This window comes from Thrips palmi, unplaced genomic scaffold (genome assembly GCF_012932325.1).
Source record: "Thrips palmi isolate BJ-2018 unplaced genomic scaffold, TpBJ-2018v1 HiC_scaffold_1, whole genome shotgun sequence".
NCBI lineage: Eukaryota > Metazoa > Arthropoda > Insecta > Thysanoptera > Thripidae > Thrips > Thrips palmi.
This window is the reverse complement of record NW_023144620.1, coordinates 9,909,822-10,443,679: the sequence shown is the minus strand read 5'-3', so window position 1 is coordinate 10,443,679 and position 533,858 is coordinate 9,909,822. Positions and strand designations below refer to the sequence as shown.

Below are 533,858 nucleotides of genomic sequence, written 5' to 3'. Positions count from 1 at the left end.
TTGCAAAGCCTCTTCTGATCTAATTTATTTTATTTTTAATAGGCTGGGAAAATTCATGAGACCTTTTCAAATTAAAACAATTATCATGGCAAATTGTAATTTCTGCTCTTAAATTTTTTAGCAGATGATACCTTTACTTAAAAACATACCTAAAACTACAACTACAAGACACATAAAGGTGTCAGCTAGCTTTTACTCGAAAGTCCAAAAACCTAACAATATAATGGGGGCTGCGGCTGCCGGTGCGGGATGGTGCGTCTGGCTGGCTGGCTGTGCCTGCGGCGCAGCCCGCGCGGAATTTGACAATGGCACCCCTTCCTCGCGCGCGACGGCCTGCGCGCAACATTGACAATCCCTCCCCGCTACAGCGGGGATGCATATTTTGTATATGCATGAACTGATAGTACTATCTTTACCAATGAGCCCATACTACCCCGTAGAAGAAAACGAAACAAGTATCATCTGCTTTCATTAACGTTCGTTGAATGAGATTTTAAAACAAAAGCACTAGAAACAAAATTGAAATAATTTACATAATTTTCATCAAATTTCCTCAAATTTGTTATTTTGTTGGTTTCCAACCAACCGGATGGAGAAAAGACGCTCGTTCGCAAACACAAAACGAAATCTTGGACTGCGCTCTCTGGCCACACTGGCGTTCAAGTCTACAGAGTTCGCGACCGGCCGGCTGGCCGCGACTCCACCACACCACACTGCGAAACACTGTCGCGTAAAATCCAGAGGGGTTGCGATGCGGCGCCGGTCGAGGAGTATCCACAGGGGCGGGAACGGCGACGCACTGACACACTGGGCACACACACACACACATGCACGGACGTACCAGGAACAGACAGTGGGCACGCATGGTGGCACGGGCGTGATGTCGCACTCACTACAAACACAACAATGACGCCGGGTCGACGCGGACGCCGCTTTATAAGAACGTCCCCGGCGTGGCGGTGGTCGCCGCGGCGGCGTGGTGGGGTGGGGCGGGGTCGCGGGGGCCGCCGCCGGCCTGGCCGGGCGAGCCTCCCTCCTTCCTGGCCGTCCTGGCCGCGGAGGCGTCCCCCAGCCGGCGTCCCCCACCGCGGCGCCCTTCCCCGTCCGTCGCGGCCGCGGTGGCGGCGCAGTGCCGGAGGGGAGGCCGCCGCAGCGAAGGGCGGCGTCGGTTCGGCCGTCGGACGGACCGACTCGGAGAAGATTCGGCAGCCGGAAAAACGAAACCGAAAAGGACGTCTCGTCAGCGATTAGCGCGCTGGATTATCAAACGGACGCCTCTTCTCCAACAGGTGCGGGGCGGGGCGGGGTGGGGCGGGGCGGGGCGGCACGTGGAGGGCCGCTGGTGCGACAAGGTGCCCAGCCTCTGCAGGCCTCTCACGCCCGACCGCAATGTGTTCATTAGCCAAGTGTCAATGCGGTCCGCGTGGCCCTGCTCTGTCTCTCTCGCGCCAATACGGGACGCCCCATGAGTGCGAGAGAGACAGATGGAGCGCATCGAGTCGGAAACGAGTGCCGATCGGGTGGCGCCGGGGATGCGAAGCAAAGCGAAGCGATGCGGCTCTGATGAGCTGCCGATGATCGGCCAGGCCGGTGAGGCAACGCGACCCCGATTCGGGCTTCGGGCCGCGTTTCGGTGCACCACACTATCGGGCCGGGCTGGGCTGGCTGGAGGATCAGGTTAGGCGCAGTCCACTTGACGCTCTTCATCCGGATGCGTTTTGAAAAAAAAAAATAAAGTTTGCTTCTTGTTTGGTTTAGTTTGGAGCGGAAATTTGGTCGCTGCGGCCGATTTTCGGACCAGGAAGCCGCCAAGAGGCCACTAGTGATACATTTGTTATAAAAAGTGACAACAAAGTGTCGTTCCGCCCGGCGAGCAGGCCGTGCCGCAGCACACGCCGTTTCGGCAGGCTGGCCTACCCGGAGTGGCTAACACCCGCCAAGCTCTTGACCAAAAAAACTTCAAATCAGCAGTCCGCAAATTAGATCAAAACGTTAAATGTGCAGAAATCATGGTATGGGCTGACTTTAGGCAGCCACTGCGTCTAATCTATGGCGGCGAATCGTTCTCCCTCAACGGGTGGGTACTCTTTGGGCCTTCCCTTAGTAGAACATCTTTGTTACGGAGTGCGATTAGCCGCCGGTCTTCTGGCCCACTGTGTGGCGGTGTCCGAGGCCGGCGTGGCCGTGGTCGACGTGGTCCTGGAGAACATCCCGGGATGTGGCATGCTAATGTGGAGCACCGGAAGTGGCCCGGCGATGGCGCAACACCTGCAGTGGGGCTCCGCGGGGCCCCGCGGGGCCGGCCGGCCGGACACGCGACGGACAAGCGGACTGGGACCAGCGGACGAGGCGGGCCACTGTGTCACGCTCCATCGCCGTGTTGCCTTTGCGCTGCGCGAGTCCCCGCGTCGCGTCGCGCCGAATCCTGCACTCTTTTTGAACTTTCACCCGCACGAGCTGGCGCGATGGCCTCGCGGCCTCGCGGCTCGCCGAGTGACGGGCGACATTGAATCAGCCGGCGCAGACTGGCGGCTCCGGAAGGCACACGCCGTCTCTCTCGCACCCCCTACGAGCCCTACGGGCCCTACGGGACGCCGCGCGAGCGCGAGAGAGACAGAGCGATTGCGAGCGACTGTTCGGACGCCTAGGCGGCCAGATTGACTGATTGGGTCCGCCAGATCCACCGCGTCCATTTTCGCACGCTCGAGCGGACCGCCTAGGGCCGCCTGCCTGCCCGCCTGCACGATGCATCACGCGTGCGCATCAATTCCCCGGCGTGATTGGCAGGAAGGAGGTGGATGCACTCCGTTTGGCACTCTCTCGCTTGCGGTGCGGCGCACAGTGGGTTTGCCGGAGGACCGGTGGAGGCGGCCAAAACTCTAGACGCGTTTTGAGCTCCAGAGTCACTGAATGGGACTCGAACCGAACGTGTGACCCCATCAATGGACTCCTCGTTCGGAGAGCAATCTATTGGTGGGGTCACACGCGAGGGGTGAATCACTCGGCGTTCTGGTGTACACATGAGTACATGAGTACGGGTGAGTACACCTTGCTTTACTCATAAATTTCACAATTTGAAACGTTTTAAGGCTTTATTTAGCGTTTTTAACGGCAGTCGACGTTAAATCAGTCGAAAAACTAGAGAATTACACCTTTTTAAAACTTGTGAGTACACTGAGTACGGGCAAATTTGTACACATGAGTACACTAGTGACTCACCCCTCGGTCACACGTTCGGTTCGAGTCCTGTTTAGCGACTCTGGAGCTCAAAACGCGTCTAGAGTTTTGGCCGCCTCCACCGGTCCTCTAGCAAATCCACTGTGGGGAGGGCGTAATCCAGGCGGAAGGAAGTGGATAGAGACAAACCGCCCAAACGCCAGCTCACGCACACATGCACACACTCGCGCTCTAACGCACGCGAACTGTTCATTAGTTTGTGAAGGCGCGTAGCCGCGTAGCCGACCGACTGCCTATCGCTGCTGCACCTCCAGCCTCCAGACGCCAGCAGTCTGATTCCTAGAGTCGTTTTCGTCGCTCTGTCCCCCTCGCACCCCTAACAACGCCCCACGAGTGCGAGAGAGACAGAGCGACGAAAACGACTCTCGGAATCAGTCTGCTGCGCGCGTTTCGAAACAAGAAATGACGCTCCGGCGAGGGAGGTGTGTTTCTCAGCGTGGTGCCGCGCGGCGCCCCCTGCAGACCGATTCCGCAGTGCCGCTTCTTCGCTCCGTCTCTCTCACTCCCTTACGGCCCTTGCGGCGCGCCCCATGGGAGAGAGAGAGAGAGAGAGAGAGAGAGACGGCCGCCTTTAATTGGCCGCTGACCCTTGGAGCAGTTATTGGCACCACACCTCATTAGGTCCTTCACTCCCACGTGCACAACGTGCACAGGACAGGAACGCGAGCGGGGCGAGAGGGCCGCGGTACGGCGTGCGCCTGCCGGCAGACACTCTGTTTCTCTCTCTCTCTCTCTCGCAGCCCTTCGGGGTGGCCTGGAGTGCGAGAGAGACAGACAGCACTGCACTGTCCGGAGAGCAAACGCAGCGCAGCCCGCCATCACGCGTGCCTGGACACACGCGCGTCGCCGTGACCGTCGCGTGTGACAGGGCGGGGCGGGGCGTGGCGGGGCGGGGCGGGGCGGGGCGTCTTGTCGGCGGGGCCCGGTCGCCGCCGCCGTGCACCAGCAGTGCTCACGTCACCGCCCGGCGTCGCCTTGGCAAACATGGGCATTTCGGGCGGCCGGTCGCGCCGCCGGCTACTCTAGCTCCGTCCAGCTTGTCGTCGGCTTGTCGCCGGCACGAGGAAGGACCTGCGCGCAGTGGGCCGGAAGACCGGTGGAGGCGGCCAAAATTCTGGACGCGTTTTCAGCTCCAGAGTCGCTAAACTCGAACTGAACGTGCGACCCCACCAATGAATGGATTACTCCTCGAACGAGAAATCCATTGGTTGGGTCACACGCTCCGTTCGAGTCCTTCCAGCGGCTCTGAAGCTCAACACACGTTACAGATTTTGGCCGCTGTGCCGGTCTCCTGGCCCACTATGCCGCGTTGTGGATGTGGCAGTGGCAACCGTACCCTGAATAGACTGATTCTGAAAGTCGTTTTCGTTGCTCTGTATCTCTCGCTCCAACACGGGATGCTCCATGAGTGCGGGAGAGACAGAGCGGCGAGAAGGACTCTGGCGATCAGTGTGCTGGCCTCTGACGCACTAATCGACTGGCCAGGCCGTCGGGGCGATGCGCCGACCCACTTCCCTGCTTCGCCCCGCTTTGATATCCGCGCGCTGATTGGCCCCCGACGGGGCCGCCCTGACTCCCCGGCCAATCGGGTTGCGTCACCGCCGCCGTTTTACGGTGGCGTCGTCCAGTTGCATCGCGGAGTCGCGGACAGCGGGGATGCAGCAGACTGATTTCAAGAGTCGCTCTGTCTCCCTCGTACTCAAGGGCGTCCCCTGCGAGTGCGAGAGAGACAGGGCGACGAAGGCGACTCTCGGAATGAGTCTGCAGGCCGAACCGGTGCATGTCATTATGAGTGTCGCATCGTCTGCTCTGCCTGGTCGGCCTGCTCGGCGGCCTCGATCGCCTTCTTCCGGGCCACATATCGCGCGCCGGTGCAGCGGGAAAAACGCGCGCGACTGGTCAGTATGAAGCAGTTGACGTGGCGGCGGGGTTGTCGGTTGAAGTGGTCGCGGGAGAAACGGTGCGCGGGGCGGCGCACAGTGGGCCAGAAGACCGGTGGAGGCGGCCAAAACTCTCGACGCGTTTTGAGCTCCAGAGTCGCCAAATGGCACTCGAACCGAACTTGTGACCCCACCAATGGATTGCTCTCCGAACGAGGAATCCATTGGTGGGGTCACATGTTCGGTTCGAGCCCTGTTTAGCGACTCTGGAGCTCAAAACGCGTCGAGAGTTTTGACCGCCTCCACCGGTCTTCTGGCCCACTGTGCGGCGGGGCGGCGGGGCGGCGGGGCGCGGTCAGCATGTAGGCTGGAAACCCCCCGCGATGTCAAGCCGGGCGGACGACGCAGCGGTGCCGCGACGCGACGCAGCAGACGACGCGGCCGACGACGCGCGGATCGGAGAAAGGGTCATCCTTCAGTTACGTCAGACTCATCGTGACACGCGGCGCGGCGGCGCGGCGCCCCGTGGGCATGCAGGGCCTTGTGGTGGTGGTCCGGTTCCGTTCGACCGGACACCTGCCCGCCGTGCCGTGCCGGACCGTGCCAGGCTACCGGACCGGAAATCGCCGGGGCAGGGGGAGGCTGTGCGACCAGCTGTCCCGCGCCCGCGACATATTTGCATGAATTCCCAACGAGCCCTCGGCGAAAAGACGTTACTTTTGCATTTTACGTGACGTTCGCGCTGCTTGTAGGGCTCGTGCAAGTGTGCGTGCGTGCGCTCGCGTGTGTGTGTCTGGTCAGGTCGGGTTCGGGTTCGACTAATTTTCAGCCTGCCCCTCGTTCTCGCCTCGAGTCGGCAAGAGTCGGGTGGAGATGCGTGGGACCAGCGGACGTGCCGACCAATTCCGCCGAACGACCTGTTATTATTGGAGTCCAGGCCGTTTGCCCTCCGGAAACGACTGGGCTGCACAGTGGGCCAGAAGACCGGTGGAGGCGGCCAAAATTCCCGACGCGTTTTGAGCTCCAGAGTCGCTAAATGGGACTCGAACCGGACGTGTGACTCCACCAATGGATTGCTCTCCGAACGAGGAATCCATTGGTGGGGTCAGGCGCTCGGTTCGAGTCCTGTTTAGTGACTCTGGAGCTCAAAACACGGCCAGAGTTTTGACCGCATGCGCCGGTCTTCTGGCCCACTGTGGTGTGCACGTGTGCCATTGCAATTACGCGGCGACAGTGTTGTTAATGCGCGCCTTCCCGTCGCTAATGCGCTAATGCATGACGCCGGCCTGCTTCATCAGCCCCGCGATGGACCGCGGCGCCGCGCCACCGAGGCGACAGATCCGGGCGGGGTCCTTGATGACGGGGTCCTCGGTGTCGAAGTCGTCAGCGGAGAAAGAGAAAGGCGACGCCCGTATTTCACCCGCAAGGCGTCAAGGCCGTTTCCACGCGGTGACCCCCCCTCCCCCCCCCCCCCCCCCCCCCCGCCCCTCCCCGCCCCGCCCGGCCCCACCCGCGACCGCGGTAACGCTGATGAGGGGGTCTCACTAAGATCCAAAGCGTAAAAGGGTTATTTGTAATTTTATAATATTTATCGTTTGAGTTTTTTTCTCCGGTGAGCCTCTTTGACCAAACTAATGAGCCTCTTGGCGGGAATATCTCTCGATCGCGGGCCGCGCGGACCGGGCTGCGGCACTGGAAAGCTTGGAAATGGAGGAAAACTCGTCTCCGCGACGGAGCCGCGGAGCAGCAGCAGTGGCAGCCCGACGCGCGTGCGCCGTGCGCCCTGCCGAGCGCCCTGCCGAGCGCGTCTCCGGGTCAGGATACTGTTTTCAAAATTAACGACCGCGGGGCGCTGGGCCCGGCCGGCCGCGGAGTGTTTGCAGTGCCGCAGACAAGCTCCCGCAGACTCCCTTCCTGGGTAAAGGTGAGGCGGGTGACGCCGCCGCGCCCTGCGCCTCGCTGCGGCCCCTGCCTGACCCCGTGACGCCGCGACGCCGCGACGCGATGACTTCATCTCGACGCACTTCTCCGCGTCCCCCGTGATGGACGCAGCTGGGTGCCCGCCGATAGTCGGCGGCCCAGGCCGGGCAGGCCGGGCAAGCCGATCCGAACGCGGGTCGCGGATTGTGGTTCGTCGCGATGATCGTGTTCCTGGACGTGCGTGCGGTGCGTGGTGGAAAGTGGCGTTACCTCACGCGCTGTAAAGCGGGCTGCTGCTACTTTGTGGCCGGGATCGGCTCGCGAGAGGGCGCTGCCTGGCGCTGCCGCGGCGCGGCGATGGTGGCAACCCTACAACGCGACCAAAGTGTGGTGACCAATGGGCGCCGCGGCCGTGCGCCGTCGTTATTGTGAGGTTGCCACTCTACTCTGGATTGCTTCCTTACGGTGGCACGCCCCGCCCCGCCCCGCCCCGCCCCGCCCCGCCCCGCCCCGCGCGCTCTTCACTAAAACTGACTCGACCCGGAGCGAGACAGACGATGTGCCGCGGCGCGCCGCGCGGAGTGAAGGGGTTACAGCATCAGTGAATGCTTCGCCGGGCGGTCATCACTGAAGTGCCAGCAGGACGGCTGGGTGGGGCGGGGCGGCGCGTAGCCCAGGCGTAGCCCGGACGGGGCCCCAGCAGGATGCGTTCCTCTTTCTCTCGCTGCTGCTCGCGCGGTCACAAATCACACGCGGGTAGAACTGACCACCGCGCCGGGCTCCGCCGGGCCCCGCCGGGCCGCCGGGGTGTGGCTAGGGTCACGGGGCCGCCTAGACGCGGCGCTCACATAAGCAGCTCGGGATGAGCAGCCTAGCCTGGTCGGTCTGGCCGGCCGAGGTGCGGGCCGAGGTGCGGGCCCGCCCCAGCCTGGCTCTGGCCTGGCTGCCAGGAAGCAAAGCAACGCGTAGTTTTGAGACGCACACACTGCAAACCGAAGACGGCCGGGACAAGGGCTTGGCGGCCACGACGGCCACGCTCCGGCCGGCCAGCAGCACCCCGCTGTTGTCATCGCTTGGCCCCCGTGTGGCAACGCGGGCAAGCCGGCGAGCAGCGGACCGTTTCGTGGCCGCGCCGCGCCGCGCAGTGCAGAGCGCTCTCCTGGAAGATGATTCAATTACTGCTCCGTTTGGGAAGCCGCGCGGCCTTCACCGCCACCGCGATGTCGCCGTCGGCCTGGCCCGCCGCGCTGCTCGAACGCCTTAATGGAGTCAAAGACGGCCGAATCTTTATCCCGGCGTCATGCTGCCCCGGCTCGGGGCCGGCTCGGGGCTCAGGGCCCCTCGGTCGGCGAGTGGCCGACACTCTGCCTGCCTCTGAGCGGCGGCGCGGCGGCGCGACGGCCGATCGAAATAACACTTTCGCGGACTTTCCGCTGGCGGCAGTGCCCGGCGGTGCCTCCAGGACCTCGTCCAGGACCCCATGGACAGGGCCACCATTGTGCTGTCCCGTGTCCCCATGAGACGCCGTGCCGCGCCGTGCCGCGCCGTGCCATGAGGCGCCGCGTCGGCAAGCTTTTCCCCGGCGGCCTACTTCATTTAGCAGTGCGTCGTGGAGGGGTATGCTCCCGGTGACGGACCGCCAGGCGCCGCCAGGCCACCCCTGCGCTGCACAGTGGGCCGGAAGACCGGTGGAGGGGGCTGAAATTCTAGACGCGTTTTGAGCTCCTGAGTCGCTAAATGGGTGTCGATCCGAACGTGTGACGCCACCAATCCGAACGATCCATTGGTGGGGTCACACGTTTGGTTCAAGTCCTGTTTAGCGACCCTGGAGCTCAAAACGCGTCTAGAATTTCAGCCCCCTCCACCGGTCTTCCGGCCCACTGTGCGCTGTTGGCGCTATTTGGATGCGACGGACCCCAAATCGATAGTTCCACCAGCAATAAAGGCGGATTGTTCGCGCCACGCCAACGCCGTCCTGGCCGAGGTCCTGGCCGTCAAGCCAAAATTTCTCCCGTCTGACTTTGTTTTTTTAGGCGCCGTAAGGACGATTGATCGCCGATGACACTGGTCTCGCCGTTTGGCCCGGCCTCGCCGGCCTCGACCCCCGTGGGCCGGGACAGACTCGCATCGCGGCCCGGCCCACCAGTTCTTTTTCAACCTTTTTTCATTTCTCTTTATGACCGGCTGGTCTTCTTCGAACAAATTTCACACGCGACACACCGGATGTTTGCGACGTGCGACGTGCGACAACCAACTTCTAGTGAGGTGCCAGAGCTACACAGTGCCGTCGTCGCCCACGCACCACGGCCCTTTGCCCGGCAAACTAGAATTCCGCGACACCGTCAAATTTTCAAGGCTCCGAAGGAAATAAAACATAAATTATGTTTTTCGCGACAAGTATCATTTTCTTGCGACGGATACCGGACCGCTTCCGGAGGACTGCTCCATTCCGCGGGCATACGGCGCAGCGCGTTCTCCGGGCGTAACAGACTGCTAAGCGATGCGAGCCAAAGATATTAGCGGAACGGGTTTTTTTTCGCTTCCTCTCTCTCTCCAACCTCCCCGCTGGGCAGACGCTTCTTGTCTCCTCTCTTCTTTAATCCCCTGCAGTATGTGAAGCACGGTGCGCGCGCCAGCCCCGCGGGCCCCGCCAGCCCCGCCGGACACAAAGCACACTCAGTTTCACTTTGAAACGGCAGGCTATCATACGCGGCTACGCGGCGTGCCTTCCCCCTGGGGGCCCCGGGGGTCAGCGTCCAGCGGTCGCGCGACGCGCTCCGCGGACACGTCCTCCGGCCAGTGCGGCCCGCTGGCAGGCCGCTGGCTGGCCATCTCCGAGTGACGCAACCGACGCAACGCGGCTAGCAGCCCATCGTCGCTCTCGGCAGGGAATGCTGATTGTTCTGAGCGGTTCGTCGGTCGGTGCAGTCCAGTCGCGGACCAGACGCATTTTTCCGACGACGCTTTCCAGGAAGTTTTTGCAGAGCTACGCGCTACGCGTGGAGCGCTCTTCGCCTGCCGATGCTTTTATTAGTTCGAATGTTGAAATTTATTAAGCATGTTTTTTTTGTTCATTTATTTTTAAAGGCCGGATGGTAAAGCAGCATCCGGATGAGCATGATTCAAACTCGGCCGATCAATAACATGTGTCCGGCCCCTCTCCGCCGGGCCCCGCATGAAAACATGCCAATTAGGTTAGCGATCTGCATACGTGTGCGTGTGTGTGTGTGTGTGTGCGTGCGCGTGCAAGTGAGTGCGGACAGGGCTGCCAACGGACAGCAGCCGCTTAAGTCGAGGGCGACCAATAGGCGCGGCCGGCCGGTCCGGGGCAAACGCGCCGCGGCGAACGGCGGCACGGCGGCACCGCGCACGCGAGCATCCCAGGCATTCGGAGAGCTATCTCGCATATCACTTGCAAAACAGCGCGGGCAGGGCAGGTTGGGCCGTGAAAGCGCCAGCCGCGGTGATGTACACACTGCGGACTGTCGCTCCGTCTCTCTCGCACTCGCGGGGCGTACCGTATGAGTGCGAGAGAGACGGAGCGACGAAAACGACTCGCGGAATCAGGCTACTGCTGCGAGCGCGCCGACGCATCGGGTAATTCGATGCAAGACACTCGCCGGGGATACAAATCGCTATTTCACTTTCTAGCGCCGCGACGCCGGCATTTTGATTTCAAGTAGACCATCGCGTTTTAAATCCTGAAAAAAAAAAGTTTATGTGAGGTTATGTGTGTTGATGAAGTCGACTCATTAATGCAGATGCCAGCAAAGATTAATTTTGGCAGCTTTGCGGTGGTAGCGGCCTGGAAACATGCCACTTTGTCGCACTTTGTGATTATCATGACGTGCCAGCGCGGTTTTCGCCAGCCCTCTGGCTGCGCCGGGCTGGCAGGCAACCCAACGCACCCCTCTGCCGAGGAGGTTGCGTGGGGCACGGCGCTAGACTGGGCTCGGCCGGGCTGGCAGGCAACCCAACGCACCCCTCTGCCGAGGAGGTTGCGTGGGGCACGGCGCTAGACTGGGCTCGGCCGGGCTGGCAGGCAACCCAACGCACCCCTCTGCCGAGGAGGTTGCGTGGGGCACGGCGCTAGACTGGGCTGGGCCGGGCTGGCAGGCAACCCAACGCACCCCTCTGCCGAGGAGGTTGCGTGGGGCACGGCGCCAGACTGGGCTCGGCTGGGCTGGCCACCAGGACACGTGCTTGCGGGGCGCGCCTCGATGGCGAGCAGCCCATCCAGCACCTCGCAAGAGCCTTCCCAGGCACTTGCTCGTCAGCGAGTGATGCGAGAGAGTGCCTTCCATTTACATCACACCGTCTTGTTCGGCGGCCCGGCCGGCCTCTTGCTGTGCCTTGCGACCTTCTTAAAGTTGTCGGGACAAGCTCTCCTTCGCAACGAGCACCAGGATGGCCGGTCGTGGTGGCCGCACGTGGTAGACCGGGGTTGTCACTCGGAGCAGAGGGCCAGCTTGGCGTGGAACAGGGTGCGCCGTCCGTCTCGGCTCTGCAGCCCAAGTCCGACTTTTCGGACTTTCCGGCCGCTTCCCAGTGCAGTCACTGCAGTCGGCGGGCGCAAACACTGCCGGACCGGACTTTCATAGGCACGCTCATTACCACCACTGCCCCCTCACTGCCCCCCTCCCCGCGGCTCGGCGCCCCTCCCCCTCCCCACGCCGGGCTCACTCAATGCAAACAGATTCCTCCAGAAACACGCAGGGCTGGGCAGGGCTGGGCAGGCACTAGCCACACATGCGCACTTTCGCGCTCTCCGCCTCGCGCTCCACATCCGAGTGGCGTGGCGCGGCGTAGCTGACCCCACGGATCGCCGAGCTCGCCAGCAGCGAGCCGCCAGTGGCGCCGCAGAAAAGTTTTTCATTTTTTCGCTCGCCTTGTTAACCATTTATTTCACTTTCGGGACGAGCAGGGGGTCGGCCTTGTCGGTCGGCACGGCAGCGGCGCACAGTGGGCTAGAAGACCGGTGGAGGCGGCCGAAACTCGAGACGCGTTTTGAGCTCCAGAGTCACTAAATAGGACTCGAACAGAACGTGTGATCCCACCAATCGGTTCCTCGTTTGGAGAGCAATCCATTGGTTGGGGTCACACACGGTCGGTTCAAGTCCCATTTACCGACTCTGGAGCTCAAAACGCGTCTAGAATTTTTGGCTGCCTGCACCGGTCTTCTGGCCCACTGTGCAGCGGCGAGCGCCTTGGCGGTAGGCATTCCACGCACTGGCCTGTCCTCCAGTTGGGCCGCCATCTGGACCGTCAATGTTTTCTGTTTTCCCGCGTCGTTTTTCTCAGTCGGCTTTTTCTTGGCGTCTGCTCGTCTGCCTTCTTTCTCTCTGCGGCCATTTCTCTCGCTGTTTGTCTTCCTTTCTTCCTCTCCCCATCGATGCGATCGGCGGCGTGGCAGTGGCGTGGCGGCGGCGGGTGCCGCGGAGAGGCGCCTGGAGTGGAACGCACGCAGAGAGCGCCTTTTCAAATTTGGCGCGCAACGCGGCGCCGCCGGGACTTTCGCGGGACTGGCCGCGAGGTGGGGGGCGGAATTCAGGCGGAGCTAACGAACAGCGAAGCGCGGAGAGCGCTCTTCGAATCCAAACTAATAAAAGGCGAGAAAACGACGCGCGGCGGCGGCGGCGGCCTCCCAAAAGCGTCCCTTGGCCCGTGCCGGCCCGCGTCGCGCATCCCAGTGGCCTTCCCTTCCAAGAGCGACCAGCCCGGCGGCGGCACGCGCGTGCCATCCAGCAGACTGACTCCGAGAGCCGTTTTCGTCGCTCTGTCTCTCTCGCACCGACACGGGACGCCCCTTGAGTGCGGGGGAGACGGAGCGACGAAAACGACTCTCGGAACCAGTCTGCAGCCAGCAGGCAGCCGACGTGGAAAGTGATGAGAGATGACAGTGACATTGTCCCCCGGCGCAGAATGAGCAGTGTGTCTCGCTCTGCTGCGCGCCGGCCCCTTAAAGACCGCCGCCATGCAGCACGGCGGGACGTAACCGCGGCCCGCTCGGCGCGCACGACAGGGTCACACTGACTCGCCCGATGAGCCCGCGTGCCTCACTGCCGGCTTTTCGAGAGCGGTTCGTCTTGGCTTGCCTGAGAGTAAGGCACCCGGGCCGTTCTGCCAGCGCCCCTGCCGCGATCACGTGTGGTGTAGCCCGTAGTGGGAATGGTAATGGTGGGTAGGCAACCCGACGACACGGCTGTGCGACGGCACGGCAGGGCGCTGCGGCTGAGCCCCGCTCCGCCCGCTCCGCACTCTTACGCGGCCGGACGCAATGTCTGCAGATAAACTGGCGGCCGCGCAGCTTCCTTCTTTTCTCGGTGACCCCGCCGGATGTGCTGACACCGCCGACACGGCAGGCAGTGCCAGGCAGTGCCGCCCGGGGCGCTATCGCGGTGCATCCTGGCGCCAAAGCGGGCGGCGGGGCCGCGCCTCAGCACTTGGCGGCGTTGCCGAGGCGTTGGCGGCACCATGCGCGCGTGCTCCGGGGCGCCGTCAAACGAGCTGACGCGAGCTGACGCGAGCTGACGCGAGCTGACGTGCTGCAGCTTACCGTCCATCACGTGGGCGGCGCGCACGTCCGCCGCTACTTCCACGCCGCGACGCCTCCGGCCCCCCGGCCGCGTCGTTCGAACCGCCAGAAAAATGGGCGCGCCGCTGAGTTGCGCCGCGCTGCGCCGAGCGGGATGAGAAATGCCTCGAAGCCATATTTCGCATACCGCAGCCGCCTTTCGCGGCGCGCTGCCGCGCATGGCGCAAGACGAAGGGCTGCCCGGAGTGACGGGGAGGGCCGAAGGGACGGCCGAAGGGCCCCGCGGAGCCCAAGGCAGAGCCACGCCCTGCTGTGTGCGTGGGCGACTCGCACTTCGGACGGCACTGTAAGGCTTTACGTCATGCCGCGCGCATCGCTTGACCGTCCCTTTCCGTTTTAAATTGAACCGGAGACAGAAAGGAAATTGGCACTCAAGCCCTTCAGGCTCGGTCATGAGAAATCAGAGCGCAATGAAACTTTAGTGGAGGTTTTTCTTTACCATGGAACAATTTGACCCAACGAACGTTTTTCTCGAACCGAACTTGTGACCCCACCGATGGATTCCTCGTTCGGAGAGCAATCCATTGGCTGCCATTGGTGGGATCACACGTCCGGTATGAGGCCAATTTAGCGACACTGGATCTCAAAACGCGTCCGGGATTTCGATCAACCGGTCTTCTGGCCCACTGTGCATCGTCTCCCCGCCCCGACCCGCGCAGTGACTTGGCGCACTTCTGATGACCGCCTGCCGGCCATCCGCGGCGCTGCCGGCGCTGGCGCTGTTTTGGCGGGAGACAAATGAACGACGCGCCCGTAAAAGGGATTCCGGGAATTCGCCTACACTGCCGGCGGCACTACTGTGGATGAGACGAAAATATAACGAGGCGCGGCACTGTCTCGTTTTTCCTTCCTTTTTGTGTAAGACCCTTCGCGCGTGTTGCGTGCGCGGGTGCAGAGCAGAAGGAGTCTGGCGCAAGCGGGAAAAGGGGCCTTTTAGAGGCGTAAAAGTCGCCTGCGCACAGTGGGCCAGAAGACCGGCGGAGGCGGTCAAAATCGTGGACGCGTTTTGAGCCCTAGAGTCGCTAAAAAATGGGACTCGAACTGGACGTGTGACCCCACCAATGGATTGCTCTCCGATCGAGGAATTCCATTGGTGGGGTCACACGCTCGGTTGGAGTCCTGTTTAGTGACTCTGGAGCTCAAAACGCGTCTAGAGCTTTGACCACCTCCACCGGCCGTCCGGCCCACTGTGCTGCGCCACGATTCGTTGATTTCGGGAAAGTGAGACGGCTATTGAAAGGGTGGCCATCGCGCGAGGCCCCACGCCCCACACACGACGCCGTGCCAACTCGTTTACGTCCGATTCGACACCGAACCGACGCCGAATGGGATGGAATGGCCGCCAAATGAGTGCGAGGAAAACGCGGATGAGAGAGAGAGAGAGAGAGAGAGAGAGAGAGAGAGAGAGAGAGAGAGAGAGAGAGAGAGAGAGAGAGGCGTAGTGAGCTGTTGGCGGATCCCTGCTGAGGTAATTGCCGAGAACGCAGTGGGGCCTGCATCGCGCTCACTGCGCGCACACTGCGCACGCAGGCAGCGCTTTCGGCGCGCTGTCTCCGTCGCACTCGGCGAGCGCGGCTTCGCGGCGGAGGGGTGCGAGAGAGACGGAGCGCGCGGACCGTGTCGCCGCGGTGCACTGACTGTTAGTGCCGCGGCCGCCGCAGCCCTGCCCGGAGACGTGGACGCACGCGCCGCGCCCAGGCCTCGCCCAGGCCTCGCCCAGCAGAAGCAACCAAGTTCACAGCATTTCACGAGGAAAAAAAATACGATGAACGCTAAAAGTGACTTCCAAAACTCGTAAAAAAAAATCGTTAAAAATTTGAGAAATTTTTGATTTTTTTAAAAAAATTGTTTTGATTGGAAGCCATGGAAGATGAACTATCTGTTACGAAGATTCCGCGAAGATGAACGGTCTGTATTGAAGATGCCGTGTGCTGGGCGAAACTTACGTCGTCGTCCTGGCTGCCGAGGTAAGGCTAATCAAGGTAAGTACTCACGAAAGCGAAATACACACTCCATTTTCACTTTGTTGCGTTGGCCGTCATGCCGCCTCGGCTTAATTCGCCATGAGCACATACTGATGCCCTGCCTGGGGCTGGCTGCCTGTCTGCCGGCTGTCTGGCTGCCTGGCTTGCCCACACAGGGCCACGCCCTCCCTTGCACCTTCGCGCCGCCATCCTCAGGAAGCCCGCTTTAGGGTGCTTTTCCTTCTTCCGCGAGTTGCCAACGACACCGGTCATAACGCGCCGTAGTGTGGGCCGCGCCGCGTTGGCCGCGTGGTCTGGCGGCTGGCGCGCGGCGCCGGTGACGCGGGTTCGATTCCCCGTCGCGGCGGGGTGGGTTTCCTGCCCGGCGCGATCGCTCTGCCGTGCCAATTGGCAAGCGCGTTCGCGGCGAGTCGCAGTGGCTGTTGTTGTTGTTGTTGTTGGGCCGCGCTTTAGCGGCAGTGAAGCGTTCTGGACCTAATAAGAGAAACCGGCGATCGCCTTATCGCGCCCGAGAGTGAACTCGGCGCAACGCAATTGGGTCGTCGCTTTGTTGGCGTGCAAGGCGCCGCGCGCCCACACTGGCGGACCGTTTAGGTTAGGTCAGGCCGCACAGAGGGCCAGAAGACCGGCGGAGGTGGTCAAAATCCCGGACGCGTTTTGAGCGATTGGACTCGAACCGAACGACGAATCCATTGGTGGGGTCACACGTTCGGTTCGAGGACTGCTTAGCGACTTTGGAACTCAAAACGCGTCTTGCCGCCTCCACTGATGTTCTGGCCCACTGTAGTCCGTCGCCGAGGTGTGCGGTCCGGACGCGTTGTTTGAGTGCGGTCTGGGGTAATTAAAGCGTTGTTTGCCACCGGCCGTCTCTCTCGCACCCGTCCGCGACGTCCCGCGAGCGTGAGAGAGACAGAGAGAGGGAGAGCCTGATTGACAACGCTGCCGCCGACTGGCACACCCTGGGCGACCCCGACTGCGCCGGGCAGGACGGGCGTGCAGAAGGCCTGCAAGGGCGGCGGTGTGAAATTAACATCTTCTGGTCCACTTTTCCCCACGCCGTTGCAACGGCTTTCAGTTGGCGCGGAATCCGAACTCGCTGCCAAAGTCGAGCAAAGCCGGGCAGGGGGAATGCTGCGATGCAGGCACGGCACTGCGAGGCGCCGCCACATCCGCCGCCAGTCCCGCCTGGTCCCGCCACCCCACGCGGAGCACGTCTCGTTGCGACCGTAATTGAAAAACAAAAGTGGGGCTTAAACTGACAGCCGCGCGCCGGGGGGAAAATGTGGAACCTCAAAAAAATAAAACGACGAAATTTGCAAAGAAAATAACTTGTCGTTTTTATCGTGACGTACGGTCTGTCACATAATGTGTCGGTCGGGAGGCCGACGTCGTCTTATTAAGACGAGACTACCTTAAAACGGTGTCCAAAGTCTCAGGCGATGTACTCCCAGAAAAGCGTAATTCTTTCAAAGATAATTTATTTAAAAGTAGTTACCAAAGAAATGTTTTCTCAGATAATTCAAATGGGTAACTATTTGTCAGGCTAAACGGGCACTGCTTCTTATAAGATGGCGTCTCTTCGTCTCATAGCCTACGCGCATTTGTAGGGAAACGACCCAAAAGCAAGAGGTCCCAACTGGCCTGGCTGACCTCCCATCATCCCCTGCATCGTGTCTTGACTCGACAAAGCGTCACATGTCCACTGTTCGAAGAGCAATCCAAACAGAATTCATTGCTCTCGCTTCCCTCGCCTGGCCGTGCGGAGCCCCTGCAGACAGCGGGTGGGCCCGCCCGCAACTCGCCGGAGTGCCGCGTGGTGGCCTACCCCGCCGTTCGCAGGCGTTCCGGTGGAGGCGGCCAAAACTCTAGACGCGTTTTGAGCACTGAACAGGACTCGAACCGAACGTGTGACCCCACCAATGGATTCCTCGTTCGAAGAGTAATCCATTGGTGGGGTCATTCGTTCGGTTTGAGTCCCATTTGGCGACTCTGGAGCTCAAAAAACGGGTCTGGCTCCGGCGGGGGTGGATGACCTCTGCTTATCAGCGCCGCGCGAGGTAGGCAGCCGTTGCGTGCCGCGGCGTGCCGGGGGCCGTGGAGGGGGCCGCGCTGCCGCGCTCCGAGCCCCGCACTCCACGCTCGGCGCCGCCAAGCTACGCCAAGCGTGGCCCGGTATAAAGCCCCGGCTTCGGGGCGCGGCCGCCAGCTAGCGTCGAGACGACGGCGGGATTGCAGCGGCACACCGCGCCGAGGTGCCGCAGACCGTTCACGTGTGTGTTGGTGTGTGTGTGTGCAAGTTTTGTGTCTGTGTGTGTGTCACTCAAGTCGTTTTGCGCATGTGTGTGTAGTGCACAGTGGACTTTTCACCCCCTTCCTCTGGATTATGACAAGACTGCAAGTGAGTACCGCACGAGGACGTCATCGTGTGCGGTCCCAAAGGGGAACGCATGTCTGCCTTTCTCGCTTCTGTTAAATTTTTCAGTGGAGAAAATAATGAGCTAAGGACGGATCTTTACTGGTGTCGGAACGAGCCGCGCCTCCAAATTTCACGTCAGTACAATAGGGTATTTAAGAAGTTTACCTGGATCAAAATTGCTAACAATTCTAGACTTTTCTTTAAAATTATGTCAAACCTCGCATTTTTTACGGGGGTGGAAAATGGACGATTATAATTATGTAGCAATTTTAACAGTAGCTGTAACACGTACGATTAATGTGTAGTGAAAATTATTGCTTTTGGCAAATTTGTAACAAATTTGTGTATGCAATTTTCGAACTAATTCCCTCTCTTTACCGTGAGGCGGTGGTGGACGTCGCCATCATGGCGCGCTCTGGTTCGGTACTGCACCCGGCCTCCCGGAATGCCCAATGCACGCACCGATTTGCCTGCATTGTCCTGTAATTGGACTCGCTGCACAACAAACTGCCGCAATGCTAACGACTCAATTAACGTCGGCATGCATTGCCGTGCATTGCGCTGCCATTTTGGGCGCGCTGCGTCCGCCTCGGTCCGCTTTGCACATGAGCAGCGCGAAGGAAAGCTAGCTAGCCAGCCCCCGTTTAGCTACGCCACGGTCCACGCCGCTGCCGGGCCGAGGGCCGATTCTCCGGGATAAGGGTCTGCCTCTAAACCACGTGACCGATTCGGGACGGGGAGCGATCGCGCCCTGACATCGGGCCCGGCTCGTGCCGGCTGTGCCGTGGCCGCGCCGGCCGAGGGGGGCGGGGCTCGGATTCCTTTTCGAGCGGCCCGATTGTAATTTGTCTCCCCGATGGCCGGTGAACGCTAGCGAACGCGCAGCACCGCGGTGAACACTGAGGCCGTCGTCATGTAATGAGTCGCTGGAGAAACTAACCTCAGCCCGGCGAGCCGCGCAAGCCGCGCCAAGCGCGGTAGCAGGTGTCGCCGGGCGTCAGCGGCGTACAGTGGGCCAGAAGACAGGTGGAGGCGGTCAAAGTCCCGGACGCTCCAGAGTCGCTGAATGGAACTCGGACCGAACCTGTGACCCCCCACCAATGGATTGCTCTCCGAACGAGGAATCCATTGGTGGGGTCACACGTTGTGTTTAGGCCCATTTAGCGACTCTGGAGCTCAAAACCCGTCCGGGACTTTGACCGCCTCCACCGGTCTTCTGGCCCACTGTGCGTCTGCGCCACTCGCTTATTTGGCGCACCCGGAACGCTTTCCGAAGGCCGTAAAGCTGCAGGACCCGAGTAGTGCCGCCCCGCGGTGCACCGCGCCGCACCGCGCCCGGAACGGAACCGCGTCGCTTTTCCGCGTCTTTTTTGTTGTGGTCCGCTACGTTTTGTTCGCGGGCAAACAGTCGTGGAGGGGAAACATGTCGACTGCTTTGGGTGCAACGCGTGCAGGACTAACCACACAGTGCCGACTCACTTTCACGACACTTAAAGGACAGGACGTAAGCCGACTCAGTCAAACCGACGCAAACTTTTCAGCACGGTCGCCATTATTACTGCATTTACGTCTAGATCGGCACGCTGAAAAAATAGCCCACAGATGGACCCGTTTTTTTTTCCAGTGTATGGTCTGCGCACTGATGGCCAGTAGGCGAAAGTGTTGGCCCCGGTCGGTACGCACGGTCCTGTACCTACTCATTGAAATAGCAAAGTCAATTTTGTACCGCCTTCATTCCGTCGAGCTACTTTTTTTCCTCCTCTTTATTTTTCTCCTCTCTTCCGCTCCTTATGTGTGTGGCTGTGTTTGTGTCCGCCTGTGTTTGTACGTGTGTGATTGTGTGTGTGCGCGCCTACAGTCTAGCAAAGTCGGCATGCGTCGGCATGTCCCGGCTGCTCGCGTAGAGCTCACACCTAACCACGGCAATCAGCAGCAATCTCCCGCATCCCCCTTCCTTTTCCCTCTTCCCCCGCCCCTCTCCGTCCGCTTCTGCTTTAGAAAGAGATTGATAGTGGACTTGGCCACGCCACTGCTAGGGCCTGCACATCAGTCTTGACTTTGTCGCAGTGTCCCGCTAAAACTTTCCTCCAAACAAAAACAAAGCGATAAAAAAGACTGCAACATTGGGCAGATGTAGAGTCGAATGCGCGGAGGAGAACGAACGCACGCACTGTGCTCTACACTGCACAGCTTTTTGGAGAAAGTAGACCTATAATCTGTATCGATTTCACGGCTACGGATAGTATGAATGGATGGATATCAGTCGGGGCGCGAAGCAGCCGCCGCCGCAGCCAAACGCTTCAGTACCGATCACACACAACGCATGCATCTCTCTCTCTCTCACTCACACACTTACACACACACACACACACACACGGATCCGGGAGGGACTGGCGTGAAAAATGGTGTCTGATTTCGCTGACAGTGCAAGTGTAACGATAAAACGCGGCAACGTGATAAAGAGCGCGCCGATTCCGCTTTCATGGCGGAGCACAGTGGGCCAGAAGAACCGGTGGAGGCGGCCAAAACTTCAGACGCGTTTTGAGCTCCCGAGTCGCTAAATGGGGCTCAAACCGAGCGTGTGACCCCACCAATGGATTGCTCTCCGAACGAGGAATCCATTGGTAGGGTCACAGGTTCGGTTTGAGTCCTGTTTAGCGACTCTGGAGCTCAAAACGCATCTAGCGAGTTTCGGCCGCCTCCACCGGTCTTCTGGCCCACTGTGCGGAGCCTAGCCGGCCGCGTGCTGCCAGTGCCAGTGAGGCGACGCTTTGCATGAGAATGCCGGTAAAATGTTGCAAATGTAAATCCGCCAAATCGTCCATCCGGACTCGTTTCCCTGTCGTAGGCGGTCGCCATGGCGGTCGCCTCGCCTCGCGTGAGATAAAGTGGCGGCGGTAACGCGCCTCGTCCAGCTCATGAGGTTCACGGCCCGGACGCCACGCCGCGCCACTTTCCCTGCGTGCAGTGTGCTGGTGGCGTGCTGGCCGTGCCGGCCGTGCCCAAGCACCGGAGAGCACAACGCCCCGAGCAGCCAGCCACGCCCCGAGTACCTCGCCGAGTGCTTCGCGCTGCATCCCCTCTGCAAAATAATATCGGCTAGCTCATTAGCTCGACGGTCGGTTGGCTGGTTCGCCGCTCGGCCGCCCTTCGCCGGCCAGATCGCGGATTCCGGCCGCCGAGCCCCGCCGCAGCCGCGCCCAGAACTCTCATATCGTGTCCCCTCGCGGGGCGCCACTGTGCGCCTTTTCCCGCGCGCTCCACTGGCGCCCGGTTCCGCCCGGTTCCGGCTGCACCAGACGAAGGTCACGACCAATCCTCGGCCGCGCTTACGCTCGGGTCAGCTCGTCTCGGCTGCAGTGCAGTCTGCATGCAAGGGCTCCGCTTCCAGGATTAACACTCCGGGCGCACTGCTCCGCCGCTGCTGCCTGATGAATAATTAATTGCGGAGTCCTTGCACGAGGAAAGTAAGAGCGCCGAGGAGGACGCGCACCCTTGGACCAATTTCTTATCCGGTGTCGGTCGCATCGCTGCTGGAGGCACGCGCCACTGGAAACGCGCTGTGCCAACTCGACTCAAAGTGTTCCGCGGTCCAGGAAACGTCCGGCCGGCGCGACCGCTCGCTCGGCCGAGTCGTTGTACGCACACACATGCAGCGCGTCAACTTCATCAAGTTGTGTGTGTGAGCGCGCGCTCCTATTTTACAACACTGGGCGACAACACTTGACGCCCAGGTCCACACACACCTCGCGCACTCTGCATATGAAAGCGTTTCACACGCGCGACACCAGAAACGCGTCCATGCCGACGCCTACCCGGAAAAAAGCAACCAAGTACCCGTAACAAAAAAAAAATACGGCCCCTGTTGTCTGTTTGTATTTTTTGCCGGGCAATATTCTCCTTTTCTTGCGGAGCGGTATGCGATTCGCGAGTCGTGCATGATGCAAGCCCCGCGGGGGACAGCATGTTGTCTTCGGAGTCAGCCACCGTGTCGTCGCCGAGTCGGACTCCGTGAATGAAAGAGGCGTGTGTGTGTGTGTGTGTGTGTGTGTGTGTGTGTGTGTGTGTGTGAGATCGCCAGGCCGTGCGTGTCTCGGGGCAGAGCGGCCAATTCAATGACAAAATGACAACACGAGAGAGAACCTGCCGAAAAATGATACGAAACTGACATTGCTTTCCTGGACGCCGTGCAGTGGGCCAGAAGACAGATGAAACTCTGGACGCGTTTTGAACTCCAGGGTCGCTGAATGGGACTCGAATCAAGCGTGTCCACCAATGGATTGCTCTCCGAACGAGGAATCCATCGGTGGGGTCACACGTTCGGTTCGAGTCCCATTTAGCGACTCTGGAGCTCAAAACGCGTCTAGAGCTTTGGCCACCTCCACCGGTCTTCTGGCCCACTGTGTGCCGCGGTCACACTCCCATTGGCATGCTGCCCTTCCCTTCCGGCTCCAAAGTAATTGCACGCTGCTTATCTGCGCGGTCTCCGCCATTGCGTGGTTATCCAAAACCGTAACGCGAGCAACGCGAGTCGCAAGGCTATGACTTTTAGGGCGGCCGCCTCGGGGTTCCTCGGCGGGCGCGGTGCGCGGCGCGCCGGGGTGGAACTCCCCACCGGACGTGAAATAACGGGGGCGGGCCGAGCCAAGGGCCAAGCGGCTGCCCTCGGCCCCTCTCTCGCACTCGTGGTGCGTTTCGCACGGGTGCGAGTAAGACAGAGCTCTTTTTTTTTCGGAAACAGCGTCTGGGCTTGGCTGACGGCCGGAGAGATTATTCGCTGGCCGGCCCTAGAGGCGCCACGGCGGCTGTGTTGTTGTGTCACCGGTGTGTGCGCCCGTGTGTGTGTATGCGGCCTGCGGTGGCAAAGAAACTGGAATCGAAGCGGGGCGATTCGCGGCGCGCGATAGGGCATAGTCGGCATTGCCTGGCCGTTGCCTGGCCGTTGCCTGGCCATTGCCTGGCCATTGCCTCGGCACTGCCGGCGACAGTGTTTATTCCAGGCCTCCCTTCCACTTCCGGCTGACCGTTTGGTTCCGGCGACCTGTTCACTCGGTGTGTTGGCGCGTGCCGCTTCGCATGCATGCCAACCCTCCGGCCAAGTGTGTGGCGACGGTCAGAAGCGCGTAGTCGCATGAGAAGGTGACTGGGGATACGTCCTTGTGTGCTGGTGAAATGAGGCAGCACTGAAAGGGCGCCTGGGGTGCGGGGCGCGGCGGCCGAGGTTGGCTCGGACTCCCTAAGCAGCCCTGGGTGTCACAGGCCTATGCAGTGCACTATTTCCGGAAAGTCGCCGTTTTCCCCGCACTCTGACAACCTTTCAAACTATTTTGGGCCTTACAAAGAAAAGCAGCTTGTTATAGCAAAGTATTTTGAACGCACCAAAGCTTACAAAGAAAATACTTTGTAATTTACGAACTTCTTCTTCGTATAACAAAGTAAATTAGTCTGTACTATGTATGCTCAATATACTTCGTAATGTTTTGAGCGTGCGTTTTTGTTGCGACAACGAGTTTCTCGTGGTGGTACGTACCGCACAAACGAGCTGCCCTTCTCCCTGGCTGCCTCTGTCGCCGAGCGCATCTCGAGGGGAGACGCGGCGCGCGTCCATTCCATCTTGATTTGGAAGAAACGCCGCCAAACTTCCGCGTTTCCGCGCGGCCTGGCCTGGCTTGGGCCTGGCCGTTCGCCCGCCCGTCGGTCAGCCCGGCGGAGAGTGAGCGGTATCCGGTAGCCGGCTGCGCGCAACGCGTTGGCAGGCCTGCATTAGCCGCTGCACTGCCGATAGCAGCGATGGCCTGTCGATAGTCGCTTTTGCGCGGCGTGGCCGGTGCGCCGCGGCGCCGGTTAGCTCCTGATCGGCCTGCCGGGGGCTCGGCCAGGGCTCGGCCACCTCCCAGCCGCTTGCGACGCGCGCCGCGCCACTCCCCGCATTGTCCCTAAATGCGCGCGCGTTTTGTTTCCTCATTGTGAGCCGCGCCGCGAGCGAGTCAGAGCGAGCGCCGCGAGCGCCAGACATGACAGCAACAACTGCACGCCCTGTGTCCCTCCTGAAGGGTTGCCGCCCCGACAAAAGAAAGTGAAATGTAGCTCGGTGTGTTCTGAGCCACTGCACCACGCCGCCGGCCGCCGCGGAGCAAGGTCCTCCTGCACGATACTGCGTACTCCAGCGTCGTCTGCTAGGCCCTTGACGTCATCGCAGGAGCCCTCCCCGCGGATGTGCATTTATCTGGATAGCGACGTGTAATTGTTTAAAAGCGGGACTGCGTGCGGTAGTCCGGCGGATATAATCTCGAAAATTACTTGGCAGCGACTATGGAGTGTTAGCCCACACGGAGTAAGCAGCGCTAACAACAAACGAAAGCGAAAAAGATAATGGTGGCGCCTTCACGGTCCGCGCGTCCTGCCTGTGGCGGCCTCGCGGTTACAGCCCGGTATCGCCTGGCCCGGGTGGCTCGGCTTGTTCGCCCGCTTGCATTTTCCCGCCGAAATGCGCGCAGCGATGCGGCCAGGTTGTCGTGCTGCGCGCCGCGCGTGCGTGCGTGAGTGTGGGCGATACATAAAAGGCGGCGAAACCTGGCGCGCGTCTCTGCGGCGGCACAGCGCGCCATGGTGTGGTGACTGCCTTGCAAATGAAACCAGCCGGCGTGGAGTTTGAAGACGTCTTAATGACGCCGGCCGAACGCGCGTTGTGTGAGTGCGCGGAGCGCGGAGAATAATAAACCACCGCCAACATTTATTTTGTTAAAAATGATTTGTTCCCTTTCGTGTCTGCTTGACTCGCGCCGGCAATTACGGACCAATAAGAGAGACAAGAATGGAAGCTGTGCAGCGTGCGCAGCGTGCGTGGCGCAGTGATGCTATCTCTGTCTGGTCGGCTTGTTCCATCCGCGCGCCTAGAGCAGCGCGCCCAGCCGGGCCTAGCCCAGTCGTGTCTCTCTGCCTCGCGCGCCGCGCAGAGCGAGCGCAAAGCAAGCGCAGGCCCCTGCATGACCGGCTCGCGGCTCCTCCCATTTTGCGCCGCGTTTGTTTTGATATTGCTTTCGCAGTTAGAAAGTCCGCCATGCCGTGAACGCGCGCTCACTCGTACACGCACCGCGGCGCGCTCGGTGTGGCTCGGCGTGTGTGTGCGTGCGACGGATTTAGGCTGCGAACAGGGCGTGAACCGCACACGGTCGCACTGCGGCCTGCTGATACGTGAAATTGCATAAATCAAAAGGCAGCGCACTGCCGAGGCGGTGCCCGCGGTGCCCGCGGTGCCCCCCGCGGGGAGGGGCGGCCAGACATTATCGCGCGTGCCTGGCCGTGGACAAGCAGGACCGCGCCTAGTTAGCGACCGCCGGCCGGTGGCGGTCCGAGGCCGGGGACTGAAAACGGGGACTGAACCGTGCTCTCTGTTCCAGGTATGCGTGGCGGCGGTCGCTGTGCTGCTGCTCCGCGGGGCGCTGGCGCAGCGCGAGACCATGCAGGACGGCGGCTACCACGGTGACGAGCGTAGCCTCGCCGAGGACATGGGAGGCAGTGGCGGGCTGACGGTGCAGGAGCCCCCGGCGGGCTGGCCACTCAGCGAGCTCCGGGCCTACGAGCACCACGGAGACCACCATCATGCGAGGACGGGCCGCTGGGAGGCGTCCGCCGACACGTCGCCGTGGACCGCTGTCGAGGAGACGGAGCCCGAGGCGGCGGCCAGCGAGTCCCGGGGCTCGGTGCGGTGGTTCAGCGCCACGCCCGCACCCGTCGTGGCCGCCGCCGCCGTCGACGACCAGCAGTCCATGCCGGCGGAGCCCGGCCAGTGGTACGCGGACGTGCCCTTCCAGCAAGGCCTGCCCCCGCGCCAGGGCCGCGTGCTCGCCGCCAACCCCGACACCAACATGAACATGCCGCCCCAACAGCCCGCGCCCGCGGCACCCGAGCACGCCGTCGCCTTCTTCGCGACGCCGCAGGACGCGGAGGCGGCGGCGGGTAGCGACGCGCCCGCGGGGCAGCCGTGGCAGCCCTCCAACTCGCGGTACAAACGCAAGCGGAAGCAGAACAAGCAGATCCAGCAGCAGGTTGAGCAGGAACAGATGATGCATCACCAGCAACAAGAGCAGCAGCAGCAGCAACAACAATTCCTGCAGCAGCAACAGCCGCAGGTCCAGCAGGACGACCCACAACTGCAGCACGAAGCGCCCCCGCTCGAGGTGAAGAAGACGAAGAAGACCGTAAAGCGCGTCAACAAGAGGAGACCGTCGCACACGTACGCCCCACAGCCGCAACCAATCATCATCTCGAACGGCGCCCCCGGGCCACAGGGCCCCCAGGGCCCCGACCCAACCGTCAGCGTGGGCTACAGCATCGGCTTCGCGGCCCCCGACGGCGGTGCCGTGGTGGGCGGCGGCGTGGCCGCGCCCCCTCAGCTCCAAGCCCCCGGCGGCCAGGAGTACCAACCGCACCGCGGCACGGTTCAGAACGACGTCGTCCAGGGCGAGGTGGTGCACGGCGAGGGCGCCGTCAGCTACAGCAACACGCTGCTCGGTAACAAGGCGGTGCCGCACCAGCCGACCCAGGGCGTCAACGTGGTCAACGTGGTGAGCAGCTCGGCCATCAACGGCAGACCCATCTACGTGCCGCCGCTGCAACAGTCCTCGCTGAGCGCGCCGTCCGGGCCCTCTGGCCCGCCCGCGGGCTACCAGCCCCTGCCAACGCCCCAGGCCCTGGTCGGATCGCCGTCGCCCAGCTACACCTTGAGCGTGGTGACCGCTGCGCCCTCTGCCGGCCCCGTCGTGGTGAGCACCACGCCGTCGTACGTAGTCCGAACGCCCCACTCCATCTTCGGCAGCGGCAGCACCACAAAGAGGTAAGTTTTTCAATATAGACAAGGATTCGTTGATATGGTTCCAGCCAAGTGAAATTCGGCCCTTTGCATCTCGTGTAACGACCCTGTTTCCTCTGCCCCTTCAGCGAGTTCGCGCTGGGCCCGTCCGCACTGCAGCGCAAGCCGCCCAAGGCCGCGTCCGCCGTGCTGCACATCAACGACGGCACGGACTTCGCGTGGCAGGACGTCGGCAACGGCGTGGAGGTGTCGGCGCCCATCACGCCCAACGGCCTCCGCGGCGGCTACCGGGACAGCATCCCCATCATGGAGGACACGGACGATGACTCGCCCGCCGTGCCGTTCGAGGCCAGCACCGCGGCTGGGCTCCACGCCGCCGCGCCGACGGGCTCCACCCTGTCCCCCTTCAACCACGACTACGTGCTGAGCCACACCTCGCAGTTCGATCAGAACAACGCTCTGTACGGCGGCGCGGAGAGCGGCCGTGTCGAGGTGCCGTCCAACCACCTCCCCGACGACCCACCCGGCCTGTCGGCAAGGCCGTCCTCCAAACCGGACCCCTTCCGCGGATTCACGTCCAGCTCCTTCGCAGACTTCATGCGCGCGTACTCATCCACCGGCAGGCAGCCGCACTCCGCCAGCGGAGGGCCGCCCTTCGCGTCCTCGTCGTTCGACAGCCCGCCCGACACCGTTCTGGGCAGCAAGCTGGTGCAGGGCCAGGTGTACTACCTGCCCAGCGACACGCCCGGCGGCCATCCCATCCCCGCCGTCATCATGCCCCTGTCCAGGCTGAGGGAGCTGCACGCGGCCCTGCCGAGCGGCAAGAAGCCCGTCTACAACCTGCCGCCCGACGCCAGCCCCGCCCCCGACGCCCCGTTCAAATCGCCGTCCTTTGCCGACTTCCCGTTCAAGTCCTTCGGGGACGCCCCGTTTAAGTCCTCCGTCTTTTCGGAAAGTCCCTTCAAGTCCGAAGCGCCGTTCAAGACGTCCCAGTCACAATCCTCGTTCCCGTCGCTGCCTGACTCCCCTTTCAAGGGTCCGCCGTCCTCGTTCGGCGGTGACCACCGTGGCCCCCCGCCCTCCAAGTACCGTCCGTCGTCGCCCTTCAAGGGCAAGGACCCCTTCTTCAAGCAGAGCGGAGGCTTCCCGCGGCCCCAGCCCCACCACCTCAGCGGCTTCTCCAAGCCTCACGGCCTGCGCTTCGGCCCGAGCCCCAGCGGTCCCAGCCCCACCGGCAGCAGCGTCAAGATCACCAAGAGCGTGCCCGTCTTCGAGGAGCACCAGACGTTGTCCAAGCACCCGCACCAGCCGCAGCACCAGGGCAGCAGCCCGGTCGCGGCGGCCGCCGAAGAACCCAACCCCGCGCTGCAGTGGCCGCCCAAGGAGTCTGTGGACGTGCAGACCTACTACATGCCCATCGAGCAGTACGACGGTCTCAAGGGCAACCCGTTGGTGTCCTCCGGCCACCGGCCTAGCTTCCACCACGGCCATCCCCGCGGACCCCCCACCCTTCACCGCGAGGTGCGCAGGCCGCCCCCGCACCGGCCCGTCCGCGCACACCTACCGTCGCCCCAGCCGTCCGCCGCGCCCAGCCACCACCACCACAGCCACGGCCAGCTTGAGCCGGGGGCCTTCGCCGTGTCGTCGTCCTACAGAGTGCGGCCCTCGGGCTGAGCAGCGCCGGGCCGGCAAGCGGGAGAATGACAAGTGCCAATAGTGCCAACTGTGAATAGCTAAGCGAAAACTAAACTGTTTTCCTGTGTACATTTGTGGTCAGCTGGGGCTTCAAGTCTGGTACTACCGGAGCAGAGGACAAAGCTTTATTTATTATTTGGGCTGAATGGCTGAATTTTTGTGTAACATAAGAAGGGATGTCCACTGGGGTGCCCAACAACGTCACCGATCGGCTTTTAGATTGGAGGCCATGCTCTGCGGTGCCTTCAACACGATCTAAAAGCCCCTCCGTGTTGCTGAAGGGTGCGTCTTCCGTGGGTTGGGTTGGATCAAAAAGAGTGTTGTCTAGTTTTAGTGGCGTTAAATATGGCTAGTGATAAGTATTTATTTTGTTATTTTGTACTTTATTCTTTGAATTAAAAGAAGATCGTTGGTCCGTTCTTGAAAGTGTTTTGATGCCCCCAACTTTGCACCATTGCTGGTAAGAGCCGATAGAGCGCCAGAGGGCAGGCAACCCATCGTACACCTCCAGTTCCCTCAGACGCTCCGCTGCGCTGCCAGCAGAATTCTTCGCTTCAGAAGAGCCACGAAGCCAGGTGCAGCAGGGCACTTCTTTTAACGATACAGAATGAATTCAGCCGAGCATAGGTCTTTTACTAAAAGAGGAACATTCTACTTAAAGGACACGTCAGCTCCTTACAACACGGCTCTGCATCTAAGCGCTCGGGTTTACAGGTTACGTTGTGAATGCGACCAAAATGAGGCATTGCTTCATCCTGCATCAATTTCTCCTCCAATTCGTGCACACACTCCTGGGTGCAGAATAGCGATTGCGAATTACGCCTGCCTGGGAGGGGAAAGGAGACCTGAGTGTGGTGCAGAAGCAGCGTGCCTAATGCCGTCTCTTTACCGGCCATCCCGACCGGGCCGTGAGGATGAGGGTCCTCAGTGCATCGATTGCACCGGACGCGTTTCCCATTCGACTGTCTGCGGCGCGTTCCGCACTTTCTTCGTTTTGCCGACGTAAACAACAACACGGTGTGCAGGGGGATTCTGATAGGGCTGTGCCTCCGCCACGGACGGCGCACTTGACCTGCTGGGCCCGTTGTTATCCAACAGGAAGCACGGTGACTCGAAGACTCCGGCCCCGCATGTGCACCGGGGCTCAGAGGCATGGTGGCGACGAGCGCTTCTCGCCGTGGTTTCCATGACAACGTGCTGAAAAGGACAACCGGGACACACGGCTGCAGCCAAATCGGGCAAATTCTCACAGAAAGGACGAGAAGGGGTTACGGTGCGGGTCATGGTCAGTTGATGAAATGAAGAGAGTCGAAGGACGCCTTAAATGGTCCCCGAGAAGTGACTTGCGGGGAATCCGCGGCATTGCGTAAGACAGGCTGACGCCACGCCCCTGCCCTATGACGCTGAAAGGGGAGCAGGCCACCGGGTAAAGACAAGCTCGTCACGTCTGTGGACTCGGTGCAGTCATGCCGTCCAGCCATGGCAGGGCCGGGCAGAGCGGCACCAGGCCCCAGGTGCGAGCGGGGAAGTGGAGACCGGCTGGCCAGTTACTGACCGGCGCCGGACCCCGCCAGCATAGAGAGAAAGCGAGAGGCCTAGGACAACCTCGCGCCTCGCCGAGGTGCGTGGTGGTCCCGAGCCGCTGCCGGCCAACGCCGACGCCGTGCGGACGCGGGGCTGACGAATCCATCTCGGCCTTTCCAGGACACCTGCCCGAGTTTCTTCCCCCTCCACCGGGACGTGTTGCGTTCTGCGGTTACGCCGATATTATTGTGTCGATACCGAAAACTATACTGCGGCAGTGGGGGCTCGATGCGATGCAGTGGACCCCCACCCCCTGCCCCTCCCGCCGGTGAAGGCCCGTTCAACTTTACCGGGCTGCGCTGGACCGGGCAGCGCAAGCAGCCGCCTGGCTTCGCCGGCTTTGCCCCAACAAAACGTCTTTTCCTCCTTCCGATCTCTGACCCCGGAGGCAGAGCCGCCGCGCTGCGCCGCCCCCCGCCACTGCGGACCGGGGGCAGCTTCTGAGGGCGGTGTGGGCGCGGCGGGGCACGGCGGGGACCTCGTATTTAAGAGTGGACGTCCCCTCCGCAACCCGTACAAACCGTGTGTGCACGTGTGGAGCTGCACGTCGACAGTCTCCTGCAGCCATGAAGCTCCCGGTATGTGGTCAAGTGTCTTACAGTGCATCGGTCAAGTAGTTCAATGTGGTTCCGCCCGATATCCCCGCTGACGCGCTGCCTTCTGTGCTGTGACCCTCCTAGATGTTGGCGGCTTTGCTGGGCTGCCTGGCCGCCGGTCTCGGCGCTCTGGGTGCCAAGCCGAGTGGCAAGGGCTACCACTACGTCGTGCGTTTCGACCAGCAAGACCGCTTACAAGACAGCGCCGAGGCCGACTCGATGGCGGCGAGGGACAAGCGCGGGGCCGCGGTCGGTGCGTCCAGCTACTACCAGCAGTTCCAGGATTACTACGACGACGGCCAGGCCGCCGGCTACGACGCCGGGCACGCCGCCAGTTACGCCGACCACGGGTAAGCCAACACCCTTACTCCAGCCGAACAGTGAGACGTAAAACAACGTCTAACACGTGGAGTTTTGTTGTCCAGGTATGGCTACGCCAATGACGCCGTGCAACAGGTGCAAGTGCAGCAACTGCAGCTGCAGCAGGTGCACGCTGTCCCGCAGCAAACGGTCCACACGGAGGTGACCAAGGAGGTGGCCGTGCCGCACCCGGTCCCCGTGCCCCACGCCGTGCCCGTCCCCGTGCCGCAGACCATCATCAAGCACGTCCCCGTGGCCGTCGCGGTGCCCGTGCCCGTCCCGCAGCCCTACGCCGTTCACGTCCCCGTTCACGTGGTCAAGACGGTGGCCGTGCCCGTTGAGAAGCCGGTTCCTTTCGCCGTGGAGAAGCCCGTGCCCTACCCGGTGGAGAAGCCCTACCCCGTCACGGTGGAGAAGAGGGTGCCCTTCGCCGTGCCCCAGCCGTACCCCGTGCACGTGCCTGTCTACAAGATTATCTACAAGGAAGCCCCGCCCAAGATCTACTCCCACCCTCCGCACCACTTCCATCACCCCCACCTTGACTCTCATCCCCACCCCCACCCGCACTACCCCCACGACGACGACTGAGTGCGTGGGTGCGGGCCACGGGTCAGACGCCGAAGAAAAAAAAGTGACTAGTCCAAATGAATGTAATCCTATGTTCCTTCATTAATTTTATGTATTTGTTGTGTTGTTAAAGATGTGCTCTCTTTAAGTCGTTATTTTTTTCTGCCTGGGCTTACCACCATAAAAGCGACTCGGCTAGTCGCTGCCATACAGCGTCCTGCCGGATTGTTTATGAGATGGATCAATAAATGACGTTAGAGGCTTATTTTTAAGGCGGTGGCCGTTACCCACCTAAAGATGTAATTTCTTTGTCCATTGTTCGGTGGTCGCAAAACCACGAGCCAGAGGCACTATTTTCGACGCAGACGTGTCGATATGACAGCAGCGTCCCAACGCGTCGCCGCGTAACTGCAAAAGAGGAACAGCGTCCACCGAGCGGCCTGCTTCTCTGCCATTCCGGTAGCCCACATTTTGTCCGGAAAAGGTTGTGGCGCTCCGCGTAGCGCCGCGTAGCGCCGCGTAGCTCCGGGGCCTGCAAACTGGACTGGGTACGGCCACGCCGGGCGGCGGGTCGCGAGCAGGAAATCCAAAACTAGAATGCGGGGGGACGGGACTCGGGGCGTGCCCGCGTTTAGGTCTCCAGCCAGTGGGCCCGCGTCCCACCGTCCGCGAGTACGTTGGGTGGCCTGCCGCTCTGGCGTGGCTGCTGTGGCTGCTGGATAGGTTGCCCACCTTGTGGGCGCGGTGCAGGACCGCTGCGCCAGGCAACATGCAACCCAACAGGCAGCCGCCGTGCCTGGGGCGCGCCCACCAACCAGTGGCGTGCGCAGAAATTTCGAAAGGGGGGGGGGGTCAGGCCATGCTTGCCTACTTACACTTGGGAAAGTAACGCAATTTGCCTACCTTCCAGGCGGCTGTCTAGTCGCCAAAGGGGGGGGGTCATGGTCCCCCCCCCCTGGCGCACGTCAGTGCCACCAGCTGGCCGTCCGGTCGTCGGACCCAGAGCGCCTGCCATGCCGGGTTAGGCCAGCCCGCCACACAGGGCTGTCTTGCGGGCATTGTGGGCAGCAGGGGCCCTCGCACTCCATTTTCGTTTTCTGTTTCTGTCTCCCCGAATTGTTCCGGCGCCCCCTCTATTTTTAACAGTGAAGTGCTGCAACCACCACCGCCCGGAAAATGAGCAGGGTAATTGCTAGACACGGAGCAGACGGTGTGCGTCACGAGGGTCATTAGCAGCGCTGCAACTGCAGGCCGAACACTGCTTTCGTCGCTCCGGCTCTCTCGCTCTCGTGGGCGTCCCGCGCTGGTGGGAGCGAGACAGCGATAAAGTACTGTTCGGTATCGCTCCGCTGGACGCGGCGGAGGTAATAAAGTCTCAATCTTCGGCCATGGTACCGTGCGTGGGGATTATGACCTGCACTAACCGCGAGCTAGATTTGGTTAATTCGAATATCACTGACTCAAAATTAGTCAACGACGGCGATGCTGCCGTGGACGCTTGAGTGCGGGTCAGCGGCGAGGCCGAACACACTCCCACGCACTACGCTTCTACAACACCGCGTACACGTCAATGCTCTGCCGATGTAGGCGGACGTGCGAAAGAGCTGTTTCTGTTTTTGTTTCTGTTTTGGAGAGTTTCTTCGCATTTCGCAGGCCGCGACATCACACTGGATGTCGCAAAACGCCAGCTCGCCCGGACCGTAGCCCCATTTTTTACGGCCCTTGTTCGACTGGCTTTGTTGCCGACGGACTAGGAGGCCCGAGCTGTAAAGCGGTGTTGGACACTGGAAATAAGCGCGTTGCAGTTGCTCAAGAAGTGCGCAGGGCCCGCCGACAGGGCACCACCGTCACATCCTGGGCCCACACACACACACGGGCTACGCGCCACCGAACATCTGGGCGCGTCTGCTGCTTCTGGCGCCACACGACACTGCCACCAGGGCCAAGAAGTGCGTTAGCGCGCTCCGCCGACCCGCAGTGGGCCAAAACCCTAGACGCGTTTTGAGCTCAAAAGCCGCTAGACGGAACTCGCACCAGACGTGGCCCCACCAATGGATTCCTCGTTTGGAGAGCAATCCATTGGTGGGGTCACACGTTTTGTTCGAGTTCCATCTAGCAAAAGTAGAGCCCAAAACGCGTTCGGGATTTTGACCACCTCCACCGGTCTTCTGGCCCACAGTGCGGCCCCGTCTGTCTTCTCCGACACGACCGCAGACGGCACTCGACTGCACAAACGGGAAGAAATATGCGTCCCGCGGGCGCATGTTGGGCTGCCTACCTTGGGGCGCAGCAACAGCACTCGCTGCTCTGCTGCGCGGCGGCCGGACCGAGCTGGCGGCCAGCCAAAGTGCCGTCAGGCCGTGCAGTATTAGGTCACGCGGTCATTCATAAGTACACTGTCGCAAGCGGCGCGGTTCTCCGCGTTTGTGGGAAATGGCGGGAAAAAGCGAGAAAGGCCGAACAGGCGGCAAGTGCTGCTGTGGTTCGAGCGACGGGCCTTCCGATGCCGTCCGGGAAAGCCTCTAGTGGCGGCTAGCGGCGGCAAGCGTTGGAAGGCTGGCGGTTGGCGTGAGAAGCGGACGGCAGCATCCATGTGCCCAGCCAGTAACAATCGACGTGGGCATCGACCGGGGAAAACACTGCGCAGTCGCCGAAAAGACCGGTTTAGGTGGTCATGACTTTGGGGACGGCTTACCCTCTAAAATACCGAAGGCGGGCTTCTCCCCACATTAAAATGCTAATAATGGACTTCTCATTCAAAAGGAAATTTTTTGGTCAGTGGTGCGATTGCTTCGAGTCCTTTGCTTGAGCAAGGGCGTGCTTAAAATCCGGCCCTGCTGTGTCCGGCAACGCTGGCCGTCTGGCCTAACTGCTCACTAAGTGCGTCAGTAGTGTAGACCCACCCACGTCACGAGTTGCTGACACAACGGCCTTGCCAATTTTCATGTTCATCCGCGGAGAGCCATTTTCATTATCTCGGTACTCGCAATGATCGGCGAGTGAGGCAACGTGTTTGTTTTGCGCTAATAATGGCTGCTGCAGGCGGTGCGCTAGAACTGGCTAGGGCTCCAGGGCGCCGCTGTCAGCGAGGTTAACGCGGCCCCGGTGCAAATATCGCGCAAGACTCGAGGATTTCTCCAAAGGTCCTGGCGCTGTCTCTCCTCTTTTTGGCCTCTGCTTTTTCTCCCCCTCTCTCTCGGCACTGGCCACTCTAAGCTAGTCCAAGGCCTGGCCCGAAACTTGGCCCGCCCGCCACTTGCGCTCCCTTCAGTAATTACGACTCGGTCGCGATGCAACCGGAGATATTTACTTGGTGAAGAAAAGGGAGGAGGGGAAACTATGCAGTCGTTACCGCACGCCGTATCCTCATCTGTCCGGGCGAGTTTTTTTTTCTTCTCTCCCACACGCGACGACTAGCATGACCTTATAGTTACTGCGGCTAGGTACTGAGTAACTAATGAACTGACATTAATTATTCGTCCCGTAACCGCGAGCTAGCCGAAATCTGTTGCGGTGGCCGCCCTGCCTCGCCCTGCCAAACTGCGGAACGTAATAAGTGCAACCGCGTTGCCTCACGTCAGCCTAGCGTGGAGCGACAGGGCGCAGCGCGAAAAGACGGGTGGCCACTCTAACGTGTACGACGTGAACGGCATCCGGCGGACGCTGACATCGCCAGGCATCCTTTACGGTTGCCATCGATCCACGGTCACTGTCACCCTACGGTTGCCAGTCACCCAGGGTCACTGTCATCCCACAGTAGCCACCCGCGCGGTTGCGTGTGCTGATATTGAGGAGCTCCCCTCAATGAGCATTAAACGTGAGGCTCCGGCGCGTTTCCAAGCACGCCCCGAGGGACGCCCGCACACGCGTGTGCAGTCGCAATTAAATTGTCCCGTGGAAACAATAAAAAGAGTCAAGAGGTATTTTTCGTTCCCGACCCTAGACAATGCAGTGAGAAAAAGACTCGATTGGACATGAGGTATTGACCCGACGGAGGAGCTTGGCTTTCTGAAATCCTGTCGCCTCAAGGAAAAGCAAACTTTCGGTTTTTATGTGGAGGACGATCGCTCGGTGATTAGAATCAGGCATCGGGGGGTCGATTCTTTCAGTGCACTGTTTGGCACACTTACGCACACACAACATGTGCAGTGGACGAGGCCGCGGGAAATATGGAAAATAGACGAGCCATTCCAGGCGAGAATGATTATGAGCGGCAAATGCTCGCTGCCTCCTATCCCACGCCGGGCATGGTCCAGCGGCACGCGCAATGGCGTCACAACGGCCCTTGAAAGTCCTGCAGGGAGCAAGACAATTCAACCACATTCAGCGCACATGTGAAGAAGAAAATTTTCCTGAGGAAGGGCGATACCGAAAAGGCGATTGACTTCCTTATCGCTTCAGAAAGGGGTCTTCTGCTGCTTCCTGAAAGCCCCCTGTCGTAACAGGCACACAGATTTACAAAAGTTTGGCGGTGAGGTGCGAACTGCGGGGCTCTGCTTGAACCACGCCGTCGGTCCACCCTGACCCCTGCCACCCCCTCCCCAGCATGAGGCTCAACTGACCTACGGCCAGTGCCTGCCGGTGCCTAGGTCGCGCAACAATGAAGTGCTGGAAGTAGAGGCTCGGGGAGGGGCGCACGGACTTGTGGGGGGATACCGTCACCGTCCAACGAGGGGGCCTCCATGGGCGGGGCGCTGCGGGGCGTGAGGGGACTGCGGGGGCTCGGGTCCTCCGGGGAGCTCTCTGCAGCCGGGTGCCCGCTGGTCCCGCCGGTCCTGGCAGGGAATGCGCCGAGCCCAGCCACCGAGACTGGCGGTCCGAGGATCACTCTGCACTCCACTCCGGCACGCGTCACTTGGCCCGCCGCTCTGCTCGACTCCGCTCGTCGCACCGGAATACGAACCAACAGGTAAGGCTCGCCACTTTCGCTCGCAAAGCCTTTATCTCAGCCGAAAATTCGGGGTCGAATCGACGTCGCGGCACTCTATATATCGCTTTTCTCCTCGAATTTTCCCGAAAATGGAAGAAGTTATTTTGAACCTGTTGAATCTTGGGCAGACGGGAATGCCTTAATCGGGCATGCACCGACCCAATTTAATGTAAACAAATTCCTCAAAATTCCTTGAATCTGGGACTTTACTACCTTTCCGATCAACGTCGATTCGACACCCAATCGGAAATGAATTTTCGGCTGGGACTATTGCACATTGTTTTTCAAAAGGATTTTGGCCCTCGATTTTAGCTAAAAATTGACCCTAAATCGTCCTTGAATCGACACCGATCTAAAAGGGCCGCTGACCTTGCTGCATTGGTCGCTCGATCCAAGGTGACGTGCACGTGTGAGGAGTCTTCACCCAAACGCGTGAGCGGCCGGGAGCAGGGGTCTAATTTTGCGAGAGTGTCGAAAGAGCAAAACTACTGTCGGCGTTTGAACCCGTGCCAAAGGCGGCGAGATTGTTACCGTCCTTGGACTGGACTACGCCTACCGGTCCAGAAGGTTATTGCCAGCGTTTGTTGACGCACTGATTCAATGCGTCATGATTCAATGAGATTTTTTTACTTTCCTCGCATGGAGACCTTGACATTTCACTTGTAGCCGAAAGTGGCAGCTGCGCTCCGCGACAGTATACCTACCTCACAGTGCCATCTTCAAGCCGTAAAACCACTTGCTGACCAGTCGGTGCTTTCTTGCGTGGCGGTGCGTGGCGGTGCCTGGCGGCCACCGGGTGTATTCGTGATTGGGTGACAGCACTGGGTGCTGGGTGCAAATTGCGCCTCGCCTCCCGCTACTGGACAGGACAAACGACCCTCCGCTGCCACGGCCGCGCGCGCGGGCACTCGCAGCCAACAGTTTTCCCAGCCAACTACTTCAACATCGAGTGCACTCACTAGGGCTTCTTGACTTATTTCCAATTTTGAATTTGGTTGTCCATATCTCGCAAACTGGTAGCGTTAGCAAAGTGACACGCGCGGGTAGCTTAATTTTAAAATTGAGTGACCAATTTTAATTTAGACCGTGTATTGTACCAAACAGCCTGTTAGTAATGTTAAAATCGGATCTTTTTAAAATTTGCCAGCCCTGTCAGGCACTTTTAAAAAACTGAAAAAGTCAGAATTTTTGAGACTGCACATCTGTTCTGTAAGAGCATGTAAATCATATGGTGAAAAAATATTTTCTTGTGTTTTATCTGCGTGGTTGTTGCGCACTCGCCCCATGCCACGCGACACGCGGAGAAATTTTCGCGTGTCGCGAAAAGAAAAAAAACACAGTTGCCGGCTTCTGCTTTCGGCGCTGATTGACACCTGCTCTGCATACTACATGCGCGACGCGTGTTTCGCGGTTGGCAATACCGGCCAGCCAATCACCGGGCGCCGATTTAACGTTGATATTAGTTCGCAGATTACGGCAGATTAGGTCGATTCGGCGCGATTCGCGTCGATGGGCGACCCGTTCCTCGGCGGCGCCTTGAACGCGCCCTCCGACGCGCGCATGCCGTCGGCTCAGCCAATTACCGCGCTGGTAGAAATTAGCCGCTATCGCGTGGACGAAGGCGCCGAGCAGGGCGCCGTCGTGAGGGCCGCGCGCCGCTCGTCTGGAAGGCAGTGACATTTTATGCAAATCGGTGGCCGCGGGTTCGTCGCCTTGGGCCGCGCGACTCCACAACTCCGTTTGCAGAGATAAATGGCTGCAAACAGAGCTGAGGAGCAGCGGCCCGGCTCGGCCCGGCCGCCCGCTGCGCCTCGCTCCCTCTGCAAACACGATGCGACTTCCGATGCAGGGGCCCTGGGCCGCGGCAGCCTCGGCCTCCCCGCCAAGGACGCGCCGCCGCGTCCGCTTGCGCAAGGGAGGCCCGCGCGCCGGGCCGCCGCCGCCGAGCCGCCGAAGTCAGTCAATAATTGCTCCATTGAGCGTCGCTGCCAAAAAACGCCATTGATGGATGTTCCCCTGCGAACTGGCCCACGCCGCCGATTGTCTCCGCCGCGTTTTCGACTTTCTGCCATTGTTCTTGGCGCTCCTGGCGGCGTCTTCACCTCTCGCCCTGCGTGTTGCGCCGCTGCAATAAAAGTGCAACACCGGCGACCTATGGACTTCCCCGCGCAGCGCCGCGCAGGCAGGGCGGCGCCGAGGAGTCACGAAGGGCACTGCAGGGTAGGGTTGCCGCCGCCGTAGTGGGGGCGCCCAAACACGGCCGGATGGCAACGCTAGCAATTAAAGCGGTCCGGCGGCGGTAGCGCACTGCCGCCGCTGCACGGCTATACACTGGGCAAATGGCAGCTCAGCGCGCCATTCGCGCTCACCTGTGTGCGAGCGTGTGTGTGTGTGTTTTACGACACTGCCGAGCTGTCATGCGCCGCGACGCTGAGCCGCGCCGCGCTGGCAGGCGTCGCCATGGCGTCGCGGCGGCGCCCTCCGCGGTCCACTCCGCCGGCCGAAAGGGTCAGTACACTTATGCAAGGACGGCGTCGCTCGGCCGAGGCGCGGCTGCCCTGGGCTGCCCGCTCGCGCCGCTCGCCGTCCGCGTGCCGATCGCCGATCAGCGTATCACCTGCTTCCCTCGCAGCTCCGCAGGCAGGCCGGCGGACTGGAGGGCCTCGGCAGGGCCGCGAGCGAAAGCCGCAGTGTGTGCTCCAAGGGCGGCCAATCATGTTTACGTTTCAGCCGGTGGAAATAGCCATCGCCGGCCGGCACTCCGCTCGGCTCGCTGATTCCATATTCCACGCCGCGGCCCTCGGCGCGGCCTAGACCGCCTGCGTGCCGGCCGTGCCGCCGGACCGCTAACCCCCGCGCCACCCAGGCGCCACCCGTTGCAACACCGTGGCAGTGAACCCATATTAATTGGCCACCCTCCTCTCGGTTTCCCCCGTTTCGACACAAATGAGCTCACTAAAAGTGGCTTGACGGCGGACTGGAAGGCTAGGTGCATGCGCAGCTTTCGAAACGGATGCGGGCCCTTCGGCGCATTTCCGTCCGTTGCAGTGCAGGAGGCGCTGCTCGGCGCCCTCCGGCCATAAAGACGATGTCTTTCGAATGCACTGGGCCAGGAGCTTGCGTCTGACTGCCAGCCGTTTTCGAACGCTGTCGCTGTCTCTCTCGCACGCAAGCGGCGTCCCGTAGGGGTGCCAGAGAGGAGACACTCTTTCAGCCTGCTGACTTCATCTCTGACGTGCGATGCTCTTTACGCAGATCGCCATGCCGCGCCTGCTCGCCGACCTGGACCAGCTGAGCGAGGAGCAGGCCTTGCTGCTCTACAAGAAGTGGGGGACGTCGCCCGAGGCGGTGAGGCGCGACGTGGTGGCGCTGCGGGAGTGGCTGCAGAAGCAGCCCCACCTCCCCAAGCTCACGGGTAAGTGTCATTCTAGTGTGGGCAGTGTGGGTCGGCCGGGTCGGGCCGGCGTGTTTCAAGGTGCCGTCAAACCGGCACTCTGAGCGGCGCCCCGGCCGACGCCGCGCAGACGGCATGGCGGCGTGGCTCCGCGGGTCGAAGCCTTTCCTAGCCGCTGCAGCGGTACACAGTGGGCCAGAAGACCGGTGGCGGCGGCCAAAACTCTACATGCGTTTTTAACTCCAGAGTCGCTAAACAGGACCCGAACCGAACGTGTGACCCCATCAATGGATTGCTCTCCGAACGAGGAATCCATTGGTGGGGTCACACGTTCGATTCGAGTCCCATTTAGAGACTCAAGAACTCAAATCGCGCCTAGGGGTTTGGCCGCCTCCACTGGTCTTCTGGCCCACTGTGCGGCAGGTGCCGGGCAGGCTCGTCCAGAGTCCAGGCCGTCCGCGACACGCGACCAGAATTGGCAAAGATATGCGTCGCCGAGCCGGACCGCCGGACCGAGCGCCACTGCGGTGACTCAATTATTTCAAGCCGCTCAAGTTGGCGAGGGGTAGCGACGGGACGGCGTGCATGCGTGCACTCGTGCAGTGCGTGCCGCGGTGGCCCAACTTCCCGCGGCCGATGGCGGCTGATGGCGGGTTGTCGCGACGGGTGACGCCACTTCCCGCTGATGAAGTGGTCGATTCTGATCGTGTTGGGTTGGCTGCAGTGACAACGACGCCGGCGACGTCCGCATCTCCGTGCGACCGCCGTACTCGCCGCCTTCTTTCACAAGCCCGGCATGCGCGACTGCGCGAGCGGCGCGAGCACCCCTAACAGTCCGGCGCCGCTTGTCCAGGAAGGCGGTGCTTTTATTACCGACTGCGTGCCGCGGCGTCGCGGCTGGCCTAAATCCGACAATAAGCCGCATCCAGCCGCCGGCTTTTACTCGCCTTTACTGCCACTGCTTAGGGGTAATGGCCAGCATGGTCGGCATGGCCGCCGCGGCGAGTGTTTCACTTACGCCCCTTGTGCAATGCAGCTTGATGCAGCATCCCCGTGCCCCGGCCGCCCTGCTTGTGTGATTTACGCCGTTCGAATGGGACGGGGAACAAACGCCTCGCGCCGAACTGAACACCCCTTTACGGCCAGCCCATAGCGAGCGTGCCCAGCCAGCGCTAAAACTTGACCCGCTGGCCCGGCGCCGTGCTATCGGTGGCGCCATCTGGCGGCGCCTTCAGCGGGCTGCATTCGTCGCTCTGTCTCTCTCGCTCTCGCAGTGCGTCGCGTACAGGTGCGAGAGAGACAGAGCGACCGAAAAGCGGCCGGCGCAGCCGATTCGCCACAAAGTACTAGTGCACCGCGCACAAGTGGCCCCTAAGTGGGGCCTGCGCTGGGGGCGCGAGTTACTGCTTATTTCAAAACGGCGAATCGTCGCGGCGACGTGTCAAAACGCGCATGCGTGCGTCGCTGTAGCACGCACTGCATCGCACTGCACTGCATGCACCCCGCGGTGCAGCGGCGCTGCACGTGTGCAACTGGGCCGAGCTGGGGGCGGCCCAACCCAAAGGTGCCCAAAGGCAAGCACGGCGGTTCTGGCGGCACACGATTTCAAACAACGCTTGGTCTCGATGTGCGAGAGAGACGAAACGCAGCTCGGAATCAGTGCGCTGGTTCCCGCGGGGCTTCCACGAACGAACGGCGGTTCGGACTCTGCGTCACTCCAGCCATGCAAAGTGCACAGTGTGGGCGCCACGCGATCCAAGAATCCCAGAGCCTGGCGTCCAGCATCCGGGCCACCTTGTTGGCGCGCCGGAACTGTGCCGGCCGTGACGCCCGGCGCTCGCCTTTGACCCTGTGGGCGATCGCACAGCACAGTTGCATTGTTTGACGCCGCATTGACGTGTCGGGTCGGCCGGGCCGTTCAGCGGGTGCGTGGCACTGCGTGGCACTGCGTGGCACTGCGTGGCACTGCGTGGCACTGCGTGGCACTGCGTGGCACTGCGTGCGGGCGGGCTGCCGGCCACGCGAGTGCGCGAACCGTTCACACCGCCCGGTGCCCAGCATCCTGCAGCCGCTGCGGCGCCGCATCCCGTGTGCGCTGAGCCGCGTCAGCGTTCCGCTTCTCCCCCGGTAGCGCGGGCGTTTAGGTCTCCGAACACACACTGTAAAAGAGGAAGGCACGCAGCGCCTCCTAGCCGAACTGCAGCGGCCCCACCGAACTGGCCGGCGAATTGCCGTGTTCCGGCGGAATGCTGTTCGGTGGGCCTCGGACAGGCCTCGGCGTCTCTTCCCACAGTGGGCCAGAAGACCAGCGCCGGCGGCTAAAACTCTAGACGCGTTTTGAGCTCCAGAGTCGCTTAACAGGACTCGAACCGAGCGTGTGACCCCACCAATGGATTCCTCGTTCGGAGAGCAATCCATTGGTGGGGCCACACGTTCGGTTCGAGTCCCATTCAGCGACTCTGGAGCTCAAAACGCGTCCGGTATTTTGACCGCCTCCACCGGTCTTCTGGCAAATCCACTGTGCGTCCTCGGGCGCCCGAAATGGAAACGACGCGCTTGCGCAACAACATTGTCGCGTGAAACGCGGGCGGCACGTTTTTGAGCGCGGTGCCGCCCTTCAGGCGGGTTCCGAACACTGCGGCTTTTGTCGCTCCGTCTCCCTCGCACTCGTGGGGCGTTCCGCGCAGTGCGAGAGGGACGAAGCGCAGCTCGGAGTCAGCCCCTTGCCGGCTGGAACGGCGCCACTTAAAGCACGCCTCACCGCGGACCGGCGAGCTCTAATTCTTTGGGCTGATCACCATACTCAAAGGCTTGCCGGGCCTAGCCGGGCCCAGCCGGGCCGGGCCGCGTAATTTGTAAAGCCGCACTATTTGGACGCAGCAGGGCGTCCGCGCAGAAACGCAAGCAAGGCGCGTCATCCCGCCCCGCCCCGCCCCTCGGAAGTGGAATTAACTCCCGTACTCACTCGCTCATCCCGCTGACGTAACGCCTCGGCCGTTATATCATGGAACTGCGGGGTTGGCGCGGCGGTGCGGCGGCCAGATGGAAATGACCCCGGCCGGACTCGGCCACGATCCGACGCCGGCTGCGCCGCTGCGCCGGCTGCGGGGGGCCGCGGCGAGGGGGGCGGCGAAGAAGGGCAGGAGGCGTTGCGTCCGCGCTAAGGTGAATGTCGGGTCAGGCGGTGGCGGGCGGACGGACGGACGGACGGCGCTGTCCAGTCCGCCGCGCCGAGGTCATTGTCTGACTCGTCGCGGCCAAGGGGCGGGTCGCGGCGGTGATGTCACTGTTTATCGGCCGGGCCTAGGCCCTTGGCATTAAGCCCTAGGCCCCTATGCCTTAGGCCCTAACGACCTGGTGCCGAAGGCCAAGGGCACCAAGGCCCCGCCGCCAGGGCTCCACCGCCAGGACCGCCACCCGCGGCCAGAAAAGAGCATTAGTCGGCGATGGCCATGTCAATTAGGATGAACCTCCACCGTAAAAGTCGGCGCCAATATTTCAATCGGAAATCTCGCGCGCGGGAAGGATTTTATGTATCGGTCAGCGACTTTATGACCCCACTTGCCTACCTTTATTCATTCTCGAGGTGTGTATGTGTGTGTGAGTGAGTGAGTACGTCGGTGTGCTTGCGGTTAATCGAAGGTTGCCGCCGCCACGGAGGCGAATGCGGTCACTGCGAGGGAACATGAAAGTGAGAGGGGATAACGGAAGGCACCGAGAGAGACGGGCAACGCTGTTTGCGGATGAGAGTGAGAGAGTGGGGAGATCGCGCGAATGCGTCATCGCCCACCTGATGACAACCTGTAACACGTGGTCCGTCTTCTTCCCGCAGAGGATGAAGACGAGTGGCTGTGCCGGTACCTGCTGGCCTGCAAGAACTCCCTGGAGGGCTGCAAGAAGCGGATCGAGTACTTCTTCACGGTGCAGTCCATGTGGCCCGAGTACTTCTCGCCGCCGTCGGCGGATGTGGGCATCGCGTTCTCCGAGTACATGTGAGTAGTGTCCCAGAAGGCCCCGCTGTTCCCCGGAGTCCCGATGCGCGGCCGATACGCGACTGGTTCTGCGGGTGTCATCGGCCTTTGCCGAGCCTTGGCGCCTTGGCCGGGGCTTCCAGGACTGCGGCATGGCGCGGCTCGCCGCCCAAGGTGCTCAATGGGATTATCTCCTTTCTGCGCTTTCGACGAGGTCGCCGTGCTGCACCTGCAGACCCGGGAGAAAAAATGATCATCGCCGTGGCATCCGCATCGCACGGACGTCCGTTTTTTGCGTGTCGTCTGGAGTTTGACGAGCTTGGTGTGCTGCAGGTGGGGAGGCCCGCTGCCCAAGATGCTCCCCGACGGCACCCGGCTCACGTTCTACAAGTTCACGTCCAAGGTGGCCAAGCACGCGGACCAGATGAACTGGATGATGTTCTACATGCTGTCGCTGGGCTACATCGAGCTGCAGCTGTCGCAGCCCGGCCAGCCCCTGCACATCGAGTTGATCTTCGACGTGGAGCACTACACCATGGGCGTCAACAACTCCTTCATCGCGCACCTCGGCGAGTTCCGCCGGTTCGTGCAGTGCATCCAGGTGAGCGCGCGCAGGACGTGCACGGCGTGCAGGGCCAGGCGGGGCACGACGCGCTGCAGCGCGCCGCGTTGCCGCGCGAGATTTCCCGAGACAGATCTGCAAGGGTCAAGGTTCGCGCCCCGGCCGGAGCGGCGGCGCGGGGCCTGGCAGGGCACGAAGTGTTGCCGCGCTGTGTCACGCCGCTAGAAAGCTGTGAGCATAGAATGACTGCTGATGATGTGGCGTGGGGCGTGGCCGGGCGTGGCGGGGTCGAGAGGTGTGTGCGCGCACGGTGTCAACACACACACGCAGCCTTAATTGCCCGGGCAATGGCAGGGCAATGCCTAGAGGAACCCCGCCTGGATCCGCCCCTGCGCTCGAAAGGTTGCGGAGGTTGGCGGGGCTCGCCTCGCCCCCTGCACTGCCTGCACGCAGCGCGCCGCAGTCTGCAGGACGACGAGGTGGTCGGCATTGGGCTGGTCTGCTGGCCGCTGGCCGCTGGCCGCTTTCCTATGCACACGGCTGCAGAGGTGCTGTACATTCCCCCTGTCTGCAGGCGCAGTCCGAACCGCGCCGTCTCTCTCTGTCTCTCTCGCGCGGCCCTGCAGGGCGCCCCGTGCGTGCGAGAGAGACAGAGCGACGAAAGCACTGTTCGGACTGAGCTTGGTGGGAACGGCTTGTCGCCGTGCCTCACGCCGCGCCCGACGCCGTGGCCCCGGACGCCATGCCGCACGCCGTGCGCGCCGCGCGCCGGGGAGCGCAGAGCAGTCCGTATCGTTTGCCGGCCTTGACGCGAGCCCCGCGCCAACCCACTCGAGGACTCGACCGAGTCTTTCATTCACCTCGCGGGTCATACACCCAAAGAGCCGATCGTGCATTTCGTCATCGCAATTAGGTCTATTTGCATCACCCGGGCCATTAACCCGACCGGGCGTCGTGTCGTGACGTCATTGGTCCACGCTCTAGTTTGCGCTTTTCTCACGGCCGTTTCCGCCGTTTGCCGCCAGGTGGCGCTGCCGCTGCACATCCGCTGCATCCACGTGATGAACGCCCCGCCGCTGGCCATCGGCGCCCTCAACAAGCTGGTGCGCCCCTTCCTGCAGGACAAGATCAACAAGAGGGTACGTACTGTACGCACTGCGGTGCACAGTGGGCCAGAAGACCGGGGAAGGCCGTCAAAATACCGAACGGGTTTTCCAGAGTCACTTAATGTGGCGTGAACCGAACGTGAGACCCCACCGATTGATTGCTCTCCGAACGAGGAATCCTTTGGTGGGGTCACACGTTCGGTTCGAGTCCTATTTACCGACTCTGGAGCTCAAAACGCGTGTCGAGTTTTGGCCGCCTGCGCCGGTCTTCTGGCCCACTGTGCGGTCTGCCTCGCCGCGGCATGCCAGCGACGGGATTAAATCCGTCGTGCAATAAATGGGCTAGCAGTGCGAACGCTGCGAACGCTGCGAACGCAAACTGGGACAGCGGCCAGGCCGACCGGACCGGCTGCCGGCCGACCCACAACGCTCCTTGCACCCTGGGCGGCCAGGGCGGCAGGGCACTGGGTCGGCAAAAAGAGCATGTTAAGGAGGCGGATGGCGAGACGAGAACAAAGCACTGCGCACGCGAACCGCGAAGCGGCGACGCGGCCCACGTCTGTTGGGTGGCCTACCCTCCAGGCGAACCTCTAGCATAGCGCTAGCAGCACTCGCACCGGCGGTGGTTGGGCTGCATACCCGCGAGGCGCACGCGGCGGCGTCCTTGGCGGCGCGGGCACTGCCCGCCAGGCCGCCCAAGGGGCCGCGACGCCGCGCCGACTCCATAGAGGTTCGAGTTGGCTTTGCTAACTTGCTCCGGCGCGGTGGGGACGGGGCGGACGGGCGAAAGTCAGCGGGGGGCCATTTGTCGAGTGTCCAGGGCGGAGCAGCCATCGATCACGGCGGCGTGAGTCACAGCCAGAGCCCCCTGTGCTCGAGACGGACTCTTTGCTCGCGCCGCCAGAGACCCGGTGGAGGCGGCCGAAAATCTAGACGCGTTTTGAGCTCCTGAGTCGCTAAATGGGACTCAAACCGAACGGTTGACCCCACCAATAATGGATTGCTCCCCGAACGAGGAATTCATTGGTGGGGTCACAAGTTCGGTTCGAGTCCCATTTAGCGGCTCTGGAGCTCGACACGGGTCTAGAATTTTGGCCGCCTCCACCGGTGTTCTGGCCCGCTTCTGGCCCACTGTGCGTCTTCCTTCACGCACCCCCACCACGCCACACGTCCTCCAGAGGGCGGTGGTGGCGGTGATTCTTGTAATGAGTGGATTCGTTCTTTTAGTACCCTGCGGTGCTAAAGCGCCGTCGGCAAAAAAATTCCAAAATCCGGTGGATATTGTCCCTGGCAAACTGAGTGTGGCGGCGCTGCCTATCCTGGCCGGCGAAGCGGCGTTGTATTGAGGCGTTTTGCCTTTGTGGATAGGCCACTGTGTCGCAATGCCTGTTGCAAGCCCGCTGGCGGAACATTGAAAAACGCCTTCGCCACTCGCGGCGCACTGTATCATTACACGCGCAGTGCAGAGCAGCGGGCGCAGCGCGGCAGGGCCGCCGCGGTGCCCCTTCTCCCAGAGGCGTAGCTTCCATGACGGCCGACGTCAGAACTGACCTACTGCCCGGCCCAAGTTTGTCCTGCTAGCCTATCCGCGGGGCCTTGCAGGGGCAATGACGCAAACCTGCGAATTCGGCAAAACCTGTTATCGGCAGAGGCACCTCACAAAAGATCCTAGCAAAGTGTTCGCTTAACCTCGGCCCTCTCCCTCCCCGCCCCCCTCCCCAACACCGCCCCCGTCAGTCTACCGCGACCGACCCGCGCCTATTCGCGAGGAACGTGTTATACTTTTGTGGTTAGGTAATAGGGGGCCTGGTCCCATTGGCTAAGCGAATTTCTCACACACCAAAATCATTGACGTCAACGTTGGTTTGCTGTAACAATACAACTTCTGCCTTGACAGATCGTGACCCACGACAGCCTCGAGTCTCTGGCCAAAGTTGTCCCCGTGGAATGCCTACCCAAAGACCTCGGCGGCGAGCTGCCGGGCACCATGCACGACTACACCCGTAAGAGAATGTTGATTAGTTTTGAATCGTTCTTTGTTTTTATTTTGGCTGTTCGACCTTCTAATTGGTGCGTTTCTGCCCGCAGTGAAATGGGGTGATATGGCGGTGGCCGCGACCAACTGGTTCATGGACCGGCGCTGGATGAAGGCAGACCTCAGCAGCAAGCCCGACTGCAAGTTTAACTCGGAATTCGGCCTGGACGGGTCCTTCCGCAAGCTGGCCGTGGACTAGGCGAAGAGAGAGCAGCTTTTCTGCGAGAAGAAGAAATGCGACCAGCACCAACCAGTGATAATTGTAGTGCTGGACGTTGATAAACCTGATCGGCCGGGTTAAGACCAAGACCGAACTTGTCGTTCGGGAATAGGGTTTATAGTCCGTTCGTTTTACATACTACACCAAAGTGCAAAGTTGTTCCTCACTCGGAGCAGCTGGGGGTGCACTTCGAGGAATGTACTTGCGATCCCATCGCTGCATTCGTGCCTCGGGGCTGCACCAGGCATCGGATGTATCGTGTTGATGAGCCCCACGTAGGACCCTACTTGGAATTAATAAACTCGTCCTTGTGTGATGCGTTCAACCGTAATAGTTCAAATTAAGAGGATCCTGACAGTGCTCAATTTTGTTGATCTTGTTTGTAATTTTGTTTTGTTATTATGCGTGTTGAATTTTACGAAAGTTTTGACTGTTCTGCATCTACTAGCACTAGCAGAGAGTATGTCCTGCTTCTCCTGGTGGCTTCTCGATCTTAGAAAATGTTAAGGGTTCGCATTGAAGAACCAAAGAAGGGACAAACCAAAGGGCTGTTAACTCATTGTTCACACACCTCAATTTTTAAAAAATATTTTATATTTTTTAGATTTTATTCATTATAGAAACAGCACCTCTGGAAAGAAACTAACGTCGTAGAATGATTGACAATGGTTTTCCATGCACCTATCTTTTCGGCATTTTTGTACTTAGCTATTAAGGGCCTTTTGTCTGATTCAACAAAAATCTGACGGAAGTTTCACGCGGATCTCTTCCACTTACGTACATGCAGGAAGTGTGATAAAATATGTCTTGGAGAAAAAGAGTTTGACTCCGCCCCTGTCTAATTTTGTGATGTTTATAAATGTGATGTTCACGTATTGCGTGCAATAAATCCTACTCGTTTTACTCCATTTCCTCTTGTCTGCAATCGGAACCATTCCCCTAACAACACTATTAACGCGAACTACTTAAACATGACGAAGGAAGAAAGGAAAGTGAAACAGTAGTTCGGTGGGGTAATAACTGCAAGACCGTGGTGGTCATTTTCTTATGTCAGCGCCAGCCGAGAGAGTAGCGGTAATGAACGTGCCCAGCCCAGACCGACCGGGGTCCGTTCCGTTCCACTAGCAAATCACAGAGCAGCGGCCGGACGGACGGAGCGTCTCGCCGGCCGCGTCGAGAGACACGAGCGCTGCTGGGATGTGGGTGCCACCGGTGACACTGCGGGGGTTGCAACCTCAGTCGAAATCTGCTCGCAGTGGACTGACCGAGCGTCTTGAACGTGGCTATTAAAAACTCGCGTACTCAAAGCCGTGCTCTAAACCAAAACACCTTAACCGCGGCTTGGGTGTGATGCGAAACGGACGATAATTATTTGGCAACGCGTCGGCCGCCGCCAATAAGTTGGCGAGATGTCGACACTGGTCGACCGACACGGCGTCGTGGAACACACCTAGTTACACCGCGTGCGTGGAGGCGGTCATGAAGCCAGCGCGGTTTGGCGCTGAGGGTGGGCCGCTGCACAGTGGCCCAGAAGACCGGTCAAAACCCCGGGCGCGTTTTGAGCTCCAGAGTCGATAAACGCTAAATGGGACTCGAACCGAACGTGTGACCCGCGTACCTTAGGATTGCTCTCCGGACGAGGAATCCATTGGTGGGGTCACACGTTCGGTTCGAGTCCAGTTCAGTGACTGAGCTCAAAAGGCGTTTAGAGTTTTGGCCGCCAGCGTTGGTCTTCTGGTCCACTGTGCGCTGCGCCGCTTCATGACGCTACCGACGCGCGGCTCTCTGGAACGCGGTCTTCAGGGCCTCGACCTTGGGGACCTTGGTGCGGCCCAGTGCGGCCTGGAGCGCGCAGACCCATAACTAACGCGTGGGGCCCGGCCGACGCGGAGGGTCGAATGGAGCGCTTGGCCTGCTCGGAGCAAACCAGTCGATGCGAACAAGGAGCAAGGAGACCCCGCTTGGGGCGCTCCCTCCTTCCTGCGCCGACCGGCCGCCGGCCCGCCGGTCGCCGGCGGTGTGGTGTTGGCAGTCGCGCCGGCCGGCCGGCCTGTCTTCGGAGTCCGCGGCGGTGGCGGTCCGCGGCGAATCGGGACGGGACGCTGCCCCCACCCGGCCGAAGAGCGTCACTTTATTTTTGGCACGACCCGCCGCGGCGATACACTCTGATAATCTGAATCGGTCCCATGTTTGGGACAGTGCCGCGCCGCTCAGCAGCGCCGCCCGGCGGAGACGACCCGAAGCGACGCCGACCGAGTTGAACCTTGAACCGACGCGCCTAGACGCTGCACTGTGTCGTTGGTGCTAGGGTCCAGCCAGGCTGATGCAGCGGCCACCCCTCGCAGAACCAAAGATGGCGAGAGCTTTAAGAGTTGCAGTTAACCCGTCGTCCGCCCAGCCCGTCTAGCCCAGTCTAGCCGAGGGCGTTGGAAAAGGCAAGAGCGTTTCCATCCGCGACTCGTTCTGACGTCGCCACGCCGTGCCCGCGTCATTAGCATTGCGAGCCGCGCAAAAAATAAAGAAACAACGTCCTGTCGTTTTTTCGTGTTAAGAAGTGTGTTTGCGGCGCTGATGAGGTGGAACACGGTGCCGCGCAGTCGCTTGTGTCATGCATGCGCCGGAAAACCGAAAAACGCGGCGCCGGGCTTGGCTTCGCGCCGCGCCGCGCCCACATTTCGGGGCTCCAGACGCCGGGACGCTGGGACGCCGAGACGCGCGAAAAGCTAAAAGCAGTTTCGCCCCATATCTAAACACTGGCCGGTCCGCCGCGCGTTATCGGCCACCAGGTCCAGGATGTCCTGACCTGCGCGCCACAAAAGGACCAACAGGAAGAATGGCCAGGTGGTTGTCCTCGGTGGTGTATTCCACGGTGGAAAGTTCCTAATGAGTAACATCGAACTCGTGAACCTAGAAGGGGGAAGGCCTCGCTCCAGACGCGATCCAGACGCAGACCACCACCACAGGGTCCCGCGGGACTGGGGCAGGCAGGGCAGGACACGAGGGCAGTCAGGCAGGGCGGGCGCTTCCCAAGGACAGCAAACCACCGTTTCAGGACGCGTTCAATTGAGCACGTCTCTTCGTACGAAGCAAGGTACCTTCGCCATCACTCCTAACTGGACCAAACCGGACCAAACCGGGAACCACCCGTCCGAAAATCGGATAGGCGGCTAGCTGTTGCTGCCTGCTGTGCAGCGCGGCTTCTGGCTGCTGCGTGCCTAGCGATCTATGGTCCCGAGCAAAAGGCCCCAACTGTGGGGGCAGTCCTTTGCGGTTGGGGTACTTTTCTCAGGACCAGTCGGAGTTAGATTCATTTTTATTTCGCTGCACAAAACTTGAACGTTGATGCAATTGGAAAATGTTAGGGTAGCCACAAAAGAAGGCCTGATGACGCACGCGGTCTGTGAGGAGCCACTCGTCTCCCTTCCACCGTGTTTCCTTTCGCTTTCCTCCATTTTGCTTAAAGCCCCGCAAAGCCCGCGTTGACGTGTTCCGCGGGGAAAGCTGATTTGAACCGCGAGTATAAACTCGAGGCTTGATCGCGCCTCAGTCTGAGCAGCCTCAGCTCAGAGTCTCCTCAGACAGGTGCCAACGCCCGCAACGCCCTGCTCCCGCTCACTGCTCTTTCCCTGGTCGAGCTCCTTCTAGGCCTGGGTGATGCAAAACCGCGCGCAGAAAAAGCGAACAAGCCGATGACCAGTAGGCCGATTCCGTGAGTCGTATTCGTCGCTCTGTCTCTCTCGCACCTGTACGGGATGCCCCATGAGTGCGAGAGAGACAGAGTCGGCCTGCAGCCGTCTCGTCTCGTCGCTGCCACGGCCAACATAGTAACGCTCTGGACGGACAGAAAGTACAGACATAAACGCTTGCACGACCAGTGGCATACCTTTGTCAGTCAGCACCCGAGGGCGCCTTCTTTGCAAACTTCGCCGTTTCGCAACACCGCCAACAATATCGCCCCGCTGCACCGCGGCTCTGCAATTTTCAGGGCGGCCACCGACTGACTCCGAACCAGTGCTGTCGTCGCTCTGTCTCCCTCAAGCCCGTCGAGGGGGCGGGAGCGAGAGAGACAGAGCAACTGTCTGGGCTCCTGTTCGCGGCGCGGTGCGTTTCGAGCGGACGGCGATGCAGTTCGATAGCTGCAATAATAACTACAACTACACTGCGGATATCGAGTCCTGCGGCCGCGTATGATTCGCGTCGCGGTCGGGGCGCCGCGCCGCTCGCAGCCACGCGCACTTCGGCTGCCGAGCGATTCAGGAAAGTCGCTTCGTCGCTCTGTCTCTCTCGCACTCGTGGGGCTCTCGGTAAGGGTGCGAGGGAGACAGAGCGACGGTCTGCTGAACCGCTCGGCTGGCGCTGGAGGAGGAAAAGGGGAGGGGAGACGCGCTGTCGTTATTAGCAGCCCGATGATGCATGAGGCGGAACGCCTCGGCGGCCTAGGCGGCCTAGGCGGCCCCACCCCCGGCAGGCCCTCAAGTCGCCCCGCCGTGCTCCAGCGTGGCTCCAGCGGGGTGGCCCGGCCGCCGCGGTGGAGGGGGGCGCGCCCGGACGCCTCCAGGACTCCCCAGGACCCCGCGCTCTACGGCCGGGTGCGCGGCTCAGGACCTCAAGTCAGTCGTCAAGCTAATCTCGGCCCCGGTGTACACCCCGGCACAGGACGTGTCTCGAATCGGATCGGACGCGAGACTTGGCCTCCGCCATCGCCAAATCCGAGTCCGCTGTCGGTCGGTTGGTCGGCACAGTGTGCCACGCAGTGCCACGCAGTCAGTGAGTGAGTTTGGTTCGCACCGGTCGGCCGGTCGGACGAGCACCCCGCGAGGCACGGAGTACGGAGTACGAGTGGAGCGTCTTCCGCGGTGAGTAAAAAGACCTGCCTCCAAAACCACCATTCTAAATCTTAAATCTGAAAATTTTAACCTTTTTGACCTTTTTGACTCAATAACTTTTTCTTTTTTTAAAAAAAAAGCAAAAAATTGTTGACAAAAAATACCATATGTCCGTTGAAGATTTTATCTAACTGGAGTAGCGCATGAGTGAGCTAATAAGCTTGAAGCTGAGTGTGCCACAGCCCTGACAAGACCTGTCAACCAGGAAGCGGGAAGCGAAATTGTAGCGCCGATAGTTGCCCCCGTATTCAGCTGAACCACTGCCAATTTTTCTCGCTGATTACGTAGCGAAAGCTTGGCGACATTTTCGGACGTCATGCGAGTTTCGGACTGTCAACGTTTCCAGAAACCTGCGCACCTAAATGTTGGGATTTGTACCTCGCGCAGAGCTAACAACGAATCAACAGGCGTACGCACGCGTTTGCACCAACACTTCTGTTGTTTCTCGCGATGCGACGAAAGCTGCCTACTGTTTAATTATAAACCAGGCGAAATGCACACTCTTAAAACCTTACGAAGTATTTTGAGCATACATATAACAAACTAAAATACTTAGTTATACGAAGAAATAGTTCGTAAATTACGAAGTATTTTCTTTGTAAGCTTACGTATGCTCAAAATACTTTGTTATACAAACTACTTTTCTTTGTAAGGCCCAAAATAGTTTGTAAGGTTTTCTCAGTGCATTCCATTCTTTTTCGTCGATGTGCCCGTGCTCGGCGCCGCTCTCCCAGACGCCTCGCCGCTCTGGCAATTTTCTGGTTCAGCCGCGAATAGAGTTGCAACTCCTGACGGGGCGGCGGACTGGACTTGGGCTTCAGTGAAAGGCAACACTTTATGATTGACTGGACATTAGGTGGCCTGGCTGGACGGGCAGGGGCGCGACCACCTGCGCACTGCACTGCAGCGGCGCCAATCCTCTTACCAGGCCAGCCTGGAAAAGGGAGCGATCAACCTCTACACTGTAGGAAAACCGAGGAAAACCTTGCCGAAGCGGGTCGCGGGTCGCAGCACTCCCGCCTCGCTAGCAAAACTATTATTTTTTCCGCTGCGCATTGCCAGCTGTGTGCGCGTGTGACGTTGCAAAGAATTAATTTGCAAACTTTCCCAGGTAACACATTGCCTCGGCGGTACTCGTACATGGGCGCGGGCAAGCATGCCGGGCGGCCGTCTGCTTTCTGGGATGAGAGGACCGTGTGGCTTTGGAGGCTCTGCGGAGGCTCTGGAGCTGGCGATGATGATGAGGCTGGTTGGGAGACGCGCGGAAGACCAGTGCGCGTCCGGGGGACGCCAAACGCGCTGTTTTATAGGGAGGCCTGACGGCGACGGTCTGGCGGGCTGGCGGGCTGTTTGCGCGCGGTTCCTGCCCAGTCCCGCCGCGGCGCCGCGGCAAGCCAAGATTAAGTGGAATAAGCGCGGCGACCCGACGATGCTCCACGCCCAAGTGCCCGGGAACGTGTTCTGCGCAGGCCCTGATCCGGTTTGATGAAGCCGACGACGAACGCTGCGCCAATTTCATTTTCTTCCTACTTTGAACTCGCTTTGAAAGGCGCTAGGGACAGCCGAGTCCTCCGACTTGGTCACCGAGGCTTCGCGACCGTTCCTCCGTGGCTTCGCTGCGTCGCTTCTCCCTCGCTCGTTCGGGGAGGCTCGCCGCCGCCAGCCTTGGTAGGTCAGGTTTCATTCACGTTCGTTTTTCCTCGCGAATTCGGGCGAAAAAGAGCAGCGAGGCGCTTCGCCGCGTCGCCGAGTGTCGCGGCGCCGCCTCCCCGGGTGAGGGGCGTGGGGAGGGCGCTGCGGCGCGGCGGGGCGGGGCGGGCCCCCCTCCCACTCCACGCGCTGCGGACCGCCGGAGCCGCCCCGGTGTGCTCGGTGCGCGCTCCATCGGCCGTCGGGCGCGCACCCTTAAAACCTTACGAAGTATTTTGAGCCTACATATAACAAACTAAAATACTTTGTTATACGAAGAAATAGTTCGTAAATTACGAAGTATTTTCTTTGTAAGCTTACGTATGCTCAAAATACTTTGTTATACAAACTACTTTTCTTTGTAAGGCCCAAAATAGTTTGTAAGGTTTTCTCAGTGCGCCGGGCCAACGGGCCCCGCAGAGCGCCGCAGAGTGAGTGAATGAGCAATCATCGGGCACATCTGGCGGCTCATTATTGGGTTAGCGGAGCGCGGAGGGCGCCCGGCCCGCCCCGAGGTGAGAGGCCTGGAAGGCCGGGGCCGCTTGTCGCCATGCAAATCGCCAGGGTTCGAAACTCACTCACGGCTCATCTTTTTTTTTCTCATCGCCTCGCCGCGGTGCACGTACACTCTCGCCGCGGTCGGCGCGCTCCGATTTTGCCGGCTCAGTTTCCCATGCGGAGTGGGCGTGGCGCGCGGCGTGGCGGCCTGCCTGGTGGCCTACATGAGATGCATGGCGACAGGCAGGGATCAGTGTCCGCGTCGGCCGCGTCGTCCGCGTCGCACAGTGGGCCAGAAGACCGGCGCAGGCGGCCAAAACTCTAGACGCGTTTTGGAGCTCCAGAGTCAGTAAACATGACTCGAACCGAACGTGTGACCCCACCAATGGATTCCTCGTTCGGAGAGCAATCCATTGGTGGGGTCACACGCTCGGTCCGAGTCCCATTTAGCGACTCCGGAGCTCAAAACGCGTCCGGGGTTTTGACCGCCTCCACCGGTTTTCTGGCCCACCACTGCGACAAGGCCGCGGCGGAATGGCCAAAACACGGCCGTTTGGCGCGTCCGTTTTAACCTTGGATCACGGATCTGGGAACCCCGAGGGAACCCCGACCACGTCACGACTTCTACATTCCGGGCTCCGGGCTCCGGGCTGCGGGGGGGATGAGCCAGCGGCAGGCGGGCCGTTCGATCCGGTAAACAGTTTGGCCAGTTTGGCAATGGCGTCGTCCGGCGGTGTCGTCCCCGGTCCTGCCTGCTGCCGTGTATGCCGACCACTCGGGGGGCCACTCGGGCCACTCGGGCCACTGGAGGGTTCTCGAGGGAAGGCCAGGCGCGGCCAGGAATGGGCACAACGAGCACGCGCGGCCCGGCCGAGGGTCCGGCTCGGCCTGCTTGCTATTGTCATTGGCAGTCGCTGCTTCGGCTGCTCCGCCTCGGCGGATCATGGATCGATGATTGCGTTTCTATCGAGCTCTCGATATTATCCTGGCTAGAAAGGCGCGGCGCGGCCGTGGACGCGGCCAAGGACGCGGCCGGGCCATTCATTGGAGCCGACAAGGACCGCCAGGAAACTCACACTGACCTCACCGAGCCGGTCGAGAGGAAGTCGAATCATTCCTCTATCGACTTCGGCGCGAACTGTCCCAAAGCGTGCTTCACAGACGAGCACAGGTTCCACGCCCCACGCCGGAGGGCGTCGACGCGGCCCAACGCGCTGAGATCATCACCGCGAGCGGCGAACGCGAAGATAAGATTTGGTTACGTCCATGAATTATACCCTTCCTTCGCATCACGACAAAAGCCCGCAAAAGTTGAGCCCGAAATTTGGATGGGGAATTCGCAATACGGAGGCGCAGGCGGTCAAGCCAGTCGGTGGGACGTCCCGGCTCGCCCCACCCTGCCCTGCCCCGCCCCGCCCCGCCCCGCCCCACCCCGCTGGGCTGGACGACTGGACCGCGGAGGGGCCGCGCGTAACGCAGACGTCCGCGCGCTGCGTCGCTGCGTCTGGCCGCGGCAGAGACGGCCGACTCGTGGGCGGGGCCGCCTTCGCCTTCGGCCGCTTTCGGCCGCCGCGGAGCCGGTCCAGCCCCGCACTACTTTTGGCAACTCGCAAAATCTCATAAGTGGGACAGCCTGTTGAAACGCGGTGCCGCGGCGCGCGCGGCATGGCATGAGCCGTGCTCGCCCAATCGTCCAATCGCCCAGATTGTTTCGAAAGCGGCTAAAACGGCTGCGGCCGCGGTGGGCTTGGAGTAACGCGCGGGAAATCGAAAAAGGGCCTCGGGGATGGCGGCGGCGCGGACGTGGCGCGCGGTGCGGCGTACTCGGGCGTGCACTAGTACGTGGCGAGACCGCTCCGCCCCGGGGGCGCGCCGTTGAGCCTCAGTCTTAGGGCCTCCAAGGCCGCCCCGGACTCCGGCAGCCAGCCCGCCACTCGTGCGGGACACCTGGGACCGCCTACGGCCGAAACGGCGAACGCGACTTGTTTACGGACGTCTAGCCATCGCGTCATCGCCGCGCGAACCCAGTTTGCCAAACAAAACCAAAAGTGATGTCCGTGGCCCGGGCCAGGCCGGAGCAGGTCGGGCTGCTGACGTCAGCCGGCCTAGGACACTCCACTTGGAGTTCTCCACCAGGGGCCTCGGACGGCACCGAGCGGCGCAGAGCCGCGCAGAGCGCGGGGCACCGCAAGGATGCCGATTAGAGCTGCTCCCTCTGGGTTTCATTTTACATCACCTCAAACAGCAGCCCGGCCAGCCCTGCGGTCAGGGCCCCGCGGAGAGGGGGCGGGGCGGGGCGGGGCGGGGCGGGGCGGGGTCACGGAGAAAGGCGGCTAATGTGGAATGAGCGCTCGGTATGGAGACTCAGTGCAGTGGCGTGGCCGCGTTTCACAAGGCACCAATGACGGACACCTTTGCAAATACGACATGGCGGGGCGGTTCCGCCATTCCGCGCTGGGCTGGGCTGGGCTGGGTCAGTTCGCGTGTGCGAGCGAGTGGACCTCCCCGGGGCGGTCCCAGTAGTGCTGCCCCTCCCCCTCCCCCTCCGCCAACTTCCCCCGGCGGCCCCCCGAGTCTTCGCACCGTGTAATCGTGTAATCAGCGATCGCTATAGTGATACAGACGTTCGAACTGCCGCCACTTTCGAACAAGTAGGGCAACGTCGGCGGCCGCGTCGGTTCTCACGAAGTAGGCATTACACTTTGTGAGTGCTGGCGGCCAGGGCAGGGCGGCCAGGGCGTCGAGTAACACCAGCACGTCGAATGACGTCTCACCAGCGCGCTGTATTCACTACTCGCTTTTGTGCCCCCAGGTTGTCCAGGCAACGCGGAGGCCGAGATGGATCTGGTGGCGGTGGGGCTCGACGAGCTGACGCCCGCGCAGGTGGACAAGCAGCACGAGGAGTTCGGCGCCACGCCCGAGCAGCTCAAGCAGGATGCGGAAACGCTGCGGGAGTGGATCGCCATGCAGCCGCACCTGCCCAAACTAACAGGTATTCTTTTTTTCTTTGAGAGTGATTCCGAACAGTGCTTTCGTTCGCCTATCTCTCTCGCACCTTTCGGGACTCCGGATGAATGCGAGAGAGAAACATCCCACTCGGAATCAGTGTGCTGGCGAAGGCTGCCACTGGAGCCAGCGCGCCCAGCCCCAGCCGCTTGTCGCGCTACATCTGTTCACTTTTTTTTCCAGAAAATGAGGACGTGTGGCTGGCCCGGTACATCCTGGCGTCCAAAAACTCGCTGGAGCGCTCCAAGAAGCGCATCGAGAACTTCTTCACCGTACAGAGCCGGTGGCCCGAGTACTTCCGAGCGCCCACCGTCGACGAGGGCATCGCGTTTGCCGAGTTCATGTGAGTGTACGAGTGCGTCCGGAAGGAGGGAGGAGGACGACAGTGGCATGCATTACCGCGCGCCTAGAGTCCTAGAGTGGGAGAGAAACGTCATGCCTGTCCGCGCCTTCTGACAGCGAAATCTGCCATACTTGTCATTTCCGGACCGCTGGTCTTGTTTCCGGCCCGTCTTTTCCGCCGTTTCACTCGGGGAGGCACACGGCAGACGAAAAATTGTTTACTTTCGGGTCGTTGGCCTGTCGTGTGACATTAGCGAGTTGCGAAGGTACGTCTTTTCGCCATAATGGTGTTTGAATTCCGGAAAACGGAAACCGGCGCAGCGGTCCGGAAATGACGAGTATGGCAAAGTGCGCGTAGCGTTTTCGCAATTGACTCTTCTCTCCCACTCTAGGACTCTACGCGCGCCGCGCCGCCGCCCTTTGGACTCGGCCAGCCGGGCCGCAACGGCGCGGTGCGCGATGGGCTGCCTACCCGCCGGGCGCGCACTGCGGTCACGGAACCGAGACTGACGACTCTCTTCCTCTCTCTCCCTCCCAGCTGGGGCGGACCCCTGCCGCTGCTGACGCCCGACGGCACCAGACTCGCCTTCTACAAGTTCACGCCGGCACTGGCCGCCGACCCCCAGAACATGAACTGGATGATGTTCTACATGCTGTCGCTGGGGTACGTGCAGCTGCAGCTCACCACGCCGCGCCAGCCGCTCCGCATCGAGGTCATCCTGGACATCGGCAACTACGTCATGGGCCTCAACACCTCGTTCGTCGCGCACCTCGCCGAGTTCCGCCGCTTCCTCAAGTGTCTGCAGGTACTTTTCAACACTGTTGCCCCCCGCCCCTTGCTGGCCACTGCAGCGCCGAGCTAATTAATTTTATGCAAATGTAGGTGGCACTGCCGCTGCACGTGCGCCGGGTGCACATGGTGAACGCGCCCAGCATGGCCGTGTCGGCGTTGGACAAGCTGGTGCGGCCATTCCTGCCCGAGAAGATCAACCAGCGGGTGCGCATCCCTCCTATTCCCGCCGAGCGATTCAGAAGACGATTCGTCGCTCTGTCTCTCTCGCACCCGCATGGAGAGCCCCATGAGTGCGACAGAGACAGAGCGACGAAACGACTCTTTTGCTGAGTCGCTCGGCGGTCGTTTGCCTGTTCGCTGCCAGAAAGTCGAAGTAGTCGAGAAGTCGCGGCCGGGACGGCCGCTTTGTCATTTCGCGTGCGTTTGCAATCTGGTATCCGGTTACAGATAGTGACGCACGACAGCCTGGAGTCCCTCGCCAAGAGCATCCCTCACTACTGCCTGCCCAAGGAGCTGGGCGGCTCCATGGAGCAGTCGCTCAAGGACATCACCCGTAAGTCTCAACGATGTCGAGCATTTTCCTACATATCTTTTAAGTCGTTTTTTTTTCACATTTTTCACACGGCTAACCATGTTTCTGTTTAACAGTGAAGTGGACGACTATCGCCGAGGAGTGCGAGGCCTGGTACGAGTCGCGCCAGTGGATGCGCGCCGACCTGTCCCTCCGGCCGAACGCCAAGGAGATCAACGGCTTGGACGGCACCTTCCGCAAGCTCATCGTGGACTGAGACCACTGAGACTGGGCGGCCAATCCAGCCCCCCCCCCCCCAAAAAAAAAAAAATCATCCCATCCCTCCTCATCCTCATCACTATTTCTCTTACCATCGCACCCAGAGACGAATCGTGCGGCCGCGGCCCAGTGGCGCCCAGTGGCCCGTGTCGGGTCTATTATTGTTGTTTTGTTTATATTGTTGTCGATAAAAAGAAAGCCGTGTGTGAATGTTCGTCGACCATACGGACCACCTTTTGAATTATGCAGTAGTTTTAGACCAAAGCGAGTTGACTGTTTGGCTCACGATTCGTCGAGTATATTCTGTGATAGCACTTAGCACTTTTTTTTGTTGATTCGCATCATTTTTGTATAATAAAGAGTTACGCCTCGGCAGAAGTGTCGTTGTCCTTTCCTCGCGTCGCCGCCGTCCTCCAGGCACGCCGCGCCGCCACAGCGCCTCACTCTCTCCAAGTTAACTCTTTCCCTTTCCTCGGGAGGCGGTAGAGGGGGGACGGAACGCCGTGGAGCGAAGGTCTTGACCACGTGCCACGCGCATCCCGGCCGGTGCGCCGTGCCCTGGCCGTGCCGCCGTCAGCAGTGCGTCGGCGAAGGCGAAGGCGGCCCTTGGGCCCCTCTAGACCCTTTAGGGCCAGAGCCGTCCAGGCAGTTGTCGGCACCGTCGCAGTACCGTCCTTGTCCTCACGGCCCTTTGCTGCGTTCGTCTGCGGCAGCGCGCCTGTGAAGTGCAGGGTAGGCAACCACGCAGTGCAGCCGTGTCGTGCGGCACGGCCCGCCCTCGCAGGCGCCTCTGGGTTTTTCCTTTTTTCCAGTTAAGAATAGAATAGCGCGGTGCACGCTCACGCAGGCGGGAACAGGGCAGGACGGGCTTAACCTCACCTCGTCCCCTCCTGCCCCTCCCCCATCCACGCATGTGTGAGCGCGCGGCGCGCGAGGCGTGATTCTTAACTACGTACTGGATGTAACACGGTGTTAACAGTGATAACACAGCATTAACAGCTGGAGCGCCCCCAGGAAACCAGTATAATTCAAGTTTTTTTAAGAACGTTCTTAATCGTTGGTAGACTTCGGGTCTTTGAATTTGGCCGCCGGTAACATTCCCCTCCCCCCCCCTCTCCCTTCCCCCTTCCCAGGGCTCCGCAATGCTCCGCAAACCCTTCCATTGACACTCCGACCCGTATCGTCCGAGGCTATCTCTATCTCTCCCTAGTATCGCTTTTATTAGCGTGCCTCGTGTGTCGTCCGCTATCTCTGGGCAATGAATTTTGCATAGTAGGAGCGAAGGTGTCGTCTGCTTCGCATCGTCTGCCACTTGTTGCAGACCTGGTCGGACGGACCAAGTGGGCGAGGATCACCACATAGTTCGCAATCAATTGCCGGTCAGAGGCCAAGGTTAAGTGTCACTCTCATCTTGTCAGGCATGCGGTCCATAATTCATTCTCTGTGACATTTGTGGCGGTCAGAATTCAGTCGAATCGTGTGTGCTAGAGAGCACGCTTCCCTGCCAGTTCAACACAAAGCCCCATTATTTTTAAGTTCTCAGATTTGCTGCTTTTATGTCTCTTTTGAATAGAAAATGAATGAAATAATGTGGAAACAGTTCAGAAGTACACTGTCACTTTATTTACAATGGCCTCTGGGCAACAGTTCACATTTTAACTACCAACATTGCTCGCATGAGAGAAGTGACTTAGGTTGATTCAAATTATAAATGTTGAATTAATAACTTGCCATCTTTGGCAACAAGATATTTTCAATTTTTTTCCCTTGTTTTTCAGATTATAAGAATGGCTGAAACATTTGGGATATGGGACTATGTTGTCTTTGCCTTAACTTTACTGATATCAGCCGGTATTGGATTGTATTATCGGTTTACAGGAGGTAGACAGAAGACTGCTGTCGTAAGTTTTTGAACAAAATATTCTCGCACAGCAAATACATATCAATATAAATATTTACAATATTAAATAACTTTTAAATTAAAATCAAAAACTTTCCTCACATAATTTTTTCTGCTTTTTGCACTGCTTTAGGAGTACCTGCTGGCTGACAGAAACATGGGCATCATACCTGTTTCATTTTCTTTGATGGCAGGGTTCATGTCTTCTGTTACATTACTAGGTGTCAGTTCTGAAAATTATTCTTTTGGTACCATGTTTCTCATTGTAAACCTATCATATGGCATATTCACACCCATTGCCGCTTACTTGTACCTTCCAGTATTTTTCAACCTTGGCGCCACTAGTGTTTATGAGGTTTGTATTGATGTTCAACATTGCCGTAATTTACTACTTCCAAATATTTATCAGTTCTTTCTTTGTAGTATTTAGAGAAGAGATTTGGAAAGCCAGCACGCCTTACTTGCTCTCTAGCATTTTCCCTTCAAATGATACTATACATGGGTGTTGTTTTGTACACTCCAGCTCTAACATTAGAAGCTGTTACTGGCATGTCTAGGGTATGGGCTATATTAACTGTTGGTCTGGTCTGCACTTTTTACTCGACTATTGGTGGTTTAAAGGCAGTTCTTATCACCGATGTCTTCCAGGTGAGCTTATTTTTTTACATGTTAGTAGAGAAAATATTTTCTTTTGTTAAAAAAATAATACCTTGGTCTTTCAGTCTTTACTGATGTTTGCTGCAATCTACAGTGTGATTATTTCGGCATCCATTGAAAAAGGAGGCCTTTCAGAAATTTGGAGAATTGCTGAGGAAAATGGCCGTATTGAATTTTGGAAGTAGGTCTTTATAGTTATTTTGTTGTTGCTTGGAAATGAATTGATTTTATACCAAAACTTGAATATTGTTTTCTTTTTTACCTTAGCTTTAGCCTTGACCCAACAGTACGACATACATGGTGGAATTTGATCCTGGGAGGGGGAGTGACTTTCCTCTCTCTGTATGCTGTCAATCAGGCACAAGTTCAAAGATATTTAGCTGTCAAGTAGGTCCCTTGGAGTTACCTCTTGCTTCTTATGTCTAGCTTGAAAAACTTAACATTTTGTTTTGCAGAGACATCAGAACTGCTCGGACAACACTCTGGATAAATTTTCCACTCGTAACTCTTCTCAGCTTCTCCACTGGTTTCGCTGGTCTGGCAATATTGTCCAAATATATCCACTGTGATCCTTTATCCACATGTCAGATCAGTGCTTCAGATCAGGTAAACACGTATTCAATTAAAAATTTCTTAGACCATAGTAATCAGAATGCTAGAACTCCTTTTCTTTATGTTTAGCTGATGCCATTCTATGTAGTTGAGACCATGCAACAATATCCAGGACTTTCTGGACTGTTTGTTTCCGGTATATTCAGTGCGGCTCTCAGCACAGTATCAGGAGCAGTAAATTCCTTGGCAGCTATCACTGTAGAAGATTACATTAAGGTATTTTTGAATGAATGAAATAATAAAAATACAACTTGCAAAATTTTTCTAATGAGATTTTTTTTTCAGCCAATTTACTTTTATTTCAAAAGGCATGACATGCCAGAAAATGGGAGTGCGTATCGTGCAAAACTTACATCTGTGATTTATGGTATGGTCAGCATTGCAGTTGCCTTTGGTGGAGACTATTTTGGTTCTGTCCTCCAAGCTGCTCTCACAATTTTCAGTGTTGTTGGTGGACCAATATTGGGCCTTTTCACGGTTGGAATGTTTTTCCCTTTTGCCAATCAAACTGCAAGTATTTTTCTTTATGATGAATGATATGCATATTATTATGTTTCTTTCTATAATTTAAAAAGAAAAATTTCTTAAATAGGGAGCCTTGGTAGGCTTTCTATCTTCCCTAGCCTTTTCATTATTTCTAGGATTTAATCCATCTAAGCCAGCTTTAAAGAAACTTCCAGTGTATACTGATGGATGTCTGTCTAGCTTCGCCAACTGTACCATCAATACTTCAAATCAATCCCAGATAAAGTAATTTTTTGTGACTTTTGCAATTTGTGTAACTGTGTATCCCTTTTCATTTTATTTCCTTTATCATTTTCCAGCAATGACGAAATATTTTATTTGTTTCGTTTGTCTTACATGTGGCTCGGCGTTTTGGGTCTTTTAATGTGTGTTATTGTTGGGATAGTAGTGAGTTTAGTGGCAAGTCATTTACTGCGAATTCATCCTGCAGACTTGTCTGATCATTTGGATCCAAATCTGTTTGTGCCACCAGTTGCCAATCACTTAAAAAAGAGACGCCAACGAATTCGTCTCTGTGCATTGCGAAATGAAGAATCTCCTAAGGTAATTGAATTAAAGGAGATAATTTATCTTCTCAGCATCCTTTCTACTATAATTATCATATGCACTGAGAAACATTGTTTTCTTGTTTGCCAGGATACTGATGATGTTGGAGAAAGGAGCTTCGATTCTGATGAAAACAGCAAAATGTAACACAGTACATTGTGATATTTCTCAATCAATCATTCCAATGGAAAATCTATTACAAAACAGGGTGTTATGTATTTTTGTAAACCTGATACTGAACCTGTCTTTCATGTTTTATGCTCAATATTTCATAATGATATTGTTTGATACAAGTTTGCTCTGTGCCTGTTTTATGTGTTGTAATTATTATTATTATTGTTTTCAACGTGCCTTTGGTACTTCCCCCTGATGTCGAGTTACCGCTGAGTTAGCATTGACTTTGTATTTTATTGTATTTCCGACTGATTAAACACACACCTTTTTTAACGAATTTTATCTTTGCCGCTCCCGCGTGTTGACGTGGTGATCCAATCTGGCTAGTGTCAACTAGCTCTGCTCAAACTTCCCTGCACCGTCTGCATCGCGGCACCGCGGCTGCGCGCTGCCGAATTTCTCATAGCCCCGCGTCCGCCGGGCTCGTCGCCGCTCCGCCCGAGGCAGTCGCGTCTCCGCAGTGCTCTGCCTGCTTGCCTGCTCTGCATCGCCGACGCGACGTCCTGCCGGCGCCGGCCGCCTTGTCCTGTCGTCTGTGGTCGTCTGTCGTCCCGGGAGCCAGCATCATCTCGTCGGCTACCGAGGGGAGACCAGGCCGTGCCGTGTCGAGCCGTCGAGGCCCGCCGCCCAATCAGGTGCGTGATCGACCGTGACACTGGACCACGGGCTCTCTCAAAGAAAACAAAACACACTGCTCGGTGCAGCGACCAAACATGTCATCGGGGCCGTTGGCGCTTTGTTTACATGTGCGTTCTCGCTCGGGATGCGCGCGGTAGTGGCTACCGGTTTCATCGAGGGGGTGGGGGCGGTGCGGGAGGACTTCCCTGCGGCCGCCGCGAAAGTAAAACCGAAGCCGTCGATGCGACGAGTCGGGGAAGTCTGGTGAGGCGAGCGGGAAATGTAATTGGCCTCCACGTACAGTAGTACTCGTCTCGCCGCCGCCCCGCTGCGTCGGGCAACGCACGGAAGCTGCTTATCGCTGCTTGCACGTCTCGACGATAAAGGAAACGTCCCTGCGCTGGCCCTGTTATGCTTGGCTAGACATGCGGGCCCTGCACGCCACATCGACGATCAAAGTTGGAGCACGCCGTCAAAATCCTCAAGTGGCGAAATGTCAGCTCGCCGTCCGATCCTGGCCGCCAGGATTCCGATTCCGAGAGTCGTTTTCATCGCGCTGTCTCTCTCGCACTTCACGGGATGTCCCGTGAGGGTGAGAGAGAGACAGCGCGACGACAACGACTCTCTCGGAGCCAGACTGCAGGCGGGAAACTGTACAGACTCGGTGGCCTTCAATCGGCGGCCTAAGACGACTAAGACCCACAGAGGGAGGGTGGTGCTGTGCAGGCTGGGCCGGTAGTCGGCCGGCAGCCTGGCGCTGGCACGGCACTGGCAGCCACACAAAAAGATTCGGCCAGGCCCGTCGCTACTCCGCGCGGCCAGCCCGCCAGTCTAATCTCGTACGAACCAATCGGTCGTATCAAAATCGACCCGTCGCTACTCTGCGCGCCAGAGCGTCGGCCATCTCTCCATGCAGTGAAGTTCCTACCGCGTGGGGTATTGACATAGTGTCTCGCCGCCGTTCGTCCTGTCGTCCCTAACCCTTGCCCCTGACCTTCGCGACCGTCGCGCCGCATCAGGTGGGCTTATCGCGACGCGCACGTCATGCACGTTTTGTGGACTCGAATAGCGGTTCATAATTGCGCTCGTCATTGTGCGACTCTGTTGCAAAACCGTGTAAACAGTGTAAACTAGCACGCGGGCGTGGCCCTCCGCACTACGACGCGCTGTACAGTGCAGCGGGCGTACTGTACTGTTGCGTCGGGGCTTCCCTGGGGCTTCCTTGCCAAAGCCGGCCGAGGTAGGCCCTCTTGATGTTTGCCTCCGCATGCCTCTCACGCGGTGATTGACAGTCACCGACTACTTGCACCCGAATCTGACTCAACAGTAGTTCGCCCCTCGACCCCGTCGAGTCCTAGATTCTGCCGGACGTTGGACTTGAGAGCGAACGGCGGCCTTGCTTTGGCGGCGGTTCAACGCGCGTCCCCCTCTCGCGGCGCCTTATTTTGGTGGAGCTCCCCCTGTCTGGCCGCGGCGAGATTCTTCGGCAATTTACAGTCTCCCCCGTTCGCTAGCGAGACGGCGGGCTGAGCTCCTGACTAGCCCCCTCCCCCCTCAACGCCTGACGACGGCAGGGTAGGCAACCCAACGCACTCCCGCGGCCGGGGCTTACCCGCCGCGAGGAGCGTCTTTTTAACACTGGCCACGTTTTCATTCAGGGACGATGAACAACAAGATCTCCTTCGACAGAGAGAGCGGCTCCGTGGGCGTCTCGCAAAGCAGAAGTCCTGCACCGCCCAAAACGCCACCGCCGAGCATCGCCTTTCGACATGCCATCCCGCAGGTGAGACCGCCGTCGACTTCACCAGAGCGAAGGAAACGTTGGTGGAGTCATTGTCTTGCTAACATTTTGCTTTCATTTTGGCAGGTGGTCGCGTCCTGCGCGGCGCTGTCGCTCGCCATGCACGCCGGCATCAACATGGCCTTCGCCGCCATCATGATCCCCCAGATGGAGCGCCCCGACAGCGCCATCCGCGTGGACCGTGACTCGGCGTCCTGGATCGGTGAGGATCCGACTTCGCCGTAGACATCAACCGACCTCCGCGTCACTGACCGCTTCTCCCTGTTCCAGCGGCCGCGGTGGCGGTGACGACGCCGGTCGGGTCGTTGTTGTCGGGGCCCCTGATGGACTGGCTTGGGAGGCGTTCGGCCTGCATGGTGACCGCCGTGCCGCTCTTCTTGGCGTGGGTGGTGCTGCCGCTGGCCGCGGGGCCCTGGCCTGTCCTGGGCATCGTGTACCTGGCCCGCGTGCTGGCCGGGGTTGGCGCGGGGCTGTCGACGGCCGCGGGGGTCTACGTGTCCGAGGTGGCGCACCCCTCGCTGCGGCCCGCACTGCTGTGCCTCAACAGCGTGTCCGTGGCGGCGGGCATCTTGCTGACGGCGTGCTTGGGGACGGTGATGCCGTGGGGCTGGATGGCGGTGGTCTTCGCCGCCACCGCCGCCGCCTCCATGCTCGCCCTGCTGCTGCTGGCGCCGGAGAGCCCCCACTGGCTGCTCAGCATGGCGCCGGGCAAGCAGATGGAGCAGCGGGCCGCCCTGGCGCGCCGGTCGCTACGCCGCCTCTACAAGGACGACGAGATGATGGAGGCGTGCTGGGACCGCCTGGTGGAAAACGCGGGGACGGCCAACAAGACCAGAGGGCATGCCGATGAGGACGGCGTGGACGGCGAGGGCCAGAACCTCCTGGGCAGGCGTGTGTTTCGCAGCGTGAGTGTCTTCCTGCAGCCAGCCACCGCCAAGCCCATGGCCCTCCTAGCCATCATCTTCATCCTGCAGCAACTCTCCGGCACCTACGTCATCATCTTCTACGCCGTCCCCCTCTTCGCGCAGATGGGCAGTCGCTTCGGCACGGTAAACTTCGCAAGCCAACCGTATCGGCTTTTCATATTTTTATTTCTTTAGTGACGTCCGTTTCGGTGTGCACAGGTGGTGGACGAGTTCGGCGTGATGGTGGTCATGAGCGTGGTGCGGTTCGTGATGAGCATCGTGACGGCCTTGCTGTCCCACCGCGTGGGCCGCCGCCCCATGATGATGGTGTCGGGGCTGGGCATGGCGGCGTGCTCCGTGGCGGCGGGCTTCACGCTGCGCACCGCCCTCACCCCCGACCTCGCGCCCGTGGCCGTCAACGCCACGGCCAACACCACGGAGGCGGGGGTGTCGTCCGTGCTGGGGGCTGAGGTGTTTGAAGCCAGCTGGCCACCACTGGTTTTCGTCGTCCTCTTCGTCATGTTCAGCTCACTGGGGTATGTATTGTGAACTACTGTTGACAGTTGAGATTCCCACCAGTGGAGTGGACCGCTGTTCAGCGCAGTCTGATGAGTGACTGGCGTTCCATTACCTTTCGCTTTGGTTGATGCAGGCACCTGGTGATACCATGGACGCTGGTGTCCGAACTGCTACCCCTGGCGAGCCGCGGCATGGGCAGCGGGCTGCTGGTGTCGCTGGCGTACTTGTTCATGTTCGGCGTGGTCAAGAGCTTCCCCTACTTCATGGCGGCGGCGGGCGCGCGCAACGTCTTCCATGTGTTCGGTGCCATGTCGTGCGTCGGCACGGTCTTCGTGTTCTTCTTCCTGCCCGAGACGTTGGGTCGCTCGCTGGCCGAGATCGAGAAGTACTTCGTCAAGAAGAGCGAGTCTCGAAGGGAGAGCTGATCCAGTCAATGTTGCTCTGGACGTTAAAAGCAAGACCTAAGTCATGTACAAACTTATTCGTGATATGTGATATTTTTTATAGGATGGGTCCATTTTTATATTGAACATTTTACTTGCATATTATATGTTGTACATAACATTACTTTAAAAGAATATTTTAAGAAAAACAATCGGTGACCCTGCTCTGCTTGTAGTTCCCGGTTATGTTCTGTGATTATCAATTTTTACAAATGTTTTATAATAAAATGTTGCATTGTGACTGTTCTCCTTCTTCCCCTCGCGTCTTTGATGCGTGCCGCACTTTTTGTGACGGAAAGAAGTGGTTCGATGACGGACCGTGAAGTAGTGAAAGCGAAAGAATCGACTGCTGCCTGCTCGCCGCCGACACTCAAATGGCGCGCGGCCGTGGCGCCAGTGTCTCCCTCTACCGACCACGTCCACAACGTACGTGCCGTCGTCTGCTGCCCAGCATCATGAGAGTAGGACCTTTTCTCCCTATTCCATGCCAGCATCGTCTGCTAACTTGCGTTCTACGTACACATAACCTAACCTTTTCTAGAGCATTGGTTGGTCGGCGGGTGCCATGGTGCATCTCAGCATTGTGCACTCCCAATCAATTGGGGGGCTGGGCCTGCTGGGCCGGGGTTAGATTGAGTCAAGTGTTATCAATTTGGGCGCCCGCGTCCTCGTCTCCGTCCTCGTCTCCCCGTCCAGCGGCGCCGCGGAGGAGCGGTTTCGGTCTTTGGATATTTACTCCGTACTCCGCAGTCAAAAAAGGTAAACTTTTTCTTCCGTTTCATTCACCATGAGACGGGTTGGTTATCTCTGGGGAACATTGATTGGAAATGCATTTTCTGACTGCTGGGCTGCTCAGCCATTCACTCCGTTTCAACGCAAGAATCACCAATGTCATAATAGTGGAAGCTGTTTTTCATTGAAGACCAGTCCGTTCATGTGGTCGTTCATTTTACAACATTGATTTCACAATGCAAAATGAAGACATTAAAACTGTGAAACACTCATTATCTACTTAATGATACCGTCATCTCGGTGCCTTAGAGATAACGACACTTCTGGCTGGTCCTTCTTATCTTGGCTTTGGCGTCAGACTCCTTAATAGCCTGCCGGAGGGAAATTTTAGCTGGTGAATGTATGCACGTACATGTGTGATGAATGCTAAACTATCTAGTTTGACTCTTTGTACTAGTCAATTAAAAAGTGTGCTTTATTTATTTTACAGATAACTAAAATGGCAGCCACGGTGTTTGGAGTATGGGATTATGCAGTCTTTGCCTTAACTTTACTGATATCGGCGGGTATCGGTATATATTATCGATTTACTGGTGGCAGACAAAAGACAGCAGTTGTAAGTATGAGGCATTTAAAAAAATCAAGTAGTTAATGTATTGAAACAAAAGACTGCTTATTTTTGGTGTTTTTATTTTAGATTTCTCTAGTTTGTTTTCACCTTTACTTCTGTTACATTTCAGGAATATCTTCTGGCTGACAGAAATATGAGCATCGTACCTGTTGCATTTTCTTTGATGGCAAGTTTCATGTCTGCAGTGACCTTACTTGGTGTGAGCGCAGAAATTTACTCTTTTGGCACTATGTTCGTTGTCATAAATTTGGCTTATGGTATATTCACACCTGTTGCGGCTTATTTGTACCTCCCTGTATTTTTCAACCTTGGTGCCACAAGTGTTTATGAGGTTTGTATGATTGTTCAAATATCTGCTGAACTTTTCTGAGAAAAAAAAAGTGCTTATGTTATTTTTTCTCTCTTTTAGTATCTAGAGAAAAGATTTGGTAAGGCAGCCCGTCTTGCTGCCTCTTTGGCATTTTCCCTCCAGATGATTTTGTATATGGGTATTGTCTTATACACTCCAGCTCTGACTCTTGAAGCTGTCACTGGCATGTCTAGATCATGGGCCATATTATCAGTGGGCCTAGTATGCACCTTCTATTCCACCATTGGTGGCCTCAAGGCTGTTCTCATCACTGATGTTTTCCAGGTATGGAATTTTTGTTTGTCAAGCTTTGCAAGAAAGTATCGACTCCTATCAGGAGAATGAATTTTAATGTACGTAAATTCTTTTACTTCCAGTCTCTACTTATGTTTGCTTCAATCTATTGCGTGATTGTTTCTGCTTGGGTTGAAAAAGGAAGCTTAGCAGAAATTTGGAGGATTGCAGAAGAGAATGGGCGTATTGAGTTTGATAAGTGAGTAATGGTTGGGCTTTGTTTTGTTCTGTTTTGTTCCATGTTTTGTCAAAACAATATTTTTTTGTTTCAATCTTTTTCTCTATTAGCTTTAGTCTTGACCCTACTGTGCGACATACGTGGTGGAGTTTAACCATAGGAGGGGGAGTGACTTTCCTCTCCCTGTATGCTGTCAATCAGGCTCAAGTTCAAAGATACCTATCAGTCAAGTGAGTTCCTTTGCTTTATTTTATGTCATGTTCACATGCTTTAATCCTTAAAGTAAAATTATTTTAATTTTCCACAGAGATGTCAAAACGGCACAGAAGACTCTCTGGATGAATTGGCCACTTCTTACTCTTCTCAGCTTCTCCACCAGCTTCTCAGGTCTTGCAATGTATTCAAAGTACTCCAAGTGTGACCCTGCCAAATCTTGCCAAATCACCAGTTCTGATCAGGTACTACAATCATTTTATTTTTGTCTTTCAGTAGTAAAAATACATTTTATTATCAGTATTTTTTTGTCCTCTAATGAAAAACTGAATTTTCTTTCTTAGCTGATGCCCTATTATGTAGTTGACACAATGGGACATATGCCTGGACTCTCTGGTTTGTTTGTATCTGGTATTTTCAGTGCCTCTTTAAGCACAGTATCAGCTGCAGTAAATTCTTTGGCAGCTGTAACTTTGGAAGATTATATTAAGGTTTGTTTGTGTTTTTAAGTCTCTCCAAACCCATCCTTGAGCATTTCTTTCTCAAGAAGAAATCATTTTTTCTGTTTTAAAATTTTCAGCCTATTTATGTGTGCTTACGAAAGAATGACTTAGCCGAAAAAGGAAGTTCTTATCGTGCCAAACTCATTTCAGTCATATATGGATTAGTTTGCATTGCACTTGCCTTTATTGCGGAGTATCTTGGTAGCGTCCTCCAGGCTTCACTTACAATATTCAATGTTGTTGGTGGTCCCATATTAGGACTTTTTACTGTTGGAATGTTTTTCCCTGTTGCCAATCAAACTGTGAGTATTATTAAAAGTAACATTTTCCTGAGATCTATTCTGTGAATTTTCCCAAATATGTTTTGAAAATGTGGTTTTGTTTCATATTTCAGGGTGCTCTGACAGGATTTGTTTCATCTCTTGCATTTTGCCTGTTCCTTGGATTTCCACCTGTTAAACCTGCCCTAAAAACACTGCCCATTAGCACCGCTGAATGTCTGAGCAATTGTTCTAGCACTATTCCCAGTCCTCCTCACATTGCGTACTTATCTGAGTCATTCTGCATTGTTGCATTTTTATTAACTTGTTATTAAGACTTTCTTAACTTGTACCTTTTTACTATTTTTCAGAAATGATGAAATCTTCTATTTGCATCGTTTGTCATACATGTGGCTAGGTGTTTTGGGTCTGATTGTTTGCCTTGTAGTTGGAATAATAGTGAGTTTGGTGGCAAGTCACATACTGCGGATTCATCCTGTAGATTTGGCGGATCATCTGGATCCAAATCTCTTTGTGCCACCAGTTGCCAATCACTTGAAGAAACGAAGGCAACACCTTCATACCTCACCACAGAGGAATGAGAACTCTAAAGAGGTAGCTGCTGCAGGCAAAGAAATGAAACCTTTCAGCAATTATAAATACTTTTTCATTTATGCTTCTAGTTTGATTGTATAACTTTCAATTCATTTTTGTCACTTTTCAGATCTGCGGTCTTGAACTGATTCAGCCCTCACAAGCTGAAGATGCTACTTCCCTTTCCAGTGAGAATAAGCTTTGTGCTGCCAAACTGTAACCACTTCTTTTCAAGAGTGTTGTACTTCTGTTGTAGATAAAGCAAAATAATTAACTGCGTGGTAGCCATCAGAAAAAGCTTGTGCGGAAGTTTGGCTGTTCTTGATTTATGTCGTGAAAAGAAGTTATTGTGAAGCATGCTGAGTAGGAAAATGTACGCTCTCTGTGCCTTGCCAGACCTAAGAGCTTTGTCCGTTTTAGTTAAAAAGCTATAGGCAGAACTAAATCAGTAGTTCTCATATCCATTATACCTGTCATTCCTATGTGTGAAAAAAAACAAAAAAAACTGTGGACCATAGTTTGTGACTTTATAATGTATTATACACAAGCCCACACTGTAATTTGTTTTAGAGATGGGAAATATGCAATACTTAATTTTGTGACTGATCTATTCTGTTAAAGACATCTTTTTGTTGGTACTTTAATAATGTCTCTGGTTGTCTCATTGTTAGAATGTGTTCAAGAGTTTGTAGAAACTCAGTAGATTTTAACATGTTTACTCCAAAGTAAATTTTAAGAGATGCCAAATTACAGCAAGGGAAAAGACCATTGTTCTCACTTTGGAGCGACATTGTTACTTGTTACTTTTTACTTGTTACTTGAATTTATGTTCCTTTTAGTTGGTGAAAGTTTTTATGGTTTAATTGTGCAAGTATTAAGGTTCATGGTAGAAGATATAGCTATTTTTCCTTGGTTTTCCTTGTACTGCCATTTGACTTGGAACTCCACTCTGACAGACCATTTTCCTCATTTCCTTCATTCCTATATAATTTGTTAGTTATTTTATTGTTAAATGAGTTAAATGGCTTACTGGAGCCAAACTGTACTGATTTTGAGATTTAGATGACTTTTTTTTCTCTATTGCATATCCTCAACTTACATGTCACAAGTATATTTTGTAGAAAAAAATAATTTTTTGAACAATGTGTTTTTAGCTACAAATTAGTTGTCGGTCTATAGAGAAATTCAGTCAAACAAACAATCATTTTAATCAGACTAGTTTACAGTAACTATATTTTTAGGATCATTAGGTCTTGGCTGTGTTATTTGAACTGTATGTAAAATGTAATCTATCAGTACTGCATTGATGATATATTTCTAAATGCTTTGCTGAGCAAATGCAAATTTAGCATTGAGACAATAATTCCTATAAATTGTTAAAGCTTAAGTGATTTCTTTTGAAACAGAAGTCTTCCATTTTCTTATTATTGCAAAACAGCTTATTGGCTTGTTTTTGCCGATCAAATGTTGTGATGCTTCCTGAGCTTCCTGTTACTTTTGTGGGTGAACTACCCTCATATATCGTACCAAAATCAGTGTGATTTTTAAAAAAAACTACTTAGTATAACACAGTATTGTATTGTAAATGCTTTGCTCAACTTTTGCCACGGTATTTTTATGATTTTGTTAATGTTTAAATGTTCATATGTTTATAATTTGTTATTTGTTAAAGGTGTATTAGCTGAAGGCTGAATTGATGAATGACTTTCCTCATTTTTTTACTTGATGCAGTGCAATATGAAAAGTTACCTGTTCTCACCTAGGTACACCAGTTTATTGTGTTCCATTTCCCTGTTTTGTTTTTTTATGCCTACCGCTTCACAGTTGTTAGCGTATGTGTTTTACTGGAGATACATTAAACGTTAGTGAAGTAGGACTACTCGTAGTCTGTCTCTCTTTCTTCTTGCCAACTCTTTTCCGCGCACGTGCTTCTGTTTCGCAGTCCTTATCGTCCACGAATTGAGACAGGGTGCGACACGTGCAAGATAGTGAAGAGGCAGTTGCCCACCCCGCCCCGCACCGCCCCGCCCCGCCGCCAGTCGCTGAGTCCTGTCTGGCGGGCTCGCGGTGGGGGCCCTTTTGCACCAGGACCTCTCCAATCAGTGACCCGCGATCCAGCCAGGCGTCTTCGTCTTCTCGCGGCGCGGGGCGGCGCAGCCAAGGCGCAGCCCCCCGCCCAGGCCTACCCAGGCCCGCCACTGCCGCCGTGGAGAGCATCGGGACGGGACGCGACGCGGCCCTGGGAGCAGCAACCACCGCCTCGGCCATGGGTGAGCGACGACTGCCTGAGAGTGTCTGGGAACACGCCACCGCACCGGGCGGGCGGTCTGGAGTCCGGGGTGCCGCCTTGCCTTAGCCTTATCTTGCTGTAAAGGTGTGCGAGGAGCATGGCCGTGGTGATAGTGTAATCCAATGACCGGTGCGGCGTGCGCCTCGTGCCTCGATTCGCATCCGCGTTGCTCTGGGTGACGTTTCTGTCGCGCGCGAACGACGGGGCCTTCTCGCTGCGTGTGGGTGTGCTGCAGCCCAGGACCGGGAAGGGGAAGGGAACGGAGGGGCGGCGTAAACTGATTCGGATCGCTCCGCGCTCCGCAGTCCCTGCCTGCCGCGACCCGCGCGCCTCGAAGAGCGCCTGTGAATGCCGCGGTAGGCAACCCTCTGCGCGCAGGTGCGCCGGCTCGAGGCAGTTTGCCTACCCGCCGGCGCTGCAGGCGTTGGAGGCATTCGACGCGAACCCCGGCTCGTGTTCTAGGATCGACGCATGACACGGCCTCGTTCGACATGAGCAGCGGGGTCTACCCCGACGCGTCGAAGGGGCCGCCGAAGCACGCGGCCCCGGGCATCTCGTGGAGAAGCGCCGTACCGCAGGTGAGGCACACGTTTGTTGGGGATCTCGGCTGAGTGGGACAGGCACAGACTCTTCGCCAACGTGTCCGTGCATTTAAACACAATTCTGTCAAGGTGGTCGCCTGCTGCGCGGCGCTGTCGCTCACGTTGCACGCCGGCATCAACATGGCCTTCGCCGCCATCATGATCCCCCAGATGGAGCGCCCCGACAGCGCCATCCCCGTGGACCGCGACTCGGCGTCCTGGATCGGTGCGCAGTGAGGCTGACCCGCCCCGATGGCAGCCAAGTGTACTGTCTCTGACTGGCTCTGTTTCCAGCGGCCGCGGTGGCGGTGACGACGCCGGTGGGGTCGTTGTTGTCGGGGCCCTTGATGGACTGGCTGGGGAGGCGCACGGCCTGCATGGCGACAGCCGCGCCGCTCGTCTTGGCCTGGCTGGTGCTGCCGCTGGCCGCGGGGCCCTGGCCCGTCCTGGGGCTCGTGTACGCGTCGCGCGCGATGGCGGGGGCGGCCTCGGGGCTCTCCACGGCGGCAATCGTGTACGTGTCCGAGGTGGCGCACCCCTCGCTGCGGCCCGCACTGCTGTGCCTCAACAGCGTGTCCGTGGCGGCGGGCATCTTGCTGACGGCGTGCTTGGGGACGGTGATGCCGTGGGGCTGGATGGCGGTGGTCTTCGCCGCCACCGCCGCCGCCTCCATGCTCGCCCTGCTGCTGCTGGCGCCGGAGAGCCCCCACTGGCTGCTCAGCATGGCGCCGGGCAAGCAGATGGAGCAGCGGGCCGCCCTGGCACGCCGGTCGCTACGCCGCCTCTACAAGGACGACGAGATGATGGAGGCGTGCTGGGACCGCCTGGTGGAAAACGCGGGGACGGCCAACAAGACCAGAGGGCATGCCGATGAGGACGGCGTGGACGGCGAGGGCCAGAACCTCCTGGGCAGGCGTGTGTTTCGCAGTGTGAGTGTCTTCCTGCAGCCAGCCACCGCCAAGCCCATGGTCCTCCTGGCCATCATCTTCATCGTGCAGCAGCTCTCTGGCACGTTCGTCATCATCTTCTACGCCGTCCCCCTCTTCGCACAGATGGGCAGTCGCTTCGGCACGGTAACCGTCGCAATGAAAACGGTATCAGCTGCTAAATACTTAATTTTGTAAGTGACACCCATGACATGCAGGTGGTGGACGAGTTCGGCGTGATGGTGGTCATGAGCGTGGTGCGGTTCGTGATGAGCATCGTGACGGCCTTGCTGTCCCACCGCGTGGGCCGCCGCCCCATGATGATGGTGTCGGGGCTGGGCATGGCGGCCTGCTCCGTGGCGGCGGGCTTCACGCTGCGCACCGCCCTCACCCCCGACCTCGCGCCCGTGGCCGTCAACGCCACGGTGGCGCCCTCGGTGGCCCCATCCGTCCTTGGGTCCGGTGAAGTGTTCCAAGCCAGCTGGCCACCACTGGTGTTCGTCATCCTCTTTGTCATGTTCAGCTCTTTAGGGTAGGTTCTGTCGGTAGAAGACCCGTGTTCTTTGTTAGAAAATGGAGGTTTCTAATATCTTTCCTAGCAGCCCTAACGCGAGTCCATTTTCTTTTCAGATATCTTGTAATACCTTGGTCCCTCATGAGCGAACTGCTACCCCTGGCGAGCCGCGGCATGGGCAGCGGGCTGCTGGTGTCGCTGGCGTACTTGTTCATGTTCGGCGTGGTCAAGAGCTTCCCCTACTTCATGGCGGCGGCGGGCGCGCGCAACGTGTTCTATGTGTTCGGTGCCATATCGTGCGTCGGCACGGCCTTCGTGTTCTTCTTCCTGCCCGAGACTTTGGGTCGCTCGCTGGCCGAGATCGAGAAGTACTTCGTCAAGAAGGGCGAGTCTCGAGGGGAGAGCTAGGGACGCCGAAGAAGGTCACTGTCACTCAGTACTCGGTGTACAGACTCCTTGATTGAACTGGCCTTCTCCGTACAGTGTACTACTTAGGCGGTGATGTGCCAAACGGTCTAGCGTGGTGTTATCTGGGTCACCTAAAATGATCTGACATAGGACGTACCGCAGGAGAATAAAAACATACCTCTTGCCTATTTATGCATTTTTTTTTGCCTCGAGGAGAAGTGTGGTACACGCACTCAACAAACAATAAATTTAGCTCTTCGACACTACTAGACATGAAATATCACATGAAATCAACACATCGCACGTCCGTGCCCGTGGACGCTCGGAACAAACATGACAGCCCGTTCTATGTACATATGTATAAATAAGGTGCGAGCTGCGGCACTAATGAGACACCTATGACAAGCGACTACTCGCAGACGGGTACGGAATGGAACTCACTCCGCTTCCCGACGCCGGCGTTGCCGCGTTGCCGCGCTGCTAACAAACAAGGGGAGATAAATAAGTCGAGTTCCGGAGAACAGAACAGGCTAGAGGCCGCAGCCGAGCCGCTCGATCTCGCAGATGAAGTGGTCCATGTCCTCGACGGTGGTCGCCGAGCTCTGCAGCACCAGCCGGAAGAAGTTGGGCAGGCCGCGCAGCGGCTGGTACGTCACCATCATGGAGCCCTCCTTCATCATGCCCTCCTTGATCTTCGGCGCCACCTGCACACGCGAAACGGGTTTGTTAGTCCGGAGAAGGGGTCCTCGCCAACCGCGGAATCAGTTTACTGACCTTGTGCAGGCGCTGGTTGTAGTCGGGCTGGCCCTGCTGGCCACGCAGACTGGGCGGCACGTACCAGAAGCACACGTTGGTGCACTCCGGCTCTCGCAGCACCAGCTCCCAGCCGGGCCGGCACCGAATGGCCTCCTTGAAGTACGTCGCGTTGTCGAACAGGTGGTCGATGTGTTTCTCCAGCCCCAGAGTGCCCTGAAAAAACAAACCAGGAACCGTGTGTCTTTTCCAGCCAAACCGCGTGGACAGGTTTCGACAGTTTTTTCGGGAGCGAGCACTCACCTTGGCCTTCCACATGAACCAGAACTTGAGCACGTCGGCGCGCCGGCCGCACTGCACGTGCTTGTCGCCCGTGTCGTAGCGCGTGTCGTAGAACTTGTCGGGCTGGAAGAGGTAGGCGGCGTGCGCCGAGTGCGCGGACGGCAGCACGGCGGAGTGGCGCGTCAGGAAGGTGGAGCACTGCTGCGGCGCGGCCAGCAGCTTGTGCGGGTTCCAGGTGACGGAGTCGGCGCGGTGCACGCCGCGCAGCAGGTGGCGCCGCCGCCGCGACATGAGCGCGCCGCCGCCCCACGCCGCGTCCACGTGCAGCCACATGCCGTGGCACTGGCACACGTCGGCCAGCGCGTCCACCGCGTCGAACGCCCCCAGCACCGTGGTGCCCGCCGTCGCCGACACCATGAGCGGGTGCACGCCCTCCTCGCGCGCCGCCGCCACCAGCTCCTCCAGGTGGGCCACGTCCATGCGGCCGCGCGTGTCGGCGCGCACCAGGCGCACGTTCTCGGCGCCCAGCCCCATCAGCGTGGCCATCTTGACCACCGAGTAGTGCGCGTCCTCCGACGTGAACACGGCCAGGCGCGGCAGCGCGTGCATCCCCTTGACCTGCAACCAGAAGGCGGAGGTGGACTTGGAGACGGAGCGCCTGGCAGGTAGGCAATCAACGCACAGGTGTGTTACGGGCCTGCCTACCCCGGGCCTCGCAGGCGGACTTGGACACGGAGCGCCTGGGAGGTAGGCAATCAACGCACAGGTGTGTTACGGGCCTGCCTACCCCGGGCCTTGCAGGCGGACTTGGACACGGAGCGCCTGACAGGTACACTCCAAATCCAGGGTGTCTAGAAACTATACGCCTTAGGCGTATGCCACAGAAATGGAACTGCCTTAAGGCGCCTTGATTCTACACGCCAAAGGCGTATACCCCATTGAGCACCTTTTGCAGATAGAAGTTAGCATGTGAACACCATTGGTCGAAGGAAAGGTGCGTGCATTGTACACACCCTGGATCATAGGCACTGAGCTCAACAGGACTCTAGGTGCGTTGAATGCAAACACCGCCCTTGGCCGAGGCCATGCCTACCGAGGCCTTAAAGGGTGTTTACATTCTACGCACCTAGAGTCCTGTTGAGCTCAGTGCCTATGATCCAGGGTGTGTACGATGCACGCACCTTTCCTTCGACCAATGGTGCTCACATGCTAACTTCTATCTGCAAAAGGTGCTCAATGGGGTATACGCCTTTGGCGTATAGAATCAAGGCGCCTTAAGGCAGTTCCATTTCTGTGGCATACGCCTAAGGCGTATAGTTTCTAGACACCCTGGATTTGGAGTGTAGGCAATGCAGTGCGACAACGCACAGATGTGTAACGGGCCTGCCTACCCCGGGCCCCGCAGGCGGCAATCGCGATGCTTCAAGCGAGCTGACGCGAGCTGACGGCTATTCGGCCGGCGTTCGCTGCCACTGTCGCAGTGATTTGCAGAACCCGCGAGTGAAGGTCGCGCGTTGGAGCAGAAACAGTAGTTGAGGTAAAACGGAGAGGGAGTAGCAGCAAGGCAGATTAAAGCCGAAGGCGAGGAAACGGAAAGGGTGGCCGGCCTTCTGCCATCCTCGGTGTGGCATCTTTGCGCTGCGGCACTTCGCTACCGGTCAGTCCTTGAGTGGCGCGGCCACCAGCCGAGCGGCGCGCGATGTAATGCGGACTCGTTGCGGGAAAGAGAGAGAGAGAGAGAGAGAGAGAGAGAGAGAGAGAGAGAGAGAGAGAGAAAAAGAGGGGACGTCGAAGCGTTAATGGGGGCAAGACGTGCTCATCGCCTGGCAACAGGCCGTCATCGATTGATGAGTCTTTTGTCTTGGAGAAAAACTGCCATTTTCAGCGACGTGTTTCCAGGAAAGGCAAGAAAATGGTATCGCGTCACCCGTTCAAATCGCCCCTGCTCGGACGGATTTCCACCGTGTTTCCTCTTACCTTGACTTCGGGGAAGTGGTGGTAGCGCGCGCAACTGATGGCGTAGCCGTTGGCGAGGGAGCCGCCGGGGCAGAAGATGCCGTCGCCCTGGTCCACGGGGAAGCCCACGATGTTCCTCATCTCCTGCAGGACGGCCTCCTCCATGAGCGTGAACACGGGGGACACCTCGTACGTGTACACGCTGGGGTTGAGCGCGTCTGTCAGCCACTGGCCGATCAGGCCGTACGGATCCAGGCTGCACAAGCGACACCGTCAGTCAACTCAGTCGATCTTCTTAAAAGAGATTAACACAAGCACTGCTTACCCTGAGTACAGCTGGTTGATGAAGTACGGGTGCCCCGTCTTGACGGAGTACTTGATGGTGTCCCTGACGAGCTGCAGCAGCGTGGCGTCGTCCGCGGGGCCCTCGGTGTCGCCGTGGGGCAGCGACAGGTCCATGGCCTTGCGGAGCTCCTCGGGGTCTCGCCACTCGCACACCTTGCCGGTGCGGCTCGTGCCGCCGAACACGGCCTCCTCCAGGATCACGTCCAGGGCCTTGCGCAGCAGCGCCTCGTGCCGGCCCCGCTCCGGCGTGCTGGCGTACCAGCTGTCCTCGCTGCAACCAACACCGCGTCGTCGTCAGCGTCGTCAGGCCGGGGAGGAAACGGAAGGAAAATGGACGGCGGCGCCGGGACTCGAACCCGGGCCGTCGGCGGCCAGGCGGTCATCCTCGCGCAGCATCCCGCGGCTCCCATGCGGCGGTTCTCTCACGCGTCGCGCGGCCTTGGACGCCTGGACGCTAGCTGCCTGGACGGGCGGGCCACGGAATAACGGTCAATAAGTCAAGGTGCAGGCCGTCATAAAACAAGGCGCCGACCGACTACCGTGCCGCGGCGTGGCTTGGCGTGGCTTGGCGTGGCTTGGCGTGCGCCGGCGTACGGCACACGCACGGCGAGGCACGCGCAGCGCGCAGCGCAGACGGAGGCTGCAATTTTCTCCCGACGCCGCCTGTCTTTAATTCGAAACGCGCTCGGCGCGGCCTTCGTCGGCCACCTATGCAAATCGGTGCGGGCGGGCAGGCGGGCACTCGGTAGGCGCGGCTTTTCCGCCGTTCTGTCTAATTGGAGCCGAAACGGAGACGCGCGACGTCTTCATGGCGGACCGATAACGAGATTGAATGGACGGAATGCCGAGTGGAACGCTGTCAAACACGTCTAGCGGCCGCACACAGGGTGGAGCGCGACATACCTCACATCTTTAAAATTCAATCCCTGGCGTTCAACTCGCCCCTGTCAGTGTCCCCGACGGTCCCCGACGGCGCGCGTCGTGTCCCGCGCAGGGCGCAGAGTCCCAGGGCGAGGGCGGCCCCGGGGCGAGGAAGCGAAAGAAGGCGAAGGCGAGGAGGAAGCTGGGCTGCGGGAGGAAGCACTACATGGCTCTGGCGTGGCCTGGCTTCGCGTGGCGTCGCGCCCCGCTGCGCAGGTGGCCCTGAGTCGCCCATTCGGCCCAGCTCGGCTCATTCGAGGCATTCGCGCGTTCGCGGCGGCTAAAAGGTGGCAGGCGGAACACAGTGGCGACGCGGGGAAGTGCAGCCGGACGGTGGCAGGCGGCACAAACTTACGAACGGGGCATGGCGGCACGGCAGTTGGCTTTTGCGCGGGGATCCCGCTGTACTTTCCCAGCCCGCGCGGAGAAAGGCCGCGGCCAGGCCACGGCCAGACGGCCGCCGCCGTCATGGTCAAGGTCGCCGACACCGGGCGTGCTCCTGGCAGCCTGCTTCAGTCACTTTCTGGCAGCCGTGGGAACAGGAAACCCCCAGGGGGTAACGACTCGGGTAGTCCGGCTAAACCCTCGGACGATTTCAAGCAGTCTCCTCGTCGGGGCCGTGGCGGGCGGCCCGCGGGGCCACCCCTGCGCTCACCTTTCGCGCTGCCGCTTGAGGGAGCCCATGATGAGCTTGTCGGCGAGCTCGGCGGCGCAGACAGGGCTGTTGGCGTCGGCGTGGTCGCTGTCACCGCTGGGGCTCGGGCTGCTGGCGGGGCTGTCACTGAGGCTGGCCGAGCTGGCGCGCTCCGACGGGGACGCGGTGCAGCTGCAGCTGCTGCAGTCGCTGTCCGTGTCCAGCGCCGCTACCGCCACCGGGTGGTGGTGGACCCCCGCGGGGCAGGCCGGGATGCGGGACGCGAGCATGGCGTGGGCGGGGCGCGGGCGGGGCAGGGCAGCTGCGATCCTCTCCCCGGGGCGGCCGGACGCAGAGTGGACGAGCTCCGCCGAGTTCGCACCTCTATAACCACCTTCACCTTGGGGCGGGGCAGCCCCGCCGCGGCGCCGGCCGCTCCAGCGCTCCAGCCGCGTCAGCCGCTCCAGCGCCTGCCTCCAGAAGCTCGGTGCACCGGGAGGGGGAGCCAAGGGGTGCGGTCCGGTCTTCTAGTCGGTCGCTAGGAGGTGTGTCTCGCACGGCACGGCACGGCACGGCCGGCACGGCACTAGGAGCACGCACCACGCGCGCAACCTTGCCGCCTTGCCGTCGCTCTGGGTCCAGCAGTCCATAGCAGTCCAGCAGGCGCCGCGAACCACAATGGAGTGCCCTCCAGCCGCAGATTTGCCTAATTCTTTCATAGATCTTCTTTTACGGAAGGAAGTAAGAATGTGGGACGAACGGACGAACGGCCGGACGGACCTGCGCTGTGGATGGAAGTAGTGGGGGAGGTCGCCGAATTTGCAGCACGCCTTCACTTCACCTTCCCACACTCCTCCGTCCGGCGCGCGTCCTGTCTCGGAGATCCCCAGACGTGCCCAGACCACACGACGCCCTTCCAGGACTTCCAGGACTTCCAGGACTTCCCTGTCGCACGGTGTGACGAACAAAAGCGTCATCCGGCGTCGGGATGCTGGCGTCCAGCGCCTCGTGGCCCCTCGTGGGGCGCCGCACGCCGCGCCGCGCGCCCGGAGGCACCTGGCTGGAGCTCCGGAAGACGCGGCGAAGCGGCGAAGCGGCGCCATTGGTCGGCTTTGTCGCTGTGCCGCTCGCGCCGCTCGCGGTCAATGAGTACCGTAGCGACTAGCGACCACGGAATAACGACATGGCGACGTGGCGTCGCAGCCTTGGTCCCAAACGAGTCTACGCGTCTCGCCGTTCTGCTCGAGCAGCCATCGGCAGCCATTGAGCATCGCGGAAACATGAAACATGGACTGGCGTCGCGTCGCGGCTTCGCGGCACGCCTACTGCGTCGCTGGAAAGTCACACAACTCCAAATGAAAGAGGCCGCTCCAGGCCGCTCCAGGCTTCGGGCCTCGGGCATCCAACGGGTTGCGTGTCGTACAGTGCATCGCACGTGGCGGCGACGCACGCCGCCCGTCGTTGTCCGTGGACGTGGCGCCACACCGCACTCGGGGCGTGGAAGCTCCGTCGGCACCTTCGGCCGCGCCGCCCGCGCCGCCCGCGCCGTCGTCAAGAGAGTCAAGAGCATCCAGCCGGGGGCACAGTGCCACTGGCACACCTACTGCCTCCCAAATTTTTCATCCTTGAACAACAATGGTGGCCCTTAAGTGGCTTGTGCGCGGCAGGCGGGCTTATGCGTCCTTCCTGTATCTGAAGGGACGCGCGGCAGGACCTGGGACATGGAGCACTCTGTCGCTCTCGGCAGGTCGCCGGCAGGGCCGAGAGAGACGGACGACGGTGAATTGAGTCGAGATTGAATAATTGCTGCCCCCCTCTTTCTCCCTCTCCTACACCGGCCCGCTGCGGCGTACAACGTGATCACGAAAGTCGTCCCCGTCATGGCGTCATGTCACGGCGGCGTCCCTGAAAAGGGCCCCCTGGGACTTCCCTGGACTTCCCCATTCGCGTCCAGAGTCTCTCAACCGGCGCGCGACCACGCGCCAGCCACACGCCGCCGTGGTGGGCGGAGCGCGGGGCGGGCGGTGGCGGTGGCAGCTCTGTCGCCGCTTTGTAATTGTTGCCGGGACTGTACGAACGGAGCGGAGCCAAGCGGAGCGGCTCGCAGCAACTGTCATATCCAGAACGGGTATTCGACAAGCGCGTCAAAGCGTGCGCTCATGAATACTGTAAAGGCCGTGATTTATCGCATACTCCAGTAAGCCGGGACTTGGTGATTTCAAAGTGTAGCTGGTCGGCGCCAACATTCTTCCGGCAGGCCTAAAAGTTTCCAGACGCACGCGGACTGGGGACCGCAAAGTGAGTAAGTACCCACCGTTTTCGCGAAGGCCCGGGCCGGGGCTGGGCGGGCCGGGAGGAGGCAATGGCCGAGGTGGACAGTAGTCGTTGACGGCGTGCTCCCTGGCGCGCCGCCTCCACCGCGGGGAGGGCGGGGTGCCGGAGGAGGGCGAGCAACGCGCGCGTGCAGAGCGTCATCGTCATCCCTTGTCGACGCCACGCCCCGCCCCTCTAGTCCCCCGTCCGCAGCAACCACGTGCGCGCCGACATCTTGGCCATCTTGGCCCTGAACGCTAACAAAGGAGCGCCGCGGGGCCGAACGCCGAACGGCCGAGGCGTGAGGCGTCCGCCAGAGCCGAAAACAATGCGCTCGATAAAGCAGGAGCGAGGCCGGAAGGGCAGACGTCCCAGACGTCGCCCCGATAGTGCCTCCCATTGGCGCGGCCAATTCAGACCAAGGCATTTTGGGCATTTTGTAGCGCCTGCCGAAAAGCCGTGTCGTTGCCCCACGGAACGTACAATGAGTACGAAGCAGACAGAGCGACGAAATATTCCGAATCAGTAACTGATCGAGGGGGGGGGGGGGGAGCCGACGGCGGGAACTCTTTTGCATCCTAGAGGTAAAGCTAGCCGTACTATTCAGAGCAGCGCCACCAAGGTAGGCTACCCATGTGGCACGCTTGGGGTGGGAGCTCACGGCAGGAACTCTTTTGCACTCTTTGAGGGAAAGAAGAAAGACGAGTGTGTGCCTCGCGACTAATACACCCTTATACAGAGCAGAGCCGCGCCGCCGTCAAGGTAGGCCACCCATTTGACACGCCACTGCAAAAGCAGCACTGCCGCGGAAAACTTACGCCGTACGCCATACTCTTAGCCCGGGATTCGAACCCAAGTACTTCTCTCCACGACAGACACCTCGGCCCACTGAGCAAAACTCAGACCCATGGTGACCCGATTCCTCGAGTTCGTGAAGTGAACTGAGAGTATGAAAAGATTTGGGCGACGCTCTTGACGACGAAGCCACCGGTTAGTGATGTTCCGTGTGACCGTGCGACCGACCCAGTGTGGGATCACCTGTACGCGCACCTGCTCCGGAGCTGGAGAGACCGTCAACCCCGTGTCGTCCTTGGTGTGGTCCACGGGCAGCCCAGGCGGCCGGGCCCCTCCCGCCCCTCCGGTTACGACAGTGACGTCACTGCTTGCGCCGGAAAAGGCGGACGCGCGCGAGCGGGAGTTCCCTTCTCCGAATCAACGAACGGGAGGCCGTACTCTCTCACTGGGGAAAATGTTGACGCACGCACCGCCACAAACTGAATTGGGTTGAGGGGAGAGGCTGTAATGAGTGAAATGAAGGAAACATCGGTGAAATAATTGCAAACGAGTATTTAATCGGGGGCAAAAAAAAATATGTGGAGACACTCTAAAATACCCTGGAAAATGTCATCATTGAATGTACATCATTCTGTATGGAATGAAAGTAAGCCTTGCAGGGCTTGGACTAGGCTACACTACAGTATTCTCCCGCATTAGGTCGATTCGCAATAAGTCGTTTTCATGTGACGGCCCCCGCTTACGCACGGGGGTTTATGGCCCGGCGAGCTCGACCCTCGGGGATGATTGACAGGGGTCCTCCGTGCCGCCAGGTCGAACACGCGCGAACCCGGGCGCTGACGGGACCCCGAACCGCAGTGCCGACCTGGCCAGGTAGCGTGGACCCGCAAGGCGCCGGTCGGCACTGCGTTTCGGGTCACTCCAGTGTAGGACCCAAGGGCCGGCTAATGGTTTTATGGCCTCCCCGAGCTCGGAGCACTGCCGGAGCCCGGCCTTCGCACCATGTGCTGTTCGGTTTTCGTGTTCGTTATAGTCCGAGATCCGGTCCCGAGCCCTCGACCTATTGCGGGAGAATACTGTAAATAAAATACAACAGGCCACAGGAAAGTGACAGGTAAACAGATTATATAATAAGAGCCATGAACGTCCTCTGATATTATGGTCATGACAAGAAATCACAAAGTGAGATTCAAGCAGATGAATCCACTGTTACTTTTGTCCCTAAAAGAACGTGCAGTTCAAACAAATCCTAAAACTTTGTGAATTAATATATAATTATTTGAAAATACATGGTTAACAACTGGCACATATAAAATATCACAAATCAAGTAAAGCACAATGAATTTTATCAAGTTTCACATTCATTGCAGTTGAATGCTATATGCTTTAAGATGGATCGTAAAAATATCATAAACTTAAGAGAGCATGAAACAAAACAATTAATGAGGGAAGAATTTCTACCCAAAATAGGCACCACAGTTTGAGCAGCGCCGGTTCTTCAGTAGCAGGCAGGCAATAATACCAAGGGGGAAGAAGAAGATAGCACAGAATATACCCAAGCAAGTGTAATCATCTTCCAAAATGCCGATCTGGAAACAAGCAAGACTTTGTTAGCAAAATCAGATTTTTGATAGTTTTTTCAATACCAAAAGAGTAATATGATAAGTGTTTCTTTATTCCTTAGCGATTTATGAGTGTTAACAAAAAAAGAATATTACCCTGCAGGCTGGACATGCGCCAACAGTCTGGATAACAACCGCAGGCTGAATGGAGACAGCGGTGGCACCATAGTTCGGAGGACCATACTGCCATTGCGGAGGGGGAGCTGGCCCTTGGTAAGGCTGGTATCCTGGAGGAAGCTCTCCAGCTGTAATAAATATTTAAAAGTTCGATACAATTAGGGCTTAGTTGACTTACTAAACTTTATTCAAAACAAAGCCAGTAAAATACTTTGGCCAATGATTGCGTAATAATGTGTCACCCACAAAACATTATCACAAGGAACCAAACGTATATAAAGCATTTAAATAAGCAAATATTGGTTAAAAGATAGTGAAAATGTGGTCCAAGAAGACATCAACTATCACTACATTCCCTTGCACATTGAATTAAAGTTTATTGAGGGAACAATGTGCCAGAGACTCCAACCAAAGATATTATTTTATGACAGCGTACCTTGAGGCGGTGGTGGCTTGGGAGAGTACGGGGGCGGTTCCTCACAGCCTCTCTGGCTTTTATCAGTGGACATGACTGAATAGGACGTCAAATGCTTTATGAGATTAGTCAGCTAAGTAAACAAACAAGGAACACTTATTCCCGAAGAGTTCCACTTTGAACTGCCTCGTAGAGCTTCCAGTTGAAAGTTTGCTGTAGATCGGTACTTTGAGGAAAATCTGGCACCTCGGCCGACAGTGGTGTCGTTTCGAAAAAGGCGAAAACAACAGCGATAAAAGCGTCAAATTTTACGTGTCCATGACAGACCTACTTGCTGAACTTGCTGTAATCACGCAACGCAGTTCAACCGTTACTGCAAATAATGAGTAGAAGTGGAGGGGAAACTGTGAATAACTGATGCTTTATTCGTACCAAAGGATTTCCCCTTCAAAACTACGGGGAAGACCGCAGAGGCGCGCAGGCTAGAGATATGCTAGAAACAGACAGGCCTTGGAGAGGACAGGCGACAGTTTTGGAAAAATTAGCTCTCCCTGTCGTAATCGTGTGGAGACGTTATTAGGTTAATTGGAAAGCTTGCAGCGTAGCCTCCTATCAGCTCGCTTACACTACTGGTCAATCTTGCATGGAGGAGAAGTTATGGACGCGACTGGAGTGGCTCCCAAGTGAATAAGAAGGTGAATGATGAAAGAAAAAGAAATGCACTAAAGAAATCTTTATTCAAGTTTATCACAAGTAACACACAAGCAAAACGCAAATGCAAATCAGGATACTGACAGTATAAAACAGCATATATCATACTGAACAGGAATTGCTTGGATTACAAGATATTACAAGATGTAAATTCGATGGAATAAGATCCCTTAATCAAGTTAAACAAAAGAGGTAACATTAGAAAGACACTTGACAGTTTCCCTGTGCATTTGGAAATGTAACAGTGAAATGTCGATAAAAATACATCTCTAGGTAATATATCTGTAATATGAAACAAATAAATAACAAGCAGGTAAAATGTTACCTCAGGGATGTGCACTTTTCATTGATACACCTAGAAAACAATTAATCCTAAATGCAAATCACAAAAAAATTAATATGAGGCATTTTTGGAACACATAACTTGCCGGTTTACTTAGATGTTCACTTGACCTCGAAAGAAAGGAAAATATTAAAACACTCATGGAGTTGAATCATGAAAAGTGCACATCCCTGAACATAGGTATTATTTTAATTCATTCAATACGGTGTATGTGAGTCGTGCTAACTTCCAGATAATGTTGCTTAAAGCATTTAATATGTACAAAGCAAATAATGTGCACTAGAGATCTTCAGTCTAAGATTGATACTCTAACTGAGTACACACTTTTCTCACCGGTGCTATAAATTATTCCAGATAAATATCCTAAAATAAAATGCAAACTACAAAGAAACCATAAGTGGATGTTGTAGAACATGCACATCAATTCTAGGATTTCTAATTCTTTCCTCAAACCCATATGTCTCAACACAAAATATAGACTCTTGTCTAATATATGAAAGAGTGCATATTTCTCACATCAAACGTCATCAATGAGTTCAATCCTTTCAATAAAGCAAAGTAAAGAAGAACAACAAAAGCTGCGTGTAACAATTTATGACTTCATTAGCAAGATATTGATACCTGCACTTTAAATGACTATTTATCACACCAGTCATGTACACTAGGCTCATTGAGGGCGACTAGAGATATAAACTGAAAAAGCAGTTATATGCATGATACATGGTAATATAGATTGGTAGACACAGCTTCACCAAATGACAGTCTCATACAACATTTTTAAGATTATTCAGATTAAATTGAAAGCTAAAGAAAACACATACGAATCCAGGGCTCAGACTGCAGAATGTTGGCACTTGTAGAAACACATAGGCCCAATCTTATTCTCTTTTTCTTAAAAAAAAAAAAAAAAATCCTACAAAAGTCAGACGATCCGCCTTGAGTGTCATGTAGCTGTGTTGCCACTATATTTGAATTCAAATCAGTTCAATTGGTTAAAATATTTTAACATTTAAATAAGTAAGATAAAAAAATAGAGATTCAAGATGATGCAGCAAATTTTGGATAGCATGACAACCAACATTACATGTTGTGGACAACAATCTTCTATTATGTAATTGTGGAAAAGCATTGAACTGATTTTCATAAGTACAAACAGGAATGAGGTTGGAATAACAAATTCCTAGCAATAACAAAAAAGACAATAAATATTACAAACAAATGAACTTTATAACAAACGTTTTAAAAATAATCACTAACAATACTTTATCAACGAAAAAGAAACATGATAGAGCTAGAACAAAGACAAAATTGATTTGCACAAATGAAAGCAGCAATAATGTAGAATTGTCAGCTGCAAAAAAAGGGAAACAAACTTTTTGTTTTACTTTCTGTGAGGTTATTGGAAGGCATTTAACAACATCCTGCACAAACCAACACAACATGATGGTAAATAACGGAATTCAAAGTCTCTGAAAACTTTATGAAGGATCTGATGTATCAACAAATTGTCATCATTCAATTAGCTGCCAAGTCCCTCTGATTGTTCAAGAACATGTGGTACAGAACATGGTTTCATAGAACATAATGTACATGTTGTAATGTTAAATATATTTTTTGGGGGGGAAAAACGAAAAACTTTGAATGTGAAGCATTACAAACTGCAACCAAATAAGTGACACCAAACCAAATAAAGGAGTTTTTAAGGCATGAGGATGCACCTCATGCACTCATTCATTCAATACTCACATACACACCACACACTCACACACAAGCATACACATGCAGAGAAACTGGTTTTCACACAGCCACTATGAATTGTAAGTCTCACAGCAATGACTTACTTAAAGGTACATTTTTCTTACATCTGATAGCATTTTCAAAGATTCATGTTAAACTTACTACACAGTTCATAATACTTACTACACAGACCAAAATGAACATCATGCAAGATTATGGTTCCAACAAACCACTGCAAATCACTTCAATACATTTTGAGGACTCCAAGGCAGAGGTAATTTTTTTTTTTCAAATAAACTATACTGCAAGCATCAGGAATATTTTCCCCATTGGATTCTTAACCGGAGTCTTTAAGAGAAAGTAGAATAAACCAGCACCAAAATCATTGGGCCCCACAACCCACTTAAAACGGTCAATTGATGTAATATACCTCTCCCCAAATAAATAGTATATCTTGCAAAATAAGGTCTTACTAAAACATGGAATGGTATACAAAGTAAATCCATTCGTCCTCACTGATACACCAGACAAAGATGAGAAAATTTTATCGGAAGGAACAATACATGGAGGCAATATAATTATACAAACTGGAGATTATTATTAACAATGATAATACTAAGTCAAATTTAGAATTGCGTGGAGGTAAAGCAGTCCATACATCAAGAAAAATTACTCTGGAAGTGATATTAAAGTAATGTTGACACAGAACTTCCTAAAATCAAAGGTGGAAACCAATAAGAAACAAATAAAAAAAGTAGCTTGAACTTTTAGCCAGCTAAAAGATAAGGCCTTTGTGAAGTAAAGGGTCAGAAAGAAGAGTTCTGCTGAAGTATTGTACTGTACTGGGCCAAAGTACCCATTCACCTCATTTGGTCCACCTTGCAAATAAATAATTAAAATTGAGTTAAGTAGTCCAAAACTGAAAATTACCAGAGTACGCAATTCTGGTACGAGTTAAAATATGTCAGTATTAATGAATTATATGTAGCAGCAAGTGTACAGGGAATGTCGATGATCCATATGTTTGCACCAGAACATCATCTCATAGGGCAAATAATGAAGCATCATCTTCTTTCTTCTGGCGTTGCTGGCCTCTGTTACTCCCATCAGTAACATTACCCACATTTTCTGCCGCAGCTGCACGCTCCGCTAGGAACCTCTCAAACTCACTGCTTGTCATGCTTTCTTCTCCAGGCTACAACAAGAAGTCAAGTTTCATCAAATAACCTGACAGCACATTAATACGGAAGCAAGTTGAAAAATGGTAGTTGGGAAACTTACAGCATCTCCAAGCCATGCAGCCATTTCATCAAAGTCACTTTCCTTGTGTGTCTGAAAACAAACACATTTAGTTAGCCAGAAAGATACATCTCATCTTTTCAAGACTGCACTTCATATGTGTTACAAATTGTTTAAGTTTTTCTTCTTTATCCTGGTTAGGAAACTGTACAGAAAGCCTTTTATGTAGACTATACTAGGCAGTGAAAAGACTTTAAAAAGTCAAGGATCTAGGGAAAATTGAGTTAATTCAAAATGCATGTTAACATGTACATATTTTCTCCGTACTCCCTTCTACCATGGTAAAAAGATTTGTGCAGTAAAAAACTAAAGAAAACTAGAAGAACCATTGAATGTGGCATGCAAGTCCCATTAGAACCTTCATCCAAACTTCTAGTGCTTATAAGTATAAACAGTATAGATAGACAGATCTGTCATCAGTACCATAACATTAATGATTATATAGTAATCTTCTTTTTCATCTTCAACAAAAAACAAATTAGAAAGCAGCTATCGTGCAAGCTAGACTGATTGCATCATGCTATCATGCAACAAGCAAGCTTACCCCAATAATTTGTTCCTGTTGGGACTACATTGACAAATTTAAAAAAAAAAAGGGAGGATAAAAAATAAAATTATTAGAGTTTGTAACAACATAATAAAATTCCATTCCAGCCCATGAACCAAAGAACCACAAGGAAAAGGAAAATAATATAGAACACACATTCCAACACAGTAAAAGAAAAAAACAAAACAAACAAACAAAGAAAACAACCCTAGGAGACCACTACAACTTACACGCAAAATGGTTGGTTCAGAGAATAGCGCTTCTAAGCTAAGAGAATAGAGTCTCCCTGGTTTAGAGGAGCACTTTTCCTCAACTCTCTCATTTAAATATAACAAAAGAGTTTAAAGGATAGAGGGAAAGATACAAAGAACATGGGTCTCCCCACATGCTCAGACAAAATTGAATTCCCTGCATGCATGAAGAAGTAACCAAAACCACAAAAAGAATGGGGGTGATCTCTCATATTTTTTTGAAACCATCAAAACATGCATACCCAAATAAATAGATCAACACACACTTTTAAAAAAGGAAGAGGGAAAACAGTGTTGATGGGGAACAAGTTAGAGAAAAATGTTCTTTTGACAATGCTAACTTGTAACAAGGGATGTAGAGTAAAATAAATAAAATGTAAAAAAAAATAACAAAAAAAAACATGCTTACCGAAGAAGCTTGATTTCTAGAAGCAGCTACAACACCCAATGATCCACTCACTTGATCTGGCTTAAGGTTGTCCTGGTAAGAACTTCCTCTGGAGACAAGATTTGAACAAAAACTGAGTGCACATGGCAAACACAAAATGGATTGATAATAAAATAATTAACAGTGTTAGTAATACCCTGTCTTTGATGATTCATAAGTGACATTGCGTGACTGTGCGAACATGTCAAATTCAGAGTCGTCTTCCTTCTCTTTTTTGACATGGGTGCCTGGCTTAGCAGATATGCTGGTCAAATTAGTCAACTGTGCGGCGGCACCTGAATCAGAAATATCTAGGAAAGCAAAAGATGGTCAGTTTCAAGCAATGTCAATGTATACATCCATCTGTTAAGTAAGACAAATTAAGGTATCAGTTTCTTACTTAGAGATGCCAATTTAGAGCTGAGTTTCTGAGGTGCAGGTTCATCATCCAAATCAATAAGAGATTCGCCTAGTTTTTCTTTTCTTTGGTCTTTGTCACCTCGTTCTCTGTTATTTTGGAATCTTGAATACCTGAAAAAAAAAAAAAAAAAAAAAAAAAAAATTCAAATTTGAGTCTGAAATCTTTGCATGGAACCTTGAGAAAGCCCTTTTGAATGACTCACCTTAAAAATAGATTATTCAAAAGGTCATTAATACGCAGCAGCTCAGCAGTTATTTCATCATTAGAAAGCTTTCCAATCAGTTGAACAAGACGCTGTTGCATGGCTTGACAGGTGCTGTGCAGCTCCTAGAAAATTTAAATCATTCCAATAGAAAAATATATAAAAACACACATAAAATGCGAGTGTTGAAAGTTGTGTGCTGAAAGCTAATGTTGGTAGAAGCAGAAACATAAAATTGCAAAACAATTTACCGTGAGAAGCTCCAAATCACTGGGGTGTTCTTCCCGAGGAGTAAGTTCATTGAGCATTTCATTCAAGACTGACATGTTTGCTTGGACCACATCAAGTTCGTTTTGTAGCTTGGAGAGCTGCTCAGGTGTGAGCTGAATATTTTGAGATGACTCAGTTGGAACAGCAGTCATCTGTACGTTTGATGGTGCAAGAGCTAGTGGACTTGAAGACTGTGGAGGGCGTGGAGTTGCTGCAGCTTCCACACCTACCTCAGGTTCTTGAGTCTGATATCAGATGAGATATTAAGGAAGAAGAATGATTTTTTTTTTCAATTGTAAACAAGGCAGAATTATAAGGCAGGTAAGAACGTACCCTTTGAGGTGTGTGGATGGGTGCCATTGTGTCCAGATTGGTCATTGGAAATTCAATACCTTTCTGTTTAAGATCGCTGTAAACTTGAACGACTCCAAGCAGATCAGGCTGGTTCCGGAAAGCATCTGCCCAACTTTGAATCAGGCTGAGAACTTTTTCTTGGACTGCAGTGGGCGGATCATTTTTGGGTCCTGGGACAATTAAGAATATATTGTGATGTTTTGTAAGCAAGTACACAGAAATATGCCATGAAAATGCAGGTACTTCAGGAACTCACCAATAAGTTTCACAAGCTCTAGAACAAACTCTTTGTTACAGGAGAGAATATGAAATCGCTTGCCACAGTTTTTCACACATGTTTCCAAAACCTGTAAACAAAAAAAACAATGACTCTAGTAAAACAAAACTTCTAAAAACTATGTCTTATTCCTTTTTTAAATTTTAATTCCAATGATAAAAACATAAATCTCACTCACAGTTAAGGTATACATGACAACTGTATAGTTTCTGGCAGCATTTTGCTGAAGTCGTTTACGAATTGCTTTGATTGCATCTTTGGGTCCATCATCAGTGCTGTTTATGATATCACATATTTCCATATTAAGGGCCCAATTCTCAGATGCCAGAGATGCATCTGTGGCTTGCTCTAGAGAGAATAGTGAATGTCAGTAAACAGAATCAATGAATGAAATCATAAATGAAACAAAGTCTTATTCCTCATAAAATAAGTGCATAAAAACAAAGAAAACAGGACAAAAATGACATAAGATAAAGATGGTGAACTTTGTTAGACCTTGCAATACAGACAAATTGGAAGAAATGTTTACTTCTAAAATGGAATAAATTAAAGGTTATATTACATAAGAGGTGCATCATCATATTAAAACCAGTGCTAATGTTTGTATAGTTATTGGGCCATAAATGAACAACAACAAAACGCATTGAACGATGCAGCTTTCAATAAAACGTTAGTTTAACGGGATGATTAAGAATTGCAGAATACGGATGACGGAATGGTTTCTTGTGAAACGTCAAAGCAGAATGCACTCATACTGTACAACACTTTTCAGTGGGTTACAGGCCACATAGTGAAGCAAAGGCACTTAATAAAGATGAAATAACGCCTTGTCTAGCAAGTTGACGCAAAAGATAAATTTTTTAACGCATTTTACCTATTCTTTGACCAACAAGTGTGGCAAAGGGATTGCCACCCACAACACCGAAGAAAGACGACATGTTTGTTTTTGATGATCATGTGATGTAACAAGGTACGTTCTAGTAGCAAAGTTCACGCCCCACTTCGGTCTATTCTGACCGGTAGGACCAGTGAGAGGAACGATGAGAAATTGTTTGTGTTGTTGTTTATGTTAGTTAGTTTTTAGTTTTAGTGCTGTTGCTTCAATTCAACGATCATGTGCCTTCGTTTGAACACGTCGCCTTTGCGGATTATGTGCTGACTTGTTCCGTTTCACGGTGATACGAGGTACTGCCGCCCTTTATTTTTACACATTTAATGTTGGTGTGCAATTGTCATTGCATTCCCCAACTTCATGCGTAAAATCAGCTGAGAGGCCTGAGACTGAAAAGTAGCTGGTGTTTTTCTAAAGAAATTTTGGCTTGTCCTCAAGTACATTAAGTACTTTTTTGTTTTTACTCACCGTCCCTCTTCTTCATCAAGTTATTTCTGTCCTGATTTGAGAAACGGTGTAGATATTGTAAAGTCCAGAGGTTAGGTTTGCCCTTTGTTCTTGTAAACAAATCTTTTTTTCATTGATTTTTAAATACTCGTTTGGTGCTTATTGCCCCATAAGTTTGAGTAAGTCACCATGAAAACTGTTTGGTTTTCTTCTGCAAAGATTCCCTCATTTTTCAGTCATGACATCTGTCCAAACAATCTGTGGGTTTTCCCTCTCACCAAATTATATTTTACTTTTTTAAAATTACTGAGTATTTAAGTACAGTGTCCTTATACTGATTACACAATTTTCCCTGCCTTTATATTGCAGGTTTCTGCTGCTTCATGGAGATCCATAATACATAATGGCCGATCAAAGTTCAAATGAAAACAGCAACGAGCCCAATGATGAATTTTTTGACACCTTTTTTGATGATGGAGTGCTGGAGACAATTGGAGAAGTTTTAGGTCATCGAAATAGTGGCACCTCACATGATGAGTCTTCCTGTGAAGCGCAAGTGCTGCATGTCAAAGATCCACCATCTATAACTGTTGAAAACAAAGAAATTACTTTACCCCAAACTGACTTGGAGAAAAAAAATGATGGATCGCATGCAGATGATCATCATATTATTATTTTAAAACCAGCCCACCTCAAGGATCCTTTTGAAAACACAAGAACGGAAGACATTCTAAAGGAAAGTGTAAAGTGTAAAGATCCAAAAGAGATGGTTCTAACTGAGATACCAGGTACATCTGTTGAGATGGCAGCAGCAAGCAAGAATGATAGTGAAAAGAAGTCTTCTTTGTCACTGAATCAGCTGCTTGCTAAGGTTCAGACATTTTTGAAGGAGACTCCTGGCTCTGAAATCAAATCAAGTGAAAACAGCAACAAGCTCATTGATTCTCATTTAAAGGAAAATCAACCACCAATGGTAGTAAATAGAGCTGAAGAGGAAGTGAAGCAAATTACTACCAAAACATCGGAAACCCATGACAAGCAGCTCAATGTAGAAGGTATTGAAGAAAATGCTGAAAGTCAGACTGTAGTAAAAAACAAATGTGAAAGTGCAGACACAGAGCAGGACGTAAATGCAAGTACTTCCAATCAAATAGGCAGCTCGGGCTTAAGTTCATCTCATGGTAATCTTTCCAGTAATGAATGCTTGGATATTGCTTCAAAGGAATCACTATCGAAAAAGGATACAGTCACAGGGGATGACTTGAGTTTAGATGAAACTTGTTTGAAAAATGATAACATTCAGTCATCATCGCCTGGGAAGAGAAACAAGATAAATATAAATTTGAAGTCTCAAATATTGGCTTCTACTTCTATACTAAATTCTGGTTCATCAACTAACTCAGAACCGCAGCTTTCTACTCAAGGCAGCTGCAACAAAATTCCATCAAAGTCTCATCATGTGGTTTCAGACATGTCTTCAACAGATGATTCTGATTGGGAATCAAAGAAAAAGAAGAAAAAGAGAATGAAACGGCATAGTGACAGAGAGACTTCCCGAAATTCAAAATCTTCAGACAAAGAGCGATCAGATCTAAAATCTAATGAAGCACATGAAAAACAAAAGAAGAAAAAAAGAAAAAAATCACCTGAGTATAGAAGAAACAGAGACTACAATAAATCATCTAAAAGAAAGAGATCTCCATCTCCTGCACGAAAGAACATCTCAAGGAAAGAGTACAAAAGGGGGACTTCTCCTAATCCAAATATGCGCAATAAGCGCTGGCGCTCACCTTTCCCTAATCGCTATCCCAAACCCAATTCTCACTCCCCATCTTGTCATCGATCCAGGTCCAGATCAAAATCCCCTGTGCGTTACCGATCAAGAAAATCCCCATCTCCTAAAAAAAACAGAAGAAGATCGAGATCCAGGTCACGATCTCCATTCATTAATGAAATTCGCAGGCTTGAGAGGCTATGGGAACAAGAAGATGAAAAGAAAAAATCTTCTTTTAACTCTGAACCTAGAACAGAAGTTCTTTCAACGCCCTTGTCAAAGGTTCCTACTTGGCATGATGGTGGCACCACCTCTACAGCTTTTGTCAGCAAAACTGTGGTGCAAATGCAAAGTGCTTCTTTTACTTTTGGCCCTTCGACAGATCATAGTAATCCAGCTTACCAAGAAGGGCCTGCAGCACTACTTGGACCTGAAGGACACAGTTCCTATCCCGCACCACAGTCCAACTTAATGTTCAATCCTTATGGAATGCCACCAATTGCAGCACACACAGGAGTATCTGGAATGGTTTCACACCAGTCAGGAGTTTCTGGATTGGCTCCTCATCAGTCAGGGCCAGGGGTTCCTGGAGTGGCTCCTTATCCAGTTGATTGTGCACCTCCTTTAGCACCACAGATGGTGCCTCCTCCCTCCTCCATAATTTCCGCCAGTAACAATATCTCAGGACAACAATCTATTTTGAAAAGACAGTTAGACATCCTATTGTCTGTGTTGCCACCAGGACCAATGATGCCACCAGCGATGCCACCTGGACCAATGATGCCACCTGGACCAATGATGCCACCTGGACCAATGATGCCACCAGCGATGCCACGAGGACCAATGATGCCACCAGCGTTGCTACCAGGACCAATGATGCCACCAGCGATGCCCCCAGTCATGGCGGCAACCCCCATGCTACATGACCCAATTAATAATCTTAGACCATCCTTAAAGGCAGTAGAAATTGAAAATATACAGTCACCAAAAAACATTTATCCTGAACCAGTGAACACAAAAAGCCCATCACTAGGGCTGATGGGTAGTAATGGATTTGCAAGCAGTAGCCGGCCCCCATCAAAATCAAACTTTGATGATGTTATTGAAAAGAGTTCACCTCATTCAAGGGAAACTAACTCTCAAGACTTCAGCAAAGCAATAGAAACAGTAAATGACAACTCCTCTTCTGAATCTCATAAGTCAAAATCTGGAGAACCTTCAAACAATGTTTGTGAGGTACTAGACATTCCTCAGTCAAGTAACTCTACTGAATATGAGCCTGAGAATGAAGATGTGATTGGTGTGCCTGTGGAAGACTATGACTCTGACATAATAATCGAAGAACCTCCTCCTAAACCACCCATTGAACTTATCTGTCTCTCTGGAGATGAAGGAGAAACCATTGTTCCTGAGGTCTGTGATAAAATACCTGATAAGGCAAATTATCATATCTCTGGGGTCTTACAATTTTTATCATTTGTTTTGTTCTCTTATGACTACGATTTTGTTCCAGAATGATGAACGCCGTGAGATTCATCCCAGCAATGAAGAAGGTACATCAAGTAAGTCTCCAGTAAAATTCAAATTCAATTCATGTAAGTTAATTTAGATTTTTTAAATACTTTTCTTGTTGATTTTTAGGAACAATCACTATAGATTCAACTCCCCCAGAAACAGAGTGTGCAATGACTGAGGCACCACCGTCTGAAGTACTTGTAACCTCAGTGTCTTCTAGTTCGCAAAAATTGAATCAAACTTCAAAGGAAAGTAGAAGTGCAAAACAATCTAGCTCACAAGTGTTGTCAATAGAGAATGCTTCTCCTACAAAGCACTTTGACCCTACGAAATCGCGAAAAAGAAAATACAAGAGAAGAAGGAGAAAAAGTTCCTTAGAGAATAAACATGTAGGAAAGGAAAATCGAAGTGAATCAGATAAATTTCAAGCGTCAAATGAAGATCAGAGTCAAGAACCAAAAAAGGCATGTTATCTCTCCTTCCTTTGCAAGGTCATAAATTTTATTTTTGGGTCCTCTTCTAATAGCTTTGTTTTTGCTTCAGAATTGTGAAAGTCATAAAATTCATCCCACAAATGAAGAAAGTATGGAAGGTAAGTCACTATCAAGACGCATGAACTTACTAAAACCAAACAAACTAATAATGAATTTTCCATCTTTCTTTAGAATTAAGTGAAGTGAGGTCAGAATCAATTTGTGTACAAGAACCAACTTCTCAAGAAACATCATCTGCAGCAACCGTGTCAGAACATTCTGAAATACTTTTGATCCCTGAGTCTCGTACTTCACAAACATTGAAAGAAGCTTCAAATGAGATAAATATGGAAAAGCAAACTAGCCCTCAAGTGATTTCAAAAGATTCGCAGTGTGCAATCATATGTCTGGATGGATCTCCTATGAAGGAATGTGAATCACTGGAATATCAAACCAGAAAGCAGAAGAGAAAAAAAAGGAAAAGAAGTTCATCAGAGGATAAGAGGCATCGAAGATTAGGGAAAGAAAATCAGAAAGAACCCAAAAACTTATTAGTGTCTAATCAAGATGAATGTCAAGAATCTGTTTTGAGAGAATGTCGCGAAATGATAGATTCATTGCGTATTGGTCGCTTTGCTGTTAAAGATCAAGACTGTGGTGAAAGTGAGAAAAACGGAAATTTCCTCCCAAAAGAACCAACTGGGTCTAATTCTCTTCTTTTAGAAAATATTGTGCACTTTTCATACACCAAAAATTTGAAACCAGAATCATTACCAAAGGTAAAAGATGTGTCCACAAATACAACTTTCCGTTTGTGCTTGGATGTCTGCACTAATACTGACACAAATGTAACATCCAAAGACTGTATGCTTCAAACTGACTTTGAATGTCCACAGTGCACAGAGAAAAAGGTAAGTCATTATTTAAAATGTGTGTTCAGTGACATGTTCATTATCATAAAAATTGATTACTTTTTTTATTTCATCAGGATTTAATTAGAGATATGAATGCTCAATTAATGAAATTGAAGAAGGAAAGGGATGATCTTCTTGCCATTGTCGTAGGTCTCGGGAAATTTCAGACAATTCCAGGTCTGGACTGTGGAGACACCCCAGTCAATGACATTCATCATCAATCTGGTTCGGAATTCACTTCTGCTGAGCGTGTGTGTGTAAAAAATGGCCCTTCATTACCTTCTGAACAGACCAATTGTAATTTCGAACTTATGCCACCTGCTGAGCCAATTTTTGCATATGACTACAACCATTCTTCTCCTTCTCGAAGTGGTGGTCGATCAAAGGCAGACTCTTTTTTGTGTCCCAAGAAGCCATTCCAATGAATCTCAAATTGAATCTCTGAAATATTGTAGATGGTCTTGTTTTTGTTGTGACTCTCCTCCTTTAGAAAGACCTTTACCACTGGTAAAGAATTAATTTTATGAGCAAATTTTTGTGCAATGTCAATAGCGTTTATTTTTTTGTCTCAATGTAAATACTAAATCTCTTTTCCTCTTATATTTTATTCTTATCTCTCTATTTTTCTGGTGCTTGATCATGCTGATTAAATTTCTTGCTCAATGGTTTGTTAACCAAAACATAATAAAAAATATAGCAAAGTTATTTTTTAAAAAGAATTTTAATGGTAACATTCACAAAATATACATTTAATTTAAAAATCATTTAAAAACCTAGCTAATACATTATGAAACTTAAATTGCACTGCAGTCATTAGCAAACTAAATGTAAGAATGTAACTCCTACAGTACAAACAAATCACAATTTAGAATGTGACATGGCTAGACACCCATGGTGAGACACAAACTAATTTGGCTGTAGATCCTTTTGAAGGATAGTGCTTTTGTCAGCTATAGCTCTCCTGCTTGGTGTCTGATGGAATCTTCAAGAGCCATCACCGAGGTACTTCTGAAACGATTATACATGATTACACAGTGTCTCAGTGTTCTACAATTTCAAATGTGGATGTAATGAGTTACTATAAAAGCATTCCAACTTCCCAAATGATCAACATCTGATTGATTTGCCAAACAACTTAAGGTGATGAGACAAAGTGTAGAAACACAAAGGCAACAATTAACATTCAAGAGTGCATTACATACCACAGTCCCCAGTGTACAGTTAGTATGGCGATAGTGATGTCCTGTCCTATCTTGTCGATGACGAACTTGCCTCCTCTTCATCTTCAGCGCCCGTGTTAGTAAGACTGCACACAACCCCAAAAACAATCATTGTGCGTAGAGGGCAAGATGGTGCAATGATAACGAACACCCAAGTACATGCCTAATAATTGGCGAAACATTTTAACAATACAGTACTTGTATGTTGAATAATACAAAAAGACTTGTATTTTAACAGTATTTGTAAGAATATTTGTAAAGCATTTTTAAAATTTTTGAAGTATAACACTCTGCATTAGCAAATAACAATCTCTAGAAAGCTGAGTTTTGCTGTTAATTCCATGCAAAGGGCAACTTAATAGGCCAATGAACCCCGACAAGGTTTACCATGTTATAGACCCAATCACCAAGAAGCTCGCAAAATTGAGTGCATTCATGCAAAGAAACTACATAGTTGGTTAATGCAGCATTTGGCAAGTTATTTTTTTAAGATTGCATAAGATAATGAATGGAAAACATAGGATACTACAGGAAGGGTAACAGACGCACACCTAGGGGTAGGGGATGTCAAGTGCCCCCGCTTATGATTAGTCATGACTTTTCATGACCTCCACCGACCCAAGGGCCTGTTACAGTACAGTATAATCCTGTAAGAAGGCAAAGGGTGCAGCATGACAGGCCCCCAGAGGCAAATCCTAGGTATATGCCTGAAGGGAAAGTGGGAGAAAAGAAAATAAAGCATGCATCAATGTTTGTTTATTGTTTTAATGTTCTTGACTTCAACAAAAAAGAAGTAAAAATAATAATACTAAGAAGCAACTAAATTGCATAAGCCTACAGCTACAAAATGAGATCAAGTATGAGATCGCCTACATGACTTGCTCACAAGTTCCAAACTACAAAATAATACACAACCATATTAATCCTTTCTATGTAATTTCCTTGCCTGTGGTAAAAATCAATCGATACTATAAGAAATTATCACAATAGAACACAAATAGAACACAACCATTGTAAATAAATTGAGAATTTAAAAATATTCAATAAAAATGGCACATATTGATGGGCACCTAGCACGCAGCCCACTTTAGTTAAATTAGTTATAAAATTCAATTACAATGAGCCCACAACAGTCTAAAGATCTCAAAACAAAACTGTGGGGGTATACGCATGCTAAGTTGAAAGTCTGCCTAGTGTCAATACGCACAAACTGGGTTCATCATGCTGATGATTAAGAAAATTTGAATGAATTAAAGAATTTTGTGACAGATATAAAAGCTATACAGGAGATCTGCAACTCTTCCTTGAATTGGATATTGTTTGCTAGCCTAAGAGGCCATTATATAGATTGAAAACAATATACTGTTTACAAAAACATGTTTGGTATTAAGTGCAATGCACCAATGTGAAAGTAAATAAATTAAAACCATAAGATGATTATCTCATGTCAAAACCTTTCTAGTATTGCAGTTTCTTAAACATGCAATAAATGAATAAAATAAATCACATGCAATGAACCCTAAAAAAGACTCAAACGACTTCGTGTTGAAAAATCATTCTTTTGCAACTGAGAGCTCTTCATCAGACCTGAAAAAATGAATTTGAAATCTGACATACAGAATTTAAGTTGCACCTTAATGTGCAAAGATCATAATAGACAAGTAAAGACCAATTTGTTTTTTTGTTTTTTGAATTAGCAAGGTGGTTTCTAAGCCCAGTTGACATGACACACAAAAGATCACCAAGCAACAGGCAACACAGATAAAAGCGGCATGCAACTTTACACTACAGACTTCAAACATACTAATCAAAAGAAGTTAAAAATCATTTCCTTGTAAAAGAAAGGACCCAATCTTGCAAATACAAGATAATTGTAGAAAGCATATGTATACAGAACAACACAAGAAAGGATAAGAAGATTAAGAAGTACTCACCTTGAATAATTTGACTGATTGCTGAGAATAAAATTGGAGGTTGCTGAAGAACAGATGTACTTCTCCACAAACTGTCAAAGTATAAGAAACAGTATCAATAATTTTTTTCATAACAAGAGCATTTAATTAACTTTCCAACCAAGATACAATACTTACACTACTGTTAGAAAAACTCTTGCAGAAACCTAAGGTGGCCATCATATGCAGGAACAAGTACAGACAGAGCAAAAGGTAAAACACACCAAAAATGAGCACTCCTGCAATCACTGCATAGTTGGTGCTGAATTGATCAATGACAAGCTGGACAACATAATATGTATTGATTCCAATAACAACAGCAGCAAGTAGAAAGGAGGCAATTATTGTCAGAGTTCCATTGGCAAAGTCCCCCATGATTGCCTTACTACTTGTAAAGGCTATGGTAGGAATCAGGGCAAATGGCAACTGAAGACTCATGATGGAGTTTAGGTAGTCATTCATGTCATTCATGTCATTTATTTGGCTGTAGAAAGCTACGAAGAATGTGGGGACAATAGCCACAGTTCGTGTGAGTAGCACTCTTTTCCATCTAGCCCACTGAAGATTCAAAAATCCCTGGAAAAATAAAATAATAAAAATACACTTTGAAAGGTACGTAATATGGATTTTAAAAATAATAATTGTGGCACTGAAAGACACTTACTTCCATGGCAAACTGTCCAGAGTAGCAGCCTGTCATTGTGCTTGACTGCCCAGCTGCTAGGATGCCAATGGTCCAAATGTACATGGCTGCTATACCAAATTGACATCCAAGAAAGACACCTCCTTTGTATAGGTCAGCATCTACATACTCGTTATCTTTCTGCAAGACAACAACTAAATGTTATTTAGAGTCTTAGAATAATTATTATTGCAATGGGATAGTCACTCACCGGAAAGATATCAGCCATGTCATTTCCACTGGCAACACATACATTATGCTGAAATATTTTAACTGTTTAAGAAGACTGTTGGATTTTTACTTTAACTCCACCCATTTAAAAAAATTGATGATTGAAAAAAATTACACTTACCACTTGATAGTTAGTTTTGTCATAGAGCCCATGAGCAAAGACAGAGACAACAAACACATTAATAATAAAGGAGACAAATAAAGCTATACAGGCTTCAATGAAGAAATAGCGATTTGCCTCCTTCACTTTTTCAGGTTTCTTCCTGTCCACATCACGAGACTGAAATCCAAAAATGACGGTCAAGACATTAAAATTACAGATATTAAAAATTCTATGAAACATGCCTGAAAAGGCCCAAAATTCATCATACAATTAAAAAATTCAATAGATACCTTTACAAGAGCAGAGTGAAGATACATATTATGAGGCATTATGACAGCACCAATAATACCCACAGCTTGGAGAAGAGCTCTGCTGTCACAATTTTCACACCACGGAATGAACATTCCCTTCAAAACTTCAATTTGATTAGGGGCAACAACAACATACTGAAAAGTAGAATTATTTTCATTATTAGAAAGACTGAATTTTAACACTTGCAAGATTAGTTGACTTGAATGTTGCTTTAAAATCACAACTTACCTCATATCCGAAAGCAATTGCCATCACACTGATCAAAATTCCAAAAAGCAACTCCAATTTCCGCAGTCCATATCTGTCTAACAGCAGGAATGTGAAGGTATCCACTGCTGTGATCAGCACTCCAGCCCACAAAGGAATTCTAGTAAAGAAGGCAAAAGCATTATCAGAAAACAGTCTATAATTTAGAGAGTACTTCAACTGAAACTTAACATACAGTGAGTTACTTAGCAGATTCAAAGCTATTGCTGTTCCTATGACTTCCTGCATATCAGAGCCGATAATGGCGACCTCTATCATTATCCAAACCAGTAGTCTGGGTAATTTTCGATACTGTCTGAAGCACATCTCAGCAAGATGTAATCCAGTCACAACTCCCAGCCTAGCAGATAACCTCTGCATCAACAGTCCTAATAGAGTGGCAGACAGAAGTACCCATAGCAGCTGAAAACAAACCACACAAAAACAGTCAGAATCAACCAACAATGGCACCAATATGAAAAAGGCCACCAACTTGCCTTATACATAGCTGTTGAGCCAGACTTTAAATCTGATTGAATGTTGCCAGGATCCAGATAAGCTATGCTCATCAAGAAACCAGGACCCGTGAAAGCCCATAGCTTCCTGAAGCTGAACCCTTTCTGTAAAAAACAAAACCGCACATCATAAATAGAGCGACATCAAATCAAACAGGGACAAACTCAAAATTTAAGACCAACCGTTTCGGAATCCGGAATAAGAATCTGATGGTCCTTAAAGTAAGTCTGTTTGGCAGAGGGTGAGAGGTTTGTATTCTCATCTGCAAACATTGCTGCATTGACGACTCCCTCCTGTGGTGTCTTGTCCGCATAGCGGTCTCCCTGGTGGCTTGCCATTGTTAACTAGGAGAGCCTACAAACAAAGAAAACAGATTCAACTTTCGGTAATTAGAAAGAATCCTGACTTTAAAGCGTTCTATTTTTGAGAAGGATAAAAATCGGGGCCAATAAGCATTACTGTACCAGATCAGCACCTGCGGTCTAGGTTTGATAGAGACCTCACATTAAACCACAAACCGAATCAAAATAATGTGCCTTGCGTTTTATTACATAAAAATTGACATAACCTCTACGAGGACAAACAAAACAAGCCTAGCGCCAGGGGACTACGAGGGCAAGGACTCCTTAAGCTAGGTTCATCCAACGTTAATAGGCAACTGAACAAAATCCATGTTGTATTTAGCCATGTCGAACATGGAGAGAAATGACTGCCGTGTCGAGTAGAGATGTTGACACTGTGATCGGCTGGGACCACGACCACGGACATGGAACCTGACACTCACAAAGACATCTCCCAGGAAGTCACTAGCTCTGCTCGACCAGGTCACTTTTACCTACATTTGTCCCCGGTTTGAGCCAACTAAACAGGCACGCCCCGTGTTGGAGCGAGAAAGGGTGACGAGGTTGAGTTGGAAAGGACAGCAAGCAGCCGAAAGCACGGAGTCAGGAGACAGCTGGAGACAGCTGGGATCCGAGGGAGGAGGGGGGGGGGAGCAGGGGCAAAGGCCCAGCGGAAGGGGAAGTGGGGGCGGGGAAGTACCGCCAGCGCCAGCACGCCGCCGGGCCGCGCGTCGACTCGTGCCTCGTGCTCTCTGCGTCGCTGCCGCTGCTTCGCTTCGGCCCCGTCGGCCATCCAGGCCAGGTAAGGCCACCGCGGTAATCGGACACGACGACACGTCGCAATCAGGGCACACACACCATTGGGGCACACATCACGAGGGAGACGTGGGCAGAGAAAGGAAACGCAGCAACCCGTGAACACACGAAACGAAACCAGCCCTGCCATGCCTTCTGCACCGGCCGGTGCACCCGGGTTCGAATCTCCCGAATTCCACGGGGATAAGGGGCAATCGCTCACGCGCGCTCGCGCGAGGAGGAGCCGTTTTCCGTTTTCTGGGCCGCGCGGTCCCTGATTGGTCGCGCCGCACACCGATGCACTGGAAACACACGCACACTCGGCCCGCACACACACCTGTCGTATCCAGAGATAGTGCCTGCCCGTCGGCCGCGGCACGAGCTGCACGATGCGGAGTGCACGCAGAGCGACGCAGAGCCAGCCCTGCCGCGCGCAAGAAGCAGCTAGAAGCTTGCTCGCTTCTCGGCGTTCTCGCGCTGACTGACTGACTGACTGACGGCGGGCCGCCTGAAGATGGCTGGCCGCGGTCCGCGATACACGTCCGAGGGGCAGGGCGGCAGGGAGGGGCGGGCCTGCACTGCCGGGGCCCTGGCTGGGGCCCGCCCTTAAGCGAGGCGCGCGGACGGAGGGAGGGAGCCGCACCGCCGCCAAGGACTCACAAGGACCGCGGCAAGGCCGTGTGGACACACTGTGTGTCTCCGAAGGGCGTAAGCGCAACAATTTGCACGTCACAGACGGGCCCGCCGTGGCGAGTAATCACCGGACGCGTCAATGTGCACAACGCCATGGCCGTCAACAGGCGCACTGCGGTTCGCGGCGTCGCAATCGCATCGGCGGCCCCCTTCCCTCTCTCTTTCTCTCCTCTGGTATCACCCCTCTTACCCGGCCTTCCCTCTCTCTTGCTCCAGGGGCGTTCGCGAACTCGTCAACACTCGCGTATGACGTCACCCCGGAGGCACGCGACTGCACTGGAGAGTTGGACCTGCTGCGTGCAGTGAGCAGGTAAGGTAGGCAGCACGCCGCGTCTTGCCCCTGCCGGTAGGCAACAGGCAGCTGGGCGCACCTCGGCCAGCCTCGGCCTTCCCCGCGGCCGCTTCTTCACGCCTCGCCGTTTCGGCCGTTTTCGGCCGTTTTCGGCCGTTTTCGCCTCCCCCTCCCACTTCCCGGACACGTGCTCGACAAGCACCGCCACTCTGCGGTTCTTTTATCAGAGCGGGGACACAAATGCAACTACTGCACTACTGTTGCGCGGGCCGAACAGCCGCCGAGCCTTCGCTCTGTCTCTTTTGCACTTCTGGCTGGCAGATTCTAGTGGCCCGGACCTAAGAAACGGCTCTCGTGCACCGCGGCGCACTTGGGCACCTTCCCGTCCACCTTCCACGTACCCGGGGAAGACCGCCCAGTAATCGAGTTGGATTCGTTAATTGAGCTTCCTCTGCGAATCGGGCGGGCTGCGGCATAGCTGCACTGCACGTACACTACCGTAACCAAGGTCGTTTCACGGCGGCCTCCAAACACGCCGCTCTATGGCCGTGACCGCCGCTCCTCTGAGAAACCTCGAACAGGTGAAGCCCGGTGCGTGGTTGGTTGTTTTTTTGTTGTTTTTCGTGAAATAACGAAGAATGTCTCGACGTTTCCACAACGGGTAGAAGAGGCTTGATTGCCTACGTGAGGTGTGAGGTCGAGCGGCTTAAGCAGCTGGACTAGGGGTGCCGGTGCCGTGCCGGTGCCGTGCCGGCCAGGGGCTCTTGAGGCTCCCGATAAGGAGGGCCGCTACTCTGCCTTATCGTGGCCGATCCACCGACTACGCGACCCTTTTTTCTACCTCCCTCTCTTGGAAGCGGGCAGTAAAACAACAAACGTACAACTGCAAAACTTTTATTCACATTGGATATCAACAAAGTATGCATTGGGCAATAACACTTCAAAATAATCACTTCAATATCCAGTCAAACTTATCATAAGGTAACTCTTTTAAAATAATAAGAATTAAAGGACCAGAAGGAATAACGTCTTATGTTTCTTCTAACTTCCAAAAAAAGAAAATCTCTATGGTAACAACTGGAATGCATGTTTTTAGGATTGGCTTATCCCCAACATGATGGAAGCTACAGGTAAAAGCCGTACAAATATTTGAACATGGCTCAAACTCGCCAAAAGGGAGTAAAAATTTAAGATTCGTCGTAAAAGGATTAAGAGTGAGCGTCAAAAGACGATATGATTGTATCGAATCGATGAAGTAACCCTGTAAATATTGAAGTTATTGACGTATTGCTTTCGTTGCAAAACAAAATTAAAACAACATAAATAACATCTTAATGAGCCATCCTCTGACTTAGCCTGTGCTGCGTGACCGTGCTTTGGTCTCTCCAATCATGTCATGGGATGGACACAATATTAATTAGAGTTATAAAGTCGAAAGAACCCGCAGCGGTCTACAGGGAACTACAAACCACCACTACCTCCAAAGAGAACATTGTAACAAAATCTATGCGCTTTGAAAAACATTAATTAATAGCATCCTAAATCATCAATTTTATTCTGGTTTGATTGGTTTTTCATATTTTCAAAAATATAATTTAGATGTCTACTGGGCTAAAGGCATTTCATCGTCCATTGTGGGCGGATGTTACTTTGCTAAGCGGAGTTTGATAATTCTTTGGTTTTGGCACATTCCGGAATGTCGCTGTTTGGAGTTGTCAAATTCTACGCAGATGATTGCAGTGTGTTCCTTTCAGCGCCATGGGTGCGCGGCTGACTGTTTTTTTCAATAGTTTTACCTACTCTGATGGAAATGCCAAATTTTACTCTTTCCGGACGCTGTTCGTTCCGTGACTACACATTAAATCAAATGGTCTGGCCGAATTTCGCGTCCTTTAAGAGCTTCCCAGGTACGGGCCTACTTAATAGAAGCACGCCTTTCTCACGTTGAAGCTTTAGTTAACAATTATGCTATACCTGGAGCGTGGTAATTCGAAACATATCAAAATAAGTCTGAGTTTAGTATCGACGGGAACATGGACATTACCTGTGAAGATAATAGTTTCTTAAATGTATTAGACTAAATATTCAACTGCTTTCAGTCATGTGCACTTGTTGTGCGTAAGTAAAGCCAATTCTCTAGTAGCCTCAATGCTAAAGACACGAAGCAAAAGTTTAGAATGATTGCAAGGAGTAAACTATAGAGACACGTGAAGATCGAACAGAGATAGAGAATAGTGAATCGATGCGAATGATAAAGTACGTTTAGATATGCTCGTGCCACGTAGCCTAACTCAAGCGAATAGATTAATTGACAACAAAAACGACGATCAGGACCAAGCGGAAGCTGATTCCCCTGCCTCGTCCCTACGGCCTACGGGGCCTGGCCGGGCCTGGCGGTGCGGTGGTCGGCCACCAGGGAATTCCCCAGCCAAAATTGCACGCAGACAGCGAACAGGTTCGGTGGGCTCTACGTTGTGGTCCCACAATGCAAGTGGCGTCCCCGCCGACACGGCTTTTGTCCCGCGCAAGTGTCGCGATGAAAGAGCGAACAGTTGCAAACAGTTGCACGACTAGGGGTTACATTGAGCGGGGCCTCGCCTGGAAATGCACTCGGCGATTCAAAAGTAGTGCACCTTTGCAAACTTTGAAGAGGAATGTTTTGTTTTTCCAATGGCGTAAAAGTGTTGGACAATGTGAGCTCACATTCGATATTTCTTTTTCCCAGTTTGGCGGAACTACATCATTATGAAGACGCTGCAGACAGTCGCACAGACAGAATTATCGCACATCTCGGGAAGGTATTTTATCCGTAAATAAAACATTCTTTCACAAAAACCGTCTAAAAGAGAATCAACATTGTGCAATAACGACAACAAAACTTATTAATAGGAAAAACATTTGCTCAAAACAGGCTCGTAATTCTCTTTGTAATTGAAAATATTCACATAAATTTTTATCACATCACAGCATTAAAATAAACTAAACATTCTGTTCTGCAAAGGGTTGGTAGGCCCTAATGCGGATCGCATCATCGACTATGAATTAAATATATAAACATAGCTTAAAATTTCATACTACAAAATTGCTCATTTTCTCCCTCCACTGCGACACAGTTTCCAAGAAAGTAAGTCAGTCCTCCTGGAAGAGAGGCCAGAGGGGTTCGCGGTTACACGTTTAGAATTTCGTTTCTTTTCTTTCCTAACAGATAGTTGAACGGCCTGGCGTGTCCGGTGCAAGCGGACGGCATGCCGACGCCAGGCCGACGGCCAGCCCAGCCCAGCCCCGCCCAGTCCACGGCCAGGCCAATCTGTGGGTTGGCTTGGCCCGAAATGACATACGATCATGTGTGGTCTAGCCCTTAATGGTAATGGTAATGGGAGGTAGGCAACGCGAGCGCGCAACTGCGTGCGGGGTTGCCTACCCCTCAGGGGCTCCCGGAGGATGACGCTCGGGGGCTGGCGCAGGCTGGCGCAGGCTGGCGTGGCTTGGTCAGCCTGTCGTTGGGGGCGCTAACGCCCATCGTTGTGAGTCAAGTGCAGATGCCACACAAACGGAACAAAAAGGACGACGGAACGCCGTCCCGCACGTCAACCCGCGTGGCGGCAGAAACGCGCCTCTCTCGTGATTGTCATGGGTTCAAATCCTGACGAGAATGGCGAGGTACTTTTGTTTTGGGCCTTGCGGAAGAAACGATGCTCTCACTCGACGTACTTATTGCCATAGCACGCATAGCACGCATTGCACGCATTTTGCACGCGTCGCACACTCGCGCTAGTGTGTGCCTATTTAGTCGCCTGAGCCTACTTATCAATATTCACAAACATCTTTGAGCAAACAAGTTCGCCTACTTACAAAAAAAACGGTAATAAAAACGGAAAATATATATGTACAACGTAGCATCGTAATGATAACTCTGGGCAGGCAATATGCGTTTTAAACAATTCAATTAGGTTTACGTTTCTCTTATGTGTCCGAATAATATTTACAGCACTGGATCCCTCTGCAGGGGGCACACGATGAGACAGTCGGGGGATGACAGCGCTGGCCGCGCTGCCAACACAATCAGAGGTTCCTCGTGGAGGCCCAGCCACTGGGTCGTAGGCCGGGGTGGCCGTGGAGGCCGTGGAGGCGGTGGCTCCGACTCGCTACGACTGGTGTAGGTGCCTGGTGAGCGCGGCCGGCGCCGCCCTGGACGCCCTGGACGCCCCCGCCTCCCCGTCGGCCCTCGTCGGCCTGGCCTGCTCGGACTGGTGGCGTCGCAGCAGCCGAGTCTCCTCCGTCGTGGACTGCTCCGCGTCGGAGTGGTCCTCCAGGGACGAGCCGCGACGCACGCCGTCACCTGCCGGCCGGGACGGTCGGTCGTTCAGATCCGCACTCAATGTTCGCGAGCAACGCCGCCAAGAGAATCGGGATTACCTAGTAATGCGCTGGAGGTGGTGGCGGCGCCCGGGCCGGCGCCTGAGACGGCCGAGACGGCCACCGCGCCGGGCCCGCTCTCCAGGAACACGGCCTTGAGGTGCCTGGCGGACATGGCCGCGCGGCCCACCACGGCGGGCCCGTCGTCCTGCCCGCCTTCCGCCCGGCTGTCCGTCCGGCTGTCCAGTCGGCTCGGCGCTGTCCCCGGGCGCGGCGTCGGCGTCACGGACGTGGTCGTCGCCTTGATGATGGGTGTCGGCTTGGAGGACGTCGTCGGCTGTGCAAAAGAGGCAGTCCAGGGTTCATGAAAATTCAATAACAGAAAGGGAGAGTGGGGTGCAGGGGGTCCGTGTTTTTGTGTACGTCGATAGAAACAAACCAAAGACCATTAACCACTTTTGACAGGTCCACATAAAAATTGAATTGTGTGTTGCTGTTTTTTTGCCAACGGACTTCATGAAACGACGTGGTAAGCTGCACGCGACTGCCTACCCACTAGGATATTGTGATGGCCCCTCATGACCTTTGTCATCTATCAGATATTTAATGTGCATCAGAACAAAAGGATACGTAAAATAAAGTAAGTCATGTAAGTAACTACCAACGTTTGAAATTATGGATGCTACCGTTTTCTATACTAAGCGTCTCTGTGTACAACCAAATAATATGAGACTGTATTCTAGAATCCATCGTAGCCTACTGTAATTTTATCTTTACAAGTACTGTATTTACGACTATTACTCTGTATCGAAAAAAGGTCCTACTGTACTGTATACAGTTTTTGTTACACTAAACTATACAAGGTGAACTATGGAATCGAGTCAGTAGTACATGCCTCCGGTTTGTTCCAGGCACGACGTGGTGTTAGAAGACGAATAGTGAGTTAGACACACACATACACACACACACACACAAAGGCAAAATGACGTTTTGAAGCTCATTTGACAGCAGCTTGTCTGCGGCGAGTACATCAGGCAGCGCGGGAACATTGAGGGACATTGTTGCAGTCTGCAGTGGAATGCAATGTCCCGACAGGCACACAGTGGCGTGCCGATAAGCATCGCTCCTTTTCTTTTAATTTAATTTTTTGCGTCTCCCAGATAGCCGAGAGATTACAAGAGGAAGGAGGCGATAGACGGGCAGGACTCCCAGGACGCGCCGCCCAGTAACCACTTTCTCCTTCAGGGCCTTCAGGACTCGCAGCGCAAAGCCCGGCGAAGCCCAAGGCGAAGCCCGGCAAAGACTTGATGCCGACATATGAGTGCAAAGCGAAGCCCGTTTGTTGCTGTAGTGGCTCCATGGCTTGCTTTCCTGCTTTCTTTGTTTCGTTTTTTTACACACACTGAAAGCGACCGCGCGTTGTCTCTCCACCCGCAAAGCAAAAGGCCACGTTGCATCGTGTGATGGCTCACCTCTCAGGACCTCAGAGGAATTGGAGGACAGCGGAATGCATTCGTCAAACCTATAAAGGGCAGCACATGAAAAGTCAACTCGGTCCAAAACTGTCATGTCCACCTTGGGTGGGGGAGGCCTCGCGTCCCCTCGCGTGGACGGTCTAGTCATGCTACGCCGGGAGCCTTGATGCCTACGCGCTGTCTTTCAAACACCGCACCCCTCAGACGGGACGCACCATGAGATTTCAAGTGGAATGAAATGGAAAATGAAAGTAAAGTAAACTTGTGGCTGGAGAGGAGCTTGCGAGGCGCGGGCTGGCCTTGGCCGCCCGCCGTGCCGCCGCACTGCATGCTTACCGCCGGCGAGGAGTGGACGTTGGGCCGCCGCGCGGGCGAGCACTCGCTGTCCAGGCTGACCGAGTCCGAGATGAGCTGCTCCGTTTCCGGGTCCGCCGAGCCGCCCCTGCCCCCGGCCGACCCCCTGCCGCCCCCGTCCACCGCCTTCTTGAGGATGGACTTGCTGCGCCGCTGCGGCTCCGGCGTGGAGCACGCCCCGTTGCCGGCCGCGCCGCCGGGCCGCTCCGTGGACTCGGCCGACAGGGACGACTTGCTGCCGCCGTTCTTCCCTGCAGCCCAACCCAACATCAGTTCTGTGTCGACATCCTGGCTGCCTCAACCTTCTATGTGTCGTTAGCTAGGTAGTCGGTCTACTCTCCTCTACACTGGTTAAAGTACGCTAACAAGAACCGAGCAAGGAAGTAACCTGCTTTACAGTACTTCAAACAAAACATACTCGACTCTACCGTGCAATGCACCCGCGACACTTCAACCGAATCGCGGCTGACTGGGCTAAAGTGTTACCACAGCTACTCCATGTACCCCATGGCCTCGGCCGAAGGAACTGCCAATTATGTACAGGGGTGGGCCTGGCCCTTGGCCTGGCCGCGCGCCGCGCACTCACCGAACAGGTGGTGGTTGATGATCTTGGTGGCGGACGACGCCAGCCCCTTCGGCGGCAGGAACGACGGGCGACGGAAGCTGCTGGTGTTGCTGGCGCCCGCACTGCCCGCACTGCCCGCACTGCCGCCACCGCGACCCGTCTTGCTGTTGGTCTCCAGGGACTCGAGCGACTCGCCGCCGTCCAGCGAGGAGGTCTGCTTGCCCTGGACGTCGAAGCGCGCCTTGCCGCGCCCTCCCTTGCCGCTCTGGAACGTGATTTCGTTGCGAGATTCTCGGACGGCGCCACGGCCGCTACGGCCACGCGACCGGGATGCGGGCGGAAGAACTTGCATTATTCAAAAGGGCCTGGCTGGGCTGGGGGGCTGGGGGGCTCACCTGCTGGAAGCGCGCCTTCCGCTGCTGGCGGGGGCTGTCGCCCAGCGAGGTCCTGGAGCCCCTCGAGGAGAAGCGGGGGTCCGCGTCGTCCATGGAGGCCGCCGCCACCGCGGACCGCAGCGCCGTGTCCCCGGAGGCGCTCTTCCGGACCCCGCGCACCTGCAGACCATTAACGGTGTAGGTCAGCGGCATAGCGCCAACAGTGTGGGGCCAACGTCGTGGTCCGCAGAGTGGGCCAGAAGACCGGCGAGGCGGACAAAACTCTCGGCGCGTTTTGAGCTGCAGAGTCGCTAAATGGGACTCGAACCGAACGTGTTACCCCACCAATGGATTCCTCGTTCGGAGAGCAATCCATTGGTGGGGTCACACGTTCGGTTCAAGTCCCATTTAGCGACTCTAGAGCTCAAAACGCGTCTAGATTTTTGGCCGCCTCCGCCGGTCTTCTGGCCCACTGTGGTCCGTCCGTGGCGCAGCGGGACGCTTTTCGTCCGCGGCCCTGGCGGTCTGGCCTGGCACTCACCACGCTGTCGGCGCCCTGCATGGGGTTGACGTACAGGTTGGAGTCGCCCATCAGGTCGTCGGTGAGGTCGCCCTGCGAGAAGAAGGGCTGCGTCTGGCACGACACGTAGGTGCCGGAGCTGTCCACGCTGCCCACGTCGAAGCCGTTGTTGTTGTTATTGTTGTTGCTGACGGTGAAGGGGCCGGTGTTGTTGGCGTTGCCGTCCGGCTGCTCCAGCAGCATGTTGTCGTCCATGAAGACGAGGTCGTTGGAGCCGTCCAGCAGGTCGACGCCGCCCGAGCTGAGGAGCCTCATCTCAAGGCACACGGGGTTCTTGTAGTCGCTCGTAGGCAGACACATCAGGCCCTCGGCGTCGCAGTGTTCCTTGAGGTTCTGGACACAGCGAGGGATGCAACGTGAGGTGCGAATGAAACCGGTACACAATGGAAGCGGTTAAATTCCACATTTTAATTTACAAAGTGAATAACCAGACAATGTAGTAAAATCACAACTAACACGGTGGATATGGTGTCTAATACAGTATTTCAAGCAGCTAAGTATTGTTACTCGTTAGTGACTACTGTGTACCGTGTAGGTGTGAAAAGTGAAACGCCACTAATGATCCCGACCAAACTAAGATAAGAGCTGCAAACCTACTGGATGGGTGTCTGTCCGGAAAGCCTAGCTTTTACGATGCATATTGCATCAGGGCTGATGGGAGACATGCAAGTTCTACCAGTACAGGAGTCGAGGCAAATCTTTTCTTTCGACTTTTCTACGAACGGTTGCATAGAATAAGCGTGGTACTGACTGTCGAACCAACCTGGTTGTCTGAATTACTTCGGTGCGGAATCCATCGTTTCGGAACGTCTCGGGACTGTCAGTGCCGCCGATCCTATTCGGTGGCCATTTTCAACGACGTACTTAATTCTACGACACTAAAGGTGTGTTTACGCGATTAGTTCGACGCCGCAGCAGTAATGAGATAGGGTTCGTGTCTGCACGCACGTCGGAGATACAGGATAGGCCTGCACTCGTTGTACCAGAGCGCTCTTCGCAGACCGTAAGCTGGGAAGTGCACCGTAAAGAGGGGAGGTCTGCGCACAGTGGGCCAGAAGACCAGCGGAGGCGGACAAAGTCGGACAAAGTCCCAGGCGCGTTTTGAGCTGCAGAGTCGCTAAATGGGACTCAAACCAAACATGTGACCCCATCACTGGATTGCTCTCCGAGTGAGGAATCCATTGGTGGGGGTCACACGCTCGGTTCTAGTCCTGTTCAGCGACTCTTGTGCGCCGGACCCACGGCGTCCATTGCGTTCCGAAAGGTCGCGGCAAGGTGGTGGCGGTCGCCGCGTCGCCAGGCCGGGCTGGGCCCTGGGCCGGCCTGGGGCAACACCCAGGAGCGGCACCCCAACCACTCGAAAGTCGAAAGTCCGGACAGGACACGAGTCGTCGCACCTACCCGGTTCGCAACCGATATCAGGAGCTGGCCTGCAAGTGTGTCACGTCACGATTTGGAGTAGCAGCAGCCGTACTGCCGTATCGCGCGGGGCTCAGCTCGTCTGGGATTTACAGTGGGGCCCGTAAGTTTCCGGGTACGCTGCCTCCCGACGTGCTCGTCGGCGAAATTCGTTCCTCTGCGAGGCCGTGTGTGGGCACTCGAAGCGAAGGGGAGGGGTGGCGCTAACTGGCGCCGCACGGCGTCGCGATAGTGGCCGCGGCCGCGGAGGGACGCCAGGACGGCCAATGAGGCGCTGCGCGGCTGCGCGGTGTACGCGGTGCTACGTGGGAAACGGCATGGACGCGCCGAAGCCGAAGCCTTCAGCGGCCGTCGCCGTTGAGAGGCTCTGGTGTGAGGCGTTTGACAGGTTGAGCCCCTCGAGCCTCTCTGGCTGCCAATGGCTGCCTCTGGCTGCCTCTGGCACGCGGGCACGTGGCGGTCACGTGGCGGCGCCCCGACGCTTTCGACCGCCAAAGTGTTCATCGGGCGACTGCAGCGTCAGTGTCTCCGGGGCCTGCAACCCGCACGCACCTGCGATCGTGACGCGGCACGTGGAGTGCGCAGGCAGGGCGTTCTCGTCACGTGGCTGCCGGGGCGGGGCGGGGCGGGGCGGGGTAGCCGTCGGAAGGGTGTGGCCGCGCTGCCGGCCGGGACCACGGGGGCCACGCCCCGCCCCGCCCCGCCCCGCCCCGCCGGGGGCCCCGGTCCCCGGATTAAAGGGTGGGACCTACTTTGGGATCACGCGATATTTCTCGAGGCTCACGCGGCGTCAGGCGGCATCACGCCGTCCGGACGCGCCGACCGCCGGATAGGGTTGCCGCCGTTGCCGGCGCGGCTGGCGGGAAACGACCGGGGCGCGGCGAGGGTGGCGGTCGGTGGCGGTGCACCGCGGTGGCGAGGGTGCCGCCCTGCCGGAAAAACTTGTGTCTCGTTCCCATGCCCTGGTGGGTGGACTCACCTGCGGGTCATTCCGCTACACAGAGTTGGTTCGTGCTGCCACGCCGCCTGTGCACCCTCGGGGGGTGCGGGGGCTCTTGGGGACCGTCTTGGGGTCTGCCTTGGGGCCTGCCCTGGGGCCTGCCTTCGGCCCTGCCCTGGGGCCCTGGGGGGCGTCCATTTTCCGTCTCGCCGAGGCCTGCACATTGCATCACACGACTGGGTCTCATCCCCTCTCTCTCACTCTCGCAATCTCGCGCACACTCACTCACACACACACACACACACACACACACACACACACACTCACTCTCTCTCACGAACAGGACATGGTAGGCGTGAGTCACTCCAAGGCCAATTATAAGTCACACAGAGGACAGCGATAGGGAAAGACTGGCGGCAGACGAAAACAGAGAGCGGCCCAGCATTGTCAAGCGATGCCACTCACACCGAAGCAGATTGGTTTTCTGGTTATTGGTTTATTCCGAATCCAATTGCATATCGACAGCCGGCGATAGGGACTCCATTTCATACGTTCTTTCCCCCCAGAATATTGACATTGACCGCCAGGCACCGAAAGCAAGCGCCCTCACACGTAAACACACGCCCACACACACATGCGCCCTTGGTTCAACACACCCACACGAAGCGCACACAGACACACCCACACACAGCGCGACGTCGCGGGGGCGAGAGGCGGGAGGGAGAGCGCGAAACGGTGCCCGGTTTCATTCGGCGTATCGCGATCGGCCGCGCAGACGCCGCGCAGTCGCAGAGTCGCGGGGAGCAATGACTTTATCTCGGCGTGCAGCAGTGTGCCAGCAGGGCGACCCGGCGCGAGGACGCCGTCGTGGAGCCCGGACGCCGCGCCTCGCCTCGCCTCGCCCGGGAGGGAGGCAACCCAACCGACTCCACGCTGCGGCTGCCTGTCTCGGACACAGTTGCAGGGGGCACTACATTTCTACTCACAAAAAACACAAAGCAGGTGTTGAAGTTTTCTACTGGTGCGACACAGACGCATGCACTACGGACATTCTGCAGTGTAGCGGGCAGAAAGGAAAGCTACATCATTCTCAAGCAGCGCTCCTCTTTGATAGCGCTGTGCGCGCGCCAGGGCGCCGCCAGGGCCACTGCTCGAATCGGAAACAGCCATTGTTTTCTTTTTCTGTGGTTTTTACGAAGACGGAATAATTTAGTTTTGTTTTTGTTTCCAAATGGGGTTTTAAAACAGCGGCGGCAAGTGCGGCCCACCACACGGCGGGGCGTGGGGCGGCGTGGTGGAGCCTGGCAGTGGCCTGGCCCCCCTTAATGAGGCAACTTGCAAGTTTAGTTTGGACCTTGGTTTGGACCATTAAAGGCTGGCCTCCCAAAGTCTCCCACGGGATCAATGGGCCTAGCGCCGCAATTTCAGTTATACTCCGGGGAGTTTCCCTTCCCCGGGCCGGACCAAGGAAACGTTACACCCTGAGGCTCCCGTGGCCCGGCACTGGCGCGCCCACGGCAGTGCGGGCAAAGACAAAACTACGGCTTGCAGTGCACACACACGGACACGATCACGACACAGACTTTGTTTGGATCGAATGTAACTCAGACTCTACCTTGGTGGTGCAAAAGCAACATTCGAACTCACTGGGGAATTCGTCAACTTTGTCGAATTTCTTGCTGTCTTTGCTGTCATCCTGTTGAGGAGAAAGTTAAAAATAAGAGAGAGGCACGGAAAGAATATGAGACACTGTTGTCAGAACAAGGGGCCGAGCTGGATTCAGGGTGAGGGGTCTCGTTTCAGAGTCGCCGTTTCTCGTCCAATTTTGATCCGGGCGGATGGAAAAGATCGAAAAAGATGGAAAGAGCTGCTTGGGAGGCGGGAGGCGGCCCGGCGACGTGAGGTCAGCCGATGGGCCCAGGACGCCGGGACGGTCCGGGAGGCCGTCGAAGCAAAGCAGGGCTGCCAACTTGGGGTCCGCAGCGCCGCAGCACCGCAAAGTCTCGGCCTAACTTGGCTGCCGTTGGCTGCCGTTGGCTGCCTTGGCTGCACTCGCAGGACGCGCTTACGCCGCGCGCAAGCCGAGTAGGTAGTTTGACGCCCCCCACCCCTCCCGCAGGCCCTGCCGCTCGTTTGCCCCGAAGTTGGCGGCCGCGGAAAGCCCTGTTCAGCCACCTTTCGGCGACCGCGCGCCAAACTAAGGCGCGCGGGGCAAGCACCCCAAGTGCGTGGCGGTGGTCGAAGCCGCAGCGCGAAAAACAAAGTGGCGGAACCGCCGGCGCTGGTATTCGAAGCCGCGAACGCCGAGCGGGGATGCGGCGAACCGCGAACGCCTTACAGCGTGGCGGCGTGAGAGGCTGGCAGCGCAGTAAAAAGGTTTTATTGGGTGTCCACAGGTGGGAGGTCACGGCAGTGTAAGGCCGTGGGGACGCGGAGGGGCGGCAGCGTCGAAGGGCGAGAGCGGCGAAAGCCGAAGGCCCGAATAAAAGAAAGCAGAGAGCGCTTTCTCTGTAGCCGCGCGGCGACTCAAGCGCGTCCCTCCGCGCCTCCCCGCCGCGCCCGGCCCAGCCTGGCCCCGCCTGGACAAGCATATCGCTCAACAGGTCCGCTGCTCCGCTGCACAAGGAAAACGAGTGGCCATTTAGCGGCTGTCAATCTCCCGCATCGAACGCCTTTTTTTCCCGGCCGGAACGCCCGAGCTACACACGTGAGGCGAGGCGCCCTCCGGCGGCTGACAGACGCAAGAGGGCGAGGGAGCGCCCACGCCAAGCCGGAAAAAACGCACAACGGAGGCGCAAGAAGAAGGAGGGGGAACACAGCGTTATTTGGGGAACATTTCGTCGGGCGACTTTTTCGGCTGCGCAACAGAAGGGCGACACTGACACTCACCGGCAGACTGCCCGCTTGGGAGGCGGTGAGCGGCGCCCTCTCGTCCGCGTCGTCCTGGTCCATGGTCAGGCTGCAGTGGTGGTTGCTCTGGCAGTCGGCCTGGTGGGCGGCCTGGTGGGCGGCCTGGTGGGCGGCCTGGTGGGCGGCCTGGTGCGCGGCCTGGTGGGCGGCCTGCCCATGGTGGGCCGCGTTGGTCTGTGCGGCGGCAGGCAGGCCGTAGTGAGCCGTGGCGACCAAGGGCGCGGCGGCGGGGGCGGCCGCCATGGGCGCCATGAGCTGCGCGGTGGACGAGAGGGGCAGGTCGACGAGCAGGGGCTGGGCCGCCCCCATGGTCCCCAAGGCCCCCATCACGCTCTTCTCGGCCACCTTCTCGCCGTGGCCCTGGCTCTGGCCCTCGCCCTCCGAGTTGCTCTGCTCCGCCAGGCTGTGCTCCGCCAGGGTGTGGCCGGCCGCCGTGCGCAGGTCTGCAAAGCACGAGGTCGGTGAGCATTGGCGGCAACCCGAGGGGGACCTCCGCGGCGGAGTCCGGAGTCCCCGTGCCGCCGCGGCAACCCCTCGTACTTTTCCAATAATCCCACGCTGTCTTCGTGTATTTTGTATCGTTTTTTAAAGCCGCTGGGCGAACGGCTGTCGACCGTCGGCCTGGAGGGAGGCAGGTGGCCGGGCATTGGTGGGTCGTGGGGATGTTGGCAGCCTTTGGCAGCCGGGGGCTGGCCGGAGCAGGCCAAGGCTGGCCGAGGCTGGCCAAGGAAGGGAAGGGGATGCTTGCGGACAGCAGGCCAGACCAGCAGGCGGAAACCCGATACGCCAATTTGTGAGCACGCTCTATGGGAGCAACAGGCAGCGAGGGGGGCGGGCGGCGGGGCAGGACGGCGTCGCACTGCAGACGACGTCCTGCCTTGACCCGCCCTCCCCGCTGGCCCACCGACCAGGGGATCCATCCCACAGTGGGCCCGAAGACCGGTGGAGGCGGTCAAAATCCGGACGCGTTTTGAGCTCCAGAGTCACTAAATGGGACGCAAGCCGAACGTGTGACCTTACCAATGGATTGCTCTCCGAACGAGGAATCCATTGGTGGGGTAACACGTTCGGTTCGAGTCCTGTTTAGCGACTCCGGAGCTCAAAACGCGTCGTCTAGAGTTTCCGTCACCTCCGTATCGGTCCTCTGGCCCACTGTAACCGGCTCCATCTCCCTGCACTCGAGCACCACCACGAGGACAGATTGCCAAAGGGCGCGCTGGTGCAGCGAAGGCAAAGCAAAGTTTCCCCATTGAGCGGATATTAATCAAGCGAAACATGGAGGGACAGGAGAATCCCCGTGTCTCTGAAAGAAAGCGTCGGTTACTGTCTGAAAGTGGAAACACCGGGATTGGGTTAGTGTGTAACCAAAGAAAATAATGTGAAAATCTCAAATTTTCCAAAACAAAAATGCGTCAGTTTCATGATGTGTGGCAACCAATCTCATTTTAATACTTACTCGCACTCATCGCAATTCCCTCTGGCTCACCTGTGTCCACGATGACGTCGATCAGGTCCATGCTCTTGGCGAAGGCGTCCCTCAGGTTGATGTGGTGGAAGGACACGATGCTGCCCTCGCGCTTGGCCCGCTCCAGGGCCTCGCGCCGTTTGAGCGCCTTCTCGCGCCGCATCTGGTTCTTGTAGAACTCGGCGAAGTTGTTGACTATGATGGGAATGGGCAACGCAATCACCAGGACGCCACAAATGCAACACACGGTGCCTATCATCTTGCCTAATGGGGTGGTGGGGTAGATGTCGCCGTACCCGACGGTGGTCATTGTGATGCCCGCCCACCAGAAGGTCTCCGGGATGGACAGGAACTTGGTGCCCGGCTCCTCCTTCTCGGCGAAGTACGCGAGGCTGGAGAAGATGAGGACCCCCATGGCGAGGAACAGCATGAGCAGCCCCAGCTCCTTGTACGAGTTGCGCAGCGTGAAGCCCAGCGACTGCAGCCCGGTCGAGTGGCGCGCCAGCTTCAGGATACGCAGGATCCTCATGATCCGGAAGATCTGCACGACGCGCCGCACGTCTTGGAACTGGTCCGTGGCGTTCTTGTTGGTCTCGAGCAGGAACAGCGACACGAAGTAAGGCATGATGGCGAGGAGGTCGATGACGTTGAGGCCGCCCTTGAAGAACTTCCACTTGTCCGGGGAGGCGGAGAAGCGCAGCAGGTACTCGAGCGTGAACCAGGTGATGCAGACCGCCTCCACCATGGCGAGCTGCGGGTTGTCCTGCACGCCGCCCGCCGTGCCGTCGTGGACTTGCAGCGAGGGGAGCGTGTTGAGCGTGAGCGCGATGGTGGACAGCACGATGAAGAGGATGGACACGACCGCGATCACCTGCACCACCTCACGGTAAGCGACGGAGCCCGGACAGCGGTTCGCGGCGCCGCGCCCGGCCAGGAGGCCCGCTTGGAGGACTCCAGGGCCGGGAGCGGGGCGCGGAGAGCGACCGAGGCTCCGTCGCGCACCGCCAGGCATGCCGTCGAGCCGCCCGCCGCCCACCCGCCGCCCACATGTGGCGGCCCTGCCCCTGTGGGCGCACCGATGGCGCTGCGGGCCGCGGGGCCGCGGGGCTCCGCGAACAAAGAAACTTGTTTCGCCGAGTTTGCGTCGGTGCATCTTCCGGTCTTTCAGCGCAGTAAAGTGGAAGCTAAACTCGTTAGGCGCGCTGAGCGAGGCGAGGCGGCGGGGCGGCGAGGCGCTGAGTGGGGGCGTTCGGCGCCAGCGGGCACCGCGAGGGCACCGGGCCCTCCAACTTGGCCACCTCACGTCCCTGCGCCCCGCGCCCCGCGTCCCGCGCGTGGCAGTGGCGTGGCAGTGGCGTGGCAGTGGCGTGGCAGTGGCGTGGCAGTGGCGTGGCAGTGGCGTGGCTGTCGAACCGCCGCGACGGGCGGACGCAGGGCGTCTTCTGTTCTTCAAGTTGGAACCCCTCCTCTCCCCTTTCCCTTCCTCCTCCCCTCCCCTCCGCGCGTACCCAGGGACACGCGAATTAAAGGCGGTCCCGAGTTTCTCACGAGTAGCATTATTTCACAGAGCATGCAGAAGGAAATGTACAGTTATTTTTTATACAACCCGAAAGGGTGTGTTACAACAACAATGCGGGACGAGAGAGACAGAGAGACAGAGTTATAGCGGTCAGCCCAAAACATTGTTGAAAGCAGCAGACTCAAGCAGCCACTCTGACACACCGCGTGCAGCACATGACACACTCATGCTTCATCTGGTTTGTTTTCTGTTGTTGTTGTTTGACATTTTTTCGGGCCCGGTCAGCGCCACACCGGGCCGCCACGTGCTGTTTCATCTTGGCCGTCTCCTCGGCCCTCGCCGTGTCAAAACTCTTGACCGGCCGCGGATGATGGATGGCATTCGCTTCCGGTGGGGCGACGTGCCGCGACGCGCTGCCACTGCTGTTTGTTCGTCTGACCTGCTGGAAGGGCGCCATACACAGCAGGCAGGAAAAAAGGGTGTGAGTGTGGGAGTGTTGGTGTGTGACAGTGTGGTGGTGTCTGTGTGTGTCGAGAATAGGAGAAGCGTGGCTGTACAGCGTGTCGCGTGTTTGCCCGCAAGCGGTACGGTATGTACAGGAGTAAAAAGGACGAAACAACATCGATACCGCAGCAACACCATCAGGGGCCCCCGGCCGCGCACTCGCGCGCCCTCAGTCTGACGTCACTGGCGACTGATGACGTCACCGGGGGCGTCACGGCGGGGGCGTTAGTGCGGGGTCGGGGACTTGCTCGCGCCGTGTGGCGCCGTGTAACGCTTGGTCATTGCGTGTGCCCATTCGGAAAGGTTTTGACTAACTGAAGAGGCCGAAGGCTGAGGGGGAGTCCAGCTGAAACACGCAACAACACACGGCAAGAGAGAGACAGGAGAGCTTTCAGGCGACAGTCCATTCACAGTGATTAGATGGTCCGGGGACAGCGGGAAACGGCGACATCGTGAACCGTCGACCGTGTTCCACTGTTCGGACAGGCGGTTAAATCAAAACATGCAAACCCGCGGCAGTCCATGCGTTGCGCTCGTCGGAAATAAAAGGAAAACAGACACGCACACACTCGCCGCCAAGTCAGCGGACCAAAATGCACACAACAGCTTGGCAGGGAACAGAGAAACACGGCAAGCGAGTCGGCGGGCAGGCGGCCCGCCCCGGCGGTGCACCGCACGGTCCACGGCGTAGAGCGGCAGAGCGCCTGGCGCGTCGGCAGCTCGGGGGCACGGCAGCGGAGCGGGCAGCCTACCCTGGACCTGACGGGGGCTCCCGCAGCGCGCAGCGCGAGGCCAGTAGTCCGCCAGTCCGCCGGGCTGTGGCGGCCGCAGCCGCAGCACCTCGTCTCTCCTTGTTCTGCATCTTCCCCCCCCCCCACCCCACCCCACCGCGCCTTGTTTCCGGACAGATGCACAAAGGCCCGGCCCGCCTCCCACTTGAGCGGGACGGTTTGTCGAAGCCGGGGGCCGAAGCAAGGCGCCGCAAGGCGAGGCGCGCACTGCAGACCGATGTCCCTCTCTCTCGCACTCGCGGGGCATCCCGCGTGGCTGCGAGAGGGACTCGGAGAGGGACTCGGAGAGGGACTCGGAGAGGGACTCGGAGAGGGACTCGGAGAGGGACTCGGAGAGGGACTCGGAGAGGGACTCGGAGAGGGACTCGGAGAGGGACTCGGAGAGGGACTCGGAGAGGGACTCGGAGAGGGACTCGGAGAGGGACTCGGAGAGGGACTCGGAGAGGGACTCGGAGAGGGACTCGGAGAGGGACTCGGAGAGGGACTCGGAGAGGGACTCGGAGAGGGACTCGGAGAGGGACTCGGAGAGGGACTCGGAGAGGGACTCGGAGAGGGACTCGGAGAGGGACTTGGAGAGGGACTCGGAGAGGGACAGCCCGACGGGATGCCCCGCTCGGAAGCGGCCTACTGCTGGTCAAACATTTGCACACGATACGGTGGCGACTTGGGGCCAAACATAAATAGCCGGGGCAGTGACGTGGCGGCGTGGCCGGGGGCTGCCGGGGCACGGTGGGGAGGTAGCGCCTTTCATAAAAGGCCGTTCACTTCAAAGTAAGTGAAATTGTTTTCCCAACAAGCGAACAGGCGAATCGCAGTCATTACAAAGCTCCGCATCATCACAGTGGGGCAGCAGTGTCGAAAGTGGAGAAAAAGGCGAGGGTGCGGTCGACGTCGACGCCACAGCCGAGTGGGAAGCGCTCGTGCTGCTCAGTGTGGAAGTCGCCGGTTCGCGCCGCGGTGCATCCATTCATATTCCCCCGCCCCGCACGTTTACTTATATACAAAAATAAAAATAAACAGTCTGCGACGGGTTGGTGCGGGGAGCGCGCAGCGGCGTAGCGGCGCAGCGATACTGACCCGGGCGGCGATGGAGGTGGTGGGCTTCTCCAGGAGGTCCCACAGGAAGCGCTGGTACTGCGTGCACTGGCCCTCGCTCCACTCCTCCTCGTCGCGCTGCCGCAGACTCTCCGCCTCCTTGCGCATCTCCTCGTGCACGTGCTCCTTGCGCTGGTGGAACTTGTGCTGGCAGCACGACTCCAGGTACAGCTCGTCCACGCCCCAGTACTCCAGGTCGTCACTGCGGGCACACACGCACACTCTTAAATGGCGAACCGGGACGAGGATGCACAGTGGGCCAGAAGACCGGCGCAGGCGGACAAAACTCTTCACGCGTTTTGGGCTGCAGAGTCACTGAAGTGGACTCAAACCGAACGTGTGACCCCACCAACGGATTCCTCGTTCGGAGAGAAATCCATCGGTGGGGTCACACGTTCGGTTCGAGTCCCATTTAGCGACTCTGGAGCTCAAAACGCGTCTGGAGTTTTGTCCGCCTGCGCTGGTCTTCTGGCCCACTGTGTGACGGGCCGCGGTATTTCTCATGAAGGGCTTGGCTGCCTCGGACTGCGTCATCCGGCCGGCAATTACCCCGGCTCCTCCCTCGAGTCCATCACTCTTGATCGCGGGGCTTAACTCCCCCTCCCCCTCCCCTCCCCCAATCCTTTCGGCGTTCCGCAGACAAAACAGCGCCATGGTTCATTTCTGCCGCCCCGGCCGGAACGGCGGGGAATGTGTCCGGGCTCGCTGCAGACAGGCCTGGCAGTGCTCCAGGGACTCCAGAGACTCCAGGAAAGCGCTGACCGAAGGCCGAAGGCCGGGCGGGGCGTGGGGGTAAGGGGAAAGGCTTGACTTGGCTCGCGCTCTCGACTCTAATCAGCCCCAAAAAAAGGGAAAGTTATGAAGGCCGTCCGGCTGGTTGGCGGGACGCGGCGGGACGCGCCGGGACGCAGTTTCTTGCGCTGTCGCCGAGACAAAGCTACCTGCGGCGCGGCCTTCTTGGGCGCGCCCGGGACGCGGCTTCCGGCACGGCGGGGCAGGCGGGGTACCGGGACTCGAGGAACACCACGCCGTCCATCATCGGCGGGAAGGAGTGCGCGCGGGTCGGGACCCGCGAGTACGCGGCGGCATCCGGGACGTGTCGACGGCGACGTCGCCGGCCGGGTCCACGTCGTTGGTGGCAGCGCGGCGGCGGCGGTGCGGCTGGCATGGAGCAGCGGGTCGGGTGTGTGGCGCCGGGCACGCCGGGCACGCCGGGCACGCCGGCCGGGATGAGGATGGATGGCAAAAAAACGGCGGGAGGGAGTGATGTACCGCGCTGCATCCGAGGGCGTGCGCGTCGCGCGACGTGCCAAGATGGATATGGACCGGATTGGAGGTGGGGCGGTCGGGGTCAATTGGACGAGGCTAAACACCTAGTGCCTAGCGAGCGCACCTGAAGGCGAGGACACACATCTCGTCCACGAGATGGAGCTTGCCGGTGCGGTAGAAGTTGAGGATGGAGGAGAAGGATCTCGGGTGGCGGTCGAAGAAGAACTCGTTGTCCACGAGCGAGTAGTCATCGCACAGCTCGGTGATGGCCTCGTGCGTGTTGCAGTCGCGCAGGCGGCCCAGGCGGGTGTGGGGCAGCCTCTCTAGCGTCCGCCACAGAACCTGCAAAGATAACACCGTTTACTCCGGTTCGAAAAAAAATACTTCCTTGGGGATTTGACCTTACGATCTACAGCCCCGCAGACAGAGCCTATGCCACTCGGCTACCGCGTGGACCGCACTCACCTCGTGCCGAACGCCTCCAACGTTGATGCAGACGCGCCTGTTGAGCGCCTTGGCACGCATGATCATGAAGGGTTCCGGGGGCAGCGAGGTCATGGAGCGGGAGTGGGGCCGCTGCTGTTGCAGGAGGAGGGGCAGCGACGGCGGGGGGCTGGCGTGCCCAGGGTGCCCAGGGTGCCCCCCGCCGTCGTCCTCCTCCCACCGCACCGCCGGCCCCCCGCCGCCGGGGCCCCCGCCGGGGACTGCGGCGCCCCCGGACCCTCCGACGTGCTCCTCCAGCATGCCGGCGGCCTATGGCGGCCTATGGCGGCAAGGGGAGGGCGAGGGGAGGCTCGTCTCAGCCGACTGCCCCCCGCACCGCACGGGGCAAGGGCCGCCGCGAGGGCCGGCCTGGCCCACCAGGCCCACCAGCCCCACCAGGCCCTTCAGCCCCACCAGGCCCACCAGGCCCACCGCTGTCCGTCACTGTCATCGCCCTGGAACAGAAGGAGAAGGCACAGGTCAGCGGGGTGGACGCTAACGCTGCCCTGCGGCCACGGGGGTGGTCCACCGCAAGACACACACAGCGAGGGAAGCACAGCGAGGAACGCACAGCGAGCAAAAAGAACGCGCTAATACGCATTAAGCATCCTGCCTGCAGGGCGGGCGGCGCGGGGCGGCGCGGGGCGGCGCGGCCATCCCCTGGGCGCCATGCGGTCCCCGGCCGGGCTCTGCAGGGGCGGGCGCAGTGCTAGAAGGAAAGGGGGGGGGGCAGTGTGTAGTAGAGGCTGGCCGGAAGTCATCCCGGGGGAAGCAAGGGACGGCATCCCCATCAGGGCCAGCAGGGCCAGCAGGCCGGGCAGGGCGCGGGCCTGCCAACTAATGTCTCAAGTTGCCACCAGCCCACCAGCCTTTACTGTCGTGTAAACAAAGTGATAAAGCGGGGGTTTGTGGGGGCGGCTCGCATCCAGAGGCGATCGCGCCGGGCCGCCGCCATTTTCTTCATCATTTCCCAACTTTTCTGAATTTTTTACTCCAACCCAGTTTCTTCTCCCCCTCCCCCTCCGAGGAGATTGGAATGTCAATACCGCGTGGCGGGACCGGCAGGACCGGCAGGACTCGCAGGTACGACGGCAGGCAGAGGCCCTCCCTCCCGAATTACAGCAATGCGGGGAACGGCACGGCACGGCACGGCACGCCCACGTTCCCTCCGAGGTAAACAGGTTTGGAATAAAATGCGGAGGCCGGTGCGGTCAGCCAGCGGCGCGCAGCCCAAGGCGAGCCCACCGCACTGGGCTGACGGCAGGACGCGCCATGCTTGCAGCAGCCCGCCCACGCAATGTTTCCGCTCACAAAAAATGATTTTAAGAAAAGATAAAAAATCACATTTTTCGCATAGACTTTTGAAGCGACAGCCGGGCGGAAGTTGAACTGCGGAGCATTTGTTCCAGTGCAGGAGCGCGCCAAGGAGCGCGCGGTGCGCCGGACTAGACGGTCTGACATTTGGTCGCGAAGCCGCCGCCCTTTACCTGGCCCTCGGCTCGGCCCTCGGCTCGGCCCTCGTCCTGCCTGCAGGCTGATTCCGAGAGCCGTTCCCGTCGCTCTGTCTCTCTCGCACTCGTGGGGCGTCCTCATGGGTGCGAGAGAGACAGAGCGACGAAGATGACTCTTGGAATCAGTCTGCGGGCCCTTATCTCGCGGACCGGCGGACGGTCGGGGACACTTTTCAGGTGCGGGAGGGGGGAGGGGGTGGGGGTGACAGCCCCGGGATTTGGAGCGCCTGCCTGAATGGAAGTCATTTCGAAGGGCACAATGACTGCACTCAATCAATGGCACGAGAGGCGGGGGCGGGGCGATTCAGCCGGACAAGCATCAGCAGGGGAGAGGAAGGGGGGGGGGGTAGTGGATTTAAAGATTTGAAGCGCGCGGGCCGTCGAGCGGGTTTGCCCGGGAGGGGGGGGGGGAGGGGCAAACTGGGCTCGATTATAATGGAGGGCTGCAGCAGCACGGCTTCGGGAAAAAGAGGGGCAAACAAAAGGAGGCCGGAGAATTATTATCGTCGGGCAGGGAGAGGGGAGGGGGGGGGGGTGCAGCGGAGCACACGGCGCGATGCGGAATAAAGCGTAAAGCCGGGGAGAGGAGTTGACTGAAGCGGCGAAGCGCTGCGAGCGAAGAGAAGAGCGAACTCGCTCGCGCCGCGACGCGCCGCGCTGCGCTCCGCCCCGAGCCAAACGCCCTCAAACGAAACACACGCTCTGCTCCGCTCCGCTCCGCTCCCTTCGCGGCTTTCGGCTTGGCGCCACAAAGCAGCTCGCTCGCTCGGCTCGTCCTCGGACTGAAAGCGCTAAAAGTGGCGCGCAGTTTTTGCGGTGCGGCGCCGTCCTCAACGTGAACGTGAAAGCGGGCGGAAACTTTATCGGCAAAAATGTGCCGGCGGCGTTCGTTTTTCCCTTTTTTTTTTCGACGCTCGTTTTCGTGATGTGTGTGTTTGAGGCTCGGCCGGGTTCGGCCCAATGTGGACATGGTCAGTGACACCGGCGGCCCCTGCATATTGCAACGCGCCCCCGCCGTGCTGCGTGCTGCCGTGCTGCAGAGCGACGCCCCGCCCCACAGTGGGCCAGAAGACCGGCGCCGGCGGCCAAAACTCTAGACGCGTTTTGAGCTCCAGAGTCGCTAAAACAGGACTCGAATCGAACGTGTGACCCCACCAATGGATTCCTCGTTCGGAGAGCAATCCATTGGTGGGGTCACACGTTCGGTTCGAGTCCTATTACGCGACCCTGGACCTCAAAACGCGTCCGGGAGTTTGACCGCCTCCACTGGACTTCTGGCCCACTGTGCGTCGTCGGGTCGTTCTTCGGGACGGATGGGGCGATGACTGCGACCAGAGCGACTTGAAGCGAGGCGGCGATCCCTCGCCATGCAGGGCGGCTTGGCGGAAAGGGACGACGCACACGGACTCACACTCACGCACTCACACACACGCACGCATGCGGGCGCGAAAACAGAAACCTCTGCGGGGACATGCGACCCCTCGGGGCTTTGCTTGTCTCAGTGTGTTAGCGTGCATGTGTGTGTGTGTGCTGGCGGCGTGCCAGGTCAAGTCTCCTAGATGGGCCTGCTCTGCTCGCCCTGCTCGCGGCACTGCCGCGCGGCCCTAGACGGCCCCCCCTCCCCCTCTTCCCTCGCCTGACGCGACGCGAAGTGCGACGCGGCGTCGCGCGGCGGCCGTGTGGGTGGGGGCGTGGCGCGGCGTGGCGCGGCGTGGCACGAGGCAGCAAAGTGGCAATTTTACTGCTCCGAATATCCGGTCGATTCACGCCCGACGGCGGTTTGCGTCCGTGTGGGTGCGCTGGAGGGGCTTGCACGACGCGCCGCGGCGCCCCGCCGTGAGCCCCTCCAGGGGAGGCCGCGGGCGGGACGGACACGACGGACACGACGCGCCGCGGCGCCCCGCCGTGAGCCCCTCCAGGGGAGGCCGCGGGCGGGACGGACACGACGGACACGACGCGCCGCGGCGCCCCGCCGTGAGCCCCTCCAGGGGAGGCCGCGGGCGGGACGGACACGACGGACACGACGCGCCGCGGCGCCCCGCCGTGAGCCCCTCCAGGGGAGGCCGCGGGCGGGACGGACACGACGGACACGACGCGCCGCGGCGCCCCGCCGTGAGCCCCTCCAGGGGAGGCCGCGGGCGGGACGGACACGACGGACACGACGCGCCGCGGCGCCCCGCCGTGAGCCCCTCCGGGGGAGGCCGCGGGCGGGACGGACACGACGGACACGACGCGCCGCGGCGCCCCGCCGTGAGCCCCTCCAGGGAGGCCGCGGCGGGACGGACACGACGACACGACGCGCCGCCGCCCCGCCGTGAGCCCCTCCAGGGGAGGCCGCGGGCGGGACGGACACGACGGACACGACGCGACCCGCGGCTGTAAATAGCCACAGTTTTGATGCCGCCGGCAGTCCTCTGCATTCTGCGACAGAGGGCGGGGCGGGGCGGGGCGGGGCGCGGGGTCCCCAGTGTTTTGGTTGACACTGCGGATCGACTGCGATTCGGGCTGAGGACGGGGAGGGCCGCGGTGTCGTCACCACGTGACCGGCGCCGTCACGCCCACACGCCACTGGCAGAGGCAGTGAAAAAAAACTGTAAAGAAATGTAAATGTGAAGAAATGCCTTCTCGGTAGATTGGACGCAGTAGCCGCCTTAAAAGGCAGCCAACTGGTTTTTAGACATTTCGGCGGTTCAAAGTTCTATTGACGTTCTGACACGCACCCGCTCTCGGGAATGTTTCCCGATATTTCCTACACTTGCCGACACCAATAGTGAGGCTCGTTGCCTCCGGTTGCCCCCGTCTGTTCGGACAGCGTGGGCCGCCGTGTCAGCGATTGATTGCCCTCCTCCCTTTTCCCCTCCCCTCCCCTCCCCTCCCCGCGCCACGACGACAGTGCCGCCCAAACGGGGCCCAATGGTCCACGCAGCCCCGCTCATTTCCGGCAACCACCCCTAAGTCCTTGAGGCGCCGCAAAGACCCCCTCCACGGCCTGCCGCCGCGACAGCGCGACCCCGACACCCCGACCTTGCGCCGCGACGAGCAGACGATGTGTTTGAAGAGCTCCGGGGCAGAGCCCGGATTTCTATAAAAGGCTCCGGGGGCGCAAATGTCGCTCGCGCCCTTCAATTGCATGGCCCAAGGGCCGCCAAGGGCCGCCAAGGGCCGCCAAGGGCAGACCGGCAGGGCGGGGACCCCGAGCCCCGCGGGCCGCAGGGCCCAGGGCGCAGCGGCGAGGGACGGCTGCGTTGATTCGCACGATGCTCGTTTCAGTGAAAAGAAAGTACGTGAGGATTTGAACTCACAATCTCAAGGTGGTCTCAAGGCGAGCGTCTTAGCCACGTGGATCTTTTTTTTTTTCGGTCCCACAGCAGTTGCCGCCGCCACCCTCCGAAATGATTCATTTACCAGTGCCACGCGCGGCGCGACGCTCCGCGACTTCCGCTTTTAATTACTCCCTCCAGAATTCCGGACAACCAAAGAAAGAGCGTTTCCCCGTTTCTACCAACCTTTTCACCGCCAATGAGTAATGGACCAGGAAAGCTGGCCGCCGTCCTGCCCTCCCACCTCGCAGGCAAGCGAACGCTTTTCGTTGTGTCGTTTCGATGAAATAAGACACTGGTTCGGAAAACACTTGAAGCGCTATTTCTCGATCTTCCGCGTCGGATTTAGCGGTGTTGCCGATAGATGCTCCGGTGGCGACCAGTGCACAGTGGGCCAGAAGACCGGTGGAGGCGGCCAAAACCCTAGACGCGTTTTGAGCTCCAGATTTGCTAGATGGGGCTCGAACTGTGCGTGTGACCCCACCAATGGATTCTTCGTTTGGAGAGCAGTCCATTGATGGGGTCACACGTTCGATTCGAGTCCTGTTTAGCGACTCTGGGGCTAAAAACGCGTCCAGAATGTTAGTCGCCTCCACCGGTCTTCTGGCCCACTGTTGCCCACTGTGCAGCGCCTCGGCCTGCTTGGCCTCGGGCCGCAGCGCACCACCGCGCCCCAGGCCTGTAATTCGTCGTGTCGCACGACCCGGCCCGCCCAGGCCTCGGCCTCGGCTTTGTTTGTGTTTGCCGCCATCATCGACTCCCTGGCCCTGGCCGAGGCCGTGCCAGGCCCTTTATCCGCCCGTTTATGGCTCTGCTTTGCTTCGTTTCTCTGCATTTCCGTGTGCTCGTCCACGTGTGTGTGTGTGTGTGTGTTTGTGTGTGTGTGTATGTGTGTGTGTTTTTTGCATGTGTTCCGCCGGCAAACTCTTTCATTATTTCGGAGCCGCTCCCCTCTCTCCAGCCTGCAGCCCAGCCCGCCTCTGGCCTTTCATCTCCCATCCGAAGCCGCCGAACCGCCTTCCCGAACCACTCCGTCCACGTCCATGCAAGGCCTGGCGCGGCGCTCGCCCGAGCGGCCTCCTCCTCCGAGGCGCTGATGATAAAAAATTGAAAAGGAAAGCTGCGAATCAAACGCCCGTCGTCTGCGGGGCTTCTCACTTTTAGTACTCGGAGGGAGAGGGTGTGTTGGCGACCGACCGGAGCGCCGTGGCGGTAGGCAACACGCCGACACCGGAGCGTGGCGGGCTTGCCTTCCAGCTTCCAGCAGGCGCTCCGTCACGAAAAGAAATGGAAATGGAAAAAGTAGGAAAAACCCAATTTAACCTAACCTCTAACTTACCTAACCTAACGGCCTCCTTCTCGGCGGACTGCGTGCGGACTGGCCCTTACGCCCGCCACCGCTGTGCGCCACGCAGCGCCACGCAGCGCCACGCCGGTGCGGTCGATACGCAGCGATACGCAGCCACTGGGCCACCACATTAAACAGCCTGGCGGCACTGCCACGCCACTGCCACGCCACTGCCATGGCACTGCGCTGGGCGTATCGCGACCGCGACTACAAATACAACTACTAGGCCGAGCGGCCCGGACCCATTCCGGCCTCCCCATCCCCGCCGCCCCCGCCCCCCGCGCGGCGCCACCCTAAATCTCCGCCTCACAAATGCGTATCAACTCCAGCGGAGCGGGGTGGTCGGGCCGACGGCATGTCGCCGGCCGGGCGGCGCAGCGCGGCGCGGTGGCACACTGAGGAATCCGGATTTCCCGGCCGCTGCACAGAACATTCCGAGGACGAAAGAAAAATCTCTTTTTTTCTTTTCCACGGAAGATGAAAACAAGACTCGGGGCGGCGCCGCTCGGAAGCGACAAGCAAAGAGACGACGGCGTGGTACTGTACCTTCGTTCTGGCCGCTTGGTGGAGGCGACGGCGGGCGGCAGCACGCGCAGGCCCGCTTCATTTCATCGGCCGAGGTCGTCCGAAGCCATGGCGGCGAGGGGCTGGAAGCCGCGCTGGAAGCAGACGGGAAGGCCGTCAGCCAGCCACACACATACACACTCACAAACACTCACAAACACACACACTCACAAACACTCACAAACACACACAAACACACACACACACACACACACACACACACACACACACACACACGACGAGCGACGGCGGAGACGGGCGTAGCACATCAATTATTTTAACGCGTGTGCAGCGCGGGGTTGTGCGGGGCTTGTGTTCTTCGCCCTTCCTTTTGGGCGTCCCTTTGTCGCCGTTTCCCCTTCACTTTCCACGTCCGCCGTTCCATCTTCCGGGTTATCCTCGCGCCGTCGCCGTCGTCTCCCTCTCGCCCTTGTTTGCGGGCCGCCGTGCCGCCACGCCGCCACGCCGCCACTCGGCCGAGGCCGGGCTTAGCGAGACAGTGGCGTGAAGAGGGTGCAGGCGCGGCGGCGGCCTGGTCTTGCATACGTGCCGGCCGGGGGCTGGCGGGGCTCTGGCTCTCGCTCCGGCTGCGGCTCTGGAGTCTGGAGGGGCCGAGCTGAGGCCCGGCCCGAGAAAGCCCCGGAAATGTCAGGGGCGAATCGTACCCCGGGGCCGAGGCCGGGGCCATGCCGGGCCACCAGCACGACGAGGACGAGGGGCGGGACGACCCGGATGGCGCCACGGCCTCGGCCACGCCCGGCCACGCCCGGCCACGCCTGCGTTCGCACCATGACGGAGCAAAACGGCCGCGACGCCTTCCGCGTGCTTTACTGGGCCTCAGCCTCGGCTCGGCCGGGGGGAGGCCCTGCCCGTGCCCGGCCCGCTCCGTGCGGTGCGCGCTGAGGCTTTTGTCGGAGGCCACGCCGCGCCCCTCGGCTTGCCTCGGCTTGCCTCCACCTGATGCTGCAATCCGACGCCAGTGTAAGGGCGCGGAGGGGGATAGGGGGAGGGGGAGGGGAGGGGGAGGGGAGGGGGGGGGGGGAGGGGAGGGGAGGGGAGGGGAGGGGGAGGGGAGGGGAGGGGGAGGGGGAGGGGAGGGGTCGCCCGTAACAAGGGGCGCACACCAGCAGAGTCGCTGCCGCGCTGCCGCGCTGCCGCCCTGCCGACTCGACGAGGAAAGTTAAGAGCGCTCCGTAGCGCGGCACGGCGTAGCGCGGCACGGCGGCGAGGTGATCCGCGCCGCCTCCCGCCCCGCAAGGCTAATCGCTTTCTAATCAAGTTTGAGGAACGGCGACGGCACGACGGCGACGGGGTTCCTTGTCGGCCTGTCGGCTCGGCCTTTCCTTTGCCTTTTGCCGGCGGCGTGCGGTGCGGTGCGGCCTGCTCTTTCGCCGCCCTCTCGTTCGCCCGCTCCCTGCCGCCCCGCCACCCTGCTCGCGGTCGGGGCGGCCTGGCCGGGCCTGGCGGCGGCGCGGCTTGACAGCGTCACAACCCGCGCCACGTTCTCTCTCTCTCTCTCTCTCTCTCTCTCTCTCTCCCTCCCACCATGCTTTCGCCGGCCTTGCCCCTCGGCCTTGTTCTCCGCGCAGGTTCCCGCCGGCCCTCCCCAGGAAGGAAGGTCCGGACCTACCATGATAAATACTAATTTGAATTTCCCCGCGCGCGTTGCTCGTTAACGCTCCCCCCCCCCCTTGACCGCGCCTCGTTTTAATTCAGCCGCCACGCTACGCGCTGCCTGCAGCCTGCCAGTGCCTGCTAGCAGCCTGGCGCTACGGCGGCGGGGCACGTCAGGGGCGCGGCGGGCAATAACGGCACGCAGGCAGCACGGCAAAGCCAGAGGCAAAGCCAGAGGCAAAGCCAGAGGCAAAGCCAGAGGCTGGCTGGAGTCGAACGCGTGCGGAACGCCCAGCCCGACGACGAGAACGGAGCCCCCTCCCCCATCATTAGCAAGGCCTTCTTCGCCCTCTTCAGGTGCGGTTCAATGAAGGCCGCTCCGGGCCGCTCTCTCTCTCTCTCTCTCTCTCTCTCTCTCTCTCTCTCTCTCTCTCTCTCTCTCTCTCTCTCTCTCTCTCTCTCTCTCTCTCTCTCTCTCTCTCTCTCTCTCTCTCTCTCTCTCTCACTTCTTCATCAGCGCGCGTTGTCCTGCCTTGTTGGCGTTGATGGCCAGCTCCAGCCCCGGCTCCAGCAGCAACAAGAGCGTGCTTCACACGGTGACCCCATTTTGTACGTGGAATAATTTGGTTCCGGTGGACCCACCGCCGCAGAGCTCGGCCCGGCAGGTAAGAAGGGAGGGAGAGGGCGGAGCGGGGGAAGAATGCACGGTCGACAAGGCACGCCTGGAAGCCATATTTGAATAAATGATTCATCCAAAAAAACGGGGCGCCTGGCGCGGCGGGTTCCGCTTGGGCGTCTGGAGGGGCGAGCGGACAGGCAGACACACAGACAGACCGGCAGACAAACAGACAGGCAGACAGGTAGACCGGCAGACAGTCAGACAGTCAGATGGAATGGTCAACACGAACTGTATGTGTTCACCAATAACGACATAACACGACGCAGAGCTATCGACGACCACGCGACTCGACACGGCCCCCAGTGGCCCCCGGCGGCCCCCTGCCCCACAACCTCGACTGTTGTACCGATATTGTGTTGTTGGCGGCACGGTGCAGGCCAGGGAGGCCGAGTGCAGGATTTGAATCGCAGGGGGCAGGGGGGCGGCCCGGGGCACAGGGAGGGGTTGTCCGTGGCGGGGTCCATGTGGAGGTGCGGGGAAGGGAGGGGAGGGGGAAGCGCCGCGGCCTGGGGGCACAACACAACATCTCGAGGTAACGGCCGGCCGCTAATTTATCGCGGCGCAGCACGCCACGCCCCGCCACGCCCCGCCACGCCCCGCCACGTCATTCGTTACGTTCGTTATGTGGGTCACACCGCGCCCAGGGCTCGGCCGCTCGGCCGCTCGGCCCGTGGGCACCCCGCGAGACTAACCGCGCTGAGGAGGGTCAGAGGTCGAGGCATCCGCGCACTCTTCACAAACAGGCTTTCCCCGGGAAAGAAATTGCCGGCAGCCCTACAGTGTCGGTGACAAGTACTGAGAGGTCCTGAGATTGGGCATTCAGCCGGCCTCTCCGCGCGGCCCGGCCGGTGCACGCGGACGGTGGTGGGTGACGCCTTGGCGGTGGCGCGCTCAGTAGTAGTTCTCCGGCGTGCAGTGGCTGCACGCTCCCTTGAAATTTAATAGCGAAGCCCCCTCCTCTCTCGCACTCACTCACTCACTCGCCCACTCTCTCACTCGCACGCACGCACGCGCACACCCTGGCGCCACAGTCCGTGCGTGGAATGAAGAGCGAAGCAGATGGCGTCCGCGACGGGGCGACGGCGCCACCTGTGCGGCGTTACAGCAACGGCGCAGCGTTCGGGTGGGACGCGGGGCGCGCAGCGGGGGCCGCCGCACAGTGGGCCAGAACACCGGTGGAGGCGGCCAAAACTCCAGACGCGTTTTGAGCTTCAGAGACGCTAAATGGGACTCGAACAGAACGTGTGACCCCACCAATGGATTGCTCTCCGAACGAGGAATCCATTGGTGGGGGTCACACGTTCGGTTCGAGGACTGTTAAGCGACTCTGGAGCTCAAAACGCGTCTGGAGTTTTGGCCGCCTCCACCGGTCTTCTGGCCCACTGTGCGGCGGGGACGCGGACTACCACCCGGGACTCCCCCGACGAGTCGGCCGGGGGCGCCGGGGGCCGCGCAAGTTGGGCGCTAAGCCTCCAGCGCGGCGGGGCCGGGCACTGGGCGGTGGCCGGGTGGCGCGGTCGGGTCGGGGCCCGGCCAGCGCGCGGGGCCGCCACCGCCCGCCTGGCCGTGCCGCCACCACAGGGCATGAATACTTAAGGGCCGTAACAATGACGTGCCCCGGGGCAGTCCCGCGAGGGCCGGCCGGTCTGCGAAGCCTGCGAAGCCTGGGAACCGAACGCGGCGTTGCCAAGTCGCGGAAAAGAAACGCAGCAGACAGGCAAGCCGATGGCGGCCAGGGAAGTCCGGATGAAAAAGAATGTTGACGATACTAAACGAATTAAAAACTTTCCCGTGTAAATCGCCGGAGTATCGCAACGGCGGCGGGATGCTTGCCCGCTCACGTGCCGGATGCGACTTATGAAGCGAAAAAGCGGGCGGTGGACGTGAAGGCTGCATTAGGGAACTTTGGGGCGGCGTGGCAAAGCGGGGCAGGGCGGGGCGATGCCGGCGTTATTAGTAGTCAGTCGTGCCAACTGCTGATAGCTTAATGCCGTGAAACGCAGCGCGGCGCGGCGCGGCCGGGCGGATGGCATGCAGTCCGGCCGGTGAGAGCGTGATCGATAAAAAGAAAGGGCGCTCGGCCCCGCCCCGCCCCGCCCCGCCCCGCCCCGCCCCGCCCCGCCCCGCCACGCCACGCCCCGCCACGCCCTGCCACCTCGCCATCATAAAGGCGAAATTGGTCGGTAAGAATGGGTATTGGCAGGACTGCCTTCCGGCGGCCGGGGCGTTGTTCCGTCCGGCGATGCCTTGGCGATGCCTTGGCGATGCCATGGCGTTCGCCGCGCCGCACAGTGGGCCAGAAGACCGGTGTAGGCGGTCAAAATCCCGGACGCGTTTTGAGCTCCAGAGTCGCTGAATGGGACTCGAACCGAACGTGTGACCCCACCAATGGATTGCGCTCCTAAACGAGGGATCCATTGGTGGGGTCACACGTTCGGTTCGAGTCCCATTAAGCGACTCTGAAGCTCAAAACGCGTCCAGAATTTCGTCCGCCTCCAGCGGACGTCTTCTGGCCCACTGTGCGGCGTCACCACGACGCGGCGGCACGCGTTTTTAATAAGACGGGGACGGGCGAGTCGTCGCAGCCGCACACGCCATTCGTTCGTCCGCCGAAGCCGTAAAACGGAACGACCGCTTTTGGGAGTATCACCAAAATGGAGACGTACGCGGGGGCGACGGGGCGCTGCTGGGAGCGCGGGGCGAGGCGGTGCCGGCCGTCTCGCTGGAGGCTGGGCTGGAGGCTGGGCTGGAGGCTGGGGGGAGCCGAGGAGACACAACCGCCATGGGATTGATTGAATAATGAATAGATGCGTCCCTGGGCGGCCTTAAAACAAGGCCCCCTCCACCCCACGCCCTGCAGCACTGTACCTTTGGTGCCACCGCGTCCACTGCAAACGCCCCGAGCGACTGTCAGGTGTCACACGGTCGAAAACACGATAACAGAGGCCCGAAATCGCGTCCCAGACGATCGAAAACAGATCACAGAGGTCCCAAATTGCGGCACACGCGGTCGAAAGCGCAGAGGTACAAAATCGTGTCACAACTGTCAAAAAGATATCATGGAGAGGCTCGAAAAGGCATCACAGCGGTCGAGCAAAGGTGAGCAGAGAGGGGAGGAACATCACGGCCTCGTAAACCACCGCCGGCATGAACCTAAAGCGTGAGAGTGGCCCTTTCCTCTCGCACTCCCACAATAGCCGCCCAGTTTCCTCCGGCTGCCTCGCAGTCAGGGTCAGCGGATCGTATCGGTGGCGCGACCTCGCCACAAAAAAGGGTCGGCCGGCGGGGCCAGCGGGGCCAGCGGCCAGGGTTCGGGTCGTCCCGGCCATCCCGCCCACCGTCCGCCCCGCCGCGCCGGCCTTCCGGACACCTGATAAGCCCGGGCGTGAAAAGCGCCCCCCCACCCCCACCTCACGGGCGTGCACAAGGGGGGGGCGGAGGGGGCGATCGCCCCCCCCCCGAAGGACCCCAAAAGGTATACTTTTGAGGCAGGTTTTGGCGTCTAACTCCTGGAAGTTAGGCAAAGTTCCTAAAAAAAAGGTTCCACCGCCCCTCCCGAGGAGGCGAGCTGTGCACGCCCCTGCCCCACCTCCCAGTGTAGTGACGCCACAATTCGGCCCAAGTCCCCGACAGTGTTCAGTCGAGTTCGGCCTTAGTTCGGCTCGCGTCGTAAAGGCACGGCGAGGTTTTACTGCCCGGCCGAACGGCGACTATATGGGGTCGACTCGGGGCGAGGGGAGGGGAGGGGTTGAGCGGCGACACGCATAAGCAGGCGGATCAAACTACTCGGGGAGGGGGGGGGCAGCGAGGGACGATTCCCGCGGAGAGGCGCGCGCCGCTGCCCTTTCTCCTTTCCCCGCTAGTTTGGCTGGCCAATCGATTTTCGGCCGAATCGGTATTTACCGGCCGATTCCGCTGCCGCCGCGTCCCTCCTCGTTCTTTTCCACGACCGGGCGCCCGGCCACCCGGCCCGGCTCGAAGGGGCCTTGCAGTGCGAGATCGCCCGCCAGCCCGCCAGCCCGCCAGCCGACTCATTAAAGCGAATGGCCTGAAACAATTAGCGATCGGGCGGGGCGCGGCGCGGCCGGTGCCGCTCAGGACATTTGTCTGTACCTGTTCGCGCCTGGGGTGGGGAGTCACGCTAGGGTCGGACCTGCTTCGGCCTGCAGTCTGGAGGGCCGTAGCGTCGCTCTGTCTCTGTCGCACCCACGGGCGGGCGGGCGGTGGTATGTTTGCGAGAGAGAGAGAGAGAGAGAGAGAGAGAGAGAGAGAGAGAGAGAGAGAGAGAGAGAGAGAGAGAGAGAGAGAGAGAGAGAGACGAAGCGACTCTCGGTTGGTTGGACGTGGTCGGACCAGGCCGGACCTGGTTGCGGTACCCAGGGAGGTGACTTTCATCCCGCTGTAGTCGGCCCCAGGGCCTCGGACCCCCCCCCCCCCCCTTAAGGTCATATGGAAGATAGGTCTGCGCAACCGAGATGCATGCTGGGAGACCGGGCAGCTAATCCCTCCCGAATCCGTCGCCGGCCGCAGCGGAGGACCGCCTACCTGCCTGCCAGCCTGCCTGCCGGCTTGCCCGGTCTCCCAGCATGCATCTATCAGACCTATCTTCCATATGACCTTACCCCCCCTCCCTCCCACTCTCCGCCTCATTCCAGATCCTCCACGGGGTTGACCTGGAACCGGGGCGCCCGGCAGCGCGGCAGCTTGCCCGGCAGTCCTGGCTCGGCCTGCACTGCGCACTGCACACAGAATGGAGGAGAAGCTGGAAGCAGGAACGCGGACGCGGGCCTGTAGACCGATTTCCGAGAATCGCTTTCGTCTCCCTACCTGTCTCCGTACCTTTACGGCACGCCCCATGAGTGCGAGAGAGAAAGAGCGACGAACGATTCTCGGAAATCAGTCTGCTGTGCGGGGTGGCTCGGGGGTGGGGTTAGCGGCGTGATGTGCCCCCGCTGGCCCCGGGCCCCGGCGCGCCGGAGTGGACGCAGGAGTGTTTGCTGGACATGGAGCGTATTGGACACAGTCGCCGGAAAAGGGAACGTCAACCCTGACGTGCAAGCAGAAGACATGAAACTTTAACCCACTTCATGTGGCGGCAATGTATTTCTGCTGCCCAAGAGCATTTTTTTCTGGCAAGAGCTACCAAGAGCATTTTTCTCTGCCCGAGGAGCATTTCTCTGCCGAAGGATAATGAGCGCTCGAGCACGCCCTGGCGAGACCTTGCAAAACCTTGCAAAAACATGCATCCTCGTCAAAGCCGGTTTCTTCAGGGTGTGCTTGGGAGGGGCGCGATCCGTCCGACTGCCTGCCGGGCGAAGCGGGCGAAGCGGGCGAAGCGCTTTTGTCCCTTTTGCTCGTAATTTAGAGCGACCGCAGTCGGAGGGGTTGGCCTTTGTGTGTCCTGGTAAGGAAGTCCACCTTCTCCAGGATTACTTTGCCGGGACAGGTTGCGGTGGGGCCGGGCGGGGCGGGGCGGGGCGGGGCCACTGAGACTGGGGAGCGGTGCTGCGTCAAGGGGTTTGGACGGGGTGGACGGGGTGGACGGGGTGGACGGGCACCGAGGGGATCGAGTTGGCGAGGGGGGGGGGGGCAAGTACTGAGGCCAACCTGTAGAGCGGCGGTGTGGCGGTGTGGCCGTCGCCAATCGATGCGTCGCTCTTTATCTGCAAGGAGACCCTCCAGACATTAGAACAAGCCGACCCGACCGCCGCTGCCTGGCGTGAGCGCTCGCGCCTCCATCGCGGAGCCTCACACTGCCGGGGCCGAGACGGCGCTTTTGCCAGTCCCATATGCAAGTCGCGATGAATCACAATTTGAATGTTTGTCGTGGAAATTCGCCGGGAACCCAGACCGCCTCGTGGCATCGCTGTGTGTCACTCAGAAGCTCGGAAAAGTTTGGCAAGGACGGCGGCGGGGACTCCGACCTCGCTCCTGAAAAGGCTTACCACAGCCGTGTCCTCGGAGCAGCCCCCACCCCCACCCCACCCCACACGGGCGCCTCACAGTGCGACAGACTGTCGAGTGTGTGGGGGAGGGTGGGAGAGAAAGGGGCGCAAGATTGGGCTGGAGAGCGAGCGAGCGAGCGAGAGAGAGAGAGGGGGGTGAGGGGGGCGAGATTGGGCAGGAGAAGAGTGCACGCCTGCTGTGACGCAAGAGGGCGGTGCATACGGCCCGATTGGGGCCGCCAAGTCCTGCAGGGCAGCACAGCACGGCACAGCGCGGCCAGTCGGACGTACAGGGTGGCGGCGCCGTGGCGCACCACTCGGAGCCACGTGCGCGGTGCGCGGTGGCCGGGGCCGAGGCGGGGGCCCAAAGTGGGGACACACACGTGGCGTCTCACCCACACCCTCTCACACCCACGACGTAACAGGGCGGCGTAACTTCTGCCCGCTGGGGTATCGTTGGCCCCGTTTTAATTCTGCGCGGGTGTCCGCCCTCTCCCCTCGTCCAACGTATACACGAGCGGACGGTTTGCAAATGACGCTTTTTGGTGTGTGTGGATTTTTTTTCGAGGCCGCAATAAAAAAGAACTGTCGAAGCCGGAAAGCCAGCTGGTCCGAATGGATCGACAGAGCCATTCTGCGCGCCGCCGCGCCGCCACTGCGAAATGCCGCGAAGCAGGCCGAGCAGAGCAGGCCGAGCCACCGCACGGATAGCACCATTCGTCGCCCTCTCGGAGGGCCTCTCCATTGCATGGCCTTATTGATCGGGTGCCACACGCGTGCCAGACGGACAGACAGAAAAAGACAGGCAGACAGACCGCAGCATAAAAGAGCCCCCGTGCCGGTAGGCTGGCCTAGGCCGGCCCGGCACACACGTCCACGCACGCCACAGACGCCACTCGGCCGGCCTAGGGCCTAGGCCACCCAGGCCACCCAGGCCTCAGGGACACGCGGCACCGCCCCGGCTCGGCTCGGCTCGGCTCGGCTCCGCCGCCCCCGGCTACAACACAGCCCCAGCTGGGCTCCGCTCGTCAGGGCCCGGTCCTCCGCACCGCTCCGCACGCACGCGGAGAGGTTGGCTGGAATACTTGAATAACGCGGGGCCCCCGCCCCCTCCCCCTGCGGGCCCCATTAGGGGCTCATTGTGAGGGCTGCTTGCTGCTTCGCTCGGCACCGCCAAATAACACTCGTTGCTCCGCGTCCCCCACACTGCATGTGGCGTCCCGTGACGTGCGCGCCCGGGCCCTGGCGTGACGAGTCCGTGACGAGTCGTGACGTGTGGCGTCCAGACGGCGCGCCGCGCGGGCCGCACGGGCCGCACGCCGCTTCCAGGGACGACCACTAATAATTGACCGGGTGCAGGTCGGTCGGTCGGTCGTCGGCGCGCGATGCGACGGCTGCCTGCACGCAGCACCCCGCCTGCACCGCCATGACAGTGCCACGGCTGTGGTGCCGCGGCGTGCATGCATGAAACATGAGCCTAAGGTCCATTTGCGGTACGGCAATAACTTCAGCACGGCGCCGATACCCGCCGCGAATCGCCGCCACCCCGCCGGCCTATGCTGCACGGCATGAGTTGCAGGCCCACCGCGGCCTGGAATGATACCTCCCGCGGGGTGGGGGAGTGGGGGCGGGGCGGGGCGGAGCGGGGCGGGGCGGGGCGTGTCTCCCCATAAACTCGGCGGGCACTCCAAATGTGTCGCGGGGAGTCAAGGGCGCGCGGGAACCCTCGGAGACAAAGGCACTGGCCGTGGCAGCGGTATGGGGCGGGGTGGGCACCGGCATGGCAACGGCCGGCCGAGTGATCAGCGTCGTCAGCCTGTGTTTCCCGTGGCGCGGCGGGGTGGGGCGGGGCGGGGTGGCTCGGCTCGGCGGGGCGGCTCGTCGTGGTGAGGCGTCCTATCCAGTCTGCTTGTTGGGGCGTCCGCTTGCTCCGGTTCCACGCCATCGATTTCGTTTCGGACCCCCGATTCGGTCACGGTGGGCCGACTCAGGGCCCAGCAGCGCTAGCGGTGTGGAAAATAAGTTTATAGCCCGGACGGGCACAAACAAGAAAATGTACACGAAAAAGCAACTCGCTTGCTTCGTGAAAAAATAGGAAGAATTGAACCCTATGAAATCCACTTTAAATAAATTTGTTTCAATTTGAACGATTGGAACTGGTCCAAATTTGGAATTTTGGGGCCGAAAGTGGTTGCCGACGGAGCGCGCCCCATCAGCCTCTGGGAGCCGCTAGCCGCTCAGTGGGCTGGGCTGACCTTATCCCCGAGACGACGGCCACGATGGCCACGACGGCCGCGACCACGGGGCGCCCGAGAGTGCTGAATGGGAGGGTGCCGCGCTGCGGTGACATTTCGGCTGGCCGTGCTGGCCGTGCTGGCCGTGCTCGGACAGCAGGAAATGAGGAAAAGGGCTGACCGGGTCGGCCAGAGGGGCGCCAGAGGGTTTGCCATCGCCGCCGAGGACAGCTTGCCATTGGAGAACTTTCCACCCGAAGAGCCCTTGCCACCCGAGCGCTCGGCAGGTGCATTGTGAGGCCCGCTGTTGCTTGCCGCGCTCCGCGTTCTGCGCGTTTCCACAAACACGAGCTGTTTGTCCCCACCCATTACCGCCGCCACCCTCTCGCCCTCTCGCCCCCTCGCGCCCTCGGCGGCGCATTCGTGCTCGCGTGCGCCGCTTCAAGCCCGCGCCAGCGCGCGCGCGCAAACAACTTTTTTCCTGGGGAAATGCTTTCGTTGAAACGCGACTCTGTGGCCCGGCGCGCGGTCTGGCCGGCCAGGACACTGCCGTCGTCGTCCTCGGCGTGCCGCGAGTGCAGCGCCAATCGGAGCCTCGCTCGTTAATCGAATCGGCCTCGGCGCGCCGCGGCACTCCGACTCGGTGGCTTTGATGAAGTGGAACGGCGTGGTGGGCCGCCCCCGCCAGGCCCCAGCCTCCGCCGCGACCCAGCGCCTGCCGCGCCAGCAGCCACGGCGACAGCCCGATGCAGAAAGTAAACTTTCTCCCTCCAGACGATATATTTCACTCTCCATGATGCATCCAGCATTCAAGGCCCGCGGAGCGGCCGCGCCTCCGCTCGGCTCATATTTTCCCCCGGCGTCTGCGTCAGTGTGGGTGCGCGGCAGTGAGCGAGTGTGTATGTGCCACAGTGTGTCGTCCCGTCCGCCTTCCCTGTAAATCTGTTTCCCTCCCTGCGTGGTGGTGGGGTGGGGGTGGGGTGGGGTTGCAATGCAGATAACACGCACGCACGCCCTGCCGAGAGGCTCGCCCTCGAGCAGAACCTCGCCGCGGAGCGCGGAGCAGGCCGTCGAGGCCGCCGCGCAGCCACCTTGACGCCCTGGCCTCGGCCTCCGCCATTCCGTTTTATCCCGCGGCTTGTCTAACTTATTTTCCCTCTCCCTCCCTCTCGCTCCGCCGCTGCTCCCCTCGCGAGCCTCGTTCGCTATTCTTCCTTTTCTTATCGCCCCTCGGCCTGGGCAGGCCGCGGCCCTGGGCCCCGCCAGCCCCGCCAGCCCCGCCAGCCCCGCCAGCCCCGCCGCGCCAGACAGGACGGGCCTCGGTCTCCGCCTCGTCGCGCGCGCAACCAGGATGGACGGCTATAGGCGGCCGGGGGATTAAGAGCGACCCTCACGGAAAAAAAGGATTAGTTGTGACAACTAACATGTTAGTTGAAAAGCGTCCAAAGAAGATTTTAGTTTCCACGACTAAAAGTTTGCTGCTCGAACGAATTTATAAGTTGGAACGACTAAAAAACTACAGTTGGCTCAAGGATAAAGTTGATTGTGCCTACACTATGTTAGTTGTGATGACTAACATGAGCGTCACGAGAGAAAAGAAGCTTCGTATAAGAAAAACCTTCAACGGGTATCGATCGCGGAATCTGTGATCTGAGAGCTGCTGAGGCTATCCACTGCGCTGTGGTGAGCTGATAGCGGGAGAATGACCAATGACGCTGATACAGCAAACTGACCGATGCTAGGACAAGCGACGATTAAATGATCGCCCGAAAGTCGGGTCTCCTAAGAATGTCCGCAGCGCAGTGGGCAGCGTCTCTGATAGACAAGCGACAGGTCCTAAGTTCGATTCCCGCCGCAGATTTTTTTTCTGTGCGTGGTTTATTTTCTTCCGTGACGGTCGTGTTAATCCTCACAACTAACATAGTGTAGGCACAATCAACTTTATCCTTGAGCCAACTGTAGTTTTTTAGTCGTTCCAACTTATAAATTCGTTCGAGCAGCAAACTTTTAGTCGTGGAAACTAAAATCTTCTTTGGACGCTTTTCAACTAACATGTTAGTTGTCACAACTAATCCTTTTTTTCCGTGCTCGACAAATTTTGGCGCGGAGTGCTTTTGACACGTCGCCGCCGCCGAGGGCGCCGCCTCGGCCCCCTCCTTGAACCCATCAGGCCAGACGACCCTCGAACACTTACCGACCGGGGAAGGACACGCGGATTACAATAACACCGCCCGCCGAGCCTCGCCAACGATACTGCCAACCTCGAAAAGACTGCTGCCTCCCTTTTCGTTCAGCCTGACACCGCCGAAGTTCAAGTGGGCCCTCTCGTTGGCAGCCCTGTTGCTGTGCTCGCCTCGCCTCGCCACGCCTCACTGTGCCACGGGCCCACCCCACGCCACGCCCCGCCACGCCCCGTGCACACACACGCCGCGCCTCTCCTAATTGGATCACTTTGCACACGGCCGCGACATGACTGGCTGTCGTCGCAACACGCACGCACACACACAGTCGCGCCCCGAAGTGCAGCTCCCCGTAATGGCTTCCTCCAGTCGTACAGCCTTCAGCGTCGCCTGCCCGATCCAGTCTGCGGTTCTCCAGTTCTCCGCCTGGCTGAAGCCCCGCGGGAGGGGCTTTGACAAGCCTCCGCGTTTCGCGTGGGAGGTCTCTCCCTTTCTCTCTCGCGCGCTCATGGGAGAGAGAAACCTCCAGCTCCCGGTTGTGGTGGTGGGCGTGGTGGGCCTCCCGGTGGGTCGTGGGTCGACGCCGGTCCACCGCTCCCGACCCCTGCTGCTGACAGCCTCGCGAGGGCCGGGGCTCGCACAGCCGTCGGAGTTCCCATGGCGGGTCCTGGTTTCTGGGTCCTGGGTCCCGTGAATGCATCGAACAACAAACTCAACAGGTCTGCCGGGGCCGCGCTAGGCTCGCGCTAGGCTCGCGCTGGGGTTGTGCTAGACTTGCGTAGGGTTTGCTTTAGGCTCGCGCTAGGCTCGGGGCGTCACGGCGAGGACCTTTTTTGTGGCCATGTCCGGCGTTGAGTCGATCAACGCCTGCGAGAAGCTCGGCGTGACGCTCGACGCTCGTTCGGAGAGGGGGAAGTGCGTTCGGGGGCATTAAACCTGCTGTGTGCGTGGAGCCCTCTCCCTCCCCCTCCACCGTCGATAAGCAAAGCAGCCCCCCTCCACGGCGAACTCACGCAAAAGCTTCCGGGGTTTTTCTCGCCAACGCGAGCTCTGCCCCGGGCGACACGCAGTGGCGGGGGCGGGGCGGGGGCTGGGCGGGGGGCGGGGCGGGGGCGGGGCGGGGGGCGGGGCGGGGGCGGAGGGCACGCCGTCCCCTGATCCTAATTGCCAGATTGTGGTCGTGTTGGGGCGCTTGGTGCTTTACTTGCCGTGCGCCGGCGATACTCATCTCGCCTTTGCAAGCGCGCCCCTGCCCGGCACCTCCCCCTGCCCGCCCCCGGCACGCCCCCCTGCCCGCCCCCGGCCGCTCACCCGCCCTGTATTTTCCAAGATTGCCCGACCACCTCCTCGACTACTCTGTCACCCTCGCCTTCGCCGGTCTCAGCGCCCCAATCGCGTCCAGGGATCAGCGTCAAGTACACACTCAAATGACGTCCCTCATCCGAAAAGTACCCACTCCCGGCGAGGCACTGCTGTGCGACATCAACGGCATTTTCCGTTTTCTTTTTCGCGCTCGCTGTTCAAGAGGCGCGCGGCGTGCGTGTCGCACGGGGCAGGCAGGCAGGCAGGCAGGCAGGCAGGCAGGCAGACAGGCGGGCAGGCGGGCAGGCAGGCAGGCGGCGGAGAACGGGAAGGCATGAATCACCGGGACAAAACGGCCGCCGCCTCCGCGACGGCGTTGCAGACTCCATTTCGAGCTGGAGCTCTTTCTCTCTCGCTCCCACGGCGCAAGCCGGATGGGTGCGAGGGAGACAGGAGCCCTCGCCCGGAATCTGCCCGCAGCGAGGAGCCGAGCCGAGCCGAGCGCTGGGCGGAGCAAGGACGGAGCCCCGGAGCAGCGGGCGGCGAACGCCCGGGCAGTAGGCAACCCGCCGACGGCGGCGCGCAACGGGACAGCCGGCGGCGGACCCGCAGGCGCTGACTGGAGGGGGTCGCACAGCGCGTAACGCCGTCACGGCCGTCACGCGGTGGGTCAGGACCTGCCCGCTGTTCTCATCTCCGACCATCGCACACCGCCCTGACTGTTGACTGTTCATTTCAGCGAGGCAACATTCGCAAGGAAATGTTTTGGCAACCGCAACACCGAGACACGAAGTCTCTCTCTATCCGTTTGCAAATGCAGGCCCTGCGGCTCGGCGGCGTGCCCAGCACAGCGGAAGCCGTGGGGGAAGCGGTCTGTGGGCTGGAGGTGCGGCAGGCGGTGGCGCCTTCCCCCTCCCCCTTCCCGAGGGCCTAATCCCTCTTCCGACCTCTGATCCCGGCCCTTATCGACGGCCTCCCCCGACGAGTGATGCTTGAACGTGCAAATGAACTGTGACGTGGCCGGGGCGGGCCGGTGGCGCCGCAACGGCTGGCTGCCTGGCTGCCTCGCCTGGCTGAAGGCTGGAGGGTGGGCGACTTGAATTGAAGGCATTAGGCCCCCGCCAAGTTACAGCCGCCCTTCGACGCTCTCCGCCCCTAAGGGCACCCCGAGGCGCGTGGCGATGGCCTACTCCGGGGACGCCCTCGGCACCCTCGGCACCCTCGGGAACACCCGCGGGGTCTCGTTTCACAGTCGTCGTGTCACACACGCACGGACACGAACACACCCACACACACACACACAAACGCGCGCGGGCGGACTTTTCCCGCATGCGAGTGGGGAACTCGGGAACACGCTGGTGGCCATATGGTGGCGGTCAAATAGAGACATGTACAAAGAGAGGCGCCCCTCCAGCCTCCAGCCCTTCCAGCGGCCCTTCCAGCCACCAGTCCAGGACAATCCGGGCTGCCCAGGCCTCGGCCCAGACGAAGGCCGCCATTGAGTGGCTGATCCCAGTCCTTGGTCCTCATGAAAGGGCCGACCGAGACGCCGGCGGTGACGCGGTGACGCGGCGGAATGCAAACCCCGCCACTCAGCGCTCCGCTCGGAGACATTGAGGCTTCACGGACCGGAAAGAACGGAGGGGGAGGGGGAGGGGGAGGGGGAGGGGGAGGGATGTTGATCTGTGAATCGCTGCCAGTGGCGTGGTCGTCGGCGACAAAGGGGTTGTGTGTGTTATGAGGGGGAGGGGGGGGGGAGAGGAGCGAGAGAGAGAGAGATGGAGGGGGTAGGGCGCCGCGTCCATTCCAGGCTTTGCTCCCCTTTGTCACAATAATACCGTGTACTGCCGCCATGCCGTCGGGGAAGGGCTCGGCACGGCAGGCGCCACCCGCATCAGGACACACGGTGCTGCGCTTGCTGCGCCGCTCCGCTCATTGATCCGAGTGCAGCTGTACGGTGCAGCGCAGTGCCCGTGGCAGTGCCCATGGCAGTGCCCATGGTAGTGCCTATGGCAGTGCCGGTCTCTGCCCGGTCGCGCCGATCTGCACACGCGGCGTAAACAAAGAGGCAGGAATCCGTGGCGAAGGCCGCCAAGGCCGCCAGGGCCCCGAAGCGGCCCGCCAGACGTCACTCCCGCAGCAGGCAGCAGCCTCAAACGTCATCGTCAAAAATTATTTTCAAGTTATGAAATAATTTTTTCGCGCAGTCGACTGTATTATTTGTGTAGTGCATGGGGTTGTCGGTCAAGCTCCAGCCGAGCTTGAGCACCCTGTCGTTGTTCAGGACGTTCAGGACGACGTGGCGCCGGTGGTGTCTCGGGAGGGAAAGCGGGTGCTTTCCGCCAGCGCCTAGTTCAAGTCCTGCCCGTGATTTGAGTCAAGAAACTACTAAAACTTGTGCCAGTCAGTCGGCAAGACCAGCACGTCTACTCTGTCGCTGTTGTGACTTTCGTATTTTTGAAGCTGGCAATTTTTCATCAGTACCAAATTGCTATTTCCACCATTTAAATTTAAAATGAACGTCCTCATCTAGAGGTCCAGCAGGCAGCAGGCGTGGGGTAAGCAGCACCTCCCTTCCCACCGGTCACCGGCCCATCTATCTGCATGACGCCGATGACGCCCCAGCACCTGTCTGCAGCACGGCCTGCCCGCAGCCTCCACCACGAACAGGTGGCACGGCCGCACACAGCCGCACAGCCTTGCCCGCCACGGCCCGCAGCGGCCCGCTGGTGCAGCTTACCTGTGCCTACGGCCCTGCGGCCCTGCTTTCCTGCGGCCCTGCAGCCCTGCGCCGCGGCCTGAGGACGCTGCGCTGGCCGCCGTCCTCGGCCCTCGCTGTCTTTGTCCAGGGATGCTACCTCCGGTTCACGTTTCCAGGCCCTCCGGCCTGCGGCCCTGCAGCTCCCGTGGCCGTCTCCAGGCGGGACGGCGCACGGTGCGCGGTGCGGGCGGCGCGCGGGGCGTGGCGGAACGGCGACCCCTACCCCCGAGCCGACGTCGCGCCTTGGGCCGAGCGAGGCAAGCGAGGCGATGTGTCCCGAAGTGTCGAGTTAGGCCCTACGCGAGGCTTGGCGACCACGCGGCCCGAGCCACGCTCACTGACTGACTGGGCCCCGCCGCCCCGCCGCCACCCTCCGGTGGCTCCCAGCCGCCCCCGCCCCTCGCACCGCTCCGCTCCGCGCTCCGCGGCGAGCTCCGTCTCCCTCGCACCCTCGGCGCCCCGGGGCTCGGCGGGCTGTGCGAGCAGTGCCGACGGCATGCCGACGGCCCGGACAGTCCTCTATCGATTGGGGCCGCGCGGCGCACGCCGAGCACGCCCTACGCGCCGCGCAACCCCCTCCCCCTCCCCGCCGCGAGCCCTTCCCCCTCCCCTTCCCTTCCTACACTTACGCCCCTGAGGTGTGCGGCGGGCGGCGCGGCGGGTGGCGGGGCCAACCCACTTACAATTGCTTACATCGGGGTGCGGGCGCGGACGGTGCGGGCCGTGCGGGCCGTGCGGTGTGGAGTCTGACGTGGGCTGGCGCCTCGGCTGGCGCCGCTGGCGGGTTGGGTGCACTCACAAACAGGTGGGCGGGAGGCGGACGCGTAATTATCATTTTTATCGCGAGGAAGGACGAGTGTTTCCTTCCGTCCACTTGGTTGAATTAAAAGATGGGAGTGGCGGTATGGTGGAGAGCCAAGGCGCAGCGGCCAGCGTGCTGATCCGAGGCATTTAAACGAAACTCGCGGAAAATTCAAGAAAATTAATGAAAATTCAAGAAAATTCTTCTTGATGAAACCCAAGAAAAGTTACATTTTTCCTGATCTTAGAAGTTATTATTTTCTTTTCGTTCGTTTCTGGACCTAGGTTTCGACCATTCGTTGAAAAGGTCTCATCAAGACCAATTTGGATAAGGAATAAAAAAAAATTGTTGGTCATCCCTTTTTTTGTCAACGTCTATTAATCAGGGTGGGCCAAAATTCAGGCTCCCATATTGAGTAGGTTGAAATTGACATTCACGTTGTGTATTTTGGTGAAGTACTGCTACAGGGTTAGATCATAGGTCAAACGAGGCCCGGCCCCGGTTCACGCCCAATGCTAACACAACCAAGTTCAAACTAGCCGCTCACTGGACGCATCTCACTCGTAGTTTCAGTGGTCTCCGCGGTGCGGCGCTGCGCTCGGCTCGTTTGGACCCATTTCTGCTTGCGGTGCTTGGCTGGACACATTTTTGCATTATTTTGTTGATTTTGTCGTAGAGAGGCTTTGGCATAGGCCTGACAGTCCCACCGAGTCGTGTAATGAATTAGTCTCACCATGAGTATGTCTTTGAGACGGGTACAATCATTGAACATCCTGCAAAACTTTCAATTATCCTCTCGGGATGTTAGCCGTAACCTTAAAAGAGACTTTTCACTCCTGAGTGTTTCTGGTACGGAACTCGGTCAGTCCGGTTTACTCAGTGTCACTGGACACCGTTCACCATTTCGTACTTATTACAAACATGAAGTGGAAGTATCCAAGAGAATTCAATGGAAGAGGCCAGAGAGAGTCCCATGCATTCTCCCAGAGAAGAGCGGAGATCTCTCGGGATTACCAGAAGTAGATTTGAATGAGCCTCCACCTTTATTCAAGGATTCTACTGAGTTCCAGACGTACGGCAAAATTTTATTTTACCCTCTTTTGTCATGACCAAGGGTACAAATTGTAAATAATTTTGTCTTGTGAATTTTCAGTGCTAGTGAAACCGTCAAACGTATTTTTGGCCTGAAGTTTCAGACTTCCGCTGAAAGAAGGCAAGCAAAAATTGATGCCATGACCAAACAGGTGAAACGACACAAACTGGACAATAAATCAGTGGAAGTTAAAAGTAAGGCCTCGTGTAAGTGTTTGCTATTTTGTTTTTGGTGAGTGAGTTCTTCACGTTTTGTTTTAATTAATAGTTGCCAAGTGGACTGCCATCATTCGAAACTTGCAAGAGCACACCACAAAATTCCCACAAGACCGTAATGCTAAAGCAGACCTGAAAGAAATTATTGAGTTTCGAAAGAAGCGAATGAAGCTTTTGCGCACTCTGGACTACAGAAGATTTGAATGGATCCTTGAAACCCTAGACCTTCTCTTTAAACCTGCTCCATCGTAAGTTTGTTCTTTATTGTGATAAATTATTCTATCATATTTTGTATTACATAAACCAATTTTCTTTATTTTTCAGGTCCCATGAAAGAGTTGAGAGGAAAAAATCGATGAGATGGTTGACTGCTGAATACATAGAAAAAGTGAAAGAACAGAAACTAAATGAATATAAGGAGGCTTTGAATTCACAGAAAATAGGTTTTTTGAAGTCAAAACTTTCAACTATGGAAGCCATTGTTGAAGAAGAAAAGGCATTTGGAGTGATTCCTAGTTTTACTGAAGAAGACCTGAATCAAGTCAAAGAAACCTTAAGATTGAAAATTGAGGAAGAAGAAAAAATGCACCCCTCTCACCAAGTAGAAAAGGAAGTTTACTAAGTGGTTGGTGTCAGTCTGATGTATTTCATTAATTGTTATCACCCATTGTAAGGTGTATTTAAGGCCCACATGTGGTGATGTTCGTCTGAACTTGATAAAAGATGTGTGTTGAGATTATTGGGATTTAATGAGCTGGAGACCAGTTAATAAATTATGTCTTTAATTTGAATTATTGGCATCAGAATATTTCTCTCTAACTCATTAAATAAAGCATCACATACATATGTACAAATTACTACAAAACCCTTGTTGGAAATGAAAAAGTTTCCTCAGAATCAAACATGTTTTCTCCTAAAATTGCTTGTAAAGAAACTCTGACAGTAGGTTAAGAGCTTTAGAAAAACACAGCCTCTTTCGCACATAAATTTAAAATAATTAGTTATATGCATGTGAAAGACATATGCAAATCCAACTGTGGGACAGTAACAATGGCAACCTAACTAATATCCAATTTTAATAATCTTCTGTTCATGCATTGAAAATTTGAAACAAATTGTAAACAAAATAAAAATAATGATCAACGTCCTGAAAAATACAAAGAGGCACAAAGAAGCAACCAACAGAAATTACATGGGGCTCATGATTAGTCAAAATAATACAACATTCAAGTATGGCACTGAAAATGAGACATGGCCGGTAGACAAGGATACCAAATTGGTTACAAAGGAAATTGTGATCGCGCCATGATGAACAAAAACATAAAATCACAACAGACTTTGGAGGGTAGAATTATAAGAGGAATGAACAAAAATGGCAGATTCATTAAATGATATAAATTGTAGTAATAGTTTGATTGTGTTACATACGCTGATAAAAATTAAAAGAGACAATAGATAGTAAAGTAAACAGAAGCTACACTAATACAATACAAATACAAGGCCTCTCCTCTAAAATGCATTCTTGTCTTTTGAGGAAAGGATAGTGCTTTACATCAGTGACCTCTTAGAATAAAAAGAGTTATCACTTCATTTATGCAGGGATGACACAATTAAATGTAAAGAAGTAATTGGCAAAGTACAGTGGCAGGAGGAAAACACCATATTACTAGAAAAAAAATTAAATAGACAATAAAACATTTTCAAAACTAGATAAACATTATAATACCTAAACAATTGTTCAAAAACAAACAACAAAAGGCAGTTTTGATTTGGGGTTTGTAATTATAAGCTCGTCATTGCAGGTGGTCTTGCATAAGCTTTTGGAATGAAACCATATTTTCGAGTTTTGGGAGCATAAGCCCACAACCATCCATCAACTGTCTGATTGGCTAAGTCGGCATAGATCCAATCCCCTCTTCTCACTGACAAATCATCAGGAGCTTGAGCCTGGAACAAAACAAGGAGGATAAGAGAAAGCAATTTGCACACAATAATAAGGTACAGTATTAGCAGACAGTAGAATATCTTACCTTATAGTCATAAAGCATTACAAGTTCAGTTCCATATCGAAGATCATCAGTGCTTTGGGAGGTCACATGATGTGATGTGTGGTAAGTAGCTGTCTGTGGCGAATTATTTTGACTTAAGTGACCTGGAGGGGAAAAAAGACAGTTCAATAAAGTTACTGAATTAAAGAGAAACATGCAAAGTCAATTTTTTCATTACCCTGAATAACATCTGCAGGATACACAAATCCACTGGGAACAAACCCTTCTTGACCGTCACTTCGTACAATCCAATACCAATCTGGGTCTTCTCTGTTGAGAACTGTGACAAACTCCCCTCTTTCAACACTCACATCATTTTCATCTCTAGCAATAAAAGTATAGAGCACAATGTAGCGTCCAGATGGATCCTGAAAACAAAAATAAATGCTTCATACCAACACTCCACAAAATTAACTTTGGACATATGTCAGCATAGAAATTTCTTTAGCCCACCTTTAGGAATGGATGCACCTCTGGCTGAGATGAGGATGCACTATGAAGAGAAGCTTGAGAACTGGCCATGTTCAGCTGGAGTGCAGAAGTAGCGACAGTTGTTTTCTTATTCCCATAACTCTCACAATCTGACATATCTGGGGAAGTAAAATATCTCAAGAGTAAGAAGGTGAGCTGTAGTGGATACAATGTTTCAAATCATTTTTAAAAAATACAATACCCGCTCTGTGATCTGGAGAGTCGTCGTTGTTATTGATATTATTTGCTCCTCCATTTGAAGCAGATGACAAATTTGCTGAAGGCCCCATCCCACATTCTTCTCTAGGGAGTTTCTTTTTGACATTGTTCAACGCAAGCTCTCCAAGCTGAGAATTATACAGAGTACAATACGAGTGTGGAATGAAGCCTTCTTGTCGAGTATCTGCTGCTATCACATAGACCCAATCATTCTCACGGTACAGAACATTTACCACCTGAAAAACAAATTTTAAGAATCTCAATTAAAAATTGCTTACAGAAGCCCACAGGTATGAGATTACACTGGACCAGCAGGGAAGATTAAGAGAAAATTTACCGACCTGACCGCGTTTAACTTCTAATTCATCATCCACACAAGGGGTGAAATCATGTAAAACAACCATTTTACTGTCAGGAGATAATCCATTTTCTTTCTCAATCCCAACTCTTACTAAGGTTTCAATGGATGCACTGCCAGTAATACGTCCCATTCCAAGGGGAGTGCCCCCTCCACGAGACAATTCTTTGTCGACATCAGAAGAACCTGAAAATCAGTAGAAAATTGTTAGTAAGGATATTAGAGCTCAACATTAATTGACCATATCAAACTAATAGAGAATAATGAGTATTTCAATAAAAATGTTCCGTGTAATTATTGATTTCTGCAAAATAATCATTTACTGAAGAACATGCCCCATACCCCCTTAAGATTCATAACATTTTAATAGGTTAAGAGGTAAAAAGTCCGTAACAAATTACAGGCGCCATAAATTTAAAGACCTAATGAGCCTTCAAAAAGAAACCTGGCACCGAGTACTAGCGCGATTTGCGAACGTCCGGCCCAGACCGCGACGGATGACGATCCTGCATGCAACAGGTGCAAGGGGTGCCTGGACCGATTATCTTTGTCTTAGGCGAAAAGAGTCCACATACACATACACGCTCACCCGTCCGCAACGGGAAAACCACATTTGCGCCACTTCAACTTACTTTTCTTCTTTTTGCTACGTCCTATGCGGACAGGACACAGAAACGCCATGTTTCCTAAGCATTATTTACATTTACGGGGCGACAAAGATGACCGTGTATGGCCATTACACCGACTTCCGAGCCCAAATTCCTCGGGGCGAACGCAGCCAACGCGAGCAACAGCAGCAGGCCCGAGCTCGAGCTCCAGGTCTCTGACGGGGACGGGGACGGGGACGGGGACGGCTTCCTTGAGCTTGCTTGACGGAGCGGCGCTGGAGCGGCCGGGGCAGCGAGCTCGTGTCGCCGTCGCCCTCGTCGCCCGCCCCGGAACCCGGAGGAGAGCCCGGAGTCGAGGGCAAGGGGCGCGGTGGGGCCAAGAGGTGGGGACGGGGCACCGAGACAGGTAGGAGGAGGAGGGGCTTTAAAGACCGGTCTTCAGGTGTGCGGGGAGGGGGAGGGGGCTCGGGGGCCGTGCATGTGTGCGCTTGGCCGGTTCGGTTCCCACAGCACTTCCAGTAGACTGATTCCGAGAATCGACTTCGTCTCTCTCGCACCTGTGGGCGACGCCCCAGGAGTGTGAGAGAGTCAAAACGACGAAAGCGACCCTCGGAATCAGTCCGCAGGACTAAGCTAGGGGGAGGGGAGGGGTGGGGTCGGGAGCCGCAGTGAGGGGTGGGGTGGGGCTGCGTGGAAGGCTGAGTAGTAGGCGCGTCCATGGTCGCTACTTGCTACCCGGAGCACCTGGCTGGAGCCTCAGCCTCTGCCCCTCTGGCCGCCGGAGGTACCGTTCATCTCGGTTCACCCAACGCATCAAGCTGCATGCAGCGTGCGGCGTGCGCGTGCGCGTGCCCTGAGTGGACGACGTCTACTTCCTCTGTCGCACCCCAGGGACCCTCGACTCAGTAACAGTAACACATGGCAACCTTCATCTCGGTGCGCCGGTTTTACCGAAGGTGCAACCTGGAGGTGCATTGTGGATATTTGCACAAGTACGGTGCAAATAGGTACTGCTGTGGTATTTGCACAATTTGTGCAATCCCCTTAACAAGCGCTATTTGCACAATTTGTATTTAACAAAATCGTGCAAATATCCTTTGCTCAAAGTTTTGCACAATTTGTGCAGTCGACGAAACCAATGCTATTTGCACAATCGTCCCGGCGGCAAGTCATTGGTCATTGACACGGTCTCTCTCAACCGAAACAGTAGCGAAGTTGGAAGAGGGACTGACAGTAGTGCGACCGTAGGTTCAACTCCACGCTCCTCTGATTTTCTTTCCCTTATTTTTCACGCCAATTGTGATAATCCCAACAATCTACGCTACTTGCACAAACTGTGCAATCCGTCGGCTTACCATTATTAGCACAAGCCAAGTCGAATTCCTGCGTGCGTTTTCTATGATGGAGAAAGGTTGGCCACCCTGCTTCCGGCCGTTTGTGTTTTGTCGGTTCGTTCTTTCAAAAGATTTCAAGCGAATAACAGTCGCAGTTAATCGGGATTCACACGTCAACACTTGCATCAAGAACCAAAAGCTCATTGGTTTTCATAGCTGATCGGAAATGATGGAGGTGAGTTATCAGAAAACGAAATCACAGTGATATTCTTGTTGAAGTTAATCACTTAACTGGCAAGCAAAAATGAAGTTCAAACAGTGACTATGCCATGAAGTGGTTTGGACTTTACTTTTGCTTACCTGACCTTATTGGAGCTGTTGAATATCCCAACCTGTGTTGTTCTAGGACAATGACAATGATGATGGGCTCGTTGCTGGGGAGGGATTTTTCCTCGGCCAAGAATTTGCATCGTACAATGAGTTTGAGGACAGGCGTTTGGCCTTTCAAGAAAATACCTACTGCCTATTTGTCATGAGAAGGAGTGAAAGGTCACAGAACAACATTTTGAAATTTAATAAAATGCAGTTTGAATGCAAACAAGCAATGTCTACTCGACCTGCCAGAGGGAAAAAGCCACACCATGAGTAAGTGTTTTGCTTGCCACAATAAGTATTTCCAACTGAAGGTTGTCGTGTTCTAACCCAGTTTCTTTTTTTTAAATGCAGGTCCTATAAAATTGGGTGTGAGGCGAGGATACATGTTGCAGCAACGACCGCAGGGAGACTGAAGGTCACGGCATTTCATGATGTCCACAATCATCCTTGTAATGAAACTACGTATTTTGGATATCCTGAAGTGCAAAGGATGTTCTAGGTAATGAAATTGTTTTTCATAATTCATATTTTTTCAAATTTTGCTCTGAAAAAATGAAACAAAGAAAAGAAAATATTAGGCAAATTTATATTTTAGTCACAAGACCAATCTCAGCTGGCATTAATTACCTCAGATTTGCCAAGTCCCGCTGAGTAACTTCACCACATCCCATGTCCCTCAATACTGATCTCACGACAGAGGGTTTGACCCCACCTTTGAAGAGAAGCTTTGCTGTTGATGTGGCCTTATCATCGTTTAAGTTAGAACGCCTAGTTTTAGGCAAAGCTTTAAAGTAAGCTTGGTCACATGTGTGGTTATGCTGAGTTATAATTTTTTTCACAACTAAGGCCGTCTTGTTGGCAATAAGGTGCACCATTACTGGACAATCGACTTTCCAGGTTCTGCAAACGTAAGATCAAGATTGTCAACTGTATACATAAAAGAACAAAGAAAGTTGTAAGAGCAACTCACGCCTGAAAGTTTCGCTGTCCTGTTCCCTGGTTAATTCTCTTTTTTCCCCCTGACACACATGTTAGCACAATGTTTTTGTGCACAAGTGCTTCATTGTAGAGGACTGTTTCACCCCGCCCAGTCAGCTTCTTATTTTCATTTTTAATGGATGTTGAAGTGTCAGTAGTCCATTGGAAACAATTCTTCTTTGCATAGGAGTTAAGGCACCTCTCCGCATCTGTCCATGAATCAAATGACTGCCCTACAATAGGCAGTGGTGCACTAGTATTTTCTTCAACATCTGGCTCCTGAACGTTTTCTTCGACATCTATCTCCTGATCTTCCATTTCTCCTGCTCGACATAATGATAATATGGTTAGGAAGCCAAGTCAACCTTAACCTAACAATTTCTCTGCTATTTTATAAAACGAACGTCGTTGGCGCCACGCAAACAATGATTCAGCACTTGTATAATTATTGATTCGATCCATTCACTTACCAGCTTTTCAAAACGGTAGCAAGAATCTTGTGATAAACTTCAAGGGGGTAACGAAGAGATGAGCCGAAAAGATTCAAACAACTGGCAACAGTCCCACAGACTCGTAAGATGCGATCGGGTAAAAATCGGGCAACTAGTGTGATTCGCTCTGTGCAAATAGCTGTCATTTTGAAGATTCCACAATTTGTGCAATTTGTGCAGGTACCGGTGTTTGCACAAGCAGACACAAGCAGACGACTTTGTTGTTGTTGGGGGGGCTGCCAACCTTTCCGCCATCGATAGGAATGTCGACACGGCAAGTGCAAATAATCCCCTTTATGGGTTGAATAATTTGTAAGAGTACCAAGTTCTGTCATGGAGTCTGTGTCTGTGACTCCATGGTTCTGTTGAAACTGTACAGTTGGCGGGAGAAAATATGTTGCTGTGCAAATAGGTTTTATTCAAGGTAGTGCACAAGTTGTGCAGACAGGTGTGCAAGAATTATTTGCACGGGTTGTGCAAATACCCAAGGCTTCCTTCAGTGCACAAATTGTGCAATTATAAATCCATGCCTCGTGTGTTTCACTTTGCAGCCCCACGTGCCGACGAGCTGACGAAAATTACTTGTTGCGCGTGCTTCCACACGTTTGTCGATCTCAATGGACTGCATCGCCACCAAGAAAATTTCTCATGCTGTAAGTATCTTTTCTTTTTACTAGCTTCGTTAATCATGAAAGTAGAACAAAAATATTGCTCTTTAAACATTTCTTGTAATATATATTTTAATTAGTAATATTTTCGACAAATTTGATCGGTCGTACATTAAAGATCATATCTTCGTTTTCCGTTAATAAATCTATAATTTTAGACAACTGATTTACAAAAAATAAAAAATATCAAAAAAGGCAACAGTTTTAAATAACTGCTCTCAAATCACGACGTTTGCCCCAACCCAAGCTCTTTGACTGTTTCAGGTAAAAATGCTCTCCCATTCACAACACGTCGCCCTTGGGCTGTGCCCAATAAGTTTCTTAAGTTGGCTGTACAGGAGAATCTCCGTCCCTTAGAGTATTTAAAACGTAAGTGCCAAATTCTGATGAAAGCTTGAGATTCAAGTGGCTTTTTGTCATGAGAGTGCGTAACAATTTTTTTATTTGTCGCAGGGGAAAATATAATGTGGCCAGTGGGACCAAACGTAAGTGAAGAATGTTGTAAGCAGCTCCGTCCATCCTTGCGAAACGCCTTTAACACTGTTTTGTTCTGTGTTTTCAGGATTTTTTAAATTATGACGAATTAGAGCCCATGGAAAATGGCCATGATAATGAAGAATTGAAGTCTGTAAGTAATAGTGGTCTCTATATGCTTATAAAGAAGTGCAGACTGCAATAACAGGGTCTAGAGTACTGTGGTATTTGTGTCCATGTTGCAGGAAGGCAGCAAAGTGCAATCTCATTTCGATGATATTCCTATTCATACGAGAAAAGAATACAACTATGAAGAGATGGTTGAAAGGGCAATTGCTGCTGATGAAGCTTTTCTACCACATTTAAATAATCCGGATATGGTATTAACATCTAATGTTTTCAGGTATTTTTGGAACATGTTTTTTGGGTAGTCTCATTGAACACGTTGTTCATTTTACTCTTTGCATACATTCCTTATCATGTTGGCCATGGAGCAGTTGTGTTACTTGGGCTGCATGAGTATGCAATGGCTGCCCATTTTGAAGGCCTTGTCACCACTCTTTGTGGATACTGTGCTATTGGAATGATATTTGTTATCCTTCAAGGCTTAGCTTCTTTGTTCGGGCTTATAAGAACTAAGCGTTTTTTGAGATTGTGCTATATTGTTGTGAAGGTATGTAATCAAAGCCTTTCGTTTCCATGTTGCTAATTATGATGATAATTGTGATTTTTATTGTAAATGTTTCTTCTTTTTTATTTGGCAGGTTTCACTTTTGACCGTTGTCGAATTAGGTATCTTGCCTCTGATATGTGGTTGGTGGCTTGATATTTGCTCTCTGTCAATGTTTGATGCCACCCTCAAAGATCGAGAGGCCAGCTTCCGCCTTGCACCAGGAACAGATTTATTTATTCACTGGCTTGTGGGCATGGTACATGTGTACTACATATACCATGCCCACAAGCCAGTGAATAAATAAATCTGTTCCTGGTGCAAGGCGGAAGCTGGCCTCTCGATCTTTGAGGGTGGCATCAAACATTGACAGAGAGCAAATATCAAGCCACCAACCACATATCAGAGGCAAGATACCTAATTCGACAACGGTCAAAAGTGAAACCTGCCAAATAAAAAAGAAGAAACATTAACTGTTGTAAATATAAGATTAACCCTCTACATTTAAATTTCCCACTGAATCTGCCTATCTGTATAAATGTATATTTGTATTTGCCGCTGTACCATCTTCTCATACTGCACATAATAAGTCATGCACTAATTATCATAGTCACTGCCTGTGTGTAATTGCTTGCACTTGTCACTGTTGCATTTCCAGCTCCAGCAGCAGCCATGTTAAATAAATGCTCACTTCCTGTCCAGACTCCAGAGTGTTCGTGTCGTGTTCTTTTGCTCCCGCTCCCTTATCGTGTATCATCAGCTAAATTCAGACAATAGAACTAAACTCCAAATCAAATTACAACATTTACAATAAAAATCACAATTATCATCATAATTAGCAACATGGAAACGAAAGGCTTTGATTACATACCTTCACAACAATATAGCACAATCTCAAAAAACGCTTAGTTCTTATAAGCCCGAACAAAGAAGCTAAGCCTTGAAGGATAACAAATATCATTCCAATAGCACAGTATCCACAAAGAGTGGTGACAAGGCCTTCAAAATGGGCAGCCATTGCATACTCATGCAGCCCAAGTAACACAACTGCTCCATGGCCAACATGATAAGGAATGTATGCAAAGAGTAAAATGAACAACGTGTTCAATGAGACTACCCAAAAAACATGTTCCAAAAATACCTGAAAACATTAGATGTTAATACCATATCCGGATTATTTAAATGTGGTAGAAAAGCTTCATCAGCAGCAATTGCCCTTTCAACCATCTCTTCATAGTTGTATTCTTTTCTCGTATGAATAGGAATATCATCGAAATGAGATTGCACTTTGCTGCCTTCCTGCAACATGGACACAAATACCACAGTACTCTAGACCCTGTTATTGCAGTCTGCACTTCTTTATAAGCATATAGAGACCACTATTACTTACAGACTTCAATTCTTCATTATCATGGCCATTTTCCATGGGCTCTAATTCGTCATAATTTAAAAAATCCTGAAAACACAGAACAAAACAGTGTTAAAGGCGTTTCGCAAGGATGGACGGAGCTGCTTACAACATTCTTCACTTACGTTTGGTCCCACTGGCCACATTATATTTTCCCCTGCGACAAATAAAAAAAATTGTTACGCACTCTCATGACAAAAAGCCACTTGAATCTCAAGCTTTCATCAGAATTTGGCACTTACGTTTTAAATACTCTAAGGGACGGAGATTCTCCTGTACAGCCAACTTAAGAAACTTATTGGGCACAGCCCAAGGGCGACGTGTTGTGAATGGGAGAGCATTTTTACCTGAAACAGTCAAAGAGCTTGGGTTGGGGCAAACGTCGTGATTTGAGAGCAGTTATTTAAAACTGTTGCCTTTTTTGATATTTTTTATTTTTTGTAAATCAGTTGTCTAAAATTATAGATTTATTAACGGAAAACGAAGATATGATCTTTAATGTACGACCGATCAAATTTGTCGAAAATATTACTAATTAAAATATATATTACAAGAAATGTTTAAAGAGCAATATTTTTGTTCTACTTTCATGATTAACGAAGCTAGTAAAAAGAAAAGATACTTACAGCATGAGAAATTTTCTTGGTGGCGATGCAGTCCATTGAGATCGACAAACGTGTGGAAGCACGCGCAACAAGTAATTTTCGTCAGCTCGTCGGCACGTGGGGCTGCAAAGTGAAACACACGAGGCATGGATTTATAATTGCACAATTTGTGCACTGAAGGAAGCCTTGGGTATTTGCACAACCCGTGCAAATAATTCTTGCACACCTGTCTGCACAACTTGTGCACTACCTTGAATAAAACCTATTTGCACAGCAACATATTTTCTCCCGCCAACTGTACAGTTTCAACAGAACCATGGAGTCACAGACACAGACTCCATGACAGAACTTGGTACTCTTACAAATTATTCAACCCATAAAGGGGATTATTTGCACTTGCCGTGTCGACATTCCTATCGATGGCGGAAAGGTTGGCAGCCCCCCCAACAACAACAAAGTCGTCTGCTTGTGTCTGCTTGTGCAAACACCGGTACCTGCACAAATTGCACAAATTGTGGAATCTTCAAAATGACAGCTATTTGCACAGAGCGAATCACACTAGTTGCCCGATTTTTACCCGATCGCATCTTACGAGTCTGTGGGACTGTTGCCAGTTGTTTGAATCTTTTCGGCTCATCTCTTCGTTACCCCCTTGAAGTTTATCACAAGATTCTTGCTACCGTTTTGAAAAGCTGGTAAGTGAATGGATCGAATCAATAATTATACAAGTGCTGAATCATTGTTTGCGTGGCGCCAACGACGTTCGTTTTATAAAATAGCAGAGAAATTGTTAGGTTAAGGTTGACTTGGCTTCCTAACCATATTATCATTATGTCGAGCAGGAGAAATGGAAGATCAGGAGATAGATGTCGAAGAAAACGTTCAGGAGCCAGATGTTGAAGAAAATACTAGTGCACCACTGCCTATTGTAGGGCAGTCATTTGATTCATGGACAGATGCGGAGAGGTGCCTTAACTCCTATGCAAAGAAGAATTGTTTCCAATGGACTACTGACACTTCAACATCCATTAAAAATGAAAATAAGAAGCTGACTGGGCGGGGTGAAACAGTCCTCTACAATGAAGCACTTGTGCACAAAAACATTGTGCTAACATGTGTGTCAGGGGGAAAAAAGAGAATTAACCAGGGAACAGGACAGCGAAACTTTCAGGCGTGAGTTGCTCTTACAACTTTCTTTGTTCTTTTATGTATACAGTTGACAATCTTGATCTTACGTTTGCAGAACCTGGAAAGTCGATTGTCCAGTAATGGTGCACCTTATTGCCAACAAGACGGCCTTAGTTGTGAAAAAAATTATAACTCAGCATAACCACACATGTGACCAAGCTTACTTTAAAGCTTTGCCTAAAACTAGGCGTTCTAACTTAAACGATGATAAGGCCACATCAACAGCAAAGCTTCTCTTCAAAGGTGGGGTCAAACCCTCTGTCGTGAGATCAGTATTGAGGGACATGGGATGTGGTGAAGTTACTCAGCGGGACTTGGCAAATCTGAGGTAATTAATGCCAGCTGAGATTGGTCTTGTGACTAAAATATAAATTTGCCTAATATTTTCTTTTCTTTGTTTCATTTTTTCAGAGCAAAATTTAAAAGAGAGGGTCGTAAGGGGAAGACTCCCGAAGAACTGCTGTGTGATACTCTTCAAGAGCTTCTTGATACCGATCCCGAGGCTCATATTCGTGTAGGAAGAAATGAAGACAATGAATTGGAGTTTCTATTCATCCAGACCTCTGGCATGCGCAAGACAATGCAAGAGTTTGGCACTGTGCTTCTGATGGATCACACTTACAAAATAAACTCCAGGCGTATGCCTGTGAGTGTGTTCATGACGATGGATGGGCATGGTGATGGCAGGCCTGTTGGCTATGCATTTATTGCGAATGAACGATCTGAGACCATCGCCAATGTGCTCCAGTCATTCAAAACGTCAATTGGTGCTGAATGTGCTTCAAAAATCAAAACTGTCATTATTGACAAAGATTATTCTGAGGCAAAAGCCATAAAGAATGTGCTACCAGATGCCAACATCCAGCTCTGCGATTTTCATGTGTCCCGCACATTCAAGACTAGGGCCAAGAAGGAAGATCCTAAAGTCCTCGTGCTAATCAACTCTCTACGATATTGCAGCAGTGAAGAGTTCCCTGGTATAGTTGCAGAACTAGAAAATATTGCCTCTGAAGAATTTTTTGATAAATTCAAGAAAGACTGGTTAAATTGTAAGCTAGCTTGGTGCTTCAGGGACAAACAGAAATCTTTAAATTTGGGAAACAACACTAACAATCGTTTGGAAAACCACAATTCCAAAATAAAGATGGTGAGTCATTATTCACTTAGCCATGTTGATTTTTTAATATTATATTTTACAAATTACTAAATGCTTTTTCATTTTAGATGTTGAACCAAGATAATGAACTCCATGAAGCTATTCAAAATCTCATCAAAATGGTCAAAAATAAAGAAGATGATGTTTTCTTTAGAAATACTGTTGAAAGTGCCAAGCAGCATTATTGTACCAAGAACAGTGACCCTGTTGTAAACACTATTTTGAATGACATGACTAAATTTTCTGCAAAATTAATGATCTGGGAGCTTCAACAGACTGTGACTGAAGCAGAGATGGCAAAGTTGAAACCTTCCACCAAAGATTGCCAGTGTACACATTGGTGCAGTTTCAATTTGCCCTGTAGGCATATTTTTCATCAAAGAAGATTGGCTGGTGAGTCTCCTTCAAACGAAAAGTTGTCTCATAAATTCAATTAAAAATTCTGGAATGATTCAACTAATAACTGTCTGTTTCCTCTCTAGATTGTCAACTTTACTGCAAGGATGAGATTAACCCAATGTGGCTGCAGGGATATGAGTCAAGATCTGAAGATACCACACCACATTCCCAGAATATAAGTACTGTGGTTGTGCCTTCAAAAATGATGCCTCATAATGCAAAAGACCGCTACACACATTCAATGACTCTCCTCCGCAAAATAGGAAATTTAATGTCGGAGTCTGGTGAGCGTCAGTATGCTGAACGCTATTCTTTCCTAGAGAATGTCTTTGAACTTTGGGCTTCAGGCAAAGAAACAGTCGCTCTAGAAATTATGCAGGCTCATGGTAAGAAATTATAACAGCATATAACGACTAAACCTCCTTCATGGACCTTCCTTGTCATTACATATTTATAATTTGACAGATACCAACCTGTTACTTCAGACAACAGAAAATCATGCATGCCAAGAAAATGCTGAAAATGCTGAAAATAATTTGAGTGGAGAAACTGTAGGTCCTGAAAATGCTTTTGGATTTGAAGCAACTGAATTAAATTCCAACGAAGAGAGGGTAGCCCCTATTAATGACTTGTTTCAGCAAATTGCTGAACATAGCAATACAAGCTCAATCAACATAGTCCATACCTCTGCTCAAATTCATGGCAAGCCTGGTAAGATATAACTTGGCATATGTGAAATTGTCTGCACATTATGCTGTTCATACGTACATATTATGCTTGATTTTTTTATCCATTTTATACAGATAACAATCTCCCGCAAAAAAATGTGACTGCAATTAAGGCACACAAAGCAACTGAATTATATTCCAACGAAGAGAGGGTAGCCCCTATTAATGACTTGTTTCAGCGAATTGCTGAGCGTAGAAATGCAAGCTCAATCAACATGGTCCATACCTCTGCTCAAATTCATGGCAAGCCTGGTAAGATATAACTGGATATATGTGAAATTGTCGGCACATTTTGCTGTTCATACGTACATATTATGCTTGATTTTTTTATCCATTTTATACAGATAACAATCTCCCGCAAAAAAATGTGACTGCAACTAAGGTACACAGAGCTGTAGCACAGGATTTGGATAGTATTACACCAGCAGATGGTAGTGATTGTGGAAATGATTCAAGAAGGGAAAGTGCAAGGACACGGATAGAAAACTTTAAGTCTGTCTTTATGGAGCCTGTAAACCAATCTTCTTCCCAGCAGAACCCTTCAAAGAATGCTTTAATGTCATGTAAGATCAATATTTTATTTTCATTTTCTTGTCTTTACTACCATTGTGATAAACTTGACTTTTGCCCCTTGGGTTTTATTACAGATGATGGAGAATGTATAAACCATTCTAGTTCCCAGACTTTTGTCCCCATCCCCCAGGTCAAAATGTGTTGGTGTAAACTGTCTTGTAAAAGGTAATGTGCTTTAGAGCAATTACAATTTTGCGGTCAAAGGAACTGTTAAAGTTTTCATCTATCCATATTTCTGACTTTTTTTTCTAGGGCTGTTGCTGGGCCTTCACACAAAATGGCTGGAAGGTCATTCTGGGTATGCCCCTTAGGAAAGTGTGGTTTTAGGACACTTGCTCCTAAAGTTACTGAGGACAGTAGTGTTAAAGTTGCTGAGGACAACAATGCTAATAATGATAAAAGTACACCAAACACTTTAGAAATTCCCATTGATTATGAGGTTGATAGTGGAACAGAGAGCCTAGCCATGCTTGTGTCGCTTATTAATTCACAGTCTTGGAATGATTGTGAATTTGATGAATGTGACCAAAACGCAGCTGTAGCGGAACTAGAACAGAGCGAAAATAATACTGAAAATAGTACAGCTCATGAAACCAACCATGAGGAAATGTCAGACAATTCACAAATTCTTGATTACAATGCAGTCTCTGAGATCAACACTAAAAATTTGTCACAAGGTAAGTCTATTTCCAGAAAATTTCAGTTTGTTGAGAGTTGTAGTCTCATTGCATAGTTTATTTCAATTTGTTTTCTTATTTTAGCACAAATGGACATCTCTCAGGCCATTGCTGGCGTTAAACTTCCGCTGGCTATAAAACACAGAGGCAGGCCTGAAGGTCTTGGAAAAACTGTGTGGGACTGGCCCAAAGGAAAGAAGGGACCAATTCTCAAAAAACCATGTAAGTTTCAATTCTTGTTAGACCTGTTTTTATAAACAAACCCATCAGTTGCAGAATATTTTAATTTTTTTCAGCTGCTGCAAGGCTTATTTCCTCTGTCCCTCAGAATGAGGAAGAGGACCGCAAGAAGAAAGGGCTGTTAATTAGTGACTTGGACGTTAAGCAATTTGATGAAGAGGGAAATGTTTGGACTGTCCGGAGCCAAGGGAAGAAGACTAAAGGAAGTACTTACAAAGTATCCAAAGATGGTAATGGTTTGTGGGTTTGTGAGTGTGAAGATCACAAACGCCGACACATCACTTGCAAGCACATATACAAAATCATGGCTTTTGTGAAAAAAACAAGTATGATGTTCCTTACAAAAATATTCCCTATTCTGGTAAACAAAGTATAACTTGGTGTAATTATGTTCTTCTCTTCTTCTTCCAAGGTTCCTCTACTACTGTTAGTCTGACTCTCTCTTCACACACTGGTAACCAATGCATGTTCATTTTTGCTCTCGCCTCGTGGTCACAGTGTTCAATGCAGAGTCAGAAATGAAGTAGCTGACTCCTTGGTAGTAATAACATTTCTGCTTATGCTCTAACACCTTAAATGTAATTGCCTTAATTATGCTTTATTTTTATTTGCTTAGCCCTCCTCTCCTTTGGTGTTTAACTAAAAGTTTGGCGTGTGAACACTGTAATTTATTTCATATGATTTCAGTTCCAAATTGTACTTGTTGTGGTCAAATCTGTTTCCATGTAAATATTTGGCAAACTTTTTTTTTTAAATCCTGTATCTTGATTCTTACTTTAAACATTTTAATTTGTTGCTTGCTTTTTTCTCATGGTAAACTTTTTTTTGTGAACATGTTTGCCAAATATTTTTATTTCTGTAATTGATGAAGCATTTCAAAGTCAACATCACAACTATGATGGCAATGCCTTTTGAGAGATTCAAGGTTAGTCTCTGATTAAGTACTTCTTATATTAAGCAGGGTGTTATGTTCTTTGCTAGGTTTCCTTTAGATCTGCTGTCAGTGCGGTGAATTTGATTATTCCCCAATAGGCAATGTCGAATAGTGCCACCCACTAATTATTAATGTGTGGTTTACCTCAAAGATAGTTGTGAAACTGTGTTCTTGACGTAACTTGGTCATAACAAATCAACATGGAGGTACTTTGAACTCAGTTTTATCTCTTACCTGCTGTATTTTAACTTTTTTTGGTCTATAGATGCTGGCAGTGACAAGGAAGATGGAAAACTTTTTTGCTGTAAGTGTGGTGAGGAGGCAGGGGGTGGCCACAGGTGCTCGGTATGCAAAAGTGCTGTGCATGGTATTGAGCCGTGTTCGGTGGCTGCTCCAGGCGCAGAAGAGGGGTACGGCCAGCCTAGAGTTTGTGGGTGTTGCAGTGGTCTGTATATTTGGTTCATGATTCATCACAATTTACTCCTTTTTTCAAAATGCCATTTTTCTTATGCTGAACATTGATTGATTCAGGAGGCACCAAACGAAGGTCTGCTGACGTCTCTCAAATAAGCTGCTCACAGATTTCGTGTTTGCCTTGTCTTTTAGGCAAGGCAACAACGGGAAAACTCCAATGTTCAATATGTGACAAGCAACTTCATGACACAGTTGAGTGTTGTCGCATAGAGGATGGACAGCGCTTTTGCAGGGACTGCTCAAAAGGTTTGTGGTCAATCAAACTATGGCAAACCACAATTTGTGTCACAGCAAAAATATTTTTCTCATTTTACAGGAACTACCCCTTCTAAGGTATCCAGACAAGGCAGGAGTCTTGTAAAGAAAAAATTATTTTCGCCCCAGTAAGTTTTGCAATAGCATTTAATGATCTACCCTTTTAGTGTCTTGTGATTTGTATGCTTCTGCAGCCAATATTTCATCATATGCAAGTTTTTGTTGCCCAAATGTTTTAACGGTTTTAAATTTCTTGTTTGTGCTTGTTTAGCGCTTACTTTTTATTATCTTTTGCTTTGAATGCTTCTACAGCTAATATTTGCAAGTTGATGTTGCTTCAATCTTTTAACAGTTTAAAATTTCTTTGATTTGTTTGTGCTTGCTTTGCGCATACTTTTCAGTGTCTTTTGCTTTGAATGCTTCTGCAGCCAATTTTTGCAAGTTTATCTATGTTGCTACAATGTTTCAACAGTTTTAAATTACTTTTTAAAATAAACAATACACCTGAAGATGTGCAAATTTCTTTTATTATCTTCCCTTCCCTAGGCTTTTAATTTCATCTAACTTACAGAAAGAAATGAAAGAGTTCAATATCCAGACCAAGACATAACAATTACGAAAACCTGCAAAAAATCAGTTCTAATTTAGAATCTGGAGAGATTTCTCCATTTAAAAAAATATGAATTATGAAAAACAATTTCATTACCTAGAACATCCTTTGCACTTCAGGATATCCAAAATACGTAGTTTCATTACAAGGATGATTGTGGACATCATGAAATGCCGTGACCTTCAGTCTCCCTGCGGTCGTTGCTGCAACATGTATCCTCGCCTCACACCCAATTTTATAGGACCTGCATTTAAAAAAAAGAAACTGGGTTAGAACACGACAACCTTCAGTTGGAAATACTTATTGTGGCAAGCAAAACACTTACTCATGGTGTGGCTTTTTCCCTCTGGCAGGTCGAGTAGACATTGCTTGTTTGCATTCAAACTGCATTTTATTAAATTTCAAAATGTTGTTCTGTGACCTTTCACTCCTTCTCATGACAAATAGGCAGTAGGTATTTTCTTGAAAGGCCAAACGCCTGTCCTCAAACTCATTGTACGATGCAAATTCTTGGCCGAGGAAAAATCCCTCCCCAGCAACGAGCCCATCATCATTGTCATTGTCCTAGAACAACACAGGTTGGGATATTCAACAGCTCCAATAAGGTCAGGTAAGCAAAAGTAAAGTCCAAACCACTTCATGGCATAGTCACTGTTTGAACTTCATTTTTGCTTGCCAGTTAAGTGATTAACTTCAACAAGAATATCACTGTGATTTCGTTTTCTGATAACTCACCTCCATCATTTCCGATCAGCTATGAAAACCAATGAGCTTTTGGTTCTTGATGCAAGTGTTGACGTGTGAATCCCGATTAACTGCGACTGTTATTCGCTTGAAATCTTTTGAAAGAACGAACCGACAAAACACAAACGGCCGGAAGCAGGGTGGCCAACCTTTCTCCATCATAGAAAACGCACGCAGGAATTCGACTTGGCTTGTGCTAATAATGGTAAGCCGACGGATTGCACAGTTTGTGCAAGTAGCGTAGATTGTTGGGATTATCACAATTGGCGTGAAAAATAAGGGAAAGAAAATCAGAGGAGCGTGGAGTTGAACCTACGGTCGCACTACTGTCAGTCCCTCTTCCAACTTCGCTACTGTTTCGGTTGAGAGAGACCGTGTCAATGACCAATGACTTGCCGCCGGGACGATTGTGCAAATAGCATTGGTTTCGTCGACTGCACAAATTGTGCAAAACTTTGAGCAAAGGATATTTGCACGATTTTGTTAAATACAAATTGTGCAAATAGCGCTTGTTAAGGGGATTGCACAAATTGTGCAAATACCACAGCAGTACCTATTTGCACCGTACTTGTGCAAATATCCACAATGCCTGGAGGTGAGGTAGTTTCAATCGCCAGGACCGCGCTGCTCGTAAGCGCCGCGACTTGAATTGATTTGGTCATTGCGTAGGCACAGTACTACACAGTGCAGCGCAGCGAGCGTGGAGGCCGTGCGCCGAATGGCAGGCAACCCATCCGGCATGCTGGGCGCGAGCGCACGAAGGGTTGCCTACACGCAGGCGTTCACCACGACTGGCACACTGCACATGGAGGAGGATGACACTCGTCCTCCTCTTCGGTTCGTAACGCGCATTTCATCGTGACTTTGACTGCGCACCGAAAGATTTTTGCGAAATCCGAAGGGAAGGACAGTCGCAACCGATACCGACGTTCAATCGTTCAATCAAGCGCACCGGAAACGACAACGAACGGAAACGTGCGCAGTTGGCGATCTTGGACATTCCACAGCGGGACTCTTTGAATTTTTGTACAGTACGTACCATTATCAAACGCGTTCGCATGTGATTGAAAAATCCCCTCGTGATTCGATTTGCATATTCACTTTAACTGCACGAACGACCTTACAGTGCCTCGATGGATGCGGCCAAGTTGCCAGGCTGAAACAATTTTGTCTTGCAAATCTGTCAAGCAAACCGAGCAAACTGTTGCACTGTTGCACCATCACATAACTTTTTGCCGACATAAGATTCCTTTACAAATATCGGTACTGAATTGAGTTTGTTTTAACTAGATATCACCTTTTAGTAAGGAGAAGTCAATTTACGTGTTTCGTCAGCATTGGTCACTCACTGGTCACCAAATTTCAGCTTCAGCTAAACCGGCTCATCCCAAAAATAGAAAGCGTAGGCGGGCATTAGAAGTGGAGGGGAAAGATGGCGGACGAAGCAGCCGACATCGACATTACAAAATCAGATTACTTTCAAACGTTGCTTGATAGGCAAAGTCCCAAGATGACAACTCAAAGTGATGGTCTCGAATATTCGGACGATGGCATAGATTTCTCCACATTTGGAGGGGATTATGCATCTTTACCAGAAATAACAGATTTCGATAACGACAGATTCGACGCCACTAACCCAGAAGAAAGGGTCATCGAAAATGCTGGGTGAGTTTTAAATACAGTGGGGTTACTGTCATCCACTGTGCTCTTGTCCAAACAACAGTAAGTGTGTAATTCGTTCCAAATTGCTATCTGCATGATGTTTCATGGTATGTGCTGAAGCAACAAGTACTTGTTGATTCCTTGAATGCTCACAGCAGACCCAGTGAGTGTACTACTGGGAGTATTTAAGTCATGCAATTTTCGTTTGGTTTTCTCCCTTTTTCTTTCCATAGTAAACATTCGCTCTTGTGTTTATTTCTAAAGATTATCACAGTGTTCCTTCTCTGTTGTCACATATACTTTGACTTTGAGATGTTTTCATGTAACTATTGAAGGATGGGAAAAGACTAGGGGAGAATACTCCCTTCTTCTATCAGAGCCCACACGTATTCAATGCACCTATTATACAACATTGTTGTGTTAAAAAATGGCAGGTATATTCACACCATCAGTTCAGATGAGATCCACATGCATCTGCATCCTCTCGGAAAGCGAGGAGAAATGCCTTCAGATCCAAGTCATGCAACGCTTACCATCGAGACCACTGATCCTGACACAAATCAACGTGAAATCAAGCGTTTCCGTTGCGAGTACGACAGTTGCAGCCGATCCTACAGCACTGTTGGGAACCTTCGCATGCACATGAAGACTCACAAAGGTATTGTGGAAGGAGTCATGATTTCTATTCATTGATGAAAAAATCATTCTCTCATCTACATTCATCATTTCATTCCAATTATAAACTTGAAATAAATGTACATATAATATTCTTATTTTAAGTATACAAGGACACACCATAGTTCGGATCACCTTTTTTGTGTTACTTTTTCACCCTGGCACCTCTTAACATAGCATTTCGCATTCATGTTGCTCACTTACAAACTTAACAAATTAGGGCACAACCCCATCTTACTTCAGGAAATTAAGTTATGTTATTTATTTAATTGAGCCTGTCACTTTAACAACTTTTTTTTACACATTAAATTGGATGTGCTCTTGCCGCTTAATCCTGGCCTGCTGCCTGTGCAGAATATTATGAAATTTGAAGCATGCTCCATGAAAATTCCATTGCACTGTAGATATGTTTTTGTTTGTGTCACTGTCAAATATTGTCCTAAAATTTTAAAAAATAATATTTTTTTTACTCATTACAATGTTACAGTATCATATTTTCCCAGTTTTCTGTAACATAATTTTGTCACTCAACAATACCCTTTATATTTCATTTTAAGTTTTCATTTGTTTGTTACAGGTGAGTTTCGGTTCAAATGTTCGCAGCCAAATTGCGGTAAAGCATTTCTGACTTCATATAGCCTGAAAATACATGTGAGGGTTCATACAAAAATAAAACCTTTTGAATGCATCCAAGATGGATGTGACAAAGCCTTTAACACACTTTATAGGTAAGCAGAATTTACATCAAAACTTGAGTTGTTGCCTTAACTTATTATAATCTTTGTAATCTTTGTGGTATTATCAAATCTGATTTAGGCTTCGTGCTCATCAAAGACTTCACAATGGCAACACTTTCAAATGTGAGGAGTCAGGTTGTGTGAAATTTTTTACAACTCTGAGTGACTTGAAAAAACATATTCGTACTCACACTCAAGAAAGGCCTTACAAGTAAGTTGATTTTCACATTAAAAATATCCTAGGTGTACGGCAAGATGCAAAAATCTAATAATTTCATTTATAGGTGCCAGGAGGAAGGCTGTGGAAAAGCCTTCACTGCAAGTCACCATCTTAAAACTCATCACCGGACACACACATCTGCAAAGAATCAAGTTAGTAACACACTAAACAGATTTTGTTTCCTTGACTTTTCCTGTCTTTGCATCATTCAAATTTTTTGCCTTTTAAAATTGTTATACTATATCATATTGCATATTTTACAGAGAGAGAATAATATTGATTCTGATTCAGATGAACTCGAAGAACCACAGCAGTCAATTCAAAGGAGTCCTGACCAGGATTTGGGACCACCCACTGCTATTGAAAGTGCATCAAATAGCTTCATTCTTTGTGGTAACACATCTATTCCTGCAATTATCAGCTATTCATCAGATGGTGAAAAACACAGCATGCAACTCCAAGTGGATACATCCAACGTCTTAAAAAATCAATTGGATGGCACAAAGAACCTCCTTGGCACTTTGCAAGACTTACAAGTTCCAGCAAGTGAGACAACTACTGCTCTCTCTGAAATAGGAGCTTATTGGAGCAGTACAGATGTTTTAGATGCTGCTGTTGCAGAGACATTTGAACCTGCTGCTTTAGAAGGTGCTGAAAATCTGCTCAGCTCTTCTGAGAACGGTAGTGCTGCACAACTGTTGCACCTGCCATACACCATTGCACCAAGAATCACTACACAGAGCATAGATGAAGAAAACATCTTATCTTCTTTACTTATGCTGGAAAGTTGTGTGCCTCCAGTTATGTGTCAAAGTGAAGAAGGTCAAGAGACTTTCGAAGATTCTGCATTGCCAGATGGAAATAACGAAAGCATTTCTATGGCGAATTTTAATGAGACCGGTGCAGACAATGATGTTAATGATATCTTATCCCTCATGGAAAACACAACAGATATGCACTTATCATCAGTACTGCCATATCCTGGAGAACCAGTCTCCTCTCAGGACTCAGTTGGCACAAAATCAATTGAAAAACCTGACTGGGTTGATGTAGCATCCCTCAATGTCTGCACTAAACAAATGGCATCAGAGGAAAAACTTCGTTCACAGGGTCAAAGCAGTGACATCTTAAAAATTGTTTCCGCAGATATCTGCAAATGCACAAATTGCCAGTGTGGAACAACCTCTGGAACAAACTGCCTGGATTGTGATTCAGGAGAATTGATAAACGGGTGCCACAAAAAAGATGCGGAAACCCAGGTGGATGATAGTGACCAGTTGGATGTGCGCTTTAACATTGGAGTAGTTGAGCCCTCTGGGTGGTCAGAAAACATAGCCAACAGAGCTGCAAATGTTCCTTTCGTGAGTACGAGCGCACCTCTCATTGACAGCAAGGAATCATCCTCTCTTCCTATTGAAAGGAATCCCAACCCATGTTGTGTAATGGTGTGTCTAAACACAATGGAGCAACTTCGAATGGTGCTGCAGAAGAGTTGTTGTCAAGCAGCAAGCAATTCTTTACAAGCCCTTGCGATGCACATGGCTCGGCCGTCTTGCTGCTCTCCTCGGATGTCTAAATAGAAACAGCTTGAATGCTTTTGAATTCTTTTCCTGTGTTACATACATGACTCTAGTCAAAGTTAGTCATTAATTTTTCTTGTCAAAATCATTATAAATAAATGTTTGCTAAAAGCTGTGGTAATCCTAAAGTCTGACTTACTTTAAGTCATTTTATGAGTGTCATTTTGTGTGGTGCAATATGAATGCGTGTCTGCCAAAAAAGTCAATTTTTATATTATTATAATGTTATGTTGAAGAGTTATGCTATTGTTTTTTTTCTTGCTGTTCGATCACTTGAATTTTTGCATGCATCTTTCTTTTGTGAGTAATTAGGAATACTAATGCTTAGAGCTGGCTCTAGGCAGCTGTATCAGCTTATGAAGACTACGATTTTTAAGTTATAAACGACTGTTTTGTGCTATATATATATACTATTATCTTTATAATTTAGTCTAGTTATAATGCATTGTGACCAGCTCGACCCATTGAACAAACATGATACCTTTTTGTTGTATTATTGTTCACATTTTTGTGAGACCTCTAATGGAATTGTGTCATATTGCATAAGTTAGTCAGTGCTATCTACAGTATTACTGTACCACAAAATTGCAGTTATTGTTAAATTTTGATCAGTACTACTTTTTGGAGATTCATCCAGTCTATGAAAATTATATTTTGATTAATGGTAATTAAAGAACAATTTTAAAATTAGTTTAAGTTCATGCTCAAAGTTTTTACTACATCACCATAATCTCATCCCCTTGTCCCATATGTCCCAATGGAAGGGATGTAAAATAAGATGAAAAGTTAGGCCGCAGTCACATCATAAATTTAATCACAATCTTATCACAATCTACACACTATCTACAAATATGTATACTTGATGGTTTCTCTGAGAACATGCACGGTTTAAGCTTACAGGTCATGAGGCACCTCTTAGGTATGCAGCGAGGAGTTGCAAATCACATCAAGTATCGATGGCTTGGTGTGAATAGTGAGCAGTTTGTAAGACAGACAAAATTTAGGGGAGCAGGAATGAGTAGAGGAGTTCTCAATAATCCTTTAAGAGTCAGTTCAGTTACTTTGGTCCAAATGTACAATAGAGCTAAGCATATCAATTTGCCCCTTTCCTAACTGCAATATAGCAACAATTCAAAACTTGATTGCAAAATCCATACATCTCTTTCATGCCTTATAACAAAAATGGTTATACGATTCAACCAAACAATGACTATTACATGATTGAGCACATATACTTTCGAACGTTTCAAGAAATCAAATATGTACACAAAAATGCAACAAATTCTCAAACAAAGAGTGAACAATACAATCCAAATAAAAGCAGAGTAGTTAAAGCATTTCATTTTAATGAAAAATTACACTTTTATGCAATATATTAAATAAATGTTTAAATGTCAATAGATTCCATCTTGTAAAGCAAAAGAATACACACATTATCAGAAACCCCGATATGATAGGTACTGAAATTGTATAAAATCGATTATTTCAACAATTTCATAAGAGAGGTTCAACGACGGCCATTCATAAATTACACATCTGTGCCCAGATAAACGAAGGCATTTACAAGCCTGACAATGAGCAACAGTAGTCTAAATACAATATAATAGTTGTTATTTTGTACACCTGTGACACTGAATATGAGAGAGGGCTAACATATCAAATTTGTTGTGTAACACACCACAGTCCTAGTAGCACATGCAATGCAGTCTTCAAAAAGTAACAAAGCACCACGTAAGAGAAGAAGATCCACACCTCCTTCTGAAGAAATAATAAAAACTTTTTCTCTTCCCTTTTGTACTAGCCATCCTGGGGAACAATTTTGCTGAGTTGTAGTGGGAAAAAAAGGGTTACATTGAGCTCTCAACAATTTACTTTGAATGTTTCTTCTAGCATAGACAAAAATTGACATGCAAAGTTCTGATGCCCAACAACTACAATTGAAGAAATATGGAGTGGCTCTTGGACTTAGAAACAGGTTGCAGGATTGCTGCACTGTGTTTTAATGCAAACCCCTTCAATAGTAGATTGTTTCTTATGTCTTTTTTTCCTCTCCCTATTCTTTAGTCCTCTTTTCTTCTTTTGTTTTTCCAATTGAAGTAATGTGGATTATATGGGAAACAAATTAACAATTGTTGAAAATCCAAAATAATTTATAAAAGTTGACAAGACTAGACCAAAAACAGTAATTAAAAGCTTCAAAACTGCATCATGACAACACACAAATTAAATATCAATAGTAGAGAACAACAAGACAAGGTGGAAAACTTTATACAGAGCAGGCCTGCTCTATACTTATTCAAGTAGAAAAATATCAAAACTGGCCACTTCCTTGTTTATAAAACAAGATAATACAAAACTCTTGATTTCCCCTAGGATTTTCATTCATAACAATGATACAAGAGATTCAGGAACAGGTTGTATCTCATGGAACATGGGAGACATTTTGAAAGTGTCTGAATAACAATTGCATTTCAACAGTTAATTTATGAGGGTTTTGTTTTTAAACTCTTATGGAAGGCTAAGACAAAACGCAATAAACCTCAGGGAAGCCCTCAATAATTCTCTTGCACTGAGCACTTTATACTAAATGTTACACATCAAAAGAATGTTGATGTGATTGTTTAAAGTACCCAATTTTGCATAACTCAGCAAGTCCACACTTCTGAGAAAGTTTGTCAAAAAGAGCAAAGCAGAAAAAAAGCCAAATTTATATTAACAATCTCCTGCACACAGAAAACAACATTAGGTTCAATCTTGTTAAAGAGAGATCACTTTATGAACTTTGCATCATTTTTCCCCATGTGACATTTGACACTGACTTCAAAACCTTCAATGGGTTAATCCTTTAGCATGGTATATTTTTTAATTACATGTATACTTAATTTTGGGACTGAGATTACATCAAGAGGCCACCTACAATTCACATTGCTAAAGAAGCAAATACATTTCTGTACACCCATCATGAGTACTTGTGTTAACTTGTCCGTAACAATCCCTAAATAGTAGTACAAGGTGAAGGCACACAAACAGAGTACTTCCAGAAAAATAACAAGCACTAAGACAATTTTAAAGCAAAATACACCTACATCAACAAGAAGACAAATTTAGTGCAAACAGCACTTTTACATAGTAACAACAACAATAACAACAACAATTATAAAAGTATCAAGGGACTTATTTTGTTAAAACTCTGACGATATCAAGTGTCCAAATGCTTGTGCTAACCATGTGTGCCAATTTCTCCAAAAGCATTTCTATGAGAGCGAAATTGCGTCATTAGTTGCTTTTAAGTCCAATTGCTGCTTCGTTTGAAACATCAGAAGACAAAACAGGTCAACAATACCCTCAGAGTTCAAAGTAACATTCTGTCTTGCACTTCCTAAACATTGAACAGTCTTTTAAAAATATGTTTCTCAAAATAACGGAAATGTTACTTTTAAATAGAGACGCATTTAACAAATTGTTTCAGGCAGATAATAAAAGACAGTCGTATGTATATGTCATTTGTATTTTCGACATTTGAACTTAAAAGCAGACAGTAGCACATCAAGAAATCTACTATGGAGGTTGTCAGTCAGAACATTGCTTAGATAATACACCGAGCAGCATTGACTTTAAGTACTGTAAACTGCTATAAATTGGTAAAGCACCAAATATGTAGAATATGTTAGTGATAGAAGCTGAAGCACTAGAACTGAAATCTGCCACACAGTCTGAATGGTCTACACAAGGATGAAATGTTCATCCTCGCGATTTATTACAGACACCTCTGGTCCCAGCAAAACTTAACTACCTTAGTTCACTTAATCACAAACTCATAGTTGATTGAGATTGCGAACAGAAGTATTTTAATGGGCCTGCTAAATGGCTTGTATGCATAATTTCACCTTTGGTTATCCTCTAACCCCCCTCAATATTTAAGAAAATTAAAAATGCTAATGAACAGTCAACAGGGTTATAATATCTTGTCACACTTTCTGCTCCTACCCCATTACCCTATCGACAACCAAAAACAACAACATAGGAAAAACAAAATGGGACATGGAAGTTATTTCACACATAGGAGAAAAGTTGATACTGATCAATACAGAGGGTAGTTGAATCATAAAAGTACAGGCGAAATGATTAGAGTACATTGCAAAGCTAAGGCAAATATTGCTGCTGACAACAAGTGATAGTGTGTGCTAAATTTCAAATAATTACCATATTTTGTTAAAATGCCACTCCAAATTGAAAGAAAAGAATTAAACTACAACTTCCATGTCCAAAGACAAGGATTGATTTCAGGGACTTTGTTACAAAATAATACTCTTCACACAGAGCATATTCAAGGGAATATGATAGGAACTTGCACTGTAAGACAAGAACGGGTTTGGTTCCTTTAGTTAAACATAAAAATGAATGAAAAAGTACTGATGAGAAAGAGCCCCAGGCTGTCACATGTTAATAACAACAGTTTAAATAAACAGAAAACAATTCAGTGCTTTGAGAAAGAGGATAGGAATGTAAATGGACAAATGTCTATCAATCAGGTGCTTTTTAGCTGCAGTAATCAATTCATAAACAACTAAATGAAAAGAAACATGAGAGTTTAACTATTTTATACAAGTGAGCAGTATCCATCTTGTGAATGATGATAATCACCAGACCCATTAAAAGGAGAGAAAAACACGAGAGGATAACTTAAAAAGATAAAAGTTACAAACACACATTTTGATAACAGCACTTCTTTAAATAGGAAAGAGGAGACCTCCAGGTGCTCATATGGCACAGCATAATGCAGAAGTAACAGTGTTTCACCACATACACACAACCACTACAAAATTCATTCATACATAAAAACGCGCTTATGGAGCACTTCAGTCACTTTAAATCACATAGGAACCTTGTGGCTGAGTGTAATTTTTGAGTTTTTAAAATTTGCTTTAGTATTTAAATTATCTTTCCTCAATATAACCTACTCAACAGTGCTGTGGATTGCTAAGGAAGAGCTAGAGGCTGAGATTGTACTTCCTAAAGTTGAACTGCTGATATCTTGATAGCTGAATTGCGCAAAGTATGGCTGAGTGTTTTCCAGTTCTTCAGCTATTGAATTCAAGGGACCAGCATTTTCAGGTGGTGTCAGTTCAACACTCTCTCCTGTGAACTCTGAATCAAAATACCTTGTATCTGTGTCAGATGTTACTTGTGGCTTGAATGGTGGTGTTAGCTGAAAGGAATAAAAAGTATTTCAGGATTAAACTTAAGTGTTGACAAGTGGATCATAAAAATAACTACAGATAAAATTAATTTACCCTTTTGGCCTGAAGGTCAGACCAATTGATACAACTGAAGAAGGGATGAGCCATAATGTCATTTGCATCTTCGGGGCCACCTCCAAGACGCCTATTTGGGTCTTTCATAAGGAGTCCAGTTAACATATCTCGGGCCTCAGCTGATATGTTGCGAGGAAATCTCACCTAATCAAATTTAACAGGAGTTGAAATGATACAGAGTAACACTAAAGTGATCGAAGTACACGAAAATTGTACCACTTACCTCTTCCACAAGAATAAGAGTAAATAAGACATCATGATCTCTGTTGTAAAATGGCAGCCGTCCACACATCATCTCATACATTACAACACCAACACCCCACCAATCAACAGCTCGTCCATAATCATTGTCTTCAAGAACCTAAGGCACAAAAATGGCAAGAGAAGTATAAATATGAGCAGGGGTTTCAAAAATAGGCAATCAAAAGTAAAATAAATTACCACCTCTGGTGCAAGGTACTCTGGAGTGCCACAAAATGTCTTAGTGGTACTTCCATAGGTTATATCTTCTTTACAAAGTCCAAAATCAGCTATCTTAATATGACCATCTTTGTCGAGCAACAAATTTTCCAGCTAAAACATCAAATAAGGTACTTAGCAGCACTACTTTATTTCAACAAGTTAATAGGTTGGAGAATTACTCGAGTTACCTTCAGGTCTCTGTAAATTATTCCTTCACTGTGAAGGTAGCCCAAAGCAGAGATGATTTCGGCTCCATAAAATCTAGTCCTTTCTTCAGAGAATACTCTTTCACGGGATAAGTGGAAAAATAATTCACCACCATTCACATATTCCATGACAAAACAAAGTCTGTCCGCTGTTTGGAAAGAATATTTAAGGCTCTGCAAATAAACAAACAGTTAAGAACTCATTTTCCAAATGAACGAAATTTCACAAATCAAGAACAGTAGCTTACAATAAGGAAGGGATGATTGGTAGTTCGTAGGACTCGATTTTCAGTGAGTGTATGGGCAACTTCGTCCTTCTTAATGATAACTTCTTTTTTTAAAATCTTGATAGCATAAAGATGACCAGTGGCTTTCTCTCTGCATAAAATTACTTTACCAAAAGTACCCTTCCCCAAAACTTTGAGAAACTCAAAATTTTCCAAGGTCTGAAACAGGAAATTCAGATTTAAAGAAGGGCAAGAAAGATGCATAAGACTGTTATTTGGTGATAGGATCTGATGACATACCACTTTCTTTTTTCCTGATCGGTTGCTGCTTGAAGTACCTTGGACTGAAAACTTTGCTGACAGCTCATCAATAGCAGAACCATCAATACTTGAATCACCACTATTAATAGAACTGGCACGTTCCATCATTTCCACATCCTGACTGTCAGCAAGGTTGTCTGACACTCCTTTTATGGCAGCAACCCACTCCTCCCTTTTAAATAACAAACCCAAACACACAATCAGAAAATTAGCAAATGAATATTCTATGAGACAAGCAATATGATGCAAATAGTATACCTGTCAGCATCTGACTCTGCATGAAAAGTCCTTTCAATAACAGTGGTTAACTGAAGCCCTCTAATAATAAATATGTAAGGCTTGGGGCGATCCAGACTCATTATTTGACATCCTTTAACAGTGAAGTTATTTAGAGGATCACCTAGGGCACCCTCTGGTTTGTTTTTGAAGCCAATCAGTGAACCATTGTCCAGCAAATAAAAATACCTCGGTCTCCAATTTTTAATATGTTCGCCTGCAAAACAGATATACATTGTAGTCAATCAGGTTATAAAGGTAAAATAAAATGCTTTTAACAAGTGTACATTGCAGCTTACCTCTCTTGTAGAGCCACCCTTGTTTCACAACATTACCAGGGAGTGGTAGACTGGGCACAGCGGGCACAAAGCCCGCAGTCTGTTCACTCATTGTAACCGCCTGAGAATGGTGTTGGTGGTGCAGTTAGAAACCTGAAAGAGCAAGGAAATTTAATAATGCCTAAGGAAAAATTTTTCTTCCAAATTATTTAAAAAATATTAAAAATGTGGGTACATTTAGTTAGCATTCATATTAAGCTGAAATGACGAGGGACATAAATTAAAAATAGCTCAAACAGTTCCATTCAATGCAAATGGTGCAATGAAAGAAGTAAATGGCACTCATTATGATAGTGTTAAGTTGAATCAGATGAAATGTTTGCCTCAAAGAACCAGAAAAATCTTCCCAAGAGAAGAGGTCACAGTTCAATTGAGAAAAGAAATGTCTAAAATCACAACAAAGCAGCACAGTTCTTATCAAAAGTTGCAGACAGAAGTTGTCAATTTATGAAACGACCACTTTAGAATTATTTACAAGCAGACGTGAGAGAAAAAGTAAGATTGATACATGGCAGAGGCACTAAACAAGGTTAACATGAAAAGAGGTTTGAAAGAATTTCCACCGACTTTTCACAGCAGGTCAATCCGTTATAGAGAAGACAGACACACAACATGTGGAATCATTTGTGCCCGAGGTGTGATAATAGACACCTACAGGGTGACGAACTGCGCAGTTCGCACGTAACGACTCGACTCGTCAGGGGACCTTGGTAGAGCACCTAACCTATACGACACAACAAAGTCCCCAAATGACCCCGAGGAAGGCCCAACAAGAGTTGGACCGTGTTATAATGTCACAATAAGTATAAGAACAGTCAGAATTATTTAAATGTAGAGCACGTTTGTGTCAAACTTCCAATTTCACAAAGTCTTTCTGATCCCAATGCATGGTCCAATGGTTGAAGTATCATAGTTATTGAGGGCACAATAGTTAAATAAAACACTTACACGAGGGGAAAGTAAGACGTAGGCTTCGTTAATGCGCGCCTTTTCTTCGCAAATACAAACACTTTCGCTCAAAATCGAGAATTTGACAAAGGTAGGCTTACGACTTACAATCAACTCCATCCAAAACAACGACGATGGAGGGTCTGTTCGTGTAGCACCGCACGGCGTACGCACGCACGGCCATTCATTCCAGTTCTGACCTCAATCGACCGTCACACCAGCGCCCCTTGCGGCAGTCTTGAGTACTGCGCAGCGCGCGAAACCTGAACAGCTGGCCGTCTCGCGTCTCGCCTGTCGCCTGCCCGCTACCGCTGTTGCGGCAGAGGGCATTGTTGTTCGCAGCATCTCGGTGGCTGGTGGCTCACAGTCACAGATCCTGGAGACAATGAGTTGCATCTCGTTTGACTCCCCTGCAGCGGCGGAGCCCTTGGGCAAGCCCGTTTTTCGTTGTCAAAACTTGGTCGGCCGGCCGGCTAGGCTAGGCTCGCCACGCCGCACGGCCATCGCGACCATAACGCACACAAATGTCTACTTTTGGCGTCCAGACAGTCCGGACTGGCCTTGCTCACTGTTTGTAGTTCGGTATCAATGCGACTTTATGACAACATAATCGTAAACCGTCTCCGCCGCCATAGAGATGACCACCCCTTCCCTTTCCGCGGCTCGCGGCCAGGAGTTGAGCCTCGGAGACAAGCCGAGGAGGGAGGGGAGCGGAACGGTGCAGAACGGGCGCCTCCGGACATCGCCAATATATGGCGGTCGTTTGGACAGACAATAAAAGCAACCAGCTTTGCCAAACACGCCGTGTGTGTGTGCACGTTGCGCACCGCGGCACCGCTGGCTGAGGGTACCGCGCCGCCTCGGTCCGCGGTCGGTCTGGTCGGCCGCGTTACACCCTCATGCCAAGCAACGTGGGCGTTGGCGGCGATGCACCACTGGAAGAGCAGCGGCCAGTTCCAGGTCAACTGCTGCACCAACCTTTTCTCCAAGGCTGGACCCCAGGACTGGTGGACGGGGCGTAAAGTGCCCCCATTGTTTGTCCGATCCTCGGCCCGACTGGTCCGGCCGGCCCCATTCGACCGTTCCTGGTTCCTTGCTGCGCCACTGGCGGAACCAGGCGGAACGGCGCGACGCGACGCAAGGCCCCTGTATCGCAAGTGACGGCCATGATCAAGGCCACCATCAATCATTGACAGTAATGAAAGTTTGACTGGCCGCCCCGCCCTCCACGCACATCCCTCCCTCCCTCCTCAGGGATATAAAATCGTTATATCGGGATTGCATTTCAAAGTTTACCCTTGCACCCGCCCCGCCCCGTTCCTCATAATTCCATTTGCACTGTGGCGCCATGTGTCGCCCCCGACTGGCGGCACGATAAATCCGGACCGTGATTGAAAGAGAGAGGAGCAACAACACGGGGTATAAGCGGCGGACAGGTTGCGAGACTTGGAGGCGAGGGCCCGAGGGGCGCTGCAGCCAGCTTGCCAGCTTGCTGCAGGTACTTTCCATTAATTTACTTTTGACCTCGCGGGAAGTAAAGTGCGGAGGGGAGAAGGGCGGCAAGTCACGCCACATCACTCATTCTTCCGGCCAGATTGCATCGTCACTAACGCCGCTTTTTTGTTGTTTTGTTTTTCTTTTTGCCTCCTTGTCGCCGTGCGCGCCGCCGTGGCGACACACGACGCTATATCCCCGCTGCGCCAGCGCCGCCAGCGGAGAGTGAAGAGGCGTTTTAAAATAATCACAGCAACCTAAGCAGGGGATTCCGGTTTTTTGCATCGGCGCGTGTCGCAGCGGCTCGGCTCACTTAGCTAAACGAATCCACATAACGCAAATGGGTGACAAGTGTGCGGTGTGCATGCTGGGGTCACGCCCAACAATGGCCTGTAAAGTGACTGCGGAGGGGAAAGGGGGGGGGCACCCCGCGTGGGTGACTACAAGAGGGTTGTCCTCGCTCACCCCGCCTCACACCACCCCGCCCCATCTCGCGCCGCCCCGTCGAGCGGCGTAGGATGTCGTTGGCTGTCGCAAGGTTCAAGGCTCGGCGAGCTGAAAAAGAAACCGTCTTTGCAACTCTGCGATCTACTGACGCACCGCACCCGCGCCTGAGGTTCGGCAAGTTAGGCAGCCCATCAGGCACCTATGACGAAACGACGGAATTGCGAAACTCTCCGCGACTGTCCTATCTTTTTAGCGTTGAGATTCCACAGTCTGAGAGTTAGCAGAAGGTCTTGCGGGGTTTTCCTCGAAGATCTTGGCAGGGTACTTACAGGTGGGACGAGCAGGGGACCCTGGCGCCCCACCGTCCTGCCGCGCCGCCCGCGCCGCCCCAGCATCCCCGCAGAATTTATGGGGCGATTCTTGCATATTGACAGCTGAAAGGGACCGTGGGTCCGGGCTGGGCTGCCGATGGCTGCCGATGCAGCCCTGGGCTGGGCCTGGGGTGGGCGAGGAAGGTGAGGGGTGGTTTGTGCCCCACGGCCCCACGGGGGGCAGCGGTGCGCAGCAGCACGGGGGTGAAGGGGGCTTCATATCAACATCCGATGCTGAGTCACCTTCTTGTGGTAGTGCTGGATGCGCCCCCACTCCGTGTCTCCCTTTTGCACCCTCGGTGGGGCCCGCGTCAGCCCCCTGTGTCAGCCACCCCCCCCCCCCTATCCGCGCCCCACACGCATCAGTTTATGTCTCGGTGCCGGTTTCGCTTCGTCCCGTGCTGCCTGCGCTGCCTGCGCCCCAGAGGACAGCTTTGCCATGACAGGAACCAGACCCGGAAACAAGGTCAACCCCACTGGCGCTGGCCTCGGGGGCGCAGCACCACCAGTTCCGGCTTACGTGCCAGATTCTTTGAATCCTCGACAAACCCGAATCAAAAATTCAATACTCTTCCTGGTTGGGATTGGGCTATTTCCCCTCAGCGGAAGCTCGCCACCACATCGTTTGTTACTGTTTTTTTTTTTTTGTTGTTGTTGTTGTTTTTATTTTGTTTTTGTCCGCTCCAATTTACTTAGTGACTCAATATTTTAGGGCGCCGCGCGGCGGGGGCCGTCCTGCAACAAAGGACTCGTTGAGTCATCTCATACACGTCGGAGTGGCGTGATGGAAACCCCAGCGACGCCCAGCGAGGAGACCCCATGCTCGGCCCATCCATTTTTCTGCGATTTCTCTCGGGGGACACGCCACGCCACGCCACGCCACGCCACGCCACGCCACGCCACGCCACGCCACGCCACGCCACGCCACGCCACGCCACGCCACGCCACGCCACGCCACGCCACGCCACGCCACGCCACGCTGTGAGAGGCGAGGCCGGCGAGGCCGGCGAGGCCGTCTCCGGGGCAGCCGTCGATCATCCCTCGCGGGGCGCAGTTCTGGCCGGGCCGGGTGCATGGCCACCCAGGAAAAGGTGAGGAGAAAAACTTGAGCTCAACACTCTTATGCGAGGGGGCGACCACTCGCAGCAAAATCCACTTTTTTGGCCGAAATCTCGTAAAATCCTTTCGAAATCGAGAAAATTTCTTGAAGTACCATCAAAATCTGGTGAAATCTCGCAGAATCCCACCAAAATCTCGCGAAATCTGGCATAATTTTTACGCGAACTCCTGCGAAATCTTGCGAAATCTCGACGAAAATCCCCGCCTTTGAAGAATCCTGTGTCCAAAAATATTTCAAGTGGTTGCCCCCTTGCTATGGCCGCACAGACGACACCGGCCAGCCCATCGCAGGTGGTGGGTTACTGCGTGCGCGGCAGCTGCCTAATGTACTGGTGTACCAGCCACTCGAGGCTGCTAGTGTGCATGACGACGTGACGACACAGGTGTCACGTGTCACAGAGCAAGGGTGAGGTTAGGTAAGGCGCTCGGCCAGAGGCCTGGAAGGCTGGAGGGCCTGGCAAGGCATATCGCATACCTCGCGGCGGGGCGGGGCGGGGCGGGGCGGGGCGGGGCGGGGCGGGGCGCGGCGGGGCGGGGCGGGGCGCGGCGGGGCGGGGCGGGGCGGGCGCGCGGCGGGGTGCGGCGGGGTGGCCTGGGAGTAGTCGTGCGCGTGATACGCCCGCACTCAAAGCGACCGCACCGCAGTGCTGCGGTAACCCGGCCCTGGCTACGTCGCTGCTACGCCGCCGCTAGCTACACCCTCGGCCCTCGTGCGTAGACGCGTAGACCGCGACAGCAGACTACCGCGCCGTGGGGCGTGGGGCTCACCTGGCGAAGGGGCCGACCCGGCAAATACCAGCCTACTTCAAGATACAAGCGCGCCCAGGACTCTGCGAAATCTGTCCAATGCCGTTGGATGTTTGATAATTGTGAAATGGGCCTGATGGAAACCAGAAATCGAAATTGAAATTATGTGTTCCTGTAAATGGAATTTTCTGCCGGTGGCCGGGGGAACGACCGAGGCCTGAGAGGTGGGGGCATGTCTATCCATCATCGGCTAATTAAAGCCGACTCGATGATGATGGCCTATTAAAAGGGAATCGCTCTGTACTCCCAGTGTACTCCCCTATACGCGGGGCTGAGTTCCTCTCAATCGCATCCACGGCTGCCTGGCTCGGCCTGGCTGCCTCCCCCTCTCGATTGAATTTATCAGCCAGCTCGCGCCGTGCGCCCAACAATGTGTTCTAGAAACACATTTTCTCCAACTCTTTTGCTTCATCGGCAATGATGAGGGCCGGCTTAGTTCGTTTCTAGGTCGCTGCTCTGTATTTTATACGCGCGACATTTTTTTTACGGTTTGGCTAAAGAGATTTCTCCTTTTCACCTAGCAATATTGTACTCGAACATTATCGAAAAGATCAAGCCTGGCTGTGTTTCCGGAGAGTCGTGTGGTGCGCGGGAGAGGGAGAGAGAGAAAGGGGGGGGGGGAGAGTTTGAGAGACCGTCGGGACAGGGCGGGACGTAGTCCAGTGGCTCCCTCTGTCTCCTCCTTTTCTGATGAATGGAACTCGCAATGCGCGGTGAGAGGTCTTGTTGAGGGACACCCCTGCTGGAGCCGCAGGGCACCCCCCCCCCCCCCAGCGAGCAATAAGGCCCCAGCAAGCCCTTTCCATATGGGGCAGTGCGAGGGTGCTTTCGCACAGACGCCCACCAACCACGTCTCATCCAATAAACGACGGAAACGCTTTCCCCTCAATACGTACACGCGTTTGCCGGAAGTTCGTTTCTTTTTTTCGACGCCGCCGTCCTCCAGGTGGACGCGGCCCAGCACGTGTGTGAGGTAGGCCCCACGTCGTCCCCGCGGCGGTTCTCTCGGGAGGGGGGCGTGGGTGGCGAGTTGTCTCCGGATGAGTCAGTGCGCTCGGTAGCCTGCAGGCTGCAGCCGGGGTCGTGGCGCTGTCCTCGTGGACGGCGGCGTGGATGTAGTGCGTGCAGCGCTGGGCTTTCGCTGCCGCAAGTCGCAGCGAGGGCGTTACCTCGACGCGCGTACCGAGTACCCGCTAGCGGCGCTCGATCCAGAGATCTGGACCGTGCTGCTTCGCGCTGCCGTTAGGCGCTAGACGCCATCACGTCTCATTGTGCAAGTGAACGCCCCGCCCGTGCCTGCTAGTGCCGGTGACCACGGCAAGGTGTGGCGGCTGCGCGGCCGCAGATAAGGCCAGTGCGATACGCGCCGTTCGCGATCGCGGCGGAGAGGTGAGGGGGTGGGATGGGGTGGGAGGGGGAGGCCCGCGCCGGCTGGACGGTGGCGCCGCCGAGCGGTGCGGCGGAGGCGGCAACTACGACTCGCGTGCGCTGTGGTGCCGCGGCGGCCCGAACGGGACGGGACGCTCCGGCGGGAAGGGAACCCGCCGCTCACCGCTTCAACACAGTTGGCCGCGAGCAGTCGCCAGGTCCGCGTCGGGGAGTCCCGCGCTCGCGTCGCGAACGTCCAGTGCTACGTACGCTACGCCGATCGGCACTCGCCCTCGCATTCCCCGCGCCAACACCGACGCCTTCAAGCAGCGTCGCGACGCCCAGCGACGCCCTGCCCACAGCAGGGGCGTCTGTTCTCCGAAGATTAAGGTGGCCGTCGTGGACGGACTGTGCTGTCAGTGCGGGTGTGGCCGTGACAGGTGTGAAAGTGTCTAACAAGTGGTTTCTGTGACGAGGCAGTGTGTGTGCCCAAAGTGTCGAGTGCCCTGGATAACCCAAAGTGCAAGCCGAGTGACAAGTGTGTGAGGCAGAAGTGACGACCCGCTGTGTTTCTGCTGGAAACAGTGTGCATTATTGTGAAACAGTCGCGGGGGAGCGTCGAGACAATGAAGACCAGGAAGATGACGGAGTCCGGCGGAGGGGGGCGTTGGTGGATCTACGCCTTGCTCCTCGTCGCTACGTTTAAAGGTGAGTCCTGTAAGCACACTGTAAGCACACTGTAAGCACACTGTAAGCGCACGTGTGTCTTGAAAGGTTAGGCCAGCGCGCTGCAGTGCCTGCAGCCTTGGGCCGGGCACGGCGGCGCGGCTGCGGCTCAGCCAGCACGGCGCTGCACCGCTGCACCCACTCCTACCTGCGCGGTTGCCGCGGCCACAGGTAGCGGCGGCGCGTAGCGTGGCGTAGCGTGGCGTAGCTTGCGGCCGGCCGGTCGGGAGGGGGCAAAGTTACGCCGGACCGACTGTGCTCGCCGTGCTCCGTCCTTCATGCGGAACGCCATGCTCTCCCGGCTCGCCTCGGCTGTGCTCCGCCGAGCTCCGCGCTCCGCTCGGCTCGGCCGCCCCGTCCCGGCTTGCGTCCTGTCGTCCTGTCTGTCCGCCGTCTGCCGGCCGCGGCATGCCGACGGGCAGGTGCACGGGACAGCATGGCCAGCACGGCCAGCGCCAGCATCCAGAGCGGTCCTCCGTCGCCCTCCCGGCGACGCGATGACAGCAACTGCGTGCTGCGCCACTGCGCCCTGAGTCCTGCAGCCGGTCCGCCATGCCGCAACGACTGATTCCGAGTGTCTCTCTCGCATTCAAGGTGCGTTGGCATGCGTGCGAGAGAGACAGACTCTCGGAATCAGTCCGCAGAATGCCGGACGGATCGGCCCTTCCGTCTTCCTGGGAATGCGCAGACCGCGCGCTCCGGACGCCAACAAAAAACTCGCAATGAGTCACAGGCGTCTGGCGTCTCGTTCTTTTGCGGCGTCGCGCGAAAACTCGGCGGGGATGTACAGTAGTGCGTGGAGTGCGTGGATACTGCGCGGCGAGTGGGAATATTCCGGTCCAGCATGCGCGAGCTCCGCGAGCCGAGTGTACAGTCACGCGTACAGTCCGCGTCATCGAGGCCGAGGCGCCGGGCGAGGGAAGTCCCCGCGGTGACGGTGACGGTCCAGCTGGCCCACAGAGCTCCAGCGCCGCTCCGCTAGTGCTGCCCCGCTCCAGTGGCGCAGTGCCGCGTCGGGGCCGAGCGCTGGGCCGCTGGGCCGCTGGGCCGCGCCGGGCTGGGACGGGCTGGCCGCCAAGTCAGTGACCTCCGCGGTACAGTCCGTGTCAAAACGTGTCATAAAGCTCGCTGCGCGCTCGCCCGGCGTGAAGCCACGCGAAGCAGCGGGGCGACGCCGTTTTCACGGTCTTTGCCGAGCTTCAATTTCCACGGCGCTTGAAGCTCGAAAATGATTCCGCGTTCGGAATGGTTCCAAATTTGCATGTCCTTTTCGTGTCGAGGTTATTTTCGTTTGTCGATTCGGACGGAGTACGCCTGCGATTAGGAATCCACGGCCAATTGTGGGAAAGCCTCTCGAAGGCGGGGGATGTGTTGTCGGCTTGAGGAATGCTCTCGAAATGTGTCCCCCGGGCCTCGGCAATGTGTGCCCACTGTGTGCCCCTATGGCGGTGCACAGGGCATCCATCACACGCACACACACTCTCGCTTTCACACGGACGAGTTCACTCACCGACACACACACACCACTCACACCACACACACACACACACTGGCAGCGGGGGATTGTTTCGTCTGGTCGTCGTGTGGTGAGTTGCCGCCCGAGCTCCAGGTGGCTTATCCACTTGAAGTTTCCCCCTGCCACGCCTTGCCGCCTTTCCGCCGATCCGTCGATCCGCCCCCGTCGGTCCCACCCGGGCCTGGCCCGCCCCGTCAGGCCACGGATAGGCCCGTCCGATCCGACGTGAAATGTATCGGAACATTTTCTACCTGACCGGGCCAGCCGCGCGCCAAACAACAACTCGCCCAAACTCAATTTGCTTTGTGATTTCTCCGTGTTACTCGTCGTCGCTCGCGCGCGAGTTTTCTAATTAAATCCGTCATCGGAGTTGCGCGGGAAGTTAATCGTCGGTCGGAGTCAAAGGCGCCAGCCAGCAGGGCCTGCTCGGCCTGCTCCCGGAACCTTTCCGCCCGCGGGGCCGAATTTCTGGCCAATTTCTGGTGGATCTCGCCTCGGGATGCTCTGGAAGTGACCGGAAACAGATTGGGGTCGCCGTCGGCGTGGCGTCGGCGTGCCGTCGGCGCCACATGTAGCGCTAATTAGGCAGCGCGCCCTTCGCCTAGAACAAGAGAGGGACGCTTTCCCTGCGCGTGATAGCGGCGTGTCGCGGGGGCGATCCTCCGCGCCGCCATCGCCGCCCTTCCCTTTGAGCGGCCAATTCACAGGCCTATCGGCGGGGGTCGAACCCGAGACTGAAGACCCTGCCGGCGCCAGGGCGCCGTGCTTTTGGCCGGCCCTGCTTGCCCTGCCTGGCCCCCGATACGACTCTACACCGCGCCGCCGCACCCGCTGCAGCTCTGCTTTCCATTTTTATGAAACAAGTTGGCGACTTCCTCCGGCGGGGCCGGGATTCGATCCCGGGAGAGCGCGCGCTCATAGCCCGGCCTTGCAGTAGTCGCCGGCGCGGCCCCAGAAAACATTGTTATCTTTTTATTTGAACATTACTCCGGCCTTCCGTGGCAATTTGTGCTGCCCCCCGCGCTGCCCGGCCGTCCTGGCGTCCGGGAAGCTGCCAGGGCGCTACAGTACAGTGGGCCAGAAGACCGCTGGCGGTCAAAATCCCGGACGCGTTTTGAACTCTAAAGTCGCCAAATGGGGTTCCAACCGAACGTGTGACCCCACCAATGGATTCCTCGTTCGGAGAGCAATCCCTTGGGGGGTCACACGTTCGGTTCGAGTCCTGTTTAGCGACTCTGGAGCTCAAAACGCGTCTAGAGTATAGTGACTTCGGGGTCCTCGCGGCTTGGGGCATCGACGGTGGCGCCTCGGTGGCGCCAATCATTCAGAGACGCTGCACCTGTCTGCCAGAGGCGCCCGCCTGCAGCCCGCCTGCATCGCGTCGTTGCCAGGACGACGGCCCCCGCCGCGCGGAGATGGCGGCACACTCGGAACGGCAGTTGGACGCGGTGACGACGACGACGCCGGGGCCAAGATCAGGGGCGGGGGCTGCGGGGGTCGAGCCAAAACGCTCGTGGGAAATGGTCCGGCATTCTGTGGCCACCAACCATCCCATACCGCTGCCGGGCTACCGCCGCTCACCATCGATGTCCTTGTTTTGTGAGTCGCTTTGTGGCTTTGTGTTGGCTCGAGCTAGAGTCGCCACGACGTGGAGTGCTGGGCGGCGCGGGGCGGCGCGGGCCGCGGCCGGGTCCAGAGGACGTGCTTATGTGTGTTCTTGAGTTGCGCGCGAGCTGAGAGTACAGCCGGAGCGCGCTCGGCGTGCCGGCCATGCCGTGCTGGGGCGTGGCGGCGTCGCCCGCCCCCTCCCGCCCCTCCTCCGCGGGGCAGGGCGCTGGGAACAGCCAACAGCGCCCCAACTGCCGCCTCGGCCAGGTTGTGTCGCTCTGGATGCAAAGACGGCTCGAAAGACGGGCGCGGCGACGCGGCGACGCGGCGAGTGGCGGCCACAAATCGGTAACGGATTTGACGGTCTCGTTGTCGTGCAGATTGCGCGGGCGCGGCCGGTTGTTTATACACTCCTTTCCTGGCGCGCTGCCTCGCGGTGCTCGTCGTCTTCGTCGTCTTCGTCGTGCAAGCCGGCCCGGAATAATTTAAGGCCGGTCCGAGAGTCCGGGGCGACGGTGACGCCAGTCCGCGGAGAGGCACTGTCCTGTCTCGAGGAGTGAGTGAGGGTCGTGGGGGCGGCCTGGATGGCGGACTGGACGAGGCCTGGACGAGCCGCGACTTTGCGGGAACACGTTGACAAGTGCGACGTGACCGAACTTATACACCGTGGCTGGCGCGGCGGGCGTGGCGTGCCGGGCGTGCAGAGTGGCCCCAGTCCGGCTTCGGCGGCGAGGCACGGCGGGGCGTTCCCTTCCGAACGTGCCGAACAGAACGCCTCGCCGCAACGGCCCTGTTGTGCAAGCGGGGCGTAGCGCGGCAGCCGCGGCGACGCGGCGGCTGATCGAACCCGGCCCTGCTAGGCCCTGCTAGGCCCGGGCCCCCGTTTGAATCCGTTGACACTTTCGCCTTCGGGGCACAGCCGTCGGGAGGCGGCGGCGGCGTGGCGTCCCCCTCTTGTTTTATGACCGAAATGTGTCTTTTTCCAGCCACAGCTGCGGGCTAGGCCGCTGGGGCCGCTCAGGCCAGAAGCAGCCAGACGCGCGTGGCGTCGGCGTCGCGGAGGTTGACGCCGCGTGGGGCTTGGGGAAGGGGAGGGGGAGAAGGGGGAGTTTCGGCGGGAAAACGAGGATGGCGCGCCTTCGGCTGCTTCGGCCGCCTTTGGCTCGCCTTTCCGCGTTACGACCGAGGCCGGTTTACACCGGACGGGCCGGAGAGGGCCGCGGGGAGGGGAGGGGAGGGGAGGGGCCGCTGGACGCGGAGAGAGGGGAAGGGGAAAGGTCCTGGATGCCCGGCACGGCGGGCACGGCGGGCACGGCCTGGCAGATGGCAGGGAGTATCGCTCGCTGTGTTGCCAGGCCAGCCGGGCCAGCCGGCCAGCCGCGCCGGTACATACGTGTTCCTGAAAAAGAGTCGCCCGGCGGCCTCAAGGTCTGCGCGTCTGCGCCAAGACGCCGGACATTCTCCACCAGCCCGATTAAAAGTTGTCCTCTGAAATGGTAGCTTTGTTGCTGCTGCCGCTGGCTGCCTCTGGCTGCCGCCTCCCACGGCCGGGGCCAGGCCAGGGCGCGGGCCGATGATAGCGTCCGCCAGCGCGGCAGCGTGCCTGGGAAAGGAAGCGCAGCGGTGCAGCCCTGGCGGGACGGCAGGAGTCGTCGGACTTGTCGTGCCTCCGATCCCCTTTTCGCGACAACGCCGCGCCCCGCGCCCCGCGCCTGATCCACTCTTGTTGTGTAACCGGGTGTGACTGACTGAGGCTTGGCGCGTCGGCCCTCGATCGTCGTGTCACGACTTCCACCGCGCCGCGGCGGGCACTGCGGCCAGGCACGGCACGGCGCGGCGCGTCGCATCGGCATGCGCCTCTTTCTCTCTGATTGCAGAACAAAGAGCAGCGCGGCGACGTTTGGATTGGAGGCTCGGAGGCCTCGGATTCCAGGCATGACGCGGCGTCGGCGCGTCGGTCAGCCCGATGCACTTATTGTTGGCGGTGTGCCTTACCGACCGAACGGCCCGTCTAGTGCCCGCTCCTTAGGCCCCTGCTCCGCCCTGCCCCTGTAACGCGAGCAGGACGGATGAAAAACAAACAGGCAAGGCAAGCCAGAGGCAAGCCAAGCCGATTGCCTGCATGCCCGTCTCCATTGTCTGCCGGGCTCTCCCCTTGATGCGCGTTTCCGTTTGCGTTGCCGTATAACGAGACCATCCGGGGCGCTGCGCGCGCTGCGCTGCCCGCCGAGGCCGTCCGGCTGGCCGAGGAGCGCGCCGCCGTGGCCACCGCGCCCGCGCCCGCGAGGCCGAGTTTATCGACAGGGAATTAGGCGGCCTGGCTTTGAGCTGAGCCTTGGCAAGCCCAAGCCCGGCCAGCCCGGCCAGCCTTGACTCTGCTTTGTGGTCCCTCGGCCGCGGCCAGCCCGGCGAGCCCCCGAACCCCAAACTCCGCTTTGCCTCGCTCGGCCGCGCGGGAAGGGAAGGCTGGGCGGCTTGGAAGGCCTGGCAGGCCTGGAAGGGGCCGCAGCGGGCGCGGCGCCAAACGGCCGCCTCTGCATCGCTCCGCGTATATCGCGGCGCCGTGGTGGTCGTGGTGGCTCCCGTGGTGATCCTCGGGGGGGTCAATCCGCGTCATCCGTCGCCGTGTATCGAACCCCTCCGCGGGGAATTCCGCCAGACTGTGAGCCATTCGTCCCGCCGTTTTGCCGGAGCGAGTGCGTGCGCGTGTGTGGCCCACTGTGTAAGTGCGGAGGCCGCATTTGTCTGGCCGGGCCGCTGACGGGCTGCTCTGGCCGCGCCGAGTGCTGCAGCTCGCGTACATCGCCCTAACCGCCTCGGCGCTCAGCCGCCACGCCCCGCCGCGCTCCGTGCCGCGGCGCCTCGCCTCGGCCGCGCGGAGAGATGTTCCCCGTAAAAGCATTGTGTTTGGGCAGGGCCTCCACGGCCTCCGGGCCGCTATCCGGGCGCGGCAGGGCGCGCCACGGCCGGGCCAGCAGGCCCGCGGGGGCGCGAAGAGCGATAGCCGCAGCCGGCTGCAGGGCAATGGCTGGAAACACGTTAACCCCCCGCGGGGCCCCCTCCCCCTTCCCCTCCCGGCCCGCCGCCCCCCTGCCCCAGTCATAATGACCCCGAGACGAGGGTGCGCGACGGGCAGCCTTGGCGGCCGGAACGGCTCCGGCGTGTTTGTTTCGTCGTTTCAGGTGTGTGACGACGTCGACGACGACGATGACGACGGCGATGACGCGTGCTAGCGGCGTCCCTGGTCGTCTGCCAGTGTGTGCACGGGGTGCCGAGGGAACGCCTCGGTTTTTGCCGCGCGCCGCGCACATTTCCCTCCGGCCTGTCCGTAATCGCCGTTGCAAGTGTTTACCCATTCCGCGCCGGTGCTCTCCGGCCGAGCCCAGCGCAGCCCAGCGCAGCCCAGCCTGGCTGCAGAGGCTGCAGACCAGACCAGTTTTGTGGCTTTACGAGTTTGCCATTAGTAAACGCAATAAGTTGTGCAATGTTACGTTCTGCGCAGCGCTGCCTCGGCGCGGGGCCTATTGGAAAACAAAAGGGATGGCATCCGGTGGTCGAGGCGGGGCTTGGCGCGGCCGTGCTGGCCGTGCCGGCCGTGCCCCGTCAAATCGATGCGTAGAGTCACCCTAACGGGCCGTCGCGACGACGAGGGGCTCGGCGTCCGCGGCGTTCGCGTCGCCCCCTGTACTCTGTACGTACCCAGGGCGATGTGCGCGGTGCCCGGCACCCTGCCCGGCACCCTGCGCGCCGTCCTGAGGTTGGGGATCGATGGTGGTGGGGCCGGGGCCCGCGTCCGCCATGTCGGTTGCCTGACTAGGCCAGCGTACCGGGGTGCGGCGGGGCGTGGCGGGGTGCGGCGGGGTGCGGCGGGGCGCGGCGGGGCGCGTAGCTCGGGGGCCCTTCTACTACTAGTGGGGGGGGGGGGACGTCCCCTGGGGATAGGGGTTGCGTTGGAGTAAGTCAAGTTCGTCCAAGACGCGCATGCTACTTACTTTTGGTCCGCTGTTGACTGTATCCCGGGCGGAGTGCCTCCTCCCCCCCCTCCCCGCGCCGCCTCGCATCGCACTGCACCGGTGGGAAGGAAGGCAGGCGAGGAGGGAAGGTGGGCCGCGAGCGGCGGCAACTTGCAAGTACTTCCCCCGGCTCGGCTTCGCGTACGTGTGTGAGTGCGCGCACGTTTAGCGTGTGTGTGTATGTGTGAGTATATGTGACTCTGAATGTGTGGACCTCGACTGCAGACGCTCTTCTAATGACTGCAATTAACGCTTGAATCGCTTGCTGTCTCCCCCTTCCATCTGGGCCGGGCTGGGCCTGGGCTCCCCTTTCTTGCAAATACGTGCGCGTCGGTCCCCGTGTCGGCAGCGGAGCCTTGGATTCGGTCAGAGGACTGCGCGGCCGCGCGACGACGGCCTGAAACGGCAAGCGGAACGGACGTCCGAAGAGGGTCGTCCCGTCGCTCTGTCTCTGTCGCACTCACGGGGCGTGCCGTCGGGGTGCGAGAGAGGCAGGGCGACGAAGTGGCCCGGCTGGCGGCGGCTGGCCGGCCGGCCGTGCAGAATGCCGTCCTGGCTAATTGCACCTGCGCGATGACCGCGCGGGTACCACTGCACTGGCAAACGCGCATCGGTGCGTCTCTCTCTGTCTCTGGAGAGGCTGCCTGCCAGTCTGCCAGCAGGTGGGGCGGGGGTGGGGTAGTGGGAGTGCTGATGTCGCACGTAGTAGTAGTACCCGCACCGATAGGTACATACCACCCCAACTGAAAAGAAAAATCATAATAGAAAGTAAATGAAAACAAAAGGCATGCTGCGTGAGTCGAGGAATGCAGCGACGCCATCAAATCAAAAGCAAATGGGCTGAATGAAGAGTGGATGTAAATTCGCGACAGTTTGGCGCTGCGACGTCGCGTCGGCGTATTCAAATGAATCCATGACGCGGCGCGCCCGGTCCCTGGCAGTGCCTGGCATACTCCCTGGATGACCGGCCGAGCCGAGCCGAGCCGGGCCGAGCCGAGCCGAGCCGAGCCGAGCCGAGCCGAGCCGAGCCGAGCCGCGCCGAGCCGAGCCGCGCCATTCCGGCCCGATATGCGAATGGATGTGAGGCGGACTCGGGACTTTTGACTCGCGGCGCCACTCCGCGCCACGGCGCGCCAATGCGCTCGCGGCGGGGGAGGGGGAGAGAGGGGGGCAAGAGAAAGATGGTAGCGAATGGCGTTTTCGTGTCAAGCAGTAATGGAGTCGACTGTGCGCGGGCCCCGCCGGGCCCCCCTCGGGGTAGTTTGAAAGGGGCTGCGAGGGGGCGCGGCAGCGGCAAGATTGTCTATCTGGGCGCGTATGAGGTGCGTTCGCTTCCGGGCGCAGTCCGGCCAGGAGTCTTGAAATGCAGGTTCTAGGGTAGGACAACGTTCTACGACTGCCGCGTCGACGGCCAGCCCGCCCCTCCGTGCCGCCGCCGCCCCGTCGTCGTTTGTCCGTGTCGTGTTGCCGTGGCCGTCCCGGACGCGCGATTACTGCCCCGTGTTGTGACGTACGGCGTGTTGCGTCCTCCGCGAGGGCCTCGGTGGGGTGGGGGCCGAGCCTCCGAGACGTGGACGCGGAGGCCCCGGAGGGGGCCGCGCAGTGCGGCGCAGTGCAACGCAGTGAGGAGTATGCGGGCGTCTTGTGTTGTGCATCCTGTCCCGCCGGCCTGCCTAGCCTGCAGGACGCGTTGCCCCACATGCAGACCAATGCATCGCCTGCGTCCCCTGTCTCCGTGTCCGGCGGTGCGGCGGCAGGACGGCGGCGGCGGCGCTTTGTCCGCCGACTCCCCTCCCGCACCCCGCCCACTCGGTGACCGTCTCGGCCTCAGTCGCCTGTGAACTGCAGGACAGGAGCAGGCTAGGAAGCGCCTGGCAGGCGGGCCGGCCGCCCGACTCGCCTGCGCTGCGGGTCTGCCTACCCTGCCCCGTGCTGGCCGCGGCGGCCGCTGCCACCATTGCAAATGCAAGCCGCGCCGTTTGCCAGTGTGTTGCTCGGCCCTTGGGTCGGTCGGTCGGTGTCGGCTGCTGAGGGATTACTTCGCCCCGTCTCGCTCGCACTCCTCCGGAACGCCGCATGAGTGCGAGAGAGTCGGGGCGACGAAATGTCCGGCATGAGCGTGCTGGCTGGCGGAGTCTGCGATGCGGGTCTGGCAAAAGTGGGTCTGCAGGATGAGGCCCTCCTACACGTCCCGGATCGGGAGCGAGGCGAAGGCTCGGGCGAAGGTCCCCGAGAGTCTGTTGCTGCTGCTGCCCGCCGTCGTCGTCGTCGTCCTCTCCGTTGGGAGAGCACCTCCGGGAGTGCTCGCTTGCCGCGCGCCCCCTGGACGCCCCCCGGGCCCTTCTACAAGGGATAAGCGCGGGCTTAGAGTAAGGGAGAAAAGCCCTGGGGAGGAAGAGGGGGGGGGGAAGGGGGCTACTCTCCGACCGCCAAAGACATGCACTTTGTCGTTGTGAGGCGACTAGACATCATACCACTCCACTCTGTATTGGTGCGGGCCATCTATCCGCCCCTCTCTCACACACACTTACACAAAACACACACACACACACTCACTCATACACACACACACGACTATTCGTGTCCGCACGTGTGTGGCAGATTTACGTGCATTTCGGAGGAAGTGCATGCGGCGGAGGTTTGCATATATGCAATCTGCTTGCGTCCTGAAAAAGCTCCGGACGGCCAAACGCCGTCGTGATTGCGGGTCGCGATAAAATATATTAGCCGTCACAAAGCGTGTTGCGAGATGCTCGACACACACACAGGCAACACGGCCGTGTGCAATACGCATAGGGAGAAGGCGGGGAGGGGCACACAGTGGGGCACACAGTCCTGCCCGGGCTTATCGAACCAGTACATGGCGGTGGGAGTCGGGGTCTTGGTCTGCCTCCGCTGCCCCCGACCTGCACACTCATTCCGAGAGGCCTTCGACTCGTCTCTCTGTCTCCCTCGCTCGCACAGGGGCTGCCCTGTGGGCGCGAGAGAGGCGAAGCGACGAAAACAACTCTCGGAATGAGTGCGGTGCTGCGGTACGGGCTCGGGCGGGCCTCGGGGCGGACGGACGTGCTAGTCGCTATCTTCCCGGTCGCATCATCATTGCTGAGGTTCACATACGAAAGGGACCAGCAGCAGCGCAGAGCAGCAGGGCTCCGGCAGGGCTCGGACAAGCCTTCGCGAAACGGATCGTGAATCAGACGAACAACGGAGCGAACCATCGGCCGGGCTGGCTGGCTTCATGCTGGCTTCATGCTGGCTTCGACCGGCCGCGGCGGCAGGAGCTATGCAGGCCTAAGCACACAAGCAACGTAACGAGTTGTGGAGTGTGTGCCTGCATGTGTGTGCCTGCATGCATGTGTGTGTGTGTGTGTGTGTGTGTGAGCTGGTCTGCCTGCATAGCAAGGGAGGGCCGAGTGTACTGTATTCTCTGCGGAATGGTTGTGCGGCTGACCAGCAGAGGTATGAGTTATGTGGGAGATGGCTGGCCGGCCGGCGTCGGGATGCTATGCCGCGAGCGCCGAGCGTTTGCGGCCATCGAGTCTCCTATCGCCTCAGGCGCGGTCGTCGCCATGGACGTCGCGAGTTTATTTAATCGTCTGTAATCGAAACATGCCGTCGTTCCTTTCGATTCAAGGCGAGCGATTAATCGAACGAGAGTTTTAACCTCTCGAACCCTATTCCGGGGCCGCTCCCCGCGACGCAGTGCGCTGTCGCTGCCCCCGGCACGGCCCCGTCCCGCGCCTCCGCCAGTGCCGCCGCCAGTGCCGCCACCACGGCCGCCGTCTGGTCGCATCTCTTATTCAAGGAACGTAGCGACCGGAAATGAGGGCGGTCCTTGTAAGGTTGGCTACCCTGCGCGGCCTGCCGGGGCCTGCCGCAGCATGCTTGTCTGGTCGAGGCTTTGCAGCCTTGGACTTGCGCGGGGTGCTGCAGGGGGCTGCAGGGGGCTGCAGGGGGCTGCAGGGGGCTGCAGGGGGCTGCAGGGGGCGGCCCGGCCAAGTTTTGCGACGCAGCACGCTCTTTGCCCCCTTTGCCCCCCCCCCCCCCCCCCCCCCCGAGCTCTCCAGGGGGAGGCAGTTGCCGGCGGTGCACATGGTGCTCGTCTTGGTCGTGCAGCTCGTTGCTCCAAGGCCGAAGCACGCAGCACTTTCCTTTGGGCGTAGATGGCGGCGCGTGGCGAGGCGGTACACTCGTTGCGGCCGAAGGGCGGTGGGCTTGAGCGCACGCAGTGCACGCAGTGAGGTGGTGAGACTTGTGACGGTCCGCAGCGCCAGCGCGGCAGCGACCCCATGAATGTGGGTCTGGCGGGGAAGTGACCGAAAGCCGAGCCAGCAGTTCCGTGTTGGCCGTGCGCTCAGCCACCCTGTTGGCCCGACTACAGCACGCAGTGCCACGCAGTGCAGGCCACCCACCCCCTCGCGTCCTTCTGGGCCCCCCACCCCCCACCCCCGGGCCCCTACCACGCACCCGTTCTCTCCGCTTTCCTTTGTTTGCCTGTCACTTTTTGTTCGGTTTTCAACTCTCCGGGCCGCTGGGGCCGAGGCTGGGGCCGCCGACGTCGTGGCGCGGTGGCAAACGCCGGCTGCAGGAGGCGCCCCCGGCACGGTCCTGGCACGGCGGCCCTGGCACGGCCTGGTGCGCGACGTCGCCGTCGTCGTGCTGGCCCTGCTGGCCCTGCTGGCCGTGGTGGTGCCATCTGGCGGACTGCTCAAACATTTCCAGCTGGAACGCCGTGGCCCTGTTTGCGCAGGCCATCCTAGACGCGACTCCGAGCGCGCGTGTGTGTGTGTGTGTGTATGTGTGCGCCCGCGTGTGTGTGTATGTGTTTGATGGACTGCGGATCCGTGCTGTCTGTGTGGCGGGGCTGGCGGGGCTGTCGGCTGAAAGGACTGCCCAGCTTTTCATCCCCATTGGCCTGCCCTTCCGTCTTTGGCCTCCCGCCGCTGGCTGCCTTCGCTGCCTTCGCTGCCTTCGGCGTCACTGTGCGACCCATTCAGTCGCAAGTCCGAAGGTCCGAAGGTCCGACGGGGAGCTCGGCCGCTCGGTTGAAAATGAAAACCCGAAGGCAGCGACGAGCGACGCGCCCGATAATACGGTGGCTGTTTTGGCCACCCTTCGTTGGCGGCAGCCAACTAACGCATTTTGGCGTCTGCCCGGGCCGCCTAGGCGAGCAAGGCGAGCGCGGCCCGGCGGGGCGTTGTCCTGTCATAACAAGGGAATTTAAGTTCACTCGTGCGCGTCGCTTCACATCGGCCGCCCTTGACGCGGGGCTCAGGGCCGTCGGCCGGGCCCCGGGCCCCGGGCCTTTGGGGCTCTAATTCGCCGACGCGCTGCCCTAGGCTGCCCTAGGCTTCCCTAGAGCCCTAGACTAGTCTAGGCCGCTCTAGGCCGTCACATCGGGGTGGTTGCGCGGCCGACGAGAACCCTGGGCGGCGGGGCGTGGAAGCGGCGCGCGCTTCGCACCTGCTTGTCGTGGCCCTCGACGTCCTCGACGTCGTCGACTTCGAGGTCTTGGAGGTGCTCCTTCGTCATGGCGGCCGCGGCCTGGCCGTGCGAGGCAGCCGTCGTGGCTAATGATGAGATATGGCACATTCAGGCAGCGAACCGCGGAGTTAAACGGCCTTGGGACGCGGGACGCGGGACGCAGTGCGAAGCGGTGCGCGAGGCCGCCCCTGGGAGGGTCGCCAAGGCCCAGGGTCCAGGCCTCGGGCCTCGGCTGACCGAATGCCCACTAAATCCTGGCAATATTTCGGGTGCGGCTCTGCGGCTCTGCGGCTCTGCGGCTCTGCGGCCCGGGCGGTCCGGGCGGTCCGGGCGGCCTTCCACCTGGCGGCCCATTGCCCCCGTCCCGCGGCGCCGCGGCACACCGTCGTCGTCCTGGTGCCCGTTTTCCTCATCGGCCCAGAGGCTTTGTGCGTCGCTATGCGTCTCACCGCCTCGACGGCCACGGAGACGGGTACACCCGGAAACCTGTTCTGCTCGCCCCTCCCGGGGCACAGTCGGTGGGTGCACGTCGAGTGGCGCCTCTGCCGTGCACACTTTGGGCCCTTGGCCGCCCTCTGGGCGTGGCGGTGCGGCACTGTTTCGCCGCCTGTTCGCTGCAATGGGGTTATCGTATCGAGGGGGCGTGGCGCGGCCCTTGACGTGCATGGCGTGCATGGCGTGCACGGTGTGAGTGTGTGTGTGTGTGTATGCGCGCGCGCCAAGGGCACTGCTGCCCCCACCCCCTCGTTCTGGCCCTAAGGGGGTGGTCGTAATAACTCGCGTGACGTTAATCGCGACGCCGCCCTGAGGAGTGAGGAGCCGCAAGGGCCGGAAGCGGAACTTGCGGATGAGGGGTGTCTGCGGGCCGGAGTGAGGGGGGGGGGGGCAATGCGACCGCAGTGCCAACACCTGCCTGCTGCGGTCCCCGTGTAGCTGCGCGATATAATCGACGGCGGCGAGGCGCGGTTGCGGTGGCCGAGTGGGCTGGGGCGCGGTTTGCGGACCGTAAGGTCGTCGGTTCGAATCGCGGCCGCGTCCGCCCGCTGTCAGGCCGCCGAGTGGCGGCGGTGCGATTCTTTGGTCTGCGCTCGGCGGGCGCAGACTGGGACAGACTGGGACAGTTAGGCCGCGACATTGTTTGCACGGCGGACTGGCCGCGTCGCGTCGCGTCTCGCTGGTGAAAGTGCGAGGCTGCTCGTCGCGGTGGTGAGGCTCTGGGAGTCAATAATCGGCAGCGGGACTGCCGCGCCGCCGCCGAGAGTTTCCAGTGCGCCGTCGGCCGAACAACGAGGCGCCCGCAGCCGTCTTCCTGTCAGCGCCGCTGTCGCACGGCGCCCCGACTTTTAGCCGAGGGAAACCCCGCTGGAGGCAGGCCGGGCTGAGGGTGGGGTGGCCGTCATGAGATCCGCGACGATCACCGCGACCATCGACAATCAAATCTCCATTTCTGCCACGCGACACTGCGCGGTGCGCGACGCCACACCGGAGCGCGGATTACACCACCCGACTCTTCTCCTTTTTTCGCGACCCCCCCGTCTCTGCTTCCACTGTTTCCATTGCGTTTTTTGCTGCCGGTCGGTCCGCCTCGCTCCTCGCCTCGCGCGGACCGCGCGGGCAGGAGTGGGGCGTTCTACTTTAACAATGTGTCTGACAGGAATAGGCTCGGCGAATTCCCCGGTCCTCACTCGGGGCCCGTTAATGTGCACGCCGACCGGGAACACACAGGCGGGGCGTGGCGGGGCGTGGCGGGGCGTGGCGGGGCGTGGCGGGGCTGGCGCGCTGTTTGACTTCCTCACCCTCTCCTTTCCCAACCCCTTGTTCTACTTTCACGGCCGGTCCCCCAACCCCCTGCCTTCCAATAGGGCGCGGTGTACGAACGGCCGTACGGCCGCAAGGGCCGCAACGAAAGTAACCCTCCCCCCTCCCCCCCCACCCCAGCTGGAATGGGGGCACCGATCCCGCTGCCGCGCACCTGTGTGTGTGTGTGAGAGTGAGAGGGAGGCGGTGTACGTGTTTGTTTCTCGGCTCGCGGGGGGCCGGCCCTTGGCGGCGCTTCCCGGGCGTTGGATTTGGCCGATTTGGCTATGCAGCGCCTTGGCGCCCTCCAGCGAGGCGAGGCGAGGCGAGGCGAGGGTGGAGCCCGAGAGACAAAACGGCTCGGTTTCCCACGGCGGCGTGGCGGCGACAGCGATGGTTCGCCGCGATAGAGGCCGTGCCGCCTGCCGCCTGCCGCCGCCTGCACCGCGTCGAAGCGAGTTCAATTTGTTGGCCTCGATGATGGCGGCGCGGCGCTGCCGGTGCGCGGTGCGGCGTGGCGCCGCTCGTTTTTCGCCGCGGATGGCGGTGCACGGTCCCTGTTTAAAGCGAATGGTGCGGAAAAACTTGGGCACAGCCCTTCCCCACGGCCATGGCTAGGGGGCTCGTCTCGCGGTCCGCGGTCCGCGGTCGGCTCACACGGTTTGGGCGTGGCCGTGGCCAGCGCGGCCAGCCCCGCGGCGGCGGCATCTGTTGCTCGGGGCGGGGTAGGCGCGGCGGCGGCCTCGCGCTCCGCAGCGCTCCGCAGCGCTCCGCAGCCAGGCACTTGCGGGGGACGACGACGACACTCGCCGTCGGAAAGTTTCTGCTTTGTTACAAAATGAGAGATTTGCTGCCGCGCTGCCGCCTTCCCCTCGGGGCGGGTTTTTCGAGTGGAGCAGGAGGGTGGTCGAAGCGCGGCGTGTCCTTCACCACGCTTTGTCGTCGCCCTTTCGGTGAATGGATTACGCGGGAGTAGTTCCGGGAAACCACGTGCCACAGTGGGCCAGAAGACCGGTGGAGGCAGCCAAAATCCCGGACGCGTTTTGAGCTCCAGAGTCGCTAAACAAGACTCGAACCGAACATGTGACCCCACCAATGGATAGCTCTTGGAACGAGGAATCCATTGGTGGGGTCACACGTTCGATTCGAGCCCTGTTTAGCGACTCTGGAGCTCAAAACGCGTCTAGAGTTTTGGCCGCCTATACTGGTCTTCTGGCCCACTGTGCGTGTGTGTCCTCGCGTCCCGGAACCCTCTGTCTGTGTGACTCGGCCGGACTCGGCGCACCGCACCGCGCGTGGTCGCTCGTGTGTGCGTGCGCGTGTGTGTGCGTCCGGCTGTTTGTGGTCAATCTATTAGCGTGGTGCATTCTATTAGGCGGTGCCCTGCGGTCGGTCGTTGTCGCTGTCCGCGGTCCATGACGGCATGGAGGCCGTGCAGGCCATGGAGGCCATGGAGGCGGGCAGGGTGGCGGCGCTCCCCGCTCCGATACGCTATGGCGGTGCCTCGCTCTACGCGCTGCTAGGGGCCCGTCCCGGCGGGCGATAGCGGGGCACAAAACACGGCCGCCCCGCCCCGCGCGGCCAAAGTGAATATTCATTCAGAGCAGTGCAGACTCGCCTTAGCCGGCGAGGCTGCGAGGCGCTTGAGGCACGGCCAGGCCCCGCCGCGCACCCTTCCATTCCGTTGTTCCTTTCCGCCCTCGAAAACAAGTCTACGGCCGCTGCCGCTTATGCGCCGCGCCGTGGCCCCGCCAAGAGCCCCCTAATGGTGGTGCTTCGGCCTGCCGCCCATGGCCCGCCCATGGCTGCCCATCCTCCCGGGGCGCGGGCGGGGAAAGGCCTGAACACTTCACCGACGATCGCGGCGCCGCCTCGGGCCTCGGGGCCTCGGGCCTCGGGGCCGCGGCCGTTGGCATGCCGTTGCTGATGTGCCCGGCCCAGGCCTCGGCCGCCTCGCCTCGCCTCTCGGCCCGCCCAATACACACTATGCACTGTTGGCTGGAGACAGTCCACTTGTGCTGCCTGCCCGGCCCGGCCCGGCCCGGCCTGGCCTAGTTAGCTTAGGAAACTGATCGCCGGGATGCCGGGATGGCACTGGATCGTGGGACCGCGACCGGCGCCGCGGCCTGGCGGGCCTGGCGCTCCACTACTCGTTTCGGCCCCGCGCTCTCTCTGTCTTTCTTTCTCGCTCGCTCGCTCTCTCCCTGGCCGGGATTGGGTTTAGAGTCGCTGGTAATCTTAGCAGGCCAGCAGCGGACCCCTCTGCCATTGCCCGGCCGTATCCCGCGCTGCAACTGCGGCGAGGCGGATTCTTCTGGCTGCCCTCCCCGTTTTGGAGAACAGCGCGCGTCGCCCCACCCCACCCCGCTAAGACCCACCCCGTGTCCACGACAATATGATGACCCGGAGGGCTTCGCCTCTGCCCCGCCTCCCTCTGCGACCAGCCCGACCAGCCCGACCAGCCCACTGGTCAGGGGTCAACCCGGTCGACCCGGCGGGGACTTGGGCTGGCCCGGGCTCAGCCCGGATCAGACGTGGACGTCGTGGAGGTGCTCTTCGGCGTCCTCCGCGTCTCCAGGGCATTGGCGGACAGGCTCTAATCCCCGGTGCGCCGCTTCGTGCTCGCGTGGGCGGGGCGGCGGGGCGGCCGCACTGTACTTACTTACGGCCTCGGCGGCTTTCGCTTCGAGAGGGGGAGGGTCTTTGTGTGCGCTACGCGGCGACGCTGCCACGCGGCCACGCGTCAGGTGCATGCGGTCGCCGTCGTCCCGGCCGTCCACCACCTGGCGCGTCGCGGCTGGCCGCTCGGTCTGCCCGGCTGGCGTTCCATAAGGCGTCCCGGAGGCAGGGCGCGCCGTCGGCGACAACGCGTCAGCAACGGGGCCGAGTCGCGGCGAGCGATAGGCCGCGTCCTGGAGGCCGCTCTGCGCGCAAGCTGCATCAGTTAATCGTTATCTGGTCCACTGCGAGAGACTCGATCCGCGCGGCCGCCCCGCGGGACCGCTTCGAGGGGCGCGGCGCGGTGCAGGGCGATCCCGTTGAAATTCCACCCGCTATCTGACAGTGTGTCTATGTGTCCAGTTGGCGGGCTGCCTTTCTTCGTATCTCCGTTTGGCCGTTTCCGGCTCCAGCTCCACTGGGCACTGCGAGTAGCGGGTGCCCCCGCTCGCTCTGCCCAATTTTAAATTACTTTCTCCAAGAAAAAAGAATTTCATTCTTGGCGCTTCGAGACCCGAAGCGGCGGCCCGGCCGGGCATGGCCGCGCTGGACGACGGCGGACGCCTCGCGCGCCTTGCGTCTTACGCCTCGCACCGTGCCGCCAGTCGCGCCAACTTCTTGCCCTTCTTTATAACGAGTTGGAACCGGAAGGCGAGGGAAAGGGGCGCCTCGCAGCGCCTAGCCGCCAAGCTCGCGGAGCTCGCAGCGAAGGCCGCCGAGTCGAACGATATCCGAGCCAGAGACCGGCAGAGACGGCCAGAGATGAAAGGAAGAAGTGTCGCTGCCCGCGGTCGCGGCGTCGCGGCGTCGCGGCGGATGGCGCACTCCGACGCTGGCGGCGCGGGCGGCGGCATGGCGCGTTCCAATTAGGACATCCTCCCCGATGACATCATGAGGGACGCCACGGACGCGAGGGAAGCCAGCCCAGCAGCCAGCAGGACAGCGCCAGGGACGCGTGGCAAATGGAGGTCCCAATTAACATGGCCGGCGCTGCAGACCGATCCGTCGCTCTGTCCCTGTCGCACTCGTGGGGCGTCCCGCAGCGGCGGGAGAGAGACGGAGCCTGCTGGCTGGACGCTGCGGCGCCAAGCTCCGCGCTGTAACCGACTATCCGCCTTGGCGGAGAGTGACAGATAGTCGCGTTTGGTCCGGAGGCATCGCATCGTGGAGACTTTATTGAAACGGGGCGACCCTCGGCCAAAGCAAGCCGAGCCGGGCCGAGCCGAGACGGCATCGGATCGCCCCGGTCACGTCCGCGTGGCCAAACAAGGCCGAGTCCGCCGAGGGGGGCAGCCCAGCCGACTCGGCCTGGCGTAGCGTAGCGCGGCGGAGATGTACGCCAGGCCGGCCAGCCCGGCCAGGCCAAATGTAGCAGAAGCAGCGCCAATGGCGCGCGGAAGCAGCGCGAATTAGCAGCAGAGGAGGAAAGGCCGGAGGAAGACGACGACGACGGCGGCAGGGCGGCCTGTGATTGGCCGGAAACCGACGCCGCCGCCGCGCTGCGGATTTCTTCAGAGGGCCTTCTTTCTCTTGAAAGCGCGCGGAGAGCCGAGAGCGCCTCACCGCCGCGCCGCCCGGGGCGTCCTTTATTGTTTTCGATACATCAGTGACGCGGAAGGAGTCCGACAAAGAGCGAGCGGGTCGCGGCGTTCGTCCACCGCAGCGACAGCGGCACCGCGGCAGGAAGCGGGCCGCCGAGCCGCCGAGCCGCCGAGCCGCGCAGCCAGGTGGCGCTGAAAGCCCTGAAAGCGCTGAAAGGATCCCCGTGTCTCTGCCGCCGCAGTGCCGCCGAGCCCCGCAGCCGACGGCTTTGAGGCGCCCGTCGGCGTCGGTCCGTTTCACCGACTCGAACTGAGCCGAGCGGCGCGACGGCCGACAGCCCGACTCGAACCGACAGGACAGGCAGACCCACCGAGTCGCGTTTCGCACTGACTAGATAGACCGTGGATGCGCCGCGGCGCGGGCGGCGGTGGCAACCGTTAGCCTGGCCGGGTCCTTCTCGGCCACGATTCGGGCTTTGCTTTTCCTTTCTGGTGGGTAATGAGCACCGCGATGACGGCCTACTTGGCCGCGCCGGGCCGCACGCACGCGGCCCGCGCCGACCCGGCACAATAACGATGCTCGTGACCTCTGCGCCGGTAGCGCGGCCAGCGGCGCCAGCGCGCATCTCTCGGACTTGACTCTGGGTAGCCAAGTGCCTCCGGTCTCTCCCGCACCTCTTCGGGACGCTCCACGAGGGCGAGAGAGACGGAGCGGCGAAAGCACGCGCGCTGATTTCCAGTTGCAGCGGCCCGGCCAAGGGAAAAGGGTCAATTTGTTGTGGGCTTCTTGTTAGCCCTTGTTGGGGCCCTCGTCGGCGTGCATTGCATCTCGGGGGCGCTTGTTAGGGTCCGAGCTGGTCGAGTGTGGCCGACGGTGCATCCTGGAGGGCCTCGCCGGCCTCGCCCTGCTTGGCGTGCGCCGCGGTTCGGGGCGGCCCGAGGGGCGGCCGCCGTGACGGGACGGACGCTGGGCGGACGCGGAGTCGCGGCCGGGACGCACCTCATCCATATTAGGATTGAGCTATTTCGCCTGGTTATTGCTTTCGGTCGCCGTCTTGGCCGTCCAGGCCGTCTTGGCTGTCGGCGGGTCGCGGCCGGGCCGTGCGCCCACTTCATCATCCGGAAGGCCGAGAGGCCGAAGGGGGTTCGCGAGCGGTTTATTTGCCTTTCTCTCCGCTCTGCCCGCTCTGTCCGCTCCCCGGGTGCAGAGGCGGGCCAGCGGGGTTTGCTCGGTTTGCTCCATTTCGGCCTGCCGGCCTGCCACAATACGGGGCTGGTGATGCGACGCCCGCGGCCCGCGGCCCCACAGTGCGGCCCCTCAGTGCGGCCCCGCGCCCCGCTATGATGATGTGGCCGTGTTGCTCCCCCCGCCTTGTATATGGGCTCCCGGAGAGTCTTCTTGTTGTTGACACAGAGCGCCCCACAGCCTTTCGGAGCGCCTCCGAGGCCGCGGCTCCGCGACGCTGCGACGCGCTAAAGCTAAGCCAGGCGGGTTTCGGGCGCGGTTCGGAGGCGGCCCTGGATGGGGCTGGACCCGTCGGGGCGGTGGCAAGCCAGTGGCAAGCTCATTCGGATGCTGAGCTTTACTCTGCTGGCGGAGAAGGGGAAGGAGAATCCCACCGCCTTGCGACTTGCCGCCCGCCAGCAGACTCATTCCGAGAGTCGTTTTCGTCGCTCTGTCTCTCTCGCACCAATACGGGACACCCCACGAGTGCGAGAGAGACAGCGACGAAAACGACTCTCGGACAGGACAGACTCGCGGTGGTGCGCCACGCCTGTTTCTCGCTCTTCGCGCAATTTTATTTTCATTCCCGTCCCGGTCCGTCCCCCGGCTGCAGGACCCCTCTTTGGCAAGTAATTATAACTCGTGACTCACAGCCGAAGTGGCACGACGCTGGATTATTTTTGGAGGGTGATTGATTCGGGCGGAGGCAAAGCACTTCCGGTTTTACGGTTTTTTTTTCGGGCCATTTTATGCGGTTTTCTGCCGACACACGACGACACCCCTTGACGGCGCGGGCCATATTAAAGTGTGGTGACCTCTCAATGCGGGGTGCCCCGCCCCGCCTCGCCCCGCCCTGCAGGTGGATCGGGTGCTAACGTGGAAATGAGGTGTCATGCCGCGCCCCACCCCACCCCACCCCACCCCACCCCACCCCGCCCCACCCCGCCCCACCCCGCCCCGCCTCGCGACGAATCCCGCCGGAGCCTACACAGATAAGGAAGCTGCTGTCCCGGCGACATTATTAGAAAGGAGAGAGCGAGATGGAGCGAGATGGAAAGTGAGATGCAGGAAGGCCAGGAAGGGTGCGGGACTTACTGCGGGTAAATGATTGTAATTATTCATCCCGGTCCTCGGAATCGTATCGCGGCCTCGCGGCCCCGCGGGCCGAGGCCGTTGTTGTCGCGGCCCTTCTGGGCCCTTCGCCGAGGCTGAGGCGGCCGAGGCCTGACAAAACGGCGGGCCGCCGAGGGCCGTAATGCGAGGCGGGGCCGGGCCGGGGCCGGGGCCGAAAGGCGGCACCAAAGTTCCATTCTTTTTCGTAAAGTCGTCGTTTGCGGCACGGCCAAGGCACGGCCAAGGCACGGCCTCGGCCTTATGCATGGCAAGACAAATGGTGTGGTCCTGCAGAAGTCCGCGCGCCTCGGCCGCCGCGCCAACTTTCAAGAAACAATGAAAATCATATTACTATGTTGTTTATCTTTTAATCTCGGCGTCCATCTGCCGCGTCGCCTGCCTGGGCCGCCGGGCGGGGCGTGGCGGGCCGCGCGCCGCCGTGATGAAATTCGAGGAAAAGTTTGGGCCGAGCCCTTTAGCACAACAATCTCGGATTTCCTCGCGAATTTGCTCCGGCGGCGCGCGGTGCTGCGCGGTGCTGCGCGGTGCTGCGCGGTGCCGGGCGCGCTGCTCGACGCGGTGCTCGTCGCGGGGGCGCGGGGCGCGCGGGGCCTCTCGCGCCGCTGAGCCCTTGTGTTGCGCGGCCCCCAATCTGCTCACCTGGCCCCGGCCAGCCCGGCCGCCTCGCAAGCCGTGTTGACTGCGACGGTTAATCGTGTGGGTGGAGTGTGATCCCCGAGGCATTAATGGGGTCTTGGCGCGTGGCGGGGCCGCGCGAGGGGCGCCTCGAGGACGCCGATGGAGCCCCCGCAGCCCCGCGCGCTGATTGGCTGGATTCCGGAAGCCGTCCGAGGAAGACGTACGTACTCCGGCCCACTTTTTGCTGCCTTTGGCTTTCCGGCCGTCGCGCAAAACGACGACGGGTCTTGGGCGCGCTTCCGGCGGGGCCTGGGCCTCGGCCTGGGCGGCCGCGGGGCGGGGCGGGTGCGGCGGCGAGGTGAAATGATGGAACGCTACTCCACCTCTCTTCATCTTCCTCTACCTCTGCGTCGGGCTGGCGGTGCCCCGGCGGTGCGCTGTGCTGTGCCCCGCCGCGCCGTGATCATATCTGCCCTTTGGCTTTTCGAGTCCCAGCCAGCAAGCTCCGCGCTCAAGTCGACCAGGGTCCGGATCAATCAGTCAAAGTGCTCGGAGGGCGCGGCGGGGGGAGGAATGCCGCGGTGGAAAAAGGGGGAGGGGGTATAGGATGGCATCTAGAGGCGCGCGCAGCAATCTCTGTGCTGTCACTTCGTGTCACTTCGACACAAGACCATCGCCCTGCCGGGCCGGGCCGGGCCCCGCCGGCCTGACAGGAAGTGAGGGACTGTCTGGTGCATTTCAGGCTCACGACACGCACGAGAGGCGCGGGGGCCGCGGGGGCCGCGGGGCGGGAGGTGTCGGCGTGATATGGAAGTGCAGTCGTTAGCGGTGCACTGTATATGGCGTGTGTGGCCAACAACAGGATCCTCGGGGTCAGGGCGAGGAGGGTGATGATGATGGAGTCGGGTTCGTCGGAATGACGGCAGATAACGCGTGCGTGCGTCGGCGGCTCGTCTCGTCCTCGTCTCGGGTGCGCGACTGCGCGCCGTAACAGGAATACGCACGCTCGCGCGACGGGCGACGCGCACGCGGGGCTGCTGCTGAGCGTGCACGGCGTGCGCCGACCGCCATCGGTGACGCCCTGGCCGTCGCCTCTGCCGCCGTGCCGTGCGCCCCCCGGCCGGCCGCGCCGCCTTTGGGACGCTTCGCAGGCCCTCGCGGCCCTCGCCCGCCGGCGGCAGTGCCTTTGAAGTGTTACGTCATTTGTGGACGCCTCACGGCGCGGCGCCTTAGGCCCGCTTCGATTGGATCTGCCGAGCGACGCCGAAGAGTCGGCTCGTCGCTCTGTCCCTCTCGCACCCACGAGTGCGCCAGGACGGAGCGAGGAAGCGTCGGAATCAGCCGGCCGGGGAGCGGCGCCCTTTGGCCGTGTCATCGGCGCCGGACGAGCGACGCGGCCGACGCGCCTCCCATTGTGCCGGCCGCCGGTCACGACGTCACGACGCCACGACGCGCGGATGTGACGTCACACGTCAATTTATTTTACTTTTTCGGTGTGCATGCGCGTGTGTGTGTGTGAGAGTGGATGCGGCGACGCATTCGTAATGATTTGTGGAGGCGGAGGCACGCGCCGCCGTCGTATGCACGCTCCGCTCCTCGAATGGCGGCGGCGGTGCGGTCTGGCTTCGGGTAACGGCGAGGTTGGCGCCGCATCGAGTTGGCCGCCGTACTCTGCTGCCCTCGGCGGCGAGCCCTGCGCCCTGCTGGGGCGGGGGGCCCTTCGCGGCGCTCGCGCCCTTTCCAGCCCGGACGGGCCCTGCCTGCCAATCAGGTGGGGGTGGGGGCCGCCGTGGGCCGCCGTGGGCCCCCAGCGGGGACGCCGGCAGTCCGTCGTCGTGAATTTGGGTCAGGGCGGCGGTCCAGCCCACCAGGCCGACTAGGCCCTCTGGCTGCAACGTCATGTCGAACAGTGTCGTGTCCGAGGCGGCCGAGGGGCGGCGCGGACGTGACGGATGGACGGGGTGGGGTGGGGGCGTTCGCCCTGGCCAGGGCTGCCGACTACTGCATTTTTGCCGTTCCCGAGCACGGCCACGCGGGGCCACGCGGGGCCCCAGGCGCGGTCTGCGCGTCTGGCTCGAGTGCAGCGGCGGCAGCGGTGTGTCTTCCCAGCTTCCTGTGGCGCGGCGCGCGGGGCCCCGGCGGGGCCTCGGAGCGGCGTCGCCGCCGCGAAGCAGGCCCTGCTCGCCTCGGCACCTAGCCGCGGGTTATATTCACTCGTGCACGAACAGGAAGATGAAAGCTGCCGCTTTTTACGGCGCGGGCTCCTTGCGCTCCCTGCTGAGGCTGGCACTTTCCATCGTAAGGGCGTGGCTTCCCAGCTTTGTCGTCGGCCCGGCCTCCCGGCCTCCCGGCCTCCCGGCCCCGCTGACGGCGAGGCCCGCGCCGAAGGAGAGGCGACGAGGCGACGCGCCCGTAACCTTTCAAACCTTGGGACTTTACGGCCACGGAAAGGAGGACCAAAGGTCGGCTGGGGTTGGGTCTTGTCGCGAAACCAGAGGCCATGCCGCAGTGGGCCAGAAGACCGGTGGAGGTGGTCAAAATCCCGGACGCGTTTTGAGCTCCAGAGTCGCTAAATGGGACTCGAACCGAACGTGGACCCCACCAATGGATTGCTCTCCGAACGAGGAATCCATAGATGGGGTCACACGCATTGTTCGAGTCCTGTTTAGCTACTCTGGAGCTCAAAACGCGTCTAGAGTTTTGGCCGCGCAGCGCGGGTCTTTTCTGCTGCTGACCCAACGTGCATGCGTTGCTCGCTGCGCGGCGCCTGCAGCTCGTGGCGCTCGAGAATAAGGTCGCTCTACTCCACCGAGGCCTGGATCGTGATGATAATGGAGCCGCGGGTCCGCGACGGGCCGCGACGGGCCGTGGAGTGGATGGAACAGTCTTAATCGCCGGCCAGCCCAGCCGAGGGCCCAGCCGAGCGCTTTGCACGCCCTGCCTGCCTGCCGCTTGGAAACGTTGAAGAATGGACGAAAACTCGGCGGCGGCGCCTTGACGTCGCGGGGGCGGGGCGGGGCGGGGCGGGCATATTTTATGGGGCAAAGGAGTCCCTCGTAGAGTCTAATCTGGCGCGGAAAGGCGTTGCAGCGCCGCGGCCACTATCACCATTGCCGTTCGGGTGATGCGGCCGGAGGCCGGAGCGAGCGAGGTGTGGCGGCGTGTGAGCGGCTGGCGGTGGGGTGGGGGCGACGGCGACGCGGCGGCCACCGCGAGCCCCTCTCCCACCCTCTCGCCTCATGTTGATAGATAGTTGCATTATTTTCGAGCCCCGCCTGAGAACAATTTCCCAGGGGGTATAACGCGGGGAAAGGGGTTAGTAATTAGAAGGCGACTAATGGGGGGGGCGCCTCGTCGCGGCCGTCGCTAGCGCCCCGCCCCGCCCCGCCCCGCCCCGCCCCGCCCCGCCCCGCCCCGCCCCGCCCCGCCCCGCCCCGCCGTGTGCGGAAGAGGAGATGTCCCTCTGATTTACGGCACTACTTGGACCATTCCGGAGTCGCTGCTCGGTCGGCCCGAGACCCCGAGTGGGGCGTATTGCCTATAGTTGGGGCGTGGCCGGCCGCCCGAGTGCACCACGCCGCGCTGTACCTGCATGCACTGGGTACTCGTAAATCGCGCAAACGCGAACACCTAAGTCCTTGTTCGATAGTTGCTGGGGCCATGCTGGCGGCGGGACGCACTGGCGGGCCGTACTACTGGCGGGCCCCAGCTGGAGGAGTTGGAATGGAAAGTGTCCCTGCGACTCTGCAGTGGCTGCAGCCATGCTGCCGCGGACTCGCAAGATGAACCGCAGGACGGAGTGCGGTGGATTGTGCCAGGCGGCCAGCCAGCCAGCCTCTCAAACGGAAGTGTCCCCGTCATCTCCGGTAAACGGCCCGGAGAGCCCTGGGCACGAGGCTAGCCTGTCACAATCAGGTCGCCGTCGAGGCCCTGCCGCCGAGGCCCTCCGCCTCCGGGCCTCCGGGCCCTCGGGCCGACAATGGGTCCATTGGGTCACAAGGTCATTCCACCGGCGTGCCGCGCTGAAAAATCGATGTGCCAACTTTTGGCAAGTCGGAGGCGGGGCGTGGCGGGGCGTGGCGGGGCGTGGCGCGTTTCTTTAAGTTAATCAGGCACTTCGCCGCGGTCCCGGTCCCCGGTCCTGCGGTCGCTCGTTCCCTCACTTGAAAAAAGTTGATCCGGGGTGGGCCAGGCTGTGGCTGGGGGTTGGGGGGAGGGGGGCAGCATTAGTTATATGAGCCATCTGCCTGGGTAATCGGCCCGCCCTCCGGTGCACGGCTTCGGCGGGGCGCGGGGCGTCGCGGCGGGGCCGTCGGCGCCGTCCTCGAATAAAGAGTGAAAGGGGTTCCCCTTCGGCCGCCTTCGCCGCGCGGCCGCCGCGCCGTTTAGTATTGATGTAGGTCCTCTTTTGCTGGGTCATTTCCCTGCCGTTTGGCCGTCGTAAAAATTTGTCGCCGCGGACTGAGAAGAGGAAGGCGTCGTCGCGCCGCCCCCTCCTCCTCCTCCTGCCGCCCCTCGTGGCCGTCGCCGTCCTCCCCTCCGAGTGTATCAGCCGGTTATGATGACGCGTCGCGGGACTTAGGCCTCTCGTCGTCCGGAGCATCCTCTAGTTTGTCACTTTGATTACCTTCATCCCCCGGACGTGCCATATTCTTTATTCCCTATTCCGCTCACACTCTCATCCCCTCGCTGGTCCTCGTCGTCCTGGTCCTCCTCTTCCACGGCCGTAATTTATTACGGGGACTTTGGTCTTTTTCATCCTCGTCTTCCTCTTGTTTCTGCCGCGCTCCCCTGCCGTACCGCCCCGCCTCGCGCCGTCCGGGCGTAGTGTTTCACATGTTGATGTATTGCACTTTATTCCCTACTTTCACCGATACACGACGCGAATTTCAGCGAGGCTGCGTGGCGGGGCGGCGGCCTGGCGGTGGACGTGGCGCCGCGTACTGCGTGTGTGTGTGTGTGTGTGTGTGTGTGTGTGTGTGTGTGTGTGTGTGTGTGTAAGTGTGTGTAAGTGTGTGGGACAGAGTCAGAGACGGACGCGGCGCGCGGCGAGCCGATTTATGGCGGAATCAACGTCAAGGTCGACCTTGGATCGTATCACATTTCCGCCTGACAATTTTTTCTGAAAAAAAAAAAAGAGAGAGAGAAACGAAAATCCTTGCCACCACGCCCCATAGCGTCGCTCCAGAAGGCAGGCAATTTTAATCCGCCATTTTTGTTCCTCGCGCGCGGGCGGGCGCGGCGGGCACGTGCCTCGGGAAATAGCATCGCTTTCTTTTTCCCCGTAGCGTCGCTGTTGTTTTTGTCTGTTTCTTCCCGCGCGCGCCGTGTTTGATTGGTGCGTGGGGCTCCCCCCTCCCCTCCCCTGCTCCTCCCGGCCGCAGACGTCGTAATGAAGTGCGAACAGGACCTGGATGCAATTAGGGCTAATAGGAGAATGGACTGCAGCCGCGGCCCGCGTCTTCGCCGGTCTCCGCGCGCCGCGCTCTTGGCGCCCAGCCATGTGCACCGGGAGGGGGAGGGGGAGGGGAGGGGAACCCAAATCCTGAATTGGCCGCCCAGGGTACCCCGCCGTACTCCGCCGAAGCGCGCTACCCCACCCTGCCCTACCCGCCTCGATATCGATTCATTGCCCAGGAGGGGCCAAAGAGAGTGCAGTAATAATTTGTTATTTCGCTTTCCCAAGTGCCCCGGGGGCCGAGCCCTAGGCGCGCCGGCCGGCCCGGGCGCCGCCCTGTTTTTCGAGGTGGACGCGCGGACGCGCACCAGCGGGCACGCGCGCGTGCGCACCCGGCAGCAGGACGTTAACCCCAGCAAGCAGGAGGATCTGTCATCGTGACTGTGTCTGTCTGTCTGTCTGTGTGTGTGCGTGTCGCGCGTTTGGCGGGCTTCTCGCGCCCCCGTCAGTGACGTCAGTGACGGCCGAACTAACGCATGTCTTTCTTTGTGCTGCAGGTGAGCGTGGACGCCGGGACAGCGACGGCCGGAACCCCTTTGCGTCGCCAGCAGCGTGACACGACACGGTGGAGTACAAGTGCGCCGTTTTCGTGGAGAGGAAAAGGAATGCCTTCTTGGACACTGTCGCCGAGTGGGCATTGGGTGGGCAGCCGCGGCACCAAGGCGCCAAGGCCAAGTGACCGTGGCCTAATGGAGGCAGGCACGCGGCGCGGGGACGCCTCGCCCCGCCACGCCACGCCCCGCCCCGCCCCGCCACGCCACGCCCCGCCCCGCCACGCCCCCCTTTCGCGCCAGTGTGGGTGATGGGTTCATGACCTGCCTACGCACACAGCCAGCGCACCGCCGAGTGCACTCGTGAGTGCGTGCGCGCCGTTTGTAGCCAGGGCGCGGCGCGCGGTGCTCTGTGTTTGAGTGCGCGTGTGCGTGTGCGTGTGCGTCGTGTGCGCCCGTCTCTGCACCTGTGTCAGCGACAAGCGCATTGGTAATGTGATTTGGCTGGGGAGCGCCGTGCCGCCGTGCCGCCGTGCCGCCCTGGGGCGCAGGGAACACAGAACGAAGCTGGGGGCCTTGCGCGTTTAGCAGCGGCCCTCGTCGGGCCAGTGGGTGTGCGGTAACGAAGCCCTCTCTGCGGCCCAGCAGGCGCCGGGGCCGGGGCCGGGGCCAGGGCCGGGGGGGCGGTGGTGGCGGCCGCCCCCTCGGCGTGGCCATGGCGGCGGCAGCGGGCGGCAGGGCATCTCATGGCGTAATGGGTTATATCGAGGGGCAAATGGCCAATCATGTATCAGGGCGGTAGGTGCGGGCTGCGTACACTGTGGGGGCGCGGCGCGTCACGCACTTTACGACGGGATGGCGGGGCGGGGCAGGGCGGCCGGACGCGTGGTGCTAATGAGGGCTGCGGTAGAAATAATGCACGCGGCCCGGAAAAGCCGAGCGGGGATTGTGGTTTCATTTTGCATAACCAATCGGCGGGCCGCGGGCCGCTGGCTGGCCGACGGCTCCCCCCGCGTCGCGCCTGAAGCTAATTGCGGCCGTTTTTACGCGCCGCGGCGCTTCCGTTGCCGGGTCGGGGTGCTTGCAGGCTGGGAGGCTTGGAGGCGGCCCCGCGTGGGGTGTGTGCCCCGCCGTCGCCATGGCCGTCCCCCGGGGAGGGGCGAAGGAAAACAGAATGGAAATAGGGAAAGCAGCGTCCTCCCCGCCCCAAGCTGTAGCTCGTTGGGACGGTCCCGGCGGAGGGGCGGTGGCGGCGCTGGAGGCGAAGGGTCAGCGCCAGGACGAAGACGACGAAGACGACGTGCGCGCCGCCCCAGTGGGCATGCCGCGGGGCGCGGCTCGCGGGGCCGTCGTGTGCTCGCGGGGCGGGGCGGCGGGGCGGGGTGGGGCCCAACGACCGCGGCGGGGCGGGGCGGCGGCGTCGTCGTCTTGGGACGATCCTGCCGGACCGCCACCGGCCTCGCTAGGAGGGGCCCGCTGTACTTTTTGTCATTGGCTCGGCAAAGTTGGCGCGGCGGTCCAGAAAGACCACTCGGAGGATTGATTGTAATAGACATGGGGCGCAGCGCAGCACCCAGCGGGACGGCCGAGGCCACGGCTGCATCGCCGGTCCGGTCGTATCCCCTTTCTGGCTCTGGCGTCGCCGTCCGAGTCGCCGAGTCGGACTCGGGGCCGACGGGGGCGACCCGACGACCGACTGACTCTGGGGCCGTCCGGCCATCCCGAAACCCGACAGAACGATGCGGCTGATGCGGCGATGCGGCGATGCGGCGATGCGGCGATGCGCCGATGCGGCGCGCGAGGGGATATCGCCTCGTCGGGGAAAGCGGCGGCCGGCACCGCACCACCAGCACCACCAGCACCGCCACCGCCGAGTGCTGAGCGCGGCGGTTCGCTGAACGGTGCTGATTGCGGGCTGAGCCGCGCGGCGCTGCGAGATGTGCTGAGCACATGACACGACTGACCTACTTCACGCCCTCCTCGACCTGGCGGCCCGGCGGCCTGGCGCGGCGCCCCGGCACGCCCGGAGTGATACCCGAGGAGAAGGGTGCGGCGCGGGTCTGGCTGATTGGCTCTCCGAATTTATTTGTATACCTCCCCTCCCCTCCCCTCCGCAGGCTGCTCGCGCTTCCTCGTGTTTTCTCCAGCACCTTCGATTTGCGCCTGGCTGCGTCCGTCCGCCCTGCCCTGCCTCACCCCCGCGCCCAATTCCAAGGTGCGGGGATGCCAGCGGGACTGGCCCAGCCTGGCTCAGCCTGGCCCGGGCCCCCGAGGGGGTCGGTTCGCTGCGATGCCTCCAATCGCCCGCCCCCCGCCACCACCGGGGCCCACCCGAATCCTAACCTCGTTTGCGCCAATTGATACGTGAAACCCATGTTGCCGCCCTCGCCGCCTTACCGCCGCCTCGCCACCCCTGGCCTCCCAGATGTTTTCCAGTACCTGCCGCCGCGGCCCCAGTGGCCCCAGTGGCGGCTGGGAGGCTGGGAGGCCCCAGGGAGGGCCCAAGTGCGCCCCGCCCGGCGTCATCGATATCGGATTCCGCCGTGGCGGTAGCCCCCTCCCCCTCCCCCCGCGCCCGGAGAGCGCGGTGGCGGCGTGGCGGCGCGCGGCGCAGTGCCATGCCTGGTCCACTGCTTGGCAAGCTGTGGCATTCGTTGTTCACCCCGGGAAGGGTCGATGCTCCTCTCGGCCGGTCCGAGGAATGCCAAGGATTGTGGACGGAGTCGCGGCGCAGTCCGGGCCGGTCGAGGGCGCATCGCGGCACCGCGCGCCGCGTTCCTCCGGCATCGATTGGTGGTCGGCCACCCTGAGGACCGCCCTGAGGACCGCCCTGAGGGCTCAGGGCCCGAGGGTGCCCGGCAAACGAAAGGGCCCGAGGGCCGCGGCGCTGCGGTCACGAACCCGGAGGACGACGAGGACGAGGGCGGCGGCACTGCAGGGGCTTCTGGAGCGCAGAAATGGTTTTGTTCGCGGTGTCCGGGGAGCACGTGGATTGCATGCAAATTCCGTGAATGCGACACGGCGGACGCGGCCGCAGACGCCAGTTAGACGTCCCCGTCGGTCCCCGGGGCCGGTGGGTCCAGGCTGTGCCACGGTCCGACCAAGTCCATTCCCTTGGCCGCTCCGCGTATACGCGTCCGCGCGCCCCGCGCCCCCGCCACACATATGGTGCGTTGAAAGACGAGACGGCCGCAGGTTCGAATCCCCTCGGCGGCCCCAGAGGCCGGGCCGCACTTTGGCGCGTGCATTTTCGGCGGTCGTGTTACACACACGCGGTGCAGGGGCCGGCCTGTGTCCGTCCCGACCCGGCCAGGCCGGCTGTAATGGACGCGCTGGGACGGGGAGGGGGTCAGAGCACTTAGCTCGCGTCACGCGGCTGGGCACGGCTGGGAAGGCGAGGGCCCCTCGATGGGGCGTGCAGTCGTGCAGTCGGTGCAGCGATGCGCCGGCCGGCCTGCCGACCATCGAGGCGACATTAGAGCGGCACTGGAGCGCGGCAGGCGCTCGCCAGAGCGGCACAGCAAGGCCGTGGGGCTGGACGAGGAGGGCCGGACGACGCGGTGCGGCGGGGCGGCCGGTGTAGCGTTTCAAACCACATCCTGGCGGCCCGGCGGTGAGGTGCGGTGCGCTCGCCGCACCCCTTGTACTTTGGACTGCGTCGGGCGCGTCGCGTCGCTCGTCGGGGACATGGTCCGGCGCGTAACCCGAGACGTGTGCATTACGAGTCGCCTCCTCGCCGTGCCGCGCCTCGCGGGCCCTACCTCCTCCTCGCCTGCGTGTAGTGCCTCGTCGTGCCTGTCGGCGCGGTCCTCCTGGCTGTGGCCTACATGCAGGCTGCGCGGGCTGCCTGCCTAACGGGCGCTAGCTGCTGCTAGGACTCTGTGCTGCTCTACCCTCTCTCTCGCCCTCTCTACGCGTCTCTTGTCTCTTTCTCCCCGAGGGATTACGAGCCGAGCTAGTCGGGGAGAGAGAGGGGCTCTGCGGCCTGCGGTCGCACGGGAGTATATACAGCGGGGATACGGAGGATAGGGTGCAGTGTGTGTGTCACTGCTACGTACACGTGTTCATAGGGCCGTCTCGCTTAAGAGGGGCGCGCTGGCGGCAGGGCGAAGTGGGGCTGGTTTGTGGACGGCAGTGTCGGGGTGGCGCCACGCTTTCAATTCTTCCGCGCCAAAAGCGCAACGCTGCGCCACGCCCCGCCACGCCCCACTCGCTGCACAAGTGCAGAGTGTGCACCGACCGGCCGTGCGCGCCGTGCGCGTCCCCCAGCTCGTTGCGCGCCAACACTGTAATTGGTCCTCGCGTGGGTCCTGGTCCCAGCCCCAGCGCCCGGCCGGCGAGGTGCCACACTCCACCCTGTTCACCGGGCCGCGTCGCCGCGTCCACGAGACCACCCCAGTGGAAGTGGAAGGTCCGGGGTTCGATTCTTTGTGCGACCCTCGTTCATGCTGTTTTTATTGGCCGGGTCGCTTGTGTCCGGGGCCGCGGTGCTGGCGCTTCAGCCTCCTCGGCCTCCTCCCCCCGCCCGACCGACGGCCATGCCGACGGCCCGACCCTGACATTCGCCTCCATCCCGCAGCCCTGCCGGCAGCCCTTGCCCGCGCCCGGCCCCAATCGATGAGTCATTACGCGGGGCACGGAGGCGACATGCCGCGCAGTGCCGCCCTCCGAGAAGCGGAGAAGCGGGGCGCGTTGAGCAGGTTATGCAATCAAGGAAGCTGGCGCGTTGCCGCCAGGACCCCCCGTCACCAGCCCGCCAACCCAGCAGAACCCCGCGGCCCGCCAGTAGGGACCCGCCAGGGCGAGCAGGGCACGCGAAAACGGAGGGCGGGACGATGGCGGATGCAATTGAGGCTCTCATCATCTCCCTCCGAGCCACCGCTGCCGCCGCCGCCTTCCTGCCCTGCTCTGCATTCTGCACTACTTCCTCGTTTCTTTTTATTTTTATGTTTCCCGCGCGCGAAAAAAGGCAGGATGACGACGACGACGACGACGGTGGCGGCGGCATGGCTGTAGCGGTGGCGCGGCTGCAGACGATGACTCCCTGCCTGCCGTGCATCGCCCTGATCGCCGTGGCCGGGCTGCGGGGGCGTCTAATTGTCGGAGTGGCGGGGGCGGCGCAGTGCACCGTGCCCTGGGGGCGGCGGGCCACAGGGAGCGCGTCAAAGGGGCGCGCGTAAACATTTGCCACCAAACTGGCCGCGTCCGGCCTCTGCGCCCCCCCCCGCCCCCCCGCCCCGCCCCCAGGTAGGTAATGAGCTCAGTGGGCTCATCCGCTGTGCTGCGGGCTGCGCAGGGCCGCGCAGGGCTGCGGCCCGGCAGGGACAGGGGGAGGGGGAGGGGAAGGGGTAACAGCTGCAGCGGGGACAGGTGCACAGCGGCGCGCGGCGTTGTCCAGCTGGGACCACATCGCCGCCTTTAAGCCCCTGCCCCGCCGTCCCCTCGCCTCCCCGCGCCTCCCCCGCAGCCATGCCAGGCGCGAAATAAATCACCCGTTTGGTTTTCGTAATGCGCGCCCGTGTGTATGTGAGTGTGTGTGAGTGTGTACGTGCCAATGCGGCAACTGGACGCGGTGCTGCGTGGCGCGGCGGTCCATCACGTTGGAGTCGTACATGTAGGACGCTACATCACGCCGGCCCGGGGTCCGGCCAGAGGCGGCCAGAGGCGGCCTCGCGCTCGAACAAGGGACTGCCGGCGAATTGGCCGTGTCGGCGTCGTTGGCGGTGACCCTGCAGTGGCGGCGCTGGCGGGGCGGCGCCCCAGGTGCGTCGTGTGTAATCCCCGAGGCCCCCCGAGTGGCGCCCGGCCCGCCCGGCCCGCCCGGCCTGGTGGAGCCCGAGTGGAGAGCGGCAAGTGAAAAGTGTTGGCCGGGACTTGTTGTCCAAGATGGTTGCCGTGAAATATAACGTCGTCGTCCTGGTGCTGCCCTGCCGCTCCGTGAGGGCCAAGGGGGCGGCGGCCGTGCCCGCCGTGCCCGGCCGTGCCGAGCCGAGGCGAGCCTGCTGACCCAGCCGGACCCAGACCCCCAGTCAGCGGATTGCGGCGCGGACTCACTTGGACAGCAGTTAGTGGGACAGATTCGTTTTAGCTGACCCGTCCTTTATGCCCGCCTCCGCGGTGTAGGGCTCCGGGCCGCGCGGCGTGACTGCGTGACCCAGTGAGAGGCGGCGTGGCAGGGCAGTGGCAGGGCAGTGGCAGGGCAGTGGCAGGGCAGTGGCAGGGCAGTGGCAGGGCAGTGGCAGGGCAGTGGCAGGGCAGTGGCAGGGCAGTGGCAGGGCAGTGGCAGGGCAGTGGCAGGGCAGTGGCAGGGCAGTGGCAGGGCAGTGGCAGGGCAGTGGCAGGGCAGTGGCAGGGCAGTGGCAGGGCAGTGGCAGGGCCCCCGGTAGAGGCGTGCGGTGGGGCGTGCAGCGGGGCGGTGGCTTCTATCGTCTATCGTCTACCGGGATCGGGAATCGGGTCAGCCGCGCGGCGCCGGTGCACAGTGGGCCAGAAGCGAGGCCGGAAGACCGGTGCGGGCGGTCAAAATCTCGGACGCGTTTTGAGCTCCAGGGTCGCTAAACAGGACTCGAACCGAACGTGTGACCCCACCAATGGATTGCTCTCTGCGCGAGGAATCCATTGGTGGGGTCACACGTTTGGTTCGAGTCACGTATAGCGACTCTGGAGCTAAATCGCGTCCAGAGTTTTGGCCGCCTCCACCGGTCTTCTGGCCCACTGTGCGGTGGTAGCGGCGGCCCTGGCTGCGTGCTGCGTTTGAGTTTGGGCTCGGCCGGCCGCGGTCCTGCCGGGCCCTACAGTGCTGTGCCCCTCGGCCCATGGCAGGCCCTACTGCGCCCTGCTGCGCCCCGCGCCCCAAAGTCCCTTAAAGTCCGTGAAATGTATGCATGGGACGTGTGTGCCCCGCGCGGCCCGCGCACTCGGCCCCACCACGAGCCATCGCCCCGCCGCGCCCGCCGCCGTGGCCGAGGCCGTGCCGTGGCCGTGCCGTGGTGTGGCCCCCGGCCCCCACCGCGCGCCGCGGAACTCTCAGCGCCGCTGCCGATTTACTTATCGAAGCAGTGGAATGGAATGGCCAACTCGCATGAAACGATAACGAATAGACTGTAGTTGCGCCCTGCCCCGCCCGCCCCGCCCCACTACGCGCCGAATAGACGGCCGCGCCCTGCGGGCCGTGCGGGGCGGGCAGGGCGGGCGGCCCTGCGGGGGACTTTGTGTCGGATTGCATCCATTGCCGAATCGGTCGCTGCTGTGACTACAGAACATAACAGTATAACGCCGTGGAATTGCTCGCCACCCTCGGCGGAGTAATGGCCTCTGTTCTGGCCGGCGGACTTGCAGTGGACTCGCGGGATGAGACGCCGTGCCGCCGTGCCCAAGACGGGACTCTGGCTGGACTGGACGCCCTCCCCGCCTCCCCCAGGCCCTGCAGGCCCTGCAGGCACTAGGCCACGTCCGGCGGCGCCATACTATACTGTCGCCGGCGGGGCGGGCCTGGCGGGCCTACGGGCGGGTCGTGAAGATGCAGGAAGAAATATGACGTCATAACGCTGTTGGCCCGGTGAAAATTGAGTCGGTGCGGGGTCCGTCTCACGGCACTGGCGCAAGGCGCTGGCGTACCTGGGGCAGGGCGTGCGCGCGACGTGCGCGACGAGGCGTGCCTCCCGGGGACGGCGACGACGAGGAGGAGGAGGAGGAGGACGACGCGCAGGCCCAGCTCAACACGCTATCTAATCTGGTGACTCTTTTGTCACTAGCCGCGTCGCGGCGCGGCGCTGCGTGGCTGGCGGGGCCCGGGGCGGGCGGGGCTGCCTCCTGCTTCTCGCCGCGCGCGGCCAGGAGGCGGCCGACCGGCCAGTTTTGTGGCACTTTCCCAACTTTACGCATTCCTCGACGTGCTTTTGCGCCGCGGCGCGCTTAGAAATGGACTCGTCGGTCGCCTCGGGCGCTGCTGGAGACGACGAGGAGGACGACGATGCGGCGCACGGGTTCAGCGGGGAGGGTCCTCTCGGGGCGGAAGGCTGATGAGGTGTTACACTCGCGCTTTGTGCTTGCGCCGCGGTTATTACCTGCAATTGCCTGCGTCTGTTTCCAGCTCGCTCCTTTTTTTTCCGGCGCGGGACGTGTCGGCTGTAATTTGGCGCGACAAAACGCGAAAACGCCGAAAACAGAGACAGAGCGCTGCGTGGCTGCGTGTCGCGCATGCGTGCCTCGGCCGTCGCAGCGCGTCGCAGCGCGTCGCGACGCGTTGCCGCGGTATGAAGATTAATATTCCCGGCCGCGCGTTTTCACGCCCTGACGGCCCTGCGGCCTGGCGGCGTCACGGCGAGGAGGGGGGGGGGGGGCGACGGCAGAGGCAAGTCGCGGCGATGTATATGTACCCAGAGAAGCAATTTCGGCGTCGAGCCGCGGGCTTTTAGGCCACGTCCTGACTGCCTTCGCTTCGCGCGACGCCATTCCCGGCTAAAAATGAAGTCGCATCGGAGTCGCCGCCGTCGTCGCGTCCGTGTCACTGCACCGCACTGAAGCTTCAGACTGATTCGGAGAGTCGTTTTCGCCGCTCTGTCTCTCTCGCACTCGTGGGGCGTCCCGTACAGGTGCGACAGAGACAGAGCGACGAAAACGACTCTCGGCATCTGTCTGCTGGGGGAGGCAATGCGAATCCGTGCCTCGGAATTGGGTCGGAAGGCGTTCGGCTTTTCCGGCGCCCGTCGGCCGCGCTTGTTGGCTGTCCGGGGAGCATTCACCTGCGACGCGCCGACGAGTCCGCGAAGCGCCGCGAAGCGCCGCGAAGCCAAGTGTACAGCGAGGCGCGGCGCAGCGTCGCCATGGCGTCGCCAGTCCCACGACGCCGCGCCCGCCACGCCCTCGCCTTCGCGGCGGAGCGCGGAGCCATCGGCCTAATTAAACTGTCGGCAAACTTGATGCAGCGCGGTGGCGGCCTGCATTCCGAACAATGCTTTCTTCGCTCTGCCCCTCTCGCACCCCCGCGGAACGCCCCCTGAGTGCGAGAGAGGCAGAGCGACCAGGGCACTGTTTGGCTCGGCCTGGCGGGGCGCGGCGAAACGGCGGCGAGAGCTCCGCGTAGCTCCGCGCCATGGAGATGCCGTCCCGGAGCGTGGCGTGGCGGTGGCGGGGCTTGGCTGCCGCCAGGCTGCCGCCAGGCTCTCGCCGCCGCGCTGCTTTCTAAGTGCTGCGGGGGATTGTTCGCCGTGGTTCCCGCCCTGAAAGCGACCGCCGCCGCCAGCGCGAGTTTGGAGGGTCCTCCCCGCGTGCTCGCAGTTTCGTTTCGCGCTCGCTCCCCGTCGAGCTGCTGCCGGGCCTGATGGTCTAGGACGGCTCCGCGCCGCGTTGGCTCCGCGTAGGCACCGCGTTGGCCGCCGGTCCAGTTCTCAAGCGGACAATGACCAGACCCAATTGCAGCGATGCGCCGGGCCGGCCGAGTGGAAATTGAAATCGACGGCGACGTCGGGCAGTCGACGAGGACGTGGCGGCGCCGCGCCCGGCGAGTGCGGTGTCCGGTGGCGGCGGGGCGTCGCCGACGCGTCGCTTACCAAACGCAGCCATGAGGGGCGGCGCGACGTGCGCGGCGTGCAGTAGTCGCGACGCCCGAGCCGACGGAGGGGGGAGGGTGGGGGCGAGGGGAGTGCGTCGGCTTGCTGACCGAAGACCCGGCTCCGTCGTGCACCGGCGGCGAAGTGCTGCAGCAGGTTTGATTAATTTCGCCGACGGCCCCGGGCGTGCTTTGTCGATCCGGAGCTGCTGGAGGAGGCCCTGGGCTTGCCCAGTCCCGCACGGCGCCGCGCAGGCAGCGCAGATAAGGCAGTGCGAAGGCCGAGGGGCCGAAGGGGCGCGGAGATACGCCGCACCGTCTCGGCGAGCCTGCTGGGGCTGCTGACGGCGAGACTTTAGCCTCTTTGCGGGGCGCAGTTAGACGGCGAGTTAACGGAAATAAAATGAGGCCCTCGGCGGGAGTTGAACCCGGGCGGCCCACGGCCTGGCATCACGGTGGCGGTGGCAGGTCCCCGGGCCTAATCCTGTCAAGGGCGGCTTTTGAAACTCGGCGCCTCGCGTCAAATGCCGCCGTGCGAAGATTCGGCGACGCGGTAGATAAAGTTGTTTCAAGCAATTATTTGCGAGCACCACTGCAGCAGTAAGCTGGTTACTACATCGCCAGCAGCGGGGACTCCGGAACGAGTCGTTTCATCGCTCTGTCTCTGTCGCACTCGCGGGGCGGCCCGTAGGGGTGCGAGAGAGACAGACTCGCTCGGCACGGCGGGGAGGGCGAGGGCGACGTCTTTCCAGGATTATGTTTCCGCGTGTGTAGTTTGGGGAGCCTGCCCGACTATCTGGCCGCCGCCACGCCGCCACCTGGCCGCCGCGACGGTCGTGCCCCTCCACTCGCGACTCACGCCTCGCGGGGAGGAGAACGACTGCACAATAATAATTTGTCATGCTTCCCGGAGAAACAAATGCTGGCTCATCAGGCTGCCGGGGCAGGCTGGCTGGCGGCGTGGTGGGCCGCGACGGTCATTGAGGGCGCGCGGAGTGGAGCCGCGGCGCGGATTCGGACTGCGGCTGGGATTAGTCGGCCAACAACAACAACAACAAGTGGCAGTCGTAGTCGGTGTCACGATGATGCGTTTTTGTTTTTGCTGTATCGTGATTCGAATCGTGGCGGTGTTTGGTGGCGCGAAAGGCGCGGCGCTGGAAGCACACTAGAAGTAGGTCTGCCCTGCCGGTGCTCCGCGAAGGCGGCGTGCTTCTTGCCGTCTTGCTCCAGGAAAAGGAAAGGAGAGGAAAGGAAAGGAACATTAGGCAGCTGACTGTCACGGGCCCCGCCGGAAAGTCGGCAAGTGTTGTGGAATTATTGTCTACGTGTGTGGGTGTGTGTACGTGTGGGTAGATTGGTGTTCCCGTGTGCGAGTATGTGTGCGCCCCTGAGCCGAGGCACGGGGGTATCTGCAGCTCAGGGAAACAAGTGCAAACTCTATCGGCAGGAAAAGCAGCCAGCAGCTGTAGTAGTACTGCTGCGAGGCGCGGCGGGCGCGCACGGGCGGGCCGAACTTTCTTTCTCCGCGAGACTCTGGAAACCGTTTCACGGGCGCAAACAGGGCTGGGAATAGCAAAAGCGTTTTCTCATGTAAAGTAAGTGACTTGCCGGAACAATGCGCGCGGCGCGCGCTGGGCGCTCGCGTCGTGCAGGGCGACGCACTGCAGCGGCGCGCCGCGAGGCTAGGCCGCCAGGCCGCGGGGCCAGGCCGCGGGGCCGCGAGCACGCCGACGATGACGCGCAGAACGACGCGTGGGCGCGGTGGGCGGCCGGTCGTGAGAACTGGGGGAGCGGGACGCAGCGGGACGAGGATCGTGCCTTTGTTTGTGTTGTCCAGGGCCTGGGCTAGGCCTAGGCGGCGCGCCTATACCGCGGCTATTTTTCACGGCCGGCTCGCTTCGCGGTTGACGCAGGGCTTCCCCCCCGGGGCCGCAGCCGATGCGGGCGCAGTTGTCCCGGGGAAAGAAAGTGCCGCCCGATCGGTTCCAGGACGCCGTCGTCGTCGCGGCCTTGGACTATCCTGGCGCGGCGGGCGCCAAAAAAATATCGCGCGCTGTATCTTCTTGATTCGGTGCGCCCGCCTGCTGGCCTGAGCTATCGGCCGTGCCGCACCGCGCCGTTAGCCGGCCGAGAAGGGCGTGGACTTGGCACGCGCGTCTTTGGGGTGGCCACCGATGGCCGCCGAGCCAGACCACGGCGTCCGCGCTTCGCGCTGCGCGCATCGCGCAGCCCCGCCTGGTTGTTTATTCCGTTGACGGGGAGCGCTACACTGTGCTGTAGCATTTATTTAGCAGTGAAGCGGCTGCCGCCGCGTCCCTGGCCGCCCTGCCGGCCCTGCTGCCCACCGGCCGGGCGGTGTTTGCACGCCAAAACGGGCAATTACCAGTGTGGCTCTCTGCGCCGCTCTGCACCGCTCTGCACCGCTCTGCGCTGCGGGGCGGTTCGCGTCGGTGTCGCTGTCCGCGGAGAGGAGAGGGGAGGAGAGGAGAGGAGAGGAGAGGAGAGGAGAGGAGAGGGGAGGGGAGGGGAGGAGGTCGCCGGCGTGGTTTCTGGAAGATGGACGGCTGCGCTTGGCTCCGCTCGGCCTGGCTCGGCGCGGCCAGCCTTCGCCGCGCCCTCCGCCCAATGGATTCCGCGTGCACCAGTGGCGCGATGCCGCGACGTCGGCGTGCAGCTGCGGGCTGTATTTGCCCGCCGTAAACACGGACCCAGCACGCTGATGATGGCAGAGAGGTCTGCAGCCGCGCCGTGCAGCGCTCGCCGTCCGTCATCAGGGCCTCCACGGTGGCCGCGCGGCCGGGCGGGCGCGCTGCTGCAGCAGGTGTGCTGAGTAATCGGCGGGCGTTTTCGCATTTTGCACGGCGCGCCACTAAGTGCGGCCCCGCGGCCCCGAGCGCGGCACGGCACGGCGCGGCATGGCGCTGCGGTTTGGGCCGCCTCTCGGCGCGCCAGCACGCGCGTGCGCGAGTGCGGTCGTGTCGCTGGCACGCGGAATGCAGCGCGTCAGCCAGTTTCTTAATTAACTGCCACTCTGGCCGATGCATTATGAATGGCTTTCGCCGCGTCAATTGGCGAGTGTCAACGTTCCCCCAATATCCTTTGCGTCCCCGTCCACCTCCCCGTCGGCCTCCCCGTCGGCCTCCCCGTCGGCCTCCCCGTCGGCCTCCCCGTCAGCCTCCGCGTCGGCCTCCCCGTCGGCCTCCCCGTCGGCCTCCCCGTCGGCCTCCGCGTCGGCCTCCGCGTCGGCCTCCCCGTCGGCCTCCCCGTCGGCCTCCCCGTCGGCCTCCCCGTCGGCCTCCCCGTCGGCCTCCCCGTCGCCTCCCCGTCATGTCCCCCGAGTTTCTGGCCGCAGCCATGTTAGCGTGCGGCCGGGCCCGGCCTGGCTGCAGTGCATGTGTTGTCGCACCAGGCCGCGCGGTCCGGCGCGGGCCTGGCCTAGCATGCTGCTGCCGCCGCTGCCCTGCTGCGACCTCACTTATTGTCGCCGGACTCTGCAACAAAACGGACGCATCGAAAATGGTTTTGGCGTCGCGGTGCACACTGTGAAAAATGAAAGGGTGCGGGAAATGGAGAGGGGGGAGATGGAGGCGCCCGCGAATAACAGCACTTGATGTAAATAGCGCTGCCATTAAAATCTATAGCGGGCGGCCTCTGGGTGGCGGCCGCGTCGCCGCATCGTGACTTGTGTATTAAGGCGCCCTCTGGCCTCTGGCAGGGCTGCCCGGAGAGTGGGGCTCCAGTGCAGTGTAGTTGAAGAGCGTCACCGAGGGTCTGCCGGCCTGGGCCTGGTGAAAAGGCGCTCTGCTTGTAAGCACTGCCGCCCAGCGCGCGCCTGTTTCACCTGTTTCATTCATTTCCAGAGGAGGTCTAGCTCCATCTCTTTCTAGCTCACTGGTACTCTGCTTGCCGGAAACGCTCGGCGTGACAAGGCACCGTTTGGAGGATGACGTCATTAAAAATGTCTCGCGGACTGCTTCCCCGGACTGCTTGTCCAGCTATCACGTAACGCGACACGACGTCGTCGTCGTCGTGGAGTTAATCCCCCGCCGTGGCGCCGGACTCGGACTCCGCGCAGCGCGGACTTTTGTCACCAAGTTCTGTAATGGCCTCTGCAAGGGCTGCAGGGGCGACCGTCCCGTTTGAAACGTTTGCAAGTATTACTGTTGGGCTGCGCAAAGCTCTCCTTGAGGTCTTTAAACGGGCTTTGTTGGGGTCCTCGCCCCGCCCCGCCCCGCCCCGCCCCGCCCCGCCCCGCCCCGCCCCGCCCCGCCCCGCCCTGTTCATTAATGCTCGGCGGCAATGCGCTCGCGCGAAGGCCGGACTGTGGCCTGGCTTTCTAGGGGATATTCGTTTTGAAACTCTGAGCCCACCGAGGCGGCAATGGCGGCGCTTCGGTTTCACTTTCTAAGAAAAACGCGCCAACTGCTTCGCTCGGTACCTATTTTTTCCCCGCGGACGGGATTTTTACTCGGAAAAGGCCTCTGTGACTCGCCTCGCCCCTTCCCGAGACGCCGAATCTAACAGTTTCTTTTTCTCTTTGCCCGTTCCAGGTCAGTTGAGACGATGCGTCATGCGGCGCCCCGCCGCGACGCCGCCGACGACGCCCGCCCAAGTGAGACGGGACGAAGGAGGAGGGGGCGTCGCGGCGCAGCACCCCGTTGCCATGGCGACGCGGCGACGCGGCGACGCCGGGACGTCTCACAGCGCAGCAATTAAGTAAGACGATCGGCGAGTCCGAGTACAGCGTGTGGCCGAGGCGCCGGGCGAAGGGACTTGAGCCGCAAAGGTCCACCCACATCGTCATTGTGGCCGACTTTCGGCGGCCACTGCGCTCGATCTAAGGCGGGAAATGGCACTTCCCCTGCGGGGCAGCGTTCTTTCATGCTTCCTCTAGCATGCTCTTTCCACGGAGTGCGTTTTACCGCCTCGGTTCGGGAGCAGTGTGTCCTCAAAGTTGGTCGAAACGGTGACAAATGTCTGAAAATCGTGATTTCGACTGTCTTTGTGTAACTTTACTGGCCCAGTAGGTCCGGGGCAGTGCCCAGAAAGGCCCAGTAGCGCCCGGCACTGCCGCCGCCAAGTGGCGCCGTGGCAAAGGGCCTTCGCGGCCTTCGCCACAGCGTTTGTCGAGGGCTCCGCCGTGGCGCCGGGTTGCCGCCAGGTTGCCGCCAGGTTGCCGCCAGGTTGCCGCGGCACGTTGACTCGTTGACTCTCCCTTTCCGCGTCGGCCAGGTCGGCTGGCCTTTTTGCACCGGCGGCGCGGCAGAGGCTTTCTCTGTGATAACCGTAACGTGATAAGGGAATATTTACGGAGCCCGCCCCGCTGCGGGGGCTGGGCACGGCACGGCAGGGCAGGGCAGGGCACGGCAGGACTCGGCACGGCGGTCCGCGCCTCGGTTCGCCCGCCTCGTCCGATACCGCTGTCAGCGCCGCCACCCTTTCGCCAGGACGGCCTGGACGGCCCGGACCATGCGGCTCCGCTTACTCGTTAGCGGGTCGCTGTCCCCGCCAAGAAATCTGGCGCCGATTCGTCGGTGGGTTCCCCAAGGGTCCCCCGAGGGTCCCCAGTTCCCCGTCGCCGCCGCGTTCCGCGACCGCGAGCTGGCCGCGCCGCTCTGAGCACGTCCGCGCCGTCTCGCCGGCCGGCTGCTGTCGTGGCCGTTCGCCCGCCGGTCCGCGGTGGAAGTGTAGTGAAACTGGAGCTAGGCGAGCCACGACGTGGAGGGGGGCTTGTACCGCGGGCCGCATCCTCGCCTCAGTGCTGGCGGGGTGCTTGACGTCCTCGGCGCACCTGCCCGGAATGGAGGACACTCCGCACGGCACCGCACTGCGAAACGCTTTTTCGGGGGCAATCCACTGGGCTACTCGAGGCGAACTACACCCTGACACAGGACGCAGTCCTTGGCGCGGGTCGCTTTGTAGTAGGCGCGCTCCTCGGCCGCGCCCTGGAGAGCTCCTGGAGGGCAGGCAACCCAACCCACAGCAGTGCCCGCGGCTTGGCGCTGCCGGCCCGCCCGGCGGAGCACGGCGGAGCGCTGAGTGGGGCCGCGTCGCTCGCCACGACGCCACGACCAGGGCCCCGTCTGTCCTGTCCACCCGACACCGCGCTGCCGGCGCCGCCTCGCCCCTCGCTGCGGGTGCCGCCGCTCCAGGTCCTGTTGCCGCAGAGCACGCAGAGCGAGGCGGAAGGACGACGGGGTGACGTGTCCCTCTTCATCTCGATCAAGTGCACTCCGTCTGCAGCAGCCAAGCAGGATGCATAGAGCACAGTGTAACCAGGCCTCGCCGTCGTCGACGACGCGCTAACCGGGCCCGCCCAGTTTGCGGCCCGTTTGGGGCGGCGCAGGCCGCGCGGCCTGATTGGCAGTCACGGTGCCACGCATACACGCACCGCGTCGCGCTGCGCGGTGCTGGCTTTGGCTTTGTTTGACAAGTTTGATGTGCAGTTGATTACTGTGCGCGGGGCCGGCGGGGCCCTAGGGCCTTGCCGCCTGGCCTGGCAGTGTAGTGCTCTACCCCCGCTGCCGCGCACTGCGCCTGCGCCGTGCTGCGCTGGATTATGTCGCTCGCTGTGTAGACACCGACACCCACCTTGTCCGCGCCCCGGTTCTGATTCGAGGTTTAATTCCGAGGGAAGGCGATACTTGGCGTGTGCTCGATGGCGCGCTGTGCCGGGCTGCCGGGCTCGGCGTGGCTTACGGGCCGTGGCGGCTTGGTGGCACGGCACTGGCGGTGGGAGGCGCGACAGCGCGCTAGCTGCGAGCAGGGTTTGCCAGTCTAAATCCTGCCGAGATTCTCCGGCTGCTGCTATGCGCGCCGCGCCACGCCGCGCGCCCAGCGCCGAGCGCCGACTCGGTGGTTCTTGTCGCTGCCGGTGGAGTTCGACAGAAATGAATTTCCCATGGGTGGCCGCAGCTTTGTGGTGTGTGAGCGTCCCGCGCGCGCTGGTGTGTGTGCGTGTGTGTGTGTGTGTGTCCGTGTGCGCCGTCGTGCCGGTGTACAGTTACCATGCATATTGCGCAGTCGTACTTCTGTGGCGGCGGCTGGGTCAGGTGTGTCGAGAGGTCGCAGAGGTGTAGCGTCGCGCGGGGTGGCATGGCACGGCACGGCACGGCGGGAGAAACACATTAACTTTGGGCTAATGAGAAAAAATGTGCGAGGGTCCCCGAATGAATGCGCGGACTCTGGCGGTGGTTCTCGAGGTCGTTAAAACGGGGGAAAATAATCGATGTGACGCTCGGCCCCGTTCGGCATTAATTTTGTTTTTTCTCTCCTCTCCGCTCGCGCGCCTTCCGGCCTTCCGCGGACCTTAAAATGGCCGGAGGGGCTTAGCGCCACTCCTCCGTGTAAGGCGTTCGGGCGCGCGCGTGTCGACTGCACCTGCTGAGGCGGTCCAGAAAAAATAAACAAAATGCTGAAATCCTTTTCAACTTAACGACCCGCAGCAGCAGCAACCCCTGAATAGCAGCAGGTGCGTCGCCATCTGGGCTGCGGGCTCAATTAAAAGATAGACACGTTTAACGAGACGGCCTGGGCCGCCCCGCCCCGCCCCGCCCCGCCCGGCGCTCCGAGGGAGACAACTGATTCTGCACACGTCCGCGGGGCCAAAGGGAGAGAGAGCCGAAGGGATCCGCGCCACTATATAGGTCGCATCTGCGCGCCGCGCCTGTTTTTCCCCGAGATAGGTATAAATAATAGATGCGCCGCTAAGTCGATCATTGAATGGGCCGCGCGCCGCGCCGCGCCGTGCCACGCCACGGTACGGTGCGGTACGTGTCGGGAATGCGCGTTGCATCTGTTACCGCGCCGTGTAAATGTACCTCCGGACACGTGCGCGTTGGTGTGAGCAGAGCGATGCCGGGGCAAGTCCCTCGCATTGTTGTTCGGCCATTCGTTGCTGCTGCACTGGCAGTGTATTGGCAGACGGGGGGCATCGGGGCCGATCGGGTCAGGCCGGGGTTTGAACCTCCGGTCGTCCCCCCTCCGCCTGCAGCGAGCCGCCAAGTGGGTACGGTGTAGGCGCGGGGGCCTTTCGGGAACGGGTAGGGAGGGGGGGGGGACTTAATATTTGCAGTGGGGTCGTGATAAGTTTGGGTCGCCAATTTTTAGGCGTCGCTTCCCGGAAAAGGTCGAGATGAGCACCGCTGTGGCGGCGGCCCGCCTGCTGGCGCTTGTGTTATCCGTCCCGAGTGTCCGGCTGTGCGGGGCTGTGCGGGGCTGTGCGGGGCTGTGCGGGGCTGGGCGGGGCGGGAAGGGGCGGCGGGCGCGGCGGTCCGCGGGAGTATCTTTGTTTTGCGCCCCAATTACAGTTTCTTATCTCGCCGGGGCAAGCTGGCGGGCGTGGCGAGCGCGGCGAGCGCGGCGAGCGCAAGCGTCCAAGGGATGCGCTCGTTAAATCTTGAGCATGAAACTAGGAAAAGGAGCGCGCCAAAGTTCTGAACGCGCGGGCCGAGGCCAGGCCAGGCCAGCACAGTGGTGAATCATGGCGGCGCGTGCAGTGCTACCAACCCCCGCGAGGCCGGGCCGGGCGCGGCGCGCGGGCGGTACCAACCCAACGGCCGACTGAACACGGCTCGGGACTGCTTATTAAATCCAGCAAGGAAGCCACTCGGTGGCGGCGCGCGGCGTCGCGAGGCGCGCGGCTTTGCGGGGGCGAGTTTTAAAGTGAGCGTCAGCGCCGTGCCGTGCCGTGCCGTGCCGCGCTGCGGGACCGGGTTGCCCTATTGTGGTGGTCGCGCGCCCCGCCCGCGGACCGCCGGCAAGAAGGCCCTCGATTTGGTCAGGCGGAAGATAAGGGTGGCTGCTGCTGTGCTCCGCGGCCCGCAAGGCGGGGCGGGGGCGGGGGGGCCGAGACCCGAGTCCGCCCCGCGTCGCGCCGCTCTCGAAATTTTGTCGTTACTCTTTGATGTCTGCGTTGACGCGGCGCGCTACAATGTGGTCGCCGCTTTACGACTGCGATTTCGTTATGTTGGCAACAACTCGTTACGGTACTTTGCCCGCATCGCCATTATCATTACTCCGCGGTGCTGGCGGCGCTGCGCGGCTGGGGGTGGCAAAATTAGGGGTGGAGTGTGAATGGGCCGAAGCGGCTTGTCAGTGTAAGACCGGCGCGCCCCCTGCCCCCGCATGGCGACCCCCTCCCCCAGTGCCATCGGCCCGGCAGCCCCGTCCCCACTGCTTTACAAATGGCCGCCATTTGAAACAATTCCATTCAGCCATTCCAATTTGCGCACTCATGATTTGTGCATTCCACCTGCTTGCCGCCGGCCCGTCGCGCCCGAAGCGCTCGCGTGCCCCTCGCGCCCCCGCCCACCCGCTCGCTTGTAGGCCGTGTTTGTTTGTATTCGGGAAAATATAAAAACGGCGAAAGTATCGTTTTGAGGGGAGAGAGAGCGGCGCGCAATGCCATCGAATACAAGTGAACACGTACACCTGTGAGTGTGCCGTTGGCGCGGTGCGTGCCTCGCGGCCGCCCGCCGCCCTGGCTCAGGCACGGTGAACACGGCGTAGATGTCCTCGACGGCGGCCTCGACGGCGGCCTCGACGGCGGCCTCAACGGCGGCCTCGACGGCGGCCTCGACGGCGGCCTCGACGGCAACCTCGACGGCGAAGTCACTTGCCGTCGATTTGAGTGGCCCATTGTGCGCGCCTTTGCCGCGCGGCTTGGCTTGTTTGTCGCGGGGTGCTCGTCGTCCGGGCTTGACGCCCCTCGCCACGCTCTCGAGGCGCTTGGGCGGGAACGTGACGATGTTCCCCGGCCGGGGTTTAATCATCGTCTCCTTCCCAACTGTCGCGGGGAGTTTCCGCGCACGCAGTTGTGGGGCGTGGCGGGGCGGGGCGGAGCGCGAGTTGTCAAGTGCGCGCTCTCGGGCGCTCAGACTATGCGCCCTTGTTGACACACTCCCCTATACTCTGCCTGTTTTCGCGGCATTGTGTTCAATCGGGGGGTGCTTGAAGGGCCGGGCGAGGGGGCATGCATCCGGGTCTCGCCCTGGCCTGGCTGCTCGGGGGGCCACCTCGCCTGCCGTGACAGGGGGGCGCGAAGAGCCCCGCGGACGCACGGCCCCGCGGTGGCGACCCGGCCGGCGCGCCTTTGTGCCAGGCCGTTTCCCCTCGCGTGAAATGTTGCACCTCGAATAGGTGGGTGCGGGCGCCCACATCGCGGCGTGGCCGGCCAGCCCGGGCAGCGCGGCTAGACAAAGCGCACAAAGGGGCATTTGCTTGGGCGGCGTCGGGCCGTCGGGCGCGTTAAAAGAAGGGGACGGCGGCGGGGTGCTCCGCTGCTGCTGCCGCCGGATTTTCGCGCTCAAGTTGGACCCTCTATTCCCTCTCTGCGGGCCGCACTTGGATTGCATTTCCGCGTGAAATCGGTTCGGCTCGTCCTCGTCCCCCCGCGGCCTGGTACAAGGAGAAGGGAGAGGGGGCGCGCTCTGGCTTGTTTGTTGTTTTTGCGGAGGACTTGTCATCGAGTCCCCCACTGCCGCCGCTCGCCGTTCCGGCGGTTCCAGGACCTCGGCGTTGTACAGTGCTACTGCTGCTGGAGTGACGCATCTGGAGAACCCGGCGGTGCGGTCTGCAGGGCTGGCGCGGCTGGCGCCGAGCCCCGCCGCGTCACCCGAGGATCGAATCCGGTGCTGGAATGTCTGGGAGAGCCTCGGGGAGAGCAGTTGGTTGCAAACGCGGTCGGTCTTGCAATGCTGCATTGCTGGAGAGTGCGAATGAGTTTCGGAAGTGGGTCGTGGACGGTGCTGGCGCTTTGATAGCTGACGTTTTCTCCAAGAGGAGACCAGCGGCTTTGAGTGTTGCGACAGACTCGAAAAATATGAAAATGAAAGTGACTGCGTTTTTTCTCCTTGTTTGTCTTTTTCACGCCGCTCTTCCAGCAAAGGGAGCGCCTCCTTTCATTCAACTGCGCCGCGTTATGGAAAAGAGCAGAGGCAGGATCCCCGGATGCAGGCGCCGGCTCTCTTGGGGTTCGCTTTCCCGCGCCGCCGCCTCCCGCTGGAAGTGCGCAGGGCTCCCGCGGGGTCTCCCGGGACCTCCCGAGACCTGCCGAACCAACAAGTAGGGCCCGGTCGGCGATTAAGTCCTCGCGGCGCCCTCCTGCAGGATGCGGGGGCTGCCGGCGCTGGGAGGCTGGGCCCTGGCAGCGCATGACTTATGCACGATGCGCGGGTGACGATGACAGACGACTGATGTGCGTCGAGGCGGCGCCGGGCGACGCCGAACAGAGCGCCGTGTCGACGGCAGCCGGCGGCAGCTGGTGCTGAGGGTGGCAGCCAGTGGCAGCGGTCCTGTCAGCGCGCGACGCGGCGCGACGCGTCCTCAACTCCACACCCCGCCGACGAGCGGCGCCAACACACCTCGTTTTCGGTATTGCTGTGTATAACTGTCGGGGCGGCTCGGCTCGTGTGGTGGCAGAGGCAGAGGCCAAGCGCGCAGCACACGTCGCGGTGACGGGCCGTCCTGGCGGGCGGCCTGCACGGCCCACTGTGGGGCCTTGGCCGAGCTCGCCGACGAACAGATTGGAGGGGGATCTGCGCGGACGGCGGAGGGACGTGGAGATAGGGTGCTCGTGATTTACAATGCAGGTGGGCTGCAAGGCCAGCCTTATCTGCAGGGCGAGGCCGGATCAAAAGAAGGCCCACCCGGGCCGCCTGGCGGGCTGGCGGGCTGGCGGGCGCCCCTCATGTCCCTACGCGGCTGCGCGGCGAGGCCATCAAAGAGGGTGCGGAGGGCACTACATAACTCAGGGGACTGTCGAAGCACAGCGCAGCTCAGCGCAGCGGCAGATCGCGGGCCACTTATCTCGAGCTTATTGTGGCGATTGTGGCAGCGGGTGCGCAGCGCAGCGCGGCGGAGCGGAGCGGGGCGCCGGGGCGGTAGGCTTCGCGGCGGACAGCGCTACGCAACGGGCGGCCCAGCATGCCGGGCGCTCGGCCGCCTCGTAGCGCCGCCTCGCCCTGCTAGATGACGACGACATTTTTCCGCGGCGCCATGATGCTGGGCCGGGTCCAGGTCGATGCGTGCGGCGCGGTGCGGCGCGGTGCGGCGGGCCCGCTAAGGCTGCCTAAAGTACGGGAGATACGGCCGGCGAGGCAGCCAGCGAGCCGCGGCCGCCCGGACGGCGCCGAGGCAGGCAGCGGGGCGCGTTGCGCGGGGCCGTGCATTTGAATCAGTTCCGAGCCATTGCCCCGTTTGACAGGCATTCGGCGGAGCTCGCCGAGCGGGCCGATAAGGAGTACCGATGTGTCTGTCTGCCGTGCCGGCCGGCCGGCCGTCGAACCCGGCGGGTGGCGGCGCGGCCATGGCGGCGGCCAGACGGGGCGCCCGCCACTCGAAGATGACGCGCGGCGTGTCGGCGGCAATTTATTCGGCCGTAATCTGGAGTAATCCGACGCGAGAAGCGTACATCTGGCCGCCGACAGCGGGAGCCGGCGGCGCAGCGCCGCGCTTAGGCCCTTCACCAAACTTTTGGCGCGCGCGGCCTCGACGGCCTCGACGGCCTCCACGCTCCGCCATGGGAAATGGGATCGGCGCCAAAGTGATGTAGTGGCACACCGTTAATAGCCGCGTTGTTTGCCTGAGTGGGGTGGCGGCGTTCGGCCCGCTTGGCTCGGCGCGCACTCTCGGCTCATCCCGGCTCAACGGCCTTTGATGCGCGATTTTTCAGGCGACGCAACGCCCCACCCAACCCGCCACGCCACGCACCGCCACTGCACCACCCGGTTTGTTTACACGCCGCAGTCCGCGAGCAGCGGCCCGGCCGGCCGAGTGTTTCCGAGGGGGAGGTGTCTCTCTCGCACTCATGGGGTGTTTTGTACCGGTGCGAGAGAGGCAGTCCGACGGCCGCACCAGTCTGCAGGGGCCACGAACTCGGCCCGGAGGTACACGGCGTGACATACACAGCCCGCCCCGGGCCCCGCCCCGGGCCCCGCCACGGCCGCCCTCCCTTTTAATTTGCATCCTAATGGGGCCTAGATGTGACGCGTCGTCGCTCCGTGACACGGAGATCCACCCCGTGATCCTACCGCGGCGGCGGTAGAGTCCCCCTCCTCTCGCTCCACGGCAACGAGTGCGTGATTTGTGAGGTTTACATTGGTGCTGCTTCATCGGGCCGCGTAGTGCGCGGCCGCGGCCAGCACGGCGCCAGCGCCCCGATCCGCGCGCTCGGACTCCAAATTACCGCTCCGCGGCGTGGCAAAGTGGATCCGCATCCACTCCACCCGGCCCGACCAATATGACGGCCTGGATGGCGGCCGCGGGCATGGCGGCGCGGCGCACCTTTCCGGGCCAAAGCCATCTATATCCGCGGCCCGCTCGGCTCGGCGCGCTCGGCGGAGCGCTTGGCGGGGCGGCGCGCTATTGCCTTCGGATTACTGACAAACACGGCGTAATATTTGAGCTGCTCTTCAAACAACCGCGTGCGCCGCGCGCGCCCTGGCGGCCCTGGCGCAGCATTTGTAGAGAAAACACTGTCAATATTTGGCCGCCCCGAGCACTAACGACTGGCGAATATCTGAAAATAAAACGGCGCTGGCTGGCGGGCTGGCTCTGGCTGGCTCGAGTGCGTGTGCAACTTTGATCGGCGCTGCGAGGCCGTGTGGGCCATCAGGCAGATGGGCTTTTGTTTGGCCAGCGGGGAGGGCCGCGTGCATCAGGTACTACACGGGGCGCGCGGCGTAGCGCTGGCACTGGCACGCCCCCGAGTGACTGGCGAGGGAGTTGTAAAGCCCGGGCATAAAACAGACGGCATCTTTCATTGCTAACCGGCGAGGCCGGGGCTGCGAGCCGCCACGGTTTTCATTGTCCCTGCAGACCGCCGGCAACGCGCCTTGTCTGCGCGCCTGCCTTGCCTCGCCGCCCGAACTTTTAATGACTTTCATTCTGGCCTGATAGCCGGTACTTGGTGGCACATCCGCCATTTTTCCTTTTTGCGCTCGGCGCGGGGAAAATTCGGAACGCTGTGCTGCGCTGGGCGTGGCGGGGCGGGGCGTGGCGGGGCGGGGCGGGGCGGGGCGGTACTCGAAGCACGGCAGAGCGGCACGCAGTGGGGCGGTACGTGCCAATCCCCTCAAGAGGCCGAGGCGCGACAACCTCGCCAATACAAACAGAAATGCTTCGCGTCCTCATCTTTTCGGCTGCGCGTCGCCCTGCGTGCTCTCCGCGATATTGCCCCGCCCCGCCCCTCCCCGCCCCGCCTCGCCCCACCGCGTTCCCTCGGCAGCGCGCATTCTCGGCCCTCGAGTACCTCGAGAACCTCGGCGGAGCCGAACCGAAGCACCCCGGGCCCGGCGCTTGTTTTCGGGGCGGGGGCTCATTCCGGACCAATTCCGAACAGTGGCTCTGTCGCTCTGACACTATCACACTCATGGGACGTCCCGCAGGGGTGCGAGAGAGACAGGGCGACCAAGTCCTGTTTGGGATCGGCTCTGCGTTCGCTCCTCCCAGGTGCGCGGCGTCGTGAGTCTCCATTACCAGCGCGGCGCACGGCCGCAGCCACGACCACGGCGGTGGCCTCGACTTCGGCCCCTACGCGGAGCGCCGCGGAGGCCATTACCTGATTAGCAAGGGTTGTGCGCGCGCCGCGCTCGGCGCACTTGTGTCGACGGCAGCCAATGAGAGCGCGCCGTCTTCCCCGTCCCAATCAAGGAGGCCCTCTGAGTGCCGCCGCCACTGATATATCTCGGGAGACGGTGCGCGGCGCGGCGCGGCGGGGAGGCGGCCGCCTAATCATGCTGGCAGTGTGCTACCCTTTTCCTGAGCCTGCTTCGGCGCAGGGCCAGGAAGGCCGGGGATCCCGGGCTGTCCGGGCTGCGGGGGTTCTCGTCGTTGTTATCGCGCGGGGAGGGCTCCGGAGACTCGGCCGGAGGGCCGCGGCAGGGCCACGGCAGGGCCACGGCCACCGGAGGGCCGCTAGAGGGCTGCCGGAGGGCCGCCGGAGGGCTCCCGGAGGGCTGCCGGAGGCGCGCAAGGCGGAAATTCCTCATTTCAAGTACTCGTTAGCGTTGCCGGAGTGGCACGGCGTGGCGCGGCGTGGCACGAGGCTTGTGTTCCGGCGCGTGCTGAACGGAGCGCTTGCGGCTCTCGAGACGCCCGCCGTCGTGGAGCTTCGCCCGCTTCGCCTGCACCGCGTCCCGCCTGACGGGGCTCTTGTCGTGCCAGACATTGCCAAGCCCTGCACTGCTGTAGTCCCCTACTGCCGCGTAGCGCGTAGCGCGCCGTGCCCACAAAGAGCTCACCGCAGCGCCTCGACGCGCGGGGAGGGGCCGGCCCGGGTTGGCAACCCTGCGCAACAAACCACTAACTGAACCTCCTTTATACTCCGGCGAACCCATATCACGAGACCCGCATTGTTCCCTGGGGCTGCCCCCCTCCCCCACCCCATCATCCCCTGCTCATTTATATCGCCCCGCCCGTGCCCCCTGACCGCTTCCTGACCTGAGCCAACGCTCCGCAGCCTCCCCGCCCCCGCCCCGCACCCCGCGGGCTCGGTGTCGCCGGCGTCACACGCGAGCCGCTTAAGTGTGTGGACAAGTTTGGCTATTAGCGGTACGGTACGCAAACTACCAGCGTCTGATCGCGGTGCAAGTTTGGCGCAGAAAGGCGGCGACAGTGGCGGGGCGGAGTTATTGCCCCCGGCCCCGGACAAGTACAAGTTCCACGACCCGTTGCGACGGCGCACAGTGGTCTGGGAGACCGATTTAGGCGGACAAAATAGGCATTTCTATAATCTTTCAAATATCAAATCTATTGGCACAAACCTTTAGCACAATGTTGGGGAGAGCAAAAAACAACACTTTTGGAGCAAGGGGTCACCCTATTTTTCACACACGGGGTCTCAAACTAAATAAATGCGTGAACGCTAATTTTCATTTGAAAAAGATGTCACACAAATTAATTTCTGTAAAATTGAGTTTTGATCACAGCCAATTTCTGAAGATATAGCGTGAAAGAGCGTTCTTTGGCGAATAAATTTGACTACTCACTTTTCCGATTCGACCAATTTTTCGTTACGCTATCGACTCACGAAGAAAGTGTTGAGCAAATGGTTAAATTCAATTTTTTTTAGGCTCGAGAAAGTTTCATTCGGCTTCATTCGTCTTCATTTCTGGTCTAAAATGTCAGCAATATATTAAGGAAAACGATGCAAAAAGAACCATCTGCTAATATCTGCTACTCTAATTTCTGCGCGGTCCAACGTAACCACGGGACGCACAATATGCGACACCGGCCGGCACGCGCGCGGCCGACGCGGCGGGAGCCTTCCAGCAGCGCCGCCAGGGGGCGGGGGCGTAACGACGGCATCCCCGCGACGCTAGCGCCCCTAGCGGTGACTTGTTGTTACTAGTATTTGACAGTTTGTTGACAAACACTAATGAGTGCCTAATGAGTGTGAAAGCTTGACAATGAAGAAGAGAGAACTGTACGCTGCATTGGAGGAGGTGCAGGGAAAGTCGCACAAGATTAAGACACTTCATCTTATCAACTTTATACTCAAGTAAGTAATGTTGTCACATGTTTACAGTGTAAACAACACACACACGATGCGTGCTGTCCGTGCGTCTAGCCGTCCGCGCGCCCCCGCGCGTCTCCGCGCGTCCAGCCGTCCGTGAACTCTCTGCTAACCGATCGTCTCCAAATTAGATATGCAGCGTACTTTGGCGACCCTAAGAACCACCCCACGATGGCTCCACGATCCGAGCCTCAGGGTCACTGCCGCAGGTGCATCGAGGTCTTCACAGTGGCGTGCCCCACTGTAAAGGGTGGGCTGGGGTGGGGGTAGGGAAGGCGATGCTTTTTGCGTTCTCACTGGAGAATGTGCCACAATTTGCCCACCGTCTAGGCGGCTTTCTAGTGCCCTAAAGAAGGCCCGGAAGGGGGGGGGGGCCTCCGACAGCCTCCCCCCACCTCCCCTCCCTCCGCCCGCCCGCCAATAGGTCTGGCGTGGGAGGAGGATTTCGGCGACGCGTACCGCGATCAGGGCATGTAGGGGTATTTTTGGAATCAGGGTGACGAGTCAAAGCCAATGGCGTCGGTTTCAAGCATATCGGAGAAGTTTGGACCGGGTTCAAATCCCAGTTACGATCATTTTTTTTTCCTTTGCTTGACATTGATTTAAAAGTTTTTGAGTGTGCTGATGTCGAAAATGACGTTTCTATGCCTGTAATTGAAACATCGTTTTAATTTATAGGGTGCACCCAGCATGGAAAAAAGAAGTTTTGAAGAAGCCTGTCGAAAATTTTGTGTCACTCGTGAACTCGAAGATGGCACGATGCCGCAGGAATAGACCATATTTTCTCAATGCCTGGAAAGATTGGCTCGATGCTGATTTTGAGTTCACTGAAACTACCTCTGTTCCAAGTAAGTGGCGATGCTAATTTGTAGTGTAACTTTTATATCAAAACCCCTATTTTATTTTCGTTGTCATTTGTAGGTTCAGGGCGGAAGCGGGGTCGGCCTTCTAAGCCTTTCGAAGCACTGTCGACGCGCTCCAAAGCTCGGCGAGTGAAGCAGGTGGGAAACACAACACAGGAGCTGGTCCACGCTGCTGCTTCCTCAATGTTTAGCGAGGGACAGCGCTCTGCCTCGAATTTCATGAAAGAAGTATTTAGCAGCAGCCCTGGCCGACCACAACGAGTACAGGAAGCGTGGGAGCAGAGCCAATCTGGTAAAAACACCCCAAAGGTTTTATCACCCGAGGAAGCTCTGAACACCGTTGTAGAAGCTAATCTAACTAAAAGCCAGTACCAACTCTTGCGAACTGGTGCACAGGCTCACAATGCACCTATATATCCTTCGTACGACGTTGTACTAGCGGGAAAAAATGAATGCTATCCCACAGGAATAATTTCGAATGAGAAGTTCGCTGTGGTGCCACTCCAGTCCCTGCTTGACAAGACTACGAGTCGGTTACTGAGTTTTCTTTCTGGTGGCAGTCTTGAGGGTCTTGGAACGAAAGTTCACCTTGTTTTCATCTTCAAATGGGGTTGTGATGGAAGCTCTGGATTCACAATGTTTAAACAAACATCCATAGACCCCAGTCTGAATGACACACACCTCTTTGTTACTTCTGTTGTTTACCTTCAATTGTATCAGAAGGGGGAAGGTGCTCAGAAAAAGATAGTGTGGCAGAATCCAAGAACATCATCCCATCGCTACTGCAGGCCACTCAAACTGGAGTTTGGCAAGGAGACAGAAGAGCTTATTCTAGCCACGACTCGGAGCGTGAAAGAAGAAATTTCTAAACTCCAGGAGTTCCGTGGGAAATTTGGAAATGTGGAGGTACATGTGAAATATGAAATGCACATGACGATGGTTGATGTGAAGGTATGCAACATTGTTTCAGAACAAAAGTCAAGCAGATCTTGTTTCATATGTCTTGCCTTACCATCAGAAATGAACAACATCGAGAAATTGAGCAAACGCATCCCAAATCCTGAAACATATACTTTGGGAATGTCTAGTTTGCACGCATGGATTCGTAGCTTCGAATACTTGTTGCACATCTCCTTCAGGCTGGTAGTTCATCCCAGGCCAAAACCCAGAGCAAGACTGACAGCTGTGGAATCACTCAAGACTGAAGACAGGAAAAAAGAAATCCAGGAAAATTTCAAGTTGAAGCTTGGTCTCAGTGTTGACAAGCCAAAGCAGGGCTTTGGCAACACGAATGATGGAAATACGGCGCGGGCGTTTTTCAAGAACCCCGCCGTTACGGCTGAAATTACTGGGCTTGATAGTACTCTCCTTAACAGATTCCGGGTAATTCTGACGACTCTATCAAGTGGGTACGAAATCGACGTGCACAAATATGGAGTGTATGCCAAAGAAACTGGCAAAATGTGCCTTGATTTATATGGTTGGTATGATATTACCCCTACCGTCCATAAAGTTTTGTGGCATGGTGCTGAAATTATCAAGGCAGCTCCTTTGCCAATCGGTATGATGTCAGAGGATGCCCAGGAGCTGAACCACAAGCGCTTAAAGTATATCAGGCTGGCACACACCCGAAAACATGATAGGACTGCTTGCAACCTGGACATGCTTCACGCTTGCCTTGTGGCGTCCGATCCAGTCATCACTTCCATGAGAAAGCTGCCAAAATCAGCCTCATCAAGGCAGACATTGTGCCAGGAAGTCATTGGTTTACTTCGGGAGCCTGACTTGACTTTCTCCCCCGAAGCCGAGCTGGACAGCGATTTCGAAGAAGACTGAACTAGTTATTTTTTTTTTTCGTTTTTATGTTTTGAATGTTTTTTTCTTGTTTTGTTTTGTACAACTTCCTCTAGGAAATAATGATCTTTTTCAGTTATTTTTTGTGATATTTTTTGTAGATTATGGATATTGTTTGTGATATCTTTTTCTTGAATAGTTGTGATATTAGTTCCTAGTGATATTGGTTCATTTTGTGCAATGAAAGAGACTTTATAAAAGTTGACGATTGGAAATCACTTTTTATATTATTCCTTTCATTTCAAATTACTTCCAGCGACCTTATTCCATTAATTTTATATCATGTAAAAAAAAATCATCCACCCTCTAAAAACACAGAGCCACCCCTGGTCCAAAATTTTTACAGAATCAGACTCAGCGGCCCTAAAAGCCCCCGACACTGTACTTTTTCTGATCATATCTTAAAACCCCAAAAAATACCCCCCTTTTTCGGGAAACTGAGCCGCCCCTGGTCCAAAATTTTTACAGAATCAGACTCAGCGGCCCTCAAAACCCAAGTACTGAACTTTTTAAGGCCATGTCTTGAAAAAACAAAAAATCCCCCCCCTTTTCTGGAAAACTGAGCCGCCCCTGGTCCAAATTTTTTACAGAATCAGACTCAGCGGCCTTCAAAACCTAAGTACTGAACTTTTTAAGGCCATATCTTGAAAACACAAAAAATCCCCCCCTTTTTTGGAAAACTGAGCCGCCCCTGGTTCAAAATTTTTACAAAATCGGATTCAGCGGCCCGTAAAACCTTAGCCCCAGCAGTTTCATAATTTTTGTTAGAGTATTACTGGAGAAATGAATTTTGTCCGCCTAAATCGGTCTCCCAGACCACTGTGCGGCGGCCCGGCCTGACTCGGCTTCCTCATGGCGCTGGGGGTGGACGGCCCAGCGGCCCAGCGGCCCTGCCCGAGCGTGAGTAGCTGGAAAAATGGAGAGATCCGGGTGACTGGGCGGCTGGGCGGTGTTTTCCATTAGCCAGAGAGTCCGTCTCGCGGGGCTCCCCTTCCCCCTCCCCTTCCACGCCGCCCCGCCGCGCCGCCTCCTAATACCGGCCGGGATGCTCTGTGTAGTTTTTCCGGCCGTTGTTCGGGGCGGCGCGACGACAGGGGCGCTGACGGGGGAAGCCGCGGAGGGGCATAAATTGTCGCGATTTACGTATTAATGCCGAGGCTCGCCGAAGCCAGTATGACTCTGAGCTATGGCCCCTAGGCCGCTGCATCCCTTGTCGGGGCGTGTCGGGGCCCCCGCCACCCCTCGCGGCCCTCACGCCGTGCTTGCTAGTCGGTTTATAGAACGGTGTATTAAATTTGTAAAGCGATGTAGCAAGACGCCATCGCGCCGCTGCGCTGCCGGGGGATTAGAGGGCCTAGCCTCGTGAGGAGGAGCACCTACGGCACCGTGCCGCTCGCGCCGCTCTCGTGGGAAGGAAGGGTGAGGGGCGCTTCGCGCTTCGCGTCGCCTCGGCGGAAATTGTCGCATGCACTTTGTCGACTGCTGACGGGGCACGCCGACGACGCCCTGCTCCGCGCCGTCCTGGAGCTCGGGGGGCGAGTGACCCGCACAGCCGGCGGACATGAGAACACGTTGCCTGTAATTTGCGGTGGAGGACTTTGCTGTTTTTCTTCCTTCTGCCCGGAACTAATTATCGAGTCGAGTTGAATTTGTTAGCGGGGCTCTGGGGGTGAGTGGGGCGGGGCGGGGCGGGGCCTCGATGCCCGCACGAAGAGACCCGGACGACTTGGACGAGGCCCGGAGCGCGGAGGAGGCCGTCGGCCCGGGCGCTGCTCCGCTGGTGTCTCGCTGGCCCGCCGGCCTCGGATCCAATCAACACGGCCGGAGACAAAGGACACTCCGCCGTTAATTACGCCCAGCGAAAACCATTGTGACTGCCAGACTCGGCCATAGAGAGAAACACAAAACTTGGGAATTGATTAAACATTGACGATGACTAGGGCCGCGTCGGCTGCTCTTTCCTCAAGTCGGACAAAGGCGACGCCGAGGCGGCGAGAGGGGGCGGAGACGAGTCCAGAGATTACCGCCGCACTTCCCGGGCCGTGTCGCCCGACGCGGACTCCTCGACGGGCACCTCAGTCTTGGCGGTCGCCATGACGACGCCGACCACCAGCGCGCGGACGGAAAGAGGGGGTTCACTTTGCCGAAGGTTCGATTTTGCGGTGGCGGGGCAGGAAGCGCGCTGATGACTGAGCGGCTGGCCGGCTGGCTGTCGCCGCGGGCTGTGGAGCACCGTGGAGGCGGCCTGGCCTCGGGCTTGGCAGTGGCGGTTGCACGGCAGCCAACGGCAGCCTCGATGCTGCACAAAGTGACTGCAAGCAAAGAGCGGGCTGCAGGAAGGGGGCGAGGAGAGAGTCCGCCAGCCGGGCGGGCAGGCCAGGGCAGTCCAGGGCAGGCAGGCCCAGCGGGCCCAGCGCCCAGGACTTGTTGTCCTGATGCCTCGTCTCGAGTTTGGCCTTATTCGCCTCCGCCTCCGCCTATTCGCCACATTCAAACACGGAGAAGGCGGTGCCGGCGGTGCCAAGGCGACTCGGACTCGGAGCCGTGGCGCGCAAAGGGAGGCGAGGCGGGCTGTTTGTTGCATTCCCCGCATTCCTTGTACTCCTCGCGTTTATTCCAGCAGGCGGCATTCATCGCCCTGTCGATGTCGATGCAGCTGCGATGCACCTGCCGCTCCAATTCCATCCAACTCGCCTTTCATCTGGCCCCGCCCCGCCACGGCCCGCCACGCCCCCAGATGAGTCGGCAGCGGCGTCAGACTTGTCGCCGGCCAAGGCGGCCACTCCTCGCCCGCTCTCTCTCTCTCTCTCTCTCTCTCTCTCTCTCTCTCTCTCTCTCTCTCTCTCTCTCTCTCTCTCTCTCTCTCTCTCTCCTCTCTCTCTCTCTCTCTCTCTCTCTCTCTCTCTCTCTCTCTCTCTCTCTCTCTCTCTCTCTCTCTCTCTCTCTCCTCTCTCGCAAGCACCGCGGACGACGCCGGGTCGCGGCCATTGTTTTTGTGTAATTAAAGTTAACGGGTCAGGCGCGGGCGGCTTAGATAATTTCCATTTAGTTCCGTGAGATCCGCGGGGTCCTCCAGGGCGTCGTCGGCGAGGCGCTGGCTTCAGCAGCGGTGGCCGCGCACTTTTGCGCGCGGAGACACTTTCCTCCGCCGTTGCGGGCGGCAAGTTGTCGGCCTGCATGTCGCGGGCGTCGCGGCGGCTCGGCGACCAGACGCGACCGATAACGCTCAGCCGCGCCGAGCCGAGCCACGTCGAGCACGCGGAGTAGAGTGAGAAGTGCGCGCAATATCCTGGTGGCCTGGCGGGTTGTTTTGCGTGACTGAAGTCCCACATATCCGCCATTCGGCCGGGGCCGCCGGGCCCGACGGGGACACGGAGGCGGGCGGGGCGCGGCGCGGCGCGGGGTGTTGTTATAACTTGTGGATATAGGCTGCTCCAGCCCCCGCCGCGCCCTCGCCGCCGTACTTCAGCGTAATGTTATGCGCACCTGACACTAATCTCAGGCGAGCGGCACGCCACGCCACGGCAGGGCAGGGCACGGCACGGCACGGCACGCAGCGCAATCTCGAACAAAAACAACGCTTCGGCGCTCCGCAAATGTGTCGCGGCACGACGACGACAACGACGACGACGACCGCGGGGGCGTCCTCCTCCTCCTCAGCGTCGTCGCGGCCCTCGGCTTTGTCAAAGTTTTGGAAATTGTAGTCCCGCGTTTGAACGACGCCAGGGCGGCCACTATTCTCGGTTCGAGCCGCCGCTTCCGCCTCCGGCCGAGGAGCCGCGCCGAGTCGAGTGTGGGAGACGAGAGGTGCCAGCGTGAGTGCGCATAGGGCGTATGTATGTACATTCCGTATTCAGGAGGACTTTTCTTCAGACCCAGGAGGAGGCGGCTGCCATGCCCATGGCCATGCCAGCGGCAGGCGCGGACAAAAGATTCCGATCAAGGTTCCATTAACCTTTCTATTGCATACCCTGGATGTGTGTGTGTGCGCGTACGTGTGTGTGGGTAGATACATTTTTACCAGTGGCGTGTAAAGTGCCGGGCCATAGTGTCGGCATGCAGCGCGCTGGCGTGCGCGGCAGCAGCAGAACTGCTGAGCAACGGGCGGCGAACTTACGAGTTCTTTCCGTAGAGTTTACCAAAGCAAAGCAGAAAAAAAGAGGGTAGAAATGGGGAAAAAAGTTAAAAAAAAAAGAGATGGAAATAAAAAGGCCCCACGTTGGCAGCGGGCTGTCTTACGTGTGCGGCCTTGGCGGCCTTGGCCCTCATCCTTTCATTTTGCGCGATATGAGAAACGTAAATAGAAATAGGCGGCGTGTGTGCGTGCGCGCGGTGGGGGGGGGGGGGGCTGTACGTTAGCTGCAGACTTCAGAAGGAGCTCTGTCTTAGAGGCCTGTAGGTCGGCCCTCTTTGACGTCGGCCAGCTCCACTGTAAGAGGTACGAGAAGGCATGCTACTTCGTGTAAAACCTGGGCCTCGATCGGTAAAAGTTTTCATCCCGCGCTGTGTGTCGCTCGGCCAAATGAACGACGACGGCCATTTCGAGCACCACGACGACGGGGACCACGACGAGGAGAGCGACGGCCGAGCAAAGAGGCCCTTCTTATCGCCTATTTCCATTTCATTCTCGTAACAAAGAGCGGCCGTCCCTCCTACTTTCTTGACACTATCACGCCGAGCGGAGCAGAGCGACGCCATGCGTGCGAGCTTTGTTCCTGCTGCACTAGTTTGTGGCGCGGAAGGGGAGCAGGGGCCCGGCAGGGGCGCATCCAGGAGACATCTTTGCGACCATGCGGGACGCCCCCGGGCCGCCCCTGCCTGGCTGGCTGGCTGGCTGGCTGGCTGGCTGGCTGGCTGGCTGGCGATCGTCGAGATATAAAGTTGTGATGGCGGTCAGACAAGACGCTGTATGTGTATGTGTCTGTGTGTTCAAGAGAGAGAGAGAGAGAGAGAGAGAGAGAGAGAGAGAGAGAGAGAGAGAGAGAGAGAGAGAGAGAAAGAGGTGGGCGGCGAAAGGGAGAGTGCTTCGCTGGCTTGGCGCTGCATGTGCTACCGCAGCCGAGCCGCAGCGTGGACGTTGTGAACAAAAGGCGCCTTTGTCGGTCGTGCCTTCCTTGCCGTGCCTTGCCGTGCCCTGCCCCTTCTCGGCCTCGAGTTCGGCTCTCTGCAGGTGGAGCAGATCAGGCCCCTTCCTGCCATTGGCGTTTACGGCCGGACCAAGCCGTCGAGGCCCCCGCTGCCCCCCTGCGGGTCTGCGGGCCCTGTGGGTGGGCGCCGTGGGCGGGTCGCCCACCGCCACGCCGGCCACGCCACGCCCCGGGCGGGTAGATTGAACTATACGGCGTGGCGCCGTGCCGGCGCGCTGGCCGCGTCGCATTGTGTTGCCGTGGTTTTCGCTAAATTGGAAATCTCCGGCCCGGCCGGCTAGATTCAAGCGCGGACGAGCGCGGTGCGGCTGCCGGCTGTAGCTGCGACGGGGTGTGCGGTCCCTTCCTGCTTCCTCTCGCGCTGCTGCTGCTGCTGCTGCTGCTGCTGCTGCTGCTGCTGCTGGTGCTGCTGCTGCTGCTGCTCCCCGTGCGTTTATGAAGCCGCGCTGCTGATTCCTGCTCGCCATCTTGCGCCCCGCCAGCGCGGCCAGCGCGCCCGGCCGCACAATGGTCACTTCGGCTTCCTTTGTTTTGTTTGTCTGTCGCTTTGTCTCGGCGTTAACACGGTCCCCTGGTCGCTGTTCGCTCCACGTCCGCCCCAAACTAGCCCCCCCTCCCCCCCCCCCCCCCCGCCCCGCTTGGAAGCAGCCCTCTCCGGCGGGCGATAGGAGGGCGGGCGCCCTTCGGATCCCCGCAGCAAGAGTGGTATCGGAACCCGAAACGGACTGGCCGGTACTCGTCGGGGTACTCGTCGCCGAGGGTCTTGTAGTGCTGCTGCCCCTCGAACCGCTCGCATTCCCGCCACGGCAGGTCCGCCCGGCCCGCCGACAGCGCACTCCACGCCAGTCGCCTCTCGGTTCTGAGAAGCGTTGTTTCGGCTCGGCCGACAAACTCAACAAACCCTCTCGTGGTGATATTTTTCCTCCTTTGTGGTCAAGCCAAGCCTTTCGGTTGAGTAGTTTTTCAGCGCTCGGCCTCGCACGACCTGGTTCGGCCTGCTCAAAAAGGGCTCCCGTGCCATCCACTATGTTTGAAGTTAAAATTTGGTCGAGTGAACTTCGGACGGACTTTGTCTGAGGTTAAAATTTGGTCGAGTGAACTTCGGACGGACTTTGTCTGAGGTTAAAATTTGGTCGAGTGAACTTCGGACGGACTTTGTCTGAGGTTAAAATTTGGTCGAGTGAACTTCGGACGGCGACACGCCGTCGACGGGGCGACCGCTCTGCGCAGCCCCAGCCACCCCCTGCAGTATGCACCCCGCTGGGGTACCCGAACGGCCGGAACCAATATCTGTCTGCCTTTGAGGGGGGGAGACAATGATTGCCACAGAGCAACAATGTGCGGCCGTGGCGTGGCGCCACAGTGTCGCGGTAGTGAGGAAGGATTCCGGCGTCGCTGGAGACTCGCCCGTCGCCAGCCGCGCTGTCTCCCGTCCGCACCTGGAGGGAAGGGCCCTGGAAAAGCCTGCAAGGGCCTGGACGACCTGGAGGGAATGCCGAGCCGATGGTGCTATCAATCGCCCCCGATCGCTCCCACCTTGTACAGTGTGCGGGTGTAGGTGTGTGTGACAGAGAGAGTGGGTGGGGGTGGGGAGAGAGAGTGAGTGAGAGAAAGAGAGAGGACGACGACGTCGTCGAGCGGCGTCGTACAGGCGCCCGGGCCACTGTCAACTGAACCCCCAACCCCTTGCCCCCCACCCCCACCATATTGCTTTCTCTGAAACAAAGAAAACGGAGGCGACAGAGCCTCGAAAAAAAAGGAGGAAGCGCAACAAAAACACAGAGACGCTGGCGGAGTGAGGCAGCCAGCCCCCCTCGCCCCGCTGCGAGGATTGGTCCGGCACTGGAAGCGTTGCAAAGACGGCGCGAAAGCGTGTCGTGTCGTCGCAGAGGCTCATGTTTGATGTTTGTTGTTACAGGTGGGTGTGCTGGAGCCGCTGGAGCGCTGGAAGGACCGAGCAGAAATCAGTCCCAGTCGGTTTGTGTGCTACGGTGATGGACAGTGTGGTTGCGTTAATGTGCTGCGCGTCCCCCGGCCCCCCAGGGGCTCCCCCCGGTCCCCCCGGTCCCCCCGGTCCCCCCGGTCCCTCCGGCCCTTCCGGTCCCCCGGACTCTGGACGACGCCGCTGCGAAGGCGGAGGGCCGCGGAAGGCCGGCCAGGGACAATGGAGCGGAAGCGGAAGCCGGCCGCCAAAGTTGCCAACAAAATAACAAAATAACGCCGGCCGAGTCGGAAATGGTGCATCAAGTCAACTCCCCCACTGTCACCTATAAGTTGACACATCCTGCACTCCCGCGGACGACAACACACTCGCTCACACTCACACACACTCACTCACTCTCGCGCGCGCATTCAAACGGTGAAAGTTTCGCAGCAACTTGGATCGTCGCGCAGAAAAAGGGAGGGAGGGGTGGGGGCGGCGAGGGGGGCCCTGCCGTGGGCCCGAGATGACGGGGGAAGGGAATAAACCCCCGAGGACCTATCCGATGCGGAAGAGAAATGAATTTTTTCTGCGGATGATTGTATTTTGAACGAAGAGGGCGGACGGACGGACAGGCGGACGGCGCCGCCGCCTCCTTGACGGATATTGATGGGCGTGCGAGTGATTTTCCCAACAGCTGGCGTGTCCTTCGAGGGCGGTATTGTTTCTTCGGTTCCGGGTTCGAATACCGGCAGAGTCTCCCTTGCGGCGCCTTTTTTTTTTCTCGCTCCGCTGCGCTAGTTTTTTGCCGCTTGCCGTGGTTTTTTGACCGAGTGCGGATGTGTGGCGGTACACTTTATCGTGTTTGGCGGGCCGTTCTGCGCTGTGCGGGCCGCGCTGGCCGGTCCAGGCGTTATCGGCCGACTGCCCGAGGAATAAGTCATAAATTGCCCATATTCCTCGGCGGGACGCGGAAAAATTGCCGCTGACGGTCGGTCGGTTTGCTCGGGTCTGCTGGCCTGGCTGGCTGCCTTGCAGGCTGCAGCGCGGCGGGGCGCGCGGACGAGACCGCGTAGTACTTTCCATTTAAATTGTGTCTTAACGCCGTTTGGCGCTGTTTTTTTCTCTCCTCAAACTTGGAAGTAATTATGGAGAGGAGCAGCTCGCATGGGGCACGGCCAGGGCACTGCCACGGCACCGCCACCGCGGGGCGGGCCGGACGCTAATGGGGCTGGCCGAGGCGCGCCTGGGCTTTTAGACGGCGGTGCACCGCTGCGTGCGGCCGGCGTGGAGGCGGGGGTCAGCGAGGCCGGACTCTGCAGGCTGAGCACTACTCTGTCTCTCTCGCACTCAAGGGCGTGTGGTGCCTCGTAAGGGAGGTACAGAGACAGCTTCGAAAGCAGTGCTCGGCTGGCCGGGCTGGCCGAGCCGAGCCGCCACTCAAGCGGCCCTACCGCAAGCTGCTTTGCCGCTCCGCAAGCGGCCTGGTCCGCCGAGCTGGGAGCTGGGCGCCTTAGCCACGCGGACGCAGGCCCGCGGCGCACCGGTGCGGCCGGGTTGCCTGCCGCCACGGCGCTCCGCCGCTCCGCCGCGCTCCGCGCTCGCGCGACGGTGCATGCAGGTGGCTCGCGCGCTCGCAGACTCTTGGCGGACTCATTTGCATACCAAGGGCGAAAAGGGGCTGGCGTTGTTGCCTTCGAGCCCCGCGAGGTCACGTCGCCGTGCCCGGCGGAGTGCAGCGTATCTACATATCAGACGAGGCGGCCCCGGCCCGGCCCGCTGAGATGAGAGTTTGGCCCCGTCGCCGTGCCTCCCTGCCTCCGTGAATGGAATTATGGACGAAGGTACCCGAACAGGTGCCCGCCGGGCTGGCTGCCAGCTCCGCCAGGGCCGCTGGGCTGCCTTTTCGCGCGCGATGACGGCGACTTCATACACGGCCAATTGGAGCGCCGACAGATCGGCCGGTGTCGCCCCCCCGCCGTTATGGCGTATCGTAGGGGGCGTGCCCCGCCCCGCCCCGCCCCGCCCCGCCCCGCCCCGCCCCGCCCCGCCCTGGTCAGTGCCGCCTTTATCGCGGCCATAACACTTTGCGCGCGGCCCCTTGGCACACGTACCCCTGGCCAGGTGCTCGCTTATGGACCGTTCCCGCTGAATTAGGCGCGTATGGACGGCGTCCTGCCGGCGTCCTGCCGGGCCACCGTGACGCCCCCCCCCTCCCCTCGGAAGTGGATTGTTACAGCGTCCGGCCCGGACAGCACGTCCCAAATATGGCATTGCCGGACGCCCTCTCGGCCCTTCCAGCCCTTCCAGTGTGCCCCTGGCCGCCCCTGGCCCCGGACGACCCTTGCCCTTGGACGCCGAGGCCGCCACGTCCGCGGTGCGCGGAGCAGGGCTTGTCCATTCGGAGAAAAGTTTGCAGGATTGCCTCTGTGACGACGACGTTGTCGGGGGTCGTGGCCGGGCAGGCCCACGCCTCCGGCTGGGGATTTACCTAAGCGTGGCGGGGAGGGGAGGCGCGGGGGAGGGACTGCCAGTGAAAACGTACACGACTCACTCTGGCGCGCACTCCGGGCACTCCGAGGCCGGCGTCGGGGGTGCGCTGCGCGCGCCGCATCCCCAAAGGCCCGGAGGCCCGAAGGGGTTGGGCCGCGACGCCCCGCGATGTAAATGCGGCTAACTACCTTAATGTAATACCGAGCGCAGGTGCGCCGGCCTGTCTTCCGGCGCGTTTGCGATCTTCTTTGCCTTAATGAACTGCACCGGGGTGGCTGGCGCCGGGCTCGGCGCGCACGGCACGGCCTCGGGCACGGCCTGCACCTGCCGCCGCACTTTACAAGCGCGTGCGCGGCCGGCCTTATTATGCGGATGACGGCCATACGTTAGTGGACCGGCGCGCCGGGCAGGCCACGGCGGATGGCGGTGATGGCGCGGGGGCCTCGCCGCACCCTCCCCGATCCCAGCCCCGAGCCCCAGCTGGGCCCGGCGGGGCGTGGACGGCGTGGACGGCGGCCCTTGGCGGCAGGTGCGCGCCCCGGGTCCACTGGTCCAGCAGCCCGGGCGGCCGCCCCCCGGTCGCTCGGCCATCAGCCCCCGGTGTCGCCGACGATGTATGACGCCGCGCCGTTGACAGAGTCGCCCGACGGCCCGCCCGGCCGGCCGGGTGGCGCCTCTGCCCCTGGTGGCGCCGAGTGGCCCGGTGTGTGGCGTCCGTTTGCTTTGCTGCCTCTGATTGAAAGACAACACAAGACTGTCCGGCGGGGCTGACGGTACCTGTTTGCTGGCCCAGACGACCACGGTGCCGTGGGCGTCGCCATCGACGGGCATGATCCGGAAGGGTGACACTGGGGAGCACAGTGGGCCAGAAGACCGGTGGAGGAGGCCAAAACTGTAGACGCGTTTAGAGCTCCAGAGTCGCCAAACTGGACTCGAATTGAACGTGTGACCCCATCAATAGATTCCTCGTTCGGAGAGCAATCCATTGGTGGGGTGACACGTTGGGCTCGAGTCCCATTTAGCGACTGTGGAGCTCACAGCCCGTCCGGGATTTTGACCGCCTCCATCGGTCTTCTTGCCCACTGCGCGGCGGTGGCCCCGTCGGTTTTCCCGGCGCGGCGATGATGACGGTTCCTTTCGCCCCTTTCAATGATGATGATAGCGCGGTCGGTCTGCGCGCTCCGCTCCGCTCCGCGACTCGCCGCGAGACGACGACGCACTTCATCAACGTAATTCCCGCCAAGTTTACTTCCGCCTCCCGCCGCGCTGCCCTGCAGGGCCTGCAGGGGCGCCACCGTGAATACATTAAAGGTGCCGCACTGCAGGGCGGCCCGGCCCGGCCCGTCCCGCCGACTGACGCGAGACGTCGCCGTCGTTGTTTTGTCCCCGAAAAATGGGGCTCGACAAAGCGCAGCCGCGCAGCGAGTCTCCTGCAAGACGACTGCCCCGGGGACTTCCGGACTTGTCCACCCCGTCGCGACGCCGCAGGACGAGGTTAACAAAAAAATGAAAATGCCGGCGCACTACACAACACTTTGCGCTGGAGCTCTCCAGGCAGCGGGCCGGTGTGGCAGGCGGGCGGGTGACATATAATCAGCTTTGCATGTTGAATTCTGGCGCCGAGCTACACATCTCCGCCTATGCAAAGCTCGCACACAGCAGCGGTGTGTCCCTCCCACGTGTGTGTGTGTGTGGGGGGGGGGGACGAGGTGTGAAGGCCGAGCGCCGCACAGTGCAGGGGAGAGAGAGTAGTATAGTTTGGAGAGCAAAAACACTCGGGGCGCCTTCGCTGCAGGCCTCCGCCTGCCTGGCGTTGTCGTCCGCGTCCCGCCCGCGTCTGCCGCAAGCTTTTCCTTATTTTGCGTCGCTTTTCTGGAACTGGAGCTGGAGCTGCTCGGAAAACGCTCGCACTGAACTCACATGCACGCACACAGGAATCGTAAGAGGATGACGAAATTGCGCACGGCGGATGTGTGTTTGTGTCCGTGTGTGTGTCTGTGTGAGAGAGAGAGAGATGGGGCGACGGTGGCGCCTCCTGGTGGCGCGCCGCGGCGGCTCACTGCAGCAGCGGTGAATAAGGAATGAGGGCGTGAGAGTGTTGCTCGGTGCGGCGGTGCGGCGGTGCGGCGGTGCACTGTGCACCTATTGGGACCTGCCATATCTGCCTTGACTCGACTCGCCCTACTCTCCTTGTCCTTTTGGTGCCCCGGCCAGCCAGTACAGCCGCAGCCAAAGCCTCAAAGGGAGCTCTTCGTCTAATTCCCGCTCTTATCTTTTCTATTTTCGTTATCGGCCGTCGTGCGGCGGTCCGCGCCTTCTTTCTAATTCCCCCTCCCCCCTCCTTTCCCCGCGCGTTGAACGCGCACCGTCTCGGCTCCTTCATGACTGCAGTCTCTTTGTCCGCGAACGGCACGCCAGGGCAGGGCAGGGCTGGCCCGCCTCGCGCCCGCCCCGATTCCCCGGATTTCTTTTGTGTCGCCTTTCCCTGCCTCCTTCGTTATGTCGTCATCGGCGTCGCCCGTGGCGGCGGTGGGATTCCGAGAGTCGTCGCTCTGTCTCTCTCGCACCTCTGCGGGACGCCCCATGAGTGCGAGAGGGACAGAGCGACGACTCTCGGAATGAGGCTGCTGGGTGGCCAGCCAGGTGTCTTTGGCTCCTCGCCCGGACGTCTTGCGTCCAAGAGGCGGGAAGGGAAAGCACCGGCCATTTTGAGGTTCTTTTGTCGACAGGATGCAAAAGGTCTTTCCTCTGCAGCAGAGGGCCCCATGGCCGCCTTGGCCTGCACCAGCACCACCCCGTCAGTTAACACTGTGGTGCCCTGGAGTACTCTCCGTTCTCGTGATGGCGCTGCCCGGGGCTGCCGGACCGGAGGCACTGCGAAGGCTCTCTGCAGGGCACTGGAAGGGGGAGGGGGAGGGGGAATGGCCCCCGTGGAGACGCTGAACAGAACTGCTGCACCACCTACTGGCTACCGGGGGAGCCCATCTACCCGCCCCCTTTCCAAAGCCTCCCCGGCGGCGGGATTTGCTCCTCCAGGTTGAATGCAATCATCGCGAGCAGCCCGTCCCGGACCGCGTCCCGGACCGCATCCCGTCCGTGCCACATGTTGCATTAAAGGCGATTGACGCGGGCCCTGGATCCTGGATGCGTCGTGGCGGCGGGGCCCTGGTGGGGCCCTGGTGGGGCCCTGGTGGGGCCCTGGTGGGGCCCTGGTGGGGCCCTGGTGGGGCCCTGGTGGGGCCCTGGTGGGGCCCTGGTGGGGCTGCGGTGGCGGGGCGGGGTAGAGGCCCGGCGCCTTCAGCCCCGCCGTCGACTTACCGCGAGTCCCACCTGGCAAGCAGTCACCCCTACACGCGTATTCGCACCCATGCTTCTCATCTATATGCATGTAGTCCGCGGCCACACACACACACACACACACACAAACACACGCGCGCGCACTAGTGTGAGTGTGGCCATTAATTCAACGCGCGCATATGGATACATCACACACATTCACATGCATATGTGCGCACGCGGCGCACGTGTGTGTCCAAAGGGCCGCGGCAGTGGCGGGCTTTAATGCCGTGTTGTATCGCAAACGCGAACGGCTCATGCCATAATGGGCTCAAAGTCACGGACGGGCCGACGGCCGGCCACCGCTTTGAATGACTTGTTTTCGTATTTATTTATTGATGGCTTGAGCGCCCGGCGCTGGCAGCCAGGAATGCATTATTCAGCGCGTGCGTGTGTGTGTGTGTGCGTGTGTGTGTGTGAGTGTGCGTGCCGTGTCGTGATGCGGATTTGAGCGGCCGAGCGGCCGGCTAGTCGGAGGGTACTCATCTCGGCGTACAAGAGGGGCTGATGATTTCGTCGTGATGCCGGGCCTGAGCCGGGCACAGTGGGCTAGAAGACCGGTGGAGGCGGTCAAAACTCCAGACGGGTTTTGAGCTCCAGAGTCGCCAAATGGGACTCGAACCGAACGTGTGACCCCACTAATGGATTGCTCTCCGAACGAGGAACCCATTGGTGGGGTCACACGCCCGGTTCGAGTCCTGTTTAGCGACTCTGGAGCTCAAAACGCGTCTTGAGTTTCGGCCGCCCCCACCGGTCCTCTGCCCCACTGTGCCAGTGGCCTGAGCCAGTGGCTGTATTAGCAGTGGCATTAGCAGTGGCGGCGAAGGACTGGTCGTCTTATTAGCGCCAAGGTCGCAGGGCGGGCCGCGCAAGGTCGCGGTGCTGCCTGATCTAATCACAGGCCGGCCGGGGTGCGAGCTGCCCTCGGAGCTGCCAGCTTGTGCCCATCCCTCCGCGAGTCGGCCTAGCGCATCCACTCCGACGAAAGTGGCTCGGACGGCGCGGCCTCGGACGAGCAGAAGGTCGGCACACTGTTAGCTGGGAACCCAGGAATGTGACGTCACATTCTTTGGACGTAAATCGTATAACGTCCGTTTCAACATCTTGCCATGTTCGTTTTAACGTCACTCGTGGCATCCAAGGGCGGGCAAAGTGGAGCAGCCACGTTTCAACGATTGTGACATTCTACGGTATTCAAACGAAACGTGACCTCACACTTTTCCTGGTTCCCAGTTCCAGTGCCGCCGGACGCGAGACCCGAATGTAGGACATCCATTTTGCAAGAACCTCGTCGAACACCTGCTGGGATATTTTTTTATCCTTTCGGGGCCGAGCGGCGCCAGCGGGGCGTGGCGAGGCGAGGCGGCCCTCATCCGCCCTCACTCACTCAGCCGCCTTACTTGGGGGAGCCGCTGTATGGATTTTCAATATAATTGGAAAGGCGGGCAGAGGGCCGAGGCCTCCGGGCTGGCGGGCCGAGTTGACACGCGCGTCGCTGGAGAAGGCGATGGGGGGCCTCGACGCCCCCACCGTGCTGCCCGCGCTGGGCCGCGAGGCGCAAAACATCGCACAGTGGGCCAGAAGACCGGTGGAGGCGGCCGAAACGCGAGACGCGTTTTCAGCTCCAGAGTCGCCAAACAGGACTCGAATCGAACGTGTGACCCCACCAATGGACTCCTTGTTTGGATAGCAATCCATTAGTGGGGTCACACGTTCTGTTCGAGTCCCATTTAGCGACTCTGGGGCTCAAAACGCGTCTCGAGCTTGAGCCGCCTCCACCGGTCTTCCGGCCCAATCCCGGCGCGAAGTGGCTCAGCTGAGATGCAGAGCGACGCCGATGTCGCCGCGACGTGTGTCGCGCCCCGCGCCCCGGGGGCCTCAAGCTCCGCCTTTTGTCTCCGCTTCGAGTTTGCTTGGCTGCGCGGCGCGCGGCGCTGCACTGCTTGCCAAAGGCGCCCTGGGCGCGCCGGGCCGCGCCGGGCACAATGGGTTTCCTTTTCGTGGACAATTGGTCCATTTGGGCGGCCCCCCCGGACACAATGCCCGAATGACTTGGTGGCCAGTTTCTGACCGCGCACGGCGGGCCGCCCTGGTCTAGCCTGGTCCAGCCGGGGGTAGGTGGGTCCGACGCCCAGCCTTGCGTCCAGCAGCTAGCCTCGAGCCCCCCAAGTTGTGCGGTCTGATGAGCCGAGCCTGCCGGACCGGGACCCACCGTCAGCCCGCTCGTCTCGTCGAGCTGTCTCTCTCGCACCCACACGGAGCGCCCCGTGAGTGCGAGAGAGACAGAGCGACGAAACGGTCCTCCGGAATGAAGGCCGGCATGCATCGAGTTTCGCCAAGGCAAGCCAAGGCTTCCCCCAATTACCGCAATGACCGTCTGGCTCGAGCCGCAACTGCAGTTTGTCGCACTTTGAATGGATTTGGCGCGAGCTGGCGAGTTCGGACCGCAATTCCGTTTCCTTCCGTTTTTTTCTTTCTTGTTTTTTTTTTTTTTTGCGGGGGTGCCAGCCAGAGGAGTGCGAGAAGGAGAAAAGTGTCGGCCTTGCGATCGCGTACAGGCGCCATCTGTCACGGCGACACGGCGACACGGCGACACGGCGAGCACGTCCCCTCTGCAGAATAGTGAAAGGCACGTGCCCGCCGCCGTGCCGCAACACCTGTCCTGGTCCTGGCCCTCGTCCTGGTCGTCCTCGCCCTGGTCGTCCTGGTCGTCCTCGTCCTGTTCGTCCTCCCCGCGCGATGCTGGCGCTGCAGTTGCATCCAGGCCGCCCTTCTCTTTGTTGGACTTGTGCAGCTGGAATCAGCATCAGCCCTGCTCCGCGGCCGAGGACGAGTCCCTTGCGGTCAGGCGGAAGGGCGCGGCCCAGCGCAGCCCAGCGCAGCGCAGCGCTTTGCCGCCCCAGTTAGGCGCGGCCTAGCCGGCCTGGCCGGGCCGGCCGAGCGCCGGGGAGCTGCAGAGGCTCATCCGGACGGTTATAGCCGCCACTTGGACAAAGTTGGCGGCGCTATGGCGGGGCGGGGCGGGGCGGGGCGGGGCGGGGCAGGCAGTGTGGGGCCGCTAACCTCTCCGAACGAACCGGGGGGCCGTCCTGGGGACTTGGGCCCCCTGCTTCCTGTGGGTGCCTTGGTCCCCTTGGTGCGCTCGCTCCTAGTCCGGGCGCGCGCGCGGACTGCGGACTTCCAGGCGGTGTAGTAGTAGTTCGGCGGCCCCCGGGCGGCCCCTGGGCCCTTCGCAACGAATCGCGGCCACTTTGCCGTCATTTGCATGATCCCCGTAATCTGAGAAACAAGTGAAAAGTTTTGCGAGTTGGCAAGCGTGTGTGTGTGTGTGCGCGCGCGCGCGTGCCCCGGCGTCTCACCGGACTAAGTTTTCGAATTTTCTCGTTGCAGGTACGCTGAGGCACGGCCGCTCTCGACAGCTTTGAAAGCCGCGTCTCGCGTGAGTAAACCCGGATTACGGCCGGGCCCGGATAATGCAAGCCTATTTCGCAGTGTCTGGCCGCTGCGCGCTGCGCCGTCGCAAGACTGTGCGGTGCGCGGCACGCAACGACGCGAAAAGGACGGTGTGCCTGGGGAACTTTAATTTACAATAGAGGTTCTCACGGGTGTCCCCCCCGCCCCCCCCGCCCCCTTGTTCCTTGCAGCCTTCCAGCGAAATCCCCGGGAAGCCCCTCAGCCACCGCACCACCCTATTTTGGCTTCTTTTTATTCTTTGTTCGTCTCGGAGAGGGTTTCGGTGGGTCCCCGAAAAAATGCGCCCGGGGCTCAAGCCGCATATCTGCAGCGGAAAACGAACCGAAGATTTTTCATGCAGCGTGCGGCTGGCTGGCTTGCTGGCTGGCTGGCTGGCTGGCTGGCTGGCTTGCTGGCTGGCTTGCTGCTGCCTCGTCGTGTCGCAAAGGGGCAAAAAGAGGGTCTGCGCCGCCCAACCCGCCAGCAGCGGCCGTGGCGCAAATAAAACAGAATCGGGTTAAAAGAAAGGGAGATATTATGCACATTTTCCTGCCGGATGGCCAAACGAATCTGCGCGGCCCGGCAGCACGGCTGGCCCTTGGGCTGGCCGACAGCGTCGTTATGAGGCGCCGCTCATTCCCTTGCGATTGTTCCAATTGTCTCGGCCAGGCAGCAGCCAGCCAGCCAGCGCACTAAAGCCCTTTTATTTTTCCCCGCCCGACGGCTGGCCCTGTTCTAAAGGCCTATTTAAATTTCAATTTTACGTTTCGAGTCCTCCTCTCCTGCTGGCTGCGCCGCCGCGTCGCCGCATCCGGCTGCCCTGTGTGCGGAGCAGGCTGAGTGTGCTGGTCGACGACGAGCACGACGGGCACCAGCTGGAGGCTGCTGGAGGCGGCTGGAGGCTGCTGGAAGCGGAGCGGCATTGTCCTCTCTGGACGAGGGGGAGGGGGGGGGGAGGGGGCGCTGGGGGCCCCGCGGTGCCCGCCTTGGACTGTGCAGGCTGGCCGCTCGCCTGGGGGTAGGCAAATGTTTGTCCGCCGGGCCCGGCCGCGTCTCCCCGCGAGGTCCAGAAGGACGACTTGCCGGACCAGCGCGGCGGCCCCGCCCCGCGTCCGGCCCATCCAGCCGTATTCGATTCGACATATCGATCTCGAGCTTGTCAGCGTGCCAAATGTGTAGCCGCCGCCGCCGCGAAACGCGTCAAGTGCTTGAAGCTGGCGAAGAAGGCTTCCATCCTGCCTGGCGGTGCCTGGCGGTGCCAGAGCACGGCGCCGCAGCGCCGAGGCGACTTTGTTTGGCCGGGAGAATGGGTGGCAGTTTGGAAGCCGGAGAGCGACATTCCCAGCCGGAGGGAAATTTGTGAATTAGAATACAGTAATGCGGGGCGGCGAGGGCGGCGCGGCGCGCATTGTGGCGCCGGGATGAAAGCGCGGCGTCTGGCGAGTGTCGACGCCGTTTATGCGATTGTTCGATCGGCGCCGCGACGCCAAAGCGACGCCAAAGCGACGCCAAGGCGCGGGGGCCGCGTCGATCTGTATCGCGAAAGGTGATGAACTCGCGGCCCGTCATATTGGATTCGCCACCCCCTCTCTGCCGACCGTGCGAATCCATTAGTCCGCGCGTGCGCTCCCCGCCGCCCCGACGGCGACGGAGCGACGGCACCGAGGCGCGGGACGGCGGGGCGGAGGCCAAGATTCCATCATTGCCATCCGGCTTTTCATTCTCTTTAATTTTTCCCGCGTCGAGGCGACAAAGGGGGCGGGGCCGTCGAAGACCGCCGAGGACGCCGGGGGCCGAGGCCTGGAACTGGGACTCTGGGGGCGATAATCGGTTTGACGCGCACGGCCTCCCCCTCCCCCTGAAACATTTTTGCCCTTCTCGGAATCGCCTAGTGAACAGCCTCGCTAAAGTTTCGGAAATTTCCACATTTTTTGTTTTGTTTTGAATAGGAACGATTTCGTCCTTGAGACTCCAGAGCCGCGTGCGTTGCGTACCAGGCGGGGCAGGCACGCCGAAGTCCCTGGCATGCAGGGCACAGTGCGGCTCAAATCCTCCCGTCTCGATGGCCTCGTCTCATTTCACGGGACGCGTGTAGGGCCTCGCGGCCTCGCGGCGACGTAGCTTCGCCCTTTTTGCCCTCCGCGACGTCGGGTAATTCGCGCGCATTTTGTAGCATTTTTATATTCAACGAGGTAAAACGTGTACTAGGCGTGCTGACTCTTTCATTTTTTTTCGCGGTGTTGGAATGTGTTACCCCGAAGTGTAGCCACCTTGTCCCTGGGCTGCTGGGCTTGCCCGGGCTCGCCCGCAGCCCCGCAGCTCTGTTATGAATGGCTCATCATACCGCAACAGGGCTGTAGTGCCGTGCAGGGCCGTGCAGGCCAGGTCCCTCACCCCGGCCAGGGAGCCTCTTGCCCTTGCCTTGGCTGGCTCGCCTGCACCGCGGCGTGTGACCGCAGGGCACTAAGGCGGGGGGGGGGGGACTCTCACTTGGCTGGTGCGATCTTGCCGCGGCCAATACTGGCAGCGGCCGAAACAGGAGTTGCTCTCCTCTCCTCACCGGCCCTTAGAGAGGCCAGGGGTGAGGGGAGGCGGCGCCGTCTTGTTTTTCGCCGGCGCGCTGGAGCTGCCCCTGCAGGCCGTTGGCAGGCCGGGGTCACAGGGCAGCCGCCCCTCGGAGGGGCTGGCGCCGGCCCGGGCCCGCCGTTGTTGCGAATCACGGCGCCGCCCGGCCGCTCCAATATTTATGGCTGTTTGCAGTGCATCATGCATGGCTGAGCAGCTCGCACGTCTTTGACTCGCAAAGCGCGCAAATAAACCCCGCGCTGTGTTCCTGGCCGAGGCGCCGCCCGGCCGGGGGCGGAGCCAGGGTGACCTCGAGGACGACGATGACAGTGGTGTCGCCGGCCGCCAGCATAGCCGACGCACAGTGGGCCAGTAGGGGTCGCGGCGGTTTCCCGGCTGGCCCACACGCCGAGCACTGGCGGGAACAACTTTGCGGCAATACTGCTCCCAAACTAAGGTAGATAATCGCACTCCGTAACCAAGGCATGCTAAAGAAAGGTCTAAAGACCAAATGCCCGCTGAGGGAGGACGAAATACCGCCTCGGATCAGACGCAGTGGCTGCTTAAAGTCGGCCCAAAACACGATTTATCAAAGACATTTGTGACCGTTTTGACCAACTTTGCGGCAATACTGCTCCCAAACTAAGGCAGATAATCGCACTCCGTAACAAAGACATGCTAAAGGAAGGTCTGAAGACCAAATGCCCGCTGAGGGAGGACGAAATACCGCCTCGGATCAGACGCAGTGGCTGCTTAAAGTCGGCCCAAAACACGATTTATCAAAGACATTTGTGACCGTTTTGATCAACTTTGAGACAATACTGCTCCCAAACTAAGGCAGACAGTCGCACTTCGTATCAAAGGCATGCTAAAGGAGGGGTCGCGTGGGGTCGCGAAATTTTTCCTGGGGGTCGCGGAAATTTTTGGCTACAAATTTGGGGTTGCGAACCGAAAAAGGTTGGGAACCGCTGGGTTAGAGTGCTTTTAAGCGACTCTGGAGCTCAAAACGCGTCCTGAGTTTTGGCTGCCTGCGCCGGTCTTCTGGCCCACTGTGCGATGGAGTTTGACTGGCTGTCGGTGGCGCCCTCTGGCGCGGCGGCGTGGCGTTGCTCCCCATGGCGGAGCACTCCATGTGCCGCGGAATGTGTGCTCGTGATCGGGCCGAGGTTTTATTGCCCGCTCGGCTAGGCGAGTAGCCCCGTGGATGGTATGCTTCGGCCCCCGCCGCCCCTACTGCTGCCCCGCCGCGTCTGGAGCTGCATACTGGCTTGCGTGGTGCTTTGGAGCGTGCTCCCCTCCTCTCGCCTTCCACCCCCATCATGCACGCGCTCACACACACACACACGCAGAAAGCATCACGTCGTCGTCGGACACTGCCTGCTGTACGCATTGCAGCCGACACGCCCCATGACCCGATCGCCCCCGCAGCCCCTTCCACGTGGAGCGCCCCGCCCCGCCCCGCCGCCACGCCGTGCTCATCTCCATTTTAAGAGGGTCGTCGGAAAGACACGCGTGCGATTTGTGTATTTTTCTTCCTTTGTCGCGCCGCCCGCCACCCCGGAGGCCATCAACACAAGTTCAATCGCAAAAAGGAGAAAAAAAATCCAAAAAATCAATAGAGGGCATCGCAAATTGACCCTCTCTACTGCCGAAAAAGTGCAGCTTGCGGTGCGCCACGTCCGGGCGGGTTGCGGTATGGCGCTTCGCCGTCCTCTCATTTCCTGCCGTCAGTCACCGTTCGGCCCTTGCTGTCCCGCACCGCGCCGCCACCACACTGATTCCGAGAGCGTTTTCGTCGCTCTGTCTCTCTCGCGCTCCTGGGGCGTGCCGTCTGGGTGCGGGGGAGACAGAGAGACGAAACCGAGTCTGTGGGGAAGGGGACCGGAGCACGTCGAGCAGCGCGTCGTGCGGCACGTCGGCCCGGACAATCGCCTTGGAACAACACAAGGGGTCCATCACCTGCATTGACTCGCTGCAGTGCGGCCCGCCCCGCCCCGCCCCGCCCCGCCCCGCCCCGCCCCGCCCTTGCCTCAGTTGCGTGGCTTTGGCGGCCTGGGGTGATGGGCCGCTGGCGCGCGGCGCGGCCTATCCCGGCCTATCCTCGGACTGCCGGGCGGCATACTGAGCAGGTCCGGCCGCCACCCCGGCGCGGCGGTATCGGAAAGAGGGGGGGGGGAGGGAAGGTCCTTGGTTCGCAAATTTAGTTTGTGTCGACGAGTAAGCAAACCAAGTAGTTTGTTCGGCCCGGGCTTAAGAGAGGCAACGTAAGTTGTTGTCGTCGTCGTCGTCGCCGATGCCGGCGGCCTGTTTATTTTTGTTTCCGGGATTCGGCCTCGTTTTCGGTTTTCTTGCTCTTTTCTCCGACTTTGAAACATTGGCGCGCTGGCTGCGGGTAAAAAGGAGTACCGTGCCTCTGCCGGCCTGCGGGGCTGCGGGTGGGGCTGTCGTCCGTCGATGCATCATCTCTGGGTGACTTGGCGGCCGGGCTGGCGGGGCTGGCGAGGGGCTGCGTGCCAATTATTGCAGGATTACCGCCACGGCCGCCGCGGCCGCGGGCCTCAAGGCGGCAACGCCACACTGGCCCAAATTTCACGGTTTACTTATGGAAACGACGAAGGGACGGACGGGGCGACCTCCCCGCTCAACTGCGCCTCCTTCTTTTTATCGCAATTTTTTTTTTCGTCGCCCTTATTTTTTGGAGAGGGCCGCTGGAAAATTGATCCCCGCCCTGCTCATTATTTTCAACATTTTTATTGTCCAGTGTGGCGGGCGGGACGCTGCTTCCCGGAAGCGCGTGAAATTCGTGGAAATCTCTTTTTCAGCGATTCGCCCTGCCGATCGACAGATGCGAATCGACCCTACCTCTCTCTCTTCTCTCTCTTTCTCTTCTTGGCGAGAGACTCGAGGCGGTGCTCGTCGGCCTCGGCTCTTTTTCCTCTTTTCGCTACGAGTGTGTGAGTCGAGTCGGCCGGGTCGCAGGAGCAGCACAAGTCCCTATCTCTCCTGTCCATTCCGAAGACGTACCTACCACTTCCCTCGATAAACGGGGCGAGCGGCTGGTCCGTCTGCGCGGAGTCCTGCCGTGCCCTGCCACGCCCTGCCACGCCCTGCCAGTCTGCCGAACTCTTTTCATTTATTATCTCCTCTTGCGGCAAAACCACCGCCTGTCCGCCAGGGCGCCGCGCCGCGCCGAAACGCGCTGAAAACGGGACGGGGTCATTTCGCGTGTCTTATTTCGCTCGGTTTTGCCAAATAAATGAGGTGGGTCGGAAGCGTCATCTTTTTTCGCCGCGAGAGTTTCTTTTGTGGCGCTAATGGTGTGTGCGGCGCCGCGCGTGCGCTCCGGCCGACCTTTGCCCGTCACGCGGCCGTCACGCGGCCGTCATGTGACGTCACGCGACCGTCACGCCCATCGCGCGCGCCTGGGCGTGATTTGCTTTCCATCCCCGCGCGCGTTTCACGGAGACACAGAATTACGTCTCTTGCTTTGTGCTCTTGCGTGCGTGTGGTGCGTGTGTGGCCTCCGCGTCCCTCTGTGTGGGTGTGTGGGTGTGTGGGTGTGTGGGTGTGCTTTGCGCGAGCCGCCGCGCCCGATGCTGCTTTTTGCATCATTTGCTCCCTCTCTTCTCTCTCTCTCTCTCTCTCTCTCTCTCTCTCTCTCTCTCTCTCTCTCTCTCTCTCTCTCTCTCTCTCTCCCCCCCCTCTTCCTTCCCGTGACGCCCCGCGGATGAATTTTGAATGGCATGAAATTCGGAAAGAGGGCCCACTCGGCCTTGGCCCCGCGCGGCCATATCTTGGCTGGCAGTGGGTGGGTATCGAACCCGCGCCGCGCGCTGCGCGCCTTGATGCACGCTGCACGGCCCTGCGGACTGCATTATGCACGTGGAAGGGTGCAGCCGCGCAGCCGGCCACGGTCCGGGGCTGTGCAGTGTGGTGGTGTGCATGCAGGCTTGGTGGCCGCACCGCGCGCCGAGGCCGGCGAGGCAGTGAGGCACATCGCATTTGCCAGTCCCAACAAGTGCCCCTGTGGGGGTTTTAGATCATAGGGATAACTCTACACGCCGCCTATATGCGTGCCTATGCCGTCTGATTCCGAACCGGGCTTCGTTGCTCCCTCTCTCTCTCGCGGCCACGCCGGCACGCCACTGGAGTGCGAGTGAGACAAAGCGGCCGCGCTGGGTGCGCTTCGACGGGCTGCCCTCATAGGCCTCGGCCTGCTCCGCCGCGCCCCGCCGCGCCGCGCGTGCATCGGGACGAGCAGGGAGGCACTCACGTCGCGGCCGCTCCGCTCTTCCTCTTTTCGCCCCGAGATTGTTTTATGTTCCGAATAAAAGGCGAACGCGCGACGGCTTATTCGCAGTGGAGGGTGCGGGGAGGATGCGCATTGGAGTGTGGCCCCGCCGCGGCCCCGCCACGGCCCCGCCGCCGTCAAGACGGCCTGGCTGGCGTCCAGCGCGCGGCCGGCCGGCCGAGTCGGAGGTGCCCGACCCGATAGAACCGGCCAGAGTCCCGGAACTCCGGATCGGAGGACGCTTCGCCGGCTTCGGCGCCGCGTTTAATCGGACGCTGATCAAGGCCGTCGCCGACGTCGCCGTCTCGGCAGTGTTTTTACTGGTGGACGGAGCGGCCCGGGGAAACTATTGGATGGAAAACGAGCCTATTTTATCAATGGACTGGCCGCGCTGCCGCCACGCCAGCCCGTCCGGACTCGGAACTTCTACCCCGGCCGGGGGCCGACCCGAGGCCCGAGGGTGGGGCGGCCAGGGGCGGCGGCCAGGGGCGGCGGCCTCGTAGGTCCTCGCGCACCTCCGCCTGCGCCGCCGCGCTCTCCGGCGAGGAACCCCGGTAACTCGGCTCCGACGGCATGGCAGTTACCGGGGCCCTGGGCAGCCCCAGGCCGCCCCAGGCCGCCCCAGGCCGGCGCCGACCACATTGTAGTAGACACGGCCGGAGTTGGGGATATACTATACCGCAAAACTCTGCGGCATTTGTTGCGCCCTTACGGTCCCGGATCGCATGTGTGTGCGTGTGTTGTGGACGTGTGTATGTGTGTCTGTGTGTGCGTGGGCTGGAAAGAGATGGACGATGTCGGACGGCTGGTTTAAGTCAGTTTCTGTTCTACCCTCGCGGAGGAAAACGCGCCGAAAAACGGTCGAACATGCGGCCGCCGCGATGAGAGCCATGATTAAGAAACATCTGCCTCGATGATGAAGAAAAAGTGGTCGGGAGGAGGCCTTAATCCGAATTCACAAGGGCGCTTCTTTTTGTTTCCGATTTTTCATTTTTTTCCCAGTAATTCTTTATCTGCGCGTCCCCGTTTTGTGCGAGTTGTCTGTCGTCCTCTCGAGCCCCGCCCGCCGGGGTTAAAAACTCTTTGAGAGCGTCTGACGAGCAGCTCGGGCTGTTCGGCAAGCAGCAGCGGGCCGAGCTGGCGCGGTGGTAAGGGATAAAGCCACGGGGCTTCAATTAAGTCGTCGTAAGGCATATCAGCAGAAGAAAGCAGAACAGAAAGATTAATTTGCGAGTCTCTGGTGTCTTGGGGGTAGTCTCGCGCCGGGGCCGTGAGGCCGTGAGGCCGTGGGGCCGTGGGGCTCGGAGGGGGAGGGGGAGTTCATTAGTGGCTTCGGGGAGCGATCGCGACTCGGAACACAGCCAGGGGGCCGTCGGCTCGGCCGGCGGGGACAGCAGCGGGCTCCGGCCGGCCGGGAGGTACTCGCCGACACTGTTGCAGCGAAAAAACACGGCAGCAGCGCGAACCGCCTTTTTGTCTCGCCTCTCTTGTTCGCTTCGCTCTGCCTCGCTTTGCCTGCGCCATGGCCCTGGTGGAGAGGCGTGCGCCTCGTGGGGCCAGCAGGTTGCCATCGAGACGACGGGGCCTGTCGTCCTTCCTGCCCGGCGGGCCTCCCTCTCTCCCTCTCCCTCCCTTCCCCTGCCTGGCCCTGCCTCATCCGTCGGGTATTCAGACCACGCGGTCACATTACAAAGGTGAATCGTTAGCGTATAGCAGCAAGTTGAGTCGGACGGGAAGACAAACAGCGCAATTTGTGGGCGGGTTGCATTTCACATCCGAGCCGAGCCGCCGCCTTTCTGTCCTTGTCGACCGCGCGCGCCGCCCCGTGAGTGCGAGTGAGAGGGCCTCCGCCCGGCGCCCTCCTGGCCCTCCTGGCCCTCTGGCACGCGCGTGTTGGCCGGCGTGGGCGGGGATGCACGGCCTGCGGATTTATGCCCGCGAGTGTAATGGAACAAGGCGATTAACGAGGATTGAACGGAGACGGCACCACGCGTCGCCCACCGACCTCATTTGTCGCTCTCTGTCTGTCTGTCTCTCTCTCGTTCGCGAAATGGTCGGGGTGCGAGGGAGACAGAGCGAGTGAAAATCAACGCTTCACCTTTCAATTTATGGCGGCGCGGCCTATCCTCGTCGTTAGCACGCGCCGCCCGGGCCGTCCTGGCGCCCCGACCGCGCACTCGGGGTCCGCGATGACGTGGCGATGCGGCGATGACGCCCCGCGCGCTGATGGCGGTCCTCGCGGCCTCGCGGTCCTAGTGCCTCGCGGAGTGCTCCAAGACGCCCGTGTCGTATTTCCAGCCCCTTAGCGGCCGGCTCAGGTGCGCGTCGGCGGCAGTGCGGCCCGCCGACGGCCTGCCCAGGGTCAACGCCATCCTCGCGGGCTGTAAACGGCGTACGTGGGCCGCGGGGCCGCGGCGCGTTTTGAGTAGTGCCGCCGGCCGCTCTCGCCGCCCCATTGCTCTCTCCGACTTCCCCGGCGGAATGTAACAAAGCCCCTCCTCCCCGACGTCGCCGTCACCGCGCAGTCGGCCGGGCCGCCGAATCGGACTCTGGAATCGGGCGGCGCGGCAGGCGCGGCCGTTGAATGAAACTCATCAATGCGAAATTATCCTGTCGAGTGGCGACGGCGGCGATGGCGCTGTGACAGCGTGACAGCTCGGCGTCCATTCATCGCGACGGTAGTCACCGCGAGGTGGGCCGCGTCGACCGCCGCCGCGTCGACCGCCGCCGCGTCGACGGGGAGGTGCAAAACCCGCCGCCGTCACTTTACATGGCGCGCCCCGCTTGATTTCGACGTTGCCCTGCTCCTCCCCTCCGACTACAAGTTCTACAACAACGGCGCGTGTTGCGTTCGGCCCTCTGCCCTCTTGAGGCCGGTCGTTCTCCGGCGCTACGCGCTACGCCGGGCTTCGAGAGTACTTTTCGCCTTGCCATCGTAATTCCTTTTAATTTGATCTCTCTCCTTTCCGCACCTCCTTGCGCGCCTCGCCCTGCTCTCGGCCACCGCGCCGCCACGCACTCCCTCCTCTTTCTCGCCAACGTCTCCCCGAAGGCCTATTTCTCACTTGCAATGTACACGCCGTGGCGCGGCGAGGCGAGGCGCCACCCGGCCGTGCTGCCGCTTGCTGCTCGCGCGGCCGGGCAAGGTGTGGGCCCCACACTGTGGGGGCCGCTCAGCGCCGCGCCCTCCGCCGCGCCTTCCTCAAGTGCACGGACCTGAATGGACCGCCGGTAATGATGTGGCGGAGGACGCATTCAACGCGCAGCTGCAGCAACTAGCCGGCTCTAGCTAGCTGGCCGCGACCGGGCACTCGGTGTGCACGACGGGGGCACTCCGCGGAATTAGTCCCCGCCACGCCCCGCCACGCCCCGCCACGCCCCGCCACGCCCCGCCACGCCCCGCCACGCCCCGCCACGCCCCGCCACGCCCCGCCACGCCCTCCCTGTGGAAACTGTATCGCTCGATAATAAACCGGCGCTTGTTACAGCGGGGCCCGCGGGGCCTGGCGGGGCGGGGCGTGGCGGGTGGGGCGCTGCGGTGGCCGCCGTTAGTCGTTACTAATCTGTGATTATCGCCTACCCGGCTCACGGCGCCCTGCTGGCCCTGCTGGCCCTGCTGGCGCTCGAGGACGTCGTGCTAGAGGGGACGGCCTCCGTTCCGCTCGCTCTGCCGCGGCCGCGAGGTGGTGCTTTTTGGAGCAAGCCACCCCGGTGCACCTCGTGGCCGGAATGTGCCGGTGACCAAAACGGCCTCCTCGAAGGGCGCGGCGGGGTGCGTCAAGTGCGTCTCGGCGACGGAATCACGCGGAAGTGCGTCCGGTTACGGTTAGTGATATTGTGTCTGGGGCCCCCCGACCACGTACGCGACCTGATGAAGAGTTGTCCTTATTGCGCTGTAAGTGTGCGGCTTATTGGGTGAGTGTCGAGGCCTGCAGGCGGGGGGTCTTGTCCGGGCCGAGGCTGGGGCCGAGGCTGGGGCCGGGGCCGAGGAGGCGCCCCGGCCACTCAGGCCCTCCAAATTGGACAGAGGGTGCGCGTAAGCGCGGGGGTGGCCGAGGCCGTGCCGTCGGGTTTTTACTTCTTGTTTGTTTTTCTCAAATATTTTTTTCGTCGGCCAATTCCTGCGAAATATTGATTTTCGAATTAAACGCGGGCAGGCTAGGCGACAACAGGCCGGCCGCACTCGAGGAGGGAGGGAGGGGAGAGTAGCGAACGTCTTGATTCCCGAGTGCGAGTCATCTGATGCGGGCGACCCCTCCCCTCCCCGCTCTCTCTTTCTCTCTCCGTCTCTCTCGGGGGCGGGGCCGGCCGGGCCGGGGGATGACTCAGGAAACTTTTTCCCCGCCGCGTGTTGCCGAGTTTGTGCGCGCTTCCCCCAAGATGCTCCTCCCGCGTGTCACTTCCGGACATTATTACTCGATTAATGCGCCTAACCAAGCGTGCTCTCCGATATTGCGCCGGCCCGGCCCGGCTCGGCCCGGCCTGGATGGTCACGCCGCTATCTGCCCCTCGAGGGAGCGTCTGATGGGCCGAGGCCCCGTGCGGGGCTGGCGGTGCCGTGCCGGCCGAGGCCCTGGACGAGCCGTCTTGATTGACTCTATAAGGCTGCGGCCGGCTGAGTGGCGGCCAGGGCCTAAGTGGCCTGCGAAGCCTTGGCGCCGGACGGCCGCCCCGTCTAGCGCCTCCCCGTCGCCGTCGCCCTGCCGCCCGCCGCACAGTGGGCCAGAAGACCGGTGGAGGCGGCCGAAATCCCCGACGCGTTTTGAACTCCAGAGTCGCTAAACAGGACTCGAACCGAACGTGTGACCCCACCAATGGATTGCTCTTTGAACGAGGAATCCATTGGTGGGGTCACACGTTCGATTCGAGCCGCATTTAGCGACTCTGGAGCTCAAAACGCGTCTAGAGTTTTGGCCAACTACACTGGTCTTCTGGCCCACTGTGCGCCGCCCGCCGTCCGCCCGGACGTGTTTCATTGACGGGTCCTCCTTCGCCGTGCGCCGGGGCGTGAGTCGCCGCGCACTCGCCGAGACTCGCCCGCAAAGACGACGCCTGAGGGCGATGCCGACCGTCGTTTTCGTCGCTCTGTCTCTCTCGCACTCACGGGCGCCCCGTATCGGTGCGAGAGAGACAGGGAGAAGAAAACGACTCTCGGAATCGGCCCGCGGAAAGGGACGCCGCGCGGCGTCGTCGGAATTTCGACGGTTTTATTGTCAATTTCCGCGGAGCGCCGCACCGATTCCCAAGTTCCCGCGCGCCTCGCCTCGCCTCGCCGCCCCTCGTCTCGTCTCGTCTCGTCTGCACGGGGTTGCGCGCCCGACATGCGTGCTTAATTAAGGCATCGGAACGAGAGCTAAAATAATTATGTCCCGTTGTTAGTTCTGCGATCCCGCACCGCGGTGCCCGAGGGCGCGCGTGCGCTCATTCCGCGTGTATCTCTCCTTAATTTATTTATTAACGACTGGCAAAGGCAGTGTGGGCGCGGGGCGCGCTAGGGCCGCGGTCGGCGCGATTGTCTCCGCAACAACAACCCCTTCTTGGCGTGGGCGGGGACGGCGGGGACGGCGGGGACGGCGGGGAATCGAGTGAGGCTAACCAGATCATTCGTCAACTCGCACAGCGCCACGGCGCACCGCCAGCGCGCACCGCCTGCGACTGCGAGCACGCCGAGAAGGAAGTGGCAGAAGACGCCGCCAAAGCTGGAATGCGGCAAGTCGGGGCCCCGGGGCCAGCGTGCTGCGCGAGGCCGAGCACCCCGTCGGACCGGCCGAATGGCCCACCGAATGGCTGCCCGCATTCCTCGGCCAAAATTCGGCGTCCACGACGGGGACCTCCAGCCCGGCAAGCCCGGCGGGCGGCGCCGCACGGCCGCACGCGCATGGCGACGGGGCCTCGTCCCGGCGAGCCGGCGTGCGGGAATCTCTATGCAAAATCGAGTTGGGAGCGGCGGGGCCGCGCGAGGACTCCGGGACGTCATTATCCAAACAAACTAACCCGGCGGGGCGGCGGGGGCGGCGGGGGCGGCCGGGGCGGCCGGGGAGGGAGGCGCCGGTTTGCCAATTCGCATTACGATCGTCACAGGGCGGCGCGGGGCTGCGCGGGGCGGGGCGGCGTCGTGACATGCGGGGCCCGGGCCGGCTGCAGACTGACTCCGAGAGTCGTTTTTGTTGCTGTCTCGCTCGCTCTCACGGGCCGTCCCGTGTCGGTGCGAGAGGGACAGAGCGACGACAACGACTCTCGGAGTCAGTCTGCCGGGCCGGCTGGGCCGAGGGGAGGCAGCACCGCTTCTCATCTCGTCCCGGCAAAAACGGCGACGCGACGGCGCGGCGCGGCGGACAGCCCCCTCGCCTTGCCTCGCCTAGGCCGGCCGGGCCGGGCGCCGGACGGGCGGAATGATGATTCGACGCGCTCCGTCAGACTAGAAACCTCGTTAAGGGCGCCGTCGTCGCGTCGTCCGCCGCTGCCCACTGTCCGGGCCGGTCCGGAACGTCGCCGTCGCGGACGTCAAAAAGCGCGCCGCTGCGGGGGGCGCCGCTAACTGGCTCGTCACGGGCTGGACAGCGGCGCCGCAGCGCGTGGGCGTTGGCAGTGTCTCTGACGCGGAAGCGCCTTTGGAGCGCCAGCGTCTGGCGGGCGCCGTGGAGGCAGGCCGGCCCGGCGCGCAGCCGTGTCGCGCGGGCCGGCCTCGCTGGCCCGCTCATTACCATTACCATTGCAGGCTAGACCGGGCCCGACTCATGCCCGCCTGCACTGCAAAACGAGACATGGCCGGCGGAGAAGAACCTGCCTCGCTGCAGACGGCAGCTCTCTCGCTGCCTCGGAAGGGAGGCGGGCCAGGCCGGCGGCCCTTGGAGCGGCCCGGCCGTCGCTGGAGGCGGATCCTGTAATTAAGCTCGCGGTTTGGCCGGTCACGCGGCGCGCCGTGCGCCGCCTCGCGCCGCCCCGTCAGCCAGTCAGCGAGACGCGCGCCTAATTTGATGAAAAAGATGTTAATTTTTAAGGCCTTGACTTGTGTTTACCGGGGGTTGGAACTTGTTTGTCGGGCTAACGAAGTTGCGTGCGGCCCCGTCCCGCCCCGCCCCGCTGCACTGGCCGACTGTTTGTCTTTGTCTTTCATCGGAACGGGCCGTAATGTGCAGTGCAGTCTGTCCTTGTTGCGCTCATTAGAAGACGGTTAGCGGGCCGGCGAGGGCGCACGGCGAGGGCGCACGGCGAGGGCGCACGGCGCACCGCGACGCGAATGTCAAGCCAAGTGGCGCCTGTCCGTCTGTCTCTCTCGCCGTTGCGGGACGCCCCGCGAGTGCGAGAGAGACGGCGCAGCAATGAGCCCTCCGCTCCGCTCCCCCTCATGCTCGTCTCCGTCGTCCCCGTCATCCCTCATCTGGATGTCAAAGGTGCTGCCTAATCGCAGGCTCCCTCCTCCACTCGGATCGAGGCCCTCGACGATCAATCCCGACGACTTGTCACGTTTCTTGTGCGTGTCCCGCCGAATTATTACTTTTCGCTTCGCATGACGTCATCCTCACGGCGCCCCTGCCAGTGGGGGCCGCCGCTGCTCTGCATCTGCACCGTCGGGAAGGGCGTGGTGCGTTGCGCGCGGGGCGCGGGGCGCGGCCCGCCCGGGGGCAGGCCAAGGTGGCCGTGACCGTCGGATTTGAGGAGATTCGGGTCGGGGGCGCCCTGCTCCACGCCCTGCTCCTCGCCCTGCTCCTCGCCCTGCTCCTCGCCCTGCCGCTCGCCCTGCTCGCTTTGATGCTGCACGTGTCCCAGGCGCATGCAAAGCCCGAGGGCAGCGGGCCGTTTTCGAAGGGCCTTTCCGTCGCTCTGTCTCTCTCGCACTCACGGGGCGCCCCGGAGCGGCGCGAGAGAGACAGAGCGACGGAACGGCTCTCCGGAACCTGCCGGCTGCGGCTCGCAGAGGCGCCCCGAAGGGCCGAAGGAGGGTGGCGAGCAAACGCGGTTACGCCCTGCGGTGCAGCGGCCAGCTTTGATCGGGCAGCGCCGCCTCCACGGCCCGCCTGGGGTTCGTTCCCATTTTTTTCAACTTTTTACCTGTTTGAAGCTGGGAGGGGAATAAGACGCTGAATATTTCCTTGTAGGGGGATGCGCGAGGAGAGGAAGCGCGCGCTGCAAAAGGGCGGCTGAAGTTTGCGTTTGCTTTCGGGTCCGAAACACGCCTCCTTCGTCTGTGTGTGTGTGTGCGTGTGTGTGTGCACTCGGCAAGGCGCGCGAGTTGGCCAAGCTGCTGGATGCAGTTGTTGTTGGCTCATCGGGAATTCCCTTTGAGAAAAATGGCGCGGCTGCGTGAGTTCGTCATCTCCTCCCCGCTTTTGTATTTCCGGTGTCGTTTCGCGTGTTGTCGGTCTGTATGCAGATGTCCTTTTTTTTTGTCTCTATATATTTTTTATCCTTTCCCCTCGCCGCCCTTGACGGCTGCATTGGCTCGCGGGTTTATGAATTATTCCACGTGTCCGCCGCACGTCTTGCCGGCAAGCTTGCCGGGCTTGAAGGGCTGCAGGGCCGCCGTCCTCCCTTTCATGTTGCAGTATTACGTTCACGTAGAATCCTCATCTCCCGGCTTCATTCACACGGACTCTCTCTCTCTTTCTCGCCGCGCTTTTGTTTCGAGTGGCCGCTGCATTACACCCCCTTGTGGCGGCGTGGCGACGCGTGGCGACGCGTGGCGACGCAGAGCGATCGACCGCACTACTGTACTATCTCTATGTCGACCGCACTACTGTACTATCTCTATGTCGACCGCACTACTGTACTCTCTATGTCGACCGCACCGCACGGCACGGCACCTTGCCGTCGGTCCGACGGACGCATGTTCCCTTTTCCCTTTTGCCGCGCCCCTCGGTAACTGAATAGAGGCGTGATTCGGCCGCCTTGTGCTTGCTCCGCCCGCTCCGCCTGCGCACTGTCATCCCTCTGCTTCCCCAAACACCCCCGTGCACCGCGTGGCGTGGCGCGGCGTGGCGCACCGCCCCGGGGGCCGCGGCGGGCAGGGCGTCCGACCGACCCCGCTGCTGTTTGCCCTGCCCTCCCCCTGCCCGCCCTGCCCGCCCTGCCCGCCCTGCCCGCCTCCCGGTGCCGATATGGCCTGCCCGGATAGCATCTCGCCGCAGCCACCGCCTTGTCTACCCGAGACAAGGCCCTCCCTCAAAACACAACGACGACGACGAAAAAGCTCATTTCGTAATTTCTCGGCGGGCTGCTGCTGAGATCCGGGCGCCGAGATACAAGTGCGCCGGCGACGTCGCCCCGCTTGGTCGTGGGGCCGGCCGGCACGTGCTTCACGGAGGACCCCTCGGGGGGCTTCGGGGGCTCGGCCGGCGGGGTGTCCCCCTCGGTCCCCCTTCCCCCTGGCACTCTCAGGGCGCCCCGCGCGTGCGAGAGAGACGGCCGGTTGGACGGGAAGCGAAAGGTCATGGCCCCGATTGGCGGCGAGGGAGGAGTGCCAGGGAGCGCGCTGCAATTAGTGCGTGGAGGCGGGCAGGCAGGCAGGCAGCAGCAGCAGGCGGCCAGGCGGAGCTGGCAGTCCCCGCGGGGCCTCGGCCCGCGCCTCGGCCTGCGCCACGGCCCACCGCGCATTCCGATGGCACTCAACCCGTGTAAACACCGGCGGCGGGCGGCGTGCATTCAAATTGCAGGCTGCCCCCGCGCTGCCCCACTCAGCCCGTATTAATATACTGCCTAAATAACGCAATTCATTCCGATCCACCCCACGCCCCGCCCCGCCCCGCCCCAGCCGCCGTACTTGCGCAGTAAATCAACGCGCCAAAGTCCCGGAGCGCTGTGCCTTACGCCCTCCTTGATGAAGGTGCGAGCGCGCCGACCGGCCGGGGGCGGGGCTGGGGCGGGGGTGGGGCCGGGGGCGGGGCGGGGCGGGGCGGCGTTGGGGGGCGCGCCGCCGCCGGAGGGCCGGAGGGGACAGGCTCGTCTGGGGAGCGTCGGACAGAAAGAGACGGTTGTCTTATGATAATCTGGATGACGAAGGAGTTGCGCGCTTAGGCAGATTTGTTTGCCTGTTGACATTTTCTCCGGCTAACCGTGTTTTTCCTTCTTCTTGTTCCAGGTGAGTTGCCTCTACCGCGACGGGGACTCTCTGCGGAAGTAACGGCGTCCTGGCTGTGGACTCGAGGCGGAGCGGGCGGTGAGCTCGGCGGTTGTTGGCTCGTGGATTTTTTTCCTCCTGATGGTGGAAACATTGTCGGAGAGGAATCCTTTTCCGGGCCAGCCGTTATTCCAGAGGCCGATACCGCGGGCAGCGCTCCGTCACTCTGTCTCCCTCGCACCTGGACGAGACGCCGCGTGAGTGCGAGGGAGACGGCGAACGGCGAATCACACTGTGCTGGCCCTGACGGTCCACCCTGTCCTGGTCCGCCCGGTGGAGGCAGTGGCGGCCCTCTCCGTGACGTCACTGCTCTCCGTCTGTCAGGTGCAGGCGGGTGCTCGCGTCGGCCGCTGTTAACGCTAATGGCCGCTTCAACCGGTTCGGGACGGAAATCCGGCGGGCAAATCGAGCGCGCCGCTCGCGGCCGCTCGGATGCTGTGATGGGCTGCCGCGGCCTCAGGCGCCCCTCCCCTCCCCCTCCCCGGCACACGCCACCGTATCGCCCCCGGCGTGGATGTGAATGTGTTATCGCATTGAAAACCGCAGCGCCAAATGGAGCACAGCTCGTGTTTGTCTTTGGAGGCCGGCGGGGCGGGGCGGGGCGGGGCGGGGCGGGGCGGGCGGGGCGAGGCGGCCGCTCACTGTTCAATTCGATAGTGGATCGGCTTGGGGGCTCGGCGGGAGGCGAAGGGCTTTGCGGTCGCAGACGCTCTCCAGGGAAGTCCAAGAAAGAAGAAGATGATCTCCAGAGAGCAGGATGCCCGCCCCGCTCCGTTCCGCCTCCAGCCAGAGAGCGCGCCGCGCGGCGCAGAGTGCACCACCGCGTCGACGGCGTGCTCCGTCTGCCCGCTCCCCCGGGAGGGTGCGCCTCGGGGCGCCGCCTCCATTGACACGCGGGTGGCCGGTAAATTAGCGTCTTAATAAAAGCGACTCGGGGAGTCAATCTCTCGTCGCGTGTTGCGGGGCGTGGCGCGGCGCGGCGCACGGATTACCTCGGTTTACTGCCTCACCTTGCAGTGTGCTGCCCGGACTGCTGCAGTCCCGCAGTGCCGCCCTGCCGCCCGGGGAGGCTGGCGACGGAGGCAGAGGCGGCCGGAGGGGAAGCGTGTCTTGTAATTACGTTTTTACGAGAGAAAGAGAGAGAGAGAGAGAGAGAGAGAGAGAGAGAGAGAGAGAGAGAGAGAGAGAGGGAGGGAGGAGAGGGGAGAGAGGAGGGAGAGAGAGAGAGAGAGAGGGAGAGAGAGAGAGAGAGAGAGAGAGAGAGAGAGAGACAGACAGACAGACAGACAGACAGAGAGGGAGCGAGCGAGAGACGCGAAGGGCCCAAGGGCGGCCTAGCGTAGCCTAGCGGGGTGTCCGTCCGCAGGAAAGGGCAGGAGGCGGCGCACGTCGAAGGGCGCATAGGGCGTGCCGGGCCGCAGGCAGGGCGCCGTGTTAGGGCTGCAGTGCTGCAGACACAATTGCCCGTGCTCGCAGCAAGTGCCGTCGCTTGCGATGCCAGCGCCCTGGCCGCCCTGCCCTGCGCCCTGCCGGCCCTGCCTGTCCCGACCCATTGCCGCCCGAGGTTTCTTTTCGCCGAAGCAGGCGAGCGAGAGAGAGAGAGAACGCCGCGGTAAAATTAACTCGACGGCCACAAAAAGGGGAGGAGCTGGGGAGCGGCTTGCGCGCAGTGGGCCGAAACTCTGGACGCGTTTCAAGCGCTAAGCAGGACAGGACTCGAACCGAACGCGTGACCCCACCAATGGATTCCTCGTTCGGAGAGCCACTCATCGGTGGGGTCACACGTTCGGCTCGAGTCCCATTTAGCGACTCTGGAGCTCAAAACGCGTCCGGGATTTTGACCGCCTCCACCGGTCTTTCGGCACATTGTAGGTGGTCCGCGTAGTGACAGTCGCCGAGGCGCTTTCCTTTACCAACAATACCGCACGAAACGGAGTAGTTGTAGTGCTTCCTGTCCGGAGCGTTTCTCGCGCCGAGCGCTGCGTTTGGAACGCATCGAGGGTTTGCTGGACGCGGACCCATGGCGAGACGGAGACGACACGTCCGAGCCAATAAGGTGGACGGTGCTGCCCCCCCCCCCCTCCCCCCCCTCCGGAAGGGGGCGGACCGGACGGCCGGCTCGCAGTGAAACTGAAGCCATTTGGTCGTCTTGGCCCGCTGCTCTTTATGTTATCGTCGTTAATTTAATTTGGCCCCCGGATTGTTCCTGCTGCTGTGCTGCTCCGGAGGTTGGGGCCCCGGGGTGCCGCCGCTGCGGCCAAGACCGCCGAGACGGCCAAGACGCTCGGACGGCCGAGCCTGAGTAGGCACGCCCGCGTCTTCGGAGGGTGGAGCGAAGCAAGCGAAGCGAGCCACTCTCGGCCGATATTGTGGTCGGGGTAATGTAATGGTGTAACGCGGGAGGGTGGTGTTGTTGTTGTTGATGTTGTTGTCCCCCGCGGTGCGCGTTCGCTTTGTTTCGGGGCTGCTGTTTTTACGTCGGGAGCGTTGCTCTCGCGGGGCACCAAGCCGCGGCGCCGCCACGCCCTTCGCGCCCTGTGGGCCTTTGGGCCTTTGGGCCTTTGGGGGTCGCAAAACTGTCCCGGGATCGAATCCCTTTAAGGTGAGGCGGCGGCCCCAAGTATGACGTTTCCCGGGGACCGGAGGGATTGACTGCGGGCAGGCCTTGTGTGGGGGAGCTCTGCTGGCTCTGCCGGCTCGGTCGGTCACGGGCGCAGGACGCGCAGGACGACGCGCAGGACGCAGCGCGACACGGACGCGGGACACGGCCGTAAACGCGAGGCCCTTCCTTGTTTATCCCTTTGAGGGCACGAAGGGCACCGCCAAGGGCTGCACTCACAGGGGACGCGGTACACTCCGCGCCGAAAGTCCGGGGAAATGGCCGAGCTGCTTTGTGTTTTTGTTTTTGCCAGTGTGGCGGTCGCTGAAGCGAGTCGGGGTGATGCGGTTTGGCAGGGGCGCCGAGTCCTGCGCGCTGTGGGGGTGGCGGCAGTGGCGCCGGCTGCAGCCATGGTGCAGCCATGGTGCAGCGCGGGGCTCACGACGCCTCGCCGCGGGATGTCTCTCTCCCGCACTGTTTTTTCCGCTCTGCGACAACAGTCGTAATCAGCAAACAAGCCCCACGTCGCACCGCCCAATAAGCAGGGTATTGGTTTACCTAAGCCCCGACGGCGGCGCGAACGGCGGACAGGCGTCGGCGTCAGCGTCGGCGCCCCTGGGGACCGGACCGGACGGGCTGGCTCGCGTGTCCGAACGGTCCGACCGACCGAGCGGCCGCAGGCAGGGACTTCCCCCTGCTCGTCCCCGCTGCTTTCAATTTCAAAAGTTGGTGCTTGTGAAGGCCGCCGAAAGCCTGGAGGAGGACGTCTGCGCCGGCATCTCCCTCGGGCGGCACGCAAATCAATTCACGGAAGCTGGAGCGGGGCCCGCGGCCAAGCCTGCGGCGAAGGGCCGTGCGTTCCACTGTGCGCAGGTACGGTCGTCACTCACGTGGGACAAAGAGCAGGATGCGGCCCGATACATCTCTCTCTCTCTCTCTCTCTCTCTCTCTCTCTCTCTCCTCTCTCTCTCTCTCTCTCTCTCTCTCTCTCTCTCTCTCTCTCTCTGCATTGTGCGCATATCGATAGCGCTGCTTTCATGTCCTTATCCCGCAAGAAGCCGCGCACGCAGTGCCGCGGTGGCGCCGACGCGCGTCAACGGATTTACGACCACGTTTATTATTTACGTCTGGGATCCGTTTTCGGAAGGGGTATGATGCGCGGCACGGCACGGCGGCCCCGGGCGGAGCCCCGCTGGGGGCTGGCCCGCTGTAAATCGCGGGGCTGCGTGGACCAGTGCTGGGCCAGTGCTGGACCTGCTGACCGTCTATAGTCTGGCGTGGCGCGGGCGGACGGCGGCCCGGCCTCGCCGCTGCGGGGACGCCTAGCGGGACGGATGGGGTGGGGTCCGTACGCTATAAATTATGCCCCTCGCCGACAGTGAACGGGGTGGTTCTAGGCTCGAGGCCAGGGGCGGGGCGGGGCTGGCGGGGCGGGGCGGTGGCGGCGGGGGACGCCAGAACTGCAACCGCCTCCCCTAACTTGCCCTGCACTGTGTCCGGCATGTCGTCAAAGTGAATCCCCATGAAGCCCGTCGGCGTGCCCGTCCGAGGCCCCGGCCGCCCGTCCGAATGGGCTCTGCGCGCTCGGCGCGGCTGTGGGTGTGTGGGTGCGCGGGGGAGGCCGGGTGATGTGTTGGAGTGTGAGCTCGTCGTCGTCGTCGCCGTCCCCCTCCCGGCGCGTCTTGCCGACCAAAGCGCAGCATGTGTGCACGCTGGCGGGGCTGGCGGGGTTGGCGGGGCCCCCGCGCGCTGCTCTCGCTGCTCGCGAGGAATGGTGAGCGTAAAACAGCCGAATTAAACTCAGGTTGTATTTCGGTTCAGCCGCCGCCTTAATAGAGCACGTGTATATTTAGTGGTGCGGGCGGGACGGCGGCACGGCGGGGTGGGTGTGCTTGGAGGGAGCGCGTTGCCGGCGCGAGGCCGGAGGGGCGCGCCGCCCAAACAACTACACCTCTAAGGTCGTGGGGTAACGCGCGTAATTTGTGACCGTCTTCCCTTCGGTGCCGTCGTTGCCGTCGGTGTTCGGCCTGCCGGGCGGGGCGGGGCGTGGCGGGGCGTGGCGCCCTCCCTCGCCCTCTGCGCGTCACTGCGCTGCCGTGGACCCGCGCGGCAGGGGCGGCCAGGGGGCGGCGGGGTGTGTGGGGGCGGCCAGTAAGTGGCTGTGGCTAGTTTAGCGGGCTAGGGTCCCGGCGAGGTGTCCGCCACGACGCTGCGCTGCTACACTGTACGAGTCTCAGTGCCCTTCCTCATAAAGGGCCCCGCCACCCCTGTGGACTGCACGGACCCGCGCAGGACGCAAGGGCCTACAGTGTAGGGCTTCTGACCTGTGGGCTACACGCGTCGGGGGCCCTCTCGGTCTCTCTCTCTCTCTCTCTCTCTCTCTCTCTCTCTCTCTCTCTCTCTCTCGCGACGCACACGCAGGCCGACACTAGGGGGGCCTCTGTGCTGCAGGGCCGCAGAGGGCGCATCCATAGGGCGGAGCGCGCGGAGCAGTAAGGGGGGCTCAGCTAGACGAAAGACAATTTACAGGCTCGCTGCCCCCGCGCACACTTTTATAGGTTCATCCTCGGTGGCGTGGTGGTGCTGAGCCGGGCGTTAGTATTTGTGTGTGTGTGTGTGTATGTGTGTGTGTGTGTGTGCGTGTGTGGGTGTGGGAGTGTGAGTCTGTGTCTGTGTGTGTGCGTGGGGTAACAGGGCCTTGCCCGCACGCACGCTGCCCTGTGTGCACAGGCTCTGCTGCGTGTCGGTGCTGCGAATGTCGCACGGCCAGCGGTACGTGATCAGTGGCCAATCACGTCTCGCAGCTGCTGCCGCGCTGCCGTGCTGGCGTCGTGCTTCTCCCTCTTCTTGTGGGCACCGGCCGGTCGCAGCGCAGCACACAGTGGGCCGGAAGACCGGTGGAGGCCGCCAAAATTCTAGTCGCGCGTTGAGTTGAACAGGACTCGAACCGATCGTGTGATCCCACCAATGGATTTCTCGTTCGGAGAGCAGTCCGTTGGTGGGGTCACACGTTCGGTTTCGGTTTGAGTCCCATTCAGGGATTCCGGAGCTCGAAACGCGTCCGGGATTCGGACCGCCTCCACCGGTCTTCTGGCCCACTGTGCGGCGCAGCGCGGCGACGACGCGAGTGGCATTTGTTTGCGCCTTGTTGTGCCGGTCTGCGGAAGTTTACTTGTCGCGGGGCGTGAGACTGGCGGAGACTGGGCGCGGCGTGAGGCCGGACACAAACACCCGCACTCACACCCACTGGCACCCACACATTCTCACGCACTCACACACACGGCGTGCGGGGGCGCCGCTTGAAAGGCACGGATCCTGGCGGAGCCTGGTGCGGTCGTTGGCCTGCATGCAAACAGAGCCAGGGCCTCGTCGCGCTCGTCGCCGTGAAGGCCCTCTGGCCGTTGAGCGCGCCCCTTGCAACAGTCCCGCGCTGTATCGGCCCGGCCGCTCCTCGGCTTTGCCCCGGCCGCGCCGCGCGGTGCGTTCCTTTTCACGACCTCGGTAATCGCGGGCCGAAAGTGAAAGGAGAGGGTTATCGGGGGAGTCGTGGAAATCGGAACCACTTGTCGCGGGCCGGACTCCATGACGGTGTCGATCGAGGAGGCGGGGCGGCGCGCGGCACGGCCCGCTATCGCGCCATAATAAAAGCTGATCTCCTTCGCCGGGGCGTGGAGCGTGGAGCGTGCTCCCCCTGGACCTCCGTGCCGCCCCGGGGCACGGCCGGCACGGCGAACTCTCTGAGACGCGGGCATATTTCGCCGTCCGAGATCAAAGTGAGCGGCGGGGCGCTGTGCCGCGCTGTGCCGCGCTGTGATGTCCGCGTCATGAACCCCGCGACGCTGCCGAACGGCCGAGCGGCGCGCGTGCCTCAATCAGTTCGCCACTCGTCCGCAGTTTGGAGTATCGAGCGGCGGAGACGCGCTGCTTTGTAGCGTGCCTGTGCGAGCGTCGCGCTGACCGCGCAGGGAAGGCCTAGCGCTTCGCCAAGTGCCACCGTGCTCGCGCAAGTTCGCCCCCCGCTGCCGCGCTGCCGTGCTGCCTGGTCCTCGCCGGCCTGAGTGCGCTTGGAAGTCAACGACGCCGAGGCCCCTTAACAGGATTAGGATTGCCCAAGTTATCGCCCCGTTTCAAGCGGCGCGCGCGCCTTTAATGAGAAAATAGTTTTGCTTGGCGATGACGCGGCCGTGCGGCGGCGGCGACGCGCGTGGTGCGACCCACTCGATTTCCTCTCGTAATTTGCAGAAGAATCTCTCGGAAAGGGAGAGTGGCTGCGGGCGCGGCCCTCGACCCGCCAAGGCCCGCCAAGGCCCGCCAACTTTTAAGCCCCCTCGCCGTGTTTCGTGACACTCGACCTAATTTGCGCGTAAACCGTTCGCAGCCAAGTGCACGCGCGCGCCGCACGGGGGCTGGGGGTGGCTGGAGGAGGGGGGAGGGGGCTGCAGCTTTGGCGGGAAACGGCCTTCGCGGAGGCAGTCAAAAGTGCGGCGTTGTTCGTAAGTCATTTGTCTGGCGTGGCAGTCTTTCTTTCGAGTGACGTGCGGTTGGCAATGGTCGCAGCCTGACCTCCCCCACCCCTTTCCCGCCGTGGCCGCCCCCTGGCAGCGCTCCCTATGCACATCGTGGCCGTCCTTTTGCAGGAAGCCTTCCCTCGCTCGCTCTAATGACTCTATCAATCTCGGGGCCCGCCTCGCCACGGCCCGGCTCGGATGGCGACGCGAAAAATGAGACTAATTGAGCGCTAGCGGAGCGAAGGTGGCGCCCGGGGGGCTCGCGAGCTAAAGAGCGTCTCATCCTGGCCGAGCCCGTGGAGACGGTCTCCGTGGTGGAGAGGTACAGGGGGAGGCCACGACCGCGCCGCCGCCGCTACTACTGCTGCCGTCTGTCGGGAATTCGGTCGTCTCGAAGCCGGTCGGGCCGCACACAAATCACAAGTCAAAGCCCCGGCTGCCAGCGTGGCTGGCTGCCTGACCGAGCCAGCATGGCTGCCAGCGTGGCTGCCAGGACCACAGCATCCCTCACCCCGCGGGCCCTTGCCCCTGCCCTTGCCTGCACTCCAGAGTGAAACGTTGGCCCGTGCATCTCCGTCAGCCCCAGGACGCAGGACACCCAGGACGAGGTCAATAGGCGGTGCAACACCCTGCAGCAGTCTTGAGGCGGTCTGCCTGCAGTCCATAAGCGAGAAAGTCGGTCCTTTTAGGCCGAACCAGTCGCTGTTTCTACGACGACGCCGTGCGTGGGCCTCGGCGCCGGGTTGCCTCGCCCCGAGCTACGTGGCCTGACGGCAGTTCGCACAGGAGTTGCCTGTAATTAATTAGTGTTTGTCGCGGGGGCGTAGGGCCTGGCAGGGCCCGTAGGGGGAAGGGGTGGGATTCCCGTTGTGGGTCAGGAAGTTACACCCCTGCAATGCGGTTCGCGACGGACAAGCGCTTCCCGCGCGACGTGATGCTCAGCTTCAGGCTCGGCCCGCAGTGCGCGGCGAAAAACCGCCCCCTCCGCCAGGTGCGTTTGAGCGGCGGCGTACAGTGTATGAGCGCGGCCGCGACCATGTCCGGGGGGAATCGGCGCGGCCAAACAAGGCTGCAAGTTGGTGAGGTGGATGGCGGCCTCCATGGCCTCCATGGCGGCGCGCAGGTGGTGGCGACCCGCGCCCTCGCTGCCCCGCCGGGTCCCTCCCGGTCCCTCCCCCGGCGGCATTTGAAACAGTTTGGGAATCCGTTGTGCAGGGCGGTGCTTACAATGGTGCGGGGGAGAGCGGGATCGTGAGCCGCGAGGCCGCGCCAGGCTCGGTGTGCCTGCCGATGGTTGCCGCGCGTTGCCGCGTGCCGCGTCGCGCCCAAGTTTATACGGCACCAACTTATGGCAGGGAGGGGGGGGGGGGGGGGGCTGCGCCTGGTTGGTGTAATGCTCTTTATGTGAACAGGCTGCTGGGTTAGGCCGGATGTGTAACAACATGCGAATGTTTTGGGGGCCCAAAGTCCCCTTACTGTGTCGTCGTGCGATATTCATGCTCACTCGCAACAAGTTTTTGCAGGCCTTGGCTTTTGCGTAGAAGCCGCGCCTATGCTGAAAAATTAACGTTCGCAAGTTTGGGTCGCCCGCTAAACAAGCTCCCGGGGGCGGCCCCCTGCTGCTGACCCGCCTCGTGTCGGAGTAGGCCGTCGCGCCGGTCGTGTTTGAGAGACGAAATAAATCGGAGAAACCGCGCGGTTCCACTGCTTACCAAGCAAAAAGAAAAAATTCTTATTTTTTATTTTTTTTGAGGGCGAGTTTATCGCTTTCCAGTGATGACAGTCTTTGGGGTGGTCGCTGTCCGCTTGACAGCACAAGAGAGAGAGAGAGAGAGAGAGAGAGAGAGAGAGAGAGAGAGAGAGAGAGAGAGAGAGAGAGAGAGAGAGAGAGAGAGAGAAAGGCAGTGCCGGAAGCGCGTTGGGGTGGGGGAGGGGAGGGGGAAGGCTGGCGGCGGTCTTGGGGTGCTCGCTGCAGCGCTGCGCTGCACAGATTGATTGGCTTCGGCCGGAGGATCTGGTGACAGTATGAAAAGTTCGCGTCGCGGGCGCCTAATGGGGTATGACCCGAGGCAGTGCGACACACACACTCACAGAGAGAGAGAGAAAGAGAGAAACGCCCGACTAGGCCTATTATTCTCTTTTTACGGAGTATAGTTGATGAAAAACTTAAAACACCAACAATAAGTTGGATCCTGCAGGAGGCGCGTGATCTGGTGGACTCGTTCGTGCGCCCTTTCGGCCCGGCAGCATGGTGGCTGTAAGCCGAGACACCCCTCCTTGACCCTCCCCCACCCCTCCGGGCCCCGCCGGCTCGTCGAGTGTCACCTTACACCTCGGGCATTGTTTTCCCCTTGTCACGACGGCGACGTCTTACTGCCGGAGCTGCGCGGGCTGCGGCCCCCGTCCCCGTCCGTCCGTCGCGCTGTCCGTCGCGCTGCCCGTCGCGCTGTCCGTCCGTTTGTACTGCTCTCGAGCGCGGGCGGCTCGGTGGCTCCACCGGAAACCAGGCCGCGTGGCGCCCCGCCCCGCCCCGCCCCGCCCCTGGAAAGCCATCTTTGTTGTCATTTATCTCGCGATGACGGCCGAGGGCAGGCCGAGGGTGCCGGGGGCCGAAGGGCCGCGTGCCGAACTGCGCGTCGTCCGGTTCGGCCCTTTGTGTCTTGGAGTGACGGGTCCCTGCCGATGACGTGGCCTGCCTGCCTGCCTGTGCGCCCGGCGGCGCGGTGACGGACGGACGGACGGACGCCGCGAACGCGTCACTGACAAGTGGCGCGGCGGTGCGGTGACAAATGCAAACAACGCGACGCAGCGACGCACTGGACACTAATGGCTATTTGCACACCACATTTGACTCGCGGCCTCGCGGCCTCGCGGCCCTCGCCCCAAGCCGTCGTGCGCGCGATCGACTTCAATCAGGGCGGCGTGGGGGTTGTCGTCGCCGAGGTCTGGCCATGGCCTGGCGGCTGCGGCGTCGAGGCATGGCGGCCGAGGCCGGGGCCACCTCGGGACGCGTGCCGCCCTGCCTCCTCTGAGCCTATTAGGTCGAGAATGTGGAGAATGCGCCTCGGTCGAGTATACATTGGCCTTCGAGCTCTCGATCTTCGGAGCTCTCGATCTCGGAGGGCCGCGGCGGCGCCGCCCTCCTTCTAATGGCCGTTCGTCGAGGACGTCGAGGAGGGAGACGCGCTGCTGATAGATGTTGTTTTGATTAAATCCGCAGCAAAACTCGGCCGGACGTACGAGCCGTTTGGTGATTGTTGCTTCCCCCTTTTTGCCCCGTTTGTATCGGGCATTTACTTTCCACGGCCCGGCGCGGGTTGTTGCGGTCGGCCTCGTCGGCCTGGACACTCGTCGCGTTGCTCGATCCGGTGGCCGCGTCGCGCGTCGCGTCCCGGAGTGATCTGTTCGCAGCGGAGTGTGTGTGTGTGTGTGTGTGTCCGTGTGTGCGCGGCCCGTGTTCCGTCGGCTCGATAAAGCACTTCATGAATATGCAGGGCGGCGCAGATTGAGCACCTGTTTCCCTGCTCTGCACTCAATGCGCTTCGGTCTTCGCCCACACACTCGCCCTCTCTCTCTCTCTCTCTCTCTCTCTCTCTCTCTCTCTCTCTCTCTCTCTCTCTCTCTCTCTCTCTCTCTCTCTCTCTCTCTCTCTCTCTCTCTCCTCTCTCTCTCTCTCTCTCTCTCTCTCTCGCTGACTAATGAATGAGTAGGGAGTGCGAGGGAGCGCGCGTGTGTGTAACTCCATACGCTTGTGCACACGATCAGGTAGTACCGTGCCACACACGTTGCACGTCGCCCGAACGTGTCGATGCTAGAGAGAGGGGGGGGGGATGCTTTTTGCGCGGTGCGTTCAGCACCAAGTTTTCTCTCTTTTGCATGTCCTGTGGTGAAGCAAAACATAGTGACCAGAAGAAAGGAAATGATGGGGAACTTGGTGGGGCCGGCTGGTTTTGCAGTGCACGCTGCTGGTGGTGTTTGAACAGGTCGTGATAATAACAGGGCCCTGGAAACGGCGTGCCCTCCGCCCGGTCCACCACCTGCCCGGGGCGTCGCGTCCCCTCGGGCAGGTCAGGGCAGCCCGAGGCAGCCCGGCGCAGCCCTGCGCAGCCCCTGCCTATTTACCCGGCCGGCGATATGATAAGCACTCTGTCCACTCCCCGTCGCCGGCATGGCAGCGCCCAGGCATCGCCCAGGCAGCGCCATCGCCGCCCTGCCGCCCTTTTAAGGAAAAGGCCCCAGATTGCATTAATTCCGATAGGCTGGCGATAACGCGGGGGGAGCTGCCCGGAGCCCTGCCGCCCTGCGACGCCACTATAAACTTGTCGCGTCTGGTTTTCGGGGGCCGGCGCTGCTCAAACACGGAAATTCAATCGGACGTAGTGCGGGGCGGGCGAGCGACAGCGGCACGGCTTGGAGGACGCGCTGTCCGTCACGAGGAGCAGCTCGGCAGCGAGCAGCCAGCCGATTGGCCGTCTACTCGTTGATTAAAAATTAACGGGGTGCGCTGGGCCGCGCCGCTGCAGGCCGCCGCCAGCCCCGCCAGCCCCGCCAGCCCCGCGACGATGTGCTTCCGATACATTGGACGGCGACGGTCTTGGCCGTGACGCTGTGGTAATGGAGGCAGGCAGCGCGACGCGCTGCGACCCTCTCGCAAGAAAAACGAGGCTCGAGTATGCCGGCTGCCCTGCCCCGCCAATCCATCAGGGAAGGGGATCGAGGGCGGTGAGAAGCTCGGCCATGCACAGTGGGCCAGAAGACCGGCGCCGGCCGAAACTCTAGACGCGTTTTGAGCTCCAGAGTCGCTAAACAGGACTCGAACCGAACGTGTGACCCCACCAAGGGATTGCTCTCCGAACGAGGAATCCATTGGCGGGGTCACACGTTCGGTTCGAGTCCCATTCAGCGACTCTGTAGCTCAAAATCCGTGCGGGATTTGAACCGCCTCCACCGGTCTTCTGGCCCACTGTGCGACGCCTTGGCAAGGGCCAAAGGGTTGGTCGGACGCCTCGGCGTCCACGCCCCGATGAAGTACGACAATTACGGGGTGGGTATCGCACCCGCATGGCGCGGCGCGGCACGGCACGGCCAGGGTGGCGTAGCTCCGCCCGCATGTGTGTGTAGGTCATTACTACCCGCCGCCCCGGGGTAGCTCGGGTAACGGGGACCGGTAAGCCCCGACCGCGCGCGCACATACACACACGCACACACACTCACTCACAGAGTGCGCACAAAGAGCTCAGACACACGTGCTGGAAGATGGGATGTATCCCGTTTGCCGCCGGGACTGCTGCCGCGGCTAGAGCCCCCCTCGCTCCGCCCCGCTCTGCTTCGCTCTGCCCCCAGTCGCTCTCTGTCTCCCTTCTTTTTATCGCCCCGACAGCCTTCGACACGTTGCTCTCTCAGTCTCTCACACGTCGCGCCCTTTGCTTTCTGTTCCAGGTGCGTCATGGGCTTGGGCCGTCCGGCCGTCTGGCTGCCGCCACAAGGTGCGCCGTGTCGGCATTTTGCAGTGTGGTACGTCCGGCCCGAATCACGATTTCCAGACGCGCCTCTCGCCGTTTTGGCCAACTTTGCATTGCTCCTGAAGCGAGGTGGTTACTCGCACTTTAGCCAGGGCATGCGAAAGGAAGGTCCGCAAAAAGGCGTGCCTGGCCGTGGTGCTGTCCCCGTGCGCGACCTTCTAATGGCCTGGACGACGGCGGCGACGACACGGCGCGGCGCCGCTTTCGCTCCTCGTTCGCAGCTTTCGCTTCCCAGCCTGTTACTTCCGCAAATACGGACCGCGCCGCCGCCGTGGCGCGCCACCCGCATGCCGCTCTGCAGGGCTCGCCTCGGCCGCTGCTGCCGCTCCCCTCCACTCCCATCCCTCCGGAGCACTCCGGAGAGTCGCCCTGCCCGCCGCGCGGCTGCGGTGAGGCTGGGTGAGGCTGGCCGAGCGATTCCGAAAAGACGCTCTGTCTCCCTCCCACCCCTACGGGGCGACCCGCGAGTGCGACAGAGACAGAGCGACGAAGGGACCCTCCAGAATCAACCCGCCGGCCCCGCACCCACGAGGCGCTCGTCCAAAAAATGAAACGCTGTTTGCCGAGCGGCGCTGCGCGGTGGACTTGCTGGTCGTTTGCGGCGCGTAAGCCCGTCAGGCTGACGGCGTCCTCGTCCTGGAGCGGGACCGCCGGGGCCGTCGGGGCCGCCAGGGCGGTGGGGACGAGGACGGGGATTATCCCGGCCCTGCTTCGCCCAGCTTGGCTTTCTCGCTTGTTGTGATGAATAAGAAGGGCTCCGGTAAGTGGTGTCATCCATCAGCGGGCCGCGCGTTTTTGGGGGCCGAGCCCCGCCGCCCCGCCACGCTGCCAGAGGCCAAGACCTTCCCGGCGACCCGATCGGCTGGCCGGGGGTCTCTGCCTCGGCGACGACGACGCCAGAGCCCGCCCCGGCAGTCCGCCTCGCCCGTGTGTCTGGTGTGCCCGACGTCTGTGCGTCGGCGTGTATCTCCTGCACACAGACACACGCTGAATAATGAAGCACGGCGTCGTGCGCGCGTCTCTGTTTACCGGCCGGGTTCAGCCCGAACGAGGCCGAGTGCCTCCTGGGGGACCGCCTCCACCGCGCCCCGCCACGCCCCGCCACGCCCCGCCACGCCCCGCCACGCCCCGCCACGCCCCGCCACGCCCCGCCACGCCCCGCCACGCCCTGCCACCGGCACGGCTTGAAATCGCCGGCTCCTCGAAGGCCAGGCTGCTCGTCCTCCCGGCGTGCCAGGCACACACCCACAGCCCGCACCGTTCAACCACGAACCGTCAGTGAAATCCTTGCATAATTTAGCACGGCCGGGCGTCGGCAGAGGCCGGAGGGGCGTCGCCGGGGCGTTGCGCGCCGAGGAGGCCGTGAAGGGGCGCCGCCAGGTGGACGCGCGTGATGAGGCCAGTGGCCCCGGGGTGGCGGCCTGCGCCTCGGCCTGCGCCGTGCGCCGTGTCAGAGGCCTGGCCGGGGACGAGCCGGGACGTCCTGGGACTGCCGAGGGCTTTATGCTCGCCCGGCAAAAACAAGATTGCCTACCGTGCCGCGCGTCCCGCTCGCTCAGCGCGGCGGCGTCACGAGCGGGCTTGTGTAAATTTCAAGAGATACACGCGGAGTGTTCGTCAGGAAGAAAACCGGGAAAAAGTGGAGGGGCGCGCTCCAAAGGGCGAGGGCGAGGTCGCGAGACTTTTCTCTTTCGCTGCTTCGCCTTCTTTGGCGCGCGGGGGCGGTGAAAACGCGAGTGGCTCTCGGGTTTTGAACCGGCGGCTCGCGGATGGGAGCACTCGCGCAGCCTTTGCATACCTGAGGAGCACTCACTGGCGAGGCACTCGTTTGACCCACTCCCGCCGCGCCGCCCCGCCGCCCTGGCACCCTCGCGGTGGCGGTGCGGATTTATTTAGACTGCTTCCGCTTGCAGCGGCCCGCAGCCCGCAGGCCCGCAGCACGCGAAGGTGGCCATCACCGCGGCGGATGGGTCCCCGGCGAGTGGTGTGGCGCCGCGGCGAGAGGCCCGGGCGGCGGACCGGCGCAGCACAGTGGGCCAGAAGACCGGCGAAAGGTGGCCAAAACTCCAAACGCGTTTTGAGCTCAAGAGTCGCTAAAAAGGACTCGAACCAAACGTGTGACCCCACCAATGGATTGCTCTCCGAACGAGGAATTCATTGGTAGGGTCACACGCTCGGTTCGAGTCCTGTTCAGCGACCCTAGCTCAAAACACGTCTAGAGTTTTGGCCGCCTCCACCGGTCTTCTGGCCCACTGTGCGCAGGTTCTCTCGCAGGTTCCTCACTGCAGCGTCCGCCCCGCGTCCGCCACTGTTGTGGCTCCGCTGCTCCGCCAAGGAAGGCTTCGCAAAGCCGGCCATTTCCATTCCGGAGCCGCACTGTCAATAAAACAGTCACATCCATTAATGTGCCTCGCGGCGAGAACTCGGCGGGCGCAGCACAGCGCAGCACAGCGCAGCGCCCTCTAGCGCCCGCAGCCGATACTAAGACCTTGCCCCCTCCCTCCCCTCCGGGGGGGCTCCATAAATTCCGCAGGCATTTGGGAAAGAAAATCAAGAGTGCAATGTGTCTCGTTTGGGGTTCGGAAAGAGAAAGGAACGGGGACTGGACGTCGCAGATAGGGGGTGGCGGAGGGGGTGGGGGTAAATGGCGAAGGAGACCCCCGCGCCAAACTCGCATCGAAGAAGACAAATGTAGCGATCGCGGCAGGAAATAGTTTCTAGCTGTGTTTTCAAGTGTTTTTTCTTCTTTCCCACTGCGCTGCCGCCGCCCGCCCGCCGGCCCGCGCCGCTCAAGGATACGCCTAACTGACGCCTATTAAAATTCATTGATGACGGAGGCGTGCGTGCGTGCGCTGTTACCAAAACACGCATCGTGGGGCTTGGTGCGCCTCGGCTGCGCCAGGACCGGATATGCGTGCAGCGTGGGGCCCCGCCGTGGCGTCGGCGTGGCGTCGGCCGACTGGTCGACGTGCACCTGGAGGAGACTGACCCTCCGACGGGACACTTTTCTAATGAAGCCCTGAGCCGGGCCTGGACGGCCGGGACGCGCGGACGGGCGGTGTGTGCCTTGCGGATCACACATCGCGGCCAGGAACCATAAATTGTCCCCTAATGGGAAGAGCTCGCTCCCCTCCCCCTCCCCCTCCACGAGCCCGCGGCACGGCCGAGCACGGCGGAGGCAATTTTATTAGGGTGGCTGGCTGATGCTTCTTGCAGAGTGAGTTGTACGTTTTAGGCTAAGGAGTGTCAACAACTCTAATTTCGGCATCCAGCCGCAGTGCCGCGGCAGCAGTGCGCCAGTGCGCCAGCACCGGGGAGTTGGAGTCGTCCTCCAGATGGACTGTTTACAGTTTACAGACAGTGTTAAATGCTGCGGTGCCGCGGCCCGTGGCGGCGGAGCGGGGAGAGAGAGAGAGGAGAGAGAGTCTTGAGGTGGTAATTCACTTGCAGCACGGCCCCACCCCCGCCCCCTGGGCTTGTCAGCCTCGTAGTCCTGCCGCAGCGAAGCTCTCTTTCTCTTACTTTCCGCTCTTCCTTCGAGTCCGTGTCTTTTTGGCGGCACTGGTTCGCCGCGACAGTGTGTCGTGCATTCGACGCGAGGTACTACAGCCAGCAGGGCTTGAACCTCTCTCTAGTCACGGCCCGACGGCCCGGGTACACAGCACAGAGCACGCTCTCGCGACAGGCACGCTGGCCAATTATTTACTCGGAAACGCTCGCACGGGGCTGTGTGTGTGTGTGCGTGTGTTTGAAAGTGGTGGGGTGGAGGGCGTGCTTGTCAAATTTAAACCGCAGCAGTGGCGGCGGACGCGGCGTGTGTGTTGCTGTTTTATTGCACTTCCAGCTGTTGGAGGTCAAAGTTAGCGGTCTTGGGTAAGCCACTGCTGCTGCGCCGCCCCCGACCGCCCCCGACCGCCCTCGCGCTCTCCAACAAGTAATCCTCCGAAATTTGTCAGATTATTTTGAGGTGCGCCGTAATTTTTTAACGCCCCTTTTAAGGGCCCGGGCGTGCTGGCGGCGGTGTTAAGATCCCCGTTGAGAGCCGCGCCGGGTAATCCGCGGTCGCGTCGGGGGATAAAAAAATGAAAAAAAGTTTTCTCTTTTTCTTTCTGTTTCATCTGACTTGACGGGCGGCTCGGCGATACCCGTAATGAAGACATCCGCGGTTAATCGGCACCCTGGCACACACACACACACATACACACGCGCGCGCAGCCGTTCGCGCAACCTGTTTGCTGACACCCAACAGCTGGCTCTCGTCCTGGCCGCGCTGGGCGTCCTGGTCCTCCTCCCCCACGACGCGCAGGATGGCGGCAGGATGGCGGTATGGTGCCCCAATCTCCCGGACCGTTCCTCTTTACGTGCCTTCCTGGGCCCGGCGAAGATTTTGGCAATAAAGCCGGCGGACTGACTGGCCGAGCAGGGCGCAGCACACACACACACAGGCGCAGACGCACAAACACACACGCACACACACACACACACACACAAAGTTTCTGGTCCTGGTTTAGCGATGTGACCCTCGCCGTGGTGTGACAATTCAAGGAAGGGGACGGAATGGGGCTGGGGGGAGAAATCACATCACATGGTGCCTGTGTGTGTGCGTGTGTGTGTGTGTGTGTGTGTGTGTGTGTGTGTGTGTGTGTGTGACTGTGCTTGTGTGTGTGAAGGTGGGGGAGGGTGGCGGCGTTATTCTTGCCGATGCGACGACGCAAGTTAACCTAATTGCGAGATTTATGTATGGCGGGACCACATTGTGTATCGACAGCTGTGTGCGTTCGGCTCTGCCGCGCGCCGTCGCGTCGTTGCCGTGAGCGCGTCGCGGCGCGTCGCGGCGTGCGTGCGCCGCGCGTGTGTGCGTGTTGTTTGCTCTGCCAACACCGCGTGCTTCTACGCTGCGACTCCATATCTGGGAGGGCAGCTGCTCGTCAAATAATGTCTCTGTAATCAGGCTCATCTCGTTATGATTTCGGGGCGCGCTTCCTCTCTGGCGCGCTCGTCGCGGCAAAGTTGACGACGTCGACGGCGCACTCTGGTGGGCCAGGAGACCGGCGCAGGCGGCCAAAACTCTAGACGCGTTTTGAGCTCCAGAGTCGCTAAACAGGACTCGAACCGGATGTGTGACCCCACCAATGGATTGCTCTCCGAACGAGGAATCCATTGGTGGGGTCACTCGTTCGGTTCGATAGTCTCATTTAGCGACTCTGGAGCTGAAAACGCGTCCGGGATTTTGACCGCCTCCACCGGTCCTCTGGCCCACTGTGCGGGAGGAGGAGGCCGCGGCGGGCCGCGGGGTGGGACCTTGCCCGCAGTCGCCTTCCCCGTCCGCTAGGACCTGCGCAGCGCAGCCAGGTGCTGCGTGCGCCCGCGTCCTTCCGCCCCATCGGGCACGCTCAATGGCCAATCGGCGATCGCGGCCGCCGCTGCACTTGCTGCACTTGTCCCTCTGCAGCGCGGCGCGGCGCACCCCAAAGCGAATCGCGGAACAGCTCGAGCGGACGCGACGTTTAACAACAGTATCGATTGGAGGCCGGGGTGACATCCCCCGGTCCGTCATCGCAACGGCCACGGCGGTGTTTGCCCAGCGCGCCATCTGGCGGCCCGCGGCCGAACCCCCTTTCAATTATACACCGCGTTTGTAATAATTAACCGCTCGGTACTTGAGGCCCATTGTCTCCGGTCCTCCGTCCTCGCGGCGCCGCGGGGCACGGGGCTGGGCTCGGCTCGGCCAGCAGAGCGATCACGAAGAATCGTCGTTTCGTCCGTCACTCTGTCTCTCTCGCTCCCCGACCGCATGTCGTGACAGTGACTCTTCGGAATGGGTCTGCAGGTGCCGGAGAATGGCCGCTTCTGGTACCACTGTGACCCTCTCCCCTTCCCCCGTCTTCCTTCCCCCTCCCCTGTTTGCCCGCTATTGGGTTCCAGGATGCTTTTCGCTCGTCCTCCCACAGGACCCCGAGGATCACGTGACCCCCGAGGTGGCCCCCTCCCCCGACTTTCACTCAGAGCCCCGGAGACAAGTGGATGACTGTATCGGCTGCTCGCGCCGCGCCGTCCCCCGACGGCGCCGACGGCCTCTCCAGGGCTTATCCGAGGAACTCGCGGCACCGCCCAGGCCAGAACAAGAGCATGGACAAAAAAAGATGGAATTAATGAGAAATAAAAAGCGCAGATGGAAATAAATATTTGTTTTGTGTTTTCGTTTCGCGTCGCTAATAATGATTTTGTTGTTTTATCGCGAGCGGTAAAACCCGGCGCTGCGCTGCCCTGGCGTGGCACGCCGTGCCGGGCCGGGCCGGTCGGGTGGCGGGGTGGCCTTGTTTTGCTTTCTGATGGAGTTTCCTTTGCATGGTTAGTGGGGGTCGCGCGGCGAGCGAAGGGGGACCGTGACCACGGCGCCCTGCCCCGCCCCAGCTCGCCCCACCCTCCGCCCATTTTCGATTCTGTCGTTCTTAATTTTGTTTCCACGCCGGGCCACAACGGGGTCGACTTTGTCGTCATTCAGCCGTCATAGTGGGACACACGGCGCTGAGGCAACAGCTTCACTCACACAGAAGCACACACAAAATCGCCGCCGGCCATTGGCGCCAAAACAAGCTTTATTTGAACGGGCATAAATATCCGGGTGGGTTCTGGTTTCCCTGTTTCGCTGTGGTGCGGCGGCGATACCCCGGGCGCCACTGCGTGCTCTGAATCGGTGCGGCAGGCAGATTGCATCGGCCGAGACGAGTGCCGTCCGCCCGTTAGCGGCTTGTTTACGCACCTCGCGGAGTATTGACAGCGGGCGGTGCACCTGCAGGCCGACATGTGTCGATACTCCGCGCGTTGCCCCGCAGCCGCTCACGTATCCATCAAACGGAATGGCTACCGTTTTTGCGACCGCTTCTCCGCTTCGCCCACCACCTGGGCTTGCCGCGCGCCGCGCTGCGCTACCCTCGGGAGAAAATGGAAGCAGGTTGCCCTCGTTCTTGTGATGATTATTGAATCCCTCGGAGCAGCACTGTGGGAGCGGTGGGCCTTGGTGGGCCTAGGCCGGCCTGTGAGGCGAGGCTTGGTGGTCATGAATACGACATGCACGGCGTGCGTGCGGGGCGGGGCCGGGCCGGCTGGGCTGCCAGGTAGGCACGCGTGCCTGCACATAGTAAGGAGGCCGTTCCCATCATTTACACGGATCGGCCGAAAGCTGGGCGTGAAAATGGCTGCCGATGAGCCGACACGCCACGCTTTGACGGCGGGGCGGACGTTGACTCGCAGACTGCTGTGCCTGGCTGTGCCTCGCGGCCGGAATACAGTGGAGGAACGCCCAAGGAACGCCCAGGCACGCGCCGCCTCCTTGGGCTTCAAAGGGATGCGCCCTGCCCTGTCATCGGGAGAGTTTAATGCATCAATATTCCGGCCGTGTCTGAATTTGTCATCAAATTACGCCCCCGCCGCGCCCCGCCGCGCCCTGCTTGCATCCATCAATTGGCTGGGCCGATCCGTCAATCTGCTGCCGCCTCCCTCCCCTCCACCCCCTCCCCTCCATGCACGCTCCGCGACCCCCTCCCCTCCCCCCGTCGCCCCGTGCAATCAGTGCTGTTGTGGTCTGCTTCATCAAAAGCTCTGCGGCCCGGTCCGCCCGGTCCCTGGTCCTTCCCGTGAGACTCGACGACCTGAGCCGCGCGAGGCGGGGCGGGGCGGGGCGGGGCGGGGCGGGGGTGACACGATGATAATAACCTCACGTGACACCGGAGACGGAGGGGAGAGGGTTGACCGGTGTCGTGTGTGCGGGGCGGGGCGGGGCGGGGCGGGGCGATGCGGCTCGAGATTGTGACGATGACGAATACCGCCGCCGTAAATGAATACGCCGACATGGCGATGGTGACGCGAGATAACGATGCCGGCCGCGCTTGAAATGTGGCGGTCGGTCGCCGAAATGCCCGCCGTGCGTACGCACGGACTTTGGGGCCGTGCGTCGCCGTCGTCGGCCGGTCCGGGGGGTGGGGGGTGGGCCGGGCCCTGCCGGGCGCTGTGGGGTGGATCAACCATTTCACTCACGCAGATTTACAACACAGTTTAATGAAATTACGCGGGGCGCTGTGTGACGGCATGCTTAGCAGGGGGCCGCGAAGGGGTGCCGTCGGAGGCGCGCAAGAAGGAGGCCTCGGCGCCGCCACTGCCGGCGCGGCCGACGCCGAGGGGTGGAGGACGACGGGGACCCCGAGAACGCGCCCGTTAATCCTCCTGCACTACTTTTATCGCGACTTTCGGCCGCGGCCGGCGCGCCGGGTCGGCCTGCTTGTTTTGGGACGTGCCGGCCGGGCGTGCTTCGTTATCCGGACGCGGGCGCGGCGTGGCGGGGCGTGGCGGCGCGGCGTGGCGGCGCGGCGCAGGACACGTCCGCTGTCCTCTTCCTTTTTATTTGGCGCAATTGTCCCCCTCCCCTCATTCCCCCCTTGTTTCGCTTTTTATCATTACATTTTTTTGCGCCCCTCGTCGCGTCATCCAGACGCCCTGCCCGCCCTGCCCTACGGCCGCCGCCAGCCAGCAGCTCTCAGCGCGGGGGCGCGGCATATTACGGAGATGTATGCGGTGGCATGGGGGCCACGCCGCGCCTCGCCGCGCCTCGCCTCGCCAGCGCAGAGCAATGCTCGCCCCCCACCCTCTCTGATAACATGCAACACTTTGTGCAACCTCGCAATAGATTGTCCTGGAAGCCTGCCCAGCCGCTCCCTGTCCCTCATCCACTCTTGCGTGTGTGAGTGCGTGTGTGTGTGTGTTAGTGCGCGTGTGCTTTTGGCGCCAAAATCCATTTCGGCTGCGCAAGGAACCTCGGCGGAAAAGGCAGTGCGTGTTTTCATCCTGCGGGTTTCTCGCGTCGCGCTGCCGGCCGCCTCGCTTTGGACGCAATTCGAACCGAGGTTTCGGGGTTGGCGGCAAGCACCTGCGTCCCCCCGCGCGATCCCGTGCGGGGGCCCGCCCCCCACCACGCTTATTTTCTGTTTGAGTGTGGCGACCCTTGGTTACCCCTGCCGGTTCAGCGAGTGGGGGCGGGGCGCCGCTCCCCGCGAGGGGAGGCGGGGGCGGCGGGGGCGGCTGGGTCTGGAGGCAGGCACGTGCTCCGCATGCAGAGTTGGGCCCGCCGCCCCCGCCGCCCCCGCCGCCCGTTGCCAGTGGCGCCGCAGACTACGCAGACTACTCGGCCGTCTTGTTTCTGCTTTATGACTGACGATTTTCCCGCCGTTTGCTAGTAGATAATCTGCGCGGAATATATTCCAGCCTCGCCGCCACTGTAGCGCTCCCCGCAGCGCATCGGTGTATATAAACATGACGGCACTGCGGTACAGTGCCACTGCCCCTTCCCACCCAAGCTGGGGCCGCAAAGACGCGGCGGGCCTCTCTCTCTCTTGAAATAAGTGCAAATATGAGGCCGGCGGCGGGCCAAGCCAAGGCGGGCAGGGCCTCTCATATGCGGGCGGTTTATTTCCCGCGGCTGTGTAATGCCCCCATAAAGGTCCCCGACGACGCCCTCCGCGCCGCCGTCGTCTCGCTGCTCACCTGAACGCCTCCGCGGAGTGCAGCGCGCAGGGCGGCCGCGCCCCCCGAGCTGCCCGTCACGTCCAGCGTTGTGCACGGCGGGCGTTCGCCGAAGTGACTTCCACCTTTCCGCGTTGCAGTTTTCCGGGTTGCGTCAACGTCCACGGCATATCCGCCTTCTCGTCGCGGGTCGTGTATTCAGTTCAATTATTTTAAGGGATTTTTTTTTACCGTTGCGTATTTGTATTTGTGTTTTTTTCGTCGCCGAGCTCCTCTCCGCGGCAGCGCGGCTCCCCTCGCGTTTGCGTCGCGTCGCTGCCACATGTGTCAGTCATATGGGCGGGCGGGCCTTCGGGCCTTCGGGCCTTCGGGCAGACAGAGCGAACTGATGAACGCGCTGAGTGGCTGTGAGGAATTGGCTTCGGTGTTTGTGACGTTGCGCCGCGCCGCGTTGTTGCAGGTGAGGCCTTGTTTGCTTTGACTCCACTCGCACCGTCCGATGACGAAAATGATGCCACTTGGTCACCACCTGTCGCCGCTCCGCGCTTCATCCGCATCACGGTGATGATCAGCTCGTGCAGGCCGAGAGCCGTTTTCGTCGCTCTGTCTCTCTCGCACCTGTACGAAACGCCCCGTGAGTGCGAGAGAGACAAACGCCCCTTCCGAATCGGGCGGCAGTGTACAGTGCCGCGGGCGCAGAAATCAACGGCGGGGTCGAGCGATCGCGCGGCCTGCCTGGGAAATACCTTTATCCCCGTCCCCACCCTCCCCCGGGGCGACCAATTTAGACCGCGTTCCTGTTGTCTCTTTTGGCGCTTTTTTGCGAGTGTGGGCGCGACGTGATGGGATGGCATGTAACTAGCCGGCGGATTCGGCAAGCAAACATAGTTGGCCGCCGCATTGTCCTGGCGCCCCCTGCCTGTCTGCCAGCCCTGCCTGCCTGCCTCCCGGGTCCGGACGTGATCAGGTTTGATGAACCAGTCGAAAATGAATCTGTCGAACAAACTTTACGTTTTTTGACGGCAGCAGAGGGCATCATGGCGCGCGGGGGGTGGAGTGGCGCCAGGAGGGGAGCGCTCTCTCTCTCTCTCCACACAGACACAGACACACACGCACACACTGGGAAAAAGTTTTGCCGATTGGGTGTGTGGCGTTTATGAATTGAGTCCAACCTGGTGTGCTGCCCCGCCCCCTCAACCCGCCCACCCTTTGCCACACTTCTTTGAAGCTCGGCCTTGCGTGAATTCTGCCTCTCTGATTAAATATCGCTTCCGCGCGCCAGATTTGGAGTAACTTTGGGCGAGCTCCTCTCCGCCCGGCCCAGCCCTTTTCTGTTCCGGGAAACGAGCGGGCCGCGAAAAAGCAGGATCGCCTTGTTTTTGCTGTTAAAGAATAAAGGGTTCGGCTCGGGTTTCGAGTTATTTCTGGCCGATGCACTGTGAGGCTGTGTCCGGGACCGAAGGACCGAAGGGCCTGGAAGGGGAGGGACGACCCGGAGCGACTTCATCCGCGGAGCCGAGTCGGGGTGCGTCTTATCGCCAGCCCGGCCCGCCGCCCTCCAGATGGAGTCTGCTGTAGGTAAAGGTGGCGGGGACGCGACCGCAAGCACGCCGTCGAGGCCGTGGAGGCCGTCAAGCAGAGGGGAAGGCAGAGGAGGGGAGGACGCAGACGGAGCCGCTAACGTAAATTAGTTACGTCAACCGAATCGACATGACAACTCCTATGACGACTTTCCCCTCCGCTCCGACTCGCCCCTGGCAGTGTCGTGCGCGTGCGACTTACACTAATGCGACGCCCGAGTGCGTCGGCGCCGTCGCCGCGATGCCAGAGATAGTCCAGGACGGCGTCGTGACGGCCGAGACGTGGCCGTCGCCTGATGCACTCGGATATCGAGAGCAGGAATGAGCTGCCGGCCCGGACGGCCCCGACGAGCAGCGAGCAATTTCCCGGAATTCTCCCCGATTCCTGGTTCCTCCCGCGCGATGTCGTTGCAACGCCGGCACGATGACTGTTGTCTCGTTGTCCCGCTGTGTTTTTTCTTTCCTTTTTTGGTCCTTTTTTGGCTACGTGTAATGCGTGTAGCTTTTCCAGGCCGTTGCTGTGCCGTTTGCTGCGATCGTCGTTCCATTTCCGCGCAGTGATGCCCCGAACGGCAATCATGCAGAAAAGGGAGGAAAACAATGTATCACTCCGCCGGAGAGAAAAGTGCCCGGGGCCCTTGTGTTGTGCTACTGTCGTGTGTGTGTGTGTGTGTGTGTGTGTGTGTGTGTGTGTGTGTGTGTGGTGTGTGTGTGTGTGTCCGTGTGTGTGAGAGTGGCGCTGAGTAACGTGTTGTAGGTCGTGCGTCAACTTTGCCCTCCTTTTTATGTATTTTTTTCTGGGTCGCAATCTGTATTTGTTGACGTTTTTGCGAGTGGCGCGGGCCGCCCTGCCCCATTCAACTGGGCGCGAAAAGGTTGATTTTAATTGCAATCGCGGTGCCGCTGCGTGTCGCTGCCGCCGCGGGGTGGGACGCCTTCCGTGACGGGGAGGGTCTTTGCGTGGGCGAGGCTGCACCGCGGCGGCGCCGCCACCGGAGCCGAGCCGGGGGCGTCGGATGAGGGAAGGTGCCTGCATTCCTGGGCGTTCCGGCGTTCCGCGTGAGCAGGCGCCGCCGCGGCCCGGAGCGCGGAGCCTAAGCGGAGAGCCTAAGCGGGCCGCAACAAAAGAGCCACAAATTTCATTTTGACAAGTCTCATTCGAAAAAATGCAGCGCATGCGGTTTTTGGGGCGCGCGCCGCCCGGAGGGGAACGCGAGGGAGAGGCAGAGCCAAAGGCAGAGCCAAAGGCGCAGCCAAAGGCGCAGCCAGGCAGGGCGCCGCGCACCCCGCGGCCGAGGCCCTCCTAAGACAATTTGCTGCGAGCGGAAGTGTGCGCGAGTGCGTGTGTGTCTGGGACTGTCTGGGGGTGGCGGCGCGCGCCGACCTCGAATATCCATTTTTCGGTTTTCATAACGGCACGCGCGCTTGGCGGTGCCGCCTCGGGGGGCTTTTAACTGGTGGTCACTTTGCTGCAAACTTTTTGTCAAGGTTTTTTTTTTGAAAGCTCCTTTTTGTTCGCTGGCGCGCCTTTCCCGCGTGTGAGAGATACACAGAGCGATTTGCGCGGCTCGGCTCGGCCCGGCTCCCTTGTTCGGCTCGGCTCTATCCGGCGCGGCTCTGTCTCCATTTGAGTGATGTGCTGTGTGCACTTGCGCGCTCTGTATAGTGGCGCGATGCACCCCCACCCCGCCGGAGGGCGGAACTGTCGCAAGCGGAGGAGACATTCGGATGGCAGAGAGAGAGACCGAAATAAGGCCCCGGAAGGAACACGGGGTGGAGGGAGGAGGACGAGGACGACTCATCAGAAAGAAACAGTGCGAGGGGACCTCCGCGAGGGTGCTCCTCGCCGCTCTGCCCGCTTTGCGCGGTGTGTACTCATGCACGATAAATATATCAGAGTCATCTGCGGTGCCTCCCCACTCTCCCCGCGCGCACCCCCGCGTCTTAATCATCGAACCGTCCGAAAAACGCTTTAAAATTAGAACCCGTCGCGGATCATCGACGCGGCTGACATTATTTCTGATCTTTGGCGAAATGTCAGGCGGGGTGGCTCGCCCCTCCCCGCCCCGCCCCGCCCCGCCCCGCTCGGATTGGCGAGTGCCCCGGCGAGGAGACCCGGTCGGTCGCGTTATTAGATTATTTCCCGCTGCCCCTCGGCTTGCCTCGACTTCTTGCTGCGCCTTGCTTCGCATTGCTTCGCATTGCTGCGTCGCCCGATTGCTCCACGCACCGCAATCCGCAAAAGGGAAGCGGGGGCGGCCAACGACGCGGCGCACGCGTGCCGGAGATTTCTGCAATTGCTCATCTGCAATTAGTATTTGGCAGTGGTGCCGCTCTCTCGGCCCGCTGGCTGCGCGCTGGCTGCGACTGACGGTGCGAAGTGTACTGTATCGCGCTGATGAGGCTCTTGTCTTGGCGCGTGCGCCGAGGCGTGTCGTGCTGCCGTGGCGCCGCCGTGCTCATCACGACGGGGACCGTGACCTGGCCGACGCGAAGGCTTACGGGCCGAGAGGACCGCCTCTCCTTTCATCTCTACTTGTGCTGCGCTGGCGCGGGCTGGCGCTGCGTGCGTCGCACCAGGCCAGCGCCGCGACGCAGCGATGCAGGGACCGGCCGCATTAAGGGGATCCGGATAATTGAAACCGGCAAACGGGCCCTTAACCTTGTTAAGTTGATATCGAAATGAAATGGAATCCCTTCGCGGGACGGCCTCCACCGCCGGGACCGCGCTTTTCCTCGTGCGTCGTCGCGGCGCGTTGTTTAAACAGGATGTGCGGGTTGCGTCTGGCGTGGCTGTGCGTGGCTGTGCGTCGCTGTGCGTCGCTGTGCGTCGCTGTTGCGTCTCAGGGGGGAGCTCTGGGGCCCGGACCATGGGGAGGGCCACGGCCATAACTTAGTCGTACGTGTCACAATTGCCGCGGCCTTCCGGTGCCAAAATTGTTCCTCCCGGCGGACAAGCAGACGACAATCACAGTGCGCGACGATCGAGTAACTATGTGTGAAGCCGAGGCGGCCGGGTCGACGTCACCGTCATTTGGGCAATGACGAAGCTACGCGAAGCTAGACAGTTTGTTCGGGCCGGCCGGCCAGGGCGCTCCACACCGGAGCAACCAGCCGGAGCGGCCCCCATCCCCGCCGAGTTGCCGCCAGCCGGGGACGCGCCTCGATGAGAAATTAGCTTCGAAAACGGTGCTCAAGTTGAGCCATAACCTTTTCATTGGCCGTATCCTCCTGCGTAAACAGCCTTCCAGAATTCGAGAGTTTGTGTCGAATGCGGGCGCGCCGCGTCTTGCGAGGCTTAGCAGTGTCGCGACGCACTCATTTAATGGAATTATCGTGAGCGAGGACAATGGTCTCAATATGCATTCGAGTGGAGAGATGAGGGATGTTGCTTTGGTTTTGTCCCCTCCCACTCGCGATGAATGGGGCGGTCCGTTTTGTAATGGGATGGTCCAAGTTTGGAGGCTGGGCCTTTTAGCTTAAACGAATGACACAATGGGGAGGCACCCTCCGATATGGAACTGAAGATGACAGCTGTAAAAACAGGCGGTGAACATGGCTGGTGCATGTGAGTGCTCTGGGGCGGCCGGGACGCGGCCGGGGGAGCGGCGAGAGTGTTGTGCACAAAAATTGGAGGCGACGACGGCTTTCCGCTGCCGTGAATTTCAACTCGTGTCGCAGCAGCCAGCGGCCGCCCCCTGACAAACTGAGGGCCAGGTCAACTCGGGGGTAACTCGGGGGTAACTCAGGGGTAACTCGGGGGTAACTCGGGGGTAACTCAAGGGGAAGTCGGGGGGAAGTCGGGGGGAACTCGGGGGGAAGTCGGGGGGAAGTCGGGGGGAACTCGGGGGGAAGTCGGGGGGAACTCAGGGGCAAGTCGGGGGGAACTCGGGGGGAACTCGGGGGCAAGTCGGGGGGAACTCAGGGGTAACTCGGGGGCAAGTCGGGGGGAACTTGATCGACTCGCCCAAACACTAGAAATACGCTCCAAACTACCACCGTTGCCTTTGTCTCGTTGCCCCGATTCTAAAAGTGCCCCTACTTGCCCCTCTAGCTCAGCGGTTCCCAACCTTGGGGTCGCGAAAAAATTTTGAGGGGTCGCGGCGAGGTGGCTGGGGTCGCCTGGGGTCGTGGTGGTTTCCCGGCTAGCCCACACGCCGAGCACTGGCTGCTTAAATGCCGCAAAGTTGATCAAAACGGTCACAAATGTGTGTAAAAGATCGTGTTTTGGGTCGACTTTAAGCATCCACTGCTTCTGATCCGAGGCGGTAAATCGCCCTCCCTCAACGGGCAATTGGTCTTTGAACCTTCCTTTTGCATGCCTTTGTTACGGAGTGCAATTATCTGCCTCAGTTTGGAAGCAGTACTGCCGCAAAGTTGGTCTAAACAGTCACAAATGTCTGTGAAAAATCGTGTTTTGAGCCGACTTTAAGCATCCACTGCGTCTGATCCGAGGCGGTAAATCGCCCTCCCTTAACGGGCAATTGGTCTTTGGACCTTCCTTTAGCATGCCTTTGTTACGGAGTGCGATTATCTGCCTTAGTTTGGGAGCAGTTTTGCCGCAAAGTTGATCAAAACGGTCACAAATACCTGAAAAATCGTGTTTTGATCAACTTTGTGGCAAAACTGCTCCCAAACTAAGGCAAATAATCGCACTCCGTAACAAAGGCATGCTAAAGGAAGGTCTAAAGACCAATTGCCCGTTGACGGAGGACGATTTACCGCCTCGGATCAGACGCAGTGGATGCTTAAAGTCGGCCCAAAACACGATTTTTCAGGTATTTGTGACCGTTTTGATCAACTTTGCGGCAAAACTGCTCCCAAACTAAGGCAGATAATCGCACTCCGTAACAAAGGCATGCTAAAGGAAGGTCCAAAGACCAATTGCCCGTTAAGGGAGGGCGATTTACCGCCTCGGATCAGACGCAGTGGATGCTTAAAGTCGGCCCAAAACACGATTTTTCAGACATTTGTGACTGTTTTGATCAACTTTCCGGCAAAACTGCTCCCAAACTAAGGCAGATAATCGCACTCCGTAACAAAGGCATGCTAAAGGAAGGTCCAAAGACCAATTGCCCGTTGACGGAGGACGATTTACCGCCTCGGATCAGACGCAGTGGATGCTTAAAGTCGGCCCAAAACACGATTTTTCAGACATTTGTGACCGTTTTGATCAACTTTGCGGCAAAACTGCTCCCAAACTAAGGCAGATAATCGCACTCCGTAACAAAGGCATGCAAAAGGAAGGTTCAAAGACCAATTGCCCGTTGAGGGAGGGCGATTTACCGCCTCGGATCAGAAGCAGTGGATGCTTAAAGTCGACCCAAAACACGATCTTTTACACACATTTGTGACCGTTTTGATCAACTTTGCGGCATTTAAGCAGCCAGTGCTCGGCGTGTGGGCCAGCCGGGAAACCGCCGCGACCCCAGGCGACCCCAGCCACCTCGCCGCGACCCCTCAAAATTTTTTCGCGACCCCAAGGTTGGGAACCGCTGAGCTAGAGGGGCAAGTAGGGGCACTTTTAGAATCGGGGCAACGAGACAAAGGCAACGGTGCTAGTTTGGAGCGTGTTTCTAGTGTTTGGGCGAGTCGATCAAGTTCCCCCGACTTGCCCCCGAGTTACCCCTGATTTCCCCCCCGACTTGCCCCCGATTTCCCCCCCGAGTTCCCCCCGACTTGCCCCCGACTTGCCCCTGAGTTCCCCCCGACTTCCCCCCGAGTTCCCCCCGACTTCCCCCGAGTTCCCCCCGACTTCCCCCCGACTTCCCCTTGAGTTACCCCGAGTTACCCCCGAGTTACCCCTGAGTTACCCCCGAGTTACCCCCGAGTTGACCTGGCCCTCAGTTTGTCAGGGGCGGGCCCGGCCCCTCTCCATGCTTCCCAGCCAGTGAAAGTTGGGCGGGGCGGTAGTGCCGATATACAGTGGAGGCAAACTTTGCAGTGATGCAATCGGGTAATTGGGGGCCATTCTGGTCGAGTCGAGTCAGTCCAGAGCTCGGCGAAGTTGAGTCACGGCGCGCCGGGCAAAAACCCGCAAAAACCCGGATCATTGGTCCAATAAACTCGCTCCGCCGTCTGTCTTGGCATATTATTTCTGCGGGCCCCGTTTTTTCCCCCCGAAGCTCACCACCTTGGGGCCCTTGCCGGCACCTCTCGTCATATGGCCCCCATGTGTCTGATTCGGCGCCGCACCTCCAACTTGAGATTACTTTATTTCTTGGACCTTTTTTTTCGCTCCACGCGCGCCGGCCGCTTCTTTCATTTCCTGCTGGTCCGTATATTAAGAATTTCGCCAATCCCGAAAGTTAAAAAAGTTGCGCGGGCCGCGTATTTGCAGGACCGGGGCCACTCAGCGAGGGCGGGCCGCGGCCTTGGAACGGCCGCGCCGGGGTCGGCCGGGCCGAGGTCCGCAGCGCAGCTTCCCTTTCATCGAGTTTTCGCCTGTCTCGGGGGAGGCGGGTGTTGCCAGGGCATCGGTAGCGTGCTGGCCGTGCTGGCCGCCGAGGTGCTTGGTGTCGGCGGGCGTCTTAGCCGGGACACGCAGTGGCAGTTCCCGCCGTTAGTGCAGCGACGTGATACAACACTTTCCTTCTTTGGCGCCCCGCCGTGCCCCGCCCGCCCCGCCAGGCCCCACCCCGCCGCGCCCCGCCCTCGGTGTGATGAGGAGTTGGTGTTGAGCCGACTCCCGCCCAACTTGGAGGAGACTTTGACCCTGCTTGCGGTTGATTCCGCCTGCAGCCCCTGGCCCCCGCCTTCGCCCTCCGCACGTCCGAGAAAGTATTCGACCGCCACCGCGTCGCTGCGAGCCGCCCGTTGTTTGCGCACCCTATCGGGCTGACCGGGCGCCAGGCCTCAGCGGCCTCGGCCAGCCTCCAGGTGCTGGCCCGCATTTCCATAACGAGACCTGTTGATACACCTTATGCTAATGTGGGCAATGGTCACAAGCCGGGCCGGCCGGGCCGGAGTCACCGGCCGGGAAGGCGGCACGGCCGCGGCATGTGCGTGGGGAGGCCCGACCTGACTGCGGCTTATCTGTATTTTGCTCCGTGGCTCCTCCCTCCTCGGCCTGATAGTCAACACCGAGCAATATCTTATCCGTGGCGTGTGTGTCTCGCCAACACCTGGTGCAGCCCCTGCTTTTGGCGCGCGGAGCGGGCGCAGTCAAGTGGGGAGCCGTCGTGGGCTGTTGGGGCTTTTTTGTGTGTGTGTGTGTGTGTGTGGGGGGAGGGAGGGAGGGTTGGGGTGGGTTCGATCCCCGACGGGGCCGAATTTTTCTGGCGTGGCTCAAGGAGGAGAAGGAAGAGGCAGGACTTTTTGGCTTGGCGGGATTGTAGGCGTCCGCGTCAGCATCCCGCGACTCTGAGCCCTCTGTGTGTGTGCGCGCGTGTGTGTGAGTGTGTATGTGTGAGTGTGGGCGTGGGTCCGCAAACACCCCCACTGCAGCATCAGCAAGGCGCGCGCCAGGTCTTGGTGGGGAGGTCCTTAGCCCCGAGACACCGCCGGACCCACGGCACGGCGTAGCCAGGCCTCGCCCCACCGAGCTCGCCGCGACCGAGACCGGCCGAGGCCTTACTGGGCCCGATGATGAGTTTGCTTATCCCGCTGGCCCAAAGGGATTGTGTCCTGTTCGGCAGTGTCAGCTGCCCTGTGGCCCTTTAGTCAACCCTCTAACAACCCGTCCGACCCAACAGGCCCAAAGGGCCAGGCCGTTGATCGTCGTGGGCATCCAAGGCAGTCAAGGCAGTGGCGATGGAGGCCGAGGTCGTGTGTCCGCCGCAGATTTCCAGGTAATTGTCAAAGGGAGGCCCCAAACCGTCACCTAGCAGTGGTTGGTATGCTGATGGGTTTCCAGGTACCGCGTCGACGCCGCCCTCCAGAGCCTTCGCCCTTGCCCCCTGCTCCTCGCCGACTCCGGCCAGCGAAGCAGCGAAGCAGCGAAGCAGCGAAGCTGGTGGCCCTGATCTCCCCCGAGGGGCGTGCGGGGCGTGCGGTGGGGCCCCGCTGGGGGTCGCGGCGCGGTGTTTAACCTGACACTTTCACGGTGGAATAAACACTTTGTGTTTTTGTTGGCGCCCCCGCCCGCAGCACGGCGAGCACAGCGCCCCAGGGCCGCCCCCCGCGACGAGGCGGTGTCCGAGGTGGTGCTGCGTGCCGTTCCGGCGACTCACACCCCATTCACGGCGACCCCGTTCACCGACGCCTCTTTTATTTGCGCAACGTTTCCGCCGAAACCGGCCCGGCCCGCCCCGGCCGTCGCCAAGGTGACGCCGCACTTAATCATCGCGCTCCAAATTGGTGCGGACGCGAGAAGCAGCGCGTCGTGGGGACCGCGTCGCCGTCGCGAGGTTCGGCGTCGCCTAATGGGAGCGGGCGTCGCGTGAGTGTTGATGCAGATTTGGAAACCCGAGGAGAAGAAGGGGTGTCGCGGTGCCGCCCCCTCCACCGCCCGCATCGCCCGCCTGGAGCGACGTGCAGACGCGGATGGAACGGTTGAATAAACTAGGCTGCAGGCCTGCGGCTGGCCCGGCTGGTCCGCGCGGCTTGGGCCATGCGAGGGCCTGCCCAGTATCCGCACCACTTCGCCTCATTGCTGCGAGTTTATGAATAATTTGGTGTAGTTGTGCGGGAGGCTCGCCGCGGCTCACGGCAGGTGTCGGCTCACCGCCATTTTCCGCGCCCCTGCAGAGGCCCTCCCGGCCCTGGCCCCGGGCTGCCGGGGCAGGACACCGCAAAAGCGCCGGCCAGCCTTTCGGAGCCCCCAATTAGTGCTTCAGCCCCATCCACCCGTTCAACTGTCCGTTGCCGGCCGGGGCGTACGGTCCACTTTTCGTAAACTAGTTTCTCGGTGGCGTGCAACCTGAGCCTCGTCCGCGCACGTGGCCTCCATGGCGGCGCCCGCATGGCGCCCGCGACCTGCCCGCCGAGCGGGGCGGCGGCGGTGGCAAGGCATCCGGGAAAATGGCGGGAAATAGGTTTCCCGAAATGAGCGCCGCGTTACTCGGGCACCGCGCCCCGGAGATGGAGAGGATCAACTTTGTCTTAATGAAGATGGATTAACCATTCATAGAGTTGTCCCACTTTGTGGAGTGCCGCCGCGCTGTGGCCACCGACTCCCTGACATCTGGGCCGCCGTGGCCGCCGTGCCGGACTGGCTCAATATTGGATGTCCTGGCGTTGGTGACAAGCTGTCCCAGGGCGGGCTCCAGGCCCCGGTGCCACCAGTGTGTCCCGCCACGGTTCTCGTCATCTAATTACCCAGGTTTTAAACGAAAACGCGTCATCACCCCTCTGCACAGGGTTAGCACAGCAGCGATCTTTTTTCCATCCGATTTTTTTTCAACCTTAAGAGGTGTCGCATTACACTGCGGGGACAGCTCGATAGACCGCAGCATCCAGTCGGTCCCAAAACAGCGCCTGAAAGCTCCTTTTGTACCCTGGCCCTGCCGGCCTTCTGGGACGGGGTAGGGTTTCAAAGTAATCATCCCGGAAGACTTATAATGTGGCCTGCGGCCCGCGCGACCTCGCGGCGTGGCTCGGCCGGGCCGGGCGCGCTCTCGCTGCCGAGCTGGTGTGAACGGGCCGCGATCGGCCGGGGCGACGTCAAGGCCGTGCTGAAGACGACTTCTCATTGGGAATCCGAACATCCTCTTACGAAGCCTTCCTGATCCCGGCCATGGGAATCGCAACATGTGTTATCCTGCCCCCTTCCACTGTCATTTTTCGGCGGACAGATGCGGAGGAGCCGAGCGCGGGACCCGTCGCCCGGTCGCCAGGCTGCCTGCCTGCCCGGCCTGCTGTGCTCCTTCTCGACAGATTTTTATTCCGTTTGAGATTGTGGGAGGATTCGCATAATGGAATCCGATTGTTACCACTGGCGTGCTCTCTCTCTCTGTCACTCTGTTTGGCAATATTTTACCCCAGAGGCCTTAGGGCGACTTGGTGGCGGCGGCGGGTCGAGTCGCGAAAAGAGCCCCTCGATAGTAACTGATGGCAAAGCCCCCCCACACCCCTTTGAGTGGCTCGATTTTCGGCTCCTTTACCGCACAGCTTTTGTGTCGCCCTATTACCGTGATGGTGAGCGGGCGGAACGCGCGGAACGGAACCAGCCCCCCCTCCCCCTTTTTCTGCCCGAGTCGCTCACATTTATCAGCCTCCACTCCCAACACTGTGTGTGTGTGTGTGTGTGGCGGTGGACTCGACGCGACATGAGGGCACAGACGTTATTTGTCTATCGGCTGTCGGTGCGATCAAAACGGGGCTGCTCTGTCCGCGGCCAGGGGGGCCAGGGGCTGCCGAGCGGTTCCTAAGCGCCGTTTCGCCGCTTTTGTCCCTCTCGCACCTCCACGGACCGCCCCGTGAGAGCGACGGAGTGACGAAGAGAGTCAGTCTGCAGCGCCGGTGCAGCGCACCCCCGAGACGGACGACCGGCCCACGTGACCTGGCGACGACGAGGGCCTCGCCTGAGTCGCGCAGCAAGCAGGCCACCGCCACCTAGTCGGATCGTGTGCTGCAAAAGAAAGAAAAGGACAATTTAATTTCCGCCGCGGGGAGTGGGGCAGCGGGGCGACGGGGCGGCGGGACGCGGGGCGGAAAGGGCGATGGGTGGAAAATGCAAATTGCGTGTGGTGGTCGCCGTGCTGCGTCCGCCGTCCGCGTCCTCGGGGGAAACTTGTACTGCGGCTTGTCCGGTAATCAAGTCGCCCTAATAATGCGGAGGGCCGCTGCTGTGTGTCCGAGGCCCTGGCCGTCCAGCCGGAGGGACGAGGACGAAGAGGAGGCCTGCCCTCTGCACAGTGGACCAGAAGGCCGGCGGAGGCGGACGAAATTCTAGACGCGCTTAGCCCCAGAGTCGCTAAACAGGACACGAACCGAGCGTGTGACCCCACCAATGGATTCCTCGTTCCTAGAGCAATCCATTGGTGGGGTCACGCGTTCGGTCCGAGTACCATTTAGCGACTCTAGGGCTCAAAACGCGTCTAGGATTTTGGCCGCCTCCACCGGTGTTCTGGCCCACTGTGCCCCGCCTCCCCGAACGGCCGCCTCGGCCAACCATGCCGTGCGCACGCATGCGATGTTGGCTGAGCCTTTTGCAGCTTTTTGCAGCGCGGCGCTGCAGCACCATTACGGTGTAGCGCGCAGATTGGCGGTGAGCGGCAGTACAGTGTAGTGTACCCTGCGGTATTTAGCTGTGCCGCGCCGCGACCTGGCTGCCGCTCGCTGGAAACGAACCACGGGGCTGACCTTGTCTGACCTACATCCCGCGGCGGGCCGGGCTACGCTTGCCGGCCAACTCTTTGCCGTAAAGTTGTTGCTGCGACTCGCATACTCTTCTTTCTTTTTTTGGTGGAGCGGGAGGGCGCCGCCGCGCACGCACGCACGCCCGTGTAACGTGTCACGCAATTATACAGGACACGGGGCGCGGCGGCGCGGCGGCGCGGCGGGCGCGTGCATTTGAATAGCAAAGGGGCGCATGTCGGGGTGCGTCTGATGGACCCGTCACCGGGTGCCTCCCTCGCCACTGCGCCCTCGGCCAGACGCCCCAGACGCCCGGCGCGGCGCGGCGCGGCGCCTGCCTTGGGCCCGGCCCTCCGGCCGCAGACCTTCTCGGAGGCACTGAACTATCGCGAGGGTCGGCGCTTGCTGGAACTTTGCTAAAGGTCAAGATATTTCGTTACCACGCCCGGCTGCTCGCTCGCCCCGCCGCGCAGTTTACAGTGTGCAGAGCCGGGCCGTTTTTGCCCTGGCCAGTGGCGGGGCGGGGCTGGCGGGGCGGGCGGGGCGGCGTGCGGCTTCCGGCCCGGAGATAGTTCCGTCCCTCTCCGGCTGGTCGGGACGGCCGGGACACCCCCTACCCCGTGTATCTCTGTCTCACTCTGTCTCCGCTAAGCGCCGCACCGCGCCGCACCGCGCGTCGCTGCCGCCCCGCTTCTTGCAGGCAGAGTGGGTTATTTAAGAGGGGGAGATGGCCGGCGTATGTCTGACTTGCATAATTAACGCCTCGGCATGGGAACTTGCTTTTGACTGAAATTTACGCGGCCGGCCCGAGACAATACTGCCCTACAAAGTGCGTGACCGCCCCGCCCCGCCCCGCCCCGCCCCGGCCGGCGACGAGCCGTGGCGAGCAGCCTACGACACACTGGCTGCCCCAGAACACCCCACCCGGCCAGCACAGGCGCCGTGTGCAAGGAAACTAATTTGGCTGTGTTTTCGTCTTGTTGCAGGTGGGTACCCTGAAGGCAGGCTGAAGGCAGGCGGTGATAGTGCTGCTGCAGCGGTGTTTGTGAGTAAACTTCGTCTTAGCCATTTCAAGGCGTGCACACACCGGCCGTGCACACTTTGCGGAGGGCCCGCGGGTATTGGGGTGTTCCGCCGACGTGCGTGCGTGCGTGTGTGTGCGTGGTACACCAGCAAGGCCGCCCCACTGGGGCTGCCGCCTCTATTACCATTCGAGACAGCATCGCCGGGCCACGCCGCGCTCTGCAATGCTCCACGTGATTAGTATACACAGTGTGCAGCCCGCTGCCACGCACCTTGATCCAAACAAACCGGGACTTATTACCATGTTTTTGCCTGCGACTGTACTACTCTTGGCTGCAGTTCGGAGGGTGGGCCTGGTTGTGGCGGTGCCTTCCGAGTGACTGTACTTCTCCGAAAGGATTGCTCTTCACACGAGGAATCCATTGGTGGGGTCACACGTTCGGTTCGAGTCCTGTTTAGCGACTCTGGAGCTCAAAACGCGTGTCTAGAATTTCGGCCGCCTCTACCGGTCTTCGGACCCTCTGTGTGTCCGTTTGCCTTGCGAGTGACTGTAAACTTCTCAGGAAGGGAGCCGAATTTCGCGGGCAAGGCCCTTTCCAAGAAACTGTTGCCGTTCTAAGTGGCGGCGTCGCTAGGCGTTGCTATCGCCCTCGCATTAACGAGATGATCTGTCGCGGCGCGAGGCTCGAGGCTGCAGGCCGGAGGCTGGGCCCTCTGGGCCGCCGCCAAAAACTATCCGAATAAGTTGGCCCGCGACACGGGCTTTATCGTGTTGGCCGCGGCCCTGGCCGCCCTGGCCGCCCTGGCCGACGGAGCGAAGCGCGGCCAAGACGACGGCGACCCCGCGGGCCTGTGAATGTTAATCGCAAATTACCGCTCTGTGCGGGGCGCGTCGGCGCGGAAACAACAAAAGCAACACGATAAAAACAACAACAAAAAACAAGATCCGCTGTAAACACAACAAGCTGTCCGCGGCTGCGCGGCGCGGCCGGCGGTCACGACGGATTGCTATTCGGAATATGTCGCTGATGCGTGTTGCGATTCGAAGGCTGCGCGGCGCGCCTGGCCGGCCCGTCCACACATTTGCATATAAATGCGAGCACTGGGCGACGCGGGGTTTTAAAATTGGTGCGGGCCAGCGAGCAAGGCGGGCCTCGCGTACCAGTAATGAATGACAAAAGGGGTGAAAAAACAAAAAGCGTATCGAATGGCCGATTGATCTGCGAGGCCTTGTTTACGCGAGCGAGAAATCGCGCGGCCGCGCCTCTCTGGGGCAGAGAAAACAATAACACAATAGCAATGATAAAGAAAATACGAAAAAAAGTTTATCATAATTTTGTTTTGAAAAAAGTTAAACTTTACTTTTGCGGCAATTTCCAAAGCGTTATCAGCATTTTCCCCCTTTTCAAAAAATATATTCGGGCTGCGCTGCATTGGAGGGGCCCTGCGGCGCAGTCACGTCGCCCTGCCTATCTGCAGCCCCGTCACACACGACCCCGTGTGTTCGACCTCGGCTGCGCCGGGGTGACCTCGCCGGATAGATATTCACGCGGGCGATAGAGGGATAGAGGGCGCGGATAGGCAGATGACAGAGACGCGCTGCCGACAGCCCTGGTTGCCACCCTTCCGCTCCCGCTGCAGGACAAGCACGCCCTGATAGCATCTTGGCGGGATCGTGGGCGGCCTTGGCGGCCTCGGCTGCCCCGCACAGTGGGCCAAAAGACCAGTGTAGGCGGCCAAAACTCTAGACGCGTTTTGAGCTCCAGAATCGCTAAACAGGGCTCGAATCGAACGTGTGACCACCAATGGATTCCTCGTTCGGAGAGCAATCCATTGGTGGGGTCACACGTTCGGTTCGAGCCCTGTTTAGCGACTCTGGAGCTCAAAACGCGTCCGGGATTTCGGCCGCCTCCACCGGTCTTCTGGCCCACTGTGCCTCGCCGTACCTTTGTCGCGCGGAGCGACGGCTGACGGCTGTCGCACGGAGCCCACGACGTCCACCTGCTTCCATCTTTTCTGTTCACGCTTTTCCGGAGTCCCTCATTTCCGCATTAAAAAAGGCGACGCGGAAAACGGAAAAATACTCGCGAGCGGTTGTGTGGCGGCGACACGCTGTGACGCGCTGTCCCGCGCGCTGTCCCCATTTGTTCCTCCGGACAGTACATCGCCGCTAAGCCACGCCCCGCCACGCCACGCCACGACATGTGTTTGCACTGCGGGTGGACGCCGCGGACGCCACGCGGATCGCCACTCTGGTGACAGTGCGCGCGTTCATCTGCCGCGTCGCCTGGTGTCATCATTTGTCGCCCCGCGTGTGTGAGTGAGAGAGAGAGAGGGAGCGTGCTGCGTGACTGTGTGCGCCCGTGCGTGAGTAGAGCAGTGTCACGGCGGTACAGTACTGCCCCGCTGCCCTATCCTTTCTCGGCTTGGGGCTGAGGCCGCCGCCGTGCAGGGCGGGCCGTCCCGCGAGACACCCGTACTCCGCGGGCTTGCCTACCTGGCTGCTCGGTCGGTCCGGTCCGGTCTGTTTGCCCGCGTCTGTATTTGCCGGAGATTCTTATCGCCGTGCCCGTAATCCCTTGCGCTGCTGGCCGCCCCGCTGCCCCGCTGCTTGCGCTATCTGCGTGTCCATGTGTACCACCAGCTGCTGGAGGGTCTTCCTCTCGGCCAGGACGGTGCTTTATTGCGAGGCAGGGTGCTTCACATGTGCGCCGCGCGGCCGCGCTTCGACCTGCCCGTCCGTTCGTGCGCCCGCTCGTCCGGGCTGAGGCTTAGTGGCGCCGCCCGCCGCCCGCCGCCTGCCCCGCGGCTCGAGAGTTTCCTTTGACGTAGCCCCGCGTTCTTGTGAGGGATAAATGCCGGACCGAGCCAGTGCTGGCCTTGCTGGCCAGTGCCCCAGCACCGCTGGGCTGCCGGGCCTCCGATTCGAGGAGGCTGCCGAAGACCCGCTGTTGTGAGTGCGCGCGCGCGCGTGTTGTGTGTGTGTGTGTGTGTGTGGGAGGGGGGGGCGGCTCCTGGCCCTGCTTTGAGGCGGCTTGCCCGACAAGTGCCTGTCGGTGGCCCTCCAGCTGCGGTGCCGCGGGGTGACGACTGTCGGCCTTGCACAGCGGTGGCGATGTGGCAATGTTCTCTAACCAGCGTAAATATTAATTGCCGCCCACAATGGCGTGCCAAAGCAAGCAGCGGCCTCAATGGCACCCCGCAGGACCGCGCAGCGCGCAGCAACCCCCGCGATACAATGTCACAACGAGTGAGCAGTTCGCGTCCTCGCCGCGAGTTGCTTGGCGGCGCGAGTTGGTGGACCGCGAGTGGACGTGTTTGCGCGCACAGCCGCGCAGCCCCCGCCGGCACACTGGTCGCACACACTTGCCGGGCCCCAGTTCTGCCGCCTGTTTGCGCGCCACGACACGCTTTGATTATTTGACTTTGGAGAATGTTGTGGCGCGCCAACTCCCCGCCGCGCTGTGCCGCGCTGTGCGTGTGTGCCGCCGGTGCCGCCGGAACTCCGGTGTACGTACACAATCCGGCCGCTGTGCGCGCGGCGCGGCGGCGGGCGCTTTTTATCTGGTGGTAACATTGGGGCGTGTGCACCGCGCCTTGCTCGCCTCGCACAGTGGGCCAGAAGACCGGCGCTGTTGGCCAAAACTCCAGACGCGTTTTGAGCTCCAGAGTCCCTGAATGGGACTGGAACCGAACGTGTGACCCCACCAACGGATTCCTCGTTTGGAGAGCAATCCATTGGTGGGGTCACACGTTCGGTTCGAGTCCTGTTTACCGACTCTGGAGCTCAAAACGCGTCTGGAGTTTTGGCCACCTGCACCGATCTTCTGGCCCACTAGTGCCTCGCTCGCCTTGCTCGCGCGCGGACGTGGACTAATTACCGCGTCGTGCTAATTCGGGGTAAACGATCACGCACACAGAGACACGCGCAGCACGCGCATTAGTGAGGGCGACAGCGCGACCCGCAGCCAGGTCACCCCTTCGCCTGCCGAAGTGGGTCGCCGAGGACGAGGGCCGCGAGGGCCGCGATGAGGGGAAGGGATTAGTGCAGATTGCGGATCCATTTGCTGTGTAGACACAGTGCTTTGATTACGCGACCGGCAATGCCGCGGACCGCGTCGCTCCGGCAGCCTCTGTGACACTGGTGAAGCGAGGCCTTTGGGGCGAGTCCGCGGCCTGGCTGGCCTGGCAGCCTCAACAAGTGGTTGGCGACGCCGGCCGGGGCACAGCGCTCTCTCGAGAGCCCCCCGCGCTCCCGGAGAGGAAAAGAGGATGTTTCGGGCGATAACGTGCGCGCGGAGCGCGCATCGCTTGGCGGCCGTTGACGGCGTGCTCGGCGGCTCGGCGGGTCGCGCGCGCTTTGTCCCCGAGTCCCCCGCCGAGTCCCCCGCCGCCGCATCCACCTGGCCGAAGTGCTCCAATCTCACGCCTGGCCGGGGTTGATGCACCGCGGCACCGCGGCGCAGATCTGATTACAGAGGTGCCATTGTGCGGTCGCCCCACCCCACCCACCCCTCCGGCTCCGGCCGGGACATCTGCCGCCGCGCGGTGCACGGGGAGGGCTTCGCCTGGCGATACCCCGCGCCCCGGGACTGTGGGGAGTATCGGCGCGCGGTGCAGCGGGGCGCAGTGGCAGGGCGAGCCGAGCCGGTGTAGGAGGCGAACTGTACCCGTCGGCGCAGAGTACCCCCGGGTGCACAACGCCTAGGGCCATAGTACCCTGGGGTACATGACGACTAGGTTCAATGTACCCAGGGGTACAAAGCGCCTAGTTGCTAGGCGAATTGTACCCCGGGTACAATGCGGCTAGGCGAAATGTACCCCGGGGTACATTTTGCCTAGGCTTATTGTATCCCCCGCCGGTCGGAGGAGGATGCACGTCGCCTAGGCGCAATGCATCCCCCCCGGATACAAAGAGCCTAGGCGAGGAGTATCCCCTCGGCCGGCCGGAGGGGGATACAAAAAGCCTAGGCGCAATGCATCCCCCCCCCCCGGATACAAAAATCGAAAAAAAAGAAGAAAAAAGGGGGCCCTTCTCCCACCTCCGAGATCGGAGGGCCGCCTGCAACTTCGGTGGATCGGGGGAACCGGTGCTTTACAGGCGGCGACCCCAGGGGTTCTCATCTGTATATGGGCCGGGCTTGAAGGGCGGGTTTGACAGTCTCTCTCTGCCTTGAGAGCCTTTGCTTTTCGCGGGGTGGTCTGTACCAAATGTACACCCGCTGTCCGGCGCTCTCTACCAAACATACAGCTTGTTTAAGGGCCAGCTTCAAAGGACTTATCATCTCCTCCCGACGAATCAGGAGGACCCACCCGCGACCAATTACGGGTGGCTGGATTGACGGATCAAATACTCCGTCGCTCCAGTGCCGAGGCCAACCCGCCGAAGCGCAGCTGCTTTTTAGACACCCCAGCGGAGTGGCCAGGTGAATGTGACTCTGACCACTACGCTATCAAGCTTGTACGTCTGGCGTCGTGTTGGACAACGGGTTTGAGTTGCAGTGGAAGGAAGCCAGTCGAAAAATGTAATGAAATGATGGGAGTCGATCCCAGGACCCTACTGCCGGGACCGCACGACTTTTGCCGCTCGCCCACCACAGCCCATGACGAATGGAGCGGCGTGAGGCGGGCTCTTGACGCGACAGGAATGGACCGACCCGGTCAAAATTTCACAAGAAGTTTGGGGAGTCGAACCGCCGACCTCAGCACGGAGAAGCGACGCCTCTACTCCCTAGACCATCACGGCACATGCAGTTCGTTGGCTGAAGTCACGGTTTTCAACCACACTGGGCGAGGCAGTAAAATTAAATGTTAATGTTTGTTAGGAATCGATCCCCCGACGTGTGGGACTGTTCTACACGGCTCCGCTCTGGTGGCCTCGAACCGTTCCACAAAAGAAAGGAAATCGAAAAAAAATTGAGATGCCGGTATTCGAACACCGCACTGTTCAAATGCGATCGAACGTCTGTAACATTTGCACAGTGCGGTGTTCGAATACCGGCATCTCAATTTTTTTTTCGATTTCCTTTCTTTTGTGGAACGGTTTGAGGCCACCAGAGCGGAGCCGTGTAGAACAGTCCCACACGTCGGGGGTTCGATTCCTAACAAACATTAACATTTAATTTTACTGCCTCGCCCAGTGTGGTGTAAAACCGTGACTTCAGCCAACGAACTGCATGTGCCGTGATGGTCTAGGGAGTAGAGGCGTCGCTTCTCCGTGCTGAGGTCGGCGGTTCGACTCCCCAAACTTCTTGTGAAATTTTGACCGGGTCGGTCCATTCCTGTCGCGTCAAGAGCCCGCCTCACGCCGCTCCATTCGTCATGGGCTGTGGTGGGCGAGCGGCAAAAGTCGTGCGGTCCCGGCAGTAGGGTCCTGGGATCGACTCCCATCATTTCATTACATTTTTCGACTGGCTTCCTTCCACTGCAACTCAAACCCGTTGTCCAACACGACGCCAGACGTACAAGCTTGATAGCGTAGTGGTCAGAGTCACATTCACCTGGCCACTCCGCTGGGGTGTCTAAAAAGCAGCTGCGCTTCGGCGGGTTGGCCTCGGCACTGGAGCGACGGAGTATTTGATCCGTCAATCCAGCCACCCGTAATTGGTCGCGGGTGGGTCCTCCTGATTCGTCGGGAGGAGATGATAAGTCCTTTGAAGCTGGCCCTTAAACAAGCTGTATGTTTGGTAGAGAGCGCCGGACAGCGGGTGTACATTTGGTACAGACCACCCCGCGAAAAGCAAAGGCTCTCAAGGCAGAGAGAGACTGTCAAACCCGCCCTTCAAGCCCGGCCCATATACAGACGAGAACCCCTGGGGTCGCCGCCTGTAAAGCACCGGTTCCCCCGATCCACCGAAGTTGCAGGCGGCCCTCCGATCTCGGAGGTGGGAGAAGGGCCCCCCTTTTTTAGGGGTTCCGACGAAGGAGGACCCCTATTGCCCGGGACGGAAAAATTTTTTTCTTCCGCCGACGCCAATCTAAAAATGGTTTCCGCCAAATTATTCCTTATCGTAAAAAAATAAAAATTCCTGAAAATTTTGAAAATTTATCGTAAGAATTTAACGTAAACGACAAAAACATAAATTTGCAACAATGAAGCACCCTTATCCCTTCACATTTTCCAGAAACGTTTCAAAGACAAAATGTGCTACTCCCCAAAACTAAGCATCCTGACTCATCAAAGTGACAAAAAATCGTCTGTGTTCTAAGAAAATGGTTAAAACATGAAAAAAAGTCTCCATGGCAACGACACAGTGCCATCGTACCAACTGTCAAAATTTAAAGTCGCTGATAAAAAGAAATCGAAACGCCGTGAAATTCGAAAATGCCAATGCTAACGCATTGCACCGTGTCGCGACATTGGAACATCTTTGAAGTCTGTCAGTAAAAAGTTCGTAGCAGAAAAGACGCAATAAATTAATTTTCGGGGTTGGCAACAATTTTGTCGGCGTCTGCGCCCTTTCGAAAATCGCGGGGCTGAAAAAACGAGTAGTCGCGCATTGAAACTGCCCCTCCATTGTTGCTGAGGTTGGATTGTTTGGCTTGCTTTTAAAGGTTGCGGTTCTCTTGTGATGTTTTCCTCAATTCTGTAATCAGCACGACGGTTGGTTTGACAAATTATATAACTCGGAACGCAGATGACTTTCGTTTGGCGAACATGAGCACTGTAAGTCGCGAGATCGCGAGATGGCCTGAGATGGCCATTGTGTTAACTGAATCAGGTTTGGGATGTAAAAATACCGGTAGGATTCAAAGTTACGTAAACAACGGTAAAATTAACGTAATTAACGTTTAGACGACAGACTCCAAATTGATTTCCACAACCGGAACACCGTGCAATGCGATAGCATTGGAATTTTTCTTCTTTTTTTTCGATTTTTGTATCCGGGGGGGGGGGGGGATGCATTGCGCCTAGGCTTTTTTATCCCCCTCCGGCTGGCCGAGGGGATACTCCTCGCCTAGGCTCTTTGTATCCGGGGGGGATGCATTGCGCCTAGGCGACGTGCATCCTCCTCCGGCCGGCGGGGGATACAATAAGCCTAGGCAAAATGTACCCCGGGGTACATTTCGCCTAGCCGCATTGTACCCGGGGTACAATTCGCCTAGCAACTAGGCGCTTTGTACCCCTGGGTACATTGAACCTAGTCGTCATGTACCCCAGGGTACTTTGGCCCTAGGCGTTGTGTACCCGGGGGTACTCTGGGTCGGGGGGGTACACTTACACGCCGTCACCTGTTTCTGAAACGGCGGGTGTTCGAGCCCGCGACCCCGCCGGCCGTGGCGTGACATGTGTCCCGGTGGCAGATGACTGGTGCAGTGTCGCCCGGAAACACTTGGCGGGCTAATCCGCGCGGCTTAGCGCGCCCCGCTAAATGGCGGGTCGCTTGCAATACCGAGTGGCTCTTGCCGTGCGTCGCGCCGTCACTGACGCTGTCACTGACGCTGTCACTGACGCTGTCTGGGCCGCTGCGCAGTGTGTCGGCGGCCGGCTCAGCGCGTCCAGCTGCGTCCGTCCGGCCGGCCTTTGTGGCGCGACACGTGTTTACTCTGCGGGCGCGGTAAGCCTCGCCTCGCCGAACGTATCGGCCGGATGGAATAAAGCGACAACGCGGTAACAGGATAAAGGTCAGCTCGTCGTGCTCGGCGAGGTGCGAGAGACGCGATGTGTCGGCGGGCTCGCCAAGTGCCTGTTTTTGCCGCGCCACCGCCAGCCAGTGTTAGCTAGCGCTCGCGGGGGTTGGTTTAATCTTTTCTTTGTCGTTTTTCGATATCGGCCAGGAATTCATGCCAACGCGCGGTGCGCGGCTCGTCCAAAGCAGGCGGAGGACGGCGATGAGCGGAGTAGGGGCATGAAAGGAGCGCTGATGAAAGGCCGGGGCCGAGGCCGGGCCGGGGAAGATTATTTGTCCGTAACGATGTCCGGCGGGGTGGTGGCCGAGGCCCCTGCAGGGCGTGGCGGTGGCGGCCAGAAGCGGGCCGAGGAGACGGAAAGAAGACAGCCTAATCCGACAATGGATCGGCCGGCCTCGGCGCCTCGGCCATCGCCAATTAGGCGGTCTTTGAGGTTATCCGGGGCGATCCGGAGTCCGGAGGGCGCGGCCCTGCCTCGCCTTAGCCTCTAGCCGCTTGCGGCCGGACGGCCGGCCGGCCTCGGCCACAATTTGCGCTTATGAATAAATAGATTACGAGGCGCGCACTCGGCGCGCTTTGCCCTTCGGGCCCTTCGGTCTCGGCGGGCCCTAAATCGTCCGGATTATCAGCCAGTGTAATCTAAGAATTTTTCCGGAGGGCGTCGAGAGTAATTGTGCAGCGCGGCCGGCGGGCAGCGCAGCGCGGCGCAGCGCGGCCAGGTCGGGAGGGGCGGTAAATCACCGGCCGGCCAAAAGGCACGAGGCGCAAGCGGCAAAGGCAGAAAGCGAAAAGTTGGCCCAGCGGCTGAAAGCGGCTGAAAGCGCGCTCGGCCTTCTTTGTGGCCGCGGCGCCCCGCTGCCGCGCATCCTCGCCGTCCCCGCCGTGGCCCTGGCCGTCGTCGGCGGGCTGCATTCCTCGTCGCCGAGGTGCGGGGCGTGGCGGTCAAACCGCCGCCCGCTTCGCGCCGTTTTTCCGTTTTTGCGTTTTCCCTCTGAAAGTGCGCGCGCCTCGAAGCGACGTTTGGCGCCGCAGACAATGGGGTCGCAGTAAGAATGGGCACTGCGTCTTTTGACGACGGCGACATGCTCTCCTCGAATTGGCCGCGCGTGCCCGCCGCGCCCCACCCCGCCCCGTCCCGCCCCGCCCCGCCTCCCTGCAGAGGTCGGCGCGCGTCATCTGCCCCGAATGTGCGGCGGCCCCGTAACGCGTTTGCGTCGGTTTGATGCAAATTTTGCGGTGGTGTGAGTGCGCTCGTGTTCCCGTGCGTGTGTGTGTGTGTGCGTGCCCAAGGAAGCACACACGTGCATGGAGTGAAATTCGCCTCGTGCCTCCCCCATCCCTTCTAATGCCTCCCCTCTTTGATCTTACACTAGAAGGAGCGGCCGGGGCGTCGCGGGGCGTGTGCGGCTCGCAGAGGAGATGGCTTCTGTATGCCTGCTTTTTAGGCCAGGCCGGGCAGGGCCGGGCTGGGCAGGGCCGGGCGGGTTGCTGGGCCGTGGCGCCGGGCAGCGTCGGGGCGAACCGCGTTATTTGCATACCGAATTTATGGGTACCGCTTGGTGGCGGCAGTGCCGAGGCGCCGAGGCAGTCGCCCGCGCCCCGCCCCGCCCCGCCCCGCCCCGCCCCGCCCCGCCCCGCCCGCCGCCCCCGGCACCACTGGCCCCGAGAGCGCGGCTGTGCGGCCGCCTCTCAAGCACCTGCAGCGCCTCCGGGCTGCGCGCTCTGCGGTGGAGAGCCCCACGACGCCTCGGCGGCGAGGGAGGCGAGGGACGCCGCCACCGCCAGGCGTCGTCGGGGACGTCCTCTCGGTCCCGGTCGGCCTTGTTATTTCGCCTCCACTGGCAATTGGGCGGAAGCAATCGGTCTGCCGAGCGTGACGGCCTCGTCGGAGTGCTGCAGCGCGGTGCAGGCCCAGCCTCGGCCCAGCCTCGGCCGCTCCGTCAAGTCCCGGTGACAGCCGCCGCGCTGCCTGGACCCGCACCCCGCGGGTACGCTGTATGTAGGTCACGCTGGTAATGAGCCCGCCAGAAGTTGTTGTTCGCACTTTTTTAGCGGCAGGTCGCCCTGGTGGCCGCCACTGTAATCCCTCCGTGACGCGCACGCCCTCCTCGTCCTCATCCTCCTCGTCCTCCTCGTCCGCTTCCCTTTGGCTGAATATAACGCGGCCCTCGCTTTGCCTGGCTGTGGCTTTTTATTCGGCGTACGTGTCCGGGGCGGGGCGGGGCGGGGCGGGGCGGGGCGGGGCGCAGCGGCGCGGGCCCTCGAGCCGGGCCCCTCCCTCTGCATGCACAGACATCCAAACGTCATTTGCGCGATCATTAAGTGAATTAGATGAGGCCATAAAGCGCGCACAATATCGCCATATTCTCAACACTTGCGCCGCCGACTCCGGCGCTCTGGCGCTCCGCTTCGCTTCCCGCCCCTCGCAGTGCATGTATGCTGCGTGAATTTGGCGGAGGAGTGGGGGCACCTCATAACCGCGACGTGGGGCCGAGGCGGGCCGAGGGCTCGGCATATTGCTGGGGGTCGCCTTCGCCTTACCCGTCGGCACGGCCAGGTCTGGGCCAGGTCTGGGCCAGGTGGCCGTCACCGTCCTGCCCCAGACGGCGCACAGTGGGCCAGAAGACCGGTGGTGGCCGTCAAAACTCTAGACGCGTTTCGAGGTCCGGAGTCGCTAAATCGGTCTCGAACTGATCATGTGACCCTACCAATGGATTGGTCTCCGGATGAGGAATCCATTGATGGGGTCACACGTTCGGTTCGAGTCCCATTTAGCGACTCTAGAGCTCAAAACGCGTCCGGGATTTTGACCGCCTTCGCCGGTCTTCTGACCCACTGTGCTGCGGCGAGTGCACGTCGCCGTGCTTTACTGCCCGGCGTGCCGCAGATAAAAACTAATTTGGCGGGATAAACCGCCACCGCTTTTCGCATACACAACTAGTACTCGCCGTCCGGCGGTGGCGGGGCCGCGCGGCCCGGCGCCCACATGCGGGCCCGACTTGTTTCCGAGTGTCGTAAATTCGGGGCCGCGCCGGCCGGGCGGGCGTCCCCGCCGGAACGGTCACTTGCCCGTCGTTCATTCCGGCGGCTGTCCGGGACGCGAAATGCACTAGCGCGATCATCGTTCCTTTTTTCATGCGCGCGTCGGAACGGATTTCAAACTGAATCCGCTGGTTTTATTTTCTGGCAGGTCGCGGGTGTGAGTGTGTGGCCGTTTAGCCCGGCAGCACGGCGGCACTCGGCGCGCTGCCTTTTTCCCTCGCCGTCCCGCTCTTTTTACCCGCCTTTCTCTCACTTCTCCCTTCCCCTCTCCTCGTTCGCGCGTCGCGGTGCCCCCGCGTATTTGGCCGGGCTCTAAGTCGCCGCTGATGTGAGGGTGCGGGCCGGGCGGGCCGTGCGGGCGGCAATGTGTTTGGAAGCGGCTCGCCACGCCGCCGGCAGCAGCCGCCCAGCCACATGTGTCGGCGAGAGGCCTTTTTCAGATTCGCGGTGGATGCGGCTGGGATGAAAGGAAGGCTGGCGGGGCGGGGCGGGGCGGGGCGGGGCGCCTTTCGAAAAGGCGTGAAGGCGGGGCGGGGCGGGGATCTTTTTAAGGCCCGTGTAGTTGGCCGGAGTAGATCCACATGCAGACCGTCCCCGACGCCAGCCGGGCCGCGCCAGGCGGGGCTCAGCAGCGCGCTCGCGCGACTTCGGCCGACTCACGGCGGGGGACATTTTTCCATCACAAAGGTTTGTGGCGCTTTTGTCAACGTGGCGGTGTGGGGCGGTTCGGTTCTCGCGGTTTCTCTCCCTCTCTCTCTCTCTCCCCCTTTTTCCTCTTTTTGTCCCTGCGTATGGCGGCCAGGGTGGCCACCGACCGGGAAAACCGGGAAAACCGGGAAAAACCCGGGAAAATGAAATCTCCTTGAAAAACCGGGAAAAAACCGGGAATTTCATATTGAAACCGGGAAAAAGGCGAAAAAGGCCTGCGCTGCCTGTAGGTCAATTTCTTCTGAAGGTTCAGTCGTAGTCGTCGGCGCCGCAGCAAGGGGTACTCAACTCAAGATAATCATTGCACGTCTAGCTGGTAATCAGTGAAACAATCAACATCATCCAATGAAATGACAATCATACTTTCGGGGATTCAATCACTTTTTGACCATTTTTGCGAGACCACTGCTCCCAAACTATCAGCGGTCAAAGCCTTCCCGAGGCGGGCCATGAAAGAGTAGGGTCTTTAGAATAGTAAGGCGTCGAGGGAGGCCTTTGACCGCAACTAAATTGGATGCAGTGACCGCTCAAAGTCAGCAAAATCGATGATTTTCTGAAATTCATTCACTGTTTGACCATTTTTGCAAGACCACTGCTCCCAAACTATCAGCGGTCAAAGCCTTCCCGAGGCGGGCCATGAAAGAGTAGGGTCTTTAGAATAGTAAGGCGTCGAGGGAGGCCTTTGACCGCAACTAAATTGGATTCAGTGACCACTCAAAGTCAGCAAAAACGGTGATTTTCTGAAATTTATTCACTGTTTGACCATTTTTGCAAGACCACTACTCCCAAACTATCAGCGGTCAAAGCCTTCCCGAGGCGCTGCCGCGCCCTGAAAAAGCGCCTTTGAACCACTAAAATAACCTAGAAAAGCCTTAATTTTGACCGGGAAATACCGGGAAAAAAACGGGAATTTCATTTTTGGAATTGAGTGGCCACCCTGGCGGCGCTCAAGGCAGGCGGACGTGGGTTTCGCGCGGGTTTTGAATGGCGCTGTGTGGCGCACCGCGTATGGCGCGCCGTGTGTCGCCTATTCAACAATTACGCCTCTCGATCGCGGCAGGCAGCACTCCGCTGCGGATAACTGAAAGGACTGTAATGGTGCCGAAATGACGGGCCGCTTTTTGTGGTCCCGGACGCACTATACGCACGCGTGCAGGCCGAGCCCGGCCTAGCCGCCCCACAGTGGGCCAGAAGACCGCTGGAGGCGGCCGAAATCCCGGACGCGTTTTGAGCTCCTGCGTCGCTAAACAAGACTCGAACCGAACGTGTGACCCCACCAATGGATTGCTCTTCGAACGAGGAATCCATTGGTGGGGTCACACGTTCGATTCGAGTCCTGTTTAGCGACTCTGGAGCTCAAAACGCGTCTGGAGTTTTGGCCGCCTGCACTGGTCTTCTGGCCCACTGTGCGCCCCTCAGCCCGCACCATTACACATGCAGCGCGCGCGGCATAGCGCCTCGGCGGAGCGCACCTCCAGCGCACGCACCGTGCACGTGCACGCCCTGCACGCCCTGCACGCCCTGCACGCCCTGCACGCGGCGCGCCACTGTACTGCACGGAACGCCCCCATGAATGCGCGCGGAGGGCGCATCTGCACACTACTATGTACACACTTTATAGAGCATGTGCCGGAAATCATGAGCCGAGGGGCTGGCGGCGCTGGCGGCGCTGGCGGGCCGCGGTGGAATGCGGAATTCGGCGGAGGGGAGCGCGGCGGCGTGCGTGCTCGCGGGGGAGCGCGTTCACACGCACCAGCTTCCTTTATTTTTTTTTATCTCGACGAATATGCTTTTTATTTTTTTTTCATCGCGCACCGCGTGCTTTGAAGTGGCGGTGGTGGCGGCCCCGAGGCTTCCGCGGACGGCGACGCCGCCCGTCGTGTCCGGCCGTCCGGCCGTGTGCGCTCCGTCGCGCCGTCGACCGCTCCAGCGGAGTGAAGAGGATGGGCTGCTCTCCGCCACTGACAGCCGGGAGCGCAGGCCCCGCTTCGGCGGCCGGAGAGCCGGGAGCGCCGCAGCGGCCCGCCAGAGTATTTGCAAATTTGAGGAGGGCACGCAGTGCGCACACGGCGATGCGGTGACTCACGGGGCGCCGCGGCACGGCGGCACGGCGCGGCGACTGGTCTGATTTTGACGGGTCTGGGTCGGCCACTATTTGTAGGCGTGGCACCGCGCGGCGGGCAGGCCGGCAGGGCCACGATATATGGAGCACGCTATGCAAATCCAGCGTGTTCTGTTCAGCAGCGGACCCTTGCCGCGCGGAGGGTGGGGGGCAGGGGCGGGCCCACAGACGAGGAAGAAGACGGCGGACTTGGCCTCGCTTCGCCGAGGCCGGCAGAGGACACCTCGGCGACCCCAGAGGTCCGTCTGGGCGACGTGGCAGCGTGGCTGACGCGGCCGCAGGGTCACTCTCGGCCGTGCATCGCCATCAAAATGCGGCGAGGTGTGGCGGGCCGGGGCGGGGCGGGGCGAGGTGTGGCGGGGCGGGGCGAGGTGTGGCGGGGCGGGGCGGGGCGGGGCGGCGAGGGGGAGGGCTGGCGGGTGTCCAGACCCACTTAGCTGAGTGCTCCGCTCGGTCCAGACTCCTCCTCATCAGCCTCCTCCGCAGCATCAAGTACTGAGTCCTGGAGGCGGCTCGTATTTCCGCGGTTCAGACGACCGGAAGACGGGGGCGGGGGCGGCACGGTTGACCACACAGCACACTGACCAGAGCACCTGCCAGGGGGACGGGGTCCACGCCTGGAGAGTTTCCAGGTCCGGGCGACGCGCCCCGCTCCGCAGCGCTTCCTGCTCCGGTGATATCGCGCCACTGTAACGAACCGCTCCCCTCTCGTTAATTCATTTCGATACTGCATAACAAATCAATAATGTGATTACGTCATTATGGCCTGCCGCGGTCAATATTGGTCCTATTACCCCTTGCAGTCCGCGCGCCGGAAAGGGGGGGGGGGCAGCGGGGACGCGACCGAATGGAATCTGCATATTAACCGAAATTCCGGGGCCGCGGTCGCCGGGTCGGACCGCCGCGCCGGGCCGGCTGCAGTCCGAAACGAGCCCGATGACGGCGGTGTGCCGCCAGCACGCTGCTGGAAGGGGGTCGCGTTTTCCGGCTTCCGAATTTTTATTGTCTTCCGTCGGCGGGCGCCCCGCGTTCGGCAGGAATCGTAAAATAATTGAAAAGTCCGGCGCCAAGTTCCCGTCCGAGTTGTACCGCGCTTTCGGGTTTCCAGTTGCGGAGGTGGCCGGTGCCGGGTTCGGCCCTTTCCCCTCCAGGTCGAAGGGAACAGCAACGAGTTCGACGCCAGGGAGGGCGACTCTAAGGGCAGAGGGCGCGGCGGCGCGGCGCGTGAGGAAAGTTGGCCGTTAGGCGTGGGCTCGGATCACGCGAGGATCCCGGGGAGCTCGGAGAGCTCGGAGAGCCCCGAGGCGTCGACGAGGGGGATCTGAAGCCTGATTGTTTGTGTTGAATAAATGAGCGAGAAGCAACTCCACGCTGCAAGTGTAAAGTTGGTACACCTGCCGCGTTCCCGCCTGCGGCTGCCTCCCGGCCGCCTTTGCGGCGGGCTGCGGCGGCCGAGGCGCTAGCGGCGCCAGCGGTCTCCCCGGGGCTGCTTGGAGAGGCCCTGTTGAGAGGGATTAGCCGGGCCGGCACGTCCCTGGTGGAAGTCCGGGGGAGTGATGCTGCGGCGCCGTGGCGGCAACACCGATGCTTCTCTTTGTCCCCGGCCCAAGTTACCCGCTGCGGTCGAGAGGCGGCGGCGGCAGGGCCCGGCACGCCAGCGCCAGCGCCGCCCGCGCGACGGGGCATAGGCTGCCCGCCGCGCACACGCGTTCGACGGGCGGGCCTGTGCGCACGGCGCTTCGCCGCGCGAGTGGCGGTGCCTGGTTCCGGTAGCGGCGCGGGTACGCGGTCCTTTTATTACGCGTCTCGGCGGGGCCGGCGGGGCCGAGGCGGGGCCTTATTGCAGGGAGGCAATATAGTGCCACGCCCAGGAGAGCTTCCACCTGGCCGGCCCCGCCCGCCCCGGCAAACATTCCCGGCCTAATTACTGCGAAATTAAAACCAGACAGTTTGGCGGCCCGGCGACGATCACGGGGACCCACCCGGAGGAGGGCGACGGCGGCGCAGGTGTTCGTCGAGACCCGGCCGGCAGTGCTCCCACAAGCAGTGCCCCGGCGTGGCGAGATTGCCGGGCAGGGCGTCGGGATCACAGTGGATGAGCGGCCAAAGTTTTCCAATTCATAAACCGCGGCGAGTGCGGGGCGGGGCCGAGGCGGGGCGGCCGCTGTATGCTAATAAAACTGGTGGCGCTCTCCAGGTAAACCGGCCGGAAGCGGTCCAAGTAGTGTAGGGATGTAAAAATACCGGTAAAATTCAAAGTTACGTAAATAACGGTAAAATACGGTATTTTACCGTATTATACGGTATATTTGGGTAAAGTAAAATTTTATCGTTTTGATCCACTTTGCTGCGATACAGCTTCAAAACTAAGGCGGCTAATCACACTCCGTAGCAAAGGTGTTCTAAAGGAAGGCCCAAAGACCAGCCACCCGTTGGAGGAGAGCGATTAGCCGCCTTAGATTAGACGCAGTGGCTGCCCAAAGTCAGCCCAAACGACGATTTCTACACATTTGATACCGTTTCGACGAACTTTGCTGCAATACCTCTCCCAAACTAAGGCGGCTAATTGCACTCCGTAACAAAGGTGTTCTAAAGAAAGGCCCAAAGACCAGCCACCCGTTGGGGGAGAGCGATTAGCCGCCTTAGATCAGATGCAGTGGCTGCCCAAAGTCAGCCCAAACGACGATTTCTACACATTTTATGCCGTTTCGACAAACTTTGCTGCAATACCGCTCCCAAACTAAGGCGGCTAATCGCACTCCGTAACAAAGGTGTTCTAAAGAAAGGCCCAAAGACCACCCACCCTTTAAGGGAGAGCGATTAGCCGCCTTAGATCAGACACAGTGGCTGCCCAAAGTCAGCCCAAACGACGATTTCTACACATTTGATACTGTTTCGACAAACTTTGCTGCAATACCGCTCCCAAACTAAGGCGGCTAATCGCACTCCGTAACAAAGGTGTTCTAAAGAAAGGCCCAAAGACCACCCACCCGTTAAGGGAGAGCGATTAGCCGCCTTAGATCAGACACAGTGGCTGCCCAAAGTCAGCCCAAACGACGATTTCTACACATTTGATACTGTTTTGACAAACTTTGCTGCAATACCGCTCCCAAACTAAGGCGGCTAATCGCACTCCGTAACAAAGGTGTTCTAAAGGAAGGCCCAAAGACCAGTCACCCGTTGAGGGAGAGCGATTAGCCGCCTTAGATTAGACGCAGTGGCTGCCCAAAGTCAGCCCAAACGACGATTTCTACACATTTCACACCGCTTTTTTCAAAATTAACAATAGTTTCAAAATTACTAAAAATACCAATTTTACCGGGGCCTGCGTAACATACCGTATTTTACCGTAATTTACCATTCTTTACCGGTAATATTACTTGCTCTTACATCCCTAAAGTAGTGCATCGCCGAGTAGACGGCGTCGTCGCGCGTACAGTAGCTATGGTGCTCCCCGACAATGATCCGAGACGGCTGTTCCACTTTCACGGCCTGCAGGGCCTGCAGGGCCTCCAGGGCCTCCAGGGCCTCCAGTGAGAAGCGGGCCGTCATTACGACCTGTCATTACCGCCGGTTAACTGCCGTGTGTCCGCGTGCGTGTCCACGTGCGTGTCCGCGTGCGTGTCCGCGTGCGTGTCCGCGTGCGTGTCCACGTGCGTGTCCGCGTGCGTGTCCGCGTGCGTGTCCGCGTGCGTGTCCGCGTGCGTGTCCGCGTGCGTGTCCGCGTGCGTGTCCGCGTGCGTGTCCGCGTGCGTGTCCACGTGCGTGTCCGCGTGCGTGTCCGCGTGCGTGTCCGCGTGCGTGTCCACGTGCGTGTCCGCGTGCGTGTCCGCGTGCGTGTCCGCGTGCGTGTCCACGTGCGTGTCCGCGTGCGTGTCCGCGTGCGTGTCCGCGTGCGTGTCCGCGTGCGTGTCCGCGTGCGTGTCCGCGTGCGTGTCCGCGTGCGTGTCCGCGTGCGTGTCCGCGTGCGTGTCCGCGTGCGTGTCCACGTGCGTGTCCGCGTGCGTGTCCGCGTGCGTGTCCGCGTGCGTGTCCGCGTGCGTGTCCGCGTGCGTGTCCGCGTGCGTGTCCGCGTGCGTGTCCGCGTGCGTGTCCGCGTGCGTGTCCGCGTGCGTGTCCGCGTGCCTCGCACGGCCCACGACGGGCGCTACACTGTAGCGATGACGCACGCGATCCTGGATTGGAACGCCCTAGAGACGTTTAATGAGGGCGTTCCTTGCTCCTTTTATTTTTTCGAGCCTCCGCCTCTTTCTCGCCCGCTCGTTCCGTCGAGACAAAAGCCGCGCACTCGACGCGAACACGCAGAGTGCCCCCTCCTCCTCCTCCTCCCCGTCTTCGTCCTCCTCGTCGTCGCCGTCGTCGAGGAACGTGACATTTGGCAGTAAGATGACACTGCTGCGCGCCTCTGCGGCCGAGGGCCCGGCCGAGGGGGCTCGAGGCTCCAAATGTCGCGGGCCGGCCGTTAACGACGCGTTCGCCGAACGGATCGTTTGCCGGGAAATGTCGCGCGGCGGTTAATATCTTCCTTTGTTTCGGCGCCTCCTCGGCCCGCTCGTAATTTATTAACGACGCCACTGCTAATTGGCGGGCGAGTTATCATTTATTACGGTGTAGACGCTCGTGCTCCGCACTGCATCGATGATGATTTGGTGAAGAGCGGACGGTTTGATTGAAAAGCGTCTGACTTATTTTTATCGTCAAATTACTCGAGCTCGCTCGTGGACGCCGGTGCGCGTTGTTGGGAGCCACTCCTGTCGTCTGCTTCTCTGTTTTGTTTTTCTTTCGTTGTCTGATTTTTTTATTTTTACGTTTTTTTGCGTGTGTTCCAGGTGAGTCGTCGCGTCGCCAAGTACGCGCCAATCGAATCCGTATGCGCTGTGAGTACTCTCGCCCCCTTTGTGGGACGTTGCGTTAAGTTTGCGATAAATAATTGGCAGATTCCCCACTGCTCCACCTACATTGAGGGCCTGCCTCCGAATCGGGGGGCTGCCATTATATTCGCTGTGGGCGGGGTGGGGTTTGAGGGGGGGGGGTATGGAGGGGCACAACAAGCTGGCTGGCATTATGCGTGGGCGTAATGAATGTTTCCGGGACTTGGTGGAGAAAGGCGATGGGGGAGGAAGGGTGGGGGGATTTTCCGATCAAATGGTTCGCTCTTCCGCACAGAGACAGGCCCCTTGGGCCGTGCAGCCGGGCAGCGCGGCTCGGCCACGGCTCGGCCAGTGGGCAGGGCCCAAGGCAGCAAGGCAGGGGCCGCGCAGGGCCGCCGCGACTCGCTCGGAAAGTCGTTTGCATGCCAACTACTTGGAACACGGAATCGGAGGCGGACGAGTTATCGGAAAGTTTTTAAGCGCGCGCCGCGCACCTGTTCATTTTGAGATTGAAAATCGGCGGAGGCGGGCGGAGGGGGGAGGGGGGCAGTGGAACGAGAATAAATATCCCCGCCGCCACGGACACTCTCTCCTCGGCCGGTAATGATGCAGCCCCCGAGAAGCACCCCGAGGAGAAGCGCAAAGGCAACGCATTTTCCGCTGGCGTTGCCGCGCGCCTTGTTGGCGGGCCGAGAGTCGTCGTCGTCGTGGTTGTCGTCGACCTCGCGCTGAGGCGTGTGGCGGCGAGGTTCATGGGTCTCTCAGGACACGGTGGCCGCCTGGCGATGGACTGCGTCTCTCTCTCTCTCTCTCTCTCTCTCTCTCTCTCTCTCTCTCTCTCTCTCTCTCTCTCTCTCTCTCTCTCTCTCTCTCTCTCTCTCTCTCTCTCTCTCTCTCTCCCCCTCTCAACGTAAAGCTTCGCTGTTGGAGCGGCTCCGCGGGGAGCTGTCTTGCCACCAGGACCTCGGCGGCCTCGGTGGACTACACGCGTCACCTCCCCGGGGACGGACACGGGCCGGACCGGCACGGACGCTTAGGTGCAGCCAGATGCACCCCTTGTCGTGGCGAAGGGCACGCCGCGGCACGCCGCCGACGAGCAGCCCGCAGAGTGGAACACAGCGACAACAGTAACGCACACCCAGATAGGGGATCTCACTCGAGGACGCAATACAACCCCCTCCTGTCTCAATTTTTCTACATTCCGCCCTTCACCCGCCTCTTGCGGCCCCTCGGCCCGGCTGGGCCCGGCGGCCCTTCGCCCCGCGGGCTACCCCTTCCCACCGAACGTGACCCGAGCACTAAGTGTCAGCTTCCTATTCTTCTATTCACGGCGCCAGCAAGATAAGGCAAAGCCGGGCGAGGGGCCGGGGCGGCGGGGCGGCGGGGCGGGGCGGCCCGGAGCCGGGGGAGGGGGCCGCGAAAAACCGATGGCACGGTGGAAGTGGTGCGAAGGCCACCCTCCTGGACCCGACGACGACGGATATTAGTCAGTGACGAGAGAAAAGATGGAGGAGTCGCCGGGCCGCCCCTTGGGCCCCGGCGGCGCAGGGAATGTTTGTATTAACGTCTGCGGCGCTGCCTGCGGGGTGCCGGACAAAGTGCGGCACGCACGCACGCGCCGAGGAGCGGAGCGAAATAGCGTCCGCAACAAAATGGTGTCCTTTTGACGAATCGCTGTCGTGCCGGTCGGTGCGACGCGGCCGGCCTGCCCATGGCCTACCCGTGGCCTGTCCGTGGCCTGCCCGTGGCCTGCCCGTGGCCTGCCCGTGGCCTGCCCGTGGCCTGCCCGTGGCCTGCCCGTGGCCTGCGTGCGCCCGTGGCCTGCCCGTGGCCTGCCCGTGGCCTGCGCTCCGGCCTGCCGTGCGCCCGGGCTGCCGTGCCTGCCGTGGCCGCCCGTGGCCTGCCCGTGGCCTGCCCGTGGCCTGTCCGTGGCCTGCCCGTGGCCTGCCCGTGGCCTGCCGGCTGCGGCCTGCCCGTGGCCTGCCCGTGGCCTGCCCGTGGCCTGCCCGTGGCCTGCCTCCCGTGGCCTGCCCGTGGCCTGCCCGTGGCCTGCCCGTGGCCTGCCCGTGGCCTGCCCGTGGCCTGCCCGTGGCCTGTCCGTGGCCTGCCCGTGGCCTGCCCGTGGCCTGCCCGTGGCCTGCCCGTGGCCTGCCCGTGGCCTGCCCGTGGCCTGCCCGTGGCCTGCCCTGGCCTGCCCGTGGCCTGTCCGTGGCCTGCCCGTGGCCTGCCCGTGGCCTGCCCTGGCCTGCTCCGTGGCCTGTCCGTGGCCTGCCGTGGCCTGCCCGTGGCCTGCCCGTGGCCTGCCCGTGGCCTGCCCGTGGCCTGCCCAAGTACGTGTCGACGGGCTTCATAAAGGGGAGTGCCGCCAGGGGGGCGGGCCGGCGGGGCCACGCCGCGCTGCTGCGAGGGCTCGGCCAACTTTTCTTCAGAAGGCTTGAGCCGAGCACGGGGCGGCTGGACCTGCACGCCGCAGCGTTCCGGTGGGTTGAAGGTCGCCGCCCCGACGTGTCCCACACCGTAAACAGGAGACTCTTTATTTTTATCTCGGAAATGACAAGTGACCGCTCCACTTCCTTCAGCTAGCGCTAGGCCCTCGAGGCTCGGCCCCGTTCTGGTGACGTCACTTCTCCCGCGTTCCACCTTCCTCGTTTCCAGGAAAAAGTGCTCGTTTGTTGAAAAGCCACGGACGGAAACGTGTTTGTGATTATGGTCTGCGCTGACTTTGCCTCGCTTTGCGGCGAGTTGTTGTTGCCCTTGTTGCTGTCTCTTTTGGCCGCGTATCATTTGGTTTGACTCGTTAGAGCCCACTAATTGGGGTGTAGGGTGTCGCCATGGCGCCCGCCCGCGCCAGCCTCAGCAGCGTGCCGAGCCGCCCGGCGGCGCCCGCGCCCACACTAGGGCTCCACACACACACGCGCGCTCTCCAACTCTCTCTCTCTCTCTCTCTCTCTCTCTCTCTCTCTCTCTCTCTCTGACACACCGCCGCGGTGAGATTGTGGTGCGGGCACCGGCATGGATGACCTGGTTCAGGGCAACGGTAATTTCAGCATAAACACTTGTTGCTGCGCGTGCTCCAACTCCCATTCAATTATATTGCTCTCCTTTTTTCGCCGTTGCCATTTTTTAACAAGTCGTGTTTTCATGATCGAACGCAGAAGAGCGCGCGTGCATTTCCCCCATTTTCACTTCGGCGGCGCTGCGGGGGCGCGCGAGTGCTGCTTGCCTTTTGGCCGTCTGAACGTCGTGTCTTCCTGTGACGGCGGGGGCGGGGCACCACCAACGCCACTACCATCGTCAGCACCACCGTCACCACCGCGTCGTGCGTTCACCACGCGCCGCGCGCTCCGGGCCGAACTTAGCGAGGCGTGTGCGGTGCGCTGAAATGTGTTTACAAGGGGGCTAGGTAGCTATGCACCCTCTGGGGGTTCACCGCCTCCTGCGCGCCGCCCCCATCGCACCCCGAACACACACTCACACACACACTCACACACACACACACACACACGCATACAAAGAGCGCGTGCTCCGCGAAACTTTCAATTGTCACGAGAATCATTAATTAACTCGGCGCGGTTCGTTATTGTCATAAACATTCGCTAATAATTAATACTTACGGTCGGCGTGTGGCGCTGCAGAGAGAGAGAGAGAGAGAGAGAGAGAGAGAGAGAGAGAGAGAGAGAGAGAGAGAGAGAGAGAGCGAGTGTGCGATTGTGACGCCACTGTACACTGCGGGATAGTTACGACCCTGGCTAAGTTGGACCGGACCACGCCGCCAACTGGTCCATTTCCGTTGGCCGGGCTGCGGGCTGGCCCGGGCTGGCCGCATAGTTGCCGCTGTTATTGATGAGCGCTATGGTACTATGGCCGTGCCGTGCCCCGCCGTGCCTGCCGTGCCACGCCGTGCCACGCCGTGCCCCACGACCGTCGGATTCGCCGAATTCCGCGCGCGGCGGTACGCGCTGTGGTACGTACCCCCGATAGTTACCTGCTTGACGGCGGCGTGCCTGGGGCGCGGCGCGGCGGGTGGCGAGGCGAGGCGGGTCGGGGGACGTCTTCCAAGGCGCCACCCTGCCTCTGCTGCGGCTCAGGAATGCCGCCGCCGTGGCGGTGCAGCACCACGTCGTCGTCGTCGTGCAGCGCAAAAGCTTTTGACGCGCGCGCCAGAGAGCGACTGCCGCCTCCAGCGTTCACTGCACTGTAGTTTGGACGCACCGTGCTCCGCCAATATGTACACAGTGCTTCGCTGCGCTTCGGTCCGGCCGACAGTTAGGCCCTGCACACGCACACGGCATTGCCAGCGGCTATCGGGCGAGCCTGAGATGCCGTCCGGGGCCGCTGCCACCACCCCCAGGGCCCCCAGGGCACACACACACACGCACGCACACAAGCACAAGCATAAGCCAATCGAGTTCGGTGTTGGTATGACGCGACATGACGGCGGAAATGCGACAAGCGGGCTGTCCAGCACTATGGCCGTTATCGGCTCAGTGGTGTGGGAGTGAGAGAGAGAGAGGGAGAGGCAGCGTGTGTGGACGTATGCGCGCGTGTGATGTCGCCACCCCTTTCGGTCCCGCTGCGTCTGTCAACAGGGCCAATGAGCACTTGGTGTGGACAAGTGATGTGTCACAAGCGTCACTCAGTCAATTTGGCTCGGCCCCAGACACGCCAATCAAGTGCAGGTGACTGATCACTCTGCTGCCGCTCGGCCCGCTCGGCCTGTGTGGCGGCCGCGCCGTGGGAACGCGATGAGGACCGTCGTGCTGGTTGTTGGTGGAAACGAGTGGCGGTGCTGCCGTAGAATTGGAGTTGCAGCGGCGACGGCCCTCGGCGACGACCTTCCGACCGGACGGCCTTGGCGACGGCCTTGGCGACGGCCTTGGCGACGGCCTTGGCGACGGCCTTGGTGACGGCCTTGGTGACGGCCTTGCAACCCTCGTCGACGGCGTGCTCGTCTCAGCTTGCCGAAGATTGATTGCGCGGTGGTGCATGGCTGATAAGGGTCTGCGCCGGACGGGTATGGCCGATCGGCTCGGACCCTTTTTCTCCCCCCTCCCCCCTCTCAGGCGCCCCTCGGACGCCCCGTCACTCCCGCGCACACAAAGACACCCCCCATCCACTCCACTACAGAGGAAAGCACTTAGCCGTACAACAACTGAAACAGCCGAAACCGCGTGCTGAGCATGAGGTGGCGTTGTGCGGCCGGGCGTTGCGGGCGTGGCGGCGCGGCCGCGTCGTCCCGAGTGAGGCCTGGTGACGGCAACAGGGCCTCGCTGTCGCCCCGCCGGCCCGCTGGACCAGCTCAGGAGGTGGTGGTGGACGCGGCCGTGATGCGGATCGGGGTACCCGGGGCGGCGGTACCGGCCGGCCAATATCGGGCCAAATCCAGTCAGAAAGAAGCGGCGCGATTGGCAAAGTTGCCAGGAAAGCCGCAGCTAAGCTGGCCGAGGTGGCAAGCGCCGAGGCCGGCGCCGACTCAAAGTTCTCCGGCAGCTCGGGCGGCGATGACGGCGAATACTCAGGCACCGCGAACACCGATGTATCGACAAGGAGTTTCTGCGGCCACGACGGCACGGGATGGATTCTCCGATTGTGGTTCATCCCGGCCAGGGGGTGGAGGCCCGCAGCGAGCAGGCTGGCTTCCTCTCAGGGAAATTGGCCGAGCAGTTTAGCAAGAATCCCCCGTGAGCCGCTCGTAGCCGTGGCCTGGCATGGCGTGGCGTAGCGGCGCGCGGTGGCTCAGAAGTTACAATACTCGTGCTGCTGGCTCGGCTGGCTCGCTGCACGGCAAGTGGGCTCTGGCGGAGGACGCTTCGAGTGCATGCTCTGCTGGCTCTGCTCTGCCGGGTCTGCGCTGCGCACCGCCCCGCTTCTCTTCATAAAAGGTTTACCTCACGAGAGGGGTCGTGACAGCATCCTCGCCGACGCGGTGCTTTTAGGTAACCGCGCGCGGCGCGTGTTCCCGCGGGGGTTCGGCTCGGCGTCTCAGACGTCGCCGCGGATCCGTGAAACAGGACGGGACCGCGCGAGGGACTCGTCGCTGTGCGCCGCGATATCCTGCAGGGGCGGGAGCAGCGAGTCCCTGGAAAGCCTCGCGCAGTGGGCCAGAAGAAAAATTCTAGACGCGTTTTGAGCTGCAGAGTCGCTAAATGGAACTCGAACCGAACGTGTGACCCTACCATTAGATTGCTCTCCGAACGAGGAATCCATTGGTGGGATCACTCGTCCTGTTTAGCGACTCTGGAGCTCAAAACGCGTCTAGAACTTTGACCACCTCCACCGGTCTTCTGGCCCACTGTGCCTCGTTGAGTTCTCCTCCTGCCGTCTGAGCCCTCAGGGCGGCACCTACCAAGCGAGCAAAGTTGCTCGCCAAGAAAGAAATACTAATTTGAAAGCCAAGACGTAACAGGACTCACTGCACGAATCTTAATAATTCTCCCTTTTTTTTTCATCGCGTTCTTGCCATCATTTCCGGTCCGCGATGCCACCGCGTCGCCCGTCCGATCGGAAGGCTCCATGTCTAAGCGAGATAGCCAGCAGGAAGCGACGCTGTCACGCGAAGGCCGAAGCTGAAATGATATCTGACGCTTCGACTTGGCCGGTGTTTGCGCGGCGGCTCCCCCTGCCCCGCTTTAATTAACGAACTGCACTTTATTTTTTGCCGGCGACAGCCCTGCCACTGCGCTCCACGCCGCGCCGCCCCGCGCCGCGCATTTCCATCGAAAATTGGTTCCGTCGAAAATCGAAAAAAGGCTGTAATTTATTGCAGGCGCTTGCATTTCGCTGAAAAGGAGGAAAAAGGAGCAGGTCCGTGGTTCCGGCCGGCGAGGCGTGTGGCAGGTTGACAGGTCCGAAGCGGTCCGAAGGGGACCGGCCGGAGGGGACCGGCCAGATATGAGCGCCGAATTTCCCGCGACGCTGCCAATACGCGATCGGTGTTCGGTTCCGTATGAAGCGGACCAGCGGTGGTCATTTGCATAATTGGTGGCCATCGGGCCGAGCGCGCTGAGCGCAGCGACGGTGTAATGGATCGTGGCCTACTCCTCCGCGCTGGGGACGCGGTGCTCGTCCGCCAGAAGGACACCGTGATTCCGCTGCTGTGGCTTCGGCTCGTGCTTTCGGCCCGTGGCTTCGGCCCGACACTCATTCAGCCTGCTCTGTGGGCGGGCTTCTCTCTGGCTGCTAAGTCTTTTGTTCTTTGGCGCGGCCCGCCAGCCAGCAGCCGAGCCGGGCCCCGGGCCGGGCGTAGCGCGCGGCCAAGTTCATACAGTGTTATGAGAAGGGGCGGATTAAGGCCGGGCCGGGGCGAAGCTGGGCGACATGATGGATGGACGTCGCCGTGACCCAGAGCCGCGCCGTGGCGAGCCGCGCCTCGCCGTATGTCGGACGAGCATCGCCGCGGCATCGCGCGCATCGCGGCACCGCCATGATTTGTGGCCGAACTAGTAGTAACTCTGACTGTCGAATGGAGAGCGCCCCGCCGCGCCCCGCCGCGCCCCGCCTTGCCGCGCCCCGACGCGAGCAAAAGTAAGTTTGAAAGGAGTTTTTCCGTTTTGGAAGTCTGCCCTGTGCGAGCGCCATTAGACGCGCACGAAGCATGAAATCGCTGCAGCCCCGCCACTGCGCGCCGCGCCCGGCCGCGCCGTCGAACACCTTGGCGGAGTGGGACCGTCGCGGAGCCCCCGTGCGGACGCCGAGTGCGAGAGGGACGCGGATAGACGCGTCGCGCACGCCCTGGACGCGGCCAGGCAGTATAGCACGGGCCCTGAGCCGCGGGGGATCAGTTCCAGGTTGGGTTGGGGCGCCCTCCCCCACCCCCTCCCCGCGGGCCCCCTGGCCTCCATGATTCACTTTATCAAAACAACCCGACCGGGCGCAGCGCGCAGCGGATGTCGTCGGCAGGGAGGACGCCCCCCCCCCCCCCAAACCCTTCCGCGCTGACTCTTGGAAAGTTGCCGTCGCATCGAAAAGGTGCGGATTCTTTGGCCGATGCGTTATAAATCTCGACACTCGCCAATTGCTCTGCTGCGGGGATAAGAGTCTTCTTCTTTTCTTTTGTTACCCTTCCTCTGGAAAAAAATAAAACTACCACTCTCTCCCTCCCACACACACACCTTCCTAGCCTAGTGCGGCCTCAGTGGGTCATCTTTTTCCACCTCAACCGAATGTCTCCCCTAACTCTTTTCCGTATCTTTTGCCCTGGCAGTAGGTGCACCCGCCGCGCCCCGCCGCGCCCCACCCTAATGGGCCGCATGCATCGATGGCGCCCCGAGCGTTGCCAAAAGGCTCCGCCATGGCTCCGCGTCACGTAAACATGCCAGGGGCACTGCATGGCGGCCTGGCGGGCCTGGCTGCATGGCGCCGTGGCCGCGGACACTGCCGGCGGCGTCCATAACGCGTTGCAGTTTTTCGGCGTGCTTCATGCCCTTCGTGGCGCTGCCAACGGCGCATAAATCGCCCGCTGCAGCGCACGCTGTGTGCTGTGGGGGGCGCACAGTGGGCCAGAAGACCGGTGGAGGCGGTCGAAATCCCGGACGCGTTTCGTGCTCCAGAGACCCCAACTAAACGTGTGACCCCACCAACGGATTGCTCTCCGAACGAGCAATCCATTGGTGGGGTCGCGCGTATGGTTCGAGTCCCATTTAGCGACTCTGGAGCTCAAAACGCGTCTAGAGTTTCGGCCGCCTCCACTGGTGTTCTGGCCCACTGTGCGGCGTCCACCAGTCTTCGTTTTCCCGAATCACGGCGTCAATTATGAAGCGCACGCGTCGCCTTGGAGGGGCAGCGCGTCGTCGGCGTGGTCCTGGCGGACGGCGGCCGGACGGCGGCCGGACAGCAAGACGCACGAGGCGCTAACTGCCCTCCGGGGACGGCCGTGGGGTCGGGATGCAGTCCACTCCGCTTGACCCTCAAGGTCCTCGCCGCCACGCTGCCCCTACCGCCCGGCCCGGCCGTCCTCGGTCCAGGCGGCGGCGACGCGACGACGCTACACTGCCAACGCCTCGGCCCACGTGCCTCGTTGTGTAAGGGGGACTTGTCTGTCTGAGACGTCGAAAGGGGAGTCGGAGTTCAATCATTCCTGCCCCGCTCCCTCTAATCCCTGCGCCTCCCCACCGCATCCGCCGCATCCGCCCTTAATCCCATATACCTTTTTACGCATTTTCCCTCCACGGCGACGTCTCGTATTCCATTTTTCGTCTGCTTCCTTTCAGCGTCTCGCGCTGGCGGAGCAGTGTGCCTGTGTGTGTGTGTGTGTGTGTGTGTGTGTGTGTGTGGTGTGTGTGTGTGTGTGTGTGTGTGTGTGTCTGTGTGTGTGTGTGTGGCGCCAATGCTAGGGCGTATTTTTTTCTCCGGCCCGTACCTCCGTTTTATTCCCCATTCCCGCCTCCTCCTCCTGCTCCTCCTCCTCCTCCTCAGCGACGACGCCGTGATCCCGTTACCGGTACCGTCTCGATGAAAGAAGAGGGTCCTCTTCAATTCGGCGAGGCGAGGCGGAATCGGTGCGCACCGAATGAGGTGACGACGGGGCGGTGCCGGCGGCGGTCTCGGGGATTAGCTCGCCCTCTCGCTGTCTGTGTCTACCTCGCTGCGACACTGTAGTTTTGGCACCGCGTCGGCCTGGCCGGACTTTTGCTGGCCCCCGCTACACCGCTAGCGCCGCTAGCCCCCGCCACTCGCTGGAGGTGCGCGACGGCCACATTCACAACGCTGCCGTATAATGGCCAAACTTTCTATTTATTGCTATGCCATTAATTGGCTGCCGCTTTTTTCCCTCCCTCTGTCTCTCTCTCTCTCTCGTAGCCTTGCCGCCAGCGCGGGCGGAAACTTTTTTATGAGTGTGCCTCGCTGCTGGTGGCGTTGGTGTGTTGGCCGGCCTGCGGTGGCGGCGGCGGCCGCGAGTCCGAGACTCGGTCCGAGACAGTGGTGCCAACCTTTTTACTGCCTCCCTTATCATCCGGGACCGTAAAGTCGCCAGATGAAGGAGAAGTGTCCGTCAATGTACATCCCGGCTTTACGCGCCGCGTGTGTTGGCGGCGCGTGGAATCCATTCGGGCTACTAGTTGAATGAGAGTGACGCTTCCGTCTGCAGACTGATTCCGAGAGTCGTTTTCGTCGCTCTGCCTCTCTCGCCCTCGTGGGGCGTCCCTTATAGGTGCGATAGAGACAGAGCGACGAAAAGACTCTCGGAATCAGTCGACTGGCTGACCGAGGCCCGGCCGCAGCCAGCTGCGGGGCGCCTCCACATGGGGCCGGGCGGCGAGGCCGGCGACGCCGAGCCTCGATTGGATTGGAGCGTCTCCACGAACGCGGTCTCGAGCGCCGTCCCGAGCGCCGTCCCGAGCGCCCCGGTGACTCGGTCTTATCCGACTCCGTTTTCCTATCGTTTTTATCGCTCTAATTGGCCATAAACTCGCCGGCTGTTGTCGTCCCAGGCGACGTTCGGCGCGACGTTCGGCGCCCATCTCCGCTCCCCCTCGCCCTCCTCTGCGTCATCCGCCACTAGCGCCGTCGCGCCGCCACTTTTTCCGGCCGTGGCTATCGCCCTCATCTTGCTGGTGGCGATTCCGAGGGTCGTTTTCGTCGCTCTGTCTTTCTCACACTCCTAGCGACCGCGTGTAGGTGCGAGAGAGACAGGGCGATGAAACCGACTCTCGGAATCAGTCCACTGTTTGTGACTAGCCCCATTCAAAGTCGCCGCCGCCTCTGCGTTCAAATCGGATTCCGCGCAGTATGAATGGCCCGGGGATGAGTTGTTGTTATTTTGGTGTTTTTCCGGACTTGCAAGCAGGCGGCCTGGTCCTGGCTGCTGGCACGTGACAGGACGCGGGACATCCGGGGCGGCCTGCCTCCGTCGTCCTTTCTCTCGTCGTCTCTCGAATGAGGAATCTGCGCCATGAATGTGGAGAAAAGAATAATTCTCCGGTTGATGAGAAAGGCGCTCTTGTTGGTGTCCTGCGGGCTGGCCCCCGCGCCCCGCCCCCTCATGAACCCCGTGATGAGACCGCGGCAGGCCACCAAGGCCACCGCGCCGGCGGCCCTACCCACCCGGCCTCGCGGCCCCGCTGCGTCCTTCCGTCCGCGTCCGAGTGAGTGAATGTGCGGGGAACGTCCCGGCCCGCCCTAATCCGGGGGCCCTGCCACTGCCGGGGCCCCGGGGGCGTCCATTTGTATTCGCGACCGATACTTCATTAATTTATGTCGGGGGATGCTTTTCAGTGCGCGCCTTTTGTCACGTATGTGTGGAGCGGATTTGTCGTCACTCCGGCCAAATTAAATTTAAACAAAAAAGCAATCAATCCCGAAGGCCGCCGTCCCGAAAAGCTCCACCGCCGCCGCCACCAAGGGCGCGGGGAAGGCCAGTAAATCTCTGTCGAAATAACACAGCGGTGGCGCCCGCGGACTGTCGAGGGTGCATGTGTCCCGCGAAGCAGCGCGGTGCCAGGATTTAATTCCGCGCCCTCCGCAGTGCGTCTTGTTCTCATAACCCCTTAGTATTTGCGTGGTATAAATCTTTTTCGAGGGGCGTGGCGCCGAGCGCACCGCTAGGAAATGAGAAGAACTCGACGAGTTGGCAGGGCCGGGACCGACTGCTGCGTCCCTGGGGAGCGGTGGGGCCCCAGTAGCGCCGTGGCCGTAGGCAGCCCGCCCGCACGCGTGCGCACCTGGCGGCCTATGCGCGACTCGACGGGCGCCCGGCGGCTGGGCCGGCCCCCCACGCCGCACAGTGCGCCAGAGGAGGTGGTCAACTGTCAACCCAAGACGCGTTTTGAGCTCCAGAGTCACCAAGCAGGACTCGAAACAAGCGTGTGACCCCACCAATGGATTCCTCGTTCAGAGAGCAATCCATTGGTGGGGTCACACGATTGGTTCGAGTCCCATTGAGCGACTCTGCAGCTCAAAACGCGTCCGGTATTTTGACCGCCTCCACCGACCTTCTGGCCCACTCTGCGGCTGGGTGCACTGTTTCCGTCGTCCGGGTTCCGGAGCGGCGGGTTCCGGGCCCATGGGGTTCCGGAGTCCGGACTACCTCGAGTGGCCCGCCGGGTCGCTCGCCCAAGAAAAACAATGTTGTGTTGTGCCACGGAGCCTTGAACCCGACACGGGGATTACGGCCACCCCGCCCACCTCCAGCCCCCACCACCCCGCCTTTGATTGACAGCTGTCCGGGCTGCCAAGACAGGCGGCCAGACAAACAGCGCTGCAGATTCGCCTATAATCTGCTGTAATCGATTTCCACGCCGACTGGGCTGTACCCGGCAGGATAGAGGACGACGGGGCGGGTTGGGTTGGACCCCGCCTCCGCTGTGATTAGGAGTCGATCGGATTTGGTCCTCGCGGCAAACAATTTGTTTGCCGGCAGTTGGCTGCTGCGCGCTGTGAGCCCGCCGGCCTCCACTGTGCGTGTGTGCCGCGCTCTGTTCTGACTCTTGTGTCGTGTTGGTTCCAGGTAACGTACCGAGAGCACAAGGTCCTCGTGCATTCTGGGCGCGGTGCTGCAGTGTCATCCTAGTCAAGTACGTTTCTCTGTGTATGTGTGTGTTTGTTTGTGTGTGTGAATTCGCGAGAGAGGGAGACTGAGTACTGGTGTGAGTACGTGTGTGGGAGAGGGTGTTTACACATATACATGCACATATGTATGCGTGTGTGTGTGTGCCTTCCCCATGTGTGAGCCAACAGGTAAGGTGGCCACCGGCCAGCCTGCGTACAATGCCGGGCACGGCGTGACCCAGAATGTGTGTGTGTGTGTGTGTGTGTGTGTGTGTGTGTGTGTGTGTGTGTGTGTGTGTGTGTGTGTGCGGACAGAGCTTGACCCCCGTGGCGGCACTATACTATTGTGCTGCAGGGTGTGCCCGGTGGGGTGTGTCCGGCAGGGTAGCCCCCCCTCCCCCTCCCTCTCCTCCCCCTCCCTCACCCCTCCGAACGCGTCGCTAAGGGATGTCCAGCTGCAAGGCGATAGCCCTGCATGTGTGGAATTGGTATGCAGTGTCGTATTTGCCGTGCTCGTCAGTGTGTGTGTGCGTGTGTGTGCGCGTGCGTGTGTGTGTGTGTTCGTGTGTCGTACGTAATGAGGCACCGTTGCCAACACAAAAGAGGCCCCGGAGCAACAGCGTCGACCCGCACTACTCCTTCTTTTTTGGCAGCGGACTTGACAAAAATGCCGGCGACCCGATTGGACTGCGCCACGACCTTGTTGTTGTGTTTGGTTCCGTGTTTGGGTTGCGCTTTTTCTCCTACAATGGACCGCGCGTGCGGTTTCCTTTCCCCGGCCTTGGCTCGCAGCGAGGGCCGCGAAAGCGGATTGATTGGAGACCTTATGTCGGCCCCTGCCCTGCCCCGCCCTGCCCCCCCGCCCCGCCCCGCCCCGCCCCGCCCCGCCCCGGGGAGTTGGTTCCGCCCCAGGCCATCATGGCGCCTACGCACGCACACGCGCGCACGCGTGCGGCCCGCCTGCGGTGGTCCTGTTTCATCCGCGGCCCCGAGGATGAGGTGCCGAGCGTGTCCTCCGAGCACGCCGTCGTCGTCGCCGCCGTCGCGGAGCTCATTTCGTGCCGCGCTGTCGCCTCGCTGATGAGTTGCTGTTTGTTGAAATCATACACCGGAGGGTCAGACCCGCGCCGCTGTGCGTCGCACGGCTGCTTTCGGCAGTGCTGCATCACCTCTGCTCTTACTCTTGGCCCAGGCCGGGGAGTGCCAAGCCCTGCCCGCACATGTGATTAGTTCTGTCTGAGCCCGCCCCGCCAGGGCCGCCGGGGCCCTCCTCCCTCAGATTCTGCCCGCTCTTAATCTGGCCAAACGGACGCATCTCTCTCCCTCGCTCTTCGCTCCCCCGTTCCCGCAATTGGAAAGTAATTGAAGATGTTGGGAAGGTCTTCGGAAGGTAGGGCAGCCGGGCGCTGCGCTGGCTCGGCCTCGGCTCGGCCGCTTCGGGCGGAAGGGGTGATCAATTTATCGGAGGGCTGTTCTTTCGCTCCATTATTGCTGGCATGGCCGGTCCCTCGGACGGTCCGTCCCGCTATCGTCCCCGGGGGACGCCGACTGTCTCATTATTATGATTACTAATGACTCCGAAGACTCCGAACGCGAGGAATCGCCTCTGGAATCATCCCGTCCAGGTCGGCCGAGCCAAGCGGTCATTAGGGATTAAGGAACAAGTCTTTCTCTCTTTCTTTTCCTTTTGTTTTTGCCCAGCTTGGCGGAGGGGTGTTTATCGCCGCACGTTGGTGGGTTGCGTTGGCGTCGCCCGCAGCCACACTGCGACGAAGCGGCGACCACACTCGTTCCACTGTTCGGCGCGGGCGTTTATGGCGCTGCGCGTTTTCGGTCCAGTGTGACGGTTAATGACTCGGTGCTGTTTCGCGGCGTGGCGGTTTTCCCGGTGTAGTGGCGCGGAAGCTTTCAGAGCGATGTTATTATGCGAGCGGCCCTAGATCGGCCCCGCCCGCCGTGGCGGCCCGGCGGCGCCGCGGTCGCCAGTGACGCTCGCGTCTCCCCGCGGCCCCGCGCGGCTCGCACGCAACTCGATTCATTATTTTTCCGCTCCGCTGGTCTTTGATAATTCGACGAGGGGCCTTTGTGGGCCAATTCATATATCCATCCCGGCGAGTGCGTGCCTCTCCTCGCTGCAGCGCGCAGGTTGACGGCGCAAAAGTCCACGCTGCGTTATTATTAGATTCGGATCGGCCGCGCGATATTTGGTCGGCAGCTGGCGCGCTGGCACACTGGCGCTACCGCAGCTGCCACCAGCCGAGGCCGCCGAGCTGCCGGCGTTAGCTCGCGTCGGCTTGCGTCGGCTGCCACCGACTGATAGAAATGCCAATAATGCGCGCGAGTGCTGTGCGTTTGGCGGGGAGGCGGCGCGCACACACAGTCACACGCACGCTCACTCACACCACACGACCCATATTCGCCGTCACTATTCCATCATCCGTCTAGCGACTTCCCCAAACTTTTGGATGCACCCGACGAGGACGGCGCACGCACGCCGGGCGCGCGAGGCACGCAGGCCGCATGCGTGCGCCGGCAGCCCTCACTAATTGAAAGCGATGCGCACAATGAAGCGATGTGACTTTTGATGAAATTGAGCCCGCTTCCAGTGCTTCCAGCGCTTCCAGCGCTCGACCCGGCTCGCCTCCAGCCGGCGGGGAACAGATAAGGGTCCGGGCGAAAGTTCCCCGTCAGTCGGGAATTGTGAAGAACTACTGAGTGTGATTACAGTGTGGGCCTAGTCTGTAATGCAAAAGGGGCTCGCTGCGCGCGCTGCGCCGTAACGGGGGAAACCTTTCCCAGAAATGAGGTCCACCGAGCGCGCTAGAGCGAGGGCAAGCCCAGGGCAAGCGGGCAAGCCTAGGGCCGGCCGGCCGCTCGAAGGGGTGATGTGATGCACACCCTCGGAAGGAGGAAACAGCCCTCGGAACGGGGAGGCCCCGGCAGGCCAAGTCAACAGTGCAATGAAGCAGCCTGCGCCCTCCTCGGCCTCGCCGAGGTCCTCGACGGGGTCCTCGATGACGTCGGCGTTGATGCGCGGCCCGACGCGGTGCCTGCCAAGCGGGGTCCCCGGGGAAGCTGTCTCTTTTCGCGCCAAAACCGCGGCCGAGGGAGGGCCGTAAAAGCAGCGTGTCGCGTCGGTGCCTGAACGCCCACCTCTTTTCTCCGCCTTTTTTTTTGCAGGCGTTTTGGAGTGTGTGTGGGGACCTCGGGGCGTGCCGTGGTTAGCGGTTTGTGCGCGGTATTATGCCGTGTTGTTTGTCGTGCCAAGTGCCTCGCGATTTGTCTCGAGGCACGCAAGGGGTTGGTCTTGGGGGACTCGTCGTCGCGGTGCCGGGGTGCTGCGTGGCGTGGCGCGGCGTGGCGCGGCGTGGCGCGGCGTGGCGCTACATGTTGGTTGCATCGGCAACACTTTATCCCCAACAAATAAATCCCGTTTTACGATTAGAGGGTCGGCCCGGAAGAGGGCCGGGCAGCCCCATCGAGTATGAGGAACAAGGGGAGCGAGAAGACAGCAACAAAAATACTGCAATAAAAAAAAGAAAAAACGAAATAGAGCAGTTTTTTTCCTCTTTTCGTGTCGCGAAGCCCACGGCCATTTTTTTATGACAGTTTTCCAGAACTTTTTTTTAGTTTTCTGATGTGAAGAGTTTGTTGTTTTAGTTTTCAGCCGTCAGAGCAGGTGGACGTGCCATGTCCCACCAACGGTCCGGCCGCCAATCCCTGTCTTATCGATGACGGGCCTAACTCGATGGGACATTGTGAGGTTTAGCGCCATCATCGTGTGTGTGTGTGTGTGTGTTTGTGTGCGCGTGCGCGCTTGAGAGAGTAGGAGTGAAGGACTACACACACACACACACAGGCGCACTGGCTGGCAAGCAAGCAGGCGTCGGGGGAACAGTTGATCCAATTTTCGGATTGAGAGCCTCTTCCTCCCGTCCTTGGTGTGTCGCGCCCTGCACCTCATCGCCCTCCCCCCTCCCCACCCCTCCCGGTTCCTCCGCAAACAGCGGCATACCCGTCGTTGATGGACGGACACCGCTGTGTGTGTGTGTGTGTGTGTGTGTGTGTGTGTGTGTGTGTGTGTGTGTGAGCTCATCTCGTCTTATCCGCGATGTCCATACAAAAGGAGGGAAGTGCCGTCTCGGGCCATCGCCCGGCCGATGAGGGTGGCTGCGTTGGGGGTGCGCGGCCGGACCGCGTCGCTCGGTGGACGGACCTTCTATCTCTTATCTTATCTGAAATATTGTTTCGAATTTTGCGCGACTTTATTATAGGAAGGGGGCGGCCCAAAAGCGCAGCGCCTTGCTTTTGTTTCGAAAGCGAGTTTGCCGACGGCCTTGTTGTGGCGGATGACAGCGGGCGTGGGCCGGCGCCGCGCCTGGGGATTTGGGGTCCGCGTGGCACGGCGTGGCACGGCGTGGAACCACGGGGCCGGCCGCGCCGCCGCGCCGCGTGTGATTGGTCGTCGCCGTGGATTCGTTTTGTTTGTTCCAGCTGATTGAATTTTTAAGGCGCGGGATGCGCCGCCGGCGGGCCTGCCCCGCGAGCTGCAGCAGGGCCTCGTCGGCCTCCATGCGGACGGGGAGGGAAAGTACGGCGTCGGCATGTCTGGCGGAAAACGAGGGCCGAGTGGGGTGCAGCAGGTCTGCCTGTCGGCCACTGTCGGGTCGGGCCTGGTGACCTGCACCTCCCGTGCATACGGCGGCCGCCCCCATCTTCAGTCCTTGCGGCTCAAATCCGTCAAAAGCGCTGCTGGAAATTGATTTAAGGCTCCACGCCGGGTCAGCAGCGCTGCGGGCGGCGGGGGCGGCGGGGGCGGCGGGGGCGGCGAGGGCGGCACGACCCCGCAGGGAGAGCAGCCAGCAGCGCATCATGTCATCGCAGCGTTTTCATTTTTCAAGGGACGGATTGGACTGCGGGCTTCAAAGGGGACGCTCGCTTTGAGGTCAGTCCGCCGCCCGTTCAAGGCTCGCTGAGCGCGTCCTGACAGGAAGAGAGAGAGAGAAAGTATCATCGGCTGTGTCGCTTTTCCTCTGACACTGCGGGCAACGGGATGGTGCGTCGCCTGGCACTTGGTGGTGGGCCGAGTCGTAGCACAGTGGGCCAGAAGGACGGTGGAGGTGGTCAAAATTCTAGTCGCGTTTTGAGCTCCAGAGTCGCTAATGGGACTCGAACCGAGCTTGTGACCCCACCAATGGATTCCTCGTTCGGAGAGCAATCCATTGGTGGGGTCACACGTCCGGTTCGAGTCCCATTTAGCGACTCTGGAGCTCAAACGCGTCTAGAGTTTTGGCCGCCTCGACCGGTCTTCTGGCCCACTGTGCGTTGTTTTCGTTGGCCGCCACGCCCCGCCGCGCCGATATGAGATGGCCTCTCGTTTGCCCTGATTGGTCACGTGCCGCGCGGCACGCACGTGCCGTGTGAGGCCCGCACGCACGCACCCATTTGGACCGCGCCATTTTTCGTCGCGGCGCGAATCCCCTCGCCACGGCGACGCGGTGGGTTCGTCATCGTCGCGGCGGCTGGTGACCGCACCGTCCGCACCGCGGCTTTGCTGTCTTTTCACTTTCACATCTCTCCCTTTCTCTCTCTCTTTCTATTTTCCTTCCGCGCCCCTTCCCGTGCTTTGCGGGGTGTTTACTGGAACAGCGGCCCCTTTTGATGAACGGCGGGGCCTTTCTTGTAGAGCGACGGACCGAGCCACGCTGGACTCGGAGGCGGAGGTCCATCGCGTCGACGGCCTCATCCAATTTCTCGGCCGCCACTCAGTACTTTGTACAATCCACTCATCCTGTATACTCTGTACACTCTGTACTCTGTACAATATACTCTACCCTACAAATTCTGTTACCCTGTACTTTGTGCCCTGCGCCCTGAATCCTGTACTCTACACCCAATACCGTCCCTGCCTTCCGGGTCTTCCAGTGCACCGCGGCTGCAGTCCGCGACGCGTGCCTCTCTCTCTTCGTGTGCTCCCGGAAGAAGCGGGCGTAGCGTCTTCGTTTCTGCGATCCTCCCCCGCCTGGCCCAAGCCTGGCCCAAGCCTTGCCCTGCCCCCGCGGGGCCGCGACCCCTCATCCGCATTTTCGACACTCCTCGGCCGTGTCAACATGCATAAAAGAAGCCAAACATTGTGTGGCTCTGCGTGTGTCTGTCTGTCTGCTCCCCTCGCGCGCGGTTCTCCCTTTTTTTTGTATTTTTCGGGTGGCCGATGGCGCGGCAGAAGGTGAGGATGTGCGCGGATGTCGTCATTGAGCGCGAGTGTGGCGCGGGATACGCGACGACTCCTAAACTTTTTTAGACTCCGTTTCGAGGATTTGGCTCGGCGGCGCGGGCTGCTTCGGCTGGCGGCAGTGTTGACGGGCCGCGCGGTGCAGCGAGGCGCGCGGGCACTACGACGACATGCAGCGCGTCGTTTGAGTGCGCCCGGCCGCCCTGGCGCCGCTGCGGCTCTGCTTTATCGCCCGTCCCGGTGAACTCTACTCGGCGACGACGCGAGGCATAGAAAATAAATCCGTAGGAAAGAAGTTTAAAGTCGCCTGTCGTCGGCCGCGCGCGCGGGCGTTGTGGAGGCGGTCAAAACTCAAGACGCGTTTTGAGCTCCAGAGTCGCTAAATGGGGCTGGAACCGAACGTGTGACCCCACCAATGGATAGCTCTCCGAACGAGGAATCCGTTGGTGGGGTCAGACGCTCGTTTCCAGTCTTGTTTAGCGACTCTGGAGCTCAAAACGCGTCTAGAATGTTGGCCTCCCAGCCCACTGTGCGCCCTCGCACCCGCGCGTCGACCTCGACCACGCGGCGGCAAGGAATGCCCGCCTAATAAACTCTGGACAGATTAATTACTCCGGGAAGTGCGGGCCGCCAACTCATCATCATGTGAGCGAGCTTCTTTGTTCGGCCCGGCCTTCCTCGAAGCAGCACTCTCGAAAACAGCGAGCCGAAAAACTCGGCCCGAGCGAAAGAAAGAGAGAAAATGGCACTGCGATGGAGCGAAAAACACGCTCGTGTCGCGAATCGGGCGACGCGGCAACGCATTCCGGTTCGTTCCGGCGGCGGCCTCGGTCGTAGCCTCGCGAGGGGTGGCCGTCGACGAGGGCGCGGTGCGCGCGGTGCGCGCGGTGCAGTGCCGCCCTAAAACCGGCGGCGCGCTGTATTTCGGTTTTTAGGTCGCCGCCGGAATGGTGCTCGCGTAATGGGTGCGTCTCGCGGGAGGAAGGTGCGGCCCTAGATCATCTCTATGTACAGGGTGATGCCGGGCCGGCCTGGCCCGGCCCAAGGCCGCACCGGCCGTTCGGCCACAGTCTGGCTTTCACTGCCAGAGTTACGACGACGCCGCGCTGCGCCGCGCCGCCGCAGGATGCGGAAACGTGTGTCTGCGCCGCGTGCTGTCTGCCGGCAGGGCCGCCGAGTCGCGCGCGTATCAAGACGCAATGATGACGACGCCCGAGGCTGGTAAATTGACTCTAACTCACCACCGTGCGGGCTCGTCGGCTGCCTCCGGTCCGGGCGACCCCGGGACGCTCTGCATTACCTTTTGTGTGCATGCAGTGCAGCCCTCCGGCCCGGCAGCGGACTCAGTTATATAAACATGACCATTGGCTGGATGCAGTCGCCCTGCTGCACCCATAAGTCATCCGCCTGCCCCGCACCGCGCGCGTGTGTTGGTGCGTGTCTGACGGCCACCGTTGGAGGAGGGTCGCCGTCGACGCGGGGCGTCACGGCCGCTGCGGACCGGCAATACATTACCTCGCGAGCCTCCGCGGCCTCGGCCTTCGGCTGCCCTCGGCGATGACGGCCTGAGGGGCCCGCGGACGCGGCGGACGCCGACGCGGAGGGCACGGAGCCGAGTTTACGCGCGCCCCAGTTCGCCTCGCCGGGGTTCGTCCTGGGGGATCGAACCCTACACGCCGCGGCGCGCCGGGCGGGACGCCGTGGCCCTCGCCGTGGCCCGCGGGGATCACGTCATATACGACGGCGTGGCCCCGCCACGCCCCGCCACGCCCCGCCACGCCCCGCCACGCCCCGCCCCGCCACGCCCAGGTAATACGGCCGGAGTTGCTTTGAATGCGAACAAGGAGGGAGGGGTGTGGAATCTGATTTACAGCGAGGTGCAAGGCAGCCCAGCCATGGGAGCGATTCGCGGACTATTAGGTAGGGTGTCGTGTCAGCGCCGCGCCACGCCACGCCAACGAACGGCCACGCCACGCCGCGCTGCCGAAGCGGAGCGAGCGAACAAGACGCGCTGCTGCCGAAAAAAAAGAAGTTGGCGACTTAATCTCACTTTTATGAGCAAGGGGTTGGGCATTAGTATCATGGAGTGGGAATAACCGACGCGACGCCGCAAGTTTTAATGATTCGAAAAATGAAACGCAATGTGAAACTTTGGCGCGGCGCGTATCACGGAATCGGCCTGCCTCGGCCTGCCGGGCCAGACGGCCACGGATTCTCATTCGTATTCGAGTTGGCGTTTTCGAACCGATCCGCGGCACTCGTCGCGAGGCGGCCTCGGTAAGGGCGAACGCGACCTCCAGTGCAGGGCCCAAGACTCCCTCTCAAAAGGTCGGCCCGCAATGTAGTTGCTGATCCATGATGTCTTCCCCCACCCCGCCGTTCCGGAAAGGGGGAGGGGAGGGGGCAGTATGTATTAGAGTCGTATTCCATTCCTCCTTTTTAGAGGATCTGCCTTCATTCATGTCCTTCCGTCTGCTCCCTTGATCTGCAGCCCCTCTCCCTCTCGAGGCTGCTTTTTCTTTTTTTTTCTTTTTTTTTTCACCCCCTGTCGTACGTCTCAAGCACCTTGCTGCGCCCGGCGAGCGAGAAGTCGCCCCGGCGTACCACGAATTTTCAGAAACCGAGTGCGGGCAGCACTGCGTGGCACTTTAGCGGAGCGTCGTCGCGCGAAATTCTTCGCACACGCGCTCTCGAAAAAACAAAGCGCCCTCGAAAGCTGTCCCGCACTATTTTTGTTATTTTTGTGCGTGCGGTTCGGAGCTTAAGGCAGTCACTCGTGTCGCGAGGGCGAGGCGGTGCTACAATAACCACGACAATGGCTAGGCGGCAACCAAGCCCGCGCAAGCCCCAACAGTGCCGCGGCCCGGAGGGCTGGAGCGGGCGAGGGTGGCGCTCACTGCAGTCTGGGCGTCGTTCTACCGAGGCGCCGCGACGCCCGTCGCTGGCTGGGTGCTGAAACATTCATGCCCCCGCCAGTGTTCTCGTGCAGCGGCGGAGATGCGTGTGTGTTTTTTCTATGTGTGCTCTGCCCGCCGAGAAAAATGATCCGGCTCTGGCGCGCCCCCTGGGGCCCCCTGGGGCGCATCAGCGGCGTTTTGGGCAAGTTTCGGGCGGGGCCGTTGTTGATGAGTTGAGTCAGTTTGGCGGTGCTCGAACAGCGGGCGATACTTTTCTCGGTGTTGTCACGCGGATTTCGCATTTCCCCGCAAATCGGCGCGGCTTGCCCGCGGACTGTGTTCAGGCCGGCCGCCCCACCCCGGCAGCTGCAGCGGCAGCGCCAAGCAGCGCAGCCTGAGCGTGCCCGAAATGAGGTTTGCAAAGTTTGCTATTTATTTGACGTGCCGCTCGCCGCCTTGCTGCGTTGATCGGTACACGTGTCCCCGCGGTAAAGTCGCCTGTTTACTGTGTAGTGGCTCGCTAAAGTTTGCCTTCCCGCTGATTGCAGGTACGTTGGCAGACTCGCCGTGCCGCGGCGGTCGTGGCTGTGGCTGTTCCGGTAACTATCCAGCTGCCTGTCTCGCCCACGGCACAGTGGGCCGGAAGACCGATGCAGTGGGTCAAAACTCGAGACGCGTCCGGAGTCGCTAAACAAGACTCGAACCGAATGTTTGACCCCACCAATGGATTCCTCGTTCGGAGAGCAATCCATTGGTGGGGTCACACGCTCTGTTCGAGTCCCATTTAGCTACTCTGGAGCTCAAAACCCGTCGTCGTGGATTTTGACCGCCTCCACCGGTCCTCTGGCCCACTGGGGCCGATTTTCCGTTTCAATTTGCGGCAATTCATCAGGCTGCTTAGCCGATACGCTGCGGTGCCGATGCCGGCCGGCGAGAGCGCTGCCGCGACGAACACCTTCCCCGCGCTGCCCCGCGATGTTGGCTGCCTTTATTTATAGCCTTTTAGTACCAGTATCGCCATCGCCTCCGGATTAGCGCACAATGGGCCGCTTGCCGCCACGGCGCGCCGCTCGCTGTCGTCGCTCCCCCTCCCCACCTATAATTGCGTGTTATGACAAGGGGGATGAATGAGGAGGCGGGCCAGGCGAGGCCGAGCAAGCCGAGAGGTGCGCTTTGCGATGCTGCCTTCATGCCAGCGAATTGGCAAGCACTTTTTTTTTCCTCTTCCTCTCTCTTTCTCTGATTTTTTTGTGGCCTTTTTTGCCTTTTTTTTGCGCGAGGCCTGTTTTGGCTGGGAAGCGATGATAGGTGCTTGCCTCCGGCGAATCCTGATTTTTCCAAACCCAGCTTGGGTCTGGCAGCAGACCGCCCTAGCTGTACATAATATTCCCTCAACAGCCGGGGCCTGTTTCTTTAGCGAAGTCTCGGCAGGCCGATCCAGAGAGTCGTTTCCGTCGCTCTGTCTCTCTCGCACCCATACGGGACGCCCCACGAGTGCGAGAGAGACAGAGCGACGGCCGGCGGGGCGCCTCATCGCCGAGACCGCGAACAAGTGCGGCACGACGGCTTGGGTCGGCATATCAATGGCGCATTAAGCGATGCCGCGCCTTCTCGAGCGGGATGAACGAATGCAGCAGCAGAGAGGGACAGGGACACTTTGCGGGGAGGTGCGACGCAGCTGCTGCAGAGGGGAGCGGCGAGGGGAGGGGAGCGGTGGGTGCGCTGCGAGGGGAGCAGGGGAGGCAGCGAGTCGAAAAGGTGTTGAAACATGGGTCGCGAGGCGCGGCCTGCGCTCTAATCCATGGAAGCGAGCCTCCCCCCCCCCTTCCCCCTCCCCACCTCCCCGCCGGCGGACCCAGGGGGGACATTTTTGCATCCCGCGGCGGCCCCGCCCGCTACGCGGCCCCATACCTTAGCGGGGGCATATTTTACGAGTAATGAAGGAGCTTGAGAGTATTGCCTTCCGGCTGTCATTTGTAATAAATTCGCAACTTCGGCTTTACACGCAGCGGTTGTACGGCCCCTTTTTTTCACGTCGCTGCGTTCCGTGCCACGCCGTGCCACGCCGTGCCACGCCGTGCCTTGCCGTGCTGCGTGCCGCCCCGGCCGGAGGGCTCAGCCTCAAAGTTTCCCTTTTTTCGTCCGCCCCGCTCCCCTGCAGGGCCCTGTTGTGTTTTGACTTAGGGGCGCGAGATGCGCGCCGCGGTTTGCGGAGGGATAATTTGCCCATTTAATTCAGCAGACAGCTGCCGTATTTTTCAATTTCTGGCCGTGGAGGGCGTGCGCGGTGGAACGCCAGCAGGGCCCAGGGCGGCCCGCGGCCCCACGCGGCCCCGCGCGCAATACGTCAGGCCCTTCGTCCTTCGTGTCGCCGACGGGGACGGCAAAGAAATTCCTTTCCACCAATTAGCGCAATTTCGCTGACAAGCGCCGACGGGATGGCGTCCCTCGCTTTTGGCAGTGTACCGCGTCACGCACGCGGGCCCGCCTCTCCCTTGGCCCCGGCCGGCCCCGCCACTGCCACGAAATCGGTATGAAACAGCTATCACTTCGCATTAGCGCTCCCCCTTGAAACTCGTCCGAACGTTCATCGGATTAATGCACACCCAGCACACCCAGCACAGCGTCGAGCCTCCAGCCACGTTGTTGTCTCTCTCATTCTCTCTCACAGAAAAGGTGTCACGCTGTTATAGTCCTCTCTCCCTTCTTTTTGCGTGTCTTTTTCACGAATTAAAGACTGGGGAGGGGTTTCGGAGCGGGTGAAAAAAAGGGAATGGAGATCGCTTGCATTTCGTTTCTGCTTGGCTGCAGCAGGGACAAACAAAACCGCACCACGCCGACGGCGGCGGTACGTAGCGGGGGTCGCGGCCGCCGAACCTGCGCCGCCGCGCAGCCACGCCCAGCAGGTTCCAATCCAAACCGAAACCGATCCGGCCGGGCCGGCTTGGCCACTGTGGAGCGCTAATCCCAACGGAATCCCGTTAAATGACGCGCCGGTCTCGTGTGTGTGTGTGTGTGTGTGTGTGTGTGTGTGTGAGTGTGTGTGAGTGTCAGACGCTCGGCGGCTTAGCGCGGCGGTCAGTGGAACTAAGTGAAAGGCGGTCGTTCGCTCTGCGCGGCTTTTCCTTTCAGTAATAATGCAGTCCGTCGTCGGCAACAGTTTGAATGAAGTGCCGCGCCCTGTTTCCATTCTGATTTGAATCCGCCCCGCCCCGCCCTGCCCCGCCTCGCCCACAGCCACCGTCCGCGCGCTGCTGTAGTTTCCGTAACCGAGTTAGTCGCCGTGTCGCCGAGGGGGCGAAATCTGCCCAGACGCAGCGGCGGTAGTTGTTGCGGTGGTGGTCGTCGTCCTCCCCGCCTCCACCGCCAAGGCCGCCGAGGTGTGCCTCGCTAAGTTGCGCCCCTCGCTGCTCGGATCCAATAAATATGCCGCGACAAACAGGCGTCCGCTTGAAGGACTCGAGGAAGAGGGCTCGTCGTCAAGAAGTGCGCGCTCCGGGGCCAGTGGCGGCGAGGCGGCCCGGGGGACCGGTGCGGCCGTGACTGGGAGATAACAGCCCTACCCGTCACAGCAGGGCCGGCCCTTTGCATTTCGTCGGCCTTCGTCGTCCTTGGTCCTGGGGCTCCTTTTTCACCGCTTTTCGTCCAGGGTGCCATCGACGCGCTGCCCGACGCCACGGCGTCGTCCTCGGCCTCCAAGGCGGCGGCCCCCGTTGGGTTGTTACCGCGTTCCCGCGCTCCGCGGCGTGCCGCACCTCGGCGAGAAGCAGTCAGTTGTTTGTTCGGCTTGCCGTCGTGGCGGTGCTCTGTGCCGCGCAGCTTCGCCTGCTTCGCCCGACCTGGTCCCGCGCGCCCTGCCGGCCAGCCAATCGGCTTACGCGGCGAGTTGGTGGCCCTGGTCCTGGCCCTGGTCCTGGCCCGGGCGGCTGCACTGGCCTGCAGCCTGTCGCGCCGAGCCTGACTTATGAACCGCGCGTCACATTAGTAAACAGGCACGCCGCGCCCCGCCGCGCCCCGCCGCGCCCCGCCAAGGAGCGGAAAGGGTGGCCGGCTTGTTTTTTTACGCGCCGCTGTAAATTTGGATAGAGGGGCGGCACTGTTGGAACGACCCTCCTCGCGTATATTGACGCTGCGTGCTCAAATTTGGGCCGGCCGGCGGGCTGGGCCGGGCTGGGCAGCGCGGTCGCCCCTCAAGGGGCTGCGCCGCTGCGGCGCCGTGCCCCGGGGCACCCTGTTGCCCTGCTCGGCCGTCTGGACCGCGGGGGCGGGGCGGGGGGGCGGGGCGGGGCGGGCGGGCGGGGCGGGCCGGAGGTGCGGGATATTATTTCACCTGTGGGCAACTCGTTGGTGCCGGCAGGGCGGCAGGGCCCTTCAGCTTGCTTCGGCACTTCGGCCCCACCCCTTCGCTCGCGAGCCCTCCCCAGGGTGGCCCGGCCACTCCACGCCCGGCCCCGCGCGTGTGTAGGCCCCACTCGCCATGACGTCGAAATTTAATTCCCCATTTCTCATTTATCTTCTTTTTCTGCTGTGTGTGAAACGGGCTCCATAATGAAAAGGCCATGTGTCTTCCGTCCTTCTCTTTGTCCCTCCTTCCTCCTCCCCGTGTTTAGCGTTTAGCGGTGTGCCGGCCGGGCGGCAGCACTCAGCAGCACGGCGTTCATGGGGCTTAAAAGGTGTGCTGCGGTACGTACCGGGCGTGACTGGCGATCAGTGTAGTGGACCGAGCGGGCCCAATCCGGGCAGGGCCTGGCCTCGGCCTGGCCGGGGGGCCGCCTCGCGCGCCCTCTGGTGGCCCTCTGTTCTATTAATGAAAAGCAAATAACTCCCAGCAGTAAACCCCAGCGCAGCACGGCTGGCTCACACGACACCAATTTAAATTACATCTGGCTCCTTCACGCTCTGGCGCCACGGGGTGGGGCCGCGGGGCGGGGCGGGGCGTGCTGGGCGCGCAGCGCCGGGCCGGGACACAAGCCCGTACTCGGACTTGAACCACTCCCTCAAGGCCTGCAGGCGGCACGACGGTCCGTGTGTATGTTTTCGTGCAACCCTCTCTCCCTCTTGTAGCTGCCTGTCTGTCTGCCTGCTTGCCTGCCTGTCCGCCAGCCAGCCCGCCTTGCCGGTGCACTGTCTACCTCGCTGTTTGCATGAGAATATTGGAATGAAGCGTGCCACTTTTGTCGCGCCACGTCGCCTCGGCGCGCACATACTGCCGCGTCGGTGTGTGTGCACTGCCAGCGTCTCACGCACGCACACACACACACACGCGCTGACACAGGCGCACATACATGCTCGAAAATAAAGTAAATGGCAGAGACACTCGCGGTACAGCACGCAGGCGCGCCAACTTTTAATGAGCCCTTCCGCGCGCGCGCGCCGTGCGCGAGTGTTGGTGTGTGCGCGCGCGTGTGTGAGTGAGCACGCGCGTGTGCCGACGAAGACCGCCGCGCCCTCGGCGCCCAATCTGCAGTCCGCGCCTCCCGCTTCCCGAAATCCCCGTCCGCACGGCCGGCCGGCGTGCAGCCTCTGAATCTCAGCGCTGCCGACGCGTCGGCTCGCCAAGAGTCAAGTCTTCTTGGCGTTCCGCACCTCCGGTCAATTTGGCCTCCATTTGGCCGGGCTGCATATTTAATGCTGTTCGCTTTCCTTTGGGCATGCTTTTAGCCGTGTTGGCAGCGGCGTGCGGGCCGGGGCCTCCTTGGCCCGCTTTCGGCCCTAATAGAGCGCCGTGCCGGCCGCGGCGTGCGCGCGGTGATGCAGGCCGACGGGCTGCCGACGGGCTGCCGACAGGTACCCGACAAACTTGGCCCGCTTGTCCGGCGGCGGCGAGGGGCGGACCCGGGGCGTGGCCGCCGGCTGGCGCCGCTGTCGGCGCGCCGTCGTCGCGGTGGTCGCGGTGCCCGCCCGCCCAGCCCTCGCGCCGCGCAGCACAGTGGGCCAGAAGACCGGTGGAGGCGGACAAAACGCTAGACGCGTTTTGAGCTCCACAGTCGCTAAACAGGACTCGAACCGAACGTGTGACCCCACCAATGGATTCCTTGTTCGGTGCGCAATCCATTGGCGGGGTCACACGCTCGGTTCGAGTCCCACGTAGTGACTCTGGAGCTCAAAACGCGTCCGGGATTTCGACCGCCTCCACCGGTCTTCCGGCCCACTGTGCGCAGCCGCGCACCGTGACTAGTTATTTTCCAGGGCTGTCATGCTCGGCCAAGTTTTCCTTTTCCCCGAGGCAAGTTTTATTGTTATCGTGATGTACGGCGTGCAAACTCTTAAACGGTTGTTGCTGCGGTCCAGCGCGCCGCGGCCGACCGGGCCAAGGCAGGCCAAGGCAGGCCCGCTCTTCACTCGATTGTTTAACGCAGATGAAAACTTCCGCGCTCCGCTTATATGGATTTGCGGCCGTCTCGGCGCGACCCGCGGCCGCAAGAGGGAGCGAGAGAACACGTCGAGGAAGCGTTCCTTTTATTTCCTGCTTTCCATTTTTCCTGCCTTACCTCGCCGTTGCCGTCTCGGCAGCGGGCCGCGGTCGGTCGGGCTGGCTGGTGATGAAGGCCAAATTGCATTTCCATACGGCCTGGCGCGGCCCGGCGTGGCGTGCGTGCGTGCGGGGAGCGCTGTGTTTAATTTTTATCAGGACGGCGACGGTGGCCGGCCGCGCCAGGCTGCGCGAAGGGCTGCGCGAAGGGCTGCGCGAAGGGCTGCGCGAAGGGCTGCGCGAAGGGCTGCGCGAAGGGCTGCGCGAAGGGCTGCGCGAAGGGCTGCGCGAAGGGCTGCGCGGGGAGCGCCCGGCTGGCAGGCAACGCGGCCGCAGCGCTGTGGAGCGCGAGGCCTACCCGGCCAGGCTGTCCCTGCCCGCCGCGCTGCACTGCACGCAGCCCCTTGCAGCCCCATGCAGCATGCATGCCCAGCGACCTGGCGGGGTGGTTTGGCAGTGCAGCGGCCGGCGCACTGCTGCTTTGTGTGTTTGAGTGCCGTGTAATCCGTGCCCCGGCCGCCGCGTCCTGGGGGAGCGTCCTCGGGGAGCGTCCTCCAGACGCCCCCCCCTCCCCCCCGCCTCCCTGCGGGCCTCGTCGACCCGCCGCAGCCCCCGAGCCCCTTATTAAATATGGAGCCGAAAGTATTTCCGGTTCGGGGCTTACTGGGCTGTCTCCGGTGGCAGCCGGGCTCCGGGGAGTGGGCGTTGGCGTTGCACAGTGGACCAGAAGACCGGCGCCGGCGGCCAAAACTCCGCATGCGTTTTGAGCTCGAGAGTCGCTAATCAGGACTCGAACCAAACGTGTGAAGCCACCAATGGCTTCCTCGTTCGGAGAGCAATCCATTGGTGGGGTCACACGCCTGGTTTGAGTCCCATTCAGCGACTCTGGAGCTCCAAACCCGTCCGGGATTTTGACCACATCCTCCGGACGTCTGGTCCACTGTGTGTTGGCGTCCGCTCTCGTAACCGGAAGTATAAATTTGTGCTTCGGCTGAAAAAGTCAAAAGTCGTGCCTGTTGGCTCGGCCGGCCGGCAAGTCGAACCCAAACTCGGACGGCGCGGAAAGCTCTGCGAAAAAAAAACGGGTCGCGTTTTCCAGCCGCCCAAGGATAGCATGGATAACATTATCTCGGCCGTTTAATTACGTAATAACAACTCGCCAGCGGTGCCGAGTTTACAAGTCGCCAGATGAGTCTGCGGTCTTCACTCCCGGGAAACCTCCTCCAGTTTCCCCGCGTGAAATTACTTTAGCAAAAAAACTAAAGCGCCTTCTTTTCGTGAAGCCCGGGTCCTTCTTGTAAATTTCTAATTTTATTCTTGTGGGGAGAGCGTCGAAGGCCCCGGACAGTGCCGCGACCGCCGCGACGGCCCCGAATCGTGGTCGGGGAGGGTCACGACGACGACGCAGAGGTCGGAGCGCAGCGCGCTGAATTATTAAAATTGCAACATAACGCCGAGGAAAGGCCGGGCGGGCCGTTACGACGGCGAGGTTGGCGTCGTCGCGGCCCTGGGGAGGCCGCCGCCGCCGTCGTCGTCGTCGCCGCCGTAGCCACGTGTTGCCAGGTGAGCGTCGCGCGGTGAAGGTGCGTGGATTAGAATGGCTGGGGGTGGGGTGGATTTGCCGGGCCCTAGGCAGCCCTTGGCAGGCAGTCCTGGCAGTCCTGGCAGTCCTGGCCGCCGAGCCGCCGCCTCTCCGGACGGCAGGGTGCGTGGCCGGATTACCGAGGGCCCCGCGCAGCGCGGCGCAGCGCCGAGGAGTGTAAATTATTTTCGCCACGAAACGTACTTCTCTGCGAGAGAGAGAGAGAGAGAGAGAGAGAGAGAGAGAGAGAGAGAGAGAGAGAGAGAGAGAGAGAGAGAGAGAGAGGGGGGGGGGGGGGAGAGAGGACAAGAAAAAAGAGGGGAAAATGGCGAGACAAGCAAATCCGGCGCTAAAATGTCACATTCTTGTTTGTAAATCCGGCACTGGTTTCGGATTGCACGGGCCGAGCGAGCTGGCGCGCAAAAGGTCGTCGTACCGGTCCAAAAAAATACAGAACCGTGTACTGCATGCGTTTTTCCCGTTTAATGATGTACGTGTTTTTGTTTTTGTTTTCCGATGTGTCTCGATCATAAAAGTGGGCACCGTGGAACAAAAGAGACTCTCCCGACAGGGAAATTGTGGTCCGCTGCAGGGGGGCAATCAGGCTCGGCCCGGGGGAGGGACGCAGGGAGGGACTCGGAGCGACTCGGACAGCGGCGCTGGCTGCGGAGCGCGACGCGACGGATGCCACCTTATTTGTTCCTTTGTGTCGCGCCTCTGCCGTGCGACTCTCTCCTCGCACGCCCCGCCCCGCCCCGCCCCGCCCCGCCCCGCCTCACTGTCGTTCGCCTCGATTGCTTGTTCCGATGCGACGTCGCGGCCTTTCGCTTCGCAGTGATAGCGCCAGCACCGCCCGCGCCGTGTCCTGCACTGTAGAAGACCGACCGGTGGAGGCGGTCAAAAAACCCCGTACGCGTTTTTAGCCCTAGAGACGCCAAACGAGACTCGAACCGAACGTGTGACCCCACCAATGGATTGCTCTCCGAACGAGGAATCCATTGGTGGGGTCACACGTTCGGTTCGAGTCCTGTTTAGCGACTCTGGAGCTCAAAACGCGTCAAGAGTTTTCGGCGCCCGCGCCGGTCTTCTGGCCCACTGTGAGGCCGCACGCCGGGCCCAGCCCAGGCAAAGGCGCAGCACGGCAATGCCACTGGCGGTGGTAATACGGCCTAACTTGCCGATTCTACCGCGCTGCGGTCGGCGCGGTCGGCACGGCACGGTCGGCGAGCGGCGGCCAAAAGTGCAGCGGAACGTCTCATTTAATTCCCCCCTCCCCCGCGCCCCCACTGCTACTTCTTCTCTTTCTTCTTCTTCTTCGGGAAGTGAAAAGTTTGTTCCGGGCGAGCGTGCGTTCTGCCGAGACGTTGCCGCGCTCCGACCCAGCCGACGCTGCGCCTCGGCTGCGCGCCGCGCCCCGCCCAAGGCCCCGCCCGCCCGGGACACCCGGACCAGGACCAAGTCAGCCGAGGCCGCGCCGAGCCGCGCCGAGCCATCCGAGGACCTCGCCTTTCCTTTCCTCTCGAATTATTTGTGTGTTTTCATTTCTCCTCCGCGGAGTGGGTCCGGGGCGGGGCGCGGCGGGGCGCGGCGGGGTCGGGGTGCATATTACCAGGCGGAATATGTGGGTCCCAGGGAGGCCGCCGCTCTTGCCGCTCTTCGCAGAAATACGCGGCACATTTTGGATCTAGGGTGAATACTCAAGTGTGCAGGCCGGGCGAGTTATAGCTCACACGCCCGGGGGGGGGGGGGGGCACCGGCAGCGGGGCAGTAAGCGGCTTCGGACATCGCTCGCCCGCTTCGACGGCGAGGGTGTGTGAGATAAGGGAAGTCCCCTACCCCCACCTCCTGTCCAGCAACATGGAGCCCCACTCACCTCACGCGTGCCCCCCCCCCCCCGGGCGCGCGGTATCACGCACCGCCGTAAGCTGCTTACAACTGGCTGGCACGCTGCGTCCCATGCACGCCTCGGACACGCCGCGCGGGGCGGCCCGCCAGCACGACACAGCACGCCCGGGCCATATTCATAAGCGGGGCATTCTGTATTCACCACCCGTTGTCCAGTATGGCTGGACCCGCCGCCCCCGCCCCGCCCCGCCCCGCCCCGCCCCGCCCGCCCCGCCCCGCGGCGGACCGGCGTACTTACTGGAAGCGGGGGTCACTCCGGCGCGGCACTCTGTTACGGACAATTTCCACGAGAATAGCGCCCCGTCTTTGCGGGGGAAAGGGGGGGAGGGGGCAACGCGCGCAAGAAATTCGGCTGACGTTTGAAATGGAAAGGAAGAGCTGTGGGAATGGATCGGATTCAAGCTCCTGGGCGTGCTGCTTGATGACCGCATGCAGGAGGAGGACGGTCGGAGGGGGGGGGGAGAGAGAGAGAGAGAGAGAGAGAGATAGAAGGAGAGAGAGAGAGAGAGAGAGAGAGAGAGAGAGAGAGAGAGAGAGAGAGAGAGAGAGAGGCTGACCGCACGACATGGCGCTGCAATAGGGGCGCAGTTGCACCGGCCATCCACCAGCAGCACGACGACGACGGCCAAGAACAGCCGTCCCAGGCTCCTTACAACCCGCCCCGCCGCGCCCCGCCCCACCACGCCCCCAGCGCGCCAGTTTTAACGTCTTGGCGGTAGGAGCCTCGCGGCCAGGGCTCCAGGCCTCTTGGGACCTGCGCTGGGGCTCGTCTGGGGCTGGACCGTCGCCAAGGCCTCCACTCCGGTGTGTCGCGGGGCGTGGCGGCCGCCGGCAGGCAGCGAGGCGCACTGTTTGAAATTAAAGCGCCGTGCCCGGCCGCCCTCACGGACTTGACGGCGTGCTCGCGGGCCTACGGGCTGGGGGGGACCTAGGGGGACAGGGGCACCTAGTGACACAGGGGTGCCCTGGCCACCCTATGGCACTTTCAGACACCTTGAGGTGGCTAATCTAAAGGTCTTGTGCTGGATCATGTTCAAGTGAAAGTGATACTTTGAACAAAATATTTTAGCCCCTAGAATAAAAGCAAGAAAATAATAACCCAAAATCACAGATTTTACGACTTTTTAACAAAATGTTTTCTCGCCATTCTTCCAGTAAACGGCACTGCCGATCGTTCTGGCACTTTTAATGAATAATAAGGACCTTTAGTAAGTTGTTTTCGCCGAACCAGCTCAAACATGTGATTTCATTTCCTTCATATCAAATTTTGAACGAAATGAGCCCCGGGGCAGGTAGTGACAGACACACTCTATTTACCGTATTTCAACGATTTAAACGTTTCAAAACATCGATTTGGCAACGGCGAAGTAAATTGTCACCGATTGTCACACAACGAAACATAAATGAGACTACTTTTAACGACAATTTCGTAGAACATTGAATTTGATTGGCAATTTAGTAAAATGCAGTTTCTTGGGGAAAATGGCGCCGTTCAGAATGGTTTGATATTTAAAAAGCTTAAAGAGTCCAAAACGGATAGTTTTCAATTAGCTGGAGCGTCGCTCTATGCTGGTAATGTGAGGTATATGTCCTGTCACTAGGTGCCCCGGGCTGGGGCACCAAGTGACAAGTGCAGAGGTCTGCGGGAAGCTATGTAAATAATAGAAATAGGTGTTGTCAAAACGCCACAACATGTTATTTCGATCAAGGAAGGATCAAAGCAACCTTCTGAGGTGTAAGTAGATTCATTTCTCGCACAGTATCGAAGTGAGTGCCAAAATCCAAAAAGTGTCACTAGGTGCCCCACCCTCCCTTACGGGGCTGGGCCTATCTCGCCGGCGGCGGTGACAAATCTACGGGGTCGAACCGTGGAGCGGGGCTTAACAACGGCCAGATGAAACGCGCCACGCCGCCGACGGGGATCGAACGCGCGTCAGGTTGCGCCGCGTTGACAGCGATGATGCCGGGCCTAAATGGGGACTAAAACGGCACGGCGGCGCGGCGTCGGCGTTGCCTAATGGACCATTATTCTGGCGCCCGCCCCGCCCCGCTCCGCCTCGGACAGCGCGACCGAATCAAGCGGGACAATACCTTCTCGCAAAATAGTTCGCCGAGGCGAGCGGCGCGCACGGAATTCGACGAATAGAATTTAGCGACACCCGACTCCCGGGAAATGACCTCGCCGGCGCCAAGCCTGCGCTTCGGCGCGCGCCCGACAGACCCACTGACTGTTGGCTAATGCTTGCTAATCGGAATTACCGCTCGAGCGACGTCGGCGGCGCCCCGTGCAGTAGTACCTTGCCGTCGTGCCAGCGAGGTGCGCCAATGCTGTTCACTTGGCCTTTTTGCAAGGCGCGCCGGAGGACGCGGCGCAGGGCCTGCGGACTCATTCCGAGAGTCGCTTTCGTCGCTCTGTCTCCCTTACACCCCACGCGACGCGCCATGAGTGCGAGAGAGACAGAGCGACGAAAGCGACTCTCGGAATGAGTCCGCAGGCCACCAGGCCCGGGATCTCGGCCGGAATGAGAAAGGGAAGCGGGGGGCGATGAACGGCGACTTGATGGAGAGAGATAAGAGCAGCGGGATTACGGGGGGGGAGTGAAACGGGAGGGAGAGAGAGAGGCGGAGAGAGAAAGCGCACGAGAATATAAACGAAATTGTCGCGGAATGAGAAGATGAGGTGGGAGGTGTGTCCAAAGCAAAACAAGTAATAATGACTCCACGGTGCGTGGCCTGGCTGGCGAGGCCGGGTCGCTGAATTGCAGATAGAATAGCGCGCCACGGCCAGGCCATCTCTGCTGCGCTGTAAAACAGAGAGGTGCGTCGGTTTGTTTGTAGTTCGGCTCTGGTTTTGCGGTACTCCTACTGCTTGCAAACGAGTACTGTCAACCGCATATCCCCGGCAGAGGTTAAAGAGATTAGGCAGGGCATCGAAGAGAGAGGTCAAAGAGAGGTCTTGACTTACCGCTTGGTGTTTAAGCGTGAACATGATTTGCAACAATCCGTTGGTTGGACACATCGGTTGCCCAAAATACAAAACACGCGAAGAAAGAAATGTGTTAAGACCAGCACGCCTTTCGCGTAGTAGCGGTGGTGCAGCTTGCACTCTGCGGGGCACCAGAGTGCTCCGCGTCCTGCGCGCCCGGAGGGCCCTGACGAAGCACAGTGGGCCAGAAGACCGGTGGAGGCGGCCAAAACTCTAGACGCGTTTTGAGCTCCAGAGTCGATAAACAGGATCAAACCGAACGTGTGACCCCGCCAATTCGTCGTTCGGAGAGCAATCCATTGGTGGGGTCACACGTTCGGTTCGAGCCCATTAAGCGACTCTGGAGCTCAAAACGCGTCTAGAGTTTCGTCCGCCTCCACTGGTCTTCTGGCCCACTGTACGAAGTGGATGCACCGCCGCGGGGGGCACGAGGACGCCGCGCCGCGCTCCGAAAGGCCCGAAAGGCCCGACGCTGCCGAGTGCATTCATATTGCCGTGCGTCTCGTCTCGCTGTCCGGAATGCCGGCGCGACGCTCTCACCTTACCCTCGGGGCCCAGGCCGCCACGCCGCGACGCCGTTATTGGCTGAGCTACCTACAGTGCACTGGCAGGCCATCTCGTGATGAGGTCCTGGAGGAGGTCCTGGAGGGGGCGGCGCCAAGTGCTGCGCTCACAGCGCCGCGTTGCGAAGCCAGCCCGCCGTGCTCGCGCTGCAGACTCGCTGTCTCTCTCGCACCTGTCGGGGACGCCTCGCGAGTGCGAGGGAGACAGAGCGACGAGAACGACTCTCGGAATCGGTCTGCTGCTAACGCTGCTCGCGCCGCTGCTGGCGAGCTAGGAGCGCGCCGATCGAAAACTACACCGCGGCGCGCCCCACTTTCTGCGGGGATTCTCCGCATTCTCGCGGCAGCCGAGTTAACTTTCACAATTAGCACTACAAGTAGGAGGCGGGGGCGGAGCAGCGCGCAGCACGCGCGGCGGCAGGGGTGCGCCGAGGCCACGCCGCCAGGCCACGCCGCCAGGCCTGATTGGCGGTCAGCAGGTAGCACGACGAGCGTGGTCTTATTTCCCGTATCTTCCTTCCCCGCTCGCTCACTCACCCCGACTCAATCATTTCGACGCGCGGCGGGGCGGCGGGGTGGCCAGAGCTCCGTCGCTTAATTTCGAGAGCGTCGTGGTGCCGGTCCCCTCCGGTCCTCTCCGCCGTGTGCCCCAGAACCCCCAGAACAAACAGGGCCACGTCCGAGCGGACGTCCGTGCGGTGCTCTGGTACTCCCCCCGATCGGCCGGATTCGACTGGCCTCCGGGACGGCCGGGGAGAGGGGGAGGGGGAGGGGGAGCCGTCCATCTTCATTTCCGAGCACTCGGGCCGCGCCAGCCGACTGATTCCGAGAGTCGCCGTGTTCGTCGCTCCGTCTCTCTCTCGCACTCGTGGGCGCCCCGTGGAGGTGCGAGAGAGACAGAGCGACGAATGACGACTCTCGGAATGAGTCTGCCGCCGCGCCACGGGCACCCTCTCGCCTCATTGCAACAGGGAGGCTTGGCTGGCCGGCCAGGGTGGGGCGGGGCGCGGTGGGGCGGGGCGCGGCGGGGCGGGGCGCGGGAGCGGAAGGAAAGGAAAACTGTCCCCCAAAGGGAAATCGGTCAATACTTTGTTTTCTGGCTGGGCGAAGCCTTTGAGTAGTAAAGGACCTTTTTGGTCTTTCCCCTCTTGCCAGTGGCGGCGCTGAAAGCGAAGCAAGGGAAGCAAGGGAAGCAAGGGAAGCCCGCCGCACCTGCTGTTGCACTTTCGGCGCCTCTTTGTGGCTGGAGTGCAGCGCTGCAGCGAGGCTCAGCATTCCTGGAGAGGCAGGTCATGTCTCTCGATATGATGTCGCCGTAAAATGCTAACGCGGCGTGGCGGGGCGGGGCGGGGCGGGGCGGGGCGGGGCGGGGCGCCTTTTCCGGAAGTAGATACTACCTTGAAGGAGAGAGGCGTGCTCAAGTGACCGGCGCCACGGCTTGGGCGACTTGGCGCGCGGCGGGGGCGGTGAGGGCCACGGCGGCGGCGGCGGCGGGGGCGGGGGTGGCCTGCCGTAAGGCCGCTGGGGGAGATAACATGAAGCATCCGCCAAGCGCCACCTCGGCACGCACGTGCTGGCGGCGCTGGCAGCGCTGGAGGTGACAGAGAAGGGTGAGATCTCGATCAGAGCGGTGCCGCCACGCCACTGCCCCGGCGGCCGCGCCCTCGCCGCGCCCCGCTGTCGTCCCAGGCGGGCATTCGGCCTCATTTGAAATTCGCGCCGGAAACTGTCACGAAATGAAAGAAAGGCGGGGTTTGTCGAACGGCGTTGCAAGTAAGATTCGTGTCAGCGAATGTCGCGGTGGGCGGGGAAGGGGGGGGGGCAGATTGCGTTGGTTCTGCCGCGGCGCGGTGTTCTCCGCTCCTCTCTCACGCTCTCTCGGAATGCTATTCGCGACAGCGAATTGATATCGCCTTCTCCTCGTAATAACCAGCGCGCCTCACATTACAGGAATGCGGCGCGCTTCGAACCTGATTCCAACTCTGCCAAAAATTCATCATCCTGCCGCAACAAAGAAACTTATGCCTTGGTTGTGTTTGTTTCAGGTTGGTGTGCCCGAGTGTCCTGTAGGGCCGCGGGGCTGGGCCTGGTGGCCGCCGTCGTTGCGGTAATGGTATGTCGAGGCTCGGGCCGCTCCAGGCCGCTCCAGGCCGCTCCAGGCTGCTCCAGGGCCGTTCGGGCACGGGCTGGCCATTTCTTGCGCCGTGCAGAACATACACCTGACCTGAATACGGAATGAACGGAAAAGCCGGGTATCTGCCTGCGGGCCCGGTCGAGGGCCCGGTCGAGGGCCCGGCCGACCCCGCCGAGTCGGTCACTCGGACCGGCCCTCGGTTATCTGCGTGTCGTGCAAGTCCAGTGTGTCGCTGCCGTGCGTGCGTGCGCGCGCAGACCCCCACGTAGGGCCCTCCTACCGCCCGGGGGCACGCGGGGACAGCCGGCCGCGCACAGTGGGCCAAGACCGGTGGGGGCCGGTCCGAATCCCAAACGCGTTTTGAGCTCCAGAGTCGCTGAATGGGACACGAACTGAACGTGTGACCCCACCAATGGATTGCTCTGCAAACGAGGAGTCCATTGCTGGGGTCACACGTCCCGTTGGAGTCCTGTTTAGCGACTCTGTAGCTCAAAACGCGTCTAGAGTTTTATGGCCGCCCGCGCCGGTCTTCTGGCCCACTGTGCCGCGGTTCGGAGGTCCGTGCCTCCGGTGGTGGTGGCGCCCCGGCACGCCGCACGCGAGCATAGCATTACGTCTTGCTGAAAAATGTGAAAAATTTGTCGCGCCGACCTCGGTTTGCCTCGGCGACGCGACGCCTTCGGTCCGATCGCCGCGCGATTTGGCGAGCCAGACGGATGGCGACGCGGGCGGGGCACTTCTTGTTGTCGCGCAATGGCGAGGCAGGGCGCGGCCTCCGTGGCCTCGGCCATGGCCTCACCGAGACGTCGCCGCCGAAAGGGAAACGCCGCGGCGATTCCACTTGATGCAGGCTGCCTCGTGTGTGTGCGTGTGTGTGTGTGTGTGTGTGGCTTGCGGTAGTCGTCGGGGCTTGGGCGCGCGCTATCAATGGAATGGAGTCATAAATTTGGCGCCGTTTTTCTGACGTCGTGATTTGCGCGAAGTGGCGTCGAAACGCTCGCCGGGCCAGACTACCCTGGCCGGGGCGAAGGGAGGAGGTGGGCGGGGGGGGGGAGTCCTATGCGGAAAAATGGGCCAGCCGAAATACACCAACATTGCCCCGCAGCCAAACGCGCGCGCGCGCGCCAACCCTCAACAGTTTTTTCTGTCGGTAGTTTTTTTAGCTTTTTGAAGCTGGCACGCGGCGCTGCGTCCTTGCTTTGTTTATACACGCAGGACCTGTGATAAACCCGGCCATTTCGCATCGCCGAAAAGGGCCCAGGCCGGCACGTGGGGAAAAAGGAGAACCCGACGGGAAGGGGGAAATTAGAGGGAAAAGGACGGTGCGTGGGCGTGCGTGCGTGTGTTTGTGTGTGTGTGTGTGTGCCCCTCCCCCGCGGGCCTAACGCATGCACCCTTCCCGACGGACCCCCACTTAATATCGCCCTCCCCTAGGCAGGCAAAGGGCGCCACGTGTTCGAGCAGACGGCCCGCTTGTTGCAGGTGCGCGCTGGCCGCCCCCAAGTGCGCCACCGTCGCCGTCGTCGGCCTCATCGGCTCGCGCACGCATCAGGATCAAAGCTAGTGGACGTGCGCGGGGCGGGGCGGGGCGGGGCGGGGCGGGGCGGGGCCGCTCGACCGACCGGTCGAGGGCCGTGCAAAAGAACATGGTGAATAATGCAGAGTTCTCGGAGGGGCTCGCGCGCTATTACCCTTTATAAGAACGGCGTGTTGGGCCCCCGCCAATGTGCATGTGTGTGTGTCGTGGTCCCCGCCGTGGTGCCCCCGAGACGTCAGGCCTGCCAGACAAGGCCCCCGTCCCGTCCCGTCGTTCCGTTCCGTTTTTTGCGTGACGCTGCTCGCTTTTGCCTCAAGCAGAGTGGAGCCCGCATTACCCGCAGCAGCGCGCAGCAGTCCGTGGAGTCCACTGCGGCGCCGATGAGGGAGGCGCCTTTCCCTCGGTGAATCGTTTTGTGTTTGTTGTTCTCATCGGTCCAGCCGAGGGTCTAACGAAGACTTAGCCCTTTGTGCCTGGGGCCGTGCCCCTGCCCTCGCTGGCTGGCCGGCCAGGCCTGGGCGTCCTCGCGGGGCGGCCCTCGAAGCGCCCTTACGATAAGGACAGTGTCCGATTCGTCGGGCCGTCCTTGCCTGCGGCCGAACGCCTGCCTGCCCCAAAGCACCAGCCCGAACCGGACGCAAAGGAAAAGAACGGAAAGTAAACGACGAACGAATTAATAGCCGAGGGAAAACTAATGTTGATCCCGCAGCAGGTAGAACCACCGCACCACCTCGCCGGAGGGCTTCGGTGTAACCCGGGGAATCTTTATCTGCTCGCCGTCCGGGCGGCCCGACGGCCTGACGGCCTCGATGGCGTTCCGGGCGTGTGGCGCCGCGACAGCTCATCTGTCCCGCGCGCGAGGCGAGGCGCGTCGCGCTCTCCTTGTTGTCGGCCGCGGTGCTGCGCGGTGCTGCGCGGTGCTGCGCGGTGCTGCGCGGTGCTCGCTGCGCCAGTCCGCTCACGTCCGGGCTTCCTTTGCCGCGGCGTTGCTCCCCAGGAAAATGAGCAAGGGGGGCTGACTCTCCCGAACCGTGTACGAAGTATTATATATTATAGGTATTATAGAGTATTATAGGTATTATTCCGAACATTTTATTTAGATAATTGTGTCGTTTTAAGTGGTTTTCCGTGTACCAAAGGTTTCCGAAATACGCAAGTTAGTTGAAAACAAGGATTCCGGCTTGCGCTCCTGAGCCTCAAAATACTACCGTGCATCTTTAAGAGCCTCAGCACCTTGTCATCAGCCTTAGCGCCATTTTCTTACTCTAACGATCCGTCTAAAAATCGCTGAACGCCTGTTCACCACAATTTTACAAAACTTTCTCATTTTGAACCCGAAACTGCACTAAATGTGCAGCATTTTTTGGTATTATGGATTATAGTATTATAGGTATTATACAAGTATTATAGGTCTGTGTACGAAGTATTATAGGAGTCAGCCCCCCTTGAAAATGAGGGCTCTCGCCGTCGCCGTCGACCGCCGTGCCGCCATCCGCGTCCTCCATTGGGCACATAACTGATTCCCAAAGAGCCAGACGTTTTGTTCCGCGGGGAAAAAAGGCGGAAGAAGGATCGTTTGGATCTGGCGCTGTGCTGGCTGGCTGGCTGGCTGGCGGGCCGAGTGCCTGTCATAATGCTGCCAAGTGATGGCGCCCATCTTGCCGGCCGGCGGACGGTCGGACTGAGGACCAGGACGATGACGGCGAGGACGGCCGGGCCGCGCTGTGTGGAATGGACACCTCCATTACTGCCCAACTTCCAGCGCGTCGAACTCGAGCACGGCGCCGACGACGACGGCGCGGCACGGCGGGTGTCGCGAGCGGCCCGCCGGCATGCCGTCGGCATGTCGCCAGCTTGTTGTGCTCACCGTTCGCACTTGATGTTGGCCGGGGGGACGGCCCGCAGTGTGTCCGGTCGCCCGCCACCCCTCCTCCTGCTTCTCGGGGTGCATTGTGCGGCAGAAACAAAAGGGGCGGCCGGCTGCCGCCGATATCGGCCGGTCCGGGGAGGGCGTGGTGGCGTGCTGGGCAGCCCGGCGCGAGAACACCGTATCTGCGAACGCCGCGCCGTGCCGCCCGCTGTCCGCCTCCTGCCATGGAAATATTGGCCGCGTCAACGCGGGGCGGCGCGGGGCGGCGCGGGACGGCGCTGTGCTGAACACTACACGTGGAGTGGCGAAGGCCCGAAGGCCCGAAGGGTGCGGAAATGAGATTTCTCCGGCAGGCGGTCCGCACCTGTGAAATGTGTTTGGTGGACAAGGAGGCCTTTGTCTTGCCGCTTGTTCCGAGTTTGACAGGCCCGGCCGGCCACCGCGGCCACCGCGCTTATGCGTGTTTTGTGTCGCTTGGTGCCTCGCCTCCACGGCCTCGACGGCCTCCACGGCCTCCACGGCCTCCACGGCCTCCACGGCCTCCACGGCCTCCACGGCCTCCACGGCCTCGACGCCGCGGGGGAACGCAACTTCCCCGCCGAACGCAGGCCGCCGCCCCGTGTGTTGTTCGGGGCGTTACAGTGGGGAAACGGCCGGCCTGGGAAGCGGCGCCGTGCGAAAAAACAAAGGGAGGGCGAATCCGCTAAAAAGAAGGGGGGGAGAGAACAAAGAAAGACCGCAGACTCTTTCACCTGCTGGCGGGGAACATCGCCCGGGCCGCACATCCCTCTCCTCGGGCGGTTGTGTAACAAACTGCTTGACTGCAGCGCTACGCACCTATTGTGTTGATGAACCGCCCCTTGACGGCGAGGCGGGCGAGGCGGCCAAGGCGGTGCGGCTCACACTGGAAGGGAGGGGGAGGGGGGCGCCTCCGCCTCTTACGACCGTTAATGAACCGAGAAATAGCTGCGAGTTCATCACGGAGGGCGAGGCGCCCGCGAGGTAGGCCGCCAGGCTGCGCCACTACACTGCTGTGCGCGTGCGGCCTACCGCGCTTCTCGCAGGCGCTGGCCCGGCGGACGGGCCCCGGCCCCGGCCCCACTCGTGTTTCGTCCTGGAGGAAGGGGAGGTCCGTCTTGCTCTTGCCGCTCTCGCGTCGTTACCCACCGTCCCTGTCCCCCGCGGTCTCGGTGCCCCGCCACGACGCGCACCTCGCCGCCAGTCGCTCGTGAAATGAGCCCGGATTTGGCGGCCGCGCGCACCGCGTTGCGGCGCGTCGCGTACCCGTGTCTCTGGCCGAGGCTGGCAGGCGCGATGTCTGAAAGATGTAGCTCTGCAGAGGCTGCTTTTCGGTTTTGCAGTGCCGGTGTTGATGCAAGATGCAGGCGTGGACGACAGGACGGGCGGGCTGGTCGTCGAGGCACACAGGACACACTGGAGGACACGCTCCAGGACGCGGTGGCCTGGCACACGGGCTGGGCCTGCCTGGCCTGCCTCAAACGCCGAGTAAATGGACTGGAAACTCGCACCCTGCCGCCAGGCTGCCGGCCGCCCTGGCCGTGTGTGCCACACTGTGTGGCCGTGTGGCTGTGTGCGTGCGTGTGTGTGTTTGTGTGCGCATCTCTTTGGGCCAATCTCGGCAATCAAGGGCCGACCCCCACCCAACCCTTTGCCGTGTTACGCTGCGCCTACTTTCCCAAGTTTTCCACCCCCTTGGCTCCAGCCGCTCGTGGTGCGCGTCCTCCCTCATCATTGCCCTCATTCTGGACGAGGAATGCAAGCGGATGATGAGGCCCGAGAAAGAGGAAACGGAGGAGACGCGCGAACATTTCTCACACTGGGCTTTGGAAGCCGCGCGCGCGGAACGCAGAACGGTATGCACGGTACCGTCGCGGCGCACTGCGGCGCCTGCACCGTAAGAACCGAGGCGGCCATGCGGCGGCGGTGCGGCGCTGCGGCCAGGACGACGCGGAAGTCGTGGCGCGCCTTTTATGGCCTGCTTGACTGGGTCCGGGGCCGCAGGGGCGGAGGGGAGCGGGAGGGGAGGGGAGCGGGAGGGGAGCGGGGGGGAGGGAGCGGGAGGGGAGGGGAGCGGGAGGGGAGGGGAGGGGAGGGGTATGAGTCGTTTTGCTGCAGCCTTTCTCACCTCGCAGTGCCCCGCGCGGCCGGCCGCGGGAAGGGTTGGAACGGGTCGGAAAGGGCAGCCCGGTGACGGAATGGGTCCTTGGAACAAGTCTCCCTGCTTCACGGGCCATAACTCCGACCCATATCACGCGCGTCGCCGCAGCGCAGCCAGGCGCAGCAGCGCAGCGCCCTGGGCCGCCCGGCCCTTGGCCCGGCCCGCCGGCAGGCTCATTCCAAACAGTCGCTCTGTCTCTCTCGCACCGCTGCGGGAAGCCCCGTGCGAGTGAGAGAGACAGCGACGGAAGCGCCGTTCGGCAGCAAGCCGCTGAGGCGGCTTATCCCGGCGCGCCGACGGGCCTGCTGCCTACTTAGGCGGACGCCGAGCACGCCGAGCACGCCGCGGGCGTCGCTCGATGTTGCCAAAGTCACCTTGCCGTCAAGCCGCCGCCGGGGGGCGCCTCCTCAAGGGCTTCGCGCTTCGCCGATGTCCTGGCCGAGGCCTTTTGGCAGGGCCGCCGAGGTCGTGGACGCCGAGTTCGTGGACAGTGGACGCCGAGGTTGTGGACGCCGAGGTCTTGGACGCCGAGGTCGTGGACGCCGAGGTTGTGGACGCCCAGGTCGTGGACGCCGGGGTCGTGGACGCCGAGGTCGCGGCGCGGCCAGGTGACTGGAAGGAAGCAGCAGGTCACCGGGGCTGTTAGCGCGGCAGTGTGTCGTGGTGTGGGATAGGCGTTATGGGTCGTGAAAAGCGGACGTTTCCGCGCGGCCCGGCCAAGGCAGTGTAGCGACTGCTTTATGGTCCGGCATGAGTACGGCCTGCATGGCGGCGTGGTCGTGCCGTGCCGCGCCGTGCCGTGCCGTGCCGTGCCGTGCCGTGCCGTGCCGTGCCGGATTAGCGCCCTGAAGGAAGGACGGCGCTGCGTCACGCTCGTCGTCGTGTTGCTTGCTGCAGCGATTGCACCGGCTGCTGCAGAGGTTCCAATTATCGCCCTCAAGTGCTCTTGTTAGTCTGAAAGTCGCCCTCCCTCTCCGCTTTTCTGCCAGATCAACTCCCTGGCGGCAGACTGAGTCCCAGAGTCGCTTTCGTCGCTGTCTCTGTCGCTCCCGTAAGGACGCTCCATGAGTGCGAGAGAGACAAGAGCGACGAAAACGACTCTCGGAATGAGCGTGCTGGCGGTCCTGGTGGCCCTGGCGGCCGCGTCCAGGCGGGCGCCTTGTTACCGGCGGACTTTTTCACAGTGAATGAGTTATCCCGTCGCGGGCCTCTGCCTCGTCGACTTCCTCTTTCTCCTCTTCCTCGTCGTCGTCCTGGCCGCCCCTTTCTTCCCGGACAGCTGCTGGAATTGGACGGCCGGGCCTGCCGGGCCGGGCTGGCTGGCTGGCTGGTCTTTTGTCTGGCTTGCAGTGTGCATCGCTCTGTCTCTGTTTCTTTGGCGACTCGGCGCACGGCACGGCGGCTCGGCAGGCACAGTGTGTTTCGCGTTCCGCTTTCGCTCTAATGGCGCGCCGCCTCTCGTTACGACGCTGCCCGGCTGGCTGTCTCTCTCGCACTCATGGAGCGTCTCGTAGGGGTGCGAGAGAGAGAGAGAGAGAGAGAGAGAGAGAGAGAGAGAGAGAGAGAGAGAGAGAGAGAGAGAGACGGGGTTTGGTGCTGTTTGGAATCAGCCAGCTGAAGATCGGTGGAGGCGGTCGAAATCCCGGACGGGTTTTGAGCGCCAGAGTCGCTCAACGGGACTCGAGACTCGAACCGAACGTGTGACCCCACCAATGGATTCCTCTCCGCACGAAGAATCCATTGGTGGGGCCTTACGTTCGGTTCGAGTCCCGTTTAGCGACTCTGGAGCTCAAAACGCGTCTAGAGTTTTGGCCGCCGGCACCGATCTTCTGGCCCCCTGTGGTGATCCGATGCGAGGTCAAACAGTGTCGCGAGAAAGAAGCGACGCAGCGCGGGGCGAGCGAGGACGCGCCGCATGATTGGGCCGTCGGAACGCGTTTCCGAGTGTGCTGCCTGGGGCTCGGCGCGCGGCTTTGCAATGCACCTGGCTGGCGGGGCGGCCGGGGCGACCCCCTTGGGACTGGGACACCGCGCCGCCGCCATCCGATTGGCATCCGTCTCGGCCGCGTCAGCGCGTCAGCGATTCCAGAGGAGGGACGCCCAAGCCGAAGGTATGGCCATATCGGTATTGCTGGCCTGAGATTGAAGATGGGGCCGCGCGGCAGAGCGGCCCAACTGCGGCCCGCCGCCCTGGAGTTACGCCCGGCTGCTGGAGATGCTGACGGCGAGCTTGCAGTGTCACGCTGTCTCTCTCGCGCCCCTGCGGGCCGCTCCGTAAGTGCGAGAGAGACGGAGAGCGGCCGCCCTTATCCCGAGGCCACCCTGCGATGCTATCCGGGGCGGGCTGCGCATTCCGGGATGTTAATTTTTAGCACTGGCCGTTGAACTGGTGCACTGCTGCTGCCCGGACTCATCTGAGATAACCCCGGGGCGCGCCGCGCCGGGCTGCCTGGCCTGCACCGCGGCGCCGCGGACGCCGTTCGCTGTGGCGAGGTGTTCTCTGCGGCCGGCCTGGAGCGACTCTGGAGCTCAAAACCCGTCCGGGATTCGGACCGCCTCCACCGGGCCTCCACCGGTCTTCTGGCCCACTGTGTGTCCAGCGCACATCTCGCCTCGTCCAGTCTCGTCGGCGGGGCGGGCTGCTGGCACGCCGCCGGGCACGCGTGATGACCATGACGCCCTCCGTGGAGGGGACTGACCGCGCGACCCCAATATTATAATTCCATTTAATCTATTTGCATGCTCGGCGGTTCGTTACGAGACTGGAAGCTATATGAGTCCCGCGCCCTAGGCCCCGCCCTGCCTGCCTGCCTGCCTGCCTGCCTGACTCGAAATTGCTGCCTGTCCATTTTGTGTGTTTTACAATTTCAACTGCGCAGTCAATGTTTGCCAGAGGTGGGCTGTGCGGTCTCGTTTCCGCGACCACTAGTCCTGCCTGCAAATATTGAATCCAACACTCAGGGCCGGACCCAGGGCCTGGCTGTCCTGGCCGGCGGGGACGTCTTCGTCTTGGCGGGCAGGGCGCCCAGCCAGCCAGGCAGCCAGGCAGCCCACTCCACTTTGGGCCGATTTCATTCCGGGGGACAATATTGCAGCAGTGATTGGAATTATTCGTCTAAGTCGAGATTGGCGCACCGCCTCTGAGTTACAATACATTATTGATGAGCTCACCTCAAGGTGCTATGCAGACGGCATGTTTAATTCATGGCGCTCCCCTTCTCCTCCCTCTCTCTCTCTCTCTCTCTCTCTCTCTCTCTCTCTCTCTCTCTCTCTCTCTCTCTCTCTCTCTCTCTCTCTCTCTCTCTCTCTCTCTCTCTCCCTCCCACGCCTTCACTCCCTCTCTCCTCTCTTTCTCTCCCCGTCTCTCCCTTTTTCCCTGCCACGGGGTTCATCCATCTTAACCCAATTTCTTGACTTGGTTCTGATTGGCGACTCGCACCTTTTTTACTTCGATTAACGATGACGTCACTGCCAAGGCAAAGTCAGCCACACCGGGAAATTTGTATGCCGCTTTCGAGTTTTGCTCCCCTGGTGCTTTTTTCCTCGTTGTGACGGTGCGCCCAGCGCTGGAGGCGGTGCTGGAGAGCCATCACGCCGCGGCCCGGCTGGAGACTGGTTCCGAGAGTCGCTTTCGTCGCTCTGTCTCTCTCACGTACATGGGTCGCTCCGTGAGTGCGAGGGAGACAGAGCGACGAAAACGACTCTCGGAATCAGTCTGCTGGCGGGCTTGGTCTCCAGCGTCCCTGGGAACTTGTAGTGGCCGTGGGCGGCGTGGCGATGAAGGCCCGTCCCTGTCCGCGGCAATCAGAGGCCGTTTTACAGTGCAGCCGCAGGTGACGGGTCGAGGCCGTGGTCGGGGAGGCCGCTCGGGCCTCCCTTTCGGCAATGCAACGCGGCACCGCGCGGCGCGGGCTCTCCGTGCAAATGATTTGGGGCGTTACAAAGTGCACCGTTGTCCAGAAGCAGTCTGTTTAATGTTTTATGTAAAATGAGGAGTAAACTCGGCGGCGACGTCGTCCGGGGCTCCGGGACTCCGGGACGGCGGCGTGCTGCCGCTCTGCTGCCGCTGCGCGATCTCATCTCCATTTCTTTCCGAAGCATTTAGACTGTGTCGCAACGACCATGGCCTCGCCGGGGAGTGTGTTTTAATAAAGTTGGCGGGGAGGGGAGCCACTGCCGAGCCACCCCGGACCCGGAGGAGGTCACGGAGTCCGACTCGACCGTCGCAAACTGTCGCGCGCGCCGTGCAGGCCGTGCTGGCCGTGCTGCGATTGCCATCGGCTGGCTGCCGCGCGGGGCTGCCGGATGGCTGCAACATTGTGTGTATTGCACTTTTATCGGTCACGATTTGTTCTCGGCGTCATCCGGGGGCAGTTAAACGGGATGGCGGGCGAGATACCCTCGACGACCTCCGCGCCGCGTCGCTGCCGATGGAGGCGGGGCGGCGGGCCGCTCGTCTCGCTCTGCTTCGCACCTGTCGCGGCCGAGGGCCGGACGGGGTCGGGGGCGTAACTCCACGGCTGTCTCTCTCGCACCCCAACGGGCCAACAGCGCCGCCAGGGCGCGCGAGAGAGACGGAGCGCTTTTCGGGATCAGGCTGGTGGCGAGGTCAGCGAGGCCCTGGCCGGCCCGACCCGGCCCGGCCCGGCTCAGCGCTAAGTCTGTTGCTGACAATGTAGTGGCAGTGGTGCGCAGTGGCGGCACGGGGAATCGGCTCCAGATTAGGACAACTCCGAGGAGCTCATAGCCAACGCGGCGCACCTACCGCCCGCAAATCTCACGCACACACGCGCGCGCACACACACACATTGGCCGCCTTTTCAAACTAGGCCGTGTTAGTTGGGTGGGCTCGTCGGTGACCTGCTGAAGGGCGAGGACGCCCTGCCGATCCGACCGCAATGTGCTGTTGTCGGCCCCACTCGCCCCAGGAAGGATTTGGCCGAGAGGATGAGGCGGTCCTTGGGCTGGCCGGCCGGTCGAGCCGCTCGGCGCGTGGTGTTGTGTGGTGGTGCGACCGGCCCTAGCTGGGGCTGGGTTCAAAGGGCGTGGAGCCCCCGCACAGTGGGCCAGAAGACCGGTGGAGGCGGACAAAACTCTAGACGCGTTTTGAGCTGCAGAGCCTCTAAATGGGACTCGAACCGAACGTGTGACCCCACCAATGAATTGCTCTCCGAACGAGGAATCCATTGGCGGGGTCACACGCTCGGTTTGAGTCCTGTTTAGCGACTCTGGAGCTCCAAACGCGTCTAGAGTTTTGTCCGCCTCCACCGGTCTTCTGGCCCACTGTGCCCCGCCCGGCCTGGGCCTGGACGAGGGCCCGGCCCGCTTCGAACGCCGGGCCAGCAATTCGCCGGCCTTGTTGATCCGGAACATTATGTTGATGGAGGTTATGCTCGCCGGAGATACGATGCTGGGCGTGGCGCGGCGAGGCGGACTCGCTCGCGCAAGACTTTGGATGCAATTAATCCTCATCACGGAGGCAACAGCGGGGTGGGCTAGCCGTGCCTGGCCGTGCCTCGCCGCGCCTCGGCGTGCAGCAGCAGGGCTTGTCGGAAATGACACAATTACGGCGTTATCTAGCCTCGCAACGGGGCGCTTATCCATCACCGCGTCGCAAAAAAAAAAGAAAAACCGGACGAGCGAGACGAGACATAGGTGTGAAGCGTTTTATCCGACATAAAAAGCCAATTCTTTTTTTAAATGTTTTGCCTCTGAAAGCAATTTTTCTATGGAAACCCGCGGCTGTATCACTCGCTTGTCCATTTCCATCCCGACCGGATGGTCGCAATCGCTCTCGCGCAATACACACGCACTCTCCACTTTGCTCACAGCAAAAAATAAAAAAATTGATCGAGAAAAAAAAATACATTGCGCTCTCTGAGTGATACGTGTGAAAAGATCAATGGGGACGCCAAACGGCGGCGGCCGTTTTTAAATCCGAAACAAGGTTGTGGCGACTAAAAGCCACGCGGGGTGCACTCCGTTTTCCATTGTGCCGGCAGGGAGAGGGGTGCGAAACTGCGCCGCCGGCACGGCGCGGCACGCCATGGGGCGGCAAGGCACGGCGCGATAACGCACAGCGGAATATCAATACGAATGAAAACACGTCGCACTTTGGGGAGGCGGCGGCGTGTCAAATCGCCGGCGTCGTCGATAAGACGGGAACGGGCCGATGACATTCGATTCCTGCTTCCCGATTGCAGCAGCATTTGCAGCAGCTGCGGGGGATGCACTCGGCTACTACACTGCGCACTCACTGGGCCGACACTCACTTCACTTCAACCCCCACGCGTCTTGCGCCCCCGCTGCGAATGACGCCGCATACGGCCGAGGCTGTAATTTACTGCATGATTTGTGTGTGTGTGTGTGTGTGTGTTGCATCGCTTCATCTCGCAAATTGCGCCGCTGCACTCGGCATACCGACGCACTGACGCACTGCTAGCGCCCGATGCTCGGCTCGGCTTCCTGGAACCGTGTGTGGCGGGTGCTCTGGGAATTCCCCCTTCGAGTGATTCCGAGATGAGACAAAAAGTGGCGGAAACGTGGCGAGTGTGTGCGCCGGAGCGCCTTTCCGGTGTGGTGACTCTCGTCGCCGGGAAACGGGCTATCGAAGAGGCTCAACGCGGCTTGGGCGCATGGAACCTCTTTTCCTGTTGCGCAGCACGGGCGAAATTCCCGGAGCTCCAGAGACGCTAAATGGGACTCGAACCGAGCGTGTAATCCCACCAATGGATTGCTCTCCGAACCAGGAACCCATTAGTGGGGTCGCACGCTCGGTTCGAGTCCTGTTTACCGACTCTGGAGCTCAAAACGCGTCAAGAGTTTTGGCTGCCACTGGCCCACTGCGCCCCGGTTGTAACCCGGGCGGCCGGGACTGCCAGGACGGCGACGGTGCCACCTCGGCGTCGCGGGGAGTGCCCTTTGGCGCTGCTCCTGCGGAACACAATGAAGCACCTGTTCGACTCGGGCGAACGAGAGTTGCAATAAATTAAGCGCTGTCCCGGCCGGCCGAGAGGGAGGGAGAGAGAGCTGCAGCTAGCGGGGCTGGCAGAGAGAGAGAGAGAGAGAGAGAGAGAGAGAGAGAGAGAGAGAGAGAGAGAGAGAGAGAGAGAGAGAGAGAGAGCGCTGCAGCCAGCAGGGCCGGCCGGGGGTCGTGAACACAATGTACTCCCCCTCCGCCCTTCGCCCCCGATGACCCTTCAGGCCTTCGGCATGATGGCCTGCGCGGAGGGTGGCCCGAGCCCTTATTAGCACGACAGGGACCCCACGTGTGCGCCAGTGTGGGCCCCACTGTGGGGCGAACTGTGGGGCCCACTGTGGGGCTCCGTCGCCCCACCGGAAATCGGCGTGGCTGCAGCGACGGAACCAGTCACTTTTCAAGTGATTCATCATCGTCTGGGGCTCCGGTTGCACGGGCCACCGCAGGAGTGTGGCGGGCCACACCAGGGCCACACGCACACCAAGTCACCGCGGTGCGTGCGCGCCAAGCGAACAACAGATTAACGCGCGCATTAGAGGTTAGATGTCAGGCGAACGGGGCATCCGTCTGTGCGCTGGCATTGCTCGCGCTAAACACCGACGCATTCCGGCGTAAGGCTGTGGTCCGTGTGTGTGTGAGTGAGTGAATGCCACTGTGTGTGTGTGAGTGGTGCACGCTAGAGCGCCCTGCGAAACAACAAAACTTTCTGCGCTACGGCAACTTTTATAGCTGGGGCGCTGCTTGTACATTCAGAGTTGCAACCAGCGGAATTGTTGCGAATTGGAGTTTTGTTGGTGATGCAGGCAGGCAGACAGCTTAGAGCGGTGCTGAAAGGCCGAGCCAGGCCGCTTGTAACGCCACTCAGTGCTCGAGTCAGCGCCGCTCATGCGGCCTGCCTCTCCGCCGTTCCCACCGCGCACCTGCGACCGTCGGTCTCTCTCCCTCGCACCCCCCCGGGCCGCGCCGTGCGTGCGATTGGGTGCGACGGGGACTTTTCGGCTGCCCTGCCGCTGCATCAAAGGCGTGATGGCAGCAAGACCTTCCGTCGCGCACGGTACGGTGTGTGGATGATGGGATTCGAACCCGCGTCCCGCGCGTGGCCGCGTGGCCGCGTGGCCGCCCGGGGGGCGGGGGGTTTCATTAGGGGACCCACTCCGAATCACTCTCGGCGCCCCAGCGGCTTCATTCCGAAAGTCGCTCCGTCTCTCTCGCACCCCTTCGGGACGCCCCCCGAGTGCGAGAGAGACAGAGCGACGGTTCGCAATCGGACTGCGCGCAGCACCGGCAGCAGCGCCACCGCCAGCCGGCCTGGTTCGCTCGTCTTTGATGTTCGAACCCCGTGTCCGTCAGCCCGTCGGGGTGGGGAGAGGGGAGGGGGCTGGGGCTGACACTCGGCGCGCTTTGAGCGTGTCTCTCGGTTAACCCGCCCGTCTTCACACGCTCGACCTTGGGTTAAAACACTGCGCTCCCTGTTCCTGTTTTTGTTTTTTGTCCAATTTTTTTTGTCTTCGCAGTTCCTCCGGTTGTTGACCCCCGGGCTCGGCGGTGCCCTGCAGTGGCGTGGGCCGGCCGGACAGTCGGGGGCACTCGGTGCGCCAGGGCCTAGGCATGGGCAGGCCCGGCCTGTCCGTTTGATGTCATCTCCCAGGGTACACACTATAGTGACTTGTGTTGCTTGTTCCGGCCCCGCTCCGCCCCACCCCGCCACCCCGCCACGCCCCGCCACGCCCCGCCACGCCCCGTCTGCCTGCTGGCCTGTTTGCCTAGCTCTCAGGCCTCGGGGGAGCTTGCACGCTACAGCTGGAAGGAGCGGGGCGGGGCGGGGCGGGGCGGGGCGGGGCGGTGGAGCGCGCTGGGACTCGCGTCCTTGACGACTCTGGAATTGCTTGTGTTCGATCCGGCGGCTCGCTTTTCCTGCTCTGGCTAGGCATAGCGTCATGGCTGGGAGGTGTCCCGTGCCTTTGGCAGTGCCCTGGCAGTGCCCCGGGATTACGCTTTCGCGGCCATTACAACAAGGTCCCCCGAGGTCCCTGGAGCCATGCTGGAGCGAGCCGCACCCACCAGGCGCCGGCTAGCCCGTCCCTCCTTGAGAAGCTCAGCAGGTCTTTTACAGTTAAACCTCCCAGAAAGCCGGGCCGCGACCGGGGATGCTGGGTAATCCAGGCTGTGGGCGCGTGCGCCACGCCTCTGCCCAGCCTCTGCCACACCACAAGGCCCTGGCCGGGACCGGGAGAGGAAGGGGGCCGTGCTGCGAGGCCAGCAGGTTATTATGCCCACGGAGAGACGAGGCGACGCCATCACAATAATTGACAATTATGATTCTCGACGAGCTGATTTCATTTTTGACGCCGAGTCCGAAGAGGCGCTGGTCAATCTATCGCTGTCCGGGCGCACGAGATGAGAACCAGGGGTTCGTTGGCGTCGCTCTGTCTCTCTCGCACCTATGCGGGGCGCCCCATGGGTGCGAGAGAGACAGGGCGACGAAAACGACTTTCGGCGAGCCACCTTTCTCCTTCGCCCGAAGCTCATTTTCGCCCCTCTCGCTTGTTTCAGGTTGGTGCGTCGCGGCCAGGAGGGAAGTCTGCAGTTCGCCACGGCCAGGTTACCCTCGCCCGGAACCCCGGAAAGCCAAAGCAGCGAGCCAGCCGCGCAGCCAGCAAACAACACAAATTTTTTCCCGTGATTGTGTTTTATGGTTTCCCCGACGGCGGCTGCGGCATCGTACATTCAAAGCCAACACAAAGCTCATAGATGCAACCTTGGCCGTAACTCGGCGCCATATTGTTTGGCTCGCTGTGTTTCGGGCTTCGCGGGCGAGGCCGCCGAGGCAAAGGCAGCCTCGACCGGATGCGTCGTCGTGCGCGTCCCGCCCGGTCCACCAGTTTTCCCCGCCATTTCCGCCGGCCTTCCGGTGCACATATTACGTCACGTCGCCGGCATATTCATCCCCTCGGTTGCGCAGCGCGGCAGTTAGCTGCGCAAGGAGGTCGCCGCCGTCGTCGTCGTCGTATTTCGGTATCGCCGCGGAGGTCCCCGACGACAGCGCCGCCGCCACCGCCGCCGTCGGCCACACACATATCAGCGGTCGCGCGCCCCGCGCCGTGGCTCCCCTGACAAGGGGCGGTCCGTAAACGTCACAACGCCGGCTGCCTTCCTGGACCGCGCGCTTGATTCATGAACCCTCGCGTTCCCCGCCGCGCGCGAGTGTGTGTGTGTGTGTGTGTGTGTGTGTGTGTGTGTGTGTGTGTGTGTGTGTGTGTGTGTGTGTGTGGTGGCGGCGTCACTAGATGCCATCCTTATCATTAGTTCCAAGGACGCGCTGCGGGCGCCGCCACAGCGTCCCACGCCGCCCTACACGGCACACCTTCATTACCAGACCGCGGCCGTGCCGTGGAGTGCGGCGTGGTGGAGCCTGACATCCATCTTGGCCAGCCCCGGGACCCAGCCGACTGATTCGGAGAGTCGTTTCCAGTCGCTCTGTCTCTCTCGCACCCACGCGGAACGCCTATGGGTGCGAGAGAGACAGAGCGACGAAAAGGACTCTCGGAATTGGCCGGGACGAGACCCCCGCCGCGCTGTCGCTGGGCCGATTTCCAATCAGACTCCCTTCTGCAGCAGCCGTCCCCGGCGTGTCTGGCGGCCTGGCCCGATCAGGTGCCTATCAGGTGGCTTTATTTCACTCGGACAAGGAAAACGACCTGCCCCGCCTCCTGCAGCAGTCGAGTCTCGTCGACGGCGGCGCGGCCGGGGCGGCCAGGGCGCGGTCTGGCGGTGCCCCCCACCCCCACCCTCGCCGAGGGCGCCCTGCCCAAACCCCCTGCTGTCGTAGGATTTCCGAAATCGAGGCAAAGCCCGCTCTCGGATTGATGCTCGGCGAGGCGGTGGAGGCCGTGGCCGCGGTGCGGTGGGCCGAAGCCGTGCCCATTGCGGTGGCCACAATAACTCGCGTGCCAAACTTTGACGCTCCGTGTCGGCCTCGCCGTGAACCAACTTTCGGCGGCGCGGCCCGGCGCGTCCCGGCCGTCTGAGCCCCACATAAGTAAGTTTGAACGCGTTGTTGTTTGCGAGGCGCAGCGCGCAGACTGCTGTATGTGTCTTAGGTTGATGTCGCCTGGCGCTGCGGTTTGGTTTAGACTGCGCGCGGCTCCGCGGCTGCGCGGCTGCAGGCGGTGGCGTCGGCGGAGTTACGCCCTGCTGCCTTCACCGGCGCTGCCGCCGGCGCTCGCGTGCGCGACTGTACATAGCGGGCAAACTCGAAAAAAGGGAGAGGTAGAAAACTCCCCGGGGGAGTTTTGCTGGCTGTATGGTAGTGCCTGGTTGCACCTGTTCATTTCGCTGTTCGCCCCGACGGTGCTCGCTGTCTGTTATGAGGTGCTCGCCAGCTTACCCCGCCCCGCCCCGCCCCGCCCCGCCTTCCTCGGGCAGCTTTTGTTGCACCGCCGTGGCCTGCGGCTGCCCCTGGCTGCCCGCTGCGGCCGGCCGCCCTGGGCAGTCCTGGGAAGGTACTACAGCAAGCGCTAAATATTTGAAATCGCGCTGCGCCGCCCCTCCCCGCTCCTTGGGGTATAACTTGGAAAAGTATTTAACCACTGCTGAGCGCCGTAAAGCCAGAGAGGGGGAGGGGGCTGTAAACCTTCGGGCGCGCCGGACCGCGGCCGGGCCGGACGACCCCTCCAGGGGATGCAGGACGAGGAGGGCAGGCCGGGCAGGCCAGGCAGGCCGGGGTTCCGAGCTGATTTCACTCCCGGGGGACGCCCTCGGGGGGCTCGGGGCCCCCGGTTTGGACCCCGCGTCACTGCCCGGGCCAGGCAGCCAGGCAGCGAGCAGGCTCGAGGGGCGAGAGGCGAGAGGCCGGCGCTGGGTGGAGCACCGCCGGCAAGGCAGGCAGGTTGCCGGCGGCTGCCTGTAATGATTACAGTGCAATCGCGCCGCACTGTTGCTCGCGTTGCACGCCGCCGTGCTCTCGCTTCCCCCTTTTTCCTTCGCCCGGCCTGGGAATTAAGCAGCTTTCACGGCCGGATTGCGCTGCACCGCTTCGTCGCCCCGCCCCGCACAGTGGGCCAGAAGACCAGTGAAGGCGGAAAAATTCTAGACGCGTTTTTTAGCTCGAACCGAAAGTGTGACCCCACCAATGGATTCCTCGTTCGTAGAGCAATCCATTGGTGGGGTCACACGTTCGATTCGAGTCCCACTTAGCGACTCTGGAGCTCAAAACGCGTTGAGAATTTTGGCCGCCTCCGCCGGTGTTCTGGCCCACTGTGCGGGGCGGGGCGACGGCCTCGACGGGGAGGTGCGGCTGCGGCGCCGCGTCGATGGCGTCGCTGCGGTCACCGGCGCCAACTCTGCGACGACGCGCTCGAATTCGTCCGGGTTCGGTTTCACGGTTTCGCGGTTCCACCGGGCTGGCGCGCTCGCCGTGCGTCCGCGCCGCGCCCCGGGATTAGGGGTTAGGGGCCGCGGGGCCGTTGTGCGGGGAGTTTGCACATCGTTACGGCCAAACGAGCGCGCTGCTGCGCCACTGCCGCCACGGCAACCTCGCCGCTCCAACATGTTGGCGTTGTAACTGCGGCGTCCTTGCAAGTTCGGCCGCGGGTCCCTTCACTGCTTCCCCGCGCTCAGACGGCGTCACGGCACGGAACACTTTTCCGCGGTCTCGCCACTGAGACGACGCGCAGTGGGCCATAGAAGACCGGAGGCGGCCGAAACTCACGACGTTTTGAGCTCCAGAGTCCCTAAGCAGGACGACTCGAATCGATTGCGTGACCCCACTATGGGTTCGTCGTTCGGAGAGCAATCCATTGGTGGGGTCACTTGTTTGGTTTCGAGTCCCATTTAGCGACTATAGAGCTCAAAACGCTTCTGGAATTTCGGCCACATCCACCGGTCTTCTGTCCCACTGCGGCCCGCCCGCCCGGCTGGCCGGGATCTCCTCGGGAGACCCCGCCGGGGCCGTGCCGCCGTGCAGCAGCCAGGCCGGGCCGCGCGCGGAGGTCGCGGATTTGCGAAAAAATGGTTATAGGTGTGTTGTATAGAGCGGCTTGAATAATGCAAGAGGAGGGGGGAGGGGGCTCCTCGCGGCAAACAGGTGCGAACCGAAGCAGAACGAGGCCCCGAGGGGATTTCGGGGGCGGGGCGGGCGGGGCCCCGCGGGGTGCGGGAGTTATGTGGAGCGTCACCGCGAGGCAACTTTACGCGGCGCTCTCGATGTCAGCGGAAGGCGGCGGCAGGCTTCTTTGTCCTCCCGGCCTCGCCGCGGAGCCGCGCTGGGGACGTAGGTAAGGTCGCGGGGCTCTCAGCGAACCCGCGGCGGCCCGGGGTTGTCGCGGACAGCACGGCGGCCCGGCGGCCTGTCCCCCGCAGACGACCAGACGGGGCGGGTATCCAGCAAAAGTGGCCGCTTCCTGCTTTCTGCGCCGCGCGACGAAAGGGCTCTGCTTCCGATGGAGGCCGGGGGCGGCGGGGGCCTCGGCCAGGGCTGTGCCGCCCAGGGCCGCCCTGCTGCGGACAATCTCCCTTCTGGGCCGGACAGGCCGGGCCGCCGGCCCTTGAAGGGCCAAAGGGTCGGCGAGGATGGATGATGATATGCACACGTGTGGGCATGTGCCGCGCCGTGCCGTCGGGGTGGGGGGACGCGCGGCGGCCAAGGGACCAGCACTATGAGAGAGGGCCAAGTCGATTTTTATGCGGGCCCCTCCTTGGCCGCCGTCCTGGCCGTCCTGCAAGGCAAGGGCCACCGGGCAAAGGGCCGGCAAATATAAAAGGGTCCAACCTGGCCGCGCGGCCCCGCCTCGGGCTGCCCCGGGCCCTGTGGCGGCATCTTTGGCGCGGCGCGTCATCTACGCGCGGGGACGCTCCGGCGCGCCAAGGTCACCGGGAGGCGGCGCGTCGTCGCCGTGCCCTGGCGCCCTGGCCGTGCCTCCGTGCCGCCGTCGACACGTCGTCGTCGCCGCCCTTTTTTACGTGCCGCGCCAACGACTTTCTTTCGCGCAAATTCACATAAAATGCGCGGAGGAGCGGCGCGGCCTGGCGGCGGTGGCGGTATCATGGAGGCACCGCCGACGTCTTTCGGAATCTCTGCTGCAGGGAAAGACGGCAGGGGGGGGGGGGCTAGGGATGCATAGGCCCGGCCCCCTCCTCCTGGTGTTTGCCTCGCCGGATCAAGTTTTGCAGTAAAAATATTACGTCTCTTTTATTGTGTACTTGTCCGCCGCGTTGCGCCTCGCGTTGCGCACCCCTTCCCCCTCCCCTCTCCTCCGCGGCCGGCGCCGCGCCACGCCCCACGCCACGCCATCACGAAGCCGAAATCTTGTCGGTGCGGAAGAGCACGCCAACTCCTGCAAGTTTATGACGTTGGCTTCCGATTCATCGGCGCCGCGGTCGGTCGCGTCCGTCCACCGCCTCGTTGCTCCACCCATTGAAGAACGTTCCACAGTGGGCCAGAAGACCGGTGGAGGCGGCAAAAATTCTAGACGCGTTTTTAGCTCCGGAGCCACTCAACAGGACTCGAACCGAGCGTGTGACTCCACCAATGGATTCCTCGTTCGGACAGCAATCCGTTGGTGGGATCGCACGTTCCGTTCGAGTCCTGCTTGGCGAATCTGGAGCTCAAAACGCGTCTAGAATTTTGTCCGCAACCACCGGTCTGCCGGCCCACGGTGCGTTCGGTCCTCTCGCGGGGAGACTTAACAGTGCAGCGCGCCGCGCACCGGGACAGGTTGGCAGCCCTGACGTGTGTCGCGACACCTTCGCTTCCTTGATTGTGCAGAGGGAAGCGAAGCGACGTGCCGGAGACACGCGTGACGTGTCGGCGCGCCGCGAGGCGGGGTGGGGCGGGGCGGGCGGGGCGGGGCGGGGCGGGGCGGGTGCGACAGTCACGCGATAACCAGAACAAAGCAGCGCCGATAAGCAACACTTGCGGGGCGCTCATTTGACCCAGTGACCCAGTGGCGTTGGCGCTGCCTTGCCAAGGCGGCCAGCAGCGCGCTGGCCAGCGCCTCGCCAAGGCGATGCCCATTGTCAGTGCGGACACGCGCGCCCGTCCGTTCATACAGTGCAGGGCGGCGGCATGCGCCGTGGCGTTCACTGGCGTTCTTTCCAGCGCCGCGCCAGTGGCGTGCCAGTGCTGTTTGCCGGCGCTATCGTAATGGCGATCGGGTTATTAATCGCTGGTAATCGCTACCAGCCTGCCCTAAATCCACCTGCCGCACCCCCTCTTTTCCCTTTTTTCGCGAGCCCCCCCCCCTCTCGCTGGATTCTCCAGAGTGCGGCTGTTTTGTTTTTTTTCGCTCTTTTTTTTCATCCCCGGGCTGCCTGCTTGGGATGCGCGGGCACGGTACCTGCGAAAAAACGCGGGTCGAAGCGGCTGTATCAGATGGTGTGCGGCAGTGTGGCGGAACTCGGCCGAAACTCTTCAAAAGCACCGACACGTTTTCTGTTGTGTATCCGGCTCGGCTGCTCGGCTCCGGACTGACGGATGGTGACTTGAAGTGGGGCCGCGCTGTGCAAGGCGCAGTGCGCCGTGCCCCCCGCCCCCCGCCCACTCGGGGACGGGCTGCTTAAACTTACATCGCCCCGCCAGCGCGGCTGCCTAGCTGCTGGCTGGCTGGCCCCGGGGCCTTAAACAATGCAAAGGTGAAAATAGCGGGCCATTAATGAGAATCCCGTCCTAGCGATGCCCCCTCTCCACTCCGCCGTCTCTTTGCGCGCGCTGCCGCCGTGCGCCCCCCCCCCCCCCCCGGTCCGGCGGCAGTATGAGCAAAGTTGACGACTGGTGACGCATCGAGGCGCCAACGGCGACTACCTCTGGACCCTAATGGACCCGTTCATTACACCCACGCTGGCGTACATCTTGCGCGTGCAGCCTCCGAATAAAAGGGAGCCAAAATTGCGCGCCGGCTAATTTGAAAAAAGCTCCAGTGCGGCGCCATTACTCTGGGGGCGATGGGAGTGCTTCGCGGAATCACCGACCGACCGACTACCCCCGCGGGAATAACAACTACCAGGCCGGCGGAGCAAACCCTACCGCCAAAAGCCGCACTCGCCGGCCTGATCGGGGCGCCAAGTTTGGGGCCGTTGTTTACTGTAGTCTCTCTCTCTCTCTCTCTCTCTCTCTCTCTCTCTCTCTCTCTCTCTCTCTCTCTCTCTCTCTCTCTCTCTCTCTCTCTCTCTCTCTCTCTCTCTCTCTCTCTCTCTCTCTCTCTCTCTCGCTCTCTCTCGCTCTCCGTTTTGGGTGCCGTAATTCAAGGCGATTATCAGCGCATCTCGCCGCACCCAGTCCGCCCGCCGATTGAATGGCCGCTTCCAAGAAGGCGCCCCTCCCCTCCCCCCTCCCTCCCCTCCCCTCTTTTCCTTCTCGCGGATCCACTGATTGAAAGGAAAGAGTCGGGATTGTCACAACAATCTCCCTTCGGCTCGACTGCGCGCGCGACTGCCAGTTGACGAGTTTCGACAACTTATTGCTGCGCTCGCGAGCGCGGGGGCGGACAATGGCTAAGCCCCGGCTATCTCTTTCTCTCCCCCTCCCAGTGTGTCTTCATTGTTTCTCTCTTTTGCCGCCCGGCTCTCGTTTCGGCCTTGGCGCTGCAGCGCGCCGATCCGCCGAATAACAAACTATTTCCCCGTGGCTGCGAGGCTGCGACCTCCCGGCTCTATTCAGGGGCTTCACGTGCGCGCCCGGGGCGGGGCGGGGCGGGGCGGCGGACAATGGGGTTCGCAATATGCTTGGCGTAAGCAAGCAACAACGCGGGGGGGCGGGGCGTGCTGGGGCGTGCTGGGGCGGGGTGGGGCGGGGCGGGGCCGAGGGTTGGCGGGTCGGGAAGGCGAGGCGGCCCCGGAAGTTGTGTGACCCTTTTGGCTGGCATCTTTGCCAAACTCGCGGTCGTCCCGCCACCCTGCCCTGGGTTGCGCGGGCCGGCCAGTCGGCCAGGGTGGCGAGCACGGCGGCACGGCGCGGGTCGCCGGATCAGCGCGTTGGTGGCACCCGTCCCTGCGAGTCGCACCGCCCCAACTCAAGGCTCCGGCCGGCCTCGGCCCGTTCGAACGCGTTTCGGCCACTTTTGCTCCGTTACCGCAGGCACCGCCGGCAGTGCGTTGCCTTAAAGGGGATGTGGCGGGCCGCGGCGCCGCGGTCGCGCCGCCGTGTAGTCTATCCACCCCCTGGACCCTCGCCGCCGCTCGCCGCGTCCTCGTCGCGGCCAAGACCCCCCTGGAGGCAGCGGCCCCGCCGGCCCGGCTCGTCTCCGCCGCCGCGCGCGCCCTCTGCGCGTGTTTTTCCTCAACGAAATCAGACCGTCCCTCTGGCTGGCTAAACGCCGCCGTGGGAGTGCATCGCCCTAATCAAATTGTAATTAATTTCGCTTTTTCGTCGTCCTGCCGCTGCCAAGGCACCGGGAGTCCGCTCACCACCGCGACGGCGCTGCGGTTGCCCGGCCCGGCTCGCGGACGCCGCAATTGCTGACAATTTTAGCCGCCGCTAATCTAACTTCGGCGACCGTAATTTGAGTGATCAGTCACCGCTCCTCCTGACCGGGTCCACTGCCCCCAGCGCGCTCGGCCCCCGCAACCACAGCCCGCCCCGCCCCGCCCCGCACGGCTGCGTGTTTGGATGCCAAATCATTTTTTACTGAAAGCCGTCTGGCTCTTTCCGCCCCGGTGCACGCCGCCCCTGCAGACTGAGAGTCGTTCTCGTCGCTCTGTCTCTCTCGCACTCATGGGGCGTCCCCTGTAGGTGCGAGAGAGACAGAGCGACGAAAACGACTCTCGGAATGAGCGCGCTGCGGCGGCCAGCGAATGGCGGGGGCGTTGCCCAGCGCTGCTCGTCCGTCCTCCTCCCTCGATGAGTCGATGGCGATGGCCGCCTCGCAGTCTAATTCTCGTCCGCGTCCAGACTCTTTTCACTCCGGTCGGAATGTTGTCTGCTTTTGTCTTCCGCGAACGGACGGAAAGGGACTCCCCCCCCTCCATGTTTTTGAGGACGGCCAGAACATCATCATCGACAGCAACAACAACAAGAACAACGGCAACGGGACGGGGTGCTTGTTTTTGGCGGCGTGCCAGGGACGCCGGCCCGGCCAGCCAATCGCAATGAATGTGCGATGCGGTGCACTCTGTGCATTCGGCGCCAAACCACTGTGTGAAAGAGCGCGCCTCGATGTGCAGGGGAGAACGCCCGCAATTAAGTTAAACCAGGCCGCCCCGCCCCGCCCCGCCCCGCCCCCCGCCACGCCCGCCCCGCCGCCAGTGCGACACTCGCCGTGCGGGAGCCCCTGCGGTCGGCGGGGTAGGCAGCACGAGCACACGGCCGCCCAGCGCGTTGCCTACACCGCAGGCGTCCTGCGCCGCCGCCATCCACCGCCTGCTGCTAACGCAACGATGCATGAGAGTATTTCTTTTTTATCGACCGAAAAAAAGAGACTTATCGAAGCGTTTTCTGTAGTTCTTCTCTCCCGAATGCCCGTGTGTGTGTGTGTGTGTGTGTGTGGAGGCAAACGGACCGCGAGGGGAGGCGGAGCGGGCGGGGCGAAGCTGCTGCTGTTGGTTCGGAAGTGAGTGAGAGTTTAAGTAAAGTCGCTGTTTGTGTGCGAGGGGGTCGTCCTCCCCGCTGCTGCTGCTTGTTTCAGTGAGTGGGTTGGATTGTGTATTTCCGTTTTTAGAGTATCTGGGAAATGGAAACCTGCGGCCAGCAGTCGGACCGCGACCCGATTGGGGGAGAGGGGGAGGGGGGGACTTGGACTTGGCGGGACCGTGGGCCTGCGTGGGGCCTTGGGTCCGCGTTGCCCTGGGCAGGACTGGAGCAGCACCGGCCAGGGCGAATCATCAATACCAAGGGAATCCGCAGAGGAAGGGAAGGGCGGATGACTGGCAACAGCTAGAGGAAAGTTTTCCCGCCGGGGATGCCGCGCCTCCTCCAGATGCCATGTGTGTGTGTGTGTGTGTGTGTGTGAGTGCGCGCGTGTTTCCCTGGTTTTTGTCTTATTCCCTCCTTGTCGGCGTTTCCCCGTCTCGCTCGGCCGGATTGTTCGAACTCGCACGGGAATTCGTTCCTCTGAACAGTCCGATTTTTTCCTCCGCGCCCGCCCCCCAATTTTGCAGGGGCGCAACTCTTGCTCTGCGCCAAGCCTTTCCCCATCCCGCTCCGTCTTTTTTTTTTTTGTTCTAGCCGGGGCGGCATTAGCCTACACGATCAGCAGGGCTACTGCTAATTTCTTTTTCCGCTGCCGGTGTTGTGTTTGTTTGTTTTGTTTTTCCGAGTATCGCTTCCGACTCGGCTTCCCCTCCGATCCCTTCCCGTTGACTGGACTGAGCCTTCCCTTTCATTATTTATTTAATTCGGCCGGCTCACTACTCCCAGCCGGCCGAGCCAAGCCGCGCCACGCCGCGCCACTCCCTGGAGTCAAGTCGCCCCGCCCTTCCTGGAGGAAATAAAGGACTGGGTCGTCCACTCCGCCAACTCCGATGCGGTCAAACTTGTCCGGGGGGTGATACGGTAGCTAGGGGGTTCGCCAAATCTTTCGCTCGGTCGATAACGAGTTCAGGACGTGCGAGCCGGCCGTTCGATGACCACCCGCGACTCTATGTTGTTCCTCTCTCTCTCTCTCTCTCTCTCTCTCTCTCTCTCTCTCTCTCTCTCTCTCTCTCTCTCTCTCTCTCTCCAATTTGGCTTTGCAGTAATTGTGGGGTGACGGGCTGCACCGAACGATTGTTGTCATCAATTTCTCCCTCGTGACCCCCCTCCCCCATTCCAACTTTCGCCTTCTACCTCTCCCGCGGGTACTCCCCCCCCCCCCCCCCGCGGCTGTAATGTATTGCAGCCCCGTGGCTGAATAAAGATCGATGGCAGATTCGCTCCCCAATCGACGACCGACGGTGGACTGTGTGCAAAGAGCCCTCAGTCTCCTGCCCCCCCCCCCTCCCCCTCGCCATTGGTTTCCCTGGTGGCGTTCCAGACCACCCCACCCCTTTCCTCTCTCTTAGGCTAGGTCAGCTCTCGGGAGCCCCCGTTATTTTATCGGTGGTAATTTTTCATACTTGGCCGTCATTGGGAATTTGGCGCACGCCTCTCCCATCCTCCCCCCCTCTCTCTCTCTCTCTCTCTCTCTCTCTCTCTCTCTCTCTCTCTGTCTTTCTCGCTCTCCCCGAGGGCCCGCGGTGCCGATAGCGGCGCTGGGCCGGCCAGTGATAGCCTCGGCGGGCGACACGGCGGCAGCCTTGTAAACGGATACCGCGCTTTTAATCAAAGAGCGGAGCCAATGGAAAGGCCAAAAAGTATATGTGTGTGTGGGAGAGAGAGAGAGAGAGAGAGAGAGAGAGAGAGAGAGAGAGAGAGAGAGAGAATGTGAGTGTGTATCGGATTGGGTCCGTCACCGCACTCCGCAGCGCTCTGCAGCGCTATTAGCACGCTGCTGGGGATTCATCCTTTGACTCGGACATGGAGTCCGTCGGTCTGCCTGCCTGTCCGTCTGTCCGCCCGTCCCTGCATTGTAGCGCGCGGACAAAGTTCCTTTTTGTTTCCGGCTCCATTAGCGCGGCCTTTCATTCAGATTTCGTTAGCAGCATCCCGTCTTTGTTCTCGCCAAGACACAGGACGGCCTGTAGGACGGCCTGTAGGACGGCTTGTGGGACGGCCTGTAGGACGGCCTGTAGGACGGCCTGTAGGACGGCTTGTGGGACGGCCTGTAGGACGGCCTGTAGGACGGCTTGTGGGACGGCCTGTAGGACGGCCTGTAGGACGGCTTGTAGGACGGCCTGTAGGACGGCCTGTAGGACGGCCTGTAGGACGGCCTGTAGGACGGCCTGTAGGACGGCCTGTAGGACGGCACGTAGGAAGGCCTGTAGGACGGCCTGTAGGACGGCCTGTAGGACGGCCTGTAGGACGGCCTGTAGGACGGCCTGTAGGACGGCCTGTAGGACGGCCTGTAGGACGGCCTGTAGGACGGCCTGTAGGACGGCACGTAGGAAGGCCTGTAGGACGGCCTGTAGGACGGCACGTAGGAAGGCCTGTAGGACGGCCTGGGTCTCTGCAGGGCCTCACCGAGGACCGCCAATCGAACGAGGAGCACGTCATTATCAGACCGCGTTCACATTGTAGCAGACGTGGTTTCCTGTCTCTCTCCCTCTTTTTTCAGTGTGGCGTTTGGCGGCGGGACGTGCCTGCATAGCGCAGTCCTTTTTTTCCTCCCGCGCGCCGTTGCACTGTGTCCCCCACATTTTATTTTGCTCTATTTCATTTATTTTTTGTTGTTTTTTGAGCCGAGAGGTCTCCGCGCGGCGCGCTGCAGCGGTACCTCGTCAAACAATAGCGGCGCGGCGCGGCGTCGGGCCAGCGGAATGAATACTTTACGCGGCGCGATGACCATTGAGAGCGAGAAAGAGAGAAAGAGGGATGCGACTACATTATTCATAAATTCCACTTTTGGCCCCCGCGGCAGTGCGGCTCGGCGCGGCCGGCCCGTTTTTCCGCGTTTTCGAGCGTGTTGTTGCGTTTGGTTGCCTTTTAATCCTCGGCAGAAAGCTGTTCTAATGAAGAGCGCGGCCGGCCAGCAGACTGAGGGTCGCTCTCTTCGCTCTGTCTCTCTCGCACTCGTGGGGCGTGCCGTATAGGTGTGAGAGAGACAGAGCGACGAAGACGCTTTCGGCTGTCTGCAGGGCTGCCTGCCTGGGCGGCCATGGCCAATTTGGGGCGTGCAGACTCAGGCCTCCCCGGATGCAGCCGAGACGGGCTTCTCCGGGCTTCTCAGACTCAGACGGTCTGAGACGGCGGCGACGGCGACGCTGCTTCCTCGTCGTCCTCCCCGTCGTTTTGCTGGCGGACGGGCACCTTACTGCCGGTGTTGCCGTCCTTCCGACGCTTCCTTTTAAAAGCGGGACGCCAATTACGGTGTGCCGAACCAACCTGCAGGACTCATTCCGAGAGTCGTCTCTCTCGCACTCATGGGGCGTCCTGATGGGTGCGAGAGAGACGGAGCGGCGAAGACGACTCCGCTGGGACGCTGCGCCACGGCGCCGCGCTCGCTGAGCACCGAGTACCGAGCACGGCTTACACATCCACGCCGCCGAGTCGGTGTCCGAGGCGCGGCGGTGCGGCGGCGCGGCCGAGTTAGCTAAGGTCGTGGATTACCACGGCACGCCCTGGCTAGCCCTGCCCGGCCCGGCCGCCCCACCCGCGGCCCTGATGAAGGGTCTTAGCACGGGATGGGCGGCGACCCTTCAGACCCTTCAGTCCTCGGACCCCCCGGTGATCACGCGACATCCCCCCCGACTCGAAGGAGGCCGAGGCCGAGACCCCCGAGGTCGGCCTGGGCCGCTCGGGCCGCCTCGGCCGCGCCTCGCTCAGCTCAGGCCAACACAAATCCCGCAGGACACAAACTGCACGGGCTTATGGCCAGCGTCGCTACCCGCGCCACGGGGCGGGGCGGGGCGGGGCGGGGCGGGGTGGTGGCTTTGGTGGAGTTTACTGAAACCACGAGGGCCCGGGAGCGCCCAGAGAACTGCCAGTGGCCGAGGGGGGGGGGGGGGGGGGGCATGCACGCCGCGGCTGTCATGTCCAGCAGGAGATCGACCGCAGCAAAACTATCGCCCTGACTGCTTTTGAAATTGGCGCCAAGCTTGCTGCAGCTCGCTGGCGGCGACCGCGGCGACGTCCTCGGCGGGGCTTCTTTGGCGGAGAGTCTTGCGGTTCACCGTCACGACGTGGACGGCGTGGAGGGGGCCGCGCGCTGCCCCCGCCTTTTCGGACCCATTTACGGCTTGTAATTTTCCCCTCGGATGGGCGCGGCCGGGCGCGGCCTTGTGTGCTTCGTGGGGGCGGTCTTGGCGTGCGCAGCGCGCGCCAGCACCACCTGGAGAACGGGGTCGTTTGTGGGCTTGCCTAAGGTTGCCAGGCAACGCGATCCGGGAAGCCGTAGTGGCCGGCCCTCGGCGGCACGGGGGGCACGGCCATCGGCACGGGGGCCTCCACGACCTCCCCGGCGAATCAGTGTGTAGGGCGGCCCGGGGCGTCGTCGGCTGGAACCTGACCTGGACCACGCCCCGCTAACACGCACACACACACACACACACACACACACACACAGCCCCGCAGCGCGCTACCGCAGCAGGCTCGTCCGCCTTCGTTAAATTTTCAAAAAGCTGCGGCGCCGCCGGGCCGGACCGGACCGGACCTAGGACTGGACGGCCGGACCGGGCGGCCGGTCGGATTTCGGCTTTGGGCTCACGGCACTGCACGGCACGCTACACTGGCAGGCTCGGCGAGGCTCGCCAATTGCGCCGCGTGCGGTCGTGACTATGCTCTATAGTTGTTTTTTTTGTTTTTTTTTTTTGCCTTGTTTCATACACGCTTTTTTCAGAGGATCGCAGTCCATATTGAATGCGATACAACTTCACAAAGTGCCCCGGTTGCAGGAATGCTTTTGTGAGTCAACACCGACCCCTCTCTCTCTCTCTCTCTCTCTCTCTCTCTCGCTCCCCTTTTTTGAACAGCCCCCGCGCAGCCCCGTTGTGTCCGCCGAACCCATATTCGCTGCCTTTTTTATTTGTTTCACTTACTTTGTTTTATACTTTTTGGCGTTCCATCCCGGCATTGATAGAGCGCGCTCACCCACACACACACTCACAGACTCACACACACACACGCGCGCCAGAAATTGACGGGGACGGCAAAGCAAATGGCAAAGGCACACACACTCTGGCGCCATATCGCCGGAAAGGGATTGATCGAGAATCGCATTACTCGTGATGACGCCGCCGTCGTCGCTACCCCGCGTCCGCGCGTCCGCGCCCGAATCGGTGAGTGGAGTCCCGGCGCGCGGAGTATCGCCGCGTGGCGCCTCGGCGCGCAAATAATAGGCCTGCCTGCGCGCTGTGCGTTTGCGTCAGTGTGCGTGCCGCGGCGTGCCGCCTGATGACACGGCAACGGAAGCTGCCTCCCCGGCGCCTTCCGAGGTCCGGGTGGGTCCGGGGGGAAGGGGAGCGAGCGGCGGGGATAGGGAACCAGCGCGGCCTTGAGCAGAACGCGAATGTATACTATCCTGCAGGTGGCACTCTCTGCTGAGAGGGGTCTTCATCTCCCTCAGACACACATCTTGTTTGCGCCCCCTTCTTGCCGTGTGTTAAAGATTCACGCGCCGCCCCTTCCATCACATTATTGTTATGCGCTCTGCTCCGCCCCCCTTTTCTCCTCTTTCCCTCTACGTGTGTGTGTGTGTGTGTGTGGTCCAGTTTGGTCCATCCTCGTCCACATGACGATGCCCCTTTTCGTTGCAATCAACCGAGCCGGAGACTGTAGTCCGTACTCAACATGGCGCGCCACGGGACGGCACGCACGAGTATGCATTATTTTCCGAAAGCGCATACCCGCGACCGCACAGACCCTCTCTCCCTTCTCTCTCCTCTCTCTCTCTCTCTCTCTCTCTCTCTCTCTCTCTCTCTCTCTCTCTCTCTCTCTCTCTCTCTCGCTCTCTCTCTCTCTCCCTCTCCAGTGATATACAACGGCTCGGCGGTGAGAGGGATGGCTTTCCCAGCGGCAACTCGACTCGCAGCCATACATCATGAGGTGCTCGCGGTTTTGCCTGCTTTGTCCCGCATAGCGTAGCACAGCGTAGCACAGCGCAGCACGGCGGGGCCGCGATGTCGCCTTTTAATGAACCGAATGGCGTTCCGAGGCGTTCCATGCCGGGGCGTTCTGCGGCTGTTTGGAGCGAGGCGTTCTCAGGGGGGCGTTCTCTCTCACCAGCGCGACGGAGGAGACGGCGCGCGGCGCGCAGCGGACTCCAACACTCCGTCAAGGCGCGGGCAGCGTCGACGGGAACACTGCGCCCGTCAACTCACTTATTTTGTTTTGTTCACACACACACACATCGGGGACGATAATTTGGTGGGCAAAATGGGTACGTCGACGGCGCGGGAAATGTTGCCATCGTGCAGAGTGAAAAGGGGGTGGTTCTATTGTGGTTGTTACTGCACCACGTCGAACCTCGCTTCAGATATTCGCGGATATTCGTCTGTTCCGTGTTTGTTATTGATGTTGTAGTATGCGTGTTCGCTTCAAAGAGCGGCTCGCTGGGATTGTTTTTTCCTCTTCTCTTCTGCATTGGTTTGGCTAGCTCTGTGCTGCTCTTTTTTCTAAAGTTGATTTGTGTGTGTGTATGCTATTCGCAGTCCATCTTACACGGAACCATACACGCCCCTGGCAACTTCCTTCTGTGCCTCTCTCTCTCTCTCTCTCTCTCTCTCTCTCTCTCTCTCTCTCTCTCTCTCTCTCTCTCTCTCTCTCTCTCTCTCTCTCTCTCAGTCTCTCACTCGCGCTGACGGACCGGAGGGAAAGCAGAAAAGGAGGAGGGGAAGAGGGGGAAGGGGGTCAAAAGAAAAACGAGGAAAAGCGGAGAAAAAATTTCTGCGAAGTGAAAGAGGAAGCGCGCCAGCTTCGCTCTTTTCGAGTTTAATGAAGTGTTTGTCGGTCGGGTCTGCAGAGAAGTTTCGGTGTGATAACTCTGTGACGTCGCGCCGCGCCGCCCTGCCTTGACCGGGCCTTCCCTTTCCGGGGCCCTCCACGTGTCGCCTTAGCACCCCCCCCCCCCCCCCCTCGCGTTTTTTATCCCCCAGAGGTTGGCAGCACGTCCGCCTCCGTTTGCGCGAAGGGCGAAACGGACGGGGCGTTTGGTGAGGCGGTGTACCGAGCGGCTGACTCATGTTCGCTTGGTTTTTGTCGTTGCAGGTGAGACGCAGATGGCCGATGGACGCGGTGAGCAGGACTCGGAGCGAGGAGGCCCTGCCTGTATCGGGCCTGGAATTCGCAGGGCGCTGTCGCCGGAGGACGGGACGACAGTGACAGACAGACACGCGAAGCGAGTAAAGGGAGTCGTTTGAGCTGCCGACGGCGTCGCCGACCCTATGCCGTGTCAAGCAGGCCACGCGCGTCGCGACAGGGAGGCCTCTCTCTCTCTCTCTCTCTCTCTCTCTCTCTCTCTCTCTCTCTCTCTCTCTCTCTCTCTCTCTCTCTCTCTCTCTCCCTCTCTCTCTCTCTCCCTCCCTCCCCCAGGCCACTCTCCAGGAACAGGGCCCATGTCCCGCGACCAGCTTAATAGCCTAACATGACAGAGGCCAGGGGGCGGCCAGGACAGTGTCGCTGCCAGGAGAGGGAGTCGCCGAGTCTTGCCTACAGCACGGCCAGCATGGCCTCGCCGGGGAGCCCCGCCGTCCGCCCCCGTCCGTCCCACCGCAGCGGACTCTTTTGGAAGTCGTTTCGCAAGCCCATTGGGCCATCGGCAGCACTAGAATCAGTCTAAGTGTTTCGCTGAAGGCCCTCCCCGGCCGAAGCCCCGGCCGAACGCGATGAGGGAGTGGGGCCGTGGGGCCGCGGGGCCGTGGGGCCCGGCCGGGCGGGCAAGTGTTGCTTCAGCTAATGACCCAGCGCAGTTTGCGCGGCCCCGGGCCCCAGGCCCCAGGGAGGCCCCGAGGGGGCGATTCACGACTGTATGGTTTCCACGGGGCCGGCAAAGACAACTGTTGTAAAATTAGGCCGCTATTCCCGCCGAGGTGGTGCGGCTGATGGCGACAATAGGGTCCCCGTCGGTCCGCTTCGGTCCCCGTCGTGCCGGCGCGAGTGCGCCCAGAGCCCCGCCAAGGCCCCCACCGAGGCCCCACCCAGGGCCGCAAGTTCCGAAAACACGGAGGGAATTGTACACAAAGGGCGTCTGCTCCGCGCTCTCCGCCCCCCCCCCCCCCCCCCTCGCGCGCGCCCTCCGCCGAGCCTCGGCGCTCTCACGCATCTCCACTGTGTGCTTAATCGGCTTAGAGACTCGCGGCGGCCCGGGGCCCGGGGGCCCCTTAAGGCCCTGTGTGCCTCCTCCAAGCACAGTTGGCTTTCTTTCAGCGCGGATGTGTGGCGCGGGCCGCGCTGCTGGCTGCGGTGTGGTTCTCGGCGCGGCGGAACGCCGACTCCACCAGACAGACAACAGCAGTCTTCTCGGAAAAATGGATTCCCCACTTTATTTTCCACGTGGATCATGCCAGCTGCTCGACCAACTTCCTCCCCACTTTTTTTCCGCTCTGTATTGCTCATCGCGAAGCGGGCAGCATGTTCTCGGGACTTGTTGTAATTATTCTCGTCTCTCTCTGCCCCGTTTTTTGGCCAAGATTTCTGGAGCGCGCGCGTCGGCCCGGCGCTGCCGCTGCTGCTACCGCAAGGGGGCCTCGTCGATTCCATCTCCAACTTTTATATTCATTTCTGTTCGGCGGAGCCTCGCGCGCCTCGCGCCTCCGGCCTGCCTCTGGCTTATCAGTGAATCAATGGCACGTCGCCGAAATGCCCCCAATTAGAGGCCAGAGCGGGCAGAGCCTCCCCCCCCCCTCCACTTTGCCGCCCCTTTTTGCCGCCACGGAGACCATCAGCGATTCATGGTCCGCGCGGAATGGAACGGAGAAAAGCGGCTCCTCGCGGGGAAGGTCCACGACGCAGAGTAGTGGGCCACAAGACCGGCGCCGGCGGACAAGACTCTGGACGCGTTTTGAGCTCCAGAGTCGCTAAACAGGACTCGAACCGATCGTGTGACACCACCAATGGATTCCTCGTTCGGAGAGCAATCCATCGGTGGGGTCACACGTTCGAGTCCTATCTGCGACTCTGGAGCTCAAAACGCGTCCGGAACTTTGACCGCCTCCACTCCTGGCCCACTGTGCGGAGTGTGCAACTTGAAGCACGCGGTGCTTGGCGTCGTCAAAGCGCTGACCACGCGCGCGGCCAGGGCGGCCAGGGCGGCCAGGGACACTCGGAGCTAGACCCGCCTTCGGGGTGCGGCGCCGCGTGTCAGGATGGCGCGGTGGGAGGTCCAGGGCGACATTAATCTTTTTCGGGCCATAAATTGGACTTTAGGGAAAGAGCGAGAGATAAGACACAAGGTGGGCGGCGGCGGCAGGTGCCTCCCTGGGGCGCGGCGCGGCGTGCCCCCTCGGGGGCGTGGCCGGCCTTGCCGCAGGGTGTGCGTGGCACTGCGTGGCACCAGCCATCGAGTCGGCTTCTGGAGGGACTTCATGAGGCGGACGGGGCCGGCCACCGTTTCAATGCGCTTGGTGCTCGGTTTACGTCCCGGCAATCGGCGCTGCGGATGGCCATGGCGCGCTGCCGCACTGCCGCACCAGGATTCTTTCCGCCCCCCTGATTCCTCGTATGGTCTTGCGCGGTCTGCGCCGCCCGGCGCCGCCCCTGCCGCCAGCCGATATGATGGCGCCGCTGCGCGATGAAAAATATATAGCATCGCCCCGCGCCGCCCCGCGCCGCCCCGCGCCGCCCCGCGCCGCCCCGCGCGCCCCGCGCCGCCCCGCGCCGCCCCGCCGCCCCGCGCCGCCCCGCGTTCGCTGCGCGTCCCGGCGCGGTCGTGAGCGGGATCCCGCTGCGCTGTCCACGCGAGCGGACAGTCGCTTTTCTCTGATTCCGCGCGGCCCGGCGCAGCCCGGCGTAGCCCGGCCACATTTCATCTGCTGCTTCCACTTTTTCGCCGTTCTTTTCCACTTGTTTTCCGTTTCCCCTCCCCCCCCCTCTCTCTCTCTCTCTCTCCCTCTCCCTCTCCCTCTCTCTCTCTCTCTCTCTCTCCCTCTCTCTCATTTTGAAAGTTTACTGCACTTGGAAGGGCTGGTTCCCCATAGTTTTCCCGGCGTGCCGGTGGCGTGGCGAACTCGGCCAGGAAAGAAACGAGCGTTGCCGAGAGGTTGGGGGGAGGGGGGGGGGGGGCAGGTGTTAATTAGATAATAATTCGGAGACAAGCAGGAGCCGCGCGGTGCAGCCTCGGTCTCCAGGAGTGCAGCGCCAGCGAAAAGGGACGCCACACCGCCACCGCCTCGGCGTGTTCTTTGTCGCGTCGCTTTTTCATTTGTTCTCTTTCGCTCTTGGCTGGCCCTTGGGCTGCCCGGCCGGCTGGCCGTTCCGCAAAGCGCGCCGGGCCGAGCGAGCGGTGCTCGAAAATGAATCGATGCGCCGTCCCGTGCAAGGGCCGCAACCGAGCCGGTCTCCATCGGGGGAGAGAGGTGGGCCAGTGCATCACGGGGCGGCTGGCCTCAAGTCGGTCGAGTCGGAAGGTTAGGCCCCTTTCGAGTCCCACGGGCGCATTCGGACTTAGAGCGGTCTTGCGCTGTGCACCTTGCTAACTTGCTAAAGAGACGGAGAGCCTCATCATCCCTTATCAGCCGGCGGGAGGTCGTTAGCGTCCTTATCACCCCCACCCCCTCCCTCTCTCGGCCCCCCGGTCAAGGAAGGGGCCAGGCCCCGGCCCAGGCCCCGGCCCTGAGTAGTGGCCCGGGAATTACTTGAAGATATTGCCCCTGTTGTCGCCAGGCACCTTCCTTGCTTCCTCGGCTCTTGCGGATTAATGCGGGAAGCATTCAAGCACTTTGCGTCCATACGGCCCCCTCGGCCCCACGGCCCCGGCTGCGGGGGCCTTTCACGGTGTCTATCCCCGCCCGCGAGTTTTAAAACCTAGCAAGTGTTTCGTGTACGGGGGTAGTGTAATTGTCTAACCAACTTTTCCTCAGAGGTTGCATGTCTTTTGAGAGACTTGGCACAGGGTTCGCCGTGGCGAGGCGGGTTGTGGCGCGGTCGCTTCGCCCATCGAATCGGAACCGAGTTGTCTCTGTCTGGTGGTGGCCGGTGGCCGTTGGCTCCCGCTTCCAATGCAGCCGAAAGGTCCCCCGGGTTGCCGAGCCGAGAGCCCCGGGCCGCGGCCTGCCGCGACACTGTGGTGGCTTAGCCCAGCCCCGTCCTCAGTATCGAAAACTGGCCAACGGATTTCCACGTCATTTCCGGGACGCCCTTGTCAAAGCCTTCCTCCTCCTTTTGCTTGTTCGGCGTCAATCGCGTGCAGTCGCAAGCCGCGGCCTTCCGCCCCTTCGGCCTGTCGGCCTTCGCTGGCCTCTCGCCTGGAAACGCAGAGATAAAGCAAGCAACACGCCGTATCGTTTCGCGGAACATCGTTTCGCTGCTGCCACGCACCATGTGGTTGGCAGTGCACAGTGGATTTGCCAGGGAACCGGCGCCGTACGCGTTTTGAGCTCCAGAGTCGCTAAACAGGACTCGAACCGAGCGTGTGACCCCACTAATGGCTTCCTCGTTCGGAGAGCAATCCATTGTGGGGTCACACGTTCGGTTCGAGCCCCATTTAGCGACTCTGGAGCTCAAAACCCGCCCGGGATTTTGACCGCTTCCACTGGTCTTCTGGCCCACTGTGCAGCGCCACCTCGACGCATGCGCGCATGCGCGTTCGTTTTACAGTTTTTGTCTTTGGTTTTCTCTGGCGTCCCTTTAATTGCTGGCGGTGTTTATCGCTTTGTCGCTGCAAATGCGTGTGTCCGTTGCAGTGGAATGCGCTGCGCCGTTTGCTCGGGCTTTCATTTCTGTCGGCGGTCCAGGGCCGGCGGCCGCGCGCGGCGCTGGCGACGAGGATGTCTGTCGATACCCCGCGCGGGGGAGCTCCTCCACGAGCCTAGCGTAGAGAGTCCCTCGCGCGTGGAGTATCATCGGGATGAGTCTATCGATACCCCGTGCTCGCGAGAACGCTAAAAGTTTCTCGCGCGCGTAGAGTAGCGACGGCGGCGTGCTGACGGCGCCGTTCAGGCACGCACCTTATTTTGTTGCTGTTTGTTTGTTTGTTGTTGTTTTGGGGTCCGCCTGTGGATTAATGTCTGTTCGTGTAATAAATGCCCGGGTCGCGTGCCGCCGTAGTTTTGACGCGGGGCTGCCCTGCGGCTCTGCGTTGCCGCGGTGCCCGGGGAGGCCTCGGGGAGGGCCTTCTCGGCGTCCGTCACGACCACGCGCCGTGCAGCGGGGCGAGCGGCGGGGCCCCGTGCTCCTCCCGCGGCTCACCGCCCTGCCCTAGTTCCGAACGGTATTGTGACTGGGAGGCAGTGGTGGCACTCTGGCAGCAGGCTGATTCCGAGAGTCGTTTCCGTCGCTCTGTCTCTCTCGCACCTATACGAGACGCCCTACGAAAGCGAGAGAGAGGCAGAGCGACGGAAACGACCCTCGGAATCAGTCTGCAGGGCGCTGCCGCAGTCATCGCCTCGCCAACTTGGCGGCCGGACCGCCCCCCCCCCCCCCACCCCTTTAGCAGTGGCGGCAGCATGGCCTGGCATGGCCGCGACAAGTGATGAGGGTCACCAAAAAGTCGCCCCGCCTGGACATGATGTGCTTTTCGCCGGCCAGTATTTTGTTTCACCAGAGCACTGCGGTTCGGCGACTAGTGTGCGCGTGTCTGTCTGTGTCTGCTCTGCTCTGCCGCCCTTTCTCTGTACCCAGCCCCCCCCCCTTTTCCCAGTGCACTGGGTGTGTGCGACGCGGCAAACTTCCAAACGCCACCGCGCGTCAGGCCGACAGGGCGGTGGTTGGCTGGAGCCACGAAGCGCGGCGGCAGAGCACGCACAAAACCGCGCCGGTGTACGCGCCGAGCAAACTGCGTGACGGAATGTGTCAAAGGGCAAAGTAAAGGGGGGGGGGAGGAAGGGCTGAAATGCACCCCGCGCTCGTGCCATCCTGCCATCCTCGCTACACACTCACAAGCGCGCGCGCGTTCACCGTGAATTAAATGTCCATTGTGCGATGGGGCGTTACCTGTGATGTCGTCCGTGATGTTCCCTCTTTTGTGTGCGTGTGTGTGTGTGTGTGTGTGTCGGGCCATCACCGCTGCGCTACCGTCCGGCCGCACCCGGCGAATTGATAGTTGTGCTGAACGAAGTTTATGAATAGATAGTGGGCCCTGTATTATGCAGATGAGGCCCCGGCTGCTGACCGGTGCGAGGGAAGCGAGAGTTAGCGGCCTAGCTGGCGAGGTGAGGGAGGGGGAGGGATTCTCTGCGGGCGCGGAAGATTCTCTCAGGTGCGATTTCTCGTGCTGTCCGCCTGGTGCCGTGCCGGCCGATGGGCCGTGCCTGGCCCTGCCGTCGGCCTATCTCTCTCGCACCGGTACGGAGCGCCCCATGAGTGCGAGAGAGAGACCTCCCACTCGGAATCAGTCCACTGCGCCCTGCTGCCCTCCGCACGCCCTATCGGCCCGCCCTGAGTGCCTGCCCGCCCTGCCCGCCCCGCCCGCCCTGCCCGCCCTGCCCCAGCAGTGCCGCTGGCCGGCGGTGGCGCTGCTGCCACAGACACTAAGCAAGTTTGCCGAGCCAGGGGTCGCGAGAAAATGTTTCGTAATTTACTCTGGAAACACTCGAAACGGCTGCCGTGCCGGTGGCGTGGCGTGGCGTGGCGCCGCCTGCCGCCCCTCTGGTGGCCGCGCGGCCGGTTGGCCAAGCTCTCCTGTCGGGGCCAAGGGGATTAAGTGGCCGTTGTCCTCCGTGATGGTCTTCGACTAGGCGGCGGTGCGTCTTGGCGCACCCGGTCGTCGAGTGTCCTCTCTCTCTCTCTCTCTCTCTCTCTCTCTCTCTCTCTCTCTCTCTCTCTCTCTCTCTCTCTCTCTCTCCCTCTCTCTCTCTCTCTCCCTCTCTCTCTCTCTCTCTCTCTCTCTCTCTCCTCGCAGTGTGACGCTGCAGGATCGTCGTGTTTCCCTTGCCCAAATTATTATTGTTTCAGTATTATGCGCGGCCATTTTATACCGGCTCCGCGCCCCGCAACGCTCCGCCCCTCAGTGTCTGTAATACAATCAGTTCTCAATTTCGGAGGGCTGTCGCGGCACCCGCCGGGGAAAATAGATAATAAAAAGTGGAGGGGCGGGCGGCTTCGTACCGAATTCCAGCCATAAAATATTCACAGCGCTAATTTCTGTGTCAGAGGTGGAGGAGGAGGGCGGTTTCGCCTGGAAACCTTTTTATTTGTTTCTTCCGTGTTTTCATCATTGGTTTTGTTGAGACTGCAGCTTAGCTGGCGCTCGGCGTGCCGCTTGCTAACAAGCCCCTTCTCCGCCCGGATGAGTATCGAACCGTCATTCCGGCGAATAATAAATAAAACACGGATCCTACGATGGGAGTGGAACCCGCGCGCTGGCCTGCAGGGCTGCAGCAGTCGAGTCGGGCCGACTGCACGTCTTCAGTGTATCAGTTTAGCGGGGAACTTCTGCCAGGGCCTAACCAAGATGTACGACCCGCCGCCCCCGGAGCGCACCTACACCATGTCACGCAGGCCAGCCTGCCAGCCCCGCCAGCCCCGCCCCTGACCTCTCCAAGCGGTTACAGCGACACGCTATTGCTCTTGCGGGACCGGCCCGGACCACTGCCTCGCATTTGGTCCAGTCGGGCCAAATTTTACCGCTCGGGAACGGTCCGGCGCGCGTGTTCGGCTCCATTCCGAGCGGCGTCGTCAAACTTGGGCGGGGCCGTCTGTGGCAGTGTAGCAGCGGGGCCGTCGGGGCGCGCAATCCGCCGAGTGGCCGAGGCAGCTCGGAGTGGCTTACATATTCACCAACTCGACGACTCGACCCAATCAGGCCAAACTTGGCCAAACGTGGACTAATCTAATTCAATATGAAAATATTTGAGGAGCGGCTAATCGCGGACGAGACGCCGGGTAAGCTGCCGGCTCGCGGGGGGCCTGGGGGGAGGCCTACAGGGCCGAGCCCTCCCCCTCCCTCGGCCGGGAGATTCCAAGCTGGACGCGCACTGCACGGGCACGCCCAGCGGGGCGAGATAGGCCGCCGAGAGGAGAAGAAGGCCCTGCACACTCACACCTGGCCGTCTTGCAGTGGATCGAGTACCGGAGCCTTGTCGGCCAGCTCCGCGCTGCGAGGCGCCCACCGCGTTATCGGGCTGAGCTGCCGGGCCGGGGCCGTCCCGTCCGTGTCCGATCCCAATCCTGTCGAATCCCGTCGGATCCCCACTCGCCTCGCATTCAGCCCGACGCGCTGCGGCGCTGCGGCGGGGCTCGGGCCGGGCCTCGGGCCGGGCGCTTCGGCCAGCCTCAGCCTCAACCGGCCGCTGCCTACACTATCAGCGTCGGATCACTGTCCGGTCCGACAACTTGGCCGCGGAAACGGGAAACGTTACCCCGCCAGCACCGCCGGCACCGCCATGCTGACAACTTTCCGCCCCCGTTTTTTTGCCGGATGGCGTTGGAGAGCACGGACGGCGTCGCAGCGTCGCCGTCTTGAGGGGAGAGTAGCCGGGCAGGTCTTTTGGTGCGGGCCGGCGGCGAGCCAGCGGCGTTACTTGAATCGCCCCTAACGAAGGTGCTGCTGTCATTGCAGGGGGCAGCTGGGTGGGGCGTCTTGGGGCAGTGCGGCTGGCGGGCTGGCAGGCCGGCTGTTGTTGCGATTGGGGCCCCCGCCGCCCCGTCGCCTCCACTGGCTCGTTGCTTCCGTATTCATCCAGCCTGAAAAAGCCGACCGGGCCTGAGGCCGGTGACCTCGGTGGTGGCATTTTCTCGACGGCGGCCTCCCGGTGGCGGTGACGCACTCTCGACGGCGGCCTCCTCGTGGCGGTGACGTTCCCTCGACGGCGGCCTCCCGGTGGCGGTGACGCTCTCTCGACGGCGACCTCGCATTCATTTCCGTGCCGCCACAGCGGCGTGCTGCGGCGTGCTGCGACGCTACGGGCCGCCCCGCCGGGCAAGTTGCAGGGGGTCACCGCGTCGGCCCGGAGCGGGGCGGCAGAGCGCCAGCAACGCAGCGGGGCTGGCCCGGGCAGGCCGCTGGCCGGGGTCCCCAATCTCAACTCAAACACCAACTCGCTTTTTGTCTCGGTGCCTGCAACGGGTCCGTCGCGGCGGAAAATGTGGACAACCCGCAACGGGGGGTAGAGGGTTACACTGTAAACAGGAGTGGCGGCAAGTGCTGTACAAGCACAGGTAGGTGCCGGTTGGCAGCCGCAGGCAGAGAGAGCGTGCGTGCTTGGAGCGAGGGCCTCAAATATGCAAATGGGGCCTCGAAAAAGGCACGCGCTAACACCTTGGTGAATGAGTCCCAGTCGTGCAAGCCAGATCGGCCTATTCGCCGCCCGCCGCTCCGGTTCGACTGAGCGGCTTGAACTCTAACTCACAAAGCGAGGCCGCAGCTGCGTCCTACATACTCAAACTAGTTTTAATCCTCGCGCTCCAACCTCACCGCCCTCCCTTTCCGTCTGCGTCGAGACAACCTAGCGCCTCGACGTCGCCTGCGCAAAGCGTTTTTTTTTTAAAAAGCACGAAAAAAAACCACTGCCTGGGCGGGGATTTGAACCCGGGTCCGGGCATTTGCTATTCCGTGGGCCCGCGCGAGCGGTGGGAGAAAACTTCCCCCGCGCTTAACGAAGTTTGCACACTGTTATATTTCGGTAAACGAAGTTTGCGGCGCGGTGATATGCCGTCACTCTGCTTGGACAGGGCTGGATGTGGCCGCCAGGCCACTGTCTCCCTCCTACCCTTGCGGGGCGCCCTATGAGTGCGAGAGAGAGAGAGAGAGAGAGAGAGAGAGAGAGAGAGAGAGGCGGCATCACTCTGCAGGCCCGCCGGAACAAGGAGAGTTTGTTTACAGCGCAGCGGCGGGGCCTCGAGCTTTTCGCCGGCAAAGCCAAGGCAAAGCTAAGAGGGGGAAAGGGAGGGGGCAGCACTGCTAGCAGTTAGCGCCAGCGGAGTGACAAGATGGATGGGCCGAGATGGGCTGCCGAGAGGCATGTCGAGCGACGTGTGCCTCGAGACGCCGCTGGAGTCGGCTGGAGTGTACCCCGCTGGAGTGTAGTGTATGTACCGCCCTGGAGAACGCGTCTCGCAGTGCAGGCGCCGCGGGGCTTTGGTACTCGCTGACTGGCTGGCGGGCTGGCTGGCTGGCGGGCTGGCTGGCTGGCGGGCTGGCCGGCAGACTCCCGATAAATCTCGATGGACTGCCCGAAGAAAGGCGGGGCATTGCGCTTATAAATATGGCTTCGGAGTGAGTACAGGCCACGCTATAGTGTTGCGCGGCGGCCATCTGTTTCCCGCGCAGACTCGGCCACGCTGCCGCGCTCACAAAGGCGATTGTGCTATAAAGCGACTGGGCCGGCCGCGCGTCACTGTGTGTGTTTGTGCGCACACACACTTGTCTGAGCGTGTAAGTGAATCCTGTTGTGAGAAACTGGAGGTGATATTTGTCCTAGCGCCAACACGTGCCTTGTTTTCCTATAATATCCCCGAGTGCTGCAAGTCGTGCTTTTGTGTGTGCGAGCAGGCAAGCATGGGTCGGTTGCCCTGTGTGTGCTCAGGGGTGTGTAGTGCACACACACACTCACACTCACACACACATGCCCCCGCCCCCGCGCGCATTCACCCGCTCTCTTGGCGGGTCTTCGACCCCCTGATATTACCCTGTTTCTTTCGCGTCGTGTATGCGTGTGCGTGCGTGCGTGTGTGTGTGTGTGTGTGTGGCAAGGTGTTGTGTCGGCCCTTCACTCTGCTGCAGCCACTCGGGTCTTTAGCAAAGAAGCGTGGGAGCTGTGTGTGTTGAGTGGCTGGCGGGGCTGGCGGGGCTGGCGGGGCTGGCGGGGCTGGCGGGGCTGGCGGCGGCTGCGCCCGGGGTCCGGGTGTTGGGGGTTGCTGGCGGGTGCCGATGAGCGTGTCCGTGCTGTCCATAAAGCTTTGCAGCGCGGCAACACGCCAGTCATCCAAGTTGAAGCCAACGTGGGTCTCGGCGTGGTGGCCTCGGCCCTCGGCCTCGGCCCAGCCCCGGCGTTGCCGAGGCGGTGAGGCCGTGGCGAGACCGTGGCACGGGGGCTGACAGCTTCATCGCGGACGGCTTAAACTTTACAGACTGGCCTCTGCGCCGCTGCGCGCCGCTGTGCGCGGCTTGAAATTGCAAAGCCGGCCCTCCTCTGCCGGGCCGGGCACGTGGTCTGCTCGAGTTTGTAATCTGAAACATCCCCGCCGTAACACGGTGGCCCTGGTGTTCGAACTTGCCGCCATAACCTGCCAGGCCTGCCATCCTCGGGACAACTTTTCGGACGGGCCCCGCCTCGCGCGCTCCCGCCTCAAAATCGCCCTTCCCGCCGAACATAAATCAGTGGCGTAGTGAATTTGGCAGTTTATCCGCACCCTCCTCGCCGCGCCGCCGCGCCTCGCACACATGCGTCTCGACTGCTGCAACTTGGGGGACAAATCCCCGGCCTGGTTTGTTTATCGCGCGGGAGAGTAATTTGTGTGCTTTGGGCGACGCGGCCCGGCGGCACGGCGGCGGCACGGCCTCGTCGGGCTCCTGAGTGACGCCTGCGAGTCCCGACCGTCCACCGTAAAAGGTGCGGCAGCGGCGGTGCACTCGTAAAGAGAGCCAGCAACCGGCAGCCCTCGCCGCCGAGCGCCCGGGCAGCAGACAGGCCCGCGCCGCACGGCTGCGCGCCGCCACCAGCATTGCCTACCTCGCAGGCGCCCGCCCCGGCTCGGGCCGGGTCGTGTCAATGGGGCAGCCGGGCGGGCCTTACATTTCAATGGCGGCCGGGTTTAATTGTAACGTCCTGGGGGAGCCAGACGACGGCGGCACGGCGGCCATGCAGTGAAGGCAATGTCCGTCGGCGGCGCGCGTTCGCTAATATTTGAAGAGCGGCGCCGGCGCCCCCACCCTTGCCCTTCCCCAGCTGCCCCTGGCCATTTCACAGCCCCCCCTCCCTGATTTAGCCCCCCCCCCCTTCTTCCCCGCGCCGCGGCGGGCGTGAGGTAGAGGGGGCAGGCAGAGTTGGCGGCCGGAAAATGCCCCTAAATCACCGGAAATGTTCTCTTTATGGGAGAGAAAACTGCGGCGACCGCGGAGAAAGGGGGAAAAATAAAGTATTCCGGCCAATTGGGCGGCCGGGCGCGGCTCGGCACGGCGCGGCCGATGCGAATGGACGATGAAGGGACAGCGTATCGGTGACATCACCCCACCGGGAATAATGAGATGACTGCAGCGCTGCAAACACGTCATCCGGAGCGCTTGTTTGTCGCTCTGTCTCTCTCGCACCCGCATGGAGAGCGGCGCGAGTGCGACAGAGACAAAACGGTTCCTCTGGACCGCTCGGCGGGCCCGGCCGGTGTGGCATTGATTGAAGGAGAGTGGTGCAGCCGGCCGCGTGCACAACGCTCTGTGGACGCGTGACATGCAAATTAGGGTGCAAATTAGGCGACGCGTTCGCGCGTACAAACACAATGTCACGTTCATGTTTCATTCGTGGATAATTAAATTTCGCGCGCGGGGGAGAGATAAGTTTATCTCGCTACGGCCGCTCCGGGCGGCTCGTCACATATTTCACCGGAGCACGCACTGCACACACGCGGCACGCGGCCTGGAAGACGTGGACGCCCCAAATCAAAAACCTGAGAAAGGGGCGTTCGTCCCTTTTAATTGAAAAGCGGTGCGATTCCAATTACCATAAAATTCCAGCCGCGTCGGGGGACACTTTGATCTCGGCACGGGTACTTGGCCGGGCCGCCTCCAGTTTAATTTATCTGCGACTGTCTCCTCGGCCCCTCCTTAGCCTTGTCCAGCGCTGCTTTTTTCCAGTTGGCTGGCCACCGCTCCGCCGCCTCCAGAGTCCGGACTCTGCCCCCGGAATGCAGGCCGGCCTGATGTCATCGTCGTGTCCTTCGTCTCGCCCTCCGCCACATCGCGCGGCGCTTGACCCTGGGGCGCCCTGGGGCGCCCTGGGGCCCTTGCTGGGGCCCGCCGCCTCCGAGGAGCTCGTCAGCCACCCCACTGCATGAACCCGGGCCGCTCACTCTCGACGCACGTGCTTGCCGGTGCCTTCCTTGGCCTGCAGCAGGCGCTGCCGTGGCCATCCGCGTCGCTGACGGCCTCGACGGCGGCCTCCAGCGCGGCGGCGAGGCTTCGCGCAAAAACACCGCGCGCGCTGCAGGGACACCTGCAGCCAAAAACACGGCCTCGCTCGGGGCGGCGCGGTGGCTCGCGGGAAAGAGCGCCGCCGTGGCCGAGGACGTGTAATCCTCTTTGTTGGTGTTTTTGCGCGCCGCGTGTGGACGCAAAGGAGGTCGCGAACACGGTGTGCCAGCGCGCAGCCCGGCGCAGCCCCGCCGGAATGTTTTTGTTGCGAAAGAGCTAAGCTATTCAGGAGTAGTCGCGGTACCCGGCCGCCGGTACCCGCGTCGTCATCTGGCCGACCATTCGCAGCACTCGCCAAAACGGGTGTGTTGTTTTGTGCGAGGGCTCTTGCCTTGGCTGGGGAGGGCAGCTGAGGTAAACGGACTGTAAACAGATGCAACGAGACGACGAGACGGGGCGGGGGTGGGGGTGGTTGGGGCGCCTGCCTCATGAACATAGTGCTCGTCGCGCCTATGGCAGCCGAGCCGAGTCGAGTCGATTTGGGCGCAGCCGAGCCGGGCGCGGCAGTGCGAGGGGTGAGCCGAGCCGCGCGCGGCATGCTCGCACCGGACGCTGGCATCCCCTATACGGCCCCGCCAGCCCCCGCCAGCCCCCGCCCATTCCGGCAGTCGGCGCCCGCCAGGCCGGCGCCGCGCCGCGCCTCGCCTCGCCGCCACCCTGTTGCATGCCGTGGCCGTGTGGCCGTGGGCCTGGCTGGCCGCGGGCCGTCGGCGCAGTGATCGCCCGTCCTATTCACAGCAGCCGGTGCTGGTGGCGCTGGTTGCCAAAGCCGCCCCGGGCCGCCACTGCCGAGGCACCGCGGCGCGGCAGCTTGTTGGTCTCCGCTAACGCCGCGCACCCGGACGTCGCCGACCATCGCGTCGGCCGTGATGGTGCCATGGCGTGGCGGGGGGCGTGGCGGGGTCGCCGACCCCTGCACGACCCTCCGGCTGTACACTGTACACAGTGCGCAGACAGGCGGCGACGCGCGGCGCCCCTTGCTTAATGTTTGGCGCCGCCGCGGCGCAGCGCGCAGCGGTCCCTACTTGTAGTACCAAAAAAAAAGTTGACGCCACATTTTTACTTCATTCTTTTTCAACCGATGTCCGTGAGTATGTGTGTTCGTGTGCGTAATACACATCTTGTCGGGCCGGCCGGCCGCTCGGACCGGCCGCTCGGACCGGCGCCATAACAGGATCCATTTCTTTTATTAGCGGCTGGCGGAGAGGATAAAACGGAGGGGAGGGGGAAGAAAAATGAAAAGGCGCTCGTGCGAACGTCCCCCCATGCCACTCACTTTGCCCGGGCGCGCACACACACGCTCACTCACTCACTCACACGCACAGATCTCTGTCTTTGTCTGTTCTCGTGCGTGTTCCATCAATTACGACTCGCCTCGTCCCCCGCCCCGCCCCGCCCCGCCCCGCCTCGCCCCGCCCCGCCCCGCCCCGCCCCGCCTCGGAGGCCCGGAGGGCGTCTGGTCGGCCGGGCTGCCCCGGACCGTATCGCACTGGTGCATTCCTTGTCTCACTTAATCTTGGACGTCGCAGGGGTCCGGCCGGCCACGCCACGCGCGTTTCCAGTCAATTTGTAATTCGATCCCCAACGAATTACCATGAGTCCTGCAGCCGTCCGTCCACGGCCCGGCTGTCCACCGAGGCGCCTGGCGAGCAGGCAGTCCCGTCGAGCATGCGCGCCGCGCGGCTGGCCCGCCCTGCTGCCCGCAGGCGCTAGCGTCCTTGGTTTTGTTTTTGTTTTGTTTTTGTTCGGTCGTTGTCGTTGCTGACCATGCCCGTCTTGGTGTCCACAGAGACGCAGTCCGCGCGCACGCCCGAGCTGATGATCCTGCCGTCGCCCTCCGTGCAGACCAAGCCCATCGGCAAGAACGTGCTGCTGACGTGCCGGGCCAACGTGGAGAACCTGCTGCTGCTCACCGACATGCAGTGGCTGGACCCCAACAACCGCACCATCCTCAACAACGAAGTGTAAGCGCCCTTTTTATTTATTCTTTTCGAGTGTGTGCTTAGCGAGAAAGTTGCGCCGCAATGTTTGGTTGGCTTTCCCGCAGGACGTACACCAACAGCCCGCAGCGCATGCACACCGAGCAGATGCCCACCTCGCTGGCCCTCATCATCCCCGCGCTCCGGGAGACGGAGGCCGGCGTGTACACCTGCACCGCCACCTACGCCAACTCGGAGAAGCTGTACAAGTCCGTGCGCATCGAGACCATCGGTCAGTCGCATTCCCTTGTCGTCTGCAGTTTGAGACAGCGGACTGATTCCCAGGCTCATTTGCGCCGCACCAATACGGGTCGCCCCATGAGTGCGAGAGAGACAGAGCGACGAAAACGACGCTCAGAATCAGTCTGCCAGCCCCGCGTTCGCGTGCCGTGACCACCTCATTGTTTTACAGTGGCCATCACCTGGGAGGACGCCCCCGAGGAGCAGTTCCCCATCCTGAACAAGGACTTCAAGGTGCGCTGCAAGGTGACGGCGCAGCCCGCGCCCGCCGTGGACTGGACGCGCAACGGCGAGATGATCTCGACGGGCGGCCGCTACGTGGTGGAGACGGACGGGCTCACGATCCAGCGGCCCGTCGAGTCCGACGACGGCGTGTACACGTGCCGCGCCATCGTCATCCAGACCGGTGAGCTGGCGCAGCGCGACATCCACGTGGAGGTGCACACGCCGCCCACCTTCGAGGACATGCTGGCCTCCACCAAGATCGTCGAGGGCGAGACGGCGACCATCCGGTGCCGCGCCCGCGGCAAGCCCAAGCCCACGTTCGCCTGGATCAAGGCCTCCACGCAGCAGAACATGGCCTCGGCCGACCGGTTCAAGGTCAACCCCCTCACGGGAGACATGATCATCAGCGGGGTGAGTAGCAAGACAGTAAAGTATATGGTCTTTTCTCTTGCTTTGTTTGGCGAGGAAGGCAAACACGAACTTGTGGCTCCAGGTTCGGCCCGAGGACAGCGGCGACTACAAGTGCGTGGCCAGCAACAAGGCGAGCACGGTGGAGAAGACGGTGCTGGTGAACGTGCTGGTCAAGCCCAGGATCAGCGACTTCCGCAACCTGTCCGTGCCCATCAACACGGAGGTCCGCATGGAGTGCCGCGCCTCCGGGAACCCCCTGCCCACCATCACGTTCAAGTGAGTTCACGTCGCACCGCGTCGCACAGTGGGCCACGGTGGAGGCGGCCAAAACTCTAGTCGCGTTTTGAGCTCCACAGTCGCTAAATGGGACTCGAACCGAGCGTGTGACCCCACCAATGGATTGTTGTCCGAACGAGGAATCCATTGGTCGGGTCACATGCTCGGTTCGAGTCCTGTTTAGCGACTGTGGAGCTCAAAACGCGTCTAGAGTTTTGGCCGCCTCCACCGGTCTTCTGACCCAGTATGCGTCGGAGTTGTGCGCAACTGCGCCGCTCGGCTCGGTGCGTTCGGTGCCTTGACGTGGCTTGTGTTGCAGGAAGCTGAACCAGCAGGCCAGGCCCTACGTGCTGGGACGCCAGCCGACCGACCAGCGCATCGAGCTCACGTCCGTGGAGGACCCGTCGCGCAGGGAGGCCGTGGGCACGCTCCGCGTGCTGCGCCTCGGCCGCTACGACGACGGCCTCTACGTCTGCATCGCCTCCAACGAGGTGAGCCACTTGACCACTGTTCACTGTTCATGTACGAGTCTTGCAGTGTAGAGCGTCGCCTGAAATGTCATCTCTCTTTTGGCAGGGTGGCGAGGCTACAAAGAACGGCCATCTTTCGATCCAGTTCCCGCCTTCCTTTGCAAGCACCCCAGTTGATGTGTGGTCTTGGGGGCAGAACCCAGTGAATATTTCATGCCTGGCTGAGTCGATCCCCAATGCTACAATCACGTGGAAACTGAATGACCGTGAAGTTGAACGTGATCCCAATGTTCAGAAATTAAGCTCCGGTCCTCAAAGTATAATTAAGGTAGTTTTTTTTTTCTTTTGTGTGTTCTCTCAATTTGGCGCCTTGGCTGTGAGCACTATTTTTCACTGTGCTGTTCCCTCTAGATCACTCCACGTCGTCGTGAATACTATGGCGTGTACAAATGTATTGCATCAAACATTTTGGGAACTGCTGAGACAACCATCACTTTGAAGGAGGCTATTCCACCATCAGAGGTTCTTCAAGCCAAAATCGAATCCATGACAGGTACAAACGCTTTTTGAAATCGGCCACTTTTTGAATTTATCATTTGTTGCACCTTTTGCTGTCATAAAAAAACATTTTCTCCCTAACAGCCACAACTATCACATTCTCCTTTGTTGGACCTCAAAATTTCGGTGGCCGTCCTCTTAAGGCCTATGCTGCTCAAATTAAGAAATCAGCTCAGCCCTGGGAATACGCCTACAATAAGACTTGGCCAGCAGGTATGTCCTTATCCTCTAGTCCTTTCTGTTTCATTTTAATGATAAAAATGTCAAACACCTCGCAAAATTTTGTCCATCAGATTCAACATACGTTTTGGAGAACCTGGAGCCTCAAATGGAGTATAACTTCCGATTTGCTGCTGCAAATGAGGTTGGCTTCAGTAATTGGGCTGCAAATGTCATTATCACAATGCCTCGACGAGCTGCCCCAGAAGAGCCTCGCATCTTGAACCCCATTATTGAGGAAGGATACGTTGTCTCGCCTTACTCTGACCGAATGGAGGTCCGCTGGAAGATCCCCGCTGACAATGGTGAAGCTATTGACAAGTATCAGATTCGATACTGCCCTGTAAGTTGATCCAGATAACATTAGTATGTTAAAATGACTGTGAAGCTTATTTCAAAAACTTGTGGATATGTGAGTAAGGAGTAGATCAGTAAACTATGTTATGTGCTATTTCAGGTCAAAAGGGATCTAGCTGGTTACTTTGTAGAGACCGGAGAACTTTGCCAAACCATGCACATTCCCCAGGAGCATTCTTCTGTTGAACTGAACATGCTGCACCCAGATACTTTCTATAGAGTGGAACTCCAAGCGCACAATATGATTGGCTACAGTGTTCCAGGAAGGGCTACCTTCAAAACAGCGCGCGGTAAGTTTCAACTTCCTATCATACAAAATTGTACTCTTTTATGGTGTGTGAGTTGTAGGTCCTTGATTAAAGTTGGTGCTATCGCTACCACAGCTGCTGCTGCTATATGACTTATTAATGATAAAATATAGCCTCATGATATAAGAACACAGCCCAAACTATTCCTTTTTTTAAAATTCAGCCTTAAGTGCTCATACTGTTAATCCAGATTTTAATTTAAACTGGATTAAGAAAAATTAAAAAATTTATCACTTTTTATTATTATTATTGACATGTTTCTTCTTTTTATTTGCTCCTCAAACTGATCAGAGTATCACAGCTGTGATTGGGAGGTAACACTAATTTACCATGTTACAACACTAACCGGGCGTATTGTGTTGATTTTTTGTTTAATTTTTGTGTGTTATTCTCTCCATCTAATCTACTCTGTGTGTTATCGTCTCAGCATGCATTAATGTTAAACATGATTTCCTTGCCCTAAAATGCAATGGTTCTCTTGTGCTAGCATGGGCATAATGTTTCCCCCCTTTTGGTCTAAGTTCCGGAAACATGATGGCAGTATGTAGCAGCTGATACAGTATCTGATGAGCACCATTTTATCTACACGATTATGGTCTTGGTTTCTCATAATGATACTTTACAAACTGATTTATATACTGAGGTCAATGGAAACAATTTAAGTTTCTAGACCTCTTGTAGAGCATGGTGTGACGTGCTTCATATCAAATCGATGCCAAGCTTTCCCAGTCAAATCGAAGCTTAAGAGTTCTCTTGAAGCATTGCTGCCTTTATGATTGCTGTAATTCTGTTGTTAAATGCTGTAAGAGTGTTGTTTGCAGAGATTGAGTATCATATCGTACTATTTGATTTACGTCTTCCTTTTCCCTTTCTTTTTTTTGAATTCGATTTCTCTAGATTTATCCGCTACAGGAATATTTTATGGAGAACACAACAACTATGTCACTGGGGGATCAGCGAGTCAACGATATTCAGTGGCTCTGATGCTTCCACTTATTTTCATCTTGGCAACATGCAGTTTGCACCAGTAGAATCAATAAGATAGTTTTATTCCTCATGGATTTTTTAAAAAAGTGACGAGTGATACAAGTTAAAGTGACTCTATAAAGTAAATGTGTGGTGATTTATTTCTTCAAGAAAGAAAGTGTGATGAAGATTAATTATGAAATGTGTGAATGAACATTTGTGGTGGCTTCTTGGGTCATTACAGTATTTTTGTCACAAAAACTTTTAAAGCATTTTCAAAGTATAGCACCACTAACTGTGGTACTGTTTAGTGATTCTAGTGATAAATGATTTTAAATAAACTCTGAGTAGGATGCTGAATGCTGCTTCATGAAGACCAAGTACAGTACATACTTGAAACAAGAGGGAAGAATATGTGTGCATACAGGAACAAACAATATGAGAAGATTAAACAAACAATTGAATGGGGATGAATGGGGTGTAAAAATTAAAATCAAGAAGAAGATCTAGTACATTGTAAGAGCAGTGAAGTAGTTTGCAGTCCCAAATAGCAAATCCTATTAAATGAAAATTTGACTTCAGATCCTAAAAAAAGAAAATGGAAGCCTTTGCTATTTCAGTGCACAAATAAAATTTGTGATTAGGCTAGGCAGTATTGTGTGCCTACTTAAGGGTATCAGATGTAAATATGTAAAAATAGGGCAGGATTTTCATTAGCATATACAGTATATGAGATGACATGGAAAATAATGTAACATAGGGATTGTGATTTTCAAATAGCATGTGCTTGGTGGAAATATCTTTTATTTTTGTCAAAACAGTATTCGATTCTCCAATTTGATTCTAATCCTATACATAATCAAGTTGTACTGGATTGTGACCTATGCTGAAGATAAGAATGTTACCCTACTTTCCCTTTGACATAAACTGTTATTTATTCATTCAAGTAGCCCTAAAGCTATGAATAAATTATTTCCACCTTCATATGTTAACTAGTAGTGAAGACTCAGTACAAACAATGCAGAATAGTCCCCGCGTTGAATTGTGGACCTTCTTTAAACTCTGCTTGTAGTTCTTCTGGAATCACCTATAACTGATTAATTTGGAAAGAAACCTGTTGCAGTTCAGTTCCCTTTCAGTATTGAATGAAATTGTTTTGCGGTGGTGGATGTACTCAACAGGTGTGGGAACAATTTACTACCTAGTTTGTATTGTGGGAAGAATGTGTTTGCTGCATGGTCAAAATTTAGTCGATGCAGGTTGTGTGTGCCTAGAAATTTATTGTGTTAATGCATGCCATTTGTAGTAATGTGACCCAAAATTATATTTAGATTGTAAACTACTCATTCTGGAGAGGATATTATATTCACATCTGAATGTAAGAGATTCCACTTCCACTTGTTATTTGTTTTTAAGAAGACTTCAAAAATATTTTTTTACTCTTAGATTGTTTATTATTACATTACTTTGACTTAGATAAGTAAGATAATGTAAATCATTTTGACAAGGCCTAGCTGCTTAGTATCCTTGAAGATCTTTTCTTGCACTACTAAGACAAATAAGTAATACATAAAAAAAAATTGGACTGAAATTTGAGATGGTTTATCTTTTCAAAAAAGAAAACCATCACAGTCCATAAGTTCTGCAAGACTCCTGATCTTACACGACGATCAAACTTTAACTCTCAAAGTTGTCATAGAGAAAAAGGCATTTTATTTTCCTTACATGACTTATCAAGCATAAATGAACTAAACGTGTTTATGCTAACAAAAAAAAAAGCTACATCTCTATTTTCGTTGAACCTTGTAAAGTTTTCTGAAGCTCAAGATGGATGCTGCGCTCTGTGGTGTGTGCCCAACAACATCACTTTAAAATAATATGGCTTCCTTTCATTTGAGGGTTCATTTTTTTTAACACACTGCTCATTTGCACTTGAAGTGTTACAGTTGACCTTTTGCAGAACTATTATCTTAACCATACTTTAGATAACTTTAACTGACTGGTTAGTTTTTTAAGCATATACTTAAAATTCTGTTGATAATTTTTGTGATTATCTAGTGTTTTAGTGGAAATAATGTGAATGTTTTGGATGCTGGAGGTACAAGCATAATCTCTTTCTGAATTAATTCTAGTGATTAACAATTGGTCCGATTTCTGTTCTTAGAAAGCCCAAGTTTAGGCTGTCCTCAAGCATACTTTCAAAAATTGGTTTCTTTTTCAAAATAGCAAAGCATGCTGAGGGGCCTAAACCATTTCTCTTAAGACCAACTGTACACTTCACACCCTAAATTCACAGAAAGCTAGCCACTTGCACCGTAGTAAAGGATGTAGCTCTAATTCTCTCAGGTGGGCTAAAAATTACAATGATGCATGATTGTTCGTTCTATGTTGGGTTCCTTGAATCTTGTGGTTACTTGCTTGGGGCTTTTTTGCTTTCTTCAAATTACATTCTCTACTTTGGTCATTATAATTTCTATGAAAACTAGGTATAAAATATGATTGTTATGTGTACCCCCTCTTCCTGATTACTTTTTTAAAGATGAAAAGCAAATGAATGAATTGTTAATTTATAGTGTACCCTTTGTTGAGTTCTTGACCGAGATTTGAGGATAAGTAGAGACAATAAAATCGCACATCTCATTGGCTACTCCTTACTCCAGATGAGATTTAGTCCCAGGTGGTATTCATTTTGAGTAGATACCAACATCATCTTGTGGCAACATAAGTTTCTGCTTTCAATTTTTCAATTTATTGGGGTGAAGTGAGAAGGAAGGATGACATTATTTGCATTTGCTTGAAAAATTTATTCCTTTAACATGTGTGTTGTGCATTATTGCTTCATGACCAGAGAACTGGTTTGTTTTTATGCGCTGGTTTGGAGAGCACTAAACAATCTTTGTAAAATGTTACCAGATGTGCAAAACTTCATACTTTATGCAGTTATTTATGAGCTAATATGGTTTGATATCTTTGATACATTGTGGATCAATTTAAATCAGGAGAATTTATTATCATTCTGGAAAAAAATCCAGATTATATTGTTGAGAATTGTAGTGGCGTATTCTATACTCTTTGAAATAATTTTATTTGAGATTCATTTGTTTGGAAGGCTGTTTCTTCTTCTCGCAAATACGTCTCCATTTCAAAGCTTTCAAAGTTTCTGGGCACATTTCCAAGAGAACAGGAAACAACGTGTTCCCTTTAGTGAACAAAATTAGTTTAAGAAAAGTGTTGAACCATTGAGAACTTTGAGATGGAATCCTGCTTATGCAGCTTAATGAAGAAATAGTGTGTCGGGCTATTATTTCCATTATAACATACAAAATGTAATATATTTGAGAGTTGACCTTTTTTTGTGAGGATAATTTGTAAAATCAATAATTTTGGTATGAAACATATTGTACAGCATTAATTTTGAAACAAAGTGTACAATAAAAAAATATTATGTCTATACTCGTAGTTGAAAGTCAATGCGCTGTCCCAAAGGTTTTATAATCCAAATCGCATCATCAGGTGAAGTGGAAGAAGGGCAAACCTAGAGGTAAATATTGTGTACAATGTGATTGAATGGTCATGTAAGTAATAGCCTTCTCCTTGCATGATAGTTGCTTTACATTTCTTTTCTAGTTGCATTGCATGCATGCAAGTTTTAGTGGTGGTGGCATGACCTTGTAATTTTATACCCCAAAAATGTTTCATCTTCTTGCCTTGTAAGTTCAGATTTGCTTGCCTTGCCAAAGGATCTAACTTGCATTCAATCATGGACGCACTGCCTATCATTTGTGTTTCCTGCGCACTTATTGAGTGTCCTAATATGTTACTCACAAGTTGAAACTGTGCAATGCATTCTTTTGAAAAACCTCAACTGCAGTCTTTAAGTTTAAGCTATTCTTAGTGATTTTAATAATTGGTCTCTTTGGAAGAATTTCTGAAGACACTGAGGGGATGAATCAATCATGCCTGTTTATTATAAGTGTAACTCTAAGTGTAAGTGTAAAAAACAGATTTGATTATGTTTACTCCACACAATGTGTCACCTGAACACATATTATAGGTACAAACGTCAAACATTCTTGCCTTTCAGTTACGTACCATGATAAAATATTTGTTAATTGTTTTTTCTTTCCTTTTTTTGCATTTTAGATGTTAATGTTTTAGAACCAAAACCGTAACTCTCCCCAACTAACCAGAAACTATCTACCTCCTCACATCTTTTAAAGACATAATTTGCATGCAACTTTAATTTTCCAAGATGGAACTCCCACCTGCTGCAATCTACAGTCTCATTTTCAATTCCTTGTTCTGTGTATACATACAGTGGTTTCCTCTCATTAGGCTTTGTTTTAAACTTTGTTTTTCTTGTTTAATTTGCCAATAGAAGTGGTTTAGAATGTTCTTTTATAAGTTAGCACAAGTCCTCAGCAACGTGAGACTTACTTTTGTATTTTCTATAGAAAATCATACCTCCTTCATGAAACCCATAATCTTTTTAGGCTCGTTCCTCATCCTAAGAAATTTCTTTTCAGTACGTTTTTCGTGTAACTTAAACCAACTCACAAAAAAACATACAAAACCTCTCAATCCTACAACCAAAAAAAAAATGAGAAGGCATACCAAAAAAAAAAAAAAAAAATTACCCATTGCTTCTATCCTTTTTTAAATATTCAACTTCTGAATTATTTGTGGTACCTTTAAGATTGACGTTTTTATTTGTACTCTTTGCATCCAGTTTAGATTTATTCATTCTGTGTATAGTGTTTATTTTCTTTCTGTTCAGGATGGTTTAATTTTAAGTTGGTGCTGGTTTCAGACAGATGCTTCCAATTTAGGTTGTAGATACAGCAAACAAATATTGTTTTCTTTTTGCTCGTTTTCTTCAACACGGATAAGAATATAAAAACTAACAGCAGAGGCTTTGTGTGAATCATCTGGTGCTCCCTTCAGTTTACTACCTCTCTCAATCAGCCCTTTGTATGAAAACTCATCCATCTGATAGGCTTTTTGCCTCAAAAGACCTCTGTCTTCTTGTTCCCAGCATTAAATTTCAGACCTTTTTCTAGATGCATGATAAATAAGTATACTGTTCTTGATATTTACCTCAGCCATGCACTAATGAGCGGTGTGTTCGCAGGAGCAGATCCACATGTAACTGCTGCTGAAAGCCTTTTTATGATGAGCAGTGGTGTCATCGTCGGAATCGTTGTGGCTTCCTTGTTGGTGCTTCTTCTGCTGATTGATCTATTCTGCTTCTGTGTAAATTCAGCGGGTAAGTTTTTTTTTTAAAATTAGTAATTTGTCTATTTTGTTTTGTACGGTGACTTCAAATATGATGGTTTTTCAGGACTATTGATGCTTGTATGTGAATCATTCAGAGGAAAACCAAAAGATGAGGATGCAAAACTAGGGGGGTAAGTTACTGCTCTCCTCTTAATAACTGTCCTATTTGTTCAGTCTGTGTTGCTTTCTTCTTTCACAATGAAAATCTTTCGCCTTAAATTTTTTCTTACTGATATTGACAGTACATTAGTTTTTTCATGTGTTACATCAACAAAACACTTAATTTTACTATCAGTATTAGAATTAAACTATTATAAGCAAGGGCTTTGGATAAACATTCACAAAACTTGCTTGCGAGCAAAACTACCTAAGAAGGAAGGTGCACTGATTAAGAGTGTCTTTTACACTTCATTTGGGTTCTGTTGGTACTGTATGAAAGCTGCCATTGTTTTGGTTGGTGGTGGTCTAATCTTTGTGTGTGGGTGGCAGCTTGTATGGTTGGCGGTTCCCCCTTCCCTATTGCAGTAACAAAGAGGGCAGCTCTACAAATAGCTACGGTTCGGGCTCTGAGGTGGACAAGCTACCTGATGCCAGTCTTTACATGTAAGAATCTCTATCTGCATGAAAATGCTTCAATGCTTTCTGCCTGCATGTGTGTTCAATGACAGACACTTCACACATTTAAAGAAACTGGGAGCCACTCCATATGCTGCGATGCGATCACTGTCGACTAAGAACCATTTTCCTCACTCACCACGTACCAACTTTGCTTTCCTATAACTGATAAGACACTTTCAACTAAACTACTGCAGCCTTCCTATAGCAGCTATTATAGTTTAATTTTTGGGTGATGCTCATGAAGCTAAAATACCTTGATGAAGCTAGATGGAGTCAGCTGATGGGTACTTCCTATCCTGCCACATATCCAGATCCTGTACTTTCCTAATATGCTATAAATGTTTCCCTACCTCCTTTTTATCAAATAAACCCTGATATGTTTGGTACTGGAAATGGCTTGTGCAGCAATGTTGTTTTGCTCATTCTTGGTTATAGCTACATGTAGAGAACTATTGATGGACTTCTCTGAGATTGTCCACATGCAACAGTTTTGGTGCTTTCTTCACCAGTGCTGCTTTGTTTATTGATTTCTTTAGCACTTTCCTGTTGTATTTTTGTTCCTTTGTTACGTTTTGTATTAGTCTTACTGCAAAGCCTTGTCTTTTGTTTTCAGTGAGGAGAAGGAACCTTTAAAAGAAGTTACTGGCATCAATGGAAAAGAAAAGTTGAGCATTGAGATAGTACCTATGGTGGATAACAAGTAAGTAGGAGCTGAATGACATGTTCATGTTGTTTGAACTCTTCTAGTTGAATAATTACAATTCCAATTTTCATGTGCAGCCTGAAAAAAGACACCATGGTCGACTATGACTTCAAGAATTCAATTGCAAGAACTGGATTTGTGGGAAAGGATTCAGCAGTCTAATGCATTGGTGCAGTTACTAGTGAGAATCGTACAAGAAAATCTTTCATTTTAAAGAGATATATGGCGCATTATTGTAACGCTTAAAAGCGACCATGCATCAGACAGCATCAACTCATCTTTCATTCCACCTCATAGGAGAGCTAGTTATAATTTAATCCACATTAGATGAACAAAACGCATCCTGGAAAATGATTATATGTATGAAGTTCAATCCTCTTTGTAACATAGATTTTTTTTTCATAAGAGATTGATTAAGTTATATTAATTACACACAAATGAATTTTATTCATGTTCTGAAAAGCTTGTGACATCACACATTTTTAACTTGAGATGCTGACATTTTTAATCTTTGCAAGTGTGCTAGTATAAATATTTCTGACAAGAATAAGCTTTGAGTGGTGAACAAATAGCTTGAGCAAGTTAAAAGTTGAGAACTTCATCAGTTCCTCTATTAATCTCGCTGTTGCACATTTCATTCGAGTATTGAGGACTAACTTCTATTTTAATGAACCAGCTTTCATATAAATCTTTAGATCTACTATAGTTTTAAGTTAAGATGACAGTTTGGAGTGAAGAGCCCAATTAAAATTATTGTCGCTCCTACTCCAATGCATAGAGGATTTATTATTATTAATATTATGAACAACTGTGACATTTTTTGTAAGTAGGCTGAGTTGAAGCTAGCGATCTGCTGTACATAAATGGAGGAAAACAATATTGCTCTCTTGAACATTTAAGTGAACAAAAATGGTCACTAAGGTGTAAGAGAGATCCTTGCTATGAATCTATTTTACATAGAATTCCTGCATTAATCTAATTTTCAAAAGACCAAGACCACAAACTAGGTGGGTGAGGGGTTCCTAAGAATGCTTAAACATCCTATTGCTTCCCTCCCTATTTCATTTTTCATCAATCTGACTTTAAATGGACAGAAATTCTTGGCAACTTCAGAACTGTTAGACCATACACCAAAAAATATTGAAACTTTTTACTATTATGTATCACTTAATAAGACTGCTATTAATGATCATATGTGGTCCATCGAAAGCTTTGAAGATTCTTGTCTTTGTGAAGTATAGCTCCTAAGTAAGTCACCATACAACTGTACATGACTGATTAGTTATAGAATGAAGTCAATGTGAATTTTGAAGATTTAAGATAGGGAAATAACAAAGTGCTTGTCAAAAATAAAGTGGGACCTATGGAACTGACTTTTTGAGAGCCTCAGGAGTATCTGCTTCCACACCTTTCTACAATATTGAAATTCATGTAAAGAGTGATCAAGTACGTATTGAATAAAATATTAAAACAGCCATTCATCACCTAGATTATACCATATGATTGGGAAGTTTGTAACTTTTGTACTTAATATTTATTTCAAAGATAGTATAACCTTTCATGCAGAAGCTTAGAAATTGTGAGCCTGCAAAACACCTTTATTATACGTTAAGTTTCATTATTGTGATTGTGATTTTTAATTTATTCTTGCCTTTAACTTATGCTTACTGTTCAAACCAGCTATGCTTTTGCTATGTTGTGTCCTGTATTCATCAGTGTGTCCATGTCAGGTCAACTGAGGACATTGCAAAATTACTTACTACTCTTTCATATTTCATTTGTGAGTGTCAACAATGATCTTGTCAACAATATTCAGACAAATTAAAATCCAGAACCTGGCAAAAATTACAAACCTACAAGTATTGACTTATGTTTTCCTCACACCAACCAGAACATTACCATGAACATGAGAGGCTAGACCAAGAATGATCTTATGCCAATCTTGCACCACACAACCGTCCGTCCTAAATACCTTGAACCACAGGTTGACTCACGGATGAAATATTGCTCATAGACAGAAGTAAACAAAAAAGGAAATTAAAAGGCATGTCAGGGTCAATAAAGATAAAAGGCTGATTGTTTCATCTATTTTAATTTTAGACCCTTATTATAAAAGACATAAATCTGCTCTCAGAGTTCCCTCAGAAATAATTAGCTATCATATTAATTCTTTCTACGAACAAGATTAGCTTAACCACACATTTGCATTTTGACCCTTTTACACGCAAAATATACATCTTAACACACCTATAAAGCATTAAATGGGACAGTACAAGGTCCTGTGGATGTAGTAACGAGCACATAGGGGCACCTTAAGGGGTAAATTATTTTGATTTCACTACCTTATCGACAAACTTGCGGAGTTTGTCAGTGTCCTGAAGACCAATTAATTTATCCTCTACTTTACCATTTTTCATGGCTATCAAAACAGGAACGGATCCGATCTGTTGGACAGATAGTGAAGACTCAGGACATAAGAAATTTTACTAAGATGGTCAAATAAAATCAGGCAAAAAAATGACATAACACTTACATCATAATCCAGGGCTAGATCAGTATGTTCATCAATATCCACTTTAGCTAGTATAACTTCACCCTTCCTCTCTGCAATAACAGACTCAATCCTGGGTGTCAACATACGACAAGGATTGCACCATCTGTGAACATGGAAAATAATAAATAAATGTCAGTCTAGATTGAAAACTAATAAAAAATGACGTCACTGATAGGAGATTTCGGGGGTGTCACGATGAAACAAGCGGATGGTACAAAATTCTCTACTTGGTCTAAACAAATATAGGTTATGTACCCAACATTACAGGTCATATTTTTCAGTTTTAGCTCAATATTACACAGACACTTACGTTGCAAAAAAGTCAACGATGACAGGGACTTTGCTGTTCTTGACCCTTTCATCGAAATCCTTCATGTCTTGTACATGAAACACCTCAACCTGAGGTGCTGTGGAGGCGAGCCTCTTAGGAAGAATGTAGCAAGCGTCTACAGTTTCACGAAAGACACTAGCAAAAATGCCATTTTTTAAGAACTTAGTGGCAATCATGTTAGAATGATGATTTGCACCTCTTTGACAAATGGGTAATGAAAAGAAACAACAGATAAACTGCGATGTGCGGTGGTGTATAGCAGTAGGCACGGCTCTGATAACCCCACTTCACCTCTCTCCCCTCGCCCCCCTTCTCCCTCCCTTACGGCCCCCTTCCCCTCCCCTCCCCCTACAGCATCCCCGCGCGAGTTTTTGAAGCAGTCCGAGCAGAAGTCAGTGCAGTGGCGAACTATTCGAATCGTTATCTTCTAATATCACGCCTCCGCACTGTGATTGCGAGGGTAGAATTTTGTGGGACAAGCAGTATCGAGAAGCATCTCTTATTTTCGTTTCAGGCACAAAGCAGGTTTAAAAACTAAACAATCTTTCGCAACACGGTAGAAGAAGATGACTCCTGCTTCTGCCAAGAGCACTCTCACTGCAGTCTTGCTTCAGTCTCAATTTGCTCTGAAGAAAATGCAGGGGACTACAGTTGAAGTCATCACATGCACTAATCTGACCTTCTCTCATTTAAAATTTCATTGCGTCACGAAAGAAATAGTTAAGTGGGAAAATTAAATGGTTTCTTCAAGATAAGCCTTACCTATAGTTGTCCCTTTTATAATCTCTTTTATGTTTTTCTTTATTTTCATACAATTATGTCTTTATAATTTGCAGGTTGTTGTTGATCCTTTGACTCACCGACAAATGAGGAGCTCTGTTATCCTGGAGAAAGTGGCGAAACATATAAACAAGGTTGATGTGCAACATGTGTTGCAAGTGCAGCACCAAATAATTGCTGAGGAAATGGTGTTGTCCTGAGAAATACTGGACCTAATAAAATAACCCACAGATTTAGTCTTTCAACTATCAAGAATATTCTGAACATATGACTTGTACGCAGTTTCATATGGGATCCAAACATTTTTTTTCCGCCTTCATGTGGAAGATGGACTACTGAGGCACTAACTAATTGCAGTTTGACTTTCCAAAGAAATGGTAGGTTCCACCCTGAGCTTCTCTGTTGTTAAATTATAGTCGGCTTACTCTTGACAACACTTCATGTTTGAATATTTTGGGGCATAAGACTGCTAGCGTCTCTTAAGTGGTTGGAGGAACGGACCATTAATTATTTTTTCTCCATTCATTCCCTTCAAAAGGGGAGGCGATGGATTGATTTATTGAACTGTAACGCTGACCCCTTCTAATTGACAATTGCTATACCTTGGGATGGAGTGCGTAATCATTATATTGGAATTGTGAACATATGACTTTGTGTCAATGAGAACACTCCCAAGAGGGAATGTCGAATAAATGTCAAACTGAAAAATTTCCAACAAAATAAATTAACTATTGAACAATTTATTCCAACAGCACATTTGCATGTACTTTGCCTCGCGGTATGGTACCTCAAATGTCTTTCCATGCAAGCACATGTCAGCAGCTCGGGCGCAACTGTTTACAACTGCATTCTTGGAGCAACCTCTACTCGCAAAGAAGACGAAACACTCTCGAAGCATGACTAGGAAGGTCAAATTGACTTCAAAATTATGCCTGTTTGGTCGAAAATTGACAAAAATGGGTCATACTGACATCAAATCACGACATAGTGAGCCCCCCTCATTGCTTGAGATCCTCTACTTCCTGTTGGCAGTGTGAGAGACACGTTGTCACCCTCGCAGTCAGACCGGGTCCTTCAGCTTGTCAATGGAGACTTGCCATTCGCACTTCATATCGACCTCTCTGAGTCCACTCGTACGAAAAGCTGCGGTCGTGGCGTGGCGTTGCGGCCGCATTGCCGGGCATTGCCGCGCGAGGGGCGGGCGGGGCACGGCAGCGCAGGGCGGAGTCCTCGCGAGGCACAATGGCAGCGAAGCTGGGCCTGCTCCTCAACCTCACCGCGCGGATCGCGACGGACTGCTGCTGGGCGGACTCGCCCGTGTTCCAGGTTCGTGGAACACACTGCTAAAACTCAAGTGTTACACTGGTAAAACTAAGGCGTGCTATTACGCCCTTCGTGAAGCGTACAGCCAGTACGCCCTTCTTCAAGCGTACAAGAGTCCATGCGCTCCTTTCTTCCTATCTAAATGCATGGGGGAGTTGCCTTGAAGCGTAGTTGTACGCTTCAAGAAGGGCGTACAGTCTTGAAGCGTAGTTGTACGCTTGAATAAGCGTACAACTACGCTTTAGTTTTACCAGTGTTCTCCTCTATCGCGTTGAAATCGATTCCTCGGTGCACTCTCAACATCTTATGATCGTTTTTATACGTATTACGATGGTTTTTCATCGTAAGGTACGCATAAATTTGCACATACGTAATATGCATAGATTTCAGCGTAAGGTATGCATGATTTAATCGTATTACGCATGGTTTCTTCATAAGGTACGCATGATTTCATCGCATTACGCATGAATTTCATTGTAGTACGTATGTTCTCATTTCAACGTAAGTTATGATGACCCTTTCATCATAAGAATCTGAGGGTGTGAGTTCCAAGCGCCTGCGAACGCAGCGTAGGCCACCCGTTGTGCTCGGGTGCGTGGCGGGCTGGCCTACCCTGCAGGCGCTTCGCTCGCGGCGGCCCTGGAGTCCGCCGTGCAGCGCGCTGCTGCACCGCGTCCACGTGGCACACTGCCCCACGAGAACAACGAACTCCCAGCCGCTAAGTTTTCTCCCACCCGGCGTGGCGTGCCACCGCCGGAGCACTGCGCGCCTGCAACCCTCGGGCAGGCAGGCAGGCAGGCCCGTTACGTGCCCAAGCCCAACGGGTGGCCTACCCCGGAGTTCGCAGGCGCTCCACGCCACTCGCAAAAGAATTGAGCCAGACGATACTCCGCGGTTTCGAGACTTTCAATGCTGGACATGCGGGTGATCTTTTGCGGAATTCGTTTCTTTTTGCGAGTGATAGTATAGTACACACTTTAGTTTGTAGCGAGTTGCCACCGGCTAGTGTGTGTGTGCGCGCGCACTGAGAAAACCTGACAAACTATTTCAGGCCTTGCAAAGAAAAGTACCGTTATAACAAAGTATTTTGAGCATACACGGCAAAAACAGTGTTCGGGTTTTCCAGGCCCACCCTGGAAAAAATGACCTGGTTTTCCTAGCGGGTGCGCCTGGGAAACCCCGACACTGTTTTTGCCATGTACATAAGCTTACAAAAAAAAGAACTTCGTAATTTATGAACTACTTCTTCGTGTAACAGAGTAAATTGGTTTGTACTATGTATGCTCCAAATACTTCGCCTTCGTAAGATTTTAAGCGAGGGGGAACAGCTTCCCACATTCGTTGTACAAAATTTGACCAAATTCCACATTCAGGTGGCAAGAACGCCTGTAAGTAGGCAACGTGTGGCAAAAACGCCAGAAATCTTGCACATTCTTGCACATTCACACAATCATTGTACAAAAAACTTTACGGTGGGTCACCCCTCGATTTTAAGCGTGCGCTCGCCTGCCTCGCGTGCTCCGACAGGCGATCCAGGTGTCGCTGCCGGCCGGCTCGCTGATCCACATGCACGCCGAGGACGCGGCCAACCTGTGCTTCCGCAACGCGCTGTACCGGGACCTGCACGTGGAGGGCCGCTGGCTGCTAGTCTCGCGCCAGGGCAAGGTCTCGCGGCGCGAGGTGAGCCCGCCGCCGGGGCGCGCCTGCCACGTGCCGCCGGGGGCCTACGTCCTGCTGGGGTCGGGGGCGTGGGCGCGGCGGACGGTGCACACGTACCCCGAGGTGAGTGACCTTCGGCCGTTCGGTGACCTACGCTCCACAGTGGGCCAGACTTGAGAAGGCGGTCAAAATCCCGGACGCGTTTTGAGCTGCAGAGTCGCTAAAGAGGACTCGAACCGAACTTGCGACCCCACCAATCAATTCATTTTTCGGAGAGCAGTCCGTTGGTGCGTTTTGAGTTCCAGAGTCGCTAAACAGGACCCGAACCGAACGTGTGACCCCACCAATGGATTCCTCGTTCGGAGAGCAGTCCATTGGTGGGGTCACACGTTCGGTTCGAGTCCCATTTAGCGACTCTGGAGCTCAAAACGCGTCCGGGATCTTGGCTGCCTCCACCGGTCTTCTGGCACACTGTGCGCTCGCTGGAAGGCGTCTTTATAAACACAGACGCCGCGCGGCGAGTATTGGCTTCCACCACCGGCCTCCGGGACAAGGAAGCCTGTTTTCTGTTGATTTTATCTCGTGTTTATTTAGTGTGTAGACCATTATAGGTTTGCAGTGTGACGCGAAATTTAACCCCAGATGCGGTACTTGTGGAACACCTCGGCGCTCTTCGTCGCCATGGTGCCGAGCGAGGACTTCGGCGAGGTGCGGCCCATGCTGTGGGAGGCCTGGCGGCAGCAGTCCATCGCAGACTTCACCGTCATACTGAAGCCGGACTACCTGGCGGAGAAAGCCGGAGGTTTGGACAAAACTCGGTTAAAATCGTAGTTTATAGCTATTGCGCTACTGTACTGACGAATTTCGTAACAATCCGTAATGTGATCCGACTGTTACGCAAGTGCATACCCACTGTGAAAATTTGAGTCGTCACTTGATGACAATTTCAAGGCTAATTTTCCTTACAAGGATGTCATCAAGTCAATTAATGACATTGTTGTCACGCCCATGCAATAAGTATAAGAGCTTTGATGAAAATGTCATCAATTTGTGACGAGATTGTCATCAAACTTAAGGTGATGAAAATGTCATCCACGTTTTTGTCATAAAGTGACAACAAATTTTCACAGGGCCCTCGCGGAAAAAGACCCTCCAAAACAACATCGTTTCTTTGGTGGATGCAGATGCGCGGTGGGAGGCGTGGACGGCGTTGCCGTACGCCGAGCGGACGGGCCTGTGCGGCCGAGTGCAGGGCGAAGGCACGTTCCGCAAGCTGTCCGGCAGCAACCAGGTCGGCCACCGCCACGGCCTTCGCTGTGACGCAGGGATCGATGCGTGCGTGCATGCCACACGCTTAGAACCTTATCAAGTATTTTGAGCATTATACTTACTAAATTACTTTGTTATACGGAGAAATAGTTCATAATTTACGAAGTATTTTTTCTTTTTTTGTAAGCTTATGTATGCTCAAAATACTTTGCTATTACAAACTGATTTTCTTAGTAAGGCCTAATATAGTTCGTAAGGTTTTCTCAGTGCTGGTTTTCCTGGGAAATCCCTGGAAATCACCCATGTATTGACAACAGGCTACCTCGGAAACCGAGGAACAGTCGACGTCGTCGACGTAGAAGATGGACTTAACGGTCGAAACAACGTCGTTTCAAACACCTGATTCTGGCCTGTTTACACGCTGCTGCGCCAGTCCTGGACTCGCGAATCGATCTTCCCTCCGAAAATACCGACGAACTACGGCGGCTGCCTGCTGCCGATCAATCTGCAGTACGACGACAACATCTTCTCGCCCGGCTACCTCACCCCCGAGGGCTACGCCATGGCCATGCTCAACGCCCTCACCACCTTCCTCAACGTAACGCCCACACGTATACCAGCGCCACCGGATCAGGTAACAATTTTGTGTATTTTTGTATGAAAATCGTGCAAAAATTTCATCAGCACAAAAAAAAAAAACTGTGATGTTTTGTTTGAAATTAAACATAACAGTTCGTGTGAATAACAAGAGCTGCCTGTTAACTATGTAAGACTGGTGGGACTGCGAGACTTACCTAAAGAGTGGACGAAAGCCTATCGCTCCTTCTTCAGTCAAATGAGCCACTTCCGTGCTTGTTCATTGGCCTGTTTTCAAGGTCGTTCTGCGGGTATAGTTTGTCTTTTTCCTCTCCATTTTGTTGGTACCTTGCAGTTCGACACAACACCCGGCGCCCCTGATTGGTCATGGTACGACGCCTTGGCGGGTCTGGAGAGCGGAGAGGTGGACGTCCTCGTCGGGCAGTACTCGTACACGGATTGGCGCTACGACAGGTGACGTCCCTCGTCCTGTTGGCGTTCAAGTTGCTCTCAACACTCTTAAAATCGTACGCTTCATGGATAACAGATCACCCCAAAATCCCGAAATTTTCTTCGCATTCAAGGCCGGCCCATATCTTGTCGTACACCCGCCTTTTCATTGAAGAGAAGCCTCTTTCGCCAATGAAGAGATGCTCAGAAACCCTAGTGTGTTTTTCTCAAGTCTACTTGACCCATACACGGTTTAAATATTTCGTTAAGTTTTTAGGCGTGCACACTCAATGTGAAAATTTGTCGTCACTTTATGACAAAATAGTGGATTACATTTCCATCACGTTCAAATGATGACAACCTCACCACAAATTGATGACTTTTTCATCAAAGCTCGTACTTATTGCATGGGCGTGACAACAATGTCTGATGACATCCTTGTCAGGAAAATAAGCCTTGACATTGTCGTCACGTGACAACTCAAATTTTCACAGTGCTGGAGTTTCTGGAGTGGAGGGTGATGGTTTTGGCGCTGCGCTTGCAGCTACTCCACGCTGGGCCCGCACGGCGTGTCCAACTACCGCTGGTACCTGCCCGTGCCGCTGCCCTCGTTCCTGCCCATCGTGCCGCACCTGGCCCTGCCCACGGTGGTGGTGGCCTCCACCGTGCTGGGGCTCGTGGCCGCCGTGGCCGTGCTGGCCTTCGCCTCGGACCGCACCGGCAACAGCGTGCTGCACGTGTGGTCCATGTTCGTGGAGCAGCCCATCCCGCAGACAGGGCTCGATGGTGAGAGTCCCCCTCAATGTTTATGTACATTTTATTGCCCATACACTGCAAGAAAAAGTGTGAGTGGTACAACAATTATACAACAAAAACTGTACAATAAAAGTACAACAGGGATTGTATAAAGTACAACGAGAATTGTACAAACCACAATGAGGCCTGGACTGCACAGCACTCGTCATGCCGGTTCCATTGTACTTTGTACAACAATTGTTGTACTTTGAAAGTACAATAAAAACCTGATAAAAAATTTGCCAGAAATTTGTGTAATTTTGTTGTAGTTTTTTCTTGCAGTGTAACCATGGCCATATTTGTACACACGCAAGCTACGTGCAGTTTCATACGTAAATTCTATAGCTATTGGACATAGCAGCGTATCTACTATGGGATCCCCTATGCACTGTGAAAATTTGTTGTCATGACAAAAACGCGGATGATATTTTCATCACTTTCAAATGATGACAATCTCATCACAAATTGATGGCATTTTCATCACAGCTCCCATACTTTTTGCATCGGCGTGACAACAATGTCATCAATTTTTTTAATGACATTGTTGTAAGGAAATCAGCTTTGAAATTGTCATCAAGTGACGACTCAAATTTTCACAGTGTGAACATATGTTGTTTTGTCAGATGACCACTCAATTAGGCACAATATTTCCATATTGTGCTTAAGCACTTATATAATCGTACCTACTTTATGCAAAAATTTATGCAAAAATCGAAATTTGAACACAATTTTCGTTATGTACAAATATGGCCATAATGGACAAAAAGCCCGGAAAAATTAGTGTGCTCAGTAAGCCAAAAGACCAGTGGTGGAGGAGGCCAAATTTCTAGACGGGTTTCGGTCTCTAGAGTCACCAAACAGGACTTGAACCAACCAAATCCCTCTCTGTCCTCAGGTATACAACTAGCTTCGCGTGTGGTCATTCTATCAAGTCTGGTGGGCTTCGTCAACGTGAACGTCCTCATCAAGTCCACCATCGTAACCAGCATGTCCCGTCCTAGCGTTTTCAGTGGATTGCAATCGACCGAAGAACTGGCAGGCCTCAGCAAGGTGGTTATCGGAATGGATACACCACTCATAAGCACTCTCCTCAACATAAGGTAGATTCTACAAGCTGGTCAGCAAAACGAACGGGAAAGCTATACACCCAAACAAAAGTCTACGAAGCATCTCTGTTCGAAGAAAATGAAGGCATAGTAGAATCGCTTTTGTAATGAAGGATTTTGCTTCATTCATTATACAACCGATTTCTTCGTAGATTTTACAGTGCCTTTCTTCGAATTACGGCACGATGATTCGTGGACTTTTTTCTCTGCACACGCTCAAAACCTAACAAACTATTTTGAGCATGTGAAAGGTACAAACTTCAGTTCGATGTACGAAGAAAAAGTTCGTAAATTACGAAGTATTTTGTACTAGTACTAGTACTTTTATTTGTGAGGCCTGAAATAGTTTGTAAAGTTTGAAGGGTGCAGACACTACATTCTTTCAGCTTATCATAACAAGGGGTCCTCCCTCCACCTTACCGAAGCACCTTCTCCACAGTACAGTCCCATCGGAGCGCGCCCTGGCGAACCGCTCAGAGGAGTGCTACCTCAACTTCACGGACTGCGTTCACCGGCTGCAGGCGTGGGCGCTCTCCGGCGACGACACGATGTTCGTCTTGGTGTGCGGCGAGGAGATGCTGGAGTTTGCCACGGCAGGCGCTGCTAAATTCACAATCTACTCCTTAAAGGAGCCACTACATCACAACATATACGGATGGTAGGTCAAACGGTCATGAAAAAATTAGCTTGTCGCCATTGTGCTCGCTCCTCTCTCGTTCCAGGAGCGTGACACGGCAAAACCAGTGTCCGGGTATCCCAGGCCCACCCTGGAAAAATGGCCTGTCTTCCCAGGGTGTGCCTTGGAAACCCCGACACTGTTCTTGCTGTGGACAAACTGTCACGCTCCTTTGGTCATTGTATCACGCTAGTTGGGTCGTGAACCAGCCAAAAAATAGCATATTCACATTTAAGGACACAAGAGCGTGACGTTCGTTTCATCGTAATGGGATCTCCTCTATTATGAAGCAAAATACTTTTTGAAACTTCAAAATACGAAGCATTGTAAATTTCGCAGTTATCTACGGAGTGTGCTGACCCCCGTTAACCCACCCCTCTTGCTTCTCTGTCCAAATGGTTCTAGGTACGGGCGAAAAAAGTTCCCGATGGCCGACCGAGCCAATCGGCTGTTCCTGCTGCTGCAGCAGTCGGGGCTTCAGGCCTTGTGGGCGAAGATGCTGAGCACCAACATCAGCGCAGTCAACCAGTTCTCGCGAAGTCCGTTTTTGAACAACGCTCCCCAGGCCATCCCCTTTCTAGTACGGTTGCCGCAGGGCAAACGTCTTGGCTTTTCCGTAGCATGAAAGGATAGATACACAAGCTTAAAACCTTACGAAGTATTTTGAGCATACATAGTACAAACTTATTTGCTTTGTTATACGAAGAAATAGTTCGCAAATTACGAACTATTTTCTTTGAAAGCTTACGTGTGCACAAAATACTTTGTTCTAGCTGCGATAAGCCTCTGATTAAAGAGCCGAATCGGATGAGTGTGTATTCAAATCCTTGAGCTGCATTCTGCTTCCTAACTTGGCTGACGCTCCCGAGCAGGATGAATCTACTATTCCCCTCCTTCGTAGCGACGGTCATGAAGTATCCGCTCTGCTTTGCAGCGGGCGCGCAACCTGTTCGTGATGCTGGTTCTGGGCGAGGCGGTGGCGTTCGTGGTGTTCTTGCTGGAGCACGTCGCGGACCGCTGTGCGCTGCGCGGAAAGGCCGGGAAGACTCGTGCGGAAGGGAAGGACGCCAGCAACGAACGCTGGGACCCTTGAACCACGCCCCGCTGGCAGGACGGAAATTGTTGCCGAGGGAAAGAACCAAAAAGGCGCTTTGAACTGAGATACATACAACGGTCTCGTGTTCCGTTTGTAACCTGTGGCTTTTTGTTTGACTAATAAAACCGAAGTGATTAAAGACACGCATTTAAATAATGAAGATGGACCTTGATTTTTCGCGAGTTTACGTTTGCCAAACTCTTCGTCAAATCGTAGCATACTAGAGCGTAGTGTCTTTAATTACGCTTAACTATTTTACAGTCAACCCTTGTTAACTCTGTTCCATGAAGCATATTTTCGTGCTTTGTACCCTGTACTTGCGGAAGAACTTGGCCCGCCAGCCGAAGGGGCCCGCCTTGCCGGCCGTCCGCACAACGACGGGGACCTCGAGGACCACGTCGCCGCAGACGCGCGGCGTCGTCAGGGAGGCCGTAAGCGGTCTGGTTCCAATGAAATATCCCCTTCCCTCTTCCATGCCCGTCTGCTCCCCACGCGTCACGCGGCACGCACCGACAAGAACATCACAGCCGCCGCCAGACCGCCTGCACTAGACCTGCTCCGCCGCCGGCTGCCGCCACCGCCGCAGCACTCTCACAGTGCACTTGCACTGCTCCCGAGGCGGGTGCTGCTACTGCTGCCGCACTGCCGCCGCCTCTACCTGCACTTGCACTGCTGCTGCTGCAGTGCCGCCGGCCGGCGCTGCGTGTATATTCGCAGCGTGCCGCGCTACTCTACTTACTTACTCCCCGAGGTGCGCCGCAGCCGCATCTCACTGTCCGCCGCGCCGTCGCCGACGCCACACCATGCTGCTCAACACCATGTTCCTCCTCGTCGTGGTGCTCGCGACCATCGCGGTGGTGCAGGCCGAGTTTGCGGCCTCCACCGCCGCCACCCCGGCCAGGATGTTCTCCGGGGACGCCGCCCTGCAGTGCGTTGGGGAGTGCCGGCGGACCGCGTTCGACGAGGACCTCAGGCGGAGCGACGACGGCGGCCTCGACCTCCAGGACGACCTCAAGGCCAACGTGACGGCCAAGGCCGACGACGACCCCACGCACGACAAGCTCCCCGACAGCGCCGCCCGCATGACGGAGGACCTGGACGAGGAGGACGACGACGAGGACAAGGCGGAGGGCGCCTTGGCGGAGGGCCGCGCCACCCGAGCAAGTAAGTACACTGTCGAATGGTTTTGTACAAATTTTGGACGAGTCGTTACAGTTGCGTGCAACTGCGCGTGCTCAATGCTCGAAATTATAGTACTATCGGCTGTCGTTGCCACCTCAAAGACCAGTACGCAGCCTTGCACAGCATGTATTGGTCGGATGAACTTTCCGGACGAATTTTGTATGCACTCCGGAAGACTTCGCAAAGAAACGTACAAGTTTAACACATATTTAACATGCGTGAGCTCACATAGAATACTCAAAATTACAAACTATTTCTTTGTGCTACGGACTAAATAGTTTGTACCTTACTTACGCTCAAAATACTTGTAAGGTTCTAAGGTTCTGTGATTTTCTACAAAAATGGAGAAAATACATAGTACGAAAAGATTATCAGCAATGTGACGGTGACGTCTCGCACAAAATTGTTACGTAACTTAAAGTAGGAAACCTTGCAAAGAATTTGGCCTCTTTGAAGTTGCGAAAAATTTAGTTAATATCATGCGAAAAGATTTGGTCCGCATGGCGAACAAATTTGTTCGCAGAAATGCGAAGATTTAGTTAACGAGTCAACTATAAAACCTGACTCTTTTTGGTACACGTTTGCATGACTAATGTTACGCAGGCAATCCGTCGGTACTAATTGGAGTATGTCTCCATGCATTCATTAATAATTCCTTGCTCGCGTGCATCTGATCGCGCTCAATGCTGGAAATTGTAGTACTATCGGCTGTCGTTGCCACCAGCACGCAGCCTTGCACATCATGTTATCAATCAGTATAAACTCCCACAGTCTGCACAAGTGTACTGGTAAAGGGTTGTTAAAATTGAACTTGTCGACTTGGTGTGTCTGCCATGAACCTTTTGGTTCGTTAGTTATGGTTCCCTTTGAAACCCTGGACCAGGCAGGTAAAGTAAAACAGAAAGTATTCATCGAAACAAAAGTTAACTTTTCAACTATAGATTTTTTTTCTTTTCAAACTGAACAAAATTTTCAACTTTATTTGGGAAGTAGCTTTTCACCGTAGTTTTAAAGCTTTTTGTTTCGTTCATTGTAATAGTCTGCGAAAGACACGTGCTTTAGGTTCCTTTTGGCACAAGCCGCGCTAAGAGCACCGCATTATTGCGGGCTAGATGTACACTCTAAATGTTTAAATACCTTTAATGTACATAGCTATTGCCATATTCTTGCATACGGAATTTCTGTTCAATCTAATACATACTTTGGGGAACATATTTCCATATTGTGCTGACGTAATTGTACATTACTTACATATGCACAAGTATGGCAATAATTATGGACAAAAAGTCCATTGGCATAAAGTGCCCAACATACATTTGTCGTTAAAATCCTTGTCTGCAACTCTTTCATCGACGATCTGGCACCATTCTATTTCTCGCGAGGCCGTTTTGCTTATCGCCGACCCCATGATGAGTGCCCCATCCTCACGGCGTGTAACAATGTAACGGCCGCTGCACTTTTAATAAAGCGCCCTGCAGCGGCGGGCGCAGCAAACTGGGCTAGGAAGGTGCCGCGGATGAGTGCAGAACTGCAAAGAGGTGCAAGTGCATGCACGCAGGAAATAGACCGTGCGTTTGTAGCGGTGTAGCATGTCCAGTGCGTGCGAAGCCCCAGGCCTCCTCCGTGCCAGACACACCGTCCCTGTCTTGGAAATCGCCCGGCCCGTATCAACCTTGCCATTCTCTAGGTTCCAGAGAAGTCCGCAGTGCCGCACTGAGGGCCAGCAGACCGGCGCCGGCGGCCGAAATTCTTGGTGCGTTGTGAGCTCCAGAGTCGCATAGCGGGACTCGAACTCAGCGTGTGGCCCCACCAATGGATTCCTCGTTCGGAAAGCAATCTATTGCTGGGGCCATACGTTCGATTCGAGTGTCATTTAGCGACTCTGGAGCTCAAAACGCGTCCGAATTTTGACTGCCTCCACCTGTCTCCTGGCCCACTCTGGTTTCGAGACGTGAGCCTCCGTGCCACGGCGTGCCACTCACCCGGACTAGCAGTGTGTAATCACAGAGACCGGATGACCTGCTCCCGGCCGACCGCAAATGTGCCGTGGACTACTTGGCATCCGTCCACATGGGTGTGGAGTGGAGGACTGCATGCTTCACAAACTGCCTGAGACGTGCCTGAGCCTCCGGAAACTCGGAGTAGTAACCTTACACGGTCAATCTATACCAGAGACCGGCACCGCCGCTCGTGGCGGGCCTCGCTCGGCCCGGCTCGGCAACCGATTCTCTGTGCGGTCCGGGAAAGCCGTAGATCCGACCTAGATGAGCCGAAATTCGTCGATTATTGCCGAAGCCGCCGGTGCAAACGGGCCCCGTGGCCGGCGACTGGCGTGGCGGCCTTGCGGGCTGGGGGAGGCAGACGGTCGCGGCGCCCAGTGCCCCATCGATCTGTCTCTCTCGCACGTAGCATACCGCCCCATGAGTGCGACAGAGACACAGCGACGAAAGCGATATGTGCGGGATCGCTCTGCGAGCCGGGGCAGCGGCGCGGCGGCGACCGGCCAATCACTACTCAGGCACACTGGCCGCACCAGGCCGCACACGGCACCGAGGCAAAGCGAACGAACTGCTCGATCGGGTGAGTGCGGGCGAGGAACGGGGGCCAGTGCCCGTCTCTGATCTATACCCTGGAAAAACATCGAAGTCCATGGGAAACGCAGAAAATCTTATGGGTTTCTCAGAAACTATGGCGCTTTTTCAGAGTGCTGATTTTCCGTGTGCACACTAAATGTTTATGTACTTTTATTGTGCCCATAGCTATGGCCGTTTTTGTGCATACAGAACTTATGTACAAATTTGTACATACATTAGGCACCATATTTCCATATTGTGCTTGAGTATGTAAAACATTGTACCTAATTTATGTACAAATTTGTACACAACTTCAGTACACCCAAATACGGCCATAGTTGATTGACATAAAGTCAATTAGCATTTAGTGTGTGTTGTATCTTTCTGCGGAAGTCGAAAAATAGTCTGGTCGGAACCATTTACCGCCGACGGAACGTCGATTCTCTGGCGCCATTCTCTCGGTACTCGGGCGCCACCTAGCCCTCGTTATCTCCACCAGACTGTTTAGAACGGAATTTTCTAACAGTGCTCACGCGCTGCAGCGCGGCGGTGCATCAGGTCACGCTTGGGTGGACGCGGTCCGCGCGGTCCGCGATGCAACGGCTGGCCAATTTGTGGTGCTGTTAAGTAGTGCGACTGCAAGCTGCAACAAGGCGGCAGACCTCGCATTAAAGCAGACGGAAGAGCGAGTAAAACAGAAAAGTGTAGCGTTTTTTTGTCGCTTTTTTGCCGGGAACTATTGTCAGGTCTAAAGATGGAAAACCAGGATGAAACGGAGAGCCGGCCCACCTTAGCACAATTGTCAATGCTTAAGCGCCTTCATTTGCAATAAGTCACTGTTTTAAAACAGCTGTTCTTGTTTTTTAAATAAATATAATGCCGTAGTCAAACGAACGTGATGTCTTATTCGAGGGCGAAGTAGAAGCTCTGCTTCTCCTTCCTTCATTTCATTCAGCGCTTGTAAACAGCGCAATTTTAAAGCCGAATGAAACCTATTTTTGGGACTGGTACGACGAAAGAGGCGACAAAATTCGTGAATCGATAATTTTTATCATATTATTGTGCATGGCACTGTCCGGGATTAAACTAAGCTTATATTTCGACAAAACTTCATGCACTGAATCCTGCAGAACGAGTTTGCGTTCATCACTGTACATGTTCTACGTCTTTGTGTTAAAACCCAAATGAGCAGAGTGCATACAGTTCCCGGTCAGAATCAGTTTCTCCACCTGTGCACTTACACTTTATCGGTCCAGAAGTCGTCATGCGGATCTTGTTAATGTTTTTATAGTGCATCTCGTCGAGTGTGAGGTCTTACGATCGTTTGCTCCCCTGCATGGGTCTTCAGAGATGTGTGTGTGTGTGTGTGTGCAAACAAATTCATATGCAATCGGCAAAATCTGATAAGGCTCCGTACGCTTCATACCGTTTCATCGCATCTCCGAAGTAAGACAGCAGGAAGGGGAGGGGGAATAGAAATGCACCGCAGTGGCTGCGTCGAGCCATGCACTTGAATGACGTAGGTTTGTGAGTGCTTCCATGCATAGGGCACGCAGGCACGATAGGCATCTCCGTCTCGAGCCGCGATTCGATACTAATTGCTGGATGCACAAGGCCGCTTCTTTCTATGGAATCGTTTTCTTCAGTTTCTGGTGCACGCCACCGCCTTTACCGGGAAATGAAATCGAATTCGTATGAAAGACCAGCTCCCTGGCTCCGCCCAGATGCGTCATTGCTGTATCATCAACTCACTGGCTCCAAATATTGTTTTGTGAGAGGAAAAGTGATGGTTTCGTTAGCAGATTATCCCATTATGTCGATACCAGAAATTTTATTGCATTTTCAATAACTTGGGACCACTACATCTCCATACCTTCGCGTGTCCAGGTTAAGGTAGCCAGCATCAAACCTATCAGTCCGGAAACGGGCTCAATTGAACCCCATAATCGAAACTGACTTTGATTTGCGAAGCAAGGCACCCTTTCGGGATTTTCAATTGCTCGCCCCACCCACCTCACTTCCCCCTTTTTCTACGCAACACTATGAATGGGCTTGACCCACAACTGCACAAGTGTTGCAACGTTGCCAAAAATCTTCCAAGCAGTCACGAAGACTTCCTTTCTCTGTTGCAGAGCGCAGGCAGAGCCTCAAGATTCGCAAAGTGGACGGCGCCGTCCTGCAGATGCTGTTGATGCTCAAGATGATGCCCGTCATGTTCATCTCCACCAAGGTGGCCATCTTGTCGTTCCTCGTGCAACTCAAGTCCCTCATGCTGTCCGTCGTTTCGGCCGGCATTGCCGCGGTGCAGTTCTTCTGGAGGTTCCAGGAGAAGCGGCAAAGAGCAAGCCTGCAGGCGACGCACGCCGCAGGGCTGGCCGCGCAGCAGCAGGCCGCGCAGGCTGGCTGGACGGACGAACATGGCTTGTGGCCCGACCGCAGGAAATACATCTCCTACTAACGGCAATGAGAGGGGGGACTTTATACATCGATTATTTATTGGGGGATAGCTTTAAATTGAAATAATGTTGATCAAGAAATTCGTGGAACGTCTGTGTGGGGTATGGGTGATCGTCACTTTGTAAGACTCCCAAGCCACATTTCGTTCACGCCTCCTTGAAGGGCGGATCACTAGACGTTATTCTGCCAGTTTATTAGGTTATAAATCAGTTGTAACGTGCCTGGTGGGATAACTATTTATTGCAAGGTAAATTTTCCTTTTGCACGAGTATTTCCAAATTGTCCTTTATGACGTTGACTGTCTTGCTTTTAGTGCTAAAATTGATCCGCCCTTACTCTCTAGTCAGAATTATTTCATTGTTGTACTAGTATTTATTTCTAGCGACTGTCGCTTCAGGTGGATTTGCATCAATCCGCGGGTAGCGGTGGTTTCAAATTTGTCTATGATTTCAATGCCTGTACTTCTAACGTGTTTACATGATATTTGTAAGCTAAAATATGCAGGAATGCTGCACAGTCGTTTCGGAGACAAACCGTCAGAATAAGAGCACTACTTTGTTGTGGTGGTAAAATATCACACTTTACTTGGGATGCAGCTTATTTCATAAAAAGAGAGGATGTAAATTTAGGTAACGAATCGTATGCACAGCTAGGGATGGTTTCCTAAAGCAAGCTTCGAAATACACTATTTATTCGTTCCATGTATGTTAAATCTAACACCAGCTAGCTTTGAAAGATGTTAAACGTTCCATGTATCTTCACTCTGACACAAGCAAAACTAACACGGTTTTTGTTGGATACGTTAATCGCTTATGGGCTGCCTCATTTGTGTGCGAATTTTCATTTCCTTTGTCTGCATTTTGCACGCCAGGTATAGTAACTTATTCAATTCCTTTGTACAGTTTTTGTACGTGGTCTTAGACAATTTTGTGCGTGCCTTTCGTTTCTTTTTCGCAATTGCGCAGGACTTCGTACTATTCTGCGTACGAATTTGTACAATAAACTTTACAAAGTTGTGTGAGACCACGTGCAAAATTGTACTAATGTATTTATTTATTTATTGTGTAGATCATTTCATTGAATTGGCAACTCGCAGAAATGCTGTCCTCACCACATTTGTTTATTTATTGTTCTTGCATATCCCAACTGACGGTCTATTTAACACTGTCAGACTTTTGTTAGTGCTAAGAATATACGAATATTCATTTGAGTGTGTTCGGATTTCTAGAAAATTCATCAGTATTTTGAAAACATTTTTGATTCCACTTTGTATTTTGGCGTTAGCGGTTGAGAATATAAGATCGCTCGCGCTAGTCTTCTCCTTTCACAGAGCTGTTAACTGCCTTGATTCCTGCTTCTGTCACTTCTATTTTTTAAACAATATGTTCATGATGATAGACTTGTAGAAATTAACTCCACGAAAGGCACAATGATAAAGAACTGTTTTCAAGCCGATGGTGTTGTCATTTATTATTTGCCCCTTCCCACCGGTAAATGCACACCGCAAAAATTTCAGTGCCTTGGTTTATTACATACAACCAAAGCAGGATCAGCCGCTGCCACCCCAGAAAGTGTCTTTTGTAGCCACAAGGGTTCAAAAGTAGATAGCAGCAGAAAAGCATTCTACTTGCTTTACCCGACTCCTCAGACTTCCCTTGTTGGCAAAAATTTCTGCACAGATGTTTAACTCGAATGGTCCTTTCACAAAGTTTTCACCTTAAATATATTGACCTGAGAGGGAAACAACTTGAATTTCGGTGTACGTTTTCCCACAAAATGACGTAAAATATTGGGGGGAAAACTTGAATTTGAGATTGTTCAAATGTTGTTTGCCCCTCGTAGTCTACTGCCATAAAAGTGAGAAACTGAACATGACGTCATGTTTGCGTGATGACTGACATTCACTTTTGCATCCCTCCCGGCTTTTTAATCAGCTCGAAGCATTCCACGCCGCATGCCGTCGGCTTGCCGTCGGCTGGGCGTGCGGCCCGAGTCCGGCGCCCCTGGAGCGGAACTTGACGCGGAAGCCCCCACGCAGCCTCAGCGTCACGTTGATGCTCAAGTGGTCGGACAGGCTCTGCAGGTCCACGTGGCCGTCGTCCACGGGGAGCACCGAGAAGTCCCTGATCATGCTGCACAGCAAGGTGGTCATGAGGTACATGGCGTAGGTGCCGCCGATGCAGTTCCTGCTGCCCGCGCTGAAGGGCATGTACGCGTAGGGGTGGCGGTTCCTGGCCGCGTCCGGGAGGAAGCGGTCCGGGTCGAACCGCCCTGGCTCCGACCAGTGCCGGGGGTCACGGTGGGCGCTGAAGATGTTGATGGCGATGGTGGTGTTGGCGGGGATCTCGTGGCCCCAGAGCGTCGTCTGGCCGTAGCACTGGCGCCCGATGACGGCGCCGGGCGGAAACATGCGCATCACCTCCTTGAGGAAGCGCTCCATGTACTTGAGTCTGAAATCAGATTGTGAGTGAGTTCGGATGCCCGCATGGCAATCAAGTACAGTAGCCGTGAGTCCACCCTGTCGCCTGTGGCGCGTGATGAGCCTAAGAGAGATGGCCATATCATTGCCAGGCCTGCAACGCTTGACCGAGCCCCGACCAATTTGGGTACCTGCATAGTAATCGGTCCAGTGCACAGTGCGCCGGAAGATTGGCGGTGGAGGCGGCGAAAATTACAGACGCGTTTTGAGCTATAGAGTCGGTAAAGGGCCGTCCATAAATTTACCTTAATTTTCTGTTTGAATTTCTGAGGATGTGCTCTCATTTTCAATGTGTTTACCGTAACGTTACGCTGGCTTGAACCCCCTCCCCTACGTACCTCAGCGTTACGGAGACCAGATTTACCTCCACCCCACCACCTGAGTGCGTTACTTGCGTAACGTGCGTAACGTGGTTTATGGACGCCCCCTTTACAAGCAATTACCCACTATCCACTGGTCAATTCACTTGCAAACACTGAGCCTCACCCACCGCCCCGGCTTTTCCGTTTGACACTCACTTGGGGATGTCCTCGATACTGACGTCCCTCTCCGAGTCCCCGAACACGTCACAGATCTCGGCGTGCAGGCGTTCCTGCACCTCGGGCAGCAGCGACAGAATCTTGAACGCCCAGCCCAGGACCGTCGCCGACGTGTCGGCGGCGGCGATGAAGAAGTTCTTGACCTCGTCCTGGATGGCCTCCTCGGACATGGACTCCTGGTGCTGGGGCGTGTCCATCATGAAGTCCAAGAGCGTCCTTCGCTTGAGGTGGGCGTCCGAGGCTCTCCTGTTCCTCAGGGCCTCGCGCTTGCGGGTGATGAAGCGCCTGGTGAACTCGTCGAACGTCCGCTTGGCCTTGTCGAGCTTGCGCCCGTCCGCCGTCAGCATGAACAGCCAGTGCGGCCAGAGCATCGGGTTGACGGCGCGCTTGATGATGGCGGCGAAGAACTCCTCGATGAAGTCCACGGCGGCCAGGGCCTCCTCGCCCTTCTCGCTGCCGTCGCCCAGCGACGTGAGCATGAAGGCCCTCGTGATGGGGTCGGCGAGCAGCTCCCGCACCTCCACGTCCTCGCCGGTGGGCACGGTCTTCAGGAAGGCCTTGGCCACGGCGCTGAAGTCACCGATGAACGAGTCCAGGACGCTCTTCCTGAAGCCCGGCGACAGCCAGGTGCGCCTTTGCTTCCACTCGGCGCCCTTCAGCACGAAGATGCCGTCCTTGAAGGCGGCGCGGAAGAAGCAGTAAGGGAAGTAGGACTTGTCCAGGAGGTCCTTGCGGCGCACCACCTCGCCGATGCAGGCCGGGTCGCTGGTGATGACCACCGGGTAGTTCATGATGTACAGCTGGGTCAGGCGACGGCCGTCGACGATCTCCAGCAGCCTGGAGAACAGTAGCTCCTGGTCCACGGTCATGAACTGCAGGACGTGGCCGACGAAGGGTAGACCGGGCGGTCCCGGGATGCTGGAGGTCTGCTTGTTCTTGACGGCCCGCATGAGCAGGCCGACGATGCAGACCGCCAGGCCCACCAGTAACGCCACCGTCACCGCGGCCATGGCGGACGTGGGGCCTCGCGCAGGACACGCTCGCCTACCTTCTGGTGCACTTTGGGACAGAGCTGCTCCTCGCACAGCAGGCTCTTGTTGTCAAAGCCTTCAGACGGCCGAATCGGCTGGGAAAGAGGGGATACTGTTTCCCAGCCGACTGCATGGCACGTGGAACCACGGTATGCCCCTCCCCTCCCCCTCTCGACTGGAGCAGGACGGGCACCCAAAGGATCACCATGTCCGCCAAATGAGACAGAGAAACAGGAGCCTTCTCAGAGGGCATGCAATTAAATGGAAACATACGCACTACAGTTGAATGTTTCGCACCTTACGATGAATTACGCTTACTATACTTTATTTTGAAAACACGAAGGATAGGATACGTAACCATATTTTCTGTTGCGTAATGCGTATGTACGAATACGTTCATGACAATGGCGAACCCGAAAATAAATTCAGTTCGAATTATGTTTGCAAAATAGTTTCTTCGTACACTACGCTGCCAAATTCACTGTAAATCAATTTGAAGAGAAACCGAGCTTATGCTCACGGGGCGACGGGAATATGAACTATTTTAAAGAGGCCGAAAGCAGCCCGGAGCCACACTGCCTATTTGCGAGGTCGGCGGAGGATGACGACGTCGTCATTAAATGCCATGTTTGTATAGCAGATTGTTTGTTGGTTTATGTCTCAGTAACCGACAATCAATCTGCCACTCTGACATGGCATTTAACGAACTCGCAGACAAAGTTACACGAATTCCACCTTGACCGCAAGCAGGTAGCTTGCGGCATGCTTACGGGCCACTTAAGCCACGGGGAAGAGGAGAAAGGAAATGAGTTTTTGGTAAAACCAAATCTTGCGTTTCCGAAAACCGCTGACTCTTACAAGATATTTAAACACGCTACTCCCTATGAGCTGACTGAAACTTCGTTTCAAGCGGCTCTGTTCCTTCTGAAGCCTGTTTTGCATTGCAGAGATGCTGTACCACAGCGCACGCCTGCAGGGTAGGCCCCCCAACGTGCTCCGTGGCTGCTTTAGTGGACTAGTCCAGGCGCTCCAGACCAGACGGCTGGTGCCTGAGCTCTTGTACGCTTCACGAAGGGCGCTCTGTTCACTTCACGAAGGACGCTATGTTACGCCTTCTTTTTAAAAGTGTCATCAAATGAATAATATGTATCCCAGAAACGAAACGATGTCCTTGATGGAATTTTCTGTACGCAGTCATTTTTAGTTTAAAAATTAAATGTATTTAAATGTTTTTCGTACAACGTACAACTACTTTATTTTAATGGTGACAGACGAGGAAGAAAGGGAATCGGAACGGAAAGTTTCAGGACTCCCAAACCAGACTCATTTATTGACAACAATCAAAATCAACTTAAAAATAGTTATACGAGGTTGGAAAATTTTTGATCGATTTCTTCTGAGCACGCTTCCTTGCCATCAAGGATGACTCAAATTGTATACATCATTAACCTTATAATCTTACAAAACAATTCAAAATCACAGATTATACTGCACTGTTGAAAATATCATGTTGATTTGACAGCAACTCTAGATAGTGCAGACACGATACAGGTATTAACACACTTACAGTTACTTTCTGTATTAAATACATCATGAAATGATATTTTTAACAGTGCATATCTATAAATACTTCTGAAATCTACACTTTTCATTTTTCAAATGCCCGTTTTATCGAAATAATCCTAGTAGTCATTATCACAATAGGTCCTTAAAGGGTAATGTTTCTCAAGAGGCTTCGCGAATCAAGGCCCACCAGTAGTTATACCAGAATGATCAGACAGAATCCATAATCGTAATTGCTGGCTGTTTCAAAATTTTATTTTACAGAAGATAAAACCGGCGTGTCAATTAGAAAATTTTTCACACATTTTACATTTAGATCGCAGTTTTTTCACACGTACACATTAGTTATAAAATTATTTGTTTTCAGTTTAATGGGGGTTTCCCTTCGTTTGCATGAACCTGCCCTTCAGGACGGCCTCTAGAAAGTTTAGAAAATATATGTAGGATGAGGTCATCCGATCCTTGAAGAATTGATATGAACTTGTTGGCTTGTCAAAGTTCCGGAGGGGAACCTATTCGTCTTTTATCGTTTGAATAAATAGCAATGATAAGGAAATGAACAAAGTTTAAATGAAATGAACGGCAAATGACAGTGATGTACTGTGCCTTTGGAATGTCGTTATGAACTGTGATGTTGACGGACTTACATTTAGCACCTTTCTTCCAACTCAGAACTAATTAAAGAGAAGTTTTCTCCATAGGTTGTTCAGGGCTGCTCTCCACACTGGCTGCGTTCTTCTTCTTGATGTACATGGACTCGATATCCTGGAGGGACCTGCCCTCCGTTTCAGGGAGGTACTTCCACATGAAGAGGAAACCGGCCGCGGCGACGCCTCCGTTGACGAAGAACACCCCGCTCAGGTTGACCAGCCGCTGGATGTCGAGGAACGTCTTGGCCGCGAAGAAGCCGAGGATGTAGGAGGCGGCCGCTGCGATACCGGTCGCTGGACCTCGGCCCCTGGAAGAACAGCGTCGAGTTAAATGTTGAAATCAGTGTTCAAAGTTCATTCAGTGTTCAATCAATAATCAATGTTAAGTCTATGTTCAATGTTCCGCGTTCAATGTGCAATCTATGCTCAGTGTTCAATCTAGTTCAATGTTCAATCTATATTCATGTTCAATCTATCTCTATGTCTAATGTTCAATCTATGTGAAAAGTTCAATCTATGTCCAATGTTTAATCTATGTAATGTTCAATCTGTGTCCAATGTTGAATCTATGTTTGTTTTAAAACAATACCGCCAGGAGCGTCCGAAGTCCGATACAGGGATTTCGGTTTGAACGAACAAGTCTCCTCGCGAGGCTGTTTGTAAGGTGTGGCACTCACTGGTAGGGGAAGACCTCGGACAGCAGCATCCAGGGTATGGGGCCGATGCCGAACGAGTGGAAGAAGAAGAGGGCGATGAAGAGCACCAGCGGCAGCCAGTGGGACTCGAGCTCGTCGCCCACCGCCGCCCCCGTGGAGCTGGACATGAAGAGGTGGTAGCTGGCCAGGCCGAAGCACGACAGGGCCATGCCGCCGATGGACGCCAGGGCGAGCGGCCGCTTGCCGCACCACGCCACTGTGAGCATGCACAGCACGTTGCCGCCCATGCCGAGCAGCGCCGACAGCACCTGCAGCAGGACAACACCATCACCACCCTGAACTGCAAGTCCGGCGGAAAAGTTTGCTTGCCACACAAGCCGTTTTCAATTTGAATGCCAGAAAAATTGGCAAGCGGTTTTGAATGCCGAAAATTGGCAAGCCCTTTTCAATGCCTGCAAATCGTTTCTAATGTCCGAAATTGGCAACGCGTTTTTAATGCCAAAAAGTTGGCAAGCTTTTTTTAATGCTTGAAATAAGCCAATCGTTTCTAATGTCGAAAATTGGCAACCAGTTTGAAATGCCAAAAATTGGCAAAGCCTTGATCTGAAATCTTCATGACCTTGCTGATATTTGGCGTTTCGGCAATGCCGAATTTTCGCGACACGTACGACTATGCTTCAGTTTTAGCAGTGCACCACATGTCTCAAGCGATTCTTTGAACTGAGTACGCGTACACTTTTAGCTGGGAAGCGGGAAGCGTACTCCCCGCGTTGCATTTCCTGAACGGTTGGATTGTTTTCCCACTGCCCGCTCACTAATGATCGTTTCAGATGAATCGCGCATAGAAATGAATTTGCGTAATTCGGTCCTGCAGACTGATCCGGAGAGTCGTCTCTGTCTCTCTCGCACACTGAAAAACCAAACGTGGTCTAGACCACACTACTAGTGCGGTCAAATGGGTTCCGTTTTGACCGCATCAGGCGGTGTGGTCAAGACCACGTTTGGTGTGGTCTAGACCACGTTTGGTGCGGTCTTACCATGCAATGACCACACCAAACGCACCAAAGGTGCTCTAGACCACGCCAACTGATGCGGTCAAAATGGAACCCATTTGACCACACCAGTTGGTGTGGTCTCGGCCACCTTTGGTTTTTCAGTGCACGCATGGGCCGGCGAGTGCATGGTGCGTGAGCTCGGAATGGGTCTCTCACCGTGAGCCAGTGCGCGTCGACGGGCAGCCCGAACTGCCTGAAGACGGGCACCATGAAGGGCCTGAGTCCGGAGAGCCCCGTCCAGTGGTGGATCACGAAGAAGGAGATGACCAGCATGAGGGGCCACAGCGTCTCCCTGCGCCGCAGCGCGCGCAGCCCGTCCAGGTAGCGGCCTTGCGGCACCTCGTCGTCGGCCTGCTTGACGGCCTCGGTGACGGCGGCCGGCTTGGCGTCGTCCGCCACGAAGCCGCCGTTGCTGACGCCGTTGCTGACGCCGTTGGACTTGCGGCCGCCCTCCGCCGCCTTGGCGGCCTTGCCGCTCTTGGAGGGCAGCGCCGTCATCTCCGTGTTGTACCTGCGGCACGTCAATGCTGCTGGTTATCTGCCGGAGAGATTGTTGTGGCCACTCACACTGTAAAAAAAAATCTAGGGAACTTGTTCGAGAAAACGAAAATTGCCTCCGATCCTTTGAAAATTTTCCAAAGTTTCTAAAGTTTTTGTTTTGTATGAGTTTTCAATTGGTATAGTACAAAAACAACTTTTTGGGAAACCGAGTGTGTGGAAAGTACCCACGGAGCGCAATGCCCGGGATTTTCCAATTTATTACTAACAGTGCAGGAACCGCGGCGCCGACCTTGTCAAGTTGAACGGCAGGCTGCTGACGGCGTTGCGGCCGTAAAGGAGAGCTCCATACTTTGACTCATTGTTGTGGTACTCACTGCAGCAGGCCTGCCAGCTCGGTCTGGACGGCGGAGGCGGGCACCCAGCCACGCAGCCAGCACAGCGCGCGCTCCGCGTCCCGGACGCGACCCTTGGACACCAGCCACATGGGGGACTCCGGCACCTGGAGGGAACCGCGTTCATTTTCGGGGCGAGTTTTCGATACCCGTCTACCACAGTAGGCCAAAAATCTAAACGCGTTTTGAGCTCCAGAGTCAATAAATGGGACTCGAACCGAACGTGTGACCCCACCAATGGACTGCTCTCCGAACGAGCAATCCATTGGTGGGGTCACACGTACGGTTCGAGTCCCATTTAGCGACTCTGGAGCTCAAAACGCGCCCAGGATTTTGACCGCCTCCACCGGTCTTCTGGCCCGCACCGCGCCTCACCTGCGAGATGGCGATGACGGTGAGGACGGGCACGGCGACGCTGCCCCAGGCCGCGGTGCGCCAGGTGACCAGGGTGCCGAGCAGGTACTCGATGAAGAAGCCCAGCATGACGCTGATGCCCGCCATGGAGGTGAGGGCGCCGCGCAGCTTGGGCGTCGAGATCTCGCCGACGTACGTGATGATGGGCGCCTCCATGAAGCCCATGCCGAGGCCCATGAGCGCGGCCGCCGCGAACAGCGCGCCGTGGGTGCGCGCCGTGCTGAGCAGCAGCCAGGACAGCAGGTGCGGCGCGTTGACCAGCAGCATGGCGCGCTTGCGGCCCAGCGGCTCCAGCAGCAGCCCCGACAGCACCGACCCGAACGGCTGGCAGATGAGCATCAGGCTGCCTGCAGCAAGGGGCAACGTCAGGGGTCTTTCAACTCTATGCAGTAACTTCAAGAACATGTTCGTAAGTTAATCCAAGTATGTATTTGTGCTTGTTTACTTGGCCAGGTCTGGCATGCATTTGTCAGTGTGTACCTTCAAGTCAGCGTCGAGGCATCCAAGCCTGTAAATGATTACTAAGTTGACAGTTTGGTTTGCGGTGTGTTAGGACTTTTACTGACCGAACCAGGAGGCTTGCCACTCGTCGAAGGCGAGGCCGTACTCGTCCGGCTCCCTGGGGTGCTCCTTGGAGCCGAGGAGGGCGGCGATGACCACGGTGGGGAAGGCCAGGGTCATGCCGATGTCCAGCAGCAGCATGTTTTTGGCGCACGACGCCAGCACCTGCAAATCGCAAGACAGTTAGGTCGCAATCTTTCATTTCGAGCCCTTTGGATCGTGTTAGGCCATATTATAGGCATTGGAGAAATTAATTTTAGTGGATACGTCTGTCAGTTTGTATGGTAGTGAACTGTAGCGATAAGATCCATGTAAACGGTTGCTGGTTTTCTCAGGAACTCCCTGGAAATCGCCTATGTCCCTACCAATAGGCCTCCTAGGAAAACCAGGTACTGTTTTTACAGTGTTCCTTTTAAAGTGTACACTGGATGAGCCCCATACCTGCGGTATCGCCTCCCGGAGCGGGCTGACGGACCCTGGGTCCCGCGTTGCAGACGTTGCAGTGGCGAGCTCGGCCTGGGCCTGCTTCTCCTGCGCGGCAGAGTTGGCGACGGGGCCCGTCATGTTGGACCTGGAAACACACAAAAACGATCAAAGTTCCCGTCCGAATCGTCGCTACCTTACCTGGTACAAAAATGCAAATGGGGTTTGGAGGACGGTGGAGAAAGAATACATTGCTACACAGGTAAAACTAAACCGTAGTGTCACCCTCTACTGCGTGAACAGGTTCATCCATCCAGATTCCCCCTATCTAAATGCATGGGGGAATGTATAGTCCTTGCTTCATTTAAGATTAACGTTTGAATAACGTTTACAAATAATAACAAAGCTGCCACTTTATTGTTGGATCAAAACAAGAGCCGGCGATAACTTTTCAGAGGACAAGGTGAACTGCCCCCTCCCCCCCCCCCTCTCCCCTTGCACCCCATGGAATTCGGAGTTCAGCGACCGTAGGTGCTCCAAAGCTAGTCCAACTGCTGGAGTGAATAGTACATTGTTGTCGCTATTCTGCCCTGCACCACCCCGCCCCTGTTTTCCTCTTAGAGGCCTTTTCTAGATCCACAACACACGGAGTAGAGCAGGGCTCCCTCAGAGCCAAGCGCTTTGTCGCAGTGGCCTCGGCTCCGCGTCCAGCCGCACGTCGCTCTGTCTCTCTCGCACTCGTGGGGCGTTCCGGAGGGGTGCGAGAGAGACTGAGGGCCCTTCGCCTGCTGCGGCTGCTTCATCGCTCTGTCACTCTCGCACCTCTACGGCCCGCTCCACGAGTGCGAGAGAGACAGAGCGACGCTAAAGGCGGGTTCACGAGTCGCTTGCGGCGAGCTGCTCTGCGTTACGGTGAGCTGCTCTGCGCTACGGCAAGGTGCTCGGAATTCGTGCCTGCACACGAGTTTCTTTGCGTTGCGGAGACAGAGCTGCGGAAACGCTAGGCGCGGCTAGGCACGGCTCGGCGACACAACCTCCCCACCTGTAGAACCCCTACCCCACCCCCACTCGCAGGCGGCCCGCGTGGCCCGCGCAGTCCGCGTCGCCCGGCAGCCAGTGCAGCATCCCCCACTACTCCTGTCCTTGCGTTACGGCGACGTGCTTGCGGAGAATATCAAACGTGTTTGAAAATCAACGCAGGGCTCGTCACCGCAACGCAGCGACCTATGCGCGCAAGGAACTCCTGAACGGCACCGCCTGCGCCCACGCGCTTGATGCGGAGCGCCAACGCGTCGCAGGTCACCGCAACGCAGAGCAGCTCGCCGCAAGCGACTCGTGAACCCGCCTTAAGGGCGACCGTAATGAAGCCGTGGTGGGAATAGCGCGGCAATTTTCACACCTCTGCCTGTCTCTCTGTTCCGCTATTCGCAGTCCGGCGTCTCCTACACCGCAAGGCCATGCGTTATTCACAGGCGCCACTTTGCTCTTGTCTTTCCATAATTTTATTTTTCTCGCGCCAGAATGTCGGCGGTTCGCAACGCGTGTCCGGCGCGTCCTCTGCAGACTGATTCCGCGAGGCGTTCTGGTCTGTCTGTCTCTCTCGCACCTATATGGGACGCCGCGTGAGTGCGAGAGAGACAGAGCGACGAAAACGACTCTGCAGCGTGTCCAGCGGGGCGCAGCGAACCGAGGCAAGGCGGCGACGCGCGACTTGGACCGCACGGAACGAGACGACGTTACTTTTGTTTTGTTTTTCCAGGTACTACACTGAAAAACTAAGTGTGAAAACCGTGCAAGTACGGTTCGTGAGGCGAGTGTTGGACCACCACTGTACACGTTCCGGTCTCAGTCTAATCCATATTCACAGGACGGGCCAAAGTTGCCGCCGAGCCTCGCGCCATCCTCTCTTATTTTTAGCAACGAGGAGCTTGGGAGTGCCGTTGCTGACCGGAACCGGAATGACACTCCAAAATTATTCTTGCGCAGAAATGTCCCACTTTACAGAGACAATGGTGTTAGTAAAAGACAATCATTATTTCAAAGGTTTTTCTTTATCTGACAGTGAAAAAATAAAGAAGATTCTTTTTGTGAAGATAGAACACTACAAGATACATTGTCTGCATAGATCTGGGCTGTGGGAGTGGAGTGTACTTCGAAGCAACCTGCCATAGGGGTGTGCTTGTACAAGCACACATCTATAGGGGTGTACTTGGAAAAAGCACACATCTATAGGAGTGTACTTGGACAAGCACATATCCTTGGATTGTAGTCGTGCGAACACACTTTCATCCCACCCACTTAATAAGCACGCATCTGTCGGACACACAACTACGTGTACTAAGCACACATTTAGATCTTGCTGTGTATGCTTTTTAGGTCACTAAAGGTCAACCTTTTGGTCTCTTGGAGGCCCTTAAAATTTCGCCTAGAAGTCCTATACGCCTCTTCCAGGCATGAACTCGATGAAAACCGTTCGCACTCTGTCAGGGCATCTAATTTTCATGCCCTTGTTTTACCAGTGTGCTATCGCCGCGACACCGCACGCAGGGAAAAGCAGGCAGCCGATGACGGATTCGATAACCTCCCGGGCCGCCCCGAAGCAGGTCACAGTTTCGAACAGTGCTCGCGAGTCGACGCTCTGTCTCTCTCGCACACTTACGAAACGCCCCATGAGTGTGAGAGAGACAGAGCGCTGACGCGCACTGTTTGGACTCATCCTACATTGCAGAGTGCGAAAGAGAGCGGCAGAGAGAGAGAGAGAGAGAGAGAGAGAGAGAGAGAGAGAGAGAGAGAGAGAGAGAGACCTAGAGAGCGGCCTAGTCGTATCAGTTTTAGCGCACGCATATCGTGCTATTTGTCCCCCCTCCCGTCGGTGCCCTTGTGCCCCTGGCTCGGCCGTCCAGGCCGTTCACCGAGGCTGTCTCGTGTGACGTCACCGCCAGCCGACCCGACGCGGCCAAATCGCGTGGTGCACTGTTTGAAGCAGGTGTCCAGCGGCGCCGGCGGCCGAAATTCTGGACGCGTTTTGAGCTCCAGAGTCGTTAAAGAGTACTCGAAGCGAACGTGTGACCCCACCAATCGATTCCTCGCTCGAAGAGCAATCCATTGGTGGGGTCACACGTTCGGTTCGAGTCCCATTCGGCGACTCTGGAGCTCAAAACGCGTCCGGGATTTTGACCGCCTCCACCGGTCTTCTGGCCCACTGTGTTGTTTAGGCACTGAAAGGTGCGGCGGCTCTCGGCCGAGTTGCCGGAAAAGAAGACGGAACATGACGAGTGCGAAAACAAGGAACAAGGAAAGGAGTAGCAAGGCACATCCTCGCTCGATTCAGGGACAGGACCTCCCGGCGTGGCCAGCATCGCCAGCATCCAATGCGCAAGCGAGAACGGAGAGTGCACTGTAACGAAGAAAAAATACACCGATGAAAGAGAGAACATTGCGTAGACTGAAAATATCGTGATAGGCCTTACATTTTCGATCAGTACGTCATCAAAGGTTTCTTCGAGAGGGGAACAGCTTCCCACATTCATTGTACAAAATTTGACCACATTCCACATTCAGGAGACTAAAACGCTTGTAAGTAGGCGACATGTGTGGCAAAAAAGCCAGAAATCTTGCACATTCTTGCACATTTACACAATCACTGTACACAAAATTTTACAGTGGGTCACCCCTCGGGTTTCTTGCGTTTCGAGCCCGCAACAAAGTCGATGATTCCTTTGCAAAATTTTTGATCGTGGTTTATTAACACCATGTGGCGCTAGTACAAATTTGTATACTGCGAAATTTCACACGCGTTCTTGGCACCCCTGCGTTCAGTTTTTCTTACAAAAAGCTGCACACACCGAGGATTTTTATTTAGTTTTGCACACAATTGTACGAAAAAGTGATGTTAGTGACGTGCACAGAAAGCGTGAGGCCCATTGCAAAGACATTTTGCGTTGGTGACAAAAGAGGAGGCGCCTTTCAATGCCGAGAGGAAGATAACTCGCAGAGAGAGAGAGAGAGAGAGAGAGAGAGAGAGAGAGAGAGAGAGAGAGAGAGAGAGAGAGAGAGAGAGAGAGAGAGAGAAGCGGAAGGAGGAACAGCGAGTGGGAGGGAGAGAGAGAGGCGGGAAGGGCGGGGGGACGCTGCTGAGATGTGTTTCGGCGACCCCGGCCAGCCGGCTGGGCTGGGCAACTGGCTACGTAGGGCTTTAATAAGTTTTGCATGGCGGATCGGTGTCGGCCTGGCTGCTTGGCCTGGCTGCCTGGCGGCGGCCCGACGGTGCGGCTTGCGGTCAGTGGATCGCGATTATTCACTTGGCACACCAACCGAGCGGTTCCGCTCTGTCTCTCTCGCACCCTTACGGAACCCCCGTGAGTGCGACAGAGACAGAGCGACGGAACGGACACTTCGGCATCGACCTTGTTCAACACGCGAGGGATGCGCACTGTTAATCCGAAACCTCATTGTTGTTGACGTCATTGACGAGATTGCGAATCGCCTGCAGAGTTTTTAGTGCAAGTAATTTGGTTTAATGTGCTGTGGAGACTGCAGTGCGATATGGGGCGGACATTGACGCAAACTGGTGCATCAGGGCTTCAAATTTGCCCTTAATCCGGGCATCGAGAACTCGAGAACGTTAGCATGCAGCAAGGAGGTTTGAGACACTGTCTGGAGACAGTCTATCACGATCCCAGGCAACCAACCAGGAGTGTCGAAAACATAATCCAGAGCAAGGGACCCTCCACCAACAAATCGTTCGCAATTTACAATCGACGTGCAGTCTAAAACCACCTGCAGCATTCTGAATTTCTTCGTAAGCCATTTCCCTGGGTGTTTTGCGGTGCTGTACAGGAGCCAGCCCGGCCGCTCGGCCTCGTCTCGCCCTCGGCGATTTGCATGGGCTGGATAGGCACTGTCGGGCCTTCCCGTAAAAGTGTGAAAAAACCTGTCACTGGCCCCGAGCTTTTTGCGTTGGGCGACCTCCAACAGGTGGCCCCCGTGTTGCAGTGAAATACGGGCTGCGCCGAACCGTCACGCTCGCTGTACCGCACCGTCCAACGTGTTGTGTTTAGTCTCATTTTCGCGGTTTTGCGGAGAGCGATGAAATGATGTCTGTTGGACATCGGTACCGCCCCTAACGACCTGAAGTGACGTACACTGTTTACCAGTGGCGTGCCTGATTGGGAGGGGGGAGAATCGACCTTTCGGCACTAGACAGCCGCCTGCGAGATAGGCAAACTGCGAAAATTCCACCTAAAGGCAGGCAAAAAGCATCGCTTGACCTCTCCGTTACGAAATTTCTGCGCACTTCACTGCTGTTTACGAAAATTTTGGAAGTTCCCCGAGCACTTGTTGGGGGGAAAACAGCTCGTAATCTTCCCAAAATTTCAAAGATTCTAAAGTCTTCAGATTTTGAGAGTCAGGGTGAGGGTTTCAGGCCTAGCGGGGGTCGCATTCTTTTGTCCGCGGTAGTACTTTATACTGCAAAGCAGTACAAATTTGATCTTTTCGATCACAGGTTCCTCCTGGGAAATCCCGGCAGATCATCACCGAGCACTTCCCGCGAATTTTTCTAGTATTCATCTTTTAACAGTGTAGCCCTGACGGCCTGACGGCGGCGTTGTTGCAAAGCAAAGGCGTTCCCCGCGGCCCTGGGACGCCAATCGTCCCTTCGTCTTCGTCACTGCGCTGCCTGCGCTGGTCTATCTCGGGGCCTTTTCACTACAGTGCTGTGATTCGCTTCCGCGCTCTGCAGACTGATTCCGAGAGTCATTTTGGTCGCTCTGTGTCTCTCTCGCACTCATGGGGCGTCCCCTGTGGGTGCGAGAGAGAAGGAGCGACGAAAACGGGTCTCTGACTGAATCAAACGCGAATTTTTTGGCTGGACACGGCGCACACCGGGCTTGGCATCTGACATTTTCCGCGAGCTATAGAAACTCTTGGCGTCTGCCCGCCCACTCGACTCCGCCTAGTACCATTCGAGTACACAGCAAACAGTGGCCCCTTGCAATAAACATTCAACAACAATCTGCAGTGTTGCACGCACTGCTACTTTCAAAGTACAACAATTGTTGTACAAAGTACAATGGAACCAGCATAACGAGTGCTGTGCAGTCCAGGCCTCGTTGTGGTTTGTACAATTCTCGTTGTACTTTATACAACCCGTGTTGTACTTTTATTGTACAGTTTTTGTTGTACTTTTATTGTACAATTTTTGTTGTACTTTTATTGTACAGTTTTTGCTGTACATTTGCTGTACTATTCACACTTTTTCTTGCAGTGATTGAGTAGCCTTATGCAGTTTAGACGTGAATCCATTGATCTAAATATTTTGACTCCAGTATTCTTCGCTTCTTCATTTCCTTGACTTAAATCTCTGGCAAGACGTAATTTTTATTTTATTTTTGCGCAGTGAGCTGGCAGGTGTGAGACGGATGGGCGGCCTCGCGGCTTAAGTAAGGCACCGGCGGCGCATACGGCACGGTGCGGTGCGGCGCGGTGTGCACACTGGGAAAGAGAGCCATCAGGGAGGCGTGGCACGTTCGCGTCACCTTCACTCGTGCCGCCATCGTCACCCGTTTTCGACTCGACGACACTTTGCGGTTTTTAAGCGGTCTTTTTGTTTTTGTTTTTTTCGCGCTGAAAGATCGCTTGCAGTTTTGGTTTCGGCTTGGTCGTTTCAAAAAATAATCGATTAGAAGAGTATAAGCTGTGGTGAAATTTCATAAAATTTTACACATGCAGAGCAGAACTTCATCGCAGTGTGAAATGTGTGCTGGTTTGCTTGCAACGGGACACTGGAAATCAGGGAACGTGACACCTTCGTTTCAACAAGAATCGTGTCACTCATTTGACCATTATGTCACATTCATTTGAACAGTATGTCACCTTTGGAACATGAAGTCACATTCGTTTGGAACATAGTCACATTCTCTTGAACATGAAGTCACATTCGTTTTGAACATGAAGTCACATTCGGTTTGAACATGAAGTCACATTAGGTTTGAACATGAAGTCACATTCTTTTGAACATTATGTCACATTCGCTGGAACATTATGTCATATTCGTTACAATTGGACTGCGGTAGGCCTGAACGACCATTCACCAGAAAGGCAGGCAACCGTTATAATTTCACCTGTGTGAAGGTAATAATAAACATAAACACAAGTTGCCCCAACCTTCTTTTTTTTCGTTTTTTTCCCTCTGCCAGAACCACTCTCCCTCTCGTTCTTCGCTCCCCGATGCTGCAACCTTTCGCCCAATTATCGCACCCTCGCATTATCCCTACGCTGCTCGCTCGCGCGCGCCGAGAGTCGTCGCTCTGTCTCTCTCGCACTCATGGCGTACCGTCTAGGTGCGAGAGGGACAGAGCGACGACTCTCGGAATCAGTCTGCTGCCCGGCCGACCGCCGTCGTGCCTCATTACCGCAATGTGAGACTGCGAAGCTGCGAACGCGCGATTCGGATCGGGATTGGGATTGGGCATGGAAGCGGCGGAGCGGCGGAGCGGCCGGTCGGTGGGGATCCGTGTCAAGGCCGCCGCACCGCCACACTGGGACAGCGGCCGCCGCGCTCCGCCGCTCCGCCGCGCCGAGGATGCAGCCTCAGCGAGCGTTCACCTGCCGCTGCACTGCGAACGGAGTCGCTCTGTCTCTCTCGCACCCATGGGGCGCCCCGTGCGGGTGCGAGAGAGACAGAGCGATGAAAGCGACCAGGACAGAGCGACAAAAAGGACTCAGCCTCATGCTGGCTGATTCCAAACAGATTCACTCGCCTCTCTCTCTCTCTCTCTCTCTCTCTCTCTCTCTCTCTCTCTCTCTCTCTCTCTCTCTCTCTCTCCCCCTCGCGGCGCCATGCGAGTGCGACGGAGACAGAGCGACGAACACGCGTTCTTCGGAGTTGTCCCGCTGTCTGCGTGTCTGCCGTACCACGGCGCGATGAACCGGCCGTTGCATTCGGAAGGGGAAAATTGAGGCAAATTGCTGCGCAGATAACACACAGATGCACCAAACGATCTCCGACGTGCGGACTTTGACACCCGCTCCTTCTCACTGTTAAGGCCGTAGGAGCGCAAAATTTTTTTTTCGCTAATCGATAGTGATTGATGTGTTGAACCATCATGTCGAACCGTTTTGCCCTGCGACGCTTAGTTTAGGCGTCGCGACGCCTCAAAGTTCGAAATTTTAACATTTTTGGAAGCACCGATTGAGAGAATGAAAAGTCGCAGCGACCTGAAATTTTGCACACATGTTGGCAGTGACCATATGAAGGGCAAGTGGTGTTTTGATTTGCGTCCCAAGTTCCAGGAGCACTCCTGGAACGCCTTGAAAGTAAGTGATTTTTGGAAAGCCACTGAGAGGGACCTAATAATACGGAGAGAAAACGAAACCCCAAGTGCCCTAGGCCCAATCTTCCTCTTTACGGCAAAGTTTTTCCGATGACGCCACGACTTGTGGTTTTCGAGATCCGTGCGTTAGAAAACTACCCAGATTTGCAGGTCCTGCACCAGTAGAGAGAGACAGGCTGCTTCGGCCGATGTGTTGTTTCCGTCGCACACCGGAGCTCGAGGCAGGTAGTCGGGGTCCGGGGTGACGCGCCGGGCGGACAATAGGCGAGCCGTCAAGGAGCCGTCTGCAATGCAGGCGGCACCGGGCCCCGACCAGTTTTGGCCGATTTTCGTCGCGATTTCGGTAGAAATTATCGTAGAACAGGAATTCAAACACCATTCGACCCAGCTTTTTACAACGAATCTATTGCCGCATTTTCCAAAATCGGAAAAAGGCTCGTTTGAAAATTTCTATTTTGGGTCTTGGGGTTATAAATCAGCCTGTCATCATCGTCGCCTCGGCGCAGCCCATTGTGAAGCAGGCCTCTCCATACAAAAGGGAGGCGGTCCCTTCGCTACCTGAAAGCTTAAATTTTTCTAACGCGTCGTTTGACGCTGATGGGATGTTCACCATCGTACTCGGGATGAAAATCTCGAACTTTCCATCTAAAAATTAAGTTTCTGCGGCCACTTTTAACAGAGCAATGAGAACAATTTTTTTAGCTATATAGAAATAATCAGTACTTCGCAAAAAATATTTTGTTAAAATTTGGTCGAAACTTTTGATTTTGACCTGAAACTTGGACTTAGGAGTTGAAGACCGACCCCGAGCTCACGAAAAGCTGGCGATCTGCTCCGTGCGGCCCAGGCCGAGCCCCGTGCCGGGGTGTCATTCACCCGCACTCCGGCAGGCCGGCCATAAACAGCCGGCCGAGGGTGCATTGTCTGCGAACCAGGTCTACGGGGCATCGGGACCCCGGCCTCAGACGACTGCGGATGCACCCGAAAACGCTCTCGGATGCTACCATTCTCAGAGTAGCCACCCGCTCCTACGCCCTTAAAAAAAATATGAAAATTCAGACTGATTTCGTCTTACTTTGTGGTCTGAATCGCAAATTCATAAAATGGTACGAATATTAAGACCAACTGTCTGAAAAGTGTGACTTGATGTCAGAAATTTGAATTCAGACTTGCAAGTTTTGTTCATTGTCGTCCGAAAACAAAATTCATACTTGTGAAGTCGGAAAACGGGTGAAAAATTGCCGTCCACTTAATACATTTTACGGTTTCCTATTTTTTTTATCAATACCGTTGTTGTATTTCAAATAATATTTACGTTTAGTGTCGTTAGAGCGAATAGAATGTTTCAGAGCTCCGAAAAGGATACTTTTTTTCTCCATCCGCTAGGTGGCGCTAGTGTCGCATGGTTGGTCTCTTGGAGCTAAAATTGCCTCTTGAAGCCGAAAGGGGGTAAACATTTTGTTAAAAACTTATTCCAAGTAATTGTCTGAGAGGGCATGAGCGCACCAAAGCAAGATTGATGTTAATAAGTGCAATATTAGCTAAATAATAGAGAATGAAACTTCTCTCTCACGCATGACCGCGGGTCGACGCGTGGTTGGGCTGAGGCCGCTCTCCCGGTAGTTTCATCAGACACCTCAGGCTATTGCAGGACATCTGTGAGATACTGTCTGCAACTGTGTAACTTATTTTTTAACTCCAGTTCTTCTGCCGAACGGCTGACGAAACGATTGGAAATAGCCGATAAGCGCTCCACTCTTATGAGTAGTAACTTTTAGTGAGGTTGTTTCTGTTTTTCGTATAACTGAGTATGATAAGTAAGACCGATTGGTATCATTTTTCATACAACATGTTGATCTGAAAATTCAGACTAACGTCGTCTGAAATTTTAAGACCTCAAAGTATGAAAGTTTTGGTATGAAAATTCAGACTGAATGTAAGTAAATCGACTTCTTCCAAAAAATTATGAATTTTCAGTAAATTTTTTTAACAGTGCTCCGAAACGTCAAGGAAAACAGAGGCAAACTAACAGACTGAAATTGATTTGCTTCTGCTAATTGACTCACGCTACAAATGCATTTTCTAGGCCCCAGCACATTAAGAAAAGGAAATATTAAACTGTAAAGTTGAAAATTTTGTGTTAACATTTAGACAACTTACTATTTTTTAATTTTTTATCTTTTTTTAAAAACTTGTCACAGGGCGTTGCACCTGGCCCCACTTGGCAGTGTACTTTCACCGCGCGCGCCGCGCCTTGTTTGCTCTCGCGTAATGCGTAAATGTTATCTCTGCGAGGCATTGCGGTGTGGGTCCCCGCGTCACCGCCGCTAGACTCATTCCTCGTCGCTCTGTCTCTCTCGCACCTATACGGGGCGCCCCGTGAGTGCGAGAGAGACAGAGCGACGACTCTCGGAAATGCTGCGCGGCGACTTGGCGGACGGAAAGACAGAGGCAGAGTAGACAGAGGCAGAGAGAGACAGCTTTCCATGCGGTTTTCGCGGAACGGACCACGGGGAGGCGCTGTCTGCTGTCTAGTGACGCACCACTAGGAGGCAGTGGTCTCATTCCCAACAGCGGTACTGCGTCGCTCCGTCTCCCTCGCACCCCGGAGGAATAACTCTCATAAGAGCGACGGAGACAGCACGACAGCGACAAAAGCGCTGTTCGGAATCGGACCGCAGACGTCCTGGAACGGTGATAATAAATTTTATCTTTGAATGTTGTTGTTTTGTTTCTGTGCATTCGTCGAACCCAGGTGTTGACCAACACTAACGAAGGCTTTACAGGCTTGGTACGCCAAAAAAGCGGGTCATGCTGCACTTGATGACAATATCAAGGCTAAATTATTTCCTTACAACAATGTCATCAAATCAATTGATGACCTTGTTGTCACGCCCATGCAATAAGTGTAGGAGCTTTGATGAAAATATCATCAATTTGTCACGAGATTGTCGTCATTTCAAAGTGATGAAAATACCATCCACGTTTTTGTCAGTGACAACAAATTTTCACAGTGTACACACACCCCCAAGACCACATCTCGTAAGCTCGCTCATACATTCCTCAGCTTACTATAGTACACTAACAACCTCACCGCAGAGGACATGCGAAGCACACTGTTTTTGTACCTGGGACCCATGCCTGGGCCTGAGCACCGTTACACTGGTGAAACTCATTAGCGATCCGGGTGCCATTTTCTGGCCCAGTCTCTCTGACTACTGGACCGACGAACGGTCAAAACCGAACCGCGTCGTTGCTCTCCTCTCCCTCTCTCAAACGTTACGGTGATCCGTCGCTCTGTCTCTCTCGCACCCATACGGAACGCCCCATGAGTGCGACAGAGACAGAGCGACGAAAACGACTCACGGAATCAGGCTGCTGACCCGAGACTCGCGTGGCTGCCGGGGAAACCCTTCTGTCCGCCCGCAGAGGAAAGGATTCTGTTTGTTCCCGACAAACGCCTCGCGTGACAGTCTGACAGTGTAGTCGCACTTGGCCATGGGGCGTTTTCTGGAACACGAAGGAGCGCGTTGCAGGGAGCGGGCGCCGCGAGGCACAAGGCGGAAGGGCCGACCGGTTTGAAAAGCAGATTGTGGCCCTTCCGCCCTTCGGCCCACAGTGGATTTGCCAGAAGACCGGCGGCGGCGGCTAAAACTCTAGACGCGTTTTGAGCTCCAGAGTCGCTAAATGGGACTCGAACCGAGCGAGTGACCCCATCAATGGACTTCTCGTTCAGATAGTGTTATTAGCGATCCGTTTGTATTCAGCTTTGTAAACCCATCCTGACATTCGAAAAGAATTTGTCTTGATTTCCTTCCAGAGGTTCGGGCTGCGTTCGACAATGCGTCCCTCTTGGTGTGCACAAGCAGATAAGCCCCGGTATTGGCAGTTGCCGCACGCGGTGCACAGCACGCCGGTCTGTGCGAGCATTCCTCGCATTTTGTGTGCTACACTTCGAACCTGGTGTGAGTACAGGGGAGGGGCACAGGGGTCTCTCCCCCCCCCCCCCCCCCCCCCCGCACAGCACCTAGACAGCCGCCGAAAAGGTAGGCAAGAAGCCATACTTTGCTCCTGTTAGTAGGCAAAAGTGCTTCTTTGGCCTTTCCCCTGCATAGTGGGCTAGACGACCGGTGGAGGCCTCCAAAACCCTCGAAGCATTTTGAGCTCTAGAGTCGCTAACAGGGCTCTAGGCGAGCGTGTGACCCCACCAATGGATTCCTCGTTCGGAAGGGCAATCCATTGATGGGGTGACACGCTTGGGTTGAGTCCCATTTAGCGACTCTGGAGGTCAAAACGCGTGTGGAGTTTCGGCCGCCTGGGCCGGCCTTCTGGCCCACTGTGCACTTCAAACCCACTGGCTTGGCGGTACTCTTCTCCCCGGCCCGGTGCATATCGTCCCAACACAGCTTTATGGCAGCGAGCAAAGCATTTCACTCCGAGTCAACAGCTCGCCGTGGTTGGCGTTCAAAGACCGGCCTCGGGTTCACTTATCTAGCCGCGCTGCCCCGCGCGGGGACTGCAGCAAGGGGCACAAGGCCCCGCTCACCTCAAGAAGTCCGTCTTCGTGGTGCAGCCGGTGCAGCGGCCGTCAGCTGGCTGGAGCCGCTCTGGGTCTCACTGTCGTCGCGACGGCCCGGCGAGCGTCGCCCAGGTACTCCTCCCTTTCCACGTTCACTTTTCCACCTTCGCTTTCCTTTGCCCGCGCGCGACCTGCTCACTTGCACTTGTTCACGACATGCCTATCTCGCTGACACGATTCGCGCGCACACACACACACACACACCGCGCACGGCGTCACACACACACGGACACTTGCAGTGGCGCGACAGTAGGCCGCCGGCCTGTGTCGTCGAGCCGCGCTGGGGCACTGTGAGGTGGCGGCAGTTCGCGGGCCTGGAGCCCCTGGAGCGAGGTGCCCGCGACCTGGAGGGGCCTGGAGCGGCCTGGAGCGCCTGGAGCGAGGTGCCCGCGACCTGGAGGGGTCTGGAGCGGCCTGGAGCGCCTGGAGCGAGGAGGACTGGCCGGCGGCTGTCGTCACGGTGGACTGTGACTGCATGAAGGCTCCAGGGTCGTAGAGACGGTCTCGTCCCGACCGGCTAGGCCCGACCCGACCGGCTGATGGAGCTGCAAGCGGGGCGCGGTGAGGCGCGGCGGGGCGCGGCGGGGCGCGGCGGGGCGCGGCGGGGCGCGGCGGGGCGCGGCGGGGCGCGGCGGGGCGCGGCGGGGCGTGGTGAGGCGCGGCGGGGCGCGGTGAGGCGCGGTGAGGCGCGGCGCGGTGGCCACTGGATTGGACCTAAGCCGCTGGACGGCGCGACGGGCCGAGCGAGCTGAATGCCGGCTGGCTGGCTGAATGTTGGGACTCGACGACCACCTCGCGACTGTTCGGGGACGTCCATTGCAACTCGCGACACGACTGTTCGCCCCGCCGCCCCTGCCTCCTCCCCCCCCCCCCCCACCTCCTCTGACGGCGCGCCGGCGGGTGCACCGAGGTAACTGCTACCGGCAAAGAATCGTGCCGCCGATACTCCGCGCCCACGCGACATTCACGTGGCCAGGCCCATGTCGCGAAGGGCATTCCCTAAAAATGTAACCCCTCCCACAGTGGGGCAGAAGGCCGGTGGAGGCGGCCAGACGCGGTTTGAGCTCCAGAGTCGCTAAATGGGGCTCGAACCGAACGTGTGACCCCACCAATGGATTGCTCTCCGGACGAGGAATCCATTGGTGGGGTTCATACGTTCAGTTCGGGTCCTGTTTGTGCTCTACCTTCAAGTGGTTGCGATTGCCATGCCAACAGTGAGTGGAAGGAAGGCCAGCGCGTATCCATAGGGGGGGAGGACAATTGTCTCTCCCCCCACTGACCCCTAGACCAGCGGTTCCCAACCTTGGGGTCGCGACCCCAAATGGGGTCGCGAAAAAATTTCGAGGGGTCGCGGCGAGGTGGCTGGGGTCGCCTGGGGTCGCGGTGTTTTCCCGGCTGGCCCACACGCCGAGCACTGGCTGCTTAAATGCCGCAAAGTTGATCAAAACGGTCACAAATGTCTGTAAAAGATCGTGTTTTGGGCCGACTTTAAGCATCCACTGCGTCTGATCCGAGGCGGTAAATCGTCCTCCCTCAACGGGCAATTGGTCTTTGGACCTTCCTTTTGCATGCCTTTGTTACGGAGTGTGATTATCTGCCTTAGTTTGGAAGCAGTACTGCCGCAAAGTTGGTCTAAACGGTCACAAATGTCTGTAAAAAAAATCGTGTTTTGGGCCGACTTTAAGCATCCACTGCGTCTGATCCGAGGCGGTAAATCGTCCTACGTCAACGGGCAATTGGTCTTTAGACCTTACCTTAGCATGCCTTTGTTACGGAGTGCGATTATGTGCCTTAGTTTGGGAATAGTTTTGCCGCAAAGTTGATCAAAACGGTCACAAATGTCTGAAAAATCGTGTTTTGATCAACTTTGTGGCAAAACTGCTCCCAAACTAAGGCAGATAATCGCACTCCGTAACAAAGGCATGCAAAAGGAAGGTCCAAAGACCAATTGACCGTTGAGGGAGGACGATTTACCGCCTCGGATCAGACGCAGTAGATGCTTAAAGTCGGCCCAAAACACGATTTTTTAAGACATTTGTGACCGTTTTGATCAACTTTGCGGCAATACTGCTCCCAAACTAAGGCAGATAATCGCACTCCATAACAAAGGCATGCTAAAGGAGGGGTCGCGTGGGGTCGCGAAATTTTTCCTGGGGGTCGCGGAAAGTTTTGGCTACAAATTTGGGGTCGCGAACCGCAAAAGGTTGGGAACCGCTGCCCTAGACATCCGCCTGAAAGGTAGGCCAAAAGCACCACTTTGCCCCTGTAAGTAAGAAAAAAGTGCTACCCCCCCCCCTCCCCTTGGGCCAGCTCTGGATCCGCTACTGAAGGGAGGAATCGAGCCGTCACTACCCCCCGCACGAGAGACTCCACACAGCCCAACCCCTGGACAACCATCACGCATGGAGTATTGACAAGGTGGCATTTGCATCAAAGCGCATCCAGAAAAGACGACGCGTCGATCGCCTCGCGGATGGGAGTCGTTTTCGTCGCTCTGTCTCTCTCGTTTTCATGGGCACTCCGTATGGGTGCGAGAGAGAAGCGCGACGAAAACGGCTCTCAGTCTGCGGAGTCTCAAGCGCGCGGGGTAGTGACGCGGCGGCTCCATTTGTTTGGCCACAATCGTTCGGCTGCCAAGGAATGACCTTGCTCTCGCCGGCTGCAATCCTGGGTGTTGTCAAGGGCGTAGCCAGGGGCGGATGCAGAGACAGGTGGGGGGAAGGGGTGATGTCGGAAAAGTTGCCTACCTGCAGGTGCTTAGTGCAACTTGTCGCCTACCTTTCAGGCCGCCCCCCCCCCCCTTTCTCCTGGATACGCACCTGTGTGTTGTTACCACCATCATGAGCGCTGAGCGCTGTGTAGGCCTGGGAGCGGAGACAGTAAAAAAGAAACACAACGTTCTAGAAAATCTCACAATCCCACAAAGCCATAGCGACTGGCTCCATTCACCTGATCACCAAGCCACTGTCAAATTCTTACGCCCGACGACGTAGAATCGTGCCAGAGTCATCCAGGACTCCAAGTGCGGCCAGTGGGAGCCGTTCGAAGCGCCAAAGTCTCATAGAAGCATTGACGCGTGGTTTGAACCGCAGCGCCAAAAAGGGGGCCATCTGATTGGTGCTACGGGTGTCTGCTGCGCGTGGCGCGTGCGCAGTGGCGGCCGCGACCAGAAGGATTTGTTGTTATTGTGTGGTGTCAGGTCAGCTTGTTTGACTTCTGTTCCCATCGAACCTGTTCCAAGTTTCCTGAAACATTCGTGTAAATTTTCCACTCGCAGGTTCAAGCAGGAAATGTAAATGGGGGAGCAGTGTGCAATGGAAGGTTTGTATTTTGAAATAACCATTACTTTCCTGTAAATTTTTCCCTAACCTGGTTCCCTAAGTTATTCTCAAACTTCTCATTCTATTCCCTCATTTTCCTTCTGAGTTCCTCACCACACTAAAATGTTCTTTAAACTTCTTTATTCATTCCCAACTATAGCTCACTGAAGGAATGTCTGTCATTTTGTAGTTACGCTTTTCGAACCCCCAGTGTTGTGAGCCTCTTGTAATGTTTCCCTGCTCCAAATGTTTACAGTGGATTCGAGACAACAAGATGCAGAGTCAGAATATGCAAGGGACTTCTGGACCCCTTTGAACAACACTATAGAAGCTTTCCTCCATCCCAGCAGTCAAACAAGTCCAATATCGTTTCAAGATACATTTACCCTGGTCTACAAATGTGTTGGAGAGGGGCATTCAGATCGCTTGCACAGTGATCTTATGCAAACCGTTTCAAAATACTTGAAGAATCTGCATGTTGAACTGCTCCAATGTTTGACAAGTGATAATGAAGCTACACAAGTAAGCATGACTTCTACCTGCTCCCTTTTTCATTATTTCATACACTTATTTTTTTAACGTGTTTGATTTTTACTTTCAGGGCCAAGGAATCATTCAAATGATTCATATGTTTGACTGCGCTCTTTCGGACTACATTAAAGCTGTGAAAGGAATTTCTGCATCTTTTTCATATCTGGTTGGTTTGATTTGTTTATGTTGAGTTTCAATTTATTTAAGTTGTGTCCACCTTGTTTTGTTTTTTTTAACTATTTTGTCAATTTTGTCAAACCCTTATTTTATACCCTGGAATTTTGCAGGGAAAATACTTTGCCCAAAAGAAAAATTACAAAACATTAGAAGATGAACTGACATTAATGTTTTGTTCAGAGATTGCAGAACATTTTATTCATGACATACTGAGTAAGTATTTTTTGTTGTTCTTCAAGTTTGCCCTACAATCTATATTTTAAAAAAATTTCATTTTTTTACCAGGTTGTGTAGAGAGGTCACCTCCCTTTACTCTTGAACCTGCTCTCCTTAGCCGCCTTTTCCACAACTTACAAACTGTATCACGAGAAGACTATGGAGCTTTATACAGCAAGTTATTCGCAAGATTCGTTACAGATGCCCTTCCTCGCATGCATGAGCATGATTTAGATTCTCACATTGCAGAAGTTCATGAACTGCAAGCTCAAATGAGGAGAGAATCAGATCAATTCAAACTTTCAAGTGCAGAGGGAGGATCAGAAAGAAATCCTGCTCTAAAGCGACCAGCAGAGGATTGTGATTGATTTATTTTGTGATGTGATGAGCCGCCTTGAGAGTCTTTTTTTCTGTTCATCTGTGTTTCTCTCAAGGATGCCTGCTCATTCAAGTATCAATAGTTGTGACTCTTCCCTTAAGTAGTAAGGAATCCTTCAGCATTTATGTAGCATATTTGTTGGTAGGTGGTATATTTCTAAGTTTATTTCCCATTGTTATTTAAATTTGAATGATAATCTAGTCATAAAGTTGGATGAAAGTGCCTGTTATTAGATAAGCCTAGTCATAAGTTCTTAGAAGAAAAAAAAAAGATGTGTTTGTCTGAGGCTTGAATGGCTGTTCTTTTTTGGCATTTATTTTAATGCAATCCTTTTCTTCATATCATACTTCTTTGTTTTGATCTATAATGATACTGTGGTATCAGTCCATGTGTTTATGACCATTGGAAAATAGAATTTTGTTACATTCAATGACAGACTGATTGTTCCTCACATTCCTCAGGGTGTGAGCTAAATATTTCCCAACTGACAGCATATTTGTTTTATCAAGCATGATACTGTTTACACGTAGTTCTGAGGTTCTGGTTCTGTTATTCAGCACTGAGTCTCTGTGCGCCCTGTCCTCTACTTGCTGCAATGTTGACCAATACTAGGATTAATTATCAACTTGTGCTTCCTTTAATAAGTACATTAGAGTTTAGAGCTGGAATTGGCAGGTGACATGTCTGCTGATTTTCTCCCTTTAGGTCTTCTTACATATTTGTTTTAAGTACTGTAGTTGATTAAGTATAAGCAATGAAATGCATCTTGACCTGTCATAATTCTCCCTGTACCAGTTGTGTGTAATGAACAACTGTTAAAATTATACTATCATTGATCAGTATTAAAACTGTTGGTGATTTTCACTGAGTCAGGTCACTGTATTGCAACCATAATTTTATTTTAGATCAAAAAATAAGGAATGCAAATAAAAACAGTTTTCAAGATCACCCTTGTGAGTTTATTACTCAAATGAATATGTAAAAACAATGTTCAAAACAAATGATAGCACAAATATATGGTAATGAAAACGCCTCACTACAGTAGTGCAATTCTTATTGCACTGCAAAGCAGGCTTTGACTGATTTGTAGCAAGACAATTGGTTCATTAAATTGCATCACCCATCAACCTCAACAATGATCCGCACAGATCCACAAAACAATTGAAGTACAATTCGAAAAGTACACAAAATTGCAACATTTAACTCAACCCAAAATAAATGGCCACATTTCCAAATTTAACTTGGAACCTGGCTTGTCGCTAAACGGCAAAGACAGAGCCGCTGTAGCAACACCACACAACCTTTCAACGAAGCAACTTGATTTTAGAGTAGAAGCCCCAAGGGCTCAAAGTATTGTGTCTTAGAGACACAGCGAGACAGTCATAGGAAGAATTAATTACTAGAAATATTCCAGATGTCATTGTGCTTAGCCTAACCACAGAATGACCAAGTAAGGCACACAATTTAGATCAGAAGAGAATGATGACATTTTCCGAAATGATTCTCTGGGTCTAGGTTCAGCAGAAACAATTCATGCAAGAATTGAGGCAGAAATCAACAATCGTACAAGCTTTTCTTGCCAAACAGAGGGATACCGAAAGTGCTCTTCAGATGAATGGTTTTCAATCCTGCAACAAAGGACAACAAGAGTGACGGTTAGCTCATCAGGCACCACAAAAAGTACAGCGAAGATGGACACTATTGGATCAATGAGAAAGCGAACAGAAAACGACTTACCTCGCCAAGTTATCCACAGAAGTAGCAGTCCTATGGTTTCTATTCTGATTCTTTCTTGTCTTGACTTACGGCAGCCTCCTCTTTGCTGGCGTCGTCGAAGTTGCCGACTAACTCCGGGACTTCGTCTTCCTCGTCGATGGCCATCTTGGTGCCTCCAGCGCTGGAGGCTACACTGGAAGCCAGGCGCTTGAGCTGAGTTAGGCCCTCGGGGCCGAGTTGACTCAAAATACCGGGGAGCATTTCGGTGATTTGCTTTGACTCGGCGTGGCCGGTGATGGCGAAGGTGTTGGCCGCTAGGGAGGCCTGGGCCTTGGGGTTGTTGAAATGGATCACTGTGCCATCGTCCTTGATCATGTTCACTTCTTCGATGCCAGGAATCGTGTTCACTGACAATTTCTTGAGCGAGCTTTGCAGTTTCTTGTCGTCAGTGGCGGCTGTTGCGTGAACAATCTTCTTCTTTCTGCGTGGTGTGCCTTTGCCTCCTATGCGGACTTGAGCGGATTGCTGCTGCAGTTTCTTCAACTTTTCCGGGTTCATGATGCACAGAGTCGCGTTGAAAACTTGGCTTCAAAATAAGTGCCGCGGCGTTGCGAATGAAATGCGACTAGAAGTTTGGCGGTCCAAAACACAAAAGTGCTTCGTTTAACCAAACACAAATTCTCAAACACGTGCAGCAAGCGTCTCCGCCGAGGAACCGAGAAAATGGACGATTCATGCAGCTTGACCAACCTTCAGGGATGAAACGCCGGTACATGTGCGAGATAAATGTGGCCGGAAACTGACCACTTTGTACAGTCGCATGAGTGACCAGAGTAACTTGGGCACACGTCGTGTCAAAATAGAAAAGAGACAGCAGAGGTGACGCACAGAAAATCTGTGATTTTTGGCCGCTCTATGAGGTATGATTTGCGAAGTGGGATTTGTCGTTTGTCAATTTACTGCTTCGGGATCAGGATCGATCTATCGACTCATCAACTCAAATTTTTAAACTTTCTGTACGGGGGTATAAATGTTCTTGTCGATAAATGTAATTTTAAAATTTATAAAAATTTGAAATCAAAACAAAATCTTCTATTTTATGAATAAAAAGGGGAAATACATAGCCTTTTTTTTTTTGCATTGTTGGCTAAACAATGTTACCCTGACTTTTCCGGTTTGTCTCTCATCGGCATCATTTTCGCGCGAAATGGGATGTTTTTCAACCAGTGAAGTACTATTCTAACCTCTTGCGTTTGGTGATCGTGATGAATCTAGTTATTTTTCCATCTAAGTTAATAGACTTACTGCTCTGGTTTTATCTAGCGTCGCAAGTAAATGCACGATCCAGAAGGTGACTATTCTGTAAATACTTGTTTATTTGGACGGAATAGCAACTTGTTGTTACCCTTTGTGTTGACTGTTTTTGTTGTGGCTTGAATTCAGGTGAAACTCGACGGACAGTCAGTTTGCTTGTCAATTTTAGCTAGCATGGAATCCTATTTGCCTATCATCTTCCATCTTAAGGAGATTGCCAGTCATTACAAACATACGGTGAGTTCTCAAGTCCCTTAGTGTGTTTCTTAACCTATGGGTACATATATTTTTCATTGAGTTTTATCTCTGTGCTCTTCGTTTACTCTACATGACAGTTTGCTTACGGATTATGTGTTCTTTCCAGGGAAAGCTCCCTGCCCTCCTAGGGGATTGCCATTCATCTTTAGCTGTAACAGATACTACCTCTTGTGAGAATGAAGAGAAAGGCAAAAGTCCTGAGGCGTCTGAACCTTATATCCCAGTTTCATGCTGCGGTCTCTCCTTCCGTTTTCCAAGCCATTATAAGAATCATTTAGACTCTGACTATCACAATTCTAGGCTTGAACGGACATGTTCTGTTTGTGCCAAATATTTCAATACCAAGAAAGCATTAGCAGCACACAAGAAAGAGCATGATGTCAAGTTACCTTGTGAGGTAAGATACTTTCTGTATTTGTTATTAATGAAATGTCTTAAAAGAGATTAACTTGATGCCTTTAATTCCCTCTCTTTCTTCGTAGGTTTGTGGCATTATTTTCACCAGTGGATATTTATTGTCAGCACATAAGAGACAAATGCACAGTTCATCCTTATCAATTAAATGTGATAAATGTCCATTTAAAACTTGGAATAAGTATTATTTAACGAGGCATAAAAGAAGATGTATTGCTCTTAAACCGACTGTTAATCAGTCTCAGAAAAGTAGTTTTGAACCAATTGATTGTTGTGGCCATACCTTCAAATATGCATCTCACTTGGAGAGGCACAAAAAACACTGCAGACAAACCAAGACTTACAATTGTAAGATGTGTAATGAATATTTTGAAGAAGAAGAATCTCTTAATCAACATAGGATAAATGTGCATAAAATTGAGGGTGGGAGATGGACTTGTATGGTAAGTAATCTAATGTGTCTTGTACTTATATTTTGATTCTAATATTGTTTTTATGTTAAGTACAGTATTTTTGTTTTTGTTTTGTGTTTTGCAGATCTGCAATGAAACTTTTAGTACCAATGGGATTCTGAAGACCCACATGCAATCAGTTCATATCAAATCTACAGTGTTCGAATGTGCCAAGTGCCCATTTTCTTCACACAGAAAGGATTTTCTAAAGAGACACTTCCTTAGCTGTCACGCTGAAAAAGCTCCACGCTTCTGTTGTGACCATTGTGGCCGTTCTTTTGTTAGGAAAGATACACTGGCGGCTCACATTAAGAATATCCATTTCTCAAATATTCCCCATTGTGAAATTTGTTCTCGTCAGTTCAAGACTATTGAAGAAGTTGAGAAACACAAACTTTCCCATCGACCATGTCAAATATGTGGCAAGAAATTTACTCTTCTTAAGCATCGAGAAGCTCATATTCGGAAACATCTGTCACAAAATGGTCAAAGTTCTATTAAGAAAACATCAGCTTGAAATTGAATGAAATAGTGAGGTGTGAGTTCCTCCAAACACAGTCTTGCTATACTTGATTTTTTTTGCACAGTTCTTACCCCTGTGTTAAATTTGGAAACTGGTTGTAGTCAAATTTGTACCTTAGCTTAATGATGACTTTCAGACTGTTAGAGGCTACTCTAATTATGATACACATTTGTCATTTGTTTTGTATTGTTATCTGTGCCATTTGAGGAAGCTCATAGAGAGTGAAAGTTAAGAACTGAAATTTTCTAATGATGGAACGGAATGAAAAAGTTTCTTTTGTCTTTTTGATTATTTTGTTCATGGAAGTGATTGAACAGTATTCTTTGTGCATGATACTAAGGTTGTGAAGTGCAATGTAAGAGAAATTATTTTCCAGCCAATATTCTCATGTTTCCACTGTCAACCATCATCAATTTAGGGCAAAGACCTTAAACTTGAATAGTTTTGCAGTTTTCCATATCTTTATTTGTATACGGCATTCACAAATTATTAGACAAAAGATGTTGTCTCATATAGTGCTGGAATGTAATCTACTCCAGTTCCTTGAGCACCTCTCTGCAACCGATCTGTAATTGGAATTCCGTATTGCTGTTAAGAAATAAAATATTTTGAGATAAATTGTAATGGTATGTGTACCCTGGGTATTACTGGAACCAGGAACAGTAGCTTCTGCTGTTCTTTGATTTGGTTGCCTTTGAAGTCCAGAGGGAAGTCTAAATCAAGCAGAGGAGCGAATTAACATAGACCAAGTAAACTCATGTACAGAAGTATCAATTCCATTAAATTCTAAACAACTCCAAAATTTAAAAAAAAATTTCATCCTTTAAAGAAAAAAAAAAGAAAAAAACAATGTGGAGGAAAATGTCTTACCTTGATTTTGACAGCTTGTCTTGTGGGCAGCAGCAACTGCAACAGGGAAAACCGTGACAGTGTGTCGAATTAGCTCATGGCTGGCTCTGAAACTGCTGCTACATTGTTTTCACTTGTAGTCTGTCTGTACTCACGATCTGTCCCAACAGCAGCCGTAGAATAGGCACCCCGATGCGAGGACAAGGCCGATGAGCAGGACGGCAAGGCCCGTCCACATCATGCCCATGAACACCTTGTTCGTCTCTGACATGAGTCGGCCTACAAACAAGAAAAATCACTTGTTTATTTTAGCATAGGTCTTTTTTTTTCTACGGTGACTTCTAATATGTTCATGATTATGCTCTCTTTTTTTCATTCCTCTCCCCCCTTTTATTTGGTGGCACTTCTTGATCAACTCTTGTACGTTCCTGTTTTCTTTATGATACTGGTCATCGTGAGAGGACGGAGAGTCCAATTTAAATCTAATCAAGGACAGTGTTCTCTGTACAAAGCAGGAGCTCGCTTAGTGGGAAAGATGGGGTGGGCCACTCAGAAACACCAAAAATCTGAAAGGCTGTTGAGTGATTACCATGTGTGTGGTGCTTCTCCTCCATGTCAGAGAGCATGTACTTGAGGTCCTTGAAGGTGACACACTGTCGCGAGTACTCGTCCCAGTGAAAGTACCTAAGGCAAAATGGGAATACGTGTCAGAGGGGGCCGGTCATGCTCTCTCTTGGCTTTGCTTCCGTTGGTCCCGTACTTGACGCAGGCACAGCGACCCTCGCTGCACTTGAGGCGGAAGTCCACGCACTGGTCGTCGAAGTCGCACGTCTCGTTGAAGCCCCTCTCTGTAATGGAGACGAGGCGGTCACTCCAAAAAATACCACTTTTTTTTTTCAATCAATTTATTTTGGACGAGGCATTAGTATCAAACATCACTCAAAGTCCACGAAAACCCAAATTCGGTTAAACAAGGTCTATGGGTTAGTGCGACTCCGAGGTTTGAGAGTAGCTGTTTCCACCAGGGTGGCCCCGCAGCTATGTGGTGCGGTGTGGAAGTTGTCAAAGTCAGCTCGAATAAATCCATTTTGAACAGAAAAAGACTTAATTTGTGACTAAACTTTCGTGCCCTCTAAAACAGACAGTGAACTAACTCCAAAGAACAGCGCTGTCTGCCCGCAGCGTGGAAATGGAGGACCAGGAGGACATAGGGAATGCCCGCTCCCCAGCAAGAGACGAGTATTTTTGCCGCTGTTTGGCATGGCACTGACCGTAAAAACAGGGTCAATTCGACGACGATCGAGGCTCGCACACTGGGCCAGGGCGGTGGCGGCCAAAACTCCAGGTGCGTTTTGAGCTCCAGAGTCGCTATACAGGGCTAGAACCGAACGTGTGACCCCACCAATGGATTTCTCGTTCGGAGAGCAGTCCATTGGTGGGGTCACACGCTCGGTTCGAGTCCCATTTACTAGTGACTCTGGAGCTCAAAACGCGTCCGGGATTTTGACCGCCTCCGCTGGCCCACTGGGGGGCTGGGTCTGGAGTCTGACCGCTGGCTCATTCACCTGGAAAGCACTCGCCGTTGACGTGCTTGACGTAGCCCAGCGTGCAGCGGCAGTAGCCCAGAGAACAGTCCTGCTGGTTGCCGGTGCACGGCACACTGTCGGAGCAGTCCGACCCTGCGTGCCAAAGTACAGGAGTAGTGTCAAAGGGCATCGGCGACGGGGGGAGGGGGGGGGGGGTTAACCCCAGGCTGGCACTAGCCAAGAATCGATCCTCCGCCGCCGCGATGACGCGCGACGTCTTGACTGGCCTCGCCGAGTGGAGTTTACACGTCTAGACTTGAAGAAGGGGTGACACTTCTCCGCGCCCAAGTGACTTCCTGACCAGTCTCTCTAGTAGAGTACATGGGGCGGGTTTCTTTCTAGTATGTAACGTACTGCTTACTGCACCACGGAAATGAGCCGACATTGGGACCGAGCTGAACTAACCTGCCGACAGCAAAAGGTGGTAGTTAGTGCCGCGAATCCCTAAAGTACTAAGGGATGCAAAGGGTTAGGAGAGAAAAGTGGGGACAGAGGCAGATTTGCGGTGCAGGCCTTCTAGTTGAATTAATTCCAACAACGTCACGGCAATCGGTCAATTTTGGTCCAGCCATGCAAGTTTCTCTGCAAACTCAACAATAGAGATGAGGCATGGGTCAGCCGGCTGGGCCCACGGCGGCTCACTGCCAGTGCGAGCGCCAGTGCGTCACCGGAGCGAGACGAGCGGTCTCTGCCACCGCAGCCGCTCAGCCCATGGGCCATCCCATTCCTCAACTCTACTCGATAATGTGTCTGCTCAGCAAGTACTCGTCAGTGCATACCCAGGAACGCTCGCTCTAGCCTCTAGCGCCTGCGAATGGCGAGGTAGGCAGCAAGCATGCACTCGCATGGAGCGGGTGGCCTACCCTCTGTCCGTAAGGCGCTCCGTGGCTGGAGGCTGAAGCAGGCAGCTGACAGATTCCGAGAGTCGTTTTCGTCGCTCTGTCTCTCTCAATCACTCACGGAGCGACGCTCCAAGGGGTTGCGAGAGAGACAGAGCGACGGAAACGACTCTCGGAATCCGTCAACTGCCTACTTCAGCCTCCAGCCGCGGAGCGCCTTACGGACAGAGGGTAGGCCACCCGCTCCATGCGAGTGCATGCTTGCTGCCTACCTCGCCATTCGCAGGCGCTACACCGGATACACTGGCAACAAATTGACACGATGCGGGCGCGTGCTGCGGCGCCATCCGAGTGATTCACAAGAGTCGTTTCGTCGCTCTGTCTCCGTCGCACTCATGAGGCTCTCCGTAAGGGTGCGAGTGAGACAGAGCGACAAACCAATCTTCTGAATCGCTCGACAGCCAACACACTGCAAGCCAAAATTCAGCCCACAACTACGCGCCACTTTGTTGCCTGAAAACTCCGAAACAACGGGCTCAATCACTGAAAAACCAAACGCGGTCTCGACTGCACCACCGGTGTGGTCAAATGGGTGCCGTTTTGACCGCATTAGTTGGTGAGGTCTAGACCACGTTTGGTGCTTGGTGCGGTCATTGCATGGTATGACCGCACCAAACGTGGTCTAGACCACACCAAATGATGTGGTCAAAATGGCACCCATTTGAACACCCCAGGGGTGCGGTCTAGACCACGTTTGGTTTTTCAGTTATCGTGACGGATCGGAAAGCTGTCACGTTTCGGCTTCCTCGCCTCGCGCTGACCAACCGCAACGTGGGGCCTTCCAGTGCCGTAAGTACTCTTACCTATCTGAGCTCGCGCGGGCGGCAGGCACGGCAGGCAGGACAACAAGACCCAGAGTGCCACTGCCACCGCAGCGGCCGCCCTCGTCGTCGGCATGGTCGCTGGTCGCGCCACTGGGAAGGGCACGAGGAAGAGGACATCAACGTAGTGTCCTGCTGCAGCTCAGCGGTCGAACCAGTGGCAGAGGGCCTGCAAACCGAAACAGCTTGTTGGAAGGATGTGAAATGACCAAGAAAATGGGGTCGCGTTGCGCCTGGTCAGGAGGGTTGTAAGGTAAGAAATTAAGCTTAGTTAACGCAAACAAGCAGTGGTAGGGCAGCGCGTCGTGAAAACTCCGATGAAAAGGGCTGGAACTGGAACGTGCGCTCCTCCAGAAAGATACACTAAAGGACCGTTGAAAAAAAAAATAGAAAAGAGGGCGAGAAACCTCGTTTGGAAGTCCCTGCCTCCCGCTGTTGGACCGTGTGACTCCACCAATGGATTCCTCGTTCCGAGAGCAATCCATTGGTGGGGTTACACGTTCGGGTCGAGTCTCATTTAGCGACTCTGGAGCTCAAAACGCGTCCGGGATTTTGTCCGCCTCCACCGGTCTTCTGACCCACTGTGCGCACCCTTGACATTCACGCCCTGCCCCCCGTCGCCCGCTTCAGAGAGCCTCTGCCCACTTCGGCGGGCCGTCGATTGAGTCTAGCTGCTGCAAGGGTTTCTGGGCCTCGGCGCGAGTCTAGCGCATCGCCGCCGAGTCCATGAGTCCCGTCAGCAGCGTGTATTTATAGGCAGGCCGTCGGCCCCCGCCTCGCTTGCCGCGCTCGACGCGTGCTGTGCCGTGCTCCGCCGTGCTCCGCCGCGGGGGGCGAGTGAGTGGAGTTTGCAGTGGTGCGGTGCGTCTCTCTCTGACGCACTGCGTTGCCCGGCATTGCCGCCCAACGGCCAGCCGTCCACAGTGGAGGCGCCGCGCTTCGAGGCTTCGAGGCTTCGAGGCTTCGAGGCGCGGCCCGGGCAGCGCGGCAGTGTAAAGTGCTGCCACAATGGACACTTACGGGCTGCAGGCTGATTCCGAGAGTCGTTTCCGTCGCTCTGTCTCTCTCGCGCCCTCTTGGGACGCACCATGGGTGCGAGAGAGACAGAGCGACGAAAACGACTCTCGGAATCAGCCATGGCTGGCTTCCTGACGGGTCGCAGAGCGACAGCAGACGGCCAAGCCCTTGAGAGAAGGCCAGGACCAAGCCCCGCTGGTCGAGCAAATTTGAAGAATCGTTTCGTTCGTCTGTCTCTCTCACACCAGAGCGACGAAGCGGCTGTCCCTCCGGGATGCCTGCTTCGCTGCCCGAAAGCCCGCGAGTGTCCACATCGTGGCGGGGCCTCCATTCGATCCGTTTTTACCGTGTAATGTCGAAGGGCTCTACGACTACCTTGTCACGTGACAACGGCCACTGTGTCCGGCACGCCCAGTTGGACTTCCCTCTTCGAATCAAGGTGCCTGTCCGGCCGCATCAAGCCGACGGCATGGCGCCGCGCCCAAGGCCGCGCCCCCGGCGCATGGCCACCGTGGTGCTTCGACAGGTGCTTCGCGAGGTGCTTCGCGAGGTGCTTCGCGAGGTACTTCGCCAAGTGCTTTGCCAAGAGCTTCGCGAGGAGCCTCTCGAGGTGCTTCTTGAAGTGCTTCGCGTGCTCGTGTTCGCGGACGTCCACCTCGCGGGATGCTGTGCGCTGCGCGGCGCCACGCTGGGGGCGGCCCGACTCGCGGCTCGCGACTGAGCGGCTGGCCGACTTGGCACGCTCCGCCAGCTCCGCCCCGCACAGTGGGCCAGGCGCGGGGCCAGGAGACCGGTGGAGGCTGCCAAAACTCGAGACGCGTGTTGAGCTCCAGAGTCGCTGAACAGGACTCGAACCGAGCGTGTGACCCCACCAATGGATCCCTCGTTCGGAGAGCAATCCATTGGTGGGGTCACACGTTCGGTTCGAGTCCCATTCAGCGACTCTGGAGCTCAAAACGCGTCTGGAGTTTTGTCCGCCTCCACCGGTCTTCTGGCCCACTGTGCGGCCCCGCGTGGCGAATCGCGCCCACCGTGCAGTGCAGCCCAGAGCTATTCCGAAGTGTCGCTCTGTCTCTCTCGCACCACCAGGGACGCCCCATGGGAGCGAGAGAGACAGAGCGATTAAACAACTATTCGAAGCCAGTGTGCGAGGGCATGGAAAAGAGCCCTTCCCTCATGATGAGGGTGGTGTAGGGTGGTGGCTGCCATGTTGCCAGAAAAGTATGCAAAGCCTGAATACACAGTTGGGAAGCCTACTAGGCACCTTTCCACTACAGCTGTGAAGTGGATGCCATGTTCAGAGCCTGCCGCATACTGATGTTTGGCTCCTGTTCGCCTACATTTCGAGTTCCTATCACAGCACCGTGGTCTGGCGAATCTACCTATAGGCGCCAGGTCAAGACAAATGCAGAGAAAAAAAGTTTCTGAACAAGCAACATAAAGAGTGCATGTTAAATTCATGATAAATGACAAAGGTTTGATAAATGGTTGGTACAAAATTTATAAATTGATTCTGTTTATTAATTTACAAAAAGAAACCTTTTCCATAATCTAATATTCTTGCCTTCACATACACTCATCAAACTTTGTAGAAACAGCATTATAGGTGGGATTGTTGTTGCTCAGCCCATGAAGAATTGAGGTAGCTCATTGCCCAAGACGCAGTGCTTCACAGTTCCTTCCTTGGTGATCACGCCAAGTCGCACACAGCCTCCACTCGAACCATCTCGCAACATAGCGAGAGTTACAGCTGAAACAGAAATACACGTATACCTTTAGTAGAAGCTGCTAAACTTTATAACAAATGTAGCTTGCAAAAATAACTTTAACTGCTTACCATTAAGAACAAACTTCATACACTCATCCTTGGTCATTCCTGGCTTGAAGTGTTTGTCAACATAGCCATACACATAGGTGCTGCCTGATCCTCCAATGGTGATTTGTTGGCGCAACATCATGCCCCCAAGAGGAATAGTGTAAACCTACAAACAAAACCAGTAGGTTATTGGAAGGAAAACTCAACATAGCAGTAATGAGGTTTGGATTTGTAACTTCTAAAATGAAAGTATACCTGACCACCCTTGTAGGGATCCCAGCCAGCTAAGATAATACCAGCAGTGAGAGAATCTCTGTAATTGTAGCACATATCCTGGAATAGAGTAGCAGCTACTTCTACACGAGGCTCCTCTCCAAGCTCCATCCTACAAGGACAACAGAAAAATAGATCATGTTAGTAAGGTCTCAGCAGCATTTGTAACATAAGAAAATAGAAAATCAGTTAGTTACCTGTGCATGCCAATATGGTAGCGAACAACATCCGCAATAGCCTGTGTGTCAGCGGAAGAACCAGATCGGCAACAGTAGATGTTATCCGTAATTTTAGTTAGTTTGTCAGTCACTCGATTGGCAATGTAGACACTGCGATAGAAGGATATAATAAGTTTAAAGACCCAGAAATTTTTGTTAAATGGAGTGGCTTTGATAGACAGTGTTTTTAAGTACAACAGGGAAGACTTACCCAGTAGTGGAGCGGGAATCAGCACCAATGACTACTCCTCCATCAAATTCAACAGCCATGATGGTTGTCTGTAACAAACCAACATCCAGGATTTGAGATTTGAGATTAAAGAAATATTTTCTTCTAAGTCTGAAGCCGAGGCGTCGCTACAGTGGGCTACAGTCTACACAGTCATCACAAGATTACTACAACAAAACAATCTTCGGTGCCTGCATCAGCTGTATCCGCCTGACACACTGCAGTTAGGTATACAGCTCAAGCCTACAACTTTAACTGAATATTGACAGACCCCGACGAAAAAATTGACAAAATTAATCAATCAGACTGATTCTGTTCCAAATAATCTTAATTCTCAAATCTTTGTAAACATGATTCAGCGGACTTGGCAGTGAGAGGTTAGGTAGCCGGGGCCGAAGGACAGCAGTTCAGTGAAAATATGCACAACTAAAGGGACACAAACGACAAATTACTCACTCCTGTTCTGTGCTCGGCTTGCCATGGTACAGTTGGATCATAGGAAGGGATATAAGGGCTTGCCAGGTCGAATTTTGACATAGCGCTCCTTCCATTCATCATCATCGCCATGTTAAATGTTGACTGTCAACTTCAAGACTACGGACAGCCAACGCCACAAACGCAACTTCTTCAAGACTCGTAGAGCAAATTTTCACCTGCGAATTTTCGATTCAAAGAGTTCGCTACGAACGATAAATCGGATTTTCCTCTTGATGAGAATATCCAACAGAATTCTAAAACAATTTTTAGAAGTCACTTTTCCCCCTTCTATTTTTTTTCGTGCGCACAAGTTGGCCAGTTGATGTCGATGACTGTCTGAACTCAGTGAGTGAAAATGGAGGAAATCGGCATCATCGTCTCCGAAAAGGTGAGATTTTGTTGAATTAGTCGGTGTTTTAACATATTTCCCTTTATTCCTACTCTTGCTCAGACACGGAGTATCATCCGGAACTCGTTTGGATGGTTGTTTAAAGTGTACTGTGGGCTTGAAGCCGGCGCACAAATACGTAAACGTCACTTGGGTTATGTTCAACCTACATATTTCTATCTCGTGTCAATCTTAAGTTTGGCCCTCTTTCGTTTTTTTCTACCATGTGACGCAACTGTATGAGTTCTCTTTACCTTTCACTGCAGCCACCGGCCCCTTGGTTCTGTGTATAACATTGTGTTTATTTTGTTGTCAAAGGCACCTAACCTAGTTATGAATGAATTAATGCCTGTCATACCCTTTGTATGAAAGAAGGTTTTTCTTCTGAACGATTGAATTAAAATGGTCTCGATATCCATTTGCAGCAATGAATTCTTTAACTCTGTTGTTATACATTCTATTTTCTTGTCACTTTGCCCTATCTACATCAATATCTCTTTGTCAGTTTGTGATTCGAGTGTTCTTTGTTGTAGGAGGATCTCAGCCTCGATGCAAAGCCCACTCTTCTACCACAATGTAGCCCTCTCGATGATTTAGATGTTGAAGATCTCTACACCAAGTTTAAAGTGAGTTTGCCATCTTTTAAATTGTGATAGTCTGTAAGGATTATCATTTTATCGTTCATCTCTTTCTGTTCAGACTCTTCAGCGCCAACTTGAATTCTTAGCTGTTCAAGAAGAGTACATCAAAGATGAACAGCGCAACCTGAAGAAAGAGTACTTGCATGCTCAAGAAGAAGTGAAGCGAATTCAAAGTGTTCCTCTGGTTATAGGACAGTTCTTAGAAGCAGTTGATCAGAACACAGGAATTGTTGGCAGTACAACTGGTGAGTAGCATCCAAAGTTTCTTATGTGTACTTTATGAGCCTGCCCTATTTTGTTTCTTCAACTTTTATTCTTTATTTTTTCCATCAGGTTCAAACTACTATGTAAGAATTCTCTCCACTATTGACCGAGAATTATTAAAGCCCTCAGCCAGTGTTGCTTTACACAAACACAGTAATGCTCTTGTCGATGTATTACCTCCTGAGGCAGATTCCTCCATATCTATGCTGCAAGCAGGTACGTTTGTTACACTTTCAAGTCTGTCATGTTTTCTTATCATGACTTATTTATTAATTCAAATCTCTAATGAATTAAACCAGATGAGAAACCCGATGTACAGTATGCAGATATTGGTGGCATGGACATGCAGAAGCAGGAAATTCGTGAGGCAGTAGAGCTGCCACTGACCCACTTTGAACTTTACAAACAGATTGGTATTGACCCGCCCAGAGGTGTCCTTATGTATGGTCCCCCTGGTTGTGGCAAGACCATGCTTGCTAAGGCTGTTGCCCACCACACCACAGGTATGTAGTAGTCTTGAGGCCCTTCAGAACTGCTGATGTTTTTATTTTACTGTTTTGTGGTTTTAGGTACATTTTACATGGTACTTGACATTTCTTATTTGGTTCACTTTTTCAGCTGCATTCATCAGAGTGGTCGGTTCAGAGTTTGTGCAGAAATATCTTGGTGAAGGCCCTCGTATGGTCAGGGATGTATTCAGACTTGCCAAAGAAAATTCTCCTGCAATCATTTTCATTGATGAAATTGACGCTATTGCGACCAAGCGTTTTGATGCACAAACTGGAGCTGATCGAGAAGTTCAGAGAATTTTATTGGAGCTTCTTAACCAGATGGATGGTTTTGACCAAACAACTAATGTTAAGGTACTTACAAGTTCCTTGCATTTGCGTTTTGTTAAAACTTTTGGCCACAGCCTCTTATTGTGAATTTGTACCTGTTACAGGTTATTATGGCTACAAACAGAGCTGACACCCTAGACCCTGCTCTTCTTCGTCCTGGTCGTTTGGACCGTAAAATAGAGTTCCCCTTACCAGACAGGAGGCAAAAGCGACTTGTATTTGCCACCATTACTGCTAGAATGAACTTGAGTGACGAAGTTGATCTCGAGGATTATGTTGCAAGGCCAGACCACATCTCTGGTGCTGATATCAATGCCATCTGCCAAGAGGTATTGTTATTTTTCTCTCTCCCCCTGAATATTTCTTGTTCTTTTATATCCTGTTTAATTAATAATTTTCTTCTCCATCAGGCTGGTATGCATGCAGTGCGAGAAAACCGTTACATCGTTCTAGCTAAAGATTTTGAAAAGGGCTACAAAAATAATATCAAGAAGGAAGAATCTGAGCATGAATTTTACAAATAAGCTATATCTGCACTGTGTGGGCAAGCTTAGACTTATTATGTCATTCATCATAAAATCAATCCAAATTAAACTACATGTTTATAGATTTCTGCAAAAACAAAAACCGGCAAAAAACGAAAGCAAATTCAACTGTTTTGTTTTTCAACTTCTGAAATTAGACTGAGGGATGTATGCAAAAGATGGTAAAGAGGGAATGCAGATGTTGGATGTATTGTAACTTGTATCATAACGAGATTTTTTTTTAGAAAGGCTAATAAATATTATTAACAAAGCATTGTCCCTAATCAGCACTGCTTCCTTTCCAACCTGAACATTTTATGAGACTTATGTGTGATTTGACACTAATGAGTTAATTGAACATTACTAGGATCAGAAATATTATAATTGATAAAGTTAGAAAATTTTTGGATCAAGGGTTTTGAGGTGTATTTCTCTAATGACAAGTTTGATGTCCGTGCTTAAATGTAGACAGTGAATCTTACACCATTGACGGGAAGCAAATTGGTTGACTGGTTTCTTCTGAACGTCAGGACGTTGTGACAGTTTGACTTAGTTCTATCTCTCTGGTGGCCCAGTTTCAATTTACTGTAGTCACTTCATCAATCTGTGCAACATTATTCTCTGTTGATGCCCCAAATGAGCAGCTGGCGGTGAAAATTGTCTTATGAAAAGGGGAAAATTTTGTGCCTCTGGTTGACCACTAGCAGGTAGTGTTGAGCCCATGCAGAATGCAGATTCCTGACGACTGCACTTTGACACCGACCTTCCTGACCCTTTAACTTAAACCCTTAAACGCAAAGTTGAAAAAGAAAAGAACGGGAGGGAGTGTGTGTGCGTTAGAGTTCACTGTAGGACTGCTGGGCGCGTTTGTGTGTGTGCACAGAGCAGGCACGGCGGAGAGCGCCGTGATGGCAGGCAACCCATCGGCCGTCCGTCCCTTGCCACGAGGCAGATGGGTTGCCTAACCGTCACGGCGCTCGCCTCGTAGACGTCTCATCCCTCCCCTGGAGCCCTACATCCCCTACCCACACTGTGAGAAAAAAGTACGGAAAAAGTACGGAACATGTCTGGTCAATAATTTGCCTGGAACGTCCGTACTTCCCAACTACGGAACGTTCCGTACCTTTTTTCCGTACCCATTTACATGGGTTCCTATGGAGCAAGTACGGAACTTTCCGTACTTTTCTCCGTACCTCCGTGCCATATTTTTCTGTACCATTTCCGTACAAAAGTAAGGAATTTTTTACAGTGCAGGATGAGGCTGACGCTGGTCCATAGTCCAAGACGTATTGCGTCCCCATCCAAACCTGCCTCTGGGTTGCACTGTACCTGTACCTGAGGGGGGGGGGGGGGGAGAGAGAGAGAGAGAGAGAGAGAGAAAGAGAGAATACGGAATTTGCTTTCATTCGATTTGGACGACTCTCCCTCTCTCTCCCCAATCAAGTCGGCCGGGCCGTTTTACGCGCTCCGCGACTGCCTGTTTATTCTGCAACGAAATATCGTTCCCGATCGCGTCGGTCCGTCCCGCGTCCTTTTACGAGCATCTGAGTGATGTGAACTTAATTATGTTCGGTCCATTTATGACATGAGGACCTGTACCCCCCGCACTTCCCCTCCCCCTCTTTCGCCTTTGACTTACTCCCCTGAAGCCCTCGTAAAAAGTGGCATTTTATTCTCAAATCATAAACGGATACCGGTATTTTACTGGCGAACTGCGCCGGGCCGGCGAGTCGCGCGCTCGCGGGTGGGCGGAAGGGGGGAGAGGGGGGGGGGAGGCCAGGGCGGGTGGACAGGTCGCCTCTGTTCTGTCCGGCCGGGGCACGACCGGCTTCTCTCATATTTGCATCCGAATTCGCCTCGTATTAATCCGAAATTCATTTCCGTGAAGGCGAATAGACCTATAAAAGTTAATGATGATGGGGCCCAGGCCGGCCCAGGTCGTCGGGGCCCAGGGCTGGCCGAGGCGGGCCGTGTGCCCTCGCGCGTTTGTGTGCACAAGCGGAGCACAGCGCAGCGCAGCGCGTCCCCCGCGGTGAAAACGTATTTAACTCGCTTGCCATTAGCATTCCTTGGGAATAGCGTAACGTCGCTCATTCCGAGGGCTTTTCGCCGCAACTGCGTCGCCGGGACCAGGGAGGACCGGAGCCAGCGGCGATCGCAGCGTCACACAGTGGTGGAGGCGGTCAAACTCCCGGACGCGTTTTGAGCTCCAGAGTCGCTAAATGGGACTCGAACCGAACGTGTGACCCTACCAATGGATTTGCTCTCCGAGCGAGGAATCCATTGGTGGGGTCACACGCTCGGTTCGAGTCATGTTTGGTGACTCTGGAGCTCAAAAGGCGTTTAGAGTTTTGGCCATCCAGGTCCCAATCGCCTCCCCCACCCCTCTCTCTGGACCCGGGTGGGAGTCGTCGTCGTCGTCGTCGTCGTTGTTGTTGTTGTTGTTGTTGTTGTTGTTGTTGTTGTTGTTTTTATTGTCATTGTTTTTCTGCCCGGGCGGCGGTGGGGCGGGGAGGGGCGGCTGGAAATATGCGCGCGCCGAAATGCAATTCGCCATAATCTTCCGATTTTACGCGGCCCCCGTGACGTCCGCCGCGACCGGCTGTTGGTTTAGTCGCATCGGCTCGCGAGTATTCATCTTGGAGAGCACTTGTGTGAAAGGTGCCCTGCGAGAGGCTAGGAGGTGCCGAACCGAACGGAGACCCGAAGCCGAAGGCAAGCCGAAGGCCCCGACTCGGCCCGAAGCCAAAGCCGAAGGTGCCATATGAAATTCAATTATTCTGATCATGCAACTGAAGTCACTAAGTCACTCATATTGCTTGGGGAAAAGAAGAAAGGATGTCCACAAACTCAAAACTAATTTTGGAAAAATATTTTAAAAATATACGATGGGGAAAAATTGCCATAAGTCAACAAAAATGGTGACATTTACTGGCCTAATATTTCTTTTTTTGTTCCAAAATGTGAACAAGTGCATCATTTTCGCTTCTTAATTCTGTTGACAACTATCTAAGAAACTTCGGAAGAAAAAGAGAGATAAATTATCAGGCCGAAGACTAGACCTGACCATAACTGTTGCGCGGAATCTCTTAAACTAATCGATGAGAGATTACGACAACTGGAAGCTTACAACTTTCTTTAAATTTTGTTTGTGCATGTTAGATGTTCTACAATACATTAGTCATACTCGCAACTTCTTTAGTACAGGATTCAATGGACAACTAATACGAATTGTTTTTTATTTTGTGTTAATAGCTGTTTTTTTTCCACACCTCACCTTGAGCTATCATTTCATTTTAGCGTTAAGCTAAAATGTCTCTTGCGACTGACTTTTTGACCTCAAGGTCTGGTCCGAAGAATTTTAAGTCTCTGCGTCTCTGCAAACTTTCGGCACTTGCATTGACGGAGTCTTGTTTTAGCAAGTTTGAGAAAAAAATTGGTTCGACTAATTTAAAAAAGCTAAACAAAAATATTCTGTTCTATCTTTTAATTTTTATCCAAATATTTAAAAAGGTTTGGAAAATAAGTTGAGTAATACAGTTCACATAATTCACTTGATGCAAGAGTTGTTTGTTGTTTTCTTTTTCCAACATATTGTCAAATTGTTGAAAAAAAAAAACACTTATGCGGCCCTTACATTTTATAAAATGCCCATGGTAACATTGTTTTTACCTCTAGAGTTAAAGAAATACATAAATTGAGCAAACACCACGACTTCGGGTTCGGTCAGTCGTTTCGGCCAGTTCGGGTCCTCCCGCGCTCGCTCGGGTTACGCTCGGGTCCCGAACCATCTAGCCTCGCGCAGTGCCTTTCACACAAGTGCTCTCCAAGATAAATACTCGCCATCGGCTCGGCGGCGGCGGTGCAAGGCGGTGCCCTCTCCTCTACGCCGTGGCCTCAGCCGCCCCGATTGGAATCACCGGCGGGGCGGGGCGGGGCGGGGCGGGGCGGGGCGGGGTGGTCCCTTTACAACTCCGGGAATGACCAGGGCAGCCATTAAGCGTCGTCGTCGCGGACCTCGCGCTGCCGGCCCCAGGCCGCGGGCACCGGCATCAAAGGCATGCACGTGCGTGTGGTTCCGGCCAGGAAGCGCGTTTCGCCGCTCTGTCTCTCTCGCACCGATAAGGAACGCCCCTCGAGTGCGAGAGAGACAGAGCGACGAGAGTGATGTCCGGTCTGCGGGCTGGGTTAGATCGGGCTGCGCACTGCCAGGGCACTGCAGGCGGCTTGCGAGGACATCTGCAGCGTGGCACGAGCTGGAGTGGACTCAGTGCAGTAAAGGCTGCAAGGCACATACGCCTCTTTCCAGGAGACTGATTCCGAGAGTCGTTTTCGTCACTCCGTCTCTCTCGCACTCATATAAACGCCCTATCAGTGCGAGAGAGACGGAGCGACGGAAACGACTCTCGGAATATCGGTCTGCAGGCTTCAGTGTAGGGGATCCGGACGCGTAGTTTGAAAGGGGGCGCTTCACAGACTCTTCCTGCTAAGGCGTGAGACTGCCTCCTCCGCCTCGAATGGAGCGCCTGCTCGAAGCCAGGGGTCCGCATCCCTCCCCGCGCGCTTCGGCGAATCCCACCCCACATTCTTCCACGCCAGGCGCGGTTCCAGAGAGAGGGGTGGGGGAGGCGATTGGGGTCTGGCTGGCCAAAACTCTAAACGCCTTTTGAGCTCCAGAGTCACCAAACATGACTCGAACCGAGCGTGTGACCCCACCAATGGATTCCTCGTTCGGAGAGCAATCCATTGGTGGGGTCACACGTTCGGTTCGGGTCCCATTTAGCGACTCTGGAGCTCAAAACGCGTCCGGGGTTTTGACCGCCTCCACCGGTCTTCTGGCCCACTGTGCGGTGCCTCGGTAGAAGCGCCGCGCCCTGGCTTCCGCGTGCTCGGCGGTCATTATTAGAGACTGCGGCGTTCTTATCTTCGCGCTTCGCGCTTGCGAACGCGGAAAATGGGAAATGGGAAATGGGAAATGGAAAATGCCCGCGCCGTGAAAATGAAACGGTTATGATTGCTCGGCAGCCACCTTCCCAGCCGTTTGTGCCTCTGCCTCCCCAGAGAGAGACAGACTCCGCGACTTTTCCCTCTTCTTGAGGACCTCGCGGGGAACTTGCACCCCCCCCCACCCCCGATACAGGAGCCTCCCCCCTGCTCCCCCTCCCCTCCTGCTTTCATTGTGAGGGGAATTTCCCCCGGGACGAACTGTGAGGAAGGGAGTAGCGTTGTTGCAAGGGGAGGTGAGGAACCGTGAGGAACAGCCCTGTCAGGGGGCGGGGGAGGGGAGGGGGTTGCAATGGCACCACCGCAACACTGTAAGGAGCCGTATGCTAACTCTCGAGGAGGGTCAGCGGAGGTGATAAAAAAAGAAGAGGGGGATATACATAAGGAGAGGGCGGGAACAGCCTCGCCGCGGCCCTGGGGAGATTCGAACCCAGCGCTTTGACAAGGACCTGATAGTGTTGTCTCGGGAGAGAGAGAGAGAGAGAGAGAGAGAGAGAGAGAGAGAGAGAGAGAGCGAGAGAGTGACGGTCTAGGAATCAGCCTGCAGCAGGGGGCAACAGGGTCATGGGGGTGTGACTATTCAGGTGGGACGGGGGAGTTCCGGGGCGTTGTTGGAAAGGGGGGGAGGTGAAAGAGGAAGGGGAGGGGGAGGAGGGGGTGTGGCACCACCAACGCCGAATAGAAGGCGCAAATAGAGTCGTGACAAGTCGCAATCAATTATCGCTAGGCAGCGTGCACCACACTGCTAGTACACTGCCAGACTGGCCGTGCGGCGCTCCGCAGTCAGCAGAGTGTAACTTTGGCGGTGGACGGTGGGCTCACGTCGCTCTGTCTCTCTCGCACTCGTGGGGCCTTCGGCAAGGGTACGAGAGAGACAGAGCTACCGAACGTCGCGGAGTCGCTTTGCCGGTTCACCTCGCGAGTTATAGCGCGATGGCGCGTGCGGCGGCGACATCCATCGCGAGCGCTTTTGTGGCTGTCTGTCTCTCTCGCACCCCTACGGCAAGCCCCGCGAGTGCGAGAGAGACAGAGCGACGAGTGCGCGGGAACAGCCTGCTGGCGGCAACAGCGGGCAAATGGCGAATTAATGCAATTGGGTGAATTACAGTGCTAGTTGGTGTGCACTCTGCTGCACTGGACTTGACTCGCCAAACGGGGGTAAGATGGTGAGATGTTTGCCGACACCACGTCGATATTGCCGCGCGTGGCGCCAGATCGCTCTGTCTCTCTCGCACTCTCGGGGCGTCCCGTACGCGTGCGAGAGATACAGTGTTCCAGGGGGATGGGCATCGCAGGCCGCTCCTACAAGAAAATGTCGTGCGGCGTCCGCGTTTGAAATTCCGGGCACTAGCCGGGCCGGAGATGGACGATCCGAGGCCTGGGCCCGGTCACTGTCGCTGTTGAATTCTACTATGCTGAAAGTGAGGGGGGGGGGGGGGTCGCGTGCGACGTCCACATCGTTCAAGCGACGTGTCTACCCGCTCGGACTTCGCACTGCGGGCTGATTCCGAGGGTCTTTTTCGTCGCTCTGTCTCCCTCGCACTCATGGGGCATCCTCTGTGGTGAAGAGAGAGAGAAAGAGAGAGAGAGAGAGAGAGAAGAGAGAGAGAGAGAGAGAGAGAGAGAGAGAGAGAGAGAGAGAGAGAGACAGACAGACAGACAGACAGACAGACAGACAGACAGACAGACAGACAGACAGACAGACAGACAGACAGACAGACAGACAGACAGACAGACAGCGACTCTGCGGCGCTAGGCAACCCCCGCCACGCCTGTAACGCCGTTTAGATGCAACGCGTTAAAAAGGGAAAAATGCGACGTTAAATATTGAGCTCTCCGTCACTTTCGACACGGTCGTCAAGAAGGTTTGGTTCCCGGGTTCCCCCGTTGGTCGCGCGGCCCGAGGGGGCGCCATCGTCGCGACGTTAAGAAGGCCGCGGCCTTTGCGCCTTGCGTTTGCGGCCAGAGGAAATTGGGTAATACTTTTTGCCAGGGGACCGGCCGGCCAGGCCAAAGCACTCATTGTTCCCTTCCGTCTTCAGTCTCAGCGTAAATAAAACTAAACATCGACCGTCCTGCCGCGCTGCTGCTACTCGGGGAGCGCCGGGGGTGTAGTGGGGGCCGTCACCGCCTGAACATGAACACCCCGACCCGGACGGCCAAAGTGCGCCAGTGCGCCAACCTGCCCAAAAAGTAAGAAATAAAATTCAAAATGTTCGGTGGCAGTGACTTTCAGAATCCCGCAAACTCACACTCACACAATCTGAGTCTACAACAAAAATCTGCGTGAGGGACTCCCCGAAGACTTGTGAAGCTCTACAAACGTTTAGAAATCAAATTTTAAGACTAACTCCTGCAGTAAGATTCTAACCCAATCCACTCTCACAAGAAATATGGAGAAATGTAGTCTTTTTCGGTAACTTGGGGCTGCCCAACGGGGCACTTGCTGCCGGTGAAGGCTGGGTGCAGGGCAGTGGCGTTCCGTGAACACACATTCCGGGCGGGGCCTTGCCTTGAGATTGCTGTGCTAATTGGCGCGTTTAATGTGAGTGGCGTTCGCGTTCTTTTTCAGGGTGACGCCTTTCCTTCTAGCGCCCCCGAAGGGCCGCCCCGCCCCGCCCCGCCCCGCCCCGCCCCGCCCCGCCCCGCCCCGCCCCGCCCCGCCCCGCCCCGCCCCGCCCCGCCCCGCCCCGCCCCGTCCCGCCTTTCTTCTTCCACCACAACTGAGCGATTCCGAGGCATCGCTCTGTCTCTCTCGCACCCCTGCGGTCCCTGCGGTACGCCCCACAAGTGCGACAGAGACAGAGCGAGCGGAGTGGCTCGGCAGGTGGCGGACGGGGCGGGGCGGGGCGGGGCGGGGCGTGACGGCTGTTGCGGGTTGCCGATCAGATGGACTGTCAGGGGCACGTCTTAATCACCGGCACGCCAGGGGCTGCGTCCGCAGACCCATTCCGAGAGTCAGTCGTCGCTCTGTCTCTCTCGCACCCACGGGCCGTCCCGTCTAGGTGCGAGAGAGACAGAGCGACGAGAACGACTCTCGGAATCAGTCTGCAGCTCAGTCCGGCAGCGCTTGGCGGGAACTTTACAGTGGGAGGGAGTAGCGGTCTCGGACGCAGCCCGGTCGGCTCCACCCCCGTGGCCAGGGCGCGGCTGGGGCCGCTAGGGCAGCTAGGGCTGCCAGGACCTCACGCGCGTCAAAGTTCTTTTAATGGCGTCAAAGTTTGGAGGCCAGAGGCGCCGCTCGGCCACTGCAAGCAGCTGCCCTTTTCGCTTTTCGCAGCCGGCGGACCGATTCCGAGAGTCCTTTTCGTCGCGGCTCTGTTTCCCTCGCAGCTATCAGGAGCCTCTCTCTCAGGCGTTGGTCTAAGGCGCCACTGTTGTCCGGTTCCAAGGCGCCCCTGGTTCACAGTGTAGCGGCCCGCTAGGGTGATTAAATTTTGAAAAAATGCTTTCGATTTTCCATTTCCGATCGAAAATAGGTGCATGAGGACCTCATTGAAACCTATGCGAAATTTGGTTTCGGTAGCTCAAGTCCTAAGCGAGGCACAGAGGGCCTAAAGATTTGGCTATTTTGAACTTCACGCGCGACACGGCTTCCGGTGTTGGCGCGCCGTACGCATGCGCGCAGTTGCGTAGGTGTTGGGTTATGTTCTTTTGTGTAGTTCTCATCGTATATTTGGACTCGGTTAGGTGTTTTAGGTAATTGCCGTATATTTTACGACCAATGCGCCCCAACATATGAGAGGAAATCGACAACTAACACATCACATCAACGCCTAAACACCCGTAAACACCTCTGCGCATGCGCGCAGCGCGGCGCGACCGGAACCCATGCCGCGCGCGCCTTTCAAAATAGCCAAATCTTTCGGCGCTCTGTGCCTCGCTTTAGACTTGAACTATCGAAACCAGATTTTACACACGTTCTAATGAGGCCCCAATGCAACTGTTTTCGATCGGAAATGGAAGAAACCCGAAACCCCTAATCACCCTAGCGGCCCGCCCCTGCCGTGCCTGGTTTCGGGCTTCAGGCGGCGAGGGTGGTGACCGTGGTGACGATGGCGGTGCAGCGGACTCACTCCGAGAGTCGTCTGCCTCGCTCTGTCTCTCTCGCACTCGTCGGGCGCCCGGCGTGGGTGCGAGAGAGACAGAGCGACGAGGAGGAGGACTCTCCGAATCAGTGTGCCGCGTCAGCGCGGACGCGCCGCCCCGTTGTCGTCCAGCCCCTTGGCCAGGTCGCGCTGGCCGTCGATGTGGCTTATCAGCGCGCCAGTTGCTGCACGCCGGGGCGGGGCGGGGCGGGGCGGGGCGGGGCGGGGCGCTTCCTGTCCCCATTGCGCTAACTCCCATGTCCACCCCCGGCCCAGACGACGCACCCTTGGCAAGCCCTGGCAAGCCCTGGCAGTAATGCATTGTAACGACCCTCGGCCACGCCACTGCCGCGCTGCCGGGGCGAGGCGGGTGTCGTGTCCATGGAGGAGCCGGGGAGCCCCACTGGGAGGGAGAGAGAGCGTCAAACCGTCGCAATCAGAGCTATCAGTGGCGAAAGAAATGGCCCCGTCTATACACCTCGCTCACGTTGGGGGAAGTCCATGCAGTTTAGCATTGAGGGTCTCCTAGTCGCTCAATTGCTTTCGCTTTGCACACATTCGAATATCAGGGGAACTACACTGTAAATGTCTTACGGTGAAAGGTTGCACTAACATATTATGGTGGAGATTTTCTCCATAATACCAACGAAATTCGTCAAAATATCTATAAGGTACAGTAAATTCTCAATGGTATGTTACGAAGTCAGCTGCACCACCATAATATGAAACATTTTCACCATATCATGGAGAATCTTCACTGTGCAACATTTAGAGGGTATAACCCTAATTTTGCACCAAGTCTTGGGCGAATTTTTCATCTCATCTCGCGCGCTGCGCGGTGCATCCTTGGTTCTTGCGCGGGTTTCTTTGGACGGGCACGGGACGGACCCCGTCCGGCCGGCAGCCCTTGGCTCCCCTGGCCGCCCTGCCCGATGGCGGCTAAGTGAGTAATCTCTGAGGTTGGCGGGCCGTGCCGCCGCAAGACCCGCCAGCAGGCCGATTCCGAGAGTCGTTTTCGTCGCTCTGTCTCTCTCGCACTCATGGGGCGTCCCGTGCAGGTGCGAGAGAGACAGAGCGACGAACACGACTCTCAGTCTGCTGCAGCGGCCTCGGCGGCGACGGTCGACTCGGACGCACCGAGAGGTCAATTTGGAGTCGGGATGATGTTTCGGTGGCGGCTACTGCAGCGGGCTGCCTCCGCACTGTCTCTCTCGCACTCACGGGGCGGCCCGCGGGGGTGCGAGAGAGACAGAGCGACGCGGGGGGAGGCAGCCCGCCGCTAGACCGCGGCGGGGCGTGGCTGGCGCGGCTGGCGGACGCGGTAGCACGAGATGCGCTCATCATCTCGAACGGCTACAAAAACACCCCGGCCGGCCAACAATGCCTCCGTTTTCTCCAGAGAAGCGGGGAACTGGAACCTCGAGGCGCGAGGCGAGTACGCGGAGTCGCCGGTCATTTTGGGCGGCGCTTTCTGCAGGCGTAGTCCCAGCGGAGCCTTCGCGCAGTGGGCCAGAAGGCCGGCGCTGGCGGCCCAAACTCTGGACGCGTTTTGAGCTCCAGAGTCACTAAACAGGACCTCGAACCACAGGTGTGACCCCACCAATGGATTCCTCGTTCGGAGAGCAATCCATTGGTGGGGTCACACGCTCGGTTCGAGTCCTGTTTAGCGACCCTGGACCCCAAATGCGTCTAGAGTTTTGGCCGCCTCCACCGGTCTTCTGGCCCACTGTGCGGGGGGCGCTCCTCACCCTCCCCGCGTCCGGCAAAGCTGCGCCTGAAAGGTCGGCAACACTTCGTACTTTGCCCCTGTGGTCCTGGGGATGCATGCCGCCAACTTACGCGTCAAGATTCGGCTTCGAACAAGTATGACGTCACATTCTTCAACAGTGTGGCGGAAGCGTCGTTAACAAGCGCATTTTCCTCACCGCTTCCCTCTTTTTTTCGGGCCCCTTGCTTCTATTCTCTCGGCCCGCAGTACGGACGAGTCAGTCCGGAACATGCTGCGTGTCGCTCCGTCTCTCTCGCACCTCCATGGGACAGCCCGTGAGTGCGAGAGAGACGGAGCGACGTCTCTCGGAGGCAGCCCGCTGGAGGCCCCTCGGCCCCTCGAGGGGTAATGGCTGGCGTGCTGGCGCTGCGCGCCGCTATGCGCCGTTCAGACGTTGTAATCCAGTGTACACACGTGTGTGTTTTTGTGGCGCGGTTGTTTTTGAGCGTCTCTGTGGCGCCGCGGCGCCGCCGCCTCGTCCCGACGCGACTCTATCGCCGCGCTGTCAAGAGCGTGATGGCTTCACCAGCAGTGCTGCCGAGTAAAGGCGAATTTCCCCTCTTTGCACCAAAAGTCTAGACGCGTTTTGAGCTGCAGAGTCGCTAAACAGGACTCGAACCGACCGTGTGACCCCACTAATGGATTGCTCTCCGAAAGAGGAATCCATTGGTGGGGTCACACGGTGAAAACGGTTCCTGGTTTTCCCAGGAACTCCTTGGAAATCGCCTATGCCTTCACCATTGGCCTCCTGGGAAAACCAGGTTCCGTGTGTACCGTGCACACGCTCGGTTTGAGACCCATTTAGCGACTCTGCAGCTCGAAACGCGTACGGAATTTTGACTCGCCTCCACCGGTTTCCCGGCCCACTATGCGTGGGTCGGTGCTTAGCCAGCGAGTGTTTGGTCTTTGGCCACCTCGTGCAATGCGGATCCAGGCTGGCTTCCATTCACAGTTTTCGAGTGCTTTCTCGGAAAGGAAGTTTGTGGTTTTGTTTGGATATTTCGCTCCGGCGTTGTTGATTTCGTGTAACCGTGCGTGACATTGACATGCCCCACACGGGGCCGCGCATCGCATCGCCCTGCCCATGACCTGCCCCTCCCTCCAGCCGTCGTTCCAGAGTCTTATCACAACAAGTTTATTTAGCTTCCAGTGGAGGGCCTGCCGCCCCGCCGGCCTGCAGACCGATTCCGAGGGCCGTTTTCGTCGCTCTGTCTCTCTCGCACCCACACGGGGCGCCCCATGAGTGCGAGAGAGACGGAAAAGCGACTCTCAGTGTGCTCGCGTTTGCCTGCCGGAAGCATCACGCATGCGCGCGGCGTGTGTCGTCAAAACAAGGAGAGCATTTACTACGCCGCGGCCAGTGGGCCAGCGCAGGGCGCTCCTCCCATGCAGTGTGCGCGCAGAGCAGAGCCATTCCGAGCGCTTGTCTCTCTCGCACTCATGCACGGTAAAAACGGAAGCCTGTTTTCCCTGGAGGCCAATGGTGAAGGCATAGGCGATTTCCAGGGAGTTCCTGGGAAAACCAGGAACCGTTTTCGCCGTGTGGGTGTCCCATAGAGGTGCGAGAGAGACGGTGCGGCGAAGCGCGAGCCACAACAACTGAGAGTTGTCCAACCCTCAACTTTTATCTGGTGTTTTAAAGCAGACGATACCTTTAAACTTAAAAATAAAATTCAACACGATAAACAGGACACGAACGTCGTTGGTCGGTGTCAAGGGGAAATCACTGTAAATTCCGGTGTACGAATCCTATGAATTTCAGTTGAATTTTCATGAATTTCAGGCAAAAACTACTACTGAATTTAGAGAAGAATTTCAACGAATTTTAACCAATTTTGATTGTTACCATCAATGAATGTTACAAGTTTGATAAATTTTGGCGTACAAATTTTGGTGGAGTTATTTCCCCTTGGTCGGTGTCCCCCAAGAAGCCGTTTCACAGTGCATCAGCGAGTAAAAAGTGTCGGTGATGTTCCGCCCCGGGAAATGGTCCTCGAAACATGTGCGGCCACCCCTAATTAGGAAGGAGATTTCTCCGCCTCGCTTCCTCTTTTCGTCTGCCGGCCACTTTTTTTCCCGCCTCCTTATTTTAAGAACTTGACTGCTCGGTGCGCTACCGCACGCTGAAGGTCCCGAAGCGAGTGGCGGCCGACACGACCGCTCGAAATAAGAAACTGCATCTCTCTCGCTGCGTTGTCTCGCGGCTGCCGCTTTTTAGCAGATGACACCGTTGCTAAAGCAAAAGCAAGCTATACAATTGCAATGAAGGTGTCAGCTTGCTTTTACTCTCGAGATAGTTTTAAGGCGGGGCGGGACCATGCGTGCGTGAAGCCTGTGAAGCCGGCCTGGGCCGGAAAAGGGCATGGGGCCGCCCCCCCCCCCTCTACCTCCCCGCCGCCAGCGCTGGGCGCAGTGGCGCGGCGTGCTGCGTGCCTAGGCAAGGCTCGGCCAGCTCGGCTCGGCTCTCAAGCAGGGGCCTAGCGTGGCCTGCTCAGCTCGTACCGCCTTCGGAGCTAGGTCGGCTTCGCTCGGCCGATACCGATGCAGGATGCAGCGTGGCCCCGCCGCCGGCGACGCCGCATGCCGCTGGAGGCGAGGGGAGCGGGGGCACCGCACCGCACGCACAACAACTGCTACAGTGTCACCGGCCGGCTTGAAGGAGCGCGTTGCACGTGTGAAGTGTAACAGCTAAGATATGTGGGAAGAAGCAGGCGAAGCGGCAATTATTGGCCTAAGCTATGGCCCCCAGGAAGCACAACGAGAGCGTAAACGTGAAAGGGCCCGGCAGCTGTATCGGGAGAAAGGAGTCGAAAGTTGACAATTTTCGTGAATGAAGTGATAAACAAGCCTACATTAAAATAAACATTTTCATTAGAATGTCATCTGCTTCCACGTTAGCGTTAGCGTTAGCGTTTTTCTCGCTCTTTCTCGCTTTTTCCACTCGGTGCGTTCGAACTTCTTGTTTCTCTGTTTAGCGGCAGGACTCAAGACGGCGCAACTTTTCTTTTCCCGACGAGTATCATAGTGTACTACCCGGGGAGGGTGTCAATAGCCACGGCCGTTCGCGGCCCCCTTCCTGCGTTTCGTTATTGCCCCCGGTATACGGCCCTCTGTTCCTCCAGCGTGGATCCACTGCACTGCAGACTTGTCGCTCTGTCTCTCTCGCACTCATGGGGCGCCCCGTACAGGTGCGAGAGAGACAGAGCGACGAAAACGACTCTCGGAATCGGTCTGAGGCCTCGGTGGCCATCGGGCCGTTCGGACTGCGCCTTTTAACGCTCACACCTGCCGCACCTGCCCAGGTGCCCGGGGCCACACTGTTAGGGACTCATACACTGCCCCGGCTGCCCCGGCTGCCCCGGCCTCGGGCACTGCTGGCCCCAACAAGTACGGAACGACGGACGGACCGCGCCGGTGTCGACGGGATGTTTTACCCCCCGGCTGCCCTTACCCCCGGTACACTGTGCCTAGGCATGTTATACCCCCCCGGTAAAACATGCCTAGGCATGTTTTACCCCCCACCCTCGAGGGTAGGGGGTACAACGTGCCTAGGCATGTTTTACCCCCCCGGTAAAATGTGCCTAGGCATGTTTTACCCCCCCGGTAAAATGTGCCTAGGCATGTTTTACCCCCCACCCTCGAGGGTAGGGGGTACAATGTGCCTAGGCATGTTATACCCCCCCGGTACAATGTGCCTAGGCATGTTTTACCCCCCCGGTACAATGTGCCTAGGCATGTTTTACCCCCCATCCTCGAGGGTAGGGGGTACAATGTGCCTAGGCATGTTTTACCCCACCGAGCTGTGGGACACAGCCGAGACAAAACTTAAGTGCTGATCCGACCAATAAATGACTGTTAAACCCGTTGATATCAGCTCTGCGGCAAACAGGTGACGGATTCCGAGAGTCGTCGCTCTGTCTTTCTCCCACTAGGAGCGCCCAGAGTGCGAGAGACGCGGAGCGACCAGTCGGTATACCCTACCCTCGAGGGTGGGGGGTAAAACATGCCTAGGCACATTGTACCGGGGGGGTAAAACATGCCTAGGCACATTGTACCCCCTACCCTCGAGGGTGGGGGGTAAAACATGCCTAGGCACATTTTACCGGGGGGGTAAAACATGCCTAGGCACATTGTACCCCCTACCCTCGAGGGTGGGGGGTAAAACATGCCTAGGCACATTTTACCGGGGGGTAAAACATGCCTAGGCACATTGTACCGGGGGGGTAAAACATGCCTAGGCACATTGTACCCCCTACCCTCGAGGGTGGGGGGTAAAACATGCCTAGGCATGTTTTACCGGGGGGTAAAACTTGCCTAGGTATGATGTACCGGGGGTAAAAAGCTCCAGGGGGGTATAACATACCGGTTACACCGGGCGGATAGAGGGTCACAACAGAGGCGCTCTCACCCTACCTCACCGCCTATAGGAAAATAGAAAAAAATAGACGACGCGTTTACGTTGGGAATATGAAAGAGTCAAGGTCAGGACAGAATTCTGGGCGAGTTTTAATGACCGAATTTCAGACGGCATCGTGATGAGGTCTGTGGGTGTCACCTAGAAACCAAAGTGACTTCGTGCTGCGTCATTAGTACTCAATCGAGGGTTCTATAACGAACACAAGTCCACGTTAGTTGAAAAACAGTGTGGGGACGACCATACATTTCCAGCAGCAGGACATTCGCACACACGTCCGTTTTGTGCCCCCCGTCTCTCTCTCTCTCTCTCTCTCTCTCTCTCTCTCTCTCTCTCTCTCTCTCTCTCTCTCTCTCTCTCTCTCTCTGAGGCACGCGTTCATCTGTTACACTTATGCGCACGCAGCACACCCACACAACAACAACAACAACAACAACAACAACGACAAAGACTCGCGGCAACACACCTCTGGCGCGCTGCAAACACACCTACGCTGTACTACGCGGCATATAAACCTGCGAAGCACATAAAAGACGACTGGTATACTGTACAGCAGCGGCCCAGCACAGCCCAGCGACCAGCCACTTTGTGTTTTCAGTGTGGGCCAAAAGAAAGGCGCGGGGGAAGCAAAAATATCTAATGCCGCGAGCTGGGCCATTTTTTTTTCCCGCGGCCGCGTTTGCACGCGGTGGGCCGCCGCTAGGCTGCTTGCTGCTTCCGAACGGTGTGCTGTCTCTCTCGCACTCATGGGGCGTCCCGCAGGGGTGCGAGGGAGACAGAGCGACGCAGTTGCACCTTTTTCGGTAGGAGACTACTGATTCATTTGAAGGGCCTCCGGGATGGCGGGGAGCATGGGCAGTAGCGGGAGGAGGAGGGGAGAGGAGGGGGAGGAGGGGGAGGAGGGGGCGTGGACACGGTGAGGTGGGCGTGGACACCGTGCGAACCTCGCTCGGAACCACGCGCCGCTCGGCCCGACACCGCGCGCCCCGCCGGGCCTAAAGCAGCCTCAGCGGCCTGGCCTTCTACTAAGAGCACTACTGTCCATCTTCCGCGTGCAGTGGGAAGCGGGGCAGCGAATCAACGAGGAATCGGCGTCAGTCTTTGTCTCGGTGGTTTCTGGGTCACAAAAGTACACTGTAAATGTGTTTGTAGTACATTTTGGACACGAGGCCTCTCACATCACAATTATGAGCACGTGAAATTGATCCAGGAAGCGGAACAAGGGGTTAAGTCGAGTTGATTCAGTGATCTCTTATCAGTCTATCAAGTAAACATGAGCGAAAATTTGTTCCAAAAATAAGTGTGGTGAGACAAGCCCTATCCTCTTGCATCTATTTTTAGACGACATTCCCCACCTGTTCTCCCACCTGCAAGGTTTGGGCCTTGCAAAAGTGCAAGGATTCAAGTCGAATTATACCCTTCTTCCGCTTACTGGATCAATTGTTCGTACAGAATTTACGTGCGCAGAATGGCATTAGTTGGCTTCAAAAAGGCCGTGATGCTTTAGTTTTACCTGTGTATGCATCAACTCGATGTAAGTACCGCGCTAACGTGTCTGGACGCTACTCATTCCATTCTGCACGTCACGCCATGGTCACGCTGTGGGTCACTTCTCCCCCCTCCCTTTCTCCCCTCTCCCTACGGCCCCCTCCCCCTCCCCCGGCTCCTCCCGGCTTTTCCTTTCACTGCCCCACTAAATTTAGAGCTCCGCACACTTCCACCCCTAACCACCCCTTCCCCTCGCCCCCCCCCCTCCTCCCCTCCCCTCCCCCCTCCACTCCCTCCAATAAATCCCGGTACGTTTCAGAAAGCACACGCGAGGTGTTCATTCGGCCAGAGTAGCGCGGCGACCCTGTGACCTGGAAAGTTATCGGCCGTTCCGGGCGGTGTCGACGACGACATCACGCATTGGCAGCCATTGGCACCGCACATCCCTCGCGGGGAAGCGGCAGAGAGAGGTGGACACGGACATGATGAGAGGCAGGGCCACAAGGCGAGAGTGATCGGACAATCATTTGAAAAAAAAGGTCTCTCAGATTCTTGGGTTTGTGCCCAAAGCTTTGGAAGGTTCTTGGGTCGAGAGGAGATCGGAGACGCGAGCGAATGTCTGTGTGTCGAGGGGTGAATCAGTCAGCGTTTTGGTGTACACACATGAGTACACGAGTGCGGATGAGTACACCCAACAAAACCTTTGAATTGCACATTTTTTTAATCGTTTTTGCGTATTCTTTAGTGTTTTTGACGACAACACCAAATCATGCCAAAAAGTCAGAGAACTCTCTGACTTAAGTCTGCTTCTTTAACACGCTGGAGTACACTGAGTGAGTGAGTGAGTTAGTGTGAGTCAGTGAGTGTGTGTGTGAGAGAGAGAAAAAAAAAGGGGGGCTGTACGGTGTGCCGTGGGTACAAGGGCGCCAAACGGTGTAGTGGGGAGGCGGTTCCCTTTGAGTTCCCGCCGGGTTCCCGGACAGACAGGTGCGTGGCGTGTCATGACTGCCATGTCCAAGGACTGCCCAAGGACTGCCCGGTCTGACGGTGCCTGCATGGCGTGCGACACGAGCGGCTTCGAGTGCATCATGGCAGACTGGGAGTCGTCTCTCTCGCACTCATAGGGTGTCCCGTACAGGTGCGAAAGAGACAGAGCGACGAAAACGACTCCAAGTCTGCTGCGATAGTTATTTAAACCAAATATTACACGGTGTAATACGAACAAAACCCTCACCTATGAATGCACAGCATGTCCCGAAATCGAGGGTATCCGTTCCGTCGAGTGAGGGCTGTAATTGTCATGGAACGTGAAAAATTTTCCGCAGCCTTGTTCACCAGCTCGACAGTGTGGTGGTCATCCCTACGGTCCGCCAATTCCGGTGATGGCTTCACAACTTTCTGGCTGCCCATCATGCTAATGCGCAGTGTCCATAAAGCATCGCTTTCGATTACTGTTTGATGGCGCTGGCGCTATGGCCGGCCAATCTGGCCCCGCTCTCTCTCTCTCTCTCTCTCTCTCTCTCTCTCTCTCTCTCTCTCTCTCTCTCTCTCTCTCTCTCTCTCCTCTCCACGCGTTTCCGTACAGGTGCGAGAGAGACGGATGGGATGATGCACTTTTGTACTGTATTCGGCATTATCAGTGCGGTGGCCGCGGGGCGGAATAATATCGTCGATATGCAAATGTCTGCTGGAAAGCACACTGAGGGATCGCTGTCGTGCCGCTGGCTTATTAATGTAGCGGGCTGTCCCCGCGCGCGCCTCGTGCCGCTCTGTCGCGTGCCGCGCGTCGCGCTGGAGGGAAGTCCTGCCGCTGGAGAAGAGGCTGGAGCGGAGGCTGGCGCTCGGCTCGTGGCTGGAGGCATCCAGGCATCCATCCGGAGGCATCCGGAGGCACGGGTACACCGGCACCACGGGGCGCAGTGGGCCACACTGTGGGAAAAAATCACAGTAGTTGTTAGTACAGCTGCCACTACTGTAGTTCAGAGTATACAGGATTTACTGTCCTTTTTTACAGGATCTTCTGTATACTTTGTACGGGATTTACTGTACCACGGGAGTGGAGAACGGAGTAACCTGTACCAGGTACAGTAAATACTGTAGCCAGGCACAGTGAATACTGTGTTCTGAACTACAGTAAATCCCGCACAGTACAGAGGACCGGTGGAGTCGCGGTCAAAATCCCGGACGCGTTTTGAGCTCCAGAGTCGCTAAATGGGACTAAGTCGCTAAGTGTGACCCGAACGTGTGACCCCACTACTGTAATGGATTGCACTCCGAACGAGGAATCCATTGGTGGGGTCACACGCTCGGTTCGAGTCGTGTTTAGCGACTCTGGAGCTCAAAACGCGTCCGGGATTTTGACCGCCATGTTTGCGGTCTGATGAAGGGTGTGGGGTGCGAACATCACAGCCAAGCCAATCCAAGAGACACCGGCGTGGCGTGGCTTGGCGGACCAGCGGGACATTGAAGGAAACGCAGCGTGGCGCACCGGAGAAAGAGGTGGTGCTTCCGCCCCGCCCCGCCCCGCCCCGCCCCGCCCCGCCCCGCCCCGCCCCCCCGCCCCGCCCCGCCCCGCCACGCCACGCCACTCACCCGCAGTCCCGCTGGGCGAAAATTATCCTTTGCGGGCGTTTTTATTTGATTGTTATTCACCGCGTGTCGCTAAGGAACACGGGCCGCCAGATCGGCCGTATGCCCAAACAGGGCGTGTCTGTGTGTCCATCCTCTCTCTCTCTCTGTGTGTGTGTGTGTGTTGCCAGTGTCTTAAAAAGTAATGCGGAACATGGAACATGGGGACTCGGGACGGAATTATAGTTATCGCTGCCGCGACTCATCGGCTCGTCGGAATGGGATAAGTATCCTGTTTGAATCCCCCCCTCCCCCCTCCCTCTCCCCCTTCCCACGCCGTGTCGATCGAGGGCCCCGGTTGGTCCGGCGGGGCTAAATATGTCGGCCCTATCACTCAATAAGGCCCCATCATTTCGGAAAACTATCCGGGCGCGCTTCGGAGGAACGGCGTGCTTTGAGGGAGGCGTCGGCCCGAGTGTCCCATGATGACCCGGCTGAGTAGCGCCGCCGATGCAGCGGACTGATTCCGAGAGTCGTTTTCGTCGCTCTGTCTCTCTCGCACTCATGGGGCGTCCCGCACAGGTGCGAGGGAGAGGGAGCGACGAAGACGACTCTCGGAATCGGTCCTGCAGGGAAGCACCCTCCGCTTCCCCTCCCCCTTCCCCTCCCCCCCTTCCCCCTCCCCCTTCCCCTCCCCCTTCCCCTCCCCTCCCCTCCCCCTCTCCCCTCCTGCTTCTCACGGCTAGTTAAAGACGGGGCCGGGCAAGCACCGTGGGCAAGCTGAAGGCCCCAAATTCCATTCCATTCACTAAACACGGCTCTGTGTTCTAGAGTCATCACTTAGCCGGGCATTTCCGCCTGGCTGCGCGGCAGTGTGCCGGCGCCCTCCATTTGTCCCGCGTCTCGTGTCCGCGCGCGTGTCCCGCAGCTCCAACCATCCACAGGTTGATCCACTCTACCCTCGATTTACTGCCCATTTTTGTACCACCCAGCCCGGGGAAAATACCGTAACTTGACCAAATTTCGACTCTGAACTTGAGTGAGTGTATAGTTCCTAGCTTGAAAGTCACAACACAGCTTCACCGCTGTAGGCCAGAATTCTAGACGCGTTTTGAGTTCCAGAGTCAGGAAATGGGACTCGAACCCGACGTGTGGCCCCACCAATGGATTGCTCTCCGAACGAGGAATCCATTGGTGGGGTCACACGCTCGGTTCGAGTCCCATTTAGCGACTATGGAGCGCAAAACGCGCCTAGAGTTTTGGCGGCCGCCGCCGGTCTTCTGGCCCACTGTGCCCTCAGAGCGCGGAAAATGGAAGGAAAATGAGGGGGGGGGGGGGGCGCCTCGGCTCCCAGGCGTCTCAAGGTGTACGTTACCCGTCGGTCAAGCGGGACCATTTAGGCCCTTATTTGTAGCACGCCAACGTCAGAGCTGCTGTGCGGTGCACTGCGGACTCGTCGCTCCGTCTCTCTCTCACTCACGGGGCGTCCCGTGTAGGTGCGAGAGAGACGGAGGCGACGAAAACGACCCTCGGAATCCTGCGCGGTGCACTGCAAGCGGCAGGGCGGAAGGTCGCTCCCCACGTCCATGTAAAATAGTTCATTGTTCCTCCACCAGATCGCGCCAAAGTGCGCGCGTTATGAAAATGAACGGCTACCGCACTGCTAGTCCGGTGCCTGCACTGCACACACTTTGTTGGTGAGGCCGACCGTGCAGGGAGCGGGTCAAGCACCGCGGCGTTTTTGTGTTGTTGGTGCGCAGAGCGGCCCCCGCCGTTTGGTAAATTTAATTATTTTTTGCCTCCAGTGCGCAAGTTTTGCCTTCCGCAGCCGATGAACGATGCTGATAAGTTTTTACCAGCCAAGCAGAACATGGCACCCTTTATGTGTGGCTTGACATGGTCAGCTTCTCATGCTCTTTGTCGAGCGTTGTGGTCGGCAGCACAGTGGGCCAGAGGACCGGTCGCGGCGGCCAAAACTCTAGACGCGTTTTGAGCTCCAGAGTCGCTAAACGGGACTCGAACCGAACGTGTGACCCCACCAATGGATTCCTCGTTCGGAGAGCAATCCATTGGTGGGGTCACACGTTCGGTTCGAGTCCCGTTTAGCGACTCTGAAGCTCAAAACGCATCTGGGATTTTGACCGCCTCCACCGGTCTTCTGGCCCACTGTGCGCCTGTCGGCCAGCCTAGCGTAGTCTCTGCTCCAGAAAGTGGCCGGCGTTTGGCAACGCAGCCTGCATGGGTGGCGACGTGGATGTTGAAACGGACGATAATTGAAAACGGGAGTAATCTCCACAAAACAGGCATCACATTATGTATGCATAGAGACGAGGGCTTAGAGTGGGATGAAGGCGCAGCCAAGCCGGACAGCACACTGAGAGTCTCTCGCACTCGCGGGGCGCCCCGTAAGGGTGCGAGAGAGACAGAGCGACGACTCTCGTCTACAGGACGGTAGCTTGCGACGCCGCAGCGGCGGCGGCATGCCGCGAGGAAAGTGGATCATCTTATATAATTGATCCTGGATCGGGCACGCCACCGGTGCAGAAAGAAAACAAGGAAAAGGCCCGGTAAAGTGGAAGGGGTAAAGGCGGCGGCGGCGCATGGCCTGCAGGGCCTGCAGGGTGTCCACATTAAAGTGTCGATGCATATTGAAGCGCGATCGCTTTTGAAATGGGCCGCGTCGGTAAGCGTGTGAGACTCGTCGCTCCGTCTCTCTCGCACTCATGGGGCGTCCCGTGTCGGTGCGAGAGAGACAGAGCGACGACTGTCGGCATCGGTGGACTGCAGTGAAGCGCATCCGTTTTCTGGAGAGACGCTCGTCCGTGCATCACGCATGGCGGCGTGATGGCTCACTGGGCAAATGTGAACCTTTTTGGCCGTGGACAAGGTGTGCATTCTTTAGTGTGGGAGGGGGGGGGGTGCTAAGTAGGAAGACAGTTGGGTTTGCATGTGAGGGCGTGCACCCAAAAGAATGACTTCTTGGATCAAGAAAAATTTAACTTTTCTTGGTTTTGGCAAGAAAATTTTTCTTGATCCAAATTTTTTTCTTGAAAGAAGAAAATTTCAAGAAACCATTTTTCTGGGTGTGCCTGCGAGGCTTCTCCTGTCCTGAAATCGCCGCGCACCGCGGTGGCGATGAGTGCGAAAGCTTTTCCGTCAGACAGGGGCCTACTCAGGGGGCGCTGCAGACTCATTCCGAGAGTCGTTTTCGTCGCTCTGTCTCTCTCGCACTCACGGGGCCTTCCGTCTAGGTGCGAGGGAGACAGAGCGACGACTCTCGGCCTTAGAATGCGCCGGGTCCGTTAGCGTCCCCGGCCCGCCTCGGCCCGCGGCGGCTCGGCTCCCGTGGGTAATCTCGCCCTATGAACGTCGCAGTCCGTTTAGGCCCCGGGGCACGGCGGCGCGGCGGCCCTGGCACGTTGGCTCTGGCGCGACGCGGCGGCACCTGAAACGCGTTTCCAGGCGTCCAACACTCCCTCCGGTCCCTGGGTAATCGGCCTGCCTAGGCTCACGAGGGGGTTTGCGAGGTGGTTAAGGACAATCAGCGCCCCGCCCCGCCCCGCCACACCCCACCCCGCTACTCGTTTCGCCGCCACAAGACCGGCAGCCTCGCCGACGCGCGGCGGCGTGCGATCCCCCTCATTTTGCCCTTTATTTCATTTTCCATACCCGCCTAGCTCCGCCATGCGTGCGGTGCGAGTATGCGTATGCCCTGCTCGTGTGTGTGTGTGTGTACGTGTGTGTGGGTGTGTGCGATCACGACATGCCAAGCACCTGCACATCTTCCACTCCTTCACACGAGTACGATGGCTCGTCGTAGGTGGTAGTTGATTAGTGTGTATGTGGTGTGTGCGTGCGTGCGTGTGTGTGTGTGTGTGCGAGTGCTGCGTGTATGTATGTGTGTGTGTGGGGGGGGGACACGCAGTTTGCCACCGTGCTCGCGGTGCTCGCGCCCCGCTAAGTTTCCCAGGGCGGTTCCCCGCAGGCCCACGATCGACGCGCACAGCGGGTTGCCGGGCTGCTGCGGATACACCCTGAAAAGTGGGTTCTTGTCGTTAGAGTCACTCTCATCACTAGCACCAAATACTCTTGAGCCCAGCGAATATTCATTGTGGAAATGAAATAATCTTGCTGCCGTCCAGAGTATCTCCACGGACAAGATCATCCTTTTCAAAGTGTGTACTTTACGTAAGATTTTCAGCGTTTGGATGTCGAGACTGTGTATACAAGCGCGCTGCGCTGCACTCTAAATGTTCTACATTGAAGATTCTCCGTATTATGGTGAAAATGTTCCATATTATGATGAAAATGTTCCATATTATGGTGAAAATGTTCCATATTATGGTGAAAATGTTCCATATTATGGTGAAATGTTCCATATTATGGTGGTGCAGCTGACCTCGTAACATACCATTGAGAATTCACTGTACCTTACAGATATTTTGACGAATTTTGTTGGTACTATGGAGAAAACCCCCACCATACTATGTTGGTGCAGCCTTTCACCGTAAGACAGTTGCAGTGTGCATCCCGGTGCCGGTAGCGGCCGTGCGACGTGGACAGCGTATTCTCGAGGTATTTACGCGCGCTAAGTACATGCATGATCGGCCGCGAGTCGGCTTTGCCTGGCTTTGCCACGACTCGGCCGCTCCGCTCGTCAGGACGCTCGGCCTGCTCATTGTATTGTTGAGTCATTACCGGGACGAGGGGGGAGGGGGGAGGGAGGGGGGAAGGGTGTGCTCCCGATGCACTCTGTAATGCGTTTATTATGCCCTGGCCGTGACCGGCGTACAAACAAGTGAGGTGGGGCGGTCGCGTCAGGGCGCGCCACCATGTGCGAAAATTTGCAGAAAGCTTGGTCCATCGCCAAAACGCTTGGTGCAGGACCCTTTGCCACTGATATACCACTGTCAAGCAAAACGTAGGCAAAGTGATTGGAAAGGTTGTTACAACATCAAATTCCTCACCAAGAATGGGAATTGTTTTGGATTTTTAGTGTGCAGGACTGCAGTGGTTTCCCTTGGTTTTCACTGCGTTTCACCGGGACCGTCCAACGACACTAATTTGGCGGGGCAGCGGAGCGATCGGCCCGTCCGGCCCGAACCGCGGCGAGGCGACCGAAACACGGCCTATTATCGCAGTGACGGCGCCGGGAGTCGAACCCGGACCCGGTCCAATCCGCGAGGGGAGGCCGGGCTATCCGCATTAGAGGCGCGCGGGCCGAGCGGGGCGTTTCTGATAAATTAATTCCCGCCACGCCCCGCCACGCCCCGCCACGCCCCGCCACGCCCTCCGACGCGCTCTGCACTCCAGGGTGGCCCGGCTGCAGACTGAGAGTCGTTTTCGTCGCTCCGTCTTTCTCGCACTCGTAGGGTGTCCCGTGCGAGTGGGAGAGAGACAGAGCAGCGGCGAAAATGACTCAGAATCAGTCTGCAGGCCACTGCCCGCCACTGGGCCTGAGCGCGACTTCGAAGACCTGCTGCGGCACAGTGACCAGCGCAGCCAACCCGCTGTAGTGTCTTTGCAGTGGCCTGGAGAAAGTCCGACTTTATTTAATTTGGTCTGGAATCAGTTAGGATACTCCATGCTGTCGAAATCCTCTCGTAGCTATAGCTATAGCCAAGATCTAAGAACGGCAGATTTCTTCGTGGCATACTACTGTCTTCCAACGGGATGAAAGGATGGGATGAAATCGAAACGCCAGAAGCGCAAAGGTCAACCAACCAACCAACCAACCAACCAACCTATCCAGTTCAAAAATTGATCTGAATAAACTTGGTGAAGTGAAAAACGTTGTTCTCCTTTGAGCTTCAAATCGTATTCGTTTATTTCGGCAGAACCAAAATAGGGACATTGTTTCATACAATGCAACAATGAGAGAGTTGGCCTTGACTTAATTTTCGGCACAGGCCGTTTCGGCAACGTTGTCAGCAGTCAAATAAAAACAAAAACAAGCGCGGATACGAAAGAGGCATTTGTTTTTGTTTTGGCGGCTGCAGCAGCCGGAGCAACGCGGCGAGGCGGAGCGGCAAGGCAATGCAAATGGCTCCATCGATCCACACATTTAATTAATTAATGATGGTGATGAGCACCTGATTAATTTATTAATTACCAACTGGCCGCCCCGCAGCATTAGTGTTGGTTTTGCTGTTGTTGTTGTTGCTGTGCCCGAAGAGGGTGTTGGGAACACATCCGTAAATTGCATGGGCAGCTGTCAGCAACTAAATCAGGAAAGTACTGACTTAGAAGCAGTATCCCCTCGATAAAACCCTTTTACTTTCAGGGTGGGAAAAGAGGGGGGGGGCAAGAAAGTAAATGGAGATGGAAACAGTTGTCAAATGTTGACAAGGTTGGAGTGCGAGTGCTGTGTCTTGACACAAACGTATAATCACCCAATTGTTTCACTCTCCACTTTCGTTCTGACCTGGAAGTACACACTTGCGAAAGCCTCATCGAAAAGCCTCCGGCAGCCTTCAGCCTTATGCCCAAGCCAAGCCCCCTCTCGCCTGATAAATCAAGTCAAACTTCCGTTGATTCTAATTCCTAACAAATGGGGTACTGCTTCCTCTGTCGCTGGTCGCGGCCGAAGCTCGTTTCTTTGCCGTGCGCACCGCATTTGCAACCCGCGTCGACCGAAAGGTCGCATATTCCGGTGAGAGTCTACGACGCGCGTGTAGGGCATCGCTGCAGTAATGAATGCGTGCCCCGCGAAGGCAGGCACAGGCAGAGGCAAGCCAGGCTGAAGGCTGTGTGTCGATTACACAGCTTCTTCGGCAGTCAGGGGGAACGGCCTGTGACAGACTACACCGCGCTCTAAATTGATGTACAGTGAAGATTCTCCATATTATTGTGAAAATAAATGTTCCATATCATGGTGGTGCAGCTGACTTCATAACATACCATTGAGAATTCACTGCACCTTAAAGATATTTTGACGAATGTCGTTGGTGTTATGGAGAAAATCTCCACCATGTTGATGCAGCCTACCCTAAGACATTTACAGTGCGACACCGCAGAAAAAAATATTTACCAATTTAGCCTCAAATTACCTGGTGACCATTCCCAACAAACTGCATTTAAAATGACGTCAAAATCTGCAGTGTGCAGTGCAGCTATAATGACTTGACGTTGAAGATTTCTTGTATTACAGATGACCCACGTGTCATTGGTGTTCACCTTGGTGCTAAAGTGACGATGGACTCAAATCAACACCAAAAAGCCTGAAAGTGACTTGTGCTTTCGCCGGTAGGATCGTGACGGATCTGGATCGAAGGTATCGAATGCCGGATGCCGTGCGTGCATTCCAAGGATAGAAGAGGAAACCGACTGGGATGGAAAGGATAACCAAATAAGGGAAACGGTTTGGAATAACCTCCCCCATACATAAAATTGCAATGGCAATATGTGTGCAAAACAGTTCAGGGTAACCTTCATACGTCTCGATGGAGATGTGTAACGTTTCATGTGCGTTCGTATGGGTGTGTGCGCGTGGCCTAGTGGTGTGTGCCTTTGGTGCCAGTGGGCCAGAAGACCGGCGCCGGCGGCCGAAACTCCAAGCGCGTTTTGAGCTCCAGAGTCTCTAAACAGGACTCAAACCGAGCTTGTGACCCAACCAATGGGTTCCTCTTTCGAAGAGCAATCCATCGGTGGGGTCACACGTTCGGTTCGAGTCCCATTCAGCGACTACGGGGCTCGAAACGCGTCCGGGATTTTGACCGCCTCCACCGGTCTTCTGGCCCACTGTGGGACGATGACGCGGGGCGGGCGCATCGCATAAGAGAGCGAGGAGAGGAGGGATGCGGTCCGGTGATGCCACTTCCTGCATAAATCATACTCCAACCCCCTCCCCTCCTCTCCCCTCCCTCCCCCCTCCCCCTCCCCCTCCCCTCCCCCTCCCCCTCGGCATCCCCGAAAGGGAAAGCAGGGGGGAAGGTGCAGGAGGACCATGGGGCGGCTGACTTGATTATTCAGGCCACGCGACATCTTTGTACAATTTTCGAGCGACTCTATTGCGGAGGCGGGGACAGTAAGGAAGGGCCCCAGAGAACAAATGCCGCGAGTTATTCAGAGAAAAAAGAGGAATAAGGACAACACGGGAGGGGCGATGTGCAAAAGGATGTCGCGGAGACGGAAACACAAGCAATGCGGCGGTAGGGCAGAGGAAAAAGTGGGGAAAAGCTCTTGACATGAAAGCGGGATGACATGGAGCGGCCTGGCTCGGCGCGTGTGTGCTCTGAATGGCAGATGAGCTTGACGGGGTCGCGAATGCTTTACGGACGGACCCGCTGTCGCGCAGCAGTCTGTCCTGACGCACTGTGGGCCGGAAGACCGGCGGAGGTGGTCAAAATCCCGGACGCGTTTTGAGCTCCAGAGTCGCTGGGGCTCGAACCGAACGCGTGACCCCACCAATGGATTGCTCTCTGAACGAGGAATGCACTGGTGGGGTCAAACGGTCGGTTTGAGTCCTGTTTAGCGACTCTGGAGCTTATAACGTGCGAAGGAGGGGGGAGGGGATGGAAATGGGAAGGGATCGAGAGAACAGCTTCCCACATTCATTGTTTAAAATTTCAGCACATTCCACATTCAGGTGGCAAAAACGCCTGTAAGTAGGCATGTGGCAAAAACGCCAGAAATGTTGCACTTTCTTGCACATTCACACAATCATTGTACAGAAAATTATACAGTGGGTCACCCCTCGGAAGGGATGCGAAAGGGCGGCAGGCGAGGAGAGGGAGGCCACAGTGACGCAGCCTGCCCGCCGCCAAAGGCATCCGAAGGCACCCCGGCCGTGGCAGCTGGCGGCCCCGAGCACGTGACCTGCCGCAGAGCGGAGCAAGGTGCGGTGGGCGCGAGGGGGTGGCACCAACCCCCTCCCCAAACCCCTCCATCCACTTTATGATTCGTCCCCGCGGCGAGCGGCGTGATCTGAATGTGGACCAGGACGAATTGACCGTGTTGCGCATCCGACTCATTTCTCGGGCTGGAAGCGAAAATAGGCTGGGGAGACCGGACAGTGGTGCGACATCAGTCCAGTCAGTCACAAAGCAAAGAATTTTTGAGTTGCAGTCTCATTGAAACGATCTTTTGGACCATGATGTGGGGAAGAAAAAAATAATTTACACAACCCTAAAACTAACTTAAATCGTTTTCACCACCCAAATAACCAATTTAAGCGTTAAAAAATGTATGTCAAAACCAAATAACATCTATTTTGCCGAAGTCAGAGCAAAGCCAAATTTTGAGTCCGTCTCTGTGGCCGCTAATGCATTCGCTCGCCCATCCCTTCCGGGAACGTCCCGCGTGGATGCGAAGCGCCGGGGAGGGCCGCGGGCTGATAAGGGACTAAGGAACGCAGCAGACTCATTCCGAGGGAGTCGTTCTCGTCCGCTCTGTCTGTCTCTCTCGCACCCATAGGAGACGCCCAAATGAGTGCGAGAGAGACGGACTCTCGGAGTCAGTCTGCTGGGAGGCTCATTACGGCAAACGGTGCAATGGATGCCTTTGACCGCGGCAATAATCAATACACTTACGCCGCCTTATATTCCTGGAAAGGAACATACATCTGGCTTCTTTTTATCAGGCGGTCATAAACGCTCCATTTGCCGCACACACACACACACACACCACACACACACACACACACACACACACACACACACACACGCACACACGAACACATGGTCGGTCTTCCAGGTGAGACACACACACAAGGCACACACGCACACAGACGAGTGTATGCACGTCCTCACGCACGCTCCCCAACTCACTCATCAACTGTCTAAGCGGAGGGACACACACGCAACAGGTAAACGGCAATACCTGGACGGGGCGGCCTCCTGCTCCGAACAACGCCGAGGAATTTATAAAATTATGAAATTACAGCGTGCTACCCTGCCTCCTGCCCCTTCTCCCTTTTTCCCCCAGCCCCCCTCGCGCGCGCACGCACGCCGAGGGACACCTTGAGGGAGGCGATGGGTGCAAACTGCGTGCCGATGCCGATGCGTGCTCCTCACTGGGAATCGCGTTTAGGGAGCCTCCCTGAGGCTGTGTGTTGAGCTTCAGCGCAGCCATTTATATTTTGTTCAGGCCTAGGATGATTTGACTTCTAGCCCAGCTTACACCGACAAGAAAACAAATCCACACAATGAACTTTTTGTAAAATTGACGTTTGCACAGGTACAACACTCTAAAAGTCTTATGGTGAAGTGAAGATTCTCTATATTGTCGTGAAGATTCTCCATGGTGGTGCAGCTGACTTCGTAATTTACAGTTCAAAATTCATTGTACCTTACAGATATTTTGTCGAATTTCTTTTGTATTATGGAGAAAATCTCCACCATAACATGTTGGTGCAACCTTTCACCGTAAGACATTTAGAGTGAAGTTATGTAAAAAATAGGTACGATTCGAAATACACTTAAGCACAATGTATGAAAATATTGCCCCCAATTTATGTACATTGGTAAAATTTAGCTGGCAGGAAACTGTTTATAGTCAACCTCGTCCTTTTACAAGAGATCGATCTTTTTTTTGTACCGATAACCGATTTTGGGCGAGGAAGGTTGCTTCAAGCAACAGAGACTGATAAGGCTCTGGTTTCTGATTGGCCGTGAGTCCATCCAGCCGGCAGGCAATAAACCACGATATACCCAGTGGATCAGCCCTCTTTGAGGGTCCCACACCGATAAGCCAGGCAGGCTGGTGTTTTACGGCGGGCCGTCTTGCTGCCCCTCATATGTTCCACCCTCACTCTAAGTCTGCCCAGGCAGCGGACGCCTCCGCACAGTGGGCCAGAAGACCGGTCAAGATCCCGGATGCGTTTTGAGCTCCAGAGTCGCTAAACAGGACTGGAACGGAACGTGACCCCACCAATGGATTCCTCGTTCGGAGAGCAATCCATTGGTGGGGTCACACGTTTCGGTTCGTATACCATTTAGCGACTCTGGAGCGCAAAACGCGTCCGGGATTTCAAACGCCTCCACCCCAACTCTAGACGATGCTAGAATAGAGGTGCTAAGGATATTGACACTTCATGGTATGGATGATAATTGATGATTGGTTATGATGATAATGGCCAGTAATACCAATAATTTGATTTTCCTTCCGGCCAAATTGTATCTTCCTTTGACTTGCTCCATCACATAGTATATGCTAGACATCATACCCATGGTACTTCCGTTTTGTTTTGTTCGTTCCGTGAGCATCGTAGTGTTGTTGCTCCCGACCTGTCAAAGTCCTGTCAAGCCCAGCCACTCACTGTCTCCGGTATACAAAACAGGCAAGGCGCGATCGAAGGGGAGAGAGGGGGAAGGGAGAAAGGAGGAGAAAAGGGGGAGGAGAGAGGGGAGATGCACCTCTTGGGCACCTCCTGACCGCGCCTCCACAATGGCGTGCGGAGGGCAAAGCCGTGCCGTGCCCTGCCGTGCCCTGCCGTGCCGTGCCCTGCCGTGCCGTGCCTGCCGTGCCGTGCCGTGCCGTGCCGCGCTTGCCTCCCGACCGTCAGCCATCAGGGCCTTTGTCAATATCCACCTATCTTATGTTAATTTGGTGGCGCGTTGCGTCCACCGGCCGGCAGCCCCGACGCACGCACCAGTCATTACCCTGAAAACGGGTTGGGCACCACCAGGCACCACCACTACCGCCCGGTGTACCAGCGCTTACCGCCGGCCGGCCGACCGGCCGAGGCGGGTTACTCCCTAAACATGTTCTCGCCGCCCTTCATTATAACCTTGCATGGTCCAGCAGCCGTGTCGTGCGACGAGCAGCAGCAGCAGACTCAGAGTCGTCCTCGTCGCTCCGTCTCTCTCGCACCTGCGCGGGACGCCCCGTGAGTGCGAGAGAGACGGAGCGACGACTCAGTGTGCCGAGGCTGAGGATGTCGTTGGACCGCTCCGCGCCGCTCCGCGCCGCTCCGGACGACACGCGCCCCAAGGTTGCACAACAGGTGGCGATACGAGGGGCCAAGGCGCGCCGCGGTTACGCCGCGCGGCTTTGGGGCACACACGGGAAAAAGACCCTGTTGAGCGGTGATCGACTTTGGTCGATTTTCGATGCTGCAATGCGACGGCTCCGAAAATAATACGCGCAACTCAGGCCGCTGCGTACAACAAGCGCAACTCCGGCTGCCGGTTACAACAAGAGTAACTGGCGGCCGCGCTGAGAACCCGCGCATCGCTTCCCGGCGGCGTCCGCGCTAGGTTATGTTTGACAAGTTATATCTCCTAAACCGTGAGAGTTAGATGGGTAGTGTAAGCGAGCCGATTGTAGGTCTAAGTTAGATCTCAAATCGGCTCGCTTACACTACCCATCTAACTCTCACGGTTTAGGAGATATAACTTGTCAAACATAACCTAGCGCGGACGCCGCCGGGAAGCGATGCGCGGGTTCTCAGCGCGGCCGCCAGTTACTCTTGTTGTAACCGGCAGCCGGAGTTGCGCTTGTTGTACGCAGCGGCCTGAGTTGCGCGTATTATTTTCGGAGCCGTCGAATGGAAAATTCGAAAGTAGTATTGCTGCGACCGAACACTTATATGATGACAACAAACCCCGGCGTAGTCGTTCTATTCTAGTGCATGTTCGGTCTTGACCTTAGCAGCTTGGGTACCGGATCTTTCTTCGATTGCAGCTATCGAATTGGACAATCGATCAAAATTGATCACCACGTCAATGTATTTTTTCCAAGCACGGCCGTTCTTATCCTCGAAATTTGCTACTTTCGACCATGAACATGATATAAGTTCTCCAGGTAAATTTGTCCTCAAGAAGTTACAAGTTATGTTTTGCTTTTAAGTACGTACGTAGACCAACAAGTTTGAAATATTTGAGTCTTTGAGTCATTTCTTTTTTAAAAAAACATTTCCTGCTGTACCGCTCATTTAAAATCACTTACCTTCCTTATTCTTATCCTTGCTCCCCGAAATAGACGAGCACCGTGCCCCCCCCTCCCCTTCTCCCCGCCGGTCGTGTGGCGCAGGGAATGACCACGTCTCGGGGGCGCACGCAGGCCGCCCGACCAGCACACTGATTCCGAGAGTCGTCTTCGTCGCTCTGTCTCTCTCTCTCTCGCTCCAGCACGGGACGCCCCATGAGTGCGAGCGAGACTGAGCTACGACTCTCGGAATCAGTGTGCCGGCAGAGGAGTGACGAAGACGGCACGCGAGGTGCCGGAGGTGCCCCGGCGGCACGGCAACATGCGGGTATCTTGGCCGGCAAGCCGCGGCACTTGAGTGGCTCTCTCTTGGCTCATTTTGTTGTTGTTGTTGTTGACTAGTCTTTGAAACGGAAGGGAAGCTGCGCGTCACGCAGGAGGGGTCATGTGGATCACCGGCGGCCCACCCAGATGTTCCTAAATCCAGGGCATCCAGCAAGGCCCCGCCACGCCCCACGCCACGCTCCACCACGCCCCGCCCCGCCCCGCCCCGCCCCGCCACGCCACGCCACGCCCCGCCTTGACTTTACTGAAAGCCTCTCACGCAGATCGGTCACGTCAGCGGCGGGGCTATGAACACGGTGTGGAGCGGAGAGCGGAGGCGGTTGTCAGCTTGTTTCAATAATCCGAGAACAATTGTGCGACATTCGCACGGGCGTATCTACTGTGGGATTCCCTATGAAGATACGTTGTTCTGTCAGATGATCACTCATTTGTAACCCGTTTTCTTTAACGAATTTTCGCCTGCTACTGCTTCCGACTGCTCGGATACGAAAGTCGAAGCCGTTGGTCACATGTGACATTATTTCCAACGCGATTTTTTTTTCACGGTAATATTATATTGATCAACTGTTGATGATGATTTGTTGCCATGTCGACGCTCTCCCATTTCTGACAGGGTTGGATTGGATGCCAAGCCTTCTCGTGAATCCCGGCCTGCTTCCGTAGTTGCTGTTTCTTCTTCCGTTCGCAATGCCGGATGGGATAAATTTATTATGTTCGGAAAACTTTTCCGTGCGTTTGTACCGCCCCAGAAGCGCATTGGAACTCGCGGGGAACAGTCATATATATAGCTCTCCCCTTCGCTCTCTCTCTCTCTCTCTCTCTCTCTCTCTCTCTCTCTCTCTCTCTCTCTCTCTCTCTCTCGTATTAGCACAATGACTTGGAACGTCTGTGGATGCTCCCTTCGCATCGATTGCCTACACAAGCGGAACTAGATAAAAGGGTTGTTTTTGCCAACCGTCCAGGAAGGAATGCACGTGCACAAGTCAATCTACAAAACTATGAATTCAACAGTGATTCATAGACATATAAATTTCTCGGGGTGCAAATTAACGTATTTGAATGATGTTGAGGCCCCTCCCCCCTACAGCAATTGTCAGCATAGTGTCGTCGCAGCAATCGATAAATTTTGACAATTGAAAATTCGAAGCTTTTATCGCAGTTATCTACCAAATGATTTTGTTGTTTTGGTGTGTGTTTGGATTCTGTCTGCCTCGTATTTTCGCGCCGGTTTCCGTTCCGTGACCTTCCGGCCCCGTAGTCGGTCGGTCGCCTCGCTCGACCCCCGGCAACCCCGCCGCCGCCGCCTCCGCTCGCGCCGCCGAACGCTGCGCCAAATCTCTGGAATGTGAGAGTGAGAAAATAACGGCTTCGGGGCGCAAAATGGACGAAACGGGCGGGAATATCATTTTGGCGGCGAAAATACGGCGGCGGGCGGCCCGCCTCGCTCGCTTTCCAGTGCAGCAGCGCAGCGCCCTGCAGGCCGAAACAACGCGCAACGCCGAATCGGAGGGCGGAATTCGTTTTCGTTTGGCCCGTTCCTTTTAAGCGAAGTGCGTGTGTTTGTGTGTGTGTGTGTGTGCGCGTGTGTGCGCGTGTGTGTGTGTTCCATGCGGCAGGTACCCCGGTGGCGCTAGTTTATGATCGCCTCCGCGGTTGCCGAACAAGCCACCCGTCTTCCCGCCGCCGCCCCGCTTTGCTTGCTTTGCTCCCAGAGTCCGTCTCTCTCGCACCAGGCACCTCGTGGCGCCGGTAGCCGCACACACTATAGTTTGGGTCTGATTTGCATATGAAATGTGCACACGGGACAGCGAAGGGTAATACGCGGGGCGTGGTCGGCGGTGGTGGGGGAAGGGGGAGGGGGAAGGGCTTGGAGCGGTGCAGCAGGAATGCCCCGGAAAAACGCGTCCGAGCAACACATGCCCATTACAATGTGTGTCCCGTGCGGGGCGTCCCCAAGGCGTCCCGCTGCCAGGACGCTGCCAGGACGCACACACAGTGCAGGCGCATGCCGCTCCGAGGCTGCAGTCTGCATGCATGCAGGCGTCGCAGGCCAGACTCCGCAGCCTTGCAGCGGGACTGCCGCATCTTTATGGCGGTTCGGGAGCCAGCGAGCGAAAGAGTTCGAAGCAGCTGGTCCAAGTTCATGGGCTGAAAGACTTTGGGGGCACACGCACACAGCCTCGCGCACACCGCATTCCACACAAGACCGCTGTCCTGAAAATCGGAATAATTTACACTATGGTCTAGCATTGTGTGCACAGTCGAAGCTACAAGTGTACTTGAATCAGCAGTGTAATTTTGAACTTTGAAGTCGGAAAACAGAAGCCCCTTTTGGTTGTCGCGCTGGAGGACCTGGAGGACGCCGGCCGAGCGCTGCGTGGCGGCGAGGCACAGTCTAATCCCAGAGGCCACTCTGAGCGCGCCGCGCCGCAGACCGATTCCGAGAGTCGTCGCTCTGTCTCTCTCGCACCCATACGGGACGCCCCACGAGTGCGAGAGAGACAGAGCGACAGTGTGGTGGCGCGAGGCCGTGCCGCGGCAGCGCTCTCTTTTCTCCTCCGTCCCGCGGTAACAAAAAGAACCTGACATCATCACGCCGTGGCAAATCATGTCCGGACCGGGAAACTTTTATTCCTCCAACCAAGTTGCGTTTTTTAGTCCCCCGGCGGAGAGCGCGTCGCTGGCGAGGACGACGCGGTGAGGCTCAGCAGAGCGATTCGGAACAGTCTCTCTCTCTCTCTCTCTCTCTCTCTCTCTCTCTCTCTCTCTCCGGGACGCCCTACGAGTGCGAGAGAGACAGACCGACGCTGCAGCTTGGCGGAGACGCGTCTCTTCGCGGAGTGCCAAGTACCGCCAGAAATCCGAGCTAAAGGCACGCAGCTAATAAAGCAAGTTTTGCTGCACTGCAAAACTTGCGCGTTTCGACTCCGCGGGGCTCCGCGGGGCACAGTGCGGCCCTAAAGCGCGAGCAACAAGCGCGTTTCGCTAATTTTGCCGCCGCATCGCGGGGCTAAGCTGTTTTGCGGTGGGGCGGTACTGCTCGCCGCTCCAGGCCGTGTTTCCATCAAGCTGAAAAAGGGTGACTTTTGCCCGAGTACCCGGGTGGTTACCCGGGTCTACCCGCGAACCCGGGTCTTACCCGGGCGACCCGGGTACCCGCGGGGTTCTAGGCCGACTCACCCAGGTGCGATTGACCCAAAGCATTTTCACCCATACGCTATTCACCCCCAAGTATTTCACCCAGGTGTAATTGACCCACGTGCGATTGACCCAGAAAGCTGTTCACCCAGAATATTTTTTTTTTTACTTTTTTTAGCTATATAGCTCGGCCCTCCCAGGTACCGGAATAGTTTTCCCTGGCCCTCCCAGCTGCTGGAATAGTTTTCCCTGACCCTCCCAGCTGCCGGAATAGTTGTCCCTGGCCCTCCCAGCTGCCGGAATAGTTTTCCCTGGCCCTCCCAGCTGCCGGAATAGTTTTCCCTGGCCCTCCCAGCTGCCGGAATAGTTTTCCCTGGCCCTCCCAGCTGCCGGAATAGTTTTCCCTGACCCTCCCAGCTGCCGGAATAGTTTTCCCTGGCCCTCCCAGCTGCCGGAATAGTTTTCCCTGGCCCTCCCAGCTGCCGGAATAGTTTTCCCTGGCCCTCCCAGCTGCCGGAATAGTTTTCCCTGGCCCTCCCAGCTGCCGGAATAGTTTTCCCTGGCCCTCCCAGCTGCCGGAATAGTTTTCCCTGGCCCTCCCAGCTGCCGGAATAGTTTTCCCTGGCCCTCCCAGCTGCCGGAATAGTTTTCCCTGGCCCTCCCAGCTGCCGGAATAGTTTTCCCTGGCCCTCCCAGCTGCCGGAATAGTTTTCCCTGGCCCTCCCAGCTGCCGGAATAGTTTTCCCTGGCCCTCCCAGCTGCCGGAATAGTTTACCCTGGCCGATCACCAACCGCTCTGTGGCTTTTGACAATACCCCTCTCTTTAAGCAATACTCCTCGCTCCCACAGTGGGCTTGGGCTTGACGTGGGTGAGATCGAGAAAGGGTTAACGGACCTCGGGTGAATTTTAGAGGGTGAATTGGCCGTGGGTGTATTGACTTTGGGCCTGTTGGGTTTTGGGTGAATAACGTCTGGGTGGGGCCGGACCCCTATCCGCGGTCCGGGCTCTAGTGTTTGGCTGGTAGCCCGGTCTGTAGGGAAAGACTTGAAGTGTAGCTTTCGCACCCTATGTCGCCGCACACACCACACACACACACACACACACACACACACACACACACACACACACACACACACACACACACACACACACACACACACACACACACAGAGGGCGGGGGTCAGTGCTCGTCACATTTGCACCTCGCCCAGTCTTCGCATCCGCATCCCCTCGTTTACGCGCAAGGGTTGATTGCTCAAACTCCAAGAGGTCCCGTCTCGGCTCTGGCCGCCCCGCCCCGACTTACTTGGCCCCGACTTGACTTGGACGGCGGCTCGACTCGGCTCCGCGCTGCGCCACGCCACGCCACACGGCGCTACGCACTGTTTGCAACGCGCACAACGCGGCGACGGCGTTAACTCGGCTCGTTAGGCCCGGCCGGCCGACCCGGACGAAATGCGGTTCATTTGCATGTTAACTCAATTTGGAGCAGCGGCACACAACATCGGGCGGGACGGTCGTGGCTTGAATTGTGCATGAACGAATGAGTCGAGGATTGTGTGTGTGTGTGTGTGTGTGTGTGTGTGTGTGTGTGTGTGTGTGTGTGTGTGTGTGTGTGTGTGTGTGTGTGTGTGTGTGCATCCCCCGTCAAGTGTTGCGCGTGTCATCAGGTGAAGCACTGGGGTCTGACGAGAAGGTCCTCCTGATGGATAATTCTCTCTCTCTCTCTCTCTCTCTCTCTCTCTCTCTCTCTCTCTCTCTCTCTCTCTCTCTGCGGAAAGAGGCGTCGGGGAGTTATTTCTGCTTGTCCTCCTTTCCATTCAACCCGTTCACACCCCACACAGCCCCATCGCCAGTAATTATTCAGCAGTGTGAATAGGACGCTCTGCGGATGGCCTGGAGGCCGTTATGCGGGGAGTAACAAGTCTTTTTCACGATCTGCCTGAACTCACTTCGGACACTCTTTATTTATCTTATTTGCGAGCTTTATTTTCTGAATCATGACTGCACGAAACTTGTACCGGCGGTGCTGCACGGACGCTTAGGGCCGAATCTGACCGAATCTGAACGTCCTATTTCGCGAAGAACAAAAGACCAGGAATGTTATTTCTATCGCGAAAGGCGGGTGCCTTGAAGAACTGGGCCACTGGGAAATCCGCGTTGGGAGTCAGTAGTCAGTCGAATGCCAGGGTCTCCTAGCAGAGCCGGACTGCACGGGTCCTCCCTCTCCCCGCACAAAGTACGCCAATTATCAAGACAAAGAAGTGCCACTGCACTTTTTCTCCGCCGTCGCTTTCTTCAGCTTCCGTCCTTTGCCCCCCCTCCCTTTCCGCTCTCGGACAAAGTGGCCGGCGGCGGTCTTTCCTCTTTTACCTTTTCACTCCTCCTTGACGGCGTCCCTGACTGCCTCACTGACTTGCGCCCAGCAGACTGATTCCGAGAGTCGTCGCTCTGTCTCTCTCGCACCGATACGGGACGCCCCGTGAGTGCGAGAGGGACAGAGCGACGAAAGCGACTCTCGGAATCGGTCTGCAGTCGCTGCTGCGGCCGACGACTTCCAGGAGGAATCCTCCTCCTCCGCCTCCGCCGCCCTCGCCGTCGTCTGGCCGGCCGGCCGGGCTATCCCGAAAAAGGCTTTCCGACGCGCACCGCACCGCGCTCACAATCAGCGGCGGCCGCTGGATTACAGGCCGCGCCACCCGAAAAAAGGCGTCTCTTGGACCGAGAAAATTTACTCCGCAATGCGGGGAGTGAACAGTTGGTTGACGCACTTGTCAGTGCATCGCCAGCGGACTGATTCTTGCGAAGAGTGCATTCGTCGCTCTGTCTCTCTCGCACCCATGCGACGCTCCGTAAGGGTGCGAGAGAGACAGAGCGACGAATGCCGCCCTCGGAAGCATCAAGGTTGTGGAGCGCCGCCGGCGGAAGCCCCTGCCAACTCGGGGGTAGGCAACCACGCGTGCGGCCGTGCAGCGCCCGCGAGTCCGGTGCCTACGCCGCAGGCGCTAGCTGGTCCATTTCGCCGCCACACAGTGGGCCAGAAGACCGGCGCAGGCGGCCAAAACTCTAGACGCGTTTTGAGCTCCAGAGTCGCTACGCAGGACTCCAAACCGAACGTGTGACCCCACCAATGGATTCCTCGTTCGCAGAGCAATCCATTGATGGGGTCACACGCTCGGTTCGAGTCCCATTTAGCGACTCTGGAGCTCAAAACGCGTCCGGGATTTTGACCGCCTCCACCGGTCTTCTGACCCACTGTGGTGCGCGCGCTGCGCGTCGCTTCTCTCCGCGGCGCCGTAGCGCCATGACGGACGGCGGGGCGCTTTTTGCAATTAAAGAGTGCCCTAGAATCTGGAATGGAGTAGTTGAGGGTGTAGTGGGCGGGGCTACGGGGCGCTCGGCATTGCAGCGCGTCTTCGCCTTGCTCCGGGGTTCCAACGCTCCGAGAGTGGTTCTCGTCGCTCCGTCTCTCTCGCACTCACGGGGCGTCCTGTGTGGGTGCGAGAGAGACGGAGCGACGACTCTCGGAATCAGTCCGCAGCGGCGCACGCAATACGTACGCCGTCCTCGTCATTTCTCACGTCCAGCGCAATGGGCTAGGTCGGTGCGGCGCCCTGTCCAGATTTACGATCAAACTTTGATCTGTAGTAGTGGTGTTTTTTATGGTATTTGGGAGTTGTGATTAAAACAACCATATTCTTTCAATAAATAAATTATCACTTTTATTGACGCAATATCTCACAGTATTTTCATGGGATTTTTTTTTTCACCCATTGATGGTACAACAATGTACAGTAATTAAGATAATAACATTTGTATAAAACAAAACATTTTGTACAAGCCGGCTAAATTCCGAGTGCACGTCATGTGCTGGAAAATGATTCAAGCAGGCACTAGAACGAAGGTGAGGATATGCATTTAACACGCTACCTGCCGGACGTTTATGTACAGGCGGTTTATTTACAGGTAGTTACAAAGTAATCCTTTAAAATCTAGGATACAAATACTGACTCTTGCTTCCAATATGGGAGCTAATATTATATTTGGCAAACTCAAACCTCCAGGACTAAAATAACTCACACTTTGCATCTTTGAAACAGCGTCTTTAGGCAAGGAGATTTACTTAGATGGAACTATACTAAATTGCAAAGACAAGAAATGATATTGTAAATACGATTGCCAGACATCATCACATTGTAGAAATGAGATAAATTGATTACGTAAACAGACTAAAAAGCAAAGCTAGCTTAAATGAACCACGCCAAAAAATATGGAACCACTAGCCTGAAGTAGTGTTACTCTGCAATCAGTACAAATATCACATTCCTAGCCTTAACGCATATCTCTCTCTCTCTCTCTCTCTCTCTCACACACACACACACACACACTCGCAACACTCTCACAACCACACACACACACACTCTCACAACCGCACACGCATTCATACTTCACGACTCGTGATCGGCCACACATATCAGTCGGGTCTTATGGTATTAAAATAATAATAATAATTAGATCTCTATCCCTGAACTTGCATCCCCGCACCCACCCCGCCCCTAGACGGCGTGCGGTGCCCCAAACAAGTCTCTGTCTCTCTCGCTCCCTCTACTAAAATTTTTGGTTCAGAAACGGCGTTTCGACCGCGAGCGTGCGCATGTTCCGTCTCTTTCGGACACGCGGGGAACATCCACGCCCTCGTGGCCGTCGCGCAGGTGCCTCGTCATCCTCGTCGTCCCTCTGGGCGTTTTTGGCGTCGCAGCTGACTGGAAGGTGCACAGCTCCGGAGTGCGGGCACTACACCCTCGCGGACGGCGAGGGGGAGCGTGCGGGCGAGGGCGCGGGCAGTGGGCTGGCCGCGCTGGGGGCGAAGGCCCACGACGAGGCCATGTTGACGTGCCTCCAGGACGGCGACGGCACCGGCCGCGGACAGCACTGGCAGGGGGCGGCGGCGCACGGCGACGTCGCCGACGACGGCCTGACGTCGCCCTCGGACACGAGCGTGACGACGGGCGCGAGGGCCTCGACGGGGGGTGGCGCGGTGAAGGCGGCGTGCAGCGACGCCTGCTTCTTGGCGGCCTTGGCGGCGGCGGCGGGCGGCACGTCGCCCTCCTCCACGGCCAGGGCGCCGATGAACGGCGAGCTGTCGCCGACGGCGCCGGCGCCGCGACGGAAGAAGGCTCCGCGGCACCGCCACACCAGGACGGCGCCGACGGCCAGCGAGACGAGGACGACGCCCGCGCCGACCGCCAGCAGTGTGGCGCCGCCGGCCGACCGGCGCACCGCGTCGCCGAGGTGCTTCTCCGCGGCCACGGCGGCCACGTGCCGCTTGCTGGGGACGGGCGCCAGCATCAGGAAGGGGCCGCGGTGCAGCGCCGCGTCCACGGGCACCGTCTGCTGCGAGGACGCCGACGACGACGTGGACGACGAGGCCGAGGCGATGGACAGCGGGATGCGCGAGCTGGCGGTCGGACCGCGCGAGCCCAGGGTGCTGGGCACGGCGCGGCGGGTGTCCACCACCAGGGAGGCGCTCTGCGCGGGGCCGGGCTTCGAGTCGGACACCAGCTCCACCTGCAAACACAGACAAACGGGCTGGGTCAGTCAACAGCAGCGAGAGGGGCGGACGGACGGCCAACACGGCGCCGCCACACAGATACAGTGTGTTTCCGCAAAGCGAGAGGAATACCGCGACCCAGTGCGTTGTTCACACTTTGGCCGCACCATTACTCGG

General features: G+C 57.4%; 38 protein-coding genes and 1 long non-coding RNA gene across 72 annotated transcripts in view; 21 read left to right on the top strand and 18 right to left on the bottom strand.

Moving 5' to 3' along the window:
• Positions 1-17,842: 17,842 nt before the first annotated feature.
• Positions 17,843-26,873, top strand: LOC117643432 (chromatin modification-related protein eaf-1-like). Its single transcript, XM_034382373.1, has 2 exons — positions 17,843-18,015; positions 25,434-26,873. The coding sequence occupies exons 1-2, from the start codon at positions 18,001-18,003 to the stop codon at positions 26,871-26,873; spliced, it is 1,455 nt and encodes a 484-aa protein (XP_034238264.1). The 5' UTR covers positions 17,843-18,000.
• On the top strand, positions 26,489-28,970 carry LOC117639987 (extensin-like). Its single transcript, XM_034376126.1, has 2 exons — positions 26,489-26,869; positions 26,974-28,970. Exon 2 carries the CDS (start codon positions 27,152-27,154, stop codon positions 28,517-28,519), a length of 1,368 nt encoding a protein of 455 aa, XP_034232017.1. The 5' UTR covers positions 26,489-26,869; positions 26,974-27,151; the 3' UTR covers positions 28,520-28,970.
• Positions 28,971-30,659: 1,689 nt separating this feature from the next.
• Positions 30,660-31,741, top strand: LOC117640612 (MAGE-like protein 2). Its single transcript, XM_034377233.1, has 3 exons — positions 30,660-30,702; positions 30,805-31,070; positions 31,146-31,741. The coding sequence occupies exons 1-3, from the start codon at positions 30,691-30,693 to the stop codon at positions 31,666-31,668; spliced, it is 801 nt and encodes a 266-aa protein (XP_034233124.1). The 5' UTR covers positions 30,660-30,690; the 3' UTR covers positions 31,669-31,741.
• A 4,670-nt stretch (positions 31,742-36,411) lies between these two features.
• LOC117654403 lies at positions 36,412-48,777 on the top strand. Its single transcript, XM_034401018.1, has 7 exons — positions 36,412-36,556; positions 39,833-39,992; positions 43,804-43,963; positions 44,276-44,543; positions 45,530-45,643; positions 47,508-47,613; positions 47,699-48,777. Exons 2-7 carry the CDS (start codon positions 39,839-39,841, stop codon positions 47,842-47,844), a joined length of 948 nt encoding a protein of 315 aa, XP_034256909.1. The 5' UTR covers positions 36,412-36,556; positions 39,833-39,838; the 3' UTR covers positions 47,845-48,777.
• A 3,685-nt stretch (positions 48,778-52,462) lies between these two features.
• LOC117638899 lies at positions 52,463-60,247 on the top strand. Its single transcript, XM_034374072.1, has 7 exons — positions 52,463-52,721; positions 57,751-57,930; positions 58,128-58,287; positions 58,825-59,092; positions 59,170-59,283; positions 59,527-59,632; positions 59,728-60,247. Exons 2-7 carry the CDS (start codon positions 57,777-57,779, stop codon positions 59,865-59,867), a joined length of 942 nt encoding a protein of 313 aa, XP_034229963.1. The 5' UTR covers positions 52,463-52,721; positions 57,751-57,776; the 3' UTR covers positions 59,868-60,247.
• A 196-nt stretch (positions 60,248-60,443) lies between these two features.
• Positions 60,444-64,560, top strand: LOC117645877 (putative sodium-dependent multivitamin transporter). 3 transcript variants are annotated; one of them, XM_034386529.1, is made up of 12 exons: positions 60,444-60,601; positions 61,648-61,770; positions 61,903-62,124; positions 62,193-62,417; positions 62,492-62,607; positions 62,694-62,813; positions 62,882-63,032; positions 63,108-63,254; positions 63,324-63,548; positions 63,631-63,788; positions 63,863-64,106; positions 64,200-64,560. In XM_034386529.1, the coding sequence occupies exons 2-12, from the start codon at positions 61,657-61,659 to the stop codon at positions 64,254-64,256; spliced, it is 1,779 nt and encodes a 592-aa protein (XP_034242420.1). In that variant the 5' UTR covers positions 60,444-60,601; positions 61,648-61,656; the 3' UTR covers positions 64,257-64,560. The 3 variants fall into 3 exon arrangements, with proteins under 3 accessions (XP_034242420.1, XP_034242503.1, XP_034242343.1); XM_034386612.1 differs by lacking the exon at positions 60,444-60,601 and adding an exon at positions 61,023-61,248; XM_034386452.1 differs by lacking the exon at positions 60,444-60,601 and adding an exon at positions 61,024-61,261.
• A 142-nt stretch (positions 64,561-64,702) lies between these two features.
• LOC117646115 (solute carrier family 2, facilitated glucose transporter member 8-like) lies at positions 64,703-68,810 on the top strand. 2 transcript variants are annotated; one of them, XM_034386868.1, is made up of 6 exons: positions 64,703-64,918; positions 66,560-66,684; positions 66,769-66,904; positions 66,973-67,751; positions 67,827-68,143; positions 68,260-68,810. In XM_034386868.1, the coding sequence occupies exons 2-6, from the start codon at positions 66,565-66,567 to the stop codon at positions 68,549-68,551; spliced, it is 1,644 nt and encodes a 547-aa protein (XP_034242759.1). In that variant the 5' UTR covers positions 64,703-64,918; positions 66,560-66,564; the 3' UTR covers positions 68,552-68,810. The 2 variants fall into 2 exon arrangements, with proteins under 2 accessions (XP_034242759.1, XP_034242850.1); XM_034386959.1 differs by lacking the exon at positions 64,703-64,918 and adding an exon at positions 64,940-65,029.
• Positions 68,811-69,014: 204 nt separating this feature from the next.
• Positions 69,015-74,208, top strand: LOC117645739 (putative sodium-dependent multivitamin transporter). 3 transcript variants are annotated; one of them, XM_034386232.1, is made up of 13 exons: positions 69,015-69,030; positions 69,111-69,328; positions 69,792-69,917; positions 70,042-70,263; positions 70,342-70,566; positions 70,659-70,774; positions 70,864-70,983; positions 71,061-71,211; positions 71,311-71,457; positions 71,547-71,771; positions 71,864-72,012; positions 72,101-72,344; positions 72,454-74,208. In XM_034386232.1, exons 3-13 carry the CDS (start codon positions 69,801-69,803, stop codon positions 72,541-72,543), a joined length of 1,806 nt encoding a protein of 601 aa, XP_034242123.1. In that variant the 5' UTR covers positions 69,015-69,030; positions 69,111-69,328; positions 69,792-69,800; the 3' UTR covers positions 72,544-74,208. The 3 variants fall into 3 exon arrangements, with proteins under 3 accessions (XP_034242123.1, XP_034242040.1, XP_034242207.1); XM_034386149.1 differs by lacking the exon at positions 69,015-69,030 and having other exon boundaries at positions 69,038-69,328; XM_034386316.1 differs by lacking the exons at positions 69,015-69,030; positions 69,111-69,328 and adding an exon at positions 69,493-69,701.
• Positions 74,209-74,350: 142 nt separating this feature from the next.
• Positions 74,351-77,230, top strand: LOC117646229 (facilitated trehalose transporter Tret1-2 homolog). The gene is made up of 6 exons (XM_034387082.1): positions 74,351-74,593; positions 75,076-75,191; positions 75,285-75,420; positions 75,489-76,267; positions 76,339-76,652; positions 76,751-77,230. Exons 1-6 carry the CDS (start codon positions 74,590-74,592, stop codon positions 77,040-77,042), a joined length of 1,641 nt encoding a protein of 546 aa, XP_034242973.1. The 5' UTR covers positions 74,351-74,589; the 3' UTR covers positions 77,043-77,230.
• Positions 77,224-82,250, bottom strand: LOC117646047 (cysteine sulfinic acid decarboxylase). Its single transcript, XM_034386742.1, has 6 exons — positions 81,955-82,250; positions 80,359-80,649; positions 80,055-80,289; positions 78,099-78,695; positions 77,817-78,011; positions 77,224-77,746 (listed from the first exon to the last, which is right to left on the bottom strand). Exons 1-6 carry the CDS (start codon positions 82,221-82,223, stop codon positions 77,573-77,575), a joined length of 1,761 nt encoding a protein of 586 aa, XP_034242633.1. The 5' UTR covers positions 82,224-82,250; the 3' UTR covers positions 77,224-77,572.
• A 3,323-nt stretch (positions 82,251-85,573) lies between these two features.
• On the bottom strand, positions 85,574-87,579 carry LOC117640688 (brain protein I3). The gene is made up of 3 exons (XM_034377493.1): positions 87,217-87,579; positions 86,760-86,908; positions 85,574-86,630 (listed from the first exon to the last, which is right to left on the bottom strand). Exons 1-3 carry the CDS (start codon positions 87,287-87,289, stop codon positions 86,499-86,501), a joined length of 354 nt encoding a protein of 117 aa, XP_034233384.1. The 5' UTR covers positions 87,290-87,579; the 3' UTR covers positions 85,574-86,498.
• Positions 87,580-87,913: 334 nt separating this feature from the next.
• LOC117640667 (TOM1-like protein 2) lies at positions 87,914-95,057 on the bottom strand. Of its 4 annotated transcripts, none has more exons than XM_034377458.1 (12): positions 94,909-95,057; positions 94,213-94,382; positions 94,014-94,104; positions 93,737-93,927; positions 93,385-93,648; positions 93,134-93,258; positions 92,911-93,041; positions 92,668-92,821; positions 92,493-92,580; positions 91,830-91,853; positions 91,268-91,318; positions 87,914-91,181 (listed from the first exon to the last, which is right to left on the bottom strand). In XM_034377458.1, the coding sequence occupies exons 1-12, from the start codon at positions 94,970-94,972 to the stop codon at positions 91,029-91,031; spliced, it is 1,506 nt and encodes a 501-aa protein (XP_034233349.1). In that variant the 5' UTR covers positions 94,973-95,057; the 3' UTR covers positions 87,914-91,028. The 4 variants fall into 4 exon arrangements, with proteins under 4 accessions (XP_034233349.1, XP_034233365.1, XP_034233355.1 ...); XM_034377474.1 differs by having other exon boundaries at positions 92,544-92,580; XM_034377464.1 differs by lacking the exon at positions 91,830-91,853.
• Positions 95,058-95,086: 29 nt separating this feature from the next.
• On the top strand, positions 95,087-101,156 carry LOC117640642 (serine/arginine repetitive matrix protein 2-like). The gene is made up of 7 exons (XM_034377359.1): positions 95,087-95,219; positions 95,743-98,560; positions 98,661-98,709; positions 98,789-99,126; positions 99,206-99,254; positions 99,328-100,046; positions 100,124-101,156. The coding sequence occupies exons 2-7, from the start codon at positions 95,777-95,779 to the stop codon at positions 100,472-100,474; spliced, it is 4,290 nt and encodes a 1,429-aa protein (XP_034233250.1). The 5' UTR covers positions 95,087-95,219; positions 95,743-95,776; the 3' UTR covers positions 100,475-101,156.
• Positions 100,752-106,946, bottom strand: LOC117640646 (protein Malvolio). 8 transcript variants are annotated; one of them, XM_034377385.1, is made up of 13 exons: positions 106,785-106,946; positions 105,494-105,665; positions 105,293-105,415; positions 104,992-105,218; positions 104,778-104,916; positions 104,528-104,683; positions 104,256-104,414; positions 104,115-104,162; positions 103,886-104,044; positions 103,360-103,797; positions 103,204-103,274; positions 101,252-101,355; positions 100,752-101,057 (listed from the first exon to the last, which is right to left on the bottom strand). In XM_034377385.1, the coding sequence occupies exons 2-12, from the start codon at positions 105,647-105,649 to the stop codon at positions 101,298-101,300; spliced, it is 1,734 nt and encodes a 577-aa protein (XP_034233276.1). In that variant the 5' UTR covers positions 105,650-105,665; positions 106,785-106,946; the 3' UTR covers positions 100,752-101,057; positions 101,252-101,297. The 8 variants fall into 8 exon arrangements, with proteins under 8 accessions (XP_034233276.1, XP_034233287.1, XP_034233316.1 ...); XM_034377396.1 differs by lacking the exon at positions 106,785-106,946 and adding an exon at positions 106,151-106,306; XM_034377425.1 differs by lacking the exon at positions 106,785-106,946 and adding an exon at positions 106,096-106,116.
• Positions 106,947-109,209: 2,263 nt separating this feature from the next.
• On the bottom strand, positions 109,210-127,711 carry LOC117643361 (the record flags this gene model as incomplete). Its single annotated transcript, XM_034382246.1, has 12 exons — positions 109,210-111,771; positions 111,849-112,125; positions 113,600-113,868; positions 114,204-114,447; positions 114,578-114,736; positions 115,098-115,469; positions 119,111-119,191; positions 120,385-120,848; positions 121,892-122,741; positions 125,762-125,981; positions 127,173-127,390; positions 127,514-127,711. Coding segments are annotated over 12 exons (3,546 nt in total), but the record flags the coding sequence as incomplete, so codon positions are not given.
• A 229-nt stretch (positions 127,712-127,940) lies between these two features.
• On the bottom strand, positions 127,941-151,092 carry LOC117640564. The gene is made up of 3 exons (XR_004587432.1): positions 150,969-151,092; positions 134,257-134,369; positions 127,941-127,986 (listed from the first exon to the last, which is right to left on the bottom strand). It is a non-coding gene; the product is annotated as an uncharacterized LOC117640564 (long non-coding RNA).
• Positions 151,093-152,384: 1,292 nt separating this feature from the next.
• LOC117640745 (28S ribosomal protein S15, mitochondrial) lies at positions 152,385-153,890 on the top strand. The gene is made up of 4 exons (XM_034377635.1): positions 152,385-152,863; positions 152,945-153,078; positions 153,152-153,347; positions 153,424-153,890. Exons 1-4 carry the CDS (start codon positions 152,526-152,528, stop codon positions 153,719-153,721), a joined length of 966 nt encoding a protein of 321 aa, XP_034233526.1. The 5' UTR covers positions 152,385-152,525; the 3' UTR covers positions 153,722-153,890.
• Positions 153,865-158,293, bottom strand: LOC117640741 (SH3 domain-containing protein Dlish). Of its 2 annotated transcripts, none has more exons than XM_034377623.1 (7): positions 158,159-158,293; positions 156,179-156,381; positions 155,821-156,073; positions 155,601-155,737; positions 155,326-155,515; positions 155,130-155,251; positions 153,865-155,046 (listed from the first exon to the last, which is right to left on the bottom strand). In XM_034377623.1, the coding sequence occupies exons 2-7, from the start codon at positions 156,326-156,328 to the stop codon at positions 154,882-154,884; spliced, it is 1,017 nt and encodes a 338-aa protein (XP_034233514.1). In that variant the 5' UTR covers positions 156,329-156,381; positions 158,159-158,293; the 3' UTR covers positions 153,865-154,881. The 2 variants fall into 2 exon arrangements, with proteins under 2 accessions (XP_034233514.1, XP_034233503.1); XM_034377612.1 differs by lacking the exon at positions 158,159-158,293 and adding an exon at positions 156,828-157,120.
• LOC117640808 lies at positions 158,234-159,237 on the top strand. The gene is made up of 4 exons (XM_034377705.1): positions 158,234-158,372; positions 158,544-158,782; positions 158,864-159,011; positions 159,108-159,237. The coding sequence occupies exons 1-3, from the start codon at positions 158,364-158,366 to the stop codon at positions 159,009-159,011; spliced, it is 396 nt and encodes a 131-aa protein (XP_034233596.1). The 5' UTR covers positions 158,234-158,363; the 3' UTR covers positions 159,108-159,237.
• On the bottom strand, positions 158,697-160,429 carry LOC117640759. Of its 3 annotated transcripts, none has more exons than XM_034377639.1 (5): positions 160,304-160,429; positions 159,961-160,041; positions 159,483-159,813; positions 159,140-159,412; positions 158,697-159,056 (listed from the first exon to the last, which is right to left on the bottom strand). In XM_034377639.1, the coding sequence occupies exons 3-5, from the start codon at positions 159,806-159,808 to the stop codon at positions 159,035-159,037; spliced, it is 621 nt and encodes a 206-aa protein (XP_034233530.1). In that variant the 5' UTR covers positions 159,809-159,813; positions 159,961-160,041; positions 160,304-160,429; the 3' UTR covers positions 158,697-159,034. The 3 variants fall into 3 exon arrangements, with proteins under 3 accessions (XP_034233530.1, XP_034233528.1, XP_034233527.1); XM_034377637.1 differs by having other exon boundaries at positions 160,226-160,403; XM_034377636.1 differs by having other exon boundaries at positions 160,166-160,377.
• Positions 160,426-161,835, top strand: LOC117640795. Its single transcript, XM_034377666.1, has 5 exons — positions 160,426-160,634; positions 160,914-161,018; positions 161,103-161,134; positions 161,212-161,277; positions 161,369-161,835. The coding sequence occupies exons 1-5, from the start codon at positions 160,508-160,510 to the stop codon at positions 161,552-161,554; spliced, it is 516 nt and encodes a 171-aa protein (XP_034233557.1). The 5' UTR covers positions 160,426-160,507; the 3' UTR covers positions 161,555-161,835.
• Positions 161,836-162,071: 236 nt separating this feature from the next.
• Positions 162,072-164,036, bottom strand: LOC117640790. The gene is made up of 5 exons (XM_034377652.1): positions 163,828-164,036; positions 163,444-163,548; positions 163,327-163,358; positions 163,184-163,249; positions 162,072-163,092 (listed from the first exon to the last, which is right to left on the bottom strand). Exons 1-5 carry the CDS (start codon positions 163,952-163,954, stop codon positions 162,907-162,909), a joined length of 516 nt encoding a protein of 171 aa, XP_034233543.1. The 5' UTR covers positions 163,955-164,036; the 3' UTR covers positions 162,072-162,906.
• On the top strand, positions 164,028-170,939 carry LOC117640701. Of its 5 annotated transcripts, none has more exons than XM_034377543.1 (17): positions 164,028-164,158; positions 164,421-164,501; positions 164,649-164,979; positions 165,050-165,322; positions 165,406-166,141; positions 166,219-166,543; positions 166,633-166,935; positions 167,015-167,260; positions 167,353-167,529; positions 167,622-167,840; positions 167,925-168,015; positions 168,103-168,527; positions 168,612-168,749; positions 168,824-169,093; positions 169,180-170,146; positions 170,233-170,421; positions 170,492-170,939. In XM_034377543.1, the coding sequence occupies exons 3-15, from the start codon at positions 164,654-164,656 to the stop codon at positions 169,287-169,289; spliced, it is 3,639 nt and encodes a 1,212-aa protein (XP_034233434.1). In that variant the 5' UTR covers positions 164,028-164,158; positions 164,421-164,501; positions 164,649-164,653; the 3' UTR covers positions 169,290-170,146; positions 170,233-170,421; positions 170,492-170,939. The 5 variants fall into 5 exon arrangements, with proteins under 5 accessions (XP_034233434.1, XP_034233425.1, XP_034233416.1 ...); XM_034377534.1 differs by having other exon boundaries at positions 164,104-164,236; XM_034377525.1 differs by lacking the exon at positions 164,028-164,158 and adding an exon at positions 164,176-164,296.
• On the bottom strand, positions 165,225-172,727 carry LOC117640800. 2 transcript variants are annotated; one of them, XM_034377691.1, is made up of 4 exons: positions 171,776-172,727; positions 171,366-171,604; positions 171,137-171,284; positions 165,225-165,354 (listed from the first exon to the last, which is right to left on the bottom strand). In XM_034377691.1, the coding sequence occupies exons 1-3, from the start codon at positions 171,782-171,784 to the stop codon at positions 171,137-171,139; spliced, it is 396 nt and encodes a 131-aa protein (XP_034233582.1). In that variant the 5' UTR covers positions 171,785-172,727; the 3' UTR covers positions 165,225-165,354. The 2 variants fall into 2 exon arrangements, with proteins under 2 accessions (XP_034233582.1, XP_034233572.1); XM_034377681.1 differs by lacking the exon at positions 165,225-165,354 and adding an exon at positions 170,936-171,053.
• A 218-nt stretch (positions 172,728-172,945) lies between these two features.
• LOC117640726 lies at positions 172,946-177,348 on the top strand. Its single transcript, XM_034377563.1, has 6 exons — positions 172,946-173,449; positions 173,881-174,104; positions 174,699-174,849; positions 174,938-175,069; positions 175,143-175,230; positions 175,342-177,348. The coding sequence occupies exons 1-6, from the start codon at positions 173,217-173,219 to the stop codon at positions 176,656-176,658; spliced, it is 2,145 nt and encodes a 714-aa protein (XP_034233454.1). The 5' UTR covers positions 172,946-173,216; the 3' UTR covers positions 176,659-177,348.
• A 96-nt stretch (positions 177,349-177,444) lies between these two features.
• On the bottom strand, positions 177,445-185,004 carry LOC117640730 (RAC serine/threonine-protein kinase). 3 transcript variants are annotated; one of them, XM_034377586.1, is made up of 10 exons: positions 184,860-185,004; positions 183,765-183,896; positions 183,448-183,682; positions 183,169-183,361; positions 182,890-183,087; positions 182,624-182,815; positions 182,418-182,546; positions 182,197-182,334; positions 181,953-182,117; positions 177,445-181,867 (listed from the first exon to the last, which is right to left on the bottom strand). In XM_034377586.1, exons 2-10 carry the CDS (start codon positions 183,853-183,855, stop codon positions 181,616-181,618), a joined length of 1,593 nt encoding a protein of 530 aa, XP_034233477.1. In that variant the 5' UTR covers positions 183,856-183,896; positions 184,860-185,004; the 3' UTR covers positions 177,445-181,615. The 3 variants fall into 3 exon arrangements, with proteins under 3 accessions (XP_034233477.1, XP_034233469.1, XP_034233487.1); XM_034377578.1 differs by having other exon boundaries at positions 184,752-184,907; XM_034377596.1 differs by lacking the exon at positions 184,860-185,004 and adding an exon at positions 184,371-184,504.
• A 5,551-nt stretch (positions 185,005-190,555) lies between these two features.
• Positions 190,556-432,154, top strand: LOC117639003 (fasciclin-2). 4 transcript variants are annotated; one of them, XM_034374418.1, is made up of 16 exons: positions 190,556-191,065; positions 419,485-419,659; positions 419,743-419,906; positions 420,087-420,550; positions 420,633-420,826; positions 421,146-421,317; positions 421,403-421,624; positions 421,708-421,849; positions 421,939-422,067; positions 422,148-422,416; positions 422,531-422,720; positions 428,842-428,970; positions 429,046-429,112; positions 429,471-429,584; positions 430,213-430,299; positions 430,380-432,154. In XM_034374418.1, exons 1-16 carry the CDS (start codon positions 190,984-190,986, stop codon positions 430,462-430,464), a joined length of 2,685 nt encoding a protein of 894 aa, XP_034230309.1. In that variant the 5' UTR covers positions 190,556-190,983; the 3' UTR covers positions 430,465-432,154. The 4 variants fall into 4 exon arrangements, with proteins under 4 accessions (XP_034230309.1, XP_034230221.1, XP_034230397.1 ...); XM_034374330.1 differs by having other exon boundaries at positions 428,836-428,970; XM_034374506.1 differs by lacking the exon at positions 429,471-429,584 and having other exon boundaries at positions 428,836-428,970.
• Positions 432,155-432,375: 221 nt separating this feature from the next.
• Positions 432,376-433,483, bottom strand: LOC117639209 (thioredoxin, mitochondrial-like). The gene is made up of 3 exons (XM_034374692.1): positions 433,167-433,483; positions 432,836-432,959; positions 432,376-432,746 (listed from the first exon to the last, which is right to left on the bottom strand). The coding sequence occupies exons 1-3, from the start codon at positions 433,361-433,363 to the stop codon at positions 432,627-432,629; spliced, it is 441 nt and encodes a 146-aa protein (XP_034230583.1). The 5' UTR covers positions 433,364-433,483; the 3' UTR covers positions 432,376-432,626.
• Positions 433,484-438,780: 5,297 nt separating this feature from the next.
• LOC117643286 lies at positions 438,781-443,211 on the top strand. Its single transcript, XM_034382134.1, has 7 exons — positions 438,781-438,816; positions 439,150-439,268; positions 439,789-440,030; positions 440,935-441,139; positions 441,585-441,803; positions 442,227-442,401; positions 442,756-443,211. The coding sequence occupies exons 1-7, from the start codon at positions 438,781-438,783 to the stop codon at positions 442,912-442,914; spliced, it is 1,155 nt and encodes a 384-aa protein (XP_034238025.1). The 3' UTR covers positions 442,915-443,211.
• A 234-nt stretch (positions 443,212-443,445) lies between these two features.
• Positions 443,446-450,584, top strand: LOC117642149. Its single transcript, XM_034380039.1, has 2 exons — positions 443,446-444,081; positions 448,805-450,584. The coding sequence occupies exons 1-2, from the start codon at positions 443,721-443,723 to the stop codon at positions 449,128-449,130; spliced, it is 687 nt and encodes a 228-aa protein (XP_034235930.1). The 5' UTR covers positions 443,446-443,720; the 3' UTR covers positions 449,131-450,584.
• LOC117642141 (probable cytochrome P450 4ac1) lies at positions 450,574-453,194 on the bottom strand. The gene is made up of 2 exons (XM_034380027.1): positions 452,127-453,194; positions 450,574-451,579 (listed from the first exon to the last, which is right to left on the bottom strand). Exons 1-2 carry the CDS (start codon positions 453,155-453,157, stop codon positions 451,060-451,062), a joined length of 1,551 nt encoding a protein of 516 aa, XP_034235918.1. The 5' UTR covers positions 453,158-453,194; the 3' UTR covers positions 450,574-451,059.
• Positions 453,195-454,479: 1,285 nt separating this feature from the next.
• Positions 454,480-472,835, bottom strand: LOC117641110 (sugar transporter ERD6-like 8). Its single transcript, XM_034378227.1, has 8 exons — positions 472,276-472,835; positions 459,412-459,541; positions 458,976-459,135; positions 458,371-458,756; positions 457,978-458,102; positions 457,259-457,613; positions 456,069-456,355; positions 454,480-455,699 (listed from the first exon to the last, which is right to left on the bottom strand). Exons 2-8 carry the CDS (start codon positions 459,532-459,534, stop codon positions 455,420-455,422), a joined length of 1,716 nt encoding a protein of 571 aa, XP_034234118.1. The 5' UTR covers positions 459,535-459,541; positions 472,276-472,835; the 3' UTR covers positions 454,480-455,419.
• Positions 472,836-475,454: 2,619 nt separating this feature from the next.
• LOC117641553 (CDK2-associated and cullin domain-containing protein 1-like) lies at positions 475,455-477,799 on the top strand. The gene is made up of 5 exons (XM_034379035.1): positions 475,455-475,629; positions 475,885-476,150; positions 476,230-476,325; positions 476,447-476,549; positions 476,622-477,799. Exons 1-5 carry the CDS (start codon positions 475,605-475,607, stop codon positions 476,918-476,920), a joined length of 789 nt encoding a protein of 262 aa, XP_034234926.1. The 5' UTR covers positions 475,455-475,604; the 3' UTR covers positions 476,921-477,799.
• Positions 477,800-477,867: 68 nt separating this feature from the next.
• On the bottom strand, positions 477,868-479,401 carry LOC117641882 (transcription factor BTF3 homolog 4). The gene is made up of 2 exons (XM_034379665.1): positions 478,669-479,401; positions 477,868-478,559 (listed from the first exon to the last, which is right to left on the bottom strand). Exon 1 carries the CDS (start codon positions 479,203-479,205, stop codon positions 478,708-478,710), a length of 498 nt encoding a protein of 165 aa, XP_034235556.1. The 5' UTR covers positions 479,206-479,401; the 3' UTR covers positions 477,868-478,559; positions 478,669-478,707.
• Positions 479,402-479,547: 146 nt separating this feature from the next.
• On the top strand, positions 479,548-482,226 carry LOC117641404 (zinc finger protein 98-like). Of its 3 annotated transcripts, none has more exons than XM_034378818.1 (6): positions 479,548-479,567; positions 479,971-479,998; positions 480,091-480,198; positions 480,326-480,616; positions 480,702-481,076; positions 481,171-482,226. In XM_034378818.1, the coding sequence occupies exons 1-6, from the start codon at positions 479,563-479,565 to the stop codon at positions 481,600-481,602; spliced, it is 1,239 nt and encodes a 412-aa protein (XP_034234709.1). In that variant the 5' UTR covers positions 479,548-479,562; the 3' UTR covers positions 481,603-482,226. The 3 variants fall into 3 exon arrangements, with proteins under 3 accessions (XP_034234709.1, XP_034234794.1, XP_034234622.1); XM_034378903.1 differs by lacking the exon at positions 479,548-479,567 and adding an exon at positions 479,804-479,878; XM_034378731.1 differs by lacking the exon at positions 479,548-479,567 and adding an exon at positions 479,834-479,873.
• On the bottom strand, positions 482,048-487,484 carry LOC117641704. Of its 4 annotated transcripts, none has more exons than XM_034379460.1 (9): positions 487,153-487,484; positions 485,746-485,932; positions 484,023-484,136; positions 483,218-483,305; positions 483,047-483,141; positions 482,613-482,736; positions 482,479-482,514; positions 482,245-482,321; positions 482,048-482,174 (listed from the first exon to the last, which is right to left on the bottom strand). In XM_034379460.1, exons 2-9 carry the CDS (start codon positions 485,837-485,839, stop codon positions 482,098-482,100), a joined length of 705 nt encoding a protein of 234 aa, XP_034235351.1. In that variant the 5' UTR covers positions 485,840-485,932; positions 487,153-487,484; the 3' UTR covers positions 482,048-482,097. The 4 variants fall into 4 exon arrangements, with proteins under 4 accessions (XP_034235351.1, XP_034235175.1, XP_034235262.1 ...); XM_034379284.1 differs by having other exon boundaries at positions 487,156-487,484; XM_034379371.1 differs by lacking the exon at positions 487,153-487,484 and adding an exon at positions 486,355-486,478.
• Positions 487,485-488,279: 795 nt separating this feature from the next.
• LOC117641627 (proteasome subunit beta type-6-like) lies at positions 488,280-489,930 on the bottom strand. The gene is made up of 6 exons (XM_034379153.1): positions 489,773-489,930; positions 489,299-489,366; positions 489,067-489,198; positions 488,852-488,981; positions 488,618-488,762; positions 488,280-488,530 (listed from the first exon to the last, which is right to left on the bottom strand). The coding sequence occupies exons 1-6, from the start codon at positions 489,881-489,883 to the stop codon at positions 488,403-488,405; spliced, it is 714 nt and encodes a 237-aa protein (XP_034235044.1). The 5' UTR covers positions 489,884-489,930; the 3' UTR covers positions 488,280-488,402.
• Positions 489,931-490,054: 124 nt separating this feature from the next.
• On the top strand, positions 490,055-492,721 carry LOC117641336 (26S proteasome regulatory subunit 6B). The gene is made up of 8 exons (XM_034378610.1): positions 490,055-490,181; positions 490,715-490,807; positions 490,881-491,067; positions 491,156-491,302; positions 491,386-491,589; positions 491,705-491,949; positions 492,030-492,254; positions 492,336-492,721. The coding sequence occupies exons 1-8, from the start codon at positions 490,149-490,151 to the stop codon at positions 492,447-492,449; spliced, it is 1,248 nt and encodes a 415-aa protein (XP_034234501.1). The 5' UTR covers positions 490,055-490,148; the 3' UTR covers positions 492,450-492,721.
• A 39,105-nt stretch (positions 492,722-531,826) lies between these two features.
• LOC117642155 (mucin-5AC-like) overlaps positions 531,827-533,858 on the bottom strand; it is a 66,004-nt gene continuing 63,972 nt past the window's right edge. The window contains exon 8 of the mRNA XM_034380052.1: positions 531,827-533,698. Within this exon, the coding sequence (XP_034235943.1) occupies positions 532,925-533,698 (774 nt within the window). The 3' untranslated portion in view covers positions 531,827-532,924. The remainder of the gene's footprint in view (positions 533,699-533,858) is intronic.

Bases quoted from the DNA above. Each gene is read 5' to 3' on its own strand.
- LOC117640701 (XM_034377543.1), top strand. From the start codon at position 164,654: ATGGAAGATCAGGAGATAGATGTCGAAGAAAACGTTCAGGAGCCAGAT. The intron at 167,841-167,924 runs GTAAGATCAATA...GTTTTATTACAG, and splicing joins AAAGAATGCTTTAATGTCAT to ATGATGGAGAATGTATAAAC. The intron at 168,750-168,823 runs GTAAGTTTCAAT...AATTTTTTTCAG, and splicing joins ACCAATTCTCAAAAAACCAT to CTGCTGCAAGGCTTATTTCC.
- LOC117645877 (XM_034386529.1), top strand. From the start codon at position 61,657: ATGGCTGAAACATTTGGGATATGGGACTATGTTGTCTTTGCCTTAACT. The intron at 62,418-62,491 runs GTGAGCTTATTT...TTGGTCTTTCAG, and splicing joins TTATCACCGATGTCTTCCAG to TCTTTACTGATGTTTGCTGC. The intron at 63,789-63,862 runs GTAATTTTTTGT...ATCATTTTCCAG, and splicing joins TCAAATCAATCCCAGATAAA to CAATGACGAAATATTTTATT.
- LOC117639987 (XM_034376126.1), top strand. From the start codon at position 27,152: ATGGAGGACACGGACGATGACTCGCCCGCCGTGCCGTTCGAGGCCAGC.
- LOC117640741 (XM_034377612.1), bottom strand. From the start codon at position 156,876: ATGGCGTTTCTGTGTCCTGTCCGCATAGGACGTAGCAAAAAGAAGAAA. The intron at 155,516-155,600 runs GTGGGCTAAAGA...TTTTGTTTTCAG, and splicing joins AGGTGCATCCATTCCTAAAG to GATCCATCTGGACGCTACAT. The intron at 155,047-155,129 runs GTAAGATATTCT...GTTTTGTTCCAG, and splicing joins TAATGCTTTATGACTATAAG to GCTCAAGCTCCTGATGATTT.
- LOC117645739 (XM_034386232.1), top strand. From the start codon at position 69,801: ATGGCAGCCACGGTGTTTGGAGTATGGGATTATGCAGTCTTTGCCTTA. The intron at 70,264-70,341 runs GTTTGTATGATT...TCTCTCTTTTAG, and splicing joins GTGCCACAAGTGTTTATGAG to TATCTAGAGAAAAGATTTGG. The intron at 71,772-71,863 runs GTGAGTATTATT...TTCATATTTCAG, and splicing joins TCCCTGTTGCCAATCAAACT to GGTGCTCTGACAGGATTTGT.
- LOC117641110 (XM_034378227.1), bottom strand. From the start codon at position 459,534: ATGACGGGCCCCGTCGCCAACTCTGCCGCGCAGGAGAAGCAGGCCCAG. The intron at 456,356-457,258 runs GTGAGAGACCCA...GTCCTGCTGCAG, and splicing joins TCGACGCGCACTGGCTCACG to GTGCTGTCGGCGCTGCTCGG. The intron at 455,700-456,068 runs GTGAGTGCCACA...CTGTTCTTCCAG, and splicing joins TCCGAGGTCTTCCCCTACCA to GGGCCGAGGTCCAGCGACCG.
- LOC117641627 (XM_034379153.1), bottom strand. From the start codon at position 489,883: ATGGCGATGATGATGAATGGAAGGAGCGCTATGTCAAAATTCGACCTG. The intron at 489,199-489,298 runs GTAAGTCTTCCC...CTTCTATCGCAG, and splicing joins GATTCCCGCTCCACTACTGG to TGTCTACATTGCCAATCGAG. The intron at 488,531-488,617 runs GTAAGCAGTTAA...TTTCTGTTTCAG, and splicing joins TATGAAGTTTGTTCTTAATG to CTGTAACTCTCGCTATGTTG.
- LOC117640808 (XM_034377705.1), top strand. The intron at 158,783-158,863 runs GTAAGTGTTTTG...TTTTAAATGCAG, and splicing joins GGGAAAAAGCCACACCATGA to GTCCTATAAAATTGGGTGTG.
- LOC117646229 (XM_034387082.1), top strand. The intron at 75,421-75,488 runs GTGCGCAGTGAG...CTCTGTTTCCAG, and splicing joins CGACTCGGCGTCCTGGATCG to CGGCCGCGGTGGCGGTGACG. The intron at 76,653-76,750 runs GTAGGTTCTGTC...TTTTCTTTTCAG, and splicing joins GTCATGTTCAGCTCTTTAGG to ATATCTTGTAATACCTTGGT.
- LOC117640730 (XM_034377586.1), bottom strand. From the start codon at position 183,855: ATGAGTGAACAGACTGCGGGCTTTGTGCCCGCTGTGCCCAGTCTACCA. The intron at 183,362-183,447 runs GTATACTATTTG...GTTATTTAAAAG, and splicing joins GCAGAGTCAGATGCTGACAG to GGAGGAGTGGGTTGCTGCCA. The intron at 183,088-183,168 runs GTATGTCATCAG...TTCCTGTTTCAG, and splicing joins GATCAGGAAAAAAGAAAGTG to ACCTTGGAAAATTTTGAGTT.
- LOC117640646 (XM_034377385.1), bottom strand. From the start codon at position 105,649: ATGGCAAGCCACCAGGGAGACCGCTATGCGGACAAGACACCACAGGAG. The intron at 103,798-103,885 runs GTAAGTGTCTTT...TTATTTTTCCAG, and splicing joins CTGGACAGTTTGCCATGGAA to GGATTTTTGAATCTTCAGTG. The intron at 101,356-103,203 runs GTGAGTACTTCT...GGTTGTGTGCAG, and splicing joins AATCAGTCAAATTATTCAAG to TCTTACTAACACGGGCGCTG.
- LOC117646047 (XM_034386742.1), bottom strand. From the start codon at position 82,223: ATGCTCGCGTCCCGCATCCCGGCCTGCCCCGCGGGGGTCCACCACCAC. The intron at 80,650-81,954 runs GTGAGCGCAGGG...TGTTGGTTGCAG, and splicing joins CTCAAGCGGCAGCGCGAAAG to CGAGGACAGCTGGTACGCCA. The intron at 80,290-80,358 runs GTAAGCAGTGCT...TCGCTTGTGCAG, and splicing joins ATCAACCAGCTGTACTCAGG to CCTGGATCCGTACGGCCTGA.
- LOC117640688 (XM_034377493.1), bottom strand. From the start codon at position 87,289: ATGTCCACTGATAAAAGCCAGAGAGGCTGTGAGGAACCGCCCCCGTAC. The intron at 86,909-87,216 runs GTACGCTGTCAT...TATTTATTACAG, and splicing joins CAAGCCACCACCGCCTCAAG to CTGGAGAGCTTCCTCCAGGA. The intron at 86,631-86,759 runs GTAATATTCTTT...GCTTGTTTCCAG, and splicing joins GCGCATGTCCAGCCTGCAGG to ATCGGCATTTTGGAAGATGA.
- LOC117639209 (XM_034374692.1), bottom strand. From the start codon at position 433,363: ATGATTGCCACTAAGTTCTTAAAAAATGGCATTTTTGCTAGTGTCTTT. The intron at 432,960-433,166 runs GTAAGTGTCTGT...CCATGTTCACAG, and splicing joins ATCGTTGACTTTTTTGCAAC to ATGGTGCAATCCTTGTCGTA. The intron at 432,747-432,835 runs GTAAGTGTTATG...TCTGTCCAACAG, and splicing joins ATCTAGCCCTGGATTATGAT to ATCGGATCCGTTCCTGTTTT.
- LOC117640795 (XM_034377666.1), top strand. From the start codon at position 160,508: ATGCCTCGTGTGTTTCACTTTGCAGCCCCACGTGCCGACGAGCTGACG. The intron at 160,635-160,913 runs GTAAGTATCTTT...TGACTGTTTCAG, and splicing joins CCAAGAAAATTTCTCATGCT to GTAAAAATGCTCTCCCATTC. The intron at 161,019-161,102 runs GTAAGTGCCAAA...TATTTGTCGCAG, and splicing joins TCCCTTAGAGTATTTAAAAC to GGGAAAATATAATGTGGCCA.
- LOC117640726 (XM_034377563.1), top strand. From the start codon at position 173,217: ATGGCGGACGAAGCAGCCGACATCGACATTACAAAATCAGATTACTTT. The intron at 174,850-174,937 runs GTAAGCAGAATT...AATCTGATTTAG, and splicing joins GCCTTTAACACACTTTATAG to GCTTCGTGCTCATCAAAGAC. The intron at 175,231-175,341 runs GTTAGTAACACA...CATATTTTACAG, and splicing joins ACACATCTGCAAAGAATCAA to AGAGAGAATAATATTGATTC.
- LOC117643286 (XM_034382134.1), top strand. From the start codon at position 438,781: ATGGCCATGCTCAACGCCCTCACCACCTTCCTCAAC. The intron at 438,817-439,149 runs GTAACGCCCACA...GGTACCTTGCAG, and splicing joins CCCTCACCACCTTCCTCAAC to TTCGACACAACACCCGGCGC. The intron at 440,031-440,934 runs GTGAGAGTCCCC...CTCTGTCCTCAG, and splicing joins CCCGCAGACAGGGCTCGATG to GTATACAACTAGCTTCGCGT.
- LOC117640759 (XM_034377639.1), bottom strand. From the start codon at position 159,808: ATGGAAGATCAGGAGATAGATGTCGAAGAAAACGTTCAGGAGCCAGAT. The intron at 159,413-159,482 runs GTGAGTTGCTCT...TTACGTTTGCAG, and splicing joins GGACAGCGAAACTTTCAGGC to AACCTGGAAAGTCGATTGTC. The intron at 159,057-159,139 runs GTAATTAATGCC...TCATTTTTTCAG, and splicing joins CGGGACTTGGCAAATCTGAG to AGCAAAATTTGAAAAAATAT.
- LOC117640800 (XM_034377691.1), bottom strand. The intron at 171,285-171,365 runs GTAAGTGTTTTG...TTTTAAATGCAG, and splicing joins GGGAAAAAGCCACACCATGA to GTCCTATAAAATTGGGTGTG.
- LOC117641553 (XM_034379035.1), top strand. From the start codon at position 475,605: ATGGGGGAGCAGTGTGCAATGGAAG. The intron at 475,630-475,884 runs GTTTGTATTTTG...AAATGTTTACAG, and splicing joins GGAGCAGTGTGCAATGGAAG to TGGATTCGAGACAACAAGAT. The intron at 476,326-476,446 runs GTTGGTTTGATT...GGAATTTTGCAG, and splicing joins CTGCATCTTTTTCATATCTG to GGAAAATACTTTGCCCAAAA.
- LOC117640790 (XM_034377652.1), bottom strand. From the start codon at position 163,954: ATGCCTCGTGTGTTTCACTTTGCAGCCCCACGTGCCGACGAGCTGACG. The intron at 163,549-163,827 runs GTAAGTATCTTT...TGACTGTTTCAG, and splicing joins CCAAGAAAATTTCTCATGCT to GTAAAAATGCTCTCCCATTC. The intron at 163,359-163,443 runs GTAAGTGCCAAA...TATTTGTCGCAG, and splicing joins TCCCTTAGAGTATTTAAAAC to GGGAAAATATAATGTGGCCA.
- LOC117639003 (XM_034374330.1), top strand. From the start codon at position 190,984: ATGAAGACCAGGAAGATGACGGAGTCCGGCGGAGGGGGGCGTTGGTGG. The intron at 421,318-421,402 runs GTGAGCCACTTG...CTCTTTTGGCAG, and splicing joins TCTGCATCGCCTCCAACGAG to GGTGGCGAGGCTACAAAGAA. The intron at 421,850-421,938 runs GTACAAACGCTT...TCTCCCTAACAG, and splicing joins CAAAATCGAATCCATGACAG to CCACAACTATCACATTCTCC.
- LOC117640745 (XM_034377635.1), top strand. From the start codon at position 152,526: ATGAGTATGTCTTTGAGACGGGTACAATCATTGAACATCCTGCAAAAC. The intron at 152,864-152,944 runs GTACGGCAAAAT...GTGAATTTTCAG, and splicing joins GATTCTACTGAGTTCCAGAC to TGCTAGTGAAACCGTCAAAC. The intron at 153,079-153,151 runs GTAAGGCCTCGT...TTTAATTAATAG, and splicing joins TAAATCAGTGGAAGTTAAAA to TTGCCAAGTGGACTGCCATC.
- LOC117641882 (XM_034379665.1), bottom strand. From the start codon at position 479,205: ATGAACCCGGAAAAGTTGAAGAAACTGCAGCAGCAATCCGCTCAAGTC.
- LOC117641404 (XM_034378731.1), top strand. The intron at 480,199-480,325 runs GTGAGTTCTCAA...TGTTCTTTCCAG, and splicing joins CCAGTCATTACAAACATACG to GGAAAGCTCCCTGCCCTCCT. The intron at 480,617-480,701 runs GTAAGATACTTT...CTTTCTTCGTAG, and splicing joins ATGTCAAGTTACCTTGTGAG to GTTTGTGGCATTATTTTCAC.
- LOC117638899 (XM_034374072.1), top strand. From the start codon at position 57,777: ATGGATCTGGTGGCGGTGGGGCTCGACGAGCTGACGCCCGCGCAGGTG. The intron at 57,931-58,127 runs GTATTCTTTTTT...TTTTTTTTCCAG, and splicing joins GCACCTGCCCAAACTAACAG to AAAATGAGGACGTGTGGCTG. The intron at 59,093-59,169 runs GTACTTTTCAAC...ATGCAAATGTAG, and splicing joins GCTTCCTCAAGTGTCTGCAG to GTGGCACTGCCGCTGCACGT.
- LOC117646115 (XM_034386868.1), top strand. From the start codon at position 66,565: ATGAACAACAAGATCTCCTTCGACAGAGAGAGCGGCTCCGTGGGCGTC. The intron at 66,905-66,972 runs GTGAGGATCCGA...TCCCTGTTCCAG, and splicing joins TGACTCGGCGTCCTGGATCG to CGGCCGCGGTGGCGGTGACG. The intron at 67,752-67,826 runs GTAAACTTCGCA...CGGTGTGCACAG, and splicing joins TGGGCAGTCGCTTCGGCACG to GTGGTGGACGAGTTCGGCGT.
- LOC117640667 (XM_034377458.1), bottom strand. From the start codon at position 94,972: ATGTCGTCTTTCTTCGGTGTTGTGGGTGGCAATCCCTTTGCCACACTT. The intron at 93,649-93,736 runs GTACGTTCTTAC...ATCTGATATCAG, and splicing joins CCATCCACACACCTCAAAGG to ACTCAAGAACCTGAGGTAGG. The intron at 91,854-92,492 runs GTAAGCATGTTT...TTGTCAATGTAG, and splicing joins CTAGAAATCAAGCTTCTTCG to TCCCAACAGGAACAAATTAT.
- LOC117641704 (XM_034379460.1), bottom strand. From the start codon at position 485,839: ATGCCGACGACGAGGGCGGCCGCTGCGGTGGCAGTGGCACTCTGGGTC. The intron at 483,306-484,022 runs GTGAATGAGCCA...TCTCCATTACAG, and splicing joins CAACGGCGAGTGCTTTCCAG to AGAGGGGCTTCAACGAGACG. The intron at 482,175-482,244 runs GTACACATACCA...TTCCAATTACAG, and splicing joins TGGTTCCAGTAATACCCAGG to ATCGGTTGCAGAGAGGTGCT.
- LOC117642149 (XM_034380039.1), top strand. From the start codon at position 443,721: ATGCTGCTCAACACCATGTTCCTCCTCGTCGTGGTGCTCGCGACCATC. The intron at 444,082-448,804 runs GTAAGTACACTG...TCTCTGTTGCAG, and splicing joins GGGCCGCGCCACCCGAGCAA to AGCGCAGGCAGAGCCTCAAG.
- LOC117641336 (XM_034378610.1), top strand. From the start codon at position 490,149: ATGGAGGAAATCGGCATCATCGTCTCCGAAAAG. The intron at 490,808-490,880 runs GTGAGTTTGCCA...CTTTCTGTTCAG, and splicing joins ATCTCTACACCAAGTTTAAA to ACTCTTCAGCGCCAACTTGA. The intron at 491,590-491,704 runs GTATGTAGTAGT...TCACTTTTTCAG, and splicing joins TGTTGCCCACCACACCACAG to CTGCATTCATCAGAGTGGTC.
- LOC117654403 (XM_034401018.1), top strand. From the start codon at position 39,839: ATGCCGCGCCTGCTCGCCGACCTGGACCAGCTGAGCGAGGAGCAGGCC. The intron at 39,993-43,803 runs GTAAGTGTCATT...TTCTTCCCGCAG, and splicing joins CCACCTCCCCAAGCTCACGG to AGGATGAAGACGAGTGGCTG. The intron at 47,614-47,698 runs GTAAGAGAATGT...TTCTGCCCGCAG, and splicing joins CACCATGCACGACTACACCC to TGAAATGGGGTGATATGGCG.
- LOC117642141 (XM_034380027.1), bottom strand. From the start codon at position 453,157: ATGGCCGCGGTGACGGTGGCGTTACTGGTGGGCCTGGCGGTCTGCATC. The intron at 451,580-452,126 runs GTGAGTGTCAAA...ATCTGATTTCAG, and splicing joins AGTATCGAGGACATCCCCAA to ACTCAAGTACATGGAGCGCT.
- LOC117640612 (XM_034377233.1), top strand. The intron at 31,071-31,145 runs GTAAGCCAACAC...TTTGTTGTCCAG, and splicing joins GCCAGTTACGCCGACCACGG to GTATGGCTACGCCAATGACG.
- LOC117640642 (XM_034377359.1), top strand. From the start codon at position 95,777: ATGGCCGATCAAAGTTCAAATGAAAACAGCAACGAGCCCAATGATGAA. The intron at 99,255-99,327 runs GTAAGTCACTAT...ATCTTTCTTTAG, and splicing joins AAATGAAGAAAGTATGGAAG to AATTAAGTGAAGTGAGGTCA. The intron at 100,047-100,123 runs GTAAGTCATTAT...TTATTTCATCAG, and splicing joins CACAGTGCACAGAGAAAAAG to GATTTAATTAGAGATATGAA.